A 497771-nucleotide genomic window follows, 5' to 3' on the forward strand; every position below is an offset into this window, starting at 1 on the left:
TTTTTATCACCATGAGATAAAAAGAAAAGCTTCCCTCATCTCTTTTTAAAATGAAATACATTTATTTTTCAAGGTCCTGAAATGAGACTTACAATGAATATATAATAGGCTTGTGTTGAACACTCATATTGTCAACAATTGTTATCTACAGATATTGCTTTATTGCATTTCATTTCATTTGTAATGATGTTGCTTCTCTGATTGAAGAAACTTTTCACAATTTGATGGTATCCTTCTCTTCAAGGGAAGTTATTAGGGACCATAGTGAGTGGCACAAGAGAAAGCTTTGGAGAGAAATAGCCTCCTCTTTTGAACCTGAGAATATGTTAAAGATGTTCCCCCTACTCTCTGCTATCTCATATTCAGCTGGGAGATCTGAAGAAGTATAATTGAATAAAGGGAAGCTTCCCTATACATTGTTAAACCTTGTAGAATTTTATTCTCATACTGAAACAGATAAGAGTGGAATTCTTTTTTAAAAAAAATATCTGGGGTTGATTTTATGTGGGGAGAGAGAACAGATGAGACTCTGTCAGAGCAATATCTGCTAGACACTTTCTAGTCCTCAGGCATTCAGATAAATTCCTTTTTCTAACGCTTTTTTAAATGAACATTTTAAGAAAGGAGAAATACACACACAGATATACATATACATAGATGCATACACATACTAAAAGAAAAAAAAGTAAATTGGGCAACTAACAAAGAACTTACAAATGTGATAAAGTTATGAATTTTCTACCTTTGTAATGAATTAAAAGTGTATGAATACCTTCAATCCCAAAAATCACTATTAAAATCTATGCAGGATATGAAGGATATCAAGAGATGCATGTAATACAATATGGAGAATACAGTAAAATTGTGAAATAATTTACAAATTGTGATAAATTATTTTAAAGGAAAAATTTTTCCTTTAAAATATCAATATTTGAAAAAAGGAGGAATGAGAGGAAAAAAGAAGGAAAGAGAGGGGAAAAATAATATAAAAATATAACAAAGTTTTAAAAAATCTAAACAGTATTAAACTTGCTTGCCAATTAAACAACTTGCTTGCCAATTATATTCTTCCCTCCCATCTGTTAATTACATCTAATATATTATAAAATGTTTCTAATGTCTTTTTGATTATTTTAGGCTATTTTGCCTAGATGAAAAGATTCAGAAAGAAGCATTCTTTCTCTCTGCTATCTATTCTCCTTGTATCCTTCTCGGTATTCTCCCTTTGCCTTCTTCCCAGTCCTGGAGTGATGTACTCATAGAACATCATAGAACAGCCTTCATAGTTAAACAACAGGTATTATAATAATAATAACAATCCTTTATTTGCAGTTACAGACCAAAACACAAGTACAACAAAAGAAGAACATGGGAAAATTAATCATGAACAATTGGTCACCAAAAACTTGACTAAGGGGAATTACAGTGTTCTCCTCTTAAAATTTTTTTGGAAACCTGAGAAGTGATGTATGAGGAGCCATCCCCTAGACAATATAAGAACAAATTATTAACACTGGGTCTAGAAGGATCTGTTTCAAGGAGAGACAGTAACTTAGATCTGCCTGCGTTATACATAGGGCAATATAAAAGGACATGCTCCACAGTTTCAACCTCAGCTCTGTCACAGGGGCATAGCTGCTTGTTAATCGGGAGCCTCTTAAGTCGCCCACCCAGTAGTGCTGAGGGCAAGACATTAAAGCGAACTAGGGAGAAAGCTCTTCTATACTTGGGAATGGTTAGAGTGTAAAAATAGGAAGCCATCCTCAGTCCGTAATTATTAAATTGGCTGAAGATCAGAGGGGAGCAAGTTTTGTTAGCTCTGGCTCATAGATATTGCAAGTCAATATCCACAAGCCATTGGATTACCCTAAATTGGGCATCCTTAAGGCCATAATCTCCCAGGGCATCCCCCGTAAAACCTAGCAGCTGTAATTTCTTCATCAGCTCCCTCTCCCAATGAGAAATATGAGAGTCAGCAAATGCCAGAGAGAGATAGCTACCAGGAACTGCCAGAAAGAGCACCCAAAACCACTCTTTAAAGGTGTTAATCCACGCCATACATTCGACTGATCGAGTGCCCAGTTCCAGGTACATCAGAGCAAAACCAACACAAGGAGAAAGACCCAGAAGTTTTCTAAGAAAGACAGACTGGGTTCTTTCAATACAATCCTTGAAGCCTCGTATCCATATGGGAATTCCGTAAAGAGTTTGAGCCAAATTTTGGCTTTGTAAATACGCAGAGCAGAAGGAATAAACTGGGCTCCTTGGGTATTAAAAAAATCTTAAAATCTGCTGGTGACTACAGGAGGCCGAATTCAGCACCTGGGACAACAGGTATTTGTAGAATAAACTCTGAATTCTGGAGGGCAAAAGATCTTGCCTAGAGTGGGGGGGACCCCTCAGAGGCTTAACAGTCACAGGAAGATTGAGTGGGTAAAAGTGATGGCGGTAAATTTGTAACTTCAGATTTGAAGGAATTTGCTAGTGTTGCTTTACAATAAAGTAGAAACATTTAATTATGTTTCCTGTCTGATTTACCTAGGAGGTCTGCCAAGGTATCTATGCAATAGGTTTAATGTCATGCTATTTTTAATGGTTCAAACTGCTTTTTCTAAAGGGTTCCAGAGACTGGGAGTTTGGGCTGAAAATGTTCTTAGTGGTGTTTATTCTCACCTTCTCCATTATACCTTCCAAGATTTACAGAATTATTGAATCAGTATCTTTCTTAATTGTTTCTGCATTTATTTAAATACTTCTCATTAAGCAGGTTGCCCTCACCTTTCTTCAACACAGAATTGTATGGCTGGAAGGGATTTTGGAAGTCTTCTTGCCCAAGGGAGGAGTACTTTTACCATCACAGACAAATGGTTGTCCATTTTTTTTTCAAAACCTCCAGTGATGGAACACCCGCAATTCCAAAAGTCAAACTATGCTATTGGTTAATTGTTCTCACTATCAGGAAATTCCTCCTTAATTCCATGTTGGATTTCTCCTTAATGGGACTCCACTCAACTCTTCTGCCCTCTGGGCTGTGGAGAATAAATTGACTTCCTGCACACCTTAGCCAACTGATTAGCAAAAAGTTCATCTATTTCCTCTGGTAGGTTGTTCTATGGTACACACCTAAAGCAATGTCATTTCCCCCCTCTAATATTCAGCCAAATACTTTCAAAAAGGCTTTTATACTTAGTAGTGTGTATTTCTGTAGAGGTGTAATAATTATTTATATTCAGTGTAACTCCTCCTCCTCTTTGATGGGTGTTTCTTTTGTCTAATTTGTTGTCTAAGAATTTTCCTAAACATTGGTCTCCTTTCCCCTACAATTTCAGTTTAAAGCTCTTCAGATGTGCCAAGCCAAATGTTTACCAACACATTTTCCCAATTCTTCTTAGATACAGCCAGTTTCTTGCAAGAAATCCTTCCTGTAGTCAGGGGTCTTCAAACTTGACATCTTTAAGACTTATGTACTTTAACTCCCAGAATTCCTCCTCCAGTCAAGTTAGCTCAGGAATTCTGGGAGTTGAAGTCCACAAGTCTTAAACTTGCCCAGTTTGGTGTAGGTAATGTAAACCATGGTCCACAAATCCAAAGTTTTCTGATGGTTTACTTCTAAAATCCTTTATTTCCTCATTGAGTGTTGACCTTCTGTTGGAAGTACAGATGGAAATATTACCTGTGCTCCTAATCTTTGCCTTTCTACCTAATTGCTCATAATCTCTTGATATATTTTCAGACTCTGCGTTGTACTGTTTATCCCAACATAAAAGAAGAGAAAGAATAATCAATGGGCTTAACAGCTGCAAAGAATTCTACAAAACAGCCAGATTTTGACTTAATATTAATATAAATACCCTAAGAATAGGGAATAGATATGCTTTTGATTTCTATTAATTCAATATAATCTCTTCAAATATCCCTGCACACACATCTATAAATTTGGAGGTCTTTGTTTAGAAAGATTCAGCTACTTCAAATGTTCAGAAGTATCCTGTCCTAGAAATCATTCTACATTCTGCACTACCTCTCTAGGAGAGGTAATTGTATGTTTATTTCATTAGGAAATTGTTTTTCAGTGAAATAGTATGAGAAGACATCAGAAGGAAACTCTTCCAATTGTTCTTTTTCAGAAAGCAGGGAAGTTTTAGGATGATAGAAATGTGTATAATAAAAACCAACATCATCAGGAGGTTTCTCTGCCAACTCCAACAATAGAGCAAGCTCAAAAACAACACTGAGAGAAATATGGAAGAAATTCTGAAGCTTCTTCAAAATGGGGTGGGGAAAAATGGTGTTTCTCTTTCATATAGAAATAAAATATTCAAGAAACCAGAATGCAGATTTATGCAGTAAATATCCTAAATGGAATAAGATTAATATCAGATGAAGATAAATAACACCGAGACTGAAGAGATGCTTTCTAGGAGAGCCAATTTAAGGAGGTTGCAGCAGGTACAGCTGTATTAGGCCTCAGAAATGTAGGAGACCCAAGCAGGACAGCAAATAGAAACAGGCTATGGGTGAATAATCTGAGTGTACAAAAAGAAATAGGCTACAATTGCCTTTCCCTGATTTTCTTCCCCCTAAGAGGCCACCTCATGCTAATCTCAGGTCAATGCGTTTAGGATCAGCTTTGCACTAACCAACAGGCAGAATGGTTGGCATGATCTTTATCCTAAGTCCAAAGATGCTACTATGTTCCCAATAATTTGTCAGTACACAAGCTGTTTCTTTAAAAAAAATTCCCTTGTTCCTCCTCATTTTTGCAGAAATCCATCTGCAATATTGCAATCTTTGATCTCCAAAGAAACCAGTATTGTTTCCCAAAGAAAAGCTCTCTATTTTTAACAGATTCTCCATGGAATTTCTGTTGTTTCATCTCATCTAAACAATGTGCACTTCCTTTAAATCTTGGAGTTAAAAAGAATCAACAGAATCCATATCTATCTTAATGAGTCACTAAAGAAAGTTCTACAGGTGCACATTTTAAACATATTGCAATCCTAGATAGCTAAAATGGGTCTGACGTTCTCTTTGATGTATGACCAAGTTGCATCTAAAAGGGCACTTCCTCAGAAACAAAGTAGCTGATAAAAGCCAATGTTATTAGTAATATCACAGCTTGTTTGGTCAGTTTGTGTGGCATTTGATGCCTTTCAGAGAATTTTACTGAGGAATTTCATGACAGGGCAATACATTACATGGAAAGAGCACCATAATTAGTTTGTATAACAGAAAGCATTCCATTTCATAACATTAGCTTCTTTTTAAAGTATTTTAAAGTGTCAGATATGCCTTTAATTAAAGAAATAAAGGCTGTGATGACAATTAATGTGATGACTGTTATGGGGAGTATCTGAAGAATGAGAATGTGGAAGTTTATTTTCAAGTTATTTTTCAGTATATACCAAATATAGCAATTGTTAGAAAGGGAGAGGGGGGAAAAAACTACATTCTTGTGTTTCCTAAAGTCAGCTAGAAAGAAATACTAACTGTAGTGGAAATAAAGTTAAAAGAAAATACTTTAAATTGAGTGAACTGATTGTTGCAATTAATCAGAGCTTCCATACCATGCCATTATAAGAATCAGAAAAGTATAGAGCTTGACTGAGACAGGGAACTGGAAAGCTACCAACAAACTAAGCTGCTTGCTTCAACTTACACTTGATATAGTAGGCAGATAAATAGAAAACTTAATTTTTGTAACTGTAATTAATGTCTATTTGAAGGTTTTTCACATCTCCTGCCAGATTTCATGTTGGATTATTTACAATAGATAACTTAATGGAAGTTTGTTCTTCTGAATTTGAGTCTTCTTTCAACTTGCTGAGTAAGAAGCTATAAGAGTAGACTTCCAAAGATGCAAAAACACTGATAAGATTTATTTTAGAAAAGTTGATAAAGTCATGCCAAAAGAATTCTGTTGACTGTAGTGTACTAAATGTAAAGCCTGTTCATAGCAAATGCAAGATTCAAATTCTTGCACTTCTTTGTTCTGCCCACACAATATAACTAACTAGAAGCCACTCTTCTTTGGTTGGTTTTTAACTTGTCTTTTGTTTTAATGGTTTGGTGACCACTTCAGAACCGGTTCTCACAGAAATGCTTTCTGGCTTCATTTTAAACAAAATGCAGTAAAGTTATTTTGTGAGTATGAAAAATGTGCTGATATGCTGCTTAGACCAGACATAGCAGAAAGCTCTTTGGAATTTGTGTTGTTCATTGGAAGCCTCACCTGGTTCACTGCCTTTGAGACATCAATCCATAAATCTGTTCTGACCCAGGCTTCATCAAACTTAATGAAACACAAACCTATTTTAAAAGCAAAACCTCTTTTAATGCAATGCTGGGAATTACTTGCATTCTCAGCCAGAACTAATTATAAACAGTTCCCCCCAGATAAGAGCATGCCTTTCAGTGCCGTAGAATGCTGCCCAAAACAGAAGTCCAATTAATTTTAACATAAACCAACCAAAGTCCCAGAAAAAAATGACCAAAATACACAGGGCTTCAAGAAGGACTCGGAATCTATTGAACTGCTTTGCTTCCTGCAAAGCTTTCATCATTGAGATCTGACTTTTATCCCTTATGGGAGGGCAATCATCTCTCAGCCATCTCCCATCATATGGATCTACTCTCTCACCGGCTTCCTTAATCTAAAGAGGGAGAACGTGTCCTTCTCTAGTGTCTTGGGTTCAGATTTTATGAACTTCCTTAACTCTATTATCTGTATCTATTTGCGGACTCTTTGTCACATGCAGATATATAGGACAATAACCACTGAAATATTGGTAAGACATTATTCTATTCTATGCCAGGATTCATTTCTGAAAACTATCTATAATCCATGCAAAATTCACACTTTGCTCTGGCAATAGAGAATAAATCTTTTTCAGATGATTTTGATCTATGAATAGATAGAACTGATAGAACGTTTAGCATTTTTTTCCAGAAAAATCAACAATTTAAGAACTACATAGGAATAGTCATATTGAGTAATATTAATGTTCTTTCTCAACAAATGACAGGTTTCTGAATACACTGGCATGGTATGCTGATTGTATCAAATCTTACAAGATGAACACAATAAATACCAGTGTTTCAATAGTATCTGTCACACAGAAAATGATTTTGCAAAATAAATAAACCTTATGTTTTTATTGGGTAAAATTTACCCGGCAGAAGCTCTCTCCCTCTCTCCCTCTCCCTCCCTCCCCCCCCCCCTCTCTTTTTGCAGGCTTCTAGGTTCCATGTTTAACCAGAGTATTAAAAGTTAATTATTCAGGAATTTTCATCAAATTCTGAAAATTTCTATCCAATTCTGATTTTAAAAAAGTTTGGAGTAAAAAAATTATTTATATTAAATATTATTTAATACCCATTTTTCTACTTCGAAAATAAAAAACAGAACAGAATTATGTATGGAATATGTTAAAGTAACATGGAATAGAAATCAAATAAATCCTTTGAAAATATTAAATGTTATTAAACAATATCTGTCCCATAAAGCAAGGGTCAGGTGGCTAGTAGAAAATGATGAAGCACCAATTTTTCTACAAATACTAGCGCTTGGATGTAAAAGCATAAATAGCCGGAGAAAACCCTCTGCCAAATCAGATGATGCAGCTACTTTGATGCTTCAAGAGGAAATGTTTCACTCTTCTTATAATGGTTTGGAAAGCATCTTATAGAAATGCTTTTCATATATCTAGTAAATAAATCTGGCCAGAAATATGGGCTGCCCAATACAAAGGACCAGATATACTGGCAATTTAATATTATGTTAAGTCTCACAATAGGACAGACTTCATGCTTTAGGGAAACAGCATAGTCTAGATAGCACAGGGCAAGCCATGTAGCAATAGCAATAGACTTATATACCGCTTTACAGTGCTCTACAGCTCTCTCTAAGCGGTTTACAGAGTCAGCATATTTCCCCCAACAATTTGTGTCCTCATTTTATCCACCTTGGAATGATGGAAGGCTGAGTCAACCTTGAGCCTGGTGGGGTTTGAACTGCCAAATTGCAAGCAGGCAGCAGGCAGCAGAAGTAACCTGCAGTACTGCACTCTGACCACTGCACCACCAAGACTCATAGTTCAATGAGAGTCATAAGAGTTGGCTTCCAGAATGATAGAAAATTGAAATAGCATTACATAAACAACTAGCTGCAAACTTCTTCATATCAAGCCTTTTTACCAGTTTTTTGGAAGACTGTGAGGAAAATAATTGGAAAAACTATACCCAAATATACAGGGATATATGTTTTCAAAATTGAGAGTAGTTCAATGATTGGAAGCCCATCTCATTCATATCAATAAATCTTGCTAAAGAGAACTCTGTGAAAATCAGGCTTGGGAAAAAAAAACACTTTCAGTTTAAGGCAGCTACCCAAGAGCCTGACAATGGCTGACATCCATCACCTGATTGCCAATCTCTATTTCTCAGCCACTGTAGTCTACAATGGCTGTTTAATAGCATTTAATAGCCAGCCAGTCCTCAGAACAATGGCTGTTTAATAGCATTTAATAGCCAGCCAGTCCTCAGAACAATGGATATTTACTAGATAATCCATATATACTGACACTGATACAGGAAATGCAGATAAAACCATTTCGCATTTGTCCTTCTTCAGAGGTGATTTCAGAGCAAGTTTCCAGATGCTGCATACACAAATCCTCTCCAATCCAGATTTTGAGCAAGTGTGATACATCTGGCAGGTGGCACTATATTAGGATAATTCCTTTCTTGTTAAGAGCAGAAACTCTGTTCAGAATATAAATTTTCAGAGTAGTAACAACTTCAATGCAACAGAGCTTTAAAGTGTGTTTCACACTTAAAAATCAAAGGATTCACCTGCTTGATAGAATTGTTAGTAGTGACAAATCCGCCATACCACAGTCCATAAAGGCTCACAACTACTTCAGAAACTAATGCAGTATCCTATTTGTTTTTGGAGGTGCACAGCCAGAGACAGCAGGAGAACCAACAATATTGTTTTCCAGTGGCAAGTAACTTCTCATTTTATCATTGAAACTGTTTTTGTATGATAGGTCATTAGTGGGAATGACAAAAAAGTATTATAATTAGTAATAATTCATGCACATATCATTATTTCTTCATTAATAATGATCTTTCATATGTATTAAATTAAATCACATGTGTGTGTGTGTGTGTGTGTGTGTGTGTGTGTGTGGATATAGATATATGTAGAGATAGATAGATAGATAGATAGATAGATAGATAGATAGATAGATAGATAGATAATCTTTGTTTAATCTTTGTTTAAGCACATAAATGTAGTGGTGTGGTGGCCTAGAAGTGGAGCTCTCATCTCACAATCAGGGGGCTGTGAGTTTGATCCGAGGTAGAGGCAGATATTTCTCTCTCTGGGCACACTGAGGATATATCTCCTGAACAAAAATTCTGCATTGGTGACAGGAAGGGCATCCGGCCATTAAAACTCTCTGAGAGGTCGGTTCAGTTGCCCAGACTCCACCCCACAAGGGATTATGTTAAATGAAGATGATTTAAGCACATAAATATAGCTCATATTGTTAACAAAGATATATTCAACAGTCCGGAAAGAGTATATTCAGAAACACCAGATTAGGTTCCATCAAATCTATCAGAAATAAATTCATAGCTGGTATAATGAACACAAAATGTGCAGTTGTAAATTGTGGATGAATGTCATTAAGGGGGTTATAATTCTGCTTTGAATACCTGCTTTTTTTATCAGTTTGATTTGATGAAAGATAATTTGCTTTTGAAAATTCTTTCAAAGGAGAAATGAATTTCACTGAAATTTGTATGGGTAGATAGTAGCATTCTTGTCCTTATTTAGTGATGAGGTGCTTGCATGTCCCATCTTTCATTATGCAGGCATCTCTCCAGCAATTTGTAGCTTACATCAGTGGTCCCCAACCTTTTTTGTACCATGGACAGGTACAATCCACGGACCGATCCATGGACCAGTACCGGCATCAGCACGCATGACCAAGGCAAGGTGAGCCGAGTGACCGGCCAGCCAGCTGTCCCCCACTTCTCCCCACCACCTTCAACTCCTCCTTTGTACCTTCTCGCGGTGGATGGGCTTTTCGGGCTCTTTCTTAATCTCCTCCTGAGTAACGCGAGACTCCACCGCCATCGGGGTGGCTCTTCGTTCGAAGCCGCCCCCCCCCCTTCGACAAAACTAAGGCACGAGGATTCCTTCAGCACCCAAACGCTGCTTTCCAACTGACGACCAACAAGCTCATCCGGAAGCACTTTCTCAAGCGCCGTCGAAACAAGATGGCAGCGCCCAAGCAAAATAGGCGGCCCGGTACAAAATGATCCACGGACCGGTACCGGTCCGGGGCCCAGTGGTTGGGGACCACTGGCTTACATGGCTCTACATCTCTCCATTATATTTGATGGGAGGACATCACAACATGATGGAACAACTCCTCCAATGGAGTTTTGTCCAATTGAATAATGGAAAAGCAATTTAACCTATCTCCAGAAACATAATGAGCTGAAAAAAGATGCGAAGAAAGTCTAAAAACTCCTGAGAATAAGGCAAAATAAAGATTGCATTGAGATATTGTAAGGCGGATATTAGCAACACGTTGTACACAATAATGTTTTGGCTGATGGATAAATGCACAGCCAAGGGCCACATTCCAAAAAGTAGTAGGTGGGGCCAAAACAGCTTTAAATTTGATTTGATGAACTTTGTACTGAGTCATTACTCTGTGACATTAAAATCCAACTTTTGTAACACTTAAACCATTAAGCTTTTGGGGTATTAATATTACAGTGCCAGAGCATTGTACCTCTGCTTTTATGGGAAGGAAAAAGCATTTGAGACACTTGAAGCTAGAAGAAAGCTGTTGATGAAACATGAATGTTTGTCATAAAGCAGTTGAAGTTGGAATTTTATAGTTATGAAACAAGGAAAGACAATATTTCAAGTGCCAGAAGCTTCAACAGTCATTTTATGGGTAAGCAGGGCTACTGTGGCAACACATGCAAAACAGGCAGTAGTATGGTATTTGTAGAGAGAGCTATGATTTTTTTTTATTTTCTTGATTAAGTATATTCTGCTGCATTAAGTATATTCTCTGTGCATTTCCTGCTTTCATTGCCTGTTTTTATTTAACCATGAGACCAATATTCAGTCAAAATGTGGAAAGAAGTCCAGAGTCATCAAAAAGAACTTTAAAGGCCATATGCAGCTCTGTGATCAGAGGATAACAACTTCTATCCTAATTTTTCCTCTATAAATTTCATATCTGCATTTGGATTTGGCAGGCAGCATGGTGCCTAAAGAGAGCAGTGGCTTCTTATTACCCAAAAATGATATTGCACGTTGCTTGGAGACAGAATATTAGACTTCTTCTGGTTTTTAATTTAGTAGATCTTTCCTCATCCATCTAGTGCTCTTGTATTCTGAATATCTGTAGCTCTGCAAGCACAACATGTACTATATTCAATTCTTCAATGCTTATATATTGACATAGCAAGCCTCCAAATTAGGTCATTATTATGATTTTATAAGTTTTTTTTACAATTGCAGTAAAAAGAGGCTTCTTAAAATATTTGTGAAGTAACTGTTCAATAGTGTGCTATTAAGCATCATTATTTCTTGCCATGATCTGTTGAGAATGGGTTGAACCTACTCAATATTAACTAAAGAACCGAATAATAAAAGATAATTACAGAAGTTGTGACTATATACAGTAACACTGGCCTGTGGCATGAAGGGATGCTCTTTGGTAGAGAAAAGCTTCTACAATTCATTTAATGGATCTTAGTTAAATTACACTTACTCAGTAAATTGTGCTTATATATAAAAAGTGAGTGTACAGAAAAATAATGAGGGCTCACATTCTCCTTTCAATTAAAAGTGACACATGCATTATCCCAAGTGGGAGGAAAACACAGGGAAAAAACGAAAAGGTTATTGCATAGCTACATGCAATATGAAAGAACAATGGATGTATAGAACATGCATGTCATGTGATCAAATGGAAAATTATTTGATGGTGCATTTAATGTGATAGTTAAATCAATTCATAAAGAAGCCAGCCTGGAACTAATTTATGGTGAGCCATAATAAATCCTTTAACAGGGTAATTTGCATTCTCACCAAGAATATCTGAAGTACTGATTGGATTGATGTTTTGCAGGCAAGAAGAAAAGCTAAGCCTTTCTGAGAACAGTTCAATCTATACTAAATTACTGAGCTGCTCAGACTAGGAACCAGTCTAGTATTAATAGCTTAATAGGATCACCTGCAGCCCAAATGGCCCTTAAGCTATTTGAGTTTAGCTGAGTTAGTAGCTTCAGTACCATCTAGGTCTATTAAGAGTGATAGTACTGTGGGATAATAGACAGCAAGAAAACAATCTGGTAACTTATCAGACAGCACTGTCATTCCCTTAAGAAAGTGGTGATTTAAAGTAATTTTCATGATTGATGTCTATCATGTTGACAGTGCTGAAATCCCTGTGACTGATTAAAGGGAGTCTACCAAATTAAGCATATCCCACCTTAAGATCCTCCATTCCTTGAAAGAGGTATACAATAAATAATAATCATTCATATTGTTGTCATTACCTTGCTTTCTCATGCATATCCATACATACTATTCAGCTGAGCTGAAAGACAGAAAACCAACATACCTTTGCTAAACATCCAGCAGGGCCAACATGGTGAAAGAGAGTTGCATTAATTGCATTAATTAATGGTAGCTAAGAATCAGAAGGAACCCAGTAGCCCCTTTTCAGTGTAAACAGATACATTGATGAACTGCACTGTAGTTCATGAAAGCGTTTGTCTATTAATAATCTTTGTGCAGCTGAAAAGATACCATTAAACTCCTGACTTTTCAGTTGGGGTGGGTTTCCCCAACTATCAGCCTGCACCTGCTTGAATTATGCAATCTCAGCTGGAAAAGAGATGCAATTGGAAGAACTGATGTTTGAGGTCTTTTACTTTTCATGCTCCCTTTCTCTTTTGGTATGCATCATGTCTTTTAAACTGGCAGATAGTCCTTGGTTTCAGGCTAAAAGAGAATTTCTCAACCCTGGCACCTTTTAAGATGTGTGAACTTTAATTCTTAGAATCTGCCAGCCAGCCAGCCAGGTTAAGAAACACTAAACTAAGATAAAAGAACTTTGTAAGATAAATAGTGGAGTTTAAAATGGGTTGAGTCCAATGATACATGAAATGGGTTGAATCCAAAGTTTATTCATTTTCATTTCATATAAATTTTATTGAATTTACAATTAAAAAAATAACATAACAACATTACATAAGAAACAGAGAGAGAAAAAAGAAGAAAGAAAGAAGAGAAAGAGAGAGGAAAAAAAAAAAAACCGCCGGGTCTTGCGACCGAAAAAGGAGAAGAAGAAGTATAAAAGAGAGAGAAAAAAAAAAAAAAACAAAGAGACGAAAGAAAAAGAAAATACGTTAAAACCAGACAAATATTCTTTTTGACAGTCTACAAGATCCAATTCTCCTACCTTACTTTAAATATACACATCTTATCGCTATTTATGGATATTTATGCTTATTTATGCTCATTAAACAGTTTATCTCTGATAAAACCAATTATACCATGCATTCCAATTATTATCAAATGCTGAAGACTCTTTATTTTTAAGAGCTATGGTTAAATTGTCCATTTCTGCGCAGTCACATATTTTCTGAATGACCAATTGATCTGTAGGTAAACAGGATGATTTCCAGCATTGGGCAAATGCTAATCTGGCCGCAGTTAGAATATGAATTATTATGTATTTCTGTCTTTTTAGGAAAATGTTTATCAGAGATCCCTAGTAGGAAGAACTCTGGTTTGTATTCAATTTGATCTTTGGTTATCTCCTCCAGCCATTTTCTAATTTTTTGCCAGTATTTCTGGGCTTCTTTACAGGTCCACCACATATGAAAGTAGGTTCCTCTATGTTTTTACATTTCCAACATTTTGGACTAGAGTTTGGGTTCATTTTCGCTTAACCTCGAAGGGGTAAGTGCCATCTATATAACATTTTATACATATTTTCTTTGTACGCCGCAGATTTCGTAATCTTAATGATTCTATTCCAGATCTTTTCCCATTCTGTTAATGTAATGCTTCTTCCAATATTCCTACTCCACTTTATCATGTTCCCTTTCACTATCTCTTGCTCTAATTCTACCTCCAATAAATATTTATAAAATTTAGAAATATTCTTTTTATTTGATCCTAATAAGATTTTATCTAAGTGTTGTAATTTGCTATAAATTCCAAACTCTTTAATATCTTGTTTGTATCTACTATGGATTTGTATATATAACCACTGATCAATTTTAAATCCCTGTTCCTGTAAGTCCTGTCGAGTTCTTAGCTTCCCTAAAGGATCTAATAAATCTTTATATTTAGTCATTTTTGTTATATCCAAATTGTTGGGATGAACCATTGCCTCCATTGTTGAAAGCCAAATCGAATTTTTAAATAATGTTTTTATATATTTTTTTCCAATTAGTTAATAGTGAATCTCTAATAAGATGTCTATGAAAGTACGCCTGTTTAGTTTTCCCCACATCCCATAGAAATGCGTGCCATCCTCTCTGAAGGTCGTGCCCTTCCAAGGCTAGAGTTCTTTTATTCCGTAAATTGACCCAGTCTTTTAACCATAGTAAATTGGCTGCCCAATAATATAATTCCCAGTTTGGAAGCGCTAGCCCACCTCTACTTTTTGCATCTTGTAAGGCCTTAATACTGATTCTAGCTTTTTTCCCTTGCCAAATAAAGTTTATTCATTTTCAGAACTGGGAAAACAAGGGTATTAGAAGAGAAGGAGGGAAGAATAATGGGAGAGGAATTATCTTTCCTTTTTAAATTTCTTGGATACCAAAAAATCAGTTGGACAGTAAGAGATCATTGTCTCTGTATCCTTATGCCATACTAGGAATAGAAACAACCCCCTTCATTTGGGGAAAATCTCTGTTTTTATAGAATATTATCTTCTCTCATTAGATTTTCAAAGTTTCTTCTTTGAACTTTTTGGTCACTGCTGCTCCCCTTTATTTTTTTCCAGGGGCTTTCAAGGAGGTATTTTAAAAAAAGTCAAGATAGCTGTCAGGAGAGTTCAGTCCCTTCTTTATACATCCAGCCCCTGGATTATGCAACATAGATTTTAAGCTGCTATAGACTGTTTCCTGCGGCTACAGTAATTTGGGTGTTGGAGGACTTGGTCCAAATGCACTATTTTATGTGTTATAATACTTTGATTAATTTATCCACAAATCCATTATTTTGATTATGTGCCATTGAGTCATTGTTTCCTAATATGATTTGATTGCTTATTGTACCCTATGACTATTATTAGGTATCTTATGATTATTAAGTATCTTATGTATCTTATGATTCTTGACAAATGTATCTTTTCTTTTATGTACACTGAGACCACATGCACCAAGACAAATTTCTTGTGTGTCCAATCACACTTGGCCAATAAAGAATTCTTTTATTTTATTTATTTTATTTCGTTTGTCAATTGCTTCCAAGATAATAGGTATAAGTAAAAACATAGCTATGAATATATGGATACATATAAGAAAAATAAAAGAAACAATAGGGATGGTAGGCACATCGATGCGCTTATGCCCCTACAGACCTCTTAGGAAAGGGGTGAGGTCAATAGTAGAAAGTCCAAGGTTAAAGTTTTTGAGGTTTGGGGAAAAAACCACAGTCAGGTAGAGTATTCTAGACATTGACCACTCTGTTGCTGAAGTCATATTTCCTGCAATCAACTTTGGTGCAATTAACCTTGAGTTTGTATCTATTGTTTGCTCTTGTATTGTTATGGTTGAAGCTGAAGTATTCATTGACAGGTAGGACATTGCAATGTATGGTTTTATATACTATACTTAGATTGGACCGAAGGCGGCGCAGTTCTAGGTTTTCTAGGTCTACAATTTCAAGTCTGGTGGCACAAGGTATTCTGCAATGAGTAGAGAAGTGGAGAACTCCTTAGTAGTGTAATATTACCAGAGAAAAAGCTACATAAGATTAGGTTAACAACTCTTAATGCCTTTTTGGCTATGTAGTTACAGTGGGCTCTAGCACTTAGGTCATTAGAGATGAGTACTCCAGACTTCCAGTTTGAGCTTCTTCGGTAACAGACCGCAACCTCATCTCTGCGAGGCTTCGATCCATGTTCACCGCTAGAGTGCCCTTAGCCAGCTGGTTTCGGGGCTACACCACCCTGTAGAGGTGGTGAAGAGGGGGGAGACTGCCTGCAGGGTTGAGGAGAGCCACATCTCTCCTCCCCAGCTGGCCATTACTCCCTTTCCTGAATGTGGTTGTAGCGGTGGTCAGAAATGGCCACCACAAAGAAGAACTCAACTGGAAAAGAATGTGCAGGAGGAAGAAAAGAAGAGAAAGTTTTGGTTGACCGGGTCAAACAGTAAAAGCAACAAATAAGGTATCCTGGAATTGAAACTATTAAAAAAAAACAATAACATTGTTCCCTAAGAAGATTTTTAAGCTGCAAAGGAGAGAGAAAAGGGAAAAGATTTGGTTTTTTTTCCTCCTTTTCCTATACTGACAGCTAAGAGACTTAAGCAAGAAATTGGGGAAAAAATCCACTTTGACATTAATAGGCATTTAATGCTGAAAATAAAAAGTCTAAGGGATAATAAAGATTTCTGAATAATCAAAAGTTTTTGAAAACAGGAAAGGAGAGAAAAAGAATAAAAGGGCAGGATCTGGAAGGGAGGAGACTGCCTGGAATTAAAAAGAACTTACAGCAAAATCTCAACAAGACTTCCAAAAGATCCATTCTAACTGAAATATCACAACAAAAACTCCAGGAAGAGAAAGTCGAAAAAGAAATAAGAAGATATAACTCGGGACTATTTGGATTACTTGATGATTTCTGGATTTTTGGTTATTGTATTTGAATGACTAAAATCAATCAGGTGGTTTTTTTAAAACTGTTTAAAATGGCTTCACTTTTAGAAGAACTGAAAATGGAACTTAAAAAGTACAAAGAAGATGCACAAGAAGGGTGAGATTCTTTTGGCTTCGTATTTCAGTTTTTAGAAATGGAGATTTGGAATTATAAGAAACAACAAGAAATGCCTGCAGAACAAGAAGATTGCAACAAAGAAGAAGCCATCTTTAATGAACAAGTAATCTTAGGTGGGGCGGGGACGGAAAGGGGGGAAAGAGAATGGAAAGTTTAAGATTGGGAAAAACAATTCCCCCCCCAAAAAAATAGAGTGAAAAATAAATATAAAATCAGAAAGCAACAGAAGAGGGTAATGCAGAAGAGAGAAGTAGTAGAGAGACAAGGGGGTAAAAAGGGGAGGGAGAAGAAGAGAGAGGGAAGAAAGAAAGGAAAAGAAGTTATAAAGGACAGAAACAAAATATAGAGAAACAGGGCCTATTTAGAGATAATGGGTGAAAACTTAATGGAAAAAGGGTTTCTGCAAAGGTACATAAGATAGTATTGTTATATTAGAAACAGAAATAATTTTAGAAAATATGAAACAATGTATGATTAAAATGTTTAATAAAATAGCTATCGTAATTCAGTGAAATGCTTGTCAATAAATAAATGTAACAAAAGGTATATTTAATGATTTACAAAACATATGTGAAGAGAAATAAGGGAAAAATTAATTATGGAAATTATATGTGTTTTTAAAGAAGTATGATATTTAATTGAAAAGTGTTAAAGATGTTAAGATTTTAATGATTATTAATGATAGAACTTAATTGGAATGGAATGAGGGTTTACAATTACATATATTTATAATCCTTTTTTTTTTAAGAATATAGTGTGTATTATAAGAATGTACCAAGCATAATTCGATTGGAAGTTATGTATTATGTACTATATTGAAGGTCATAACCTTAAGGTATATATTGAAGTTTAAGTAACAGTTGAATGGATGTAATTAAAAGATATAAAGGTGTAATACTCCAATTAGTAACTACAGGAGAAAATCTGTTTAATGAGAAAAGATAATATGAAATTGAAACAGAACAGACAAAAGTATAAATATAATGATTTGAATTGAGATGAGATAATCAAAATAAAATTGAGAAAATTAAAAGAAGAGAAAAACTATATAGAAAATGTAGAACAGTATAAGATATGGAATAGAACACAAAAAGGAGCATGAAATTGAGTTTTGTGTCTGTATAAAGAAGTTCACCCCGGGACCATGCTATTTTCAAAAAAGATGTTTTACTTGTATTTTGTATGTGTGAAAACCCAAATAAAACTTTATTTAAAAAAATAGATGAGTACTCCAAGGTCCTTGACAGAGTTTGGATCATCAACAAGGTCTTGACTATTCAGCCTGTATTTTATTTTCTGATTTTTTTTGCCAATATGTAAGACAGAGCATTTATTTGTTGAGATTTGAAGTTGCCATTTGTTTGATCATTCTGATACATAGTCGAGGTCTTTTTGAAGGGTAGCAGTATTGTCTGTGCCGTTGAATAGCTTGAATAGCTTTCTATTGTTGCATAGAATTCTATTCTATTTTATTGTCAACTCTTAGCAACCACGTAGATAGATTTTCTCCATGATGATCTATCCCTAATCTGATTTTTCAGGTTTTCCAACGGTGCACCCATTTTCACAGTAACTAACTCCATACACCCTCCTGGTGGTCATCCTCTTCTTTGCTTTCCTTCCACCATTCCCAGCATCTCCCAAAAGCTGGGTTTTTGCATAATGTGTCTGAAATAGGATAGCCTGAGCCTAGTCAGTTGTCCTTTATTGAGAATTCTGGGTTGATTGATTTGATGATCCATTGGTTTGTTTTCTTGGCTGCCCATGTTATTCTCAGGAGTCTTTCTCCAACATCAAAGTTCACAAGCATTAATTCTGTTCCTGTTATGTTTCCTCAAAGTCCAACTTTCACTTCCATAGAGTATCCTGGGAAATACCTTGGCTTGCATGATTCTGATCTTTGTAGGTAGAAACATGTCACAGCATTTGAATATCTTTTCCATTCCCACCCCCCTCAGTTATCATGAAAGCATGCATAACTTGCAAGGAATCCTTTGGATGTCAAAATTCATCTAGGAGCTAGTCCCAACTTTCCCAATGTCCTCTTGCCAAACATTCTTAAAATAAATAAAGAACCTTCATTCGCCAATTACAGTTTCCATAGCAACAATAAATCCCCACATTGAATTTATGCTAAATGATATATACTTAAAGGTAAAAATTAACACATTTTAAATTAACCTAAGCTGTAAGTAAAGATAAATAACTTGTTTTGATATGAATGTCCCAACACTTGCGCATTAAATAAGATGGAAAGAATTTGAAAAAAATAAAGAAAGAAATGTGGACCAGAAGGGGTGAGTATTGGAATAATAATGTTGAAAAGGGCCAATTCCTTCTCCATCTAAATTAAAATACCCCTGTCAAATGGATACCACACCCTTTCTGAATAATTAATTTCACTGTTGAACTATTAGGAAATGTTTTTTAACATTCAGCTGGAATCTGCCATCCGGTAACTTAAATCCATTATTCCATGTTTTGCCAGTTGAGATAATAGGGAACAGATTTTGAACTTTTTCTGTGAAACATCCTTTTGGTTATTTAAAAGTTGTTGTTATATCCTCCCTTAGTGTAGTCTTCTCAGGCTTATACAACTGCCCAATTCCTTAAAATGCTTTCCCTAGGATTGGAGAGAGTACTTGTAATAGATTTTAACAAATGCAGAATAAGTAGGTGGATTATTTTCTGTGTTTTAGAAACCACTTCTGTTTATGTACAATAAAATTGCATTTACCTATTTAGTGATCATATCAAATCCACAGCTGACTCATAACTGGTTTTGTAATCAACTGCTACTGGTTTCACAAATATTGTTGCCAATCCAGATATACCCCTATTTTACTTTTATGCATCTGATTTTGATGCCTATGTATAATTGCATTTAATTCTGTGATTTTCAACCTCTTATTCTATTCTATCAGGAACATTTTTGTTCCGGACTAGCAGGCTCGAAAGCCTGCAACTCTGACTGGCCCGCGAATAGCAGATCGTGATTGGTCACCGCAGACTGATGCGATTGGCTAGTAAACGGGCTGCCATGATTGGCCCTGCCAAGAGCGGCAAACTCAAATCGCTTTCATTGGCTGCCTAGCCGCAGCCAGCCCTATATAAGGGGCTGCTGCGGCCGGGATAGCTCACTCAGATCTGAAGTCACTAATAAAGAGCTGTTGTTGTTATTTGAGTCTTGCCTCCGTTTCTGAACCATCCTCCCAGATCTAACAATTTTGGTTTTTAGTTCTTTTTTCTAGAGTATTGTTATCCATGCAATATTAACTTTTTTTTTTCAAATCATTAATAAAAGTTTTAAATATTGCAAGATCAGAACAGAACTTTTGATATGCTACTATGTGCCTTCCTCCACTTGACTGGGAACTGTTGATTAACACATTTTGTATAGTTTTTAAGCCAGCTGCATACTAAGTACTTAACCATTATTGTTTTTTTATTAAAGAAATTTCATGGGATACATATAAAATTATTTCAAATCAACATATATTATTTATCATGTGGCTTGCAGAGAACTACTATTGTACTGACCCTCTATATTTACCATATCTGTGTATTCACTATTTTTAAAATTTACTTCAGCTTGTCAATGATCTCCATATATGTAGGGGCCAGAAGTATATGCAGTAAGAGTTATTGAGGCAAATATTTCCCCAATTTCTGTTACTTCATTTTTCCTTCCCAGATACAGAATGTTATATTCTAATTAAAGAATTAAATTCATTTTGGATCATTTTCCAAATCTATCTAGATCTTTTTGAATGTTTAGTTTCTCTTCTAAGAATAGGCCACTCCTCCTTGTTTGTGTTAGTTACAAATTTGATAATCATTCTTCAATTGCTTCATCCAAGTTGCAAACAAAAGTAACAGGACAGAATTTTGTATTCAGTATTACTCTCCAGTCTGATGTGAGGTGTGGGAAGATTTTCCACCACAGGGGTTATCTATGGATATTTTCTGGCTGCAGTCATTCAACCAATTATGCATCCATCTGTTGTTTCCTATATTTTATCATTTCATTAATTGGGGTATCATGTGAGATTTTGTCAGATGCTTTGCTGGGGTCAAAATACACTAGTTTAAAGGCTTTCCCAAGCTGGAAACTCTGTGAGAAGGGAGAAAAACTTAATCTGATATTATTGTCTGTGATAAACCCATGTCGGCTCTTGTTAATTACTGCATTTCAATGCAAGTACACACAAAATGCTATTTAATAATCTATTTGAGAACCTTGCGCAATATAAATGTCAAGCTTACAGGTCTGAAATTTCCTTGGTCTGCCTTTTTCCTTTTTTGAAGATGTAACTTTTGCTCTCCTTCAGTTCTCTGAGACCTTAGCCATTCTCTAAGGGTTTTCTAACATTAGTTAGCAGTTCTTGTAATCACCTCTATTAATTCTTTCAGTACCCTACAATGTAGTTCATTTCACCCCGAATTAATTTAAATTTGCTAAGTGTTTGTTTGCCTTCTCTTTGCTTATATTATGCTATAGTTCCCTCCTCCCACAACTGGTAGAATATTTAAGACTTTGTTTGCCTTCTGGGAGAAGACAGATTCTGGAAAGCATAATCCATACCCTCCCTTGATTGGACAGGAGATAATAGCAATAAGTGATTGCATTTCCTATATTAAGTCTTCAGGGTATTTTTACACAGATATTTTCTATGGTACTATCAAGTTAATTCACTTAGAGTTCTGTGTGTCCATCTGTACCATGCAATGCAGATTTTCCTTCCCTTTCTACTGCTTTGTCCCATTCAAGCAAACTGTATCCTTCATTTTCCAGCAGTTCTCATTTATTTCAATTAAGTCATATTTTCCTTTCTGTGCTGACAGTTCAAATTAATCTTGTTTATTTCCCATACTGTATTAGTATGAACATTAGTACATAGAAAATGAAGGCCATGAACACTGAGCCAAGTTCCTTTCTTGGTGTTCATTGGATGATTTATTACAGCTGCATTGCAATAATATTCTCACTTCTCAAAAGCCTGAGAATATATCTTGGTATGTTCCATTAAAAATGGAAATACAGGTAACTTTTTCCCAACTTTTTTCCTTTTTTACATTATACACAGTTTTATTTAACTTACCCAGATTCACAGATTTGTACAGATTATGTACAATAATAGAAAGAATTTCAGATTTTAAAAATTCCAGTGTTAACAGAATCTGGCATTTTTGCTTTCTCTAGCTCTAACATAACTTTCCTCAAGGAAACCGTTTTGAAGCACGAGTTCAAGGTTGCACATTAGGGTCATCTATGTGTGGTGTGGGTATGTCAAAAAAATCAAGATAGCAACTGCGATTATGCAGTTACATATGCCATCTTGACTTTTTTTTAAAAAAAATCTCACCCTACAGATGCCCCTGTTACTCACACTGAGACTAAACAGCTCATATGTAACCTCACGTTTTGGATGCAACCTCATCAAGTTCCTCCAAAAATTGCCATCACATTTGTAATTTTAATGAGATAGACAGTAGAAGAATATCAACTACACGGGGAATAACATTGTGCTTAGTTTGTGTAATTTTGTTTTCTTTAAAATCTACATCAAATTAGCTAATCTGATTTGAGTCTGAACTTCAGGTCCTTATGCTTATGTAACATGTCCATATATTTTTCTTGGCAGCCATGCCAAGGTGACCTTTGATCGTCTTCTTCTGTGATGTTATTTAGATTTCTAATTCAGCCTACAATGTTAAACTTTCTTTGTGTCTCCCATTCAAGCACTAATCATGTTCAGCGCTATTTAGCTTTTGGGGGATCAACCAAATGTCCCTAGATGCTATTGCATTCCATGGGACACAGTTCTTAGTCTTAGCCACATTCTTTTCCTAGCTCACCTTCTTTTCACACACAAAAATGTGATCTTCAGCTAAAAAAATATGCATTCCTGTATCATATCATCAAAGAAACTTCAGAAAACATTCAGATTCGTTTTTTAAAAATATTTGCAGGATTCAGGAACTGTTTGAAGGTTTATTGTGAAAAAGTATTTGCATTTGTTGGAAATGGTGAGGGGAAAAAATCCAAGGAACATTTAGGCTTTAACCTTAAATTATATGATTTCTAGGGTTGTAAATTCTTCACACAGAAGAACTATAAAGCTGGTTGGCAGGGGAGAAAAAACCTTCAGGAAACAGATAGAATGGTATATAAATGAAATACAGCTTCCAAAGGGAACCAGCTGAATTACATGGAGTGCAAGCAGCATATCCCTGACATGCTATGGAGGTTGACTCAAATTGGACATATTAAATTGGACAAATAAGATGTTCCTTTCTAGTTGTCTTGTACTTACAGTAGATACTAAATTAACCACAATCAGTTCATAACTTTATTATAGCAGTACATTGGGATAAATCTGAACAAGGAAAAGCATGAATAGGGATCATTGAATTATGAATGTATATAGAGGTGGAAGACTTGAATGTGGGGAAAATCAAAGAGGACAGATTCTGTGGATGCAGTCAGCATATTCCTAATAACGAATATCTGACCATTTCACATGCCTGTAATTAAGTTTAAATGATGCTAGTGGAAAATATATACTAGAGTTTTGTGATACTGACTTCCAAACACACCACTTTATTTTTAAATATTTTTAATTAAAAAGTTTTACAGTACTAACATACATATAAACTGATATTAACCAAAGAGAAGAAAATAATAGAAAAAGAGTACAACATGGAAAAAAGAAAAAAAGAGTCAGAAAAAATATTTAAATATTTCTGAGATTCTGATTTTTCTGATATTCATTACAAAAATATGGGGAAATTAATAATTCCACACACCCATGAAAATACATATATGATTCACTTCTTCCTACAACACATAATTTATTCACAAATTGAACATTTTTTGCCATTGCTGTCCAAATGTTGGCAAATAATCCATAAAGGTTTCCAGAATTTATAAAAGTATTTCTTATTTTAACTCTGATCAAACAAGTCAACTTTATATACTTCTGGGGTATATGAAGTTCATCACATAGTGACAAACAGGGATTTTTATCTATCTATCAAATCCTTCCCCAGGACCTGGGATAGACAGATGGTTGTTTGATAGGGTAAATATCTTTCCTTCCAGTAGTTTACCCAACCTAAGCCCTGCAGCCCAGTTTTCACCAGATGTCTAGAAACTCTAACATCTAGCACTGTCCATGTTTCTCTAATTTACGTGTTGCCATATTTTTTTATGGAAAAGACACTCTTTGTTGGCTCCTCTGTTGATACCTGTCCAGTATGATTGAACCCCTGGCATAGCTCTCATCTTCTTCAGAGCACATGAAGTAGTGCCCCACAACCACAAAAAATAGTGCCTCATTGCAGAATACTTATTATAATTATTGTTATTATTGCTTTTAAGAACTTAATCATTAATTCATCAAGTTGCTTTTAGATTCATACAATTGAATCTTCCATCTCAAAGATTTCTTCAACCTTAGAAACACTCAAAAATATTGCCCAGATCCTTCCACATCTCTGGATTTGTCATTTTTATTTCTATTCTGGAAACAATCTCACTGATAATGTTACTGAAATATATCCACTGCATTTGCTGAGTTTTAACATTTTGTTTCACTGGATTTATTCAGCCTTTAAGTTCCTAAAATGGCTTAACATTCTGCCTTTCCCTCGTATTCTCACTGAGGAATTACTATTCCTACAAAAATTTAGCTGTGCTATTTAAGATAAGTGGTTTTTTTTTTACAGATTCCAGAACGTGACACTGAATTTAATGGGAATAGGAAAAAAAAGTCATTTAGAGTTATCAATATGACCCGTGAACTGTGGCTTGAGGCCAATATATGACTTGAAAGAAAAAGATAACATATTTGAGACCTCAGACTCCAATCAAGATCATAAAATTGTCACCAATCATTTGGCACTACTTACTGAAAATATCTGCTTTTGTAGCAAAAATATCAGCCCCTGTTCTTTGCATAAAATACCTGTATTAACTACACCATACTGACTGTTCTTATAGGTTCAGGTAAGTTATGCATTCATACTAAAATAGATTTAGGGGAATAACGCACCTACTTTGTCTGCAGTGGGCCCCCAATTTAGTATTTGCCATTTCTTACTTTGGTTCAGAATAATGTCTATGTAGAATTCTAAAGAACTGCATTTAGTCTGTACAATAAAATCTATGTTATATAGACCTCTAACCTGAGAGATGTTAAAAACTATGATGTATGGTCTGCAGATGCTCACTTTGCTGTATTTCTTGGTTTTAATTACTAGATAATTTTATTGACCAATAAAAGCAATGAAACATTGAGGGAAGACATATTTGAAATCCTCTTCAGATCATGCCTGAGATCCTCATACTTGGGATGTTCTTTATCTCCAGATCTGGATGGGCCAAATAGTCACAGCCATACCATCTTGATTAGATTGATTCAGAGGTGGTTCCTCCCCTTCCAATTTATTTCAGAGAATGTGAGACATTGCTGTTGCAGTAATCTGAAAGTGAAGCAGCTAAAGCATGCAACTGTAAAGTTATAATCTCTCCTGCCAGATCATATGAATTATGAAAATTAGCACTCCACTGAAGCCAATATCCAAGGTATCTCCAAGAGACTCTAGTTTCATTGCAGAATTATGTGAGTTAAAACAATCTTTACTAGCTTTGAGAAGAATGACTAAGTGGACCAAATTAAGGTAAGTATTTAATGGGATAGGAAAGGAAAAGAAGGAAGGCCCCAAAGATCTTATATTGTTTATAATTTGAAATGGCAAAATACATAAATAAACAGACATAATTTGTATGTACAAACTTGAAATTACAGTTGCACATTGAGAAATATGGATTTAAATATCAGTTCACTACTTGGGGGAAGATTATGAAGAGATAATCTACATGACCATTGAATCTGTTGCTACCATATTAATTGCTTCTGGACAACATCAAGACTTTTTCTGTTCTCCTTTTATTGTTCAAGTGTGCCTGGAATGGACAGTCTTTCAACTAGAGGACATATTCAAATAGAGAAATGTCCTTTAAAATTAGGATACATGCCCACTTCTAGTGGTATAGCAGGAGATGGTAAGAAGACTGGCAGACTAGAAAAAATCTTTGCCATTTCGGTTTCAGAGGGGCTGCAATAAAGAGAATTTGATACAAAGAGTATTATTTCAGAATAATTACCCATTTCTGGCACTCTGCAGATTGTAAATTCAGCCATGCATTAGGAAATGTTTGACTCATTGCAAAACTTAATGACAAACTGGGAGAAATAAAGACTTTCTCTGTTTTTCAAATGCAAATTGAGAAGATAAGATTTCAACATTCATAGAGAGGCATGTTTCCTATTCCATTCAAGGCACAATGTTGTAGCAAATAGATAATTTTATTCCCTTTGGGGTCTATTTGGTTTTATATCGATAAAAATAAGAGAATGTGCCACCACGGCTGCTACTTTTCAGACTGATCAGCAACATTTGTCCCCAGTGATTCTAAACAGTAATCAATTATAAAGAAAAGGTAATTCAAGTATGAATTATCAATGTGCCTTGTGTATTCACAGTACACCGTGGTATCATTTTGAAGTAGCTCAGGCTGTACTGAAGAGTCAGAGAAATAATACTGGAATTCAGCTGGTTAATGGTTTGGCTAGCCGAACCAAAGAAAACCCATGTTTTGAATAGAATATAATCTCTTTTCTGCCTTGTCTAGCAAATGACCTTTTCTAGGGATCATGATCTCAAGTAACTGTATAATGAATTAATTAGTTTAATTAATTGTATAAGGAATAATCAGTCTAATGAAGTAAATAGAGTAAACAGAGTAGAGTCCATCTGAATGCACAGTTCCATAGAAATGCAACAGCATGCAGGATGAATTAAAGCAATGAGGATTAGGAAAATTCAGAGAATGATTTTATTCAGAGAATGAATAAAAGCACCAAGATTGAGGACATGAGCATGAATTCAGGAGCTATTAGACAACTGTTGGTAATTTTCTGATAACTATCTCTCTGCCTACATTAATTAAGAAAATTGTTGATTAACAATGTGGATCTCTAATTAGCTGTGTTGGAATTGAGAAATTTATTAAAAAGGACACTATTCAAGCTTTGATTCCATACAATTGTTGTACTGTATACTGTCGACTTCTATAATGAATGTGCTCACCAGGGACAAAGATCTTGAGTGATGTTGAAGCAAGTTTTCTATACATTCCTGCTCCCGAGAATATAGAATGTGTGAATAAGAAAATTATATAAAATTCATAGTTTGTTGGCATGCTAAGTAGGCCATCTCTTTTTCTGAACATAATTAATTGATGGATTTCACTTCATCAAGTTGTTGTTGACTCTTAGCAATCATATAAATATGGTAAATTTTTCTCCACCATGATCTGTTCATAACTTGGTGGTCCAACCATCAGTTCTTCCAATGGTGCACTAATCACCACCATCACTGATTCTATCCACCTTGTGGCTGGTTCTCCTTTTCTTTTCTTTTTTCAATTTTAGCCATTCTCTTTTCTCAAAGAAACCAGATTTTAGAATTTCTACATTTTTTTCTTCCTGTGTGTGTAAGAGAGTTTGAACTGATCCTCAGCATGGCCGGAAGAATTGTTTCCTTGCCTTGCTGCTAAAAAAAGAAAAGGTGAGAATTGTAACAGATCTCTAGTGCAAAAGGAACTACAACAAAGAATCTCATCCCAGGCTTGATTTGAGCCATGATTTTGCTTGTGTCACTTGCCAGAGTTTCAGAGCATAAGCTTGCTCATTTATTTTGCATAATGCTATACTCAAATCAGGTAAATTACCCAAATGATTGTGCTTAATTACTTATTTGCACATTCAGTTAACCAATTTGAACACCAAGGTGTAGTAATTCTATGTAATTCAATGAAGTGGGCATTTATGATAGCAATCAGTATACAATTCTTTGTATCTAGCTAAATGATGATAAAGATATAAGATGAGTAAAAGGAATAACATGCTTTTTATCAACAGTGATCCCAGTGTAGAACTAAGTATTTCAGAAGAAGGACATCATGACATTACAGATTAAGCCATGGTATTCACTTGTCTTCTGTTCTCCTTGTCTAAGTGTTCTGCTTGTTTAAACTAGGTTAGGGGAAAGAGGTGCAGTTTATAGCATCCATGGAAATTCATCTGTTGTAGCAAGCAACAGGCATCTCATGTGAACAAAGAAGGGTCTTGTTTAAAGGTTGAAGTAACAGTTGACCAGTTCAGACTCTAGCATCTCCTGCTGTTGAATGTCAAGAAGTAGGACTAAGAGATGGCTTCATCTGAGATACTGTAGAGTTATTGTCAGTTTGAGGTAATATACTAGAGATTATGGTTTGTCTTCCTAGCTATGCTTGCACAATGTGCTTAGTTCAATTCATCTGTTTTCTGGACACATACCATACATTGAATCATAAACCAACTAAAAGTGCATTTTAGACTTGGAAAAGATAAAACTTTATATTTACAATGTGGTAGGGAAAGGGTGTCAAACTCAAGGCCTGTGGGCTGGATCTTGCTGGCAGATCCAGCCTGCGGGGCCACCCTGGAAGCAGCGCAGGACCAGCCTGCAGTGCCTCTGCCAGCAAAAACAGAACTAGGGAGGGTTGTATGTGGCCCTCCTGAGCTCCATTTTTGCTGGCAAAGGATTGCAGGAGGCCGTCGCAGCCAAAATGGAGCTTGGGAGCCTGTTTTTGTTGGCAGAGAGCTTGGGCCGCCACAGGCACCTCAACATGAGTGACATTGAGCTGGCCACACCCACCTTGACCATGCCCACCCCAGTCCCCCAGGGTCAAACACAACCCTGATGCAGTCCTCAATGAAACTGAGTTTGACACCCCTGTGGTAGGGGATTCACCTAAGCTAGAGATTTATACTTTAAACTATGATATAGTTTTCCCAGACAGAAGTCCACTTAAGTTTCTTCAAGCAATGTGCACACTCAGTAGTATTTCTTCCCTTCTTTATCTAGATTGTCCTTTTTGGAAGAAACTTACAGTTCATATATGCTTTTGGAACATCACAGATTACTAATAGTACCATATGAAAACTGGTCAGAATGGAGTTGGGTTGTTAATCATCCCTGTTCTTTTATTGGAGCATATCTAATATTTGTTACTTCAGTAGTTCCTTGACCGGTTTACAAATATAAATGATAGAAATAGACAATAGAGAAATTCTAGATTGGTTTGTCCCAAATTGGTGTCCTTTCCATGGGCTGTAACTCCCATTAGTTTCAGCAAGTAACAGGAGAATATTAGATCTTGAAACCTATTCTTGTTTGTTTTAATAGGATTTTTAAAGCAGAGGTTGATTAAGTACAGTTGGCTCTTCTTGTTTTATCATTTGTGTGATTTGTTTTATCTGCCTTTCATCTGTTATCTTTAGTTTAACTTGATTTATTGTTTTTTTTTTATTTGATTTGTCAACCGCTTACAAGATAATAGGTATAAGTATAAACATGAGTAAGAATACAGGAAATAGGTACGACTAAATGGGGACAATAGGACAGGGACAATAGGCACAATTGTGCACTTATGCACGCTCCTTACAGACCTCTTAAGAATGCGGTGAGGTCAATAGTGGATAGTTTAAGGTTAAAGGAGAGGGGGTTAGAGGATGTAACAAAAGTCAGGTAGTGCATTCCAGGCATTGACCACTCTTGGTACAATTCAGTATCATATTTTGATCTTTACTGTAGGTAAAACAGGAGCCTCTTCTCTCTTCCCATTCCTCCTCATATTGGAAACTTATTACGTATGCCACTGCAAGAACTCTCAGACTTTCAGAAGTATATTTTTTGAGACTTGTCAGGAGATAAAGGAATGGAAGGCCTTGGGCATGCCCTTTTGTACCTACAATTAGAGAATTACCATTGGTAGAAACACATTGGCTAAATAATTTGTTGCTATGCCAAGGTGAATTTCAGTAGCACTATTACTACATCCATTTATCCTGCCACCATGCATAGATAGATAATTTTCTTTGTTCAGTTCAATTCATTCCAGTTCAGTTTATGCTGTAGTTTAGTGCTGCGATCAAAATCTGACATTTAAACTTGCTTAAATAATGGTTCATCTTGTGTACCAATTATACCAGCTTCTGGACCAGAAGACTTTATTCAAGCCTTAGTAACATCCAGTTGGACTGTTGTAATGCTATTTACATGGGGCTGCCCTTGAAAAGGCACCAGAGATCAGGAAAAGAAGTAATGGGTGGATACTTATCAGAGAAAGATCCAAACTAGAAATAAGAAGAAATTTTCTGTGAGCAAGGGCAATTGATCAATAGAATAGCTTGGGTTGTGGGTGTTTCATCACTGGAGGTTTTTAAGAATAGACTGGATAATTACTTGATTGGGATGGTATAAGAGAAAGCTTCCTTGAGCAAGTGTTTGGACTAGAAAATCTCTGAGGTCCCTTCCAATCCCATGATGCTATAATTCATTCAGAATCTGCAACAGGTCCAGGTTGCAGTTTGGGATGCTTCATGATATTCCTTGATGCTCTGTGAGCTCCACTGGCTCCCATTAGACTTCTTCCAGTGGACTTCTGAGTGCAATTTAAGGTGCCAGTTTTCACCTACAGAACTTTACATGGCACACGATCAGTTTGTTTGCATGACAGTCTCTCTAATTGTTTCCATTCACCCTAACATATCCTGCAAGAATCATGCCTTTCTTTGCCTCAATGGATACCCAATGCAACAATGTCCCTTCCCCACACCACCCCAAGAGCTAGACAAGACATAAATGATAATGCAGTTTCCTGTGCCACAGAAATAAACACAACAAATGCAAACAAAGCTTGTATAGATATCATATCAACTACCTTTCAACTACCTTTCTCATGTGGAATCTGAAGTGAGAAATATGATTTTGGTTAATAGTAACATAGCTAAGAGATTAAAATAACACCATTTCAATCTCTTATAAATGTTTTAGCTTCTACCATGCAAAACATGGTGCCAATTGTTAATTGTACCAGTCCAGTTACCAACAGAAGATCAATATTAAGATATATGCATTTTATCAGGCACCAGTGATGAGATACAGCATGCAGGTGTTAAGAAAGGACTTGGTGCAAGTGACTTAAGCTTGAATTAAGAGAGAGACTTCTATTGCCAAATACCAGAAGGAATATTCACTCTTGAATTGCCAATAAAATATGCTCACAAGTTGGGAAAACTCCATCAAGCTTGAAATTTAAACCATTAAATATTTTTTTCTGCAATCTCAAAGTGATGACAATCTCTGCAGCTTAAACATGGAAATGAAGGGGGTGGTGGATGCCTTCCTCCTATAATGGGGTGGTGGATGCCTTCCTCCTATAATGGGCCATAACAGGAATAAGGAGCTGAGGACTGGAACTTTTTCTGGTAAACAATGAATTTTTCAGCTTAATGATCGTTGCCTATGCTTTGAATCAACTCTCTTACCTGGCCATCAATTGTGGGGGAAATGCTTTGTACCTCCGTTGCTGTTATTTAATTGATAGAAAAGCCTTAGCATAATGCAGATGAATGAATCCACTCCAAAAATTCATCTTGCAAACCAGCACGTTCTCTCTCCAGGGCCAGCCAGCAGCCTTGATGTTTAGCAATTAGAGCCCAATTCATGTCAGCAACTCCAAACCTTTTAAAAGAAAAAGACAATAAATATATTTACAGTATAAATATTGCATGCAAATAAAGCCTAGGATGAATCTTTCTTTATAACCAAAGCCATTCTTGCAGTAGAAATCTTGAGCTGCCACTCGTCCTCATTATTCTTCTGTTGTTTTCCATTGTTTTGAAGCAGCAGGAGAAGCAAAATAAAACCCTTCAAATGTCAAACTAGCAGGTCGTAAATAAACAGCTCCCCGCTCCTTCCCCTTACTCAGAGCCAAACACATTTATTCCATCCTTTGTTTGTTTTAAGTTAAAAAAAAAACATTACTCAGCATAACATGAAGCCTAATTAAAAATTTCCACAGTATGTCTTTTAATTAGATATGGCTGGAGTGGTGAAAGCTATCAATAAGTACCAGGATAATAGTAGAAAATGGCTTTTCAAAAATGAACAGCAGGCATGAATCTACATGGCCACAGGGTGCTGGTTGAAAGTCATAGTCTTGACAGGGGTTAAGGGCTGAAAAAAAACCCACATGATCCTTCAGGGACAGCCAAGAGTTAGAGAAATTTTTAAGCTATTTGCTGATCCTAATATTATCTAGATTTTTGCATTGGTTCTTTCTTTGTAAGCTTAAATTTATTTATCTATTTATTTATCTATTTATTTATTTATCTATTTATTTATTTATCTATTTATTTATTTATTTATCTATTTATTTATTTATCTATTTATTTATTTGATTGGTCAATGGCTTACAAGATAATAGGTATAAGTATAAACATGAGTAAGAATACAGGAAATAGGTACGAATATGGGGACAATAAGACAGGGATGGTAGGCATGATTGTGCACTAATGCATGCCCCTTACAGACCTCTTTGGAATGGGGTGAGGTCAATAGTGGATAGGTTAAAGGAGTGGGGGTTAGAGGATGTAACAACAGAGCCAGGTAGAGCATTCCAGGCATTGACCACTCTGTTGCTGAAGTCGTACTTTCTGCAATCAAGTTTGGAGCAGTTTACATTGAGTTTGTATCTGTTGTGTGCTCTTGTACTGTTGCGGTTGAAGCTGAAATAGTCATTGACTGGTAGGGCAGTGTAGCAGATAATTTTGTGTATTATGCTTAAGTCCAACCATAGGTGGCACAGTTCAAGGTTATCCAATTTCAAGCCTGGTGATATAGGGTATTCTGTCACAAGCAGAGGAATGTAGTACTCTTCTCATGAAATACTTCTGGACTCACTCAATTGTATTAATGTCCGATATACAGTGAGGATTCCAGACAGATGAACTGTAGACAAGTATTGGTCTAGCAAAGGTTTTGTATGCCCTAGATAGCAATTCAATATTTCCAGAGGAGAATAAATGGGGTAGGAGCATGCCCAGGATCTGGGCATTATAATTCACAGCACAACACATCATATTTTATGCACTGTCAGTTCACCTGTGACAAAGTTTTAGCTCTGGTTTGACTCTGGCCATCACTTTCAAACAACAGTAAACAATAACAACAAAACGTGATACTTGAACAATGAGAAAATATGTGATGAAAGGTTTAAAATTCAAGTATGATTTAAAAGAAAAATTTTATTAGATGATGTATCACTGGTATTTAACATTGGATGTTATCTAGAATGTTGAAAGGAATTTCAAATGAATGTTGGAAATGTAAAAGTAAAGAAGGGACCTTTTATCATTTATGGTGGGCATGTAATAAAGCAAAGAAATTTTGGAGTAAGATTCATTTTTTTAATACAGAAAATTCTTAAAATGAAGGTAAAGATGAAACCAGGAACTTTTCATTTGGGTTTAATGGGAAAAGACTTGGGGAGAAAATTGGAACTTTGATCTTATATATGTTGATATAAATATGTTGATCTTATATATGCAAGACATAAAAATGGAAGGACATTTCAATTCCCACTATGGACGAATGGCTACAGAAGTTGTTGGAGTTGGCAGAGATGGCTAATTTGACCGTTTTGATCAAAGAAAAGAATATAAGTATTTTTGTTGCTACACAGAGACCACTTCTGGACTTTGTGCTTGAGGTGAAAAAAAACAAAACTTTGATTTTGGGTTTTACAGATTAGATTGATTTGTTGTTACAAAAATGGCGAGTTTATATTATTATTATGGAAAAGTGAACAGTTGAGGTTGATGCTTTATTCTACTGCAACAGAGGGAGTTGGAAGTCAACACATTTTTTTCCTTTTCTCCCTCCCCTCCTCACTTTTCTTTCCCCTTCTCCTCCCCACTGTGTCCTATTATTTGCTTTTGTATTTTTGTATTTTATTCTATAATCTAATAAAATGTTTTTAAAATCTGGGGGGGGGGAGAAATAAACAAAAACAAACAATAACAGAGTCAGTTTGGTGTAGCGGTTGAGGTGCTAGCCTAGAAACCAGGAGACTGTGAGTTCTAGTTCCACCTTAGGCATGAAACCCAGCTGGGTGGTTTGGAGACAGTCAGTCTCTCTCAGTCTAACTCACCTCATGGGATTGTTTTGAGGAAAATAAGAGGAAGCAGGAGTATTAGGTATACAAACTGCCTTGAGTTACTTATAAAGTAATAAAGGAATAAAAATCAAACAGGCTTTTAAATTTTATCTGTAACTTTTACATTTTCAATAGATTGTCAAATACATTTAAGAATATCATGCAGTTGCACATACACACAAACATACAAACTTGAACTCTGTTTATATACATAATTTAGTTACATTATGCTATGCACAATGGCATAATAATAATCACTAAATGAATTAGTGCTTTTAAATTCCCTACATATAGGAGTCAAAACTGACCTTGCTTGCTTCTTTCTTTATTGAGAGAGAGTAAAAGAATAAGTTAGAACATTTAAAAAAAAATCCTATGTATATATTTATTTTGTTGATGAATGCAGTAAGCATTAAACAAAAGATTTAGGTATGATTAGACTGTCACAGGTACTGCACAACAGGAAGAACCTTTATGTCATTTCAAATCACTGCAAGCATCATTCTCATCAGTGGCATCGGTTGACACATTTTGATACCACTAGTTGTCAAAGCCTGGTTCACACATGTACACTGGCCATTTGACAACTAGATTACCACATCATGACATATCTATATAAAAATGTGACAGCAGAGTGTGACTAAAATATTCGTCATGACCTTAAGCACAGAATACTTTCAATGAATCCTCTTCACACATTAAATTGCTTCTCATTAGATACATATATCAACTGCTCTCTGTGTTTTGTATGTATAAACCACCCTCGAAGTACAATGAATCAACTGTAGAGAACATAACCAATGCATAGATCCTTTGAACTATTCTTCAGCTGTAAAAGACTATCTGGTCATTAAATTAATAGTGTTTGCATATGCCAGATTTGGTCCATAAATTACACATGGTGTGCAAACATGATATATGTGATGTACATGATCTTTAGAAGGCTTTTAAGAAAAGGACCGAGTTTGCTTTTCATAGTTCTCAATGAACTATGCAGGTTGCCCAATGTTATTCTGACTAAACTGCTTCTTACTTTTTTAACCAGTGTGATTAGGTAATTTCTTATGTATGCTCAAATGGCAGAAAATGCATTATCCCTCCCCACATATTTATTGTGATCTAAGCATTCAGGGCAGACCAGAACCTTGTATCAACAAAGAAAATGAATTGACTGTGTATCTGAGTGTTCTTTCTTTCTGGAGATATTAATTAGCTTCTCCAAATACATCTGTTCATTTTATTCCTTTTAAAAATATTGTCTTTTCCTCCTCAAGGAAATGTTTCAAATGACCCTTTGTTCACAGGAAAGGACCAGAATAGCCAACAAACAAATTTTTGTACTAAAAATTGGGAGTTTAAGAAATGCCATTGGTGAAGAAAGGAGGACACTGGGGAGGTTAGCAGATCTGAAGTGAGTTAATCTTTTGAACAGGTCCTTGTGCACCCTCCCCCACTAACCTGGAAGAAGCCACTTACCTGCCTGCCAGCCTGGGACTTGCAACTTCCTGCTGGCTTCTCCACTGTTTATTTGGGAAGCCAGCAGAAAGTTGCCCTGCCTAACAACTACAGGATTCAGATAACAATAATAACTGGGGTTGCAAGGATTGCCAGAAAGCAATGGGATTGCATTTTATGACTATATACACCATGATGGAAATTCCAGTCTCACTTGCCATTATAAGTTGAGGACCACCTGTACATTCAGAACTCATCCATGTATTTATTCATTCACTGATATACTCAGAATTGATTCACTGGAATCTACCCCAATGCAAGTTGTAGAATGATAACAAAAGCTTTAAAGTGGACTAATATACTAAGTAAATCCATTTAAATAATTATGTTTTCAGTTGAGATTATAGTATGTGAATACTATTATTTTTTATATCCCCCACCATTTATTTATTTTATTAAATGTATGTCTCACCCAACTTTCAATATTGCTCAGTGGTTCTCAAGTAAAATAAAATTATTTTATTTATTTATTTGATTTATTTGATTTATATTGCCGCCTATTCACCCATGGTGACTCATTAAAAGACAAGAAAGAAATTAAATAAAAATAATAGAACAAAGGAATAAGAACAGGAAAGATGATGAAAAGCAGACAGAAACAAAAAAGACAGACTCACACATCCCAACAGGTGCTTCAGTCAGCCTTGTCAAGGCCTGGATGAAAAGGTACATCTTCAAGGTTTTTTGAAACACTAGCAGGGTGGAGTCCACCCTGATCTCAGGGACAGCTTCATACCAGAAGGCAAGTACTACAAAAGCAAAGGTGCATTTCCATAGCCCCACATTATTTAATAGAAGGAAACCAGAGAGTGCCAAGCTATTGGATTGATTTGTGAAGAAGATCCTATGGGAGATAGATGGTCCCTCAAGTAACCAGGTCCTATGCTGTGTAAGGTTTTATGGATGACAACCAGCACCTTGAACAACACTTAGAAGCAAACTGACAACCAGTGCAGCTCACAAAGCAAAGATGCACCATGGGCTTAATGAGCCATGCTCTCATTGACCATGCCATTGAACTCTGGACCAGCTGAAAGTTCTGATGATCTTCAAGAACAACCCCATGAGGAACACATTGAAGTAGCCATGTCATGAAGAGATTGGAGTTTGAGCGATTGTCTGACAGTCTCCCCAATCTAGGAAAAGACACAAATTTTCTTTAGAAGCTCCCCGCATCTTACATGGCAATTTCCCTGTATTTTATGCCCAGAATAATTCATGGCTGAGAATGCATTTTAATTTTGGTTTCCTCAGTTGTAGTCCAATATTTTATTATGCATTGTACCACATTAACTCTTGTTATAGAATGAGATTAATGACTAGATACAATTTGGAATGGAAAAATTCTTTTGGAGAATTATTTATTCAGTTAAATGTTCAGAGAATTTTGACAATTCACTTGAGGAAAGCAATTCAGGGTTCATCAAACAGGAGCAGGAAACCACAAGGAGCCAATGAATGACAACTAACCCATTCTGTTCTGAACCTTAAATCTGCTCTACTGGCAGGACAACAAGAACAACCTCATGGCATAACTCAGACTGTGACAAGGTATATCTTTACAAATGGCATGTAGACTTGTGTGTGTGCTTGCAGGGTTTACAAGGTCATCCAATCAGCCAACTCTAAGCAGTATATAACAGCTCAGTATAAGTGGTATATAACACCTCAAATACATACTTTGGGATTAAAAAACAAATCACCAACAAATTTAAAAACAGAATGTACATTGTCATCACATCTAAAAAGCACAACTCACATTCAATATGTGAAAAAATAAATAAATAATCAGATTGGTCATCTGGAGAAAGAGTTATAAAGAATTCGGTCACCATGGCTTGTTGAAGTAACCGGATTCTCTATAAAGTTCTAAAAATCAAAAGGGAAGGGTTTGTATTATCTGGGGAAAGTGGTTTGAGGGGAGGGATCACCAAGGAATGAAAAGGCACCTTTCCATGGCCCCTGAAAATAGCGTTCACTTTTTGAGGGACAATGTGATTCTTATAGGACAGGTAGGAAGTCATAGGGTGTTTCCGAGTAGGTCTCACATCCAGGCATTAAAACTAGAATAGAATTAGAATTATTAGAATAGAAATAGAATAGAATAGAAGGGAAGGGAAGAGGAGAAGAGAAGAGAAGAGAAGAGAAGAGAAGAGAAGAGAAGAGAAGAGAAGAGAAGAGAAGAGACCTCTGCTCAGGCAGGAAACCCTATACCGTTTCAGACAAGTGGTTGTCCAATCTCTTCCTACAAACTTCCAGTGTTGAAGCATTTACAACTTCTGAAGGAATTAAGTGATTAATTGTTCTGTCAGGAAATTTCTTCTTAGTTTTAGGTTGCTTCCCTCCTTGATTAGTTTTCATCCATTGCTTCTTGTCCTGCTTTGGAGAATAGCTTGATTCTCTCCTCTTTGTGGCAACCCCTGAAATACTGGAGCTTTCTTGACTTCCACAAAGTGTCTGAGTTACCTGCCTTTATCCCGTGTCCTAAGTCTCAAGCTACCAATAAGGAACCCCTTCAAGGCAGCAAATGTGGTGAGTGACAGCTTTTCAGTTCTAGCATTTTTCCCCTCACTTTTTAAAATCAATTTGATGCTGCTGGCAATTTGCTTGGTAATGAGTTAACCTGAAAATGTCTAAACCAGTGCTTCTTGATAACTTTAAGATATGTAGACTTCTGGGAGTTAAAGTTTGATTTTAGCCATTTAATCTTCCTTCACCCAACAATATGCTTATAGCACTTGATCTGTGCACATGTTCTATGGGACCAACTTACAACGGAGTTTGCTACAGATGCTTTCAGTGATTTATTCAGATCTTATTGTTCTCATTAGAATTTATCTGAGTGATAGATTGAAATTTGTTCACTGCTGCTGTCTGTTTGCATCAGCTTATTACAGATTCCAAATGACACATCTACAACTCTAACAAAGGTTCTGGTTTCTTACAAAAAAACCTGTCGAAGTAGAAAGAAAATCTTTATGGGATGAGTCATACTAATAATAATGATCAAGCTATGTAGTCGCATCATTGATCAGGTATTAATCTTACTGTTAGTAAAATTAAGTAGTAGAAAGAACAAACAACTTTTTCCAGATAGCATTTTACCCTTAAAGTAAACAGATGTATTGTTATATTGAGTGAGCCTATAAAAGTTATTGAAGAAATTCAATATATATTGTTTCTGTAAAGAAATTATAAAACATAGTGGGAGTGGAAATATTTAAAACAGAAAAATTGCCATAAAACCCAAATTTGCCCAAACCATTTCAGAGTTATTAGTTTTCCAAATTTGCTACTTAGATTCACAGTAGTATAAGTAGTATAGGGAAGTCTTCAGGGCTGTCTCAGGTTGGTTGGTTGCCTGCATATTCCACAAAGGGAACTAGTTGTTCCAACTAGGGAACAACATCAGTGCTAATAAGTGTGGGGTTTGATTGTTGTTTGTCTACAGTAGCCTGTCTGCCATGTTAGAGGATATGTTAAGCTTTGATTAGATTCAGGGAGACGGGACTGGATATGGAACATTAAAAGATGGGGAGAAACTTCTGTGAAAGTATTCTTAAACTAGGGTACTGGGGGCGGATTTGTAACAGATACCATTCTAAAAACATATACAGTTATATGTTTGGCATTATTACTTCTTGCACAATTGGCAGAACATTAAGGCACTATATCTGAATTATTAAATTATCAACCATCTGAACTGCAATATTTCCTGCCATGGCCCAAAATACTGACTCTTTTATTAAAATTCTTCAGAAAGAATAGATATTTCATGAATATTCATAGCATACTTTAGGTCACTGGGTTTGAGAACACAAAGTAGGAAAGGAAAGATGAATCTGTGTATGCAGTCTTTTTTTCCTTCTTTTATGCATAAAATCCAGAAATGGCTGAGCAAGTAGGCGGTGGGCGGTGAAAAGATGACTCTGGGCTAGACATGAAAGAATAAATAAGAAATATCAGAAAGCTAAATGCATTCAAAGGAAATGCATCTGGAGTATGTATAAGGGGATTTGAGAAGATTGTGATAAAGACAGCATTATAAACCATAGAAAACCTGGGGAGGGGGTTAACTAGAGAAAAATAAGAATCTGATAATGAATAAACCCGGTGGCTATATTATTGTCCTTATCATAGTTCCTTGTTGTTGTTTGTTAAAAGAGGATCCTTAAGCTTCTTTTAAAAGATCTGTTAGGGAAAGGGTGCCCTTGAAACAAGGATATCACTGGAAACTTTCAGGCTACCAGTTTCTTGCTATTTTACAAAGACAGATTGGTAAAGCAATATTCAACTCCTGCAGTAATGGTAATGGTAATATGGTACACATTAGTCAACACTTAGATATCCAGAGGGATAAAATTTAACTGAATATAGAGATTAAAACAAAGGGTTCTTTCTGAATACAATTTAATCAGGTATCATTATGCACTCTCTAAAATAGGGCTATCAAACTCCTGGCCCACAGGCCGGATGCGTCACATGCTGGCCATGCCCAGTGTAGCGAAGGTTGGGGAAAGTCCTGACACGTCACATGGGCGTGGCCAGCATGTGACACATTGGCAAGGAGTTTGGCAGCTATGATGACGTGAATTTGACACCCCTGAATCATATAGTTGGGGGAGGAGTTATCAGTGTTAAATGGCAATAGCATTATAAAACTTTTAAAAGAATCCCTACAAAATGTATTCTATTTTCATTACCATCATACGCATCTAGTATATAAGGTAAATACACATACAGTATGTAATAATTTAAGACTGCAAATCATATGTTCAACTATTTCTATGGATTCTGTAAAAAGTATACCAGAAACCTACTGAAAGTAACACTGATGTAGTGATTAAGGCACCAGGCTAGAAACCAGGAGACTGAATTCTAGGCTTACTTTAGACATCAAAGCAACTGGTGTCCTTAGGCCAGTCACTCTTTCTTAGCCCTAGGAAGAAGGCAAAGCAAACCACTTCTGAAATTTTACCAAGAAAATTGCAGGGACTTCACAAAACTGACTCAAAGGGACACATACCCAAATAATACTTTTTATTATATTTCCTTTTTCTTATCTCATACTTTTGTTTTCATTACTATTTCTTATTCCTTGCCTGAATTTTTTATATTGTTTATGCCAAAAGGAAATTTTTGGGATGGGCATGTATATGTGCCTTGAATACATTGTGCCCACCCAAATGCAGGAAATATTACATAAGCCTTAAAACTGATTAGTGTCTGAAGATAACATTGTCTGGTACTCTGAGCATTCTCAATTAATTATCTGCTATAATGTTACAGCACTTCTATTTTTTTCTTTTAAAAAATATCCAGATGAAGTTTAACAAGATAATTAGCCATGAGTACTGAAGGCTGAAGAACAGAACACATTTTGGCTTCCCATTATTAATAAAATTTTAGGCTGACATTCTCTTGCCAAGAGATGCATGTAACTTAAAAACAATACTTCTGCAGTAATTATTCTCTTTATTTCAATTTATATGGCTGCCATCTTAAAAACACGTGGCTGCTGCTGCAAATTAGACAATGTGGCACATCAATAATATGTATGAATCTTCAAAAGGGTGCTTAATTTCAATGAAGGATTGAAAAAGCATCTTTTTCAAATACTTGAAGAGCTGTGATACTCCATTCATCACTAAGAAAGCAAAATTCATTTCCACTGAAATACCTTAGTGGATTGAGGCAACTAAATTCCACCTTAATGCCTTGTAGATTGAAGCAACTCACCTCTTTGAATTGTTTCATAGTATCAAAGCAAACTGAGACCTGCCTCATATAGCATAAAATATAGGATTAAAAGGTATCTTGGGATTAAAAGAGAATCATAGGATTAAAAGGGATCTTGGGATTAAAAGGGATCTTGGGATTAAAAGGGAATCATAGGATTAAAAGGGATCTTGAAGGTCTTCTAGTCCAACCCCTGCTCAAGGCAGGAAAACTTATACCATCCCAGTCAAATGATTGTCCAGTCTATTTTTGCAAATCTCCAATGATATAGTACCCACAACTCCAGAAGGCAAGCTATTCCACTGATTAATTTTTCTGTCAGAAAAAAATCCTAAATTCCAAGGTTGAATCTCTCTTTAACAAGCTTGTACCTATTACTTCTTATTCTGCCCTTCTATGCTAGTACCCGACTCTCTTGGTCTGTAAATAATATCCAGGGTGTGTTTGAACTATGGATAGTTATTGGTTTTTCCACATTTAGACAGCATGGAACTAAAGAGTTGCCAGGATCACAACATGATTACGGAAAAACTCTTGAAGGAATCAATCCCGTTACACCTGAGGAGAGTAATGTGTGGCCTGATTAATAGTCAGCTCTCAAAGCCATATGGTGATAGAACTTTCCAAACATCTGGAAAGCTCCAGATTGGAGGGGATGTGGTTTTAAATTGCATTCACACAACTTGCCTAATTTTGATATTGAATTAACCATTCTCTGGGTTAACACACTGTAGAAATAGTTGCTTGATATGTAAATGAGTTGGTGGGGTGTGTTGTATGAACAGAGCCTTAAGTATTTCTGTACTCATGAAAACAAACAAACGGACTAGTCTGAGACCAACTAAACTTTCAATGTCATCCATTGGAAACTCAGCAACTCAGAGCCCTTCAAGGCCAATGACAAGAGACAGGAAGCCAGGGAGATGGGACCATTCTTTCATCAATGACTTACCCTTTTGCCAATTTTCTTCAACAAGTGCAGGCTTGTTTTTGAAATCTACGTGCCAGGAGAGACATTCAGTGTGCCTGCTATATAAAGTAGCAGGTGTTGATCCAATTGCTGCTTCCTTGTCCATACGGTGACTCAGCTGACAGAAAGTGAGATCTGCAGATGCTTATTGAATTGTGACTTACTCAACTCTGTCGGTATTCTGCTTAAATTAATTTAGCAATGTTCTCCCACCTTCTGCTCACCTCTTTCCTGGATATTCAAAGTACTGCCTTGGAGCGTTTTGTTTTTCCTGTTTATTTTAGGCTCACTGAAATCTCTGTTGCAGGAACAAATCTTGTACACAAATTATCTTTGTTTCACTTTATGAGCAATTAGCTGCTGAGACCTACATTCCAGTAGCTTTCATTGTTTACTTCACGTTGCACTTTCTGACTCTCTGCCTTTCATCCTTAGGTACTAAATGGTGAAGGTTATAAGCAATCCAGTTAGGCAGCCACCCAATCTTTTTAGACACACTAATGAATTTTGACAATATGTGAAAGCCAATGCATATTATGTGCAATTTGCAGGGCCTTGGAAAGCTTTTTCATTAAAGTTCCACATAATCCAGTATCTGTTTTACAAGGTTCTTAATTATTATTCGAGCCTTCAACACTCAAGAAAAAATTTGCCTGCACACTTCGAATGCAATTTTCAAGCATTCCATTGTTTATATTTCTCAATTCTAAGGTTAGAATTATTTCAACAAAATTAGCAGAGATAAGTGCAGAATTCTTCTCAAAGTAGAAAAATATTTATTAAAATATCAAGACATCGGTGCTAACATACCTATATTAATCTAGGGTTTATGTAGGCTGCAAAAATCTAGATGACCGCTAGATGGCAGGAAAAGAGATAGAGCAAACCATTTTCTACATGTAATTATCATCTAGATTTTTGCAGCCCAGCAAGATTTGGTAGTCCTATTAAGATTTATTAGATTTCTATCCTCCAGTCCTGGGGTTACCAGATGTCGAGAGAAAGCAGAACATGTATTCCTTTTTGTCCTCATGCCCTCCATCTGGCAGGCACTTAACATCATCTGTATGTTTTTTAAAGTTTTTTTAAAACACAATATTTCTCCTTGAGCTGCTTTTCTCCACTGTGCAGCATTTAACTAATTTAACAACTGCAATGATTCACTTAACCTGTAGCAAGGAAGGTCATAAAATGGGGCTAAATTCACTTAACAAATGTCTCACATAGCAACCAAAATTTTGGGCTCAATTGTGGCTGTAAGTCTTCCTATACATTCCTGTTTGGCTCCCAAACGCCTCACCGGCAAACAGAAGGCTGGATTCAAAAGCAAACAGAGTCTTGTTCTAATCTAGTTTTCCTCATGTTAGCCTCCTATATTGCTAATTTTAACTATCACTAGGATAGTTATATTGCTAGCATTATTGCACAGATGGGCTATGACAATAAACTCTAAACTCAAAGTTATTCTGAGTCCTGCTATCCTCTTTCTCATCAGGATAAATTGAATAAAAACTTCACATCGTTATACAGAGTCCAAGATATTCTGACTTTTATTTCCTCTTAATGGAGCTTGTATATTTTATTAGCCAGTATTTTCTTCCATCACAAAGTAACAAACTGACTGCTAGTTAAATTACAGCACCCTGTCCTCTTTTACAGCTTGCTTTTTTAAAATAATATGCTGATTGCAACAGCTTTGCTCTTGCCAAAATAAGTAAACTAAATGCCTGGTAAAGGTAAACAGAGACATAAAAAACGGGTCGGTTTTTTTTCCAAGTTTCCATTTAGAATTCATTTGTATGCACATTTAGGCATCTGTGAGGCACTGTAGGCCACCAGACTTTACAAATCATTACACTGAATAGCCTGATGGCAAATTCATCAGAAAATACCCTAACACATATGCACTTATAAAATAGGACCCAAATGCTATGATTCCAAGCACCCTCAGAATTAATCTAGATTGAGTTCAATGGAACAAGCAACAAGCTGGTTGGTTTCTCTGGCAGGTTCCAGAAAGAACACATTTTTAAATTCTACCCTATATTATGGAAGAAGTCTATTCAATTCTCATCTGAACCAACCTACATATCAACACGTCTGGCAACTCAAAAACAGGCACAGGCACCAAAACCCTGACAACCTCTTTTAAATATGTAGCTCTCAGAATTTTGTAACGCAACTCATCAACAATAGATAAGCATATTAGATGAACATCTGTATAGAAGTCCCAAAGGTGCTTTTCCAAGAGGCAACTGGACATTCTGGTTTTCCAGCTCTGACTGGATGGTGGGGAACGGATTTATATTCCTTGCAGACAGCTGGTCATTTGCATTCTAGTAGAGTCGTTGAGGGTTCTTGGAGGTTTAACTGTGTCCTCAGGGTCACCTGAAAAGTGCAAATGAGTGTGGAGCCTTCTTGGAATTGCTGAAAGGACTGTGTTGTAGACTGGAGATGGATGCTGTTGTATTCCTGCCCCTCTCTGTTGAGAGATGGCTGTTCAAATTTGATATATATGGCCTCTTTAACTTCTCTTTCAAACCAGCAGTCCTCTCTGTCTAAAATGTGGTCTTTGCTGTCTTCAAAAGAGTAGCCTTTGTCTTTTAAATGCAGATGTGCTGCTGAATCTAGTCCTGATGAGTTTGTTCTCTTATGTTGTGCCATGCAGTTATGAAATGTTTGGGGAAATGTTTCCCCAATGTTACAGGGCCCCCACAAAGAATTGAAGAAACATTATGATTTAAATCTTGAGTTAAGTCTTGGTAGTCCATAGCCATGGTCCATGGCCACAAAAGGTATTTAAATGGTGAAGAAGGTTGAGAACCACTGCAACAGAATGTAACCTTAATAATACCTCTGGTATTAATATTACAAGGTTTTCTAGTGGGGATATTTCCTTTTTTTGGTAAAATAAATCTGATTACTGGATATCATTTGGACTGCATTTGAGATTTTAGGCATGCAAAGCCGGTGCTCCAAAACTGAGCTAATGGTCATCACAGAATAGCTAGTATTATCAGGAGACCTTCAATAGCTATTAGAATTCCCAGTATAACATCAGAAATGTCTGCCATTACCCTGAAGACAAAGACAGAATGGTTGTGAAGTCTGACAGAGGTCAGGCCTTCTGTGTGTTAACTTGAAAAAAAAATCCCATTTGCCTTATGTTGTTTTATGCATTGACCCACATGCTATGGGTAATCTCAGGAAATAACATTGCAAAAGTTTGGTGTAACAAAGTTATTTACATGTTGTGTTTCTTTTTTTCTTTGTGCATATGTGTCTGCATGTAGGTTTTTGTGTATGTTTTCTAGGAAAGGAAATTCTATACCAGGGGTTGATTTTAAGCAATTTGATAGTTTTGGATTATAAAGGAAATTAGTAAATGTGGTAAGTCCAAACTTTAAATGGGTTGAGGATTCAATAAATCATTTTAGAACTGAACTGGAATAGCCAACTGACATGTAGTTCCACAATAATTTATACAGCCTCAGACTCAAGGAGTCTAGAATGCAGCTATTGATCCCATCTAGAAAAAAATATTTTCCCCAAGCCCACCTATAAATTCTTTTGTTGGAGTTTCAGATTCTTAAATGTGTTCTCCTAAACATTTCTACTGCTTGTTCTAAGGACATTAGTGCTAAGGCATATTGCTCCTATTGAGAACAAATATCCCCATATGTATTATCTAAAAATGTGCTGGGATTACAACTGGATTGCTTTAAATGCTTATCCTTCCTATGTGCTAATATTTAACTTCCAGAATGTTCACCTAAGTAGGGCCCATTTTCTACCTGTTCTATTCCAAAATAGATGAAACACTGAAAACTCAGTCTAGAGATGAAAAAAGTGTTTCACTGAAATGTAATTCCACAAGTTATAAAATTGAAAACGCTTCTCCCATTGTCCCAAATTAGCTGTTGTTGATCTCTAACTACAATTTCACATGTGCAAAATAGGAATACAAAACATTTCTTCTCGGTTAAGATTTTATTTATATTGATTCCTGTAATATTTGAAAGATAAAATGGCAGTAATTGTATCAAAGTTGCTGTAAGCTCTTAAAGTTGTCTGCATCAGAACCAACAGTAATTTCTAACTGTGAGATGAAAATGTAGGGGTTTTCTTGTATATGCTGTTTTGAAGAGCTTTTCCAAAAGAAAACAGAAATCATATAGTAACAGACAAACATTAATAGGTATGTTGAATGTCAGTATTTATAGTTCCCAATCAAATAGGTCAGAATTATGAGAGTTGAAATCTACTAAATATAAATGACATTACACTGAGGAAATGCTGACTTGAAACTACAAAATTTTCCAGCTATTGGACACATCATGTCTATCCAGCAAATTGTTTCTTTCATAATGCAGAATAGAGGAGGGATTATCTGGTGTCCTACTTTTCATCTCTATTCAGCTGCTGCTTTGGACATTAAAAAAAAAAAAAAACCTGGAATATATCTTAATGTTGCCCAAGTTGAGAAATATTGATGTAATAATAATATAAAATATTAATATTATTTAAAATCCTCTGCAGGTTTATCTCTTCCCTGTTGTTCATGGCTGTCTTTCATTGCTTTTACCTGCCTTTTTTCCATTTTGCCAGTAAACAATGGTTTGTTCGCTGATGCTTAAATACCAAGTTTTTTTATTTTTATTTTATTTTATTTTTGCTAGTTGCTCTGGGTCTAAATTTAAAGACTGACCAGGAATGTGTGGGTATCTATGGAATTGTCTAATAACAAATAGGAGAGAACCCTGAAATTTTCAGTTCTCTCTCTCTAAAGATAAGTCAATGAACATCCTCATCTTGTGACTTGTGACATTTTACTACTGTCCTACTTCTAACATCACAACAATTTGGTTTTGAAATGTACACAATTGACACATAAACTGTTACTTCCTTTGGAACTTACACTCCACATGGAGGTTCACAGTTCGCCAAATTCATTCTATTTTTTTTTTAACGTCTTCACTTTATCTCTCTGTAAGATACAAATTGAAGCAGCATGTAAAATAAATTAAAGGCCTCAGCAACAGGAAGAAGTTAGAAGAAAACAGGACAACTGCAAGCTCACTTCGCCTGTTTTTGCACTGAAACTCCAATGTTACTACAACAGAAAACATAGCTCTTTTAAATATTGAATGAAATTTTATAATTGTGCCAATATGGTGTCAATGATATAAATATCTATAGAACATGTGCTCTTAGAAGAGATTCTTGATTGAAGAATATGTAATGCACTTTTCTTTTCTCTCTCTCTCTCTCTCTCCCTCCCTCCCTCCTTCTGGAATAGAGTCAATTTGTTCAAATAACAATTGGAGTCTTGGTATCCCATGTATATCAAAGCTCAGGGGTGGGATTCAATTTTTTTTACAACCGGTTCTATGGGCGTGGCTTAGGTGGTGGGCGGGACTTGTGGTCATGTGACTGGGTGGACATGGCTTGGTGGTCATATTATTGGCTGGGTGTGGCCAACTCAATATCACTCATATTGAGGCACGCATCTCCTCGCCTGGCCTCTCATGACTGTGGGGATGCTGCAACAGTCATAAGTGTGAAAAATGGTCATAAATCACTTTTTCAGCGCCATTGTAACTTCGAATGGTCACTCCACACAAGCAAAGTACTAGCAAAGGATGGGAAAAAAACTCTAGAGAAGTTCCAGAGACAGGCAATCTAGTCCTACCAAGAATGTAATAAGGGTTAACCATAAGCAACACCAGAATGTTTCCTTCCTGCTTTCCTTACAGGATTAGTTCAGTAATTTCTTCTAACAACCAGTTCTCCGAACTGCTTAGAATGTTAACAACAGGTTCTAGCAAATAGGTGCGAACTGGTAGAATCCCACCCCTGTCAAAGCTGCTATGATGCATTGCAAAGAAGGTTTCTATAATGTCTTCACAGATGGAATAATACCCAATTCTCCCTTTCTGTCACTTGTATCATTACTAATTTGTAAAGAAAATATTTCCGTGTTTGGGGATCTCTAGGAGATGACCAGGCTGAGTGTTGTAGTGGCCTAGTGGTGAAGATGCTTGCCTCCCATTCAGAAGGTTGAGAGTTCAATCCTAGGTAGTAGCAGATATTATCTCTTAGGGCACAAAGAAAAAAATATCTGCTGAAAACTCCACATGGTGTCAGCAAGGGCATTCAGCTCCATCCAGTTTCCCCAACTCTACCCCGAAGTAAAGGATTGGAGGGTTGTAAAAAGGAAGTTTAAGCAGACCCTGCCATAGCACAGCAATAATGCTAGAAAGAAGAAGGGGTCCTAGGAGATGACCAAGCTTGAACCCAAGGAACGGTCAGATGCATTATTAGTCTCAAGTCCTTCATGCCCACAAGACATCTAAGTTCATTCCACTTTGAATTCTGTTGACTCTTATCTACCACCTATTCACTTTGACAGTTAGTAGTTCAGATTCTTGTAGAGAACTTTAGCATAAAATAAACCTATATTCTTTTGGTTTCTGACATATCTTTTCTAGTGTTTGACATATCTTGATTCCTGGTTACCTGTGCTTGACATATCCTCTAATAGTGTTTGTCTATTCTTAAACTATCTTTGATCAACCTTTTATGTAAGGTCTATGTCATCTTGGGGGACTTTTTCCTGAAACATCTGGGTGCAATAGCCCAGTGGCTCAATGTTACTAGCTTTGTTATCTCCTATAAAGTTTTTCTCTACTATAATAATGAAATTTCAGCTTCATGTGGAAATAGAATGACTGTTGGGCAATTGTCAGAAGTTTTAGAATACAAGTCCCATCATTCTTATACTTCAGTTACACTCAGTATGACTGGAAGCTACTAGATTGTCTGTCTCTTATTTATAGGCATGTTTTGTGTATCTAGCTTTGCATCCATTAGCAAATTATTGCCCTTGAATTACATAAGTAGGATCACACATGGATAGATATTGCACTACATGTCATGGTTTAGGAGCCATAATAACTGATATTATGGACCAGCCTACATGTGCTCCCAGCACATACATGAGTAAAGTTAGCATTTTTGCTTGCTATCCAAGGATGGATTTCAATGAATCTATCTTTCACACAAGCAAAGTCGTAATTAAACAAACTAAATCTGGAGGGGTTTCTTTCTAATGACCTAACTGTTCAAAACTAGAGATCATCTACTGCAGTACATCTATCATATATGTTTAAACTCTATTTTTAACGTTTTCTACTATTATAGCCTTGGGTATTCTCTCACTATGCGTAGGCTGCCAATGTATAGTAGTATGATGTCTTTAAATCTTGGTTGACAGCATAGCCTTGGTAGATTTAAAAAAAGCAAGATATTATTCCCTTTTAAAGGGTGATTGGTTTGAGCAATGCTAATAGATGTTTTTGGTCTCTGGCTTAACATAGTCAGCTCATAACCTACTGTGTCAGTTTGCTGCCAGTGCTATGCTATTGATGAACTGTCAGTCTACCAAGTGGCGTTTTTATAACCTAAAATCCTTTCTCAGATGAAAACATTTAAGGGACATTTTGAATAGAACAACAGCATATGTCCAAAATTGGCCTAAGTAAAAATAACAATGCACTCTTATCTAAAAATAAGTATCTCTCCCAAAGCTATCCCTGTTTATTCCTCCTGCCCCCATCTTTTCTTTCTGGGATTTATTTTGGGGACTCTTCATACTTTCTTATTAAAAGTTGTTGCTGTGTTTCTTGAGGCAATATTTTGTGTGTTGTTCTGAAGTTTTGCTCAGTGTTTAAATAAGCTATTGATTTTATTTTCAATGTAATTTAGTGGTAATATAGTTCTTATTTGATAACTACCCTCTAATGGGCTCCGTGTAAACAAAAGCTATACCTCCAATTTGTTATTTTTGTCATCAAAATCGACCAAGGAGCTACTAGCATTGATGGGCGTGGATTCAAGAACTAAATGTTGTACAAAGCAATAAGGAACATTAATAATGCAGGAAAGTGCTGGAGAAGGCTAAGTAATTGTCTGAGATAGTGCATAGTATGCTATTGTGATAGACCTTCATAGTAACCTCTATTACACAGGTAGTCCTCAACTTACGACCACGCTTGAGCCCAACATTTCTGTTATTAAGTGAGACATTTGATAAGTGAGTTTTGCCCAATTTTACGACCTTTCTGGTCACAGCTATTAAGTGAATCATTGCAGTTGATAAATCAGTAACCCAGTTGTTAAGTGAATCTGGCTGCCCCATTAACTTTGCTTGTCAGAAGATCACCAAAAGTGACCACATGATCTTGGGACATTGCACCCATCATAAATATGAGCCACTTGCCAAGCGCCTGAATTTTGATCACATGATCATGGGATGCTACAAAGGTCACAGCTGTGAAAACCGGTCATAAATCACCATTTTTCAGTGCCGTTGTAACATTGAATGGTCACGATAGAGGACTACCTCTATCCTATTCTCAGAAGAGGAATGATATTTCTGTTCTGTTCCTTTCCTCCATTGCAGATAAAACTATATCTGTTCCTTTCCTCCATTGCAGATAAAATTATATTTATATCTTATGTTTTAAAATTATAAAATATCCAATAAAGCTGCATACCCTAAAGATACATATATCTGCATGTGCTTTGTTTCTGTGTTCAGTGACCAGAATTTGGGTAATTCACATTTTAAAAAAAATTCCCGGTGATTTTCAGATTTAACATATGAGCTCACATAAATGTTCTTTCTATTTATGGATAGAATGGAAGCAGTAGTAGGAAATATAAGAATGGCATCAGATTAAAACTGGATCTTCACCCCCATCAGGCCTTCATGTACATGTCATCAGCTTCCTTGCAAAATGACCCACTTGCTCTCCTGAATTTGAGTTTCTCTAATAGTAATAGTTGGGTCCAATGTGGGAAGCCAACTTTTATTTTATCTTTCCCAAAATGTTCTGGAGTAGTGTTATGTCAGACACAATCTGTTGGACTCCACATGTTGTAGACTTCAACTCCTAATAGACCCAGATAAGATAGCCAATAATCACAGGATTGTGGAAATTATTGTTCAAAACATGCAACAGAATCCAGATTGACTATTCCTGCACTGTAACATCCAGCTGAGGTAGGAAAGCCATGGAATAGCACCAAAGAGACTTTTTAGAAGGTTCCGTAACAGAGCAGCTGCTACTGCCAGCCCTGTTCAAAACACAGCAAATGCAGTATATTCTACAGTTCAAAATCCTTGCAGTCAACTTCCAATCAAGCCCAAATGCAATTTCTTTACTATAAATGAGTTTTTTCTTGTTATTTTTTATCATAGAAACATATCCATAATAGATATGCAGCTCCTTTACTTCTTTAATGAAATTTCTATATTGTAATGTGTGACCTTTCTGTTAGCATCACTTCTACATTAAACTTTATTTCATGATAACAGTCTCAGTAATAAAAAAAAATGATGTCTAGGGTATATTTTCATTGCAAAGGCTGGACAATTCCAGGAAATCCTTTCTACTTTTACAAAGCAAAGCTATCACGCTCTGTGATTAGATTCAATACGTTACTCAGGCATGCATTCTCTCAGAACATACACTTTAACAAAATACAATTCTTTCCCGGCTATAAAGGAAGCTCAGGTATGCACTGTCTGTTGACTTTTGCATGAAAATTGTAACAAGACAAATGAATGGAGCTGAAAGACCTAAAATATGAGGTTTGTAGATATCAGTAAGTTTTCTTTCTTTTGTTGGCAGATTATTAAAGTAATCCATCCTGGAAGGAACTTTTTCAGCAAACCTAAACACAGTTTATTCTTAGGAGTTGTACCACATGAGGCTCAGAGAAAGGATATAACACTCCTGGTTCAATCTGCTTATGATTAATCAATTCACTAAGTGCCCATCCCCAGAATATCCTGTCAGAAAAGTGATTTAAAAACATACTCTACACCTGGTCTTCTCCAAAAAAGTCAGGAAGCAGTGGGAAACCATTGTCCATCTTTGGTTTTTAAAAATTCAGCAGCATAATTTTGGAGCATGAAAAATCATGAAAATGAGTCATGGAGATTATAAATGGCCTGTGGACCTGGGCTGCCCAAATCCCACCTTGAAATGAGAAAAAAAATGGCCTCAGTACCAGAATACCCATTTTCAGTGATACCCTTCATTCTCATGTCCTATTACCATTGCCCATACACTTGGTCAGTAACCACGTAGGGACAAAAGGCAAAACAAATATCAATTACTTCTGTTTTTCCTTTCCTCCAGCATAGGTAGAGACAGTGAGAATGAGGAACTAGAACAGGTAGATAAGGGAAGTTAGTAATGACCTCCTTTGCTGAAGTGAGTGTCTCTGCAAGTGCTCAATAATAAGATTTTCTGATGGTGACACTGAAATTGAGCAATTTCCACCAACTGGCCATCTTGAAGAAAGAGATTTTAATCAGTGTCCTCATCTTTATGCAAATACTATCCTACTTGGAATTAATTCTCTTCTTGATGGATTTTCTGTCATGGTAGAAACAGTCTCATCCTTAGAAATGTTATGCTTCCCAATAATTTAGTATTGATTTATATGGTACATTTCTTACATCAACAGGATGGTCTTGAACAGGATGGCCCCAGCATTAGCCATTGGAATATCTGAGTTTTTGTTTTGTTTTTTAAGAAAAAAGTTTTGTCCTAACTTGTCCACATTTGAATTGTACTGCGTACACAGTATTGCTCTGTTTGGTCTGGGTGTTTTGATCTTGGGGTGGACTAGCAATTGAGCGGGTTCAAAGGTATGTCTCGAAAAGACTACTCCACTCCTCTACTCACAATAGTATCCTGTATGCCTCCAGGCTTGAAATTGCAGTCTGATCTAAGTATTGTTCACAAAATTATCTGCTATAACATCTTTCCTATCAACAACTTCTTCAGCTTCAATCACAATAATACATGGGCAGACAACCGATTTAAACTTAAGGTAAACTGCTCCAAACTTGATTGCAGAAAATACAACTTCAGCAACAGAGTGGTCAACGCCTGGAACACCCTACCCAACTCTGTTGTTACAACCTCAACCCCTCACAGCTTCAATCTCAAACTGTCTACCGTGGACCTCTCCCCATTCCTAAGAGATCCATAGTAGGCCTCTAAAGGGGGCATGCATGAGTGCACCAGTGTACCTGTCCTCCCTGTCTTCCTGTTTATTTGTATTTACTTCCTTTGTTCATGTTTATGTTCATAACTATACTTGTTATCTTGTACATGTTTGACAAATAAATAAATAATAAAATCAGGACAGAATTCAGCAGTCCATCTGCTAAGAGTGTTAATGACTGGCTCCAAAGAATATAAATCCTTTCCATTCCCCACTAATTAGTTAGAACTGAAGTACTGGTAGCTTCCTAGATGAGGAATGAAATATCTTCAAGAAAAATCAAGAAATCCCAGTTGCCTTTTTAAAAGCACCTTTGGGACAACCATGACCTGAATGACTGAGAACCTTCATAGACGGTCTTTCTGCACAGCAACTGAAGTAGTTAATCATTTGTACATGCTTCAACCTCCACCTGTCTCTACCTCTTGTCATTTCTTAGGAATTTCTTCACAATTTAAAATTAAACTTGCAATAAAAAGACCATTATCTGAGTTTCAAGGCTACTCTTCATCACTTTTGGAGTTCAGTCCTAAGAATATCTAAATAATTGAAATTATGCTGGATAGCAATCAGCTGAATTTGAATTTCTGCATTGAACAGAATGTTGAACTCAGTGGTCTATAGGGCCTCTTCCAGCTTTATGTTTATTTGTAGAGATATATACTATAAATACCCAAAAAGAGGAGCCAAATGACAAAAGCAGCATCATGATCTTATGGTGCAGACACCATTCCATTTGTACGTGCATTGTGACACAATTTGCATGTACAAAAGGGTGGAATTTGCAGCAAAACAATGCAATATTTTTTTCTTCATTTTGATAAAGGGTAGGGAACCTTTATGACTTCAACTCCCAGAATTCCTGAGCCAGCATGTCCACAGGTCATAAAGGAGTCAAATGTCTCACCCCTGATTTAGATGAAAGAGTTGGATTCTGTGGACCCCTCTAAATAGACATATACCCATCTATGGGGAATAGATTTCAATTCTTTCCCACTTCTATCTAAGGGATAAATGAGTACTTTACAATGACAGATGGGGTTTTTGGAATAAGCAGGTACAAGGACAACAGCAATAAAATACTACTTTCTTTGGAACTAGCAGTTACAGAACACTCCGCTTGAAATATTTCATAAAACACATCCAAAAGCTGACATAAAATTATTTGCTTATGTGTATATTTATCCTTTTATCCTCATATCCACACCTGACACTTGCCAAGGACAATACAGGAATTTATGTGCTTGAAGACTAGGTAAATCTGTAATGCTTGAATGTTATTATTTTTCCCAGGAAATAGATTTCATTCTGCTCATCTTTTTTTTACTTTAGGAAGAACGGTGGTGATAAGTTATTTTTTTACTGATGTTGAAACAACTGAAATGCAATAATTGTTTCATTTCATTTTTAAGAATCAATCCTTTTAATTGAGAATGTATTTAAAATGATATAAGTGTGTCTATAGATGATAGCAAGAGGCCCATTGTCTGGTGTTAAGGGAAAGAAAACAAGCAGCAAAATTAATCCTTGGTAAGCATTTCTGAAAGTGCATAAATAAATTGAAATTATCCCAAAGGTGCTTTTTTAACAGGCAATTGGACTTTCTGTTTTTTTCTTTGAAGACGTTTCACTTCTCATCCAATAAGCTTCTTCAGCTGTGACTGAATGATGGGGAATGGAAGGATTTACACAGTCAGGGTTGAAGAAGCTTCTTGGATGAGAAGCGAAACATCCTCAAAGAAAAAACAGAAAGTTCAGTTGACTCTTGAAAAAGCACCTTTGGGACAACCATGACCTGGATGACTGAGAATCTCCATAGACAAATTGAAATTATATAATCATGACCATAATTCAAATTTGTATCCTACACTTCCCACCATTTAGTAATAGATATAGGCAACCCAAAATATTTTCTTCATTGGTCCCAGACATATGTCATGAAGAAAGATATTACAAAGATATTTAGTCGCAAGGATATATAAAAATATACGATTCTGTTCAAAAGGCAGACTTAAAGGAATTATCAACCATTTCCCAAATCCCAAGAAGTTGAAATTTAATTATCAGAAGAGACACAAGCTATAAGTTATTATTGGGAAGTTGACTGATTGCTTGATTATGTGTCACCAGTTTGCTTATGATTCCTAGCAACCACATAGTTTGTTTCCTTCATAATCTGTCCCTAACTTGGTCTTTCCTATTGCCCAATAGTACACCACAATGGGTTGTTGTTGTGGAGAAAATAGGAGGAAAAGGAGGAGGAGGAGGAAGTATAATTGTATACTTGTCACCCTGTATGTCACCCTCATAAAGTAAAAAGGTGGAATAAAAAAATCTTAAAAATAAAATAAAATTTATATTTATTAAATAAACAAATAAATTAATAAAGTATCCAAAGGTAGCTTGATATGTGACAGAAAACCTATGGGAATGATTACATTATAGGCAGGCAATACAAGTAATCTTGATATATTTTTTATTTATTAAACAAATATATAAATCTGGTGATAAAAATACTGTATATAGGATTCTATTTACACCACAAATGTAATGCAATAGATACTATAGATGCATAAAAAAACCTATTAAGTTGAATACATATTAATATCCCATTTAAAATATTAGTGGATGGACATGTATTTATGCATGTATGACTCAGGTTGATATATTAAGAGAGCCAGAACAAATTCTGTGATTCCATCCTGCTGGATTGCAACATGGAATTACACTGTTCTTCCCAGAATGGTGACTTCCAGGGAATGCAGTTATATGCTAATAATGCTCTGCAGTTCTTGTTTCAAAATTGTTGCAGAACAAAGAAAGCTCTGCAATTTAGTCTTGAATGACTGCATAGAAAATTATTAACTCAAAATTGAAAGCAAAGTCCCAACAATGACTTTTTCAAAAATTCATGAGGCAGCTCCTCAAATATTGGAAGACCGTTATCATGTCTCCCCTGGTCCTTCTCTTTACTAGACTAGCCAAGCCCAGTTCCTGTAACCATTCTTCGTATGTTTTGGCCTCCAGTCCCCTAATCATCCTGGTTGCTCTTCTCTGTACTTTTTCTAGAGTCTCAACCTTCTTTTTTATAATGTGGTGAACAAAACTGGATGCTGTACTCTAGGTGTGGTCTTACTAAGGCTTTATAGAGTGGTATTAGTACTTCCCTTGATCTTGACTGTATCCTTCTGTTAATACAATTTAGGATTGCATTAGCTTTTTTGGCTGATGCTGCACACTGCTGGCTCATATTTAGCTGGTTGTCCACTAAGACTCCAAGATCCATTTCACAGTTACTGCTATTGAGCCTGGTTTCACCCAGTCTATATGTGTACTTTTGTTTTTTCTTGCCTAAGTGTGGGACTTTACTTTTGCTAGATATGGCCAGTGTTCTAGTCTGTCAAGATCCACCTGGATTTTGAGCCTATCTTCTTGGGTGTTAGCTATTCCTGCCAGCTTAGTATCATCTGCAAATTTGGTAAGTTCCCCTTCTATTCCCTCATCAAAGTTGTTAATGAAGATATTCAACAGTACTGTGCCTAAGATGGAACCTTGTGGCACCTCACTGCTTACTTCCCTCCATGTGGACTTAGACTCCTTAAGGACTACTCGTTGAGTATGGTTTGCCAGCCAGTTGCGAGTCCATCTAGTCATGGTGCTATCTATTCCACTTTTTTCTAGCTTGCTAAGAAGTAGGTTGTGGTCTACTTTGTCGAATGCCTTGCTGACATCTAAATATATTATGTCCACAGTATTTTGCTGGTCTACTAATTTAGTCACTGTGTTGAAGAATGAAATAAGATTGGTTTGGCATGATCTGTTTTTAACAAACCCGTGCTGACTGTTTGTTATTACTTTACTTGTTTCTAGGTGTTGGCAGATCTGTTTTTTTATATTTTCCTGTATCTTCCCGGGTATTGAGGTTAGGCTGATTGGTCTATAGTTTCCTGGGTCTGGTTTTGTTTTTCCTTTTTTGAAGATGGGAACCACATCAACTCTTTTCCAGTCCTCTGGTAGTTACCCGGTGCTCCAGGATTTTTGAAAGATATGATGAAGTGGTTCTGAGGTGACTTCTTCCAGCTCCTTTAAAACTCTGGGATGTCAGGCCCTGGTGATTTGTGTTCATCAAGATCAGACAGGTGTTCTCTTACTATTTTTTTGCTTATTTTAACTTTTATTTCTGGTCTGTCTTTTACAGTTATGTTTTTGGTGGGTTGAGCTGTAGTTTCTTTTTGTGTGAAGACAGCGGCAAAGAATGAGTTAAGCAGTTCTGCTTTCTCTCTGTTGCCTGTTACTTCCTTGCCATCTTCGCTCTTTAGTGGACTGACTGTTTCCTTGATTTTTTTCTTGTTATTTATATGTTGGAAGAAACTTTTAAAATTATCTTTGACTTTGTTGCAAGTCTCTGTTCATTCTGAAGCTTTGCTATCCTGACTTTGTCTTTGCAGATTCTGGCTATCTGCTGATATTCTGCCTTAGTTGTATGTCCTTCTTTCCATTTTTTGTACTTGTCCTTTTTTTCTTTCAATTTGCCAAAGAGATTTTTGTGCAGCCATGCTTGGTTTCTTCTTGGATTTCTTGTTTTTCTTTCTCAGTGGTATTGTGCTGGTTTGGGCTTCTATAATCATACTTTTTAGAGTTTCCCAAGATTCTTGAGTTGTTTTCTCCTTTAGGATTTTCATCCATGGAATCTTTCCCAAGTTCTCTCTGAGTTTATTGAAATCAGCTCTTTTAAAACCCAAGATTCTGGTGTCATTATGTTCTGTTGCTTGTGTTTGTGTTATGTTGAATTCTAGTATGACATGGTCACTCTCACCCAAGGTTCCTGCAGTTTCAACTCCCTCTATTACTTCTTCTCTGTTTGTAAGAATTAAGTCCAGTATGTCCCTCTAGTTTCACACTCTACCTTTTGGACAACAAAGTTGTCAGCTAGGTTGGTTAGGAACTTATTTGATTTCTCACTTGGTGAAGAATTAGTTTTCCAATTGATATCAGGATAATTGAAGTCTCCCATTATTATTGTTGTGCGTTTCCTGCATATGTTTGTTAGTTGGCTGGCAAAAAGAACATCTATTTTTTCTTGATTGGGTGGCCTATACCTGCTCAACTCCACTATTATTTACTTTCATTCTTCCTCAAACCATAAAATAGAAAATACATTCTAATTTCCTGTGCAAATGCAAGACAGGTTGAGTTTTAAAACACTTTCTACATTAAACAAGCTGTTTAAAGCATTCAGATTAATTGCTTGCAAGCCTATAATTTTTTTGTTTCTGTGTAGTGCATTAAACTAACTCCAGAGCTAATTTGTAAACATCTTGAAAAAACAGAGCCAACAACCAGCTGCTCTTTTCTTGTATAATTCCCTTTAGAGTGTTCCCAAATCCATTTTCAATTTTGGTAGAAAATCAGACAGCATTTTCCAAAGATAAGGCTGTGTTTTTTTTTTTACTATAGGCAATATTTTCATCCCAATAGTCATTGGTCCAAGGAATTGACAAAAGAGGAGGAACACGTGTTTATTAATATCATTAAAGTTGATGAAATACTGCTTGCTAAAGGCCAAGCCAGCAGGTCTAAACATTGTTTTAATATATAACTGTGGACACATTAATTAGCCAGTTTTAAATCAAGCTGTCATGATTTTGGGTTGTTTATCATCTTCTTGTCTAGGCACTAATCAAAAGTCATTCATTTGGGAACAGACATTTGCTCCTATGGATGGGTGACAATATTGAGTATACAGTCCTCTTGATTCTTAATTTATCTGCCTGTATCACACATTATTTAAGTACCTTTGGTGACTTCTGATGCATGCAAATGCATTAAGCATTTATTTCTCACAGGCAAATTTAGGTTATAAATAACCAGATCAAATTCACAAGGGGCAAATGGGACTAATTGCTTGAAGACCTGGTGAAACATCTCTTCCAAACATAACCCTGCTAATAGATTCTTGAAGCATATTAGTTTGTATTGCATGAATCAGTGCACACTGCTTCCAAAATCTGGCTCCTCTACTTGGAGAACAGATCTCACAAAGACAAAACCAGAAAGCCTGAAATTAGACTAGAGTATTTCCAAAACAAGAGGCAGGTGGAAACCATCTCTCCTGACCAAAAGAAGATCTTCAATTTTCATTACACCATAGGGATAGGGAGAAAGGATTCAAGAATTAAGATTTTAGTTTCTCTATAAACAGGACTTGCATTTCATATACAGCAACCGTTGGAAATATTTCATAATAGCTTCATTGTATTTTATATAATACATATTTATGAGAGCTCTGTGTCTTCGCATGCCTATTCCCCATCTACCTTGTTGCTTTATAGAGTTGCTACTAAGGCTATCAGATTTGGACTGCAAAAATCCAGAGGATCGTTAGATGGCAGCAAAGAGATAGGTTTTTTTGCATATTTTTGCGGCCATCTAATTGAGATGCAAAGATTTTAAGGCAACCCACCTCAAGCGGGCAAATCAATTCATGTACCAACCATTCTGTGCACAAAACAGCTAGTTTTCAGGGTCTCTTACCTGAAGTGTAACAAGCACATTGGATACACATAGATATAGATTAAAGCAGCAGTCGCCAACTGGTGAGCCATGGCCCACTGTTGGGCCACAAGAAAATTTTGGTGGGCCACAGAGAAATCTCACCCCCAGAGCACCCTCCCAAAGCAATTAATCCAGGATGCACAGAAACACAAGGCTGCGCCATCCACATGGCCCACGGGAACCCTCCCCGCCCACTCACTCCTTACCTGGCAAACTTGCCTGATAAATTGCTATTTTTCCGACCATCAGCTGTTTTGTTGTGTCGGGAGATTTAGATTAGCTAGGAAGCAGGAAATGGTTGGATTTCTTGCTTTCTAGCTAGTCTTTAAATCTTCGGCTCTGCTTTTAAGCATAGCCAAACCTCCCTTAGGACTGAAGGTTCTATTATTCAGTGCAGACTCATGGCAAACAAATTTTATGTGACAGACTGAGCTAGCCGAAGACAGATAGATCACTGAATGATTCTGTGAACAACTCAATCTGCCTGCCTGTTTTGCCTGATTTTGGGTAAAAGTTGCTCTTTTTTGATAAAAAAAATCAATATTTATATAAATATTTATAATATTTACATAAAAGCCATGCCCAGCCAGTCACATGACCATCTAGCCACACCCACAAATTAGGCCACACCCACAGAACTGGTTAGTGGTCCCTGGGATTTAAAATTATGAGTTTGGTGGTTCCTGAGGTCCAAAAGGTTGGCGACCCATAAAGTGTGGTTGTTCTAAGAGAAGTCTAAGGAATATCATGTATTTTTCAGTGACCTTCTGATCTATACAATGTTTACCTAGAATAAACCCTCAAGGCACTTTCCAAATATAGCTGCTTTCCATTTCTTGTACCTTTCCAATCAGAATTGTGCCAAATATCTCCCTAGGCATGCCAAACAAACTAACTCCCATGTAGATGTGTCATTCCTGCTATCTTTCCTTTGCATAATGGAACAATAAAAGGTGTTCTTCCAAAGATTAGTCACAGATGGAATCCTCACATCTGTTAAACTAATTGCATATACATTCCATAAACAGGCATCTTTATATTTTAAGATAGTGCATCTCTGGTTATCTTATCTATAGTTGCAACATTTTTCAACATTTTCATAAGATGTACATTTTATGCACTCCTTTTATGGCATTCAAAATGAACACATCCATTTGTTGGCTTAAAGAGCATCGTTCAGCAAGGAGCAGGATAGTTGCTCTTTAGGTAGATATTTAATGGAAATGTATTGTACTAGCTAGGATCACTTTTTCCTTTCTGGATAATTGAATTGAGTTTACATTCATAAATAAGATATCCTCACCCCAATGAATTAGTCAACTTTATATGGAGATTAAAATGCCATTTAAAACTATTGGTATTTTATCCACAAAGTCATCTTCACACAATAGTTTTGATTATAAAATGAACATGACACTAAATGAAATAAAAGTTGCAGCTCCTTAAAGAGCATATGTGCTTTTCTGCTTCTTTCTGAATGGAAGAATTTGATGATTGTCTATCAATAATTTGAAGATCAAATATCTATCAATAATTTGATCTGAAAAAGAAATCTGCCCTACTATAATTCTATAAGCAATTTTCTTGCATTTGGTGGTCACAGTGGGAATGGTGGGAAGAAAATGGAAATCATTTGGCCAATAATATAATAATTAAAGGTAGACAGGACCAACATTTTCAGTGTCCTTGGGATGGTTGATAGTCAAGAACAAATTTGTTTTATGCTAGCCAATGAAAATAGAAAGCCAGGAAAATATGAATTTGAAGATTTTATAGACAGGTCATAAACTTCCTGAGAGTATTTGAGGATGGGGTGGCAGGAGGGTAGCCAAAGAGTAATTAAGTTTTGCCCTTGAGTTCAACCATCAGCAATCTGTTAACAGGAGAAAGGCCAAGGAAGAAATATAAGCATTATCAATAATAGCCCAGGATTCTAGACTCAAGGTTTTAGAGCTAGACCCAGCCTATATATTTGGAGCTGAATGCAGGGCAAGGAGCAAGAACAACAGAAATACAAATGCTGAGACAAACCGTAGCATCCAAGAGCGGGTCAAGGGCTTGGAATTTGCTTTCCTGTAGCTCCAGGTACTAGCATGGAGCATTTTGCAGCCATTCGTCCATTGTGTCCTGCTATTTTTGTTCATAAAGTAATCTTGCCAACATATATAACATCAAAGTTCCAATTTTTTTCCAAGTCTTTTTCCATTAAACTGAAAAGAAGTTTCTGGTTTTATCTTTATATTCACTTGAAGAATCTTCTGTATTAGAATATCCATCCTACTCCAATATTTCTTTGCTTTATCTCATGTCCACCATAAATGTTAGAAAGTTTGTATTTGCATTTCCAAAATTCATTTGAAATACCTTTCAACATTCTTGATAACTTATCTGTTAAATACCAACAATACATCATCATTATAAAAAGTTTCTTTTAAATTGTAATTTAATGTAAATTTTAAATCTTTCACCCAATATTATCCCATTCTTCAAGCTTTACCTTATAGCCAAAGTTCCTTACCCAATAAATCATACAATGCTTTACACATTCACTTTCCAAATTCAAATTCAATGTTTTATAGACCTTAGCAATAATATGTTCAATACTACCCCACAGTAGGATTTCCAATTCATTTTTCACACAGTCAAACCCATAATTCTTTTTGTCTAATTTAAATATTTATTTCAATTTTAAATATGTAAATGAATGCCAGACATGTCATTCTGACAGACAGTGGCTTCCATGGTCGGCTTGGAAGTTGCTTTCCTGTAGCTCCAGCTACTAGCATGGCTCAACTCAGGGTATTGTACCTTCTCCCCCTACTGTTTACTGGTTTTGCTTTGCATTTCATACTTCCAGTGTGTTCTTGGACTAGGTGCCCTGATAGCGTTTCTCCTGTCTTTGTCTGAATCAGCCCCCACCTGCTCAGACTCAGTGTATCTTGAAGCTTTCTCAGATATTTTATTGCTAGCCAGCTCCCCAGGCTGATTGTCCAGCTTGTCTGCTTCTTCAGCCTCTGATTCAGGAGATTCAAAGGAGACCATAGCAACAGCAGCAACAACAATGAAAACTGAACCTGTTTCTTCAATTATTGGCAGGGGGATTGGTCTATCATAACCATTAGTCTTTTAAAGCCCCTCAACATCTTCCAAAAATAGAAAAAGACTAAAATTTATGACTCCGTTCTCTTGAGGAAGGATTTGGGGGCACAAAAAAGTGCTGTAGCCCATGTGCTACAGACAAGTTGTGTATAGCTGAACCAAATCTGCTCAGAATTTACTGTTTTGCAATTACTCATTTAATAACAGAAAAAAATTCAAACCTACACAAAGCTGCACTTAACAAGGTGTTTGCATTATGAGAAACAAATTTCACTTTGTTCAATTAATGGTTAAAGAAGAGCTTGTGTAGCCTTGTGGTAGCTGTTTAATGTGATTTGGAGAATGGCTAAATGCTCTAACATGTGCAGCTGGCATATTTTGAACAGTCTGTTTGGTCCCTGAGGATCGTAATTTATGAAAAACAGTTCATCTCAGGAGTTATTTCCTGAATATTGAAGTTTTGCATAAAACTTTAGCTAATCCAATTTAGTTCCCCTAGTGACACTCAAGATGGAATGGTAATCTAAGGCCTGGAGAATAACACCTTAGGAAAAAAAAGAAAGTAAGTATATCTAAAATATGGATTTCCACTGCAGGCATACTCAGTATTAAATTAGAATTGTATATAATGACACATTGTTTATAGGCTACATTTAACATTTGGCCATTCTGAATCTCCCCAAAATGGCATAGGATTAATGAGTTGATATCAAGAACTCTTAGGAGACACAAAGGACTCATTCTCATGTGATTGTCTCTATGACATGAGGATGCCCTGCTAACCATTTTTAAAGGATACATCCACAGGATATTTAGTCTTTGTCTCATTTCCAGCCGACAGTGAATGCAACTTAGTTGTTTTTCATCTTCTCCTGGTACAAGTCTTGCCTATATATGAATTAGGATACTTCAGCAATTATGAGTTTCATGATGAGGTCAAAAGTTAGGATCTGTCTAGTTTATATTTTGGACATACCACCTGATTTCTACAGAGATATTTACCCCATGTAATTCCACTTTCCAAAAATACTGATTAGATCTTATACAAGCTTTTTTTTAAATGCAATATATATGGATTTAGCATTCCTGCCACACAGGTTGGTTTGAAATGGAAAAGAAAGTCAGATTCAGTTAATTGTGGGTTGGGAATTCTGTCACCAACTAGTACATTCATTTTTGCCTTCTGTCAACAACATGGCCACACTCTTTAGTGATGTTATTGCTGTAGTGGTGCCATTTTGTTCACTCATCTTTCAAGATCCTGAAGCACCAGGGAACTAATAGATGACTGGAAAAAAGCAGACATAGTTCCCATCTTCAGAAAATGAAAAAAAATGGATCCAGGAAACTAAAGATCTATCAATCTGACATCAATATTTAGAAAGATTCTGGAAAAGATAATCAAACAATGAATCTGTGAACATTTAGAAGAAAATAAAGTCATAACCAGAAGCCAACATGAGTCTGTCCAAAACAGACCCATGTTGGGCCTGTAACAAATCTTATTGCATTACTTGACGAAGTGACAAGATTAATGGACCAGCAAAATGCTGTAGATATAATTTACTTGGATTTCATTAAGGCATTTGATAAAGTAGACCATAACCTAGTATTTGATAAGATAGAAAAATCTGGGTTAGATAGCATTACCACTAGATGGATTTGTCACTGGCTGACCAATCACACTCAACATGTAGTCCTTAATCTACATCTACATGGAGGGAAGTATGCAGTAGGTTATCCCAAGGCTCTGTTTTAGGCTCAGGTCTCTTCAATGTCTTCGTCAATGATTTAGATGAGGGGATAAAAGAGGAATTCATAAAATTTGTAGACAACACCAAGCTGGCAGGAATAGCCAAAACTCCTGAAGATAGGCTCAAGGTACAGAAAGATCATTACAGATGAACACTGGGATCTACCTAACAAAATGAAATTCAATAGTGAGAAAAGTAAGGTTCTGCACTTATGCAAGAAAATCAAATGCACAGAAGACCAGGAGGGAAGTATATTTGATGTGACACAGAAACAGAAGAACCTCTTACTGCCCCTTTTCCATTCCTGTGACCTGTTAGGCTAGTTTTGGACTTAAAACTCCTTCAAAATAGCACTGTGCCATGCTCAGAAATTGTCTAACAGGTTATGGGTCCATGTTCACAACTTTAGTCTCTTAGCAATTTGACAGGTGGCTAAACCTACTATTAGAAGCACCCTCTTACATTTGCCTCTTTGTATCCCACTACACATTAGGACAGCAATTAGTGATGGTTTTCCATCTGGTAGTGATACTTTGTGGGAAGTTGTAAGAATTAACCATCAGGGCAGGACAGTTTTGGGCACTCCTCATTTCTACCAACTCAAAAATTGGAGGCTAGCATATTAATATGGTCATGAAAAAAGTCTAAACTCTCAAACTGAGAAGCACTTCATATCAAAATACTACTGCTAGCAACAAAAGCTGTTTTAAACTGCTATTGCCTTACATTGCAATATTTATATTGCAATCCAACATGGCCATATATAGGCTGGGATTATGCAAGATATTTAACTGGGTCATTTAAAGGTTGAGCGTGTGGTACAAGTGCACCAGGATTACTTCACAAGTAAGTAGGTTAACCTTATGGGTTACCAACATCCAGAAAAGCACTGGATGGCAGCTAAGATACACAGAAACCCAGCTCTTTGTTGCCATTTCATGAACATATGAATATTTGCAGTTGAAATGTAGTATGTCTAGAAGTAATCTAAAAAAAATCCTGGATTTGTTTTTAATTATTGAATTGTAGTTACCCTTTTAGTTCCATTCTGAGTGGTTGCTAGAATTCTTGTGTTTTTTGTTTTATCTCACCATCCTGAAAAATTTCTGCAAACTTAACAATTTAATTCCTCACCAATAACACCAAGTCATTAACCAAATTATTTAAAAACATTGATTACAACCTTATTTCTGAGGAACACTGAATTCCTCTCTATTGTAGAAGAAGTCTATTTGTTGCTTAATTTACTGCTCCATGTTCTCAGTCCATGAAAAGATCTGTTTCTTACTGTAAGTTTTTCTCAAGAACTTTGATGAACAACCAGAATACTTTTAAAGTTCATTTATACAAAAATTGTTCGATTATTTCTACAAAAGTTCAGAAGGTGGGGAGACAAGAAGGATATTGATTATTTTTCAGCAAGACTTATTTGTCTATGACCTTGATAATTTTTTGTTAAATACTAGTTTCTACTCATGTATCTGAAAAGGAAAAAAATCAGTAATATAGCTTTACTAACATGGACAACAAAATGAACAAGCATATTAGTGATTAGTGATTGTATAATAACTAGCCCTTTGGAATCTTTGTATTTTAAATCGCATCCAGATCAGTGATTATGTTTTCATTCTTAAATTACAAACAATAAACAAAACCTCAGGAAAGATGCTTAGCTATTGTAAATTGTTTTTATGCTATTGAGCGGAACCATTTTTCCCCACACTGGTGTACTTAAACTTTGAATCTGGTCTATTACTGCTAAATTTCCCTCAACAAATCATTCATGACTGAAAACAGCAGCCTCTCTGTTTTGCAACCTTAAAAAACCTTGATCTTGCCACAAATATTTTGAATTATACCCTGCCAGAGTCCATATGGATTTGAATGGCTTATAAATATTGCTAAATAAATACATAGATAAATCCACTCAATTCCAGATGGATACAAACCTGGTATAAGTCTTCTCTATGTTTTGTGAAGGTTAAAAGTATGGGGAACATAAGAACATAGATATAAGTACCACTCCCACCATACTTTGAAGCCTCACATATATGCCTAGTTCTATTAAAAGTCTGCAAAAGCCTTATCTGGAAAATGTGCAGGAAGTTAATCTGTTTAACTGAGTGATTCTATACCTTAGATAAGTTTGTAGAAGAATGATAAAGGTGTTCCTTGTGATGAGCCTCAAAGATATGTTCTCTGAAATTTTTTGAGAACCAGCCATCTCTTGCCAACTTTTTTAAAAAATAAAGTGCTTCATCATAGTCTTCCCTAGAAATCTTATATGTCTTGTTATCCCAGAGGAAAATGAAACAAAGATTGTGTATCACCTGACAGCCCATATATCAAGCTTCGTACAGTAACTGATAGCAGATGATGCTTACTACACAATAGGAAGAGATGGGCTTTCATCAAAACTACATGATAGGAAGAGAAGGGTTTTCCATATGCATTGCCCAGTAATGTCCAAATGTAAATGAATTTCATGATAAAAATGTAGAAAAATCACAGTACATTTATTCACACAATATAAGAGAACTTATACTTTAGCCTTTCTCATTGAGTTATCCTTTGCCAAGCCCAGTCATTACTGGAACAAGAGAAAGACCCACCAGAATAATGAGAACTGTCCTCACTATCTTATATATTTTATTGCTGCTGGATATTTTGAAGTAGGGAAAACAGAGGGCTAAGCCTGTATAAATCATTTTCTAGGAATAAAGCAAAGTCAACATCATAGGGCAGGGTAAAATGGGGGTTGCAAGACCATTCTGATGGATGTTGTAAATAATTTACAATGAAAGACTCTTTGTTAGCTAATTTCTAAAGAAGTGTGGAAATGGGCTTATGTTCATAAATCTGTAATTAATATGTGTAGTTATGAGGCATAGTTACTCATGGTTAATTAAAGGCATGTTTATTCATATTGTGACGTCAGTGCCTGCAGCATTTTATTTATGGTCATTATATGGAATGCCCCTTTCCTTTCTCAATTTTGAAACTTAGCATTTCCTTTCCTTTTTGAAAAGTGTATTTCTCACTCTTAATATCACGTTCATACATTTTTAAAATGCTGCCCTTTTAGGAATGAAAGTGAACAGCCCAGAAGCAGGAATAATAAAGTAGGCTTCCCCAACCTAGCACCCTCCAGCCTTACTGATGCTGCAGGGATTTCTGTTAAGTCAAATACTTCTAGAGAGTAGAAGGCTGGAGAAGAAACAGAAAAAAAATATAGGCAAATGATTTTCCCTCATCCTTCCTTTTCCATAAGTATGGTCCCTGCTCCTTCATCATATCTGCATAATTTTTAAGTTACTACAGTAGTGCTGGATTGGAATAATTGGCATAATAATTTGGGGAGATGTAAGTACATTATTTTTAGGAGGGAATAAGGTTGTATACTTGGAATCTACACAGCCAGACAAAGAGAGAAAATATTATTTTCTTAAACATTATGAATGGAAGAATATTAAGAGATAACAGATAATCAGAGTTGGAAGGCACCTTATAGGTCATGTAGTCCAACCCCCTCTCCCGCCCAAGCAGGAGACCCTACACCATTTCTGACAAATGGCAGTCCAATCTTTTCTTGAAAGTCTCATGTGATGGCACTCCCACAACTTCTGAGGGCAAGCTGTTCCATTGGTTGATTGTTCTCACTGTCAGAAAGTTTCTCCTTATTTGCAGGTTAAGTTTCCATCCATTATTCCTTGTCTGGCCTACAGGCGCTTTAGAAAATAGCTTGACCCCTTCCACTCTGTGGTAGTCCCTCAAATATTGGAAGACTGCTATCATGTCTCCCCTGTTCCTTCTCTTTACCAGACTAGCCAAGCCCAGTTCCTGCAACCATTCGTTGTATGTTTTAGCCTCCAGTCCCCTAATCATCCTGGTTGTTCTTCTCTGTACTTTTTCTAGAGTCTCAACATCTTTTTTATAATGTGATGACCAAAACTGGATGTAGTACTCTAGGTGTGGTCTTACTAAGATGAAAACTCTTCAAAGGCACAGGGGAAACTGCATAATTTATGATGGATGCAATATCCCAGGGGTCATGTCAGTGGTGCATTTCAACAAATTTTTACCACCGGATCGGTAGGCGTGGCTTGGTGGGCACGCTTTGCACAGGCACAGAGGCTTTCTGACTCAACTTCTGCAATCCTGCACTCTCCCTGTTGCTTCAGCAGCTGATGCACAGCAATCTGATGTGCCGCGCAAAGCAGTTGTGCTTCAAAAGCAGGACATAAAGGTTAGTATGGGAGCCCGGGTGGGTGGGTGGGCCCAACAGCAGAGTGTCAGAGAGAACTGGTTTGGTCTCTGCTACTCATCAATGCTACTGGCTCGGCAGAACCAGGCCGAAATGGTAGATTACCACCACTGGTTCATGTGATCACCATTTGTGACCTTCCCTGCCAATTTCTGGCAAGCAAAGTCAGTGGGGCAAGCTGGACTGGCTTCCATCTGCATGATTCACTTAATAACTTAATAACACACTTAGCAACTATGGCATAAAAGGCTGTAAAATCAGGCTTGACTCACTTAATAACTGCCCTGCTTAGCAATCGAAATTCTGGTCCCAATGGGGTTATAAGTCAAGCAAGTATTTATTTATATTATACTATTATGCCAGTAATCAGTTTTCTGCTACAGACATTAAGTAAATGACATGGTTGGTAAATGAATCTGTCTTCCCCATTGGCTTTGCTTTTCAGAAACTAACTGTGATTATATGAACCTGGGATGATACAACTGTTGTAAATTCAGAAATACACAAATTTTGATCATGTGACCATGGGGACTCTCTGATGGTCATAAGTGTGAGGACCATTTGTAAGTCACTTTTTTCAGCACTGTTGTAACTTTGAACAATTACTGAATGGATGGTCATAGTCAAGGACTACTTTGGTAGCCTTCTTTAAAATGTCAAACAAACTTTGTATTTGTGGCTAAGGGGACAATGTGCTGACTTGGCTTTATCCAGTTTACTGTAAGAATGGAATGGAGTAGAGTATAACACGATATAAATCATCAACATCATCATCATCATTATATCATCATCATCATCATCATAATCCCTGGATGGTCAAATGCAAATTCACATGGCATTGACAGCAGCAAATCAGTGGCTTTTAAACTCTTAGGAATGTTCCATTTCAAGTAGTACAAAATTAACCATAAAAAATGGGATCACAAAGTGGTATGAAAGTTGTGAGTTTAAAATGGGAAAGTACAAAACCAAGATTTTGCTGAAAATGAGGGAATCTACAGGAAACCAGCACTGTCACACATCAGTTTATTTGGGGGCAAGAAAAAAAGGTTGCATTCCCGACTCATTTTGTTAATTATTTTGAATCTTTCTTAAAAGATTCTTCTAATAAAGCAAGGCATTGAAAAGAGGCCAGTAGTTATGGGATTTTCCTGTCACTTTTCCAAACAAAAATAAAATGTCCATTATAAGCAAAGCCTCTCTGACTACACAGTCAGATTGGTAACCCACTTTTGTTTTACTTCCACATCTGACTCAGATCAAATTAAATTCAAGCAGAGTTGACTGACTGTCATGTTCATACTTCTTCTGTGGCAAAAGTAATAATTCTCAGACAACTGAAGGTATCAAATATCCCCTTGCAACATATATTTATAATATTAATTTCACTCTGTACATTGCAGCTGAAATCTAGGAGTTAGTTTTTGACCTGTGTATCTCAAGCTTTTCACCTCTGGCTTTAATTGGGAGGATTTTCCAGATGACCGGGCTTGGGTGGGGTTTGTGATAAGCCTCCTTTCTGGCTCAGCCGCCAGAGGGGCCACACCTTTGTTGCTCAAGAACAGCCCATTATGAATTACCAGGGTTTTTGGCAACACATGCGCCACATGTTTGAAGACCCCATACGAGTGCAGATGGCAGCCAGGCGTCTTAAGGACCTTCACCAAGGGAAGCGCCACCTGCAAGAGTTTATTTCTGAATTTCGGCTCTTGTGCCTGGACTCCAACTGGAATGATGCAGCGTTAATGGACGCCTTCCAGGATGGCCTGTCAGATGAGCTGTAGGATGAGTTAGTTTGAGTGGAAGTGCCCCCAACCCTCGACACTCTGGTGCTGCAATGCTTGCGCATCGACGCACGTCTCCAATGGCAAAAGAACTGTCGCACCGTCCAGAAGCAGCCATCTGCATTTGTACCGCAGCGCCCTGTGCTAACAGCGCCCCAGGTCACCCAATGTGTCGTGGCAATGGCCGAGGAACCAATGGAGTTAGGAGTGGTCAGACCTCACCTGACGGCCCAGGAGCGAATGTGGAGACGCCAAGGGGTTTTGTGCTTGTATTGTGGGCGGGCAGGACATTTCGCTATTTCTTGTCCTCTAAAGCGAAATGGGGCACTCAAGCCTGTGCCTGAATCTCAGCGTGATCAGTCGGGAAATGGGGCAGGCCTGACCTGAGGGGAAACCCTAGGCCAGGCACGTATCAAACTCTTGCCTGAATTAGCGGAGGTTGACTCTGGGCCCCCTCGGCATCTGATTTTGGACACTCGGGTTTTCTTGGCTAACCAGTTGGAAGGGATTCCAGCCAATACACTGGTGGACGCAGGGGCCACAACTAACTTTATGGACCTGGCCTTTGTGGCCCATTTTGATGTCCCCTTGGTTCTGGTGGAACCTCCGATGAGGGTCGAGACTATTGATGGGCGGGAACTTATTGCAGGACCCATTAAATTCACCACCCAGCCTTTGCGCCTAGTTATTGGAGAACATGAGGAGGCGATCCACATTTATGTCACCACGGACCTCCATTTCCCATTAGTCCTCGGCATGGCTTGGCTTAGGATTCATGATCCTCAGGTGGCATGGTCGCAGAACGCCATTTCTTTTCCGAGTCTGCAGTGCGTGGACCACTTCCGTCACACCTGTGCTGGCCAGGACATCACCACCTCTGCCATCTCCATACCTCCTGAACTGACAGACTTCATGGATGTGTTCAGTGAGAAGGAGGTGGACAGGTTTCCCCCGCATCGGCCCTATGATTGCCCAGTGGACCTTCTGCCCCATGTACCACTGCCAAAGGGACGTTTGTACTCCATGTCCAAGCCCGAGCTGGCCACACTACGGGACTTTTTGGATAAAAACTTGGCCCGAGGGTTCATCCAGCCTTCATCCACCTCTCAGCCCCAGTCCTCTTTGTCAAGAAGAAGATGGGAGACTTATGTTTGTGCTGTGATTACCGTCAACTAAACGCCATCACGATGCGGAATAGCTACCCTTTGCCGCTCATTCCGGAGTTGTTGGAGAGGTTGAGGGAGGCCACTATCTTCACTAAGCTCGATCTTCGAGGGACCTACAACCTGGTGGGGATGCGAGAGGGGGATGAATGGAAGACAGCATTTGGCACCCAATATGGCCACAGTACACTGTGATGCCATTTGGGTTGACCAATGCCCCCTCAGTCTTCCAGCACCTGATGAATGACGTGTTTCGGGATATGTTAGATCGGTTCGTGGTGGTGTACCTGAACAATATTCTGATCTATTCTGGGTCCAGGGGCAGCCACCTTCAACACGTTTATCTGGTCTTGCAACTCCTTCGGGAGCACCAACTTTATGTGGAGCTGGAGAAATGTCTCTTCTTTCAGACTTCCATAGAGTTCCTTGGGCACATCATCTCTCCTGAAGGCATCACCATGGACCCGCATAAGGTGGAAACCTTATGTAGTTGGGAACCCCCTCGTGGCGTGAAGGACGTTCAACGGCTATTGGGGTTCGCTAATTATTACTGGACCTTCATCCCGGGTTTTGCCAAGCTGACAGGTCCAATAACCCAGCTCCTTCGAAAGAAGGTTCCGTTCCAGTGGGGCTCCCTGCAGCAACAGGCTTTTGAGGCCCTCAAGAATGCCTTCATCGCAGAACCCGTCCTGAGGCACCCTGATCTGCATCGTCCTTTTGTGGTGGAGACGGATGCATCCAATGTGGCTATTGGGGAGGTGCTGTTGCAAGCTCCAGTGGATAGCGCCACTCTTTTTCCCTGCACTTATTATTCCCAGAAACTCACTCCTTCCGAACGCAACTACACCATCTACCACTGGTAGTTACCATATTAAATACCATACATACATACATACATAATTCATGCTGAATATTGTGCATTTTTTCAGATTGTTATAAAATAAGAATTTCACTTTTCTTTATAAAACAATTTCTCAAGGGATTTTGTTTTGTTTTGCAGTTTAATTTTCCTTGAGAAGGGGAATTATCTTTTTGAAGCAAAGGTCTGAAAGAAAGAAGGTGAAGTATCCATTTTCAATTGTTCCAGTGGTTTTACTTTCATGACTTTTTATATAGATAGTGAAGATAGATATCAAACAATGGGAGAACTTGTCTGACCTTGTCTGGGATTCAGAAGCAAAGCAGGGTTGGCTCTGGTTAGGAATTGGGTGGAATTGCATTAAGTAACTCCAAGATGGCAACTTAAACTGAAAAGTCAAAAACCATTCCAGAAGAAGCAAATAAAACCATGCTGGCATGACCAAGAAAGCTGCACAGTTTTATCCATATAGTAAGAACATTTTCCCCCTTGCTTGAAGGCTCTTTACTTTAATGGACATACAAGAAGTACAGTGGTTTTACTTACATCCATGTTATTCACATGAAAAGAATGCCCAAATAAAATTATTTCACCCAAACAAATGTGTAATTCTCATAGGAACTGGTTCTTTATGGAAGTGGTGACCTTCCCTTCACTGTAACTAAGGCTCAGCCAAATTTTTCACCAGATTATCAGGAAAAAAAATCACAAACTCCCTTTAGAAGCCCTCAAGGTCTATAAGTCACTTGGGATGGACCAATCTAATAAACTATATCTCCCCATGGGGATGAGTGACTCCAGCAAGCTAAAAAGCAATCAGAGAATGCTGCATAGCCGATGACAGAAGTTCTGCCTAGAAATGTCAAGTTGCCTTTATAAAGTACCTGACAGTTGTGAAGTCTATTTTTGGGGGGATAGAGATATTTTATTGTTATAGTAAAACGAAAGGCAAAGGGCAAGAGCAGTTAATGAAAATTTATCCCAGAAAAAAAAGAGAGGGACAAGATGACATAGCAACAAGTCAAGAAGAGTTGCAGTGATTTTGCTGACAAGGTAGGGAGGGCTGGGGGGGCAGAGAGAGAGAGAATAATAATTTAGAGAACTAGGACAGATAGAATAGGTCCTCCTCAAACAGCTGAGGCTTCTAGTCACATTAAAAAAAAAGGTTTTAACACACTTAACACTATGAACGTAACTATAATCTTATTTACTGGAGGGTAAGCCATACAACATTGTTATTTCCGAAAAAACATGCATATTGCAGAGAATATTTATGACTCTACAAACAGCTAACTTTGACCACCTAATCTGCTCCAGGCATGCTAGACTACCAAAAACATCTGGTATGTTCTTGTTAGGCTCAAATAGTTTTCTTCTACCTAGATCATTCAAAGCATTCCAATCATGTTTGATGCCACCTACTCACTTTGTCTTCTTTCTCTTCTTTTACTTCCTTCCATTTTGCCAAGCATTAGCTCACATCAAATGTCCAAAGAATCTAAGGTTCTACTTGCTGATCAATGTTTCAAGTGAATAGTCAGTTTCATTTGGTCCAGGGTTAACTGATTCTTATTTGGAGACCATCTCCAAATAATTTGATGCCTTACTTACACTTTCTCAAAGTTCTGCTGTAACAGTGACTCATTACCACTGGCACAGTCCTTGTTTTGTTATGATACAAACAGCTTCACCTTCTGCTTCATGATGTTAGAGAACAATGAAACCTGGAAGTGTGATATAGGCACAAAGCAAGATGATACAAGTTGGCTCCCTTATGACAGGTGGAAATGGTGAACACATTCAGTTACAGGAGTCAACCTGACTAGATAGCACCTAATGCAGTAATCTAGACACTAAAATAGCTTTCACTATTTCAAATCAAGATGGGTTTAAATATAAGAGTTAAATTATCATCTAATTGCATTTGTTGATTTATAAACAGTTCCACACTGCCCTTCTTGTATTGTTTTGAGGCTTTAAAAATGGTCAGGTAATCCATTTGTGAATTAGCTACTTCACAACTTCAGTCCTTTGAATGTCATTTCCTCTACATTTTCTTGTTTTAAGTTGTTACAAAGCACTGATCAGAACTGGTAAGGGCTCTGGCAAAAACACTGTTTTACCACCAAATGTTGAAATAGTTTCCCCCAAGAAATTATTCCAAAGCAAGTTATTATCTTAAGAAAAAAAAATCCTATGTAATTTTTTCTACTTGCCTTAGAGAAAATCTCTTCTTGCATAGAGAGGTGCAGAACATTAAAATATTTACAAGAAGGAATTAGCATATGGACATGAAATGTTGGAGTGTCAGTTTCCAAAATTCATGCTTTGAAAAAAAAGATGAAAAGTTAAGAATAAAAACTTTCTCGCCACAGAATTTGATCTGTAGCTGAAAATGTAGTTTATTATGTTTGATACAGGCATGCTGTTCTTAGTGCTTGTTGAGAAGATATGATTCATACTTCAAATGGACAAAAGAGGTTTGTGAGACTAAAGGAATTGAATTAAGCTGAAGCCTAGCTTTTAGAAAGCAAACATCTCTATATTTATTCCACTGAATTCAGTGAGACTTGCTTTGGAAGAAACATGACTAGGATGTCAAAAGAGCCAAGTCAAAAGAACTGGGCAGGGCACAGTTCTAAATACAATACATTTACTCTGGAATAAGTTCTATTAACTGCAATTAATCTCCCTCTTGTAAACTTCTCTGGATTTCAGCTATAATTTTCTCGTGCATAAAACTCAACGTCCTTTTATTAGCCATAATGGCACTTAACTTTATACAGTATGTGACTATATTATTCCAGTTGGGGAATGTAGATTTATTCTAATTTCAGACAAACTCTCCTCACCTTATGGCTACTCTCACTGAGGCAGGACAGACCATATCATCTCAGTAAAGTTGACCCTCAAACTAGCATAGTGTATTAGCACAGTGATCAAGAGCACTTGCACAGTTAACATCAGAAGTTTGACGAAATGTCAAAGTACCTTTACAAAGTACCTGACAGTCGTGAGGTCTGTTTGTTTTTTTAGAAAATAAATATTTTATTGTTATAGTAAAATAAAAAGCAAATGGCAAGGCCAATTAGTAAAAATCTGTCCCAGAAAAGGGGTCAGGAGATATTGTAGCAACAAGACAGGTGAAGCTCTACAATAATTTGGGGGAATGTGTGCAAACTCATGATAAATATAGAAAAGGAGCATGTTCTGCACTGGGATGCTGCAATGCTACTATCATCATTCTGATCTCCTCTCTCCTTTATCTACTGCTTGAACTGATGCTAGATTCGACTTCTTCCATCAGATTGTTCTCTTTCAGCCAGTGAGGATAAAATGGTTCAGTGAATAATGTGTAAAGTGTCTCCCAAGCAATCAGCTTGCCAGAGAATTGGGCAGAAAACATGGTATAAAGAGAATCCAAGAGTCAACCAAAGTTCCTTCCAAAAATTCTTTCTTTCCTAGATCTTTCCAGAGAAATGTATTGTTGAATTTGGGACCTTGTGCATGCAAGAATATGTGGCATGGTCTTTTCTTACTAAATTCTTATACAGTAGCAAAAACATAGATCTACATCATGGGTGTCAAACTCGTGGCGTCACATTGCCATCATGTGATGTTTTGTGATTTTTTTCCCCCCCTTTTCTGGAGCTGGGGTGGGCATGGCCTGTGCATGATGCATCTGGCCTGCGGGCTGCCAGTTTGACACCTTTGATCTACATGGAGATCTTAGTCATGTTGGGGGGGGGTGTCTGGGACTTTAAATCTAGCATATTTGCAGGGTACAAGGCTGAAGAAGATGCTATATAAAGGGAAAGAGTTAACTGCAAAGATGTTAAGCATTCCAAGCAAAGCAGTGAAACACTAAATTGTTGGGTTTTTACATAAGATCAGAACTTTGTAATATCTGCACATCTAGGGCTACTTTAAAAATAAAATCTCCTCCATCTCTTCTTCTATCAGTTTCTTTCATTTTCTTTCTTCCTCAATATTTATACTGTCATTTTAAAACAAAACCAAAAATGCTGCTTGGAAGACAGTGAAAGATCAGATTACTTGTCTTTCCTGATTCTTAAAAAGAGTCATATCTGTGATAGCAATTCATTTGAACATAACCATTTTCTTGTTCTTTGTATCTAATATCTTTTCAGTTACATTATTTTTCTCTAGGGTACCACTCAAGTATCATTTTATAATTCAGACTCAATGTCAGTAGGTATTGATAGGGTGCCCAGTATAATGTAATAGAAGTGGATCTTTTAATATAAATTCTAAGAGAGTTTACTGCTGCATGACATTGCATATGATTTTTTTTATCCAGACATTTAAGTGCCCAACCAATATAATTTATATCCAAAACTGTCTTTTACATTGCAAAATATGCTTAATGCTTATCGTTGCACTGGTATGAGCTATCTATTTTGCATTTTGCAATTATTTTCAGACCCCTGAAGTTTGAACTGCTGAGTCACTGGAAAAGAAATAGCAGTTCCATTAAGATTTTAGTATTGAGCCTTGAAATTGGTATTTTAAAAAATATATTTCTTAAAGCTATTTCAAAAAAACTCACCCATTTAAGAAACATGAATTCCACTTTTGCAACAAATCCAATGTGTATATCTCTCTCTATTTTTTTATATGTTATTAACTGAGTTATATCCTTTGGTATATAGATATATCAAAAATATTTAGAGTGGTTTCTTCAAATATTGATAGATGGGGGTCACTATACCTTATCCTTCACAAAAAGATGAATACTCTCAATATTATTCCCAGATTAATTTACAGTAATAAAGGAAGAAATTCCAGTTTATAAGTCTGGAAAATATTTTCATTAAAATAAAATTCTTGTTTGAAATATTTCCATGGGGTTTCAGCAGTATCATTACAGAAAATGCTATTACCAATTATGAAGGAAGATTCAGTTTTCCAAATCTGGAAATATATCATGAGACTTACCTATTCTCAAGTATTAAATACAGGAAGCCAACAATTAGTGTAATTTTTTTTTTAATTTGGGCAACCTTGGAATATACACATATGGCAACTTTGATAGGGTGGGTTATTTAGGATCTAATATAACGGAGCTCAGGAGGCCATTTTCACTGGCAGAGGCACTGCGGGCCAGTCCTTTGCTGTTTCTAAGGCAGCCCCATGAGTCAGATCTAAGCAGCTCTGTTTTATAGAATCATCAACTGATTTTGAACTTATTTGATGTAGTGATTAAAGGCACCAGGCAGTTTCTAGTCCTTTCTTAGGCATAAAGCTGACTGAGTGGTATTAGACAGGTCTTTCTCTGTTTGTCCCAAGAAGAATTAGAATAGAATAGAATAGAATAGAATAGAATAGAATAGAATAGAATAGAATAGAATAGAATAGAATAGAATAGAAGGGACCTTGGAGGTCTTTTAGACCAGTCCCCTGCTGAAGCAGGAGATCCTATACCATAGTTACCCCACTTATTTTTTCAACAAGTGGCAGCTATGGCTAGTCTAGAAAGCTAATCAGGATCAGTCTAGTTAGGATATAAAGTTTAAGTCTATAGATTAATCCGGAAAAGGGCAGTGGTAAACTATTCCTGTATTATACTGAATTTATCTTACTACCATAAATTTAGCAAGAGCAATGCAGAAGTCAATTCTTGTCCATAGAAATACAATCCAGTAATCACAGATAGAAGGTAACTCAGATAGAGGTGAAAGGCAATTTCTACAACCCCCATTTTCCCCATTTCTATAGGAATTATGGGAATATAGACTAATGATTATTCTTTTTGATCATCACCTATCTATTCCTAACATAAAAGCATACTGCCATTTTTATTCAAATATGTCATAGTTGTGATTTTTGTGGATCCCTTATCAAAAGTAGCTCAAAATATCAGATAAATTAGAAATGATCTGTGGAGTTAATTTGCACAGTCTGACTGCATATTACCTTGGCATCATATAAAGAAGTGAATATTAGAATGCAAATGATGTCTAAACATTCATATATTCCTTCTGCCTGTGCAGATTATGCTATTATTTATATGATGGTCCAACTTTGCTTTTTATTTTGAAGATTATTTCAGTTGGAAAATAAATTTGCATTTACAGATATGTGTGTCCTGCAATATGGGTACAAAGATATCACCATACCAGGCACACATTAACTCTCTTGTTTATGCATTGCTATGGTTTATACAGCATTCATGAATTTTAATTTTTCTTGTTCTTCAATAACATAACCACAACAGTTAAATTGTTAAACAGTAATAAAATATGAAGTAAATACACTATAATACTACATTCAACCTATTTTAATAGATTTTTGTTAGTATCACTTTCAGTAAATTAAATATGAACATTAATAATTAAAATTCCATATGAAGAAACAATGCCTAGTGTATCTTTCCATCCTATTTTATGCTTCAATCCTCTGTACCTGGAAGGTATTCTTTTTATTGCTTTTCAAATGTGCAGATGACATGAAAATAGGAAGGATAATCAATAGCAGAAAATAATAATTCAGCATTCAAAACATTTTGATGCAGATTCAGGAGAGATAAATTTAAAATCTTAAAGTACAAATACACATACACATATATTTACATGAATCTATATCAAAAATAAATATAAAATGAGGCAATTGGAAAAAGTATGTGGAAAAATATGTGGAAAAAGAACACAGCATCTTTATATTCCAGCAAACAGAATATATAGTAAAAGAATGGAGTGCAATTTTTTAAAAATGAGGAACATAGTGTCCAAGTCAGAGGTAGTATTCAGCAGGTTCTGACCAGTTCTGCAGAACCAGTAGCGGAAATTTTGAGTAGTTCAGAGAACCGGCAAAGACTACCTCTGTCTGGCCCTGACCCATCTATTCTCTGCCTCCTGAGTCCCAGCTGATTGGCTGGGTCTTTTGTTGCCCTGCACAGGAGAACAGAAATGGAAAGCAGATTAGTGGGGTGGAGAGCGAGTGAGGATTTTACAGTATGCTTCCCCTAGAGTGGGGTGGGAATGGAGATTTTACAGTATCCTTCCCCTGCCACGCCCACCAAGCCACGCCCACCAAGTCACACCACGCCCACAGAACTGGTAATGAGAAATTTTGAATCCCACCACTGGTCCAATTTACACCAAGTAATAGTACAATTACCATACAGAATTATTAAATTGGAAGAAAAAAGGGTTCCTGAACATGGCTGCAAAACTGTACACAATTGGATACCCACTGTCTGTTGAATTATATAGCTGGAAAGGACCATAGAAGTCAATTAATCCAACCTCTTGTTTAGCCTATTAGTGCATCTCTAACAGATGACCATCAACCCTCTCTTCAAAGACTTTCAACCAAATTCATGTCACAATCTGTACCATTGGCTGGCAGCCCGCACAGTCAAAAAATTCCTCCAATGTTTGGTGAGAACCTCCTTCCGTTTAACCCATTGCTTCTACTTGTGCCCTCTGGGGAAATAGATAATAAATCCACCCAATCTTCTGTGACACAATCCTTCAGATCTCTTAAGACTGCTTTTATATGTCTGAGTCATCTTTTTTGTAAGTCAAACATACCCAGATCCTTAACTGCTTTTCATAGGGCTTTCCAGTCTTTTTCATCATCTTGGTAGCTTTTCTTCTGATCTTGTTCCAGTTTCTCACTATACTTTTTAAATTGTGATGCCTAGAAATGGGGTCTAACCAAGACAGAGGGGAATGGATTCTGTTCATTCCGCTATATTCTACCCAACTGAACAGCTGGTTGATGCTTTAACATTGCAAATCTAGCACTGAGTTGAATGTGAGTCTAGTTGATCTCTACAGTACCTTCAAATTCTATGTACAGTATATATATATATGTGTTTAATATAAACATACAGTATATAGAAATAAATTTAGAATTTTAATATTTTTCTTTTTCCATTTGTCAGTAAGCAGTTCTGCAAAAGCAATATAAAATTCTTCCAGCTGGGTAATTGTAAAGAATAATACTCTATATATACAGACCTGACAATGACAAAATGTGCCATACAGTTTTCCCTCTAGGATTACTTGACTTTGAAGTAGTTTAATCAAAAAGATGGTTATTTGGTTTAAATTAGAGTAATAAAATATTTAATAGATTGGGACACTTTAGCAAGTGCCTCATATCTACAGATACGTTTTTAACTTAGACGACAGTTCAAAGGAGGGTGGGGGAGTGAAATACTGCAAAGAAAGAAATAATTGCAAATTGAGGAAGATATCATCTAGTTCTGCTAATGCTTTATTTCATGACTCCTGCAGTTCTTGATTGTTTTATTAAAATCCTATTTTCTATACAACTGAAAATAATGTACTAATACATTTCTTACAAATGTGATTCCAGGCAAGGACTATACAAGATAATGAAGAAAACACACAATTTAGAGGCAGCACTTAAATTCTTCTGCCATAACCTGTATCCTTCCACTCTATCCTTCCACCTCTTCCTTTACGTTGAAGCTGTATTCTGAATGCTAATAAGGCAAGAAGGGGGGGTGTCTCTCTCTCCCCCCCCCCGCCCCCATGGTTCAACTACTTGCAATTTTTTAAAAGGTCCTAGACAATAAGTATTCCCTAGCATGGTCTAAAGTGGGACAATAAGAACATTGATACTTAGAAAGAGCTTTGCTGTATCAAAACAAAATCCTGCTAATTAGATATTTTATCTCCAGAGTGCACAACCATATACCAAGGGAAAGCTCAGCAATAAAGCATATTTTCTAGGAGCTGATACCTATAAAACCTCTTTCAGATTGAGTTCTTATATTGCACTCAGTCAATATTGCACTCAGTCATATAGTAGCTTTTATAGATGTTTTTCATGACCTAGATGAAGAAGCGTACACTCCTAGTTCTGCGGACTCTGCAGCCTTGAGTGTCAATAACTAAGGCATTCTTCTGTATCACCTGCCCATGAGGTGAAGTCTCTTTTACATTAAACATTTTGGTATCTTGCATTTTGGTGTCCTACAAATTTCATCTTGAGGGGATTTCAATGTGCCATGGCATATACAGGTGCCATTCTTGGTTTATAGAATGGTCCCCAAAATATGTGGCCAAATTACTTGTGAATCAGAAAACCTAAGGAAACAAAAGGAAGGCAAGAGGTGAAGTAATGACAGAAAGATTGTTCCTAAGTAAGAGATGTGAAGGCACAAAGGTTTTTTTTCCTGTAGGCATATATCATGCTTGCCTGCCGGGTTACAAGGAAGATGCATTGGCTGCCAGGCAAAAATTCTGGTGAGAGGGAGGGTTGCACCCAAGAGAACAAGATGTACCCAGTGCATGACAGCTATTTAAAGCAGCAAGGTAAATGTGTAAGGGGGAATTAAATGAAACCACTGTCAGTGACAGTGAAAACTTTTCCAAGGTTTCCAAGATTTTGCAAGGCAATTCTGAGCAAACAGAAAGCAGGAGAATTCAACTTTGTGCTTGTTTTTCCTTTCAAAACCTTTTTCTGCTTTCTTAGGACCTGGCTGGGGAGTGGGAGGAAGAAGGAGGATGAGGTCGGTCTGATTGAGTTCAATAGAACTGGCACTATTGTTTAAAGTTAATGTTGTACGTATTACCTTTAGATCTGGTATTGCTTATATGCAAATGATAAAACAGCTGTTCTTAACCTTGTTTCTGAATGAAGTAGCAAAGCAAAGCTGTTTGTTCATAATTATAAGAGTATCTTGGGTCTCTTATACTGGATTTGTAAAAGGAGAAACTCCTTAAAACCCTTTCATGGTTGGGTGCTTGGTAGCATTTGATATAACTATACAACAAGGGTCATACTTTGGAAGATTTCCATGGGGACAATTTCTGAAATGTAGGAATACCTATTATGTGAAAAAAAAATTCCCAAAGAGCTATAATACTGAAAAGTTACAAAAAAGTTACAAAAAAGATATGCAATGCAATACACCAGGGGTCTTCAAACTTGACAGCTTTAAGACTTGTGGACTTCAACTCCCAGAATTCCTCCTCCAGTCATGTTAGCTCAGGAATTCTCAGAGTTGAAGTCCACAAATCTTAAACTTGCCAAGTTTGAAGACCCTTGCAATACACATAGCACAACATAACACTTTGAAATTATTTGCCTATACTGAACTTGAAGCTTCTGGTAAAATAAGACATAACTTCTACACAAATCTAAAGATTTGATAATTAGATTTAAATCTTTATATCAGATTTAAAAAGCTTAAGATTGGTTGTATGAAGAAATATAATACTGCAATTCAGTGATTCTCTTTTGAATTCATAATATTTGCACCACCTGCTTTGGATGAGGTTTTCCTCTGTGCTGCTGTAACTTTATCTCTAAAATTAAATTCAGAATTTTACAGTTGGAAGAAATCATGAAGGTCAACTAATCTAACCTTTATTCAACACAAGAATCACATAATTACATTATCGTGACTGTACTGTATACCCAGCATCTGTTTAAATATAAACTTTTGATCTCTGATGATCTGTTTCTCACGGAGTATGAAAATTATGTCATTGCCAGCCTCTTGCATTCTGTATGGGGTGTGATCATTTCACTGATTTGGACAAAGCATTTCATGACTCCTGTGACTTTAAATGCAACACTTCTTTGCTGATTTACATGTTATTGCTTCTGATTGTGGGTTTAAAATGAATAGACTATTAATTTCTCAACTCTCAAATACCCTCTTTGATAGGTTCCAGAGCCAGTTTCTGTTCTGTGGAAGGAAGCCTAGTGAACAGTACAACACTTAAACTATTTATCTTATTTTCTTTTCTATAATTTAAACTGAAGAAGGCCTTAGTAATTAAATTCTGCTTCTCTCTTCTCAGTAGGAAAAAAACAGTCAACAATAAGGCAATGAAATGCTGGAACAAGAAAGTATTAAAAATGTATATTTAAAGATTACTAGAAATCTGGGTGACAAATCAGACTGTACCTGCAAACTATACAATCTTAATTGCAGTTGCAGACATTTTATGCTAAATAAGACCTTTCCACACAGTCTATATAAACATTAGGTAAGAATCTTAGTCATGGAAAAGGGCACTATATAGGACCTCCATTATAATCCTCCTTGAGGCTTGTTGAAGAAAAATCAATCTCTCAACCACATTAAAAGGCTTTGTGCAGGAACAACTCAAGTTTCATACTTTGGTTGCAGATTTCATTCAGAAAAGAAAGTGAGTGAATTTCTATAAAATAGTTGAGTTTCAAACTATGTGCTTTTCTAGAACATACCAAGATTTTCTCAAAGCAAAGAAAAGCTTGCATATGTAAACTGCAGAAAGTTGCAGGGTGGGCATTTATAGGGCACAGATAGCACTTAGACTTATATACCACTTTATAGTGCTTTACACTATAAATAGCCCTCTCTAAGCAATTTATAGCCCTCTCTAAGCAGTTTACAGAGTCAGCATATTGCCCCCAACAATCTGGGTCCTCATTTTACCCACCTCAGAAGGATGGAAGGCTGAGTCAACCTTGAGCCTGGTGAGATTTGAACAGCAGAAGTGGCCTGCAGTACTGCACTCTAATCACTGAGCCATTGGAGCTCTTTTAGATGCTAATGTATGAATGTTTGACATAATGGAACATAGCTGGCTGATATTTGTTAATGGATAATACAACAGTCCATGCACCTGTGAAAGCATGACAAAGTGCTTAATATAATTGGGGCAAATGATGGTGTGTTGTTATATGCCAATACTGGTCACATTGTTGAGTGTATAACAACATACCATCATTTGCCCCAATACCACCATAGTTGATAGAATGAAATAAATTGATTAATATACTCACATGGAATTGGCAGATACCTGTATTAGTGGTCTAACAGCAGTCAGTGCATGTACTTGGAATAAAGGAGGGAACATTTTCCCATGTTTGCTTTCCCATATTTTGCACAAAAGGCAAAAAAAGTTTTCTCAATGAACAGAAATGCAAATTGAAATTTCCATGAATATGTCTCCTTCAGAGGTGGTATTCAGCAGGTTCTGACCAGTTCTGGAGAACCGGTAGTGGAAATTTTGAGTAATTCCGAGAACTGGCAAATACCACCTCTGACTGTAGATTTTACAGTATCCTTTCCCTGCCATGCCCACCAAGCCCTCTCTACTGGAAGTAAAAAAAATTGAATCTCACCACTGGTCTCCTTTCTTTTTTTTATCCAGACCTTCTCCTCATTCTTCCCACAACTGGTCTCCTTTCTTTTTTTTATCCAGGCCCTCTCTTTCATTCTTCCCTTACCAGAAGTCTACAAAGCAAAGAATGGGCCACTTCTTTTAAGGATGTTTTAGCTTGAAGTTTCCTGCATGAGCAGATCTTGGTCTACATTGGCAGTGGGCAACCTATAGCTCCAGACTCTCTTCTATCAATATGACTTCTGAAAATGGAAAAGCATTGTTTTATTCCCATTATAAGGTGAAAAAGACATCATCTCACAATCAGGAGGCTGTGTGCATTCAACTCTAGGTAGGGGCAGATATTTCTCTCTCTGAACACACTGAGAATATATCTGCTGAACAAAACTCTGCATTGGAGACAGGAAGGGCATCCGACTATTGAAACACTCTGCTAGCTCCATTCAGTTGCCCAGACTCCACCCCACAAGGGATTATGGGTGCGTTAAATGAAGATGATGATGATAAGGTGAAAAAGATATGAAAATAAATGTATGTGTCTATTTTAGAGCTGAGTCTGCATTTTTAAAAATGCAAAGAATCCAGCCCTCTACGTGTACGAAATGTGATCTCATTTATCTTCAGCTATTCAAGATTTCTTAAAGCTTTATAATTCTATGACATTCATCACAAGTTAGCTGTTGTCTTCTTGCAACTTAAGCATTTCTGAGAACACTGCTAGGTGGGGATGTACACTTTGTTGAAGTATTCATTCATTCATTAGGGCAGTACTAGGCTACTTTACCCCCCCCCCCCCCAAATGCACTTTGGAACATGAATGTAGTATCAGCATGCAATTTTTTAAAGCAATATAGAGTATCTTTTCCTAGGATCATGTAGGAATGGCAAGCAGCAGCCCTGAAATTTTGAGTAAAGATAAAAAGCTGCAAACAGGAGCTGTATTTGTTTGTCTGTAAACTGCAAAGCACCTTTTGGATTTCCTAATTTTATTTGCTTGTTTGTTAATATCTTGCCTTTATTTTTTTTCAAACAACTCCAGGGGACTAATACTTATTATTTAAGCAGACAGCAGCACAGCACCTATCAAATCTTAACTGATCTTCAAAAAAAGGTAAACAGGATTACACTTGTTACTATCATGATGGTGCAGGGGTTAGAATGCAGTATTGCAGGCTAATTTTGCTGACTGTCAGCAGTTCAATTCTGACCAGGTCAAGGTCGACTCAGCCTTCTATCCTTCTGAGGTTGGTAAACTGAAGACCCAGATTGCTGGCAATATGCTGACTCTGTAAATTGCTTAGACAAGGCTATAAAGCACTGTAAAGCGGTATCTAAGTCTAAGAACTATTGCTACTTGGGCAGGGTCTCTAGAGGATCCCAGGGCTGTAGGCAAAGTTAGGAAACCAAAGCAACATCCCTAAAAATAAACAGAACTTTGAACAAGAAAACTACATCATTATGTCATCAGGAGTTAGAACTAACACAAAGGATATACATACTCATTTTGTATCATGAGCAAGGGCTTCAAAAATTTTAGCAAAAGGGTTCTCTGCCCAGTTGCTAGGTGGGCATGACCAGGGTGGGCGTGGCCTAGTCGGCCTCCTGTACCACAGCACGGGGAGGGGCATTTTTGCCCTCCCCGAGTTCTGGAGGCTTTCCGGAAGCCGGAAACACGCCCATTTCCGGCTTTCCCGAATTTCCGGTCCTTTTTTCACCCTCCCCGAGCCTCCATGTGCGCCCTGCATTTACCTGCATCCAAAACAGGATGTGTGGGGACTCCTGAGAGGGGAGGGGTGTGGTGGGATGGGCAGGGCCAGCCAGGAGTGGGATTTGGGGGTTCTCTGAACTGCACAGAATCTTAGCTAGGGCCTCTCCCGAACTCCTGCGAACCCCCAGCAGCCCACACCGATCATGAATGAAGCAAGGTAGAACTGTGCTGAGATTCTTAATAATTATAATTAGAGCCCAATCATTATGCCTCATTCTCTTCTTCCTCCCACAGTGACAACTGGGACAATAAACAACTTTTGAGTGGCTAATACAGCCTCTACTTCTACAAATTCTACCCACAGAGAAAACTCTATTAACTTGTCATTATCCAGAATAAGAAAAATAGATTTCTGTCGTATCGGCCGATACGATCACACAAGACGCGAGGCAGTAACTGGTTTTAGCTCTTTTTATTTAGGTTTTTAAAATCTGTCGCCGGCTGGGTATGCGGTGGCTTATATAGAACTGGTGCCGGGCGCCGCGGCCAATGACAGCCGTTCGAATCGCCTGCGATCGGCTCGGCCAATCACGGTCGCTTCGGAACGGCCAATCAGTGCTGTGCGCTTGTCCAATCAGGGGTGCAGGATTCCAAGAATGCTAATGTCCATACAGAACAATTTCAGTGAAATTATTCCTTGTTTTAAGAAAATATTGCTCATAACAAGAACTACTCACTCAGCATTATATATCTGTTCTCAAAACTGGGACTGAAGTCTGTTCATGTCAGTGTCAATTTACAAAATCAGAGACCCAATATTATTGAACTATAGAATTTGAGTTTTATTTCCCCTTTTAAAAGAACTTTAAAAATAAATAACCCACCTTGGACACTAATCTAATGGAAAATTGGGGTACAAATCTTGAGCACTGATTTATTTACTTATTTAAACCTCTTGCAAATTATAGGGTATTAGGCTACATGGCACTGAGAATGCAATCTTAAGCATCTTATTTTCCAGACTAAATCCCACTGTGCTCAATGGGGCTTATTCCATCCTTGCAAAGTGTTTTTAAGATTATACTGCTTTAATAGACTTTATTACGGAGCTTGTATTACATTTTGGTAACTTGTAATGCATTTTTTCTCCCTCATCTTTAATTAAAACAATGCATTGAAACTGAGCAAGCTGTTGACTGATTAGTCAATTAACTATTCTGTTTATTAGCTGATTGATTAATCAGTTAATTAGCTAAATCAAAGACTGGCTGCTACTTTGCTTGCCATGCAGGAAAGTTAGGAAAGATGTTTCCTAACCTATTTACTGTCCCCTTTTCTGTATTCTACTGCTCTTCTGTATAACTGAGGCTATTTCTTCAAAATATATGTAAAGTATCCAAGGTGCAAGAAAAGAAAAAAAAAGAGGAGAAAAATGCAAAACAACTTATGATTAAAAAGGTAAACCTTACCACAAACTGACTGGGTTGGATTTGATGAAATACAAAGGCCAAGGTCATTTTATGTTCTTATGTTTACTTTATAGGTAGACGCTGACTTACAAGTTGTCATTTAGCAACCGTTCAAAGTTACAATGGACTTATCTAGGAGTACTTATGACCTAGTTCTAAAGTTCGGAGCTACTCTAGTCACAAGACTGCATTTTAAGCTCTTGGCAACCAGGCTGCATTTATGGTCATTGCAATGTCCTGCAGTCATTTAATACATTTTATGGTCAAAAATTTTATTTTGCTGAAAAACAGCATTTCCTTTCAGTTTTAGTAAAACCAGCCCATAATGAACCATTGCTTTGCTTAATGACTGTGATGTTCTCTTAGCGACCACTGCAAAAAAGGTCATAAAATTGGTTCAGTCACACAGCTGACCCGATTTACAACCATCACAACTTACAGCTATGCTGGGCGGGTTCTATTGCAGTTGTAAGTCAAGGATTACCTGAATTTCCCGCTTTTCATGCCAAAGAAAGAACAATTAGCGTATTTTTCGCTCCATAAGATGCACCTGACAATAAGACGCACCTAGCTTTAGTGGAGAAAAACAAGAAAAAAAAATCTGGCGGAGTCTGAGAGGACCACAGATAGGTGTCCTCTCATGTGCCTGCTCTGCCTATTGACTCTTGCACTGCAGAAAAGAGACAGAAGAGGTGGGCAATGACAAAGACAAAGAGATGGGGTTCAGCACTCTAAAAGGACCCAGCTGCGGTGGCCCATATTTTTCGCTCCATAAGATGTACAGACATTTCCACCCACTTTTGGGAGGGTGGGGAGAAAGGTGTCTTACAGAGCAAAAAATATGGTAGATAGACTGGTTTCTGCCTAAGTATGGTAGGACAATAACTTCACCCGTCCATGAATTGTGTTGCATTCCCTACTAACAAAATTAACATTGATAACTTAAAGATTTATTTAATCATGATTTACTGAACAAAACATAGTTGAGTTCAATTTATGCATTAAGCCAGAAATCATGATTTATGAATCACAAGGGCTGGGTTCAGGTAACACACTATGCTAAAAGCAGGTTGTGTAACTACTTTTTATCCAATTTCAAATGCCAGCAGTAAACAAATAATGCAGTAAATAATCACCCAAATTGGAAATGTGATGTGTCACACATATGCATGTACTGCGGCATTATTCTCTGGCAGGAAGAGTAAAACAGCAAAGGATCCCACCTTCCTTGTGCTATTTCCGTAACATATCTGTGACAAGTTGCAAGTATATCTGCTGTCTGGCAGCATCTGTCATCTAGAAGCAACAATAGATTCATCATTTCAGAAGTAGCTCAGTTTCAAGGCAAATTTTATACTTCTGCTGAGATTATGAATGTTCGGGTTCCGATATCTGTGTCCTATAATACAACCATTCCCAGGAGTGACATCCATTGGCCGTAGGATTGTGCTGCAAATCTATTCCAGTTCTTATGTTTACCATTTAATTTTATGCAACATACACACACACACATACACACACACACACATACACAGAGAGCGGGGGGGGAGGGAGAAAGAGAGAGAGATACACAGAGATCTTTTATTTTGTTTTATGCCTCTTGTAAGCTTTAAAAACTTGGGGATTTGAGGCCAGCAAATGTGGCACAATGTGAGTTTTTTTTTTTAAAGAGAAACTTTAAAGCGAAGCCTATTTTGGTACCTATTATGGGGACATCAACTTACAATCACAATTGGGACTACAGTTTTTACAACTTTTCTTGTTACCATTCTTAAGCTGTTGATACAGTTCTACAGAGGAATTATTGAGTCTGCCATCTACGCCTCTGTAACTGTCTGGGTTGGTTCTGCAACCCAACAAGACAGACACAGACTTCAGAGAGTAGTTAGGACTGCAGAAGAAACAATTACTACCAACTGCTTTCCATTGAGGACCTGCACCAGACTGCACCAGTCAAAAAGAGGCCTGTGAAAATATTTACAGACTCCTCACATCCCGGACATAAACTATTTCAACTCCTTCCCTCAAAAAACGACACTATAGACTAAGCACTGCACACCAGAACAACTAGACGCAAGAACAGTTTTTTCATGAACGCCATCACTCTGCTAAACAAATAATTCCCTCAACACTGTCCAGCTATTTACTAAGTCTGCACTACTATTACTATTAATCCTCCCATCCTTCCTTTCACCCATTTCTTCCCACTTGTGACTGTATGACTGTAACTTTGCCATTTGTATCCTTACCAGTGGTGCTATTCGACCGGTTCTGCCTGGTTCTGGAGAGCCGGTAGCGACGATGAGCAGTGGAGACTGAACCAGTTCTCTTTGCTGCTCTGTGGTTGGCCCACCCACCCGCGCAGGCTCCCATACTCACTTTTAGGGCCAGAATTCAAAGCACAGCTGCTTTGTGTGGCGCAGAATAGCGCCGCACGGCAGCTGCTGCAGCAAACACCATCGTGCAGGCTTGCAGGAGGCAACTTAGAACACCTCTGTGCCTGCGCAAAGTGCGTGTTTGGCACATGCATGCATGCAAAGTGTGTGCATGTGCACAAAGCACGGCCACCAAGCCATGCCCACCAAACTGGTGGCAGCTTTATTTGAATACCACCACTGATCCTTATGATTTGTATTGACTGTTTCCTAGTATGATTTGATTGCTTATTATACCCTATGACTATTATTAAGTGTTGTACCTTATGATTCTTGACTCTTTAACAGATAATCAGAGTTGGAAGGGACCTTGTAGGTCATCTAGTCCAACTCCCCACCCAAGCGGGAGACCCTACACCATTTTTGACAAATGGCAGTCCAATCTCTTCTTGAAAGTCTCAAGTGATTTTGCACCTTAAAGTCCCCCATAATTGGATAATGAAGCCATTTTGGAGTGAATTTGAAAGCTTAAGGACTGCTAAGTTGGCCACATGTTACCTGTAGCTAAACTAAGGGATCAATAGACTGACATAGCTATCCTTTTGATAAAGCCCATTTCAAAAATAATCTGCCAACATAATTACTGAAAAAGTAGACAGATAACAGATTACAGATAATCAGAGTTGGAAGGGACCTTGTAGGTCATCTAGTCCAACCCCCTGCCCAAGCAGGAGACCCTACACCACAAATGGCAGTCCAATCTCTTTCTTGAAAGTCTCAAGTGATGGTGCTCCCACAACTTCCGAGGGCAAGCTGTTCCATTGGTTGATTGTTCTCACTGTCAGAAAGTTTCTCCTTATTTCCAGGTTAAATCTCTCCTTGTTCAGTTTCCATCCATTATTCCTTGTCTGGCCTACAGGTGCTTTAGAAAATAGCTTGACCCCTTCCACTCTGTGGCAGCCCCTCAAATATTGGAAGACTGCTATCATGTCTCCCCTGGTCCTTCTCTTTACTAGACTAGCCAAGCCCAGTTCCTGCAACCGTTCATTGTATGTTTTAGCCTCCAGTCCCCTAATTATCCTGGTTGCTCTTCTCTGTACTTTTTCTAGAGTCTCAACATCTTTTTTATAATGTAGTGAACAAAACTGGATGCAGTACTCTAGGTGTGGTCTTACTAAGGCTTTATAGAGTGGTATTAGTACTTCCCTTGATCTTGATTGTATCCCTCTGTTAATACAATTTAGAATTGCATTAGCTTTTTTGGCTGATGCTGCACACTGCTGGCTCATATTTAGCTGGTTGTCTACTAAGACTCCAAGATCCCTCTCACAGTTACTGCTATTGAGCCTGGTTTCACCCAGTCTATATGTGTACTTGTGGTTTTTCTTGCCTAAGTGTAGGACTTTACTTTTGCTAGATATGGCCCAGTGTTCTAGTCTGTCAAGATCCACCTGGATTTTGAGCCTATCTTCTTGGGTGTTAGCTATTCCTGCCAGCTCAGTATCATCTGCAAATTTGGTAAGTTCCCCTTCTATTCCCTCATCAAAGTTGTTAATGAAGATATTCAAGAGTACTGGGCCTAAGATGGAACCTTGTGGCACCCCACTGTTTACTTCCCTCCATGTAGACTTAGACCCATTAAGGACTACTCGTTGAGTATAGTTTGCCAGCCAGGTGCGAGTCCATCTAGTCGTGGTGCTATCTATTCCACTTTTTTCTAGCTTACTAAGAAGTAGGTTGTGGTCTACTTTGTCAAATGCCTTGCTGACATCTAAATATATTATGTCCACAGTATTTTGCTGGTCTACTAATTTAGTCACTGTGTTGAAGAATGAAATAAGATTGGTTTGGCATGATCTGTTTTTAACAAACCCGTGCTGACTGCTAGTTATTACTTTACTTGTTTCTAGGTGTTGGCAGATCTGTTTTTTTAATTATCTTTTCCAGTATCTTCCTGGGTATTGATGTTAGGCTGATTGGTCTATAGTTTCCTGGGTCTGGTTTTTTTCCCCCTTTTTTGAAGATGGGAACCACATCAACTCTTTCCAGTCCTCTGGTAGTTCCCCGATGCTCCAGGATTTTTGAAAGATATGGTGCAGTGATTCTGAGATGACTTCTGCCAGCTCCTTTAAAACTTTGGAATGTAATCCATCAGGACCAGGTGATTTGTTTTCAAAAAGATCAGAGAGGTGTTCTCTTACTATTTTTTTACTTATTTTAACTTTTATTTCTGGTCTGTCTTTTACAGTTATGTTTTTGGTGGGTTGAACTATAGTTTCTTTTTGCACGAAGACTGATGCAAAGAATGAGTTAAGCAGTTATGCTTTCTTTCTTGACGAATGTATCTTTTCTTTTATGTATACTGAGAGTATTACATCAAGACAAATTCCTTGTGTGTCCAATCACACTTGGCCAATAAAGTATTCTATTCTATTCTATTCTATTCTAAACCATCCCTATCGTTAAATGAATTGCACAAGCATTAAGTGAATCTAGCTTTCCCCCATTGACTTTGCTCATCAGAAGCCGGCTGAGAAGGTTGCAATCACATGACCCAGGGGCCCTGCAACCATTGTAAATACTTGCTGGTTGCCAAGTTACCCGTATTCTGATTCCAATTCATTATCATTAACATGATCCTTTAAAGATTACAAAGTGCAGATGAGCAGGGAGCCTGGCAGCATGTAAGGATGATATTTGCGAAGCATTTTAAGGGCTTCTATATATTTTTTTAAATCAAGTGATGTAATTTATTGCCATAACTTTGAAGACTATGATTAGATCTGAATATCCACATTCAGTTCTCATGACTACCATTATAATTTTAGACCAAATGACATGTTTCTGATTGATTCTGATTCTGATGCATTGGAAGCAAATTAGTGGAAGCTTTCCTGTAATTCCTATAATTGATATATTGTGTTCACTATTAAAATGAGCACATGTAATATGATACATAGCAATCAAATTAGATACAGTAGAGATCTGTAATATACAACAAACACATATGCTGGAGAATTTAGCCAACAGAAGCCCATCTAACCTTATAGTCTATGCATGGCTAAACTTTTATAACTGCTTACTAACACCTAGCATAGACTGTGATCCTTCTGAATACAGCATTGCACTGTATTAAAATCTGCTTTTGCAATTTTTAGTTAGGCTGAATTTTGCTTTAATAAAATGCAAATAGAAAAAAATAGTATTTGAGCTAAACATTCTATCTAATTCAGTCTTTTTCTTTCTTTCCTTTTTCTTTCTTCTCTCCCTCCCTCCCTCCCTTCCTTGAATTTTAGCTTTCAAAAACCATTTTGGGAAAAATATGAAATTGTCTATTCTATATATGTGCAACAGTGCAGAGATTTGATATTCCACTTGAGATGTTTGCAACGTATTTTGTTATTTTCAATCAGATTTGTTTTATTCTCTCTACTAACCCTGCATGTGAGAGTCTCATGAATTTTTCGTGGTGATGTTCATTTCAATGATAATTAGGAAGTCTGCCATTTTTATGTAATACTTATATAAAATGAATACTTAAAAAAGAAATGATTCATTTCTGCTGCTACAAATCCTTCATGATTCTGGTAAAATTGCAAGGCATTAGTTGAGATAACAGAGATGAAGGAACGCTGGTAGGTTTTAAGTTTTTTTAGGGTCATTTGTGCTGTAATTGTCTTTCTATTGGAAAGATTGCAGGAATTCAATGGACATTGAATTGAGTATTGAGGCCTGCCTTTTCTCTTATTGACTGAAATGCCAGGTGGGGAGTTTCGCTTCTTCTTTTTGGCTGGCAGCCAATATTTTCCCACTAAATAACACTAATCCTATACTGTACTACAGATGAAGGCTGTATACCAAAATAAGCAAAGGAAGCTGCAAAAGATTTGGAACATACTGAAACTTTGGCTTACAATATTCTTCCCCACAGAAGTTATGATGAACAGCATGAAAATACAAAGTCCATCACAAAAAAATGTACTAACAACATTTATTAGAAAAACCAGAAGCCGAATGCCAACAATATGCACACTTTTGTTATCACTGCTATGATACTGTGCAATATTTGTACAATACAGAATAGAGAAAATCAGAGTTGGAAGGGACCATGGAGTTCTAGTCTAACCCTCTGCCAATGAATTCTTCCCATTTTCTTTACTAGCATCTTTAGTAGTAAAAGGCATTTTTATTTTCTTCTGCTAACAAACTAATGTGGTATGTGCATATTTAGGCTTTCTTTTTATATTCTGTAAGTGTGTATGTGTACACCAGGAAGCAGTCCAGGCTGCCTAAATTCTACTCTGAGTCATATGACCAGAAGGGAGGCAAGAGAGAGACTTAAAATGGAGCAGGCCAAGGCATTCTGAATACCATCCAACTGCTTACAGAAGGTTTCTAGAGGGGAAAAAAACATTTTTGCAGATCTGGTTCACTTTTCAACTGTGTGTTTTTTAAATTGTTTTGGGGATTTTTTCCAGCTCATCATTCTAAATTTAGATGCTTTCTGAAAATTATCTTCCTGACAGGCAGATGGACAGAATGACACCCAAGACTTTTTATATAATTTACAACATTTCATTGAGTTGGAAAGAAAAAATATGAAATGAACTAACATATCTAAATATCAGTTGGTGAACAGGGGTGGGATGCAAATATTTTTACTACCGGTTCTGTGGGTGTGGCTAGGTGGGCGTGGTCATGTGACTGGGTGGGTGTGGCTTTTTCTTTTTTTGCAGCAACCCCCCTGCGCTCCTTTTTTTTGCCTCCTGAGTCTCAGGGAAGCCTCTTGGAAGACCATTTTTACTCCCAGGAGGCTTCCCTGAGGCCCAGGAGGCAAAAAACAGAGCACGGGGGGGAGCACGCAGCACACACACACCCCGCACACCCCTTTGTGCCTCCTGGGCCTCAGGGAAGCCTCATGGGCAAAACATTAAGACAGTGAGGGGGATCCCAGCACAGCTGATCATCAGAACAGCTGATCATTGGAAGAAAAAAAAAGAAACCGATTTGGCCGAACGGCAGTATTTTTTACTACCGGTTCGCTTGAACCAGGCCGAATCAATAGAATACCACCACTGGTGAACCAAAACCAAATCGAGATTTTCCCCCATTTTTTTAATTATGACTTTAGTGAGAGGCAACATTTTTATACTATTTTTTTAAACAAATGGAAAGAATAGAATGGAAGAGAATAGAATGAATGGAAGAGATTAAAATGGAAGCAGATTTCATTGCCTTCTATTGATATATTTTATGTTTCCTAATCTAGCCTAGTCCTGAGTTTTCCTATTGTCTCTCATCAGTTACTCAACAAGCCTAACCTACTTTCCTTTTCAATATTATCCAGCTAATCTAATTAATCATCTAATGGTGTCATCTAGCTGGTGTTAAACACCTGCTTCTCTTTCTTCCTCACTAAAAATTACAGGAAATCTAACAGTTAGTAAACTTCTGATATTATAAAGGCTATTGAAGGCCACATATAGCTAAAGTGTGAGCAATGTATTAAGATTAAAAATTCACATTACCTGAAAGGTAATATTGGAAATGAACATGATTTTGAATAATAAAATGAAGGAGTCTTATTAATGGCTTGTCACATTATAATCATTTTTTGTATATTTTATCAGTGAATTGTTGTGAATGGAAATACAGGTCTGAATTTGAGAATATTTTATGCATGAAACCACTTCTATTTATATCCTCCTCTTCAGTTTCCACATATCCAAAAAAATGGAAGTATGTTTAAAAGAAAGTTATAGCGCTAGCAAGAGAGCTAATTTTTCTTTTTTGGGGGGTGGGGGAGGGAACTCAGCATTTATTTAGCTTTTATTTTTTTAAAAAAAGTTTCTAATAGAAGATCTAATAAAAATTTGCAAAAAAATACACAATATCTGGAAATTAAATTGAATTACCCTGCTCCATCTCGCTTGCCAATAGAATTATAATTACCCAGTTAAATTGATTGGCAGTTCTTTAGAGACAAAGGACCTACCTATTCACATTGTGGGTTTTTAATTTAAAGGCTAACTGGTTGAGAAATTTGGATAAATTTAAAGTACTGCCAAATACATTCAAGGGAATCAATCTTTCAATGACTATTATCTGTGACAGCTCAATCAAAAATCTAGGAGAAGAAGTAGCATGTTCTGTACAAGTGGAGAAGACAATAACCAATAAAGTGAAGTGTACCCACTGCATGAATACATTCTGATGGCGCAAATGAGAAAAAGTATACAAGGACTTTCTGTCTTCCCTGATATCCAGATATTTTAAACAATTCCAAACAATCTCATGTGGCATGGCTACTATTATGGAGTTTTAGTTCAAAATAACAGGGCATACCCATGCTGGGAAAATCAGGTAGATACATCTTTATTCTATCTGGCAGAGCTCATCTTGTCGCAAAGTCTAATTCTTGTTTGCACATGATCTGTATGTTTGGATTGATATCCCAGATGCATAGTGCTTTCAGAGTACTTTGTAGTAAAGAAATATAATTTCTGGTGATCATTATGTTGTAGGCAGTAATCTTATACTCACTCATGCAAGTATATCCTATTGAACACAATGGATTTATTTCAATGCAATTTATAGAACAGTTTGGTTTGTCGATACCTTTGAGGTAAAACCATATATTTGCAAAAGGATGTTGCAGTCACAGAGATAATTACTAATATTTATTACACTTGTCTATGTAAATTTATCTTTAGCAAGCAAATATACCAGGGCCTAAAAAGATATTTAATTTCAAGAGCAATCTGCATGAAATAATTAATCCCAGCTCTGAACATATCAAATTCCTTCTTCTATGCCAGTAGGCTCTGCACATAGCAAATTGTGTGATATAACTGTTTCTTCCATAACCATGAATTTAGTGTTGTGGCAGTTGGAATGGAGTCAGTGTTGTATCCCTTATTTTATAAATCAGCATGCTGAAAAATTCAAAGTTGCCTGTAGATTTAGAATTCAGGACCCTCAAAGCTAATGACTAATTTCATTTAATCTTATAGATGCCTGGGGAAAAGGAAAGTAGAAACCATAGTACAATGAGATCAATTGATTTAAGGAAAATGGGACATTCTGTGATGACATGACCTTTACAAAACCCTGAATTATCATGCCTGATGGATATAATTAACTTTTTAAATATCTTCAAAAAAAAAGTCATGAGCAGGCTATTTTAAAAAATGATTTATTTTGAATCCTTACCAGAATTTTTGGAACATCTCTCCCAACATTTGATTTTGCTTCATTAAAGCTCAAATTATGGTTACACAGAGTAGCTTATCCACTTGTATTGCAGTGAGGATGCCTACATTGCCTTATGTGGATATAGGATAGAAATTGAAGTTAATTGAATAATATTCAATATTCCTCTGGGACATTGTAACTGGAAGGTTTTTAAACTGCCCAGAGTTATGCTGCAGTAAGATGGGAAGCCAATAAATTTGATAAACAAGCAAGCAAGCAAGCAAACATCTTGCCCTTCCAAGGTCAGATCCATTATCATCACCCTTTTGCCTTTGGAAAGGCCTGGGGCCCCAAAGGCTGATGGAATAAAGGACACCCCACTTCCTCTCTCTGTGTACCTTGCTCCTTCCCTCTCTACCCTGCTTAGTTTTATTTTAATTGAATTTTTAAATTTAAGATCTTTATTGTTTTGATGTTTTATTCAATGCCTGTAAGCTGCCTAGAGTTGCCTTTGGCAAGAAGGGTGGCATGCAAGTTTGATAAATAAATAAATTCTATTAAAGAATGACTTGTTTATTTTCCATTAAATGTTTATAAAATGCTGGATACTGAATACTTTTTCCTGTATCACGTTCTTTCACTTACATATTTCTATATTAAACATAAATTTAGACTGTGACAATATTTTGTTGTGTGGATTTTGCTTGCTGCTCTTTCAAGTCAAGATTGAGTCATGGAAATTTTCTATATCTTACTTTCTTGGCAACAATATGGAAGGGATTTGCTATTGCTGTTTTAACAGAATGTAAACCAATCATTTGATTAATAATACAGATTTCCACTTTATCTTTCTATCCTAAATGTTTCCATTTAGATATGCCTTTCAGTTATTCTATTTTTTTTAGACACACAACATATTTAAAGAAAATGTTGAGATCTTGACATTTGCCGAGCTTGATATAATCATATGCATGTTTATCCAGAAATATGTCACAGTATACTTTATGGTGTTTTCTCCCATGTAGCATGCATACGACTGCAGCATTAAGTACTTCTAAATAAATGGTGTGCCAAGAATCTACTGCTTAGCATGAACCGAGAAATAAAATTACTACCTTTAGCTATAAGTGCCAGAGAAGAGGGGCTTTAGTACATATATATCTTTAAACAAATTATTTCTAGTCCTGTCACCTGTCATTTAAGCATAACTTGTCTCATTTTAATTCTTAAATTTAAAGGAGTCAAAATAAATGAGATCCTGAGTAAGTATTTACTTTACATAATGTATGCTTTCTGAGTCCGTGTGTTGTGCTTGTATCAGCAGAATAACCAAGGTGATGTTTTCATTCTGTTATTAAATTTGTAGTCAACTCCCTCCAGAAGACTCACAGCAGATTATCAGGTATTGTTGAGGGTGGGGGCTCAAGTAAAAATGGAAGCAATATCAAAAAATATGTATTATTTGGAATAGCTGTTCCATTGAAACATGAGATTGGATGAATTGTTCTTATTAAGGTATGAATTTCACTGTTCATGCTGTGGTGATAGCTATAGATGACCTTTAAAAAATGATTAGGTAATATCTTAAAAGTTCTATGGCCCAATTGCCATATTTAAAGTTCTAGTGTTTTTAATTAATCCAAAACTTGCTTGTCTGTTTTCCAAGGGTTTTATATTCTTTAAGTACTCATCAATTTTAATGATGGCAAAATTTTGTTGGTCTAAACATAATTCCAGACATGGGAGGGAATGAATAAATCTGTCTGTTTTGCTCTCTATTTTATTTAATATTTTAAACATTTCAAATTCTTTAGATACAGAAACATTTCTATGTGTCAGAAACAATAAATTATGTGAGACATGTTATCTCTGGACATAAGACATGTTCAGTAGTGGCATTCTGGTTACTAGAGAGATTAATGGACCCTGGACAAAAGTAGGCCTTCTTTATTTAAGGGATGAATTTCCAGTCAGGTCTCTTTTTCCCTACAATAAGGTTTTTCAAACTTACAGTAATAACTTTAAGATGTGTGAACTCCAAGAATTGGTTCACACATCTGAAAGTTGTTAAAAGATCGAAAAACACTGCCCTACATGCTTATTTTAAAAATTTACTAAAAAAATTGTAGTTAAATACCTTCACTCCAATTGACTTTTGTTAGGAACATCTAACTCTAGTCACTGCCATTCCAAGATCTTTTCAAGTTCATTAAGATACAGTGAACTTGAAATAAAGTAATAAGGAACAGGGATCTGTCTTTTTTTTATGTGAAATTTATGTGACAGTTGTTTTGTCATTTTCCCTTTATAGCAAAAATGGTAAAACAGGTGCTTCCTTTCATACATGACATACTTCTGTTAATGAAAAATGCCATACTACCAGGAATGAGTGGGACATTTTCAGAAGTTGGAAGAAGGTGGCCACTTTCTACATTAAAATAAACCATCCAATCTTTTAGTCTGTACAGATTCTTAGTCATCCAGGTCATGGTTGTCCCAAAGGTGCTTTTTCAGGAGGCAACTGGCCTTTCTTGTTTTTTCTTTTGAAGATGTTTTAATTCTCATCCAAAAAGCTTCTTCAGCTCTGACAGGATAGTTCCATTCTCTGTTATCCTGTCAGAGCTGAAGAAGCTTCTTGGATGAGAAGCGAAACATCTTCAAAAGAAAAAAACAAGGAAGTCCTGTTGCCTACTGAAAAAGCACCTTTGGGACATCCAATCTTTTCTTTCTATCAAATATTATTTTGGGGGGAAAATACTTTGTCTCCTGGCAGTGCCCTAGTCATGCACATGGAATGGACTAAATTTCCTCACAGCAGAAAATATAGTAGAATTAATGAAGCATGGACCATAAGCGGTGGTGACAATATGGAATTAAATCTACAGTCTGAAGAAAAATCCACTGCAACCCTTCATATTATGAGAATACACATACAGCAGGAAGGGAGAAGAGATGCTAGAATACCTTTTAAAATTTGTTTTATATATCATTTTTCATAATTGTTCTATCTTTTTGTTATTAGAGACCATTTGTTATTAAAAGCTATTATTATTGTTATTGTGATATGAGGTATGTGCTTGAAAAATGACAAGATTGTTGTTTCAGCCACAAGTTATAGAGACAGATGCAATTATTTTACTTACGCCTATGCAGAATCTTTTTCCAATGGTTTATCTTGCAACATACAGGTAGTCCTCAAATTATGACCACAACTGAGCCCAAAATTTCTGTTAAGTGAAACATTTGCCCATTTTACGATATTTCTTGCCACAGTTGTTAAGTAAATAACTGCAATTCTTAGGGTAGTAACATGGCTATCAAAGAGAATCTGGCTTTCCCATTGATTTTACTTGTCAGAAGGTCTCAAAAGGGAATCACATACGCCAGGACACTGCAACTGTCATAAATATGAAGTAAATTCTGATCACATGACCATGGGGATACTGCAAAGGTTGTAACTGTGAAAAATGGCTATAAGTTACTTTTTTCAGTGCTGTTGTAACTTTGAATGGTCATTAAATGAGTTGTTGTAAGTCAAGGCCTACCTGTATAGTATTTGTCTTCCATTACGAAATCTCTCTTTCGTTGAACTAAGGGAGCATTTCTCAAAACCTGGGTAGTTTTCTCTTTTGGGAGCTGAAGTCCACATTTCTTGAAGTTGATAAACAGTGAGCTAATGGAAAAAGTTGATTCCTAACAACTTCATGATGCTGCCCATGTAGTTTACTTGGCAAAGTCTGGAAGCAGTTTGCCATTACTTTCCTCCAATATGACTTTTTCCCCTTAAATTCCTAGTGTAGCCTACCTGCTCTGGGATTTCCTAACCTACAATCCAAGAAGTATTTCAGGATCCTGTTTGGCTTTCAGCCAAAGTTAGTAACTTGTACCAATCTTAAAAAAATAAAAAATCAGCAATGGCTACCTTTGAAAGTGCAACTAATGTAAACTACTTAACAGGAGCTAAATAGGTCAGTAAACTGAGGATCCAGATTGTTGGGGCCAATATGCTGACTCTGTAAACCACTTAGAGAGGGCTGTAAAGCGGTATATAAATTTAAGTTCTATTGCTATATTGGATCAGGAATCGCAGCTTCAGTGAGAGAGCCATTTCTTTACATGCAAAAGTTCCAACCTTTGATTCCAGTGTTTGCAAGCACAGAGTGCCACTTAAATCCCCCTAGTCTAATGTTGTGCAGGCTAATAGTCTGATTTGGCTGGATTCTAATGTCATGCTAAGCTTAAACTTTCAACTATCTAGATTCACCAACCACTCCATAAACAAAGATACAGTGGCAGAGGGCAAACAACAGGTTGAGCCAAAGTAGTTGCTGCTGCTGCTGCTGCTGCTGCTGCTGCTGCTGCTGCTGCTGCATGGATAGAGAAAGTGCCGGCCTTTTCCAATCTCTTCAAACAATCAAGGTATTTCACTTTGGTGAGCCACCAGGAATTAACAGGTGGACGCGAAAAGTTAGGAAGAGGGCGAGGGGCGTCAGAGGCAAGAGGATGGAGAGAGCAACTTGATTGTGCCTCCAGCTGGCCTTCCTGGCAGATAACTTTCCTGTCCTGCATCTCCCCTTCCCCAACCACACACACACACAACAGATGCACAAACGGGGCTGAGGAAGCGAAAAACGCGCTGCCTCTTCCACAACCCCCAAGCCAAAGTGGCGGTTTGCAACAGATGGTTCAAGGCATCTGTCCCCCCACACCCCAAACACACACAAATACACCTCTTCCTCCTCCTCTCGGCTAGGTCCTGCCTTTGCTCGCCGGCTGTTCCGTCGGGAGCCCTTCGCGCGGCGCACCGAGGGAGGGCGGGACCCAGGCCAAGCAGCGGCTGTGTGGTCTTGCGGGGCGCGCGCGCGCCGCTCTTCCATTCCATTGCACGGGCTTAGCTGGCGGACCTGCCGCGGCTAGAGCCGCCGCCGCTTTCGGGGGGTCGCAGCTCGCTCCCTGTTGCCAGGCCGAGCGCCCCGCTCCGTCTCCTCCTGCGGGGGGAGGGGGGCGCGTTGAATTCGGCGAGCCCAGAGCGGTGCCGCCTCGGCCCTGAGCGCGCGCGCACTGGAAAGAAGCGCGCTTGCCTACAGCCGAAAGGCTGCCTGGGGTAAGTTCCTTGGCCGGGGCGCGAGAGGGGAAAGCATCCTCCCCCACCACCCCGGCTTTCTCTCCCACCCACCTCCCTTTTCCCCGTCGCAGCTTTGGAATCTTGACCTTGTTTTCTTGCATCTGAGGCACCCGCGGCAGGCAGGACGGATTCGCTGGGGGTGCCGCCTTTAGAACTACGGGGATGGGAAAAGGGGGACCTCGCTGCTGCCGCTGCTTAGCCAAGCCCGGCGGCGCTGTGTTTGTTTTCTATCGGGGGAGGGGGAGAGAGAAAGAGAGAAACCTGCCCTTTTAACTTTGCGCGCGGTCTTGTGGGTGTCTTTTCTCCAGAAGTCCCGTAAGATCCTCTTGCTTTTCAGGGGGAGAAGGGATGGGAGAGTAGGCTGAGTCTGTCTTCAGGGACTTTCAACTGACGCTTGGAACAGTTTTCAGGGGTATTTTGAAGGCTGGGAAGACCAGGTGAAGCAGAGGGGGAGGGGGCGGTCGTCTTGAGTGAGTGCAGAATAATTGGTGCTTCTTTAACGTTGGGCCTTCCATCCTGCGCCACCCTTGTTTAAAACTTGAAGCAGCTGCATGAAACGTGCGTTGTTTAAATGTAGATCCGCTGAAACATTTTGACTAAGAGGAGAGGATGCTTTCCGTACCGGTTTGCAAAAGCCAACTGAACTGAACAGTTGATGGGCTGCTGCTGAGCTCCACCATATCAGGCGACAAGGTAGTACAACGCAGACCACCTGACACAACAGCACTGCCTCTTAACACCACGCTTCTTCAGGCTCCTTATTTTTTAAACAGTGGTAGGAGCTGACCCGTTCACACTTCCTTTGTTTTGATAGGATTGGAATGTCATTCTTTGGTGTGAGCTTGCATGTGGACTGCATGCTTCTGGGTAGTAACAGGTGTGGATAATCAATCACATCCCAGTTGACATTAGTTACTGAGTGTTTGGCTGGAGTAAATTTGAGTGAGAGGAGTGACATTCAGCCAGAAGAAACTGATTAATTTTGATCCAAGAATTTGATTTCATAATCCCCCAAGGTTTCCTTAATGTCCATATAATGTGATCTTTTCAACCTGCAGTGATTAAGGATTCTTTTCATAGATCTACTTGAAAGCAACCACTGCTAATAATAAACTTAGAGTTGCAGCTGGAATGAAGCTAAAACTGTCCTGTTATTTCATTATGTCATGTACTTGGGCTAAATGCAGAGTTCCCCAACTTGGTGCCTTCTAGATGCATTGTCGTCAAATCTCCTAATTTTTAGTCAGTGTGGCCAAGGGAGATAAACTTAAAAATGCATGATTGCAACTTAACTTGGAACAGATAAAGGTTCTTGCTATCTTGCTTTTTGTGATTTATTCAGCCAGTTCTAACATTCATGTTGGTTTATGCATAATATTATTGGTTGGTTGCTTGCTTGCTTTATTAAGATTAATGAAGCAGGAAGAAGCCATACCAATAAAATGCTGAAGAAGGAAGCTTTCCTCATCACTCCTTAAATGAAATTTCTCTTGAATTGATTCATTTCAGTTAACAATTACTACTTATAAGCAAAAACACATAATGGTTATAATGTTTTATTATACTGTATAGTGTATTGTATAATGAAGGATTAATAGCAACTGTTATGATATTGGTAAGTAAAAGAATGAAAGAAAATCATAAGAACCAAAAACTATACAAAGATCTTGGTTTTACCTTGATATTATAAATCCTGCAGAAGTAAAAATCTATTATTTTGATTTTTTGAAAATCTTTTTAAAGTATATTTATGAACATGCAGTCATCCTAAGGTCATTGTTTGCAATGCAATCAGTTTGAGAAAGGGTGAATTAAGGTTTAATTCAAGATTCATGCCATACAGTTAATATTTTTAAAAATGTAGCACTCAATCATTACAAAAAATTGTACAATTCTTCAATTTTGCTAGGATGTACTCTTCAGGCAATTCTTGATTAAATACCAAAGGCAAAGAAGTATGAATTATACTGGCATAGGGTCAAATTTTTCTGCAATTTTTGCAGCTATTAGAACAGTTATGTAAGTGATATGCCACTATAGGATCCAAGTATAGTCCATGATAAGAATTCGAACCTTCATTTTAATACTTCCAATATTTGTAAGAAAAACAAACTTGGAATTTGAAACAAAAATACAGTAGGCTAGATCTCAGTCACAACTAGAATGGTACTGCATTTCAAGGTAATTACAATTGATATCATAGATGATCAAGGGTTTTTAACAAAGTTAGCCCAAGAATGTGTATACATGTACTGTATCCTTCACACTGTGATGACTTTTAGATACTTTGATCTATAAATCTCAACTTTGTTTGCATTTTAGCAATGCTGGAGTTACTTATGGGAAAGGTAGTTTAAAACATTCTAATGGAGCTATGGTAAGCAACTTCATAAAAGCAGTGTATAAATAAGCCCATGAAATAGATACACACAATTCAAATATTGGGATATTGAAAGCATTGTAAATATTTGATTTAAAAAAGCCCAATACAAATGATCAAAAGTATAAAATTAATTTCAATTGCTTTTAAAAGTGTAATGGAGTAGATATATACTTACATATATTTTTAAATAGTAAAAGAATGGAAGCAATTCAGAAGCCTGAAAATCTGCTTTAAGACTTAAATATGCAAATTGTAGTGGAATACTTATAAACCAGTAAGCAATTAGCAATCAATGCAGAGTTTCATTACAGCATAATGTAATTCTATACCTAATACCTGTTAATAGTGTAGCTATAGTTTATACCAATTACAAGTTCAAGATAAAAATAACCTCTATAGGGCATGTTGCAATAGTATAATAGATGTTCATGGCAATGATTGTACTATTTCTGTCTGGCGCTGGTCTATTTCTACCTGGCACCAGCTCAAAGAAATGGAGACAACCTAGGACTAGGACTGCAGAGTCAAATCCATAGTCCTTGTAAAAACACTGTGTTGCTAAGAGTTTTATGCCATCTCTTTACATGTACAATGAAGTACAAGCAAATTGGCAAGCAAGTTGAATTGCCAATCCTAATCCTCAGTCTGTCTAATCAGGTGATTTCCACATTCTCAATTCACTAATACTTGCAGGTAATGCCATGCTCCAGAACAGGGGTCACCAACCTTTCACATCTCAGGTACCACTAAATTCATAATTTTAAATCCCATGGAACACTAATATGATCTGCCTAATGACTGGCTGGGTGGGCATGGCTAGGTGGTCATGTGACTGGGTGGGCATGGCCAACTCGATGTCACTCACGTCAGGTGCCTCACCAGCCTCTACTCACTCCTCCCAGCCACTCCTCGCCTGCCTGCCCGGACTCCTTAGGGCCCCAAAAGGAAGCAGTTGTTGGAGCTAAGCAGCCACCACGAGAAAGAGTTGGCAAAACAGCTGGCTCAGTTCAAATTGGATCTGAGTGAGAAGGAGGCTCAACAGAAGCACCTCACTGAGGACTATGAGCATAGGTTTTCCAAGCAGAGGGAAGACTGGTGGGAGTGCAAGGCCAGGTACCAGTGCCTGGAGGCCATGATGCAATCTCACTGGAACAAGGCCCTTCGGCTCTTTGCCACCAGTGGCGCTTCCTTCCAGCCTTCACCCAAAGCCCCACACCAGAAGGCTGAAGCAGATCCCAAGTCAGAATTTCTGCCCCCCCCCCCGACCCACACAAAAAGCCCCCAAAGGGTGAGACTCTCTACAGCAACACAAACATTCATTGCTGTATAAAAATGAAAATAATTTTTCTGTGGACCACCGAAATTTTCTAACGGACCATCAGTGGCCCACGGACCACCTACTGGTGACCGCTGCTCCAAAATACAGTAGCTCTTTGTACAATTGTTGGGATTAAATCCCGGTAAATGGGGATATGTGAAAATTAAATTGCAGGAGGTAGCAGGTGGGTGAATAAAGATTAATGTCTACTGAAATTCTGTTCTTAACTCAAGAAGAAGTACTACATTTTCTTCCATGTTGTTTTGAATCTTCCAGCATCTAGGAATTGTCTATTTTTAAAAAGAATCTTTAAAAGCCATCTGATTGGCTTTTCTTGTTGTAGTCCCTGGGATTCTGTTTACTTTCCTTTCTGTATTTAATAGAATGAAAGGAGCAAACAGATGAAGTTGGCCAGTGGCTAAAACTTTAGGTATCTACATTACCCCTAAAACACTGAATTTTTCTTTTGTGAGTGGGATTGTTGTTTAGTCTCTACAGAACAGGAAATCCCACAAACAGAGAATAAAATAATCCAGACATTTCAGCCCTGCCTATTCTGCTGATTGATCATAGATAACTCTCGCTCCAAAATGTAATCTAGATCTTTTGTTGATAGTATATTGATAGTCATCCCTCCTGTAGATGTGGCACAGGATGTAACATTGTCTTCATTAGTAGCTTTGTACAATAGATATATTGTACATTGTAACATTAGACATTGTCTTCTGGTTTTCAATTGAGGTAGAACAAAATAAGCATATCCTAAGACATTTCATATTTAATTTCTGATTTAGTACAGGTAGGACTTGACTTACAAGCCCGAAATGTCTGTTGCTAAGGGAAAGAAATGTCACATGAGTTTTGTCCCATTTTATAACCGTTCTTGCCATATTTGTTAAGTGAACTTGGTAACACAGTTGGAAAGTGAATCTGGCTTTCCCATTGACTTTGCTTGTCAGAAGGTCACCAAAGGTGATTACATGACCCCAAGGACACTGCAGCCATCAGAAATATGATGAGTCAGGTTATCAAGCATTTGAATTTTGATAAGGTGACCATGGGGATGCTGCAATGATCTTAAGTGTGAAAAAAGGTCATGAGTCACTTTTTTCAGTGCTGTTGTAACTTTGAAGAGTCACTAAATGAACTGTTGTAAGTCAAGGACTATCTATATAAACCAATCTTCCATGTTTTTGAGTGTCTGAGATGAAAATTGGTGGTCACTATTCCTTCAGAATTAAAGTAATGTTGGCTTACAAAGTAGGAGATTATGTGTATTATAGTTTTTATGATGTAATATGTTTCCTTTCTAACTCTAGTAATCCAGCCTCCTAACTCCTTCAAAGTTTGAAATACTTATGCCTGGTCTTCTTTATGTTGTCACCACCCCTGCAGACTGATTTTCATTCTGCAGTACGGTTCCCAGTACCAATTGGTTCAATCCCCCAATTTTTGTACTGCATTGGCCATTGTTTTTTCTAACATTTCACTTTCAATACAATAATTTTTATTGTGGTTTCATTATTTTTATTGTAAGCCTCTCCAGGATTACTTTTCATGAGAAGCAGTACAGAGATTTGTTTCTAAAATAATTGCTCCCTGTTGAAACACAAATTAAAGAGTAGAACAAATCAGTGAGCCAGATTTGCAGCAAAGACCTTGAGTTGAGTCTATAATAAGAGGTTCTTTATTGGTAGCCCTTTCAGGAACAAATGAGATATTGACCAAAATGTTTTTCAGGAGGCAAAGGGTAATGCATGCAGGTACATGGTTGTTTCTAATCATTGTTCTGTTCTGGTACAGCATGGAATTGATGGTGCCTTGGATGCATGCCTAAAAAACCTTGCTGGGAATAAGCAACGAGGTTCGTGATTGGTTTCAAGAGGGCACTTGTACAGTTAGAATTGAAGCAGGAACTCAAGTTCCAGGAGCAGCTTAAAGACAATTGATAGGATTCTTTTGACATAAAAAGCAGCAGCTTTACAGAAATCCCCTTTTTGTGTGCACAAAAGCCTTGCTGTAATATTTTAAAATGTGCGACCGTGTCCTTTGCCATTCAGTTAACATCTCTCAGTTTGGTGCTGATAATGTACATCCACTATGATTGGTTCTACCTGTGTAATTGTAGTCTTTTAAATCCTGTAACAATGCCCTGGTATTAGTAAATGGTAATTTACAATGGTAAAGCTGCTCTCATTCTATTGCTGTCTTATCTACAAATCACTCAGAGTGTGAGCTAAATTGAAGCGTACCTGGTGTAGAGCTTACTTACTAACTAAGCCTCTTTATTCCATGAAGAACAAAATTTTAAAGAAACAACTTTTTGGCTTGGAGCATTGTATGACAAAGCTACTGTAGCTTGTGCTCCTGGTTGAGGCCTTTCTCATGTCACCAGGTCAGGTGATCCTTGACTTGCAACCATTCATTTAGTGACTATTTGAAGTTACAATGGCATTGAAAAAAAAAGTGATTTTTAGCTGTTTTTCACACCTACAACTATTGCAACATCCCTATGGTCATGTGATCAAAACTCAGATGTTTGCCACCTGACTCATATTTATGACAGTCGCAGTGACCTCTGGTCATGTGACCACCTCTTGCGATTTTCTGACAAGCAGAGTCAATAGGAAAGCCAGATTTACTTCACAACTGTTTTATGAATTTAACAACTCCATTGATTCACCTAACAACTGTGGCAAAGAAAGATTGTAAAATAGGGCACTCACTTATCTCCCTTAGCAATGAAAATTTTGGGCTCAATTGTGGTCATAATTTGATGACTACTTGTATGAGTCCTGAAGAGTCCTTCATTATGATGCTTCATTAGATTCAGATTAGCAGAGTTGGAAGGGACCTTCAAGCAGAAGACCTTACACCATTTCTGAAAGATGGCTGTCCAGCCTCTTCTTGAAAGCTTCCAGTGATGAAGCTCCCACATCTTCTGAAGGCAAGCTGTTCCATTGGTTGGTTGATCTCACTGTCAGAAAATTTCTCCTCATAAGGGTGGTTAGAGTCTGTCCTCAGTTGTTGAGAGTTATTAGTCCTTCAGTTTAAGTCTGCCACTAAATTTGTTGAACGTTTATCTGGATTTTAGCAGTTTATACTTTCATGATACTTTCTGAGCTTGCACCTTCATTGTTCCCAACTCAAAATTCAGTGTGGCAGTAGCTGAAAAGGTAGTATCATGCCTGTTCCAGGAATCACTAGAAATATATGGTACTGATTTGGTCCCCGTGGTGGCTCATGTAAGATGCTGGGCTTGCGCACTGCTGAGATTGGTAGCTTGGCAGTTCAATTCCTGTGAATGAATAAACCACGCAGGGACAAGAAAGGAGGGCACCCCATAAAGATAACACCACCCGAAAAAAATTCCTTTTACAGAAGCAGCCAGCCACCTCGTGATCCCTGACTAACATGTGCCATACGCTAAATAAATAAATAAATCAACATCCTTTATATCATCCTTTATATCAATCCTAAGAACTGTAGGATATCTTTAAGATTTCCTTGAATTTAATATTTAATATAATGTTTTAAAAATACATGGCAAAGAATGTTCATAGATGACTTAAAGACTTTAAGCATCACATGGGAAGATGCTGAAGCGCTCACCCAAAAACCAAAAATAGTGGAGATCCCTTGCTGCCCGATTTGCTACATAACATGGGAGGATCTAATGTTAATGCTACTTAATAATGTTTAAGCACTTTAATCGTTTTACAGGAAATGATTGATCCCCCATCTTACATAATACTAGACATCAATGCTATACTAAAAGAGCACACACATGACTGTGTCCAATGGGTTTGCTGCTGTCTTGTATAGAAATTTTTTTAAAAAGGAAACTGATCAGGACTTGCAATGAATAGTTAGGAGGTGGAGAAAAGAGTCAAATTTCAGCATAGCAAGACAAATTAATCCAAGGTGGTATGGTGAAGGTTTGTCCAAAGTAGAAAAAGTACAAGTGCATTGGAAAATATGCCAAACAGGAGATCCACAAGCACAGATTGTTCTTTGCTGCTTTTTTTTTTTTTTGCAGAAATTCCTTCTGCTTGCAATTGTTAGGTTCTTCCTTGTAAATACTCTACTGTCCTTCTTGAAGTTAGGAGCAAAGAATGACAATTTTTAAGGTTATACCTTTAAAACTTGGACTATAGATTAAATAATTATAGCTCATACAACATTTTAAACTTTTGATAATCATTTCAAAGCCTGACATGCATTTAAAAACAAATGCTGATATTACAATTACATAGATGTATATCATGCATTACAGCACTATGATACTTCAGCCTTTTGACCCAAGTAAACTTGTATGAGCAAAATACTTAAGTTTCACAATGCTGGATTCAGGAGTGTAAAACTCAAGGCCCGCGGGCCCAATCCAACTCAAGAGGTGCTTAGATCTGGCCTGCAGGGCCACCCTGGAAACAGCAAAGGACGCCCATGGTGCCTCTGCCAGTGAAAATGGAGCTCAGGTAGGCTGTGTGTAGCCCTCCCAAGCTCTGTTTTCACTGGCAGAGCACTCAGGCCAGTACAGGTGCCCCCAACGTGAGTGACATGTCATGCCACCTGACCATACCCCCCGCCCCCCAAAGTCAAACACAACCATAATGTATCCCTAAATGAAATTGAGTTTGACACCCCAGCTGTAGTTTAAGATTTGCAATGAATCTTCAAGAATGGATACCCAAAATAATTGTATGCTTTGAATGGCACCTCATAATGTTTAGTAATTAGCATTGCTCATGGAATAATTTAAAACCTGAGTAAGTAGATGGAGGAAAATTAGGTTCACATCCCTGCGTGTTTTTATATGAATAGCTTCTGAAAATGGCCATTTGTAGACGTTATGGTGAACGCCCTTTCTATCTATGCTGTGAGAGAGCCCAGGATGGGTTGACTCCTTCCTATGACATCATTTAGCTGAGTCTGTACTAAGATATAAAAGCCAGCCCCTGGGAGAGACCCCAGCTTTGGCGAAGATACTTGACAGACTGAAAGGTGTCTCTGAAAGCCCAAAATAAATACAGAAATATGTCTTACCCTCTCCGGACAAATCAAGGGAGGGGCTGGGCTCTCTCACAGCATAGAAAGGGCATTCATGATAACTTTTACCAATGCCCATTCTCCTCCATGCTGCATCGAGAGCCCAGGATGGGACATACCAAAGCTTGCATGCCCACGGGCGGGTCCTTGTCTGGCTCATCACACCGACTGTGGAACCACTCATTGAAGCACCCATCTGCTGAAGGCTGCAGTCGCCGAGGCAAAAGCATCCAGATGGTAGTGTCCGATGAAAGGAGGTGGGGATGTCCACGTGGCCACATGACAAATCTCCTCCAAGGATGCTTGGGTCGCCCAGGCAGCCGAAGTGGCCGCGCTTCTGGTAGAGTGCGCCGTCAGACCTCGGGGAACCAGAAGGGCCGCAGCTTTGTAGGCTTGCTCAATGCAAGACCTGACCCACTTGCTAATAGTAGGAGAAGAGGCCTTGTGCCCCAAGTGAGAAGGGAAAAAGGAAACAAACATGGCTTCTGACTTCCTGAAGGAGGAAGTGCACTTAATGTATATTCTGAGAGCCCTTCTTACGTCTAGTGTGTGCCACTGCCGCTCTAAGTCATGTTGCGGGAGAGGACAGAAATCAGGCAAAACAATGTCCTGGGACCTGTGAAACCAGGTGTTAACCTTCGGAATAAATGAGGGGTCCAGACAAAGAACAACCCTATCATCATGAAAGGAACAAAGGTCCTGTCTGATGGAAAGAGCAGCAAGCTTGGATACCTGCCTGGCAGAAGTGATGGCAACAAGGAACACTACCTTCAAAGTCAGGAAATGGAGAGACACTGTTCAAAGGGGGGCTTTGTAAGGACATTAAGGACCATATGAAGGTCCCAGGAAGGATACCTGTGAACCACTGGAGGGTTCAGGTTGGAAGCCCCTTTCAAAAACCTCCTGACTGAAGTGATGGGATAAGGAAGGAAGCGAACCCCATGAAAGGACCAAGGAGAGGGCCTCAACCTGCCTGCTTAAGGTGTTGGGGGCCAAACCTTTCTCCAGCCCATGCTGAAGGATGCTAAGAACTTCTGCCAACTAGGCTGAAGCAGGAGAAAAACCCTCCCTGAGGCACCATCAAGAAAAAGCCTTCCAGGTGGCATCATAGATGCGCCTTGTAGAAGGTTTCGAGACACCAGGATAGTGAGGATGACCCTTTCTGGAAGATCAGCCTCCTCTAGCCACAGCCGCTCAAGTGCCACACGGTCAGCTTGAACCACTGGGGCTCTGGGTGGAGCAGGGCCCCCTGGTGAAGGGAGATTAGATGGGCTGGGATCCTCCAAGGAGAAGCCACCGATAGGTTGACCAGGTCCACAAACCAGGGCCTCTTTGGCCAATAGGGTGCCAGGAGAAGGAGCTCCGCACGTTCCTCCAACATCTTCTGAATTACTGCCGGAATGATGGGAAGCGGGAGAAAGGCGTAGAGGAGACCCTTGGGCCATCTGCACCGAAGAGCATTGGTCCCCTCTGCTCCCTGGCAAGGAAACCTGGTGAAGAATCTGGTGACTTGGGCGTTTTGAGGAGTGGAGGAACGATCCACCTCCGGTGTTCCAAATCTGAGGGAAAGATCCCTGAATAGAGACAGAGGAATGGACCATTCTGCCTGGTCGACTAGGCTCCTGCTGAGCCAGTCGGCCTGGGAGTTGTCGACCCCGGAGATGTGGTCTGCCGAGATCGACAACAGGTGTTTCTCTGCCCATAACCCCAACCGTAGAGCCTCTCTCATGAGGGCTTTGGACCTCATCCCCCCTTGGTGGTTGACATGAGCCTTTGCGGCCATGTTGTCCATAAGGACTAGAACATGAGAGCCGGTCACTGATTGCCTGAAATGCTTGAGAGCCAGAAAAATGGCTCTGAGCTCTAGCCAATTTATGGGAAGAGTCTGCTCTGATCTGGACTAAACTCCCTGAGCTGTCTGGCCCTGCATATGGGAACCCCAACCCAGGAGGCTGGCATCGGTGGTTATCACTAGCCTGTCTGGGTCCGTGACCAGGAGTTCCCTCCAGATTGACAGGGAATGCCACCAATTGAGAGAGCTCTGGATTTGTGGTAGGAGTGGGACCTTGATGGATGAGTGGCTGGTTCCTGCTCATTCAAGCAGGAACCATTGGAGGGGTCAGGAGTGGATAGCCGAGCCCATGGGACGATGCCAATACAGGAGACCATCTTCCCCAGAAGTTTGGACAGCAGTGACAGCTGGCTCCGTGGGAGTGCCAGAAGATGAGAACGAGGCCAGAATCTGAAGGTCAACAGAAGGCACTTCCAGGACATTGTCCAGAGCTGCGCTGACATTGTAGAAATGCTTATCCAGAGAAGATGGGTGAGGACCTGCCGAAGGAGAAGCACACTGTTCCTTGACCACATCCAGGAACAAAATGGGAGAAGGCAAAATCTCTGCATGCACTACATGCTTGGAGAAGAGCGACTCCCCTTGGCTAGAAGGATTTCCTTGTGGCTCGGGAGCCACTTCCTCTGGCGACAGCTTGGCAGTAACCAAGGCCTTGCTGAGTAATGGCCTGAAGAAAGTAGGTTTGAAGACCAATGCAGAGGATGTCTGCTCTGGGCTAGAATCCTGAAAGATTTTGGTCAAAAATCTCACCCTCTTCACACTCTGAATGAGAAGAGTAATTGTGTTCAGATGGTGAAGGCCTTCCTTCCTCATCAACCTCCTCCCATTCTGGTAGAGAAGAATGGACCCTGAGGTCCTGGGGCCTGTGTAAATCAGGATGATGAGGCAAGGAACTTATAGATTGAGAAGGGAGAAGGGCCTAAACCCTTTCCAGAGGTTGAAGAATTTGCTTGAAGCCTTCAGCCAATCCCTGCCTAATGGCCAATGAGACAACATCTATGCTCAAAGGTAGAGGCAAAAGGCTGAAGGCCCATTGCTGTGCGAGTGAAGGTGGCTTCAGGCCTAGATTGAGGAGAGGTTCAAGGCCTTGGAGGGAGGGGGAGGAGCATAGAGCCCAGAAGCCTGTGGGAAATAAGGCCCAGATCTGCTTAGATCCTGAGGATCTGATTGTACTGCAAGAGCCTCAGGAGACCAGGATGGAGGATGGAAAGGCTCATAGATAACTTCTCCTCCCCTGGGAGGCCTTGGTTGGGGCCCACGGGTATCACCTGAAACCTGCTGTAGTTGCACTCCCTTCTGTTGAATAGTTCTGTTGAACTGCCTCTCTAGAATTGTATGTCTGCGCTTTGCCCTCAATTCAGCCTGAGTTGCCTTCTTAGGGGCTAGAGCCTTAGCTCTGATTTTAGCAGCCACCTCCCTCTGGACTGATTGGGTGCATTGCCTACATCTTTTTCTCTTATTGGGCTTAAGAGACTGTTCCACTGGGGGCGGGGGAAGCTCTGCCTGAGCCTTATCTTGCTCCATTTGTAGAATAAAGGCTCTTGCGTTGGAAAGAAGCTGTTTAGAAGTTTTTCTGTTAAGCCCCTTAGGGTATAAATGGCCCCCGGGCTTACAAAATGGCTGCTCACCTCGTGGTGGAAGGCTTGAATCCAAGATGGCCACTGACTACAGGAAAACAGGCTCCAAGATTGAAGAATCGCTCCTTAGGCTATACAGAGCCCCGAGCGAAGTCAGCAGGGGAAAAATGCAGCAACCAGCCACACGATCAGCTAACTTATGCTCTTATCAGTTTGCCGATCGTTTTTACGATCGCTCCAAACCGCAGGCATGGGGGAGGTCTACAGATGCTGTCCAGCTTGCTTGCACAGAGCTCTGTAATGCTTTCCCAACGTTGCAGGAGAGAGAGCCCTGCTCGCCTGGAAGAGCAGCTGCCCAGATCCCTGGGAGCTGCTTGAAGCGAGGAAAAAAAGTACTGAAGATCACTGGTGAGTGCTATCTAACAGAATGCTTTTGGAGACACAGCTACTGACTGAAAGGAGCTGAGTCAAAAGCTGGGGTCTTTCCCGGGGACAGGCTTTTATATCTTAGTACAGACTCAGCTAAATGACATCATAGAAAGGAGTCAACTCATCCTGGGCTCTCGATGCAGCATGGAGGAGAATGTATCATTACATTGATACAGTTAGAAAATGTAATGACAATTGAGCCCAACATTTATGATGCTAAGTCAGACATTTGTTAAGTGAGTTTTGCCCCATTTTATGACCTTCTTGTCACAGTCGTTAAGTGAATCACTGCAATTGTCAAGTTGTCAAGAACACAGTTGTTAAGTGAATTTAACTTTCCCATTGACTTTGCTGATCAGCAGGTCCCAAAAGGGGAGGTCACATGACCCTAGGACATTGCAACTGAACCCATTGCCAAATATGAACCCATTGCCAAATATTTGAATGTTGCTCATGAGACCGTGGGGATATTGCAATAGTTGCAAGTGTGAAAAACGGCCATAAATCACATTTTTCAGTGAGGTAACTTTGAAGGATCACTAAATGAACTCAGGGACTACATGTAATAGGTCTGACTCGGCACAGCTAGCTCCTAATTCCAGTTCAGTAGTAAGGGGTCAGAGGCAGACTTTGGGAAGAATGCCAAATCCTAAATCACATAACCAGTTAAAGGGGCTCCTCGGAGAAATGAGCATTAACTCTAATTAAGTGCAGTCAGGAACTGTGGCTATTTAAAAGTATGCTCCACACTTTCTTCTCTTGTTGGACCCATTCTTATTTCCAGACCTGTCTTCCTTCAATGCTCCTCTCTAGATACTTTCTGTTTCTTGCCTTGCAATCACATCTTTCAACTTCCATATCAGCTTTCATACAACTTTCTGGTGCTTCAGCCTATGGGTTGCCTTGAACAATTATCTCAGTATTCTTGCCTCTGAACTCTCCTAGCTTGCTACAATAGATGTAATTACAAGGCAAGCAACTTCTCCTGTTTCATTCTCACTGACTAAATAGCCAGCCTTTCTCCCTGCCTCAAGATTTACAACTTGTCCAGTAAAAGCTCTCCAACTTGAAATTGCTGTGCTTGCTGTTTATATCAGCATAAGGCTTGCATTGAACATTGCTTATTTTAGTTGCTGTTTCGATTACAGCAGTGATGGCGAACGTGTCAAAAATTTGCTGGAGTGTCACACGCATTCTCCCCCTGAACAAAAGAGAAACAAATCTTTATCTACAGATAGTCCTTGACTTACAATAGTTCATTTAGTGACCTTTTGAAGTTACAATGGCACTGAAAAAAGTGACATGCCTGTTTTTCACATGGCTTTTGCAGCATCCCCATGGACCACATGATCAAAATTCAGATGCTTTGCAACTGACTTACATTTATGACAGTTACAATATCATGGAGTCATGTGATCACCTTTTGTGAAGCTAAAGTCAATAGGTAGCTATTGGATTTACTTAACAACCATGTTACAACCAAGTCACTTAATTGCTTAGCAATCAAAATTTTGGGCTCAATTGTGGTTGTATATTGAAGACTACCTATATTCATTTGGTTTTTTTTAAAAAAATACAGACAAATTGAGACAGCTGAGGCCTTTGTCACTTTGAAGCATTTTCAGAGAATACTTTTCCAGCCTCTGCCCCCTCCAAAACCATGTGAAAGTCCACCCCATTCTTGCATGATTTGCAGAAGCTCTGTAAGATGCCTGAGAGACTGACCTCTCACATGACTTCAGAAACTGCATAAGAACATATCCCATCCTTTATGCGTGGCCTCCATAGACTCTGAAAATCTCATGGCATGCTTTTGGGAATAGTTGTGTCAGAAGCTGGTGAATGCTGATGTGTCATCTAAAATGTCATATCATAGGCTTGCCATCACTAGTTTAGAATGCTTCTTTCTGGAATTTTAAGACATTCAAAATGAAGATAATTTCTACATTACTTATAAGCAGTTTATGGCATCTCTATGTCACACTGTGCCAGGTATGCAGCTTTGACTTTGACATTCATCTTCTTTAATTGATTCAAGAACCTTATTACAATGAAGAAAAGTAAAATACTTTTTTCTGCAAGCTAAGAAGGTATCCAGTGGAGTTGTTGTGGCTAGACTGTCAGTGTTTGTTGTTTCAAAAAACCTATTCAGTATGATTTTCTGAAAACTTGTTAATAGGTTAGATTTTAGATCTGTCCAAGAAATCTCCTTTCTGGGCCTATATGCAGTAGCAAAGTACAATCCAGCTGCCAAAAATCATACCTCCAATATTTGAGGTTGAATGTAACTTTGTATATAGCTCAAGCTCAACATATACTTCCATATAACTTGTTTTGGGGAAGTAAAAATATGACAAGAATAAATAGGGAATTTGTTCAGCAGAAATCTGGAGTAATTGTCTTCTTCATATTATAAGAGTAACAAAGTATGTTTGTTTGGGTCCATCTTTGAGTGAACTGGGTGGGAGGTGACTGTATGCCTCCTTCTCAAGCCATTGCTAGATTGGTGCTGTACAACTTTAATCCAGTCTTGAAACTTTCACTTTTATGGAAGGTTCTTGAGAAGACAGTTGGATTGCAGCTTCAGAGGACCTTTCTCCATCAGATTTCAGGCATAACACAGAGACACCATTGATTAAGTTGGTTTATGACCAGAATATCCAGAATCTGGATAGTGTTGTTTCTCCTGTGGATTCTTGATGCCCTTCAAAACTATTGATAATGGTATATGTGTAATGTGTGTATTGGTATGTAGGAATGTTCTTGGGAGGCAGATGGAAGAGCTGCAAACTAAAAAAACCATCATGCAGGTGTTATCTCAGTCCACAAATAGAGGGTACATGGAAAGCATTTCAAAAAGGACCTTCCCTAATTTTCTGGAGAAAAATTGAATTGCCCCAACACTGTACTTTAAAGTGAATTTGAAAACTTGGCTTTTCCTCCAGCCATTGCATTAGGAAGTGTGAGCAGCTTTGGGAATTTTATTAATAGGTTTTGTGTGCTAATCTCAGCATTATTTATTTATTAGATTTTCATCCCACCTTTACTACTTTATAGGAAAATGCAAAGGGATGAACATACATAATACTTCTTTCTCCTATTTTCTGCACAACCCCTTTCTTTTATTTGTATTATGTTATGTTGTTTTTATTTTATATGCTGCCCAGAATTTCTTTGACTAGGGTGGCTTACATATTTGATTTATGAATCAATAAGTTTATTTGTGCTCACTCTCATCACTGAATAATTTCAACCATTTTGTCAGTCTGTATAAAATAAGTGTAGTCGTTTGTCAAAATTCTAAAGAATGTGATCAGCTTCAGTTTGTACCTCATCTTTATTATGTCCCTGGTCCTGAATATGTCTCCAAAAGCATGTGTTAATTTATATTGCCTTTCTGGTCAGAATTCATTCATGCATCATTTCTTTCTCTTTGTTTTGCCATCTGTCAAGTATAAGATATTGACTGCTTCTGTGCATCTCTAACCACTGTTTATGCTTCCAAAAATGTTTTGGAATGGAAGCCACTTAAATGGCTGTTGAAGTCATTTGCACATCCCAAGACATCTTGCAAATGCTTTCTGTGGTTCATTTAACTTGTTTAAATGGAACTGGCAGAGGATTGTGTACTAGTACACTTGTTCATTCATGGGAAGCCAGAATTTTCAATGATGTGCAAGTATTCTTAATGGGTTTTGTTTCTGGGGAGGATTGAAAAAAGCTAGCCCACTTGGGAGCAGCCATCATTTCAAGGTGCCTGGTGCCTTTCTTGAAAAAACAATTTCCCCTTCCCTGTTGCAAATATAAAATTGGTTTGAGTTTATATCATCAATCAGAGGTGAGTGGATTAACCCTGATTGCTTAGCCTTGGTCCACCATTGCTGGTAGAGAACGTCTCTAGAAGCTATCATGCCATAAAATTATTGTCTCTCCTAATATGTATGTGTGTTAAAAATCAGTTTTGGCTCCCAGCAGCTGCCTGGACAAATCATGCAATTTTCTTGGCAGTATTTTTGGAAATGTCTTGCCATCATCTTAATCCTAGGGCTGAGGGGCAGAGGCTGGCCCACAATCACTCTGCTGTTTTCTGGGACTAAGGTAGGACTAGAACTTTCCCAGTTCCTTACAAGATGCCTTTAATCACTGCACCAAATTGCTTCTCTCGATATATAGCACTATTCTATTGTATTCACTAAAGCTTTCAGTTGCTTGCAATTTAGCAGTTCTTTTCTGAAAAGGACCAGGAAGAAAAATGTGATTCTCAAACATCACCCCTTCTGTTCAGAAGCAAAATAGTACAAGACTCTGGGGATTTTAGGGAGACAGATACAACAAGAACAATAGAAAAGGCATACATCTGGTGAGTTTGATACAAGCTTAATTCATGCATTGCAAAACCATTTTTCATTTTTGGATGAGTGTTGAAGATGACAAGAATGTTGCTGAAGGTGACTCTGTAAAGTGTTCTTGTTACCATTTAGCTTTCTCTCAGATTTGAACAAAGCTGTTAAAATATTCTGTGAAGAATAAACGCATGCTCTCAAACTACATCCAGTCAGTTTCCTTTAAGGTAAAGAGTGGCAAAACCTCTTTGTCTTCTCTAGTCTTAGTGAGAATTCCAAATCATTTGATCTCAAGAGATTTGGTAGTAAAAATGTAAAGCAGTGGCAGGAAAAGGAAGGACACATACTTACTGTGGCCACCTCTTCCTCAGTTAAAATGACTTGTAATATACAGGGTATCTGAGACTTACACAAACGAAAACAACAATGCATTTTTGACTGTTGGCTGCTGTTGTAACTTTGCGCCACTTGTACAAAATGCAGGTTAACAAATGATATCTAGATGTAATTCAAATGATTGGATAGTTAGCAAAAGGATTGCTCAACAAATATTGAGAGAGTTCAATAACAAAGAATTTGACTAACTACATTTGAATCGAAAGTACAATGGAATAGAATCCTCTAGTAGTATTGTTAAGGACAAATCCAGGCTGAGCAAACTTTTTGCATTAGCCTTGATCTACAAATTGGGTCCTTTGACTTAGAGAGTCAGTAAATCAAACCAAAATCAATATAACAAAGTTTATTCTCTCTGGCACAAAAGAAAATGTTGTTTTGTAAAAAAGGAAGATTGAAAAATAAGAGCAATATACAATGCAGTAACCAAAAGTAAAGAAAGTTTAAGACGTTATCTTTATTTGCTTATTTGTATCCTCTCCTTTATTATTTTTGCAAATAACTCAAGGCAGCAAATACCTTCCTCCTGTTTTCCCCCAAGCAACAACCCTGTGAGGTATGTTCGGCTGAGAGAGAGTAACTGGCCTAAAATCACCCAATCTGGCTTTCATGGCTAAGGTGGGACTTGAATTCACAAGTCTCCCACTTTCAACCCTGGAGCCTTAACTACTAGACCAAACTGGCTAGCTAATGCTAAATAATGTGCTATATTTGGTCAAAAGGTTATGTATGGTAACGTAATATATTTTTATCATGTTCTTAGCCACATTTAACTATAAACTTACTGACCAAAAGTAATGTTTTTTCCATAGGGAAAGTGTTCCTCTTGAACAGTAATGTTTTGGAGGTATTTACTATAATTGTGCATTATATTCTAGATGTTCTCAGATTTGAAGTTTAATAAAAACATGATATAGTTTCCTAATAATCCGCAGCATACATTCAAAATTCTAAATGTGTGGGCGTGCGCGCGCGCATATATTTGTGTGTGAGTGTGTGTGTGTGTGTGTGTATGTGTGTGTGTGTATATGACATAATAAATAATTTCTGCAGTTGCTAATGTTTAATCTTTTGGCAACTGTACAAAGAGTTTTTCATCACAGACTCGAGATCCTTATTCTGATCAGTTATTACCACCTTGTATCCCAAATTGTATGTGAATTTAGAACTTTTTGCAGTAAAATATATTGTAATACTTGCTTATATTTAAGTGGATTGCTCATATTAAATCCTATTCCTAACTTTGGACAACCCTTTTCTTTTTACATGTTAAAAATGGGGCAGGAGCAGACTTGGCCATTCCTACTTTCAGATCTTTCTTCAGCAAGTTATAAAGCACTCTTTAAGTTACTATTACAAAACCACCTCATTTCAGAAACACAGTGTGATATTAATGGATTTAATGTAGCAGCAGCATGAATATTAACTAATTTCTTCATTTACATTTAAGACATTTGTTTGGTAAAAGGATCATTAAGCATGTGCCAGCACTGCATACACTACATGTTCTTGAGATCCTAACAAATGATGAATGGAAAAAAATAGATGTTGCAGCAAAATATATTCTGTAGTCTTTGTGAACTTGTATTCTGAAAAGAATAAAATATTCTTGCTTTAGGCAATAGAAAGCAACAAAACATTCATTATAGTTTTTTCACATCAGTAAGAAATGCCTGAAACTATTTTACCTACTTGATTTGTCCTCCTTACTTTTTCTCCTGAGCATTCTTGATGACTTGGGATTTGTCTTGGTTTTGTTATCCACCTGTTCTGTGGAGAAACAAAAACCACAATTCCAATTAATTACTATACTCTGGAACTGCCTCCTGCATGTATTTATGCATGTGTATATGTGTATGTGTGGTTGGTTGATGGAGTTGATGTTGGTATAATGGGCTGTGTGATAGCCTTGTGAGTTTTGTTGTGGAGATTTCCACAACAATCAAGAGGCAGCAGCGCAGCCAACCAGCCCAGCACACCAGCCCCCACCACCAGTATTTATAGGGAGACGGCAGTTCTGATCACACACTGCTTGCACTGGCACGAAGCCGAAAGCACCAGCCTGAGGATGGCGAGTGGGACCTCACCGAAACATCGCCAAGATACTCTTAATCTTACATGGGAAAAGACCTGAACACACCTAGACCTACATACCTGTACCTATGAAAATCTACGAATATATGTATGTATGTATGTATGTATGTATATGTATGTATGGCATTCAGCTTTGTTCAGGTATTTTCCCACGTCATTGTAGTTGTGCCTTTAAAGTTGTATCAACGTTTCAGCAGAATCTCATCTGCCATCATCAGGCTTCTCTATAGTGTTCCTCTGTGAGTCAGGCTTTTATAGTGGTTTCAGATTTAAATTTGGGGCAGCCTATTGCTGTGCCAGAATGGTTTTTTCTTCACCCTGATTGGTTGGGAGTCTTGGTCTGTGTTTATTGGTCTTGGAGTTTGCTGTGTTCTGCTTGATTGGTGTTTCTAATATCTCCTGTCTGTTTTTTGTCTCTTTTTGTCTCTTGATTGGCTGGCAACATTGTGTTACTTTATTGAAGGCCTTTAGTGCAGCTTGGCTCCGGGTAAATGGAAGGCTATCATTAGTTAGGAAGCTAGGTTTCATCTGGGTGCCTGGTTGGGGTGTGTTTGAGCTGGAGGTATCAGGGGGGATCTTTCTGTGCCCAGGTGTTTGCCTGGCTTGTGGTGTGGAGATTTTTTTGTTTGTGAGTGCAGGCTTCCAAATGATTGACAGTCTGGTGGAATCATCCCTTCTATTCATGTTTTCTGGTCTTTTTTCAATCTCTATGGCTTCTCTGATGATTCTGTGGCTGGGGTTTTCTATAATGGCTAGGGTTTTGGTGCTATTGAAGTTGATGCTATGACCTGTGGCTTCCATGTGTTGGACTAGGGAGGAAGTGTGTTCCAGCTTTTTGACTGCATTTTTGTGTTCATCCAGGCGGGTAGTTATTCTATTGGTCTGTCCAATGTATGTGGCAGGGCATGATGCACAGGGGACTTCATATATGCCTTGGTTTTCCAGGTCAATTTTATCTTTGGGGTTTCTAAGGATAGCTGCTATGTTTCTGTCTGTTTTGAAGGCAGTCTTGATGTGATGTCTGTGCAGTATCTTACTAATTTTGTCTGTAGTACCTCTTATGTAGGGCAGGACAGCTGTTCCATAGGTCTGTTCATCTTCTGGGTCTCTATTATGTCTCAGTGTGTTTTTGTGGATCAAGCCAGTGATTTTGCTTTTGTGGAAGCCGTTGGCTGTCAGTACCTTAGTCAGGGTGCATAGTTCAGTCTTAATGTGTGTCTTGTCTGCCAGGTGTTTGGTTCTGGTAATAAGTGTTTTAGCCACAGAGTTTATCTGTGCTGGGTGGTGGTGGGATTGGGCGTTGAGGTAGCGGTTAGTGTGTGTTTTCTTCTGGTATACGTTGTGTCCTAGTGTGCCATCTGTTTTTTTGTAGATTAGTACATCTAGGAATGGTAGTTGTTTGTTTGTTTCTGTTTCCATGGTGAACTTGATTTTGGGATGTGTGCTATTTAGGTGTGTTAGGAAATTGTTTAGGTTTTCTTTTCCATGGGGCCAAATCACAAATGTGTCATCGATGCATCTTAACCATAGTTTGGGTTTGTGGATGGCGTTGGCCAGGGCTCTGGATTCGAATTCTTCCATGAACAGGTTTGCAATGACGGGTGACAGTGGTGATCCCATAGGGGCTCCTTCAATTTGTTTGTATCTTTGTCCTTTGTATATGAAATATGTGTTGGTTAAGCAGTATATATATATTTTCTGAGGTTCTCACGGGTATTTGTATGTGGATCTTTGGTTATTCGGGTTTTCTCCCACGTAAAATTGGAAGTAACTAGGCAACTTTTCGATGAAGTCTCATTCATCATCTTCAGGCTTGTGTCTTCGGCTGTGTGCTTCTCAGAGTAATGTGAGCTTGCAGCTGCTTCCTTTTAACTGCTAGTGGGGGTGTGACTTGATTGGGTGGGGGCTTGGCTGTGTTCTGATTGGGTGGGGGTGTGTTCTCATTGGTTGGAGGCCTGGCTGTGCTCTGATTGGCTGGGGGTGTGTTCTGTTCAGGTGGGGGCTTGGTTGTGCTCAGGTTAGTCTTAGTTGCTGGGGGATTTGAGCTGGTGAGATGTGATCCTGCTGTTTGGTTTTATGTTCATGGTCAGTACCCGCTTCAAACCCCTCCGACCCATACATGAAGCGAACTGACGCCCACCATGAAGATGTGGCATGACCACGAACGTGAAGCCAAACAGCAGGATCACAGCTCACCATCTCAAATCCCCCAGCAACTAAGACTAACCTGAGCACAACCAAGCACCCACCTGAACAGAACACACCCCCACCCAATCAGAACACAGCCAACCCCCACCCAATCAAGTCACACCCCCACTAGCAGTTAAAAGGAAGACGCAGCTGCAAGCTCACGTTACTCTGAGAAGCACAGAGCCGAAGACACAAGCCTGAAGATGATGAATGAGACTTCATCGAAACATTGCCTAGATACTTCCAATTTTACGCGGGAGAAAACCCGAATAACCAAAGATAGATAGATAGATATAGATATAGATATATAGATATATATATCCAGGTTAAAAGGATTAGCTGATAACATCACTGTTGCCCAGGAACGCCTGTGGGGGCTTCTTTCATGTCCCCATTAAGGAGCTGGAGCGAATGACAGGAGGTCACTCTGCTACATAGCAGCACTTGGGTCTTGAACATGGGCTTCCTCGAACTCAATGTCCTAACCACATGAGTTACTATGCCCTTATCTAGTTAAGTCTTAGATCCAAAAGAAAACAGTAGAACTTTTTAAAAATTGTGCTGGCTAGAGATAATAAGAACTGTCAGTCAGTCATGTTATGTTGCCTGATTAAACTATGTGGCCTAATTTACCACCAGTCAATTAGGCTATGTTCTCATGTTCCAGAGCCAATCAACTAATTTATACTGCTTGCAGGGGTTTTCAGGGAAGGGGGGGGGGGCTCTTCAAATTTTAGATGTAAGTAAATAATGCTGATAAAGCAGCAAACATATTTGTATATTATGTGTATAATAAAAAAAATCCCATGGGTAGATATGAGGAAATGTCAGCCCCATAGCAACACTTGTAATAGATTTTAAACATTTTTACAAAAGTCATCTCCATGGTTTTCTAAAAGAAACCATTTTTTGGTCTTGTGTTATAGTTGTGCAATTACAAGGAATAATTTCTAAAAAAAATCTATCCATTCATCGAATGGGAATTATTGATCAAATTGATTTTTGGTCCCCTATGCAGCTTCCTGGGCTCTCCAGGATGCTTCAATAGCTGTTTGGAAGAAAGAGAAGGCTTCAGAAGAGAGGAAGAAGTTTTTCTGTGTGCAATTGTATGTAGGTTTGTGGATAGTTTGTCTGCAAAAGCTGAACATTAAATATTCTGATTCAAGATTTACTTCAGTTTTTTCTCTAGTCACATAGGCTGTTAAATCTGATTGCTATTATTCCTAGTTCTGCTGCTGAGGAGTTGACAACTATTGGCTCGTTAGTTTGGAAATCTTTATTCTGTCCCTTATGAGCAATCCTTTTCCACTTAATGAACTGAACTCATCAGCTCAGTAATATATTGCAGGTACATAAGAATGACTAATTTATTGCATATAAGTTCCTTTTTATTAGCTAGTCTCAGATATGTAAGTGAATTCAAGTAACAAATGAAAGTCTAATTACTAAAAACTTACATAGAATCATTGGAGCCTGCAAGAAATATATGAGATTTGCTCCACTAATGGAATAAGCTAAATTACCAAACTGTTGAACAATATCAATACATTTTGGCATAGAACACATATAATTATATATATATATATATATATATATATATATATATATATATATATGTGTGTGTGTGTGTGTGTGTGTGTGTGTGTGTGTGTGTGTGTGTGTGTATATGTATATGTATATATGTATGTGTGTGTGTCTGTGTGTGTATATATATAAGTAGTGGTGCAATGGTTGGAATGCAGTATTGCAAACTAATTCTGCCAGATGTTTGATCCTTACTGGCTCAAGGTTGACTCAGCCTTTCATTTTTCTGAGGTTGGTAAAATGAGGACCTAAATTGTTGGGCAATAATCTGATTCTGTAAACTGCTTAGAGTGGACTGTGAAGTTCTATGAAACAATATAAAAGTCTTAAGTGCTATTGCTAAATAATAATAATTTGTATTCAGCTCCAGGGTTATATATACTGTATATTGCAAGTTATCAGAATTTTAAGTTTGAGTACTATAATTGTTGTCAGTAAATATTTTCAGTTCTGTCATGATTTCATCTATAGTAGCAAGTCTCTAAATTATTAAATGTTTGAATTGGATGGCCCACTCCGTTTTTTTATCTGCATAAATGTAGTCCTCCTAGAAAACCATATATAGTGGGAATAAGCTTTTAAAGCAGTGAAAAGCTTAATTTGGTTTTCTTTTCCCTTTTGCATCGCAGGAAAATTAAATTGAAGCTGTTAGGTGGTCTGCTGCCAGCTCTACAGACTGTTATCTGTAGGGCTGGAGGGGTTGGGGGAGATCCTGTTTTCTTGATCCTGTTTTCTTAATTCCAGACCTATAATAAATAAAATGCATAACCCCACTAGCTAGTACTTTAGACAGGAGAGGTTTTCAGTTTATCCATTAAGCAATAAAGAAATCAAAGGATAAAGGAGTAATATTTCTCAGCTGTTATGGAAACTTTTTCTTCACAAGAGTGAGACAAATATTCTAATAATAAAGCAATAATTTGCTTTATGATTATGATTATTAATAATAATTTGCTTCCTAAGCCTATTCCTATGCTTCATTTACTGTCTCAAATATCATTCTGAATGTAATGGAAAAGTAATGAACAAATATAAAATGCTAATTAGCTAGAGCAGTACCTTTGGATTGTTTTAATAATGGTCTTAGTATACGATGCTGATTACCTTTGAGTCCCAAAGGTACTTTTTCAAAAGGCAACTGGACTTCTTGCCTTTGTTGAAGATGTTTTGCTTCTCATCCAAGAAGCTTTTTCAGGTCTTAATGAATGGTGGAGAATGGAAGGATTTATATTCCTCACAGTCATCTGGTGGCTAGCACTCTTCAAGGCTACTTTGATTCATCATCCTCAAATCTAACTAATTTTAAACTATTTTACAATTATAAGGAGAAACTGGATACAGTCTTCTATTTATATTGTATTTTAGAAAACATTTTGGATTGTGCTTTGACTAAACTTGTAAGGACTTGGAAGCTAAGCAAGGTTGATCTTGGTTAATACTTGGTGGGAAATTGCAAGGTGTATAGGCTAGACTTAAAAAGGTGTATAGCAACTTAAAAACAATTTTGGAATAAGATAATGACAAATGACTTTTATATCATTGCCAAGAAAACTACGCAGATATATCTTCAAAGAGACCAGCAATCCAATTTGAGTTAAATTACTTATCTTCGCTTTGACAAAACTATCATAAAGCAACTTGCCCCAATCCCTTTGTCTGCTTCACTTAGTTATTCCAATAGTTAAGAGGATTCTGCACATGTGCAGTCTTCCCCCCCCCCCAAAAAAGGTATTTTCCTATTCAGATAGCCTGTTGCAGACATCTTAAGGGAGGATTGCGAGTTCCTAGTACAGTTACCAGAGTGAATGATGATAACAAAATATAAGCGCCAGATGGGTCAAATTGCTGTCTTCTAGTCCTTAGAGTTCTATCTTGTATTTGGTTTCATCTTTTTCTCCCCCCAAAAAAAAAATGGATTGGAACTGCAATAACCCAATGCCCTTATATTTTAAAGAATGCCTGTGGAGGCTTTTTGTGATCCATAGACGTTCTTGGAAGTAAATATGATACCATATTAGAGGTTGGAGTTTTTCTTTATAAAACACCACCTGCTCATTATTTGTGAATCTAAAATGTCCGAAGTAAATTGAGGCAGAGAACTGAAATTTTCTATTTTCTGTAGTTCCATTTCACTTATGCAATATCTGAAAATATGCTAAGGCTGTATCTCTTAAATATGTTATGTAAAAATTGGGTTTATAGCAGCTAAGCATTACTGATGAATTCTTATTTTATGGCATATCTGAATATTTATTTTAAAGAGTATATCTCTTAAACCAATATCAGCAAAAGAAGAGAAAAGTGTAAAGTCAAGTTCCCTTTGAGATGAGCCTGACTTCTGGTAATACATACAAATTAATTACTTGATAACAAAATGGAAATAGTTTGCAACAGAATTATTCTAGAATGTTTTTCAGATTTTCCAATCTACCTGACTATCCTATAATTTAATGACGATCTTTCATCCTAATATTAACTAAAACCAACCCTGCTTTGCTTTCTAAAATCGGATAAACCTAGTTCACTGCTACCACAGGAAACAAGTCTCAAAAAGTGGAAAAAAATTAACACCGAAATTAAATAATAATAAAAATTGTGTTAAAGTGATAATAAAATTATTACCAGTATCATTAAAAGATAAACAGAGATATGTTAAATATTTTTTTCTTTTTATTTTAAGGTGCGTATGTATCATATAATAATTCTGGAAATAACAAAGGAATGATGTGGCTTTTTCCTTAAAGTAAGTCATTCTTTCTTTTAGCAACCAATTTAATAAAAGTAAGTTGTTTTAAATTCTATGGTTGAAGTAATAACACATTTACTTTCATTATAGGCTTTGCTTTCATTAACTGTAGATTTATATTGTATATTACATATTCTTTTAAAAATAAATTAAGACTAGTTGTGGTATAATGGAATAAGACAGCATCTTGAATAGTTTAAATTAGAATAAATTAAATTAAGAAAAAAAATCTTATATTGGTCTATCCTGGCATGTGTCAGAATACTGTATGTACCTTAGAATAGCATGAACATACTATGCTGAAAGACAAATAGAAATTAAAAATATTTCTGGCAGCTTTTAAACCTTCTATAGCCACTCTAATTCTACTCACAATATACTAATACATAGCCACTCTAATCATAGCCCTTAGTCACTTTGAAAGTGGACGGCAAATAAATCTAATAAATAAATAGATATAAATAAATATGATTCTGATGCTTTATCCTGTTAATTAGTTGACAGTGACTAAATTTGGAAAATGATTTATGTTTGATAAAAGGCACGTGGACCAAATATAACCAAAAGATTAGACAGAAATGTGCTTGTATGTTTATTGAGTGAATAGGCTTCAACTATGGAATGTGTGCTTGAATATGGTCATATATCATCTTCATGAGAGTAATGGGAGAGCAAATGATGGAATGCAGATGACGACATGAGTATGGAAATGCCTTGAATATTTGTGTCAGACATCAGGATGCATGTACACAACGGCAGTATATGTGTGATAATGAACATAAATAAATAATAATACTTTATTATCATTGTACGAATATACACAGTATATACATACAACGAAATTCACATAATTCTTATGATAAAGAGTGTTGGAAGGGGAATCTTACTATACATATCATTTTGTACAGCATTAACACAATACCATTTTGTTGCTTGAGAACTCAAATAATTTATAATGAAGATTAGATAGATTGTATAATATGAATCTAAAAATTCATCAGTTAAAGACCAAGATATTTGAGTTTGTTATAAATGACCTGAAATACCATTTGTGATTATGGGCAGGTAGACAACAATTTACACCAATGAAAGAGCAATCACTCTAAGACAGTGAGAAACAGGAAAACATCTAGGTGAGTGAGTATCTAGAAATAACACCACATTCCATCAGAAAAAGGAGTATGCATTTACAGACAAACTGCTTAACAGTAAATTTTGCTGGAGAAGAGAAAATTTACTTAGGGGCCATGTTCATGAATCTATGAATGCTATAAAAGAAGGATGGAGTCCTGACAGTCAGACTTCTGACTCAGATTGCTGATTTGTTGCCAAAAGCCTAACCAGTGTCTGATTAGCCTGGTAATGGAATGGTACCTAAGAATGAATGAATGGGAATTGTTCGTTGAAACTGTTTAAAACATCTTTAATTATTTAAATTTTGACCCTTATGAATGAATTAGGGACAAAATTTAAGTGAACAGTGAACACATCATGAAAGCCATCAATACCTTGACCATACCTGTGATATAGTATACTGCTGGAATTATTGATTGGACACAAACTGAACTGAATAGTAATATTGATAGATTATACCTGTCCTGCAGAAATGTACGTAGTTGTTTACTTCAAGTCAAACAAATAGTTGAAGAAGTGTGCTGATTATGTAAAAGACAGAACTTGGAAAATTTGTGCATTGACAATATTTCCTTCTGTCAACTGCAAAAGACCACAGTTTGGATTTGCGTATAGACTGTGTGGATACATTACAATATCATGGATTCTTGGGAAGAACTCAGTGTGCATGAAGGCCAACACAGTCTAAAGAACTGACAGCTCTAATTTCACATTGTTCTGAATAGGTAATAATAATAACAACAACAACAAACAACAACAACTTACTATATTATTGCATTTTGATGTTCAAGCAGAAAACAAAGTTAACTACTTTAAATTCATTACTAGCCAACTGTGGCATCTGTTCAAATTTTCTTTGGATTCTTGCCTAGCAGCATGTCTATAACATATGATATATTGCTCTCCCATGATATAAAATCCAAACAGACCACAGAAGAAGTGAATTATTCCTCTTTTCCTAATTTGGAGACTTCAATAAAACTCCGTATGTATAAGCATGGGTAAATCTATGTACTTCTGAATTTTTAAAAATTTCTTAGCTAGGGACACATCTGGCCTGAAAATATATTTGTATAAAAGTTGCTTAGATACATATGGCCTGTATACATAGTCCATTGCAGTTGGAGTCAGTGTATTACATATTTTTTCTTTAAATTTCACTTGACTGGCTTTTTCAGGGCCAATTCTGAAAGAGACTTCCCTGATTTACAAATGAAGGACTCTAGATTTGTGTAGTTTCCATAGATGCTAGACATTCATTTTCATCTCAAGCTCATTTTTAGTTGATGCATTTGTTGTCTGGGATTGTGAGTAAAAAGGGAAGTAAAGCCACCACCATTAGAGATGAATTTATTTACTGGAATGCTACATAAGTATTTGATCAGATTCTCTCAAAAAGGGTCTCTTCAAATTGTTTCAAACCAGCGTCACTCACATAATGGATTTCCTGTATCATCTGGTCAGAAGAAGAAGAACATAGGAATGTTTATTGCAATGTCTCCTGTGTCAGCTAGTTTGTCATTTGTGGTTGCAAGGAGTGTTATTAGTAGCTCATCAAAGGACACAGAGATACCTTCTTAATATAGCTGTCTGTTCCATCTATATAAGATTGTTTATTAATTGCTAAGCTATGTGGCTAAAGTCTTTTGAGGGTGGAACAGTATTGAAAACAGCAGTAGAAATGGCATATCAACATTTCCAATATCTGCATAGGGTGGACAGTAATTTTGAATGTCCAACTAATCTGAAAACCCATGATGTACCCCAAGTATTTGTAAGCCTCTCCAGGTTTGAGGGTTGTCAGATCTCTTTGAATGAAGAAGAGTGCTGATAGGATTTGACTTTTCAACTTTCATTTATGTGAGAAGGTGCTCACAATTTAAATTTAGACTGAACCAGTTGATGGCAGCTGAACATTGTTTAGTGTGTAATGCAGAGCCTTGATTTCTCAGCAACAAAGTCATTTGCATTCACAAGGATTTTAACTCTTATTTCATGAAAATGGAAATTCTTATTCCATTAGTGGTATACTGTAGAAGGGATTCAATTGCCAGGTTAGAGGTGCAACCTTGCCATATACTCCATGAAGCAGCTTCATAAATTTAATGATAAAAGTCTGTGCAGTCTGTAGAAACTCTGTAACTTATACCAACTGCAAAACTAAAGATAAAAATTTAGCTCTATATAGAAATTCTTCACTGTTTTCAGAGAGATGATCATTGTTAGAAACTCAAACACTTCTTTAAAGGGAAAATATTTTTCTATGTAGATGGAATCTCTGTAAGTTAGTACTTTCGTCTCTAATAGAAGTCATTCAGAACCATTTTGGTTCTGCCAGACCAGATAGATTTAACCCTATGTATATTTCACTGAATTGGAATTTGTTCTTATATGTCTCTTGAAAACAATCCTTAAAAGATCCAGTTTGTCCTTTTTGCACTAAAATGGTTTTATTTGCAATGCCAGGGTTCTGAGTAAACATCCTATCTATTTATATCTTTCTGAAGATTATTAACATATCCAGATGGATGAAATGCCTTGTTCGTTGTGTGTTTCTAGAATTACATCTAATATTTTGAGCAACATACATAGTTTTTTCTGATTCAGAATCAGATCAGTGAAAACAGTGATCAATTAAAAGTCTTTGTTTCATGCTAACCAGTTGCAATGTTAGCTGCTCTTTAGAAGATATTGTCCATTTAGATTTTGCAGTGTTACTCAAAACTGAGTATTTATCAGCATCAGAGGTGGTATTCAGCAGGTTCTGACCGGTTCTGGAGAACCGGTAGCGGAAATTTTGAGAAGATTGGAGAATTGGCAAATACCACTTCTGACTGGAGATTTTATAGTATCCTTCCTCTGCAACGTTCCACCAAGCCACACCCACAATACTGGTAGTAAAAAAAATTGAATCCCACCACTGATCAGCATGTTTTTAATCAGTATTGCCACTAAACATTCTTTGAAAATATTTGAATCCTCTCTTTTCTATTCCCTGGTTTGATTATATTGGAAATAGATTACCTTACATCTTAGAATAAGAGGAGGAAAGCAGACTTCCAGTTTGCAAGGCTTCGGTGGCGGCAGGAATCCGCCATCATGTGCAGTTCCTGCTGTGCTCGCTGCTGGAGTGCCCCCGATCCAGTTGGATTTGGAGGCTATAGTTACCCCATAGAGGTAACTGAAGACAGGGGAGATCCGGGCACGGGTCCGGGGGAATCGCAACCCCCCTCCTCAGCCGGCTTAACTCCCTTTTCCAAAGGCGGTGGAGCAGCAGTCAGCAATGACCGCCACAAAGAAGCTTTCAGCTGGACAAGAATGTGCAGGAGGAAGCTGAGAAAGTGAAAGTTTTTGGCTGAACCGGGACAATAAGTAACATCTAAATACCCTGGAAATTCAACTTTCTTAAAGATACATTGTTCCCTAAGAGATCGTAAAAAGTGGCGGATGAAAGTGAAAAGGGAAAGGTTTTTTTTTTTTCACTCTCCTTCCCTACGGAGATAGCAGATGGAAATCAGAAAAACCCGTTTTGGCAACAGAAGGTAATTAAATTTGAAAATTAAAGCCAAGAGGACATTAAAGATTTCTGAACATTGGAATTAAAAAATTAAAATCTTTTTGCTATAAGTGGGAAGGGAGAGGTAAAGAATTTATATTAAGACTTTGCTGGAGGAGACTGCTTGGAGCTTATAAGATCAGAGATAAACTGTAATAAGACTTCTAAAAAATACATTTTGGAACTTTGCAATTGAATTCTACCCCAGGAAGAGAAAGTATAAAAAGGAGAAAGTGCTAAATGAAACAGCTTGTGTTGATTTGGATTGCTTGGTGACTTTAGGACTTTTGGAAACTATTTTTTGAAAGACTAAAAACATTTGGATTGTTTAAAAAAAATCTCACAATGGCATTTATCTGTTGAAGAATTGAAAATGGAATTCAAAAAGTTAGAAGAGGAACAAGAAGGGAAGGGCTCTTCTGGATCTGTTTTTCACTTCTTAGAAATGGCGATTTCTACCTACCAGGAATTACAACAAGAAGGCTGGGATGAAGAAGAAGAAGCCATCTTTAATGAACAAACAACTTTAGTTGAGGAAGAAAAGGGAAAGAGAATGGAGAATTTAAGATTTAAAAAAACAACCAAAAAAGGGAAAAATAAGGTGAAAAACCGATACAATGTCAGAAAGCAACAGAAAAGAGGAATACAACAGAAAGGGGAGACTAAGAGGGTGGAGATTAAGAGATGGGGGGGTAAAAAGGCTAGATTCGATAAGAAAGAAGGGAAAAAGGGAAGAGAAGTTATAAAGGCTTGAACAAGATATTAAAAAACAGTTTTCTTTTCAGAGACAAAGGGTAAAATACAATTAAAAAAGAGACTCTGCAAAAGTACATAAGACTGTATTGTAGTATTTGTATTTGAAATAGTTAGAAAATTGGAATATTATATGATTTAATAAAATATTAAAGGGAATGTGTAAAATGTCTAAGATTTAATGATAGAGTTTAATTTGCTATGGATCATTGTTTTAACTATATTATAAACTTATTATTTTCTTATTTTAAATTGTAGTACGTAGAATGTACTAAGCAGAATCAGAATGGAAATTATATATTATTTTAAGTGTTAAACTTAGGGGAAAGATAGAAAGGCATCACACTTCAATCAGTGACTACAGGAGAAATTTTGTGTTAAAGAGAAAAGATAAATAGACAATTGAAAAAGAACGGACAAAAGATACAAGTATAATGATTTAAATTGAGATGAAATAAATCAAATAGAATTAAGAGAGTAAAAAGAGGGGAGAAGCCATATAGAAAATATAGAATGGTAAATAAGATATGAAATCGTATATAAGGTGAGCATGAATTTGATTTATGTCTGTACAAAAAGATTTAACCCGGGATTAAGCTGCTTTCCAAAAAGAAGTTTTATGTTTCCACGTTTTGTGTTTTGTTTATCTGTTTTTTTATTGAAAATTAATAAAAAATTTATAAAAAAAAATAAGAGGAGGAAAGCACTCTATTGATCTAATCTACAAATTGCAATTGCTTATACAAGGTAGTCTTCACTACCTTGAAGTTACCACAAGTGGAACCCACAACACTGTTGCTAAATGCTGCAGTTGCTAAATGGAAAATAACATGGCTGCGATGGGCTTATGATATTACTTCCCCTTCAGTACAGACATCATAGCTGAGATTTTAGCCGTCAAAAATTGATTGTGAATAAGCAGCTGATACTATATTCCTTCCTTACATGTAGTTGCATAGTTACAAGGGATAGAAAATTGATGGATTTTATCTGCAAAATTACTTATTAAAGATAATAGAGTGATAGATACACACATACACATACATACCTTTATTTTACCATTGTAGAAATAAGGGAATAGTTTGTAGGGGGAGTTGTATTTAGGTCATATCACAAACATAATTAACATTACGTAGATTGCTTTAATTTGCACCAGACATTCAGCAGAATATGCAGCTTGTGAACATATCAAACAGATGGAGTTTGACACTAAGGGTGCAAATAACAACCTCTACACTTTATCATGTCAGCTTTTAATAAACCCTAAAGACCCATTTATTTAGGGTTCCAGCTGGAAGGTAGAGATTAGTGTTTGAGAAAGGTCTTTTGGAGTGGGTGGTTTTATTAATGTCCTGTTGGATGTTGGGGAGATTTTTGCCCTTAAATAATATTTATAACAGTTGAAATGCCTACAGATAATGATTTTGAAAAAATGTTTTTATATGGTAAAAAGTAAGCAAGCTGATACAGGATCAGGCCAATATTGTGTATGTTTGCTGCCTTGAGTCATTTTTCAAAATAAAGGCAGGATATAAATAAATAAAATAAAATAGTTAAAATAAATATCTAAACAAAGAACAAATCAAAACTACATCTTCTGCACAAAAGAGAATTTCTTTTATCCCTTCTTGTAAATTGGGTAGAAGAAAGAAGCTCAAAAAACTGAATAGTGATTGTACTGTAAAGCTTGCTTATTTATTTATTTGTTTGTTTATTTTGCTTATCTTATTTTTATAAGATAAATACTCCATTCTCATCATACCTAATACTCAATTCTCATCATATTTTCACACAATAAAAACTTTGAATGAGTTGGGCTGACAGAGTTGGACTGGTCCAAAATCATCCATCTGGCTTTCAGGCCTAAAGCAGAACTAGAACTTACACCTTCCTGGTTACCACATGCATGGGTCTAGGTGGCGTGTGAAACCACCACCACATCCCAGTCCATGGAAGACAGATTTCCTCCTGAAGCCAGTCCCTGGTGCTAGAAAGATTGGGGACCACTGTTCCATAGAGTAGGATTTAGATCTAAGCTCTTGACTGGAGCTGGGAAGACCACCATATGGGCTCTCTAATGTTAACTTTATGACCAGGCTGAAAACTACTTTTAATAATCCATCTAATCAGACAACAGAAGATTCCAAACAACTGAGGCATGCTATGGAAAGACACAATTACTTTTTCTCATTTCTTCTCTGTCTACTCTGCAGAAACTTCAGAAAAAGCTAGACGCCAACAATATCCCATAAAAAGGTAACAATATCCCTGCCTGGTTATGTCTGATTCTAGGAAACAATACGTTTCTGTTAATAACCCTTAATGGATCTAGCCAAAATTAACTTTAAAAAATGTTTATGGTCAGAGTAATTCTTTTATTGTAGAAATGTAAACTTACATTATATCTATGGTCTCCCTTAGGTACATCATTCTTCCAGGGGGGAGATGAGAGAGAGAGCGCACAAAACCAAAAAATAAGTACTTTTTATACCTGGTGGGAGGGGAATGTGCAATGATGCATCATGGAACTTGTATGCTTAACATGAGGGACGGCAATATCAATGTTTTCTTATGTAATAAAGCAGTTTGACATTTTACCTTAACAGTTTCCTAGCTGAGGGAGCCAGTATTGTCCGAAGACGCTTCCATGGTCATGTGGCTATAGGCCAAGGTGCACCGAATGTTGTTTCCTTCCCACTGAAATGGTACCTATTTGACTATTGGTATTCGCATTCCTTTGAACTGCTAGATTGCCAAGAGCTGGGGCAAAAATGGGAGTTCAGTCCATAACATAGTACTTGGGTCTTGAACTTCCAATTTTCTGCTTGACAAGCCCAGCTTCTTAACCCCTAGGCCACTTTGCCCCTTCTACAATATTCTATAGATAACTACAAAAAAAATGCCATTGCTCAAAAGGTCTTCATTTGTACTATACTGCAAGACTTTAGGCCATTTTGTATGAGGGTGTCCTGCAAAATGTCCTTGCTCTGAATCAACAGTGATATGCTGTATATATAGATTGGGAAGGCATTTGCAAACCTGACTTGTAGGAAAATATTCAATCCTTCCCTAGAGTCTGAAAGGGAGACATCTAGAAGTTAAGATTTACTGTATAATATACTTTAAGAGCTGATGGATTCTGGAGCTACAGACAATGTTATTGTCAAGCCCTACACCATTGAGGAAATTGAAGGAAGCACAAGCTATGCAAATTTTATTAAACTGATGTTAATCTAGCCTGAGATAAGTACAACTCTTTCAAAACTAAAAAAAAAATTTCCCACCCCAATTTGCAATAAGTTAATTAACTTTTTGAAAGATTTGAAATGCTTCTCAGATTTCTTGCCACCTGGACTTCTTCTTCTTCTTTTTCTTCAGCGTTTGTCTCGCTCAGGCGAGGTCCGCTAATGTCCTTGAGTACTACTTCCACACCTCTCTGTCTGCCACGTGTGTCGGGTCTGCCTTCGCGATCTCTAGATCGGCCTTGATCGTGTCCATCCAGCGTTGTTTAGGTCTACCACGCGGTCTCGCTCCTCCGACAGTCACCTTCATTACAGATTTGATGATGGATTCTTCCTTGGCGCGCTCACGTGGGCGAACCATCGTAGCCGGGACTGCCTCATGACCGTGGGGATGGGCACGACGTTGAACCGTCTACGCACTTCTTCGTTCCTGACGCGATCGAGTAGGGTGAGGCCTACCGACCATCGAGCATTCGCATCTCCATTATCTGGAGTCTGCTTTCGACTTCTTTGGTCGCCGCCAGCACTCTGCGCCGTATATGGCTGCGGGCGCACCACAGAGTTATAGATTTTTCGCCTTCAGGCGCATCGGCATCTTCTTGTCACAGAGGACGCCCGTGACGGACTTCCATTTGCCCCACGCTGCATTGATCCTGGCTGCCACCTCAGTTTGTAGTAGGCCTTCTTCCCCAAGAGTAGTTCCCAGGTACTTGAAGGTGGAGGCGCGCGGTAGCTCCTGCCCGTTCACGTGGATGGAGCCTGTCATTTCATTGTCAGTGGTCAGGTATTCGGACTTCTTTAGGTTCAGCCGGAGCCCGAACTGCTCGAGGCGGTCGTGCCACTGTTGAACTCGGTGCTCTAGTTCAGCCTTGCACAGGTTGGCCAGGAACACATCATCGGCGTAGAGCAGCGTCCATGGGGCGGGCGTGTACAGGTCGTGTGTAATTGTGTCCATCACCAGAATGAACAGCAGTGGTGAGAGGCAGAGCCCTGGTGTACGCCGACGGTAATATTAAACTCCTCTGATATCCCAGCTGCCGCTTTTACACGGCTTTTGTGACATCTGTATAGGAGTTGGACCCATTGTACGAGCAGCTCAGGCACGCCGTGGTCGCAGTGCGTACCAGATGAGATCGTGCGGGACTCGGTCAAGGCCTTTTCCAAGTCTAGGAAGGCGGTGTGGAGCGGATTTTCTTCTCTCTGTGAGCCTCCATCAGCATCCGCACACCGAAGATGGCGTCGGTGGTGCCGCAGTTCTTGATGAATCCAGCCTGGTTGACGCTGATGTCGACGGTGTCCCGAATGCGCTTATCAAGGACGCGTTCAAAGATCTTCATAGTGTGTGACAGTAACCTGACCGGTCTGTAGTTGGAGCAGTCCGCTGGGCTGCCCTTTCCCTTCCAGATCAGAACAGTGGTGCTGCGGTACCAGTCGTGTGGCACTTTTCCCGTGGAGACGATGTTGTTGAACAGCTCGCACAGCCACAATGCCGAGCCCGGTAGTGCCTTTTTCCAGAAGTCGGCAGGGATGTCGTCTGGTCCTGTTGCCTTACCGCTTTTTCATGGCCTTGATGGCGTCGGCGACTCGCTGGCATAAATGCCTGAGACTGGGCCTTCAACTGGGTCACCTCGCGGGTTCGTGGGTGTGGGAACTCCTCGGTGGAGATCTTCTCAAGTATTGCCGCCACCTCTCCGCAGCGTCTCTGGGGTTGACGATCAAATTTCCCCTTTCGTCGTTGATCCCATGAAACTGGTCAATGTCCAGGGTCTTCCTGTGTCTGCTTTTGGCTAGGCGGTAGATCTCATTCTCGCCTTCTCGCGTGTTCAGCTTCTCGTAGATGTCATCGTGAGTGGGAGCTTCTGGCTGTCGCTACTGCTTTCTTGGCTGCCTTTTTGGCCGCCTTGCCATCGCAGAGCTTCTCGCTGGTCTTGTCCTGAAGAAAGGCCTTGTAGAGCCGCTTTCTTCAGGTGTACGGCATCTTGTACTTCCGGTGTCCAGAGCCATGTATCTCGTTCGATGCGTCTCCGTCCTGGCTTGGTGCAACCAAGCTGTTGGCAGCCGGCAGTGTGAACAGTGCTCTTCAGCATGGACCACGCTTCCTGTGGCCCGTCGACCATCTGCGGGAACTGCTCCGGTTTGATGAGGGGTCCCGCCATCTTCTTCTGGTTCCACCACTTGATTCGTGGCTGGTCTGCATTTCTTTTGTCAATCCTGGTCTTGGGCTTGCTGATCCTGATCTTCGCCATCAGCGGCCTGTGCTGACTGCTCGATTCGCACGGGTACGCCTTGGCGTTGAGCACGTTTTTTAGCGGCTCTTCGTCGTGCGATGATGTAGTCGATCTGTGTGTGGTGGCTCCCGTTTCTGCTATGGTAGGTGAGGAGTTGAGATTCTCGCCTAATGAAGCAGGTATTCGTGATGGTCATATCATGGGAGTCGGCAAAGTCCAGGATCCTCTGGCCATTCTCATTCAGATCGCCTGTGCCGTGCCCACCGTGGCACTGGTGTCCGTTTTGTCCCGCCCTACATGACCATTCAGGTCGCCCGAGATGATGATGTCGTCTTCGTGTGGGATCTGCCTGAGTTGGATGTCGAGCAGTTCCCAGAAGGTATCCTTCTCCTCCTCGTGACATCCGGTCTGAGGGGCGAGGCGGACAAGATGTGTAGCAGGCGCTGCCTCTCGGTCGCTACGACGATTATCATCAGTCGTTCTGTGAGGTGCTTAACTTCTGCGACGGAACTTTGCCAGCTTGGACTGACAACCACAGCTACACCGCGCGGTTTTCCTTACAGCTGGTGTATATGATCTTGTAGCCGTCTATAGTCGTAGCCTTGTTGCCCTTCCAGCGAGTTTCCTGGAGGCAGCAGATGTCCAGCTTCCTGTCCCGCATGGCCCTGACGATCTCGGTCGAGCATCCAGTCAGCGAATCCACGCCCAGGTGGCCACCTTGAGCGCCTGGCAGTCCTCTGTTCCCCGCTTGCGTTTTTCACACGGCCGTGCTTTCGCGTGGACCATTTCGTTGATTTTTGGCGCAGGCCAATGGTCTCCTGCGCCCGTCGGTTCCCCGAACGCGGTAGCATTGGACGTGTGTTTTGTAGTGGACGTTTCCATCATGTTGATGCGGCATTTGAGTACTCCAGCCGGCCTGTCGCGTGGGCCTGTCGTCGGAGGGTCTGCTCTCAGTTACGGTCAGCGTTTGACGGCTTCGCGCATCCAGGGGACACCACTTGGAGGTGGCAGACCGCTCGTCCCCCTCTTGCCACCTGGACTAAGTTGCCATTTATCATATAAGCTGCCAGTTTATTTAATCTCTATATCTTGGTTGTTTATGTCTATTTTCTCATTTTTTTGCCAGCTTCCTCACAGTGTCTTACTTTTATAGACTGTTTTCCATTACATAGAAATAAGCCTTACCTAATTCAGAAATAGATTCACTAATGATGAATCTATTGAGGATGATTTCTTGCACTTTGGGCAATTTTTTAAATGTACAGCCCTTCTTTATTTCACCTTGTTTCAGAATCAAGAAAAGTGGTATCTTAACTTTTCCTTTATGAATCATCATAGTACAGTAGATAAATTGGCTTCAGATCAAAATTCATATATTCTTTGGAGTGGACCAAGGAAACATCTCATTTCCTCTGAAAATGTCAGTTACTGATTAAAGGGCCTAGTGCCTTATTTTCCCCTAGTCAATAGAACATTGCCATTCTTAAAGCTATTGCCCTCCTTTGGTTGGAATGGGGATGCCCACAATTAAGATTGGACCACTGGGATTAATGCTAAATTATTGGTTAAACCTCCATTAGTGGGCCCCCCTCTAGTTATAATGGCTGATACTCACCACTAAACTGAAATAATCTCATTGAATAAAAACTGAAGACATTAGATCCTTGGGTTATGAGAGTGCCAAAGATATACTCCTGTAGAGACTAAATTATATTGACATTCAGGTGGAGATAAATATCTAGCCATAGAAAAGTAGGACGTGGTTGACAAAAGGTACCCAAGAAGTGTCTAATTAGCTCTCTCTACTGACATTTCCAAACTAAGGAGAGCTTTATTCTGTGTTAAATATATTATACTCCCTTAAACGTTATTGTACTACAGGGAAGATATTCTTAAGAACCCAATGGAGAAATGTGTCTTTCCTTGAACAGGAGATACTGAGACAGCCCAATAGATGCTGTGGCTTTTGCAGAAGTATCTGAAAGATGTATATAGTACTCTACTTCTCCTTCAGCAGTACCCTGGGCAAACAGATAATTTCTATATGGCTATTATTTTAGGGGTGTTAAACCTTCCTTAATTCAGATAGTAGAAAAGTAACCTATAGCGGCAGTGAAAATGAGGCATCAATTACTGCCACAATTATAATTTAGTTTATATATTAACCACTGTAATGTTTTTATGTAATTTCATATGATCTTGTTATTTGCAGTTTTGGGTTACATGTTATACTTCTGGCCTTTTGCTTATAAGAATAAACATGTATTTTGTATTCTGGAACACATTTTATTTTGGTAATGTATGCTTTTCCATTGGACTTTTTGTTACATAGTAAATGGTTTATTGCTACAAATAAAACAAACTACAAAATAATTTTCCTCAGCTGAGCCCATAATTAATCAATGTATCTCTGAAATTATAATTAAAGACAATGGAAAAACCCCATAATTGCTCAAAGAATGTTCATTGAGGGTCATTTATTTATTTATTTCTCCATTTATTGTATATAGCTGCCTATTTTATTTTTACGTGACGCTAGGCAACTTACAATAAAACAAATAAAAATGCTAAGTACATAACATAAAACAAAAATAAGTAGCCAGGCTTGATTTAACCATGCAACCAGAAGATGGGCTCTAACTCACTGCCAAAGCCCCAGGCTCAAGCACAAAGCAAGGTTTTCAACACCTTATGAAAAGCCAACAAGGATGGAGCCAATCTATTTTAGGGGGAATTATATTCTAAAGTGTGGGTACCACAGCAGAAAAGGCTCTCCTTCTGGGTCTATCAGGTGAACTCCCTAGCTGGGGGTACCTGAAGCATGCCCTTCCTGCCAGATCAGATAAGACAGATAGAAATAACTGGGTAGAGATGGTCCTGTGTCACAAAGGGCTTTAAAGGTGACAACCAGCATCTTGAATTGCACCCAGAGCACACTGGAAGCCAGTACATCTTGGGCAGCTGTAGTATAACAATGTGCCAAATAACTGGCAATAGTAGCTGCTTGTGCCATCATATTTTGTGCCTGTTGAATTTTCAACTATTCTTCAGGGACAGCCCCACCTAAGCCACGGTGGTGCAGTGTTACAGTGCAGTACTGCAGGCTACTTCTGCTGCCTGCCGGCTGCCTGGAATTTGGCAGTTCGAATCATACCAGGCTCAAGGTTGACTCAGCCTTTCATCCTTCTGAGGTGGGTAAAATGAGGACCCAAAATTGTTGGGGGCAATATGCTGACTCTGTAAACTGCTTAGAGAGGGCTGTAAATCACTGTAAAGTGGTATATAAGTCTAAGTGCTATTGCTGAAGCATATTGCAGTCGATCAATCTCACAGTCACAACACATGGAGTGAGCACCCTGGTTAAGGAACAGGTGCACCTGACTCACTGCCCTAAGCTGAGCAAAGACTGTCCTAACTATGGCTGTTCAAGCTATGGGAAGGACCCCCAGATTGTGCATTGGATCTATCTGGAGCAGTGCCAGAACCAAAGATAGGAGATCCCCGGAACTAGGAAACTCCTTGGTCTTGCTTAGTTGGAACCTAAACCTGTTGACCCTGATCCAGGGCCCTCCAGCCTCCAGTCACTGAGAAAGAATCCCTAAGGCTGCATGGAGTATATTGCGGATATTTTACTTCAAACTATCAGATAGCCTCAACCAGTGGCTTTATGTATATATTAAATAGGAGATGTTCTCAATAATTATTATATGGCAAATATTAGCTGCCCTCAATAAAGTTCTTTTTGAAAATTATCAGTGGTTTACAGGGGTAGGCTTCATTTTTAGCAACAGGTTCTCTGCCCAGTTGCTGGATGGGGGTGGCCATGGTAGGTGTGGCCTAGTCGGCTTCCTGCACCATGGTTGGGGGGGAGACTTTTTGCCCTCCCCAGGCTTCGGAGGCTTTCCTCAAGCCTTTGGGAAGACAAAAATGGCCTCCCCAGGCTCCAGAGGCTTTCTGGAAGCCAGAAACGGGCCCATTTCCGGCCTTCCAGAGCTTCTGGGAGGCCCATTTTGTATGCTGCTTGCACTTACCTGCATCCAAAACAGGCCGCGTGGGGACTCCTGGGAGGGGAGGGGTGACCAGGGCCAGCCAGGACTGGGATTTGGGGGATTCTCTGAACTGCACAGAATCTTAACTAGGGGCTCTCTCGAACCCCTGCGAACCCCTAGCAGCCCACCCCTGATGGTTTAGAAATTTAATGATCTCATGTCCATAATAATTTCTAATTATATTAAGCCAATCTGAAACAGCATAAACATTTTGTTTTTTAAGAATATTGACCTGAGATTTGCCAATGAGATGTACAAATGATCCACCAATCGAATAGGTATTGGTCAAATGCACATAGAGTACTGAATTTAGAAGAAACAAATTCTGTATGTTTCTAGCAAAGGTTCATTATACATGGGATTGATTGGTTGATCTCTACAGTATCTTCCATGCCCAAAGGAGCAATTCAACTTTTAAAAGGCAAGATTTAAAAACACAGTTTGCATCACCACAGTATGCAAGAGAATAGGCAGGGAAGAAGTGCTGGGGAGAAAAAAAGAATGAAAAAGAAAGAAAATGCTGGGAGAGAGGAAGGAAAGAATGTAAGCTTGGTGCAGGTAAGACCACACATGAAATAGAGATGGAGGTTGGAAGAGAGAGCAGAGGTAAAGAATTAATGGGAGTGAGTGGGGGAAAAGAGTGAGTTTCTGTGACAGGGATGCTTTGAGAAAGAATGTTATATAGCAAAGATTAAAAGTGCTGGAGAAGCAGTGGAGAAAACCATAGGAAGTATGGGTGAGCCTATTTTTTTGGTCATGATTATATTAAATGAATATTCTTAGCTGCTGTGTTATTTTATATTATATTAGATGGTTTTAATGTTCGTTGTTTAGTATGTTTTTATTCTGATTTTAACTGTTAGCTGCCCAGAGCCATGCATACGAGGTCGACAGCCACACATTAAATAAATATAGCAAGAGGGGAAAAGGAGGAAATTGAGTTTTTATTGATATAATTCCCAGAGCGTACAGTTTTCAGTGCAACAAACTCTGGAAACTCCACTACCAGGATTATGAAAAGCAAAAAGTTGCTTAGATCGCAAGACTGCCCTTCTCCTGTCCTTTGCTTTGCCTGTTATCAGATGTACCTCCCTTTCCTGAAGGAGACTCTAGCAACACGTATTGCCTCACTGGAAGCAATTTCCTATTCCCTCTGGAGGTTTACATTTCTTTTGGTTAGCCAGACCTTCATTCTACCAAGGGCAACATTATTATTTTACAATTAGATTTCCATTTGTTTTCATAACAGCTATGTTGGGAAGAAAAAGCAACATTATGTCTGCATCTTGCCTGCCAACATCTATGTATCTTTGGTATTAATTTGTATTACAAAACAAGGAAAGTAGAAGAAAAGCTGCAAAAAGAAATGCCCTCCACTAAACAAATGGTTTCCTTCCTCCCCAGGAGATAGATCAATAGCCAAGAAAAAAGGACAATTTGAAAAAAAAATTAAAAGGAAGAAGCTTAAGTCATGTAAATTAGGATGGAGGAGAACAGACAGAAAGCCTCTCATTGGCATTCAACAACTTCTTCAGAGCCCCCATGGTTCATTAGCTAATTTCTATTAAAACATAGAGCTTCAGAATAAATAAATAAAAGGCAGTGGTTCTTTTCTAAAGGTTTGTCACCACTGAAATAAACATCTCCCTGTTCCCAGGACACCAGAAGACAAAAAATTAACCAGAGGTTAACTGGGTCATTAGCTAAAGCACAATATAGGTCACCACAGTTTTAATTTAGTTTGCCTTCACCCAAAGAATTAAATGCAGCAACCAGTTCTCACAGCAGGGCAGCAAGTAACTTATCAGCATGTTAATGTTTCTTAGATACCATGCATCAGATCTGTCAGGATGATACATGCCTCCTATTTTACAATTGTTTAATGCCATATCTGGTAGGCACAGTAAGAAAGAAAAAAGTCCTGCATGACAGTTGCACAATATTGTGTTTTTCATATATGATGCATTTTATAAATGGTAAGCCTCTTTAGGCAATTTCAGAAAATATGTTTGTCCTTTTCCTAAAATGTAGGAAATAAAGCTTTTTAAAAATATTTAGATCTACAGGCATGAGAAAACTAGTTCAGCCTAGAAATCTGTTTCATCATATCTGGGAAGCAATGGTTATTGGACTGCAACTACCAAAGATTCAAAATCATGGAAAGAGCTCTTGACTTCTTCTGAATTTGATAACTTAATTTCATTTGAATGAAACTGAAAGCCATAGCCGGATTGCTTGTGCTACAAAGGGCAAAATAAAGACTCTTTGGGCATGGTTTCTCCTCCCCCAACTCAAAGCAGGGATTCTTTTGGACCTTGAAATGGGATTAGATATGAGACTCCTTGCTGTACGTTGCTTGTAGATTCTAACATTCTTGGATGAAATATATCAAAATTAGCTAGGAACATTTCTTCTTATTGATATACAACTCCGCTCATCTGAAGGTCCCTAGGTGTAGAAGGATGATTTAGGAAGTAGCTATATATAAATTCTGTCTCTGTGTAATGTTTATAAATCAAAAATTACAGTGCACTGCAATCTACACATGGTTTATTAATTGCATACTTATCGTGCATCTATGAGATTAAAATCTTCGAGCTAAAAATAATGTTGTAATGTTTAACACTCTTTTAATTTCCCCGGTTATCATTGTTAGAGATATTAAACACCCAAATCCAAGCAAATTTTACATTTAAAAAAACATCATGAGTTGCAGCAGATTTTAAAATGGGAGTTTCTGGCAGTTTGTGGTCTGCAAAATCCCATTGCCTGCAGTGCTGCTAATTCTTCCCCCAGCCCCTACCCCTGTTCCAGTTTATGAGCTTATTCTGTCAGGGTCTGTTAGTTTTGGTATTGTTAGAGGTTTAACAGGATTTCATACTTGGTAGTGGCCCTCTTGGGTCTCCTTTCCTCTTTTCATCTCCAAATGTGTATGGAGAGGTAGGGAGTCTAACTAAGAAGACTGCAGTTACAGATTGTAATTCCTTTGTACATGTTTCTGGTGCTGGTTTTAGTGATGGACAACTTGCAAATGTTCAGTCCTTCTTTAGGTTCATACAGAACAGCTACCCTTTAGCTTTTAAAGTAACAACCCTGAATAAAGGATTATTTAAAAGTATATTACAACAATATGGTTGAATTGAAGGAAGCCCCTTCTTCCCACCACACCTAATTTTAATGCAAAATTTGTAAAATGTTGCCAATTTTGTTTTCTTTAGTATAGAATAAGTGGTAGAATGTTACAGTCTAAAGCGAGGGGTGGCATGTTGAGCCATTATTTATTTAACCATTGTCATCATAAAGATGTTTAGGAGAAATAGTAGGTTTCTGTGAGGGGACATTGCATTTAAAACTGCATTATTCCCTGTTTCATGGCCAGTTGATGACAGGAATATCATTAATAGTATGCCTGTGGAGGCCTTCTGTTTGTATAAATAGGAATCAAAATGGGATGCCTTGAAGAGGGATTTGCACATCACACTAATCCTGTGGAAAGGTCTGGTTGAGATGGAGAATATAGCCTTGTTCTGTTGCATAATAGAGTAAGGGTGTTTCTTTTAACCAAGCTGTGTTGCAGACCTAATAACTTAGGTCAACTTTCAACTTAGACAACGCCCATGAAACATCAAAATTGCAATACTGTGCTTTTGTATATAAATGTTGGGCTGTATACATTCCCAGTTCTAGTGGGATCAAGACCAGAATGCCAGTAAAATTAGGCAGGAGAAGAAGTAGTTCTTATGAATTAAATGTTGCCTTCTTGATACACTATGTAGGTTTCCAGATAAGTAATCATGTTAAATATTTGCCTAAAAAGATACATTTTTGTGGTATATATAAGTCTTCAAAGTAGCATAAAACTATTTTGTCTATTTGTATAAACGTATGTTGCCTGCAAAATTAGTGACTAGCATGACTACAAATCTCTTAAAATACTTCATGTGCCAAAATATAGTCACATCAACATTATCTGGGTTAAACATTCCATAGAGTCAGTTCATTAGAAGTTGGATTTGTGCTTAATCAGATGGCTGTCCCAACAAATGCAAAGTTTCTATTTTGGAAAAATACACAGTTGGCAATTTTACGAATGAAGCAGCGAAAGTGAGTCATAACTAACATTGCAATGTGCATACCTAGTAATCCCCCCTTTTGTATTGGAGGACTTGTCATATTATTTGAAGTGATATTATTCTTATGCAGAATGCAGATATAATTATATACCTGACTTCTAAGAAAAATACCTCATCCTTAAAGAAATCCTGTTTAATTATGTGAAAGTTGAAGACAACATACCTCTGTTTTGTTGTAATTTTTATGCTTTCTTTCTTCTTAGGCATAGTAAGAGGAAAGCCATAAAGGTTCTCAATGTATGCCATAAAACTATTTTTTTCTATTTGTTAGATTTTGTAGTCATTCCAGATTTCATACCCCCTATATTTGCCTATAAAGTCTATTCACTAAATTAGCAGTATGTTAATAATTTGATACTTCCATAAATATATCATTTACATTCCAGTATCTTTCTTACATGCTGATGCCAAGGTTGACATATACAAACATTATCTTGGGATACAGAACAGCATAATGAATAAATATCGTGCAGTTATGGCAGAGTTGCTTCCTGTGTTTGTGCATAATTTGTACAACAAAAGTATTTTTCTTTTCTTGAAGCAGAGATTTGGGTTTTTTTTTTTGAAACTGCAATGATACCAGAAGATAAACAGCAAATATTTTTCATGAGTACTTACTTCAGATATGATCTGGCCTTACCTAATATATTAGACTGGAGAACGAATGAATATATATATTCATTCAATATATATATTATCTGTTTTCTTGTATGAATAACTCCAAGACTGAAAGATAAAAAAAATATTTGGCACAGGGATGAAAACTGCAAATCCTTTTGCAACAACCGGGCAGTCAGATTAAGTTCCTGTGAAATCTTTTCTCAGTTGCTAATTTCACACTTGATGGATGGAACTGTGAGCTGTTTACAGCACATAAATTTCATTTTGATAACTACTTCCTTGGGCTCTGAACAGCTTTTGTATTTTCTGCCCTTGCTTCCTTGTTTTAAAGAAAATTTCCAAAGAAGTTTTTAATTCTTAAAATGGACAAGTACCTGCACTTCAATGCTCTTTTATGATTCTGGGTGCATACCTGAGGAACAATGAAAGGACAGGACATAATATTTAATTCAGACATCTGTTTTTAGTATAGGTTGAGTGGGATTGTGGTGGGAAGGGGCAACAATTAATTTGTCTATTTCCTCAGGGAAGTTCCTTCAAGCTTTAGATAAGAAGCATTTGAGTGTCTGTTCCTAGCGGATTTTATTACAAAATATTTTGCTGCTAAAATATGTTTTGTAAATATCTTATTTTTTGTACATAAATATATATATCTTTGTAACCTATCTTTTAAGTGCTGTTTGTTTTATCCCTACTATTTCACTCCTTTAATTCCTGAGCCCTTATGCCTCATATTCCTTCCATATACCTTCTATCTTATTCTTTTCTATTATTTGCATATCTTGTAGAAACATTCTGGTTTCTATAGTTTTATTTTAAGTTAACCTATTGTATCTTACTCTCTTACCTCTTTATTCATATTTCTTACATTTATAAACTATATTACTATATTGTATCATAGATCTATATTTTCTTTTCATATTCTTATTTTACTCTTCTATATTGTGCACACAGTTGTTTACTCAAAGATGCCTGTTGTAAGTTTTGTGCCTCACACTATATTGTCAGAACTGTGCTGCTGTTCTTTATAGCTTCCTTTTTATTGCCTGCTGCTGTCCTGGTCTGATGCCATGCTTTGGCCTGCTGTTGGCTGGAAAGAGTGGTGATTGGAAGATTTAGCAGTCCCTCCTGCCAGCTAGTCTGCTGTACTAGCCCGGCATTGAGTGCTTAGCTCACTTTCTTTCTCTGTCTCAGTATCCTGGGCCATCCTATTGTCAATGTCTGGGCTTCCCTACTCTTGGCTGTCTTGGAGAGAGGGTCTAGCTTCCCCAGATCTTTTTTAGGCTTTTAACCTCACTGGCCTACTAATGCTGCTACCTTTGGCTCCCTGTTGCATTATGTGTTGTTGCCAAATTCTCCAGAGTTTGCCAGTTTTTCTCAAGGGTTTGTCATTGTTCCTTTGCATCAAAACTACTACCTCAACTACAATCACAACTACAACCAAAAATAACCACCAAACCACAGCCACAAATAATCACTATCCCATCAAATAATACCACACATGATATCCCCTTACTCATCAAAGACATCGTGGAACGTGATCAGAAATGTCCAAATGTCATTTTATTTGGTCTTGAAGACACCAATGAATCTGATGATATCACCAAAGTTCGCAACATCATAAGCAACACCAATACAACAAACATCTCTCCTGAAGATATTGAAATAAGTTTTGAAGGCAAGCTGTTCCACTGGTTAATTGTCCGTGCTCAGGAAATTTATCTTTCATTCTAGGTTGGGTCTCTTCTATGTCAATGGAACTATGACAGTGCCTTTCTATTCATCCATTCATTCATTGTCTATCCATTGCAGGATGAAGGCCTTTTCTGCATGTTTCCAACCAATAGTCTTGAGCTTTCTTTTGCCGATTGGGCCTGCAATACTTGCTGATGTTATCCTTCCATCTTGTTTTAGGTTTCTTTTGTGAACACTTTTTAACAAGTGGAATCTATTCTATAACTGCCTTAGTCTACCTGCCATCAGTTCTTCTTGCTACAGTATATGACCAGCCCATTTCCATTGCAGTTATTTTAGTCTTTTGATGATATCACACATTAGTCACAATAATTATGAACATAAATCATATGTGTTTCCAAATGTATATCCTGAGTCTTTATTTTGCTGTCTTTACTTACATAGATATACATCTTGATGGGGATGGAGACATACATTAGAAATTGCATTCAGGTATATTGCCAAAGTGTTGTGGGTAGCCTGATCTATTTATATGTGAATTTTGCTGGATATTTGGCACTTAGGATTCTTTGAACAGAAGAAGTTAACTGAAGGTAAAGGTAAAGGAGTCCCAGCGTATTTTACTCTGCTAGTCGAAAACCCCTACTATAGGGGGAGGTGCTCATCACTCTTTTAAAGAAGAGTAATATATACCGTGTTGATCAATTGTTGAATACTTTTTATTTGTGAAGCTGCATTCCCTATTGCAGCTTAAAGATGTGACGTTCAACCCTCTACAGAACACCTGCATTTTGTTCACGAATTGACATTTAAATTATGTTCAGATGAGACCAATTAAAGAGTCCATCTCTTCACATGTGAAATAGTAAAATAAAGCTCAGTGAATGTACACCTTAAATTAATCCCTCTCTGACTCAGTTCTTCTCACTCGCTGCTTTTAAAAATGGAAGCTGCCCTGCCTAATGTCTATTTCCAAGAAGAAAGAGATTACATTTATTGTTTCTTATTACCAGGTTTCAGTGGAAACCTTGCATGTGTGATAGATTCTAGATCCCTTTCCATATCTTCATAGGGAAGGTCTTTTTCCCCCAAAAAATAAGAATTTTTTGTATATACAAAGTATTCTTCCTTTCAGGAGAAAGTCACAATCTACTCTTTCTCATTTTGGTGAGCAGGAAAGCCATCGTAGGCTATGTCCTCCAAATAATGATTGTGAGAGAGTACCAGACATTTTATGAGAGAGTAGTATAATCAATGCAACGGACACAGTGGCTCATTGGCTAAGACACTGAGCTTGTCAATCAGAAAGGTTGGCAGTTCGGCGGTTTGAATCTCTAGCACCACGTAATGGAGGGAGCTCCCATTACTTGTCTCAGCTTCTGCCAACCTAGTAGTTCGAAACCATGTAAAAATGCAAGTAGAAAAATAGGGACCACTTTGGTGGGAAGGTAACAGCATTCTGTGTCCCATCGGCATTAAGTCATGCCGGCCACATGATCACGGAGATGTCTTCAGAGAGTGCTGGCTCTTTGGCTTTGTAACAGAGATGAGCACCGCCCCCTAGAGCCGGAAACAACTAGCACATATATGCGAGGGGAACTTTTACCTTTAGTATAGGCAAAGAATCTTGGTTTACTAATTGCTCAATGTGCTCAAAGCAGAACAACAATCACTGAATGTTTATAAGTTCACACATGGATAGATGGGGGTTGTTGAATGTTTAAAAGGCACAAGAAAAGCATTCAATTTATTTGTAAAAGACGTACTGGCTTTATTCTGAGAATAATCAGGTGATGTCTTTCCCTTTATTTTTCTTGCAGCCTTCAGCATTTCAGTCCATTGCATTCGAGACAGTAACTGAGGAGATATTTTTTCCCCAGCCGTGGTATGAGGGAAAGAGATGCTTCTTTCCAATTCCAGTTCTCAATGTCAAAACTATTTCCCTTTGTTAACCTGTTTCTTTAATTCCTTCTTAGTCCTTACTCAATCAGTTCTACAAGTAAAACTCAAGTTGTTACCAAAATAAATTATTTAAGAATTAATGTTAGCTAATTTTTTATAACAAAAGACTCTTAGGTTTTTTTTTTACAAAAGCTTTCTTAAAAATAAAATATAAAATGAACTCTTGGGAGGGAAAGGCACGGATACAGATAGTAATTGCATCCAAGCGTGAAATAGAAATCCAAAAAGAAAAAAAATAAATCTTTAATTGGTGGCAGAACCAAAGTTGTTCTATGGTTGGTGGAATTATGTTAGAATTATGTCCTAAGTAGGACTTAGTTTCAGCCATTCAGAACTTCTTATTTTTATAATAAAAGGCGCTTACAAGCAGATCAGTTTTAGCTTATTTCAGGCAATAATATCAGGAAATATAAGAGAATATAAGAAGCTGTGAACAGACAATAGTTCTTATATTTTTTTCTTCTCCCTTTAGTCATAACTAGAAGCTGTTTTTCTTAGTAAGAGAAGCACGTAATGCCTATGCATTGTTATTGTAATGGACAAGACTGATTTCAGGCCTTTTGCTTCTGATTTCCTGTCTAGCCCTTACAGAAAGTGACCTACAAATTAGACTGCAAAGCAGAATTCATAAAACCTTGACTCTCTGTTTGACACCTATTAACGTAAGCTCTCTTCTTATGAATAAAGTTCCTGGTCCAACTTTTGATATATTTAGTTTCCTGGAAAAGTAGACCAACAAGGTCTTTTTCACTAACTGGATATCCCAAGAATTACACTAGGATACTTCTGCAGGAACAACATGTAATCTCCAATTGAGTGATGGTCCCTCTTTATGAGAGAATTCTCAATATGTCATTGAGTTGGCTGGCATCCCTCTGCAGTAGATAAATACATATGCAACATACAGTATATCTGCAATAAAACGCAAATGTTCTCAACCATCTTGCATTATTTGCTTATATAACAGTAATTTGTGAAGGATGTTAATGCTGAGATAGTTCCTGGCATTGTTACTCCATGAACTATTTTTCCTGTATCATGTAACAGATATCTACAGTATATTAATTGCAGTATTCATTGTTAGGCAGAGTGTTTTATGGAAAGAAAAAAACAATAATTAAAATTAATCAGATGGCATTCTCTTGATATCAGAAAAGCATTAAGCATTTAAAGCAGCCATTTAAAAAATGTCCCAAGATTTCTTTATGAGCCTACCTGCAGAGAACTTAATTTTGTTTGTGCAAGTAAATACATATCCTGCCAAACATTTTTCTTAGAGGTAATACAAATATATATGGTTCAGGGATCACAGAATCACAGAGGCAGAAAATACCATTTAGACCAAGATCAATTCTCTGCTAATGTGCAAGAATCCACATTAAAATATTTCTGTGAGATGGTTGCCAAGCTTTGACTTGAACACCTCCAGTGAAGGAGAGGTTATCACCTTCCTATCAAGTGGATTCCACTGTCAAACTCCTTTTACTTTTTTCTGACTTCTCTTTGGAATCTGACTTAATTTTTTTAAGTTAATTTTTTTCAATAATTTTATTAAGATTTATATTAAACAGATAAAACAATGGCAGGATTAAAAATTAGAATGGAGATAGAAATAAGAGAGAGGGGAATTATTAGTATACACATTTTTATATAATGAGATAAAAGCAATAATTAGAAGGAAGATTAGAAGTTGAATAATGGAATTATTATGTATTTTTAAACAATGTTATGATTGGCATTAAAATAATATATTGAAACATTGAATAATTAAATAATGAAAGACTATAGCTTAATACAAATATATGTATTAACATTATTAGAATTACATAAGTTTGATGAATGTAACAAATATGATTAATATTATTATTCTAATTTGCACCAAAATGTATGATACCCAGGTGCCACATTGTTCATGCATTGATATGTATATGTAAAATAAAATAAAAAACTTGAATTAAAAAAACCAGTTATAAAAACCAAATTAAAAAAAGAAAAAAAGTCTGGAAGAAGGAAAAAAAAAACCCAAAGGACAGAATAAGAAAAATAAACTTTATCCTTCATCTCCAGCAAAAAGCTATTTGGTGTTCTCAGCTTTGGTCCCTTGTTGCTTTGTAACATTCTGGGTAGGTCAGCTCTGAAGTATATTTTATTGAGTTCATGCTTACTACTTACCTAGTACTTTATTCTAATATGCAAGAAAGATGATCACTGGAAAAATCATATTAGAAAAATCAGATATTAGAAACACCAGTCAAGCAGAACACAGCAAACTCCAAGACCAATAAACACAGACCAAGACTCCCAACCAATCAGGATGAAGAAAAAACCATTCTGGCACAGCAGTAGGCTAGCACCAAATTTAAAACTGAAACAACTGTAAAAGTCTGACTCACAGACGAACACAATACAGAAGCCTGATGATGGCAGATGAGATTTTGCCGAAACGTTGCTACAACTTTAAAAGCACAACTATAATGACATGGGAAGATACCCGAACAAAGCTGAATTTTCCCATGTAAGATTGAGAGCATCTTGGCGATGTTTCAACGAGGTCCCACTCGCCATCTTTGTGCTTGAGCACGAAGCTGAAAGCACCATCCTGAAGATGGCGAGTGGGACCTCATTGAAACGTTGCCAAGATACTCTCAATCTTACATGGGAAAAGACCCGAACGCACCAAAACTTGCATATTTTACACACACACACGCACACACACACAGCCATTATCCTATCTAATTGGCCAACTATTAGCAAGTGATGCTGTAGTGTTGTGAACTGAAATAACTTAGGAAATTTTGCTGAAATGTATTTGGGTACAGGTAGTATATGATTTTGGTAGTAGATTTTGCTCCAATTTACAACTCTAATAAAAATATTTATTTCAAAGATAAAACTTACAAAACAAGCCTCTTGTTTTCCTGAAATATTTCCCTAGCTAAATACAACAGTTAATGACTACCAATTAGTTCCACTGTAGCTTATTTCTGGTTAGGGACCCTGTTGCTAGAACGTAACTACTAAAAAGGCTGTTTGTTTGAAGTCAGCTCCATAATGGTGAAGTTATGTTGTTAAAACATGCTATTGCAGTTCCTCAGTTTATAGGAAACTCACTACTACTGTTTCAGGGAAGAAAAACGACCCAGTAGCACAAATTTCAGAACAATGAGTTCTCTTTGTGCAGTCCATTAATTTTTGACATAGAGGTCACTTACAATTTAACAAAGATCAATGGAGATTCTCAGTCATCCAGGTCATGGTTGTCCCAAAGGTGCTTTTTCCAGAGGCAACTGGACTTTCTGTTTTTTTCTTTGAAGACTTTTCACTTCTCATGCAAAAAGCTGCTTCAGTTCAATTTAACAAAGGCATTTTTCTTATGAAATGTAAGTGTGAGTTGTTTATTACTCTTAAAAAGTTAACAGTATCTTACTTTCTTTTGGCATAACTACTCAAGAGCTACCTGTAGTCCAAGGGTGTCAAACTCATGTTGTCATGGTAGCATCACATAATGTATCATGACTTTTTCCCCCTTCACTAAACTGGACGTGGGCATGGCCAGTGTGTGACGCATCCAGGCCAAGAGTTTGACAGCCCTGCTGCAGACTGATAGCAGTATTGTCTGTTAACAAGTTCAATTACAATGCAGTGACTGTATCATTGGCAAAAAATGTAAAATGTATATGATAAGAACTTGAGTGCTGTATATGTTTCTCTTGGCATAGAAAGCCCTGTCCTGTTGCAGACCCATTTGGAGATTATGCCATCCATTTTTTAAACTAGGAATGATTGTATAAAATGCATATCATACCAGTAAGTTATAAAATAGTATATAACTTTTTGTTTTTTCATTGGCAAGATGATAAAATACCCAGAAAAATTTGAGGAGGGAAGACTGTTTACAGAATGCAATTTTAAATGGAAGGAGTCTACGGATGAATGCACCTTGAATTCTGGCAAATGCTCATTTTTAAGAGCCATGCTTTTAAATCTTTCCTCATTACTAGGGTGGGAGTGAAAGTTCTGGATGGGATGACTTTCTCCTGGAGGGGACTTTTTGCAAAGAATAAAAGTTCCTTCTTATTGCACTTTACAAGGAATAGGAACTGCTAGCAAGCTTCTCCACAGACAAATCCTTTGCAGGCGGATTCTGTTTGGAATAGACAGCAAGATAACCAGACCACAAACTGTGGAGCTTCAAATGTTATCACTAGCACCTTGAATTGCATCCTGAAACAAGCCAGTAACCAATATAGCTTCCACAATATTGGTGCCATATTGGGTTTTGCAGTTATGTACAAGTCACAGTTTTTTGTACTAGTTGCAGTTTCTGAGTGGTCTTCAAGGGCATGTAGAATGCATTATAGTAGTCCACTCATGAGGTGAGAAGTGTATGAGTGACAATGTCTAATGTTGTCTGTTCCAAGATTAGATTTGTTTGACACATCAAACAGAGCTTGGCAAAGTCCTCCTGCCTCCAGCTTCCACTTGCTGTTCCTGCAAGTGCTCATAGTTCAGGAGCAACTGTTTCTGGGGAACCCAACCCCATCTAGAGCTAGTATAGTCCCAGAGTTAGATGGCATGGTGGAATATAGTCTAGATTCCCAGGAGGAAGGGACTGTATTGCAGAGGACCAAGAGACAGAGAATTGTGGGGAGAAAGAGAGTTAAGACAGCTCTTCCCTAGAAATTCTCTGAGTATATCTTAAGGCAAGTGGTTGCTTTAGTTTTGGCAAGATTTCTGTCTATAGGTGAGGAACAAAGAAGGAAATTGCTTAGAAATAACTCTACATGTTCTCCTGATATTTGGGACCTGACAGGTGGCTTCTGAAACTGTAGCCATTTTGTCTTGTTAAGGTTAAATCTCAACGGAACTAAGACAGCCTGAGCTGGGTCTAGGACAACTCATCCTGGCTGAATCACCACAGCCATCTCGCCCCAGTTGACTCGCCCTGGCCAACTTGCTGCAGCCAACTTGCCATGGGACAACTCATGGGATAACTCAAAAGAGGAACAAGTGAATTGCAATAGCCCTTATCTTTTTTAAAATTTGAACCTTCCTAAAGTTAGAAGTCCTCAAGGCAAGCTGCAATTCTACTTGTCCCTCTTGAGTTATCCCATGGTGAATTATCACATACTGAGTTGGCCATTTCAAGTTGGCCACGACAAGTTCATCCCATTCCAACCTGAACTAGAGATATATAAGTAGGCATCATCTGCATATTGCTGATACAAAACTCCAACCAAAATAATATTTTTTGTCTGTGTCTTAGACCTCTTTCTTTAAGAATCTAATAGCAAGGTATGCAGATTCCTTGGCATCAATGCATATGTCTAAAATTTCTGATAACATTTCTGATTAGATTTTATTTATCTTGAATGTACTGCATGTACAAAATGGGTGCTTTGTCTTGAGATAATAGAATAATATTAAGTAATCTTTTCAAACTTGAAAATACAATTCTAAAACAAGATTTGGTCTTGTGCTACACATGTTATATAATATTTTAATGTAAAAATAAATATTCAGAACATCTTTATCAGTCAAGTGTGCTTCCTAACCTATATTAAATTTAATTAAGCCTCTGCCTGTGTTTATTTCTACTGCAAGAAAACTAATGGCAATGCTTCAGCTCTTCAAGGAAATTAATGATTTCTGTTGATCCTGTATTCTTATAATCTCTGCATTACCTTCCCTCCTAAATCCTGTTATGGATGGAATGCTAGTAGTTCCATAAGTAGAATGTTTAGGGCAGGGTGTCTGCATTTTGAACATGAACCAGCTGTTTGGCTTAAGCATCTCATTTTTTTTGAACATTTTATTCAAATGATGACTCTCTGAATTGCCAAAATTTTGCAATCGCTAACCAAGTGAAACAGTGATTTATCAGCTTGAGACAGAGAGGAGCCATTTGTTAGATACAGGAAAGGGTAACTGGTTCATTTGCAGGGCTTGACATTTTGGATCTACAGCATCATTAAAAGTGCTTGGCCTCATAACCCCAGTAGGAGACAAAAAAGGAAGTGCAAATATTTGATCTTTTAGAGCAGTGCTTGCAGGATATTACTGATCAGATTAGTCATTCTTAGTAAATGCTACATTTCATTGGCAAAGTATTAATACACACACACACACATCCCAGTTTGTACAAATAGACACTTTTGTTCATATCTGTAATTCAAATCAGTTTAGTTTATCCATTGTTATTTGAAGCATCATCTGAACGGATCTACTATGCTTGCTGAAGAATTAACCAACAAAATTAACATGACAATTTATCTACTACTGTATTCAAGGAAAGCATAAAAGCACTTAATATTAATGCCATTACTTGAACAAATCCAAATATCTCTCTATTTGGGGATTTCCAAATGCCTTGCAATTCAAAACTGTAAGAGAAGTTAGTAAGATGCAAAATGAACCGGACTTTTTAAAAACTAGGTTGTTTTATAATCACTGATAACAATGTGACTAATTTATAACAAATCTCATGCTTCACAGCATAAGGTGTTCATTTGCAAGGCTTGCAAGAACTGAGTAAAGAAAGAGCGTCCTGATATAATTACTTTTTCAGTTGACTACATTGTCAGAGCAGGAGTAACTTGGCCTCTGGGAAAAACAAGATAGAGTGATGGTCAGGAACACTAATGCTGTGGCAGCTATTTAAAGACAAACATTGATATGCATTGCATTGCAAAATTCAGCCATATTACTGTGGTTGAATTGGCTATATTTCTAGGTACATTTCAAAGTGCTGCTTATAACCTACAAATCCTAAATATTCTCTAGAGGGAATCTATCCATTCTGTTCAATCAGCGAGGGGATATTCTCGATTCCTTCTCTTCAAGAGTCTAAGCAAATGGTGAACTTAATTTTGTTTTAATTTTTTAATATAACAGATATAGAAAATACCGAAATGGTAATGCAATCAAATTTTAAAGAACTTAAAAATTAAAGAATAAAGAAAACAGCTTATTGAATGTACTCTTTAACATTAGTAGCGTACATTTCTTCCCATCCATGCAAAACCCCAGACTTGCTAAATCCATAAAATGTCAAATTCCAAAAGAGTGAAGTATATATCAACTTCCCATTTTTGTTTTCACTATTTGTTTCCTCAGGATTATACTGGTATTAACATACTGTATGTAATGTATAAAAGGAGCCTCGGTGGTGCAGTGGTTAGAGTGCAGTACTGCAGGCTACTTCTGCTGCCTGTGGGCTGCCTGCAGTTTGGCAGTTCAAGTCTCACCAGGCTCAAGGTTGACTCAGCCTTCCATCATTCCAAGGTGGGTAAAATGAGGACCCAAAATTGTTGGGGGCAATAAGCTGATTCTAAACCACTTAGAGAGGGCTGTATAGCACTATGAAGTGCTATATAAGTCTAAGTGCTATTGCTAATGATCACGAGATCAGTGGTTGAGATTAACTCCAGCTCCTCCTCCTGTTTTACAAGTTTATTTTCACAGCCCATCACAAAGCCACCATGGATCTGACCCAAATCGTCTGCTATTACCGCATCCATAGAATAGCCATCTAGCAGCACTTTTTAAATGACCTGTTCCTTGTTGGGAGAGGCAAGCCCAAGGAATCTTGGAGAATAGTCAAGGTATCTGGTGGATAAAGTTGCTCAGATTGCTTGGAATTGAACTCTTACTGGTCTGGTGTGATTGAACTGATATAGGCATGACCTAGCATGGTCATGGAATGTTCTTCCTCTCTTAGAGTGAGTGAATGGTTCCACAAGCCTTGAAGGATATCTAACCATTTCCAACTTTACTTTTTGGCATAGGTTGCTGAGAAGGTTATCAGGTTGCAATTACAGAGGGCCTTGGAAGAAGCAGGTTATCCAGACATTTTCCAGTTGGGATTCAGATTTGGTCACTTTATTAAGAAAGCATTGATTGCACTTGTTGATCTGTGCTGGAGCCTGGACTTGATCTTTCAGCAGCTTCTAATCCCATCAATCACACTATACTTCTGGATCAGTTGCAGCAGGTTTGAGTGGTATTATAGTGGTTCTATTTGCACAGTGTACCCTTAAAGTATATATGTATTTCATAATATGAATTTTAAACAGTAGGATTCTCTCATTTCTGCGACACAGAAGGCATTGCATCAGAATTGGCCATAGAGACAAAAAAAGTCCTAGATTTTGTCTTTAAATCTTTTTTTTGCCACATAATGATATGTAAACATTAACCATATCCTATATTGGGAAGACTTTGTCCAAATAAGGCTTATAATGTCTTCTCGTTTATGTCCTGGATCAGATTATGATTGACTTTAGGGCAAGATATTTTCAGAGGATTGTTTTTCTCATTGCTAGATCACAGCTGTCCATTTGCTCATAGTGGAAAGGGATAAGAGGATTTTATTTTCTTCTATTGCTGTTTGGTTTCATAAGGCTTGTGAAGAATAGACAACAAAAATTAGTAACAGAAAAGGTGGGGTTCTGGACTCCTACTGAAGCATTCTGATGTCATGCCAAACTCTGATACCTTATATTGCAGGAAAAACTCTAAAAACTTTGAAAAAAGTATATATTTTCCTCCCCCAAATGAAATATGGGTTGCACATGATAGCTATTAATAGTGGATTTGATTATTTTTCTCCTTTGGCCTATAGTTGTAACATCTTTTTTTATAAGCAATAATCAGAGTGGTTGTGAAGAACAAACCACCAATTCATGTTTAAAACTACATTTTGAGGAGAGAAAAGGGGGCAGAAATATTACACATTAATTGAAAACTGTCAAGAAGGAAACTTTTTGTTCCTGGTGTAGTTCAAAATTATTGAGCAATCTTTCCATGCCTCGCAGGGGAAATCAGTCATCATCTTTTACTGTGCTGTTCCTAATGGTAAACCACTATCAATAATAGCCTGAGGATAAGAAAGTGGGCATTGTTTTAAGAATAAAACTTTCAGCACATGCTTTATTACATGGTATAAATGCTGAGTCATTGAAAGGACTATATGTAAATAGCTGCTCCTTAGAGGTGAAACAAATGAGTGTACATAAGGTGCCTCAGGTTCCGAAATGATTTTTAGGTTAAATTATTACAGTGCATAGGTGAGAATCAAATAGAAAGGCTCCTCCCTGAACTAAAAAAGGACACTCTTATTAATACAAAAGGACTGGTTTTCCAAGGTATTCTTGATTAAGCTAATTAAGGGCCTAACATCTGCATGCATTATAATGTGTAAATCCAAAGAATACATGACTTTGGTAACCAAATTAGTCACATGAAACCAGATAAACACTGGAGTGAAGATTAGGGTAACATCTTTTCCTGTCAGTCAAATTAATGTATCATAATTTGCATAAAATCATATTTTTTTATGATTCATGTTGATTCTAGCTCACATTTGAATATTTTTCCATTTAACTTTTATTTTGCTTGGTGCATCTCAGTAATTACCCACAATTTGGTGGATCATGTTTTGTCAGGGTTTTTTTTAAAAGAGAAACAAATGTAAAAGTTCCACAAACAAAAAAGCCCTTTAGGACCTTAATTAATGGTTTTTCTTTTCTTTTCATCTTGTAACAGAAAGATATATTGGCTAATATTACATTCCTTGCAGACGTATGCTAATTAAAAGGCACGGTATATACAATTGGTCTCCATCAAAATGATTGAAAACATGCAACGATGCTTTATTTTGCCTATGGGGAGCACATGGAAGACACTATCAGTCACCGTGACGTGTCTTGGGAATACTTGCTCCTTTTTTTAGATGCATACTATTTTAATGTAGAAAAATACTTGGAAAGTGTTTCATCTTCTAATTTTATATGCCACTTTCCTAACTTATTGCCCTCCAGATGTTTGGAATTCAACTCAATTTCCAATCAACATGAGACTTTTACAATAGTTTTATGGGGTAACATGACTTTAGATTCAGTTGATATAATAATTATATTCCCACGTGTAGCCTGAAATGTACCAAACAGGGCAGATGTTTAATTTCCTATGCTTAAATTCAACATATCTGATTCTGTTGAGTTCAGGGGTGGGCTTCAAAAAATTTAGTAACTGGTTCTCTGACCAGTTGCTGGGTGGGCATGGCCATAGTGGGTGTGGCCTAGTCAGCCTCCTACACCACAGGGAGGAGTGTTTTTACCTTCCCCGGGCTCTGGAGGCTTTCCTTGAGCCTCCGGGAAGATGAAAAACAGTTTCCCCGAGCTCTGGAGGCTTTCCGGAGGCCGGAAATGGGCCCATTGTTGATCTTCTGGAGCCTCTGGGAGGCCCATTTTCCCACTCCCCAGGCTTCAGAGGTTTTCCTCAAACTTTCAGGAGGCTTGTTGCCCCCTCCCTGGGCTCCGGAGGCTCTCTGGAGGCTGGAAACAGGCCCTTTTCTGGCCTTCTGGAGCTTCCGCAGGCCCATTTTTTGCCCTCCCCAAGCCTCCATGTGGTCCCTGCACTGGGATCCAAAATGGTCCACATGGAGACTCCTGGGAAGGGCAGGGTGGGCAGCTTCTGGTCCGGTGAACCAGATGTAAAATTAAAATCTGGTTTGCCCAAACCGAAGCAAACAGGTAGCAACCCGCCCCTGATTAAGTTCCTGGATGTATTATTGGTTTGAAGCACTATATTTGTCCCTCAAATATTCTATACATAGAAAAGTGACATATAGCATTAATAACAAAATAAGTCTAAATGGCTTTTGCATTTTCTTTTATATGAATTTATTTTGAAGAATGGCATAAAATATTTATCATCAGTAATATATACACAAATGTATTTATGATAAATACATAAAATCATATTATGGCTCAAAACAATTATTTAAAATTCTATTTTATAAAACATAATGCAAGACTTACAATTTATGTAAAATATTTTATCCCAATTTTAATTAATTTCAAGACAGTTCACTAAGCTATAATTACGTTAACATGTCAACAGTGTATTAAGTAAAGTCAGTACATTCAACAGAATAAATTCAATTCAGCAAACCAAAGACTGCCAAAAATCTTAGAGTTCCATGATTTTTTTTCAGTTCCAACTGAAATTCTTTATTGACTTATTAAAACAAAAAAGTATCTGCTTGGTGCAAGTTTGTATTTCTTTTGGGAAAGACTGATTAAATTGAACATGACTATTGTGCTATGAAACTCCAGGTTGTTTTTTCAATTTTACATGAACTAACTTGAGAATTTAATGGATTGGTTAATTAATAGTTAAACTCTTATGTGTTTGAAAAATGAGGTTTTGCCTCTTAGGACATTTAATTTAACACATCTGGCATTTAAGTGTTACGGCATGCTTTGTCAGCTAATTGCTATACATAATGTTTTACTATACACACTAATTTTAAAGATAAACATGTTACTAAATTATAGGTTATTTTTATGTGCCTCTAGTTTGCATGTATTCAGCTGAGACAAAATGAATAAGTTATTTTTTTCTTTTGGTTATCTGTTGTAAAATGTCAGAGAAGTAGTGGCTGCATCATGGGAGATTTTTAGTTTAAATTTTACAGATTATTTTTTTGGAAAGCTTTGGTGTGAATTTGTTTATATACTGCACTCATCTACCTATATATGTATATAGTGCTTTCATTTACATATTTGTTCCTGGATGATCTAGTATATGCTTTTTATTGTTATGTATGGTTAAAACAATTTAAATTTTGAAAAGTGTCATATTCATTTAGTAATGTCTGCTATCAGGTTTATACTACAGAGCAGAGTGCACCGAACAAAAAAATTAATGCAGAACATGTTTCTAGTAATGTTACAGTAATTCATGTGACACTTGCTCTTCACCTATCTCACATGGTTGGAGGATCCACTTATTTTTTTGCCCTGTACTCATCTAGTTATTGTAGGGAAGCGTTCAGTGGATGATTACATGGATTTTTTTTAGTCAGTTTGTCTCAGGACTTGACTGTGTCTCCGAGATCTGAGAAAAAGTGACCAGCTCAAGATCTCCCAGCTAGTTTTCATGCCTAAAAGAGGACTTGATCACTATACCAAGCTGGCTTTCCTAAATCATATCCCCTGTAATATTTGAAACATATTAAAATATAGATAAGTTTATATACAGAGTTACATTTAATAAATGAGGAAGGGTTGTAAATATTTGGACAGAACTAAGTTAGGAAAGGCTTTGCTAAGGTATTGTGGTAGTATCTTGGGGCAGCAATGAAGAAATGATTTGTTTTCATATTTAATACAAACTAATGCAATTCTTACTTCCAAATGCTGTGTTTTGCTATTCTCCCAGTTTGGGAATATGGTTCTCTCCAATCTCAGCAAGATAACCAGAACTGGGTAATACTTGAATGGGAAACCACCAGGAAATACTAGGTCTGTGGATTATGCCAAGAAGTGTAGAGGGAGCTTGGATAATAAAGAAAAAAATATGAAGAAAACAAAACATGCAAAGAGTAGCAGGCAATAACTAGATGACCTGGGAGAAATAACCTGAAATGAACTCTAGCTGACCTGATGAATTAGTGCAATCACTATAATCTCAAACAGACAAAAGCTAGTTGTTATCTGTATGCCTACTGCATATATGTACTGTATAGGCAGTAGGCAGGTGTAAGAAAACCTGAAAACAAAGGTACTCATGTTTATGATGCAATCCTGCTCAGCTATTCTTTATTAATTCCACATGACCATGGAAAAAGTCTTCAGACAATACTGGCTTCCTTGGCTAAGAAACAGAGATGAGCACCACCCCTTAAGAATCAGAGATAAGTGAAGCAGAAAATCTTTACCTTTATATATTCCACAAGAACGGCTCCATAATAGAGAATTGTTGATAGCAGGTTTCAATAAAACACAAAGTTGATGTTAAAGCTAAAAGTATCAAACTCTTGTTTGAAAATAAGTGTTTTAAGAAGCTTTTTTTAAATTAACAAAGGTCAGTTCGATTTAGAGCAAAGTTTGTTCCAAAATCTCATTGATTACAGAAAATCTTTCTTCCATATGGCAGCTGGAAGCAAACCTTCTCAGATTACTTCGGTAAGGAGGATTAGGGAGAAAAAAATGCTCTTTCAGATAATATGGAGCAAGTTGTATATGTTACATAGTATCTTTGACTTTTTCAGAAATCAACAGCTGTTGAATTCTATTCTAATTTAATACAGTATTAGGATTAGACACAAAGACATAGTGCATTAGTGTAAAATTCAGTTTAAAATAAAATTACCAAGTCTTGTAGCCCTAGTTTAATATTATTTCATCATTTTGTATAGTCACAAACCAACTGAAAGTAATCATAAGGTGCATAAAATCATACATCTATAGGCCAAACCAAGGTTTAAAAGAAATAAGAAGATTATGGATAAAAAACACTATGACTAGTTAATCAAAATAAAGTAAGAATAAATTTAAAATTAAAACTTTAAAAAATGGCATAGGTGCCCCTGAATGAAACAGTAAAACCATCTATAAAGAATTTAAATCTCTGTCAAACTCAGGATTATAATACAATACATTCCACATAAAATTTTATGGTGAAAAAAATCAATCTTTGACTTAATACTGAGAATAAATCATATCTGGCCAACCATGCTCGATCAGATTTAGGTGCTATTAGTTACTATACATCTTATTTTATATGCAACCACAGAGAACCTAATTACATTCCATTTTAGATTATTTACCATCTAAAGCAGGGCTGTGAAACTCCTGGGCCACGGGCCGGATGTGTCACGTGCTGGCCACACCATGCCCGGTTTAGCGAAGGGGAAAAAAGTCTCGATACATCACGTGCCGCTGCCATGACGACGCGAGTTTGATACCCCTGATCTAGAGATAGGTGAAAACAAAAAACCTAAACCCTGAAATAATATAATCCAAACTTTAAATCATGGAGCCTGTTAATCATCCATTTGTTAGTGTTTGGGTTAGTTGAAATAGGCTTTCAGTTTTGCTATAAAGATATCCATCTTGAAATATAATCAAAACTCCTTTGTAATTTTTTACAAAATGTATTGAGCTGATAACAGTTTTTAAAAGTTATTGCCTTAGATACTTAAGAATCCATGGTACGTAACCTAAGAAAAAGATTTATGATCTCAAGATTGAAATTGAACCAGTTCTTAACAGAACATCAGCAACACTTTGCTGACATTGACTCAAATTGCTGTAAATCATATTTAGAAAAACATGATAATATAAATTTGGATAAAAAGTTAATTCCATTTAGTGTTCATTTATTCAGATCAGTAAAGTTTAAGTTACATGAAAGACCTGTAAGTCTTGTTAATACTTGTGAATCTATTACATACAGATTCAATTCAGTTTGTCTGGTTGGCCCTAGCACTTGCATACTTATTCTTGTAATAATATCTTTTCGTTTCCCCATTTTTAAAATTGTATATTTAATTTTAAATATATATATTTCATTCACTGAATGTGCTCTATTTTATATATTTTATTATCAACACTGGAGTGAAGGATAATAGGAAGATTAGGTTACAGATAGAGGAGGTGATTATAAAATCTAAAGAGCCAAAGAATCTGAGGCCCACTCTTCCTCATAATTTGTTAGTTTTACTGGCAGATATTTGTCTAGGATTTAAAGAACAACTGTACCTAACTTCTTTTTCAAATAAAGACTCATACAATAATTTGCTTGTGAGGGAATGGGCTAATTGTACTACGTGATTACCTAGCTGACATCTAGTGTACAATTATTAGTCAAAGTTACAGAAGTTACATAAATAGTGAGAAAAATGTTACTATGCCTATTAAATAGGCGGAGTTGGAAACTAGTGGTTCTTTCTGAATAATTCTTCTGAGAGGTTTCTGCAATGCTGAAACCTGTGGAAAGTCATCATTGCCCCTAGCAACCATTGTCTGTCTTGACTAAATTACTGATATTGTTCCAAAGCAGTAAAGATTAGGGCAACCTATTATTTTCTTTGAAAACTTTATCCTGTAGCATTATATAGTACCCTTGGTTTTGAAGGGACCCTTTTAAAAAGAGGGTATATTCTTATTTTAATCTTTGTATGCTATTATAATCCTTTTGTTCCATTTGCAATAATTAAATCTTTCAATTTGCTATACATTTAGATTAATTTATAAAATTATAAAAGTTCTTAAACAGCATAGAAAAGCTAGATTCACAAAGGTCATATCAAATTTTAACCTTGTTTGTTCATTTTGAAAAATTTCAAAATAAACAATTGTCTCTTGTCTTTTATATTTTAAACCAAGAATTCAATTCATTTTAAAATATAAGATACACTCTCACTTCCTTGTAAGCCAGGCTTCCCAGCTTGGTATCCTTCACTTATGTTATGACTACTCCTGTAAGAATTCTTAGTCATAGGGTGTAAACCCAATGTATCAGAAAGGTAGCAGTTTAGGAATGCCACCTTGGTCCACAAAATGAATAGGATCCATAGAATGTTGCCATGATAGTAATCTCAATTATTTAATTTATACTGTTGGAAGGATTCTCACATTTAGATACTATCTCCTCCACCCCCCGGCAGCTTCAAAACTGACAACACCAGCATATGCGGTGTTAAGAATAAAATGTCTGATAGTAGTGGTTTTTGTAAAAAGAAATCTGGTAGGTGTAATTTCTTTACAAAATAAGCTCATATGGAAATCCTCAAGAGTTGCCTGGCTAGACAGAGGTGAAGATTCTATTTTAAGAACTCTGACAATTTCAGAAATGTTTTTGTAATTTCATTTGGACAAAGAGTGTGCTATGTACTCATTTGAGACTTTCTTGGTTTAAATAATCTCTAAGAAGTTATTTCATCTCACATTCAATGCATGGATACTTCCCTGATAGTGACCCAAATGCAGAAAAATTAAATTCTAGTTCTAGTAGCCTAGAAAACACATTTCTGCAAACATGGATACTTCAGAGTAATTTCTCTGGATATAAACATTCACTTGAGACTTTTTTGGGAGATTATCCAAGTGGCATTTTAATGGGGATGGGTCCTAAAAGAGGGAAATAAGTGATCAGATTCCTCTTGGGATGGGGAAGGGATGTAGAGAAGGAAATGTGGGCATTGTTTTGAGAAAAAGGAGAATGGTTCTCAATTTGTTGCTCATTCTCTTAACTCAGGAGTCTGGGATATGATATGAGGAGACCTTTGGGGAGACCTTCCATCTGTAATAAAACCTTATTTGTTTATAAGTTGATGCTAAATGAAAGGATCTGTCTTGCTTTTGAGTTCTACCTGGTTTCGATACCAAAGGAAAGGAGATCAGGTGGTGATGATCTTTAGAGATAACTTGCTGTGACCAAAAGTTCTGCTCCTAAACTGATGGGATGAGAATGCTGGTTATAAAATAAATTTATTTATTTATTGAATTTATATGCTACCCATCTCATAGTTCGAGGCAACTCTGGGCAGTAAAGCCCCAGAGACATGTTGAGACATATGCACTCACAATCATGCTGATTAGTAACATTTCTTTTTGGATTTTTGAACTTGTCACTGAAATAGTATTGGAATTCACACATACACACATATCTTGTAAATATATGCTAGAAAAATGGAAATTAATACAGGTAGTCCTTGACTTACAACAATTTGTTTAGTGACTGTTCAAAGTTACAGTAGCATTTAAAAAGTGACTTATGACTGTTTTTCACATTGTAACCACTGCAGCATTCCTATGGTCACTTGATCAAAATTCAGATGCTTGGCAACTGGCTTGTATTTATGATCGTTGCAGTGCCCCCAGCTCATGTGATGACTTTTTGGGATCTTTGAAAAATAAAGTCAATAAGGAAGCTATATCACTTAACTGTGTTACTTATTTAGCAACTGTAATGATATGCTTAACAAATGTGCCAAGAACGGTTGTAAAATGGAGCAAAACTCACTTCTTAGAATGGAAATTTTGGACTCAATTGTCATTGTAAGTTGAGGACTATCTCAAACCTACTAAACTTAGTTTTAGTAGACTATAATATTTCTAGGGCTAGCAGATTTTGGACTGCCAAAATCTAGAAGGTATCTTTTTTCTAGTGGTTCTCTTGATTTTTGCAGTTCAAGTCTACTAAGCATAAATATTTGGACTATATTTTTATGATTAATGTTTATGATCAAACTATACTCTAGTTTGCTGAAATAGATTTAAAAGCATCTTCAGTACATATTACCAATTTACAGATACACTGCAGGTATTGATTGATTATATAGCATCAAGTTGGTATTTACTCTTGGTGAATGCATAGATAGGATCTTGTCCAGAATGATCTATCATCCACATGGCCCTTCAGATCTCCCAACAGTATACCCATTACCATAGTAATTGTGTTCATTCATCTTGCTGCTGGTTGTCTTCTTCTCTTTCTTTTCACCCTTACCAGCTTTGTGGACCTCTCAAAGGAGTCGAGTATTCACCTGAATCTTAAATAGTATCAAAGTTTAAAAGCATCAATATTATTTCTCTTTTGTTTCTTTAAAGTTTAGCTTTCCATAGAGTGGTCACAGCTATTACAATTGCGTGCATGATTGTAATATTTGTAAGTATAGACATCTGAAGATAGATAGATAGATAGATAGATAGATAGATAGATAGATAGATAGATGACAGGCAGGTGATTTTTATTTTCTAAAGTAAATAGTTAAATACAAAATTAATACCAAAAGAAAAAAGAGGAAAAGAGGATAATAGGAAAAGTTAAATCTATTTTTTCCAACGCCTGCAGTATATTTCTTATTTCTTCAAAAATTGCCTTCATTTTGCTCTCATTGTCAGTTTTAAAGCTGGATGTTCTCAGTTTGATTTTCTTTATATTTAATTTCAGTTCCTTTTTTTAAACTCTGATCGTTGTCTTTTATTACCAAGACTTGTAGAATCTTGGCACTTTAGGCTGCTTGCATAGTGTCATCTACATAATACAAGTAATTGATGTTTCTTCCTCCAATTTTAAAATTATGTTCCTCTTCTTCCAATCCAGCTACCCTTAATTCAGTTTACAGATTGAATAAATAAGAGACTATATAGCCTTGTCTCACTTCCTTGTCAACCTGGAGCCAGTCTGTTTCTTCATGTTCTGTCCATACTGTGGCTTCCTGACCTATATATAGTTTTCACATGAGGATAATGAGATGTTCTGCGATTCAATCAAGCACTCAATCTGAAATCCTAAAGCTGTACTGTCCATCAGAAAATACAGGACTGGAATTAATGAATCACTGATTTGAATTACTTGAAAGATATTCCATATGTTTTGGATGTTGCATATTTGGAGAATAAAATAATGCTATTAGTTTAAATTGATAAAAGATTGTAAGCCACCCAGAGTTGCTGTATTATGAGATGGGTTGCATAGAAATGTAATGATTTTTTTTAAATTTTCTGGTAATTACATCAAACACCAGACGTTTGTTTGCTACAGGAGACAAATCGAAGAGATGGCATAAATATCTTGCCCCAATGTCTGGAAGCTTAAGTTCTGCATGAGACAAAACAGGGTGACATTGATTTTCAGCAAGGCAAAGCTCCTGTTTGTTGATCAAAGACTTCATCTTTATTTTGAGTACAGTATCTGAGTTATATAGGTGTCTGTTGCAGGCAGAAATACTGATCTTCCTGCTATTAAGTTTGATGTTTTATTGATGACATTCATTTTTTAAAAAGTTAAAACTGTCTAAATTACTCAACACTCTTTTTTTAGTGACCTAATATAATGACTCTCATAATTTGGAGTTGGAAGGAATAGTTAAAACTGCTGCTAAAGAATTTTAGACTTGTGTAGTTAATTAAAAACTGGACGTAATTTATTAGTGAACAGGACTATCTTCCATTGGACAATGGTTTTTCTGTTTTTAAATAAAATATCTAAAGGGAAATGTGACAAACATTTATAAAAAAGATAGGCTATCTTGAGAAAAATGTACTAAAATTTACTTGAAGTACTGAAGTTCATATTTTTCATAGATTTTTATTAAAAGGTGAACTGAGCTAAAGAATGAACCATGCTATTCAAAAGATATTACCTTTTTGTAGCCTTTAACATAGATGAACATTAAAAAAAAAGATTTAACCATGGTGATTAGATCATTTCATGTCACTGTTTTGCTACAGAAGAATATTGCCTTTAAGCATAGGATCTAATTATGGAGCCACTCCTTAAAATATTTCATTGGATCTGAACAATTTGGAGAAAGGATGAGAAATTAGATGGGCCTGTAGCATTCCAGCACTGCTGTATATTTGTATGATCTATCTTATGCAACTTTTTTAACATTTTGCACTTTCTATCTAGCTTGCAATTTTGTTCAGACATCTTAGAAAAATCAATTTGCTTTTAATGCTTTTCTATCCAGTATGGATCAATTTTTCCCTCAGGAATAAATTGAAGATATAGTAGAAGTTTAAATGACTTACTTGTGCTTAGTGCGGAATGGCAAGGATTGTGAATGAGGAAACGCTTGTATAAATAACCTTTTGCCTTCCTTTTTACCAGCTAAATATGCTTCTTTTTTTTCAAAAAGAGGGGCAAAAGAACAAAAACCAAGCAGTGGCAACAAATTTAAAATTAAAGATTTTATCTGCTAAAATATTCTGTTTTCTATTTAATTGTTGTTAAATGTTCTAAGACATAATGCTGAATTTTAAGTTTGTTTTTCAATCTATCACGCATGAAGTTATTGCAAGCTTAAAAAGCTAACTTTGATCACCCTGAGGAAATGAGCTGTTAAACAAGCCTAATTTGACTCCAGATGCATGAGCTATATGACCTAATTTGCTCTGTGACTCAGCATTGATCCAACTGTTTCATATGTTTCCCTCTGACTATTGGCTTTAAATCAAGAATGGGTGACTCTGTCAATTTCCACTCAGATTTCATTTCCCTAAGTTTGTTCTGACCTGGTTTTGCATCAGTTAGGAAAATTTATTCTTTTTTTTTAAAGATGCAAATAATTTAATGTTCTGTAATATAATTTTAACACACCATGTCATATATTATAATGCAACATAGAATTCATAAAAGTGTTCTGTTTGGGGAGTTACAAATTAAATGAATGAATAAAAAAATTTTTTAGATCAACCGGTTTCTCCCATCAGCTCAATTAGTAACATATCTTCAGTGGCAGGCAGAGCTGAACCATTGTCTCTAATAAAAGCCATAATTGACTTTATTTCAGCTCATAAAGACAGCTATTCCTTGCAGATTTACAAATAAATCAGATTATGCCTGATGCTAACATTTACACAAAGTAGTTTATTCTAAGTCTCTCCAATATTTAGAAATTTAATACCATATTTTATATAATCTTGCAATATGGACACCTTAGGGGATGTAATCAGTTACAGAATATTTAGTTATCCATTTTTCTAGGTCCTCCTAATATTATTTATCATTGTCCTTTCACAGGGCATACAAACACAGATCCAGAGCACTAGGAATCATTTCTTAACAACAAAAGTCAACATACAAGTGCCATTATGGAGCCCAAAAGAATTTATTAGAAATAAAAATAATGCTGAAATGTGATACAATATGCCAACTTCCCATTTTTCAGAATTAACCTAAATACAGTTGAACACCCCAATGTAACATTTCAAATCTTTTATTTTCCCAGGGAATATTTTTGTTGACTATAGATGGTACTAGAGATACATAAACAGTATTCAAATGGCATTTCACATTCATTCTCAGTGTAGCTTGAAGTTCTTCTTACCTAAATTATTCTTTATTGTTGAATAAGCCTGACAGTTTGAATAGGGCAGTGTTCTCCACTTAACTTGAAGGGTAGCTTAGAAGGTTTTCAGGTAATGTACACAATTATACCCTCCGTTACCTTACTAAAATTTCATGTTGTATAAATGCATGGACAACTTTGTGGGAAAGTGGAAGAGGGGAAATGAGGGAAATATTAATAAGTGTATTCCACACAACCAAGATTAAATGATTATTGGCTTAAAATGATTGTCCTGCTAAATTAAAAGAGTTGTGGATTAAATAATATTCAAAATAGAAGTAGTTACACTGGTATATCTCTTCATGACCTTCCAGTTGACTAACATATGGGCATTTTTCATTAGAACTGGAAATAGTAAAGCAATTGCAGGACAGTTAAACTGTCCAGAAAGGTGATGGCATTGGTGAAACCTATTTAAAGAATCAGTCTGGTGGTGTTCCTAAAAGCATTTTGATGAACTAGCCTTGATGTTATATATAGTTGCAGCTTTCAGTTCTTGTGGCTTCTACTCACCAGGAACAAAGACAAGGAAAGAATTAAAAGTACAAAAGATGTAAGGATTAATTTAATTTAAATTAATTAATTGAAATAAATTTATATCCAGTTTAAAAGAATAGTAAGCTTCCATCTGGAAAGAACTTTTTATTCTGGTTGGATTAAATAGGGCTAGCTTGTTGGATCAATGTTCTTTCAGCAACTTTCACCTGTTGTTCAAGAGGCTAAATCTGTACACTATTTTTGGTTGGAATGAGATATATAAATGTCTGAATCAATCACAGAAGAAACTTCATAGAACAAATGAAAAAGAAGGAAGTTGATAAAACTGCCTATTAATAAGCCTGTTGATAAAAGAGAAGAAACTTTGGTCTTGATTACGCCGTCAAGAAGACAGTTTTGTAACCCAGTTCTGTTTATGGATTGTTATTACTCTTCACATAAGATCTGGAAACATGTTTGAGGAGAGTCTGAGAAAGGTGCTCTACAGCCTGAGTGCTTTATTTTTGGCCTCCCTGTGAGATTATCAGGATAATAAGATGGGCAATAGTTAGTAATGAAGGATGAAAGGTAGTGCAGAACACAATATTCTAAAGAAAATACTAGTTAAAGTAACAGAAGCAGCTATCTTCTAGTGTCTCCTGCACAGTTTAGGAATCTGTATACATTTGAATTCAGAAGTATTTTGGGGGAAAGTTAAATTCTAACTACAATAGTAGTAGTTCTACTATAGTCTGGAATGTACAATACTATATTGAGTAGCGACTCCCTTCTGACCTTTTAGTAATAGCAATAGTGCTTAGACTTATATATTGTCCCATAGTGCTTTACAGCACTCTCTGGGCAGTTTACAATGTCAGCAGATTGCCCCCAACAGTCTGGGCCCTCATTTTACCGACCTCAGAATGATAAAAAACTAAGTCAACTTTGAGTCCCATAAGGATCAGACTCCAGGCTTTGGGCAGTTTGCGTACAATACTGCATTCTAACCACTACACCACCAGGGGTCTTTTCAATTTCAGAGAAATTGACATAAATCCAGTGAAAAGTGAAAAATGATCAGGAGGATTAGTGATGAAGTCATATGAGGAAAAAGAATGTAGACACATTAAGCCTTGAGTAGAGAAAACTTGGTAAGGATGCGGTAGCATTCTTCAAATATCTCATGACTTCACCTTTTATCATTCTAGGGAACAAAACAAAGAATACTATATTTAATAGTTACACAAAGACACTTTCCAAATAATATCAGAAAAAAACTTTCCTAATAATAGGACTAGTTTAATAGTGGAACTAGCTGAGGGGGGGAAAAGGTTATTCCTGGTTCACAGATACAATTTCTAAAATGTTTATAGGGGATGACTGAGTATTTATTTGGAGCTTTCATGTAGATCTTGCTTCACATGTATTTAGCTGTTTATTTATAAATGTCAAGTTAATTATAAATGTCCAGTACATTATTACCACAAAATAGTTGACCTTGTGAAAGACTGCCTATCTGAAATTTCCTACTGCTTTCAGTAAGTGGTGAGTGCAAAACAAAAGTGATTGACTCAGCATTGCCTCTGAAGTTTTATTAATAGAGTTGTACAGATAATCTTTACCTGAACTGATAAAAGAATGGAAACCAAAGTAATCTTCAAACAGCATAGCAGTGGATTTATAATGAATAAATGTCTCACAAGGCAAGAGCTATTGGAATGAGTGTCAAATCACATAAAGTGTTTGCACAGCAGCATGTAGGCAGAAAAATAACCATTCTACACAACAGAATATGACTTTGGTTTTAGAAATTAGAGATTTCAGAAATCATTGTTTGAAAACAAAGATTGAAACCAAAGAGAAGCAGTGCAAAGATGAAAATGGTAATTTATTCAGGCAACCATCCTTCACTGAACATTGCGGAATATTATAGGAAAAGAATGGTTATTCAGAAGATTTAATTTAATTTTCCAGAAGGTGTTTAACATGTATCTTTCTGTGTCATCTCTTAAAGACTGTTACAATAGTAGCTGCTAGATTTTATCAAAAGAGAACAATATAAATATATTGGCCTTAAAATTCTTTTAGATTTGATTGCTGATTTGAATTGACTTGACACTTTAAATGAGTGTAATGATTCAAATTAGAGCAGAACAGCTCTACATAAATTGACCCTCTTTCAGGAGAGATCAACATTTTAATCTAGTAATTACCATTTTCATCTCCTTTACCCTGCATTTTAGGATACTGGTTAACTCTAAAATGATTTACAGATGGCAGAGATGGAATGTCATTGTGCTTGTCAGGACTGTTTCATTGCCCTCTAATAAGATGTTGTTTTTCTCCCATGAGCTGCTCAGAGCATCCAGTAGTGGGAGGTGCTTCAGTCTCTGCTTATCTAGGCTGGGCTTAACTTGCGGAACGCTCCTCCTCCTCCACAGGACTCCTCCCCAGCATTCCACAGTTTTTGCTCAGCCTTGTGAGAGATAGGCAGTGCTTCTCGTTAATCCTTGGCCGAAACAGGAGAATTCTCTTTAAGGTTTGCAGATAGTCAATTGTTCTTTTCTTACTGACGCTGTCCTTGCCATCTGGCCATTGGGGATCGCATTATCAGAAAGCGCTCCTTGCGCTCCTAAGAGCAGGGAGGCTTCAATTTCATTTCGCCCCCCCAACCATTAGCCCTACCCTTGCCATTACGGTCACTGAGCCGCTTTATCATTTAAACGGCGAGGCTTTTTTCTCTCTCTCTCGCTCTCCCTGAGTCATATCACAGTTTCTCTTTTCCCCCAAGAATGCCATTTAGGGGTGGAGGTAATCACCTCATTATTTCACCCCTCCCCGCCAGTTTAGCCCTAAGGGAAGGCTGTTGGAGCCTATCTCTTTTTCTCGGAGGGAGATTGCTGCTGGCGCGCGCACCACAAATAACGTCTGGTCACTTATGAAGGTCTCCTATCTCTTTCCCATCATCCACGCATACAGTGTTTCCTTCACGGAGCCACAAACTTACACCTGCCAACGGTTTACTGTTATCCCACTTGAGACCTTAACAAGGTCCTTCTTGCACTCACTAAGTGCCCTTTCGAGCAATTATCAAGTCTCTAATTTCTGATGTATAAAGTAGTTTTTCTTGTAGAGATCACTTCCGCTCATCGTATTTCAGAACTGGCAACCTTGTCGATCAGACAAGATCTTTGCATCTTCCATTCCGACAGGTTCATTCTTCGTCCTGATCCTACATTCATACCCAAAGTTAATTCAGCCTTTCACAGGGCACAAGAACTGATACTTCCTAATTTTTGTCCCAGGCCATCCCAAGGGCTGGAACGACAATGGCATCGGCTGGACGTGAGGTGAGTGTTACGTATATATGTTCACCGCACAGCCTCTTTTAGAAAAATGGAGGCTTTATTCATGTCTTTTCAGCCCAGCAATCAGGGATGCAAGGTCTCATCCTCCACAATAGGCCGTTAGCTACAGGCCACAATAGCAAAACATATCAGACTCAAGCACTTCAGGTGCCCAGGGGCATAACAGCTCATTCAACAAGGAGCGCCGCAACATTGGCAGCATGGGCCACACAGACACCAATCATTGACATCTGTCATGCTGCAACCTCTCCATCGCCATTCATTAGGCATTATAAAATAGATGTGTTTGCATCAGCCGAGGCCTCCTTTGGCAGAAGGGTTCTGCAACAGGTCCACAGGGACCAGGAGGGGATCCCAAGACAGACAGAGTCCCTCTTGTAGGACAGGCTAAGCTTTGGTATGTCCCACTACTGCTCCAAGCAGCTTGTGGGAGAAAGGGCATTGGTGCTTACCTGACACGGCCGTTCTCCTTGAGCTGTGAAGAGCATCCAGCCCCACCTCTTCCATCTGGTGGGATCCTGTGTCAGCCAACAAATTTTTACAGTATTAAGGGCAAGGGTGTTTGTTTCTCTCATCTTCACCAAAACGGGAACGCTGGGGAGGAGTCCCATGGAGGAGGAGGAGTGTTCCGCAAATTAAGCCCAGCCTAGATAAGCAGAGACTGAAGCACCTCCCACGACTGGATGCTCTGAGCAGCTCAAGGAGAACGGGCGTGTCGGGTAAGCACCAACGCCCTTTCTTCCACGAGCTGCTCGGAGCATCCAGTAGTGGGACATGCCAAAGCTTGGCCTGTCCCTGTTGGAAGTAAAACCTGTGGCATATCTGTGGAAAACTATTTTACTTTTATTGATTTCCAATATATTAATCCTGTTCTTGAATTCAGCTAGCTTAGGGAAATTCTACTCTGCTACTCAGTGTCTTACTTATTAATAGTATTAACAACAACAACAAAACTGAAACAGTTTCCCCTCTGAATAAAACATTATTCTGCGATGAGAGTCCAGGATGACTATGACTCCTCTCTCTGATGTCATAGAGCTGAGTCTGCCATTATATAAAAAGTCAGCCATAGGTTGCTCCCCAGCTTTGACTTGGCTTCTTGTCTATGAGCTAGTGTCTCTGGAAGTTTAAAGAGTTTAAAGTGTTTAGAGTATTTTACAGCATCTTCAGAAGCACAAAAACAACTTCTACACAGCTCCCAGGGCTCTGGTTGAATTGTGCTATGAGGAGAGCAGAGATCCGCTCTCCTGCAATGTCGAGGCTTTGGCACTGCCCATCGGAGAAGCTGCAGCTACAGGGACCATTCGGCTGAATCTCCCACGCATTTTTTCAGGCGCGATGAGCTGCAGCTCCACAGCCTATTTTCGGCCTGCTCCACAGCTGATTTTCAGAGCTTTGTTTCACCGCTTCACAGCTGTTTCTGAATATGACTGTTGGATTGCTCAGGGCCTGCTAAGAGCCTAAGGAGTGAGTGAGGACCAGGCCATCCCAGAGCTAACATACATGGCAAGTGGCCATTTTGAGGGGCAGTCGGCCATTTTGTTTTGAGGAATGGCCATTATCAGGGCCTCACAGCTATCGCAGCTCATCTGGCCCACGCAACAGGCAGCACTCTTACAGGGAAAGCTCCCAGCACCCCTTGTGTCTGTCCTGTTTCAAGGATGGAAAGCAGAATGGTCCAGTCGGACCCCTCTGGTCTGGAAGAAGCTCAAGGTTCTCAAACCCCAGTGAGGAAGAGAAGAAGACAAAGAGTCCATTCAGGAAAAAGAGAGGCTGCAGCAAAGATCAGGGCCAAAGCCCTGGTCTCCCAAAAGACATCCAAATCGAGCTCAGGGCTGAGAAGAGAAGGCATGCTGCTTTGGAAAAACAGCTTGCTAAGACACTGGAGCAGATGAGAAACTAGATCCAGCAGACTTCTCTGTCAGGAGAAGTGCAGTTTTGCCCAGAAGTTACAGCCAGGGCAGGGGAGGCTGAATCTAGCTCTGCCAGCCATCTTCTAGTTTGGTCTCTAGAGAGGGTGGAGGAGTTTTTACCCCAGGATTTTACCCCGGACAACAGTTCAGTTACCCATCTACCCAATCAGACTGGGGTGAGGATGAGGAGTGGGACTACACAAACCTCTCTGAACACCATCATTCCTCCATATCAGAGGAGGAGGAAGGGGAGAGCAGGGATCCTAATTTATCTGAAGAAGAGGTGCTTAGATCCCCTCAATCCCCCGCAGCAGTGGTTTTTAACCCTTCTCTGTTCAAACTGCTCCTGCACCGCCCAATTAAGTCCTGAGGAGGTGGCTCCAGAACCCTAGGTGGCTTCCTCTAACCCCAGTGACTTTCTTTTCTCAAAGCCAGTAGTCCATACAGAAGTACTTCCATCCCCTCTGTTATTTCTGGATTTGGTTAAAGAGCAGTGTGCCTCCCCTGGGGCAGGGCCTCGGCCTTCATCACACAACAGGCATTTTTACAACGTGGGCCCTTCCTTGGCCAACACTCTCCTGGTTCCAGTTGTGGATGCTGCGGTGGTTGCCTCATTTTCAACATCAGCCCCCCGAGCCAGAGGATGTGCTCTAGGCAGAGGACAAGAGGTCGGAGCAATACCCACCAGGCAGTGGCTTGGGTGGTCCAGGCCTTCACAGCAGCCTTGGTTTTTTTTACTAGGGCATCTCTGCACTGGTTGCACCAACTGCAAGATCAGCTTCCTACCACTGATTTTAGGTCACATCAAGATCTAAATAAAATCATTGCAGCAGAATTCACAGTGGACACAGTTGGCCAAATTCTGTGAATTCACAGAATTCACAGTTGGCCAAATTTGCATCAGGGCCTTATCGGTGGCAGCTAGCAGGCTCCTCTGGCTGCGAAATTGGCAGCCTGATTCCCGCCAAAAATGGAAGCTGGCCTCTGCTCCATGTGCCGGAGAAAAGCTGTTCGGCCACACTCTGGAGCCATACTTGGGTCAAAACCAGGGACAAAAGAAAGATTCTCTCCTTGGTGGGGAGAAGTCAGAGTATCGTCCTGCACCATACTATCGACCTTTTTCCTTCCATCCCAAGTCCTCTGCTCATTTCTCTCAGGACCAGAGAATATTCCCTCCTCCTCAGGAGCAACGACCTGAGGCTGCAGGCACGCAGCAGCAGACTACGGGTAAACGGCCCTTTCGTGGAGGAGGAAGTCATTCTTCTAAAGCTCTAAGTGAATGCCCTTTCTCCCCACCCATTGGAGGTCGTTTGGCCTTCTTCACCTCCAGATGGGAAGAGTCAGCATCAGAATGGTGAGGTCAGGTCTCCGACTGGAGTTCCTCTCCTCACTCCCCCAAGTTTTTTTGTTTGCTGCCTGATATTTAGAGACAGTTTTAAATGGGCCCTGATGGAATTGGCCATTCAACACCTCATGGACATCAGAGCCATTCAGCTGGTTCCAGTGAATCAGCAAGGGCTAGGTTTCTACTCTTGCCTCTAGGCCTCGGGGCATGGGGGTGGCGAGCCATTCTCAACCTCAAGTTTCTGAACAGACTTGGAGCACAAGTGGCATATTTTGGATGTAAGGCGAGCCCTCTGTATCTACATCAAACATACTGCAGCCTTTAGGAAATCCAAAGCCATGTTTGTCTCTTTCCAACCTACGTCCTTGGGGAGCAAGGCTTCCTCGTCTACCATTGGTAGATGGATTAGATCATGTATCTCTAAGGCCTACCAGACTTTGTCCCTGCCAGTGCCCAAGAACATTAGGTCCACTAGAAGTGCTGCTACTTCCGCCACCTGGAATACCCAGGGGTCACTTGAGGAAATCTGCAGGGTGGCTACTTGGGCGTCTCCTTCGCCGTTTATGTGGCACTATCACCTGGATCCCTTTCCTTCTGCTGAAGCAGCATTTGGACAAAGGGTACTACAGAAGGTTGTCCCACAGTTGGAGTGAGTGGACTAGACAATGGCCCTCCTGTGGACATGCAGGCTATGGTATGTCACATCCTGGACTCTTGTCGCAGCATGGATGAGAATGGGCATTGGCATAATTACCTGAGAACGCCCTTTCGATCTACACTGCAAGAGAGGCCAACCCCACCCTTAGGCCTCTGGTCCGAGTGGGGGTGTGTGTGAATTAATTTTCATGGTTTATCTTCCAGAGGCACGTTACATCTTCAGCTAAAAGCTGGGGAGCCATGTAGGGGCTGGCTTTTTATATAGTGGCAGGCTCCGATCTATAACATCAGAGGGAGGAGTCATACCCATCCTGGACTCTCTTGCAGCATAGATAGAAAGGGCGTTCTCAAGTAATAATACCAACACCCATTTTTAATATTCTTTTAAAAAGAGTGTATGCCTAGTGGCACATAGGTCAGCTCACTGCTTATCTCACAGGATCTTGTAACAAATGAAGAAAGATGAAACAAGAATTATTTACACCAATTACATTAATGATTCGTTCTTAGGGTTGCTACTAAACTATCTTTCAGACTGTACTTCATCTCCTTTGATAAGTAATACTCTACTCTTACTAACAAATTGTTCATTTTAGAAGCTGAAAAGCATTTTTAATGAAATATATTAAAGTAGGAAATATAGGTGTTATGCTATTTTTCTCTTGTTTATCCATACTATGGATGTTATGGATTTGTGGTGTTTGTTTCTACTGGTAAAGCATTCATTCTTTTTTTCCCCTCTTTGGCAGAATGATTTAGCTGACACAGAGGAGACAGTGTTAAATGCATGTTTATTTCTATTTATTTAAACTTTGTTCTTTCATGCAGCAAACTATTAATCTTCTAAGACAATGGTCCTTTTTTCTTGTCCTAAAGTAACTGCAGTTTTTATAGATAAACCAACAATGTACAAAAATCATTCCCCCATATTTGCTTATTTGTGGTTCTACATTCATAAACATAAGAACATGCAGTGCTTTTTGACAAAATTATAAATTATTGACAAAATTATAAATTACAAATTTAAGTTTTCTTCTTTCATCATTTTTTGTTTTTTATATACTGTATATGCAGGTGTTCCTTCTTTTCAGTAATACCCAAATCTTGTCTGAAATTTGTTAATATGCCTTTATTAAAGTTTAAGTGGACTGATGTTGCAGTATTTGTTATAACAAAAAATTGCATAACATTCTATCATTGTAATACATAGAATTCTAATATTCATAGAATCAGGGTAATTTTCCCCAACTCTATGAAATATTTGCCATATAAGCAGGCACATTTATGGAGTAAATAATTAAGGCAACATTGCTTCAACTGTCTATTTTCCGTTCAGTGATTTCATATAACACTTCTTTTACCATTCACATTTTTCTTAAAAGTTAACAAAATATTAAGAAAATCCTAGTGATTTTACTCTTAAGAAAATCCATTCTATATTTAAAAATTGAAAAATTCATTAAAAGGGTTTATGTAACAATTGTTACATTATATTTAATATTCCTGAACAAAGCATTTCTGTCTGAAAAAAATAAGGGGACCTATAGTAACAGAGGAGAGTATGTTGGAGAATATGAACAGGGTGTGTGTGTGTGAGAGAGAGAATGTGAATAAGGCAGAAGCTTGTGTAAAAGGTTTGTGTCTTCATAACTCAGTAAAATTCTTGTAAAATCAAGACCGCAAGTAACCTTGTTGGGGTGCTAATAATTAAGACTCAGTTTGGTTTATAGTCAGCACCTTTCATAAATAGTACATGTCTTCCTGCTCAAGATTTAAAAAGACAAGGTTCCAACTGTCTTTGATTTAAGAGAAGAATTAAGGGACTTGAATATTCTCTTAAGAGAAGATTTAAAGTGCATATGCAATCATTCATATGCCAGAAAGCGTTAAAATTATAGGTTGGGTTGCTGACTTTCAGAGCCTCATAAACAATAAATATATTTACTATTTAGTAAAACTGGCATTTTAAATTGAGGAAATTTTATTATAGAAATAAATTATTAATCTAGCATTTGGGAGATCCTAGTCTAACTTCAGTTATGGAAACTCACTGCATGTGTTTGGACTAATTGCTTTCTTCCTTTAAGCCCAATCAATCTCATCGGCTGGTTATTGTGAGGAAAACAGGGATAGTGCCATTTAAATTGCTTATCAGATCAGATATACACTATATCTAGTAAATAAATGGATAAATAAATGCACTTGTGTAGAGCTCCACTTTTACAAAAAGTTAGTTATAACTTTTAAATATTATCTGCTAACTTGATGTTGAAAAAAATGTCACATAATATTGGGAGTCCTGGCTTAACAATGGTGACTGGGATTGGCAACTCAATTACTAAGCAATGAAGTCATCAAGTGGCATGTCACATGACTGTAATTTCAGCAGTTCAGGTTGCTATGTTTAAGTGAAACCTGCAGGCTCATTACTTAAAGATATCACATGGTTGTCCTATGGGATCTCCAGCTGGCTTCCCCGTTGACTTTGCTTGTCAGAAGCTGACACTCAAGATTGCAAATGGTGATCACATGATCATAGGACACTGCAACCATTGCAATTGTTAACCAGTTGCAATTGTTAGCCAGTTCCTGAATCACAATCATGTTGCCCATAAGACCCTGGGATAAGTCTCTGTTCAGTGCTGGCATTGCTTCAACGGTTGCTGAACAAGGAGTTAAGCAAGGACTACCTCTAGTGTATTGTCATTTATATCTTCTTATACATTGTGCATAGTTTTGAGTTTCTTTCTCAAAAAGAAATTTAAAAATAATCTCTTCCCTCCCTGATATTTTTAATAATTAAAAATCATTCAGTAAAATTGACTGGATACAGCTCCAGTTATTCACACAGTCTAATTACATTATGGATCTCACTGCATCAAGATGTAAGTGGCCAATTGAAACTCTTAAAAGAGGAAGAGATTGGTATCAGTGGCTATTAATTACTACAGATATAAATTATGTTAGGTATAGGATATCAGTTCTTGCCAAGAAAAATGCAATTGTTTTCCTATCTTGATTGTATACTTCCCAAGAGGCACTTGATTAGCTATGTGACTTTGTCTGTGCATGTAGAGAATGGGAATTCATTAGTGTCTTATATTTTATATCACTGAACCAAGGATGTTATATTCTGCAACACTTGAATCAAGGGAATTCATCTATTGACACTCATTACTTTTAAACTCACATTGAAAATGCTAGATTAGTTAGTCTATAGGTGGTCTAGATAGATAGATAGATAGATAGATAGATAGATAGATAGATAGATAGATAGATAGATAGATAGATAGATATAGATATAGATATAGATATAGATATAGATATAGATATAGATATAATAAGAGAGCTGTGACAAGTAATACAATGATGTATTTCTTCAAGTTTGGTCATAATCTTGAAGAGGTGCTTATACTCAAATATATTCTCTATTTTTTCCCACTAGAGTAATAACTTTCACAAAAGTGATTTTTTTTGTTTATTTTTGTTGTTATTTCTTATCCGTTTTGATAAATATTTCAATATAGCTTATAGTGAAACCAGACAAGCTATATTTCATTCCATGTACATTTAGATTTCTTTATAGAATAAAATAACAGTTGATGTCCCTCCTGTATTTTCAGATATCATGCCAATATTATACTGACATTCACTACAGCACAATCCAGGGCATCTGCTTTTCAAGATCTATAAAAATAATCCAACTAAAGTGGCCATTCTGTTCTAATATAGCCAATTTAGTAAGAAACTAAATGTTTCTTAATAAATTGCAACTTATTTCCTGTATTAGATTAGTAATCCTTACTGGAAAGAGAAAATATGTTTAACATTCATTTCTTGTAACCATTACCTTTAAAAAGATTATGTTAATTCTTCAAAACAAGAAATGTATAAGGCTGTAAGTTGTCTTGCTCTGGGAAACTCTGAACATATGAATATTAAAAAATCCAGAAAAGATAACCATTGCTGGACCTGGTATCCACCTATTTTAAAATGACATATTTGCATTATAAGAGCCTTGGTGGTGCAGTAGTTAGAGTGCAGTACTGCAAACTACTTCCGCTGCAACCAGCTGCCTGCAGTTTGACAGATCAAATCTCACCATGCTCAAGGTTGATTCAGCCTTCCATCCTTCCGAGGTGGGTAAAATGTGGACCCAAGTAATATGCTGACTCTGTAGACTGTTTAGAGAGGGTGTTAAAGCACCATAAAGCGGTATATAAGTCTAAGTGCTATTGCTATATTCCCATTAGCTAATTTAATTACATATTCCTACCATAATTATTACTTCAAAATACTTGTCATGTTTTTTTTTATGCACTCATAATAGATTATACATTTAGACATTAATTTCATTGTTGTCTAGTACTACATTTACTAGAAGTTATGCAAGCTGTACTTTACAGGAAAAAATGAACTAAGCAGCCAAACTTTCTGTTGTTTTGGCACAGTGCAATTTATTCTGGCCTTCCTCAGCTTATTGGCCTCTCAAATGTTGATTAGGAGATGAGTAACTCAATACATTTGGTGGATACCAAGTTGAAATAATCTCTGCTATTGGCATTCCTGTGTTGTGTCATATTGTGTCTTGTGCCCCAGTGTTTTAATACAGCATTTCTAATTCCCATTTAGCTGGCATTATTTGTTATTAGTAAATTAAAGGATCTGGAGTATACATTTTACATAGTTTTATAAGTATAACATTGAATAAATAAAGACTGCCAGATCTACACGTCATGCTTCCCATCATATTTTTAGGTAATGCTGCTACCAATCTTTCTTAGTTTTGAAATAAAGTAGTTCCCAAACGTATACATTAATTAATTAACAGATAACAAATAATCAGAGTTGGAACGGACCTTGTAGGTCATCTAGTCCAACCCCCCGCCCAAGCGGGAGACCCTACACCATTACTGACAAATGGCAGTCCAATCTTTTCTTGAAAGTCTCAAGTGATGGAGCTCCCACAACTTCTGAGGGCAAGCAGTTCCATTGGTTGATTGTTCTCACTGTCAGAAAGTTTCTCCTTATTTCCAGGTTAAATCTCTCCTTGTTCAATTTCCATCCATTATTCCTTGTCTGGCCTACAGGCACTTTAGAAAATAGTTTGACCCCTTCCTCCCTGTGGCAGCCCCTCAAATATTGGAAGACCGCTATCATGTCTCCCTGGTCCTTCTCTTCACTAGACTAGCCAAGCCCAGTTCCTGCAACCGTTCATTGTATGTTTTAGCCTCCAGTCCCCTAATCATCCTGGTTGCTCTTCTCTGTACTTTTTCTAGAGTCTCAACATTTTTTTTATAATGTGGTGACCAAAACTGGGTGCAGTACTCTAGGTGTGGTTTTACCAAGGCTTTATAGAGTGGTATTAGTACTTCCCTTGATCTTGATTGTATCCCTCTGTTAATACAATTTAGGATTGCATTAGCAATCCCTACAATTAATTAGGGAATGCTACGTGTTAGTGAAATCTTCTAATTTTAATTGGAGAGATTCTTAATTGTTGTTACTTCATTTTAGTTTTGACCAAAACTGTCATACATTTCATTGAACATTATGTATCAGTAAAATTGAATAACCAGACCTGAAGTTGGCTTATTACTGGCCTAAAATGTTATCTAGAGAAGAACAGAAATGAAAGCCTATGTTCAAAACTCTAAATAGTAATGTATCTCTTGCGTATCTCAAAAATTGAGATCCAAAATCCACCAAGCCTGGAAAATATAGATATTCAAGCAGAACTAGAGATGTAGCTTTTGATGATAGAGTAATAAGGACTAAATCAGAAGATAAACTTTCTCCAAATGATTGACAAGCTGGAACTTGGGTAAATTTCCAGAGCTCTGGTTTTATAAGCCTTAGTTACCAGCAGCCAGTGATTGAATAACTTGGACCTGCCTTTCTAATCTTACTTGCTTTCTTTGAAATATTGAGATCATCCTTTTACCCTTGGACTAATTTCCAGTTTTTGACTCTTTGCATAAATGTTGATTTAGCTTCAGATTCTGATTTCCTTGTCTTTAGCTCTTGATTTTAATAGAAGATAATTCTGTCTTGGTATAGTGAGACTTATACCATACATACATACATACATACATGACACATGAGGAAAATACTTGGCAATATCAATGTTCAAATCAATTAGCCTTTTTCATATTTAAAATAAGAATAAATAGTAAAAATCAGATAGCAACTCAAAATTAACAATTATTTGAACCTTTTGTTTGTCTTGCCTTTCCCATAGTACACATGAGTACTGCAAACACTTTGATCAGTTTCCGCAAGAGTATTATTTTTTTAAAGATTGGGTTTTTTTTCATTCAACAAGACTACTGGAGAATGAAATTCCAAGACTCCATATACTTGCTCTCTGTATTTATATAAGTGTACTAGAAATAATCTAAGATCTATATTAAGAACACTTTTTATTAGGCCAACAGTTTATAAACTTTGTAACTCTTGTGCAGAGCTACACCTGAATGCTAGCTTCATCCTCTTCTCCTTTTTCCTTTGTATTTGTAGCCATTTTACCAAACAAAGTATTTTTGGAAACTTGAAAATATCAATAATCCCAAAATTGTTGAGAAACTTACAGTGCACAGATCATCCTTGATTCACCCGAAATGACATAACCCCAATTTAGGCAAGACTAATTCTATACATAATGAGCACGAGAGGAAAGAGATAAAGAACAATTGTTCCAGTTCTGCACAGCTTTTGCCCTCCATGTATTGCCATCTGCAGCAGGGGGCTTTCATGTCAGCATAGATTCTCAGCATGATTTAGCACAAATCAGAGAAGGAAAGAGAAACTTTCAGGCAAAATGACTGGGGTTTATATTCTGGGGCAGCCTGGCTTTTATTCAAATAGGGAGAGGACTATAAGAATAAATATTCTTCATTGTTTTTTGTAGGCAGGGTCTGAAAAAAATGGATAAATTCCCCTTTAAATTGCTTTGAACATTTGCTGTACTTTAGTTAAAAATCATTAAGGATACTTTCTTTTCAAGCTCATGTATGTAAGTGCTGTCAAGGAATTTAAACATTTAGACTCAAAATTTAATCTGGAATCATAAATGCTGTGAGCATTTGAATAATTTTAAAAGATAGGAGTTTTTTTTAAAAAAAGAATTAATTGCCTTGACTTTTAAAATATTTTTATATTACCTTTATATCCTAAAATTTTAAGGTAATTTACAAAAAGCAAAGATAAAAAAAAAACAGACTTTTTTATCTGTCTCAATTTTCATGAGTGTGTTAGAGAGGAAGTTATTACCATATAGTTGTCATATACATTGCTATAAGTATATTATGCCCTTTTAAAATATATTCTAAATATATGAGTCCTGCTGGAAGTTAGAAGGGACCCAGATCTACCTCGGTCATTGTCTCCAGTCAAGTTTGACTGGCGTTCTAGCTTCACAGCAATTTGTATTTTGGATGAAAAATGATAAGTGATGGTTACTGGATCCCTATGGAATGAGAAAACACAGGGAGTGTCAAGTGCAGGAAATCAGGAGTCCAGGCAGTTCAAATGAATGTAAGTTTATTGTATGCTAATGCTCTCTACAAGAATTTGAACTACTAATGAACAAAGCAAATTGGTAGACAAGAGTCAATGGAATTCAAGGTGGCTGGACTTGTGGGTACAAAGGGACTTGAGACTGATGGTGCGTTTGATCCCTCCCTCAGGCTCAGCCTGGCCATTTCCTACAGGGGTGTTATTACATGAGTCCAGGGAGAGTGGACATTGGCTAGTATGGAAGCACTTACTGATTTACTGGATTCATAGATTGGTAGTGATCAAGGGTAAGGGTATGAAATAGGTTGATAATAAGATTTCACTCTTTCAGAATCTAGGCCGTAGATGAGCAAGCAGAGACAACAACAACATGATCGTATCTGAGATTTGCCTTATGGAGTGTCTTCAGTTTATTTTTCAATCTGTTGCTCAATCATTTTCATTACTGTGCTTCCTAATCTTGTTGCTAGACTGTTTGTATTCTGTCAACTGAAGGATTTCTGTCACCATATCCTGAGGGAGGAGTGCAATTTGGTAATGCTGAACAAATTCAGGGCTTCACTGGCAAGTATGAGCTTTCCTCAGAAATTCTATCCCAGTTCACAGAGGCAGCTATATATTACATCTAATTTTTACTTGGGACATTTTTATAAAGGATGTTAGTAATAGATGGATTTCTAAATGGCTGGATCTCCTCCTGGTCCAGATGAACCTCATCACTAACTATGGTTTTTGCAGACCCTAAGGTATCTTATTGATCTGGATGGGTGTTCGGGGATTTTCCCCACAATCTGGCAAGCAATTCTGCTGAGATCCAAGTCAAAGTTAGAAATTCATGGGTGGCGAGAGCACTGGAGCTTATTGCTGCTTAGTGGCCTCTCAGTTTGACAGTCCTAGGGAACTTCTTACTTCAGTGAGGAATTCTGCAGATGGAAGTTAAGAGATGCCTGGAGAACAATTGTAGTGAACATGACCAAACATAGGTAGGAGCTTCTGTTTGAGCCCACTTGCCAATTAGAGTATCAAGAAATCAGTACATATCTTTCTTTATTAAATTGGGTTGGCCATTGCTCAGTGGCACTGTTTATGTTGACCTGTTTCCTATTGAGGAAGAGTATTTGTGAAGAGTTCTTCATGCAACCCTTTATTACTAAAATTGTAATACTCTATGTGTTCTGAATCTTTAGATAAATAAGGACAACAGTGGCACTGGAGAATTTCTGTATGATCCTCTGTTGTGAACCATCTGGCAGGCAACAGAACATGGCAGATGGGATTCATTTAACTTTATAGGTTACCAAATATGTAGGTCTTGCTTAGTACAAAATAAATTCTCATGTGGATTCACTCCAGTGCTGAATTGTTGGCAAAAAGTCAACTAAAAATCAAGCATACTCTGTAGGCTTATAATTTATTCAGTTCACATACTGACACTGCTTCACCTGATCATGCTATTCTTTGCTAGAATATGCCCATAGTGCTTTTAATAATCCCCATTAGGGAGCTCATTCTCCTATATTGTTTGTCACATCCTTCCTTAGAAAGTAAAATGAATTAAAGTGAAAATAGGATGTTGAAACTTTTTTCTAGGCTTTTGGATGTGGTTCACTTTATTATTGGAACTTTTGGAATGGGAGGTTTCAAATATATTTGTCTGTTGCTGGATATGTAGAAAAGAAACCTTGTGTAAGCATTTACAGTTATGTTTATTTATATAAGAGACAACATGATAAAGCTATAAGGAAACTAATTAACCTATCATCTGCCTTAACTTGTTCTTATCCAGAAATACAGTAAAAGAAAACAAGGGAAGATCTAATCTAGTCCTACTACTTCCTGCTTTATTGTGTCAGTACAACTTATGAACAATACCTGTCTTGATGAACACAGATTGCAAGTTATAGCTTCATTCTAGGTATAAAATTATGTTTAATTATGTTATAATTGTTGTTCAGATTTACAAGTTTAGTATAAAGAGTTAAGCATAATGCACAGAAGCTAATAGAAAACATTAATTTATCAGTTAGTTAAAGTTTACCATCATTTCCTGATACAATTTTAACAATTTTTTAAAAGCAACAAAGCTGCTATTGAACGTTGAAAAGTTAAACTGATACGGAGAGAAGCACAAGCTAAAGGAAAGTATAAACAGTTTTACCTCAAAACATAATGCCATAATGTCTAAAACAATTTTAATTTTTTATGATATGCAACCAAACAATAATGTGTTTTGTCAGTTACTTTCTAAATAATTTTTGCAAATTCAACTGCACAATTATATATTAGAACATATAAAAAACAATGGTGGGGAAATGTGCTAAGCTCATCTATTTTGGAAATACAATCCACAAACTGACTGAAGCGTGACATTTAAACCCAAGTAATAAAAGTAGGAATTTGGGCATATATATTTTCTCCTTACAACCCTGTCATTAACACTCACTGACACAAATGAACTAGGTGAATTATTACAGCAGCACCAAAAGCTTAACTCATATCTAGATCAACAAACTGAAGATGTTGTATCCTCATAGGCACACATTTCTGAACTAATTATCCTAGAGACAGCAATCTATGAGTCAGGTCCTCCTTTACACTGAATGTCTGCTAGTCATGAAATGAGAGATATGGTCATTGTGAATTAACCTAATGCTAATTTCAAGAGCAGAGAACTATTTTAAAGCATTTTTTTCTATGGGCTAAGTTGAGTTGGGTAAGTAGAGTAAGTAGAAAAAGTAGGCAGGTCTCAATTGAGCTTCAGAGTTCTTTAGAGTTACATTATGTGTTCAAGCTGTCTAGTCCTTCAATTCCAGCTAGGCTCAATTAATGTGATGTCAAGAATCCACTCAAACCTTGACATTTCAAATCAGGGTGCTAATATTATAAATCTTTGATGCTATAAATACCTTGTAAATTGGTTGCCTTAAGGCTCATTTCTTTCATGAAATATTTCTAATAAGTTTGACCATAATTTGGAGAGAGAGAAGGAGGAAGGGGGGAAGGAAGAGAGGTCTCTTCATTAAAGGTTCCAGTGTGGTTGGTAGACAGAAATGTTTTTGTGAGTTGACATAAGAAAACATTTCCTTCTTATGTCAATTAAAAATACACCTTTTAATTAAAAAATAGTTTTCCCCACGTTAAAACTGAGTAAGAATTTATGCATTTATTTCTGAAATATTTTAAGTTGCATTATAAATGTATCACTCCATATATAAATGTCATGTTATAGTCAGGATAACAAAATACGATTTACTCAGGAAGCATGTTAGTGTCTCTGTGCATTTTCTGTATGTACGTGTATGCATGGGCATGATACTTCTGTTGACTTTAGTCCCTTGTGAATTAAACTATTTAAAAGATGAAATGGAAGAAACCTTCCTAATCTTTCTTTTGAATGAGCCATGAAATAGGATCTATGAACTGCTTGAAGTGTGAAGAGGATAGCATGGCTGATTTCCAAGTTCTTTCTGTGAGATTTTAGATTTATTCTCAGCTGAAAAGCTAAGGAGGAAATGGTCATTATTTTTTATTCAATCATATTGTGCCTACAAAGATATTGCACATGTTTGGAAACTGAAAGTTATTTTGAAATTTTATGCAAAACATTAAGTTTGCAAATGCACTATGTATATAGTTTATATATTTAATTATAAATTACCTTTATCAGACAGAAACAAATAGCAGCTTAGTTCAGTGAGTATAGTTCTAGAAATTGGTTGCCTATTTTTTTTTTGCAACAAATGGTATCAAAGTCCTAATGTGCAGATTTACAGATTCTTTATTTAGTTTTGTTAAAACAAGGAAGTTTACAGTTTATGTGTTTTTCCCTGACTGAAAAATTTAACCTGGTCTGCCAGTGATGATCAACAAGTCAACATATATTCATAAAGAAACAAAGTTCCTTCAGTTGACTTTATGCTAAATTTTGTAAGCCTTTTTAGGTAAGAACCAATTGCATGGAAACAAAATAGAAGATTGTCACTACTTGAAAACTTACTATACTTGCCATCTTAAAGACACAAGAGATAGAAAGAGGAAAACAAAGGCTACAATTCATAAGTTTTATAATATTTTAATGCCCCATTAAACAAGTGTCTTTCCTAAATAAGAAACTCCTCAAACACTAGTCCAGATTGCAAAAATTACCTAGTGGATTGTGTAAAGGCTTTTTGAAATTGTACATAATAATACCTATGGATATCATATATAGTCTGCAAAGGTTAAAATTTCTGACTAACTTTTTGTTGCTAACTAGTGATCATCTAGATATCTGCAGCCTAGGTCTGCTAATTCTGATTTGGTGATTATTGCCTCAAAGATGTAAACATTTTTCATAATAATAGTAATAAATTTATTGTTAATGAGCAACAACCAATAGAAAATGATGGGACTATTGATGTTAATGAACAACAGCAAGGAGAACAAGCTAAAGTTGTTAAAGCATTATCAGTTAATCAAGAACTAGTAGGGAAAGTCAAGGACTGAATGAGAGCTGAAATAACACGTTTGCCAACACTGAATCAAATTAACAAGAAAACTGGCTAAAACAGCGAACAATATTAATGAAGCTGTTAAACTGATTCTTGGCCAAATAAACCCGTTGATATATGCTGCTGCTTGTGTAACCACGGCATAATTGGGGCTTAAAATACAAGGGAGATTATTAAGAAAGTAAAATCTTAATGGAAAATGCAATTAGAATTGAAGTTAAGGAAAATATGCATAGATTTGAGCAATTTGAAGAAAAATAAGAAAATCAAGACTAATCTCTATGGGAAGTACAATCTAGAGAATAAAAGAATTGCAGAGGCAGTAGAATAATTGAAACAAACCGTCATGGCTGTTGCAAGAGAAGATCAAGCAATATGATAATCAAATAATTCAATTCCAGCAAAATTTGTACAAAAGACTCTTGAAAATAGGATTACAAATAATGAAAATGCTATCAAAAAAAAGGACACCCTAAAAGTTTGTGGGGAAACAATAGGAGACAAAATATGAATGCAGCATGGATTTTCAAGCAAGTTGAAAATGCAGTGACAGTACTCAAATGAGCTATGATGGCACACTGGTTAGAATGCAGTATTGCAGACTAACTCGGCCTACAATCCTGACCAGCTCAAGGTAGACTTCCATCTTTTGAGGTCAGTAAAATAAAGACCCAGATTGTCGGGGACAATATGCTGACATTTGTAAACTACTCAGAGAATTCTGTAAAGCACTATGGAGCGGTGTATAAGTCTACATGCTATTGCTGTTGCTGTATGGAAGATCTTAGGATAATTAAAGAAATAGTGTGAAAGCAATCAGATTAGATCAAAAACTGGACTGCTCCTGAACCAGACAAGCTCCATAGGTTCAGGTTGAAGTCACTGACAAATTTATACTTGAGGTTGGCAAACCAGATGAATAGAGTTTTGGAAGCACCAGTAAACGAAAAATGGCTAACAATTGGAAGAACATTCCTAATTCAAAGGATAAGAAGAGAAATGACTCTGGAAACTGAAACGTGTTTACGAACAACATACAATTACTTATGGGCATAATTATAAATAAAATCTACAGCTCTTTGAAAATAAATGATTTACTCCCTGTAGAACAAAAAGAGTGTTGCAAAAATTTGAAAGGAAAGAAAGACTAGTTATTGACTGACCAATTGGTTTTAAAAAAAGGAAGAACAATTTTTTATGGCTAGAATCAATCTTAAGGCATTTGATTGTATTTCACATAGCTGGATTGAGAAATGTTTTGAATATTCAGAATCAGCAGAAATATTTGGCAATTTATGATCAATGAAGTTTTGGTGAAAAAAGTTGATGGCTATTAGGAAACAGATAGGAGAAGTCAAAATCAAATGTGGAATGTTCCTAAGCAGCTCATTATCACTTTTATTCTGGCCACTGATAATAGTTTTGAACCAGTTAAACTGTGGATATGAATTAGCCAAAAAGAAGTAAAATTTTGTATTTACTCTACATGAATGGTTTTAAAATTATTTGGAAAAACAAAGTGTCAGGATTCCGGCAGAAGTCTGAACTAGATTCCTTATTAAGAAGCACAAAAAAATTCAATAAAGGCATTGGAATACTTTTACTAAATGTATCAAGCAATTTCAGAACATTTTGAAATGAAAACTAAATGTTGGGAAGATCATTAAAGCAATTAACACCTGGGGAGTACCTGATACTGCTTGTGGGAAGCTGAATGGGAAGGCCACAAATAGCAATTGCATGACCCCAGGACATTGTAGCTATCATAAACACATGCTAGTTGCTAAGCACCTGAGTTTTGATCATGTGGTTGTGGAGATGCTGCCATGGTCATAAGTTCAAAGATTGGTTCTAAGTCACTTTTTCCAGTGCCATTGTAACTTTGAATGGTCGCTACACAAACGATTGTAATTCAAGGACTACCAGTGCAAAGGAATGCTGTCACATTTTTGCCAATATACAAGGTTAATTGCAATTTTGTTTTACTCCAGCCAGCCTAACTAATTAGAAATCTGTTCATTTTAATTTAAAATCAAGGTTCAGTAGCAGTAGCATTTTCAGGCTGCAAAGCTAAGTACATTTATTTGGAAGGTAGTATTGCTGAATATAGTGGGACTTACGTCTGTGTATAAAGTCAGTAATACACTGTCCAAAAAAATGTACAACTAATGAAATAAGATAAATTATAACGCCATCCTTTTACTGTATCTTATGTATTACGATAGGACATTGGAGAAAATTAAATATCAGGTTACATTCCAACTTGGTGCATGACTGATGACAGGGCCAAAATGAAAAATGTTTATAAATCAAATTTTGCTTAAAATCTTAAACCTCATTTCAAGGGTATCATGATTTCAGCAACTACTTACTACAGTATCTCATATATTATTTATTTTGCTTTGGTGTTTTATGTCTTTTTTTGAAAAATTACAAAATATTATTTGAGACTGACATATTATTTTACAATGTGCAAAAATCAATTAATGCAACTGACTGTAACTGGTGTTTCATGTGATGAATAGGAAATATAGATAGAGTTTAGATTTATACTGCTATCCTAATGACTTTTAAATATTTTAGGATGAATTAGTTAACAGAACCAATTCTTCATTACTTCACCAGAATTTCTGTGTCTAAGTTGAAATCCATCATAAGTAAATGTTTTAACCAGTTTAATTCAGAATGTTACAAAAAAGTTTTGAATTTTAGAACTATATAAGATTATTTCTAGCATATTAAAATATTATTTTTGCATATGATGACATTGTGTGCTTCCTTGTTTGAATCTATGAAAAATGTCATTTGCTGTTTAACAAACATTGATTTTGATGGATATGTCTTTCCTACTACCGGCATTAGTACATTAAAAGCTGCATAATAATTTAATACATCCATTCTTCACTATAAAAATGACTCCTATTTAAAAATGACAATTTTAACGTGATACAATTAGAGAAGAATTGGTTGTGTAGCAGTTTATATTCTGTACTATCGATGTAGGCATTGTAATAAATAATGGTTTCCTGCCATTACCTAGCCTAGTAAGATAAGTTCCAAATATATTTAAATGATTATTTCTGAATATAATGAAACAGAAATAAAATCTTACCTTCCACCATAATGTTGTATGCAAGAGATTTAAGAATTCTAGTACAACAGATGTTAGGCTTTATAGGATATAAGGAATAAGATTTCCATAGACAGAATAGCAAAATAATAAAAATAATTTCCAAAAGTCTTGTTTTATCCATTCAGAAACATAACAATGGGCACAGGTAACATATCTAAGATAGCATTCATTACCAATCATATTTTCCAATCACATTTTTTCAAATCACATTAAAAAAAAATCTATAGCTCCATAATGAATCCCTATGTTTTGACTATAGAAATTACTGGGTTCAGTTCCTGGCATTTCTACATAGAGTTGAAAAACATCTTCCTGAAATCCTGAAAAGTTGCTACTATTCAATGTGGACAGTCCTGAGCTAGCTGGATTTAAGTAGTTTTCTATTATCCCTCTGACTGTAGTTTCTATTAATCAACGTTATTATCAGATATACTAATAAGAGATGTTTCAGTTACTTTAAAATAATTCCAAATTATATTCCTGCTTAGCTTCAATAATTGGAACAACTATTTACTCTTGGCTGTTACCTAGTGCAATCCCAATATGATAACCTAATATGTGAGCCATTTATTGCTCCATCAGCAGATGTTTGGGTTACTCATATGGTTGATATATAATTTGTATTCTGTGAAAATTCCAACTTTATTTCTGATATATTTGAATGCAGGTATATTTTCCAGTGTTTTCTCCTCCCCTTTGGTAGGTTCCAAAAGACTTAAAAAGCAATAAAAACATAAAACAATTTCCCAATATCAGTGTCACTCATTAGATGAATTTAAACTAAGAGTCTATATAATTTATCAATAGAAGTGGTGTGGTTGCCTAGCATTTTTCTAATATATATTTTAAAGGTGGCTGGTGTAATAGAAAGCCATAATAGCTATCCTAGTTTGATAGGCCTGTAGGGTATTATAAATAGTAGGTTTAACAACTGTTATAACAGATGTAAAGCTTGCCACTAATTTCAAGAGTTAACTAAAAATATTTCCTTTCACATGATTAAATATGTATGCCTTATACCTCATGGAAAGCAAAGTATCTCCAGGGTATTTCTATTGAAATAACTTTTTTACTTCAGCTACAGGTAAGTCCTCGTCTTACAACAGTTCATTTAGTGACCATTCTAAGTTACAATAGCACTGAAAAAAGTGACTGTTTTTACATACTTATGACCCTTGCAGCATCCCCATGGTCACGTGATCAAAATTCGGATGCTAGGCAACTGGTTCATATTTGTGACAGTTGCAGTGTCCAGAAGTCATGTGATCACCTTTAAGCAATCTTTTGACAATGAAGTCAATTGGGGAAGCCGGGTTCACTGATTACTAACTTAACAACTGCAACGATTCACTTAACAAATGCAGCAAGAAAAGTCATAAAATGTGGCAAAACTCGCTTAACAAATGTCTCACTTAGCAACAGAAATTTTGGGTTCAATTGTGGTCATAAGTCAAGGACTATCTGTATTTTCTTTTCCCATGATCAAATGAACACCAGAGTATCTTCTCCTTTTATCTTCAAATCCTTCCCTTTTTCTTTGGCTATTTCTTAGATCTTTTATCAAGCACATATGCTTTGTATTTTCAATTAATCTATATAGAAATGCAGTTAATACTTAGTACTTAACAGTGTTAGGTAGGAGAGAAAACCAGATGGACTTTCTTCCTTAAAAGCACCAAAAGTTTTCCTGAAAAAGTAAATGTGTGGGGCAGCTACCCCACATTTAGAAGTATCTTTGCAAAAGAACAAAAAGTCAAAAGAGAAATAGTTGAGAGCAAAGATGCCAAATACCTTCTGTCAGTGCTTCATATCTTTCATAGCAACCCCATTAGGAACAGCAAGCCTTGGTCATTTTATGAGAGCACCCATCATGTATTTCAGGTTTCAAGGGTGCTCACTATTCCAAATTGGATGGGATTTCTGTATTTAATGTGATAGGCAAGAGCTATCTAGAATGAAACATAGCTCTTTCTGAGTGCCAGTTGACGAAATTGGGACTAAAGCTTGCAAATTGCTGTGCCCATTTCTAACTCTTTACTTTCCCCAAATTTTAGGTGATTGGTATTTGGTTGTATTGATTTATTAAGGCATACGCAGTCATAAACCAAAAGAATTATATTGAGTTATTTGCTCAGCAGAAAACACTTTATGTTGTATTTTTTTATGCTTTCCGATTAGAACTGAAACATGGGCATTTTTGCATGTCTTGCAGTAGGAGAGCATATCAGCCAGAGACAGTGAGCCTATCTGAACATTCACAGTGAAGATGTATGGTAGTCCATTCAATGTGACAGAGGTAAGCCACCTTTGTAACTCATCTAGGTCATGTGTGATTAATGCTAAAGAAAATAAGGTCACCCTCCATGGAAGGTGTAAAATTTGTATTGTTGCCTACTAAAGATTGAATTTCACATTGAAAAGTAATGTTGGGCAATCTGAGGGTACCATGAAGCCCACAAGATTTTTTTTTTATGGATCTGCAAACCTTGTACAGACAGCAACCAAAAAATTGGCAGCAATTCCTGCCAATTTAATAAAAATGGTCAAAGCCCTAAAATAGGATTAAGAGAGCTTAAAAGGTATAGCAGAATAGGTCCATATTCAAGACATAAATTAAATATATGGCCTCCACTTATACATCTGTGAAATGGATCTTGTGCGCTTAGTATAATTTGCCCCAATCCACGGTGCCTCACCCTTCCTAAAACTCATAAATGTATTCCCCAGCCACTGAAAGTGAAGCTTCAGATAGTTCTAACCTACTCTCTATATAGCTTTTAAGACTTCTCAGAAATTCAGAATAGCTCAGTTTTCCCAATAAAGATTTTTGGGTGTGTGTGAGACCACTATAACAAAAATTCTCTTTATATCTTCTTTCCCACAACCACAGTTAATCTACAAGCCCTTAATGCACATTTATAAAAGAAAATGATAAAGGAGTCTGTTGCTTCTGCCACTTCACAGTCCTAGCATAATCAGACCCTGACAGCAACAAGGAAGTTTTCCCAAACAAGGATAAGTTTGTCTTCCAATTTGACCAACCAGGTGGCTCACATGGTAAGACACTGGCCTTGCGCACCGCTAAGCTTGGCGGTTCAATTCCTGTGAGCAAATAAACTGTGCAGGGACAAGAAAGGAGCCTCCCCTGAATGCCTACTGGCATTCAGGTGTCCTGCGGGTAAAGATAACACCGCCTGAAAAAAATCATTTCACAGAGGCAGGCAGCCACCTCGGTGATCCCTGGCTAACACATACCATACGCCAAATAAATAAATAATCCTAGGAGAAGCCAAGCTTTCCAGCCAACTGTGCCAAATCTCCCACTGCCCTGAAGACAAAATGATCAGAGAATCCACCAGAAGGGCAAGTGAGTTTCACATTATGGCTGTAGACAATGTTATTAAAAATTATGAGTGCCTCAAATTTTCAGCTCCAAACTGAATCAGGGAAGAGTTGCACAGACCTAATGACTAACAAGTTAGCCACAGCGAAGACATAAATAGTATGTTTACACACTGATTCAGTATCTTGATCATTTTAAACTTCAGTGAGTTGTCCTTGATTTTTGTCCACCATATGAACCCACCCTTTCTGGCTTATAAAATATGATTTAGGGATTAGCATATTGGGCTAACCCAAATTTGTGTTTACTTTATAAACCCTTAAGAAATATGTCATGGCTTACCCAGGCTGTGTGAAAACAGTTTGCTCACTATTACTGTTTTTATTCGGATTGTCATCCTGCATATGCTTCTAATGTCCTCCCAAATCAGAAAAGAAGATACTTGTTAGGAAATATATAACCACTGTTTTAATCTCACTATAATAAAGTGCAATATTGGGCTTGTTAAATACATATTTTTGGTTATAACAGTTCAAACATTTTAGAAAGAAATTTGAATGATATATCCAATAATACAGTTTTCAAATAGAAGAATTTTGCATCTATTTAACAGATTTAACAGATAATCAGAGTTGGAAGGGACCTTGCAGGTCATCTAGTCCAACCCCCCACCCAAGCGGGAGACCCTACACCATTTCTGACAAATGGCAGTCCAATCTCTTCTTGAAAGTCTCAAGTGATGGCGCTCCCACAACTTCTGAGGGCAAGCAGTTCCATTGGTTGATTGTTCTCACTGTCAGAAAGTTTCTCCTTATTTCCAGGTTAAATCTCTCCTTGTTCAGTTTCCATCCATTATTCCTTGTCTGGCCTACAGGCACTTTAGAAAATAGCTTGACCCCTTCCTCTTTGTGGCAGCCCCTCAAATATTGGCAGACTGCTATCATGTATCCCCTGGTCCTTATCTTTACTAGACTAGCCAAGCCCAGTTCCTGTAACCGTTCTTCATATGTTTTACTCTCCAGTCCCCTAATCATCCTGGTTGCTCTGCTCTGTACTTTTTCTAGAGTCTCAACATTTTTTTTATAATGTGGTAAACAAAACTGGATGCAGTACTCCAGTTTATTTTGTTTCTTAAATAACTGATTCTAGGGATACAAATAGAAATTGTAACGAAGCATTTTGAATAGAAAGAAGTTAAAAGCTGTTTTCACATTACTGCAAAACGTTGCCCTCCCAGTTGTTCCTGCATAGTTGTTAGGAAAGCAGTTCAAGAAGAGCCAGTAACCATTCCACTGAGCTTATTCAGAATCAATCACCTGGCAAATTGCAATTCACCACAAAGCTTGGTGACTAAAATGAAATTATTTACAGCACCAGCTGCTGCATGTCAAAACATTGTGAATTCCTTTTTTTTAGTTCAGAGTGGCTGGACTGTGGGATAGGTAGGATTTAGATCTCCTAAAGTTAGCTTTCATGCAGTGCCCAGACTAAATATTCTGTTTGTTTATTTGTTTTTTTTTAAAAATAAAGCCATTGTTTTCTAAACAGCATGCTAATGGGTAGTTTATTTTTAGTTTGTTTTGAAACATAGTTTTACACTTTTGATATATACTACTGGTGTCCTGGTCCTTTGTGGAGCCTTCCCCACCCTTCTGCAGCACACATACACACACACACACACACACACACACACACACACACACACCGCTCCTTATCTGGGACTTCCTTTGATTAACAACCCACAATTTTAATCCTAGTCTTCTGGTTGCCATATTCTCCCCTAATATGGCAACCAGAAGCCTAAGGTTATAATCTCTAAATAATACAATCACGTAACATCTTGCTTTACAACTATTTGGTTTAGCAATGGAAATTCTGTTCCAGTTGTGGCCATAAGTTGAAGACTGCCTAAACTCAGTTGTTTATTTTGCATAACTCTGCTTTCCCCCTTCCTTAAATTACTGGATTTTTCATTGTTAGGAAGGTGTGGTCTCTGTAAATCCTTTTTTTTTTTTTACAGTTAACTGTCAGAGCTCCAATAAATGCAGTTGCTCTGTTTTCATTTCTAGCAATGGGTTACCTTCAATATCATGACTTCTTTGCCAAGGACAATAATTGATATCAATTACAGATGATGTCTATAAACTTAGAATTGGTTTGTTTACTTTCTGGGGCCTTGAGTGTATGATCCTCTGGGTCTGAGTGGCATGGGTTACATGTGTAGTCTGAGTATTTTTAAGGGACATAAATTGCAGCAATTCAAATGAGCGCGGGGGGCGGGGGGGGGGGAGAAAAATGCATTATTAATTCACCTAGTCATTGATGGCTACAAACAGCCTACAAGAGATATAATGTCAATATCCAAGCACCCAAAGTGATGTAGTGTGTGGGATAACCTCTGATGGCATTCACAGTCTCAAATCACTAAAGATATAGGCATTGACACACAACACCGTGATTCTGCAGGTGATGTTAAACTTGCTCCAACATAGTAACAATGTGGTTAATTGGAATTTATTTTAAATGACTAATTCCAGGGAATGGAGCAGCATAATTGATGACCTCTTCAGGATGTTCAGGATGAAATATAGAGAAGCATAGGTACTGTAATGGACTGTGAGAATAACTTTGGGACACAGGAGGAGATTCTGCAATTTAGACAATAGTCAGTCAAGAGATACTTCTTCCCAGAGAAGGCATGGGAGTGGAGAAAGCATCTCACAAAGGACCCTCCCTATTTTTCTGGAAAATAAAAGTAAGGGAGGAGAGAAGTGCTTTCAAACTTGTAAGAGTCTGTTACTGTAACATTACATTACAAGTAGTGTTAGTACTCATGCTTTTGGTTCTTTGGACTACCTTGAAGGGCTGACAGATGCTTGTGAAAATAACCAACTACATGCTCTACCAAATGCAAACAGGAAAGGAATATTTGTCTCCACCATCTCTATAGTGGCTTAAAACACTACAGAGTTTTAATATTCCCCACAGATTGCAGAACCAATGTCATTTTTCCTATATGGAGAAAATCTCAGTACACCAGCTGTCCAGTTTAAGTGCTTGTGCCAAAATAAATCGTATTTAAGTGATGTGACCATTTTTTTCTACATCGGGGTGTCAAACTCAAGACCCGTGGGCCGGATCTGGGGCCCACCTGGAAACAGTAAAGAACCTGCTTGCGGTGCCACTACCAGCAAAAATGGAGACCATTTTCAGCCATCATGGCCTCCTGTAGCCCTCCTGAGCTCTGTTTTCTCTGGCAGAGGGCTGCAGGAGGCCATTACAGCTGAAAACAGGGTGCGGGGTACAGCCCCCCAGTTCCATTTTTGCTGACAGAGGGCTATCAAAACAAACTAAAAAGAAAAGAAAAGGAAAAATGTTTCCCCTTTTGCAGGCAAGAGAGCATGCAAGAAGGGACAGGAAAGGAGAAAGGGAAAGAGGAAAGAGGAAAGATAAAGAAAAAGAAGGAATGATGAGAAGACAGCAAGGAATGAAAAATAGGGAAAGAGAGAAAGGAAGAAGAAAGGAGAATGAAGAGGGAAGGAAAAAGAAGGGATGAGGGAAGGAAAATATAATGAGATTGAGAGAGGTTCTCAGGGAAGTCCTGCCTTAGCACTTGGCCACCACAGGTCCCCCCAACATGAGTCCTGTGTCACACCCACCATGGCCATGCCCACCATAGCCAACTCCTGGCCCTCTGAGGTAAAACACAACCTTGATGTGGCTCTCAATGAAATCAAGTTTTATACCTCTGTTCTACATAAATTTCAGACTGATAGAAATCAATACAGTATACTATGTGTCTTGCAAACATGGGTGCAGAAGACTTTTGGGACTTGAAACTTTACGGATATTGTTGAGAAGGTAGTGTGGTAGTCAAATTGCCATAAAAGTTTTCTGAGTCTTGCTTTTGATTTCAAAATACATTTTATCACAAAGTCCTAACTTTTCTTTTGGAACTTAACAGGAAACAAGAAGCATGACTAAGTTCCATTTGCACAGCAATCCTTCCTTCATATGAAAAAATGGCCAAAGATCTTATCCCAGAACTATAAAGTAGAAATTCAGTTGTTTTCTGACCTAAATCTCTGTGCATATCAAACTTCAAGAGTTCTTTTGTAGACTATCCTCCCTTTTTCCTCCCTTCCATAAATAACCTTCTTCAATGTATTTTGGAGATCAGAACAGCTCTGTTAATTCAGAAATCCAACAGTATTTCTGTGTAGCTATTCCATAGCTGAAATCAGGCATACTCTCTGTGTCCAGAATTCTTGTTACCATTGCATATTTTAATAGTGTTCCAACTAATTAATTGTATCCTATTACTCAATTGCAATGCAGAACAAGGAACAGCTGGTCATATTCACACACGTTCACTTTCTGAAGTATCCCATGAAAAAAGAATTTATTTAAGACTGAAGTTAAGGAACAGTTTATTTATGTCTATATTTCACTAGTGATAGTTAACCCTCTGGACTGAATTATTAAACCTTCTGGACTGAACAATTATTAAATTATTATGAAACATACTCCATGATTGCTATTTAAATGGTCTCTAATTTCTGTAGCTCTTCTAAAGTTAAATGAGGTAGTTGCAATTCACAATTTCATATAAAGAATCCTTCGGTGTTTCTGTAACTCATGGTAGCAAAACATGCTTAGAATTGTATTAGGGAAAAATAAACCATGATAATTGGAAACTGAACAAAAAAAACTTCCTTTCTGTTAGTTGCTTCTCAAGGTCTTCTATGATATCTATTGCATCAATATATTTATTGTTAAGGAATTCTCCTTCTAGCTTCCTGGTATTTCAGCCTAGCAGTGGGAAGTAAAACCAAGAAAGGGGTTGTTACCTGTCAGTTATATTTTTATAAAAATCCGTTTGAGAATATAATGTATAAAGAATGAATTCTGACAGTTGGAATTATGAAGATTTTCTGCAGTCTTCTGGCATTTGATATTCCACCAGGCTTGATCCACAGAAAGAATAAATAAAATGCAGAAGAATAACACAAAAAGACCAATGTACCCAGCACTTGTAATTCAATTCTATTTGAATAGAGATCCCTATAACCTATGTGAAATGTTTTATCTTCTAGGAGGAACAGTTTAGATTATTGCCAGACTTCATTGCAGCAAAGCAATAAATCTCAACTCTAGACATTTTATTCTGTTATCGGGAATTTGTATACAGCACAAGCTCAGAGATACAACATGGCCACGTAAACTGTTCATACAAAATGTATACTATAAACAGAGTTTAGTTTTCCTTTCATTAGGAAAAATGCTATGAAAGAACAGAAAATATGGGCATCCAGAAGAAACTATGATTATGTGATTTGCCACAGTGTTGCACAAATTATGTATGTACTTGCAACAGTTGTGCCATGATACCAATGACAAAGATTATTTGTATTATTTGTCCAATGATATAATTTGCCTTATTGTCCCTTTGCTCCCTTGAGGACATGCAGAATAGAAAATGTTAAGAAAATGCAATGGAAATGGAAAATTGATAATCAAGAATAGATACAGATGTTAAGAGTGTGCAAACCATGTCCAGTTTAAAACCATAAATTGATTCAAAACATTGTCCAATTCAGTCCATATGACCAAACTTTGAATCTGTCATTATTTGATTAGATTTTAAGTATTAAAGTGCACATATGCAGAAAGCACTTGAAACTGAATATTTCAACATGCCTAATATTTGATGACCTATAAAGCTTGAGTCATAGCTGTAACTTAAAAATGAGAAATTCTTCCTGTTGATTACAAAATACATAGTTAATTCTGTTTCTGACAAGTCTTATTTCCAGTATCTCTTCTGCCTCCAGATTTTCCAGAGTTCCTGGTATTTGTTGTTTAGAGATGTTAAGAATTCAGTTCTAGTAGCAAAGATTCTTCCCAGTTTGCCCTCTATTCCATCCTATTTTCCCCTTAAATATAGCTATGTGGATGTGGGAAAAATTCATTTCATTAATCCTAGCTCATTAATTATTTATTATTATGTGTAACTTAGTTATTGTAATACCAACTAGTCAAACAAGCCAATTTTATAAACTGTAGCTTTATATTTATTTGTTTTCTCTAAATTTTGTTAAGATTAAGCACAATTTATATAAGATGAATTAACAAAGAAATGTATGGATATACATTCTGATCTCTTGAACAGTAGCAAAGAAATTCCAAAGTTCTTTACAGGTAGGTAGGTAGGTAGTACATAGTTCCTTATGCATATTTTTCAATGATATATTGGAATTCTTTTTTATTTAAAAAAAATATTGCTTTAAAAACTTTTTATTTTATTTTTTAAAAACAGAAGAGATAGCCAAGTAGAACAATAGAAAATAATATGAAAAGCAAATATAAGATTGAGCAGAAAGTAAATGTGCTAGTTAGTGATCCTATGCTGCGTTAGGTCTCTTTATATATCTGCGGGGTTGTTAATTCCAGAATAGTCCAAAGTCAATGAAGGGGAGCAGTTTACCTCCTGAAATAACAGATGGGGCCATCTTTAATGGAAATTTACCCAACGCAAATGGTGATCAATGGGTCAGAGTGGTGGAAGATGAAAGGCTTTAACAGCCAGAGCAGCTGATAGCCTGACTGACAGAGAGAAAAAAGAAATGCCTCCATCTGCATAAGGCCCTCCTTTATTCTAAAATGAGGTAGAAGTATAATGAGGGGTATGTGTGTGTGTGTGTGTGTGTGTGTGTGTGTGTGTGTGTGTGTGTGTGATGTATATTTGCCTTTTGGTTTAAGTATAAATAAAGTTTAAGCTTGGAAGAAATAATTTGCAGTGCAATTCAGTAAAATTTGTAGTTCTCATTTAATAAGCTTTAATGTACTTCTAACTAGAACAATTTTTTAAAATCCAAAAGAGCTCTTTTTCAACTGAGACTCTCATCAAATCCCATGGACCCATACCATAGGACACCTCTGTTCCCAATAGTATTCACTTATTTGACCTTGATTTCTTTTTCGAGCACCTTATTTACAATCCTATGAATATTAAACCAAAATGGTATCACCATGGAATAAGTCCAAAACATATAATACAAAATGACTTTTAGTGTATTATACCTCAATACACAGAGGTTGAAAATCTACTTCTTCTACACTGGTATCTGGTGTACTTGAAAAACAGTTTTATTTTAAGATAACAAAATACTAATTTAACATTTTTTTAGGTTCTAATCTATTGATTTATTAAAACAAGACATTATGGCTCATTATTCTAAATTACCTGCAAATTACCCATTATCTATCTTAATACAACTTTTCAACTGCAAATAAAAATTAACTGTACATTTAAGCTTCAAAGACTTTTAAAAATATGAATAATTTCACAGGCAGCTAATGAATCAGCTCAATTGTACATTCAGGAAATGCAATTGATTAAGAATGAGATGATTTAAAGTATAATTGTCTTTTTGCCCATTAACTAAAAAAATGTTTGCCATTATATTGATCCTTAAATGTTGCAGCTGAAAGTAATGGATCTGTTGTGTCAAAGAGTACATTTTTGTGTTTTGAATCTGCTACCAAATTATTTTGTTTTCTTGATAAAAGATTTGGGTAAAAAATGTTCTTTTTTCCCATTTTTATTACAACTTAGTATTTTTATCCTAATCAATTTTGGTTGAATTAATTTGGGTTGCACCTTTTAGCCCACTATTAAATCATCATTTAAAATTTTCATATTAACAAAATCGAAGTGTGTCTCTGAGAGATAGTATAGTATGCTACCACTCACTAGGTTGGTTCACTCATGCATACTCATGTGTCATGTACTAAATAGTTTTTAAATGTCCAGATTTAAATTTATGACATATGGCTCTAGGTAAGGGCAGTTTTTCCACTGACCATATTGAAATTGGTAAATTTGATATTCCTAATAGGCTGGTGGCTGTTAGGTTCCAACTACATTGTAAAGTATGACATTCCTAGCAGAGTAATATATGTATGTACTGTTATCTAAATATATATGATGTACTCATATAATACATTTATAGCAGAGTTGAGTCTCAGGGATTCAAGGCTTATTGCATTACAATATCACATATACTTACAATTCAAAATTATAAAAACTTAAGACAATTATAATAAAACATCAAAGTGTGATAAAATCAAAATCATAAAAACACCGTAACAAGGATTATTATGATTATGCTTAATAAAATTAGTAAGTATCCAAAACTTGCAAGTTAGTGTTATAGTCCAGTTAGAAATAAGAGTGGTGAAAGTGGTAAACTAGGAGTAGAGAGCTCCAGGTTCTCGTCTCCTGTCCTCCTCCATTAGATTCGGAAGCTAGCTTATTGATTTTTGATTTCTCTCAGCCTAACTTGCTTCAGGCTCTGCAACACACTGGGTGAAAAACAAAACCATTTGTTGCTTTGTGCTTTGACAGTTTTGCAGTGAAAATGAGGAAAATTCCTTGGGGGAAAAAATGGATCATCTAATGAAGCAGGAGAAATGCTAAGAACAACTGCACAAAGATATAAGTGCATACAAAATAATGCTGCTATACTATAGTGTATAGTATATTACATGCTACTACCTTATAGCTGTATATAGTATACTACTATACTTTTTAAGACAACACTTTTTGTTCAAATAGAGGGCATACTTAAAATTAATTAGTATCAGATCTTTATTAGTATTATCATTTGATCGAGAGATGGTCTTGAAAGCCATTACCAGAGGGGAGGATTTCTTGAGCCCTGGAAAACGAGATGAGGGAAGACTGCCTGGATCCCCTGTGACTCCCTGGGTTTAAGGGAGGAGGGGAAAAAAACAGACTCAAATTTGTAAGATTCTGTTATTATCTCAAAATTTTGTTCTAGTCTTCTTGTTGAGTCCATTTTCTGATTTGTATATCCTTGAAATCTTGAAAATCATGTAATAGGGAAAAATGAAGGAGTTTTTGTAATCTGAGATTACAAAATAAGAGTAAGAGATAATTTTGTAAACATACTTAACATTTGTTGCAAAGGAAATCTAAAGCTTCTTTTTATCTTTTCTTTCAGCACTTTTTTGTCTTTTTCCTTTCCTTTTTCCTTTGTTTTCTTTGTTCTTTATTAGTTTGTATTTTAATGTTCTCTTTAATAATTTTAATAAAATGTATTTTAAAATTGACATTTCTAAACTTGCAAAGTTGAAATATAATTTCACAAAACGTTCAGAGTGGTAGTATCTTCAGTTAATTATTTTTAACTGTAGCCCTAAATCCAAAATTATTATTATGAATCAATTGGATACCTATGCATCTATTTAGGAAATATTGGTGAATTAGCTTAGAATCATTGAATCTAAAAGGTAAAGGGCCTTTTGGCACAGTGCAGTAATCCAATTCAAAATATTCCAAACAGATAGTATCAAGTATTTAATAGTGTCCAAAAGTGATTATTTTCCAAACTCTAATAGAGTTCTCTTTATCAAGATTAAGCTGAAATGAATAACTGTACAAAAATTCTAGCAAGCAAACTATTTTCAATTTAGATCTAATATATATTGGTACACAAGGCAGAGTCTTGCTTGTTGAGGTAATTCCCCATTAGGAGAATGAGCGCACACAAGGAGATGTAGTGAGAGTAGTGAAGAATAACACATACATAGCACACAGCCACACTGTATAGTAAAATGTAGGTTTTTACTTCCAGTAAAATGGTTAAGCAAAGTTCAACAAACAGTCTAAGTCATTGATGGTTAAAGCAGTCAATTTTCAATCCAGGGATAATCCAATAACAAAGTCCAGTATCAAAAACAGTTCAGTAACAGACTTACATCAAATCTAAGACTAATGATGATCAGTAACAGTCAATAGGGAAATGCAGGAAAGGCAACACTCTCAGCAACAAGAGAACAGAACAGACCAGGTTTCTGGCTCCATTTTATGGCTGTTTGAGGAACCACACCCAATTACAATTTTAGCATTCCCTTAAAGAGACAGTATTAAAATGTCTATCCTGGTTTATATATTTTCCAACCCAACTGTTAGGTGACTTACATTCCTAACATTGCTGACCCTTTTCTTATAGCTTTTTTCATTGTAAACCGCTCAGAGTAACTTAGGTGAGACGGGCAGTGTAGAAATGTGATGGATGGATGAATGAAGGACTGAAGGAATGAAGGAATGAATGATACACTGGAGAAGAAGAGTCTGAGTTTGTTACATAATGATAATCTGAAAAACAACTTTCTCTTCAGTCTCAGACCCTATATTTTTTCTTTACTACTCTTGGGAAAGCCTTGTTGAACATAAATCCCCCATTCCCATAGAACAGCCTTTTAAATTGTATCCAAAATCTATTGATGACTAATGTGGAATCTGCAACAGAGATGATAATCTGTTGAAGTTTCTCTCATTTATCAGTAGGAAGGCTGCCAGTTTTAGACACTAATTTGGAGGCAGCTGCATCTATAGCACATGGCAGTATTTCAAATGTGAATTGATAAAGGCATGTATGAGTGACTTCAGCCAAGGAATCCTACCTTATCTGGCAAACCCAGTGCAGCTGAACAAAGGCTGTCCTCGTCATGACCTCCACCTGCTGCCAGACGGAAGTTGAAAATACAGAACAAACCTCAGATCATGCAATGCTCCTTCAGAGGACATGCAACCTTGCCTGAGCTACTTAGAGTTTAACATGGAGCCTGCTGGTTTCTGGCTAAACAGCCACTTCAACTTGCTAGGTTTCAGCTTGAGCACACTTCCCTCTTCATTCTCCTTTCTTCTTCCTTCCCTTTTCTTCTTTTTCCTTCCTTGCTCTCTTCCCGTCTTTTCTTCTTATTCTTTGTCTTTCCTATTTCCCTTTCTCTTTTCCTGTCCCTTCTTGGATGCTCAAATGCAAAAGGGGAAATGTTTCTCCTTTTGTTTTTAGTTTGTTTTGCTAGCCCTCTGCCAGTGAAAATGGTGCCCCTGAGCTCCGTTTTCACAGGCAGAGAGGGCTGCAAGAGGCCATCATGGCTGAAAACAGAGCCTGGGAAGGCCGTGCACAACTTTCCCAAACTCCATTTTTGCTGGCAGAGGCACTGCAGACCAGTCCATCGCTGTTTCCAGGGTGGCCCCATGAGCCAGATCTAAGCACCCCTCAGGCTGAATCCGACTTGCGGGTCTTGAGTTTGACACCCCTCCCCTATACCATTTCAGACAAATGATTGTCCAATCTCTTAAAAACCTCTAGTGTTGGAGCACCCACATCTCTGAAGCAAGTCATTTCACTGATTAATTGTTTTAACTGTCAGGAAATTTCTCCTTGATTCTAGGTTGGTTCTCTCCTTGATTTTTAAAATTTTGTCCTTGTTTCTTTTATAATTCTGTCACTTTCTTGATTTATTTTATCAAGTTCATTTTTAATGTCATATCTGTATTGTAGGTAATCAGTTATCGCACCAAATTTCGTGTCATCTGGAATTTGATCCACATTCTTTCTACTGCTACAAGTTATTATTAAAAAATAGTGACGAGTAGAAGACTCAGAATTGAACTGTGTGGAGCTTGATCCAGTACCATCTCCATATGTTGGAGGTACGTTCAAAATGCAACTTTGGTTACTGTCATATGATAATGTTCTATTGTCCCGTTTTAAAAAAAAATGTACATATTTTAATTAATTAATTAATCTATAATGAATATGAAAAGCACATTAATATGTAACATTAATTTAGTCTTTGAAGAATAGTCTCTTTTGCATTTAAAAATAAATTTAAATAGATTTTAAATCAACATATGCCTTGACCACTCATGTGAAGAAACTATAGGTTTTATTAACTAGCCTTGCCCTTAGTACTTATATATGTAATGTCAGGTTTCCAAGTGATGAAATCCATTTTAAAAGAAAAGAACAAAGTCCATCTTCAAAAAGATTTCTTTTATTTAGGAAAGCATCAAATTGGCAAAGTCCATGGTACTTCCAGATCTAACCCGGAATTACCCCACAATATTAGAAGTTAGAAACAACCCCCAAAAGTCACATTCTCCAATAGAAGTAATTCAGTGTTGTTTGATGTCATAAATCTCCACCTCCAGGAGCCCAAGCACAGACAGCTCATTTCTCCCAGGAAGGAAGATCACCTAGCCAAAACACTCTCTTTATCTCCACTCCTCCCCCCTTAGGAATGTGTCAAGCCCGAAACCCTTCCCCCCATGACTGCCACAGAGAAAGTAAGAAAAAGAATATATACTAAGACGAGCTAAAACTAAATTATGTCAATTTTGGGCTTGACATATTAGCTATGTGAGGAAATGTATCCGCATTCTTACTGTGCAAGAAAAATATTAGCCCATTAGTCCTAAATGAATTGGCACAGAAGAATTCTATTCTTCTAACTGGTATTCTTTGCTACTGAATGGAATTTGGAAGCATAGCATTATGGTGCCTTTCTTGTGAAATAAACCCTCAGAGAAGGGCTTTTGTTCCTATTGGTAGATATTAACACATCTCCCCAATTCTATTAACTATTGTTATGGTGCTTAATATGAAGAATCATGACTTTTCTCTTTTCTATCTGTTACTTCTAAGACTGATGTGGAAATTTTGAACATGTGTCCAAAGTCAATGTTAGAATAGGGATGGGCAACCACTGGATAAGAGCTCCTCGTTATTTGTTGGATACCTGAACCTATGAAAATTCAGGCATAGTTTTTAGTACATTTTCAGTTCTGATATTTAACGTTCCAAATCAGGCATGTCCAACCTTAACAACTTTAATATTTGTGGACTTCAATTCCCGAAATTCCCCAGCCAGCATGGGAATTAAAGTTCACAAGTCTTAAAGTTGCTGAGGTTGGATACCCTTATACTAAACTGTTTGAAATCAGATTATGTGAACTAATACATGCAAATAAGGTTAGTCTTACTATAGACCTCAGGCCACCGCTTGCTGTCCAGAAACAAGAATAATGGGCACAAAACAAAATGTTTTTTAATAATAACTCTCCTTCTGGTTTCTTCTGGAAAGTAAGACATGGTCAAGAGCTGTCTTTAAATAGAGCCACAGTAGCACAGTGGTTAGAGTGCAATACTGCAGACTATTTCTGCTGCCTGCCAGCTGCCTACAATTTGGCAGTTCAAATCTCACCAGGCTCAAGGTTGACTCAGGCTTCCATCTTCCGACTGGGTAAAATGAGGGCCCAGATTGTTGGGGACAATATACAGCTTAGAGGGGGCTGTAAAGCACTATAAAGTGATATATAAGTCTAAGTGCTATTGCTATTAAAGCTTTTGTATTTTGGTTTTTGCTTTGTTGGGGTTTTACTTGCTAGCTTTAAACTGTTGTTGTTTTCAGCTGAGTTTGGAGTTTTAATTCTGTTTGTGTTTTATCTGTAATGTTTCTATTTATGAATTTCATTTTTCTAAACTGTTGTGAGAAGACTGCCTTGAAAAGTGGCATAGGAAGTCTCTGAAATTTGTAAGATTAAGAAAATTTTTTTAAAAAGGTGCCTTCCAACTTCAGCCTGAAGTGGCGTTGCCCATCTGCCTGGGGATTTTGCCATTTCCATCAGCTGGCTGTATCATATCAAAGTCATATTATAGTTGCAGATTTGTAATATATTAGCAAAAAGGCTTATTGTATAAATATGAATTGACATGTTGTGTGTTTATTATCTTGTTGCTCAGTAACCTAAAAATCTTCTGTACAGCATTATTTGCTAAGCACTTTTATCTTTTTATTACAGATTTTCACTCCCACAGAGGCTGACATACCTCTTTCTACTTGCTTTGCTTTTAATATGGGAATTGTGTCAAAAATATTTTCTTCTGCTGTATAATTTTCAGGCAGATTCTGCCAAAATGTCTGGCTTTAATCTCTAGGAGGAGACATCAGGGTAGGCCAGGGGAAATAACATGAATTTCCTCCTTTAGAGTAGTTCTGGCATAGACAACTATTTGACAGGTGATTACTTTGGGCTATGAACACCTGATTGTTAACAGCATCAGTGGAGGCTTATTACCTCAATCCTTACTTCATTTTGCTCAATCTAGTGTAATTTTTCTACTATGGCTTTTTTTGGTGTTTTTTATAGTGTACTTTAAACTTAAACCTGTAAAAGATCAGGTGAAGTTTCTATCTGTAAAATTAAAATTTCCCTCCTGAAAATAGAGTTCACATTCAGGATAGCCAGATTTTCAGGAAAAAAAATCACAACCAAAAATCTTATATGAAAGATAACTTTCTATAACATCTTCTACTGTCAGTTGTTGAACATTTAAAGCAGGGGTGTCAAACTAGCGGCCACGGGCCGGATGCATTATACAGCTCTGGGAATGGGCAAAACATCACATGATAGCAATGTGACATGGCGAGTTTGACACCCGTGATTTAGAGAGTGTAGAATTATTAAACAAATATTGACTCAAAAACAATATTGGACTTTATTGTCCAGCCTATTATCTTTCACCTGTGTTAGACTTCAACTCCCAGTATTTCATATGGCCATGTTATATAAATAAACTGCTCCTATGCAATCTAATTATATTAATAATATATTACTGGAACATCACACTGCTGTAACACCACTCATTTTATTCCCAGGAAATAAATATAAATATATAAATATATTTCCAATGACTACGTTGAAAATGACATTTAAACGTGAACAGGTACAAATGCTTACTGTCTTTTGGTTGTCTAGAAAAATAATCTTTGAAGATGGCTAAGAATAGTCCTATCAATCATCCCCTTATAATCCAGCATTGTACTTCTCACAAAGTAGGATGCCTCTGATGTGCTCAGAAATATGTATGTATGTATGTGTGTGTGTGTGTATTCCTCGACTTACAACGGTTCATTTAATGACCATTCAAAGTTACAACGGCATTGAAAAAAGTGACTTCCAACCATTTTTCATAGTTACATTTATAGCATCCCCATGATCACGTGATTAAAATTTTGACTCTTATTTATGACCATTGCTGTGTCCCAAGGTCACGTGGTCACCTTTTGCAATTTTTTGACAAGCAAAGTCAATGGGGAAGCCATATTCACTTAAACAACCCGGTTGTCAACTTACTTAACAACTGCAATGATTCACTTAACAACTGTGCCAAGAAAGGTCATAAAATGGGGCAACAGAACTTCACAGAAATTCTGGGCTCAATTGTGGTCATAAGTTGAGGACTGTGTGTGTGTGTGTATGCATGCACGTACCTGTGTATATACACGCACATAGCATTGTTTCTCTGTAACTGGTATTTTGAATCGTGCTTATTCCACAAATCTTTGAATTATTACGACTTGCTCTCAAAAATGGATTCAATATCTTTTAAAACCATGCAAGTTAGTGATCAATACCACAAGTTTGTAGTATCAAATATTATAGGATTCCTTGTACATGTTCTGGATTTCTTTCCAGTAGGTTTTATTGAGTTTTGTTCCTTGAGTTTTGTGAAGGTGCATTTATTCAGTTGAACTTAATTATTGGATGTTTCCAATGTTGACTTGTGTGTTTTTCTTTTAGCTAAAAATATAAATGTACAGTATAGTTTTCCTTATTCCCAGAAATATTATTTCAAATAATGGGCAAGTCTCATGGGCAGTATCTATTTTAATTTGCAATTTTCTATAACCATCTCTGTAGGCTCTTAATTCCATTCCATCAAATCGTTCTTTAGCTTTCATTTCTTCAAGGTTTGCAACATTCTTTTCTCATCCCCTTATTTCACCTATAGCATGTCACTTTTGATTAAGCAGTCATAAAGCCGGTTTCCCCAGCTTTTAAAAGGTAAAAGTCAAAAATCAATAATCTGCTGGTCCTCCCTGAGCACAGTAGCAGTCAGAGGTAAATGAATGATTAAACATGATGAATAACGGTGTGATGGAAGACACAAAGTAGGAGAAAGTGCTCACTTTAGCCTAAACTCTGAGATTTATTGCTGACTCCTACAAATAATGGAATCATCAATCTTCCAAGGACTAAAAAAGGTATCCACTGTAGTAACTTTTAAAAGAATTGAAAGAAATCTTACCACCTTATCCTTGATAGTTGTCATTATCTATTGAAAAGGTATTAACTTGCTGTGAAAAGAGGACGTTCACATACGAACAATATTTTTTATAAATAACAGGTAGCTTTAGTTAAATTCACCACTGTTGTGATTGATTGTGTCTTACGAAACATAAGACAAAAGTTTGATTTCTGAAAAGTGGGATAGAAAAAGTAATCCAATGAACTGACATACATACATACATACATACATGCATGCATGCATACATACATACATATAAAATCTTTAATATATATTAACTCATATAAAATCAGTTCTCAATAAATTTAGTTTGGAATGAGAAAATGATATATAGATAATTAATGATATGCAAAAAATAATCTTTGGAAGAAAAGAATAATCACCAATTGAATTGTTTGACACTGATCAAAGAAAATTATCCATGCTTAACCATTTAAGCTACTCCAGTCTTATAGCTTGACTCGAAGCCAGGTTAAGGTCCTGGTTGTTCTGAAACATTTCAGTACAGGTAGTCCTCACACCATAACTGAGCCCAAAATTTCTGTTGCTAAATGAGACAGTTGTTAATTGAATTTTACTCATTTTATGACCATTCTTGTCACAGTTGTTATGTGAATCACTGCAGTTGTTAAGTTAGCAATATGGTGGTTAAGTGAATCTGGCTTTCCCATTGACTTTGCTTGTCAGAAGGTAACAAAAGGTGATCACATGACCTCTGGACACTGCAACCATCATAAATATAAACCAGTTACCAAGTGTCCTAATTATGATCATGTGACCATGAGGGATGCTACAATGGCTGTAAGTGTGAAAAGCAGCCATAAGTCATTTTTTTCAGTGCTTTCACTTCAAAAGGTCACTAAATGAACTGTTTTATGTTGAGGGCTACCTATAACAGCTTTTTTTTTCAATTGTACATTGCTTTCCAGGCTGTAAAAAAGATGCTATTAATGTCCTTTTTCATTCCTGTAAATTATAAATTTCTAGATCACGGATGTCAAACTTGATTGTGTCATGTGACAAATTGCGACTTTTTTGCTTTTGTGGAGCCGGCGTGGCCTGCATGCGATGCATCCGGCCCGCGGGCTACCAGTTTGACACCCCTGGTCTAGATGGAGGTGACTTGGCTGTTTAGTAAGAAGTAACTGCTGCTTGTCCATCAGGACTCTCTCTGTTACGACCTGAATTGTTTCTTGACAGGCAAGCGCTACCTTGCCTGCAAAAATGACAATTTGTGGTTTTCCTTGATTACTCTTTGAGCTAGATCAACTGGTATAAACCATGGCTTGGAAGGGGGAAAAGCAGGGGGACCTGGATGAACTACTGATTTACACCCTCATCACTATCTGGCTAAACTACTGCTATGTCCTTTACATGGAGCTGCCCTTAAAAGATTGCTTGAATACTGCAATTGGTACAGAACCCAATAGCTTGCGTGTGCTTACTGGCTCCCATCAGTGCACACATATAACATAAATTCTACAGGTCTTGCACTGGTTACTGTTTGGTTTCCATGTATTATTTAAGATGTTGGTATTGACCCATAAAACCTTTTATGGCTTGACATCTGGGTAATTACAAGGCCATCTGCTCCAAGTAGTATTGGTCAGAAGTATTAGAAAGAAAGAAATTACTTATCCTACTTTTTCAAGAGTTTCAGGTACTAAGGCTATAAGGTACTCCTCCTATGCCAATGCTCTATGAAATTCCTCTTGAATTCCATAAATTTCTGTATTCCTCTTGTAACAGATACCATAAACTGTTTGACTGTCCTGTTTATGCTCTTAACAGGGTAGGGTGCTGTGATTTTAGAGTATAACATAGAAAAATGTATCTGTTTTTAAATCAGATTTAATCATCTTTTTTGTTTTATTTTTTAAATAAACAAAATACATCATGAATACAAGGTATAGAAGGCTGGTCGAAGGGAGAGGTTCATTTAAATTAGCAGTTTTTTCACACCTAAAGCAGTACCACATGGCTCTTCATATCTCTCATCTCTACAGAATAATTATGTCCAGTATCTAAAATTAATTGCAACACTGAGTAAATTTATATAAAGAGGAATAAGCAATACATATTACACTTGTTGGAAGACAATACTATATAATTTTTTTGTTCTACTGAAGATGCATAAAGCACAGACTATAATTAAATATTAGCCTACCATCAGATAAATGAAAAATCCACTTAATGATATAAATTCTGCTTCTTGGTACTACATATTTAATTCTTTAGCTGATCTCTTATGAAGGAATCTAAAAACTGAGAGTTAATTAAAAGGGGGAGGTTGCCATTTAAAGGACAATGTCAAGTAAAGAAGACATGAAACTATGTTGTAATTTTGTGTGTGTGTGTGTGTGTGTGTGAGTGAACATATATGTAGAGACAGAAAGTGCAGCAAAGGGTCTCCATTTCTTCTGATCTTAAGTAATAAAAATAGTTCGTTCATTCATTCACTCACTCACTCATTGTATGCCTGTCATGATCAAGGAGGCTCTTGGTGGCTTATAATACAGTATATCTATAAACAGTATAATAAAATTCCCACAGTGTACTAAATAAAAATCATAGATAAAAATCAAACCAGTGGTATAAAATACATAGATAAAATTAATATAATATAACTAATCAGTCATTAATATATAAACAATTACAGAAAAATAGTAAAATTAATGTCAATACTTCATATCAAAAGCACTCTGAAATAATGCCATTTATAAATGCCAACAATATGGAAATCGGAAAATTTCTATGAGGGAGGCAGGGAAGGAAGGAAGGAAGAAAGGAAGGAAGGAAGGAAGACTAATGATAAGAATTCTCTAAAAATGGTTATCATTTTTTTTTTTTTGACATTCTGGATCCTATAATGGCTGCAGTGCTGAGGTCAGGGAAGGGAAGTGGCAATGATCTTGAGAGTCACCTTAGCTGCATTGGCTGTGCTCTATAGAGCTAATGAGCTGTTAATGCCAGTGGGTGAAATTGACCCTATGGACATGTGAACCTGCGAACCGATACTTAGAATCCTTTTCTATGTTCTTAGGCTTTTTTTGCTGGTGATAGGAATGTCTCTTTTCCTCTGCTGTTTGTGCTAGGGCTGTGATGGTGACCCTATGACACACGTGCTGGAAGTGGCACACAGAACCATTTCTGCTGGCACGTGAGCTTTTGCCCCAGATCAGGTCCAATGCGCATGCGTGCACGCTTCCCACCAGCCAGCTTATTGTTGGGCATCTGCCATGCATGCATGGGGTTGGGCACGCATGGGAGGCATGCACGCATGTTCAAAGGCAAGGGGCATGCATGGGGGATCACACACATGTGCAGGGGGTGGGCGGTCGCATGTGCATTGCATATGCAGGCACGCATGCGAGCACACGCACACACATGCACTTTTAGCACACGACGACAAAAATGTTAGCCATTACTGTGCTAGGGAATTTCAGTCTTCATGTCCTGGATTTGTGGTCTGGGACTGCTTAGGAATTCCTGTCTGTGATAACTGTGGACCAGTCACAAGTAATCATAGGCTGAACCTACACAGATGGATCTATGCTAGGTCTTGTGTTTGTCTCTGAGCAGTTGTCATGTAATCTGATAATTAAAGACATTGTTCTGGGTCCTTTGCCATGAACAGGTCATTTTCTGATCCATATGATTTTTTTCACCACCCAAGACCTCTTTGTTGGATGGGTGGACTAATTAACATAATTGTCCTAGGAGAGCAGCTGTGTTGAACAATTTGACAACCCAGGAGGTGATCAGAGCACTTGACAAGTTTGCTCCTGTGTAACCATCTCTCTTGGCCAATCTTGACATCTTCCTTAGGTTACTGAGATGAAGCAAGAAAACTAAGACCTGGAATACTGGTGGATGAAGGTGAAGAGTAAACTTGACTAATTATTAGGTAAGAGAAGGAATATATTTGAGCCTGTCAATAAGGACAGCAAACTTTCAGTATTTGTCCATTTAGGATGGAGTTATCTTCCAGCATTCTTGTTTAAGATAACCCACTAATTTGTGGGAGAAATGAGCAGAAAGATGTCAGCAGAATGCTATGATATGTATTGCTGATAAAGTCAAATTGATTGGAGTCCTACCTCTTCACAGGTCAGATTTGAATGGTTACTGTCTTGTACTGTGGAATGGATTTATTTCAGCTTGTGAACTCTCATAAAGTGGATAAGGTGCTATCTAATGTAACATCCATTATTAATGACTTAGATCCACGCCCTTCCTGGCTGACTTGGGCAGCTGAGGGACTAAATTGCTGGATCTAGAAAAGTGGGCAATGATTTTTTGAAGGGGGGAGTTATACCAGAAGTCTTTGATGAATTGGTAGTATATCTTATTAAGAAGCCTTTTTGAATCTACCTATAACGGAATTTTACTATTTTATCTTATAACTTCCTTTTTTGGGAAGGTTTTTAAGAAGGTCATGGAATTTCAGTTCCAGATAAGCCATAGTGGCTTATCTGGACCCCTTTCAGTTAGAGTTAGGCCTGGGTCTCAGATTAAACATTTATTTAGTTTTATTTATTTATTTTATCAAGCGATTGTAAGATAACAGGTATAAGTATAAACATAGTTATGAATACATGAAATACATATAAGAAATATATGTAAGATACATATAGGATACATCTAAGAAAAATAAAAAGAAACAATAAGACAGGGACGATAGTGTCATACCCCTGGTGGAGTCTGACTCTGAGTAAGAGGAGGAACAGCCAACAGGAAGTGGGAGTGTGGCTCCAGAGGTGGTGGAGGAGGCTGCGGAAGGGCAGAGGCTGTCTGAGCAGTCAGAGGAGGATCTAGGCCCATCCCCTATCCATCCTAGGTCACGCAGGAAGGAGAGGATCAGGGAAAAGCGAGGTCTACTCAAGAGGAGATTACCATGATCCTCCTTGTGGCTTGCAGGTGGGAGCTATGGATACAAGTTTTCAACTACGTAGTTAGAATTGCTGGAGTCAATTAGAGTTAGGTTGCTGGAGTCAACCTTGAAAAAGGCTTATCTTTCCCATGGACTTTTCTTGGTTATTTTCCTGGAGTTTATAATTAGTTATCTTGGCTTGCTTCGGAACTCTCATCAATGCGGTTTGTTTTGGATTTCTGTTTGCCTCATTATTTACTTTTGTGATTTTAAACTGTGCCTAATAAAACAGTGAAGTTAAGTTGAAGGCTTTACTGGACTTTAATATATGTTTTGGGTTTTGGGTTATTTTGTGAGATTACGGGTCTTCACAGGTAGGCACGTTGGGTGCTTTGAAGGATGACCTTTGTTGAGACTTCTCAATGGAAGTTCTTTGACTTTTCCGTAGTATTGACCATGAGGAGCATTTACTATGGTGTTGCTCTTTCTTAGGAGGGTGACAAGGGATTAAAATTGTGAGATGAGGTACTCAATAACCACCAGCAAGTGGACATTCATTGGTTGATAATTGTCTATAACGAAAGGGCAAAACCTGATTGGCTGATGGTTCTCTGAGACTTCTATAGCCTTAGAAATATGTAAGCGTTCCTATGTTCATAATATCCTGATGCCCAATTGATCTGAAAATAGGCACTGGAACAACTAATCATATTATCATATGAAATCCCTGTAATGTAGTTGCTTCATTGACAAGTAGTACTGCTGAAAAAAAATGAACACATTAGTTTCTTACAATAATGTTCCTATAAATGCATTGTGACACAATACTAAAGAATAATAATATTGATGCTGTCACAGACTGTGCTATGGAAATGCATGCCTTTTAGCTAAAATCTTCTGGCTCAATTTTGTCTATGAACCATCTGTTGTTACTAGCTAGTTTCCATGCTGTTCTGACATTTTCGTTCTTTTTTTAATGCATTAAGATCACATATATTTAATTTTTTACATACCTCATAGCTAAAAATGGAAAATTTCACATGCATATTTTATAGCAAAATGCTTTGTCACAAAAATTTACTCTTGTTTTTTTTTTAATCTTACCATTCTTTATTTTCCTAACAGCTGAAACTACTTAGGCTCTCTTGTTCATTTCTAAGAAGGTAAGAGTGGATGCTTCTTCCAGAATCTAGAAAAAAGTCCATTATTTATTTGCATGTATTTATTTAAGTTATGCACATTTGAATAGCCCCACTGAGAAGCATTAACGATTGAACTAAAGAAAACTGGTTAGTCAGGTGGTAATATAGCCTAACTACAGCGTGTATTTTTAAAAAGCATTCAGAAGTAAGTGCTTTCCTTCTCCCTGGAGCCAGAATGTACAAGAATTTTGAGAACATGCCAAACTGTGTTTTCATATTTTTGTTGTGCATCGTTTACTGAACCACTTGTGAAGCTGCTTTCTCAAATAATCCCAACTACCAGGAATTGTCTTTTACAGTTGATATTCTTTTTCCTTTCTTCCCTTTTCTTAAAAATATCTGCTGTGTGAGAAATTAGCCCAATTAGCCTCTCACATTAACTTCTTCTCTCTCATTTTTATTATTGTACTAGAGGAAGCATTGGGATCGTGAAGCAACACATGAAGAAAGACTTCCATATTATATAAACTTACAAAAGACATGCAAGCTCTTTATTACAAAATATTGTGGCAATTCTTAAGAATCCCTCATTAGGCACTGTAATAAACCTATGAATTTTGAATTTTAACTTTGGCACAGCAGTGTGTGTGTGTGTGTGTGTGTGTTTGTGTGTAAAGTCCTTGTGTAAACAACATGATGGAGGCTTGGGTTCAACCTGGCGCCACCTCTGTATGTAATAGGATCAATTTGCATGTCTGTAGTCTGCTCCTTGATTCTAACTATGATCATAACCCATATACAGCTTGAACACTGGTTATGTTTTCTCTCTTCTCTTTTTATTTATTTTTTTTAAAATCATGCCTTCCCATGGTCACATGACTGCACTTCAGGTACTTGACAACATGGCTGCATTTATGGATGCTTGCAGTGTCCCATGCAGTGTCACATGACCACATTTTACGATAGTTTTGCTGAAAATCACCATTTTCAAGTTTTTTGGGTAAAACTGCACCATAGTAAGCAATAGATTTGCTTAACTGCCATGGCATTCGCACTTAAGATCAAGGTTCACTTAAAGGCCATCACAAAAATATCCTAAAATTTAAATGGTTTTATAACCATTAGGACTTTGATTTGTAATATGTAGAGTCCGCTATTGTTGTAATCCGAGGACTAACTGTAAAGATATTGATATAATATGGATTATTTTTTCCGATAGCAGCACTTTTTGTTTATTTTATTTTTTTATGACAAATATGATTTCTGAAGTGGCTTCCATTTAATACTGCATGCTTGGCTACGTTATTTTTATGTTATAAACAAACAGTGAGACTTCAAGAGTGTGAAGATATTGAGCCATCTATACAAACATATATTTCCTCCTTCTAGTCCAATCCCCCGCCCAAGTGGGAGACCCTACACCATTTCTGACGAATGGCAGTCCAATCTCTTCTTGAAAGTCTCAAGTGATGGCGCTCCCACAACTTCCGAGGGCAAGCTGTTCCATTGGTTGACTGTTCTCACTATCAGAAAGCTTCTCCTTATTTCCAGGTTAAATCTCCTTGTTCAGTTTACATTCATTATTCCTTGTCTGGCCTATAGGAGCTTTAGAAAATAGCTTGACCCCCTCCTCCCTGTAGCAGCCCCTCAAATATTGGCAGACTGCTATCTTGTCTCCCCTGTTCCTTCTCTTTACTAGACTAGCCAAGCCCAGTTCCTGTAACCGTTCTTTATTTGTTTTAATCTCCAGTCCCCTAATCCTGGTTGCTCTATTCTGTACTTTTTCTAGAGTCTCAACATCTTTTTTATAATGTGGTGACCAAAACTGGATGCAGTACTCTAGGTGTGGTCTTTCTAAGGCTTTGTAGAGTGATATTAGTACTTCAGTTGATCTCGATTGTATCCCTCTGTTAATGCAATTTAGGATTGCATTAGCTTTTTTGGCTGCTGCTGCACACTGTTGGCTCATATTTAGCTGGTTGTCCTTGATTAGTTTCCATTGTTGCTTGACTTTCTTTCTGGTGCTTTGGAAAATAAGTTGAGCCCCTCTTCTTTGTGGCAAATACTTCACCCCTAGTCCTTCTTTTTGGTATTGCTGGTCACTTAATAACGACTGTTTATACATGAGTCCACCTAAATTAAATTTCTACAAAACATCCAGGCACAAGATTGGAAAAAGATAACATATTTCATGATAATATTGGTCACCTATATCCTAGGGAATTGATCACTAAAATTAAAAGCATAATTGATTAAACAAAAGAATTAAATAAACACCAAGTTTTGGAAAGACAATGTTTTATAAGAAGGGATGAAATCATAAATAGAGTATACTTATCCAGTAAATAAAGTGAGTTTATATGAAACATGCTTTGAAATATATTCAGAGATTTAGTATTTTATACAGAAAGAAAATATAGATTCTTAGGTAGTGGTAAGTATTGATAAATGCAATGTTATCTTGGCTCCTTTTCACATTTTTCTTAAAGGTGTTATGATAATAATAATGATTAGCTTGAATTCTGATCCAGTGAGTATTTCACCCTTTTAATTCATCCTCTATATCACTTTAAAAAAACTTCTAAAGGCTTAAATAATTGAAGAAAAAATCATTTTAAAGCATGGCATTTGACTGTCCTGCTAAACTACCAGATGTCATGAAATAAATAAATCATTAAAGCTCTCTGATACTTCATAGCAAAGCACATGTTTTGATAGACAGGCCATGCATGAGTCAGTTCAATTAGGGTAGCTGCAAGCTATCTTTGGCTTGACAGTGTTGTATAAAAATTCAACCTTAAAACAGAATGAAATTTGCAGAAATGAACAATTGTTTTTTTTTTCCCCCAAAGGCTGTTTGATGTAAGCTGTTCCCTTGCTCACACAACAGGTACATGTGCTGAGAGGATATTGAGAGTGAGATCTGCATATGACTAAGTATTTTAATCCCATTGATTATTATTTATATTGAAAAGTAATATAAGCGGAAGGGCACTGCTTTCAACACCTGAGACGCAACTGAATATAAACGTATTAATCTACTTCAGTGTATGCACATGTATGGATGTATGTTATATAAAGTATACTGTTAAAGTCATACCCTGCTTTTCAGTTAGGAGCTCAAAGTGCGTCCTCTTCCTATTTTTCTGTACAGCAACAGTGAGGTAATGAGAGAGAGAGAGAGAGAGAGAGAGACTGATCTAACCTAACTGTGAGCTTCTGTGTCTGGGGGAAGTCTAGCAGCTGGGTTTCCTCTGTGCAAATACACATAAATCAATGATTCAACATATAAATCAATGATAATTAGAATCAGTGCAGCATATTATGGTGTAACATATTTGTGTTTTGTTATATATTTCCTGGCAGCATCTGACACTTCATTCTTGTATCTCAGCACAGCAAATATGCTAATTCGAAATTATTTCTCTGATTGACAAATCCAAATACACAAAATTACAGACTATGTTGCCTCTACAAACAGCTTTGTACAAAATCTCAGCAATTCAGTTCTGCTCAGTCCTGGATGAATTCTGATTCCTACCAAAAAAGAGAAAAAGAATAGAAAATAACACCAACTAGCAAGCTTTTATAGAAGCCTGATTTTGTTTATTAAGAAGCTGGTGAGACAAGCTCAGCTTCAGTACTCCTTCAAATTTAATACAGGTAGTCCTCAAGTTAAATCACTCATTTCATAACTATTTGAAGTTATAACTCTGAAAAAAAGTGACTTATGATCATTTTTCACAGACTGTGGCATCCTCCCCATGATCACCTGATCAAATTCGGATGCTTGGCAACCGTGAAAGGGTTGTAAAATGGGGTAAAATTCACTTTAAAATTGTCTCACTTAGTAACAGAAAGTTTAGGCTGAATTGTGGTTCTAAGTTGGGGACTTCCTGCATTGGAAAAGTAATTATAATTGGCTTCTGAAAAAAATAAGTAATGCGACTGAAGCTTTCTAACTTTGTAAAGAAAGTGTTGTGGAAATTCATAACTATTTGTGTTAGGAGTGAAATTGAGCTTGGGCAAAAGATGATTTTGTGCATGGATTTGACCACCACAGCACGTAAACAAAAGGCTCTCAATTTATATGTAGGCCTTTTGCTCCTCCCTTGCTCGCCTCCATCACTGAATGTGGGAAATGTTGAGATTTAGAGAATATGTTATAGGATAGGAAGCTACTGGAGATAGAAATGGAAGATGGACGTCTGCATCAGAACTTTCAACTGTCTAGGCCCAAAGAATTTGAGAAACTTCATTCCAAGTAAATAATGCCCCTTTCGCAGTTATATGGAAGCTTTATGACTTGAGTGGCAGAATAGGCAAGATCATTAGGGTGGTCTCCAATAAGATAATATGCTTCCTATGATCAGCACTAGGGGGAAATTGATAAAAATACAGACAATTCTCATTTAGGAACTGCCTCAAACAGCAACCATAATGGTGATGAAAAAGGTAACTTGGTGGCCAGGTTTCATATTTAAACCTTTGAAGGTCTATAAAGCAAAGGAGAACGGAGTAAGATTATCACCACAGTCACAGTTTCACTTAGTGACCACTTCAGTTGCTGGTTATAATTATGTTCACTAAACAAGGACTGCCTGTAAATAATTTGATTCACCAGACAGTTAATTGGAATAAGTATTTTAAGCCAGGGGTCTCCAACCTTGATGATTTTAAGCCTGGTGGACTTCAACTCCCAGAATTCCCCAGCCAGCTTTGCTGGCTGAGGAATTCTGGGAGTTGAAGTCCACCAGGCTTAAAGTCACCAAGGTTGGAGACCCCTGCTTTAAGCCACCTATTCAGTCATACAGTGCCTAAAAATTCCAAATTACTTTAAATCTCTAGATTTCTGTGACCCACCTGGTTACTGTGTGTCTTGATATTTGTCCTTCAAACCCGGCAGTGTAGAATATAACTCTTGGAAGTTATTCCCTTGCTTAACTCAGTTCTAAATTCAGTCACCAAAAGATGGAACAAGTATTGAACTGTATCGTATAAAACCTCCCCCATTTCTAATCAAGATTTGTATTTTGCAAGCTTTAGGGAAGTATTTTCCTTTCACAAACCAATACACTACACTTGAAATACAGCATACTTGAAAGCATGTGCACGTGATTAATCTCCATATGAGGTTTTCCAAGGTTGCTTTAAAAAAAAAAAACCCTGTAAAGCCATTCTATCTCTTATATATCAATGAGGTAAATATACCACATCTCTCTAAAATCAGTGGCAAGCATGTATATGGATAAGCTAGAATGAGTATGAAGCTTTGAAAATATTTCAGAGTGAAAACTCATTTGGTGCTATTCATAATTCAAATGGTTCTTTTCATTACAGTGGTTAAATAAGTAATAGAGTTTAGCAGCTATTATGAGTAACTGGTTTCCACAAATTCCTTTATGGTTATACTTTTTATGTTAATATTTGTAATTTGCATTCCTGGATGATTCCATTGTGTCTACTGTATCTGACTTGGTTTGCTTTTGGGCAGCATAAGTTTTATACAGCATCGGACCACTCACACACGTTCACAAACTTTTTAACATATTTATTAAGCTTGCTACAACATATTTCTTTTGAAATTCAAAATGGGCCTGTAGATGCTATATTTCATTCTGACAATGCAGAATGGGGTGACATTTGTTTACAAAAAACTGTGGCTCAGTGCAAATGTCAGATAAGTTTCTAAAGCCTACCCCTCTCCTCCCTCCAATGAGCCCTGATATTTGCCATATGTGTTGTAATGCAAATTTGCTTCAAAATAAATGAGTTACTTAATATTCCAGGTAGGTCGCTTTGTTAGTCTTTTGCAGCAGTCACACCAAGGAATCTTGTAATCCATTAAATACTAAAAGGTTGATTATGTTATTAAGTGCCTACAGAGTGGTGTCCATTTCATCATCTGACACTTTTAATTTTATAGACATCATAAAATCTAATCTAGACATCATTAAAATCATAAAATATATCATAACTTGTGAAAAGAATAACTGATCCTTTGAAAAAATAAGAGAGTAATTGGACTGAGACTTGAGTAGAAGGTACAGCAGTAGTATCCTACTGGTACGTATTGGAGTAAATGGAACTTGGTCATGTCAGTTGAACCATTCTGAGCCCAGAAAGTAGTCCTCAACTTATAACCACAATTGAGCCCAATATTTCTATTGTTAAGTGAGTCAGTTGTTAAGTGAGTTTTGCTCCAGTTTACAACCTTCCTGGCCCCAGTTATTAAGTGAACCACTGCAGTTATTAAGTTACTGACACAGTTGTTAAGTGAATATGGCTTTCCTATTGACTCTGCATGTGACTTTGCATGCCACATGATCCTGGGACACTGCAGCCATCGTAAATATGAGTCAGTTGCCTAGCATCTGAATTTTGATTACCTGACCATGAGGATGCTGCAATGGTTTTAAGCATGAAAAATGTTCATAAGTCATTTTTTTTCAGTGCCGTTGTAACTTTGAACGGTCACTAAATGAAGTTGAGAACTACTTGTAGAGGCTATTGGTTAACAGCACAGGTAGCAGTACTTAATTGATCTTGGTTAACCCCAAAGGAATCAGAATTGGACCTTGTAAAGGTTTAGATACAAGCAATTCCAGAAAAATACAAAAGATAGCCTGAAAAAAGTCAGTAGCAGGCCACTTCTATATTGTTAAGAAAAGTACGTGATTGTCCACCAGCAGTCAAGAGTATCTTTATTTTTTTACAAGTAATCTTTGACTTTTGACTGTAATTGAGCCTGCAATATTGATCGTAAGTTGTGACAGTTGTAAAGTAGATCACTGTGCAACCACACTCAATGTTAGGACCTTTTCTGTGGCAGTCATTAAGTATCATAAAGTAGTGACCTACGTATGCTATGTAAAAGCAAAAACCATAAATTGCGGTCATATGATTGTGGGACACTGCAAATGGCCATAAATATGGGCCAATTGCCAAGTGTTAAAAATGCAGTCACCTGACCATGGGTGGTGCAAACATTGGAACTTTGTAAATAGCTTTTGGGGAGTCCATTATAACTATCATGCTGGAACATCAATGATCAACCACCACCAGTGTATATTGCACTTGGATATTAGTAGCAGAGATTGAGAAAAAGAAGATTGGAGAATAGAGGGATTGGTATTAAGTTACTACACTGACATAAAGAGATTGGTGTTGGATTCTTGTTTTGAAGTCTTGGTATGTTTTATACCCAACATGTGAATGCAGAAAAATGATTTGCTTTATGTTGCTTATAACTTATCATTTTTAAATGTAGATTCCAACCTCCATCTATTACACAGATAAGGATGCTGATTTTAGTTACCAGAATGTTAGGTGGAGTCTACTCAAGTCTATTACACTAAGATTAGAACTATTAGTAGTGATTACATTAGAGTTGCAACATGAATAATAGTAATCACAGTAGCAATCATTATACTGATGATGGTTTCTTTCCCAAGCTTTATGGCTTTTCAGTGGTTGCATGAAATAGCCTAGTTCAGATAAACAGATTGATAACTTATAATGATATTTTAGTACTTAAAATAAAATACTAATCATAGCCATAGAACACACAATCTGCTTTGTGCTAAAATGTTTTGTCTTGCTTTATGTTCCTCCTAAAGATAGGCATTTCATGTACATATACACACTTTTTTTCTACTTGAGGAAACAATAGGAAAAGATTCAGGGAAATAATGATTATGAATTAGGCAAAGTGGTTAATGTTTAAATAATTGACAAAAATTGTTTTGTGTTGTAGAAAGTGCTCTTTCATAAAACAAAGGAATAGTTGCAACCAGTAATATTAAATTCTGAAAATGCACATTTCCATGGCAACCTAATATCTATATAAGCAAAACAATTAAAAAGTTAGCTTTTCTAAACTTAAACTGTTATTTTATATTTTACTAATTCAACCCTAGCCACAAATTAGTAGAATATAAAATAATAGTTTAAGTTTAGAAAAGCTAACTTTTTAATTGTTTTGCTTATACAGATACTATATTGTACTATATGATGAGGCACTTCAATTTAAGCAAGTTGTCTAACCAATTATTTTTTTAGTGGTGCTATCTACTTTGTTTGTTTCTATTGCTTACTTAGATTTCCTGATTGGGTTGGCCGCTCTCCATTCAGTTAGTGCAGCAGCAATTTGGGTTAGTTGGAAGCAGACACAAAAAAACAGAAGACTCAAGTTGTAGTCGTGAAATTAATCTTATTAGTTAATGGATGGAAGAGCAGGAAGTAGATGAAACTTTTCTCTACTATTAAGGTAACTACAGCATGGTAAGGAAGTGTTAGGGTTTGCAGGTGAACTGCATTCTTAGAGAAAGGATGCTTGTTGTACCCTGTCTCAGCAGGGGAGTCCAATTCGGGAGCATGGCAGACACGGCTGTGAATTTGAATGTGTAACATCATAGAACATCCTAAAGGGGTGGGGCTTGCATTGCAACTCTCTGTCTGCCAATGTTGACATGTATAGGGATGCCATTGGTGGTGGTAGTGGTTCTGTTGTTGCTGTTTTCTGCATTTATATTCTTCTTGTCCCTTGAAAGCTTAAGGCAAGCTTAAGTAAAATTTGAACATCAATCTTCCCAGTCTACTAAGTTCAAAGCCGCTACATTGCACTGCTTTTGTTATCTAATTTTTTGTCACATAATTTTATGAAGAGGCGAAACATCAGTAATCCTATCTAAGAATCCCATTTTGTTGCAGCTATTTCATTTTTCTTTCCATAATGAATCAGTTAAGAAGGAAAAACTTAAATAGCTGCACATGACCTTGTGGTTGTACCCAGATTCTCTGTTCACAGTAGCAGAACATAAGAGATTTTGTGTGTGAGAGAGAGAGACAGGGAGGGAGGGAGGGAGGGAGAGGGAGAAAGAGAAAGATTTAGATATATGGGGAGGGGAAATATGCCTGTTGGATAAAAGCATTTCATGGGGGATAATTTGTTGGCAGAAAATATTGTGTGGAAGCAGAAAAACTGTGTGTATAGAAGTAGTTCTGCCTTTTAGGGTTTCTCTCATATTTTTGGAATTCTTACAAAATTGGAAGCTTTTGAAGCTATGGAATATTTCTGCAAATCTGAACTTTGTTTTGATATCTGAAATACATATACATTTCAACTAATTGAATGCATTTTACAGGTAGTCATCAATTAACAAATTATTTGTTCAGTGGTCATTCAAAGTTACAATGGCACTGAACAACTGATGGTTGTGATTGGTCCTTGAAGTACCAGCCATTCCAACTCACACTTGCAATAGTTGCAGCATCCCATGTTTGCTATTTGTGGCCTTCCTGCCAAATTTCAGCAAGTAAAGTTGAGAGAAAGTCAGAAGGGAAAGCACAAATTGTTCAGTAAGTCTTGCCCATCCATGCACCCAGCTCCTCTGGGCTTACATCGTGCCTCACCAGCCAACTGTACACTAGCACTGAACCTTGCTGTGCTTAGATTGTACATCCTTAGTCACTTGCACATCCTCCTCAGCTACTCACACAATTTTCCCCCACCTGATAGCGGCTATCCCAAACCAATAATAATGGGTGTAAGTTGCAGCTACCCAGATTTTATTTAAATATGTAGAAAAATGCCCTACTGGTAAAATTATACAAGTAGAACAGTCTACCCTTGGATGTTTTTAATGGATGTTTTAAATGTTTTTTTGGCACATTGCAGAGGATTAGATTAGATCCTTTCCAACTCTGCAATTATATGATTCTAAGTTGAAGCGGTGATAGACTTTATCTTCATAAATTTGGAAATTTACAGAAGTGATGAAATAAGCAACATCTGCTGACTAGGAGATAGGCTGTGAAGGATTTAAACAAAATATTTATATTCAAAGAGAAATTGCATTGACAACAAAAGTATATATTGTCAAGAACATAGTTTTCCCATCTGTGAAAACTAAAACATTAGAAAAGCTAAAGGAAGAAGAAATGTAGTGTTGAAAAACTTTCATGAGAATACATTGGCCTACTGCAGAAAACAAGGAAGATAATTTGGACAGAGATAGACCAAATCAGTTACCAAAGAGGAAAACTTGGGGTTTAACTTCAAAAGAAGAAGAAGACATATGCAAACAATTCAGGCACTTCCCTAATTCCCATGGATACAACCGTTGGGGTTGGATGGGGGAGGAGTACAGGCAGGCTTGCAAAATTCTTGTTTGTATGTTATACTAAATATAAAACTAATTTTGCCTTCTGTGGAGTTCATCTCTTCCTTTGGGCCTGTGAGGCTGAAAATCTCTCGATAACAGCCTTGTGAGGTAGTCCAGACAAGTACACCTAGATGTAGTAGTTCTAACTTTATTGTAAAATATTACATGAACAATATCTTGCAAGTCTGAAAGTACATTTCTCGCCTCTCTTCTTTATAGTGTAAGACTCTATGGAGTTTTCCAAGGACATTATCACAAACCATCACAGATTCTTTCATTGTAATCAGACTACAAACTTGAAACTGAAGTTGCTTATCATCTGGGTTTTTACATTTGCTTCATTCAAACACCGTCTTCCAGTGTTGTGAGATTTATGGCATCAAAGTTGAGAAGTATATTCTAGAAGTATCAAGGCAAATAGGATTTCTTGAACAGAAAGCAAAATAGCTAATATAATTTTTCCACATCTGCCTCCACGGGTGGTACCGAAGCAGTCACTTTTTAGTAAAGTCATCAGGCATCTAAAAAAGGGGATTAAATTCACATCTATTTTTCCCTCGACCACCACTGGGTCAGGTAGGGGTGACCTGAGAGATAGCAGCTACCCTAAAGTTATTCAGTGGGTGGTAAGAATTTGGGATTTCCCACTCCTGGACCAACAATTTAATGCTACACCACATTGCTTCTCCATAAATAAAAATTATATTAACATTTTCCTTCTATAGACCTGATACAGAATATCACTGTGTCAAATAAATAAAGGTTTAGAAGTATACTTGTATCTTGGACTCATCCATAATTGGTTCCAGGAGTCATGATGAGTACCAGAAACGAGTACTAAACAATTTTTCCCCATAAAGAATAATGTAGTGAGTCAACAAGGCAGCCGATACCAACAAGTTCTAGCTTGTGCATTGAGTACCAAACAAATGATGAGTACTGGGACAAAATTTTCGTGTCAAAAATGTATTGAGTACCGAATTTGATGAGTTTCGAAGCAGTTAAGTACCCAGGTACCACTGTAAGGGGTAAAGACCTGGTAAACTACTACATCTTGATTGAAATAGTTAATACAAAGCATTATTTCTATTATCAAAGATTCTGGGGGTAAAATATGTATTTATTATAATGTAATAAGCTATTTTATTGATATACTTCATAATATAATTTGTTAAATCAGCTGTAAATTAGGAAGAAATTATTTTTATATGATAAAACTCTTCCCATGGTTATTGAAATTGTCATTGTAACCACATCTTTGTCTCTTCAAAAAATAATTAGACACTATTAAAATTATGAAAGCAGAAGAAGCTCCTGATCCTGATTGCTATCCAAATTAAGGTATAAAATAGATTGACTACTGGAGGTTTATCTTAGTGAAATTTGTAGCGACCCTTGTTGAGGCTTACATTAGATTTTGAAAACTAATAAAGATTCTGCTGACTGCAAGCTAGTATCTGATTTCCTTGTTCAATATTCACACTAAAAAAATTGACAACTCTGTCATTGAGATTACAAATTATACTGCCCATGATTATCCATCCCACATAATCTGATTTTATAAAAGGTCAACAAACATTTTTATTAGATTATTAAGTGATTTGTTTTGCTACCCATTCAGAAATGATAAATTCTTTGGGTACAGAAAAGGCCCTCAAACAGACATAGACTTGTCTGTTTTTAAAAATAGATTTGATTCAAATGTGGTACTCAAATCCTTTTGCTAGCTCTGTTACAAATGGAATTACTTATTTATTAAGGTGTCTTGTGAAACTCCTCACAAGATGTCCTACCTTATCAGATATTTAGAAGCTATTTTGGATTATTATTACCTGTGTTTGAATATAAATTATGATTTCAGGCAAGTGATATAATATTTCTTAGTGGTAACCATGAATGCATATTATTGATATTGTGATTATCTAAAATAATCACTGGTAAAAATCAATGTACAGTTAATTTACACTCAAGAAATAAGCACTGGCATTCAATATTTGGACTCTTGAACATTAGCATTAACAATTTCAATTGAAGGATCAGGAAAATTAATTCTTTGAAGGACTGAAACTATTGGCTGAATCTTTGCTGGGGCATATGCTGTACTGAGCTTAATGGGAATTATTTCTATACACACACATACACACACACACACGCACACATATTTACAAGATTCATCTTTAACAGTCTTGCCTTTCTTTAGAAAAAAATACTTAGGTTTCTATCTGGAGATTTATTATTGCTGTTATCCATTGAACAAAACCATTCACCAGCAACAGAGTCATTCCATTTATACATTAGCTGAGGATAGAGGTTGCTCATTATCATTACCTCTACCTTCATCTTGCACGCATCCTCTGCACCTATGACTGATCATCACACAGGAGGGTAAATGTTTACAAATAGTTTGTCTAAGGGGGCATAGGTGCTGAAGAGAGGTTGTGCTTCCAGCTTTCTCATTTCACCCCATGCTTGTCTCAGTGTCTGAGGCCTGTTAGGCAGCTTGACAGGTGACTCATTCAATATGGCCCCACTCCATATTAGAAAACCATTTTCTTTAGTTTAACTTGCAACAGGTGATCTATTGCTTACTGATTACTGCAGTCTTTTGCTGGGGAATAGGAATCAGTGATGGGGATGCATATTTTTTCTACCAATTCAAGAACTGATAAATAGTACAGATAGTCCTCAACGTATGACCCCCAATTGGGACCAGAATTTTATAACCTTTTTTGTCATAGTAAGTGAATCACTATAATTGTTAAATTAATCTGGCTTTCCCTATTGACTTTGTTTTATGGACACCATCTGAAAAGGTTGAAAATGACATCCCAAGATTCTGTAGTCATTGTAAATACATGACGATTTCCAAGCCACCGAATTGTGATCACGTGACCATGGGGACATTACGCTGGTAGTAAATGCAAGGAACAATCATAAGTCATCTGTTTCAGCATCATCATAACTTCAAATGGTTGTTAAATGTGTGGTCTTAATTCAAGCACTACCTGTACTTTAACATGGAAGAGTTCTAAGTCAAGTCAGTTTGTGTGTATGAGTATTTTTACAGATGTATGAATTAATGCTTAAAGTAATAAAAATCGCACATCCCATTTTATTAGCCTTCAGATTATTTGATGAAGATAAGCATTCACAGATTCAAGCAGTATCATCCAACGCTTAGCAAATATACTTTCTTTTTCCTCTTTGGTTCTTCTAGTTCTCATTTACAGTAAATATAGTTTAAACTCATTACTGGGGATGCTGCTTGTAATCCCATAAAATTCTGAGAAATTGCTTTAAATGCATTGATTAAACAAATCCTTGGAAATGTTTCAACCCAAAATAACATCTTCGAACAAACCTCATCCAGCTTTTCCTGAATAGATGTTAACTACATACTTGACCTTTAATCTCTTGATAGGAACATTCCCATGTGTACAATTAAGCTGAAGGCGATAAAATGAAACATTAATAAGGCTGCAGATATCAAAGGTGTTGGGCAAGCTTTTAAGGATGCTTTAGAATAGATTGATTAAGTCGTTAAGGAGGCAGCACTTTGCACTACATGCTCAGAGCAGTCCTTGTTGGATGTGCAGGTAGTAGGACAATAATGGATGTTCATCCGTATGATACATACATTTTGCTTTTGGACCATGCCATTTGAGAACAGAAGCTGAGAAAGCATTAGGCGGGGGTGTCAAACTCGCATCATCATGGCAGCATGTGACATATTGTGATTTTTTTCCCTTGGCTAAACTGGTCATGGCCAGTGCATTACGCATCTAGCCACATCTGGCATAAGGTAACACAAAAGAGAGCAAAGATAAGCATTCCTGAGGCATTACTAGTTTTATTCTGAATGGATCTGTTAGCAGCCAGTTTGGTCTAGTGGTTAAGTTACCAGCCTAGAAAGCAGGAGGCCATGAGATAAAGTCCCACCTGAGCCATTGAAAGTCAGCTGGGTGACTTTGGGCCAGTCACTGTCTCTCAGCCCAACTCGCCTCACATAGTGGTTGTTCTGGGAAAATTGGAGGAAGGAGATGTATTGAATATGTTTGCCACCTTGAATTATTTGTAAAAATAATAAAGGCAGGATACAAATAGATAAATGAATAAGTAAAATGATGTACTATCAATTGCATTCTGCGAGTGAGCTTTTTTGTTTCCTGACACTATTTTACAACAATATTTGTAACTTGAGTGATTATTTGGTGCATCTCTGTTTGCCCATATCAGCCTTTTAGCTGCACTGGCTATGTTGATTAAAGCCCTTCAGGACTTAACTATTTGTAGGACTCATTACTCCAAATAGGAATTATGCGCAGGGATCCATTACTTTTTTTCTATGGATTAGCATCTACTCAAATCTGAATGGTTCCTACCATAGGGTTTTCTGAAAAGTCATCAAGACCCAGGTATTTCCAGATTTTGGGGGTTATATTATAATAGTCTTATCCTGCTGGATTTTGTCTTTTAGTATATTAAGTGATGCTCTCTATCTTTATTTATGTTTGTTAAGTTGATGTGAGTTTTGGGTTTTATTTGTTACATTTATGTGTTTAATATGACTTGTACATTTGCACAGTTACAGATTTACACATTGCATAGAATTAGTGATTGGAGTGGTCTATAAACCCAGTAAATAAATAAACTGACTAGAATATGTAGCAGTAGTGTTCTACATGAAACTTTAAAACACTTCTGAAAACTGAGGTGTGGCTCTGAAATATCTTTGAAGATTTTACTAAATCTTAATTATAAACAGAGGTAAAACCATTAATTTAGAGAGTACTAGCTAAATTTAATTTTAATTAAATATAAATGCAAGTGAAATTAAATCAGAATTAGCTTTCATCCTGGCCTTATTCATTACTTCTTTCAAATGCAACCTCTGGCTCAGAAGACATGGAGTACAGCAACATTCTTATTTAAATTAACAGGTCCCATCAGGATCACTTCTTTGCAGAAGTTTCAGTTCATCTTTGGCATCCAGTGGATCATGAACAATGATGATCTTTTTACTATTTTATTTGTGAACCTTTCTCCGTCTCCAAACTTTTAGATAGTTATGTAAGCCATTTACTATTTATTTTTACAGCAGAAACCCAGCAAAATGATTGCTGATATCTCCACTATTACAGCAAAACAGCATAATGCTTCATTGTATCTATTCACCATCAGTTTCCTATGTAGCTAATGCTATCCTAAGAAATAGCTGCCCAAGTCATAATCTGTACACTTTATGATAATGTCTGGGGGTAAGTGACAAATATTTCAGTTGTTAAATTGCAGAAGTAACCAATGCCTTGTAAGCACAGATGTAGTGGAGTGACCCATGAGATCATTTTAAAGCAGCAATACATTTCAGGTTGTAAAAACTACTGAGCCTAGTTATTATTATCTTAACTTTTATTACATCTCTAAACATAATCTAGGTTTCATGAGCACAACTGCAGTGGTACGTAGATGGAATTTATACAGCATTCTGCGTGATAGTATAACTTTGTTCAGCGGGAGGAACAGGAAAGTTGCTGTGTGTGAGAAGTGTTAAATAAAGGTCTGCTGCAAAAGTCAGTGTTCATGTTATTCAGGAAAGGAAAATTGGGGATATTTCATATGCATGAATAGAAAACATTTGTAGGGAAAATGCAGTTTTTATGTAGTGTAATTAAGTCTGCCACAGCCGCCTTGCTAAAACCTTATAGGTGGTGTTTCTCCACTGTAACTTCAGTTTAAGAAACCCTAGGAAACTCACTCTCTTAATTCACCTTAATTTATCTCAACTGCGATCTTCCTCTTGGGAATTAAATAGATCATAAGTTTATACTGGAAGATACCATAGGGTTTAATTAGCCACTTCAGCGAGTTTGTGGAATTAATTCAGAGCACAACACCCTGTCCAGAAGACTGAGCTCCAACTGCGTGTGTTTCTGTTTTAAATAATCTTAGCAGAAGGAGAGATGAAGTAGAGAATGGAAATCTTTCTGCTAGCATTATCCCTGTTAGCAGAATGACTACTTCACTACAGGAGAGAATGGAATAAAGCTCTGTTTAGATACTTTAACTTTCTATTTCTTGTCTTAGTTGACTTGAATCCTTTCTGATTATAAAGGTAGGACATTAGTGAATGCAATTAATAAATGAATTTTGAGCTGCTAAAAATTACAAATGAACGTCTTGGTTTAAAAAAAAAACCCGCTATATTTCCTGCAGTATTCCACATTACTACATTTCTATTTGATTTCAGATTGTTGGATTATTATATTAACAAATTTAAATATTCAGAATGGATTCAGTGCAGAGCAAGAATTAAGAATATTGCCCCTTAAAGTATTACTTAAAAATAAATTTAAAAAAAGATGTATTTCTATCAAGCTACTGTATATTTGATAAGGTTTTCTCAGTGAGCTGAGCTGATCCTATAATTTACAGTGTTTGATTTTGGTTTGTGTCAGTTCTATTACCAGCTCCCTGTTGCAAATATATAGGTAGTAGTAAAAAAGGAAGTTGTTATTTACATGTTCCCTACCCTCCAAACCTCAAGGTGACATTTCTTCCACAGCAACATGTACTTTTTGTCCCCAAGCTATTCCCTGAGATCAGTTAATCTAATATAATAGAAGCGCTGCAGTGCTATAATAAACTGTGGTTTATTGTGATTCATATCAAAACACAGCAAGCCTCAAATAGACATACTAGTTTCTGCCACATCTTCTAGCACTGTGATGGCGAACCTATGGCACACATGTCAGAGGTGGCACTCAGACCCCTCTCTGTGGGCACGCTAGCCATTGCCCCAGCTCAGCTCAGTTGCGCACTCACGGGCATGCGCCTCCCACCAGCCAGCTGGTCTTCAGGTCTCTGCTGTACATCCGGGAGGTGTGGCACATACGTGGGGGACATGCCTATGCATGGGGGATGCATGCCCGGGGATGTGAGCACGCCTGCCTTGGGCACTCAGTGCTGTAAAGGTTAGCTATCACTGTTCTAGCATGTCTCAGAAAGGAAGTTAAATGCTTTTACCCATTTTTAACTAAACTCAGTTTACCATTTTTTATCTAAACCTAGGTTCCTCTTAATCTTCACTAGGTTTATTGTAAAAACAAAATTCACAAATCATGGTTTGTAATTGGCTCTATTTTTTATAAATGAAATTTATGTGCTGCCTTTGTTTCTACTTCGGAGGGGACAGTGGGGAAGAATGTTATTGGGATTATTGAGAACTGTAGTCCCAACATCCTTGGTTGATGCAGTTTGCCCAATAAGAATCCAAGTCCAGGTAAGAGTTTGAACCATAACAAACCAATTTGCCATGTTATTATCTTGGATTCTGATTAATAGTGTATGGAAAAATCTCCCATCTTTTTTCTATCCTTTTAATTCAATTTCATGGAAGAGATTTTGGTCTTCAAATGTTTTTAAAAGAAGAATTTTAGTGAAAAGATTATAGGTGGAATAATGTATTCTACTATCATCAGTAAGAAGTACCCAAAGTTTGTGTGTATGTAATTATTATGTCTTTGTGCAATCTCTTGTCCAGCAATTTGCAGCCTCCCACTCTTTTATAAAATCTTAGTGGAAGACATAAAAAAAGAAACTTCCTATTGGGAAGTGTGGATGACCAAGGGAATTATAGAAGGCTTGTCAGCTACAATAATAAAGTGAGCTCAAAATATCGCCCATGAGAAATTGAAAGGAACTTAAGGATAAGATAGAATCCTCTACTCCAGCCTTATTTCAGATATTTATGTCTTCCTTCCTTCCTTCCTTCCTTCCTCCCTCCCTCCCTCCCTTCTTCCTTCCTTTCTTTCTTTCTTTCTTTCTTTCTTTCTTCAGTTTATATCCTCTCTTTGCTTCAAAGGCTCATATGGTTTTTCACTGTTTATGTGTTTGAAGATATGTATGTGTTGTTCTCTTTAATGTAAATCTTCCCTGTGTATCAAATATATAAATTCGCTTTCAAAAGTATTTTTTCCATTTCATCCTGCATTAAAAACTTTCACACTTCATAGCAGTGCTGAAGTGGTTTTAATATTTATGTCTGAAAATATTCTCATAAGCATACAGATTCACTACAGAGGAGAATTAAATCATAAATACAAGGAATATGAAAGAAATATTTCACAAGAAGAGTTCTCCACTTCTCTACTCGTTGCAGAATACTTTATTCCACCAAACTTGAAATTCTAGACCTAGAAAACTTAGAACTATGCCGCCTTTGGTCCGATCTAAATATAGTATATAAAATCATACATTGCAATGTCCTACCTGTCAGTGAATACTTCAGCTTCAATCATGACAACACAAGAGCAAACAATAGATGCAAACTCAAGGTTAATCGCACCAAACTTGATTGCAGGAAATACGACTTCAGCAACAGAGTGGTCAATGTCTGGAATACTCTACCTTACTCTGTGGTTTCTTCCCCAAACCCCAAAAACTTTAACCTTAGACTTTCTACTATTGACCTCACCCCTTTCCTAAGAGGTCTGTAGGGGGCGTGCATAAGCGCACCAATGTGCCTACCATCCCTGTCCTATTGTTACTTTTATTTTTCTTATATGTATCCATGTATTCATAACTATGTTTCACTTATACCTATTATCTTATAAGCAATTGACAAACCAAATAAAATAAATAAATAAAAAATAAAAAGAGGAAATGTAACTGGGCAAATACGCCCAAAATTGCAGAATCAGTGACATAGAAATTTTGCTTGCATATTCCCTTTACATGAGATGTATTAGCAACATTAGGAAAGCTGCCTAAAGTTTTGGATATGAGGGAATCTCTCTTTAAGGTATCATATTGTGATAGAGAAACCCCAATATTTGTCTACAGAGAGATGGTTTAATTATAAAAATAAAATTAATTTTTGATTACACTGACAATTTGAAAGATTTTAGGAGTCACAGTAAATTAGTGAAGTGTAGATTTTTATTTCATATTTTAGCATATTTCTATCTTGATAGCAGAATTTTACTGCCATCCGGTTTCATCTGTGGACCTAGTATTAACTAAAATAAGCCTTTTGTTCGGTTTTTTTAAATACAGCCTGCCAAAGGATATAGATATCTACTACAGAAGTAGAATTTATGACAGAATCCTAGTATCTGTTACAGATTATGGCATAGGGAGTGTAATTCTTCATAGCATTCCAAAGTTACCAATTTATCTTTTTATCTAGTTTTCCTTCTTTTGATCTTTGCCTTTGAAGTGGTTCCTGGAAAATTCAAAACACTTGAATAACATCATTCATTTAAATGTAGAAGTTAATTTGTAGTTTCTACCTATCCATCCCAGAATCCATAGAGAGGTTTTGTGATTCCACATTGAGATCTGAAGAATTTTGTTGAATCATGCGTTATTTGAATCCTAGCAATCCTAGACATTTAGTTCCAGACTGTCTGGAGGATTAACAATTTGTTATAAATGTAATAAGTGCTGAAGTTCCAAATATCATTGCTACATCACTTTAATCTGGTGGGTTGATGCCAAACAGGGCTAATGCTAAACTGACATCACTATCTTAGGTGAGTTAACAGTCCTCCAATAAGAGCCTTGCATAAAATTACTCTCAAAGGTATTTTGCTTTAATCTACCTGGCATTAGTCATAAAAGTAATCAAGCAGGTACATGTATGTATAGTTGTGTCAACTCTTGTAAAATTCTCTCTTTGCATAATCTGCATGTTTAGTGATACAATACACACATTCATACATGCACAGGGATGTAAAATATGCTGCTTTGTAATAACATGCTTATCAATAATCATAAATTGCTATTCCTTAATGTAGGGTTCCCCAAAATAGCACCTGCGCTATAGAAATCACCATAGGCCTTTATAGGCTCCCCACCCAGCTGACTTTTAATTATTATGGTTTAAATTAATAAATAAATGGAAAGCTGGCATGCTATAAAGCAAAGTGGCAAACCTCCAGCATCATATTTATTTCCAAGAATGCTTCTAGGCTCCAAATGAGTTCTATGAGTGTTTGCAACCTATTACAATGTGGCCACTTGCCCAGAAGTAAGGAAGGGGTAAGCAGTAGTTGGAAGAGTTCAGAGTTAGATATGCAGAGGATTATAAATAATGTCTGCAAAATCAATATTTGGTGATTGGTTTTCCCCTCAATGGTATAGTTTGAAAGAGCAAACCTTCTTTTCATCCATTTTACATGAGTGCCTATAATACTTGGTCAAAATTCCAAACATACCTACTAAGCCAAGAAGATTCGGGTCACTTGGCATAATATATATGATAAAGTCTAACACAACCTTTTCTTCATCATGGATCCCCTTTAAATACCTTTTGTGGCCATGGACCATGGCCACGGAGCCACAAGACTTATAACATTTCTTCAAGCCTTCATGGGACCCCCGTGATGACTTCGCTGACCAGCAGGGGTCTACAGGCCACAGGTTGGGAACCCCTAGTCAGTTGAGGCAGAGAATGTATGTCAGTGTATCCTAGTGAACTATTTTTTGATACAGAGCCACTGTACATACATGGTATGCATACTTGGTTAACAGTTTATTAACAAATCTACAGTATAGTACGGTACAATATTTCATCATCATACGGATAATAAAATTATCAATATAAATCAAATTAACAGGAGATTAAGCTATACATTCTAAGCATGGGTCTACAATTGTCCATAGTATCTGGTTCCAGAAAACAAGACGAAAGAACAAACCTGGAGATTACTTGGTTCTTTAGGTATGATTGGTAAATTCCTTGGCTGCTTCCCCGGCAGAGAGAGAGAGAGAGAGAAAGAAAGGCAGGGAGGGAGAATATATGTATATATATATATAGAGAGAGAGAGAATATATAAATAAAATAAAAATAAAATAGCAAACTGGCTTGCTGTAAAACAAAGGTAGATGAACAGTATTTTTGTTTCTAAAGAATATCTCAATGTCCCAAGTGGGACTGCAAGAAGAAAGTTAATAGTAATAGATATTTGTATTTCACTGTTCTGTTTAGCAACATGAGCATCTCCTCAGGGAAACATAATAGGCAATATCAAGCTAAAACATCAAATATCATCATAGAACTGGAAGAACCATTTAGTCCATCAAGTCTAATGAATACATACAGTGAAAGAAAGCATTACCCGCTTTGGGGGTATTTGGTTCCACTGTTGAATTATTCTAATATTTGGGGATTTTCTTCTAATTTTCAATTGCAACCTGCCTTCTTCTAACATAAAGCCATCAATCTGTGTTCCACTTCCTGGCTAGAGAACAGATCATGAGATTATACAATGAGATGGGCTAGAAGAGAAGGCAGATAATAGTTACTAAATTTGTGTTTTACAGCTGATTTTGTCCTCTACGATTGCCATTCCATGATTGGCCTAATCCTTCACTATCAGCCATTTTGTAAGAATACCACAACATGTGCTCCAAATTCCAACAGTATCCAGCAGCCGCAAAAAATTGGGGATCCTTATCTGTTAATTCTACACTAGAAGATTAAAGGAGATGGAAGCAAGATCCAGAGATACAGGTTTAGCTTATTACAGTTTCTTGTATTTATTTTTATATCTTTGGCTCCCACGTACAGTTTGTGGCAAGAAGGGGAAGAGGAAGAGGGGAAGGGAAGGGAATCATTTGCTGGATCAGTAGGTAAAGCACTTCAGAGATTGTCATCATGGTTGTTTTTTTTATTCTGAAATCCTTTAATTGGATTTTCATTGGATTATGGTAGGTATACTGTTACACCCATCAATTCATGTCTCAGTCAGTATAAACTGCAGAGGTATGAGATTACCTAAGATTGTGTTTTCCTTGGAATAAGGCCTCTTAGGGCTTTGGCATTTTTGGCTCATTTTGAAAGTGCAAATTGATCAGAGATAAGAATTCGGAGCTTTAACACTCCCATAAATACTGCTCTTTTCTTTGATTTCTGCAATATCCTTTGAACCATAATGCTTCTAGATAGTATCCTCTCTAACCTTTTGTCTTGTGTTCATTGAACTAGGATGAATATATGAATGGAAAACTTAAATGTGCAATATCATTAAAAGTTCCAATCAGTCTTAATCTGTTTTTATGTAATATAGTTTTTCAGTCTCATTAATTCTTTTTAAAATGGTAAATAAAAAGGCCTAGAGAAGCCTAAAAAAGTGTTACTCTATCTTGTCAAATGAGGAGAGAAATTAAAACATCTAATAATTCTATGGCTATGTTGAATAATGAAAAGGACTCAGCTGGGAGTCTATAGTGCAGTTCATATTAATAAATTCAAGTAAAGTCAAAATTAGCCAAATTGGTGATATTGTAAGCATTTGAAACTAAAATAATTCATTATTTTGAAACACACACACCAACACTAGTGAAGTCAGATTACAATGTAATTTTTTTCAACTACTGTCAAACATGAAAGAGTTGTAAAGAAAAGAAACATAAATGCCAGGGAGTACATAAAGTGGTTGAAAGCTAATTCGGTTTTGAATCTGTTTGAACTGTAAATACTTGTTCATAACATAGTAAAGGAAAAAAACATGTTGGGAGGGAGCATGACTCTGAATTCTACTTGTGAGCCTAGAGCCATAGAAACTACAACCTGTGTGCTCCTTTTCTGTCTATTCTACAGATCTCACCCCTTTCTTATCCAAATCTCCATGGCATGGTACTGTTTTGTTTACATTACATACTAGATAACAAATATAATCTTACTTTGCTAATGTACAGTTTTAATTATATTTAATTTCTGAAAAAGTTTGTGAACAAACTGAGAATGGAAATATTAAAAGTTGTTTTATTGAGGAATGTAAAACTATTCATGAAACTCCAGTTTGGCTTGTGTTTCAATCTGAAGGACGATTTAACTAGGATATTAAGAATGGGAGTTAGAAAATCCTGAGTTCAGATCCTAACTTCGTCCTGAATTTACTAGGTGATTTTGAAAAAGATGTTGCAGATCCTTATGATACTAATTCTCTACCATATAAAGAGGCAGTTAATGTGAGGATTTCTTTCTTTAATCAGACATTTATAGGGATCCTGTATTCAGCCCTCATGTATAAAATTCCCTTTTAAAGAAGAAGTCATGATACATTCATTGCAAAGGACTAAAACAAATATCTAAATATGTTTAGTTGTGCAGATTTAAATCCCTTACACTTGGTAGCATACAGTTTCTTCTTCGGGGTAAACATTAACCTGAATCCACTGCACAGTTAATACATACAAAAGCTATGATGGTATGGACCTCCCAGTGCTGAAAAAGCACAGACTACCCACCTCTGCTATAACAACTTTATTTCCTGCTAAATAAATAATTGAGGATCAGGAGAAGATTCTAACTGGTTCTTAGTGGATTTTTGCAATGGCTACTTCAGGGAATCAGACATAGATTTATCATTACAGTTGTTAATCATTAACCAATTATGCTAATTCATATCTTTTTATTGTATGTTATTTGTAGTTTATGGATTTGTTAAGGAGAGCATTGGAGGATATGGAAATTAATTTATAGGAATATATAAATATGTATTTTTGTTCTTGAAGTAACTTTTAAGCCTATTAAGAGCATTAGCTTCCCCTTCCAGTAATTTATGATGAGAAGTGTATGAAGAAATGCATAGGAAAGAGGTGGAAAAAGTGTGTATAGCGCTCCTCAGAGGTGGTATTCAGCAGGTTCTGACCAGTTCTGGAGAACCGGTAGCAGAATTTTTGAGTAGTTCGGAGAACCGGCAAATACCACCTCTGACTGGAGATTTTACAGTATCCTTCCCCTGCCACGCCCACCAAGCCATGCCCAAAGAACTGGTAGTAAAAAAATTAGAATCCCACCACTGCTGTTCCTGAAGTAAAAGAACCTTCTAGGTGTTGGAAAGTAACCATCCCAGTTGGGAGGAGGGGGTCAAGTGTGGAATCAGCATGGAGTAGACTGGTAAAAAAAATAAATGCTTAATACTAGTGTCGTCTAGTTGGGAAAGGTTTGCATCCACATTTAGTTTCACATCTTCACTGAACCATGAAAACGCGCTGTTGATTTTGGGTCTGTCACTGTATGTATGAGATCAAGCCTATTTCTCTTCAGACCTACCTTGTAAGAGCAAACCTACCTCAACAAGTTGCTGTTGAGGAGATAAAATGAAAGAAGATTACCATGTAAGCAGCTTTGAACTCTTGGATACAAATAAATAAATAGAAATATTGCCAATGTAGAATATATGTTGTAATAATATAAGTACTTTTCATTAAAAACAAAAAGAATGAAAAACTTCAAGAATGTACCAATCTATAAAGCTGGTTGAACCCTTGCATTCCATCCCAGAATGAATGAAAAATAATCTCAGGACTAATGGAAACAGAACTGGTCTTACTAGAACAGCTTTGGAGCAACATAGCTATTATTGTAAAGGATACTTAATAAAAATTAATGAGAAAGAAATGAATTGGTTATATAAAATAATAAAAACAGCCTGATTTTAAGTAGCTTTTTGAGTACTTTTCAAGTGGAGAGTAAAACAAATGTAAAAAAGATTAAAAAGTACAATATTTGAGATTAAAAGCAAAAAAGAGTCTCTAAATATTAATAAACATTTTGCAGAATTGATTTTCCAGTTGGGTACAATATAATAAAGCATCTTAAGCCCAAATAGTTGAAGTAAATATTTGTCCTTGCCTTGTTTGCTTCATATTCATTTTTTTCTCCTTTTCACTATTATCTCCATTGTCAGATTTAATACTGTAATTATCTTTTCCAGCTTGCTGCCCTCCAGAAGTTTTAGGATTGCAAATCTAAGGAATCAGCTAGAAATAAGTTAATCACACTAAGATTTCAACACCCATTTCTTTTTAGAAGTATGTTACCAGCTGAAAACTCTATCATTGACTCTATCAAGACAACAGTGCCCACTGTCTTTGACGGAAAAATATAGAACATGCTTTCATCAGGATGTGAAAATAAGAGTTAGATGGAATAGAACACAACAGAACAAGTATACTTTATTTGGTCAAGTGTGATTAGACACAAGGAATTTGAGACTTGTGCATAAGCTCTCAATGTACACAAAAAACAACAGAGTACATAATACATAATAATGATACCAATAAGAGAAGGTAGTAGAAAAGATGAGAAGGTTAATAGTAATATAGCTATATTACATGTGCAAATATACTTAGACATAAAACAGTGCTGTGGGAATTAAGATAGAGAAAGTATACAATATTGATGGAATTATATTGGGGAACACATTGAAGAATGTCAAAGAACTCCAATTTGATCATTTATTTTATTTAAAACATTTATATAGATGCCCATCTTGTACTAATATCTGGGTAACTCACAACCAAGAGTTACTTTAGTTATTTACAGTAGATTAAAGCTATATTTAATTATGTGCACCGTTGCCACAAAAATCCTGGGAAAGGGCTTTTGATTGCTCTGAGTATACATGATGTATACAACAGATTGTCAAAATTGCTAAGGCAAATGGTGGAGCTAGAATTAATTATCTAATTATCATGATTGTGGATACAGTTTGAGTAAAAATACCTAGTAACATAATATTTGTTTAGCATTAGTCTATTCATGCATATGATTTTAAATGCTGTTTAAAAAACCCTTAGGATGATTAACAAGATAAGGATTAAAATGAACATGAAGGAGTTTGTTTTATAATCATACAATCAAAAACTGAGTAGGGCCCATGCAAGAAGCCATGGCAGAAGTCATCTATCCTCTCTTTCAGGACCCACCATCTACTTGGAAATCTAGTTGTAAAAAGTTAGGGTGAGTTAAGGTTAATATTTCTTCACTGTGTTTTCAAAGGACTTAATTTCCTGTCTCCTCAACACCTCTTGATCTACACCAGGAATTGAATTCAAGGTGAAGTCCAATTAGTGCAGCATAGAGACCTATTAGTCCCCAATATTTAGAAACAGTACAGACAGCCAATTTGGTTTAGTTGTTAAGGCTAGAAACCGGGAGACCATGAGTTCTAGTCCTGCATTAGAAATGAAGCCAGTTGGATGACTTTGGACTAGTCACTCCCTCTCGGCTCTAGGAAGGAGGCAGTGGCAAACCATTTTGAAATCTTGCCCGAGAAACTTCAGGGACTTGCCCAGACAGCCACTGTAAGCCAAACTGGGTGAAAGCCACCTCTGCACCCAGAAACTATACCTTGGATATGTATCAATCTGCCACGTTCACCTCCAAGCTGGTAGTATTCAGACAGCAGAATATTAGCTGGCAAGGTAATCTCCTCACAAGGTAATTTCCTGGCTACCTCTCCATTCACAGAACTCATAAAATAAAAGAGCATATTTAGGGATAAAACTGAGTTTGGGCTGTATTTGTGATAATGTCCTTATCCTTAACAGAGAATGCTGCATGTGGTAGAGGCATTAGTAAAGTCAGTAGCCTACTCTACACCAGCTCTAGTTTACTTAAAGGTGTGGTTAAAATGTTGGACTAAAAATGTCCATCAGATTCAGACCACCCTTATCCACTTTTAGGGTCTCCTGCTTGGGCCGGGGGGTGGTGGACTACATGACCTACAAGGTCCCTTCCAACTCTGTTAATCTGTAATCTATAACCTAATCCACTAAATTCAGTGGATAACCTTTGACTAGTCAAACTCTGTCATCCCAAACTATGTCATAGGATTGCTGTTGTAGGGGAAAATAGGGCTCAAATAGATATACTGCAGTCTACTAATATACTGCAAAAGTATAGGAAAAAAATGACAGGGCCATTTTGAGAGCCAAAAAGAAACGAGAACAGTGACAGATGAGGAAAGGTCTGTTTCAAATAAGGGGTTTAAGTACATTTACTGATATATATGAATGGGAAAGGAATTATAAAAAGTATGATTAATATAGCTGTTTATAATGGAAGATTAAGAGCAGTAGTGAAGGTTACAAAAGCAATGAGATATTTTGAATATGGAATAGACTATTATTTGGTAGTGTTAATATGACACTTGGATGAAAAATGGTAGTGGAAAATAGAAATCAAAGAGAATAAAAGTAGAATGACTGAAGGAAAAAAAAGAACTTGTCCTAAATGAAAACACAGGAGAAGATAGATTACTCCTTCAACAGAATAACTGTAAATCGGTAAAGGAAAGAAGATATGGAAGCTGCTTGGAACAGAGTGAAAATAATTATATTCCAGAGTACCACAGAAGTGTAGATAATGTGAAAAGAGGATACTTGGTGGAATGAAGAAATAAAACAGGTGGTGGATGAAAAAAGATATAATGTGCAGAGTGAGAAAAGGATAGTTGCAGAGAATATTGTCAAACAGAGCAAGAAACAATTAAAACAGGGACATAAATTACAAAGCAGTATTGATGGAAATAAAAAAAATTGTTTTGGAAACAGATGAAAAGTGTTAAACAAGGTTTCTCCCAAGAGTAAATGGAGTTAAAAATAAAAAGGATGAAATAGTTTGGGATGAAATTTTAATGAGGGAGTGGTAGAAGGAGTATTTTATGATGATAGTGGGGATATTAAGCCAAAGGATGGTAGGGAAGCAAATGTTACAAATGACTGAGAAAGTCTGAGAAAGAAAGTGATGACAAGTAAACCATAAATTCTGTAAGAATGTTCAAAATGGTATGACTAGTGGTGTAACTGAAGAAATGTTAAAGTAGGATTATAGTTTCCTCATGGAGTCTCTGTGCAACTTCTTTAATGTATACGTGAAGAAAGCTTCTCTGTGGCTGATTGTAAGAGTTCTCCAATACACAGGAAAACACTGAGGGCCTGATGAGGACCTACAGAATCAAACCCTTGAATTCACTGATAAATAGTATCAGCTATGCTTGTGTAGCGGCTGAGAGAATCTCGGGGAATTTAAGAGCCTGATAAATTATATTTTGTTTTGCTATCCTGACATTTTGTTATCCAGAATCTGTGACTCCCATTTGCCTTTGTGTTTTTGTTACCTGGTTAGAACAATTTGAGAATGAATTTGAATTGAATTATTTTATATTTAAAAAAACAGATTTGCTTTCCAGCATGGCTGATTTATCACATGTCAGGTTTTGCAGGTCAGGAACAGGTATCAATGATCACTTCTAAAAATCACCTTGTTGTTTTTTATGTACTTAAGAGATCAACTGATAGTGGTAGACTGATTGACCTGTAGGTTCTGTAGGACCTTGCTTTTCTCTCAATTTGAAGATGAGGATAACTTTTGCCTTCCATCAGTCCTTTTGTACTTTATCATGATTTCTTACACAAAGCATAAAGATTAGGCCAGATTGTCATCAAGTCTTTTCATTGCCTTCAAGTGAAATTTATTTGACCCTGAGGATTTAAATTCATTTAAAATAGTAAATGTTCCCTCTGACCACGTTTTTTAAAAATTTCAAGCTTGTCCCTCATCCTATTCTTCACAGTTTCCTGGTTTTTGGAGAAAACTGAATCAGTCTTTGGGGAAATCATGAAGCAAAGGTATAAAACAAGTGTACCAAGGCATGGCCATAATTGCCTATGCTGCTACATTCTGGACCAGTTACAGCTTCCACATTCTTTACAACGTATAAAGATTTTGCCATCCTCATTGGACATTTGAATTTTTTCTTTTCCTTATATGCTGTGTGTATCTGAAGAAGATTCTGTTATTGTTGTTTTTGTCCTTAGCATTTTTAATAAACCTCAGTCCATTCTGATTTATGTCAGACCACAGGTAGTTCTTGATTTATGACCATCCATTCAATGTTATTATGGCACCGAATGAAGGAACTTGCAACAAATCCTAAAGTTACCATCCTTGCAGCATCCTCATGTCCATGTATATAAAATTTAGGTAATTGGCAGCCTGTCCATACATAAGACCACAGAAGCGCTTCAATTCTCACCTATCTTCTTCTTCTTATCTCTGCCCTTTGGGATGTCCTGCACTCCACCACATACCTCTGCTGCCTTCTGCTACTGTCTCCAGTTCACTTATGCCATCTTCCTCTTATCGGCAACCAGAAACGAGAAAGAATACATCCCTGAGATGTATGTGAAAAGCATGGCAGAGCAGCAGAGCCTCATCTGCCAAAGGGAACTGGGTAGGAAAGTGTGGGATGGATGAGACATGTCATTCTACATTGCCAGGCAAGGTGGGACAGCCAGCAGCAGTGCCTCAGGCAAAGGTGAAGGGTGTGTTGGAAGAGCTGTTTGGGGATGGCAACAGAAGAGAAAGTGGAAGGATGCAGGCTCCCTGGAGGTGCAGTGAGCACTCTGCAGCTCTGTTGAAAGTGTTCCTGAAAAATCTGTGGACTTTAGCAACAGATGGAGACAAGCCCAGCATTTACAGAACCTACCCACATGCCCTCTGCTTGCTCTTAACCCATTCTTCCTACTGGAAAATGTCCAGCAGCTCCCAATGTGAGCAGAAAAGCACACACTGGGAGTAAGTGCTCCTAGAGAACCACTCTGCAGGCTTCAGCACATTAGAAGCTGCTCATCATTTATTGCCAATCTGTCTTGGCTGCAGCAGCATCTCGGCTCCTTCAGATATGTCCATTTTGAATGCATTTTATTGTTCAGAATAAAGCAGAAAACAATAATCAAGGAACCACCAAGGAGGAAATTCATCCCTGCCAAAACTGACAGGGCAAGCTACCACCTATAAATAAGCAGCAAACCCCACTCTAACTTTCACTGTTGATGTTACCAAGTTGGGTACTAAAATGTCTGCAATCAAATCAGCCAAGCTCAGAAAGTACCAGGAACTCCATAGTTCAATCTTGGGCTACATAACATTCTCTTCTATTGGATTTATCTTTCACAAGCTTACAGTATACAAACAAATGAAGAGCAATCAATTTTCTAATTTTTATTCAGTGGCTTAGTCATTCTCATTAAGGTAGCACTTCAGTCCCACAATGCACAAATTTTTATATATGATCCATACTTCAGATTTTTTTTAATCTTGAATCTCTCACAGGCTTCAGGTGAAGACCCATCTAATCAAATTCAGTGGAACAAAATCTTTGAACTGCATTTAACCAGTGTTTCACTATCCCGAGAACTCAGAACACGGTCCAAGAAACCAAATCTCTGTTACTGTCAACATTTCTGAAGCTTGTTTCTTTCATTCTATTCCCATGAACTGGAAGGCTAAATGAAGCACCACAGATAGAGCTACCTATAGTCAATGTGTGTTTGAGCAAAAAGGGATAATCATCAGTGAAGTTGATATACTTGGGGAGTTGTTCTGAAACATCCTTAATCTGTACTCCTGACAGATGGCGTACTTCCTGCGCCATTGGGTTCATCTAAAGTGCATTTGTTTTGCTTCCTCATTGTAGACACAACTATCTTATTTTTGTTGCCTTGCAGAGTCTAGCTGCAATTTCTCTGCTCAGATGTTTCTGAATCCCAGCATTGTAGAATATATTCTACATTTCTTGTTTCTAGTTGCCACTGTTGTGCATTGTGCTGGTTTCTTTGTTTGATTCTGTTCCTCATGGAAAGCTAATTTCTCACTTGGTTGCAGGGCTTGTTTTGTTTGCTCTGATAAATCATCCTCCCCCCCCCCTTTTTTTTTTAAGAAGCTGAAGGGTAGCCACTTACTGCTGTAATCCTTTGACTTTTTCTTCAAGGACTACTACAAGCTTACACATGCTGCATATATTTGCCAAATTGTTTTTTATGTTTGAGCATGCCATAAACATTACAAAGGAGAATTGTCAGGTCTCTTCTTTAAGGCACTATCCCTGGTGGGACTTTTTATTTATTGTACTTCCTTTCCTTAAGGGCTGTCAGATTATCTGAATGCCCATAACAGCCTAGAGGGAAAATTAGGAAGGGACTTCCATACAGAGTCCTGGTCTTTCTTTTGTAAGCAACAAGCACTAAACCTGCTTGTTTTGACAAAATTTAGGTTTCATAAGAGTAGCCATTATAACATCTTGAAGGCTAACATATTTGTGTTATATAAAACTGTATATCAGTCTTCCTTAACTCAACCCAGAGTTCCCTAAACTAGAAATTCTGGGAGTTATAGACCAATATGTCTAGACAACACCAGACTTTGGGCCGCGGGTGGGGAGGAGGTGATGATTCACTGGAGAAAACTGAAAAGGAGATTAATATGTGGACTGGAAAAACACAACTCTGGGAAATATATGAAAGATGGGGTAAATGTAAATATTGTGGAAAACCTATGCTGGAAAATAAGAGGTTGTCAGAAAATAATAAATGCATCTTAGGTGCTACTTGTGTGACATGCTTTAATTTTCTCAGTGGAATTGTAGCAAACAAAATAAAAAATAATTTAATCTGAGCAAAAGCTTACCACATTTGTTTTCTGAAACACAATTGAATTGTCAGAGAGCCATGCTGGAAGATATGCACTTACAAGGACAGTGTAAAGAGTGCTTTTTTCTAAGCATTGAGTAAGCCAAATCAAGGTGCAGAGATTTTTTTAATTATACCTCTTTTCAGTCTAAACTTATGCAAGATCTATTGTGGTGGTCTAATCCCATTCCATGGGGATTATTTCTTTAGAAATTTGGTATCAGAGAGGAACTGGATATGATGCTTATATGGCAACTATAGGCTAACAACAAAACCGAATATGAAAGGAGGAGATAATTGCTGCATTTTAAATAACTATTTGACTATGTGCAATTCACAAAACAACTTCCTCTGGCAATTTTCCTGATTCTTTCAAAAATGTCTGAATATAATAACATGCTATTTGGCTGTTAAAATATGGTTTTGAATTTTTTTCCCTAGATGTATCTCTGAAAACTACAGCAAAACAAAGTGCTGTTGTACAAGATATTAAGATGAATGATAATGTAATCAAATAATTTTAAAAATCATAAACATTCTATATTTTATACACATAGACACACATATTCACACAAGAATATATGTATGTGTGTGTGCATGCATACATATATAATATGGTTATATATATGTACATACATATATACATGCATATAAGGATATATATTCAATATTATATATACTAAAAGTAACCCATTTCCATGGTTCTTATCTGATTCTTTTGGTCCTACAGAAAATGTTGTCTTGTGCCATCTAGTGACTAAAGAAAACATTGCAAATGGATTATTTTACTGCTTTTATTTGCATTAAGATCTTAATCTACAGCAGCAATCTTCCTTCCATATTCCTTCCAGCTTCTCTTAGTTTTAATATTTACCTGCTCTATTTTGTATTCTATCCTGTTCAAAATAAGTCCTGTCAAAAATACCTCTACACAAAATAAATACATCACAAACCAAGAGAGATGACAAGATAAGGTCCTCAGTAGTTTCTAGCTGATCTGGTTTAAAAAAAGGTTTAAAAGCTGATCTGGTTTAAAAAATAGCCTGATGAATGCTTCCCAGAAAACATATATTTCAGCCAATTTCACTCATCTGAGAGGAGTCAGTAGAACAAATTGGTCAGGTTACAGTTCCTCATTTGAATGTTTGAAATTCCTCAATGCAAGACTTTATTCAACAAATTATTCTTAAGACTCGTGGCCTGCAATTTTCAAGTAACAAGCCTTGGCTGAGGACAATGTCCTTTCTTAATGTCTGCCCAGACAAAACAATAAATTCTGAGAAACAAACATTTCTTCAGCAAACGTGGCAGTTTATTAAGAGCAAATTATTCCTGATCGGATTAAGAGATGAAGCTTATATTGGTGCTTCCTAATAGGACTTGTTCAGCAGAAATCTTCAAGAGAAACTTGTGCCTGCATGAAATTCAACATTGCTTGCTAAATACTGCCAATACAGTCTTTGGGAATATTGGTTCATCAGATGTTTTTATAGATTATTATAAAAAAGCCAGATGATCTGTAGTGTAATTTCCATATCATTTTATCTATATTTTTGACATGCTGAAGACAAATAAAATGTAAGACAAAGCTTGGAATCTGTTTTAGAAGCTTTAAAATTAGTTGTACAGAAACAATACAATTAGTGTTAAGACTCTTTCTATACAGCAGCCATTCCTGCTCTCCAAACTTTTCTAATAATCTTCAAACAGATGGTGTCCATCTTCTCTCTCAGCTCTTCAAAACGCCATAAATTGCCACTAGAAATCTCTCCAATGGACTAAAGGAGGGAACCCAAAAACTAGCATTCAACCTATTCAGATGTAGGATAAGATAGGAGTTGCTGCCAGTGGGATGTGGCCTTCCTGTGGCATCAGCATTTCTGCTGCAAAGCTGCACTTTTATGACTAACACAGGCAACATTAGGAAAATTAATTTCCTAATGTTCGTGTTCATTTTCACTCAGGGCTGTTTGTGAAATGCTGTTTGAAAAGTAAGAAATAAAGTTTTGGTCCTTTGCAGACAACATGATCATCTCATTCAAAAAGCAAATATATACCCAGTGTATTTATATGAAAAATGAAAAGGTTAATTTATGTGTACAGATGCCACTTAGAAAGAATTACTCTATTGAGAGACAATGTAATATATCATGGAGTGTTACGATGAGATAACCTTTATGCATGCTCAGTCTGCTGTCCAAGAACCAACTGATTAATGGACGGATAGATGATTTAAAGTCCTTCCTGCCCTCCCATCCCACAAACTGCATAGAGTCTCCACCCACCCACCCACCCCAAAAAAGGATTATCTCTTTCTCATCATATTGGCAAATTATTTGGCAAAAAACCATCCCATTTTAATTCAATGATATTTCCAAGTAAAGATGCACTGTGTTCACTTTTAATCTGCTTTGTTGTTGGAATTATAATTTCTCTGTTTAAGGTACAGTATGTGTAAAGGTATCTTCTGATAAATATAAAGTAAAGGAATAAGAACTACCTTAGAAATTCCTTCTTTGGATACATTCTTTGTCCATTTTTGCATTTTCTATATTGATTTTCATTTGTTCCTGGTAAGTCCTTGTGAATTATTTTCCTATTTACTTGTGTTTCTTAATTCAATTTGTGTACTTTCATTTCATTGCAGTAATGATGTATTTATATGTTGATATTGGCAGGAGGAGCTGACTGGACAGATTTAATACACAATTTTGCCATAATCCAGATTCATCATCTTCAGCAGAGGTGGTATTCAGCACATTCTGACCAGTTCTAGAGAACTGGTAGCTGAAATTTGGAGTAGTTCAGAGAATCGGCAAATACCACCTCTGGCTGGAGATTTTACAGTATCCTTTCCCTGCCATGCCCACCAAGCCACACCCACAGAGCCAGTAGTAAAAAAAATTGAATCCCACCACTGATCTTCAGTATTTAATTATTGCAAGTCCATCATGTGTGCTTAAGGAAAATACACACATAACACTAAATTATTATTGTCCAATGTATAAAATCAGACTTCTCCTACTTGTGGAACCTAATGCATAGAAGCATAGAATCATAGTCTGAAAGGACCCCAGCAATGTTCTAGTCCAACCCACTGCTCAAAGTAGGAGTCTTATACCATCTTGGTCAAATGGTTATCCAGTCTATTTTTGAAAACTTCCAAAGATGTATCTTACACAACTCCAGGAGGCAAACCCTTTTTCCAAAATTCCGTTGATTAACTGCTCTTTCTGCCAGAAAATTTCTCCTTAATTGTCATGGAGTTTGATCTCTCTTCAACATAAGCTTCACAGTCCATTACTTTACTTGTTCTGCTCTCTAGTGCCCTAGAGAATAAGTCAATCCCATCTTCTTTGTGACAGCCCCTCAAGTAGGGGAAGGTAGCTATCGTGTCCCCTCAATTCTTCTCTTTGATAAGCTAGACATACCTAGGCTCCTCAAACGTTTGTCATACAATTTAGCATCCAGACCCTTTATTATCATTGTTGTTCTCCTTTGCACACTTTTCAGGCCTCAACATCTTTTTTGTATTGTGGTGTCCAGAAGTAAATGCAGTGTGGTCTCACCAGCACAGTATAAAACGGTACTATCATTCCTGTTGTCTTGCTATCCTTCTGTTGATGTATCCTAGGACTACATTGGCCTTTTTAGCAGCTGCAGCACATTCCTATCTCATACTTAAGGGACAGTCTACTAGAACACCGAGATCCCTCTTACAGTTACTACTGTTGAACCAGATACCACCTATTCTATATCTATACATTTGGTTTTTCCTACCTAAGTGTAGGTCCTTACATTTCTTGCTGCTGAACTGCATCTTGTTAGATTGGGCCCAGTGCTTGAATTTGTCAAGCGTTTTATGGAACTCTGTAAAGAAATATTGAAACTGGTATATTCTATAGATAAGTACAAATGAATAGGATTGCAACTATGGTGTTAGCAGATGGTTAAATGCTACAACTTCATGTATATGCAGTTAAGCAAATATTTTGTTCTACATTTTATTATATTGTCTCATCTTTCCATTTATGACAAATATATTAATGTATGCACATGGCATGTTCATACATATTGCTTATTATTTTGTTTTTAATGGTGAAATGTAAGTATAAATCTAATAGATTAACAAATGCCAATTTATACCTTTTATTTTATATTGTGTTATATATTATATAGTATATTAATCTGGAATGTCCTTGAATATTAGTAGCTTGAGTTGGTAGTTATGTTGTTGGTTTGCGCTCCAAGCTTGATGATTTGGTTGCAAACATTTTGTCCCCATTCAAAGAGACATCTTTAGTGCACTTTGGATCGTTCTTGTCAGGGGGAACACTGGTCTTTAAATCTATATTGCGATTTTGCTCATTTTCTAGTCTTCAGTCTAAATATTTAGTCTATTTGAACTCCTTCACCTTCTGCAGTGTAAAATGAGAACTTCAGCAGCAGCACAACATGTAGGGCTAATCTTGACTTATTAAAATGATAATGTGGATTTAATGGAGATATTCTGTCTTTCTTTTACCAAGGCTATCTCCCAAACTACAGAATCAACAGTAGGGCTTTTTTATTTAGAATATAACTATATTACATTTTATAATATTTGACCAAAACATTCATAATTCAGTCTGTATATGCCATCACACATGCCTACCCATTTTACAGTTTGGAAGTAATAACTACTTTTGTTTTGTTAAAACCTGTAATTGGATATGAAGTGCTCAGCTGAAATAAAGCAAGGTGGGCCTCAAAAGACAAATAGTTTACACGCTTGAAAGAGAAATAGGCTGCAGGTGGTTTTCAATTTACAACCGTTTGTTTAACGACCATTTGAAGTTACAGCAGCGCTGAAAAAAGTGACTTACAACCAGTCTTCATACTTATAGCCATTCCAGTATCTCCACGGTCACATGATCAAAATTTGAGCATGTATTTATGATGATGCAGAATTCCAGGATCATATGATTGCTATTTGTGACCTTCCCAATTGGCTCCAACAAACAAAGGCAATGGAGAAAACCATATTCACTTAACATCTGGATGGTTCACTTAACAACTGCGATGAATTGTTTAGGAACCATGGCAAAAAAAAGATCATAAAATTGAGTGTGACTCACTTAACAAGCATCTTGCTTAGCAATGGAAATTATGGTCCCCATTGTAGTCATAGATCAAAGACTTCTTGTATTGGCAAAATTAGTAGAAACAGTACAAAAAAGTTACAAGAAAGGGTAAGTACAGTAGGGTGGTCACGCAATTTTCAGAAGACATTTCTTTCATAGGCGGCATATTCTGTTGAAGGATTGCCCAATTAAATCTGGTTTAAAGAGAAAAATAACTTGAATTCTAAAAAAGGAGGAGAGGTCCTGACAAATATTATAAGTTATGACCATATTGGCTGGAAGAAAATAGGAGTTGTAGTTTAATACCTGACTAATAGCTAAAGCTGGGCTCTTTTATGACTGGAATGTAAATTGTTAACAGTTTATAGCAATCACTAGGAGTGCATGCTTTGCATATGAATTTTGATACTCAGAAGCAACATGACATATTAGCTTAGGTTTTCTTTCTATATGTGTCATAAGACATTTGTTTTCTCTAAACCTATTTCCAATTACTAGAGAAGCAAACTAACTTCATTGCTTTTTTGACACAATGCCAACCAACCTATTTACTTTGCAAGCTTGTTACCAACCAGGGGATATGTTATTCTTTCTATGCACTTTTATAATTTCCACCAACCTTGACTGGAATTTTTAGGTATGTGCTCATACAATGTAAACATTGTATAAAATGGAAGTTCCCTTGTGACAAATTTTTAATAACATTGTTGGTTGGTTGGTTGATTATGTTCCATCAGGCTGTTGTTGATTCTTAACAGCTTCATAGATTTGCCTCATGACAGGTTCGTCTTTCAGGTCTACCAACAGTTCACCTCTTTCCACTATAATTGCAGCCATCCACCTTGTTGCTCATAGTTCTTGTCTTCTTTTTGTTCTATCTTTTCGACCATTAGAACCTTCTCCAGAAAGCTGGATCTTTGTATAATGTGATAAGTTGAGCTTGGTCATTTGTGTCTCAAGTGAGAACTTTGGGTTGAAGTATAATTGGGAGGGGTAAATAATTTAAAAAAATGGAATCCTACTGAAAAGGCATGAGCACTTCTACACACCTTTCAACGCATATTTTCTTCCTCTTAGAAATATATTTTGAAGGTACTTGTATATTTATTTAGTGACTGTTCATAGCTATGACAGTGATGAAAAGCAACTTTCTTTACATTTATGATCTTCACAGATCTGTAAAGCAAAGGAAAGCCGATGCAAGATCATAAGCCCAGTCTTGGTTTCACTTAGTGACCACTTAGAACTTAGAATAACAGAGTGGGAAGAGATCTGGAGGCCTTCTAGGTGAATCTTCTGCTGGAACAGGAGATCCTATGCCATTCTGGACAGAGATGGATGTCACATTTCTTCTTAAAAATCTCCTGTGTTATAACACCCACAACATCTGGAGTTTCACTTAAACAAATTGCCAGTCCCAATTGTAGTCACTAAACAAGGATTATCTCTAGATAAAGTGCAACATAGATTTTTCTCTCTTCCTATTATCAGTTTTCCATAATTTAAAACCGATTTGTTGGAGTATTCTTTTAAACATTAAAAAAAACTATTTCTCTATCCCTTTGTGGGCCATTTTCAAAAAAAGCCTCTTGTACAAGTAACTTGATTATAAAATCCTACATCATCAAGAATGTATCCAATTTAAAACTTTATTGCTCCATTTTGTCCTGCTCCAATAGCATATGGAACACTCACTTCAATTCACTGACTTCATTTCTTCTTTCAATATATTCACAACTGAAATGAAAACTTTATGAGGTATTAATTAAAAAGGTTTCCATTGATTCATGAATTATTCAATAAGGGTTATGGGGAAGGGGGGAATAGGATAATAAGAATATAATTGCTTTATTCAAAAGTATTTATGAAATAATATATACATACATACACATACATATATATAATTGTAAATTATATGTGTGTGTGCATATATATTACACACACACATATACACTGTATATGTTTGTGGAGAGAGAGAGAGAGAGAGAGAGAGAGAGAGAGATTGGGGGAGAAAAGCAATGAAGTGTACAGAATATCTGAATCTGTATGGAATGATACCAGTACTTTTGGTTATGCCTGTATACATTTGTTCCTGAAATAATATCTTACCTTTAAAATATTTTTAGAACAATTATATCAGTAGTATCTAACCATTGCAAGTAACACCTATGATCCAACATGGACATTTCAATTAAATATAGGTAATTCTTGGCTTAAGACTGCTGTCTTAAGTGACTGGGACTGGAATTGCCATTGCTAAATGAAGTGATTGTAAAGCTCAATTTTAAATGACCACCTTACTTAGTGTTGGCAATCCTGGCTAGTCTCAGTTGATGTAACCTCAAGACATGTAGTGCGGTGTGGGTGATTATACATGAAGGCAGGAGTCTGAGGTACGGAGCACATGCGTGCTCATAGGAAAGGGCTGGCACAAGTTATGCAGGACTTAAGGGAGGGCCATGAGCGCTCAGGCTGTGTGCAAACCATGGGAGGCCAGGGAGAGGCCAGTACAAGCATGAGTCACTTACCAAAGTAACTTGTGAGCTTCCCTGCCAGCTTCCCCACTGACTTTGTTTATGGGAAGGTGGCTGGGAAAGTTACAAATGGTTATCACATGACCACAGCTCCCTGTGATACTGTAATAGTGAGCTGGGCACTTGAACACCCAGACTGTAGTCACGTGTTTTTCAATATTACCAGAATAGCGTTAATATAACCTAATAATAATAACTTAATAACATAGAACGACTGTGGCAAAAAAAGTAAAGATGGTATCAGTAGCAATAGGCACCTTAGGTGCAGCCCCAAAGCAACTGGAGCACCACTTGAACATCATAGGTATCACCAAAATCACCATCAGTCAATTGCAAAAGTCAGCTTTATTCGGAACAGCTTACATCTTGCAACGATATCTTTAACATCAACAAACAACATCTCCTATCCCAGGTCCTTGGGAAGGACGTGATAAAGGTGGATAAAAATACCAAATCCAATCTGAACATCTGGTTGACAGTTAGCCAAATGTTCAGACTGCATAATAAATAATGTAGCCATTTTTACAGTCTGTGATGGAAAAGATTTGATTTGACCATGTACCTTTCTTAGTGTAATAAAAAAAGAGTTGGCTGGATCCTGTCCCTGGCATATTTGCTGACTATTTGAAAAAGATGCCATATGCCATTTAGATTTTCAACTTCATGTTCCATGTTTTATCTTCTGGACCCAACCCAACTTTGCTATATATTAATCCAGAAGTTCCTGTCAAAATCAGGTACAATCTTGCATTGTGTATTGTTATTACATATTATTTAGTTTCCTAAAGAAACTGATTTTTTTTCTCAGCAACTCTCCTTAAATATAGATTTTATTTTGTAACCACTGCAGTCACCAATCTAAAATACCCAATTTTTTTTTTCAAAGTTACCTTTGTCTATGAAGGGTGTTTTCCACAGGGAAACCTCGAAGAAGATCAAACAGAGAGAGGTAGTAGGTCCCTCATCCCTTGCCTTGGGTTCAGATGCTCTTTCTCTTTTGATATATTCTATTTATTTTATTATTTGATTTGTCAATAGCTTACAAGATAATAGGTATAAGTATAAACATGAGTAAGAATACAGGAAATAGGTATGAATAAATGGGGACAATAGGGTAGGGATGGTAGGCATGATTGTGCACTTTTGCACGCCCCTTCTCATGAGAGATTTACTCCTTAGTTAACCATAATGGACTAAATTAACTTCCTCCGCTTGTAAAACACACTACATCATAAAGTAAGCACAGCGCCTCCGTTTACACAATCCACTTGGCTCCGTGAGGCTGGTTAGTTTTGGGGCTCATAGAGATGCCATGGAAAGAAAAACTTGCGTTTTCTGGCAATTGGAGAAATTGGTGTGTTGTGGGGAGGGGGAGGAGGCAGAGACGGGGTAGAAAGAAATGCCTTCATAGGCTAAAGTTTGAGGGCCGGAGTGTTTTTGCATGCCGGGTGAAGTTTACTCGCCCAAGCCACGCCTGAGGTAAGATGGAAAGGGGCTGATCGCGACAGATTTCCTCGGCCTTTTGACAAGCGCCGCCGGCGTTGGAACAGGTTTCCACCCCCTTCTGAGCCGCCTGGGGATTGCGTCAAGATTGGAAAGGAGCATCCTCCTAGAAATGAATTAACTAAAAAAAAAACTCTCCCCGCTCCTCCCTCCCGCTCTGTTTTGAAATGGGATCTGGCCGCTGGCTTTGATCGGGACATAATCGCCTTCTCTCCTGCTTGGATCCGCACCGGCGGGAGCAAGTAGGAGAAGCACTTCGCTCCTCGCCCGGGCACGGATGAGCCTGGCTGGCATTTGGGGTTTAAACCGCGGTACGCGAGTCAACTGGCAGAACCCCAGGAGGGTTTAGGGGGTTGGGGTGGGGGACAAAAGCCGAGAGAAGGAAGAACGGACCGGGGCTAAAGGACTCGAGCAAGCCCAGAGTGGGGGGCCAAGCAAGAACGGCCAGGCGAAAGTAGCAGGAGAGGAGAAGGGGAGATGCGATTCCGGGGCGTCCTCCCGGGCTCGGCTGCAGCCACGGCAGCGGCGCAAAAGGCGAACTGCTGCTGAAGGACAGGGCGGAGGGCCATGGAACCGTTCCCAGGTGAGTGGGAGGACTGTGGGGTGGGGAACAGCTGGACCCGGGCGGGAGAAACGCCCAACTCCGCCTGGGAGCCTCGCGTGGAGCTCCGCGAAGGTTTGCCTGCCTCTTCTCCCCGCAGCGGCTGAACCCGAAGGCTTGGCGGGCCCGGCCTCCCTTGAGCCCCGCGCGTGGGGCGATGTGACCCACCCGGGAGAGAGGCGGCTCGCCGGAGAATTTCGATGCCCAACTTCGCCCGTGGGGGTGTGGGGAGGCAAGACACCGAAGCTGGGTGGGTGAAGCCGGCGGAGAACCAAACGACAGCCGATGCCAGGCTCAGCGAGTCGCCATGGGCGCCCCCCCTCCCCAAACAATCCGCTGCTTCATTTGCCTTTCTGCTTTTTCTACTTCTGGCAGCACTTTATCCGATGGACACACACACGTATATTTTACTTGAGGACTGGCTGCTTGGTGAGAGGTAATGAAATGTGGATTGAATATACTTCGATATAATACGTCTGATTGGCGTCTCGGTGCTAGTAGTAAGGCTCATTCACAGATATAGGTTCTCCGACAGCTGCTCAAGAAATATCCCTGCCCCCCCAAGCCCCGAAGACAAGTCTTGAGTCTCCATCTAGGGCTTCGCTACTCTCAAAGCAAGTGGTTTCAGGTATTTTCTTTTGCGAATAATATTTCTTTGACGTAGAGCCGTTCTTAGGGAATGAATGGTCCTAGAAAATGGAACAATTAACGTGCAATTGCGTTCACTATCTCTAAAGACCGTTAATTCACTGGCACCATAGGAACAGTTTGTTCTCCTCCCCCCACCCCCATCTCCGATCTTACAACTTCAGCTTTGCTGAGTAACCCCCACTTCGTAAGACAAGTGAAAGAAACTGAATAGACAGCTCTTTATATATAAGAATACTGTGTAGCCTTTTGTTAGACTAGCTTGAACACAAGAGTGGAAGATTGTGTTTTGTATGCTGAACAAAAATACTTAGGATGTACCTTTAAGATGCAGTAAAAAATGATCCAGATGTCTTTTTAAAAGTTTGGTATTTATGTTTGAAATAGCATCCTGTCTTAAGGGACTAGATAGTCCTGTCCACCTAGTCCCTTAATATACAGTGATCTTATGGGCACAGCTTTTAGGCATCCTGGATGTTTGTATCTTGGAAGCTTTAAATCTGTTAATTGTTTGTGTGCTTATTCTTAACAGGAAAATTACTTGGTGTAACATCTGAAAGCTTTATTTAAACAAATTCTTATTTGTTACTTCTGAAGTCTTTCGACTAAGAATCAGAATAAGGGTGAAGCTGTCTAGAAGGACTAGCTTTTCCTGCTCTATAATAATGCAGTTTACCTGTAGAGTCAATTGTAGTCATTCCATACTTGGAAGCATCTTCCATTTGTTCTAGTGAAAAGTTTGTTATTTATTTATCAAATTTCTGTAGTCACCCAACTCACCAAAAGCAGTTACCTCAAGATACAGATGTATAAAATTTCAGTTTTCCTTATCTGTAATGTAAGTAGAGAACATGTTTAAGGAAATGCTAAATGACAGTGTGTAGAAGAATATTTATAAGGAAAATGTATGTTTTTCTGCATAAGAGAAATTGTAGGAAGTCGGATTGTAGTTGCCATTGTTTGTAGGCTTCAGAGGGAGAAATCACTTGAGACCACTTGTTACATATTTTTTTGTTTTAAAACGTGCCTGGAACAGTTCCTTATTTTTGGATGAAAAGTTAGACATGTGAATAAAAGGTATAATTTTCTAAATAGCTCAACTATGTAAATTAGTTCTATTAGAGGAACTTCTAGCTGTCATAGTCATGATTTCAGCTTCAATTCTCTTTCATACTTTAGTATTAGACTTTTCTAGAAGGGCAAAAGAAACCCTTCTCTACTCTTTCCCCCATTTCTCTCTCCCTCCCTCCCTGTGTGTGTGTGTGTGTGTGTGTGTGTGTGTGTGTGTGAACATAGAAAAGACAGGATTGATATAATTATCATCATGCCTGTTTTATTGGGTAATTCCTAAGAAGTGAAATCATGAGGATTTTTTTAATAATAGGAAATATAAGATGCATTATGCAATTTCATCCACTTAAAAACTCATTGGCATAATTTATCAATTATATTGTATCACTGGCAGGTGCAAGCTACTGCTAGTACCATGTATTTCCAAATTTACTATTGCCGTCACTCTTATTTGCCATTTTATTTCTGTATTTCAGCTACTGATTTAATTACATTTCTCTTCCTTTCCAATTATAAATACATTTACTTGAAATCAGGCCTCTAGAATTACACAACACTTGCTTTCATAGAATTGCAGATCCTGGTGTTTGCTATTTTTTAGCTTTGTTTATTAATATAATTTTTGCAATTGATTTTTTAAATAAAAGGGGAGTTCAAGACAGAACTTAAGTTTTACATTCTTTTCTAATGAAAAAAAAATCCACTAAGCATCCACATGGTATTTGATAGATATTATATTTCTTAGTGTTTGAATTTGTATCTCTATAATTACTCTGATTAAGGGATGAGCAGTCCATAATGTTCTATTTTATTCCTTTTTTACTTTGTGGCTCTGAAAAAAATCTATTTCAGTAGATCCTTCAGCCCAGTCTTCATTTGGCTATAATTCACTTTTTGACAGTAGCCCAAATAATGATTTATTTTACTCATACATTCAACTTACCTGTCTAGGCTTTATTCCTGCTATCCAGTTCAATTTGCCAAATGATCAGTATCAGTCTTAAATTACAAGATTATTTCACATCTTCTACTGTCTCACCCTCCTAAAATAAAGGCTCTTAGGAAACGTCTACATGTTGCAGCAATTCAGAAACTATTCTAAATATGTATGTACTTACAAAATCAGTTGGTTTAGAGAGTAGGTTGACTTATGTCAGTTTGGAAGAAATCTGGATCTTCCCTTTATAGTACTGAACTTCATCTTGCTTGTAAAATGGTTATTTCCCAATTTACTGAGCTGTTGCCTCACTAAAGATACTGGTTACTAGGCTCAAAACAATAATTGCTTTCATTTTTCCCTTTCCAATTTCTAATGTCTGTCTGTCAATGTTGTATTTTCCCATCTCAGCATTGTGCAACCATTATTAGAGCTAATAGAAAAAAAGCATGGCTACAAAAATGCAAGCATGTTATAATTTCACAATTATAGTTTACCAGAGACTTTTAAATGCAAGAAGAATGTTATCTCTCCAGCCATGAAGCTGCTCCCCATAACAAGTACCTTGATACATATTGCGAAGGATCAGAAAAATATACACAATATTGGGTGCTGAGAATTTGTGATCTTAAAAATTCTGGACTTGAAAGGGGCTATTGAAATCCTAACACCCAATTACTGCTTTTTGTAAGAATCCAAATTAAAACATGGACCATTTATGGTTGTCTATCTTTTGCTTAAAAATGTTCTATAAAGAGGAGCCTATCATCATCTTGGGAGGATGATTCCACTATCAAACTGCTCTTACTGTTAACAAGATTTTTTTATTCTGTAACTTAAATCCATTATTCTATGTCTGCCCTATCATCCCCTATACAACATCCTTACAGGTAGTTGAAAAACAGGTAGTTATGGTTTCTCTTGTGTTTCTTCCTTTTTAAAGTTGTGCATTTCCTGTTTTTTTTCCCCATTAACGTAGTTCCACTTAGTTTCTAATTCCACAACCATCCTTCTTGCCTTTCTCTAAACTATTATCTTTGTCTGAAACCATTTTTAAACCATGGTGCACAAAGCCAGTCTCAAGATAGGGTCTGACCAATAGTTCAGTTGAACAGTTATTCTCCCTGATTTGAAAATGATATTTCTATTCCTGCCTCAAATTGCATCTGCTGCTGATTCAGTTTGCAATTAATTACTATTAATTAATCATGAGTAGTATTCTCCAGGCAGATATTCCCCATTTTATATTGGTTCATTGGATTCTATTTTACAGAGAAAGTTATTTCTAGCCATCCCTCTAGTCTCTTAAGAGTGTTTTTATTTTTGCTTTATAAGCTAATAGTTATATTACTCAATTTTATCTCATCTGCAAATTTAATAAACATTGCTTCCATTCATTGAATTTATATTTTATATTTTATAAGACGAAAGCGGAAGCAGTATGCTCAATCCCATATTTGGGTAGACTGGATTGCCCTGATAGATTGGTTTCAGTGGAAAAAAAGTTTCTTCCATTCATCTAAGTTATTTATAAACTTCTTGAGGAGTACAGAGCCCAGGAGTGAACATCGTTCAATGAGGCAATGTAATTTCAAGCCAGATATCTATTACCTTTTTGTTAATTTGTTAACAACTAACCTCCTAAACATACTATGATGGAGAGTGTAGGTTTTCTTGACACAATCATTTAAGTTCTCAAGGTTACATATAGTTTCTAATCTTGGATGTGATCATCGGAACCATCTAAAAGTTGCTACCACATTGTAGCACTTAACCATGACAGTTTAGAGAATAAAGAAGATGGGGTTGATGGGGATAATCATAAACTGTTATTTAGGCAAAATGTCCTGTCTCCACAAACACACAGAGAGGTGATTGCAAACTTCACTGAGAAATTTATGGAGCAAATAAACAAGCAGCAGAGAGAAATGTAAATGCAAACATATGGATGCGCCCATTTGTTTTGGGGAAACTAAATCCCCAAAAGTCCAATAAGCTTGGCTTGAGACAGTTTCAAATCCAAAACAGCAGGCATAGCAGCGGTCAGGCAAAGTCCAAGGATCCAAATATTGTAGAAGGATTGTCAGCCAATTCTGGCCCTGGTCAAAGTCACAAGGTTTCAAGTCCAGAGCCAAGGCATAACGAGTCTGAGTAAATGGTTGTTGTTGCCAATGCTTGAGCTAACTACTCTTCTTAAATAGAAGCAATCTTCTGGATAGATGAGGCAAAGTTAGAGTTATTTGGCCACAGCACCAGAACCAAATACATCCTTTCATCAGAAGAACCTGATACCGACTGTAAAACACAGTAGTGGAAATGTTATAGTGTGGGACTGCATTGCTGCATCAGGGCCTGAGCAACTCATCATCATAGAATCCACTATTCTATGAATTTTTCATTATACCAGAGGAAGCTGAAGATAACCTGAGACCATGTCAGAAAAATGAAGGTCAACCAAAAATGGAAAAAAATGAAGGTCAACCAAAAATTACATAAGTATTCCAGTAAATCCACCAAGGAATGGATGAAGAAGAAAAAAGAAATGGAAAGTTCTGGAATGTCAAAATCAAAGTCCAGATTTAAAGAAACACGGGAAAATTCCTTCCAGCCTAATTTGAGGTTGTTTCTTACAAAGGTGGCAGACAATATCAGATGGCACAGCTAAGGGTGTCCTTACTTTTTCCACAGAAGGAAATGGCATATTTTGTTGAATAAAATTATTGCAAAGTCAACTTTTCATGTTTTTATGTGTAACACCTTTACCTTTATTCTTTATATATTGCTTGGATGAAGATAAAATATATAGTAGGTCCCAGTGTTTTGAAAAAAGAAAACTGTGTCTTCTTTTGGCATGTCATGCAGAATTTTATACAAATCAATCATATTCATTGTGGATGCTGTTGAAAGCCTCTAAGAAACCTAGGAGCACCAAAATGGATTTATCATTCCATCACTGCTGTGTCATCGGTAAGAACAACTAGTGCTATCTCCATCCTGAACACCAACTGAAATGGGATAAGATAATCTACTTCCCCCAGAGTCACAAAGAGCAGGGTTCCCCAACTCCCGATCCATAGACCAGCACCGGTCTGTAGTACGCCAGCAACTGATCCACGCAAACAATCAAAGCCCCATCCTGGGGATGCAGATAGTACGCAAAATGATACCCCCTCCAGTCTGCGGAAAAACCTTTCTCCACGGAACTTGTCCTTGATACCCAAAAGGTTGGGGGCCTCTGATGTAGACTTTCAACACAGGTCATCTTAAAGGTGCAGCTTTAATCATCCAGGAGAAATCTGGAACTAACAATCATGTTGCCAAACTTTTGACATAACTCAGGGATATTTTAGACAATTTACATCATTTTTGTGGAGGTACTTAAGTGTATATTTCCATATTCAGTAGGAAAGATGTAAATTTAATAAAATAAATTCATACATCAGACAGATGTGATGAAATTTCCTATTAACAAGCCATATTATTGCAGAAAACGTATGTTAATTATCCCTTTTCCTTGAAGGTTTACTAGCTGAATGATTATTTTAGTTAAGAATACAGATATGTTTCTCAGTTTAATATTAGCTGGTTGAACAGCATTTGTTACCGGCTAAAGTTTTAAGTTCTTAATCTTCATTATTTGCCAATGTTTCTATTTCCCCTTGAATGGGCAGTTGGTTTATACTCATGTTTTCAAAACAAAAAATGAAATTCTATTCCATTATATCATCTCACTTTTGAGATCATTTTCCTTTGAAGAACTTTTAATTCATCTTCCATTTCTGTTGCATTTTAAATTATATTATAATCTTATTGAAACAGATACTTTTGATAAACTAGAATTTCTTGTTCAAGTCCTGTTAAATATGAAAATGACTCAAATGGTTTTGCTTACAGAAATAAATATATATATATGTGTGTGTGTGTGTGTGTGTGTGTGTGTGTATGTATGTATGTATGTATGTATGTATACATACACACACACACACAAACACACACACATATATATACATACACTGCTCAAAAAAATAAAGGGAACACTTAAACAACACAATGTAACTCCAAGTCAATCACAGTTCTGTGAAATCAAACTGTCTACTTAGGTAGCAACACTGATTGACAATCAATTTCACATGCTGTTGTGCAAATGGAATAGACAACAGGTGGAAAGCATAGGCAGTTAGCAAGACATCCCCAATAAAGGAGTGGTTCTGCAGGTGGTGACCACAGACCACTTCTCCATTCCTGTGCTTTCTGGCTGATGGTTTGGTCACTTTATGAGACGGAGTCTACAACCCACACAAGTGGCTCGGGTAGTGCAGCTCATCCAGGATGGCACATCAATGCGAGCTGTGGCAAGAAGGTTTGCTGTGTCTGTCAGCGTAGTGTCCAGAGCATGGAGGCGCTACCAAGAGACAGGCCAGAATATCAGGAGACGTGAAAGAGGCCATAGGAGGGCAACAACCCAGCATCAGGACTGCTACCTCCGCCTTTGTGCAAGGAGGGACAGGAGGAGCACTGCCAGAGCCCTGCAAAATGACCTCCAGTGGGCCACAAATGTGCATGTGGCTGCTCAAACGGTCAGAAACAGACTCCATGAAGGTGATATGATGGCCCGACGTCCACAGGTGGGGGTTGTGCTTACAGCCCAACACCGTGCAGGACGTTTGGCATTTGCCAGAGAACACCAAGATTGGCAAATTCGCCACTGGTGCCCTGTGCTCTTCACAGAAGAAAGCAGGTTCCCACTGAGCACATGTGACAGACGTGGCAGGATCTGGAGATGCCATGGAGAATGTTCTGCTGACTGCAACATCCTCCAGCATGACCAGTTTGGCAATGGGTCAGTAATTGTGTGGGGTGGCATTTCTTTAGGGGGCCGCACAGCCCTCCATGTACTCGCCAGAGGTAGCCTGACTGCCATTAGGTACCGAGATGAAATCCTCAGACCCCTTGTGAGACCATATGCTGGTGTGATTGGCCCTGGGTTCCTCCTAATGCAAGACATTGCTAGACCTCAGTGGCTGGAGTGTGTCAGCAGTTCCTGCAAGATGAAGGCATTGATGCTATGGACTGGCCTGCCCGTTCCCCAGACCCGAATCCAATTGAGCACATCTGGGACATCATGTCTCGCTCTATCCACCAACGCCACCACAGACTGTCCAGGAGTTGGGGGATGCTTTAGTCCGGGTGTGGGAGGAGATCCCTCAGGAGACCATCTGCCACCTCATCAGGAGCATGCCCAGGCATTGTAGGGAGGTCATGCCCAGGCGTTGTAGGGAGGTCATACAGGCACGTGGAGGCCACACACACTACTGAGCCTCATTTTGACTTGTTTTAAGGACATTACATCTAAGTTGGATCAGCCTGTAGTGTTTTTTTCCACTTTAATTTTGAGTGTAACTCCAAATCCAGACCTCCATGGATTGCTAAATTGGATTTCCATTGATCATTTTTGTGTGATTTTGTTGTCAGCACATTCAACTATGTAATAAACTGAGTATTTAATAAGAATATGTAATTCATTCAGATCTAGGATGTCTTATTTTTGTGTTCCCTTTATTTTTTTGAGCAGTGTACACCCATACACACACGTACGCGTGTGTGTGTGTGTGTGTATAGCTATAAAATTATGGTTATTTTTGTGAACATAAAGCAGTATGCTTGCTTTCAAACATTCTTTGCCAAAATAATTACTTTACAGCTTACCTTCCTACATAGATGTTTAAACTATTTTCACACATTACATCTATCTCATTATCAAAATAGCTACTCTTCATAAGTGCTCTTTATAGCTGTCTGAAAGCCTGCAATCAGAAGGTATTTGTCACATCATAACTTGGTAAAAAAAATGAAGATTTTTTTAAAAACTTACTATGTGTTCTGGAAATGTGTATAAGTATCAGAGACAGATTCTCTATAGGCTTTCACATTTGCTGAAAAAGTTATGTAACACCTTTCCAATAATTCATAAAAATGGCATTGGACGATAGCCTCAGATTCAATATGAATAGGATGATATCATAGAATTCAGAAGTCCGGGTTCTTTTTTCCAGTTGTTACCAAAGTTAGCAACTGCTGCACCATGTCAGATCAAAATACCAAGTGCTTAGCCATGAAACTAAATGCCAATGGTTCATATGATAGTTTCCCCTTGTGTTCAATTTGTTGTTCAATTCCCATTTATGCTAGCTTTGCTCAGCCTACTTTTTAAAACATTATTTTCATTGGCATCATAGGAATGGTAATTACTGCTACCGTCTGTGTCAAGCTGGACTGCTAGGATTGCAGAATGCAAGAGTGTAATGTAAATAAATAATTTTAGGAAAAATGTAAAAACACTTTTAAAAACTTAATTCATTTTATACATTTCATAGCCCTGGAATCAATAGCAAGCAGAGGTGGGATTCAGCCAGTTCTGACACATTCTGGAGAACCTGTAGCGGAAATTTTGAGTAGTTCGGAAAACCGGCAAATACCACTTCTGACTGGCCCCACCCCCTTCTATTCTCTGCCTCCCGAGTCCCAGCTGATTGTCTGGGTCTTCTTTTGTTGCCCTGCACACAGGAGAATGGAACTGGAAAGTAGGTTAGTGGGATGGGGAGGAAATGGGGATTTTACAGTATCCTTCCCCTACCATGCCCACCAAGCCACACCCACCAAGCCACACCATGCCAACAGAACTGATAGTAAAAAAATTTGAATACCACCACTGATAGCAAGTAATATATGGAGCTGATAAATACTACTTGATATTCAATTCTAAAAGAAAAATAATGCAGAAGACAGCTATCAGTATAACAGTAGGTAATAGACTGGGAGCAAATATTTAAATGGCTACCCAAGAAGAACTTATTTTATATCCTCAGAAAAGGACAAGAAGCAATGTTTTAAATCTGAGGAAAAGAGACTGAGATTTTTGTATTCAACCTATATAAAAACAAAGAAAGCAATTCAGTCTGAACATTTATTTAATTCTTCATAGGATGCCTGAAGTTTATACTACTGCTTTATAATTGCTGCCTTTGGAAGGGACAATTGGTCTTCCAATCAGATAACAGATAACAGATAATCAGAGTTGGAAGGGACCTTGTAGGTCATCTAGGCCAACCCTCTGCCCAAGCAGGAGACCCTATACCATTTCTGACAAATGGCAGTCCAATCTCTTTTTGAAAGTCTCAAATGATGATGCTCCTACAACTTCCGAGGGCAAGCTGTTCCATTGGTTGATTGTTCTCACTGTCAGAAAGTTTCTCCTTATTTCCAAGTTAAATCTCTGCTTGTTCAGCTTCCATCCATTATTCTTTGTCTGCCCTACAGGTGTTTTAGAAAATAGCTTGACCCCCTCCTCTCTGTGGCAGCCCCTCAAATATTGGAACACTGCTATCATGTCTCCCTTGGTCCTTCTCTAGACTAGCCATGCCCAGTTCTTGTAACCATTCTTCATATGTTTTAGTTTCCAGTCCCCTAATCATCCTGGTCAGATTAGAACTTCCTATAAAATGCCCATCAAGCTGATTTACTTACTAAGGAGCTTCTGTATAATATAGATTAGCATAACATGTTAAACAAATCAAAAGTTAGAGAGTTTGTGATTCAGAAAGTTATGGAAACCTAACTATTATCTTAGTATACTAAATGGATCAGCCAATATTATTTATTTTATGGATATAATGTGTGTATGTCCAGTTGTATTTTATACTGTTTTTATTAATCTGGTTTAGTACGGTATATGAACCCTGCCAGTGTGAGATGTAAACTAGCTTATTGCCTTTTCAAACACAGAGAATAACAATTTTCTCCTTTAAAAGAAAAGCACAAGATCAGAAAACCTTGATTTGAGACTATCCAATATGGAACACAGTTGATAAAGTAGACATAACAGAAACATTGGGGGAAAATGCCAATATGGTGGTATGCTTAGAGCCTAAGAGTGATTCATATGCTAGCCACCTGTAGATTCTTCTCTTACTAGCTAACGGAACAGCTTCCTCACCAGTTCACACAGATGCCATTAATGGGGGGGAAATCCCACATTTACTAGCTGAGAGAGAAATTGACGTAAAAGCATTCCATTTTCTGTAACTTTATCTTATTCATTTCCCGTAATTCATGTCAAAAGAAACTCAAGGAAAAATTTGCTTTCTATTGAAGTGGGCTGCCAAAAACTTTAGTCTTCCACAACAACAAGGACTCAGCAGTAAATCTCGGCCCTTAGCTTTACACTGTTAAACTGATCTCCTTGGTTAGGACTTGAGAAATGTCTTATGGGGATAGCTCAGTAAATGAATCCAAATAAATAGATGATTGACCACTACCAAATTAAAAGTGTATTTTCTGTGGCTCTTATGCTAGTTCAAACCAGTAACTTTTTTTCTTTCCTGTCCTTTCTACAAATTAACATACTCTTTATAAGGGACATGATAGCTTTGAAGGTATGTGCTTGTATAACTATCAACTCTGGATCAAGAACTGTTGATTATCAGCATATCTTTTTTCAATTATGTTTATTTAAAGTTTTGAATAAAACAATGAAAGATAATACAGATTAGAAGAAAAACTATGAAAAAAGATAACGGTATTAAGAAAAGAAATCCTCAAACAACTCGCCTCAGGTATAAGTGATTCTCTAATCTCAACACCTCCTCTTAGGTGACAGATACAAAATTCTTCATCCCATTTCTTCATAATATGCAAGTCAATTAAATGACCTCTTCAATCCAGTTACCAGCAAAAGATTCAAAGAAAGCTATCAGCTTGTCTTGCAAAGCAAGGAACTGTAAGAGTTACAGATAGTCCTTGACTTACGATCACAATTGACTGCCAAACTTCTGTAACTAAGCGAGACAGTTGTTAATAGAGTTTTGCTCCATGTTTTGACTTTTCTTGCCACAGTTGTTAGATGGATCACTGCCGTTTTAAATTAGGAAAATGTTTTTAAGTGAATCTGGTTTTCCCCATTGACTTTGCTTGTCAGGTCATAGAAAGTGATCACATAACCCTGGGACATTGCAACCGTCATAAATATGAACCAATTGCCAAGCATTCAAATTTGGATCACATGACTGTAGGGATGCTACAATAAGTGATAAGCATGAAAAACAGTCTTAGGTCACTTTTGTAACCTCGGTCACTAAACAAATGGTTGTAAGTTGAGGATTACCTGTAGTTCTCACATTTGTTAGAGATACGAAAGAGTTACATCTACAACCAGAAGCAAATATTCTTGATATCAATTAAGAGATTTGCCTGCACTGATTTACAGGAAAGGTGTTCAAAATAAAACCCAAAAGCCTCTTCTATGATATACAAAGAATTCCATCTGTTGCAATAATTTTTACTAAAGAGAACTCTGTGAGGCTGATGTTTAGAAAACAATTACTTTCATAATCCTGGATTATGTAAAGTTCAGGAAAACTAAAGATAAATATAATGGAACATATATTTTTGAGTGTTAAGTGTTCTTTTTTAAATAAATAAAACCAGAGAAATGATTCCATGACAGAAGTAACTAAAAATAGAGCTAAAGCTATGTGGTAATTCCTGAAAAAGATACCAAAAGCAGAATGGCAAGGAGGAAAAAGAAAGAAACGATACAAAAACTGTAGCTGTGCAAAAACTTATGAAAAACATAAGAATCAGGGAAGCAAACAAACAAAACCTCTGTAGGAGGTAGAGAGATATCAGCAAGAAAAAGACTCTTCTTAATTACAAAAAGGAGATTTGAGCAGCTAAAGGTCAGAATGAACAGAGGCTGATGAAACATTTTAAGATTAAAAAAATAGGGCTTCTTCAGATATATTCAAAGAAAAAAGAATCAGTACAGCAAGTGTATAATTAAAATTGCAAATATTAACACTTAACAATAGCAAGAGAAGATAGAACTCCTCAAATCCTATTTTGCTTTGTCTTTTCCGACAGGGGGATATAAATTTAATTAGGCCATTGTGAAGAGCAGGATTAAATTTAAGATTCATGGCCAGGGAATATCTGTCTGAATGAGTTGAATTTTGAATGAATTTCATCCCAGAGTACTGAAGGATTTTGATGATATACTGTTTTGACTTTGTGAAATCCTAGAGAACAAAAGAATCAGATGTGAAGAACAAATTATTATTGTCATTCTAAAGTCCAGGAAAGAAAATCCAGCAAACTTCCTTACTTATGATTTCAGTAAGCATAAATTACTGCAATTTCTGCAAAGCATTTGCCAAATTATGTAATGACATTCTAATTAGCAACCTAGTTAAATTTGAGGTGGATTACCTGACAACTAGGACCTGAACAGATTGAAAAATAATGCTTTAACAAAAGTTGACCAATACAGTGTTTACATACATCAACAGAAGTATAGTTCCTGATTATTTTTGTTAGCGGTCAGATGGCATCTTGAGGATTTTGTCAGTTTCAGGCCTTACACGTTTATAAGGGTCCGGTCAAAATCAGATTCAGAAAAGATCTGTGACTTCCAATTTAAGTATTGGTGAAAGAAAAGAGAGATTCTTGGAAGGTTGCCTTGATATATCTGAAAACAAAATTGAACAAAAGGCTATATCATTTTTTTATCATCCTAGGATATATAATAATAAATATTAAGTTACAGGAATAAGAGTTGGCAAAATGCTAGCAGTGATTTCATAAGATAAAAACAGTTTAACAATGGAACTAATTACTGAAAAATGTAGTGGGTTTGGAAGATATTCTCAAGGAGAGGTGGACAGCTGTCTATCAAAGTTTAACTTGGATTCTTGCTAGCGTCAATGGTGTCATCCAGTTTGATGACTCTAGTAAATGCATTTGAGGATTATTTTTCTTATACCAATGCTCAGCTAATATAGGTGCAGGTTCTCTTGGTTTTTTTCTGTCTTTATTAGTAGCCAAAACTTGATCCTTTTTTTCAGGCTAGTAGTTTGCCACAGCTTAAGAACTTTTTAAGTTAAGGTTTATCTGAGCAAAATAAATTTTGGCACAATATGTATAGATATATTTATTGTGAAATAAACTACTGGGAAAAATCCACACTTTTATGAGAAAAGTGTGGTGAGGGAGGGAGGGAGTGCTTTTAAGTTGCAACACCAAATTGTAATAGCCTTCTTTGGATATTAGATTATAACTGACTGTGACAGCCTTCCAGATAATATTAAAAGCTGAATTATTCCAGAAGTCCTTCAAAGCTTTAATACTGTTGCTCTCTTGTATTCATGATCTGTGGGATATGGAATAACAATCATGGGGTTATAATAGGATTATTGTTTTGAGACAGTAAAGTGCTAGAATGGGTGTTTTGGTGTATTGTTTTAAAAGGGTATGTAGTTAAGAATGAACATTCTAAAGTTTTATATTTATTGTAAATGTTTAATTGTTTGTAGTGTTATATGTACTGTGGATACTTTAATAATTATAAGATGCCATGGGTCAAATGAAATTGGTAATACAGAAGTTTGATCAACATGGTTGTTATAAAGTTGCATAATATGACATGAATTCTGGGTTTATAAAAATTACTATAAATTTATAATCCAGTGCTTTACTAGTGAAGATTATTTTTAATAAAATATTAAAAGGTGCTTAGAGAACTTTGAGCTGTGCACTTCTGCAAATTATATTTCTTGGGTATACTGAATTCAGTGAATAACCAAATAAGATTATGACAGTTTCCTAAATTCTGGACAAGAAAAGATGTTGACTGTTGATTTATGTCAAGTAAATAAAATTATGTCAAGTAAATAAAGTATGACAGCTTATGATTTGTTTAAAGAACGGGTGTCTGTTTTTCCTTTTTAAAACAAGTTCAGCAACTTGCTTGTTTTTCTCTTTTTAAAAAAAAAAAAATCACTGACTTAAAATAATGACCCAATGTTGTTGACATAACACTGAATATCTACCCACACAGCCAAAAAGTTTAGAAAGTTCAGAATTAATTATAGCACTCTTCTAAATTAATCCTGCATTTGTCAAACACATGGAAAGAAATTCAATTATAGTATCAGTAAGCATGCATTTTTTTTCATTGTTTTAGAGAATTACTACAATTACATTTTTGAGGAAAATTAGCAATTCCATTACCTTTGTAGAATTAATTTAAGCTTATTGCTACCTTACACTAAAATGTTAATTCAGTTAGTTTCTGCATATTGTCTTAGTATAATAAAAAGTGTTAAGGGGGAAAAACAGAAAGATTGACTTAACACTTCTTTACTTTTACCTATAAACCCCACTCAACAAGTAGTTTCTCTATTTGATAACTAAATAAATGGAGTGTCCTATTCTGATCTTAATACCAATGCTAATTCTATTTATGGGTTTTCATTTTGTTTTGTTTTATAGTTAAGGTAAATTATGAAAAGAAAGACAGTTTGGTGTAGGAACTAAACCAGAAACAAGAGACCTTGAGTCCTAGTCTTGCCTTAAGCACAGTCACTTTATTGACCTTGGGCCAGTCCTTTCTTAGCCCTAGGAAGAAAATGGCAGAGCAAACCACTTCTGAAAATCTTGCGAAGAAGATGGCAAGGACTTCTCCAGGCAGCTAATAGAGTTAACGATGACTCAAAGTCAATTTGCTTGCTTGCTTGCCTACTTGCCTGCCTGCCTGCCTGCTCCAACTGTTGTAAATAATAAGTTGAATCTGAAGGGATTTATTGGAAATATATTATAAATGAAAGTTGTTGATGGCTAATTTGTATATGTTCATTCAGATTTTATAGGCATGCATGTCTTCTGCTACTTGCTATGATTGCCATATAATGTGCTTTCACAATCCTTGTGGAATACTCAGCTTCAGAAAGATGCCACAAAGTATGCAGTGCTGCAGATGTAGCAACTGTTTTGCACCCATTTAAAGTAGCCACATCTTTTCTCGGGATCATAGGGTAATTAAGGAGAACAGCTGCACAAAAATGCAGCTTTTTATAGAGCTGCAGATAAGTGCTATTTGAATATCTTGCTGTACTTAAAATAATGTTTTAGAATTGAATTGGAAAGACTGCATAGTCAAGATTTCTCATTTAAAGGAGAATATTTTAAAAAAAATGTATTTAAAATTAATGGTTTGTAAAATATGTCTATAGTTTTCTTGCATAATTTTTACATTAATTTTTTTTTTGTTCCTTCTTAGATCAGTGTTTGAGGAAGAACCAGAAAATACCCCCTCAACTTTGGTCAAAGAGCATGCAAAATCAGAACAATATGGCACACCGTAATATTGCCATTGGATTATTCATAATGACTCTCTTATCCTTGCTGGATGACAGTTCAGCCTTCCTGTTAAATCAGCGTCTAAAGGGAAGATTTCAAAGGGACCGGCGGAATATCCGCCCAAATATCATTCTTGTTCTTACTGATGACCAGGATGTAGAACTTGGTAAGAATTAAAGGGATTGTATGGTTCTAATTGATAAAAATGGCATACTTTTCACTGGTCCTGAAATTTACTTTAACTAGTTTCTGGTGGTACATAGATTTGTCTAGATCAGAGATGGGCAAGCAGTGGTCTGTATCAGTATTTGTCAACCTTGGCAAATGTTAAAATGTATAGAATTCAGAATTCCCCAGCCAACAAATTGCTAAGATTCTGTAAGAGTCCCAGAGTGCTCCATTTGGAGCCACCTAGCATTGCCAACCACCCAGCATTGCCACCAATTTGGAGGTGCCAAATCTTGGCCCCAAAATTGCATGTAGCTTCTGAAAGTCTCTACAGAACCCAGAAACCACCCCCCAAATAATTCTAATATTAATATACCTCCAATTTCCAAGTGAACGTCCTTTTAAATTCATTGCATTCATGTTTAATTCTATAAAGAGTAAAACGGATGCTGTATAAGTTACTCAAAATGTTTATACTATACAACATTTTAAAACTGACAGTTCTGGACTTTGAAATGCGAATAGCTTAAAAATGGTTATTTCTCTCATGTGTTTAATAGCCTCATTTTTTTAAAAAAAAACATAGTATTATTCATTGTGAGCTGTCCTAAGGAGCATTACAATAAAACTATTTCTTTTTGTGCAATAGAAATTCAAAATATTTACATTAATACTACAAGTAGAGTCATAGTTATTCATGGAGAGCTTCTTAATTTTGCTGATGTTCCTTTTTTAACATGATTTAAAATCATAAATATTATTTGCATTTCCTTTTAATTTCTTAAATCATAGAACACAACTACTGCATCAAGGAAGGAAATTTTTAGTTTAATGAAGCATTTTTGGGTAAGAATCTTATGTGTCTCAGAGCTAGACAGACCTGTTTTAATAATGCATATTCCAAAAAGCTTTGCACATTATCTCATAGTCTCTGGTGACTAAAATTCAGTGGGTGGTCCTTAAAAATTTATCATGATCTGTTTTATGCCTGCCTGCTTGTCTCTGATGCAATTGGCAAAGTTCTCTGAGCAGTATAGTTCCTTTCTCTAATAATCTGTTGTACTTCTTCTGATTTCAAGCACAATGGCTCATGTGCCCAAACAAATTAAGATCTGCTGGATGAAATGCATTTGACAAAGCCATCTGTGAGATCATATAGTGCTTCAGAATAAGAATTGTACTTAAATTGGCTTTAAGCTATTGTGTCTAATTTCATTTGTCTGAATGGATATATACGTTTTGATGGATGCAAGTTCCTACTGCAGTTTGGATCTCTTTCCAATGGAAGTAAACTAATAGTTCTGAAAGTGTTCATTTTGGGATTTTGCTGCAGGGGTGGAATTGAGAAGAATATTGATCAGAGAACTATTACATGGAAAGGCAGAATAAGTAATCTGTTGTTTTAGTTGAAACCCCAGGCTTTTAAACAATATGTTGGGTAATGCTAAGAAATTATTGAACTTAGTGGAACTTACTTCTGAGGATACATTCTTCAAGGTTGCAGATATAACATTGTAATTCATTGATTTCTATAAAGTTAAAATATCAATAAAATGTATCAGTAGATCAGTTCACTACAGGTAGTATCTTGCAGTTAAATACTTAACAAATAAAGTTAAAAAGCAAATAATGGTACAAAGAATACCTACTTTTCAACAATAACAGTGCACACTTGTATTTAATGTTTTTAACTACAGTTAGTCCTCTTACAACCACAATTGAACCCAACATTTCTGTTGTAAAGTGAGACATTTTTTAAGTGAGTTTTGCCCCATTTTACGACTTTTCTTGCCACAATTTTTAAGTGAATCAGTACATTTGATGTTAGTAATCTATTTGTTAAGTGAATCTGGCATCCACATAGACTTTGCTTGTCAGAAGTTTGCAAAAGGAGATCACATGACCTTGGGACACAGCAATGGTCATAAATAGGAAACAGTTGACAAGCATCTGAACTTTGATCACATGATCCTGGGGATGCTGCAAAGGTCATAACTGAAAAACAGCCATAAGTCAAATTTTTCAGTGCCATTATAACTTTGAACGATCACTAAATGAACTGTTATTAGTTGAGGATTACATGTTCTGTTTAATTCCCCAGCTCTTCTGAACTCAGTGATACATTTTTTTTTAATTATATCTGAAAAAAGATGAAAAAAGTGATGAAAAATGAAAGATGAAAATTTTTTGTATTGCTCTACAAAAGAGGTTTGAAGAGGTTGAAGAGTAAGGAGAAAAAATTGGGATAGGAGGTGATATCTTGACTTTTACTCTAAAGGCAAACAGTCTCCATGTAAATAACCAAATACATTTTTTCCAAGATATGTTCACCCAAGATATGTAGGTGGAAAATATGTAGCAATCATGTAGTTTTATGTACAATCACAGTTTAACTACCAGTAAATCTTATCATGGCATTCAGCAAAGCAAATTAACCAACTTTAGGTAGCATGAGAGAAAAGAGGTAAAACAAAGCACAGGCAGTTTTGGATATTTACTCGCCTCTCCAATATAATATTTTCAAAGTCAGTGTCATTTCTGGTTGAGCATTCTTCTGGGCACCAGAGACTGGCACTGTATTACTAATAGGAAAATACGTATAAATGAGTAAGGAAGTACACTGCAGACTGGATTAGTAACTCCAAATCATAAACCCAAATCTCAGTAATATATATATATATCAGACGAACACAATGCAGAAGCCTGATGATAGCAGATGAGATTCTGCCGAAACATTGCTACAACTTTAAAAGCACAACTATAATGACGTGGGAAAATACCCGAACAAAGCTGAATACCATACATGTAAGTACCCGCGAAAACTTAAGAAAACAAATATCAGACCTCTACGGGGAGGAAATAAACAGCTAGACCAAAACCTACGAGAAGCTGGAAGTTAAAAGAGCAGGAATACTATGTGACCTCAAATTCTTACACAGCTGCAGAGACAACAATGCAACACCAACCTACTTCAAATTAACATTGCATCACAGCACAGCAGCTAGTAAACATATCCTGAAAAGAACTGAAATGGCTCTACTCAGGAACGAGCTCCACAGAAAGAGATTCCAACTCGATCAGTTAAACAAGATCTCCTAACCCTACACCTGGAATTGACCAACAAAATCCACCCTCTACTTTGGGACAAGATAAAACAACTTACAACTTGGAGAGCTGAAACTGAAACCACTTACAAAAATGACAAACTCCTGAACAAACTAAAGAAATTAGAACATGACAAGAAAGCCCCCAACAACTCACAACAACACCTGAAACAATTAGTATACAATGTTTCCAACAGAGAACTCACCAAAACAGAAACAGATGTCCTAACCAAAGGATTCAATTATGCTATAGCACCCAAAAAAATCCCCACAGAATCCGTCATATGTGGAGTGGAATCCAGCCTAACTAAATTAAATACAGATGAAGCTGATAGAATAAGACACCAAGTCACTAACATCCTACGCACAAGCAAATCACCCAAAAGCAACTTTCACAAAGAGGAACTAAAAGCCCTGCAAGCTCTAAGGAACGACAGCAGCATAATCATACTTCCAGCAGATAAAGGTAATGCCATAGTAGTAATGGATAGAAAAGACTATGAAACAAAATTGACAGACCTACTCCAAGACTCCACATACAAACCCATAAACATGGACCCAACCACATATCTGGAAAAAATAACCAAGAAGAAAATCATAACCAGCAACATGAGCAAAGAGATCCAACAGACGATCATCCCAAGAAAAAAATCTTCCAGATGCCCCAAACTATACGGCCACCCCAAAATATACAAAGAAGGCATACCCCTCAGACCCATAGTCAGTTCCAGAGGAGCAAAACTTAGCCTACAAACCTAGCCAAATACCTAGCAAAGCAGCTACAGCCCCATGCTGAAGCAGCAGCTTCACATGTACAAAACTCATACCCCCTTTTGGAAATGATCAAAGATCTACACATGGAACAAAAAGATCTGCTTGTAAGTTTCGATGTGGTTTCACTATTCACTCAAGTCCCAATAAAAGAAACTCGCGAAATCATCAAAAATGAATACCACCCACCCAAACACTTCATCGAACTAGCAGAACACTGCTTAACCAACACATATTTCATATACAAAGGACAAAGATAGAAGCAAACTGAAGGAGCCCCTATGGGATCACCACTGTCACCCGTCATTGCAAACCTGTTCATGGAAGAATTAGAATCCAGAGCTCTAGCCAATGTCACCCACAAACCCAAACTATGGTTAAGATACATCGATGACACATTTGTTATTTGGCCCCATGGAAAAGAAAACCTAAACAATTTCCTAACACACCTAAACAGCACACACCCCAAAATCAAATTCACCATGGAAACAGAAACAAACAAACAACTACCATTCCTAGATGTACTAATCTACCAAAAAAAAAAAGATGGCACACTAGGACACACCACATACCAGAAGAAAACACACACCAAACGCTACCTCAGCATCCAATCCCACCACCACCCAGCACAGATAAACTCCGTGGCCAAAACACTAATTGCCAGAACCAAATGCCTGGCAGGCAAGACACACATAAAGACTGAACTATGCACCCTGACTAAAGTACTGACAGCTAACAGCTTCTACAAAAGCAAAATCACTGCCCTGATCCACAAAAACACATTGAGACATAATGGAGACCTTGAAGATGAACAGACCTATGGAACAGCTGTCCTGCCCTACATAAGAGGTATTACAGACAAAATCATTAAGATACTACACAGGCATCACATCAAGACTGCCTTCAAAACAGACAGAAAAATAGCAGCCATCCTTAGAAACCCCAAAGATAAAATTGACCTGGAAAACCAAGGCATATATGAAGTCCCCTGTGCATCATGCCCTGCCACATACATTGGACAGACCAATAGAATAAGTACCCGCCTGGATGAACACAAAAATGTAGTCAAAAAGCTGGAACACAGTTCCTCGCTAGTCCAACACATGAAAGCCACAGGTCATAGCATCGACTTCAATGGCACCAAAACCCTAGCCACTATAGAAAACCCCAGCTACAGAATTATCAGAGAAGTCATAGAGATTGAAAAAAGACCCAACAGCATGAATAGAAGAGATGATTCCACAAGACTGTCAATCATTTGGAAGCCTGCACTCACAAACAAAAAAATCTCCACAAGCCAGGCAAACACCTGGGCAGAAACAGATTCCCCCTGATACCTCCAGCTCAAACACACCCCAACCAGGCACCCAGATGAAACCTAGCTTCCTAATAAATGATAGCCGTCCGTTTACTCGAAGCCAAGCCGCACTAAAAGCCTCCAATACAGGAAACACAATGTTGCCAGCCAATCAAGACAAAAAAAGCTACAAAACAGACAGAAGATATTAGAAACACCAATCAAGCAGAACATAGCAAACTTCAAGATCAATAAATACAGAGCAAGACTCCCAACCAATCAGGATGAAGAAAAAACCATTCTGGTACAGCAGTAGGCTAGCACCAAATTTAAAACAGGAACAACTGTGAAAGCCTGACTCATAGACGAACACAATACAGAAGCCTGATGATGGCAGATGAGATTCTGCCGAAACGTTGCTACAACTTTAAAAGCACAACTATAATGACATGGGAAAATACCCAAACAAAGCTGAATACCATACATATAAATACCCGTGCAAACTTAAGAAAACAAATATATATATATACACACATACATACACACACACACACACACACACACACATTACAAAGCACTGAATATAATAAAACTTTAAAGTCATCTGTTAGTTTCTGTTCTCCAGAATTAATTCATTCAATTCAGAGTCTTCAAGAGGTAGTGTTAATGATGTGGTTTCTGCTAATAAAATGCAACCTGGTGAAAAATGCAGCTCTATGGATGTCAGTAATTAATATTATAGGTTGTAATGTGTCACATATCCATTAAATCTGTACTTGCACAAAGGTTTTCTTTTTTTTTCTTTTTGTAATGTATGAAATGCTTTCCATAAGCTAGAAATCATACCAATTAAATATGCTCATATTACACTGTGAAAAGTGGGACTGAGAAAATCTGATAATTTTATATCCTGGAGGCTATGTGAGCCTCTTAGTGATCTCATGCTAATTTTCTGTGTCTCAAACCAAATCCAGACATTTTCAGACTATGCTGGTTCAGAAATTTGATAAGGTCCTATTATGTTTGTCTAGAGAAATAGAGTGTTTCTACAATTAATTGCCAAATTGCAAAATATATCTTTCATAGTGAAAGTTTTCCTTTTATGTAATTTGTGATTACTACAAACTATAACAGCTGGAACTGGATTACAATTAAACCAATCCAAGTTTAACATTAACTTTATTTCTGTTAGAGTGTTCAGGCTAAAAGTGGTGAAAAACAAAATGGGCAGAAGGGTGACCACTTTACAGGCTGCTCTATATCTCTTTTGCTTTCCTTCTAAGCCAAGTTTCTTGCTATTAAGACTGCAAGAATATATGGCAAATGCCTCCTAAGATCCTAAAGTAGTCAGATGGGGCTCTATAGGAGTTTGCAGAATTTGCAGTAGATAGAGATTTCACTGTATAGCTCTTATCTTTATTTGAGATCTGCAATGTAATAATAAATTATGCAGATTTGTATAACAGACATATGTACCATGTTTTCTCTTTATGCAGAATTTGCATTGTAGGATTGGGTGAGAATATGTGTATATGTATACATAAACAAGTTTCAAATATATGTGTGTATGTTTGAAAATAACATTGATGGAGAAACTTTTCATGTACGTAAAGCATTAACCTCTTTATAGAACATTATTTCTTCTTCCAATTTACAGAACAAAAAGCTAGATCTCCATATTACCTAGTATAATAGGAAACCAAGAGAGCCAGGCATGAGTCTTTGCATATTGGCACTGCTTCCATTCCAATGCATTAAAAACATTTTGAGGACAACCTTGAAATTTCCATTTGGACCAACTTCAAAATAATGAAAAAAAGAAAATTGAACTCCTTCTCTACCCCAAGTTTCCAACACTTTTGTGAAATAAGAAAAAAAAACAACTCTTGCCTAGCTCTCTACTCTGCAAAAGGAAAATAAAATTAATTGGATGCATCTGCATACTCATCCATATGTTGTATGCATTTTTTGTAGTCATACACAAAGAAATTCACAGATTCCTATGATGGGAAGCTGAAAGGGATCAAGCAAACTTTCTTCTTGAAAGACCAGGAAGTTGGGGGCACAAGAAATGATGAGGTTATTTAAGGTTAAGAAACCAAATACATTACAATTGAGTAAAAATTTGCTCAGATCTCAAACACAACTGATTTGATGTGATTACAGAGGCCTGAAGCAGTTTTTAATCGTGTACAGAGTCCCATGCCTGAATAAATATTTGAGAAGATCCTAGCATATTTAGAATGTCTGAGTCAATTAAATGCCATTAATCTTATGCGATGCCCTTTTTGCATGACATACAAACATAAATGTGTTTAAATACAACATTGCTACTAAATATTGCAACATAACCGTTAGACTGTCTGGAATACTTTTTCTCTTTCAGAGACAAATAGTTTGCTTAGTTTAGTACCCAATTAACAGATAAGTAATGACGTTCTACAAAAGGAATGAATCAACTGTTTGGGAGATTTTATTTCCTCTTGGATCATTTGTCTTGGGAGACAGGATAAAGGAAGGAAGTTTTTGTTGGATGAGTTGCCATTGTTTAAAAATATTTAAGGCCATATTGTAACAAAAGGGAATGTTTACCTTTCACTAATCTGCCCCTCTGGATTAGCTCTTAAACTAGAAAGAGATTATAGATTTCAGTGCTAAAGACTGTTGATCTATAGGACCTTGTCATTACAGTGATTTTATTAAATGAAGTTAGTGTTCCCAAGGGGAGCCATAATACGTGCTATTATTTCAATAAAATGCCTTTGTCATTTAAAAAGTTATTAAAATTATCTTTTAATAACAAAATGACAAAATATTGATAAAACCTGGGTTATTTAAATAGGAAGGAGGCAAAGCAGATAAGATTATGAGATCTACCTTTTAATAGTTTAATTAATTATAAAGTTTCACCTAAAATATCAAAAGAGGATGGTATAACAGTAAATATGTGTATAAGTACATGAACACTTTTACTATGTTTTTATGCTATAAAACACTGGGAATAATTTGTATTGAATCTGGCAGTATCTAAACACAACAAATCAATAAAAGAATAACATGGACTTAATATATTTTCATTTCAGAAATTACTTTCTATTGTATGATTAATTTGATTGTAAGTACTATTTTCCCAAGAAAGCATAGTAAATAAGTTAATAACATAGTATCTAATAAGAAGAACAGGAAAATCTGTTCAGATCTTTCTTCCATTGCAAATTGTTCACATGAACTTTTCTGGGTCCTACCGTTATAACTAATGACCACCCTTCCAATTTCCAGTTTGGCAATAATTGTGTAGAGCAGGTGGGACGCATCTTATACCCAGGATATATTGGTTTACAACTGTTGTCTGTTTTCAATGTCTGAGTCTGCTGAGAGATCCCAAGCTTATAACTTTCATCTTTTAGTCTATTTTGAGTTTGGGGGGAAAAAAGAGCTTAGGCAAATGAAATTCAAAATGTGCATGTGAATGAATTCCTTTTCGGTCTGGATATTTTATGCAAAATATCTGAAGAGGAACAACCAGTTGAGAAATAATCCTTCACTGTGATTGCAAATGTATCTTTTGGAAATGAAGTCTTCCTTTTACTAGTAATTTGTACACCATACTGAAGATAGAAACTCTAATAATTGACCATATGCATTTGTGAAGATCTTTAGAAGGACAAAATAAAATTTGAAGCAGAACAAACACTCGTGACCTAGAAACCATAGCAAGAAGTATCTGTAAATAGTCAATGGTGAACATTTTATAGACAATTATTTTTAGTTTATAATTTAAGAGTTTGATATATGGTCATTCCCATGAACTCGATGGTACCTAATTAAGGTAGAAGCATGGGTTTGAATTGTATCATTTTTTTGGCTATAGTATGTATTTTGTACACTATAGTAAGAGCTGGAAATGCGGATAGACATGAAATTTCCTCTTGCCCAACAGTTGACCTTTGTTGAATGGAAAAATCTGAGGGGCATTTTCCTTGCATGTGCTTGAATGAGCAAACATTTCTACTTGCTTTATCAGGAAGTGAATATTTGAAGGACCAGATTAGAGACAGATCATCTTAGAGAAGATTTATTTATATAGTCACTAGCAGATGACAGTGACTTGATAATGAATCTTATCTATCAAGTCACATTTCAGGAAACAGAATAGCCCTTTCTGTTGAGATTGTCCTGCTCAATTGTTTTACTTTGTTTCTTTAGTTTTCTTCTTTGTGTCTGATATGCTTCTTTAGATTTAAAGCTTAAAGCTTAACTTGCTGACAATTTGGAACAATCTGATATGGCTGTTGTGCTATTTCTGTAGCATAGTGTTAGCTTGAATATTAATATTGGATTGTTTGGGTTTGTTTGTTAAACCTTCAAAGAGTTTAAAACATCAAAGCTTTTACTAAATGTATACTTTTGCAGGGATGAATAACAGATGTGTCACCAATTTTCCCTTGCTTAAATGACTTTATCATGATTGGCTCCTTCGACTTGATACTTAGGATGAAACTTCTGCAACTGATAAAACTTGTCTTTTTCTACATGATATTGTTTTTCTTTCCTTAGGTTCAATGCAAGTGATGAATAAAACCAGGAGGATTATGGAACAAGGAGGTGCTCACTTCATCAATGCATTTGTGACGACACCCATGTGCTGTCCATCCCGCTCTTCTATTCTTACAGGGAAATATGTCCACAATCACAACACTTACACCAACAATGAAAACTGTTCATCTCCATCCTGGCAAGCCCAGCATGAAATTCGCACATTTGCAGTATACCTCAACAACACAGGTTATAGGACAGGTAAGATCAGTGCAAAAAGCCGGCTTCTTTATTCAGACCCATGCTTTAGTACTGAGGTTGAAAATGTATGTATTATACTTGCCATATAATGCACATATAATTTCACATATGCTAAAAAAAGATACCACTCCCAAACTGTTGCCCTACCAATGTTTTATATTTCAGCTTCTGCATCTTGCATCAAGCCTGACATTTTGGTAAGTAAGAGGGATCCAGATTCATGTCTACTGTTAATCACCAAACTTAAGATGACGGTGAACTGTTCACTCTTTCTCAACACAATTCACCTCAAAGGTTTCCATTGTGGGAGAAATTTGGAAGAGGAAGTAAATCACGATATGGATAAGAAAAGATAATGGAAGATGTCCTTAGTGTGAAATAAAAGGAAGCGGGTGTTGGGCACAATTAAAGGATTTGACTGGAAGACAGATCTGCTCAAACCACCAGGAAGTTTCTCTGTTGAAATGATTGAAAATTATGCAAGGATCTAGTAATGCAGTTGCACAACTTCCATTAATGTTATACTTGTGACTGGGAAGGGCAAATTCCCAGGGTATTACATTTCATTTTTGTCCGTAAGTGTAGAAAAGGGAGGCATTTGAATTCTGCCATGAAAACCAAACTGCTTTGAGACAACCCTTGTAGAATAAGAGCATTCAATGAAAAAAAAAAAAAGAGGCCTAAGTCACAGCTACCCAAGAGCTTCATCCAATCTATTTCACTAAAATTTGATTTTGACAGTAAAGGTTTAGATTTTGAACAGTCGTATGTTTCATGCTTCTTTTAGCTCTTTGCCCTTGTTCTTTCAGCAGCAGGCCTGCAATCATCAGCGTTGAGCTTTTTGTTCCTCCGACTCCAGGTTCCCAATCTTCTAAGCCTATTTCCTACAGCAACTTGATTATTCTCCAAATAAAGCTTGATTTTTTAAAAAGAGCCAAGATAGCTATCCATATCCACCCTGCCAGGCTTTTGTTCCTTCTTTGTGATGGTCTATTTATTGGCTGTAGTGTACCACTTACTCCACTTTTATCTTTGACAAATTTTATATTAGTTATGTACTTTGACCTTGTATTGCTGACCTATTGCTCCTACTCCTGCTGCATACATCATCAGAGATTTGATAATTCAGCCTTTTTGCTGGAGGGTGGTGAGGAGAGGGGAGAGAGTTGATCCAGAAAAGGAGGTTAAAAGGACAAGCAGGCTTCTCTTCCTTTGCTGCCTACAGCACTCTGATTGGATATTTATTCCTGATTCGCATAGATGCCCAGCTGTATCTTGCATGGCTCTTAATGTTAAATCACTTTAACATTAATTGTACAACATGTCATTGACCTTTTTGTCTTCTTTTGTTTAGCTTTTCCTTAAAGATAGATGCTCAGGACCCCAATCCAGTTTGTGATCATTATAGGTAGCCAGAATAATATTAATTTTACTTCTCCTCAGCCACTTCTTTTGAAATAAACATCACAACTATCCATGCATTGATTTTAAAGGGTTTTTAAAGATCTATTTAAACCTTAAGAGACAAGGACATAAAGAAAGTGGTGGAAGAGAAAGTTTGAGCATCTAGGCTACAAATGGGCATCTTTATCTTTAAGAAGTAATATGAAGATAGCCACATATTATATAGTTAAAGTAGCATGCAGGCCTATAGTAAGCTGCCAAGAAAAGTGCCAGCATTGCTAGTCTTCCATCCTTTCAAAGTGGTAAAATGAGGACCCAGATTGTTGGGGGCAATATGCTGACTCTGTAAACTGCTTAGAGAGGGCTGTAAAGCACTATAAAGTGGTATATAAGTCTAAGTGCTATTGCTATTACTATACTTATTAAAAGCAGGCATAAGAATTTAGTTCTCTTGAATGCTGTTAGGCAGAGGAAAGGCTAGGTGAGATATAGTAAAATAGGTGGCCCTTTTCCTAACATTGTAAATACTAGGATCAACATATCCAGGATGTAAAAAACCTGAATATCTATTAGGTAGCACCACCAGAAATTGAGATTTTGTTTGGGTGTGTGTGTGTGTGTCACTTTGCTGTCAACTAGTTTTTGCCTGGATTTTTGTAGATCAGGTACAGTGGCCCTGTATTAAGAAATCCAAATTTAGTTTAATATTTTCTGGGAATTTAAGGGACTGCAAATGCAGCACCGTTTCTGATGGTTCGTGGTTTTTTACTATTCAGACTATAGGGATTTATCTTCAAATAAAATATTAAACCAATGAATTCAGAATAAAAGGAAAGACAAGTAAATTAAACATTGCAAATATTTGGAGAATAATAGGAGTTTAACAATGGAACAGATGTCCCAAAGGTGCTTTTGCAGAAGGCAATTGGACTTTCTTGTTTTTTCTTTTGAAAACGTTTCACTTCTCATCCAAGAAGCTTCTTCAATTCTGACAGAATAGTGGAGAATGGAAGGATTTATATTCCTTGCAGACAGCTGGTAATTTTCATCCTTTTAGAGGGTCCTTGAAGCACTTGGAGATTTATCTGTGTCCTCAGGGTCACCTGAGTGGTGCTTCTGGTTACTGTACTCTGCAATTTTTTTCCCCTCTGGAAATCCATTCCTACTCCCACACTATTCAAAGGGTGTTCATCCAAAATTGTATAGCTAAAAGTCTGTAGAGATTCTCAGTCATACAGGTCATGGTTGTGCCATGCTTTTTCAGGAAGCAACTGGACTTCCTTGTTGCTTTTTGAAGACGTTTCGCTTCTCATCTCATCTGAATATCATGGATGAGAAGCAAAAGGTGTTCAAACAAGAAAAACAAAAAACAAGAAAGTCCAGTTGCTTCCTGAAAAGCACCTTTGGAACAATCATGATTGAGAATCTTTACAGAATAGAACAGATGGTCTTAGAAAGTTGTGGATCCCCTTCATCTGAGGGTAGTAACGGACCCGAGGGGTGCTGTATCAAGGCTGCTGCAGTTATTCGCTTCTAGTGTCCAGAAGGACCCAGATCAAGATGTGATTACTTTTGTTACTCTGTTCTTTTGGTGCATATAACTATGTTCAGTGCAAGATGTTGATGATAAAAAGCTAAGTTGTTAGCAAGGGAATTATTGAAGCATTCTTTCAAACAACAGTGATATACTACTTGTTTCTTTTTCTTCACCACATGATCACTTTTCATATTTTGCTCTTAAAGAACTGTGATCCTTCATCTGTCCTACTGTGATGTTCTGTACATCAAAGACACATAATGTATATACTCTTTCCACTTTTGTCTCCATTGAGTAGGTTTTACAGGCTTATTTCAAATACCTGCAAAACTCTCTTGATCAATGAAACATGAGCAATGTTTAGATCCCCATAGCAAGCAAATTGCAAATCTATCACTGGAAATTGTTTGAAGGACAATTATCTTTTATTTAAACCAATAATTAAATAATTATTAATTATAATTAGTAGAATTATATATTATTATATTATAATTATGTTAACAATATTAATATTAATGCATTAACTATGATTAATTATAATTAAGAAATAATTAACTAATAATTAAAATAACTTCCAAATTTTGTTTTTTTCAAAAATTATCATCCGTGTATTTCTTATTACAATTCAATTCTACACTTTTTTCAAGGAACTAAACAGTTCCTGTGTGTAAAGCCATTTTATTCTAATAAGTGCCTGGTTATAAAGATTGTACTTTGTGTTGGACATTATTGATATTTATTTTATGCTACTTTTAATCTGTAATTTTATTTATTTATTTATTCCTGTTCAGAATTTTGTTGCCTTCAGTGATCACCGAAACAGAAAGGCAGGGTATAAATCATGAAAATAAAATTATTTATTTAGTTCTTTCAAGTCAATCTTAACTCATGGTTACTTCAGGGACAGGTCTGTGCAGTTTCCTTGGCAACATTTTTGGAAGTAGTTGGCCTTTGCTTAATAACAGGATGTTTTTCGACTTCCCAATCTAAGGCCAAGAAAGCAAGCCTGGGCCAAAATCATCCAGCAGCTTTCTTGCCTAGTTGAGGACAAGAACGTCAGTTTTCCACCTCTCGGGAAGATGGGAGGCATATAATACATACATAAAATAAATAATTAGTACACCACATTGTCTATTGCTAATTAGCAGCTGAAGGCTGGAAAGTGAATCATAGGCCTCATTGGTTCAATCTAGTCTTTTTTTCTGTTTTGATAGACCTTTGAATTTAGTATTTTAAAATAGACATTTGGATCAACTCTTGCATAAACTGTTGCTTTAAGCAGTATTTATTTTTATTTTTCTGCATCTGATTTTGTGACTTCATCCTACTAATAAGGAAGGGTTTGTCTTGTCTTGTATCATCTCACAGATTTCTCAACTCTGCTTTCCATCGTTGTTCCACTGTCTCACTCTAATAGATGTTTGCAATTTTTCTCTACTTTAAAATACCACCTTAAAGTGTTACACTATTTGCACTATAAGATTATTTTCTTAGCAGGCATGAGACTAAAAGGAATATAAAAATATCCAAATGGCTGCAACTCCAGATGAATTTGTTACAAATGTGTAAAGTAAAATGCATGGATTTGAAAAGTAAAAGGTGATTTAGAATGTATGTCTTCATGTAGCACATAGAGAAAACTTCTTAAAGAATATGATGGTTCCTGAGTCCATGTGATCTAGCCACTATGAGATATTTCCAGCAGATGCTGCATGCTCATCCATATGCATGCTAAATCATCTCTTTCCAGTTGTATCTAAATTACTGTAGAATCCTAGATTTTATATTGCTAATGACCCACCAACATTAGAAACTTGGTATTCTGTAAGTAAGCAGTCATATTCTGTGCAGAAGAAATGAATAGGTCATATTATCAACATTTCATAATCCAATATTTTCTATATATCTGTATGTTTATGAGACCACCTCTGCATTATGTGTGTGAAGATCCAGATTTGAAATATAAAATATGAGCCTTCACATATATGGGTACATGGACAGTGCCTGTCAGGAACACCTTGAACTTTTCCCAAGGTGTATGTCAGTTGGCAAGTGCAACTGCACAAGCCCCAGGAGAAGATGCAGGTGATTTAAGGTGTTTCTAGCAAGTAGTATAATATGCACACTTTGAGTCATAGCTCCTGTGTTTATCTTTGTATTCCATTATTATATACAAAGACAAAATGTCTACCTCTTTGTTGTTTGCATATAAAACAAAATTTGCCACTCACTCTATACTGGCTATGACTGGTCAGGACCAGTCTTGAAAGTGTTCTGTTGGGCAAATATCAGCTAATAGTTTTCCATAGAATAGATGGTCTAAACATTTTTCCATTACCAAATGTAGGTATCCATATACATTTTCCTCAGAGCTTATTTTTTTCATGGTGAATATGACTATTGTGTGGAAATGTCAGTGTTGAGGTAACAAGATATTAAGTCTGCATTGTTGTATATACATGTATTGTGTATATGTGTGTGTGTGTGTGTATTCTACATATTGGCAAAAAAAAATCAAAAAATAAAATACAGGCTGAATAGTCAAGACCTTGTTGATGATCCAAACTCTGTCAAGGATCTTAGAGTACTCATCTCTAATGACCTAAGTGCTAGAGCCCACTCTAACTACATAGCCAAAAAAGGTGTTAAGAGTTGTTAACCTAATCTTACATAGCTTTTTCTCTGGTAATATTACACTAATAACTAGAGCATACAAAACATTTGCTAGACCAATACTCGAATAGAGCTCATCAGTCTGGAACCCACATTATATATCTGATATTAACACAGTTGAGAAAGTTTAGAAATATTTCACAAGAAGAGTTCTCCACTCCTCTATTCGTTGCAGAATACCTTATGCCACCAGACTCAAAATTCTAGACCTAGAAAATCTACAACTACACCGCCTTCGGTCCGATCTAAGTATAGTATATAAAATCATAAATTTCAATGTCCTACCTGTCAATAAATACTTCAGCTTCAACCATAACAACACAAGAGCAAACAATAGATATAAACTCAAGGTTAACTGCACCAAATTTGATTGCAGGAAATACGACTTCAGCGACAGAGTGGTCAATGTCTAGAATACTCTACCTGACTCTGTGGTTTCTTCCCCAAACCCCAAAAAACTTTAACCTTAGACTGTCTACTATTCACCTCACCCCATTCCTAAGAGGTCTGTAGGGGGGCGTGCATAAGCGCACCAACGTGCCTACTGTCCCTGTCCTATTGTTTCCTTTATTTTTTTTATTTTTCTTATATGTAACCATGTATTCATAACTATGTTTTTACTTATACCTATTATCTTGGAAGCAATTGACAGAAATAAATAAATAAAATAAAATAAAAATAAAGAGACAGAGATCTTCCTGTAGGCCTAACACCTCTATTCTTAATGGGAGTTTTCTATCTTTGTTTTTATTACACTCAGCGGGAAGTTAGGCAGGAAGACATTATATGTAAACATGTCATGTTAGTTGAAGGATTAATCTGAGGAAGTTCTCCCACTCAGTGGCTGAATCATCTCCACAAAAAAGAATGGCCAGTCCTACTCTTGAATCAAAAGCATTATAAAAATAATAATTGAGGAACAAATAAAGGATTCTTACAGTGGTGGGAGATTCTTGTATAAACAATTACAAAACAAATGTTCCCTCTTACTTTTTCATTATTGGGTGCAACTTCCTTCCAAGAGGGAGCATTTAAAATGATGAATGTGGTTGTAGAAGACAAACACGAGGGAGTGGTGCTTGATTTCTCAAATCCTTCTGAGAAATGCTGTTTTTTATATTCATTTTGATTGAGAGGGAAATGAACCTCAGCCCTCCTTTTTAAGTTTGCAGCTCCATTTGCAGGCTTATGGGTACACTACTTATGGTCACTTTCTTGTAAAGATCTTTTTTTTTAAGGACTGGTGTCTTCCTTCCCCGCTTTGCTGACCTACATGCATGTTTAATAATCTATACTTCTTCATTCTCAAACTAGAAGCAAAGGAAAACGTTACTTTTGGACATTTTCTTTTACCAATTCACTTCAAGCCAAATCAGAGTAAAGGTAGAATTTCAGAGGAAATGTTTACTGGAGGGGGTGGTGGAGGTAAAATGTGGAAGAGGCAGAAAAACATTTCAAAAGAAAATAAATAAGAATGAACCAAGAGTGGGCAAAAGAGGGACTAAGCCAGTGGCGGCAGCAACAACAAAAAGACAATCTTGGATAGAGGAATTTAATTCATAATTTTGAATCTTTCAAATTTTAAGCTGAAAAGCTATTGTGAGAACATTCTTTGCAGATTTAATTTGGATTAATCATCATCATAGAATTTTTTAAATTTTATTTTATCGTTTGTGAATATAATTGGCAAAGAAGAAACTGTATTTTATATAGCACAGTTTGAAAGAACTAAGCACATATTTGAATTTAGTATATATTGAACAGGAAATAATATTGACAGTATAGATTTACTGTTTTGAAAAGTTTTTTTTGTAGCTTTAAAAAAGTATCCTTTCATTTTATTGGAAAATATTTTCCTTATTTTACATGGCCAGATATTTCAGCCAAACCGAACTGACTACAGAGATAGAAAAAGTCAGATAAATGGCATTCATTATATAATACCTGGTAATTGGGACTGGCATGTGTTGGAACCTGGGGGCATTGTCTTTACTATCACTCAGCTTTACAACTTAACAAAACAATGCAAAATTGTGATATTTATTACATCTCATCAGTTGCATAATTCTGTTGACCAGGATTTTACAGATCTCCATGAAGCTAATGAACTAATGAGCAAGAAAAAAAAAATCTAGACAGTGCTGTAATAGATGAGGACAAAAGGCCAAACAATCAGTTATTGCAAAGCTGTACTCAAAACCATATTCTACATATGGTGGTAAATGATTTGCTTGCTCTAACTTGTATCAGCAAAGAGTCAACATTGTCACGACTTTTCTATGGATTCCAGACACTGAAAATCAAAACAGACAATTCATAACTAGAAAATTGCTTACATCAGGTGTGCGTATGTGGCAAATTACTATACAAAGTGACTAATATATTTGCCTACATTAAAACAACTCTCCAGAGTACCAATATTTTGAAGTGCACGTGTTAATTGTGTCTGACAAAAATAGGCAATAATGGTAAAATTGTATTGCAATCTTTTATGATTGCATAGGGAGGAATATTGCTCAAAGCCAAACAGATGAAAAGTACAGACAGCAGAACTGTGTTATCCAAAGATGCAGAATAAGTAACAGCCAAGCATAGGGACGTTGTTCTCTGAATCACAGTTCTGTCTGCTGACTCCTAACCAGTAAAACCAGATTGCTTCCCATTGAGACTTCTCAGTTTATATTGAATATATTATTGCAAAGAAAAGGTCAGTGTTCTATGCTAAATTAAGAAAAGGATGAGTTACTTTGTACAAGATACTCCTAGGATGACATTGAATAATACCCTAGTGGTTTTATAAAGGTGCAGTTTCTGAAACATCAGAGATATGTTTAAAGATGCATAAGAAATCTAATTGAGAGGTAATCATTGGCCCAAGGTCATTCAGTGAATTTTATGACTAAGTAGAGATTTGCATTTATATTTTCAGGACTTTATTTCTGTTCTCTATTAACAACCTTGTTATATTATTGAAACAATTATATTTTGTCTCATGTTCCCCATGCTGTGCATAGAACTCCCAGGTGGAATATAATCTAGGTAGCTATGGATAAGATTCAAGCTTTTTTGAATGAAGGCAAATACACATGTCCCAGGATAATGCTGCAGGATCCGATCTGAGTTGGTGACCGGGAGGTCAGAGGTTTTGTCTTCCAAGCTTTTGGACTCGTGCTGGAGCCCATCTTCAGGGAACTTCTCCTTAGCAGACTGTGTGCTGTTCTGTGTTTGGTATTGATATGGTGCCTGCTGTATGTGGCTTTTTAGATGCTGGTTGGAGTGTGTTGATAGCTGAGCTCATTTGTAAGCTCATTTGCTTGTGCTGCCCGGCCCTTGCCTTCTAAGTACTTGATAAGCTGGTGGTAGATCAGCACTCCTGTTGACTGATGAAGGGACTGTTTCCTGGGCTTCAATCGCTTCCCTGGCTGTTTTTGTGCCTGCTCATCCAACAATCTTAGTAGTTGAAGCATCTAATGTGATTTATTTGTTCTCTTCTTTCATGATGGAAAGGTGTGCTAACACTCTAATAAATAAACAAAATGGCATATTGGTACCGGTAGTAAATTTGATGATATACAGAACATATATAGTTGCAAAGTAGAAGGTGTGTCCTTGTTCACTGCAGTGTGAGACTGCCTTAATTTTTTTACCTTAGTTTCAGCAATATATGATGTTTTACAAACATTCCCTGACATTATTCAAGATATATGTGTTTTTTTACATGCACATTCTTGTTTCATCCTCTCCTCCCCATATGGACTTAGAAAAAAGGAGATTATTGAAGAACTTCAAAGAAGTAATTCTACTCTCGCTCTGCCTAATATCAGGTATATGGATATTCTATAGAAATACCATGGAAATAGTCACACTGAGACTATTGGACAGGTTTCTTTCTTCCCAGCCAAAATGCATCCAGAGCTATAAAATGTAGTTGAAGAATCAATGCAAACATTTAATGCTCCCCTGTGTTTTCCTAAAACCATTATATGTCTGTTTCCCTCTCTTTATTTTTAACAAAATATACCTCTGTTTGGTGTATTTTTAAATTGTGTATTGTCTAGAAGGCTCTTCCTTTTTTCTTCCTTGCTAATGTACTGTTCTGAGGGGATGCCAACACCTGCATTTAAAAAATAATGTTCTCTCTTATTGATTTGTCATTTCAGCCAAGAAATAATACCTAGTTTGAGATTTGCTTTGAAAAAAAATCAACTTGAAGTCTTCAAAACAAGAACTTAGGTGGACAATTTATCAAAGGCTTTCTACAGTCCATGATAAATTTCAATCCTATAAATACTACATCAGTATAAAAAAGCTGATCAGATTATTGAACTTGAGCCAATAAAAAAGAATAATATATATACCCTAAAAAGAATATGAGCATCTAAAAATGTGCTTAGAAATTCCCCATCTGCTATAAGTCAGACATTCCCAATTCTGCTCTTATTTGAATATTAGGAGCCAAACTGTACATGACAGATAAGTTTAAGTCCTTGATTTGTCTTTTTGGGAACATTTATAAATGCAGCCATTGGGAGGGGGGAATAAGAGTTTTCCCCTTCCTTTTCACATTTTTCTTAGAGAAGTCGTACCTTCAAATTGATCCTTTGAAAACAAGGACTGAGACTTGCTTTCCCCTACCAACCTTTAGGTGATAGAAGCAGTTTAAGAAAGATTCAACAGAAAAAATACCACAAAGAAAAATAGCATATTTCCTTAAACGAATTTTCATCTTAAATTATCATCACTGCAAGGGAAATCGTATCTCTCAGAATAAAAGGTCACAATCAATATATAGATTGTATAATTGTGACACCAGATGTTGTGGGACGTCTTCTCACAGCTCATTCAGCTCTTAAGTGGAGTTTTCATAAAGCAAACTCATTTAAGTAGTTAGGATTGTTGATTCCAATGTGTTGGAAAATAAAAGACAGCAAAATAAAAATGGGATTCCAGAGAACTCCTTACATGAGTAAGAGTTAGACTACCAATCAAAGTTCAATATGAACAACGGCAAGACAAGCTACGTTGGTACAAATGTCCAATTGTCACATATACATTAATAGGATGTCTGCTAATGGAGATTGATCAAGGATCTTGGGGTCATGGTAGATGAAAGGGCACAGGTCACAGCTGCTATAAAATAAAACCATGTTAGGGAAAGCGTGCAGATCAGGGCTTATGGAATTCTTGACAAACTGGTTACCAGGATTGGCTGCAGGAGACATCTGTAGTTTCTGCCCTATGTTTGGGTGTGTATTTCTACTTGCATGAGCAGGTACTGATGAGCACCTCCATGTACATTGGAAAGCACACGGCAGACTGGAAGCAGAGCATATTCAGTATTTTTTCTAGAAAATATTTTTCCATGATCGAATTTGACCATTTTTTACTGCAACTTTATTTGGCTGATTTCTCCCATTACACTGAAGTTATTCCTGGTCTATTCTGTATTTGGAGATTTCCTGTTGATGGACAGACAGCATTCTAGGCTTTCCCAACACTTCTTTGATTTTGAAAGAATAACCAATCAAATACACACACACACACACACACACACACAATCTATGTATATATCCGTGTTGGTGAACCTATGGCACGCGTGCCAGAAGTGGCATGTAGAGCTCGCCCGGAAGAGCCCCACTGCGAATGCGCCGCTGCCCAACAACTGATTGTCAGGTATCTGGCACACATGCGTGGGGGTATGCGGGAGATGTGCAGGGGATCGCATGAGCAGATGCATGGCACATAGGGGGAATATTGCACACATGCACAGAGATGTGCAGCGTGCATGGGGCGGATTGTGCATGCATGCCCATATGCATGGTGCATGATAGGAATCACGCATGCATGCGCAGATGCGTGACACACAGGGGGAATCACATGCGCAGGAGCATGGGAGGGGCCAGCAATGCATTGCCTTCTGCGTGCTGGCATGCAAGCATGTGCGCTTGAACGCACGCACAATAATCAGCATGTGAGCCGAAAAAGGTTAGCCACCACTGGTATATACTATATATGGCCACTATATCTAGAAAGTAGATATTTTAAAACTGGAAAAGGTGTATAAAAGGGAAACGAAAATGATTTAGGAAAGCTACAACAATTCCCCTTATGAGGGATGTCTGAATTTTTTACCCTGAAGCTAAGGCACGTAATTGGAGATATTGCAGAGGTACTGTATATAAGATTAGACACTGTATAAAAATATGGAGAGGGCAGCCTCTTCCTATTTTTCAAAATGGTAGAACTTATTGAAGCTAATTGTGAGGGGACTTTGGGACCAAAGACAAGAAATACTTTTTATATATTAAACATAAACAAACTTTGGGATTCACTGTTTCTGACTGTTCCAAAAGGGGAACAGTCAGAATGGAGGATGAAGTATTGATGAAGTACTGCAGCTAGAAAGGTGGGAAGGAGTGAAAAGACTGGAGTCTTTGCAGGGAAGGAAACAACAAAGACCAGACCCCCTCCTCCATGGAGAATTCTGAAGCCTTTATCTGGCTTTTCCCAAGAAAATGTAGTCAGTCTGGTGAAATTCTTGTAAATAGGTAGGCAACAATTAAAAAGAAAAAAGCAACTCTAATCAGCTCACAATGCCATTCTGATTTCTTGTGCCTGACATCCCAGTATCAGTGCCTACTAATATTGATTGTAATTTACTACCTCTGGAATTGCAAGCAACATTCCTAAATGCCAACTAATAGGAGCAAAGTAAAAGTCAATTTTTCTCCCACCATGTTTATAATTTCTTGAAGGAACCTGGTTGGTCACTTTATAATTCACTCACATTATTTTTTACAGATCTTAAAAGTTGTATTTCTCAATCAGAAATATCAACCAAGATTTTTAACAGAACAGATTTTCTTTCTTTCAAAACTTTCTCAAGAAAGACGCTACTTTAAAATGTCACAGTTGAATTGGAAAACAACTTCTGAGAGAATAGCATGTTTGTGGTTAGAAAAGTCAGCCTTTTAATGGATGGGAGGTTTTTCTTAATTAGATTATAAGAGTCTAGTCATTTAACAAGTTATCACATGACTGATATGATTTTACAATATTTTTTGAAGCACGCATTAAGCAAATGCCACAGTTGTTAAGTGATGCCATTTTCTGCAATGGGTGGTTTTTTTGCTGGAAACCAGAAATAAAAAATCATAAATCACATGGTACATGACCATGGGATGCTGAAAATGGCCATTAGTGCAGATTGGATGCCAATCATCCAAAATATGATCACATGAGAACAAAGAGTGGTTAGACCACTAGAAATACAAATCCAGATCATAAGTACCTTTTTTATGTCCAACTTTCAATAGTTGCTAAACAACTTGTCATGTCAAAAATTACCTATGTTAGTTAAGTATACTTTTACATCAAAGAACAGAGTCTAGTAACTAGATGCAAGACTAAGACTATCAGTTCTGTGAACACATAAGCAGATTAGGAAGACTATTATATGTGAGGAAGTAGAGAAACATGATTTGGACTTGTTCTATATTTACCTAATTTTGTTCTAATACAAGCTGTAATGTTAATAAGATTTTGGGAAGAGTAATAATATGTGAATATGTTAATGTGATACTGAATTATATAACAAAAGCTTGGGTTTATTTTTTGATGTATGACTATAGTTCTGTGTGGATATAAGCATCTGCAATTAGCAACAATGATGCCAACATAACAAAACTAATAGGATATCATGACTCAAAATTGGCCTTTTGCAATTAATTGCGATATCACAATTTCACAAGAGATGTGTTTGGATTGCAAAGCTGTAAAGCATATTTTGTAGTTTACCTCCTGATAGATACCCATGAATATTTAAAAACTGAGTAACTTTCACATACTTTGTTTTCCTTTTTTTGCTATAGATTATATCAGTATAAATGAATGGGATGGGTGGGATAGGATAAGATGGAATAGCATAGGATAGGATCCTGTTTTGTAAAAATCCAAAATAACATTTCTTTGGCACATATTCTGGCACATACAATGGTTGTCTCTTAGATCTCATGGCAATAAGAAAACAAGTAAATTCACAAAACATATCCAGTGGACAGTATCCAGTGGACAGTATCCAGTGGACAACATAATGGTGACATTTTTCTAATGAAAAACATTGCATACTGCACATTGCTTGCATTTGGCAATCAAAAAGCTCAAGAATATAACAACAATATGTATAATGTTATGCACAATGCATATTTTGCACTTGGCAAACTGCCTGAAAAAGAAAGCACAACAGACACAAAACTCTTAGGAACAATTGCATTTTAAAAGGAGAATTGAAAACGGACTCAAATTACACATTCTAAGATCTTAAACCTAGTTTGCACACATACCTTGTGTGACTACCAACTATTGGTTCCAGCAACTCAGAAGACAGTGAGAAAGAACCGTGTCATGACATATAAAGCTAGACTTTGAACTCATCAAGTATGTATCAAGTCATGAAATATTCTTAAGACAAACAGTTATTCTGGATAAGTAACAAAAGAAAATAGTTAAGGAAAGAAGAAACATCCTGTCCGTGGAAATGAGATTAATCATCAGAGTGGAGATTCTTATCTTGTACTAATTAGTAGACCTTGTGAACTAGAGATTTTATGTAAGTCGGAGTCAAAAGAAAATAAAAGAAAACAAAGTCTCTAGAGTAAAATAAATGTCTTCAAACAAACTTGCAGGATTCTGTTAATGTAATCTTACAGTAAAGCAGAATTAGCTCATCTGGTCATGTTTCCTGTCTGGGGTACTGGGACGCTTGAAATCAGTCTTGGAAATCTGATAGTACAAATCTCCCACCATCTGTCTCAAAGACACTTTTTCAAAAGGCAACTGGACTGTTTTTTCCTTGAGGAGGAAGAAGACATTTTGCTTCCCGTCCATGAAGCTTCATCAGTTCTGGTACTGTGGTGAGGGCAATGGACGGATTAGTTCTGACAGAATTGGTGGGGGGTGGTTGGAAGCTCTTGAGGCTACTGTGGGGGAGGGTGTTGTCTTCTCAAGAGCTCTTAGGGAAAGAGCTTAGACCAGATGACTGGAATGAAATATGATGCTTCCAACCCATCCACCCCTATTCTGTCAGGACTAATCCCTCCATAGCCCCCATTATACTGCCAGAACCAATGAAGCTTCTTGGATGAGAAGCCAAAAAAACAAACAAACCCCAGTCCAGTTCCCTTTTTAAAAAGTACCTTTGAGATAACTATGACCTGGATTGACTGAGAATCTCCACAGACATCTCCCACTGTCTCTTTTATATCCTGAGAAGTTAGGGAGGTTCCTGTCTTAAGTTTCTTTCCTTGGCCATTATGCAGTTTTGGACTATGCCCTATCTTATCTGATTGTTCTTTGGCAGCATCTCTTCCTCCCACCACCACTCCCAAGGTCATTCCCATATACCATTACACATAATGACAAGGCACAAAAACCTTTAGATGTTTGGGTGTCTGCTTCTCTGGATAAGAACCAGTATCTTAATCCATTATTCCCTAGATTTCAGGCCAGGAAAAGTACTTCATTGTTCATTTACCCACACATTGTACGTTGCATTTTGCTCTCTAAACATGAAAAGTGGCTCAGAAAGCAATCTATCTTGGGAGACCATCTCAGGTTCCACAGTCCTTTCTTAAATACAGTTATGTGTGCCTCTGCTTTAATCACAGTTTTTTAATTTTGTTGTTATTTTGTAAGGACTGTGGAGAGGACTAATTAAAGGAAGTCTGACATTAATGGTTGCATTGATGGAACTGGAATGTATTAGTGTATCTCTGTCTATGCATGAATTAGAAGTCAACTATGTAAAATCTTTAAACCAATCTATGCAATGACCCAAAATCACAACTGCCCTTTCATTAGACAAAGTGAGTGCATGTAAAAGCCACAATATGTGACTCCACCTTCTCACAGTCACACCACACCACCCTCTTGTAAATCCCAAGAACCAGTGAGATCCTTCTTATTGGGATCAGGAACAGAACACTTTCAATGATTGTATCTAAAATCTGGAAGTCATTTACAAAAGAGACCAGCTTTCTGAAATCAATAAAAACATTCTGTTCTTTCTTTCTTTTCTTTTCTTTTTATCGAAAGGCCTCTGTCAAAAAGTTTTTAAAATATTTTTATATTTTCTGTAGTATTTTTTCTGTTATTTATTTTTATATTTTATAAATGATAACCAACTAAAATGCTGTCAAAAATTGGCAGGTTTAAAGCATTTAAAGTTATTAATAACATATTAGTGACTTTGTAAATAATAATTTGAATTGAAGTTTTTTATAGACATAGCAAAAACAAATACAAACTAAATAATAAAGGGAAAGTGAGAAAAAAGTTTAAAAAGTACAAAAGAAAAAGAGAGAGAGAGAGTAAAAGAAAAAGGGAAAAGAAACAAAGACTTTCAGCCTTTATCATACTGAGTGTAACCTAATATAACTTCCCTCTCAACAATAGATCAGTGACTGTCTCAAACATTATTATATACAGTATTATGGTGGCCAGATCAATGTATATTTCATATTCTGTTTTACCCCTATAGAAAGTACATATTAACACACCATTTCATATTTTTGGGTTGTATGAAATCTGTTGCAAAAAAACCTTGCAGGTGATATCTGAGACATGTTTATATATTGCCGTCTCTTTACCTACCTTGTCATCCTCTGCTTCCAGCTTTCTTTGGGAAGTACCTAAATGAATATAATGGTTCCTATGTGCCTCCTGGCTGGAAAGAATGGGTTGGATTACTTAAGAACTCTCGTTTTTACAACTACACGCTCTGTAGAAATGGAGTGAAGGAAAAGCACGGATCTGACTACGCTAGGGTAGGTCCTGTTGATTTATTTTAATTTGTCCCCCTTGACCCTAACTGTGAGATTAGCCCAGATATGTTATGGATTTAGTCTAATTAAAGTATTCGTTTTATAGCTGAGAGCCACTGCGGGTAATATAAACTGTAATCCATAAACCCGCTCTTTAGGCTGTGCATTATCATTTTACTTCTGAAGGGATATATGATTTAAAATTTATTTAGTGACAGCAGGCAATTCCTGAGATGGTAAACATTCCAATATGCTTACCAGCTGAGAAATAGATTTGATTGTAGCTTGACTCATACTGTTTTGGCTGGTATTCTCTATTTAATTAACATACAGGGTTATATTCTGTACTGCTGTATGCCTGTAATTTTTTTATTGCAAAATCATTGCTTCCACGGTTCTGAGATGCTGCTGTTGGTCAATTCTAAATCTGTCACTAATCCCTAAATTCAATATTTAGTTACAGGGCTATGAAAATGAGATCAAGAGTACATTTGTGATATAATCTCTTAATTACAGTTATCTATTAAAAGTAAAGCTATTTAGAATGTAACATTCATATGACATTGCGTTCTTTTATTATTCATTAAGAGTAGCAAAATAGGAATGGGTATGTTCTTGTAGGCATATTCAGATATAATAGAGTGAACAAATCTAAGTTTTAGCCAAGAATGCTAAATTAATAAAGGAGTGCTTTAAAAACAGCTGTTTCTCTATCATGTAAAGAGACCTTTTTTCTTTTAATGGCAACTCTCTTGGGTGCATCACAAGCTATTTTTAAAACTATCTCTACTTTCAAAAGAAAATAAGAATCTGTCTATCTATTTAAAAATCCATCTCCTAATGCAACTCTCTTGTTTCCCAGTCTATTACTGAGCTCAATTTAAAATGCCAATTTTAATATTTAAAAACCTAAATGGTTTGAGATGACGTTACCTTTTCTTCTATGTTTGTTTTTATTCTTTAAAATCTTCAGAATCTCTGCTTCATTATTTAGAGCCAACCAAATGAACCAAGGTAGGTTATTACCAGATAGAAGAACATTTTTGGATATGAAACAGTCTCCTTTGAGTGATTTACTTGGCAGTATTCTTGAGGTCTTTTCAGTTCCAAGGCCCCTTTATGCATTGCATATAACCTCAGATTCATTTTTTTTTTAAGTATGGCTGTAAATTTAGGATTTTTGTTTTAAGAGCCTTATTGTTATACATCACATTTAGATTGTATTATTTGGCACTTAAATAGGGTTATAATGCTTTCCAGACAGTTTTATATTATGGATCAGTAAATAAATGTGATTAATAAATCTTCTCTGCCTGATGCCATCTAGGATGCATTGGATTAGAGAGAGAATTATTAGAATTGTGGTCCACCATATCTAGACAGTACTGTTAAAAGGTGTTAGAAAATGATCAGTGTTGCCTGGCGACAGCCGGTCCAAAATTTCAGGAAGGTGTCTTTTCCAAACATCCATGAGGTACCACAATATGATTTGCAGTTTCTTAAATTTAAAAATGGATTTCAACATTGAACCGTGATCCTTCTCAATTTTTATATTTTTACAGTGCAAAGTTAAGCTCACCTATAATTTTATATCACAGTTTTATATCCAGCACTCATATTTAATATTTTTACTAAAGAAGTGAGTTTCCCAAGCATAGGCCCTTCTGTTTTGGTGGGTCTTATGAGGGTAACATAACTCTATAATGTTAAGGTGACAAGACAGTCGCCTGTTTCCTTGCTGTCATAACAGCTGTATCAAAGCTGAAAATACCATGACTATACGTTCTTTTATAGCTTTCTCTATCTGTTCTGTTTTCCACTGTCCCTCCCAAATATGGCATAATATTCTTAATTTGACCCCTTGTACGCAAGTGAGGAAGAACAGAAATGGCCAAGAACTTTGTGGAAGAACAGATGGTTTTCAAGCAACATAATGGATCTACTCAGGACAATGTACTTAAGAAAATATATTTGAAATAGAGCAATAGTGTATATGTACTGTACAAGCACTGAAAATAACTCTTGATAGTTTCTTCAGTCTTAAATGATATTTTTACAGTTTGATTTTGTTTCTCTTATGTAGCACTTATATACATCCATAGTACTTTACAGCACTCTCTAAGTGGTTTATAGACTCCGCATATTATCCCCAACAATCTGAGTCTTTATTTTACTGACCTCAGAAGGATGGAAAATTTAGTCAACCTCAAGCCTTGTCAGGATCAAACTCCAGACTGTGGTCAGAATTAGACTGCAATACTACATTCTAACCACTGTTGTGCTTCTTATCTCCATTTCATCCTTTCAGGACTATCTGACTGATTTGATCACCAATGACAGTATTAGTTTTTTCCGAATTTCAAAGAAGATGTATCCCCATCGACCAGTTCTGATGGTTCTTAGTCATGCAGCTCCACATGGTCCAGAAGATTCCGCCCCTCACTATTCTCATCTCTTCCCCAATGCTTCCCAACACATGTAAGTATACATAAATAATACACATCAATTTTATGCAATTCCAGAATAAAGTAGTTATAATCTATATTTATTATAAATTAAATACATTCCTGGGAAATAATTAGCAGATTTGTTTCTTGTCGTTACTTTATCCTAACTGCAAAAACAGAATAGCTCGGTATATTTTCCAACTTTTAAAACTCTGCAACTATTTGTTGAGTATAATGTGTAGTTATATAGAGTTTCCTTTTGGTATGGCAGAAATACTGTCAAGGACTGAAAAATAATTGGGAAAAATAGATATATAGGTTAACAGTAAAAGATAGGATAGGGCAGAGATTTAAACTGTAATCTTAAATATGGTTATCTAGAAGTATGGCCTATTGACCACAAACAGACTTGGTTTGAAAATACATTAACCTACAAACCATCAAATCAAAGTTACCCAAATGAAGCTTAAAATGTGCAAATCTACCTTTAACTGGTTAGGTGTGTTGGGTGAACACAGTGACAGAAATTTCCCCTTGCTAATTGCATATATTGTTTTTTATTTTGTAGTTGAGGTGTTGGGGTATAGTATGTAAGCGTGTGTCTTATTTGGAGGATATCATATTTTAATAAATAGCTAGAGATTCAAAATTCCAATAAAGAATTCACTGAAAAATTAGATGGGAGGAAATGTGTGAGTACATATTGAGAAGATTTCTTAAAGCATATTGAAAGATAACTATTTTGCTGAAAGTAACAAGTGTCTGCATTGGAATATGTAGTCATAATTTTAATATAAAAATAAATCCTCATTTCAATTTTTGCATGAAGTTTTATTTAATTTCTTGGCTTCTCTAAAAATATTTTCCCACCATAGTTGAATAGTTTTTATAAGATTCTTAGAGCTGCAGATGGAAACTGTGTAGTTTGGCTGCTTCTCCAAGATCAAATATAGAGAATTTGTACAGGATTTGCAGAGCAAAGGATTTCTTCCCAATCTTACCACTTCAAATTTCTGAATGGATTTGAAGTGGTTATTTTTGTTCAAATTCCAAAGTTGTTATATGTTGTGTATTTGGAAATAACATGGACAAATCTTTTAAGCATAAGAGGATTGCATTTGTAGTAATCAAAGAAGATTGTAGACTTTGGATGGATTAAGCAGCAGGAGGCTTCAGATGAGCCAGGAAATCACAAAGCATATAGGAAAAGGAATTTACCAAGTATTTTAGATTCATTCAGGGCATTACATAGCAACAGTTTCCATAACCAACAGCATTTTCAAAGCAGCTCTGTCCTTATTCTGCCACAATAACATTATGAAATCAGAGGGAACATTAGCCATGTAAGAGAATAATAAGCAACCTTTTCTCCCTGGAAAAAAAGAAATCTCCCTTCCTTTTCTCTGAACACTGTTTGAATCAGAAAACCTATATCAAAGCATTCCATTTGCTAAAACACCATTAAACAATTTGCTAAGTCCATTCAGGATGCTGGAAAACCAGAGTTCTAAACATTTTGCCTACCACCTCTATTCAAACAATAAATGCATAGGATATTTGCTTGTAATCCTGATATATCAGTAAAGCTCAAGCTCTCAAGATACACAAAAATAGCACCTGGAATCATAGTCATTACAAGTCTTGACTGCTTCTTTCCAGAAATCTGGGCTTAGAAAAATTGGAAGGCTGGCATTTATTCCTCTAGGTCTTTTTCAGGCATGCCTGCACAAAGTCCTAGGGAGTTCACCAGGACTACTTAAAATATTTCTACTTTAGTCTTGAAGTCCTTGATGCTTGGCCAGGATAGTCTCTAATATTCCACTGTGCCAGGCATCCAAGCTTGTTCTTCCAGATGCACCTGTCTTCTTCTTTCTTGCCTCTGTCATTGAGTAGGATGCAAATTTTGCTAGGCATTTAGGACAAATCATTACATGGCACTTGTGCAAGCTGGAGGTATTGGAAATTATATAGTTTAAAGGATTAAAACATGGTTTAATCCTTTAACATGGACAGACTCATTCAGGTCTGTCTCATTTTGAAATAAGAATAAGAATTTAATATAGCTTGTTTTCCTGGTAACTACTTATGCAGTCATATTCTGCTAAATATTAAACTACCAAATATTGTAAAAAGGGTTTCTAAATTGGACCCAGAAACAGCTCACACAGCAGAGGTGTCACATACACTGTTTTGTGGGTGCCCAGAATTGTTCTGTGTGGCCTCATTCCTACCACTACCAAGCTTCCAGATACTTTTTCAAGGGTAGCCATGTGTAGAGCATGTTGCAGTAGTCCAAACATTGGTTGGATCCTACTTTTTCTTCCTCAAGGAGAGCAGAATTATATTTTTAAAAACAGGCTTTCTGATTGACCCCTGTGTAACATAGGTAGTCATCCTGCAGGTGCTTGTGGGCCTGGGTGTTGGACTCATTTCAAAACCTTTCAAAATGTGAGAAATCAGTTCAGACCATTGGTTGAAAAGAAAAGAAAAGATACCTGTCCATAGCTATAGAAGCAAACCTTCCAGAATAGTTTCTCCCTGACTTCCTAGAGTATCAGAAGGGACAATACAGGCAGAGTGACAATATGTTACTATAGCCTAAACTCAAGGCCTACAGGCTGGATGGACCCAGTGCACTGGGCTGTCCTGGTGCGAAGAGGAAAGATTGGTCCAGCATGGCTTCGGCCCAGTCTACCCAATGCAAAGAGCAAACATGCCAGCAGTTTGGGGAGTGGTGTCAAGTTGGCCACGCCTGCCCAGTCAGCCACACCCGCCCTGCCTCCCTGAGGTCAACCACAGCCCTGATGCGGCCCTCAATGAAATTGAGCTTGACACCCTTGCTATAGCCTATTTCAACATAGAGTTCTAGTGTTCTTTCCTAGGGAAAGTCTTCTGATCTGGTCTTCTTCCTAAGGCTGACAATAACTGTTGCTCCTGAGAGAAAAGTAACAGAAAAGGGAACTAATGACAGCAGCACTGTATTGCTACTATTCAAATTCTGTGTGTGTGTGTGTGTGTGTGCGCACACACGCGCGCGTCAACTGCAATACTACATACACACTGCAAAGGAACAGAGCTTGACTGGCAACATTGCTTTCATTACTTTAGCTAAACAGTTTGTCATAATAATAAGGAATCACCTGGGAGGTGGGCAGCCATATAAATTTGTACAATAAATAAATAAAATGGTACATTCTTATAGACACCACTGACAGACAAAGGAGATGAGATGTTAAAAGAAAAAAAGGGAAGAATGTTTTCCCTGCTTGCCCTCACAAATTACCCCTGAGGGTAATAGAAAATTCAAAAGAAAGATTGTTTCCCATCTCTGCCCAATAGCCCAAGGGTATTTTTATTTATTTTATCTTATTTATATATCATGTTTAATTACCTCCCATCTCCCACACAGAATGACTCTAGATGTAAATGAATAGTAATGAGGGGCTTCTTTAGGAATGAACAAACTAAAAGACTCAAGGTCCATCCCACCCCTGAAAGGACCTAATGATAAAGACTGCAATGATGACACCATTAAAGCCAACCTCTTTAACACATTCTTTGGCTCAGTATTTGTAAACAGCAATGGATCATGCCCAGACAACTACAATGATTTAATAGATATTGATTTTACAGAAGACAATGTTGAAAAGCACTACGCAATCTAAAACCATCTCTAGCTATTGGACCAGAGGGAATATGTGCCTACTTCTTAAAAAAGCTATCTGCTGCCATAGCCAAATCTCTAAGCATAATCTTTGAAAAATCCTTCAGGATCAGCTCCTTGCCAAACCTATGGTCATCTAGGTCACTATGGTCATTCCCATCTTCAAAAAGGGAGACCCCGGCCTAGTTGAAAATTATAGACAAATCTCTTTATGCTAAGTCATGGAATCAATTATTAACCAATCCATTATCCTCCACTTAGAAACAAGCAACCTATTCTCTAATAAACAATTTGGTTTCAGAAAAAAACTATCATGTAATCTGCAACTCTTACACTGCAAAAACATATGGACTACACAACTCAATTAGGGCAAAGCAATAGACGCAATCTACATAGACTTCTGTAAAGCCTCTGAATCAGTGGTACATGACAAACTACTCCTAAAACTAAACTCTTATGGTATCTCTGGACAACTGCACAACTGGATAGAAGCATTCCTGTTAAACAGACAACAAATGGTCAAAATTGGGAGAGTCCTATCAAATTCTGTACCTGTCAACAGTAGTGTCCCCCAAGGCAGTGTTCTAGGACCAACTCTCTTCATACTCTACATAAATGACCTTTGTGATCATATTAAGAGCAACTGTGTTCTTTTCGCTGATGATGTAAAGCTATTCAACACCACCGACAATACTGCTACCCTTCAAAAAGACCTCGACCATGTATCAGAATGGTCAAACAAATGGCAACTTCAAATCTCAACAAATAAGTGTTCTCTCTTACATATTGGCAAAAATAATCAGAAATAAAATACAAGCTGAATAGTCAAGACCTTGATGATGATCCAAACTCTGTCAAGGACCTTGGAGTTCTCCTCTCTAATGATCTAAGTGCTAGAGCCCGCTGTAACTACATAGCCAAAAAGGCATTAAGAGTTGTTAACCTAATCCTGCGTAGCTTTTTCTCCGGTAATATCACACTACTAACTAGAGCATACAAAACATTTGCTAGACCAATACTTGAATAAAAGCTCATCAGTCTGGAACCCGCATTACATATCTGATATTAACACAGTTGAAAAAGTCCAGAAATATTTCACAAGAAGAGTTCTCCACTCCTCTACTCATTGCAGAATACCTTATGCCACCAGACTTGAAATTTTAGACCTAGACAACCTAGAATTATGCCGCCTTTGGTCAGATCTAAGTATAGCACATAAAATTATATATTGCAATGTCCTACCTGTCAATGAATACTTCAGTTTCAACCATAACAATACAAGAGCACACAATAGCTGCAAACTCAAGGTAAACTGCACCAAACTTGATTGCAGGAAATACAACTTCAGCAACAGAGTGGTCAATGTCTGGAATACTCTACCTGACTCTGTGGTTTCTTCCCCAAACCCCAAAAACTTTAACCTTAGATTGTCTACTGTTGACCTCACCCCTTTCCTAAGAGGTCTGTAGAGGGCATGCATAAGCGCACCAACGTGCCCACCGTCCCTGTCCTATTGTGTTTTTTTTCTTATAAGTATCCATTTCATGTGTTCATAACTATGTTTATACTTATACCTGTTATCTTAGAATTGCTTGACAAAATAAAATAAAATGAAAAAATATCTATGAGAATTTAAAACTGGAGTTTAAAATTTTCAACTGATGCTGACTTTAATCTCCATTCTACATTGAATATTGACATGGTGCTTTTGCAAGTCTTTTTCAAGTCACAATGCGTTCTCCAAAATATTTGCATATTAGGGTCAGCGGCATATTATGTTTATTTTACTGGCTGTTAATTATTTCTGTCTCTCTAGCACACCCAGTTATAATTACGCTCCAAACCCAGACAAACACTGGATAATGAGATATACAGGTCCCATGAAGCCTATTCACATGGAATTCACCAATATGTTACAGCAGAAGCGACTTCAGACACTCATGTCTGTGGATGATTCTATGGAGGCGGTAAGATTTACAAGCGAATTCCTCAAGTCTTAGATGTAGGTCCTATCTTTCTGGACCATTCAAGAAGCAAGCCAAGCTTTGAGAACTAAACCAAGGTTTTCACAACTGCAGAAATTCAAGTTTCTTCTTTTGGTTTATAACATTGCATTGCTCTAGGAAGATCAAAGGTACTAAATTATAAAATAGTTACAATAGCAAATATTTCCTAGTACCTCTTATAATTGTAGTCAGAGATACACGTAAAAATGGAATAAGAAAAGTAGTCTGCATTAGTGTTCTGAACTTTAATAGCTCTTGATGAGTATTTCAGTCCTTTGAGGTGAAATGCCAGGAAATAAAAGGTGTTTTGATATTGACATGCATTGAGTAGCAGTTACTCAGCAAACATCTGGAAATACCCCTAAATAATTAAAGCTGGAACCTAGACTGTTTCCCACAATTATATTCCTAGTCACACAGACACAAGGAAGAGATCCAGTAGTTCCAGAAGGAGCTATTGAGGCGGGGGAAAGGGGGGGGAATTTCTTAACTTCCTTACTCTAAAAGAAAGAAAATTGATCTTGCACCTCAAAGCTTTTAAATACTTTGTTTTCTGAACAATGTGTTAACAATATGTAGGAGTTTTTTTTCTGAAGGTGTCTATAGGAAGACCACAAATATCTCAAGCAGTGTATGAATGTGGATACACATTCACTTGTGGGAGGTCTCAGGTCCGGTTCTTGCCAGAGGGGAATTATAAAGAATTGATCTACTTGCTACTCACTCTCTATTCTGACTTGGTTGCCAGCTCCAGTTTTAGCAGAGCCATCTTCAGTTTGCCATTTCTTTCCTGGAAGCCTTAGTTGGTATCTTATGTGAAAATCAATGGTCTTGTTCTCAAGTTTATAAAGCTGCCAGAGAAATAAGGAGGAAAAATAATTTACTGCTGCCTATTTGACCTTCTTGTAATTTGTTTAAGATTAAGTATAACACAGTTATTCCATGACAGTAAGATTAGGATTACATTGAGGCTAATTGTGATTTCATTATCACTGATTTGTGGTCTGTTCTAGGATGTTATAATCTTTTTGTCAATGCTACTGTATACATTTGAGGATATAGTAGTTTTGCAATTTATCATAGTGGCCATTTGGCCTTAAAATAATCCCTAGCAAATTTGTTGACATAAAGTACATTCTTATAAATAAGGCTGATACATATCACAGATGGACTCCAAAAATAGTTATGCTTTGACCTGCTTTTCTGTATTAAAAAATGAAGATATCTGGGTCATCATAAAAAGGCTATAGTTAGCATTCCTCGTTAGCTAAAGGAACAGCCTTTTATAAAAACCAGAAACACAGTTTGTTGAAAAATGTTTCACCTAAGAATGCATAATTCCATAATATGTAGTTATTGATACAATAAATCATAACAAATGGATATGTGTATATAGTCCATCTCAGTTGAGGATAGCTGACCTTTTAAATAACCAAAACATTATGAACTGAGAAAACCAGTAATCCATTTTGGATCTCAGCCCTATTATAGGAGTTAAGGACTAAAAGCTCAGAAGGATATAAGACAAGGCAGAAAAAACTGCTTTGTACAGTGATGGTTGTGGGAATCATACAGTTTGCTCCTAATTTACTTATCTCTGGCTACAATTAAGCATAGTAGAAAAGAGATTTCATATTCAGTACCAAGAATGTGAAACCCTTCTATTTTTTTTTCAATTTCGAGTAATAGGACACAGAAAAGTCTGTAGAGATTCTCAGTCATCCAGGTCATGGTTATCCCAAAAGTGCTTTTTCAGGAGGCAACTGGACTTTCTTGCTTTTTTTTTTCTTTTGAAGATGTCTCGCTTGTCATCCAAGAAGCTTCTTCAGCTCTGACAGGATAGTGGGAAATGGAAGGATTTATATTCCTTGCAGACAGATGTCATTTGCATCCTTTAAGAGGCTCCTTGAAGCACTTGGAGGTTTATCTGTGTCCTCAGGGTTTCTCAGGGTCTTCAAAAGAAAAAAACAAGAAAGTCCAGTTGCCTGAAAAAGCACTTTTGGGAGGACACAGAACAGTTAAACTTGCCTCCTTAAGTGTTTTTAAAGGATTTAAGAACATACTTTGGTCAAACAGAAGAGTAATCCTTGGCCTGTGGATTTCATTAAGAAATTGGCTTATGTTGGTGCCTATAATTACAATTTTATGCTGTTTCAGATTTAGTGCATGTTCATTTTAATTCATTGCTCCTGCTTGAAGTATTTAAAATAAATGTGCATTTTGAGGTGGGGGGAATGTAAATTGTTACATGGTTTGTTAAGTGACAGAGTATCCTGCAGCATGATAGCCTTCCATGATATGGCATGTTCCAGAAGAGCTAGACAATAACCTACTCCCAGTAGTAAGCCAAAGGTTGTCCAACAATTCCACAGATCCAGTGTTCTAGATAGAGGCTGATCAGAGCTTAGTCTTGAAAAGATACCCTCTGTTCTTATTTATTTACCAAATTTATTTGCCATCTACCTCGCTGCGGGGCTACTCTTTAGAAGACTTAGAGTAGGGTGGGATTCAAATTTCTTAACAACCGGTTCTGTGAGTGTGGCCTAATTTGTAGGTGTGGCTTGGTGGTCATGTGACTGGGTGGGCGTGGCTTGTATGTAAATATTATAAATATTCATGTAAATATTGGTTTTTTTATTTAAAAAGGAGCAACTTTTACCCAAAAGCAGGCAAAGGCAAAGCAGCTAGGCAGACTGAATTGCTCACAGAATCACAGATTAATTTAGAGATCTATCTATCTGCAATTGGTTATCTGAGTCTGCACTGAAAAGCTTCAGTCCTAAGGAAGGTTCAGTTTAGATTAGATTAGCTAGAAAGCAAGAAATCCAAGGATTTGCTGCTTTCTAGCTAATCTAAATCTCCTGGCAGAGCAGAACAGCTAATGGTCGAGGGAAAAAAAGAAAAAATAGCAACTTACCAAACCAGCAAGTTGGATGGCTCGCATGCCAGGTAAGAAGTGAGTGGGCAGGGAGGGGAGGGCCAGCCAGTGGAGCAATTTTCTGGTTCTCCGAACTGGGGACAATAATGTGTGCAGCATTTGCAAGAAATCATCAGCTGTGCTGCCTGGACAGCTGACAAGCGCTATGCTCCAGTGGGTAGTGTTTGAAAATCCTCTTGTTTCCTGCTTTTTCAACCTCATCTGAGCCGCGCAAAGCAGCTGAGGAGGGAAAAGCAGGGAATAAAGGATAGCCTAGAGCCCAGGCAGGTGGGTGGGCCAAACACCAAACCGGTTTGGTGTCAGCTGCTCTTCGCAGCTACAGGTTCTATAGAACCGGGCCGAACCAGTAGTATCCCACCCCTGGCTTAGAGTAATAAAAAGGAAGAAAAATGAAAAGTGTTAACAGAAGTAAAATAATAGAACAATAAAGTAAACAATGAGAAAGGAACAGTCATTTCCTCTATCTTCATTCCTAGTTTATAGTTTAATTTGGTTGAAAGCTAATTGTGCAGATAACAATGCAAGGATTTGTTGCCTTGATTGTCTAACATTTTTTCTTTAAAGAGAACCTGCCAGGAAAAAAAAAGGGGGGGGCGGTTAGTAAAGAATTTTTAAGAATCAAATACTTTTAATACCAATGGAATAATTTTACATATTCAGTGTTATTTACATATAACATAATAACAATGGGATTATTGGGTTTTTTTCAGTCTAAGACATAGTTTCTCTATTAATGTATTTATTTTATTCATTAATGTATTTATTTCATTTTTCAGATTTATAATACATTAGTTGAAACAGGTGAACTGGAAAATACCTACGTAATATACACAGCAGACCATGGCTATCATATTGGGCAATTTGGACTGGTGAAAGGAAAATCCATGCCATATGAATTTGACATCAGAGTTCCTTTCTACATACGTGGTCCAAATGTGGAGGCTGGATCCTTGTAAGTTAATGGGCTTGATGGCTCCATGGGAGTGAACTGAATCTCCTGGTTAATTCTGCATTGAGCAATGTACTTCTGCTTGAATGCGTGGAATCAGGATAGGCACCTACAAAGATTTTTGTTTTCGGTTGAATGTGATTAGGGCTTCAGCAGTCAGGAAACTCAGTAAAGAAGCCAGGGATCCTGGTAAAGATCTTCATATTGAATATCCAAAGATATATAAGGCAGTCAGGCATCAAAATGTTATAAGGAAAAATCTTTATGTGTGTCAACATTACTTCCTACTTTACTTCTTCTTGGACGTAGGATAGGTCTGCATAAAATGAATATTTGCTGGCATTCAAGCAATATTCAAAACATCTGTCTTTAATAAGATGAAAGATAATATATTTCCTTATTCAATTCTCCTACCATAGATGACCTCTTTGTTATGTATCCCCTCTGAATTTTATCCAGCTGTGACCATTACTTCTGTCACTATACAGTCTTGAAGCTGCCATTCCTCTTCCCCTGGGCTACCTTTTCCTCAAAAAAAGGTTATTTTTCCAAGAGTGGTAACCAGGAAAAGGAGTTGCAGCACTGCACTGAATATTCTTCAGCTGAATATTGAATATTCTGACTTTCTAGTGCCAGTTTCTCTAAATTCTGTTATAGGTCTGTTCTTAATAAGTCAGTAGTATGTGGAAGGAATAACAGAATTGTGGACAATAAATTTCCCCCCTGATTTTAAAACCTTTACACTGCAACTTTAGCCTCTATTAAGGAATATCTGAATGTGCAAAGCATAGCAGCCTTCCAGACTAATTTTCTTCTCCATCCACATAGGGATAAATGACTCTGTTTTTCATCCATTCACTTTGCACATGTTCAGTGTCAGATCTATTCATCAGATTTCATTTTTTCCAAGCACATATTTAAACGATACATTTCCCCCACCCTCATATTTCCACTTAAAATATGTAATTAGGCCAAGATGTTCAGTGAAGGTTAGCGTTTAAGTGAAACCTGTTTTAATTGAGCTTGTACTTTTCCACAAAAAGCAGATCTATAATTTGGGAGTTCTCCTTGACCCCAGTTTCCACTGGATTTGCAGATTATGGCTATGACGAGGAATGTTTTGCAAATTTACTTTGCAGTAGCTATCTATGTCTTGGTTACAATCCATCTTGATTACTGGAAATTACAACTGGTAGTTTTACATTTTACATTTATAACCAATATAAAGTAGAGGAATCACATGATGCCTATACTGAAAGATAAGCCTGCTGACCAAGCCCAATTTAACCTTTCAAGTGGTGAGGTTCTGATTTTTTAAAGGCAGTATTTCTTAACCTAGGCAGTTTTCAGGTGGGTGGACTTCAACTCCTAGAATTCTTCAGTCAGCATCCATGCCGGCTGGGAAATTGTAGGAGTTGAAGGCCATCATCTGAAAGCTGCCATAGTTGAAAAACATTGGTCTAAGGAGCCATTTCAAACTATTAACTGGGCCTGATTACTTAAATCATGAGGAGAGGCCCTTTTTAAGATGCCTTTGCTTCCTAAAGCTCATTTGCCTGGTGCAAGGAAGAGGCCTTCTCCTGCGTAGAGTATTCTCCCCAAGAAGAAGCATTTGGTCCCCTAGGTAGCAAAATGGTAAAAAAAATATTTTGTTTAATTGTTTAAGAATTGTTTTAAGCCACCTTGACTTCTTATTAATAAATAATATGTATCCAAATGATACCCTAAGACAGTAAAATAAAGAATCGTACATTTCAAATCAAACCATACTGAATTTGAAACACAGCACTTTGAGAAAATGCTGTTTTGAGTGCATAATGGACTGTCTCAAACATCTTTTATTTATTTTATTTATTTATTTATTTTTATTTGTCAATCGCTTACAAGATAATAGATATAAGTATATACATAGTTATGAATACATTAAATGGGTACATATAAGAAAAATAAAAGAATCAATAGGACAGGGATGGTAGGCAACGTTGGTGCGCTTATGCACGCCCCCCCTACAGACCTCTTAGGAAAGGGGTGAGGTCAATAGTAGACAATCTAAGGTTAAAGTTTTTTGGGTTTGGGGAAGAAACCATAGAGTCAGGTAGAGTATTCTTGCAATAGTCTAGCATGCTTGAAATATCCAATCAAGCTTCAAATCAAAAGTTTTCGTGCTTCAAAAGAGATGTTTTAAATTTGAAATAAAGTTTAGAAATTCCAATCCAAAACCTTTTGTTGCTTGAGGTAGGACACTTACCAAGTTTTCTCTGTAAGAGTAAAAATACAATAATCATAAATTAACATGGCCTGAAACAGATGCTGCTACAAAGCTCATTCCTTGGCTTCAAGTATTCAAAATTTAGAATGCTTTTCAAGCCAAAGGATAGTTGTGTTCTGAAAACCTATTTTGTAAAGTATTTAATTAGTTTGATTACATATGTAGGTTAAATAAAGTTTTCCAAAATTCTTTCTTTATACATCAAAATGCTAGGTGAAAAATAAAAGCCTAAGATTCTGAAAACCGTGAAGAAATTTTGATATTTCTGGGATGAAATGAGTGTTAAATTTTTCATCCTTGGGGTAATAGACTGTGAAAAACAGATTTCTAAATAAAAATACTGCAAAAAGTTAACTCTTCTAGTAGACAGGAGCCATCAGAAAATGATTGTGTAAAGTAGCAGAATTATGCAATATTTCCTTTGTGTTCTGATTACAAGTGAGATAGAGAGACAGAGAGGAGAGAATTTCACATCAATTATAGGATGATCTGAATTTGCAAATTTTTTTAGTGCTTAATTTTTGCAATGTAGCAATTATTTTTACCATAAAATTGTGTGTACATATGTGTGTGTATGAATATATACCAGTATGCATGAATTAAAACAAGTAACACTTGTACTTTCTCTCTTTTTAATATAAAGAAAGAAAAATATAGCCAAACAGCAACAATTCTATCCATAATATATCTACACTGGCTGTTCATAATTTTTTTTCAATTGAAATGAATTTCATCAGGTAAAAAACCAGCTCAAAAACAACAAAATAATAGTATGCCTACAACACAATAGGATACTTTTTTCAAACTCTGATCCAATGACTCTTCTTATTGAATATCATGAAAGTTAAGTCCAATTTAAATTAAGTAGCAGCCGATGCTGAGCGATCTAAGCAAAAGATTGATCCTCAACACCTTCTGAACATACATATGTCCCAAGCCTGCCGACTCACACCTAGGAACAGCTTTATGGCAAGAAAAAACATTCTTGAGTGTACACAAGAACAAAATTGAATTAAAAGGTGGAGGAAGAAGACCACTGAGTAAGGAATAACATTAAAGGAAGTGAGGGCTGAAGGATCTAACCTCCCTTATGCTACCTGGAGAACTCTGAATAGGTTGAGAGTTGGAGTGCCTAAATGTAAAACCAATATGCTCAAGTGGAGGCTTTTAGTGCATAACAATGCACTATGCACAATCTGGGGAAACCCAGCCCATCTGCTTGTATGTCAGCTACTAACAGAAACATGTACCAATAACGACTTATTTTGGGCCAACGACAAAGCCAAGAAGATGGCTTCATTCTGGCAGTTTGATCTTGAGGTATGTTGGAAGAAGTTCAACATACCTCAAAGATCACTGATACTCTCCTCTTAGCCAATATCTTAGCCAGTATCTGTATTAGCCAATATATTATGTGTAGTAAGGAACCTTATCCAGGGATTGAAATAGTATCAGCCACATTGATAAGCAATAATTGTTCAATTGGGGTTGGGGGGTGGAGAGAGAAAGAGCACAAACATTTGATTGGAATAATTTGTTGAGCTTGACCCAGACAAGGACTTCTGACTGAGCATTTTGTGAGATTTGCCTTCTTCAGGCCAAGGACTCCAAATGTTTTTGGGCCACAATTCTCTGAATAATCAAATCTGATGAGAGTTATAGATCAAAAAGTCTAAACAACACCAGCTTAGGGAAGGCAGGTGTAAGCAAACACACCTCATTTTAAACAGTTGATTTAAATTTTTAGCTTCCCTAGAGCTCTTTCTTAATCAGTGTGAGCAATCTTGTATACTGAATTCCAAGCCCTCTTGACTAATTCAAAATTAACAAAAACCCTATGTCAAGATATTTCTGACTCATACAAGTATTTTAAAGTTCATAAGTTAATGCAAAGTTCTCAACTTTAGTGACACCAAGAAAACTTGTTCCCACCCATGAAGAACCCAGATAATTATGTTGCAAACAAAATCAATGGTTTTGGGTCTAGGATAGACAAGAAATAAGCTTACCTGTCACCCGTGGTAATCAAATTTCAGCCTAAATCCCCCAGGAAATTTGCAACCCCCATTGGGTTTGGTTAAATTTCCCAAACAACAGTTTGACAACCCCAGCATTAAGAGATTTAAAGGCCACAACACAGCCTTTGACTGGAGGAAGAGACAGGAATTTTGTTTCCACCAATTTCCCCTGCATCAGATTTCATGCTGCTGCCAACAATTCCTCAGTTCTTGAGATCAGTTTTTCAGAAGGCATAGGAGGAGAGAGGAATAGTAAAGATTGCCTCTTTTATGTTTTATAAAAGACATCATTTGTGCGTGATATTCTGGAACCAACGTAATGTTAACCTTGACAATAGTCTGATTCTTCAGAACATATTGAGAGTGTAGCATTTTAGATTGCCTGCAATCTGTGTTGCAGAGGAGCCTTCATTTAAGTGTCTTCTTAGAATCAAAATTCATTTTTTTGTAACACTCACATAGATCAGTCAAAATGACCCAGTAAATCAGAGTTCATCCCATTAGAGAAAATGGTAAAAAAGGGAACTTGTACACACTTGACAAGGTGATTTGTCAGATGCTCAATTGGTGTCCTTATTTCCATACAGAGAGAAACATCCACAGTGATATTTTTGCTAACACCGGATGCATCTACCTAAATTAATTGCTGACTGCCCCCCACTTATCATCCCTGATTTAACGGTCATTGCTGTAGTGAGGCCTCATTACCATACATTCATTACTTCTATCCTGAAATGTTACACTGCATTAACTAGTAATTAAAATTGAGCTGCACTTGTCAAGCAAATAAACAAATGTATTTTCTTTGATTCTTGTCCTTGTTTGTTTTCAAATCCAGTAATTTACAAATGGATTCATTCATTGTTGTAAATTAGCATATTGCTATCTTGCTGTGTTTCTAAGCTGGAAATTTGCAAAAGAGCAGAAAACTAACCATATGGCACTATCTTTGAATTGTAATTTCTTTCTGTAAATTATGGCAAGTATGTTCTTGTCCTCCAAGATCCCTGTAATTGTTTTTCCAAGGCTTAGTTTCTTGATTTGCACTTCTTGATTGTTTCAATAAGCATCTTAGCTGGAGCTATTGTAATATAATGATTAAAAATGATATATGAATCAATTCCTGTTGTTTTTATCTTGCCTCTTCCATGAAATCAACTAGGTGGCCTAGGAAAATGTGCTCTTTTTAATCTCATTTTTAACTGTCTTCCTTACCCCTCAATCTGTAATATTTTATATCTATATCTGAATTGCCATGTAAGGGCTAGATAATCACCTTAACTTCAATGCATTGAAAACTTGATACATAATGCATGGGTCTGAGGGACGGTATCAGTGTTGGTGGGAGAGATCTTGGTATATGATTAGGCTGTTGTTTACTATTAGCTTGTTTGTCTAGTTCCAACTACCAAGGTCTCAACCACCAACACTAATAGGGTAAGCACTAGTATGTTAAATGAGAACAAACCCCACTCCATTTTAGCATGATAATGTTACCTAGTTTGGTATTGAAACATCTGCAAAAAGACAACCAGGCTTAGAGAGCACCAAGTTCAACTCTGAGCTACAAAGATTATCTTCCAAATATATTTTTGACAAGCTTAAAACTAGCCAACTATATTGTCCTTACAAAAATGAAAGAAGCAAAACCTAGCATTTCTAGATTGTGTACAATTAATAATATAGCACAAGATTTCATATATATATCATCATTTTTATGGACAAACCTATCAATAAATAATGTTAACAAAATGGTTGTAAGGGTTACAAGCTATTGTAACTTAAGCATGACACTCTCAGATGTAATATAAATTCTAAATTACAGGTAAAGTAACAATGTCACTAAGAAAAGGGACTTATACCTTTGCAGCATTCCAATGATTGTGTGATCAAAACTCAGATGCTTAACAACTGGCTCATATTCTCATATTCTTGCTGTGTCCCAAGGTCATGTGATCACTTTTTGTGACCTTCTGATGAGCAAAGTCAATGGGGAAGCCAGGTTCACTTAACAACCGGGTTATTAACTTATCAACTGCAGTTATTCACTTATTAACAACGAGGCAAGAGAGTTGGTAAAATGAGGCAAAACTCACTTAGCAGAAATTTTGGGCTCAATTGTGGTCAAGGACTACCTGTATTACTAGTTTTTACCCCAAATTGATAAACACTTGGATCTTCAGAAGACTACATGATGTAATACTGTATCTGTTACAGATTAGGCTGGGATTATTGTTCCAGCTGTTTTGTAAAGATTGTGTATATATATTTCTTTTCAGGAATCCTCACATTGTATTGAACATCGATCTTGCTCCTACAATTCTAGATATTGCTGGCCTGGACATTCCACCTGACATGGATGGGAAATCCATACTAAAACTGCTGGATTCTGAAAGACTGGTCAATAGGTAAGGGTGGAAAACATATGCAGTAGACTTACATATCCTGCAGTTCACTGTTCTTTCAGCAAATTATGGGAACACTGGTTTTGATTATTAAATAGAGCATTATGGTACATTTGGTTCTGTTTTTTGTACATTGGGAAAATATTCTATGAATCTTTCAGGGAAAGTATTTCCATATATTACAGATTTCAAATTTCCCTTGTGTTTTTTTTTTAATCGGTGCTATTTGTGTTATATAGAAATTGTTAGGGGAAAGAAGACACACACATACAAGAAATGCTGCCTGTTAGTATCTCTGCTATTTTTAATCTTATCCTGATGCGGGGGGGGGAATTGAGAATTTTTATGTGGTCTGGGGGCATGGGTGGGAAGCAGTTTCTCTTTTTCTCAATTTGATACTACTCTAAGTGGAATAACCAAGATCAATTAAATGAGGTTTTCATCCTTTTTTATACCTATAATCAAAGCGATCCTATTCTGAAATTTTCTATTCCTATTAATATGCTTCACTATTCTATAGTGTCTGGATAATGGGTGTTCTACAGATCTAACAAGTAGTAGGAGAGATACAAGGAATCTGAAACTGAAACTAATGTCCACAGTAAATATTTGGGATGGATGGATGAATGGACAGATGGTCAGACAATAGGCAGGCAGGCAGAAACTATTTGTAATAAACAATGTTTGGAAGCGATTTGTCTTAATCATCAATAGGCTAATATTTGCCTAACCCGAATAGCTGTTGCTGTTATCCAAAGATTAATAATGAGGCACATATGGTTACCAAGATCCTGTTGATTTCAAAGTAGTATTCCCAACCTTCATAATTACACATATTTTTTTTCAACAATAGAAATCTCGCACATCAAGATTTTTTAAACAATAGAAATCTTGCACACCAAGATTTCAGTATATATGGGAATCTTAGAGAAAACAGTCAAAATTTTACAAAATAATTTATCAGATAGGATTTCATAGAATCATCCAATAAGTTCATCAAAATTTCATTGGCTTTAACAATCTGGCAAGATTTGGAGCATTTTTATCCAAATTCTGTTATAATACCAGATCAGGTATTATGCCATAATACTAGATTAGCTGCTTCGAACCAGGATCTGTAAAAGTTTGCTAAACCTGCTCTAGCCTGTCTGAATAAAACGCTGATAAACAATTATACATTTCTGAGTCTTTAGATAACTAAAATAGGTTTCAGTGAAACATTTGGGAGCTTAAACAGAGTTAAAACAACAAGTTTATGCTAATCATAGTTAAATATGATTCAAACCTATGCTTCAGTTTTTCCAGATTCCATTCGAAAAAGAAAATGAAGGTTTGGAGAGATTCATTTTTGGTGGAGCGAGGGTAAGTAGTTTTGAAATGTGCTTTGTTTTATTTTTTTAGAGACTTCATTGCTCGAAGCATAAGTTGCTACAATTATTGCAGTTGAAGCCAGTTGTTTATCTTAAATTATGTAATTTCTTCAGCAATATTATGGGGAAGTTGCTTTAATAACAAAAATGTATTTATTGGTAGATTAATTTTTACTGGAACTGTTATACAGTAAGAACACATACAGTTGAATATGATCAACATAATATCTCAGATAATTGTTTTTAATGTGATAGATAGTTCTCTGCCATAGTTACTGAATTCAGTCTATGCATTCTTCCTGTATTTTAGTTCTTCAGTAGTTGCTTCCTAGAATCACATTGTCTCTAAAACATCAGGCTAGATTAAACTGTTATAGTCAATAGCCACTGATATGGGTTCTTCATAAATTCATACTTAGCCATCCTGCTATTCCCTTGGGAGGCAGCTGCATTACGTAAAAGCACAGCAGAGGAATGAGTAGTACTAATAGTAAATCAAAGGAACTAAAAGCATGAGATAAGCGAAAGGAAAAGAAAATACATGTAGTCCTCGACTTACAACAGTTCATTTAGTGACTGTTCAAAGTTATAGAAGCACTGAAAAAAGTGACTTAGGCCCATTTTTCACACTTACAACCACTGCAGCATCCCCGTAGTTACAAGATCAAACTTCAGATGCTTGACAACAGGCTCATATTTATGATAATAGCAGAGTCCCAGGATCATGTGTTCAATTTCTGTAACCTTCTGACAAAATCAATGGGGAACAAATGGATTCATTTAACAGCCGTGTTACTAACTTAACAACTGCAGTGATTCATTTAACAACTGTGGCAAGAAAGGTTGTAAAATGGAGTAAAGCTCACTTAACAAACATCTCACTTAGCAACAGAAATTTTGGGCTCAACTATGGCCATAAGTTGAGGACTACCTGTATATATAGATAACCTTGGTTTTTAGATATTCTCTAGGAGACGGGTGTCAAAACCGCAATGACACGTTGTCAAGTGACGTATTGCAACTTTTTTACCCTTCACTTAAACAGATGTGGAGGTGGCCAACATGTAAGAGTTTGACACCCCTGCTCTAAGAAGACTACAGCTCAGAATCAGTCCCTCAATATTGGCAAGAAATTATACAGAGCTTTTTTTTATATAAGTTCAGAATAAATTTGAGTTTAATTGTGGTCGTAAGTACAGGACTGTCTTTATAGCTTGATCTAATTTACACCAAATCATAATTTTCTATGTTCGCAAATTATCCTTGCTTCTACCCTGTCCTTATATTACTTCACACAGGTTGTCCTCAGTTAATGACAATAATTGGAGCTGGAATTTCCCTCATTAAGCAGCCCAATCCTAAAGCATGGCATCAGACATGATCACACAGCTTAGTAATGGTGGTTCTGGCACTTCTGGTCGCCAACTTTAGGGACTGGTCATAAATCCTATTTGTTCAGCACCGTCATCAGTTGACCAATTGCTGAACAAGTGGTTGTTAACCAAGGACAATCTGTAATTGCCTTTTATTATTTCAATTGCACTTTTCTTTTTCGAGAATCTCAGCAGCTCCAGGCAACCAACACTTTTTAGTATACTTTTATTTTCAAGCCATTTAATATTCCTTCAGATATGTTTTATGTTCAGTTTTCATCCTTTCCCCTTATGTGTCCATACTACAGCAGTGTGCTTTTTCATGATAATAAATCATTTTTATGTTCAGTCCAAAATCATTTATCACCTATTCACTCTTAGTGTCATGCCTTCTGATTTTATCAGGTGCATTATCTAAATACCATATTTCTACTGCATTCAACTGATTATTAAATTTGTCCTAAAAGTATATCGATACCTGACAAAAGTATCTGTTCCCTATGCTATTCATTCATGAAAATGCATTATATATGCAATACTGATTAGTATGTACAAGAACAGTGATTCCATTAATAGAAAAGAGGCAAAAACTTTAATAATGAATACAGAATTCAATCCAATTCATGATTGTGATTGGTAGATTTCAGTGTACTTTTCTGACAAACCATTATAAATTGTATAGTTTTTTTAAGTTATATATTACAAAAAATAAGAGAACTATTTTCCATTCAAGTCACAGAATTCAGCTTTATTTTATATAGTGTGCTAAGAAGCGTGCAAGTGAAGCAGTGAGATCAAGAAATAAGAATATGAATAATCAAGTAGCTAATGTTATCTGATGGCTTTATCTAGCAGAAAATTTGCCTTATATAGTACAGTGTCTCTCAAACTTGCCTTCACCACGGACTCCCTTTAAATGCCTTTTGTGGCCATGAATTCCCAAAACTTGACTCAAGATTTAAATCATAACATTTCTTCAAGCCTTCGTGGAGCCCCTGTAATGACATTGTGGGCCCCCTAGAGGTCCACAGACCAGTGGTTGAGAACCACTGAAATAGTAGATATACATTAATCCAAATCTGTTAATTGGGTTGTGTCAATTTCATTATTTTTTAACCTTTTAAGGCACCTGTATTTCCATAAGCGAAAAAGCATCTTTTTTTTCCAGTAAGCTGTTGCACAAAAGAGACAATGAAAAAATGGATGCTCAAGAAGAAAATTTTTTGCCCAAATATCAACGAGTGAAAGATCTCTGCCAGCGAGCTGAATATCAAACTGCTTGTGAACAACTTGGACAGGTGAGAAACCATTTGTCAAAAGTATTCAGGTGTCCTGCATCTTGAGATTGAAGTATCATAACAAAGGCTTAAAAATCCCTTCTTTTGATTTTCCAGGTAGCAACTGGCAGAATTAGCAGAATAATTTTTCCTTCTCTTATGTTTTCAGTAGCAGGAAATGTATTCGAGAGAGCAGGGTGTGGAATTTGAGTGAATGCTAAAAAATATTCCCTCTCTCTTTAAAATTTTCCTTCAGATAAACAAACTTTCATATAATTTTTGATTTGGAAATTCCAGAGGTGGTGAAGAGTATGCATGTGAGACTATTGCTTTGTTTCTTTAAAAAAAAGAATAACAGAGTTGTATGGGACCTTAGAGATCTTCTAGTCCAACCCCCTGGTGAAGCAGGAGACCCTATACCATTTCAGTTAAATGATTATCCAATCTCTTCTTAAAAGTGTCCAGTAATGGAGCACCACCCACATCTTCTGAAAGCAAGCCATTCCACTGGTTAATTCTTCTAGCTGTCAGGAAATTTCTCTAAAAAACGTGCAAAAGTTGTACTGTTCATTCCTAAAATATTCCAGCTTTCTTGAGAAAGTTCTATTTTTCTGTAAGACAATAATGGTGTGATGACCCGGAGTGTAACACAAATGTAACAAAATCCAAAATGTAAATAAATGTCCTTAAATGCCTCCAACTTGGCCCCACTGTTCAATAATTCTCAGTTGGAGATAAAACTTATTCAAAAATAGTCTTCAAAAGAAAGCAATACAGTCCGAACTTAATGAGCAGACAGAGGTGAAATAAAAAACCCAAAACAAACTACAATGAAGGAAATTCCACAAGGGACCAGGATAAGTAATTACCAACTTCAAGGAGATAACAAGGCACAGTCTGTTGGAAGGACACCAACAAGATAACTTAAGCCCAAAATAAAACACGCTTTGCTTCTGGCAACGCTGTGTTTTAACTGTCTCTCTTATATACTATTCTCCCCAGCTGCAACCAATGAGGGGGATCATGGCCGCTTCCTCTCTCATAAGCCAAGTTGTTTCCGCCTCCATTCCTCCCTGCATGTCCTAGGAGGGGGTGGGCCTGGTTCTTCCTCTGACTGCCCAGCCAGCCTCTGCCCTTCCCCAGCCTCCTCCACAATCTCCGGAGGCACACCTCCACTCCCTGTCAGCTGTTCCTCCTCTCCCACAGAGTCCGACTCTTAACAAGGGCATGACAAATGGCTAACCTTTTCATGGTCGCATGCTGAAAGTGCATGCGCGCATGCGTGCCTGCTCCCATAATGCAATGCAAAGCTGGTTGTTGGGAGGCACCGCACGCATGCGCAGTACATCTCTTCCAGGTGACGGCTCGCGTGCTGGCAGAAATGGCTCTGTGTGCCACTTCCAGCATGCGTGCCATAGGTTCACCCTCATGGCTTTAAGACTACAGCAGTACCAATCCAACCATTCTGTGAAGGTTCATCCTTTCCTGGGGATCACCTCTGCTCCAGATTTACCCCTGGAAATTTTGCCAAGAAAACTACAGGGAGGTGTCTAGACAATCAGCAGGAGTCAACACTGACTTGAAGCCGCCCCCCTCCCTTCAAAAAAAAGTTGGATCATCTCTTTTTTTATAAATATTTCTTCAGAAATTAGGCAATGCAAAAGAAATAAAATGTTATTTCTTATAAAGAAATAAAAGCTGATTTAATTTTTCATTTTATGACACAACTAAATATTAAAAGGATGCAAGAGCACCATCACTAGCTCAAAATACCACTTTTAAAGTTCTTTATACTCTAAACTGGTGCCATTGTTTTTTCTACCATCTCTCTATGTTGGTACTTTTATGGACAAAGAAAAAAACCATCTCATTAGCTTTTCCCCTTTCCTGCAGTTTTCAGTTCTGCAGCAAGGTCTAGAAAAATATTTTAAAGACCATGACTAATCCTTCAGATGACTCTTTGTAAATGGTTATTTTAGCCCTGCTTTATCCTTTGGTTATTACAGGCTGCTTGAAGTAAGCAGCTTTCCAAACAACATTATACATACCTTTTGCCCTTTCTCTTTCTTGTTTTGAAAGAGGTAATAAAGTCTTGCTGCAGAGTCTACAGAAAATGAATAGCTACCCATAAATTCCATTGGCTGTACTGCTAGTAGAGAAGAAATGATGAAATTGCTGCCGCCTGTGTGTTTGTTGTCAAGGAACCAAAGAATGGTTTGAAGCATTTCAGCATGAATTGGTTTGGGCACCACAGCATAGGATAAAACGGAGCAACAAAGAACATAACAGAACTTGCAGGCATCGAGTTGATTAGTCAGAGCACATTTCCAAATAGTGACCATTCCCATCCTTCATTGAGTCACTGTCCTACACCTTTTGCTCTGTCTAGACAATAAATGTCTAGGCGGGGAAAACATGTGTCAGGAGACAAAAGCTGTTTTTACGGTATATTTATACAAAATGAGCCAAAGCTGTGAACGGTAGGTATTTTTTAATGAATGAGTGTTACTGTTCTTTCAATATATAGTGTTATCTCATTCGCTGTCTTAAAACTATGTGCCAAATGCAAGCTGTTGATATGCAAGACTGTTTTTATACTAAGCTAAACTCTGAATTCCATAATCTAATGTTGTGTCTTCTCAGACTGAATTCTAAATCCTATTCTAAATCCTTTGTATACAGAACACTTACTAATCAGGATGTTCTGTTCATTTATTCAGACATTTATAAATAACTCCTATATGTACATTGATCATGTAGTTTCTGATGATACATTTTTGTACCTAAAGCCAGTTTGGGAATGTTCATATCATTCTTTATTTTTACATGGAATAACCTTTCAGAGGCATTTCAGATGGATACAGGTAAATCGGGGTAAATCAGGGTAGAAGTAGTTGCATATGGCTCATGAGTTGCTCACCTGTGCTCTATAGGGATCATCTTCCATCCAGGTGCTACTTAAGTGTTCATATGTTATATTAATTACTCTGTATCTGTTTTGGTCTCTTGTTTCTGTGGATACAAAGATAAATATATGATCAGGTTTGAGATCATTACGGTCCTTGACTTACAATCACAGTTGGGACCAGAATTTCTGGTGCTAAACAAGGCAACTGATTTTACAACCTTTTTCTCCACAATTTTTTTTTTTTGAACAAATTTTATTGATTTTCCAAAACAATACACAGACAAACAAAACGTAAAATATAATGACATAGGAATTTTTTTTCTTAAAAAGCCAATACAACAACTTATTTAAAGACAGAATTATTCCAAGTTATCACATTTCCAAACAAGCACAATTTGATATATATATTTACCTTATCTGTTCATCTTCATATCTTATCCCAAACTTCTCTTTATTACTTCTTTTCCTTCTATTTATTCAAATTATATCTCTTTAACTTTAGATTGTATACATTTTTATATCCATCTGTCTTATACATTTTCATTATTCTCTTCCAATAAAAAAAACAAACAAACAAGACATAAAACATAAAAACATAAACATCTTTTCTGAAAGTTGCTTGATCCCGGTTAAAACTCATCATACAGACACCTCTTCAAAAATCACGTTCCTTTTATATATCATTCCATATCTTATTACCGTTTTCCATTTTCTATATAGCTTCTTCCTTTTTTTAACTCTCTTAATTTTATTCTACTCATCTCAGTTCAAGTCATAATACTTAACATTCTTTGTCTGTTCTCAACTATCCATTCATTTTTTCTCTTTAAACAAAACCTCTCCTGTACACTAATTAGAGTATGACGCCTTTAACTCTTTCCCCTAACCTGATAATACTTAATATCACACATAACTTGTATTGGGATTCTGTTTAGCACATCCTAAAGTCACACAATATATTATATAAAGAGAAAAAGAAAAGTTTTAATCGTACCTATTAATACTTATTTATATATTTATATCTTGAACATTTTATTCTATAAATGCCTATAATAACACAATCTTATGTACCTTACAGAATCCCTTTTTCAATTAAATTTACCCATTGTCTATAAATAAATTTTGTTTCTTCAAATCTTGCTTCCCATCATTGAGACTTCTCACCCCTCCTTTCTCCCTTGCTTCTTCTTTTCCTTACCCTGTTCACCCTTTGTCTTTCCACCTCCCTTTCCTTCTTGTGCTTTCCCCCTTCCTGTTGTTTCCTTATCTTATATCCACCCTTCAACTCATTTTTATCTTTTTTGGTTGTTTTTAAGTTTTAAAATCCCTTTTTCCTTTTCCTCTTCCTCCTTCTTCTCCCCAGTAGGGTCACATGTTCATCAAAAATGGTTCCTTCTTTGTCCCAGTTATCCTGCTGCGCAATCAATTCTCCATAGGAATGCACCGCCATTTCTAGAGATTGAAAAAGAATGTCCAAGGTATCTTTCCAGTTTTGTTCTTCCTTTTTATATTTTAGATATTCAGTTTTAAATTCATCCAAAAGTGGTGCCATTATGAAGAGGAAAACTTTTTCCCAAAACAACCACCCAGTGTTTTTAAACAAAGAAAAAAAGTTTCCCAAAAGATGCAAAGTCACCAAACAATCCAGATAAACTATTTCATTTAGCACTTTTTCCTTCTTCCATTTCTTTTTCTGGGGTTGCTATTAAATCACAAAATTCCAATTATAATATGTCTTTTGAAGTCTTATTAATGTTCAAATGGCTCTTTAAAATTCTAGGCAGTCTGCTCCTTATTCTCAAATTCAATTTTTTTCCTCTCCTTCCCACTCACAGCAGAAGAAAATTTTTCTTTAAATATTTAGAAATCCATATCCCTTTGGCATTAGCACAGTCTTTAGCATTTAGCATACCTTCAATGCGGGTTTCGATTTCTCTCAAAGCTGTTCCGTTTGGAAGGAGAGTGAAAAGAAAAAAGTTTTCCTTTGATATCCATTCGCTGCTTACTCAGTCTGGGAACAATGTGTCTTTAATAGGTGTTAAATACCAGGATACTTTCACTGTTCCTTTGTCCCGGTCAGCAAAATCAGTTTCATTTCTTCACAAACCCCTCCAGCACATTTCTTTCCCCGGCTGGGCTCTTCTAAATGGCGGCCATAAAGATCGCCGTTCAGTTGCCGTCGGAGAGGGAGATTTAGCCGGCTAGGGAAGAGAGATGCGATGTCTCTCGTCCCTGCCAGAACCCCCCAGTCTTCATCACCTTCTACAAAGGTGGCTTAGCCCCGAAGCCAAGTAGCTCGAGGCACTCAGGCAGTGAACATAGGCAGAACCCGTGCAGAGTCACGGAATCCTGCCTGCACCGAAGCACCACAAGCCGGAAGTCAACCTTTTTCTCCACAATTGTTAAGTGCATAACTAACGTTGTTAAGTCAATTGTGTGGTTATTAAACAAATTCAGTTTCATTTTGCTTGTCAGAAGCCCACTGGAAAGTTCACAAATGGTGATTGCATGACCCCAGGACGCTGCAAGTTTTGTAAATACATGCTAGTTGCCAACTGTCTGAATTTTAATCATGGGTCTATAGGGATGTTGGAAAAGTCATAAGTTGTAAATCACTCTTTTCAGTGTTGTTGTGACTTCGGTCATTAAACGAAAAGTCATAAGTTGAGCATTACCTGTATCTCAAAAGAGAAGTCATATTTCTGTCCCTGCTGCTTCTCATCTGAAACTTGTAGACTCTGAAGCAAAAGAAAATCTGCTTCTTGTGATTCTTTTTAAAACACACCGTGCCTTGGTTCTTTTAGATAAGTTCTACCTATTGTGGAAGTATAACGTTACCTCCCTTGTGTATTGTGCTGTTAGCTTGAATAGTAAAATTATCTGACAATACCATATTAGCAATACATTTTAAATATATTATCCCTTTACTTTCAAAATCATTATTTATAAATTTACTTACTAGCTCTATACCCATGTTTCACTGCAAAACTATGTGATTGGGCTGTTTTTCGGGAGGAAAATAAGGGCGGGGGGAATGTGCCTTTGCCTACCAGCATCCATCGGTATTCATCTGGCTAGCATCCTGTCAGTGTGTGAGAGTTGAGGGCTGTTTGGAAACTGAAACATGGAAACTGAAACAGTATTTGCTGTGTGAGCAAGAAGGAGACAGCAAGGAGCCTGGGCATGGCTTAGCTCAACTATTCTGTACTAAAGCTGTTTGCTGCTGTGAAACTAAAACTGAAACTCCTCTCCTCTGCTTGTGTTTTGCATTTGGAACAGAGTTCTTTTCAGGTGGGAAGGGGGAGTAGAACTCCTTAGCATCAGAGCATGTTAATCAGGGGTGGGATATGACAGGGTTAACTACCGCTTCAGAATTTACGAGCTTCCCTGCACGCGAGCCGTGAGCCTGTAAATCGTCATCAGCACACTGGGTGCAGAGAAACAGCCTTGGAAACAGCCCTCTTTTCCTGCTTTTTTAACTGCAGCTGTGCCTCGTTCGGCAGCTGAAGTTGAAAAATCAGGAAATAAAGATCAGTTAAGAGCCCGGGTGGTTAGGTGGGCGAAAACATCAGCAGACATAGAACCGGTTCTATGTCTGCTGCTCTTCAGAGCTACTGGTTCTACAGAGGTGGACAGAACCGGTAGAAACCCACCCCTGATGTTAATAATAACATACGAAATACTAATGCTCTGATGATCATTTTGAAAAATCCTTTCTTAGCAACCTAGAAGCCAAGAGAAACATATGTGCCAAATTTCCAGTGTGTAGGTTTTACGGTTCTGGAGATTTTGTGATGACGTGTGAGTGGTATTTTGCTTTTATATAGAGAGATATTTACTGGATTCAGGAGCCTAAGATCAGGGGTGGGATTCTACCTGGTCGCACCGGTTCTATAGAACCAGTTGTTACAATTTTGCGCAGTTTGGAGAACCAGCAAATCACGCCACTGGCTGGCCCCTCCCCACCCACTCACTCCTTACCTGGCATGCGTGCCATCAAACTTGCCTGCCTTTGGTAAGTTGCTATTTTTCTTTTTCTTCCCCCCACCCCAACCATCAGCTGTTGTGCTGTGCCAGAAGATTTAGATTAGCTAGAAAGCAGGAAATCATTGGATTTCTTGCTTTCTAGCTAATCTAAAAGCAGAGCTGAACCTTCCTTAGGACTGAAGCTTCTATTTTTCAGTGCAGACTCAGGTAGCAGATTGCACACAAAAAAGATCTGTGAGTGAATCTGTGATTCTATGAGCAACTCAGTCTGCCTACCTGCTGATTTTGGGTAAAAGTTGCTCTTTTTTAATAAAAAATGCAATATTTACATAAATATTTACAATATTTACATACAAGCCATGCCCAGCCAGTCACATGACCACCAAGCCACACTCACAAATTAGGCTACGCCCACAGAACTGGTTGTTAAGAAATTTGAATCCCACCCCTGCCTAAGATGAAAAATTTAATAACTAAAATAATTTACGTCATTTAAAATGGTGATAATTGAAATACATATTATTTCCTAATATCCAGAAGAATAACTTTTTAATTCATGTATGAATTATATGTCTAAAAATTATTTAATAGCAGTCTTTCACAAATATTTTTGTTTTCACTGCTGTGAAGCCTATCATACAAATATTGCAGCATAATGTGTATGAGATAACGATGTCCTTTTTAAAAAAAGAAACCAATTTCACTTACAGTGCTGCTGTGTGGCAGGTTCTTAGAAACATGGCTAGCTGAGCATCGTGTGAATTTTAATACCAATACATTTGGGAGCAGCAGACTGTGGGAGGCAACTCTAGTATTTCGTGAGATTTATATAGCATTGTAATGTTTATACAGATTTGTTTGTTCAGATACATCTGTTCAGTTGAAAACTTTTAGAAGAGAATTTTGTCTGGTAAGAGTAATTTTATTATTTATTTATCTAAATAATTTTTGTAGCTGCTTCACTCACCAATGTAATCCTAGGTAGCATACTAAAGTTAAAGCGAACATGTCATTCTTTAAAGCTTTATGAAAGGCCAGCAGAGCTAGGGCCATAAATCATGAAATAATGAAATAAGAAGAAACCACTCTCCAAAATTACATCTACTTATTCCTTCTTTCTATTTTGTTGTTGTTCAGTCACTAAGTCATGTCTGACTCTTTGTGATCCCCAGGGACCAGAGCACGCCAGCCGCCCACCCCCTCCCCCGTCCTCCACTGTCTCCCTGAGTCTACCCAAACTCATGCCCAGTGCATTGATGATACTTTCTTTTTATTGTCTTGTAGCATTTTCTGTGCCCCAAAATTGGGGCATGATCAGAGCCAGACAGTGTTAAACAAATACATCAAACTTTATGAAAGACAAAGTCATGCCATTGCGCAAACTTTCTTAACTGGGCTTGAATACTAAAACTACAAATACAAAGTACTCTTAGTGGAACAGAAGCAATTCTGAAATCAGGTGTAAATAACTCTGGGCTGCAAGCTTAATCCAGCCTATCCTGCCTTCATGACCCCCCAAATTCCTCCTTCCTTCTGCTTTTTATTCTTATAATTGTTGAAGAGTTTCATTTACAAGTTCTGCTGCAGTGACTGCTAATATTATTTTGTCTTTCTATCTTAAATCCAAATAAGAAACATATACATTCATGGAAATGAGACAATCTTACTATTGTCCTGTTATTATCTAATAGGAGGAATGAGCCACAGAATTCAACCTTCCTGTTTCAGTTCCCATCCTGTCCCATTACTCTTATAAGTTGTCTCATTGTACATAACCTCTCTTATTTTTCATAACAGTCATCAATGCAGTGAAACTTCCTTATACCCACTCACTAAATATCATCACCCAAAACTTCCAATGAAAATTCAAGTCAATTGACAAATCATTAAGAGTAGTATATTTTTCTAGGAAATACTTAAGCAATTTCTATGACTGCAACTTACAATAAAAAGGTACTCCAAGTTTAGTGATCATTCATAGTTATGATAGTGAGGAAAAAGTAAGTTTACAATCAATCCTCACATTTACAACCTTCACAGATCTGCAAAGAAAAGCTAAAGTAAGATGATAAGCACCATTGCAGTTTCACTTAGTAACTGCTTCACTTCACTGCCAGTTCCAATTGTGTTTGTTAAACAAGGACTATCTCTAGATCAGAGTTAGGATCTAAAGATGGGCCGGGTGCGTCATGCGCTGGCCACGCCCATGCCCCGTTTAGTGAAGGGGGGAAAGTTTTGATACATGACGCTGCTGTAATGACGTGAATTTGACACCTCTGCTCTAGATAAAATACTATTGAACATTTTTTTTCTCTTCCTATAATTAGTTTTCCATTATTTAAAACCAATTTCACTTCGCTTAATGAACAAGATGCCAATTCCAATTGTTGTGAACAAGGACTACTTGTACTAATGAGTGGCTGATTATAATCAATAGTTTTATTTAAAAAAACATGAAAGGTTTTCAGTAAATCAAATCAAGATTTTTTTCTGTATGAGATCAGAAGTTCCAGTAAATCCCATTGGTCGTAATAATTTCTGTAACTGTGATTCAAGGTAATAACTTATAGCTTTGATTTATCCTTTAGAAATCTCTGATACTCCTCTAAGCTTTTTTGTAATTTGTGGGCAGTTCTAGCTGGATTCATTCAACTATTGACATTCTTCCCATCAACAGTGTGTGTGTATGTGTGTAACAAGCCATTAATTATGTTCTGAGAAATCTAAAGAGAGGGCATGATTTTCCAGAATAGAAAATACGATGAATATTCCTCTTGAGAATGACTGTTTTACTCAAACTATGTCAAGCATTTTTAAGTATTTTTTCCTGTTTTCCTCCAATAAAATGTTCACTGCACTTTGGAGATTTGCCTCTTTGATTAGATTTTAATCCCCACCCCAAAATCAGTTTTGTGGAATGTTAAATGCCAGCGGATCTGTTTTGATAAAAGTATTTGTACAGAATTGTAAGACAGTTATAGCCTGTCATATCATAATATTTATTCTCAGCTAGCAAATGCATGCAAGAAGTAGCTTGTGTGCACATAAACAACACACAGAAATATACCCACATACAAACAGAAGAAGACAAATAATCATGAACCTTGAAGCTAAATAGCTGTGGTGTTGTGCCATTTTGAGACTATGTTCAAATTAAGGGACCCAGTTTCCCTTAATTTTGATATGGCAATTTAATACCTCATATTAGAATACGTGTGATTAATGTTTCCAGTTATTGTTATTACAGTGATCACTATGCTTGTATCCATTTGAGCATTGTATAAACATATAGAATTGCTATAGATCAGGCCTTTTCAGCCTAATGGATTTTGGCTTCTGTGGTTGCTATTTTTGTTCTGGGTGTGCATCTAGAAGTGAGATGTGTTCAGTTAGAATGATTTTCTTTTCAGAAAGTATTCATAGAATTGGTTAGCAATCTTTTATTATATCATATACAACATATGTTATTTTGGTGCCATTAGATCAGGCTCAATTAGGCGACCGCTAGAAGAAACATTCACTATCCAGACCTATCTCCGTTAATAAATCGTAACAGTATAACAAATTGGAAGGAACTTCAGAGGTATTCTGATTCAATCCCCACCTGCTCAAGCAGGTGATTTTATGCCATTATGGGCAAAAGTTGTCCATTCTCTTATTACAACCTCCAGTGATTGACATCTACAACTTCTGAAATTGTGCTCATTGTCAAGAAATTTCTCCTTAGTTCTAGGTTGGATCTCTGATAAGCTTCCAACCATTACTTCTTGTCCTGCTTTGGAGAATAGATTGACCCCGTCGTCTCTGTGACTTCATCTTCTCCCTGAAATAATTGGAAGATTACTATCATGTTGCCCTTCTTTCTCTTTGCTAGAGTAGATATACCCAGTTCCAACAGCCATTCACTGCATGTTTTATTATCCAGTCCCCTAATTATCTTTGTTGCTCTTCTCTGTACTCTTTCTAGAGCCTCAACGCCTTTTTGTATCCAGGTGACCAAAATCAAACAAAGTAATCTTTGATTAAAGTAGTATTAACACTTCACATGATCTAGATGCTATCCCTTGGTTGGTGTGCTGACTTTTTTGTAGCTCTTCCAAAAATTGAGAGCCAGTTCGGTCTAGTTGTTAAGGCCCCAGGCTAGAAACCAGGAGACCAGAAGTTCTCATTCCACCTTAGGCATGACAAGCAAGTTTGATGATCTTGAACCAGTCGCTATCAGATTTGTAAAAGGGAAAATAGGAGGAAGAAAACTATTAGATATATTTGCCATCTTGAGTTGTTTTTAAAAAGAATAAAGGCAGGACATCAATCAATCAATAAATTCCACTGATGGTCAATTGAATCCTGTGAATCTAACATGTTTATTTCTTCTCTACTGCTTCCCTCAGCCCTGTCAAATATAAAATATTTCTAATCTACTCACTGCTTGTATCACACTCTAAATTTCTCCTTACTCGACTCCATTTTTTTTTCTCTTTTGCATTTACTATGATAAATCTAATTTGGACTACTTTTTGTTCAGTAGACAGTAGATCTATAGCTTTAAACATTATTATACAATATGATGTTAAGTCAGAATAGATTTTTTCCTTTGGAATTCAATTGTATTCTGGTTGAATTAGTCATAAAACTAATGCAGGGTTTGTTTCAATCTATTTACATGCATTATTTCCCAATTAAATTCCTCCGAATTGATTTTTAATTAGTATAACAATTGGAAGTAAATGCTTAATGATAAGCATGGGATTTCCAATTTGATATTTCTCTCCTATATACAAAACAGAGAAAAGCATTTAAACTGTGAGCAAATTAGAGTATTTTTTTATTAAATCTTTCATTATAATCCTGAGGTAATTTTTTTCTTGACCTAGAAACTTGAATTTGGAATCAGTAGGAAAAAGTGATCATGGGAAATCATAGGAAAATATATTACAAGAATGAAAGCTTAATAAATGCCTTTTCCCAAATTAGTATAGATTAAGATTATTGGATTATCTCCAACTGGAGAAAAAAATGTGGCTCTTCTGTAAACAAGAACTGCTATAATTTTCTGAAGATAATGAAAAGCAGGTTATTGGAATAGATGTACATGTACAAACTAGAACAAATTTGAAATTTGGATTATAAGTAATTAAATCACACCAATTCTTTTTATCTCTTCTATAAGTGTAATAAAGTACTGTAATTAAATTCTATGTTTTGCTTACAGGATCTTACTAAATAATGTTATCTTGTTGGCCTCAATCTACTTGGAAGAAAGACTTTGTGTAGCCTCATACCAAAGAGATGAATTTTCCACCCCAGTCTAAATTCAGGTTGCACTGTTTTTCAGATAAATTCTGTTGTCAGAAGAAAATGAGTAATCTAATGTTCCACATATTAAAAACACAGAAACTTGTATAAGTCTCCATGCAGGTTTTTCACTGATATTTTTCTAAGGATATATCTGAGCATCAAGTGAGTAAGAGAAGTGAGCTACATCCAATAATAGAAAGGTCACAGTTATTTTATTTTTGATTAGATCAAAAATAAACTTTCAGTCAACTTATAATTGGCATAGATATAGAAAAATTTCAGTAAAAGTTAGCAATATCAAATGTGTCTAGGGTAGAAATGGTCCAACATGAATATTATCATGAAACTGTCTAAAGAAATAAGGTAGCATAAGTGTGTGTCAGCATAATGGAAGGCACTATGTCCAATGGAGGTGTCGTTCTGACCCAGGCTTCATCAAACTTAATAAAACACAAACTAATTTTAAAAATAAAATCCATTTTAATGCAACACTGGGAATTACTTGCATTCCCAGCCAAAACTAATTATACACAGTTCATCCAGATAAAAGCACTCTTTTCAGTGCTGTAGAATGCTTGCCAACAAACAGATGTCTAATTAAGACTTAATATAAACCAACCCAAAAACCCAGAAAAAAATGACCACTGAGCTTCAAGACGGACTCAGAAATTACTGAACTGCTTTGCTTCCTGCAAAGCTTTTTGTCACTGAGGACTGACTTTTATCCCTTATGGGAGGGGCAATCACCTCCCAGCCTTACTCCTGATTGCCCCTTCTGCTTCAGCTGTTCTAACCTTGTAGCAGCTCTGCGCACACGCACACTGGGAACAGGCTCCCCTGGGTCCTCTGCTTTGCTGTTGCAAGGCTCCAAAGGCAGCACCCCACTCTCAGATGGTCCTAGCCCCATCCCTGCATCAGATACAGGACCCTTGTCCAAGTCCTCTCCAGAATCCCTGACTGGTTCCCTTTCATCCTCGCTGTCCAATACCTCTGCTAAATAAGCCTATCTGTAAGCAAATTTTGATTTTATTAATCTGCTTAATAATGCTGTTGTATTATTTCTAATGATGACATGAAATTGAACAATGTGTCATTAAAGCCTAATATGATTGAGGTACAAAGCTTAGTCGAACATATTTGCAGAATAACATTTCTCCCCATTTTTGTACAACTGTACTTAGCTACAATAAGTACATTGCATATTAAAAACTATTATCTTTTTGGAATTTTGACTGTATGATTTTCAAATACTTAAAGTAAAAGTCAAAGTGACATCATTAAGATTTCCCCAGAAATAGTTAAGTTTGTGGCAATTCCTCCTATGTTTTCATATGACTCACTTCATTTTTTCATACATCTGGAGAAATATTTAAATAACTTTGTTACTAAAGTATAGGGGAAAATTAAAACTTACATGTGTTTACAAAAAAGCAAGGCTTCTTATAAATAGAGTAAAATATTAAAGTATTAATACAAAAATAAAGTTGAAAAAAGAAATGATTTTTTTCTTGAATTATTTGCAACATGAGCATGCTAACTAATACAAACCAAATTATTCCTTGCCCTTTGGGGTAGTAATCTAAATTCTCTTTTGGTGCATTTATTTGTATTTTACACTCTACTAAAAATATTGTTTAACAGAGCTGAAAGTAGAGTTCAATTTAATCAGTGAAACAAACCAATTGACATAATCTCTATTTATGAGCTGCACCATCTGGCCTTTCTCCCTGCCCTTGTCAAGATCCAATTGACTATTTCCTTAAATTATAACCTTCTGGTTGCTGCGCCTATTTAGCAGCACTAAACAACTATTAAGTTAATATGCTGGGTTCTGTCATTCATACTATTTATGACAGGAATTCATTGGGGCTCTAGCACAAGAGGCAGTTCTTTCAGGTTTATTTGCCTTAAATATTGCATATTAATAAATGGAATGTAAGCTACATCCGAGAGACAGCTGCCACATTTGTTCTATACTTTGATATTACTTTTCATAATTAAATGTCAATCAAACAATCTTTTTCCTGGTTGTATTTTTAAATTTTATTGGTAGTCTGGATAGTAACAGCTTACGCTCTTAATTGAAAAGAAACCGAGAGGCCAAAAGCTATATATGTACACACACAAACACACACACATATATATGCAAATATATATTTACCTTGGAGCAGTAAGCACTATTATCTGAAGATGAAAGAGTGTCATCAGCCCTCTGTGCATGACTGGTGCATAAGTTGGTCATCATTTTGCTTATCCTCTGCAGAGGTGAGAGCCAAATAAGATTGTCCACACCTGGTGTCTAATGGATCCAGATGATTTCCTGAGGGCACTTGGGCACATTCACATTAATAGTGCCATTGCATATCTGGTTGCACTCTGGAGTTCAGAGGTGACTAGGGCATTAGATGAAATTGCCCCTAAGCAGCTTGTCCTGAGTCTCGAATGATGAGGTTATCTTAATTTTCTGAAGGACTTCAGGAAATGAAACTGATGGTGGTGAAAAGCAAAGAATGAATGTAACTGAACACAGTGGGTGCATCCATGTTCAGGAGAATGCTGTGGCAATAAAACTGATAAAATATTCTCCACCCTGACTGGGAGAACAGACTGGTTAAGATTATCTGGAGTCCTTTGCATACAGAGGAGACCAATGTATCATTTTTACAAGATGCTAAGAACAGAATCAGACGATCTGTTTTCCCTTGCAAACCCTATTCATCAGGTGTGATTTCAAGCATGTTAAATTGAGTCCTCTCAGATGGTAATAGAAAAATATAAAGAGCTGGGTTGGATAAGACCAAATATTATCTAGTCCACTATTGTATTTCCACATTATGCGAAGCCAAAAGATATTCCCCAACAGCCTCTAGAAAGCTTATGTAGCTATTACAATGATTAGTTGCACTGTACAGCTATTGCGATTATTACTTGATGATGATAACAAAAACTTCATCCTCCATAAATTTATTTAATCCTTTATAAAGCTTTCCAAGCTGATGACTATCGTTACAACATAAAGTTGCATATTCTATCAGTTCTATTCTGCAACCTGTGTACTGGGAGTGGGATGGCTGAAAGGGATTTACCATTTCTGAATTATCACTCTCTTTTGTTATTGGATCATCGAAGTTCTGGTATCTTTCAATAGGAGGTGCAGAATAACTATCACCACCATTTAATGCAGATCCAATCTAGAAGATTTATAAAATCTCTGAAAGTTTTCGTTTTTATTGTGAACTTAAATTTTCTACCATTCTAAAATTATACTGTGCTTATAGCAGCAGTAAATGGAGTTTTAAAAAAAACACCAAGCTTTTCTCTTGTTATTTTTGTTTGATATAATATCCATTTTGAAGAAGCATCCCAGAGTTTTATTATCGCAGTATTATTTTGATTTTTAAAATAAAAATTAAGCAATTGTAAGTATTTTATAACCCTCCTCCCCTAACTATCTTTGCTTTCGTAATCTTTTTTCATTACAAACCATGAATTGTCTCCAGAAAATTTTACGAGCTCATACTTGTTGAATAAAATAACTAGATGGCATCATTGTTCTTGCTTCACAGTAGAACAACTGCAATTGCTGATGAGTTCTATCTTAGTGGTGCTTTGTTCATTTTCTTCTATAATCATTGGCATCTTTCCTCATTAGTTGCTCCAGGCAGAGGTTGTTCAATGGGATTTTTTTCCCTTTTGTTCATACTTCCAGACTTCAGTTTTTGAACCAAACAGCAAGAAAAGTCTTGTCTGTTTTGAAAAACAAGGTTTGGTTGTGGTTCTTTACTGTCATTTAGACTCCTTTTTTAGTTTCTGACTGTTTGAGTTTTCCTTCAACATGTGTTGATGTATGAGTGTGTGCATGTGTATGCATTCGTGCATGTAAACATTTATAGCACTTGTGTACATTTTGGCTCTATAAATCTTGCACTGGTTTCCATGATCTCTGGGATCAATGTTCCTGTTTTATGAGACCCACCAACTGTTCCTCATGTCAGACCTGCCCCAGTCAGGTCTCTTAGGAAAGAAAGACTCTCAACTCTATTTTGATAAAATGTTAGGTTCTTTTACTAAAGGCTGCTGGCTGCAGTAAAGTCGGGCTAGAATTAAATTTTCTGTGCAAAATTGTGGAAAGGAAAAGGAAGCCTTGCCCTTTAAGAAAAAAGGCAAAGTTCTTTCCTTTGTGAATTCAAATTTCCCGGCTGGGAGATTTTACTGCAAAATCATTTGGTCAGCTGCATTGGAAGCCAGAATCAGTCTATTAATAGGAAGGCAAATAAGAATAAATCCTACAATGTTCCTGAGATTAATCTAGTAAGAAGACCCCTTTCTTATACTCTTCAGATCGTTTGATTTTGTAAGTGTGAATCCTTGAAGTCTTTGATTTCTGCTTGTATGATGAGTTCCTGTCTCTTTAGATTGGGATCTCTTCCTGGGATCTTGGTAGGAGTAATTGATTTATAGTAGCTGCTTGTTCACTTTGTAGCTGCTTGTTGCAGTACGTTGCAATATCCTGGGTTTCCTGTTATGCCTTTTGGTTTGCTTTTCACAAGTTTTTTATAGCTTGCCATCTATTTGATTTCTATGGGAAAGGATCTTAGCTAATGTGTGTCCCATGCAAATGGGGGCTAATGGAGCTGACCCTGCTTGTGTTTTCACCTCTCCTTTCTTTTAGGGGAATTTTCTTTCCCCTTCTAATTTCTTTTCTTTTCCTAGAAGAGAGGGGGATCGTAACTTCCAACAAAATTTTACATTTTTTTCCCCCTCATCTCAGCCCTTGCCCCATGACTAATTCATCTTCAGTCGCATTCAGCTGCATAGATGTTTGGAGATTGCTGAGTTGTTTGGGATAGTCCATATTCCAATCTCAGAAGCATATCCTTGTGTGCTGGCACAAACTGATTCTCTGCTTTCCTGGTCTTTTTCAGGGTCTTTGTCCCACCTTCCTATTTTCCATCACATCCCCATACATGTTCATTGACCATTTGTCCTCCTTCTCCCTTGCTCCTTCCCTCCTAGACTTTGATGACAGGAGGCCAGCGGGGCACCAAGCCGAAGATGGCAGACCTGACATCTCTCTGCTTATAATTAGTAGATTAAAAAAGAGGAAACCAAATAGGAAAGCACAACTCTCTATATCTCAGGCTATTTAATTGAACAAGAAGCACTATATTCTAGGAGAGTGCTTATTTTGCTCTGATGTCACTTCTAGAAAGTTGCTCCTTGAGAAAGGAACATATCTGTTGTATTACTATTTTTGATTGACTGCAAAAAACTTCACAAGATGGACCATAGGTACACAAATAATAAGGAAGTCCACTTTCAAGCATGATCTTCCCCACTATCCTATGTTTCCAGCTTGTTGATAATACCAACTAATTTCAAATATGAAAGTATACGGAAGGAATATGTTCTTTACTATTTTATTATTTCTTTTTTTTATTGCTTTTCCAGAAATGGCAGTGTGTGGAAGATGCCAATGGGAAGTTGAAGTTGCATAAATGCAAAGGCCTAGCTAGCCTTATGGCTCCAGACAGTAGTAAAGGAATCTCCAATCTCCTGCCCAAGTATTACAGCAAGAATAATGAGGACTGCAGCTGTGATGAGAATGAATACAAGCTCAGTCCCATTGGACGGCGAAAGAAATTATTCTCTAAGAAGAGTAAGTGAAATTCTTGGGGGGGTCTGTGATGGTGGAAAAAAATCCGAATAACTAACCTGTTTAAATCTATATATTTAAGAAATTAAGCAAAGCTTGTACTGAAAAAAATCTCAAAGCAGCTTAAAAATGTTTCAACAATACAAAATAACTAAAACTTGGGAGAATAATAAATAAAGTAAATTACAATTCATTTTTCAAGAGCTTACAAATAACCCACCCACCAATCAAAAAGAAGTTTGCATGGTTATGAAAGGCTGTTAGCAGTGCATTGACCATAGTAAATGTCTTTTCCAAAGTCCCCACCAGACACACCTTGATAGAGGAGAAAATCTCTCATAGATTTCAATGAATGAGCAGTCTCATATAGATATAGAAATCAATAGGTGTGAAACAAGGATCCAATGTTGCACATATGAATGTTGACTTTTGCAGTGGATCTTCCCTGCCCTTTCTTTCTCCTCTTGCTCTCTAGAGCAACGGTCTCCAACCTTTTCGGCTTTGCAGACCAGCGGGAGGAGGGAGACGGGATGGTTCCTTGCAAGTGGCAGGCACACACAGCTTCATTTGCGCTAGCAGCAGGCGCACGCACCCTGCCCTCGTACAAATGGAGCTGCATGCACATGCCTATTCTGTGTGCAAGTGGAGCTGTGTGCACTCTTGCCCGTCACTTCCGCAGCCCGGTTCTGAACAGGCCACGGCCCGGGAGTTGGTGACCCCTGCTCTAGAGAACCTTCAAAATTCAACAGAAGATTTCATAGGGTGCTAAAAGAAGAATCTATACTGATTTAATTTGGGAAGATAGTCACAATTAGATTCAAGCCAAGGTGTCTGTTGTAGATCTAGATAAAAGTAACATCTCATTAAAGCTGAATTTGCCTGTTAATGGCTACATAAACAATGTGAAAATGGTCTGCCATTGCTCTCTTCCCGGAGGTGCTTTTGGCTTCCAGTCTGTCATCCTACACCATGATTTCCTGATTGTCTCTAGTCTGGGTGTTAATCAGGTCTGACACTGTTTAGATTTTTTTTTTAAAGATCAGATAAAGTCTGCTCATGCTGCCATATGATTGAGACTGTTATTTAATGTGTACATGCTTGAAATATTTTAACCACAAGAATCTTTAAAAAACAACAGTTCTGCATTATAAGCAAGATGCAGTTTTTATGTAAAAATGTAAAAACAAATATGAACATACATGGGATGTTTCCAACACATTTAATGGAGGAATCCAGAACTAATTAGAAGTAGATAAATGAGGACACAGTTGAGTATCAGCTTTGCTTGCTTGCTTAGGAATAGGGAGAAGTTTACTTTATATTTAAACATAGACCTATAATTTGACAAATTCAAATTAACTGAATAATAATTAATGCTAAAATTAATTCTCAGTAAAATACCATATTCCATTTATAAATTAATAGATCCCCTGTCGGTATAAACCAAATATTCTCTCTTTCACAGTAGGCATAAATATGCTTACTCCTCTCCAGCACAACCACAGAAAATGGGGGGGTGGGAATCAAATGGAGAGGAAACATCTATTGCAATAAAAACGGAAAGGAAAGGGAAAAGAGAAAGAAAAAAATAAATGTTTATGGATTATAAAACAATTAAATTCATTAAGCAAGTTGCCTTACCCAGTCAACATTTACCTTCAAGCTAAATGGGGGCAGTGCTCAGCCTTCTGATTGACAAGGCCAACATCTTAACCCCTCAGCCACCATAGTTAAGAGTTATGTACAGTAGTCAATCTTCAATTACGGATTTGTCGCGTTGAGCGACCGGTCTGTTGTTTCGCCTTTCTGGTTGATTGCTGAATTCCTCTCAGAAAATAACCCTCTCCAGGGTGAGATTTAAAGTAGCCCTCGCAAGGGCGAGACAGTGGGACCCTCGCAAGGGTGAGGCTAGGCAAGACTCACAAAAGAGTGATTGCCAAGCAAGCACAAGAAATAAAACACACAAAACACAAGAAATCTTCAAAATGAGGCAGCACTTTGAGCCTGGGGAGATGGGATTCCTCGCTGCCCTGGAACAGATGGAAAAATGTCCGGGCTCTCTGCTTCTTCTCCTGCTCCTCTCTTCTGCTTCTCCTCCCCAGGCTTTTTGCTGTCCTCTTTTATTGTGCTAATTCAAGGGAGGGGGTCAGAGAGGAAATTTACAGAAAGGTAAAGAGATGAAATGTTAATCTTTTTAGACCAGTTTACGTGACATGAGTCATATACTCTATAGCTGTTATTTTGTAACTGTTATAGACAGGCACATCTCCTGGAATACGGATTGTTGGATCTTAAATTGCCAACATCTCATCTAGTGCTCCCACTCTCAGCTCTTGTAATCTAATAGAAATTTATAGGTCAGGGTTGAACTGTGGAGTCCTTGGAGCTTTCTGAACTTGGTGTCAGGGTTCCAGTTAACACACCCAACACAATCAAAACTTCAAGGCAGGCATGTTCCTCAAAGTATAGACTTATTAGGCATGTCATATTGGCACATCTGGGAAAAAACCAACTCTGAAGGACCCGAGGTTTTTCCCACCCAAATCAAATCCCAGAGTTCTTCCCCTCAGGTCACACATCCGTCACATGGTCCAACCAGACCCCAGCTATCTATCCTGGCTAGCTTTGATCCATGTCTCTCCAACACCTGGTAGAGCATCCTTGGCTCCCACAGGAAAGAATGTTGTTTTGGCTACACTTCCCCAGCTATCTCTATCTCCCCCCCTTAGGTTCTCACAGTTCCAACTGGCCTTGCTGCAGCAGCCCTGAAGATGCTCCCCAAATGGCTCCCGCTTAAAAATGGCTTTAGGGCTGACACTTGGTTGTTTGCTTGCAGACACTTCATTACCAAGCTAGATAACATTATCAGTATAGTGAGTGTGGTGTTTGCTCCCTGTTTATATACAGTAACTTGTCTGGCCAAGTTAGTCCAGCATTTATCAGAGTGTTTAAATAAATACCAACTGAGTGGGTGATTATTTAAGCACCTGCATTTGACTAGTTCTCAGGGTATTCACAAGATAAATGCTGGATTAATAACTATTTATTATGTACCTGTACATCTCAAAAGTAGTCAGTGGAAATATCCATTATTCCTTTTTAGAAACTACAATAGCCCTGAGTTCTGCATTTGACTAGTTCTCAGGGTATTAGAGCATTATTTATTCATAATAAGAGCACAGGTAGATGTTGTTCCCAAAACTGTTGCTTCCATATATAACGTTTTCTTTTCACATTAAAGTGGAGCTGGCTCCAAAAACTGCTGATTTTCTTTGGCAAGGCTCAGGAGCTTTGTGGTATAACCTTTTCTACAGGCCCTTCTTTAACTTGAGTCAGCTGAAATCCACACATAAACGCACAGACATGCATTTGAAGTGTGCATAGTTTAATTATAGATTAAAAGAGCTCAACAGCAGCTCAGAATTATTATTCGTCTGTAAAGTTGCTTTCGTCTCGCTTCACAAGTACAGAGCTTTAATTATTTAGCAGATTAGACTTTCTCAGTAATGACCTGGCACAAGCTTCAAACAAGGAGTTTAAATCGATTTTCTTCCTTTATATTTGCCTTGCAAGCTTATTAGTAACTACTAAGCTAATTTTTAGGTGAATAAAATTCCTGGTTCTCAGGTACAATCGCCAGCTATTGTAACTGCCAAGAATGCATGACCAAACAGATCCATCTTTAAGTAATGCTTAAGCTTGTGGTTCAGTTAAACTGTTTACAAATTATAACCCCAAATATAACTTTTAGCATAACGTGATACAGAAACAATGAAATTGCTGCATTATGGTGAAGATATCTGAACTCCACTTACAAAAATTTAAACCAGATAAAAAACTCCACAAAAAAATTATTAGCAACTTTTCAAATCCCTGTGGCATCCTAATTAGGTTGTGTAATTATGTCTCTTAGTCTTCAGTATCAGAAACCTGAGGGCCTTTCCAAATAATCATCTGTTCACATAATAAATGCACAGTAGTTAGTTCATTTGCTGTACACGATCCAGATGTTTTTCTTCAAGGTAGTTAATGTTTTGTCTGGGACAAAACATTTTCCAATACATAAATGTCATGCTTTGGTGCTGAAGGGGAGTTTTTCTCCCTTGTCATTTTTGTCATTTCTCTCACAAGCAAATACAACTAAGAGGAGGAAGAGTGGATATTATCCACTCTGCTCTGCATGTAGAAACTGGAGAGTTTCTCAGAGAATGTGTCATGGTTTGAGACCAAACTGCATCTTTGACTTTAGATGCAACAAGCTGCTTTATGCACAACAGTAAGTGGCTTGGCTTACCAGAAATGGCTTGTGTAACTGCAGATCATTCAACCATAGGATTAGGCATAAGGATTACAGCCTATTTTGTATTGTATGGGCACCAAGATGAGGTTAAACATTCAGAATTTTGAAGATGACAAAGGTAAATGGAGTAAATTTATTTGGAGCATAGGAAGCTGTTTATACTCATGAGTCATCTGTAGAAAGTGTAGGTTTGAGTTAGACAGTATTCTCATCCTACCTAGATATATCTAGGACTGAACTTGAGATCTTCTGAGCACAAAGACTTTAGTTTGCCTTTAATGATCTTCCTCTTCCACTGTTCCTAAGACAACATCAAATTTTCACAAGTTAGATTTCCTGTTTTTCACTTAGAAGTTGGAGGTAGAAATTCCTTGCTTTCTGAAGATCACCTAAAGAGTAACAGAGCATATTAAATGTGCTATTATTTTCTGTCCTCTTACCTTCTAGTCTACATGGTGTAATTCTGTTTGTAATGCAAACTATATTTTATACTCACAGAATTTGGATATAATTAAGCCTAAAAGCTTTAAGATTTCCCAGGGCCCCAAAATTTAAATTATATGGAAATAACAAATATATTGCTGATATTCACGTATGCTTATTCTGCTATTGCATTTCTGGAGTTTCATTTCAACATAAGGTTCCATAAGCTCTTTGGAAAAGAGACAAAATTACAAATGGTGCATGGATGTACGAGTGTTTCCTCTGTATATTGCAAAAACAAACAAACAAAAACCCTTGTGGTGAATCTGTAATGTTAATTTGCATTTTTATTATTCCAATCTGAGTGAAATCACAGCTTAAACATGTATATCGTCTGATGCTCAATAATGTAGACTTCAATGGCGAAATAATTACAAATGAATTTACATTGACATCAGATTATATTTATTTCTATGAATACCCTTTTCATCATTCTTCTTTTTTAAAAATATCCCAGCAGGAGTTTTAAGGAAAGGAGAACAGGGATTGGATCCAGACATAAAATTGGCCATAACAGAAATGTTGAGGATGCATATCCTTTTAAGACATACATTAAAATACATTATGCACCATAAATTGAGTTATTTTATAAAGAAAGGAAAAAAATGCACGTGTGAATTATAGCTATTTTGAGTAATAATGCCTGCAAATAATAAATGAAAGTAATCTCCGTATACCATGGAAGGAGAATCAAATAAAATTCAGTACATTTTATCAACCACAATCACATTTTACCCATCATAGAAATATCCTTACAGGAATGTCTTACCAGGGTTTAATAATAGTTCTGGAAACTCAGACTTACCCCAATCATGTAGCTGAACAGAATATTGGAATATATACATATAAAAATGATCCAGATTTATGTGTGGCCTTTAAAAATGGCTGCATTAATGTCATCATCACTTTTCTAATTTATCTGAAGGCATTAGATAATATTTCACTACAATACACAGCCCAGGAAATGTAGATTTCTAGATGTCTTTACCTTATAGCTTTTTTTTCATAGACTTCATCTACTTTTAGACAAAAGTTGAGGACTTTGTTGCTCTATATCCCACATAATGTTTAAGCAATGTTTACTATTTTCACATTTATTATACGCCTTGTATAAAATTTCAGAATCCAAAATGACAAAATAAATCAATTTTAAATGTATTTTAAGATACCATACAGTCTTCCCCCTCTGTTTGAAATGTACAGGACTCCTAAGCTCACAGCAATTGTGTCCTGTATGTACCTAAAACTGATGTAGAGCGGAGGAATAACCTGAGGCAAAACGCGGGGTGAACTTCAGTTGTTACTTTATTTAGACAATAAAGGGTTGCTGCAGCTTCCACGCTAACAAGGCAGTCAGCTGGCGGACAACAGCTGATGCTGTTTGACAGCTCCTTTTATAGCCGGCTGTCAAACGGAATCAGCCAATAGGAACGGTCTGTGTTCCCGCTGGAAACACGGACCAGAGTGAAGACTTCAGCTTAGTCCATTACGAAAGCTACAAAAACCATTTTTAAATTGTTAATATAGAAATAGCTCTGTTTTTCCTACTGCAGCTGGGGCACTCGTCTAAACCCTGTGGTTTAACTAACATTATTGAAAGATGGGTTCTTCACCTACAACTGTGTAGTCTTCATTAAAATGTCAGCTCTATTCCCTGAAAATCTATTATATAAGTAGCAAAGTACAAAAAGAGAGGAGCAGGTATATTTAGATCCTGATAGCTAAAAGGAGAATAGCAATATGGGTCATCCACAAGAAATTGCTGAGGTGTAAAAGAATTTAGAGCTGACGTTGGAGAAAGAAAGGTAGGTTAAAGTAGGAAAGAAGGTGCAAGCCATTAATAGGAGGCATGGAGAAGAGATTACACAGTCCAGAGATTGAAGGCAGCTTGGTAAAAAAAACAAACTCTGAAGACTTCATTTTTGTTTAGTATAAGGTGGGACAGAGAGAAAATTGGATGAGTTTTCAAGTTGCTAATAATATACCCTACATAAAATAAAATAGTATTTCATGAATCCTCAAGGTATTTGCTTCTCTCCCACCCTGAAATAGGATACTGAATTGGCCTGCCAGCAGTTCTCTGGGATTTGGCATGCCATTGGCAATTATGGGTGCCTTCTGATTTCCTTTCTTACCCTTACAGAAAAGCCCTATTACAATATATCTGTTTAAAAGGTGCTTTTTCAAAAGGCAAGCGGACTTTCTTTGTTGTTCCTCGAAGATGTTTCACTTCTCATCCAAGCAACTTCTTCAGTTCACCTCAGAACTGAAGAAGCTTCTTGAATGAGAAGCGAAACTTTTTTGAGTAAAAACAAAGTCCACTTGCCTTTTGAAAAAGCACCTTTGGCACAACCATGATCCGAGAATCTATTCAGAGTTTTGCAGTGTTAATTCAGCGCCAGAAAAAAAAAAAAACACAGATGGCTGATGTTTCACAAACATAATAAGTAAATTTTACAAACCAGTTGTAGATTTCTCCAACCTGGAGTAAACTCTAAAGAAAAACATGTTGCAAGTAACTTCAGCAGCACAGAAACAGTTTCACTTTAGTTCAGCAGGCAAGCATTATGCACAGCAGAGGAGAGAAGCAGTTTCATTTTCAATAGACAGACTCAGAGCTCAACATAGCTGCAGAGCTTAATATAGAGCCACACCTCGGCTACTTTTAGTTTCACTTTCCAGCCTAGGCTAATTCTAGTTTCAGTTTCCAAAACAGTCCTCATTGGCTGACTTAGTTGCTATACCTATTCATTGGCTGACCTTGTTACCATGCTCTATTCCAGTTCATGAATATACTCTGACAGAATCTCCATAGACTTTTATGATACATCTGCTTTCAGTGAAGAGGGTAGCCTCCATCCGTGAAGCAATCCCAGGATAGGATTGGTTTGCCCAACATGCAGTGAGACTTTTTCATATTCTAGGATATTATGTCAGTACGTTAAGAATTTAGCTTTCACTTCTTGATGAAAACTAGTGAAAAAAGATTACCTCCACCTTTTGTTCATTAGAGGCAGCCCATTTTTCCTCTTTTACACAAGAAGAAAAAAGGTTCTGGCAGCAACCTGGGATGAAATATCTCTGCATGGGCTTCATTTCTCATTGTTCATGTATGATATTTCATGAGAAAAATATTATTTGTCAGTGCACTCAGATATAAACACTAATTGAGCAGGTAGAAACCAGTATTCAGTTGTGAATGGTGAGAGTTTAAAAACAGATAATAACAAGCTGAATGCTAGTGCACTTATGTAAGTAAAAGTTTATGGTTTTCTAAGAAAACATTACTTCATTTCTCTGCAATTACTACAGAAATCCCAGGTGCTGCAGTGCAACACAGTACAGAAGCATCCCATCCTTTCCCTATTCTGCTGCCAAACAACCGATCTGTATGAGAGTTAATGAGCCCTTTTTTAGTTTATAGAAATACACACATCAATTTAGGGTCTAAAGTCATGGAAAGTTCCCAAAGGTGATTTATTTTTCATTTATCTTTATTTAGGTCTCTATCTCTGACCAGCTAGCTATATATAAGCTGTTTTGACCCATGTGTATAATTGGTTCTCTTTGTCTGGTTTTAGGAATTGTGTGGTAAACAGATCATATTTTAAATCATACTTATGCAGAAACATTGAAAATTCAGAAGAGTTCACAAATCTTTGAGCACCCACAGCATCAGTCAAAATTTTAAAAAATAAGGGCATTTGCTTCATTGAATTTCATTGAAAAACACCACTTCCTGTGTTGTTTGTATTAAAAATATTATTTAAAAGGCAAACAGTACAACAGATTTGTTTTTGATAATTGGTTGGTTGTTGTTTGAACATTGTTTAGCATTTATAAATGTTACATTCTGTTCAGATTTTACAATGGGGTGTGTTTTTTGATGCCAGCAAATGGAAACACATGCCTCATAACAAAGGAAACCAATTCTTGCTGAGAATATCTCTTTTTAGTTTCTTCTTTTTGGGTGTAACTTCTTAGAATTTCCTCTTAGTATTAAAAGAGAAGGGTGTTTCCTCATTTTAGTCAAATGTTCCTAAATTAGAACCTACTTTTCCCCTAAAGCTATGATTCACCTGGCTAAGCCTCAGGTGGAGATTTAGAATTCCAAGTTAGTGAATAATTCTATTGTACTCTGTAAATACTATGAATATGCAACAGGCCCATCACTTCTAAATGCTGTGCAAACAGTTCAGATTGTGGTTCTTTCTTATGGATTATTAGAAATGGAACTCAAATAAGAAATAGTGGACATATATATTTCTATATGAATCAATACTCTTATCCTACTCAATACTGCTGAGCCTAAGAAGCCAAGGTAAAATCTCCCGTGAGGTTTCCAATAAGCCATCTTTAAGTGAGCTTAAAACTGCTGGCAATTTATGGGAATTGAAAGGGAGAATTTCGAATTGGAGAAGTTCCTGGGGTTTCATGACCAGAGGGAAGAGGAATTGCCATCTAGAGTTTCACTCAAATGGGTAAGTTGTGAAAGGGAAAGCAAGAGAAATAGAATACAACAAAGCTTGAAACTGCGGTTTAAAGAGCAGGGATTTTGTTTAATAGGAAAAAAAAGCTGAAATAGAGAACAACTAGAGATGAGAAATATGGAGTAATAGTCTTCAATTGCTGTTTTTCAGAATTCTCTAGATGGGAAAGTAGTTTCAAAGAAAAGCAAAACCCACCATGAAACATTAATAAAAGTTCTTCTGTGGCTCTTTAGATTACATGAAACATTCACGTTGAACATCATTTATTTTCACTTCTTTTCTAGGTTTCTGAACTTTTGCTGCCACCACATGGCAAAAATATAGAAATAAACTATTTCAGTAAAAATAAATTCTATAAGAACATACACTAAAAACTACTTGACTACTTCCTTAAATTTAAGCCATATAAAATCTTCATTCAAGATCTTCTGTAGGCCAACTCATAATCCTACAGCAATGAATATTGCAAGGTATCAGCTCTGTAACTCTACAGTCTCATACTTAGCTGGAAGGTAATTTATGCCAAGAAAAGCTAATCCAAAGTTAATTTAGTTTTTCTAAAACCTACTAAGGCTAATAAAATAAATTATCCTCAGCTGTCATATAAAACAAGATACATTTTTGCAGTTTCATTTCCTTTGGCTTTTATATCTATTCATCCATCCATTAATTCAGTTTTAGCTGGTCTTTCTTAGTAAGTTACAATAAAAATTTTCAATAAATTTTCAATAAAATGTCAACAGTATATTCAAAAGTATATTGTCAAAAATTAAAACCATAACATGTGAAAAAATATAACTAAGCAAATGATGTGCCCCCATTATAATAAAAGGTATTTTTTCCCGTAAGGTTTATCCTAGTAGTATTAACTTTATAATAAAATGTATGTATATAGGAATTGATTATTTTTTATAGAATTAGATCACTGTCTGAAAAAAGTAATTATTTTTGAAAATAAAGAATTCTTCCAATCCTTTCTAACCCAGCCAATTTTCTCAGCAATAAACTTTTTGTCAATCCATATCTGACCTGCTAAATAGACATAAATTGTGTTGTTTATTTCTCATGTAGAATACAAAACAAGCTACATTCGAAGTCGTTCGATTCGCTCAGTGTCTGTTGAGCTTGATGGCAAAGTGTATAATTTGGATTTGGAGGATGGCTATCAACCTGTTTTACTATGGAATGTCACAAAAAAGCCCCAAAATAGTCAAGAATCAGAAGGAGGAAGAGAAGTTGATGATGCTAAGGATATGGAGGAATACAGTGGCACTGGCAGTATTTTAGAGAACACAGCACCAAACTTAATAAAAGTGACACACCGGTAAGTCTTTGAAGAAATTAATTAGTAGGTTGTGGTTTTTATTATGTATATACTTGAATATATATATGCAACATTATATGTATATAAAAAACATATATAGCTCTATGTATCAGGATCATTTTATCTATTGGGAACATTAGTACCTTGCATCATAGACAAGAAAATTGCAAGTTACAGATATAGTGGTAAAGAATATAGGTAGCTCAGGATTGAACTGTTGAGTTGTTGGTGTTCTATTATTGTAATGACTAGTCTAGTGAAGAAAAGGACCAGGGAGACATAACAGCAGTGTTCCAATTTTTGAGGGGCTGCCACAGAGAGGAGGGGGTCAAGCTATTTTCCAAAGCACCCAAAGGCCAGACAAAGAAAACTGATCAAGAGATTCAACCTAGAAATAAGGAGAAATTTTCTGACAGTGAGAACAATCAGTCAATGGAATAGTTTGTCTTCAGAAGTTGTGGGAGATTCATCACTGGAAGCTTTCAAGAAGAGACTGGACTGCCATTTGTCAGAAATGGTGTAGGGTCTCCTGCTTGGATGGGAGGGGGTGGTCAGACTAGAATGCCTACAAGGTCCCTTCCAATTCTGTTGATCTGTTAAGTAAGAAAGATACCCTAATCAAGGAAGAAACCATACCTCAATCAAGGCTACATATAAACAACCAGGACATTCTGTTGTTTGATGCATATTACCTAGCCTGGTAATAAAATGAAAAAAACATGTTTGAAGGAAGAGAGGAAGAGTCCATGCTTCTTTTCTGCCTTAATATATGGGAATAAACAAGTAAACCTCCTTCAATGATCGGGGCCTTGATTAGGGGCTTATGTGGGTAAATGAAATCATGGGCTATGTCGTCGGACATGTATATGTCCAGAAGAGTATCCCAAGGCAGAAGAAGTTTTCATCCTGCAGTGGATAGACAATGACTAAGATGATGATGATGATACAAGCAAAACATTGGGCTTAACCCAATGAGCTAGATATATATTTCCTTAACTGTACTGTGATAGCAATAGCATTTAGACTTACATACAGCCCTCTCAAAGCGGTTTACAGAGTCAGCCTATTGCCCCCAACAATTTGGGTCCTCATTTACCAACCTTGGAAGGATGGAAGGCTGAGTCAACCATGAGCCTGGTGAGATTTGAACTGCCAAATTGCAGGCAGCTGGCAGGCAGCAAAAGTATCCTGCAGTACTGCATTCTACCCACTGTGCCGCCATGGCTAAGTAATGATAAGTGATGCAATTATTAAGTGAGTCATCAGGTGACCAATTTTATGACCTTTTTCATTAAGCAAATTTGGCTTCTCCCATTGACTTGGCTTATTGGAAGTTGGCTGGGAAGATCACATGGCATTTGCATTATGCTGGGATGCTGCCACTGCTGTAAATGCAGGCTGGTTGCCAAGCACCAGATTGTGCAGGAATGCCATGACAATTATAAGTGAGAGGTTATGAGAGGCGTTTTTTTTTTCCAGTGCTGTTGTAGCTTCAAACTGCTACTAAACAAATGGGCATAAGTAGAGGACCACCTGCAGGATGGCTATACCTAAGAACAAGGGTTGCCTAATATATTTTGTTAAATGTTTGTCTACATTCTAGAAAGCTGACTGGTCATATCAGACAATCCATACTCAAGATCACACACATGTCTAAGTGCTGGCGTTTGTGTTTATACTTAGGCTTCTCAACCATTAGTAAGCTTTTACTTTTTTTTTTCCAAAAAATATTTATAGTAATTTTATCCTCCAAGACAGCACACTTGGTTTTTCTCTACTGACATTTCAGCCCAACAACAAACTTCAGTTTCCATTGCGCAGATTGCTTACTCTTGGTTGCAGTAGGGGAGTTGCCCCTGTTTCTTTCCTGGAGTCACATCAGCTAAGCTAGTTCAAAAAATGATCTTCATGAATGTAATGCTGTCTGTTTCCAATAGCTAGTCACTGCCTCCAGGATAATGACCTTTTTTTTTTTTGAACAGATGCTACATTTTAGAAAATGACACTGTTCAATGTGACACAGACTTATATAAATCATTGCAAGCCTGGAAGGACCATAAGCTTCATATAGACCACGAGGTTAGTGTTTTCTGACCATGTGAATCACCATTTGAATCACATTTCCAAATTCCAGGAAACCGTGAGTGGACTTTTTTGTCAGGTTTTATTCTCGACAGGCACAATATCAGTGTTTAATGAAGGCCGAATGTTAAATAGTCTGATACCAGCTTTGGCTGATGTCTGGATCGACTTTGAAATGAGAATGTCTTAGAACAGAGTTGCTTTTTGAGGATCGGTTTAGCAGCCGGTGGTTCAGGCAATTATGTTGACCAAACTAGGCTGCATATAAAAGTTCCCTTTTATTCCCTTTTATTCAAAGGTGAACATCTTCTTAACCCAGTTTTCCTTCATGAAGGCATAATCATCCGTTCTTCCTTTTGCCACATTCTGCATTGCCCGAAGGAATCTTAATCCTCTGAATATGATTTTAGGGGTTAAGGAAGCCAGAGGATGTGAAAAATATTTCTGTTTGTGGAGGCCTCTGCTCAATCCCAAATCCTTCTGAAAATAAAAGGACATTGTTGAAGCTAATTTAATATCCTTAATTACATAGTGCACTAAAAGGGCAGCACAGGGAACATGTGGATAAGAAGTTTCAGACTAACTGGACATAACATTATGCAATAACAGTAACAACAATAACAGTATGTTAAAGACTCATAACTGGCCTGTTTTTCCTATTTCCCTCTTGCCCTCAAAGTGCACATATAAACATACAGTACCTACAAGTCTTTGACAATTAAGAGATTGACAGAAATGCACATCATTTCCCCCAGGCTTTTTAAATTAAATTTCCCATAGAACATTGAACTTTCGTGATACATGATGCATGGGAATTACTTGGCCATCAATTAAAATAACCCCTAACTAAAAAAAAAAAAGAGTCATCTTCTAGTCTGGAAAAAACTACATTCATTCCCAAAAAAATTCAGTTTACTTGTACATGCTAGTATAAATTGCCTTGCCTTGGCTCTATCACATTGCCTGCTAAGGTTTTCTTGTAAATAAAGGAAAGCAGTGGATAATTTTTTTTCTTTCACCTCTGCTATAATTACAGCTGTTAGGTATTCTTCCTCCAAAAGTCAAGTTATATTCCTTGCTAAAAAATGTCCTTACTGCTTATTCCAAATTCCCACCAGTGAACTGTCTAGATAATGCAATGCATGGTAATTGTAGCAATCATCTGTGTTTCTGGCTAAAGTTTGGCATTTTAGCATAAACTCTTCTTTTAAAAAAAATGTTAACGCAGAATAATTGGGATACAGAGATGTTTTGAAGAAAGGAATTTAATGGCTAGTATCTAGACAAGTTGAATGATAGAAATCAAATCAGTCAATTTTGCATCCATCCATTTGTTCTTATTTTTTATTATTAGATTGAAACTCTACAAAACAAAATTAAAAACCTGCGAGAGGTAAGAGGTCATCTAAAGAAGAAGCGACCGGAGGAATGTGATTGTAACAAGATAAGGTACTTTCTTTTAGAGTCAGAAACTGCAATAAGCAGGAAGTGGTTATTGATTTAGGCAGAGGGATTTAAGACACAAGACTATTTAGCAAACACAGCCATCCTCTTATTAAAGTCAGATACTCCAATGCCTTGATAATGCTGGTGCCTTATTGTGTCCAGTTCAGCAAGGCAGAAAAGAAAACCAAGAAACATTCGTGTCTCATCACACTCTTCTATTAAAAACAAAAATAACATTTCAGGCCAGTTCCTCTTATCTTGACATAGCTAACAGCCTACTCTCTTTGGGGAGTTCTTTCCAAGTTTGAAATTTTCTAACCTTGGAAAGTACAAATTAAAGATCTTCAACCTCTCTGGAATACACAGGGCCTCTAGGATTTATACCCAGTGCTTTTAAATTATCTTGAAACTGAAATTCATTATTGGAAGAGGTGGAAATACCTACTGATATGCTGTTTTCTGTTACACTTCTTTCAGTTACTTTGAAGCCTCCCTGGTTGCTTAGATTTCCCACTGGGAAAAAGCCTCTGAATGGGGATTCTTATGATCACATCTTTTGGTAACTCAGTGAAGTAATGGAAACCAGGGAACTAACTGGTTGCCTGCTGTAGGGACTATAGTTAGTACTATGAAATACAAGATATTCAAACACTTACCCTGTGCTTAAGTCAATAAATACAAAAACACTGCCCATGAAAATGTATTCAAAATTCTCCACTCCTTTGAAAGAAATTGTAAAAGCAAATTCTCTGCTGTCAAGCTGAATTCAAGCTGGCATTACGCAGCCCTTGTCTGTTTCTAATTAGGGTAAGTAGAGAGCAAATATTTAGCACAAAGTGGCCAAAATCCCCTTCAGTCAAGATGCTGTTGTGGCCAGTTTCCCATTCATTGTCTAAACTCAGGAACAGAGATCTGCAGTATTCACCTCTGAGGTGGGGAAGTTATTTCAAATCTCAGATGGGTAGGTGGGATGTATTTCTCAGTGGTACCTTGAAGAAGCTTGTGGGACCTGTTGTCCCCTTCTTAAGATCTTCTGTACTCAGATTTGTATTTTTCTGCCACTGTGAAACTACTAAATAAACAGGAAAAGTTGCAGCTTCTTTAAGAGTGAATAAGATTCACATCGGATCTAAAAATAATTTCCAAGCTCAGAATTGACTATTTGCACATCCCTACCTAGTGCCATGGCCAAAGAAGCTCCAAAACTTCCTGTTCCATGCATGGAAAAAAACCGTACAAAGTATAAAAGATATATACCGCTGCCAGACACCGTAGAAAAATAGATTACAGTTTTCAAGAGGAAAGCATGAGACATTGCTTCTGCTCTCAGAATATTTCTCTTGTCAGGGACATTTCCTTGGTGACTTATGTAATTATGTCTCCTCTTTTGCTCAGCATCCTGGGCTGCTTTTCCAATTCATGGTAGGAGCTGCTCCTGCCAGTGCAAAAAAGCATATCAGTCTCTGTTTTAGGCCCAACTAGTTCTACTATTTATCTGATGTCATCTAGCAAGCAGGACATCAGACCTACCTCCTGGTTTACAATATAATAAATGTTTGGTCCATTTGTTTGCAACTATTGTATCCTCACACTCAGTGTCTGCCTTCTTTCCAAATCCACATACTACATTTCAGTTCTTGTAAGTTTTAGTGCAATCCTAAGATTTGTAATAGTTTACCTCTAATAAAGGTCAGAATGGGAAATATTGCATGATCTGGACAGTGGAGCTCTTCCATTTGATCATGTTGAGATTCAGCCTGCCAGCCAGAGTAGGAAAGTAATTTACAATCCAGCTTCTCTTTCATGTCAATGTCTATGTCATTTTTTTTACTTTAAAACCAATAAATCCCTATATAAAAAGTAGCCCTGCAAAGTAGAAAAGTAGAATCTAGTTAGCTTGCTTGCCTGCCTCCTCCTCTTCCTCCTCCTTTCAATTAGACAGTTACAAGAGACTCTTAAACTGTAGCTTAAAGTGATGCACTATAAAGATTCTCTTTGTTTTAGAATCTGTTGTTTATTTTCTCTTTATTACATGGAAACAAAGCCAAGTAACTTCTAGCAAACTAAAACAAAGGTCTGTGTTTTATATCAGTGTCCTCATTTTCTCAGTTTTATAAACTGCCCCTAGCTTCAGAGTGGAAGAGCACAAGTATAAAAATATAGAACAAAAGAAAATAAAGAATTGTGTTTTAGATAATTGTAGAACTGGGATATTTGTTTTTCAGCTTGCAATCAAAACACAAAGGCAAACTGAAACACAAAGGATCTGATCTCCATCCTTTCAAGTAAGTACATCTTAAACGACATCATTTTTAAAGTAGTTTTGTCTTGCTAATCAAGAAGTCTGAGAAAATTATGAATGCAATCTGCTATGTGGCCATGGTTTACTATTATTTGAGATTCTTATAAAGAACCGTGCTCCTTTGGCCATACATATACTGAGACCTTCAGACTAACTGGTTGATTTCTTTCATCTACAATATCAGATTTGAAGAAGACAATATTGTGCAGAATGAGATAATGTAATTTTGAACTGAACCAATTCAGCATTCAGAAAAAGTGTCTTATCTTTATAGAGCCTGAAATACAGAAATAAAAAAACTGTATGATTATATTAGCTAGATAGCATAGATAGGAACATGGAGGCTAAGCTTTAATAATGTCTGTGGAGATTCTCTGTCATCCAGGTCATGGTTGTCCCAAAGGTACTATTTCTCAAGGCAACTGGACTTTGTCTTTTCTTGAACATGTTTCACTTCTCATCCAAGAAGCTTCTTCAGTTCCGACTCTTTAATACTTAATGTATCAAATAAAAGTGGTGGATTCCTCTTATGGAACATCTTCAAGGCAAGCAGGGAATAAACAGCCACTTGTCATATAGGCTTTCGTGGAGAGTCCCGCAGGGACTTGGACTTAATATGACTCTATAACTCTATTACACATAGACTTTAAAAAAAAACATTTGAGAAGTATTTTTTAAAAAGGAAATATATCCAGAGTAAAGTAGCAGTGCATAATCTGTCTCAGACTTGGGGTAAATGTTGTTATGCATGGTGTTTGTTTGAAAATTTTCTGTCATGGCCACACATTTATCACCTCAGTAGAGTTCTACCTCAAGAATTGTAGATTATTGGCTGGGAGGCTATTTTACACACATAAGCAAAATAATGGCCAGGTGACAAACAGGGCAAACAAACTTAGTCCTGACAAACAGGAGTAAGTAAAGTTAAGAGCCCAGTTTGGTATAGAATTAAGGCATCTGACTAGAAATCAGGAGTTTACGAGTTCTAGTCCCACCTTAAACACAAAGCCAGCAGTTGGCCTTGGACCAGCCTCTCTCTCTCAGCCCTAAGAAGCAGGCAATGGCAAATCACTTCCAAAAATTATCTTGCTAAGAAAACTGCAGACACTTACCAGAATTCAAAACTCACTCAACACCCAAAAATAAGAAGATAAAGTTAGCGTCCTAAAATTAACTTCACTGTTGTTATGTAAAAACTGAATGAGATGAGAGGTGAATCCCTTCTCAGATTGTCCATGATAACCTTGTGCCTTACTGCCAGACTTCTGGGTTATAAAGCAGTTGGTTTTATCTATGAGACAATTTTTTACTTATTATGAATTCTTGATCTTTGTGTTCAGGAAAACCTTTCAGGAGAAGGATAAGCTATGGCTCCTCCGAGAACAGAGGCGAAAGAAGAAACTCAGGAAGCTGCTCAAAAGAATAAAAAATAATGACACCTGTAGCATGCCAGGCCTGACATGCTTCACACATGACAATCAGCACTGGCAGACTGCCCCCTTGTGGACATGTAAGATATATCTCCGTGCATGTAAAGCATTTAAAATTATTTAGAAAGTATTTTACAACTGTTGTCAAATATTAACATTTATTTGTAGTGGGTCCTTTCTGTGCCTGTACCAGTGCAAACAACAACACATACTGGTGTATGAGGACGATCAATGAGACACACAACTTTCTGTTCTGTGAATTTGCAACTGGCTTCCTTGAGTACTTTGACCTGAACACCGACCCTTACCAGGTAATTAAAAAAAAACCCAAAGGTTCAAAGCTTGCCTATGATCAACTTTCCATGACCCATACACACACAAAAAAACCAGAGTCTGCCCTGGATTTACCATTTTTCATGACAATAACATCAGTTGGCACACTACATTTTGCGGTTGGTCAACTATAACTCCACCAGGATTGGCTGCAGGAAACCTTTTCATATATACCAACCTTCTTGCATCTCATGCTTTTTAGATGTCTTCAGATTGCAGGTCCTACAATTTATTCTCCATGCTCAACTTGTAGTTAATTTGTATTGATGTTTGTGAGATGACAGGCTGCCTATAAAATGGCCAACACCTCTTATCCCCTTAAGGCCTCTCCCTAGACAGCCCAGCAACGGTTGGCTATAAAAACTGGGCTGAGAAGTTTTCCAGCAGTAGGAATAGATTCACAAAGAGTAATAGTTGGAAGAGCAATATGAAGTGCAGTAGAAAGTAAGAAAGAGTGGAGTAGAAGGTAGTATCAGCCTTTGAGTGCTTGTGTAAGTTGACGAGGGACCAGATTAGTTGTCTTTTGTTTTGGAGCCACTGACTTGGATACACGTAAAAAGGGCCTGTGACAATGTTATAACTTAAAGCTTATAATATTAGCATCCTCATGAGGTGAGGATGAAGTTCAGTTCTACAGCTGCCTTCATCACTACTTCTTTTTCCTCCACCAAAACCTCATCTCTGCAGAACAAGGAAAGGGCAGTAGAAGTCTAAGCTTGGAATCTACAACTGAGCATTAGAAATCCAAGTGCCTGTATCCAATTTCTGGGGTATACCTGCTATAACTTAAAAACTGTATCTATGTGCAGCTAATTAATGCAGTAAACACACTGCATAGAGATGTTCTCAACCAACTGCATGTGCAGCTCATGGAACTGAGAAGTTGCAAAGGCCATAAACAGTGCAACCCAAGGACCCGAAATATGGAACTTGGTAAGTTCAGTTTTTATTTCACTTTGGTAAGCGGAGTGTGCTTAAATAATTTGAATGGCACTATTTGAAGTCACTTGTATATACCTTTAAGTAGTTTAAACAGGAAATCTAAATCAGGAATAGGTTTTAATCACATACTTAAACTTCGTATAGATGTTATGGAAAATGTTTTCGTTAATTCCACCAGTTCTAATTAAGAAAGGTGTAGTATGAATCTATAAATAAATTGTAGAATTTATCTTAGGTATTACACGGGTAAGGTTAATAGGAATACAGAAATTGGGAACTTAGTTTCAAGTGATAAAATGCTAGTTATTAACCATATGTAGCTTTGTGGAATAGCAGTTTAAAAAATGCAGAGAATGGCTTAACTTCAATATTCCATCAATTTGCCTCTGTAGCAAGCTGCAATAGGAGCATAATAAATGTGAACCAGCTTTGGATTTATTATGGGAATATAAATTGAATATATATATTCTTAATTTAGCATTGAGCTGCCTCATTCTAAATGTAGCTGCTATGATTTTGTTCTCTCAAACTTCTGTGTTTGGAAAGTGCCACTGTCTTTAAAACAAACTTTTGATAGTCTATTTTACTTTTACAATATGCTCCCCCCACTTCCATAAACTCTTGTTAATTAGTATTATTTTCTTCATTTAGGTCTTAAAGATGGAAGCTATGAACAATACAGGTAATACTACTAACGATAAGTTTCCCCATCCTCAGAAGTAAATACACTAAATACTGAAATAATCCATAGGCAGATAGAATTAGGTTATAAGGAGAGCAAAATATTGGATTTCTTTTGGTACTTTAATGTGAGAAATGTTCAATATTTTATAGCCTACCCAAGGATTCTTTTCCTTCCTTCCTTCCTTCCTTCCTTCCTTCCTTCCTTCCTTCCTTCCTTCCTTCCTTCCTTCCTTCCTTCCATAAGATATGTGACTAATTTTTCTGTCCTATTGTGTCTCAAAAATTAGGCAGTTTCAACGTCGAAAATGGCCAGAAATGAAAAAATCTTCATCTTCCAAGTCCCTGTAAGTTGGAATTTATTTGTGTAAATCATTAGGTTTTGTTTCTTGTTCTTTTTTATTTATTTCTTGCACACAGTACATATTTACAACTTCATATATCCTGTTTTTAGTCCACCTTCACAGAGAGAAGGTTGACAGAATGATGGACCTCATCTAATATTTGGAGCCTCTAGCAAAAGGTTTACTGAGTTCAATACTAATATGATGGAACCGTCAAAACTGAATTACTGTATCATGGAGCTCCAATATTTAGAAGAGGATTTTTTTTTCTGAATTCGCTCCCTGTTAATCAGAGTGGAATGCTGCCTTATGCAACCTATATGGAAGTAATCTTGACTTATAATCATTCATTTAGTGACCTTCCAAGTTATAGTTGCACAGAAAAAATGACTTATAGCTATTTTTCGCACAACTGTTGCAGCATCCCTACATTCTCAAGATCAAAATTCAGATGCTTAGCAACTGGCATGTATTTATGACAGTTGCATGTCCCAGGATCATGTGATCACCATTTGTAACATTCCCAGCCGACTTCCAACAAGCAAAGTCAATGGGGGAAGTTAGATTTGCTCAATGATGGCAAAAAAGTCATAAAATTGGGCAAAATTCAGCTTCCTTGCTTAGAAACAGAAATTTGGGGCTCATGGTCATAAGTCAAGGACTACCTAAGTAGAGTGCATTGGGCAAATGTGTCAACTGCCATCCAGCTGTGCTAATCTAAAGCAAAAGCTGGAGCTCAAACTTAAGCCCAAAATTAAATATCAGATTACAGGTACAGCTAGTCCCTAGTTAACAATGGCAATTGGGTTTGGAATTTCCATTACATTACGATGCATTTGTAAAACAGAATATTATTGAACACACGTTTTAGCAACAGCAATTCTAGCAGGCCCTAGTTACTGTAAAGTAAATCGTTGAAGATCATTAAATGAGACCCTCATGCAACTGATTTTTCCTTTCCTTTCCTTCCTTCGTTCCTTTTCCTACCTTTCTACCTCCCTCAAAAATTGTTTCCCTATGATATACTGTCAGAATAGAATAGAATAGAATAGAATAGAATAGAATAGAATAGAATAGAATAGAATTCTCTATTGGCCAAGTGTGATTGGACACACAAGGAATTTGTCTTTGGTACATATGCTCTCAGTGTAGATAAAAGAAAAGATACATTCATCAAGAGTCAAGAATCATCAGGTACCACACTTAATAATAGTCATAGGTTACAATAAGCAATCAAATCATACTAGGAAACAGTATAAATCATAAGGATACAAGCGACAAAGTTGCAGTCATGCAGTCACAAGTGGGAGGGGATGGGCGATAAGGAGTGATGAGAAGATTAATAGTAATAGTAATGAAGACTTTGTAAATAGTTGGACATATTGAGGGAATTATTTGTTTAGCAAAGTGATGGCGTTCAGGAAAAAACTGTCCTTGTGTCTAGTTGTTCTGCTGTGCAGTGCTCTACAGCATCGTTTTGAGGGTAGGAGTTGAAACGATACATACAATGTCAGCACCTTGCCCCCAACAATCTAGGTCTTCATTTTACTGACCTCTGAAGGATGGAAGGCTTGAATCAACTTTGAACCATTCAATATTGAACTCCTGGTTGTAGGCAAAATTAGCCTGCAATACTGAATTTTAACCACTGCTCTACTACAGCTCTTAATATAGATGTCAAATTCCTTCTAAAAATTCAGTTGCCAAGTAAAGGAGATAACGATCTCTACTTTTATAGAAGGTTCCACATGTAGCACCTGTGGTTCCTTGTGTGACCTGGATAAAATTAAATTTCTGTTTCATAGCCCAATTGATTACAATGACAATGAACTAATGATATATCTTTTATTTCTATTTCACAGAGGGCAACTTTGGGAAGGTTGGGAGGGGTAATTTCCTACAACTGCTAGACCTCAGTGAGGACATAAACTGGCCGGAACTTGAATTCTTGTACAGACTTAATAAAGTATGTATGATTTCAGACTGGATCATAATCTTAGCCTGGAAGACTGGATGAACTTTGATGCTAAGGTGAATAGAATATTTGCATTTTTATGCAGTCCAAAATGATGCAGTTATCTTCTGGAGACTACTGTTGTCAAGAACCTGTATCCCACTAGTTTACTCGCATTTGCTTTGGATTATACCTCACTTGCTTCACAAGCTATTTTATTTCAGTCAATCACCTGAGATACTATTCCAAAAGAGAACCGCAGAGAAACATTGCAACCTGTCAAATCCTGAAAGGCAAAAGCACAGAAGATCAGATTTCAACAGAAGACAATTTTATATTTTCTTTAAATTAAGGCATTGGAATGACAAATTAAGAATAACACTTTTTTTTTCAGGCTTGGACAAATTAAACTTTGAAGCACTGATTTTAAAAAGTATGTTAAGGGATTCTAGGATCCACAAAGGATATTACTGAAAAGAAGCACCAATTCAGCACTGTAATATTATCACTTGTTTGTATACTACAAAATGCAACAGTTTTCACATCTTCCTTGAGGTTGAGAAGAAACAGAAAATAAACCCTCACTCAGAGAAACCACCTTTCCAGCATTGTATTGTAAATACTCAGTGTTCCATTTCAAAAGAAATCCAATCCAGAAGATTTGTTACTGAAATATTGGCATGCCCCAATATCATTTCTAAAAATGTCACTTCACTGCATAATTAAACTTTAGAATTGATCTTTTTTAAAAAAAAACACTGCAAAATTAAAAGCAGTTAATGTATGTCTTGAATTTTAACAAAGTTGGATTTGTATTAAGTCTTTGTGGTTATATTGTATGTTAAAAAAAACCAAAATTATTACTATAAAAAGCACTTGTTTACTTTTATACTTGGAGCTTTTTTAAAAAGATAATTCTGTGATCAATATACAAGCAACTTTTCTAATTCATTCCAAAATATGAATTTGTATAACCTGTATATTAGAAGAAAATACATTTCTGAAAATTTACAAACACAACTTGTTGGATGGGAGAGAATGGGAAAGAACATTTCCCAGTAAGACCTGACTTTTTAAAAATTGAACTGTTTTCAAATTCAGTCTCATACAAATTTCTCTCATTCCATTACTTGAACAAATCAAAAGCAGAACTTCAATTTCCTTCATTGTTTTGCTACTATATATTTCACCTTCCACCATTGAGAAATTGTTTTATATTTTATTTATATAATCACAGTGCTTGCCTACCAAGTGCTTGCATTCATTGAAGTTACAGTGGTACTGAAAGAAATTGTGGCCTATTTATGACCAGTACAACCTTCTGAGGCAGCACCGCTCGGTTACATGGTCACCATTACAGTCAGTATATATTTTTTGGTGGCTGACCTAAGAGGGTTTTGCTTTTCTGCCCCCCTTTCCTTAGAGAGGTTGATTGGTAAGAAAGGGATTGCAAAAGAGCTGCACATTGAAAGCACTGCAATCATGCAGGAAGACCCAGACTAGGAGCCTCGGATGTGCTATGCATCACATGAATTCTCACTTAGCAACCGTTTTGCTTAGTAAAGTTCCTAGCTCCACTTAGAGAGGGTAAGCAAGGACTATCTCTTTGTTTTTATAATGCATACATACACAAAACCCTCAACACAATCCTAGGTGGTTTACAACTATGAAAAAATACATAAAGCCACAGTAATAAAAGCGTAATGAAGTAACCCTAACCCTTGTTTTCTCCAGAGCTTTTAGGAAGCACTTCTTCATGAGGTGCCATCCAGTAGCCAGCTGCTCCAGAGAAAGGAGGTCCTTCTACTAGCCCCAATTTCCTAGTAAGGAGGAGAACTCTTAGCATGCTTTCTTAGCCTGAACATAATGGCGTATACATTTGGAGTCATGGCTCTCATCCATAAAGCTTTATAGGTAACTAGTAAATAACACCTAGACGTCAGACAGCACTGGTAATAGTTATATAATTCTTCTGTATCATCTTTTACCAGTGAGCAAAGCAAGCGAAGGCATTCTGCTCCAGCTCCCAAATTGTCTTGCGGAGTAGATTCATGTTGTGAACTGTAACAATGCAAGTGGAAGACAACAAGGGCACAAGGAATTATAGTTAGTGTCAGAGTTAGTTAGTCCAGAGATTATCCATTCCAGTCAGTAACTCCAAGACAACCATAATCTCAAAGTACTTTTATTAGAATAGAGCTGCCAGTTAGCACATCCTTATCCAGAGAAGAGTACAACTGCCAAATTAATGGAAGACAAAGAAGGTTCTCCTCCCATAACCTGCACCTATTGCTTTGATGATGTGAGGTGACACTGAGATTCCAGGAGGAACCCAAACCCCATCCCCCCAAATTGTACACATTCTTCTTCAGGGGACAGCCGGTGTCCTGATACCAGAAGGCCTTTGCAGAAACAGGACTTCTCCTAGCAGGATTCATTCTGAGCTTTTTCTGTGGTGGTCAGCTTCTCAAAAGTCAAAATTTCTACAACTCCTATAAAGTCATGAGTGGAGATACAGAGTTGGGCCTCATTAGCATAGTACCAGTGCCTCACCAAAGCCTTACAGATTATCTTTCCCAGGTAATTCGTAATATCAGAGCTTTCACACATGGCACATTGAGGAAACTAAAAGACTGGGCTCTTTAAAACCCAAAACAGAAATAGTGAAGGGCTTGACCCTTTCTCTCCCACCAGCAATTGGAATTACCCATTGAAGGGAAAAAAATTCTGTTACACGTTGCCCCCAATCCTGAACCCATGTAAGCAGCTCAAATGGATATCATAATTTAATATCATACACAGCTATGAGATCCAGTAAGAAAAAGTGAGAGACCTCCAAATCTCAGAAATGCAACTTTCATCTCATTCTCAAAACTGAACCCAGAATAAAAGGGATCCAAATAATCGTTATCAAGAAACCCTTTTAGTTGCCACCCTACCACTTTCTTTACTTTCTTAAAGAGAATTTGGTGACAGGAGTATTGTGATCTACGATGGTTAGATCAAGTGATGGCTTCCTAAAGAGTACACAACATCACCTATTTCAAGACAGATGACATTGCAAACTTTACTAAGTTGAAAGCTTCAGTACAAAATTTAACCTACTTCCTACCTTATGCTAGATAAAACCTGTATAGGAAATCGTTTGTTCAATTTACATCCATTATTTACATAGAAGTATATGGGAGATAGCTAAAATATCACAATTTACACTGAAGTTTGTCATGTGGCTTACAATCTAAGTTTAAATCATTTTGACTGGTTTTTCAAACAACTGCATAGAGAAAAGGAGTTTCAGTTTAAATATAAGTAAAGGATACATATAACCAATGTTAGCTTTAAGTGGCAACCACAGAACTTGATCTGTGCTGGCGGTTTTATATTTACAGATCACATTATGGAATATAAGTGTGGTGTAGGTATGGAAGCGTTCTATGGAACCATTATGTTGAAACTTTCATCTAGTATCAAATGTGTAGCAGGAGATTATGCCACTAAATACTATCAACTATGGTAATTATATTCAGTTTTTTTCTGAATGAAAAATGTTTCCTTTATGCATTATACCAAACTCTGTATGTCACCTGATTTTGGGAAGTTTAACTTACATTAGTCAGTTTGCCAGGACAGAATCTAATTCAGGAGTAAAAATGTAAGTGAAAGTATATAGTGTTTACAATTTGAGATTTAATCATGCCACCAAAGTTCAGTTTCAAATAGAAACATTTATTTGCATTATTATCCACATTCAAACAAAACAAATTAAAACAATATAAACAAGACCACATCCCAAATTAAACCCTTTGTTTAAAATGCCAGCGCTCACAGGAGGCTTTGTGTGATGTAAAGATCAATTGTACAAGTGTAAACTAATTCCAGAATTAATTTTAAATACTGTATACTTTTCTCCTTGAGATAACAAATATTGCTCTCATTTGAAGGCTGCCACATGGCAATCGACTACTAAATTGTCTATGCTAGTTTGTGCAACTGAATGTTTTTATCTGAAAAAGATTTTACTAAAGTAGAAAGCATAAAGAAAAAAGTATAGGTAGAAAGTAGCTAAATTGGTTAACCAAACACAAATAAAGAGAAAGATGCACTCTGGTAAACAAATTGGATGGGATGAGAAGGGGCTTATTACAGACACAATTTTAAAAGACACCAGTACCTTCTAATCTTTTTGCGATAATAAACCATCCAAATGCTGTACAATCAGCAGTACAGCTACTAAACATCCAGCAGCAGGATGCTTTTTAAAGGAGAATTTTTTAGCTCAGGGTTGAAATAAGGGGTCCTTATGAGCTTGTTCATTTTTTTGCAGATGTTTCATTACCCAAACAAGGCAATATCATCAGTGCTAGTGATGATGACTACATTTCAGGTACTTAGCAACTAGCTCACATTTATGACTGCAATACCCCATTTTCATGTGACCACAGTATGCATTTTTTTTGCCAATTTCCAGCAGTCTGCTGGTTTCTGACCTGTTATTATTGTGTGATTTACTTTAAAACTGCATGATTCAGATTTATAACCCTGTGATTTGCTTAACTATTGTTATAAAACCAGGTCCAGTCACGGGTGTGTCTTGTGACTTCTGACCAAAATTCCAGCCCCAATTGTGGCTGAAAATTGATATTTTGAATTAACAATACTTAAGACTATTCTTCTTAGTAGTAATTCAAAATGAAGTTTTTGAAATGTATGATTGTTTTTCAACTTAATAAAATTAAATTTGAAATTGTTGGAATCAAAGAAGTAGCAAGAGGAAAAAGAATCAATGGACAACAAATACTATCAGATTTTAGAAATAGTCAGGAATACTCATATTCAGGAAAAATTAATTTAAAAATATAATAATAATGAAACCAGAATTAAAAAAGGAGAAAACAGAAACTTTGTCAGATGAGAGACCAAACTTTACAAAGCAACTAAACTCACAGCTGTTACCAAAATCCTCAAGGCTTATAAAAATTGAATGTTTACCAACTGTTCCAACTTCATAGGAAGAGTTCTCACATTACTCAGAATGCTTCCCAGGATATCAGAACACCCCCTTTCATAAAGTTTTGCACACATCTGCTTTTTAGCTTTTTACCATGAAGTTGCACTTTGCAGTTAAAATGGCTTCTAAAAAGCTTTTTATTTTACTGTAATAAGATCCACAACACAACAAGCCTCAATTTAGAGGCACCTTGAATGCCCAGATATGTGTGCAACGTATTTTCTCAATTTATTTACCATTAAGGTTTTAATATGTGATGAGATGTGGAGTTTCATCTAAATTACGCTTTAAATAATTACTCAAAGCTATTACAATTTAAACATTAATATAATTCATTAACTTACAGATTAACTGACAATTTCAGAAAAAGTCAAAGAGTCAGGAAGCCTCTGGTCATTTGAAGGGAAATATGCACATCAGAACACACATAACTCTGGATCAAAACTCAAATATTTAAAAGACAACTTTAAGAAAATGAAATACAATCACTGGGTGAACTATATAAAAAGGCAGTAAGTTCAGTGTGTGCTCAAAATACAGCAGCCTTGGAGTTGAGGGAGCAAAGTAATTGTATCAGAATAAAATTGCAAAGCTTCTGCAAAAATTAAAATAAATTTCCAATACAAATCAAATACTGTAATGAAAACCACCAGTTTACATATTCAGGAAGAACTAATTGGAAAATGTAATAGGAATAATGAAACTACACACTACACTGCTTCAGACACTTTAATCTACCTTTTGAAATAGTTAATTCTGAATCACTAGTTATTTTCCTGGAAAAAAAGGCAATACACAGACTTTCATTTATTTGTCATAAATTGAAAGAAAAACTATGGCATTTCTAGCCTTAAATTGTAGATAATGATATGAAGGGTAATGCATAAAAATAAATTTATTTATTGCCCATATTGCAATAAGGTGTAATATAATTAATTGCCATTCATAAAAGATTCTGGTAAGTTACAGAAGAGATTTGGCCTCCAGATGACAGAAGACATTTAATACACACAAAAACATGTTCTGAGTAACACTGAATTTCTTTAAAAGTTAGCCAAGTGGCCTGGAGCAGAGGCTCTTTTGTTGAAAAAGTAGATTATATTAAAAATTCAACAAACTGTTAACAGCTAAAATGAGCCTTTTTGTCATCAAATTGCTCTCTATTTAAAAAAAAGTTACAAAGTGCACACTTAAGGTATAGAGAAAAATTTAAGACCACTAAAATATGCCCAAAATATCTTAAAAAGCCAGTACATAATTTTCTAAATAAATTGTCAGAAACCAAGAGACAACAAGGGCTATAGTTACCCAGCTCCAAAACCATTTAAATAATAATTTTAAAAAATCCTATTTGGACGACTCTAACTAAGTTGAGTTTACAGAAATTATCTTTTGTTAAATAGCTTCACAAACTCTGCAAAAATGAGTTAGTGACCTACAAAAGTCATATATTTATCGTACAACATCTCAGGATATTTACAAAACATATTCACAATCAGGTTTTTTTTCAAACTCCAATGTCTTTTTTGAGTTTTATGTGAAGTTCAGGAACTGTGATTATTGCTTCTATTACCATGATTAGAAACACAGTATGTAACAGCAATTTAGAATGACCTTATAAGGGGGAGGGCTCCATCCAATCATTCTTAACCATATTGCATTTCCATATACCATTTTGTAAAGTGCACAATCCTGCACATCAGGGTGGAGATCTCTGTCATAATTATACATATCTCCCTGAAACCTTTTGGAGATCTCTGTCATAATTATACATATCTCCCTGAAACCTTTTGGCATGATTTGGATTCGGTGACGGGTATGAGCTGAAATATGCACATCCAAATTCCAACATATGGAAGCAACCTTAACAGCAGCATGACAGTTGAGTGCTTTGTCATCAAGCCCAAGAACTACATTCTGTTAGAGGCTCTTACTATGTAATTCAAGATTATTACTAAGATTTCTCCAGGCACTTTGGTCTGCCTGTGGTTGTGGGCTTTGAATAGCTACCATAAACAGAATTAATCTACAAACTATCTGCCCATTACACCTACTCAAAAGTTGTTGCCATGTTCCAATTGTAGAATGCCAAAGTAATATTTGGCCATTTTATAACATTATACAGTGACGTTTTGATTCTATCAATCACATCCAAACTTCATAACTTATAAAGTCACTTAGGAGATCTCCATGGAAAGGGAGTGGGTTTTTTTCCCCATAAGGCTACATGTTTGACATGACACTCGTGCACTTTTCTGTAATACAGTTTACCAACATCTATGGCATCAGCCTGTTAAGGGATCCTGGCAGGATATGTCAGCAGTATTTCTGCAAAAAAGAACAATAGAAAAATATAAGAAACACTAGAATATAGTGAAAGTAATATTGTAATTCTAGGGATTAAGTATATTTGAACACTACAGAATGAATTTTGATAGAAAGATGTCAGTTACATTTGAACTCCTTTATTCCCAAGAACAGGATCCCAGAGTTACAATCCTGGAATGACAAAGAATTACAAATTCTTCATCTTGCAGAAAGCTAATGACAATCTATTAGCATAATATAGAATTGAAAATATGTGAGAAAAAAAGGAAATATACAAGAAAAAGACCAAGCAGACCAAGTATATCTAATTTATGAATTAGACCTGAAAATATTGAGAATATCAACCTTAAAAATAGTCCCAAAGGTACTTTTTCCAAAAGGCAATGGGACTTTCTTGGCTTTTTTCCTTTGAAAATGTTTTGCTTCTTAGGAGAACTCCGAATATTATGCAATATGACATAAATGGTATTAATGGTTAGAGAATGGGTACAAAATGTAAGAAGAATAATGTAACCAATATAAGAGGCCTTAAGAGAATAATATGGTAGACACATATAAGGTATGTAAGATAAAAGAGTATAAGGTATGTAAGATAGAAGCAACTACAGATAGATACAATAGATATGTGTTGATGTATATAAAGAAAAGATATATAATAAGATTTATAAGATATATATTTATAGATGCCAATGTGTTGTTAAAAATGTGAATGAGATTTGTATTTGTGGAAAATATAATAAAAATCTATTAAAAAAAGAAAAAAAGAAAATGTTTTGCTTCTTATCCAAGATGAGATGTCTTCTTGGATGAGAAAGGGTGTTGGTACTTACCTGATACGCCCATTCTCTATGAGCTGTGAAGAGCATCCAGAAGTGGGGGAGGTGCTTCAGTCTCTTCTAGAAAGGCTGGACTTAAAACTCCGGGACACTGCTCCTCCTCCACGGGACACCTCCTCAGCGTCCTCCAGTTTTGCGAAGACTGAGTGCCAAAGTCCAGAACTCATCACCTAATCTAGATCCCTGACCGGAACGGAACCCCACCAGATGGAAAGAAATGGGTGGGGCTGGAAGTTCTTCACAGCTCACAGAGAACGGGCGTATCAGGTAAGTACCAACGCCCTTTCTCCCATGAGCTGTTCAGAGCATCCAGAAGTGGGACATACCAAAGCTTGGCCTGTCCTTAGGGAGGGACTCTGTCTGGATCGAAATCCACTCCTAAACTCTGTGGACCCTCAGCAGGACTCTTCTGCCAAATGGAGCGTCCACTGAGGCATAGACATCAATTTTATAATTTCTGACAAAGGGCGATGGTGAAGCCCAAATTGCCGCTCTGCAAATTTCGTCTATGGAAGCCCGTGTGGCCCATGCTGCTGATGTTGCCGCACTCCTTGTTGAGTGGGCTGTAATGCCCTTAGGAACTGAGATGGACTGGCATTTGTAACTTTTAGCTATGGTGGCTCTCAACCATCTACCAATGGTCATCGATGACACCTTGTGTCCTAAAGTGGATGGGTTGAAGGATAGGAATAGAGCCTCAGATTTTCGAAATGCCACCGTGCGGTCTAGATAGATGCTTAACACCCTTCGAACGTCAAGTTGATGCCATTGATGCTTCAGTCTATGAGATGGTTTCGGACAAAAATTTGGAAGCACCAACTCCTGCGCTCTGTGGAAGACTGAATTTACTTTAGGGGTGAACGATGGATCCAATTTGAGAACCACTCTGTCCGTATGAAACACGCACAGGTCCTTTCTCATCGACAATGCTGCCAATTCGGAAATCTTCCTTGCTGATGTGATCGCAATTAAGAAGACCACCTTATATGTCAGGAATTTGAGACTAGCAGTTCTTAAAGGCTCAAACGGGCCAGTTGTAAGTGCGGTTAACACCTTGTTGAGCTCCCAAGTGGGATAGCGGTGAATTACAGGAGGTCGTAAGTTTGCAGCACCCTTAAGAGAGCTGCAGACATGTGGATGGTGCGCTATGGAACGAAGGCCACCCCAGGATATCACCGAGGCTAAGGCCGCCACCTGTCTGCGTAAAGTATTTGGAGATAGGCCCTTAGTCAACCCCTCCTCTAAAAAGTCCAATAATTGTCCTATTGATGGGGCAGTTGGGTTGATCTTAGACCCCCGGCACCAGCAGACCACGTGGCCTCATATATACGATTTGTAGAGGACCGTCTGGATGCTTGTATGGTGGCAATGGCATCCTCTGAAATCTGTTGGGTCCTTAAACGGCTCCGCTCAACCTCCATACGGCTTGGCTGAGCCATTGTGGGTCCGGGTGAAGCACCGGCCTTGCGAGAGGGAAACCCTCAGCGGTGGAATTTTCCAAGGTTGTTCTCTCAACAGGTCCTGTAAGTCCGCAAACCAAGTTCACCTGGGCCAATAAGGGGCGACCAATATCAATTCCGCTCGTTCCTCCAATGACTTCTGGACCAACCTGGGTATTACAGGAAGTGGAGGAAATGCATACAGAAGTCCAGGAGGCAACTGACATCACAGGTCGTTGACAGCCTCCGCCCCCTGAGTCCGGTATCTTGAAATATACCAGGGCAATTGGGCGTTGAGGGGAGAGGCAAATAGATCGATCACTGGTTGCCCAAACCTCCGCACTGCTTCCTGGAAGAAAGACGGGTGTAGGCGCCACTCTGTCTGATCTATTGTGGCCCTGCTGAGCCAGTCCGCTTGTGTGTTTAAGGCCCCTGCTATGTGCTCTACCTTGAGTGACAACAGATTGGCCTTGGCCCACTTGAACGACCTGGCCGTCTCCAGCATCAGAAGTTTGGAATGGGTACCCCCCTGTCTGTTTACGTGGGCCTTGGTTGTGATATTTTCTGTCAAGACCAGAACGTGGCATGATTGGAAAAGGGGTAGAAAACTGCGTAAGGCCAGGTGAACTGCTCGCAACTTCAACAGGTTGGTGCTTTGTGATTGTTCAGAAATAGTCCAACTTCCCTGTGCAGTGTGGGATTGGAAGTGAGCTCCCCATCCTACCAGGCTGGCATCAGTTGTGATCGTTGCCCTGCAAGGTTCCTTGAAAGGACACCCCTTGTTTATCGTGTTTTCCGACCACCAGCGGAGCGATCGGAGAACATTGTGTACCTTTATCTGATCATTGGAAGTGGCTCTTCCGGATCACTGTAAAGGTAGCAGGAACAATTGCAGCTCTCTAGAATGGAATAAAGCACAAGGCACAATGGAAATACAAGAAATCAGTTTCCCTAACAGTCGAGACAGAACTGCCAGGGAAACCCTCTTTGAGGCTCTGATCTCTCTGGCCAAAGACTGCATACTATTCAACCTGTCCTGAGAGAAAAACCTTGCCCTCCACAGTATCTATCACTGCCTCTAAATGAACTAATCTAGTTGAAGGGATCAAATGGCTTTTATCCCAATTTATGGAAAAGCCGTGACCTTGAAGGGTCTCCAGAGTAATCTTGGTATCCAAATTTGCTTGGTGTCTGGAAGATGACAAAATTAAAATATCATCCAGATAACATTGTAAGCGAATAGATTTGATCCTGAGAGAGGCAGCCAAAGCCGCGAGGACCTTGGTAAAAGTCATGGGGGTTGAAGCCAGACCAAATGGCAGGGCGATATAGTCGTAGTACCAATCACAATAGCAAAATCTAAGGTATCTGTAATGAGCAGGTCTAATTGGTATATGTAGATAAACCTCTGTGAGATCTATAAAGGTCATGACATCGTTCTCTAATGCTGAGCAGAATGGACTGGAGAGTAGTCATCTTGAATTTTCAATAAATCGATGATCTGTTCAGACGTTTGAGGTCCAGAATTGCCCTCCAGCCCCCTGAACTCTTTGGGACCACAAACAATAGAGAGTAACAGCCTTGACCCCGTTGTTCAGATGGGACCTCTCTAATGGCCTGAATATGCAGAAGATGATTGATAACCTCTTGCATCAACGTTCTCTTAATGTGGTCCGTGGACCTAGGGCTCCTAATGAAAAAGTTCGGGGGGGGAGGATTGAAACTCTAGCGCTAAACCAAACCCAATAGAGTCCCTGACCCACGCATCAGAGGTGGAGCTGTCCCATTGATCAGCAAACAATTTTAGCCGCCCTCCAATGGGAGCTGCTGTCAAGGACTCACTTGGGGCGACGAAAAAATCGGCCTCCAGTACCTCTGGGGTTTCTTCTATTTTGGCCTCCCCGCTGACCTCTATCGGAAGATTCTGACCTATCCTGTCTAAAACTAGGCCTGTAGCCTGATGTTCTCTGTGATCTGGGAACGTATGGGCCTTGATAGTAGGGCCGAAAGGAACCCCTTCGAAACGACTGGGGCGTTCTGTTTTCAGACCTCTAAAAAAGAGGTGGAAGCACTTTTTTCTTGTTTCTATTCTCAATAAGCAGGGGCTCCAAGACACTGCCAAATAATTTATCCCCCAATATTGGGGCTGATGCCAGCTTGCATTTATGCTTGGTATCCGCCTGCCAGTACGTGAGATGCTATTGCTCTAGACGAGAATTTGACTGCATTAAATGTGGCGTCGGCAGAGAATTCCACCGCTGCAATAGCCTGTCTGGGCTGGGTGGATAAGTCCAAGGGACCCAACAATGTACTTGGGCCCTGATCCGATTGTTGTGTCATAGCCATCTTGTCCGTCTCCCTGGCCCGTTTCTGCAACTGCCTTTCCAAGGCTGAGTGCCGTATATGGGCATCCTTATCCGCCGCCTTAGAGGCCTTTTTGGGGCCCACTGACTTATCTCGGGACTTATTTGTCTTGGAGTGGAAGACGTCACCTTTCATTGTGGAGGACTGATTCTCGTGCCACTAACTTTATTTTTTTAAAAAATAATAATAATAATAATTATTATTATTATTATTAGTAGTAGTAGTAGTAGTAGTACTTAGGGGTGATGCCTACCCCGGTGGTTGAAAGTAGAGTGTAAGTCTATATATATATCTATATACACACACATACACACACACACACACACACACACACACACACACACACACATATATGCACATATACATATATGTGCCCATATCTACATGTAAAACTGTGTATATGGGAAACAGTATCTAAGGGTCCCCGACAAGAGAAACCCCCAAGCGCTCCAAGCAAGAAATATTCTGGATCCCTGGTCTCCAACAAGGGAAACCAGCTATACAGGGCCTGGATGGATCCTTTCCTGTCAAAAACGTCCCGCTGTTTGAAATGGCACTTGCGGCTTCACTCCAATGTAATGATCCAAAACACAATTGCAAAAGGAAAAAATTCCTGTTTAAGGACTAGCCTGCTTATCCAACACCAGCAAGATAAAAGAGAAATAATCCCAGGGAAGTGGAGTGGGAAGGTACTTGCCCTGGTCCCCAAGAAGGGAAACCAGCGGGGAATGGCGCCTGTGATATTTAGGCGCGAACTTGAAGCCAGACGTTGAAAATGGCGGGAAGGCAGAATCTCCAATGTTAATTGCCTGAGCAGTTTAACGAGCCGCTGCTGCTGACTCTCTAAATTGTCAGATAAATGAGCCTGTCAGTCGAAACGGCAAGGAGAAGTGAGCCGTGGCTCCGAGCACTCCGCCAAGATAGCAGAGATAAGACGATCGGGGGATTAGATAAGCTAATTGCCTGAAGTGGCCATCTCAGTCTGCCTGCGGAGTGGCAGGCTCTGCCAGCCACAAAGAACTGCTCTCAAACTGATCGGGGGGATGACCTAATAGAGCCACAAGCCTTGAAATCACCAAATTAATTGGGGAAAAATTTACACTCTGAATTAACCCAAGAGCAAACCTGAATTTTGACTAGCTGAATCAGAAAACCGTTCCAGTCAGGGAGTGTACAACCTCTTACCACGAAGGCTGAGCTAAAACTGGGGGATGCTGGGGAGGTGTCCTGTGGAGGAGGAGGAGCGTCCCGGAGTTTTAAGCCCAGCCTTTCCAGAAGAGACTGAAGCACCTCCCCCACTTCTGGATGCTCTGAACAGCTCATGGGAGGAGCCAAATATTTTCAAAGGAGAAAAACCAAGTTAGTCCAGTTGCCTTTTGGAAAAAGCACCTTTGGGATAACCATGAGACTCTCCACAGGTTTCTACCTTAAAAATACTTCCAGGAGCTGATCATAGCTGGTGATCTGTAGAAATTGAATGTCACTTACCTGATCAGGACCCATGGCCATTCCTGACAGAGGCATAGTATTGATATTCATTTGGGCCATGTGGCCTCCACTACTGTTCATATGCATCATATTGTAACTTGCAGGATTCCCTGGGTGACTGAAATGCTGCTGTGGAAAAGAACTATGGGACATAAGAATACAAAAAAAAAAGATAAATTGTTGAATACAGTAATTACAATTTTATAAGACATAATAGGAGATGGTAGCAATATCATCAATATCGAAGTGGCTTTCAAAATGGCAGACATCATTCAAGATAAACAAGTATAACATGCATAGCAATGGTCTCTAATTTTAATTTCTATTTTTCTTATACTTCTAAGGTCTGCAATATCTAAGTTCTACATCTTTAAAATCAAATACTCTAATGTTTATCTGAATACAACACTTTACTTATTAAATATAAATGGGAATAACCTAATTTATATCTAACAGAGTAACATGTTCAGGTTAAGATTGAGATAAAAAGTTTATTTGGTCATATATTGGCATTAAAAATATCAAAAGTATCAAAGCCAACAGTGCCTCCTGCAAGCAGTGTGTACAGTAATTAATCACTGATGAAATCAAGAGAATGAAACAAATGACTATTTCAAGAGCAAAGATCACAGAAGTTCTTAATTTGACCTATAATCTGAAATTCTCTCTTACAAGAAATTCTGTCCTTTGTAGCACCTGTTACATTAAATAGGCCACATGGTCTATAGCCTCTCTACCATGCAGAGAGCAGTATATCCAAGGAAATGAGTGGAACCTCACTGGAAGGATTGAGCAATTGGAGCACTTTTTTCAGAAAATTCCCATTTTTTAGCTGTATTTTTTAGGATCTACTGACAGTTGATACATCAAGTAGCAGTTAAACTAAAATCTGAAGCAAAAGTAGAAAAGGAGGCAACAGAAAGGTTTCTTCCTATTATTTTCCCTTGTTATTGAAAACCTACATTGGTGTTGTCATTGTCATTTGAAAATGCCAAAAAATTTCTCTCACCTGCTCCTGGCAATGTTTCCTGAAGGCCATCCCTTCATCTCTGGTGTTGGGTACATTGGTGAAGCCTGGGGATGTGGCAATATTGAGTTTTGTGAGGGTCCAACTCTTTGAGCCATCATGGCATTAGGAGGACTTGATACCCTGCTGAAGGCAGGATCAGGTTGCTGGCTCATTCCTTGAAAAGGACAGTTTGGTCATTATTTTTAATTCAACAAACTTTTGTTTAAGAAAGGAATGCTTTATGATGTCTTTAACAACACCAATCTTGGTATTAATTAGTTCAGCATGTAGTTTACAAGATGGACCCTAGAAAGGATTCCTTATGTTTGTCTTGAATTTCACTCATTTTTAATAAATCTTTGATCGTATAAAACTAGCTACTGAACTGCAGACATTGTTCCCCTACTGGTATGTATGTATGTATGCATGCATGCATGTTTGTATGTTCATTGTGCTATTGCTAAGTCACAATCTAATTATATCTAATCCACAATGTATTATTCCTTTAGTAGGTAAAATATTTGCAGCAACATGCAATTTGAAAATTGCACCCTTTGCTTCTATTAGAACTTACAGAAAATGTTTTTCAAAATTTCTCTTCATCTGATTTAGTTAAATCCTCACTAAATAAAGTACCTAATGGTATAATAGAAGAAAGCATTATTTTGAAGAGCCCCAATACTCAAGATAACTGCATTTTTAGTTTTATGTCAGTGTTAAAAGGTCAAGACTCCCTCTTCTCTTATGGATTTTGATATTAACCAAACTGATATACTTTCTTCAATTTCGCATGTTGCAAATAGATATGAACATAGAATGTATATTCACCTAGCATATCTATGTGGTTGCTAGAAGTCAAAAATGACTTGATGGTACATAATCAATCAATGTGATCAGACAAACTAATCTGAACTCATTCTGAAAAATTTAAATTGTTGGAATGCAGGAGAAATAATTTGAATGTAGGAAACCAAAGCAACACATTTAAGATACGTGTATTGCTCTGGAACCATTTCACTGGCAGAAGAAAAACATTTTGAGCAATTAAGAAATAAATGAGCAGTAACTAAAATCAAAGCCCTGCAATCAACATAATTGCAAAGTAAAGATAAATGCCATCTAATCTTAAGCCTCTCTCTGACAATTCTATTTTAGATCATTTGAAAATTACCAATCTCCTTCCTGCTTATATTTATTTATATTAAGCTTTCGTCCTTAAGATCACAGGTACTTCATTTATGCCAACATTTAGGTCCAGAAGAAAGAAGAAGAAAGCTGAACCAGTGAAATGAGTACCATAATTTGAAGAGTACGGAAATTGTTGGGGTGGGACAGGAGCCATCAGAGAGCCTGTAACAGCACCATCAATGTTTCCTGAGGCGGTCACATTCGGGGGAGGACTGAAGGCTGGAGGTTGTTGCTGTTGCTGCTGCATCATCATGGCCATTCTTTGCTGTCTGAGATGATGACTTATTAACTCCCTGTTGCGTTGTGCCACCATCTGAGCATTAAGGAAGCCTTGCTGTTAACACCAAAACAAGAGGACAGGGAATAAGCCATTCACCATAAAAATACTTAAGTGTGTTGTAATACTTATTAATAAATTAAAACTCTGATGGAAGATGTACATCAATTCTACAGTGAAAACACATATCATGATCTAGTACAGGGGTCTCCAACCTTAACAACTTTAAGATTTGTGGCTGAGAAATTCTGGGAGTTGAAGTCCACAAGTCTTAAAGTTGCTAAGGTTGGAGACCCCTGATCTAGTATACAATATTTCAACTCATTGTCTGTCCGCTCTATTTGTGCAGCCAAAATCACACAATCCATGCAGAAGAGAGCAGTATTAGGTTAGCCCAAACTCTGGACAGAATAATCTGAAATAATAGATCAGGGGTTGTCAAACTGGATTTCTTCAAGGGCCGGATCAGCATTGGAGTTCTCCACAGGCTGGCAGAGGAGCGGAAGACAGGAAGGACTCCCCCTGCTGGCCAAAATGGGCCACACAGAGGCCTCACAGGGTATTGCAGGAGGCTGTGGAGACCAAAAACGGGCTACGGGAGAGGCACCACGGGTCAGTCCTTTGCTATTTCCAGGCCACAGAAGTCCTGCGGGCCAGATTTAAGCAACCCATGGGCCAGATCTGGCCTGCGGACCTTGAGTTTGACACTCCAGTAATAGATGATCATCTGGAAAATCCAGGGCTGGAGCCTTGACTGACAAGTCCATCCATCATAGAGTAGTGTCCCACTTCCGTGTTGTTATATACTAAAAACTAAATATACCTATGTAAGCTCTAGGATGTCCAAATACAGAATATGGGAATGTGATTACATGGAGAGGAACAAAAATGTAAGTAAAGCAGGACATGGGAGGCCCTTGTACAGTTTTATTTCTAACACATAATGGCCTTAATGACTCACTTGTGATCCCATCTGGGGAGGTAGAACAGGTCTCATCACCGATGCACCACCAGGATTGGTATTTTCCATTTTCATATCAAGCGTTTGACAAGCCTGATTCAAAAACTTAAGAAAAAAGAAGCAATATATTGTAAAAGATCTATATTAAAATGTATCACACATGTAGTTGAATTATGATCGTTTTTGTTCAGCAACCAAAATGATGTTGGTGCTGAATGAAACAACTTATCACCGCTGCTCAAAATTGCCATTGCAGTGCCTTCATGGACTAATGATTGTGATCTTGGCACTTGGCAATCTCATTTTTACTTATGACCGGTTGCCAAACCCTCTGCTAGTGAATGGGGGTTTGCTCTCTGCTTATATACAGTAGCTTGCCCTGCCAGTATTTGGAAGGGGTGAGGTTTTCTCCTTAGTAGTTCCTTAATTAGGATATTGCCTACTGCTAGATTGTCTGTCTAGTGTTAATTCCTGCTTATCTGGGAGTTGGTTGCTAGAAAGCTGCTGGAAGGCCTTTTTGTTTCTTTCTTAGCTTTTTTACTGTTGATTTTTGACAATCTTTTCCAGCAATCAACATCCTCTTCAGCAGTCAAGATATGCAAGGAATACACCAGACAAACAAGCAAGCAGATTAGCACAGCGATGAAGGTTGAATTATTACTATTAAACTTTGCAATAGGAAGAAAAAAAATCCAAACGTTACACTTTGGCACAATCCTGCTTTTTCAGAACATATTACCTGTTGTCCTTGAAGCCTCTGCTGGAGTTGCATACGGAGCTGCTTTGGTGCATTGGTTCGCGGTCTCATAACATTTGCTCTGGGATGCATGGCTTGCATTGGAAAATTGTTCTGCTGGTTCATCTGATTCATCATCGAGTTAAAGGCTGCCTGTTGGCCCTGAATGCTGCCACTAAAACCACCGGGCATTCCTGCTCCTGGCCCATGGTAGGGTTGTCCATATATTGGAGGCTTCTGATCAATCATGACTGCAGAATCTTGGCCATGAAATGCTTCATGTTTGGATTCCAAAGCTTGTCCCTTCAAAAGAATAGGGAACTATGTATCACGTATGTAATTGTACTGTATATAGTGCCAGAAGGGTACTACGTGTTAATGCATTGCTTCCAGTTGGAATAATGCATTTATATCAATGCCTTGGTTTAAATGGTTCCTCTGATTCCTACTATTTCACAATAACGATGAGTAGTGAGGGAAGAGGATTTGCCTAAGATATTGATGGTTACAGCCAGTATTAGAAAATTAAGATGCAAAAGACTGATAGAGCCAGCATGTTATTTCAGTGTTCAAACCTGAGTTAAAAAAAAAAATGTAGTGAGCCCTAGACCACTTAAAATAAGTGAGATACGTTCAAACTGTATGTATTTTTATAACATATATTTGAAGTGAGGCTTTGCTTAAAAGGTGCACTTTTAAAAATAAAAGTGATGTTATATACATTAAAATAAAGAATAGGGAACTTAGTTCACTCTCTGCAACAATATATTGCATATATTAATAGACACATGGTGAACAATTTTGTTCTGTGTGTGAGAGAGGGAGGGAGAGAAAAAGAGAATATACCTGGAGATAATGACTATTGGAGGAAGGGCATAACTTGCCACTTCTTCTGGCACTTCTATGAAAAGGTAATCTTCGAACATAATCTAAAAATCTCATTCCTTAGCTCCACTGCCTCCTTCCATTCAAATTATATTAACAGTACCTGTCATTCAACTAGCAATCTGCATCATTCATTTAGCAGTAATTAATGCAATGGTGTTACAGCACATTTGCTAATATAGAAAAAGTATGTATATACTAATTACAATTATGTACAATAGATAATGGAGCATTGAAGGAAGTACTAGGAACAAAATAATTTTAGATGAAAGAATTTCTTTAATTATTAAATGGAGCATTTGTCACACTATGATTTTCCAGGTTTTAATTGTGGCACTACAGTATCTTGTGCAGTATTTTGTATCATTTGTTATTAATAGTTTAATTAACCTTATACTTATAATGTATACTTAAAACTGAAAAAAATTCTCACTGAGCAACGATAAACTGAGCTTGAACTGTGCTCAGTTTGGGGAGAAGGTGAGGTATAACAGGTGTATACAATCTAAAATCAATTCTCATAGAAGAATCTGTAATCTATAATAGTGCAGGAAAAAAACTGTAGCAGGACTAATTCAGTATCATCCTTATAGTTTACACTATATTCAGCTAGCCAGAAAATAAAGCATTTAAGAGGATCATTTACTTACTTGGTTTACAAGATCAGGAATTCCTAAGGCTCTATCAATTTCTTCAAGGCTAGTAACATCAGTATTGCTTAACAATGCATGCAGCTGATCTAGTAGAGCTCTTTCATCACTTTGCCCATCTACATTTGGAGTATTATATAACAGGTCATCCAAGGAATTTCTAACTAACTGCCTAGAAAGACAAATGTTGAAAATGAGCAGGATCTTATATATTGAAAGCAAGAACTTCTCTGCTAAAATTAATTCTGAAGAGCCCTTGAGAAAAATCTAAGATGAAGAGAGTAAAGACACTAGTACCAAAATACAAGAATTCTGTCATCCTGAATCTGAAAAAAAGGTCTCTTTAAACCAGGGCTGTCAAACTCGATTTCATTGAGGGCCACATGAGGGTTGTGTTTGACCTTGGGGGAGCAGGGTGGGCATGGCAAGCAACGGCCTCCTGACCTCAGTTTTCAGCTGCGATGGCCTCCTGCAATCCTCTGCCAGCGAAAACGGAGGTCAGGAGAGCCTGCGTGGCCCTAGCAAGCTCCATTTTTGCTGGCAGAGGCACCACAGGCCGGTCCTTCACTATTTCCAGGGCAGGCCCGAGGGCCTGATCTAAGCACCCCAAGAGACGGATCCAGCCCAAGGGTCGGATCCAGTTTGACACCCCTGTTCTAAACCAACCCATTGATTCAAACGTAAGTATTATACTGTAAATGTAGGCAAAATTGGCATATCCAGTTGTCCCACTGAATCACATTTCAGATTCTTTTTTGTGCTTATGATTTAATGTTAACTTTTCTGAGACCAACCATACTGAACATATTTCCTTAAAAAAACTTCTGTGTTTCTCAGGATAACAAATGAACTTTTAAAAGCTGAAGTTTATTGAACTATAATGTAGCTTTGCTCATTCCATTTTATTTTATTGTAGGTGTGTTATACTTCAAAACAAAATCTGCCCTATACTTTCAAATGTTTTCCTTCCTATCCGATGCTTTTAATTCTTGTTAGCTAGCCAGCTGCCCTAAGCTCTGCTATGTTTCATGGGGGCAGGGGGACTTCTGGAAGGTATGGAAGATGAAAGCGAAAGCAAGGATACACCATTTTTGTATTTTGTTTATTTATTAAAAACATTTATTTCGGTTCCTATCACATATACGGGAGGCTTACATCATTAAAATTCTGCAATATAAAAATCTTCTAACCCTCTCCATTCCCATCCCTGAAGTAGCAGCAAGCACGATCAATCTAGGCACTTGATCAGCTCCGGGGCAATCTAGGGACCTTAGGCCCACCAAAAGAACCATGTCTTCAGAGGATGGGTTGTTAATTTATCTCAGAGAGAATGATACTTCAGAATGAGGGAACCGCCACAGAGAAGACTCTTCTTCTGGTTCCTATTAAATCTACTACCCTGATAGGCCACATAATATACCAGGCCTTCTGGCTTTGGTGGGTTGGGTAGATGTAACTGGGGAAAAGCAGTCCTTCAAATAATTTGGCCTCAACTCATTTTACCAAGAAAACTAGATAGATGTATAAGATAAAATGATTGACCACATAGGACAAGATGGTGGATCCCTCAGGTCAGAGGGCACCATAGAGGAAAAGCTGAGAATCTTTTAGAGTACTAATTGTGTGTATGATGAGGCTAGATAAAAGCTTTCTAGATATTTAGTTGCTGATGTTAACATACAGGAAAGAAAATCCGAAATGGCAAAGACAGAATTACAGTTGGAACATGAAAAGTTAAAAATGCATGAATATGAGAAAGCTCAACCAGGTGAAGGATGAAATTAACTACCCACTTAGGCATCAGTCAATTAAACACTGGCATCTTAGGTATTAGCAAATTGAAATGAACTGGAATGGGATACTTTCCACCAGAAAATCATACTGTTTTCTACGCAGAACACAAAACACAATGAATGAATGGCACTACTTTCAAACTCAGTAAAGATATAGTAAAGAGAATACAATTCAGTCAATGAACAAATAATATTAATTAGATTTCACAGACAGCCTTTCATAGGATGGTTCAAACTCCAAACACTGATGCAGAAGAGGTGGTTATAGTCATAGTCAATCTGATATCAATAGAACATATTTTATTAGCAATATTTGATGTTTTTTGGTTTGACCAAAATATTTTTCTTATTTGACTGTGACCAAACAATAAAATAATCAGCCAACTAGTAATTATTACCTGTCTTGCAAACCTTGAGCTGCTTGTTCCATGGAGACTATACTGTCGGGCCATACATTTGTTTGATTAGATGGTCCTGGATGTGCATAAGGATTCCCTCCCATTCCTACATTAATCTCATTTGACCCTATTAAAAAAGGAAACAAAATACACATATTTTTTTCATTTGCAGAAACTACAAATATTGAACATTGATTTTTCAATGTTAAAAATAGCACTATGGTGATTAATAAATAATAGAAGCTATATTCCTTTGAACATGGACATTACAAGATTGATTATTATGGCAGCATGCTTCCTGCACAAAATGATTTAGATCTGAATCATAACAAGTCTCAAAAGTCTTATCCAAAAAGAAATGAGTATTAATTTCCCAGTAAAGTATAAAAACATGCAAATGCTGATTAATAGCTGGGAGAAATATGAAAGGGAAAGAAAAAGAAGGAGGCTTAAGGCTGTGCCTAAGATCTGAAATACTAAGGTTTCAGTAAATAACAATTGTCATAACTCACTCATATGGATCATTTCCTGCTGGAGCATTGATCTGGTGCCAGGAATACTATTTGACCTCATGGGCAAACCAGGCATGGATCCTCCCATGGAAGACCGGGCAAGAGAAGAACTGCAGTCTGACCCAGCCCTTGCCATTGAACCAGAAGCTGTAGACTCCATTCTGTTCAGTTTTGAATTTTGTAGACTCCAATCGCTTGCTGAATGCTGATTCACTGAAACATTTCTGTTACATATCCCTGGAAGAATTAACATATTTAAAGCATTTTACTTTCATTACTGAAAAATACGGAATACATTCCACTTAATTATAGATGGTATTTCTGCTCCTCCTCACATTCAGATTATAATTCTAGGTCAAAACTGAAAGTATTGCACATATTAAGGTATTTCCCCCACCCACCCTACCTGGTATATGATGAAACTACAATTTAATGAAAACTCAGATTTGAGAAAGACTACACAGTGGCTTTTCTGCCTCTGGATTACTACCAGCAACAACATATTAAAGTCAGGAAACTCTTGTGTAGAAACATTTTGTGAGCTAGGCAGAGATTTCCTCAGAAAAGCCAAACTTTTTAAAAGAGGGGGTGGCATTTCAAATATCCTAAACTGTGATTCATAGTTGTAATTGTTTAAAATGCAACATGCCAGCTCCAAACCTATAGAATCCATCTTTTCACTCTGCACCTATACATCAAATGTTCTAGGCACTAAAGTACAGAACAGTCATGTCAATCATTTGTGATTTCAAACTTCAAATTTGCAAACCATACCAACCTACATTTGAAATACTTGTTTGTTGGAGGATTGCAAATCATCTTTTCATCATACAGATACTGTTTATTAAAATGTTGGGATTCTAATTAACGTAAAGAAGGGAATTACAAACAAACCCATATTGGCTCCAAAATTTTCTTGATTTTCAATCATTCTTGGTCTCTCCGTCATCATATTTTGCTTCTGTAACAATGAATATGAACTAGCACTTCTCACTGATGAGACAGAATCCACCGATATAGGACTATCTAAAGATATGGCTCTGTTGAAAGGAGGGCGGATGAATTGCCTAGACTGGGGACTTCTGACACCTATTGAAAAATTAAAAGAGAATTGTAAATGCAACATCTGTAAAAAATATCTGTGTGTTCAATTATTATTATTAAAGAAATTATTACATATAGTGAAATGTTCCAGAAAAAAACTTATATTCCAATGTGAAATTAAATTAATATAGTATTTCTCTTTCTCTGTACACTTTGTGTTAACTAGCTACATGTTCAATTCTATAAAGGTCAAGAAAATACAATCTAATACACAAAAAAGGGAAAAAACCTAACAATAAAAATGAACTACTGTACTGATTTTACTGATTTATAAATATAAACTATTTTGTGAAATAAAATCAGAGCACAAATAATTCCTTACCCATTGGTGTATTTCCTTGGCACAGAGGTAGCTTATTACCCATACTAACTCCATTTGTAGGTACAGGATTATGGCAAAAATCTGAACTATTTAGATCACCCAAAATTGCATCTAAATTATCCACCAACTCGCCACTTATCTGCAAAATATTTTAAATAATGAATTTAGTTTTTAAAATTTCTAGAATGGATTTCATAAGCTAATATGGACTCAAAACATATGCCTCTGAGACTTAGCATTAACTTTTAAATCAACAAAAACAAATAGACAAAATAAACAGAATACGTTTTTGTATAGGAAGAATAAAAATAACTATTCTGTAAGCACACACACATAATCCATTTAAAGGATAACTCAGAAAAAAGGAAAGTGATTGCTCAGTTGTTCATTTTTTTCATTTACTTAATCTAATAGAATCATTTTAAAATATTTATTAAAATATTCAATCTTTTAAAATATTAACTATTTCTTCTTTAAATCTTAAAGGTGGAATCTACTTAAGAGAGATATTTCAGCTTTTCTCCTACCGAAAGGAATGCCTCTTCAGAATCGGTCTCACTTGGAACTAGCCTTGTAAAAATCTTTTAAAAAGACAATTTCTATTATATAATTGAATTAAGAACAAAGTAAGACAGAGATGTCAAACTCAATTTCATTGAGGGCCACATCAGGCTGTTATTGACCTTGGGGGGCTGAGTGGGCGTGGCCAGTTGGGTGGGCATGGCCAACTTGACACCACTCTCCAACCTGCTGGCATGTTTCCTCTTTGCATTGGGTAGACCGGGCTGAAGCCATGCTGGGCAGACGTTTCCTCTTCGCATTGGGTAGACCAGGCCAAATTGACATAGGCCAGCACCTTACATTTTTCACGATGGCCCTGAGGGCTGGATCTGACCATATTGCAGGCCACATCCAGCCCACGGGCCTTGAGTTTGACACCCTGATGTAACACAACTCCCTCTGGAGTTTTACTTGTCCGTAGACCGTTGGGATTTTTAACAAAACCCTGCTTAACAAATAAGTTTGTGGAATGAAACTAAGAGTAAAGACTTTTTTAATGGAAATTCTGCTTAACACTTGAATAATCATACTCTACCTCTTCTCTGGGTTCTGTCTTTATTTTCATCTCCTTTTCATTACTTGATGTAGGTATGGCCGAACTACAACACTGTCCCATCTTGGTATCCAGAGTTTCAATTTTAGGTTTAACATCTTTTAAAAGTGGCTCTTTTCCATCATCCTTATCAAGCAAATATCTAAGCAGGGCATGATTCTCTTTCTTTTTAGGACTCATTTGTTCCTGTTTCACTACTTCTCCACAGGAAACTGTGTTGGAATCATGAAATGGATCTTTACCAGTCGCTTCAGCTGTGATTTTTGCTACCTCTGCTGGAGAATTACCATTTCGTAGCAACTTATGTAAAATCTTATGCTTCTCTTGCATATTTGATGAAGAAACTCCTCCAGATGTAGAAGATGAAACACCAGATGAAGGACTTGTAGCACTGTTAGAAGATTCTTTGCAGCTGGAATCCAAGGGTGAATTGGAAAGTGTTGGATGTCCTCTCTCCTCTGAGGAACAAGTTAGCAATTGAAGAAGTTTTTTGTGTCCTTTGCTTTCAGCTGGTCCCCTCTGATCAGCACCTTCAAGGCTCTCCTCTTTGCTCTCTTTATGACTATTTGAGTCCCTGCTGTTTGACTGGCACATAGAGCTCTCCACTTGATTCTGTTCACAAAACATGCCAGGGGGGCTTTTTGAATCCTGGCTCCCCATTTTGCTTTGTGGAGGAGCATTCATATTTGGAGAACTGTCCAGTTTAGGACCTGGTGAAGAAAGGGTGGATAGGAGTGTTGTTCCAACTCCCTCACTAATGGCCTGAAGAGCACTAAGTGAACTGCTTGAAAAATTGTTGCTGCTTGAATTGCTGACCGGTCCCATTGGAGAGTGTACACCTATAAAAATAGTTCATACTTGAATAAAAAAAATAGTTCATACTTGAATAAAAAAAATAGTTCATAAATATTCAAAATATCTCAGGAAAAAGAAAACAAAGCAGAACTATTTTCCATGCAATATTTCTCACAGGAGAATAATGATATAATTAATTTGACTAAACTGAGTCAAGGTTTATGTTTAAATACATTACAGGGAATATGTTTAAAGGAAATTTTATAAACACAAATAAAAAAGGAATCTTCTGTAAATAAATGGGTATTTTATATTGAAATGAAATATTACTTAGAAAACCATCTTTACCTGGTATGGGAGAAAAGTGGTGTGAATTCACTTTTGGACTCCCACGATTCCTAGGTGATATCATTATATTCGGCTGACTGGCATTCAAGTTTGGACTGCCATGTGGTGGACTACTGATATTTAATCCATAATTATTTTGATAAGGAAAAGACTGCATTCCTTGCCCAGAGTTCATTGATCCCATATTTCCTGGACACCCATACCTAGCACCACTCATCTGCCCCATTATGTTAGGATCTCCCATGCCATAGTTTCTGTTTTGAAGAGGTACATTTTGCCCAGGCATCATATTCAGAACACCACTGCATGAATTGGTGCTCATAGTTGTAGAAGCTCTTATGTTCTGTGCCATTGTATTAGGATTTGGTCGATATCCATTTTGTTCTCTGAAAAATTGAACAAAGGAATACAATAAAATCAGACTCCAAATCCACTTTTTAATTGTGTTACATTAAACACAGAGAAAAAAAATATACCTACAAACAATATAAATCAAAATCTCAAGATTAATAAAAGAAAAAAGGTTTGAAAAATCATGGCATAACTCCCCAAAATTGACCAGGTTCTTTCCTATCCTTTTTAAAACTAAAATTTGATTAAATGTTGATAATAATTGCATTGCTTGGGAGGGTGGGCGGTGTCTGATGTGATTAGAATGATCCCGCCGGCAGGAGGAAAGTTGTTAAAGTTAGTAGTTATTACTTGGTGCAAAAGATAATAGATTGTTTTTCAGCATGATTTATTGTTTAATTGAAACAATTGTTAAGACAGTATAACAGAAAAGGACAAACACGCTGGTATTAATTCAGTAAAAAACTAATTACAACTAAGAAATCATTAATGTGATTAATTTTTTAAAATGGAAAAAGATCCATTGCCCATTTTCTCTAGCACCCGCGTGCCTCTCTGGCTTTCACTGTCTATGCTGTGCCCTCCTGTTAGTCCTACTTTCCAGTCTGCTTGCCTGGGTTCCCACCTCTTCCCAGGTCATAGCCATGTCACGTTTCCCCTGATGAGCCATGTAGTCCACAGCCAGGACTAAGCAATGTGGGCATATGATCTCATGATGCTGTATGACTGCATCACTTAATGATGGAAATTCCAATCGCAACTGCCAATGTTACACAAGAACTACCTGTAACTTATTTAATTGCTTTGGTGGTATATGCCAGGCTTCAAAAACTAAGAAAGACATGATTAGACAGTCTTCTAAGAAGTTTCCTCCTATTGTACCTCACCTATAGAGAAATATTGCCAAACCAAAGCAACTACTTGCATCGTAAAACATAAACTCTGGGAATTATTAAGGAAGAGTCTCCGTCACCCTTTCCCCCCCGCCACAAATCCTAAACTACGCTGTGTCACTTCAATTACTTCCTCTAAAACCAAACTCTGATTATACTCTATGCCACAAATGACAAATTATCTAAGCCAGGAATTTCAGGGAGTTGTTTCCAAAAAATGGTTAAGGAAGAAAAGTAAACATCTTTTCTTCTTCATTCCTATCCTCTTGAGATTAGCTCAACTGAGCCTCAGATACTGCAGAAGCCCCAACATTTATTCTCATTTAAATAATATATAGGATTACCATTTATTATCTTTAAGCAAAACTGTAACAAAAAAATAATTCGTTTGGAAGGTAATAAGTAGCATTACTTATTTTGCCATGAAGCGAAACTATTTCCCATAAATTCAGCTGCTAATTTTTAAAATCATAAGATATGAACAAACTCAGTTGGTTACCTATCCATATTGCTGAACTAACAACTAGGTTACAGCCAAATATATAACTCAAGGGTAGACATTTTCAATAAAAAACACCTGCATAAGAGTAATCATGAGCTGTACTCTGAAATAAGATACCATCTCATTTTTTGCCATTCAGGCAATATATTAAAAAGAAATAGTGAATTCTCTAGCACAATGTATTTAGTTATGTTGTTTTCTGTCCTGGCTTACAAAAGAGAAAACCAGTCTTACTCCATGAAAACCATTATCTAAATCTGAAATAGTTACCAGGCTATATAAACATGTCACATATCAATGTTAATATCTCAAATTTTGCTCAAATAAGAATTTAATAAAAGCATACATTTTGGAAATCCTAAAATATAATTGCAATTTTACCTTTGAAGAAAGTGGGTAGAGATAAACCCATGACGGTCATTGGTAACTGGATTTCGGAATAATTTACTTTTTGTTTGTGCTGTCACTATTGTTCCATCAGCTAAAGAGAACCGGTAGAGTGGAGTTTCAGCAATGCCTTGCATATAAGCTATTTAGGAAAAACAGGTTTTTATTAGAAGAGCACCTTCCTGTTCATATTCCATGTTACACAAATAGTGGTTTGCAAAAGAAGATAGACATTTTAAAAGATCAAGTTTGGTATCTATTAACTTTTGTCTAAAATACATACACATGAAAGACAACAACAACAAATCTATATAGCTACTGTGTATGAATCTGTACACTGGAGGGGGGGAAATGGCAACATATAAAGTCAAAAGGTAACAGAGCTAATCAGGGGTAGGATTCTACCAGTTCTATTCAGTAGAACCGGTTGTTAACATTCTAAGAAGTTTGGAGAACCAGTTGTTAGAAGAAATTACTGGCCTAATCCTGTAAGGAAAGCAGGAAGGAAACATTCTGCTGTTGCTTACAGAAACTGCCTCTCCGTTAATCCTTATTCCATTCTTGGCAGGACTAGACTTCCTGTCTCTGGAACTTCTCTGGAATTTTTTTCTCCTCCTTTGCTGGTACTTTGCTTGTGTGGAGTGACCATTCATAGTTACAATGGCACTGAAAAAAGTGACTTATGACCATTTTTCACACTTATGACTGTTGCAGCATCCCCAGTCACGAGGCCAGGCGAGGAGATACATGCCTCGATGTGAGTGATGTTGAGTTGGCCACGCCCAACCAGTAACATGACCACCAAGCCATGCCCACCAACTAAGCCACGCCCACAGAACTGGTTGTTAAAAAATTTGAATCCCACCCCTGGAGCTAATCCTATTTTTCCCGGGTTTCATTAATCATTAACTGCAGAAATAGAGACTCTGGAGGAGTCATGATTTTATTAAACCTGACATCATTGGACATCAGTTAATACCTTATTTTTATATGAAAATACATACCCCAATTAGAACTTCCAAGAAAATGATTCACTGTATGTGTTTCAATTCAGCCGTAAAAATAAATATCCCCCCTTTATTTTTAAAATTAAGTCCTCAATGGCTTTCAAATTCCAGGTTTTACCTTCCTGATAGTGACGCTTGTTTGACCAGGGCTGGCCTTCATTTTGGCATAAAAATCTCTGAATGCAACGGCGGATTGTATCTTCAAATCCAGGTTTCATAGACCTTAAAGAATTTGTATCTATGTTAACAAGTTTACCTGCCAAATAGAAAAAGAAACTATTGGGAATTACCTTGATATATTTATACTTAATTAACTGAATGCTGTGTTAGTAGAATCTATAGAAATATAGAATTTATAGAAACATTACGTTGTTATTAAAAAAAAACAAAAGCATAGAATCTTAATAGAATAAAATACTGGAAATAAGTAGAGAATATATACCAAATAAAAATTATTCATACTTTTTATTAATCTAAAAGAATGGAGGTCAGTTGCAGTTCTGGAGAAAATATATTCCATAATTTAGTATATATATATTCTAATATAGAACAAAGTCATATCCCTGTGGGCTTAAGGTGAACTAGTTCATATAACCAGACAGACAGTTCCATAGTTCCTTCAATGAGTCCTAAATCATTTAAGATTTGAAACAATTTCAGTTCAACCAGAAAGCAACTGGCAAATACTGCAAGCCGGAAGCACAACAGGAAAAATATTCTGAAATAATAATTTCCTTGTAAGCTCCAGCCTTGTGCAGAATGCAGCAGTGAGGGCAATTAATGGTGACAATTAGTTGGCACATATGACATAATTGCTCTGTGATGTGCATTGGTTACCAGTTTGTTTCTGGGCACAATTCAAGGCACTGGTAGCCACTTTTATAGCCTTATATATGACTTGGGCCAGGTTACTTATATGACGATCTCATCATGGTTGTCTCAATCTAATCCACCAGAAGGCACACACTGAGTATTGTTGGCTAAGAGGTGGGTGCTTAGCAGGGCGTGAAAAAGTGCCTTTTCTGCCATTGCACCTGCCCTCTGAAATATCACCTTTTGTAAAATTAGGTTGGCCCCCACCCTCACTGTTGCTTTATATTTTTTGGCAAGATTTCAGAGGTGGTTTACCATTGCCTCTTTCCTAGGCTTAAGGAACAGTGACTGGTCCAATGCCACCCAATTAGCTTTGTGCCTAAGACAGGAATAAAATGCAGACTCTATTTTCTAACCTGATGGCTCAACTACTACACCAAAGTAGCTCTCATTTTATTTTTTATTTTAGTTTAACAATTGCACTTTTTATTTATTTTAAAGTTGTGGGCCACCCAGACTCATGTATGTCAGATGGACAGCTATATAAATTGAATGAATTCATAAATAAATAATATGCTTTAGAGCAATTAGTAACACAAACTGTGTTATTCCTGTAGTTTGCATTAAACACTATATTTGATCAGTTTTTCATGTAGAATTCTCACCTGACAGATCATGCCTAGTAACAAAGCTCTCTGTGTTTGGGGAAAATACCCTCTCTACTGTAGAGATACGACGCGCAACACATATCATACAGGACTGCAAATCTGCAATACAAAATATTTTATGACATATTTAAAATGATGTAAAATTCTAGCTGTTCAATATGTGAGATATGCTGCAGTTTAAATGAATGGAATACGTTTAAATAAGTGGATGATTTGTCATTACCTTCTCCTTCTTCTAGCATAGCTCTTGGTTGTGATAAAGCAAAACACTGCATGGTTTCAAATCTTTGATGCAATTCTTGGCTGTTTCCTATATCTTCTAGAAGCTCATTTAATGGTTTCACCATCATGCGACAATTAAATGTGTGACTTTTCTGTCTTGGTGCTTCATTGGTCCAAGAAACTCCATTCACTAAAAAAAAAGTAATAGAACTTCTCATTAAGTTGTTAGAAAAAGAATGATGACCTTAATTCTATATTTATCCAGCTACACTGGCTATTTAGAACTGAGGAGGGTTAGGGTTAGGACATGCTATTGTATGTAACATTTATATATTGCTAATAATTATCCACAAAAGAAAAAAACTAATTTAATGCATGGGATATTATGTATCAGGCAGGCAAAAACCAAAATGACTAGTCCAAGGTCATCCAGCTGGCTTTCATGGCGAAGGTGGAACTAGAACTCACACTCTCCTACCTTCTAGCCTGATGCCTTAACTATTAGACCAGGGGTGTCAAACTCATGGCTCACGGGCCAGATGCGTCACACACTGGCCCACCATTTTAGTGAAGGGAGAAAGTCACAATATGTCATGTGACAATGCTAGTTTGACACCCCTGCACTAGACCAAACTAGTTTTCTTGCACTTGAACAGTGAAAGCTGGAAAAACAATTGAGCAGTAGTCTCAGTCCAACTATTCCCATTTCTATTCTGGATTGGCTAAATGTTATCAGTACTGTCAATCATATACAACAATGCTAATTTGCAAGCATATTAAAATATCCACTGCCACTATTTTGCTGGGATCATTATGGTGCAGGAGATTTAAGTCAAGGTGTCTTTGCCATCAAGTGAACCATGTCTGGGAATTAGAGTAATACACTGTATGAAAACTTAACTCTAATAGAACTAATAATATTAGCCACAACTGATTTTGCTTCTTTTCATACTTAATATTTTATTATGATTAACATTGAGATTTAACAAAATTTACTTAAAACATGAAGATGGGCTTCTATAACAGGCTTTTATTATGAAATTTTTTTTGATTGATATTCTGTTCAGCAAAATTTGGTAAAAATGAAAGTCAGTATTTTAACAGAATACATACAATAGTATATTTTTTAAAAAATGAACGGTAGTACTTCAAATTCCATTAACAGAGAATAGCGTTTGTTTACTTACTGCATATATACTTTGTTTTTTCTATAACAGCTCAAGGTATTTTACATGAAGGAATCCACTAATTTTAATCTCACAACAACCCTGTGAGGTGGGCTGAGAAAATGTGTATATATGGGATAATAATTTAAATTACATAAACCATCTTTTTCAAGAAGTTACAAAGACTCAAGAATAATTTGGAAATAAATACTAAATACAGAATTTTGTTGAAAAATGTTCATATTAAGGTACAATGTGAATGAAAATTTAAAGAAGTACTTTAAAGTTAATATTGTAGTTTAAAGTTAAACATAAAAGTTTGTTTGTTTTTTTAGAAACAGTCACATTTGACATACCAAGTGATTATGAAAATTTTCCTTACCTGCAGATTTGGGTAAATTTTTAAGAAAATCTTTCCGATCTTCTTCATGTAAGATACTGTAAACACTTGTATTAACCAGGTCCTCTTGTTTATATTGCAAATACTGAGTAACATTTTCAGATACAAATACAATGTTTCCATCCCTATTTACTACAAATAAGAAGCCATCTAATGCCTAGAAATAAAGTTATAGAAAGGTAGTATTGAAGCATTTAAACACACATATATATTAACAGTTATTATCTACTGAAATAAACATCAATGTTGTTGATGATGTTACCTAATTTGGTAATGAAACATCTGCAAGAAAACAACCAAGCTCAGAGAGTACAAAGAACCCCACAGTTCAACCAAGTTCAACCAAGTTCAACTATAAATATTGCTATCAGTATTTTATAATCCTATACTTAGCAACACAACGTCTATTGTAATCACTTATAATCTTAAACCTGCATTGTGTCTATACACAGCATATGCCATCTAGTTAACAGGATGTGAGCAAAATTATATTGGCTAAGTTACAACATAGTCTCTTGATACTAACTTGGATAGATTAGAAAAAGCATCCTTGGAGTAAAACTGGACTTTCATTATCCTTGTACGATGCTGGCCAAAATGTGCCAAAATAGACCAGTATTGTCCTTATTTTTATCAGGAATGCTGCACTCTGGCATGAAAATGATTACATCTGAAAATCTAGTCTATACCGTCTTTCTCTTATTTGAAAAATTACATGAAACCTTGATTAATCAAAGGGATAATAGGCAGTAGAGGTCAGTATCTCTGGGCCAATCTGGTGACATCCATGCCATACAAAAGGCTGTATTATGCAATGTAAAAGAAATAAGCCTAAAAGAGCAAGGAATTAATACATTAAAGAAATAATGTTTTATATCTGTGAAATGAAGAAAAAGAGGAAAGAATGCAACTGAGTTGAATGGCTTGATCTTGTGTGAGAATATCTGTAGGGAAGTGAATGTGTAGATTTAATTATGAATGAAAGAATGAAAAGATATGTTATGAAATATCAATAATTTATCATGGATGCATATGAAAGCCAGAATCCACAGATGATAAAGACACTCCAGTAAATGGTGACAATGGAAAACTGGAGATTAAAGGAAAAATTGTGTAGCATTCTGAATTAATGTGATACAGGAGATTGGATCATACATAGAGAATGAATAAGGATCAAATTGTAAAATATCCATAAAGGTTTTGAGAGGTATGGGATGATGTAGAAAGTAATGGACAGATGGAATTGATGAGGTCTTCATAAAGAGGAAGATGAAAAGTTTAATGAACAAAGAGCAATATACAAAGCAGTATGTGGATGTGATGACAGGAACAATATGTATAAAAACAAAAAAGGAATGAAGATGTACAGGTAGTCCGCAACTTACTCATGTAATTGAGCCCAGAATTGTGGCCCTAAATTGTGCTGTTGTTACCTGATTTTATGACCTTTTTTGCACAGTGAATCACTGCAATTAAGTGAACGTGTTGGTCATTAAACAAATCCATTGTCAGCTACGGGTGGGCTTTTTTTGCCAGAAATTGAAGTAAACACCGGTTTTCAGCAAAAAAAAACCCCAAAGTCATGTGGTCATGTGAAACCACAGGGGCTGTCAGAATTTTGAATCCAGATCATAAGTAGCTTTGGGGAGGTCTGTTGTAATTTGAACAGTTATTAAGTGACCATTTGTTAAGTTCAGAACCATCTTATACAATAAATTGTTTTGTGATAAATTGATTCTATTCTTTTCCTGAACCTATCTTTTCACTTAGATGAAATAAAGAGAGGTGGGTAGCTCAAAATGCAAAACTAAATAAATAAAAAATAAAATATTTCTTTGGCTTAATATGTCTTACAGGATCCAACCTGGGTCAGTCATCCTCAGGAACTTCTCTCCCACCAGAGTATGTGCTTTGGACTATATTACGCATAGTTTTTATGTGGTGCCTGGTTGTGTGTGGCTTTTTGGTTGTTGATTGTTGGTGGCCAGTTTTTAAGTCATTGGCTAGCTGTTGTTTGCTTGTGCTGCCAAGTCCTCGAATCCTAAGTACCTGATAAGCTGGTGATAACTCAGGGGCCCATTTCCCTGGCTATTTTTTACCTGCTCAGCCAACAATTTTAGTAGCTGCTAAATTGAATCTATGTTCATTGTCATTACTATTTCCTACCTTTTTCCTGGGTTCTTTGGAACAATGCTCACTCTGAACAGAAATAACATAATGGATATGTATGCGTATATACATGTAAATAATCCTATACTTATTTATTTAGAAGCACTCCACTAAAATCAATTGAATTATTTCCAAATAGGGGTACTAAGAATTAAAAACTAAGTGGGAACAGTATAGTATTGATTTTGCTCTTGAAAAATTATTAGTAGAAGCAATGCCCAATTCAATCTCTCATTTCCAAACCTGATGTCCTCCAATACATTCCAAAAAGGAGGACCAAGTGTCATCCTAACTCAGAAGTACATGTATCCAACATATGTCATGTAGACATCTCACTAGGAAAAGGGCACATTTTCATTTTCTTCAGTAAGAATGGAGAAGGAATCTCAATTTTTACAGTTTTTGAAGTGTAAAAATATTGAAAGTTGAAATAATCTTCTGAACATGGCTATTTTTCAACTACAAACATAGTAACAAACATAGAGATTTCTGCTGTGCTAATGATTCCACATAATTAAGCTATACAAAAAGTATGTCCCAAAGGTGCTTTTTCAAGAGGCAATTGAACTTTCTGGTTTTTCTTTGAAGACATTTCACTTCTCACCCAAGAAGCTTCTTCAGCTCTGATTGGATGGTGGAGTTTCCTCTTGAAAAAGCACCTTTGGGACAACCATGACCTGGATGACTGAGAATCTCCATAGACAGTATTAACACTAATTAGCCTATATACTTGCCTGTAAGAGGAGTGGTCCCAGTGAATCCTTATCAATAACACCCTGTCCAGTTGAAGATACATCTGCCTTCTGAACATCATCATCAGTAGATGCTGTTTTTCCTGAAATTGAAAAGCAAGGCTTGAAAACGGTAATACTATATATGTAAGCAAGTCACTGGATACATACAGATTTAATAGTTATTGTTTATTATTAAAATTCTTTAAAATATTTAATGAGAATTTTAACAGCTGAAAAAAACAGTACTGAAACATACATCTTTATTCCATACTAAAGAAGGAAAGCTTCCTCAGTGACACAGAAAATATAAACGCAGCTTAATCCTGACATTTTTTGATAAACAAGTAAAAGAGAAAGGACTCCCTGTGGATTTTATTCTGCTAGTTGTTGTCAACTATAATGAACGGCACTCATCTCCATTTCAAGGCCAGTGCTGTCTGAAGACATTTCTATGGTCATGTGGCCAGCATGATGTCATGGACTGTTATCTTCCCATCAAAGTGATACCTATCAATTTGATGGATATTAGAAACATCATCAAGCAGGACACAGCAAACTCTAAGACCAATAAACACAGACCAAGACTCCCAACCAATCAGGATGAAGAAAAAACCATTCTGGCACAACAGTAGGCTAGCCCCAAATTTAAAACTGAAACAACTGTAAAAGTCTGACTCACAGACGAACACAATACAGAAGTCTGATGATGGCAGATGAGATTCTGCCGAAACATTGCTACAACTTTAAAAGCACAACTATAATGACGTGGGAAAATACCCGAACAAAGCTGAATGCCATACATGTAAGTACCTACGAAAACTTAACACACACACACACACACACACACATATTTGTTTTCTGAGGTTCTCACGGGTATTAGTATGTGGATCTTTGGTTATTTGGGTTTTCTCCCGCGTAAGATTGGAAGTATCTAGGCAACGTTTTGATGAAGTCTCATTCATCATCTTCAGGCTTGTGTCTTCGGCTCTGTGCTTCTCAGAGTGATGTGAGATTGCAGCTGCTTCTTCCTTTTAACTGCTAGTGGGGGTGTGACTTGATTGGGTGGGGGCTTGGCTGTGTTCTGATTGGGTGGGGGTGTGTTCTCATTGGTAGGGGGTTTGGCTGTGTTCTGATTGGTTGGGAGGTTGGCTGTGTTCTGATTGGCTGGAGGCATGTTCTGTTCAGGTGGGGGCTTGGTTGTGCTCAGGTTAGTCTTAGTTGCTGGGGGATTTGTGCTGGTGAGCTGTGATCCTGCTGTTTGGCTTCGAGTTCATGGTCGTGCTGCATCTTCATGGGGGGTGTCAGTTTGCTTCATGTATAGCTCGGAGGGGTTTGAAGTGGGTAGTGATGCAGCTCGCAGTGCGGCTTCTGGTCCGTGGATGAGTCGTGTCTCATCTTCTGTGTGGGTGTGAGTCTGTTTTCTGCGTGGAAGTGTGGTGGTGGCATCTTGTGTGGCCCTCATGGGTGTGGGTCTGGTGTCATTCTTCATATTAGGTACTCGTCTGTTCATGAGGGCGGGTTTCCAAATGGCTGGTAGGCGGGAGGTGTCATCTCGTTTATTCATGCTGTGTGGGCGTTTTTCTATCTCTATGGCTTCTCTGATTATTCTGCTGTTGAAGTGTTCGGTTTTGGCAATAGTTCTGGTATTTTTAAGGTCAATGATTGAAGCCGCACTGCAGCTGCATCACTACCCACTTCAAACCCCTCCGAGCCATACATGAAGCAAACTGACACCCCCCATGAAGATGCCGCACGACCACGAACTCGAAGCCAAACAGCAGGATCACAGCTCACCAGCTCAAATCCCCCAGCAACTAAGACTAACCTGAGCACAACCAAACCCCCACCTGAACAGAACATGCCTCCAGCCAATCAGAACACAGCCAACCCCCCAACCAATCAGAACACAGCCAAACCCCCTACCAATGAGAACACACCCCCACCCAATCAGAACACAGCCAAGCCCCCACCCAATCAAGTCACACCCCCACTAGCAGTTAAAAGGAAGAAGCAGCTGCAAGCTCACATCACTCTGAGAAGCACAGAGCCGAAGACACAAGCCTGAAGATGATGAATGAGACTTCATCGAAACGTTGCCTAGATACTTCCAATCTTACGTGGGAGAAAACCCAAATAACCAAAGATAGATAGATATATAGATATATATATATTACATTTTCCTTTAATAAACATAAAAACTCAATATCTACATGAATAGCATGTTGTCTGAGTACAATTAGTTTTGGGAAAAAACAAAATAGTAGTAATAGTAATAATATACACATCAATAATAATTACATAGTAATGGTAATATTAGCTTATCCTTACTAGTAAACCTTCATTGTATAGTTAATCATTCTCTTAAACATTTAAGTTTCTAACCTCTGTTTCTGTTAGTTAACCATTGGTAATGGAATAGAATAGAATTCTTTATTGGCCAAGTGTGATTGGACACACAAGGAATTTGTCTTTGGGGCATATGCTCTCAGTGTACATAAAAGAAAAGATACATTCGTCAAGAGACAAGAATCATCAGGTACCACACTTAATAGTTATAGGATACAATAAACAATCAAATCATACTAGGAAACAGTCAATATAAACCGTAAGGATACAAGCAACAAAGTTACAGTCATACTGTCACAAGTGGGAGGGGTTATAAGGAGTGATGAGAAGATTAATAGTAATAGTAGTGCTAACTTTGTAAATAGTTGGACAGTGCTGATGGAATTATTTGTTTAGCAGAATGATGGCATTCAGGGAAAAACTGTCCTTGTGTCTGTCTAGTTGTTCTGGTGTGCAGTGCTCTATAGCATTGTTATGAGGGTAGGAGTTGAAACAGTTTATCTCCAGGATGTGAGGGGTCTGTAAAATAAGTCCATGTTATGATAGCTTGAGGAGAGAGCCATATACATATTTCTTCCATGACCTATTTTATGTTCTTTACCCTTCATAACAATAAAATGATTGTGGAAATTATTTAAATGGTTCCTCCAAGCCTTTGATTCTATGGCAGTATGACTTTGCTCTTCTATCACATGCTAGTCCATGTATGATATGTCATATGCTAAGCAAGTAAATAAAATGACTTGGATCTAACCAATCTGTTATTTTATTGACTCTAACACAATATAATAAATGTAAATTTATGATTCTTTTAGTAAAATATTAGTCAATCCTTCAGTTATTTTATTTGTGGTATCCATGTTGTTAATATTAGCCTAAGCATTTTATTTTACAGAAAACAAAATGTATTTCTTGTTTTAAAAGCTAAAATCAGACTCATGTCTACTAGAACATGATTTTTAAATAAAAAGAAATTTTTATATAAAGAATCAGTCTTGCCTTGTTCCTTTATTTGACGTATCTGTCGAACTGTTTCCTTTAAAATTGCACATTTATCTGGTTTGACATTGAAATGATCAATATCGCTCAAATTAGCAGATATCAGCTCAGCCAATTCTTCAATATATTTACTTTCCTGCTCACGTCTCCGCTTCTCTCCGCTGCATACAAGTCTTAAAGAGAGAAAAAAATACAGAGGATTTATCAAGTTAAGGCTTCTGGTCATATGATTTCCTTTTATAAAATGTATTAATCGAACTGCTAAATTAAAAGTGGTTCTGATTTTATTACCCTAGCCAAAGTATACCCAAAGTATAAATGTATTAAATAACTTCACCTCAGTAAGTCATATTTAATCCTTTGATTTTATTACCCTAGCCAAAGTATACCCAAAGTATAAATGTATTAAATAACTTCACCTCAGTAAGTCATATTTAACCCTTTGTAAATGACTACCACCCTCACCCATAGCCACACTGATATTTCCCAACTGGATGTCAAGAGGCTGAATGTTACACTGTTTTTGAGGAAAATTTATTTCAGCGGAGGAATTTACAACAATGTTTTTCAAAGTTGAATAAAAAAAACATTACAAGAATGCAAATGAAGGGAGGAGGGGAGGGGATGGGGAACGGAGGAGAGGCCAGGTGGATTATTGGTTTTTTTCAACTCTCAGTTTGCTTCAACTCTCTAGTATATACCGTATTTCCCCATGTATAAGCCACCCCTTTTTTCCAAAATTTTCAAGCCCAAAAAGTAGGGGGGGTGGCATATACAAAGCAGGTACACTTTTTATACGTGAAAAATGCATAAAATAATAAAGTAGGAATAAACTGGTTTTCCAGCAGTATGCTATACTTTTTTGTAAAAATTGTACGTGATGATACGATTACGAGTGCGAGTACGCGATAGAAATGCATACGCTAGGCATCGGCCTGAATGCTTCATTCCTACTCTCGTTCCGATGCGTAGATTGCTAGCGTCGCCTGCACCGCTTTCGGCGTCATGAACGAAGTTGTAGATCTAGACATCGAATTTTGTTTCTTTGTAAATTTTCTTTCTTCATAACTTGTTTCTCTAATAAAATATTTTTTTCAAAACTTCACAGTCCAAAAATTGGGGGGGTGGCTTATACAAAGGGGGTGCTTATACATGGGGAAATACGGTAATCCCAACAGATTATCCTTGAAGAATCAAGTCCTTGAGAGAAAAATGACTGCCTGGTCCTACTCTATTGAATTAAACATGTTCCTGATTTATATATATACTTAATAATCTCTTCCTCCTCCTATTTTTTTTTTCTTGCAATAGTATGAGTTTACCTCATTTGAACATTTTAAGTATGCTATCAATTGAACTTTAATCTAAATATTAACTCAATTTTAAATTCTGAAATTACCATACATTATTTGTAAATGTTCTATAGTAACACTATTTTAAAAACTTGGAAATACTTTACCCTGGTCCTGCAATATCACATGGTTTGCGTTTTCTTGAATCACTGTTCATACTGTCCAAGATGTTCTCTCCTAATCCACTCATTCTGATCATGCATCAGCAGCTGAAACCATCAAGGAATACAGTAATCAAGTTTAAAATTTTACTTAAGAAGAAAAGGTGAACCATTCAGGAAAAAAAAACAATCCAGAATGACATAATTGTGAAGGACTAATGATCATGTACTTTCAGGTTATTTATCCACTGATGTTTTAAAACTCATCTTTCAATCTTTTTTCTTTTCTTCAACTTTCTGTTTTCCTGAATAATCAGTTTACTTGATGTCCCCAAGACTAGGGACATCTTGAGGACTATGAAAAATGTAAAGAAATTTAACACAGGTATCAACGGATATAGGGTCATGGTGGTTTACAATGGCAATCAATAATAAAGCATCCACAATGTATCAAACATGTAAACTATCCATGGTAAAAATAAAAACAGCTGTGGAGAAAACTAAGTGGCTGCTTCCTCCTCTTCCTCCTCCTCATATAGCAGAAATTCAAGATATCAATCTCCTCTGTTGCCTAACAGATATGCTCTCTGTCTCAATAAGGGCATCACATTCTGCCACAGATTCAAAACACAGGTAGTGTACTTTGGGCAGTGGCACACACACACACAGACAGGCCCCTAGTAACTGAGCATTTTGTATGTACTGCAGCCTTCAAGGGATGCACTTGCAAAGTGATGAAAGTGTGAGTTACCAAACAAGATCTTCATTATCCAGGTACCCATCCAACTGTTACCCTTTCTATTTTCGCTACTGAATATTGCCAGAGCTTCAAGTAAGTTCAACTGCTACATAATCCACATTTTAGTGGATAAAGGCACTAACATTTGATCCTTCTTTCATAGAGTTCATGAATCTATGAATCATCTAGCATATGAAAAACCTCTGTAAGGCCACATCACATTAGGAATTAGCCTGAGCCCATCAGTTCAGAAACTGAAGTGAGTTTGTGTATGTGTATGTATGAAATCTACCAAACTTTAAAGATAGGTTGATATGGTACTTTGATACTTATATTATGGGTTAGATATTAATACTATGGTCAAACAGTGGTATTATATAACTCTAACCCATTATATAAGTATTAAAGAATATCAATCTCTCTTTAAAATTGTTTGAAGGAAATTAAAGATAACATGTTAACTTTTTGTTAAAATATATCCCAAAAGATTAAATCTTTTAATCTATGAAGAACTTTGAACATATTGTGCCTCAACTGTGCCAAAAAAAGGTAATTGCTTATTCATGGAAGAATACTTCTATCCCACAATATAAATGGTGGCTTAATGAAATCTGCCAACATTAGTCTTCGTATGAGCTTCTTATTGACAGGAACAATACAATTCCAGTCCTACGGTCTAGGTGAAAATTTTAAATTTACTGTTTAAGAAAATTGAATTGCAATGCAAAGAAAATTACATAATATTAGCAATCTGATATCTATATTTAGAAGTGGAGAGGAAAGAGAGAGAAAGAGATTCTGAGACATTAATGTACATGCTAAGCAGGCCTGCAGTCTCAGACTATTATCTATTAGCCCCAAAACCCCTGGTTTAGAGTCTTACCACATAATTTAAAAAAAGAATTCTCATTCATTGAAAAAAGATTGATGAGAATCATAGAGAATGATTGTCATTTTTAATGCAGAATCAACTTCCTCATGCATAAAACCATTAAAAGAAGTCAGTGACTTTTTCAAACTTCAGTTTTATCAATGTGCTATGATACACATTTCTATGACCGTTGAACTTTTAAATATGTGTGTAGGTTCAGTTTTCAGATAAACAATATAGACAATCTGAAACATAATTGGTAAAATGAAGGACAGAAATTCTTTGGGAAACTGACCAAAATCCCCAGCAACAGGCAACTATTTCTGAAGAGAATCCTAGATTTCTGCTACTTGGAAGAGAACACCTGATTTATTTCACTCATATTTCAAATATTTTAATTGGAAACATAGATAGAATACAGAATAACAAGTTGGAAAGTATCTTAGAGATCTTCTAATCCAAACCTCTGCTCAAGCAGGAGACCTCATATTATTCCAGACAAATGTTGTCCAATCTCTTCTTAAAAACCTCCAGCCCACAGATTAATTGTGGATAATTATGGGTGGCATTTCTTGCTGATATTTTTCTTTGCAATGTTATATAAAGTTGTTCTAATAAAATTAGATTTAAAAATAATTAATACACACAACATCAGGAATTTTTTTAAGAAAAACAAATTGTGACTCCCATGCATACCACTAGATGGCAGATCAACATTAAAGAACTAGACAACTGCTATTTAAGGACAGAAAATCACTAAAGGGCAGGCTTTTCAATAGAAAAACCAAAATTAAGTATCTTGGTTGTGCAAAAAGCACATGGCAGCCGTGTATCAGAGCATCAGCTTATGCTTTCTATGTGGCATGTAATGTCTCATATGCATGACTTTTTATAACAAAATTCAAATCTTGAAGCAGAAATTCAGCTGGCAATATTTGTTTCTCATACAACTCCATTTCGAAAGAAGCACATATTTTTATAGGACTAAAAATTGCCAGGGAGAGACAGGAAGTACAAAAAAAAAAAAAAAACAAGATAAAGGGAATGAGAAAAGCTCAGGAAATATGAGGACAAAGAAATATATCAAAAACCCACAAGCATTTTACTTTGCTGAATAAACTGTACCAATAACTTTTTTTTTAAGTCAAATTTTGTGTAGCATTTGTATAGCATAAACATGAAACAATATTCGCATTATACTAAACTCTTAAATAAAAAGATACCATATGTCACCTTGGACAAGAATAACTTTCCCAGAAGAAAAATGTACAATGAATATTGCCTTTGTAAATTACATGGTTCAATTGTTAAAAACAGAAAATTAGTCCATCTCCTCTGTATTATACTAAGCTCCTTTGTCTTTCTTTCAAATATAGTTAAAGGACGAGAACATTTAAATAAGGGTTAGTAACTCTAATTCTACCTGTTTATTATAGTAATTGTTAAAGGCTGAAATAAAAAAAACATCTTACAGGAAACTAGATCACTATGCAATAGATACCTTGAAATATTTTTTTGAAAAAGCTGACAGTCTTACCCTAACAACAGTGCTGTCCTATCTTACATTGTTTGCTATTATTATTATTTTCTTTTGCAATGTAGTTATGCCATCAATTTGCCTAGGAAGATCCTATGCTGAAAATATTTAATGACATTAACTCCTTTGTGCTACAAGATACTGTTACTGCAATGCCAATTAGCCAAAGCATTATTAATGCAAAAACCTATTCATTGAAAAATACACCAATGAAGTTGGCTCACAGAAATAAGGATATGGTTCCTTTTTTTTCCTGTTATCTATATTACTAAAACTCTTGCTGTCATGATCTTTAACTGGGCAAAATAATGCATCATATGCCAAGTATTTTTAATGCAAGTATCTCAAATTGGCTAACATGCAGAACATGCCCAAACTCCATGTGCCATGATTCCCAAGGGAATGAAATTTGGATATGTTTTGATTATTTCAATGTTCCTGGCTGCTGCTGGACTGGTCTTCATTTCAACATTCCATGACAGTTTCCCAGCCACTCTTGCAATTCCTCATTTCTCACCCCACCCCACCCCACCCCAAACAGCAACCATTTATCTAAGGGAAGGGAAGGGAAGGGAAGGGAAGATTTCTGGTGATCCCTGCTAACTTTCCACAAGGAATGGGAAAGCTTTTTTTGCTTTCACATTTCCATGAAATACTAAAACAAACTGTGTAAACTTTATTTTTAAAAATCTGGATAACCTGTGCTTCACTGGGTTATTGTTTAAGATTTTTTTACCTAAACAGAGAAACGATTAATCAAACTTCACTTAACAACCATATTACTAATTTAACAACTGCAGTGATTCACTTAACAATGATAGCAAGAAAGGATTAAAATGGGGCAAAATTCACTTAACAACTGTCTTGCTTAGCAACAAAAACTTAGACCTTAGTTGTGGTTTTCAGTCAAGAACAACTTATATATATCAAACTCTGCTAGGAGTACAAAAAGTTTGATTAAGCATTCTTTAAAGTTTGTAATAGAACAAGAAAGTACTTTTAATACATACATGATATGCATTGACTTCTTAATACAAGTAATCCTTAACTACCTGCAATGGATGCTACAATGGTCCTAAGCGTGAAAAATGATCATACGTCACTTTTTTCAGTTCCATTGTATCTTTGAAAAGTCACTAATCAAACTGTTATAAGTTGTGGACTACCTCTATAAGAGAAAATCTTCTTCTTCTTCCTCTTCTTCTTCTTCTCCTCCTCCTTCTCCTTCTTCTTTCAATAAAAGGTACTTTGAAAAATGCATTTTTCTAGCAGCAGTCTTTAATGATTATATTCCAAATCAGCTTGGTATCACTCCTTGTGATTTAAGGGTTGGCTCTTAGCTCATTTCTGGAATGGCTTCCAGAAGAGGCACAAGACTGGGACAATATTTCTAGTTCTTCTTACTCCTTGTAATACTATGGACTTATTTGTAGTATATCACTGTCTCACTCAAATGGTACACAGTGACTGCACCCTGTTGACAGACTTCTAGTTCTCAATTTAAGCTTTAAAATAATCTTTAGAACAATGCTGAAGATACAACTTCATTTACATATAATCTTAATATCTAATCCCCAATCAAAGGCAGCATAGAATAAAAACAGACCAGAATACAGAATAAAAAGAGGCAAGGGCAAAAAGGTACTTCTTAATTTCTATGATTATTTAAAGGTGATACATTTGGAATAATTTGCTGAAATTTTCAGACAGTACTGAGATCAAATTTTGCTAGATGGAAAATCCTAAAAATAGTTGAATTGACCTTGCTATAAAAGAAAGTTCCTTAATTCTCAAAGGTAAAGTTTAACAACTGGTGAACTTTTTTTCCTAAATGGAAAGCTCAACAGTTCAAAATATAATAACACCTCACATCTTATCGCATTTCAAATATGGACTAGTTTATTTTTAAAAATGTGCTTTATTAGATGCATTAGGCTAATGAGATAATCAGAAAACACGGGCTTCCAGTACAAAATAAATAAATAAATAAAACTCAGTGGAATGGAACTATAGGAAACCTGTCACCACAGCAGGTGTGCAATGCATTATTTTAAAACAGAAAACCCAAGAAGACTGTCTCTTTGAAGAAAAAAAATCCTAATTCAAATTTCAGTTCAGCTATGAACTTTCCAAACTGTGTTAACACAATTCACTGCCTGTCAGGTCCAAGTCTACTTCAAAATCTAGAACTAATACTGAAATCTAGAAGTAATTCTAATATTGAAGGGTTGGAATTGGGATTCAAAATACTTCAACCCATAAAGATTACACTGAGTTACTCCAGTGCACTCCTTCCTCCTCAGATCAGCTGGGCTAAAAACAGACCCAGCAAGTTTGCCTAGAAAAGGTTGGCAGGAAGGTAGAGCCCACGTTGATCAAAAAATGAGGCTGCAACCATTCACATAGCAACAGTGCTGCTTGAACAGAGCAAGGAAGTATTTCTACACAAAGAAGTATCAGGGCGTAACTTCCTGGATTTTATTTTGTTACAGTAATTTCTTTGCCACTTTCAAAGGTCCATTTTAAGGAGGCAACTGGACTTTGTTTTTTTCTTTTGAAGATGTTTTGCTTCTCATCCAAGAAGCTTCCTCAGCTCTTACAGGACAGTGGAGAATGGAAGAATTTATATTCCTTGCAGATACCTGATAATCTGCACCCTTTTATTTAGAGGGTCATTGAAGCACTTGGAGGTTTATCTGTGTCCTCAGGGTTACTTGAGTGGTGCTCCTGATTCCTGTAGTTTGCATTTTTTTCCTCTGGAAATCCATTCCTACTTCCACACCATTCAAAGGGTGCTCATCCCAAATTGTATAGCTAAATTCTCACAGTACTACTCAGGTGACCCTGAGATAAACCTCCAAGTGCTTCAACGATACACTAAAAGGACGCAAATGACCAGCTATCTGCAAGGAATATAAATCCTTCCATTCCCACTCTCCTGTCAGAGATGAAAAGGCTTCTTGGATGAGAAGTGAAACGTCTTCAGAAGAAAAAACAAGAAATTCCAGTTGCGTCCTGAAAAAGCACCTTTGGGATGACTGAGAATCTCTATAGACTTCTTTACCATTCATTGAAACACCTACTAAGAGATGATTATGATGACAAACAACGATGTCTTAAGAACAGGTTAAAAATAAAGAATAGATATTCCCCCACCTCAAGGCATTAATAGGGATGGTATAAATAGGGATCATAGGGAACATAACGGAGCCAAGAGAAGCTACTCTTTCTGCCCTAGTATACATGAGGAATATTTATGATTTCTAGAGGGATTAATCTTTACTTTGTTTTTGTCCATCACCATTGTATTGTCATTGTCATAATATTTTACTGGTATTCCCTTATTAAATTTCCATATTTTCCAATATGGCTCTGATGAAAATATTTTACAATTTTTTTCACTGTAAACTTTTGCCCATACTAGCTGGCCTGCACATGCTGTGGCACTGCTCCCATATTTATATCCATGATGGGAAGCTGATTTTAACAAACTTAGGTAGACAAGAAATGGAAGAAGAAATAGCACAGGATGTGTGTGCCTGGGTTTTCCCATTGACTTTCCTTTTGCTGGAGGCTTCATCTTAAATTTACTAGGGCTGTGCCAGCTTATCATTTCCAATAGTCATCTAATATTTTGGTAAATTTTATTCCTAGGAGAGGTATCGGCCAAATTATTTTAGCAGATCACAGCAGCTAAATGAACACATGGAATCCAGGAGTAATATGAAAAATTCTGAATACTCATACATTACAAAATAAGAACATTGGAAAACCAGGTCTGTATATAGGGATTGGTAGGATGCTTTAAAATATTCCATTGATTTGTCTTACTATAAATTAATATTTGCTAGAGTCTTACTCAAATTATATTCTGCTTGACCATTTGCAATGTAACATTTACAGTTGCTACCCAGCAGGATCCAGAATTGTAGGGTCTATATCAGAGCTTCTGATAAAACAGATTGGGCTCTTTTTCTCCTCTAAGGAGCTATAATTTTCACGTTCGTAGCTTTCCTTTTAAAATCTAATACCAATCATATAGCTGGCTGGAGACCTTTGGGCCATTCACTTTCTCTTGACCCAACTCACCTCAAAGAGTTGTTGTTTGGGGGAAATTAGGAGGAAGGAGGAGTATCAGATATGTTCATCCTCTTGAATTATAAAAAATAATAATGGCAAGATTGATTGATGAAATAAATAAATGATATAGTGACTTAAAAATTAGTGTTGCTTTTCGGCATCCTTAGCTAATGAATGAACTGTAAAGAATGACATATATACTGTAGTTACTGCTTTCCTCAATATCAGATTATTTATATTGCTGAGCTGGGGCAAAGGAACAAAAGCAGGAATTCATAGTATTTCTAATGTAGATATTTTAGAAATAATTAAAATATTTTTCCTCAAGAGTTTTTTCAGTTTCTAAACATTAAAAAGCAGGCCAGTGTCTGAAACATGATAGTGATAGTTAGGACAGCCATACAAGGTAAATGTTATTATTGTGCCTATTTGTGGTATATGTGTGTTTGTTACTCAGCCTCTTGATATGCTAGACTGGAACAGGAGATTCAAGATGCAGTCCAAAATTATACTACAAATACAATTTACAAAGGACAAGTGCTGCTTCTGGTGAATACACAGATGTTTTCTTTTCTCTTACCTCCTGTTCTGTGGTGGTCTTCTTCATGTTAAGGTGATTTGATATATAGCTGCCCAAGAATTAGTTTTTCTTGTGTAAAGAACACTATTGTCAAGATGTGAAGGTGTTAGAAGTTACTAAAGAGCATCACTTGGGGTGAGGACTGGAATCCAAATTTGATCAAGTAGCAATTCTTAATTGAAGAAGGAAAGAGGAAATATTTATTCAACTTATATTGTTTGTCTCCCAAAAGTACATTCCAAACTATTACAAGGCAGACATGAGACTGAGGCTAAAGCTGAAATTGAAGTTTGAAGTAGTGATAAGCTCAGCCATGGATATGGGGGAGAAGGTTCCAGTCAACAAACTCTGGACCCATTAATCATTGTCCTTCTTAATATACATGAATATATCTGCATTAAAGGAACAGCTTTGAAACAGAGTCTCTGCTTTGTATGTAGACTTTTTCAGGTTTAAATTCTAACTCTCCAGAAAAAAAAATAGGAAAGACTTGCTTGAGCAACGGGTTGGACTAGATGACCTTCAAGGTCCCTTCCAATTCTGTTATTCTATTCTTTTCTAACTGCCAAGTGAAACTCTAGTGGGTGCTTCCATAGAAGATACTGAGCTAAATAAAGAGTGGCCTGATCAGTACGAGGCAGCTATAATTTTTTTTTTTACATATTATCAGTTGTTGTTAAATATATGAAAAAGATATATTAAACAAAATCAATAGTGCATATACAAAATTAGACAGATATGCAATAGCCATTGGTGTTAAGCACACACATCATATCCAATCATGAAGCTCCCCACCAAAATCCTCCAAATTTTCATGAAAATGCCTCATGATACAGGGAGAAACATGCCAAGCTTGTAGGTTTTCAATTGAGACCAACTGAGGCAGAAAGTAAAATAAGAAATACCTACGGAGGAACAGCATGGCTTTTCATATGTTTGAGAGGATTCCATTAGATCCTACTTGATTTTTTTAATCCATCTTACTATTTTCTAACATAAATTTGGGTTTTATTAATGAAATTAATTTAATTTCATTAATAAATTAAGTTAATTTAATAATTAATTAAGTTATTAATTATTAATAACTCTTAATGGGATATTTCAAAAATAAGAAAACAAAAAATAGTTTTTATAATCCATTGCTCAGCATAAGGTAGCTTTTGTATCAGCTGCTTTATAACAACACTGAATAAGTCTATTGTTAAAACAAGATAGGCAAAGATACTGACAAGTTCTTTTTCTATATCCCTTATAAGGTTTCACATGCAGTTTAATTTGTTTTATGTCACAACTTCTATAAGGTACATTATTAAATCCTATAGTGAAGGTGGACTATTAATGTGTTACAGAAAGTTACAGTTGCAGTTTCTATTAATATCTTATTTATTCTGAACTACTGAATCACAGAAACATAGAATCATAAATAACCTAAGAGGTTATTTCAAGTTCAACCTCTTCTGAAAACCTCTAGTGAAGGGAAAGAATCACTCCATCTGGTTTCCCCTGATTGATAACTCTCACTGTCAAGATCTTGCTAATGTTTCGTCTGTATCTACATCCTTGAACTTTAATCCCATTACCTCTGGAGCAAACGAGAATACGTCTGAACCTTCTAGATTCAACTTGAGCACAGCTATCATATCATATCCCCTTTCCAGCTTCTCGTAACATAACGTAACTAGGTCTTTTAGCCATTCCTCATAGGATTTAGTCACCAGTCATTTACCATCTTGGTAGCCACTAGAAGCACTGTATAAAACAGACTGTTCTAAAAAAATTAATACATAACTTTTTGGAAATATTTAAAAATATACAAATATATAAAAGGGTACACTATTATTTTATTCAAAATTCAGATGTTCAAAACTGATGTTTCTGTTAAGGCAACTTAAAGGTAATTATCAGAAGCCCAGCAAAAAGCTGTATACAAGTTTAAATTACTGTTAACATCAATGACATTTTTATATTCAGATGAACTTTACTCCCAAGAAGAGTGATTGGAAATAGATGGATGAGGTGAAGATCTGCCAAATCTTGGAAGATCAAATCAGTATTAGTTGCTCTCTCAAGCAAGGCAGAAACTAAATTGAAAAAAGGTATTTCCTCCAACTGAAAGCAATGTCAAAACCTTTTTCAGCCTTGTTTATGGAGCGAGATTCCCCTTGCAGTATGGCAGGGGTGTCAAACTCAAGACCCGCAGGCTGGATCCGACCCTCAGGGAAACAGCAAAGGACCAGCCTCCGGTGCCACGGAGCTCCGTTTTCTCTGGCAGAGGGTTGCAGGAAGCCATTGTGGCCGAAAACAGAGCTCAAGAACCTGTTTTCATTGGCAAAGCACTTGTGCCACCATAGGTGCCCCCTGACATGAGTGACATCGAGCTGGCCATGCCTACCCTGGCCATGCCGCCCCCAGCCCCCCCCCCCAAGGTCAAACAGAACCCTGATGCGGCCCTCAATGAAATGGAGTTTGACACCACTGCTCTATGGTATTGAACTCTGTCCAATAGATCAGCAAAAAAGAAATGGTAAAACTATTAGGATTGGCAACAAAGACAGGTATTTTTTTTTTCTTTTTCAAATTTTATTATAATAGACATAGCAACATTTGAAGTTATTAATGCTTACAACATAGTTTCATATATTACCCTAACCCTTTTAGTCTATCAGCTAAGAAAACAATTTTCCTTGAAAGAAATGAGGTAATGTTACCAAAGTACACAACTCTTGTATTCAGAGCAGTTTGCCAGTGTTTTCTGCAATAACTATCCCTTTAATGTTGAAGACAGGACACATCATTCTAACACTTTCAGTAACTAAGAGCAGTTGTGTTCCTGTTCAAAATAGAACATATCAGCCAAGCATACACAATCTGGGTCATAAAACAAAATCAAGCTCTTATCTTGTCAAAATATGTGGTTTTGTTCTGCATTTCTACTATCTCTGTTGAATAAAAATATATCTTAGTTAATTTTTTGAGGATGATGATATATCTCGCATTATTAAAGCACTATTTTCATGATCTCCTTTGTCATCTTACAGTTTTTATAAGTGAGTCTGATTTTCAGAGTGCATTCTGACTCCTCTCTAAACATTAAGACAGGTCTTGATACTAACCTGATATTACAATTTGGCTGAAGATTTATTTAAGAAATTTTTCATGCTCAAGAAATTTAAGGACCTCGGATTGAATGGACCAAGAATAAGTTATAATCATATTCAACTACAGTCAATTAAGCAATTTCCATACTCTGAATCTAGGAATTCTTTGTGTGTTGCTTATTTACAAAACTTTATGGAGAGTAAGAAATAATTCATCTACTTATAGTAATAAAATAATAAACATTACTGCAGAATTTCTGAGGAGCTACGGAAGGAAGGGGGTTTATGGAGGATTTTGGAGGTTTAAATGATACAACTGCATTCATTTGTAAGAACCTTCAGTATTGCATCTCTGGATCAAAATAAGGCATGGCATTTGATCCAGCATTCTGTTTCTGAATGCACTCTGCTAGCTCAAGGTATTTTGACATTTTAGACAAGGTAAATATATGCTGTCCCTCATTTATCACTGACTGAACCATACAATAAAAGCAATGCATATCAGATAGATTTTAAATCATACCTTTCATGTCTTCTGCTTTCCTTTGGTTATCCTCCACATGTACTTTTTAATTTTTTATGATTAATCAATCAAATTAATCATTTACATTAGTTACATAGCTATAACTTCATCACACTAACATTTCTTGGTTCTGTATTCAAAAATCAACCATTTATTGTTCTGTTTCATACTACTGTTATAAAACATATAAAATGGGGACATAAATGTATCCCCATTTCACTGCATAGGAATCATATATTATAAAATTAGCACCTAGCTTAACATCAGGCAGTTCCTCTTCCCTAAAGATTTTTAAGTACACTAGGGGATCTAAACATCTATTGATTGTCATGCTATCTAGCCCACTTTTAATTAGCATACCATTGAATACTTTGTCAAATGCTTTGCTGAAAAAAAATCAAAGTATATTGTATTTAGGGATATGCAGCTCTTAGAACTCAAATTGGAAAGGTACTTTGGATCCAGCTACCCAAGCCTCCTATCTTTTTTTTTGGATCACACAGTAGCCACACAGTTCTAGGAAAATGCATCTTTCTTTCTTTCTTTCTTTTTTCTTTCTTTCAATTTCTGAGGCCACCCATCTTAGTGAATAACTGGGTGGCTTACAATTCAGAAAATATATTTCAATGATTTTTTTTAATTAAAACAATAAAAAACAGTAAAACCAATGAAAACATTAAAAAGAGCATTGTCTTACCTGAATGCTTCTTCTCATCACGACGATGGAGAATCCATGGATGGGCTGACACATGCCTTTCTGCCCGGAGACTGAGTCCAACTGTTTCTGCCACACCCTTCATCAACTGTCATTCTCCCAGTTCACGATGAAGGCGTGGCACTCTGTAGGACTCTTCTGTTGCATTGGCTCCTCCAGTTGTCCTAGGCTAGACGAAGTACCTGACTACTTCCCAGGGAGGGAATGGATTCTCCATCATCGTGATGAGAAGAAGCGTTCAGGTAAGACATTGCTCTTTCTCCAGCACGATTGGAGAATCCATGGATGGGACATACCAAAGCCTGGTGTCCCTATGGGCGGGGATTATGATCCTGAGTCCCCCTAGCTACATGCACTCTCTGAAGCACCTTCCTCCCAAAGGCAGCATCAGCTGAGGCAAAGGTGTCCAACTTATAGTGGCACACAAAGGGAGATGGTGTGGACCATGTCGCCGTCCTGCAGATCTCAATTAAAGCCTGCATCACCCATGCAGCTGTGGTCGTGGTGCTTTGCACAGAGTGGGCGGCTAATTGTCTGGGGACCGGAATCAACTGTGTCTCATAGGCCTTTGCAATACACACCCTTATCCAGCAGCCTGTGGTCGATGAAGTGACCTTTGAACCCAGAGAGGAAGGTTGAAATGAGACAAAGTGATTCAGATTTTCGTTGAGGCAAAGTCTGTTTTATGTACCTGTGTATGGCTCTCATGTCCAGAGAATGCCATCTCTGTTCCAGCGGATAGGAAGGACTTGGACAGAAATTTGGCAACACTATCTCCTGGGCCCAGTGGAACCAGGAGTTGATTTTGGGGATGAAGGAGGGATCCAGATGGAGAACCACCCTGTCTGCATGGAAAGTACAGAGTTCCTCTCTCACAGAGAGAGCAGCCAATTCCGAGATTCATCTGGCCGATGTGATGGCTACTAAAAAGGTGACCTTAAAAGACAAAAACCGCAGACTAGTAAACTTGAGAGGTTCGAAGGGTAGTAAGGTAAGGACGTATAAAACCTTAGCTAAGTCCCAGATTGGATACCTGTGAAGAACAGGTGGCTTTAAATTGACCACCCCCTCAAAAAGGAGCGCACCACCAGATGGTGCGCTATGGAGTCTAGGTCCCCATAAGTCAATACTGAAGACAAGGCTGCTACTTGTCTTTGGATAGTATTAGGGGCTAACCCTTTATCCAGACCCCCTTGCAAAAAGTCCAGGATCTGAGGGATGGAAACTGCTGTGGGATCCAGATCTGACCTGACACACCAACTACAGAATGCCTTCCAAGTAGAATTTTAAATTCTGTTGGTGGAAGGCCTCCTGGAAGCCTGAATCATCTGTATCACCCTCCTTGAAAAGTTGTCCCTCGTCAGAAGCCACCAGGCGGTCAACTGGAGCCACTGAGGCTCTGGATGGACCAAGAACCTCTGGCTGAGAGAGATCCTGTCTTGAGGGATTCTCCAAGGCTGAAACACAGAGACTGACGAGGTCTGAAAACCATGGCCGTCTGGGCCAATGAGGCACGATCAACAAGAGCTCAGCCTGCTCCACAAGAAGTTTCCTGATTACTCTGAGTATAATGGGGACAGGAGGAAATGCATACAACAGGCCTCTGGGCCATGCACAGTGGAGGGCGTTGACTCCTTCTGCTCCAGGGCTTGGAAACCTCGTGAGGTATCTGGGCAGTTGAGAGTTCGTCGGGGTGGCGAATAAATCCAGGACTGGATGGCCGAAACTCCTGTACAGTTCCTGGAAGATGTCCGAGTGCAGTCGCCACTGGGAGTGGTCCACCGTGCTCCGGCTGAAAAAGTCTGCCTGCAGGTTTGCCAACCCCGAGATGTGTTCCGCCTTGATGGAACTCAGGTGAGTTTCTGCCCAGAGAAATAGGTAGTCCGCCTGACACATGAGAGACCTCAAGTGGGTGTCTCCCTGGTGATTGATATGCGCTTTTGCAGCCACATTGTCTGTCAAGATGAATAGGTGTTGTCCCTCTACTGTGGCTTCGAAGTGATGAAGGGCAAGGTGGATGGCTCGGAGCTCCAGCCAGTTGATGTTGTTCATCAGGTCTTCCTGAGACCACTGTCCTTGAGCCAGCTGCTGCTGGAGATGGACTCCCCATCCGAAGACCCTGGCATCTGAGGTCAAGGTAAGACTGCTGGGCTCCCTGAACAGTGTCCCCCGGCTATTGCTGGGGACATCCATCACCTGAGGGATCTGAGCATCTCTAATGGAACCCTGACCTTGGTGTTGGAATTGCTGCTCCTTTTCCTCTGGAATGGTAGAAGGAACCATTGCAAAGTTCTGAGGTGCGATCAAGCCCAAGGAACAATGGCTATGCATGAGACCATCTTTCCCAGGAGTTGAGACAGAACTGCCAATGGAACCAAATGTTCCGTCCTGATTTGAGTGATCAAAGACTTGATACTGTCCTGTCACTCCTGGGATAGATAGACCTCGCACAGCCTGGTGTCTATCACTGCTCCTAGATGGAGCAGTCGAGAGGTAGGTGTCAGATGACTTTTCTGAAAATTTATGGAGAATCCGTGTTCCTGTAGAACATGGATTGTAGTCTCCAGATCCTGCTGAGCAAGCTGGGGCGAGGATGATTGAATATCGTCCAGGTAGCACTGAAGATGCACCGGGATGGATCTGAGATGTGCCGCCAGTGCTGCAAGGATCTTTGTGAATGACCTGGGAGCTGAGGATAAACCGAACGGTAGAGCTCTGTACTGTAAGTGCAGATCCGAGTAACAGAAACTGAGGTACCATCGGTGCCGGGGATGGATGGGAATGTGAAGATAAGCCTCCGTCAAATCGATCAATGACAGGAGGTTGCCCACTCTGATGACATCCAAGATTGACTGCAGAGAGTGCATTTTGAACCTCTTGTACGTCAAATGGATGTTTAACCTTTTGAGGTCCAAAAGGTCTCCATTCCCCGAGGCCTTTGGAACGAGGAAGACAATCAAATAGAATCCGTGCCCCCGTTGATCTTCTGGGACTGGCTCGATGGCCTGGATTTCCAGGAGGTGTTGGATCACCTTGTCCATGAGATCTCTCTTGGTGGTGTTCCTGGAGGTGGGGCAATGGACAAAATGCCTTGGAGGAATGGAGAAAAATTCCAGAGTTAGGCCGAATCTTAGAGTGTTCGGAACCCACAAGTCTGAAGTAATCTTCTCCCACTGGTGGGCAAACAAGGTTAGACTCCCACCAATAGGGGGAGAGCTCTGGCAGTCACTTGAAGTGATGAAAGGGGCATCATAGGTGGCCCTATGAACCTGCTCAGCTTCCCTGGGATACATGTAGTAATGTGACATCTGAGCAGGGAGCTCAAATGTAACAGAAATAGCACGGCTTCCAAGGTGAAGAGTATTGGCTACACCTTGGGAGACAGCCTTGGGAGATAGCCTGAGAAATGAGGAATCCTCAGATAGACCTTGCTCCTGCCTCTCTACAGGCGGAGCCCAGAAGTGGTGGGTGTAAAGGTCGCCTCAGGGGTAAAAACCCTCCCCCTAACCTGAGGCTCAACCCCTGTTGCTAGGCTGTTAAAAGGAAACTGCTCTGTAGGTTGCAAACTTTCAGTTGGAAAACCAGAAAAAAATTCCCTATCGCCCTCTGGGGACCAGTTCAAAGGAACTGCAACAGTAGGTTGGGAGGCTGGCTGGGGGTGGAGGAGCCACAGGTTCAGTTAAGACAGAAGCTGGGATACTTTTCTGTTGAGTCTTCTTTTGAGTTCTGGACATTTGTTTTTCCAGAGCCTTCATTCTCCTGTCTGCATCTTTTTCCTCAGCTCTAGTCGGCTTCCTAGAGTAGATTGCCTTGGCTCTAATCTTGTCAGCTGCATCTTGACTGGCTGATCTGCCTTTCCTGGATCTGGTCTTTCTGGGAGCAGCTGAAGAATCTCCCTGCCCAGCCATGCTGTTAGCCGTCAGAATCTGATCAGCCATCTTGACAGCTCCCTTAGCCCAGAAAGGAGTAGCTGTTCTGCCTGCAGCCAGTTAAAAGGGCTTAGCCTGATGTAATGTACTACATCCAGCCATTCTGGTTAGAAGATATAAAAAGATATCGTACCCTTTATACGTGTCCCTTGTGTCTCAGGACAAGTAGAAATTATTGAACGTGTTCTTTTGTACTGTCAGTTTTACACTGCATCCTGAAATACTCCAATTCCCTCATTCCTAGCTAGTAAACAGGATATAATGGCTAGCAATATAAGTAATTCTTTCTGATATTACTCCTGAAATAACATATCAGATTGCCAGGTTCTGTATGGTGGCATACAAAATTTGATGAAGAGCAATTGAACTTGTTTGAGTAGGGAAAGGCTTCGCCTCAGCGTTACCCATCAGTCATTTAAAAAAAAAGTCAGCTACTGTCCTATACCTTCCTCAGATTTATCAAGGGCTCTATAATTCTAAATTTTAAGTTAGTTTTAAATAATAAGAAGGAAGCTTTTTAGCATATTTTTTCTATGTAACATTCCTCCTTATTTGTTTTGGGGTGTTCTGGATAATTGAAAACTGTTTTCTCCTCTGTTTTGTTTCTGCTGGTTAATGACCTGCAATAAAATAATTTGAATTTGAATTTGCTTGACCTAGTTGGATGAGTAGACTCCTGAAAAAAGGCAATCCCCCAGACACCCTGGTCTCAAAGCATGTAGGGTTTCATAGGTAATTTACCAGCACCTTGAATTGCACCCAGAAACACACTGGTAACTAGCAGCAGCTTATGCAGGACTGGTATTATGTGTGCCGTTTATCTGGCACCATTTACTCCCCTCACAGCTGCAATCTGCATGAGTTGGGAGTTTCTGAATGGTCTTCAAGGACAGTTCCATATAGTGTTACAGCAGTCTAACCTGAAGATTACAAGGGCATGAGTTACTATGACAGGACCTCCTGATCCAGGTATGGGTGCAATTGATGCATCATCCATAGGTATGCAAAAGCTCTCCTTGCCACAGCTGTCACCTGTTCTTCAAGCAGGAGTTACAAATCTACGACGGCTCACAGATTGCACACCAGGTCTGTTTGGGGCAGTGCAACCCCATAAGAACTAAACATGGAAGAACCTTGTCTGTGGAGAGTCCAAATATCCACAGCCACTCCATCTTGCTAGGGTTGAGTCAAAGACCATTTTGTCCCATCTAGTCCAACAGCCTTCAGACACTGGGACAGATGTCCATGGCATAATTCAAGGAGCTTGGGGTAAAGATATAAAGCAGGGTGTCATCTGCATACTAATGACATCGTATCCCAGACCGATAGATCACCTCAACCAGCGGCTTCGTGTAAATGTTAAATAGAAGGGGAAAGAGAACAGAGCTTGAGAGACCCTACAAAGTAGGGGCTACAGGATAGATCTCTCTCCCTCTATCAACAGTGACTTGGAACCGGTCCCAGAGGAAGAAGGAGAACCAGTACAATTCAATGCTGCACATCCACAGTTCCCAGAGTCAGCCCAGAAGGATACATGATCTCTGGCATCAATGCCATTGAAAGGTCAAGAAGAGCCAGGACAGATGCACTACCTCCATCCTTCTCCTACCAGAGGTCATCCATGAGCAAGATCAATGCCATCTCAGTCCCAAACCCTGTTCTGAATCTCTACCAAGAGGGGCCTAGATAATCTGCTTTACCTAGAGTTCTCTGAAGCTGCCATGCAACCACTCACTCCACTACCTTCCTTAGAAAGGGGTGATTGGAGACAGGATGAAAACTTTTCAGGCTAGCTTGGTCAACCAATGGTTCTTTTGAGGAGGGGGCACATCACCACCTCTTTAAGAGCTGGCAGAGTGCAGACCCACTAACACATCTCCTCCTATGAGGCCTTAATTAGTCAGGAAGGGCACAGATCTAATAAACAAGTGGCTAAGCTAGCAGTTGAGACATCACTTCCTCAGGTTCAACAGGCTCAAACTCTTCTTAGATCACCTTGCTTTAAGGAAACAGGAACAGGCGGCTATAATTCCTCCCAGGTAATAATTATGCACATAATTTAAAAAAATAAAACAATGATTAAGTTTTTAAAATGAAAATCATAAAACAATTTATAACATTGAAGTTATAATCAAGATTTGTACAAATAGGGAAATCAGTTACCCCAATTGTCATAGCTGATTTCTATTTGATGAGGGGAGCTTATTTTTTTTAGTTTCTTTTTCACAATTATATGCATTCCTATTTGCAGCAGGAAATAACTGATTTAATCTGAATTATACAGGCTCAATAGTACAATACCCAATCGTCTGTACATTCTAAAAAAGAGAAGGTTAGTCAAAACAGACAATGAATGAAGCCATCCAAGAATGCTTATGCAAAGTAGCCTATTATGTTTTGTACATTTTTAACACCCATCGAATGATTTAATTTCAAAAGTACAAACTATTGCAGGCTTTACAGCAGTCAAAATGTCACCTTCATGTTGAACATATTACTATTTGTTCTTATGTTCTTCTTAACATACGATCCTTAGAGGTCAACTAAACAGATTTTTTTTGTTTGTGAGTGCAGGCTTCCAGATAATTGACAGTCTGGTGGAGTCATCTATTCATGCTTTCAGGTCATTTTTCAATCTCTATGGCTTCTCTGATAATTCTGTGGCTGGGGTTTTCTATAGTGGCTAGGATTTTGGTGCCATTGAAGTTGATGCTATAACCTGTGGCTTTCATGTGTTGGACTAGTGAGGAAGTGTGTTCCAGCTTTTTTACTGCATTTTTGTGTTCATCAAGGCGGGTACTTATTCTTCTATTGGTCTGTCCAATGTATGTGGCCGGACATGATGCACAGGGGACTTCATATATGCCTTGGTTTTCCAGATCAATTTTATCTTTGGGGTTTCTTAGGATAGCTGCTATTTTTCTGTCTGTTTTGAAGGCAGTCTTGATATGATGCCTGTGTAGTATCATACCGATTTTGTCTGTTGTACCTCTTATTTGTATATGCAAATATATAAATCTGATACGTTTAGAAGACAATAAATTACAGCCCACCTCAGATAGTACTATAAAATAGAATCCCCTATTTTATATGTGAGTTATTACCAATTAAACTATCAGAATCTGCCACCAATTCCCTTCTTACACCAGATTATATTTTTTCCTTGTAAAAATGTCCACTTGCAAAACCTAAATAAAGAATTCATTATATAAGGTTAAAGCATGACTCTACTTTCTGGTTGTGCCTGATCTACATATCCAAGCAACAAGGTCAATTCATAATTTTGTTAGCAAGTCAAAACTAATTGGAGACCAAGACAAGTTCAATAGGCAGTTTCATCATATTCTGATTTAATATCACCACTTATAAGCAACAATTAAGCAAATAGTTTAGATAACACCTGAGACTACAGTTTAACAAGTCAGAACAGATATACTGAAAGCATGTATGCAAGGGGAAGAACAAACAAAAAAGGGCTCCTTCTCAGACTGAGACAATCATATATATATATATCGGATGAAGTATCTAAACTGAAACTAAATATAATGAGAGCACAAAGAAAAAAACTGAGGTGAAACGCAGTAAATGGTCTGAAACCATAAGCTGAATTATGATACTGAATTTTATACTATTTTGACATCCCCAAATTCTACAAAATCCACTCTGATGCTATTGCTATATTTACGCCAAGCTCAAACATTTCGACCCAAAATAGCATGCTTTCAGTCCAAGCATGAATCCAAGAATGAGTCATTAATCTATTTGTTCATCCTTTCCTCCTCCTATGCCTAGCTTCAATTATGTAACTCTGATTTCCTAAGCTGTCACATTTCAGAATTGTAGACCAATCTATAGCACAGCTGAAAAGAAATCAAAAGTATTTGTTCCCATTTTTAATTAGCCACATTAAAGCTTTTTGATCCCCTTGTTCTATCCTTGCAAGCAATAGGACAACTCCTGCCTAAGAAACTGGAAAATAGATTATAGCAATGATAGGGAGGGCAACAGTTGAGGAGTCAGCCATAGATCACCTCTGACCTTCCAAAAGAGGCACTGATGCTGTCAAAGGAAGGGGAAAGAACCTTGGGGACATGAAAAAGAGCACCAAATACAAAATAATCTATTTAGGTAATACCATCTAGGTCAGGGGTGTCAAACTTTTGTCATCACATTGTCGTCACATGAAGTATCACAACTTTTTTCCTCTTCGCTAAAGTGGGGGTTGGCTTAGCAGCACTTGATGTATCCGGTCCGTGGGCCATAAATTTGGCACTCCTGATTTTAGGTGAAAAATGTAAAAACAAAAAAACATTTTGCAGTATTCAAGCAAAGTAATGAAATTTGGGGAGCTGGGAAGATCTACTACCATAATGGAGCCTGAATTGCCAACCATTATAAGTCAAGGCATTTAGGTGATCGGACTCAATTTTATGACTTATGTTGCAAGTGATTTTTAAGTGAACACCACAGTCATTAAGCAAACACGGTGGTCATTAAGCATCATGGTCATTAAGCAAATCCACTAATCCCAATTGTAAAAGTGAGGCAGTTGCCAAGCTCCTGAAATGTGGTCATGTGACAACAGGGGCTATGCAGCAGCTGCAACTCCATACTGGGCCATAACAGGTTTGGGTGGGGGGGTTCCTCTTGATTTCAAACTTCCCTTAAGTGACTGGTTATTAAACAAGGACTGCCTGTACTTGAGCACTTTAAATGGATCTAGACTCTTCTTTAAAAGCTTGCATAAAGAGATCTCATCTCTATCTGCATTAGTTTGTTCTACTATACTACAATTAATGCCACCAGGAATTGTGAAACTATCCAGAAATTGATTGCCTTGATTTCTCAATTATGTGACATATCTCTACAAAAATATTAAAATTGTTTATTTATCCCTTATGTTAAGGGATTTAAAAGATCTGATAGATTACACTGAATTGTGATGTGAGTGATTTGCATTGATCAAAGAAATATCAGTTACAGAAATATAAAAAAAAGAGGCAAAGATAACAAACCCACTTCCCAATGACAGACCATTTTAATTAACAGCATAAGCATTTAAGAGTTAGAAACAAATAACTGAAGCCTGCAAGCAGCTTTGGAAAATATTCCAACTTAGCCTAGTTTCAAGACACAACATACTGAAAATAAATACCAGACTTCCTCATTCAGGTACTCGAAATAAATCTTGCAATTTAAATGTTTCTCAACTGAAGGAAAAGAAAATAACATGATCATTAATGTATGCCTAGTAGTTTAGATTATGTTGTATATTCAGAGAGTTAATAAACACTTGAAGAATCAAAGGTGTTCAAGTCCCATCACCAAAAGAGCTTTTTATTCAGTTCTTTATGGTTTTATATCTGGAACTGTTTTATTTGCCAAGAAACTACAGTGCCTATCCAATATTTTAGTTAAAATACTTCCAGCAAAAATGTATCAGTAAAAGGAAACAATATATAAAGTTTTCATATTCTGTTTTTGTTCAGAAATTACATGTCATTATAGAAACATATGACAGGGAAGATATGCATTACTAGGAAGACGAATACATGTTAAGAAATCTGTAATCTTACATCCAAATAAAGTATGTGCGTGTGATCAGAGTTTCTTCCATGATCTCACAGTGGTAAACAGAACAAAGATCTGGGAAATTCAAATATATCCAAACACAACATCAGGAACCTCAAAGCAGTTGACAATCACTATTCTCTCTTTTTTGATGACCTATATCTTAATATGAATTCAAATATCCGTTTTATTTTCTAGAACTTTGCTATATTTTCTTTTAAAAATAATTGCAGAATGAACTTTGTAAAGCTTTTTCAAAAGAAAAATAAATTTTCTTCTCTCTGCCCAACCTGTTTAAACAATAAATGAATAAATGAATAAATAAGAAAATAAATAAGATTTTTTAATGCCGTAAACTAAAGCAAAGCACCAGCATCTATCATCATTTTTTGTAAGAATAAGTCAGACTCATACAGACTTCAGGAGTTTTTAGAAAGTAAAAATAGTGAACGGTTGCAGTTCAGTGCTTTGTTTAAGCTGTATTAAGCTTCTTAGGAAAAATAAAAAAGAGGAGTGAGGGTTGGAGAAGAGAAAGAATCCTGCAGAGTTCAAATGCTAATCATAAAATCAGACGGTGTCTGGAAGCTTCTTTTCCATATAATAAATGTATTAAAACACCCGAGTTTTCATGAGCTGCAGCTCTTTTCATCAGATTCATGAAGTGACTAGATTAGGATTTAAATTGGGGTGAGGCGGGGCAGAAAGAGAAGAGAGAGGTTGGAAATGCAGACATTGGTTATATTTGAGACAGAAGTTACCAATTAATCGTTCCATCATGTTAGAAACCCATTCTGAAATTGCTTGCAACCTTTTGATATTCAGTCTAATATTTCCAATAATTTTCAATACTACAGGTAGTCCTTGACTTAGGATCACAATTGAGCCCAAAATTTATGTTGCTAAGTGAGTTTTGCCCCGTTTTATGACTTTTCTTGACACATTAGTTAAGTGAATGTTCTGATCCACACCCTTTTCCAACAAATCAAACACAATCCAAAAGGAACAGAAACCTTGTAATGCTTTTGCAAAATAATTAGCTGTGATAAGCACAAGCCTTGCCAAAACAGTGTTGAGATGCTACCGGTTCTGTCGACTTCTATAGAACCGGTTGCTCTGAAAAGCAGCAAACAGAGAGCATACACAGAACTGACTCTATGTCTGCTACTGTTCTGGCCCACTCACCCGCCCAGGGTCTTACCTGACCTTTATTTCCTGCATTTTTTTGCACAACACAGCTGTGGTTGAAAAAGCAGGAAAAAAGTGCTTTTTCAACCACTGCTCACCTGCGCGCAGCGCCACTCAGCTGTCCAGGCAGCTAAATGGCGACAATAAACACGCACATGCAAAATGTAAAATCACCGAACCAGTAGTTACACCAGTCGGATCCCACACCTGTACCAAACTGTGTGAGACTTGTCAAAAAGATAACAGACAAGAAATAATTTGCAATACAAGAATGTTCAAATACAGGATACTGGAATGTCCACATTCCAGGATACTGGAATGTCCACATTCCAGGATACTGGAATGTCCACGAGGCTGGAGTTTCAAAATGTCTTTGCCTTCTGCAAAGTACGTTTGTTTCACAGTTGGCTTTTATCTTCTTGATGGAGGGGCCATTACCTTGCAGCCTTACTCCTGAGTTGCCCGTGCTGTTGTAGCTGCTTTTTCCTACAAGCAATCCTGCATGCACACGCACTTGGCACAGGCTCCTCGGGAAACTCCTCATCACTGCTGCCAGCCCCCACAATCTCTGAAGGCAGCAGTTTACTCCCTAATGATCCTGGCCTGTCATCTGAGTCCTCGCTCTCCTCAGCCGTCCGCACCTGCTGCCGGCTAACCATAACAGTGAATCTCTGTAGTTGTTAAATTAAATAACACAGTTGTTAAGTGAATCTGGCTTCCCCATTAACTTTGCTTGTCAGAATGTGGCAAAAGGGGATCATATGATCCCCGGATTGTGCAACCATCATAAATATGAACTAGTTATCAAGCATCCAAATGTAAATCACTTTACTATGGTGATGCTGCCAGGGTCATAAGTGTTAAAAATGGTCGTCAGTCACTTTTTCAGTGACATTGTAACTTCGAACAGTCATTAAATGAACTGTTCTAGGTCAAGGACTACCTGTACTTGTCAATTGGAAAAAGTGCTAGCAGATTTCTTCTGATTTTTTGCCACTATGAATATTAACTTACAGTCTTTTTTGTCTATTCGGTTGCAACAGTGCTGAAAACAGTGACTTAAAACTGGTCTGCACGCTTATGGCTGTTGCAGCATCCCTGAGGTCACATGATCAAAATTTGGACACATGGTAGCCGGCATGTGTTTACAACATTTGCAAGAGTCACATGATCACCATTTGTGATTTTCACAGGGGACTTCTGTCAAGCAAAGTCAAAGGGAGAGCTGAACTCACTTAATGGTTAAGTGATTTGCTTAATAACGTGGTGATTCACTAAACAGCCAGGGCAAAAAAAAAAGTTCATAAAATCAGATGTGACTCATTTACCAACCAGACTGCTCAGCGATGGAAATTTTGGTCCCAATTGTGGACATAAGTCAATGTCTACCTATACTAAAATTCTTATTTGTAACCTTCAATTGGCAAAACTAGAAAGTACAGGGCAACAATTATGGAACCAGGGAACTCAAATCAGCTAACTTACAGAATGCCAGAGCAAATTTCATTATGGGAATGAAATTTAGAAAAGTTGTGGCTGCTTCAGCATCAATGCACCTTTGGACTACATTTCTCAGGAACCCTGAGGTTGCATGATTCAAAGAAAGATAGGAGGGCTGTTGTAGGAGATGACAGGGCTAAGTCCAAGGGAGGGATCAAACGCGTCATTGGTCATCATGCAAACAGGAGATCTAAGCCCAGTCCGCCTTGAATTCCACTGATTCTTATCTACCACCAATTTGCTTTGGCTGTTAGTAGTTCAGATTCCTGTAGAGGATTAGCATACAATAAACCTATATTCATCTGAACTGCCTGGACTTCTGATTTTCATGCACTAGACAGCTGTATCCCCACCCACTCTCCTGCCTCCCTCTGCACCCAATTGGCAGGTGGCAAGCCCCAGTATGTTATTGCCAATTGGCTCCTTTGGAATCAAGACTAAAGTGTGAGATCTCCTAACAATAGTGGGCAAATATCTGCTGACTAGTGGGTGTCAGTAGTCAGTGAGTAAGTTTCCTTGCTCCCTGGAGGAAGCAGGCCCTTGGAGACGGACAGAACCTCCCCCAAGGGACAATCCTGGAGATGAACTGCAAGATTGTCCCAAAATGTAAGAAATGGCCGCCGCCACCGAAAAGGGACAGAAGCGCTTAGCGGCAGTTGTGGCTCATCCCAGGCAAGAGAAAGTGGATCCAGAGAAGGCGAGTTGAATAAGACGCCAACTCCTGCCCCCAGCCTGGGCCACATGGGCTCTCAGGGTCACCTCCACCCAAATTTTTAACCAAAAAACAGAAAAAAACCAGTCCACCAGCAAGGAAAGTTAAAAAATAAAATAATAAGCAAAAAAATGCGAACCAGAAAAAAGGCGCAAAAAAATGAAAGTGCTAAACTGGCAAGCCAGCTAGCTGTCAAACCTGATCTAAGCTTCTCTGAGAAAAAAAGTTTAATCCAGGGGGTGAATATTCTTCTCCAATCCTAACTATTCAGAACCCCTTAAAGAGTGGTCTGAGCATGCTGAGACCGAGTGAAGAACTAGGGACCATTACCAGGGGGTGTGTCCTCAGTTTTTCAACTCGATCTGCAGAGCTAGGAGACTAGAGACTACCCATCCTGGACTTTTCCTTCAGCTCAGTGGAGAAATGGGGGTGCAGTTTTCCCTGAAGTCTACATCTTCCTTTGTCCTCCCTCTCTCCAGTAAAAGTGGTTCAGCAGATCAGCTAAGGAGAAGGAATTATTTCTGACACTCTCTGCAAGCTTCCTAAAAGCAAAGTTAATAGAGAAGCCAGGAGACGGTCATGAGTTGCTTCTGCTCCCATTGCTGTGCCAAATTGGTTTGTAGCAAGGCTTGGTGGGCAAGCATTGATTGGTTGTTTTGGAGCAGAGGTTCAAATCTGCAATGCCTCAATAGCAGTGGACAGTGAACAGACGTGAAAGCAGCTCAGATGCCTGAGGTAGGGTTGGCTAGGGAGTACCAGCAGGCTGGCAGAATGGGACCCTCAGGGTCATACCAGAATGGGAAAAAAAGAACATAATTCTCCTCCATGCAGCATCGAGAGCCCAGGATGGGTTGACTCCTTCCTATGACATAATTTAGCTAAGTCTGCACTAAGATATAAAAGCCAGCCCTCGGAAGAGACCCCAGCTTTTGACTCAGCTCCTTTCAGTCAGTAGCTGTGCCTCTGAAAGCTTCTGTTAGATAACACTCAACAGCAATTTTCAGTACCGTTTTTCATTTCAAGCAGCTCCCAGGATCTGGGCAGCTGCTGTTCCAGGAGAGCAGGCTCTCTCACCTGCTGTTCAGGCAAGTTGGGCAGTGTCTGTAGACCTCCCCCCCACCTGCGGTTTAAGCGGTCATAAAAAGCGAATGACAAACCGATACCAGCATCAGCCAGCTGATCGTGTGGCCAGCGGCTGCCCTTTCCTTTGCTGACTTCACTCGGGACTCTTTATAGCCTAAAGAGAGATTCTTCGATCTCAGAGCCTGTTTCCCATAGCCAGCGGCCATCTTGGATTGAAGCCTTCCACCACGAGATGAGCGGCCATTTTGTAAGCCCGGGGGCCAATTTATACCCCAAGGGGCTTAATGCAAAAAATTTTCCATCGTAAGAGCCTTTATTCTTCAAATGGAGCAAGATAAGGGTCAGACAGAGTTTCCCTCCCCCAGTGGAACAGTCTCTTAAAGCCAATAAGAGAAAAAGTCATAGGCAACGCACCCAATCAGTCCAGAGGGAGGTGGCTGCTAAAATCAGAGCTAAGGCTCTAGCCCCTAAGAAGGCAACTCAGGCTGAGTTGAGGGCAGAAAAGCACAGACATGCAGCTCTAGAGAGGCAGTTCAACAGAACTATTCAACAGAAGGGAGTGCAACTACAGCAGGTTTCAGGTGATACCCAAGGGCCCCAGCCAAGCCTTTCCAGGGGAGGAGAAGTTATCTATGAACCTTTCCATCCTCCATCCTGGTCTCCTGAGGCCTTTGCAGTACAATATGATCCTCAGGATCTGAGCAGTTCTGGGCCTTATTTCCAACAGGCTTCTGGGCCCTATGCTCCTCCCCCTCCCTCCAGGCCTCTAACCTCTTCTCAATCTAGGCCTGAAGCCACCTTCGCTCCCACAGCAGCGGCCTTCTGCCTTCTGCCTCTACCTTTGAACAAAGACCAGGGGATATCCAAGATGTTGTCTCTTTGGCCATTAGGCAGGGATTGGCTGAAGGCTTCAAGCAAATCCTTCAACCTCTGGAAAGGGTTCAGGTCCTTCTCCCTTCTCAATCTATAAGTTCCTTGCCTCATCACCCTGATTTATACTGGCCCCAGGACCTCAGGGTTCATTCTTCTCTACCAGAATGGGAGGAGGTTGATGAGGAGGGAAGGGCTTCACCATATGAACACAGTTACTCCTCTCGTTCAGAGCATGAAGAGGGCGAGACCTTTGACCAAAATCTTTCAGAGGGAGAGGACTCTCACCCAGAGCAGACATCCTCTGCATTGGTCTTCAATCCTCCTCTCTTCAGGGCATTACTCAGCTAGGCTTTGGTCACTGCCAAGCTGTCGTCAGAGGAAGTGGCTCCCAAGCCACAAGGAATTCCCTCTAGCCAGGGAGACTCACTCTTCTCCAAGCCTGTAGTGATGCAGGGGTTTTGCCTTCTCCCACTTTGTTCCTGGACATGGTCAAGGAACAGTGCGCTTCCCCTTCGGCAGGTCCTCGCCCATCTTCTCTGGATAAGCGTTTCTACGTCAGCGCAACCCTGGACAATACCCTGGCAGTGCCTTCTGTTGACAGTCCAGTTCTGGCCTCGCTCTCATCTACTGGCACTCTCACGTGGGCATCCATACAGTGGCTGCACCAACGCCAGATAAGATTGCCTACATCTGACCTTTGGTCTCACCAAGGTCTTAATAAGGTTATCGCAGCGGCGGAATTCACTGCAGATGCCACTCTCAATTCCACCAAATTTGTATTTAGGGCCATGGCATCTTCAGTAGCAGCAAGAAGACTGTTATGGCTCAGAAATTGGCTGGCGGAGTCACACCGTAAATGGAAGCTGGCTTCAGTTCCATTCGCGGGCAATAAGCTTTTTGGCGATGCTCTGGAACCTTATCTCATCAAAACCAGAGATAAACATAAAATTCTCTCTTCCTCTGGGAAGAGAGCCGACTATGGCCCAGCTCCTTATACTGGTAAACAGCCCTTTCAGGAAGGTGGGGGCCATTCCTTCCATTGCTCTAAGTAATCCCTCATTCTCCCCACCCATCCGAGGTCGCCTAGGCTTCTTTGCCTCCAAATGGGAGGAGTCAGGGTGGATGCCTGCATGCTCAGCACTATTAGGTCAGGATTACAATTGGACTTCTTAATGCCATCCCCCCCGCCCCCAATTTTTTGATCTCTCCTGTCTCTCGGGACATTTCAAGGCAAGACCTCATGAATCAAGCCATTCAACTACTTCTTGAAACCCGAGCTATTCAAACCTGTTCCCCCCTCTCAACGGGGACATGGGCTTACTCTCGCCTTTTCATCATTCCCAAAGCCTCAGGGGAGGTAGCGAACCAACCTGAATCTAAAATTTCTCAACCAATTTGTAAAATACAGGCAATTTAAAATGCAGACTCTGCATTCTATTTTAGAGAGCGTTCGGGAGGGCGATCTCCTCTCTTCCATTGATCTCATAGAGGCTTCCTCCACATCCCCATTTGGCCTCATCATCGCCAGTTTCTCCGTTTCTGTTATCAGAACCCATTACCAATATCAAGCACTTCCCTTCGGCCTCTCTTCGGCTTCAAGGGTCTTCACGAAGGTTCTGGCAGCATTGATGGCATCTCTGCTTTCTGTTCCAGTGAAGATCCAATGCTACTTGGACAACATTTTGATTCTGTCCTCCTCCATCCATGCAGCCCAGAGCCACGGATTTCTCCACTCCCGTCCACACCAATGGTTCCTGTTTCCCTACCAACGGGCAGGAACCAGCCACTCATCCAGCAAGGTCCCGCTCCCACCACAAATACGGAGATCTCTCAATTGGTGGCGTTCCCCGTTAATCTACAAGGGACTCCTTTCAGGGTCCCAGACAGGCTAGTGATAACCACCAATGCCAGCCTCCTGGGTTGAATTTCCCATATGCAGGGCCAGATAGCTCAGGACCTTGGTCCAGGTCGGAGCAGGCCCTTCCCAAAAATTGGCTAGAGCTCAGAGCCATTTTTCTAGCTCTCAAGCATTTCAGGCAGTGACAGGCTCTCATGTTCTAGTCATTATGGACAACATGGCCACCGTGGCTCATGTCAACCGGCAAGGGGGGATAAGGTCCAGAGCCCTCATGGGAGAGGCTCTACAGTTGGGGTTATGGGCAGAGAAACACCTGTTGTCGATCTCGGTGGACCACTTCTCCGGGATCAACAACTCCCAGGCCGACTGGCTCAGCAGGAGCCTAGTCAACCAGGCAGAATGGTCCATTCCTCCGTCTCTATTCAGGTCCTTTCCCTCAGATTTGGAACGCTGGAGGTGGATCTCTTCTCCACTCCTCAGGGCTCTTAGTATATCCATTAAGTGCACTTCCTCTTTCAGGAAGTCAGAAGCCATTTTGTTTCCTTTTCCCTTCTCACTTGGGGTACAAGGCCTCTTCTCCTACTATTAGCAGGTGGGTCAGATCTTGCATTGAGCAGGCCTACAAAGCTGCGGCCCTTCCAGTTCCTTGAGGTCTGACGGCGCACTCTACCAGAAACGGGGCCACTTCGGCTGCCTGGGCAACCCAAGCACCCTTGGAGGAGATCTGTCGTGCGGTCACATGGACATCTCCATCTCCTTTCATCAGATACTACTGTCTGGATGTCTTTGCCTCGGCAACTGAAACTTCGGAAGATGGGTGCTTCAACAAGTGGTTCAACAGTCAGTGTGATGAGCCAGACGAGGACCCACCCATGGACATGCAAGCTTTGGTATGTCCCATCCTGGGCTCTTGATGCAGCATGGAGGAGAAGGGGCATTGGTAGAAGTTACCCTGAACGCTCTTTCTATCTATGCTGCGAGAGAGCCCAGCCCCTCCCTTAATTCATGCGGAGAGGGTAAGTCATATTTCTGTATTCATTTGTGCTTTCAGAGACACCTTTCAGTCTGTCAAGTATCTTCGCCAAAGCTGGGGTCTCTGGCTGGCTTTTATACCTTAGTGCAGACTCAGCTAAATGACATCATAGGAAGGAGTCAACCCATCCTGGGCTATCTCACAGCAGAGATAGAAAGGGCGTCCAGGGTAACTTCTACCAACACCCATTTTCCTTGCAATCTGCAGCTCTCTTTGTTCCCTTTCCACTCAGCAAAGTGGCAGACTGTTCTGTGGATCAGCCTTTACATCAGGGGTGTCCAACCTTTCACCTTCCCTGGGCCACATTAGAAGATGAAAATTTGGTTTGGGCCGCACATAAAATAAAATAACAGTAATGATACCTGATCATCCAAAAAAACCATAGAAAACATAGTTAACATATTAAATTTATTTGGAAATGAAGTTAGTAAGATGTTTTTATTATTTATTATTAATTATTTATTAAAAATTATTTATTTTTTATCACGGTTTTTTTATCATGGTTTATCATGGGTTTTTTTCCAGTCAAATTTTGTGGGGGTGGGGAGAAAGCTTGCCCGCCTCGCGCCTACCTCTCCTCTTGCAAATGGCCTGGCTGAATGAGGCAGAACTGGAAGGCAGAAGCGGCAGCGGGGGCAGCAGCGGCGGGGGCAGGAGCAGCAGCGGCGGCAGGGGCAGAAGTGGCAGCGACAGCGGGAGCAGAAGTGGCGGCAGTGCGGGCAGAAGCAGCAGCGGCGGCGGTGGCAACAGCAGGAGGTGGCGCTCTGACGGCGCCCGCCTTTTCTGTTGCTGCTTGGCGTAGCGCTCGCCTCGCCCCGCCTCGCTCCTGCCTCTCCTCCTCCTCGCTGGCTCTGGCACGAAGGTTGGGGTGGGCACTGGGCCGCATTACGAGGCGACCTGGGCCGTATGCGGCCTGTGGGCCGCGGCTTGGACAAGCCTGCTTTACATCTTTATCAGGACCAGGAGTTCTAATAGCAACTTCTCATAAAAGTATGCAAACTAAACTTTGGTTTCTTTGACTCATATTCTATAATATACACTAGATAATAAAAGATCCATTTTCTGTTTTACTTTGTGAAGACAAAAATTGCTCTTTTTTACTCGAAGACAGCAAATATTTAATACTTCTGATCACCATCATTCTTTCAACATCCAAATAACAAACTGAAGCTAACAAGTCAGCTTAAATACTGTTACATGCCAAGACATTTTTAAAGTCTGAATCTTAGACCATTCTTTATGGGATTTGATCTTTTAAGCAAGCCTGCTTTGGAATAAATGGAACACAGTCTTGCTGCAGAATTAAGATATCACAAACATTATCTTTCCATATAACATTTCCCCATTCATTGAGGAAATTTTTATACATAAAACAAACCAAAATGTTGGGATCCATAAAAAAAAAACCACTGGCAAACATATGGCTCCTGTTTATAAGATTTACTTTTTATAGACCAAGGCAAGTAGCTTTCTTTAGTTTTAAAAAATGAGTTATGATTATGATGAAAATAAACTTGGCCCATGAACCACTATTTATTTCTGTTTAATGCACTCTAAAGAACAGTGTGTCCTTTGAAAGGATAGCACAACTTTTGGGGCATAGTAGTAAAATAAGGTCAAGTCTAACACATTACCTCAATACTTTGTACACAGTGAAATCACTTTACTATTGAAGAGATGGTAATGGCTTATTCTTAGAAAAGTAGTTTTTACCATATTGAAATAAAACCTCTAAACTTTTGACTGAAAGTTGACATTGCCACGTATAATGCATTGCATATGGCCTTTTCTACATTTCTGGTATATAAAAAGCAATGGGGAGTCGCTAAACTACAGGACAGCTGATACTGATCAAGAGTAGCTGGACTTTTAATTTTCATATTTTAAAACACATTTTGAAAACTTAGGATATTTACCACATGTGTTGAACATGTGTGCTCTGGGTCCAAGCTTAGAAGTGCACTGGTCTTTTTAATACAAGAGGCCAAACTATAAAACTTTAATGATGCTCATATATCAAACTTGTGTGTAACATTATTCTTATGTAATAAACCACATAAAATTAAGTATCCTTAGAAAAATTTAAAAGATTAGAAGCTTTTAAATATGTATACGGCACTGAGAAAGATTGTTCAAAGAGTCCGTATTGAAAACTTTCAGAGATCTTAGTAATTTTGAAAGGAGAAAAAGAAGCAAAAGAAGCTTAAATATTAATCATAAATATTAATCTTAAATACTAATCTGCTTTCCAGCTCTGTCCTCCTGTGCAGGGCAACAAAAGAAGACCCAGCTGGGACTCAGAAGGCAGAGAATAGATGGGGGCAGGGGCAGTCAGAAAAGGTATTTGCCAGTTCTACGAACTATTCAAAATTTCTGCTACCAGTTCTCCAGAACACAATCCTTGCATTTTATCCATTTTTTAAATAAAATGTATTCTTGTCAATAAACCCTAAAATGTTTCTGTGGAACTATCAGCTATCGATTTTATCTTGGAATAAAAGACAAAATGGGAGAAAGAGGACCCAACAAAATAACTGTTCAAAGCACAAAAATCTGAGTGTAAAGATTAGAAATAACAGGAAGACATAGCAGATATCAAAAAACTAGGAATCCTGAAATTCCATACTTAATATTAAATTGCTATTTTGACTGGAGTAAGATGACAAATATTTTCAAATAAAAAGTTTTTCATTTCAGGACTATAGTAAACATTAATCAAAGTTGGCAAAGGCTGTTCTGAAAATATTTATCTAAAACGTATTTCTGTATATTTTAGCTTCTTTGTGCTAAACCCAAAACTGTGGCTTTGTGGATGAATGAAGTATAGAAATTTAGCTGTTGTCTCCTAGTACTTCTTTTGTAAAATCATCATATCAATAAGTGCAGCTCAGATATTAGCAACTATTATGACACAAGTAAAATTCACTATTCTTGAGCATATAGTCTCACAAACACAAGACAGTCACTTTATTAAAATACTGGAATACATTTGTACTGTTTTTTCTGTCTCTCAATAATGCATAAAATTATTGAACTATTCTTAATTTAAAAAAAAATTGTTGAAAATCCTAAAACTCATAAAAGAATGGGTCGAAGTGGAAAATTGAAAGATGCTCCCATAGCTATTGCTCAATTTCTTCAATGAAATACCCCAACAGATAAAAGTACATAACAAATAACATGTTGAACAAGTGTGAGCACAACCACAAGCAAATGGAGCCATATTTAGGAATGTTTTAAAATATGCAGTGCTGCAATTCTTAAATCATCTTACATTTATTTAAACTGATGCATACCACTCATGCCAGAAGCCAATTTAATCTGAATTTCAAAAAACAAAAATATTTCCCCACAATGACTATCATATCACATATTCATTTGACAGTGACTTATTTCTATTTTAACCTTTTACACCGTAAATCAGTTTAAAATCTGGTACGCTATACTACAATAAATACAGAATAAATCCAAAGATATCTTGTATGAGAAAGAAAAACAGACAATGTGCCTATTGTAAACCAATCCTAGGAAAAATAAGGAAAAAGAATAAAAACATACATTAGCTGATTTGAACAAACAGAAGGTTAAAGTATCATTTGAATCCATTTTGCTTTTATTGCCTCAAAGGGAACTGCAGAAACAGGGAAAGATGGAAATTTGTTATTAGTAGTAACTTCATTGTTCTTTCAATAGTGATTGGTAGGCTCTAAAGGGAATCTACCTCTTCAATTATACAATCAAATTTTAGATAAACATTACAGTAATAGTTTGAACTTACAACCCTTATCATTTTACAGTTTTTAAATATATGTAGCTATTGCAAAATATTGTTTTTTAGAATATTTAATAACTATTGCAAAGTTATTTAGTACCGAACTATATTTTATACAAGCTCTTTCTAAATTTTGGAATTAACACATTTGGCTTTTACATTTCTATTTCATATTTTCTTTGAATTAAAGTAAAAATAAGAAACTGGACGACAAAACTTCAATTTAATTGAAATTTTTGGCATATTGATTACGTGGTTAGAATACTAAGCTAAGGATCTCCATTCATAGTTAGGGGAATTGTTAATTGATGCAGGAGAATATCAAGTGACGTTATGTACAGTATTCTCAATATTAAGGGTAAAATAATCCTGTAGATTTATCTTTTTTTAAAAAAAAAACATGCCTAAATAAAATTTATTTGAATCTAGCTTCAGAGATTTTGTTACAAAAATGTTAACAAATTTTATAAGTAATGAGCCAAAATAATAAGCATGAGTTAGATAAAAACACATTTAGGATGCAACAAACTGACTTTGCTCTCGAGTGAGTGTGTGTGTGTGCATGCATGTGTTCTAGATAAAATCTAAAACATATATATTGCAGTCTACGGATATCAGATTTGATCTACAAAAATACTTCATCAATTCTGTAAAACAATCTTAAAACTCAGTCTTGGCTTGGATGTTAAATGTGAGTAAACCTTGAAGACCTACAGACAATATCAGAGATAGCTCTATTAAGAAATAAATTATTGCCAAGAAATCTCCTGGATATTCTTTAAGAAGTTGATCTGTCCCTCTATTGCTTCAATATTAACTTCATAGCCCATGACATAGGAGATACAATCTAGTCAGTTTAGATTTTCCAGAGTCCACAAAATTAAATTTTAAACTAACCAAGAAAATAATTTTGAGATGTTATCTTGAGACTAAATGAAATGTACCTCATCTTCCGTAGAAGGAAATATACAAAAGTATTTTCTTTATTAGCTACATACATATCAGTCCAGCTTTCAAACCAGACTTTAAAAAGGCCTTAAAAATCTCTAAAAAGATTAGCGTTACTAAAATGTAAGGTGAAAGTGTCCACCTGTGAGTTGTAAATTATCAGATTTCTAACTACCACATCCATTTATAATTTCTACACACAGATTTAAGTCATCAAACAAAGAAAAGGAGAAGAATCCTTATAAGCTGGTTGCCCCTTTGTTTAACAATTTCATTCTTGGGCTGACATTCATTTTTAAATTGCTGGTTTGGCTAAGCAGACAGGAAATGCCAACTTTGCTGTTCCTGGAATATGCAGACTATTTGCTTGTGTTTCTCCTTCCTCGCCCAATTCCAAAAGCTTGCACATAGTGCTGCATCATCAAACAGAATAATACAGGAAGAGAAGCAAAAAGCCACTCTTTCTCTGGGCAGAGAAGGCCTTCCATAAGCCTTCTAGGGGTTCAAAAGTTCACAGTGGTTTCAATTTCACCTTTTAGTAACCAATGAGAAAACAGCAACTGCAGACAGATTCTCTGGCCACAAAGGAAAAATTAACTCACTGAGTACCTGAGTTGTTGAAGTGAAATTCCTTAAAAAAAAAAAAACCTATCAATTACAAATGTTGTTTCATTTTTCCAAACTGCAACAATACTTTTAGTACATTTTTGCTTAAAACTAAAAGCTTTTTCCCTGAAAAGAGGAATAGGCTACTGATGAAAGAGAACATCTTCTCACTCTTTCCACCCCAATCCATTTTTTCTCTCTTCCAGAGATTTCAAAAGTAAACTCCCTATCTTGTCATTTTGTTACCTCAGAATTCTTCAAACCTGGCAACTTTAAGATGTGTGGACTTCAACTTTCCAAATTCGGCAAACAGCATGCTGTCAGCGCACAATTTCCCAGGAGATATTTTGAAATTGTTAAGTTTGTGAAACACTGAGTTACCTCGATGAAATTATTTGTCAATGCATTCTTCTCAACCCAAAAATTCCTCTGCATTTCCCTTCGGATTAATCTTATACCACTGGAAGAATAGAATTCCTTTGCAAATATTAAATGACCAGCTTTATTTTTCTTCTCTGACTGTCAAAAAGGGTTTTCTCATATCTTTCAAAACAGCGAAATCTTAACAAATGACCTAGGCCATCAAAATTTTGCATCCCAAGCTGCTTTCATTTCCAAATACTACAGATGCATTCTTCATTTTAGCTTGAGTTTTAGACAATTTCTCTTAAATTTTATAAAATTAATCCCTTAATCATCCAGCACTTACAGAAACCTCTTTCCATCACATCATGTATACAGCTCCAAATTGAATACTTGAGCCCCCTTGCAGTGATGGGATTCAAATTTTTTAAACTACAGGTTCTGTGGACATGGCTTGGTGGGCATGGCAAGGGAAGGATACTGTAAAATCTCCAGTCAGAGGTGGTATTTGCCGGTTCTCCAAATTACTCAAAATTTCCACTACCAGTTCTCCAGAACTGGTCAGAACCTGCTGAATACCACCCTCTGCCCCCTTGCAACCCTTACTTTAGTCCCATTCACATATTATGTAAATGTTCCAGATACTTCTAGTCTTGTATTTCCAATATTGCTGTATAAAAATAGCATCTGCAGATATTCATAAATTCAATGCACGTCTGCAGAAGAAAACCTTTGGCATACACAGTCATATGTGCAAAGGCTTTTCTTCATGCAAAATCTCACACTAAACATGGAACTGCCTACAAGATGGCAGTATCATTAGAGTAATATCAACATAGGGAAAGATTATCCAGAGGGCTCATTGGATACACAACCAAAATAATATAACATATGAATAAGTTTTTATAAAATCTCAATCCCTCCTGATGTCAAAGCTCAATTCCAGTTGACTTTATGGACATAGCCCATATAATTTTTCAGGCAACAATATGAAAGTGATCTACGACGGTCTTTTTCTGAGACATTGTTTTACCCTTCTGTCTTACCTATAATATTGGGACTTCCTAGTGGTCTCTTATCCAAATATTAACCCAGTCTGCATCTATTTAAAGCATTTTGAAATCAGTCATTATCAGTTAAGTACTGCCTACCACTATAGGCCCATTTTAGGAGGTATACAACAAACAATAAATCTGCTATCCAGATGTTGGATAAAACATTTCCTTTTAACATGATACTGGTGTTCAATACTTTGTTGCTTATTATTTGATAAAATTGTTCAATATGATCTATTTTGATATAAACTCAGACACAGCAAATAACTATACAGTTTAACTGCTACTCACACAATGTCCTCTAGAATAATCCATAATATCCCTCCCCAAAATTCAATCCTTTCTTCCTAAAAGATCATGAATCCAATCTTTAATAAAGTTTTGGGACAAAATGAAAACTGGAAAAACATATAAAATTTAAAATGCCAACTGCCAATGTGATTTTCCTAGGACTTAGACATACACTGTTTTTGTATGCAAAGTAGATTGTGGGTACAAGTGGTTCCTGGCTTATTTCAACGGACTTTTCAATAAGGCCATATTTTAAAATGCTTGATGTGACCCATCAATACGCATATAATTCAGAAGGAAGAGCAAGAATGAAAAGATAAATTATAAAGTGTTTATTCTGTGACTGAATAATTAGCTACTAATTAATAGAAAATGGCAAAAAGGTTCAGTTAAAGCAGTGTCGTCCTCCAAATACACACATTATCCAACTCAGCAAATTTAGTTGGTCATAATTTTGAATCCTAACAGCATGTCCCATATATATATATGCAGGACTTTTATATTTACATTTGTCAGAAGAAGTGTGACAATAATCAAACTGTTGAGTTCAGTTCCTAACACCCACTCTGGTCATCAAGGATATTGTGATACACACACACACACACACACACACACACACACACACACACACACACACACACACTTTAAACAAGAAAAAGCTCAGATGTGAAGGAACAAATAGCTCAACTATTGATGGGTCACATCAAGCATTTTAAAATATGGCCTTTTTGAAAAGTCTGCTGAAATAAGCCAGGAACCACTTGTACCCACAATCTACTTAGACAGTGTATGTCTAAGTCTTAGGAAAGTCACATTGGCAGTTGGCATTTTAAAGCTGGGGTCTTCAAACTTGACAGCTTTAAGACTTGTGGACTTCAACTCCCAGAATTCCTCCTCTAGTCATGTTAGCTCAAGAATTCTGGGAGTTGAAGTCCACAAGTCTTAAAGTTGCCAAGTTTTTGAAGACCCTTGTGCCTTGCTTTTTAAAGTTGAATGATTAAATAAATTATCAATTTTAAAGTTCCAGGGGGAAAAAGGAAAAATATGTCCATAGTAATATATTCTTCACTTAGAAATTATCAAAAATAGATTTTCTATGCCAATGCTTCGTAAAGTTTCAACATTCAAACAATAAGATTTTCTTCACTGGAATGGATAAAGTTTTATTATACATAGCCAAAGTTTAAAAATATCCAAAAGAGATTTTTCAGTCATTTGCTATAAAAACAACAGTACAGCAGAACACCAAGAAAAATTAATAGGATGTCATGATACCCTGCACAAGTAGTAAAAAAAGATTTAACAATGTCTTAAAAGGGGATCTTGGCAAAATTTACAAAGATGAATGGAAAAACATTTTTGCCAGACTTGAAAACAACATACGTTTGTATATTATCAAATAATTATCTCATTTTTCTGCATCCAGTCCTTGTGTAAAAAAAAAGTCATCCTATTCAAAAGTATAAATATACTACTTATTTTTACAGATGTGAAAAAATATATAGAGAGAAAAATATAAAGAGATTCCAAAACAAACCAACGAAGAATAAGCAAACTCAACAATTGAATGAAGTTTGACAGGAAAAAAAATCTAGAAATATATTGAAGTATAATATATTCCACAAGTCAACAAGAATCAAATATGATTGAACAAAAGAAAAAAGAGAGACAGGTCTGCATTCTCTACCTATTAAACCTTATTTTAAACATATTTAAACAATATCTTCACTAAATAAAAATTGTTTTGCTGCCAACACATTGGAGTGGAGTGGGGTGTAGCCTACTGGAGATATTGCTCCAAAATTCCTTTCTTTGGTTATTTTTTAGGTTGCAATGTGATCCAAACAAGGGATTAAGAATTCTGAAATTATCCAGAAAGTATTTGATAATAGAGCAAGGATTCTCTTTTTGACTTGATTGAAAAAAAGCCGCCACCACATTCAAGTTAAATATGCTACAATGGGTATATGATTCCTTCCACTTGTTTTTTTTTAATTGTAATTTTTACTGAGTATCATGCAAATTAATTCCAATTAAACATGCTTAAAACTGCACTAAAAGTCATACCTAATTATTTATTAAGAAAATTTACATGACCATCCAACTTGCTCACAGTGACTCTGGGTGGCTATAACTATATCTTATCACTAGAATATACCAGATTTTTATTTACCTAAAAATCTATCCAAGACTGTACAAAATTTATGTATTTAAATAACTGACAACTAAAATAGTTTGAAAATATTAGCCAATATTATTTTTGGAAGATTTAAGTCTAACATTTTGTAAGGCAACAGACTTCTACATAGACAAACAAATTAGCACAACAATTTAACAAGCGTGATCACGTATCATTTTAGCATTAGTATTAAAAAGGGTGTTGGTACTTACCTGATATGCCCGTTCTCTGTGAGCTGTGAAGAGAATCCAGAAGTGGGAGGTGCTTCAGTCTCTTCTGGAAAGGCTGGGCTTAAAAATCCGGGACGCTCCTCCTCCTCCACGGGACACCTCCTCAGTGTCCCCCAGTTTTGCGAAGACTGAGTGCCAAAGTCCGGGACTCATCACCTAATCTAGATCCCTGACCGGAACGGAACCCCACCAGATGGAAAGAAATGGGTGGGGCTGGATGCTTTTCACAGCTCACAGAGAACGAGCGTATCAGGTAAGTAGCAACGCCCTTTCTCCCATGAGCTGTTCAGAGCATCCAGAAGTGGGACATACCAAAGCCTGGCCTGTCCTTAGGGAGGGACTCCATCTGGATCGAAATCCACTCCTAAACTCTGTGGACCCTCTGCAGGACTCTTCTGCAAAATGGAGCGTCCGCTGAGGTATAGACATCAATTTTATAATTTCTGACAAAGGGAGATGGTGAAGCCCAAGTTGCCACTCTGCAAATTTCATCTATGGAAGCTCGTGTGGCCCATGCAGCTGATGTTGCCGCACTCCTTGTTGAGTGGGCTGCAGTGCCCTTAGGAATTGAGATGGACTGGCATTCGTAACTTTTAGCTATGGTGGCTCTCAACCATCTACCGATGGTCATTGCTAACACCTTTTGCCTTAAAGTGGATGGGTTGAAGGATAGGAATAGAGCCTCAGATTTTCGAAATGCCACCGTGCGGTCTAGATAGATGCTTAAGGCCCTTCGAACGTCAACTCAATGCCATTGATGCTCCAGTCTATGAGATGGTTTCGGACAAAAATTTTGAAGGCACCAACTCTTGCGCTCTGTGGAAGACTGAATTTACTTTAGGAGTGGACGATGGATCCAATCTGAGAACCACTCTGTCTGCATGAAACACCCACAGGTCCTTTCTCATCGACAATGCCGCCAATTCGAAAATCCTCCTTGCTGAAGTGATTGCATTTAGGAAGGCCACCTTATATGTCAGGAATTTAAGACTATCGGTTCTTAAAAACTCGAACGGGCCAGTTGTAAGTGCAGTTAACACCTTGTTGAGGTCCCAGGTGGGATAGCAGTGAATTACAGGAGATCGTAAGTTTGCAGCACCCTAAAGAGAGGTGCGGACATGTGGATGGTGCGCTATAGAACGAAGGCCACCCCAGGATATCACCGGGGCTAAAGCCGCCACCTGTCTACGTAAAGTATTTGGAGATAGGCCCTTGGTCAACCCCTCCTGTAAAAAGGCCAATAATTGTCATATTGATGGGGCAGTTGGGTCGATCTTAGACCCCTGGCACCAGGGACAGAAGGTGGACCACGTGGCCTCGTATATACGATTTGTTGAGGACCGTCTGGATGCTTGAATGGTGGCAATAGCATCCTCTGTAATCTGTTGGGCCCTTAAACGGCTCTGCTCAACCTCCATATGGCTAGACTGAGCCATTGTGGGTCCGGATGAAGTACCGGCCCTTGGGAGAGGGAAACCTTCGATGGTGGAATTTTCCAAGGTTGTTCCCTCAACAGATCCTGTATATCTGCGAATCACGTTCACCTGGGCCAGTAAGGGGCGACCAATATCAATTCCGCTCGTTCCTCCAATAACTTCTGGATCAACCTGGGTATTACCGGGAGTGGAGGAAATGCATATAGAAGTCCGGGAGGCCACTGTCATTGTAGGGCATTGCCCCCTGAGTCAGGTACCTTGAAATATACCGGGGTAATTGGGCACTGAGAAGAGAAGCAAATAGATCGATCACCAGTTGCCCAAACTTCCACACTGCTTCGTGGAAGACAGACGGGTGTAGGCACCACTCTGTCTGATCTATCAGGGCCCTGCTGAGCCAATCCACTTGTGTGTTTAAGGCCCCTGCTATGTGTTCTGCCTTGAGCGAAAACAGACTGCCCCATGTGAACCTGGCCATCTCCAGCATCAGAAGTTTGGAATGGGTACCCCCCGTCTGTTTACGTGGGCCTTGGTTGTGATATTGTCTGTCAAGACCAGAACGTGGTGTGATTGGAAAAGGGGTAGAAAACTGTGTAAGGCCAGGTGAACTGCTCGCAACTCCAGCAGGTTGATGCTTTGTGATTGTTTGGAAATAGTCCAAATTCCCTGCTCAGTGTGGGATTGGAAGTGAGCTCCCCATCCTACCAGGCTGGCATCGGTTGTGATCGTTGCCCTGCAAGGTTCCTTGAAAGGACACCCCTTGTTTATCGTGTTTTCCGACCACCAGAGGAGAGATCGGAGAACATTGTGCGGTACCTTTATCCGGACGTTGGAAGTGGCTTTTCCGGATCGCTGGAAAGGTAGCAGGAACCATTGCAGATCTCTAGAATGGAATCAAGCCCAGGGCACAATGGAAATACAAGAAATCAGTTTCCCTAACAGTCGAGACAGAACTGCCAGGGAAACCCTCTTTAAGGCTCTGATCTCTCTGGCCAAAGATTGCATACTGTTTAACCTGTCCTGGGAGAGAAAGATCTTGCCCTCCACGGAATCTATCACTGCCCCTAAATGAAATGATCCAAAGGCAATTGCAAAGAAATACCTGTTAATGAGTAGGCTGCCTTTCCAACGTTAGCCAGACAAGGGAGAACAAAGTGAAAAGGTACTGCCTTGGTCCCCAGCAAGGGAAACCAGAGAGGAATGGTGCCTGTGATAATTAGGCGCAAAGTTGCGACAGCCGTTGAAAAGGGCGGGAAGCAGAATCACTGTTGCTAATGTCTGATCCGTCTAATGAGCCACTGCTGCTGAGGCTCTAACTTGGGAGTTAAATGCTGCTGTCAGATGAAACGGCAAGGCGAAGTGAGCCGCGGCTGCGAGCGCTCTGCTCCAATCGCATAGAAAGCGATCGGAATGTTAGATAATTGCCTGAGGCAGTAGCCTCAAGCTGCCTGCGGAGTGGCAGACTCCGCTATTTACAAAGAAACTTTTTTTTCTGAACTAATCGAGGTAACCTAATAGAGGGACAAGCCTGAAAAAGCCAAATTAAATGGTCAAGTATTTTAAAAGCCGAAATAACCAAGAGCAAACCTGGATCAGAAAACCGTTCCAGTCAGGGAATGCACAACCTCTTACCACGAAGGCTGAGCTAAAACTGGGGGACACTGAGGAGGTGTCCTGTGGAGGAGGAGGAGCGTCCCGGAGTTTTAAGCCCAGCCTTTCCAGAAGAGACTGAAGCACCTCCCACTTCTGGAGGCTCTGAACAGCTCATGGGAGAAATAAACACATTATCATAAAATTACAACATCTTCACAATCATGCTATCTCACTTCATATTCATAACAGTGAAAAAGTAACAAAAGCAGAATAATTTATAAGTATATATCAGAGTACTGAGGTGGGAATCAACAAACCCCACCCAAAGACAATTGAGTTGTTATGTAAATATACAACACCAGCTCAGCTTCAAGGCCACCAAGTGAGTATTACATCAAATATGCATTATTCTGTAAAGAATTCTGGGAAGAAGAAGAAGCCAAAGTTTAAACCCCAAAGCTATGGTCTCTGATAACAATGAGCAATGGGTAGTTGTATTCTTCATTCTTGCATTCTTCATTCTTGTCTACAATAAAGATCCTGATATAGCTAAGTTATATTTATGAGTCTTTCATCAAGTCCAGCAGATAAGTTGAGAGAGCCATGAAATGTCAGATTTGTGATTTACTGCTGAGTCCTGATCAGGGGAATTTGTCAACATGATATAAAAATTGTCAGATCTATTAAAGCCACTGATATACATTAATAATTCTCACTTAGAACAAACAATCTAGGAAGCTTCTATGAGGCTGATCATTTTGTGACATGAGTTCCTTGTACATTACATACAAATCAGCTAATTAGATTGCTACATTGTTTCTTCTATTTTTATATTTTAAGAAATAAGTTAATTTAACTGAGATTTTAAATTTAACCCTGGTTCTCATTTAAGGTCCTTATAGCTCCTTTAAAAGTACCTCAACTTTTTTTTCCTACTTGATACTCCATTTTGAATGAAAATATAATGTTGTTTTATATCAAATTGGCATGTTACCAAACAGCTTTTCTGTGTGTTCTGAATTTGATTAATACAAGTCAAGGTCACTTCCTGAAAGATATGCAACACTGTGGCTGCAAACAAGCCAGGCTTCTCTGTACAGTACTTTAAGTCTGGGGGATGGGCGTGCATGATGGCAGTTCTTAACACCTATTCAAAAACATTAAATAAAACACCTTCTGGTAGTAGGATAATGGAAGGAATAAAATATTCAGTAGATCTCTGAATGTACACACAACATAACATTGGAGAGGGCTCATTTGTTTGTTTGTTTGTTTGTTGAGGGAAGTTGTTCTTTTTGGGAACCTTTTTGGGATCCAGATCAGAGAAATACCAACAATGACAATGAATTTTTTAAGACAAGAGTCTAAGGTTGTAATCATATACCCAGTGGCCCGGGAAAATATTCCACTGAATTTTAACCACTTCTATTTCTTCTCATATTTACTCTGAGTATGTATGCATGGGATTATATTATAAACTATAAAATTACTGGTCTGAATTTCCTTTACATTCAACATAAAAAGAAATAGCATAATAAAAAGCTTTGTGCACATTTCAAAGGCATTTTCGAGAAACTATTTGGCCTATTTCCATATTACAAGTATTGTTCTGGATCCAAGAAACAATATTAAAGGTGAGGGTTTTTTTTTCAGATCACAGCAAGCACATTTTGGCACCCTTGCCAACTTGGGGTATAAATCTGGGAAATTATTCTAACGTTGCAAGATGTATACTTCAGACATTTAAGAGCACAGAAGATGGCGGGAGGACTTGTAACTCCTGTGCACTGTCACAAAGTCACAAAGCATAATAATGCTTGAAACAAAAATACATTATTCTTTAAACTAATGTTCCATGGAACTGTAACAGGAAACCAAGACTTCTCTTACTGTAAAAAAGATTAAACATGTGAAGTAAGAAAAAAGGAAACATAAATAGAACTTCTATTTTTTTTTTTTTTTGCAAAAGTGACTGTTTTCTATACTTTCATTGACTATTTTGTAAAAATGCCCTCCCAATCTCAGATCCAGTGACTAAAAAAGAATGGAAAAAAATAAGACCAACATTCCAGTGCACATACAAATGTTTCCATAGACATAGATCTAGTGGTGATGCTTTCTATGACAATAGGCCCTAAAATAAAATGGCTCAAGGGAAGTTTGAATCAGAACATTTTAGATCTTTTTGTTTCTAGACTTCTTAGCTAATATAAGTGTTTTCTGTTAATGCTAACTTTCTGGTAGAACAGAATAGTAATGGCTTGACTTTCCTGACTGGAATTAGCTAATACAACCATGAATACTAGACAATCTATAATTAGTTTCTACAATACTAACTGGGATTTATTTATCAAATTTATTTGCCACCCTTCTTGTGGTTTAGGTGACTCTGAGTGAGGTTCAAGCAACTCTGAACAGAATGCTCTGTCCATAATCAAATATGTTCTAACTTTATTAAACACTTACTTGGAAATGTATTCTTGTCAGTAACATTCACACACCATCTTTACCTAGAAGAAAATTACAAAACACTAGTTAGCTATTAAAACTAAAATAGTTTATCAGGTATACAGAAAAGCATACGAATATATATTTGCTTTTTATGATATAAAGCAAAAGCCGCTTTTTTAGGATATTGATCCTACAAAGACTGCAGTGTTTCGGGACACAATTCAAATTGTTTGCAACAACCTTTAAAAACCTAAAGGTGAGGTGCCACACAGGTTTGAAAGGGTGTGTGGGTATCTGCCAGAGATATATTTAATTTTTTTATTATTTTGCAATTATTTTTAATTGTTGATTATTCACTCTCCAAAGCCACCTGTGTAAGATGGGTAGCTATAGAAATTTCTAAATAAATGGATGTCATTTATGTCTAAATAAATAAATAAATAACTTAGAAAAATGCCTTCGGCATATTGGTCTACTAGAAAGTAATTATCTGCTCAGAAACAGATTATTATTCCTAATTAGCACAGTTTCTGCAATCAGCTCCAGTCAGTAAAGGAGGCATGCTGGTAGAGGCAAATATCTTCTATAATAGTAGCTTTTGTCTAAAAACAGACACAAGCCAAACAACTTCTGAACCAGTGTGTTTTGTCAACATGTGGCTTGATTTCTCAGAAACTGATTTTTGTCTAGACTCTGTAAGATTTAGTTTCTCGGCCTGCTAAACCTTGGCTGCAATACTGAATTGTTTGCCTCAACTTCTAAAACAAATCCTGTCAACATCATTGCCATTCATTTATATCAGCTTCTGTATCAATGCAGGCTCCAAGACATATAATTATGCAACAAATAGAAATTCTAAGAATGCGGTAGACTATCAGAAACTCCACAGGTGCTTTGTCCAGAAGGCCATGAGAGGATCTTGAAGTTGCTACACATTTGAGTAATTACAGATGTTTCACATTTCATGAGAGATTCAGAGGGAAGCTGCAATTATGAGCAAAACGCTTCATCAAATCATTTATACCAGTTTACTCCCTTGTGTAGAGATTAAAGAAGATGACCTTGATGGAAATATGCAAGAACTGTTGTAACCAAGACAAAGGAGACTGCAACATTGATTAAGAAAAACAAAATGTTTTTCAGAAGAGACCTAGCCAATTGTCTCAATAATTAATTGGAATATAATGGGAAAGGGCATTCAGTATAACCAGATTGGCAAAATTCTTTTTATATATATTATTTTTTATTGTACATTTTCCTTTATTATACATCACATGTCCATTTCTGCAATTACAGTCTACTGTCTGTATCGAGCCTTTTTAAAGTATACATAATGTTATACACCCTGATTATAACCATTGTTCTCATAGTTATACGATATAGTCTTCATCTCTAGGCACTCTATACACTTTAATCTATAGTCAAGCACAGTCCAATGGTAATATTACTTATAGCAGGGGTCCCCAACCACTGGGCCCCAGACTGGTACCGGTCCGTAGATCATTTTCTACCGGGCCGCTGGTTTGCTGGGTGCCACCATCTTGTTTCGACAGACATGATATTCTTTGGAATTCTGATTTTTGGGGGGAATCAGCCCCGCCCCACCCTTTCCTCCCCTTTCTTCTCCTCCTTCCCCTCCCCTCGGAGGCCCCCTGAGTCAGGAGTTGCTACTGCCCGGCGCAGCTCCACGTGGCTCCAGTCCTGCGTTGCCTCGGGAAGGGAAAGGCAAAAAGGAAGAGCCGCGGCGGCACTTTGCAACGGCAGCAGCGGCACCGGAGGCTCAGGCACAGTAGCTCCCAGTTTTGCCTTTCCCTTCCCGAGGCAACGCAGGACTGGAGCCGCGCCGGCAGTAGCAACTCCTGACAGCCGCAGCCGGACACCTGAGCGGAGCCCGGGCAGTAAGAGCGGAGGCCACTGAGCGGCAGAAAAAGGGAGCTGGGCAGCCACAGACCAGCCGTCTCTCCGTCTGATGGCCTCGGTCAACTCTCTGCCTCCCAGCGCGCTTGGTCCTCCGCCCGCAGGCTTCCCCGGCTCCTTGCCAAGCGAGTTTTCCGCCCCAGCCTGGCAGGACCCTCGCTGCCTTCCCCTCGCCTGGCTGGCCGGGCTCCTTGGGCAACCCAGCTGCCTCGTGCCGAGAAGCGTGCTGCCAGGCGGGGACCACGCTGCGCACGGCAACATGCCACCGCCCGGCCCTGGTGAGGGAAAGCAGTGGGCACTCCCCGGGCGGTGGCCTTGGCCCCACCACCAGGGAAGCAGCTGCCCAACTCCGGAGCTGATCCACACCTGACCGGCTGGAAAGGAAGGGTGTGTAGCGTTGGTGTTGTGTGTGTGATTTCTTGGTGCGCAGCGCAGGGTCTCTTTTGGCCGGCCCCGATTTTTTTTTCAGAGGGGAATATGCCTGCCCCCAGCTGCCAGGTGCCTGCGCAATCAGCCCAGAGGAGCCCTGCCACCTTTAGCCTGCAGCTTGGAGGATCTCATGCAGGGGGGCGAGGAAGAGCCCGAAAGCACCAGTTGAGGCTTCTGTGCAGGGAGGGGTCGCTGGGGAAGACCTGGAGGGGAGGTGGGGGGGAGAGGAAAGAGAGAAAGCGGGGGTGTTAGTTGAGGTCAGGGCGGGGAGCTGATTGGATGCTTAGCAAGTGCTTAGGCAACCCCTGCACCCCTGGCTACTTTTCAGATTTTTTTTTTCAGAGGAGAATATCATGCCTGTTTCGACGAGAAAGTGCTTCTGGGTGAGCTTTACCGGTTGGAAAGCGGGTCCTGAAGAAATCCTCGCACCTTAGTTTCATCGAAGGGGGGGCAGCTTCGAACAAAGAGCCATCCCAATGGCAGCGAAGATTAACAAAGCACAAAAAAGGTACAAAGGAGGAGTTGAACGTGGCGGGGAGAAGTGGGAGACGGCTGGCTGGCCAGTCGCTCGGCTCACCTTGCCTTGCCATGCGTGCTGAAGCCAGTACCGGGCCGCGGATCATTTTGTGATGCCAGTACCGGGCCATGGCACAAAAAGGGTTGGGGGCCACTGACTTATAGTATATAAGCTTATATATATATATAAGTGTGTGTGTGTGTGTGTGTGTGTGTGTGTGTGTGTGTGTGTGTTCTGTCCCACCTGTATCCACAGGTGAGAATCTCAAGTTACAGAGTTCAAATACTTTACGCAAACAAAACCAGAGACAGAAGATTCAATTGCTCTGTTATCACAGTCCTTTGACAATCCTCCTAGAATCTGTCTGGCAATTCTGTATAGTTCGTAAATCACAATGCTGTAATCAGACACACTTCTTTCCAACACAAAATCCACTTTGTTTCCAGCAAAAATTACAAACTCATATGCTCCTTTATAAACTCTGAGAGAAGGCGTGTCAGTCTCATTAATTAATCCTTTGCTGGACGTCTCTTTTCTAATTGAGATTGACGTCTCAATCTTCAACTAGTTCTGGCATTCAGCCAGCATCCAGCAGTTTCATCACCGCTTGAAGCCTCTGACACACTTTCCTGATTAACAGTTAACACCTGAGGTGCAATCAGGGAGGGAGTTCCAGAAGAGGAAGACGTCTCTGAAACTTCTAATAAATTAGGCTCATCTCTCAGATTCAACTCCTCCTCTTCTCCCAGACTCCTCTCAACGTCGCTCAGCAATGCAGGCTCGAATCTCAATGCCAGATCTTCCTCCTTACTCGAGCCTACATCTACTGACTGACCTGGTTCAAACCTCGGGGGCACAACATATATATATATATATATATATATATATATATATATTATATGTGGAGACAGAAGCCTATATATATATATATATATATATATATATATATATATATATATATATATATATATATATATATATATATATATATATATGGATCTTCGGTTGTTCGGGTATTTACATGTATGGTATTCAGCTTTGTTTGGGTATTTTCCCACGTCATTATAATTGTGCTTTTAAAGTTGTAGCAACGTTTCGGCAGAATCTCATCTGCCATCATCAGGCTTCTGTATTGTGTTCGTCTGTGAGTCAGACTTTTACAGTTGTTTCAGTTTTAAATTTGGGGCTAGCCTACTGCTGTGCCAGAATGGTTTTTTCTTCATCCTGATTGGTTGGGAGTCTTGGTCTGTGTTTATTGGTCTTGGAGTTTGCTGTGTTCTGCTTGATTGTTTTGTGGTTTTTTTGTCTTGATTGGCTGGCAACATTGTGTCCCTGTATTGAATTCAATTATTCTATAGCACCCAAAAAAATCCCCACAGAATCCATCATATGTGCAGTAGAATCTAGCCTAACTAAATTAAATACAGATGAAGCTGATAGAACAAGACACCAAGTTACTAACATCCTATGCACAAGCAAACCACCCAAAAGCAACCTGCAGAAAGAGGAACTAAAAGCCCTGCAAGCCCTAAAAAAAAACGACAGCAGCATAATCATACTTCCAGCAGACAAAGGTAATGCCACAGTAGTAATGCATAGAAAAGACTACGAAACAAAATTGACAGACCTACTCCAAGACTCCACATACAAACCCCTAAACACGGACCCAACCACATATCTGGAAAAATTAACCAAGAAGAAAATTATAACCAGCCACATGAGCAAAGAGATCCAACAGACGATCATCCCAAGAGAAAAATCTTCCAGATGCCCCAAACTATACGGCCTCCCAAAAATACACATAGAAGGCCTATCTCTCAGACCCATAGTCAGACAGACCTATGGAACAGCTGTCCTGCCCTACTAGATAAGAGGTACTACAGACAATCAGTAAGATACTACACAATAAGATACTACACAGACTGCCTTCAAAACAGACAGAAAAATAGCAGCAGCATCCTTAGAAACCCCAAAGATAAAATTGACCTGGAAAACCAAGTCCCCTGTGCATCATGCCCGGCCACATACATTGGACAGACCAATAGAAGAATAAGTACCTGCCTGGATGAACATAAAAATGCAGTAAAAAAGCTAGAACATGCTTCCTCACTAGTCCAACACTTTAAAGCCACAGGTCATAGAATCGACTTCAATGGCACCAAAACCCTAGCCACTATAGAAAACCCCAGCCACAGAATTATCAGAGAAGCCATAGAGATTGAAAAAAGACCTGAAAGCATGAATAGAAGAGATGATCCCACCAGACTGTCAATTAATTGAAAGCCTGCACTCACAAACAAAAAAATCTCCACACCACAAGCCAGGCAAACACCTGGGCACAAACAGATCCCCCCTGATACCTCCAGCTCAAATACACCCCAACCAGGCACCCAGATGAAACCTAGCTTCCTAATAAATGATAGCCTTCCATTTACTCGGAGCCAAGCTGCACTTAAAAGCCTCCAATACAGGAACACAATGTTGCCAGCCAACCAAAACAAAAAAAGCCACAAAACAGACAGAAGATATTAGAAACACCAATCAAGCAGAACACAGCAAACTCCAAGACCAATAAACACAGACCAAGACTCCCAACCAATCAGGATGAAGAAAAAACCATTCTGGCACAGCAATAGGCTAGCCCCAAATTTAAAACTTAAAAAAACTGTAAAAGTCTGACTCACAGACAAACACAATACAGAAGCCTGATGATGGCAGATGAAATTCTGCCGAAACGTTGCTACAACTTTAAAAGCACAACTATAATGACATGGGAAAATACCCAAACAAAGCTGAATACCATACATACATACATACATACATACATACATACATACATACATATGTTTTCTTAAGTTTTCGCGGGTACTTACATGTATGGTACCTGAACAAAGCTGAATACCATACACACACACACACACACACGTGTGTGTGTTGTGTGTGTGTGTATAGTTAATCTTCTTTTGTTATTAAGTTACTAACCTCCGCACCTGTTATCTAACAATTTGTACAATAAGTCCCATGTTGAATAATACTCTATTTCCTCTTTATCCTTCTGTTGTTATAGACAACAATTTCAATAAAAGTATTTCTAGTGCTATGGTGGCACAGTGGTTAGAATTCATTACTTACTGCCAGGAATTCAATTCTGACTGGCTCAAAGTTAACTCGAGCTTGGTAAAATGAGGACACCGATTGTTGGAGGCAATATGGAAGTAAAAAATAAAACTTTTCAGAGAGAGCTGTAAAGGACTGTGGAATGGTATATAAGTTTAAGAGCTATTGCTAGTGTTCCTAAAGAATTTTCTGGTCTGGTCTACCAAGTCAGGCTGACAATAAGCAGCAATGGTTGAAATATTTTAACTACTATTTTTTATATTTGATTACACTTAAAACAATATATTACAAAATTAATTTTAAGATATATCTGCCTATGTTTTAAGTAATATTACAATATAATCCATGCCTTATAAAAACAAATAAAGAGTTCAGGGATAACACATACTTGAATTCCCTTTTTGTTCTTTTGTAATATAAGTAATATTCAGAAACTACTGGTACAGTTGTGGAATTACTTTCCCCATCTACTGTGTCTATGATACATAATATTCAAAATGTTATTAAATCTTACTAATGTAAATAATTGTGTTTATTCACATACCTCACAGTACAACATTTTATATGAAAAGGAATAAAAAGCTAACATCCGTACATATTATGCATTTGTAGTTTGCTTAAAATCCAAGCACACTGGGCTATGGTTGATGAGTGACCTTGAGGCAGCTCTCAGATGGTAGTTGCCATAGCAACATTATCACAAAAGTGGCTCATCCTTTGCAACATACACCAACCTGGTGCATCATATGTTGCTAGATATAATACAACTATTCTGTAGCATTGCTGAAACTGAAATATGCATTGCACATAGAAGTAGCAGAGTTACATTGCGTTGTATAGTTTACTATCCCTGCATTTTATTTTTTCTACAAAATGTAATTAACACTCCCAACTTCCAAAAGTACATTGCACAACATTCTTTGGATAATATAGCCCATATTTATGATTTTAATGTCAATTAACTTATGCACAATAACAAAAATATCTCATTTTGGGAATTTTCTTACTATGTTATGTGGGAATAGGTGACAAATGCCATTACTAAATTAGGCCCTTTTCTGTCAAACAGCACAAGGATTTCTGGAATTATGAATATATTTCTAGATTCTATTATTTTGGACCTTTCAGAATTGATGAGATGGGAGGAAACACATAATCAAATAAAGAAAAAGTCAGGATTCTAGGTTCACTAAAGTATATTTATAGAAAAGATATTAATTCAAGTTGGTTTGATAACATGGTTTCAAATTAGGATCTCTTATCAGAAATAAATCACAGTTGTTTGATTCAGGTAATAAAACAAGACATAAATTTGAAAAACAAAATATGGCCTTATGCTATAAATTGTAAATATAAATATATATAAAAGCAATTTTAATTATATGAAACCTCCATATTAATATTCTCTGTATTTTTTCTTTCATGAACATTTGTTTTCATTTTCATTTTTCAATGTTGCACAGCAGTGTTACATTTTTATTATTTAGTATTTTTTCTGAAATCTAATGGGTATAGTATATAAACCAACAGCTCATTCAAAATCATGTCAACTGCTTAACTAAGAAGGATCAGATTCAAAATATTAATATTGTAATTAAATGTTTTTCATATTTATTAATTGCAACCATAATAATTTTCACTGAATTCTCTTTGGTATACTCTCAGATCCAACAAGCATTTATTTCATTCAGAACTGAACAATAAAATAAGCAGTGCTTAACTTGTCATTTAATAATTGTTCCATATGTGGGAACTGAGATTACTGAACAATTACTGTAGAGAAAAGAAAGAAGGGGTAGAAGAAAAAGCTTTTATTAGCTAAAAGAAAAGACTGTAAGGAAATAAGCAGCAAGATGAACAAGATAAAGCACATTTTTTTCTGATGCTGTCACATAACTAAATCTGAGAGGTGATTACATCAGGTTTACTAGAAAAGGGGCATTTTTTAAATAAAACATGCACAGAAAAATATTATATATAATAACAAATCAGCATCAAGAAGGTAAAATTCTAAGAAAGAATTTCAGATTCCCAAGGTTAAATGTGTTCAACTATGTCTGCTGAAGAATATTTTGCTGCTCTATATCTATTACTAAATTTCCCTTTAGGAACACTATAACTGATGTAACTTTATTGTTAGAAGTTAGATCTCAAGTGTTAAGAAATGAGAGAAGTTTTAATTACCATTGATATTAGTTACCATAATCTCTTCATTTGTAAAAGTACCTGAGTTCTATTTCAATATTAGAAAACACTTCAGCTTAGAAAGTAACCATACATAATCTGGTTTTTTAATGTGTCAGATTAATTCCAAAAAATGTTTCACATCATATAAGTGCACAATTATAGTATCCATCTGCAACTTCCTAAAGCAGTCAGTCAGGTCTCTTCCTGAGATTGTGAAGCAAAAGAACCAAGAGCTTTAAAAAGTTGTAAACCGGTACAGTTGTACACAGCACATTTTGAGGATGGAATCTGAAGTGCTTTAGAGCCCTAATATGTAATGTGTCTTATCATTAATACCATTCATATTAATCAATAACTGTAAAAGAAAGCCCATTCAAAAAGAAACATTTAACTCCAGACCATAGAAAGAGATAATCAAACAAAAGACTTTACTATAGATTATTAATACATTGTTTAATTTTGATAAAGTTATCTGAAAAGCTCTCTTTTTCTATTAGATCTTACTGCTAATCTAATTATTCTGCAATAAACACATTTTCAAAACTATCACAATAATTTGCCTACTTTAAAATTCTTGTTTCGTGGCAACCTCACAGAAGCTATGGTCCCAATCCTTTCATAAAAATTTAAATGTGCGAGCACATCTGACAAAATACTGTACATCAAAAACTTTTCCTCAAATTATACACATCCTGTTTTGTAGTATTAAACTTGAAGGCAGAGGTAGACTTTTAGTAATTCAGATCCCATTTCAGAGCATAAGTTTTTGTTGCATAAATGCAGCAGCAACTTGCAGATTTTCAGCACTATTACAGATAATCCTCAATTTATGAACATTTGTTTAATGATGGTCCAGAATTATAATGCTTCAGAAAGAATGCTTTACAATCTGTAAAGGCTTTCTAGTAACACAAAACATTGCTCTGATCTGTGACATGATTGAGATCAGGATATTTAGCAATTTGGGTGCACTTACAAACATTGCCAGGTGCCCCATGGTCATATGATTACTATTCGTAATCTTCTCTGCTGGCTTATTCTGAAAGTTATGAAAGGAGCTGAACTCTTTGGTGGGTCCTGCCAAAGGAGTTCCCTTCTATACTGAATGCTTCAGGGAGCTGAACACTTCAGTGGGGTTCAGGAATGGAGCTAAAATTCTGAAAATTCCAGCTTCATTCCTGTACCCCGCTGAAAGAGTTCCTTTCTGTGCACAAGAAGTTCTTTCAGCCATTCCCCAAGGACCACTGGGAGCTGAAATGGAAGCAGAGTGGGGAGGTAGTGTTTAGTAAGGAGCACAGAGTGCCTCAGGCAAGTGGGGAAGGCACCCTGAGGTCCAGCATACACAGCTCTTTGCTCAGGGGCTGTAAATACTGCTTGGATTTCAGCAGGGAGGATTCAAACTATATACTAATATATACAATTGTAGCACTATTTTATCTATAACAAAAGATTATCCACAACAAAAAAGCAGGTCTGAATTATGTTTATGCATAATTCTGTGCATACTTCATTATCATTCAAATACACCAAAGAAGCTATATACAGTATAATACGGCTGTCTTAGAGTAATATTAATTTCCTTGAATAGTTGTATTTCACTGCAAGTTAAGCTAATGTATAGCACAGTGTATACATAATTTGGAAACATTTGGCTAATAATGTATTCAATTACTTTATTCAAGACTTAAATGCCAACCTACTATAATTTTAATAACTGTGAGATGATGCCTAATAAAAAGATCACTATTTTAGGCTATTGGTTAAGTATAAATTACTTTGTGTATTGAAGAAAACTGTAAATCTGAGATGAACATTGCTGGTCTTTGTGTTACATCCAAAGGATTATAATATTTTGAGAAGAAAATGATGAAAAACACGAAGAAGCATTTCATATAGTTTTTTTTAATATTGGAAGTAGTTCATAAACATGTTTTTACTAATTCTTATATCATCCCTATTAAGTTTATCAGATATTAATATTTCTACAGTTGGAACACAGACAACTTGTTTTCTGTAGTTACTACACAAAACCAACATTTCATAGATATATTCACAACTACCCAGAGTCACTTGTTAACATATGCAGTTCAGTGGTGGGATTCAAATTTTTTTACTACTGGTTCTGTGGGCGTGGCTTGGTGGGCGTGGCTTGGTGGGCATGGAATGATCATATTAGTAGTTTTGTACTTGTTGTAAAGTGCTACAACAAGTATCATAATCAGACATAACAAAGCACGTTTTTATATTTATAAAGAAACCTTTAATGGGTTTTGGATTTTTGGATTTTCTCCATCCTCCTTTTACTTCTTGATTTGATCACAATTTATATTTGGTAATTTCATCTGAACTTAAAAAAAGTTTTATACTAAAAAAACCTTCAATTTGATGGAGAATTATTATTTGTAAGAGTGATATTCTTTAACCTCATGTTAAAGCATTGAGACCATTAAGCCTTTAACATGTTAAAAGATAGCTCTGGTTTTTTTTTAAATCAAATTATAGTTTTTGTGATAACAAGACAATGTTAAGAGGATATGTAGCCTTGCAGCAGATTGAGACCCAAAATAAAATGCAATTATACCAGTAAGAAATATATTTGAATGACTAATCTCTGTATTCTTTTATGGATGTCAACAGCACAGACAGGTTATAAATCACCAGAGTTTGATAAAGTGATCAAATAATTAAATGTAAGAAAAACTGAATGAATTACTAAAGCCTGACTATAGGAGCCATTTAAAAAGTGCTTGAGAAAGAAAAATAATTGTCCCTACCGCAAATGAGGAAATTTTTTTTAGCAAAATCTAAAATCTAAGAAATACTTAATACTTCTTTTTTTCATTCTCTACATAAAACTAAAATATTATTGTACCCAAAATTCCTAATTTTAATAAAAATATGGTTAAAATGGAACTTAACAAAGAAACTTAGTTATATCTAAAATTCCAGAGTACCTTTCAACATAGAAACATAGAATCAAATGGAAAGTACATTGGAGATAAACTAGTTTAACTCTTTCCCCAAGACAGATTCCTTGTACCATCCCAGACAAAAAGGGTGTTGGTACTTACCTGATAAGCCCGTTCTCTGTGAGCTGTGAAGAGCATCCAGAAGTGGGAGGTGCTTCAGTCTCTTCTGGAAAGGCTGGGCGCTCTGGGACGTGCCTCCTCCTCCACGGGACACCTCCTCAGCGTCCCCCAGTTTTGTGAAGACTGAGTGCCAAAGTCCGGAACTCATCACCTAATCTAGATCCCTGACTGGAAAAGAACCCCATCAGATGGAAAGAAATGGGTGGGGCTGGATGCTCTTCACAGCTCACAGAGAACGGGCGTATCAGGTAAGTACCAATGCCTTTTCTCCCATGAGCTGTTCAGAGCATCCAGAAGTGGGACATACCAAAGCTTGGCCTGTCCTTAGGGAGGGACACCGTCTGGATCGAAATCCACTCCTAAACTCTGTGGACCCTCTGCAGGACTCTTCTGCAAAATGGAGCGTCCTCTGAGGTATAGACATCAATTTTATAATTTCTGACAAAGGGAGATGGTGAAGCCCAAGTTGCCGCTCTGCAAATTTCATCTATGGAAGCTCGTGTGGCCCATGCAGCTGATGTTGCCGCACTCCTTGTTGAGTGGGCTGCAGTGCCCTTAGGAACTGAGATGGACTGGCATTCGTAACTTTTAGCTATGGTGGCTCTCAACCATCTACCGATGGTCGTTGCTAACACCTTTTGCCCTAAAGTGGATGGGTTGAAGGATAGGAATAGAGCCTCAGATTTTCGAAATGCCGCCGTGCGGTCTAGATAGATGCTTAAGGCCCTTCGAACGTCAAGTAGATGCCATTGATGCTCCAGTCTATGAGATGGTTTCGGACAAAAATTTTGGAGGCACCAACTCTTGCGCTCTGTGGAAGACTGAATTTACTTTAGGAGTGGACGATGGATCCAATCGGAGAATCACTCTGTCCGCATGACACGTGCACAGGTCCTTTCTCATTGACAATGCCGCCAATTCGAAAATCCTCCTCGCTGATGTGATTGCATTTAGGAAGGCCACCTTATATGTCAGGAATTTAAGACTAGTGGTTCTTAAAGGCTCGAACGGGCCAGTTGTAAGTGCAGTTAACACCTTGTTGAGATCCCAGGTGGGATAGCAGTGAATTACAGGAGGTCGTAAGTTTGCAGCACCCTTAAGAAAACTGCGGACATGTGGATGGTGTGCTATGGAACGGAGGTCACCCCAGCTTATCACCGAGGCTAAAGCCGCCACCTGTCTACGTAAAGTATTTGGAGATAGGCCCTTAGTCAACCCCTCCTCTAAAAAGTCCAATAATTGTCCTATTGATGGAGCAGTTGGGTCGATCTTAGATCCCTGGCACCAGTGACAAAAGCCTGACCACATGGCCTCGTATATACAATTTGTTGAGGACCGTCTGGATGCTTGAATGGTGGCAATAGCATCCTCTGAAATCTGTTGGGCCCTTAAACGGCTCCACTCAACCTCCATACGGCTAGACTGAGGCACTGTGGGTTCGAGTGAAGTATCGGCCCTTGGGTGAGGGAAACCTTCGATGGTGGAATTTTCCAAGGTTCTTCTGTCAATAGGTTCTGTAAATCTGCGAATCACATTCGCCTGGGCCAGTAAGGAGCGACCAATATCAATTCCGTTCGTTCCTCCAATAACTTCTGGATCAACCTGGGTATTACCGGGAGTGGAGGAAATGCATATAGAAGTCCGGGAGGCCACTGACATTGCAGGGCATTGACGGCCTCCACCCCCAAGTCGGGTACCTTGAAATATACCGGGGCAATTGGGTGTTGAGAGGAGAGGCAAATAGATCGATCACAGACACTTCACTGCATTAATGTACATACTTAATAATGGATCAGTATGAATTTGTTTCATATTTACAATATAGTATTCTGAAGCTTACATCAGTTGATCTGAACTTCTAAAATAATAAAAATGTAGAAATATTAAATTCCTTTGCTAAAGTTTGTTTTCAGTACTAAAATTCTGCTACTTGCCTGCATAGGACAAATTGAATAGCTTAACATTCCATTCAGAGTGAAAACTGCTGACCAGACTATTAGCAATGTAAACATGATGGAAGTATTTCCAGTGTAATGGAAAAGGTTGAAAAACTCATTAGGTAACATCCTAAAACTGTGTAGTTCATTCTGATATTTTATTCTACAATGCATCAATTAAGTTTTGATCTCAAATTTGCTTCAGAAATTTTGAAAGATTTTATATTTGGAAAACTATATTCTTGCTACAAGTTATAATCTCCACTCAGTAGCTGAGACTAATTCAATAATTTTAGGACAGAATATATACAATACTCTTTTCTAAGCACTATAGTGATAAAGTGCATTGCAATATACAAAAGGTTATGTGCATTCAACAGACATAAATTATCCTCTATAAGCACTTCAACAATGCCACAAATATAAACAAGTCTTGTTGTAACAAGATTATTGTTTATATCTGATGAGTTGTTTCATGAAGTACTTTCAATGGATCATTTAAACCTACATTATTAAATATAGAGGATATTATCCAGATTATATCTACATTGAATAATGTCAGAGAAGTATGTAATCCTTCATCACAAGTGCAATTGTTTCATTTCTAGCAAGCTTGTAATTAGACAGTACCTGTTCATTTGTAATATATGAGAATTTCTTCCAAGCAACCAACAAAGGAAGTGTAAGAATTGATACTTTTCTTCCTGCAGGCATCAGTGTAACACAATAGATACACAGCATATAGTAATAACACACAGATCTGCACTGAGAAATAGGCTAATATTTTTACAAAGGTGCAATACAGAAGCCCTTCTATATCCACATTTGGTAGAAATCTTTAGCATATCATTGGCAAAAATACAATTCCTTTATTATTCTAATAAAAGTAAGCATTTTTAAAAAATTACTGACATGATCCTACATGCTATTAGATTGCAATTATAAACACTGAAAAGAGTGATGCAAATCACAATGTGAATTCAATCAGTCCCTACAAACAGTTAGAACAAAAATCCATGCCCTTAAAGAGAATATCACAAAATGTGTTAAGAGTACAGTATTATACTTTCTGATAATTCATGATTTATGAATCAGGCTTTGTTCATAACCTTCACTTTTGCTTTCTTTCTTTCTTTTGGGGACTGCCATCACCTTTATCTCTTCATTTTTGTACACGTTATTTTTTCTTACTATCATTATCATCATCAAGATGCCTACAATACAACTAATAAGCATTTGGTGGTACAACACAGACTTTAATGTGAAATCCTTGATGCTCTCTGAGCTTGATTGTTTTTTTGCTAACATTTCATTACCCGACTAGGTAACATCTTCAGTGTTATAAAAGAGAGTAGTTTGCTTTCTGTTTCTCTACTGTATCGTGCCCAATCAGAGTTGGTGGAGGTGTTTTTATGTCTGTGATAGTTTTTTGATTGCTTGCTTCATCTTAGTTGGTAGTTTTATTTTTTTATTTATCAAGTTTTTATGAACCACCCAACCCTCTCACAGAATTGGGGGTATGTCCTTGATCAGGATATTGTTTACTGCTTGTTTGTCTAGTGTTAATCCTGGTGTTAATCCTAATTTATCTGAGTACTGATTGTTGGCAAAGAGATATTCTGGTCTTTGTTTCCCTTTAAACAAACGAACTGTTTGATATTCTTTTTTAGGATTTTCCTAGGTATTCAATACATTATTCAATAAACACTTACATGATCACCTTTGCAAATGGGCGTTGGTTCTTACCTGACACGCCATTTCTCTTCGAGCTGCGAGGATCATCCAGAGAGTGGGTGGTGCTTCTGTCTCTGCTGTTGTAGGCTGAGCTTAATTCTTGGGGAACGCTCCTCCTTCCATCACGTGACTCCATTACAGCGTTCCCCAGTTTATGCGAAGACGAGAGGAAACGGAATTCGTGCTCTCATCTTACTAGAGTTAAAGGTTCCTTGGCCGAAACAAGACCCCACCAGACGGTGAAAGAAAAGGGAGGGGCTGGATGATCCTCGCAGCTCGAAGATAAATGGCGTGTCAGGTAAGAACCAACGCCCATTCTCCTTAGAGCTGCTCGGATCATCCAGAGAGTGGGACATACCAAAGCTGGGCCTGTCCTATGGGAGGGGCGCCGTCTGGTCTGTAGTCCCCTTGGGTTCACTGCAACCGTTAAGTTAGTAATACGATTGGTAAGTGAATCTGGCTAACCCATTGACTTTGCTTGTCAGAAGGTTGCAAAAGGTGATCACATGGCTCCAGGACATTGCAACCATCATAAATATGAGCCAGTGCTAAGCATTTGAATTTTGATCACATGATCATGGGGATGCTTCAACAGCCCTAAACATGAAAGTTGGTTATAAATCACTTTTTACAGTGTCATTGTAACATTGAACAATCACTTAACAAATAGTTGTAAGTCAAGGACTATCCATATTTTATTTATTTATTTTGTCAAGCGATTATAAGATAACAGGTATAACATAGTTATGATTACATGAAATGGGTACATATAAGAAAAATAAAAAAACAATAGGACAGGGATGGTAGGCACGTTGGTACGCTTATGCATGCCCCCTACAGACCTCTTAGGAAAGGGGTGAGGACAATCTAAGGTTAAGGTTTTGGGGGTTTGGGGAAGAAACCACAGTCAGGTAGAGTATTCCAGACATTGACCACTCTGTTGCTGAAGTCATATTTCCTGCAATCAAGTTTGGTGCTGTTTACCCTTGGGTTTGTATCTATTGTCTGCTCTTGTATTGTTATGGTTGAAACTGAAGTATTCATTGACAGGTAGGACATTGCAATATATAATTTTATATACTATACTTAAATCAGACCGAAGGCAGCATAGTTCTAGGTTTTCTAGGTCTAGAATTTCATTTCACATGGTCACACGGATAATAAATTCTTAATTTGTTATTCATGTGACCTAGTCTCAGTGACCCCGGAATATTCTTGAATCCATCCTCTAGGATGGCTGAAGGCAAGAGTAACAGATAACAGATAATCAGAGTTGGAAGGGACCTTGCAGTTCATCTAGTCCAACTCCCTGCCCAAGCAGGAAACCTTACACCATTTCTGACAAATGTCAGTCCAATCTCTTCTTGAAAGTCTGAAGTGATGACCACTCCCACAACTTCTGAGGACAAGCTGTTCCATTGGTTGATTGTTCTCACTGTCAGAAAGTTTCTCCTTATTTCCAGGTTAAATCTCTCCTTGTTCAGTTTCCATCCATCGTTCCTTGTCTGGCCTACAGGTGCTTTAGAAAATAGCTTGAACCCCTCCTCTCTGTGGCAGACCCTCAAATATTGGAAGACTGCTATCATGTCTCCCCTGGTCCTTCTTTTCACTAGACTAGCCATGCCCAGTTCCTGTAACCATTCTTCATATGTTTTAGTCTCCAGTCCCCTAACCATCCTGGTTGCTCTTCTCTGTACTTTTTCTAGAGTCTCAACATCTTTTTTTATACTGTGATGACCAAAACTGGATGCAGTACTCTAGGTGTGGTCTTACTAAGGCTTTATAGAGTGATATTAGTAGTATCACTTGGTCTTAGTTGTATCCCTCTGTTAATGCAGTATTAAATCACACCCTAGATGTGCTATCTAAAATTGTAAGACTGTCTTTTCTTGAAGGCTCCAAATAGAGGTCTTAAATGGATTCTGAAATAATATAACAGGAATCATTTTTGGCTATCTGCTGGATTAAATTATTCAAAAGTGCTCATGACACACAGAAGGAGTTTGCTTTAAAACTTTCTGATAGATGACTTACTGTAGTTCTTTAGTTAATGATTTATAGGTTATGTTCAGGAGTTGCTAGATGTGCAACTCCTTTCTATAGCAATTCTCATGCTGAGGGCAATTTTAAACTTCATGATCTTGATTTAGGACACACAGTATGATTGATGGTGAAGATAAAGACTTCATTTTTCACTTGTAGGTATTAAATACAGACATTATTTAATATCTGTTCACATCTTGGATCCTCATCCAAGGAATTTTCCACAGGAGCTGAAACATCCTCAGTGGGCTTGATGGCATCAGTTCCTGGTCAATATGCTATATGCTAAAAAGAAGTCTGCTACTTGAAGATCCCTATGCCAGGAATTTAGAAATCATAATTTGCAATAGTATATAGGAAAGACCTTGAGAGACTGGGCAAAGAGAGACTGCCAAGGGATCTATCAGATAAGAGTGAGAATGGCCCACAACTGAGTATTTGGCAGGGCAAAAGGCCCAGAAGACCCCTCCCTAGATTCTGTTAATGTAGCCTTACAATAAAACAGAATTAGCTCATCTGGTTGCAATTCTGTCAGTCTTCCCAAGAATGCCCAACAGGAAACACAACTAGATGAGCTAATTCTATTCTATTGTAAGGCTACACTAACAGAAACTTTCAATTATGAAAGTACCCAACCCCCACCCCCAATCTCCTTTACAACCTGCAAAATTTGGAGTGGGATCCCTTCTGTCTCTCTTTTTCTGTCCATTAGGCAACTGCAGGCTATGCCTTCTCTTATCTGACCGTTACTTCAGCAGTATCTCTTTCCCCAACTCCTTCCCCATGATGAGCCAACTGCTATGTGAATTATTAGGTTAGTTTTCCTATCACAAGATACACTATTTTTGGCTATTTGCCTGGACTACTCTGTTGATCCACACTTTATCTTCTCAATGGTATTTTGTGGGGTCCCCCTATATGCAATACCTTCCTTAACCCAGCTACTGTACAGAGAAAAGAGGAGTCATTTTGAAAAATTCTGCTGGGAAAGATTTTTAATGTGGTCAAATAATTACAAATATATGAGTCTTCTTGGAATCTGAGTCTTGGCAAACGTAATTACAAATCTTGTATTTGGCAATCAAAATAATGAATATTTAAATGGGAGGATGTACAATACAGTTAGTCCTCGACTCACAACCACAATTGAGCCCAAAACTTCTGTGACTAAGTGAGACAGTTAAGTGAATTTTGTCCCATTTTATGATCTTTCTTGCCACAGTTGTTAAGTGAATCACTGCAGTTGTTGTTAATAACACGGTTGTACTGTGAATCTTGCTTCCCCATTGACTTTGCTTGTCAGAAGATCACAAATAATGATTACATGACACCAGCACACTTCAACTGTCATAAATATGAGTCATTGCCAAGCATCTAAATTTTGTTCATATGACCATGGCAATGCTGCAGTGTGAAAAAGTTCATATGTCACTTTTTTCAGTGCCATTGTAACTTCAAACGGTCAGTAAAAGAACTGCTATAAGTTGAGGACAACCTATATACAGAGTAGCAGAATTAAGAATGAATTACTACTCTCTTATTACACCCTGATTTTTATTCGGAATAATACATGCAATGGGAACCGTCTTACATGTTATCTTCTGTAGCTACCAATCAGCCAATTTTAATTTCCTGCCCAATTTTAATTTCATATTGTCCATCTTTTTGTCCACTTAAGATATTTTCTCAAATAGTTTTGAAGATGTCACCATTAGAAGAAATGTTTACTCTGTAAGAATTCAAGACTCCTGTTTTACCATTGCTATAAACATTTCAAATAGTCTTTTGCAGCTCATTCTACCTCAAACAAGAAGTTGTAGTCCTCTTCTCTTTCATTTCCCATCTCAGACTCAGAAGTTGTTGGCCTAAAAGCAGTCTTTGTTGCTAGTAAGAAATGTAACAATAATGCTCTCATAACTCTGTTCATAGAAATTATCTACTTGAAGATTATTGTATTCTGGCAAAGTTCACTACTATTTCTTAAAACCCATTCTTGCTTTTCAAGACACAAATAATAAAACAAAACAAAACAAAATAATAAAATAATATAAAACAAAATAGTTCCATGGCTACTCTGATGCCATTTTCCTTCAAACTCCTCAGTCTATATATACGTAGACAAGATAAATGAAAGCTGACTAGAAAAATATTTGGTCTGATTTGAACTATATGACTCTTTTTAGAATGAAATGCAATACAAAGATCTTATGTTGGAGGCAAGGGCAATCATTCCCAATCTAACTGGAGGTAGTGTTCATTTCCCATTATCTTTAATCAATACAACCACTGATTGTATTCTAAAATATTTGAAAGCTATCGTGTTGACAAACAACCTACCTAGGATAAATTTCCATAAAATGTTGCATATAATTTACAGATATTGTCTCAGATCTTAGTGAACAGAAACTATAATAATACAAAAAATGCAAAGGTTTTTTAAACTCATGTTATATTACATTTAGTTAATATAATAGCCAAGATCTTAGTTCATTTTTCCACACAATCACATTACCTAACATAGTAAATCTATTTTAAATTGGTATTAGAATGGCCCTTTCCAGCCTACTACATGGAAAAAGGAATGAGTTGACAACTAAATTAAAATGATTCATCCAATATTTGTTATCATTAAATAGTTCCTTTCACACAAGCAAGGAAGCTATTGGCTACCCAAAGATAACTTGTGCTAAAATCCAATGAATAATCTTTTAGAAGACCAACTGAATATAGTAAAACTAATGTCCAAGTGAACTGCATTAGCCACAGAATAAAATTGTTTTATATAAAAGATTCAGATATGTTTTCCAATTAACCAACTGCAAAAATTCAAACTGTTGATATGTAGTTGCTTACATATATTTAGGGGCCATGGAGGTGAAAAAAAATAACATAATTCATTAATAGCTAGCTGTAAAAAAATTCCCACCGTGTTATGGGTTTAGGAGGTATGATAAGGTCAGTTTATTCTACTTATTTCTCTCTTTATAATGAAGTCATTTCCTAATCTTTTGCTGGCTAAATTACATGGTCCCAGTTACCAATATTCATAAACTAGTGGAAACATGATGCAATATTCTTATTGGCACATTGCAAGTAAAAAGGGCAGTAGATGCCATTTAAACCACATGCTATTAATTATTCTTAGTTCATAACTCCAAAACTAGACTTTTCTAGGCTGGTGTCTTTCATATATGTTGGAATTCTCCAGCCAGTTGCCAAAATCAACAAAATGTATTTCCAAAAAAACCTCTTTCTAGCTAAAATTCTAGTCAGCATATTTTAAAACACTGCAGTTTTCATACTGCATTAACAACACATTAAAATAGTTTAGATTATCTTCAGGCAAGGGAAATCCCAGCTGTACTATCTGCCTGTTAGTAAAAACCACTCTTTAGCTCAGTTAGTCCTTTTACACAAAACTTTAAGTGCTACCAGTGAAATTTTAGGCTAAGGAGATTGGGCGCACTTATCATAAACATTCTTTTGATCAATAGACTGCAACCTCATAAGAAAAGATTAATTTCTTTGAGGAGGAAGGAGTAACCGTCAGTGGCAAAACCTAACTATAGCTGTTTAAAACAAACAAAAAACTAATTGGGATTATGGGAGATAATTGCATAATCAGGTAACAAGCAGAAATGAACATAAAAAGTGAGAACATGATATAAAATCCTACAAAATCTCTGATAAATTAGTGAAGACAAAATGGTTGCTATAGCCCATTTCCAACAATAGTAAACAATGAAATTATGCCACCCAAAATTACTAACAGAGCCAGTCTGTGGTGATCAGATGCCTTTACAGTGAATCCAACTCTCCATTCTCAACCAGTGAAGGAACTGAGCCAGTAGGAAAGGGATGTCTGTAAGCAATATTCTTCATGAAAGGTGATTCATCGCAGCAGAACCGTTAATGACAATCTTTGACATACAACTGGTCATTTAACCATTGTTTGGGTTCAGAAAGAGTGCTTTACATCCCATGAAACACTTCTGCCATAATAAAATTCACACATTTCCACCAACACCTCATGGTTATGGTCCCAATTTCACCTTTAGATCCTTGATATTCATCAGGGACTTTAATTCTATATTACGTTATATATTTCATTCTATATTATGTTGGCTTGTCAAGCACCAAGGTTGCCAAGCGCCCCATAATTATGTGATTTTTTTTGCCAGCTTCCTCAAAAAGTCAATGACAAAGATGGCAGAGATAAGCAGAGGGAACAAACTGGACTCCCCACCTAACTATCTAGCCATGCATGGGAATCCTCAGTCAGCTTCAGGACTTACCATCATGCAACTTACCTTTCTGATTTTCTGCAGCTTCTTGCAGACATGTCAGCCAATGCTTTCTACAAATGACACCTCATGTCATTTTGCAAATGGGCACTACTGTCACAATATTTAAAGCCTACTTTTAAAAAGCCTCCTAAAAATTGTAAAAATAGTGTCTGTTTGCAGAATGGCACAAAGCAACTTCTATAAGGTGACTCCACCTTGTATCAGCTGGGCATGTCTGTCAGAAGATGCAGAAAAATGAAAAGGTAAATTGGAGTTGGCTGAAGACTTCCATGTGTTGCTGTGTGATGAGAAGGCCTAAGGTGTCAGTGCCCTGACAGTTTTGCATGTGTCGGTAACCCCTGGAACCACTCAAAGGTTCTTGCACATCGTTGGACAGCTAGCGAGGGAAACAGCCAAAGGCCTCCAGTGCTGCAGCAGCTTCAGTATGCAAGTAGGTCCAGAAAGCCAATGCTTTCTGACCCATAGCAAATTTCCACATGCTGGTAAGTCTCCCCCAACCCAAGCCATTCCCACATTCCTCTTAATACTCTTGCATTTGTTTAATGAATGCAACTAGATAAGTCAGGATTGCCATCATTGAGTGAAGTAGTCACATGTTCAGTCACGTGTTTCATTTAATGATCACTTTGCTCCAGTCCTAATTGCTGTCATTAGTTCAGGAGTTATTTCTCCTTTCTCCATAAGTAATAACATTCTCAGAGGTAATACTTATTCTGTGTAGGTAATAAGGAAGTTACCAGAGACCTAACACCCGAGTCAAGTAATGTAGGATTCATCTTCAAATTGTATTATCAGCTTTTTTTGAAAAGGATTGAAGGTCCTATTCCTCCAATTCTTCTAGAAAAATGAAGGTTACTAGGAATATGTCATTTGAGTATCCCAACAAGAATGAAACAGGGTCAAAATAGTGTCAACAAAGCAGGAGGGCACTATTTCTGCAACCAAGAGCAATACCTATTTTTTTTTTAAAAAAATACATAATTCTGGCTCTTGAAGACTATAACAATGTTACTGAAGGCAGTATTTTGAAATTTGGGAGTGATTGCTGCTGCTATTGCAAGATAGATTCATGAAGCAAAGTAGGTTCAATAAGCTTCCAAAAGACTCAAAACATATATTTTGTTGCTTTTCTCCTTGAACCAAAGTGTCACATTGTCACTACATTGAGACATCTGTGAAAATAGGCTGAAGGTCATATACAGTATGCATTCTCTACTATCCACAAAAACATGGGGAAACTAAAATAAGATGTCAGATAGAAACTTATATATACCTATAAGTGATGAAAAATAAATAAATACCTTACGAAGAAAGTTAATAAGAGAGGGCGGAGCTGGCATCGCGACGATACGGCATGCAATCTTGGAGGTCTGAGATCGCTGCCGATATCTTTGCTCCTGGATGGTCCAAATGGATCTAAACCATCCCAAAGAGACAGTGAATGTAAAGAGCACATCCTGTTGATCCCAGGGATACCGCAAAGTCCCTGGTAGATCCAGGAGAAGCTCTTTTTGCCAGCAGCAAAGAGGCAGCCATTAAAGCTGCTGAAGTTGGGACAGCTCCGAAATGAAAGAGAATGGAAAGAGAGAGTGTGCCGGTTTGGTGAGAACTTTTTCTTTAGTTTAAGATTTGAAAGGACACCCTAAGGAAAAAAAAGAATCTGTAAAAGTTTTGACAGAATTGATTAAGCAGCGATTTTAAACAGGAATGTCAAAGTAATATTTTTATTTTTTTTCCTTGCTGGATTTTCTACATATGATCTTATATTTTGAAACTGGACTGGTTTTTTTTCTCTTCTTTTTATCTATTCTTTTCTCCTTTTTGACTTTATAATATTTTAAGCCAAAGACTCCCATTTAGTTATTTGTTAAAAAAATCTTTTTCTTTTTTTAATTAATTCGGAGGGGGAAAGTGAAACCTAAAGAAACTTTGTAACACTGCCAACTAGAGGCTTGGAAGTACTCTACTTTTCCTTTGACCAGACGAAGCTGAGAAAGAACTGAGACTTTTTTTCAAGGACATTGCCTGTTTGATAAGATAGAGGGAAGAGCATGGGAGAGTATTATTGCAGGTGCTCTTCTGGGTTTCTATCAACAGCTGAAGTCTGGTGTTGAAGCTTATAGGAAAAGAAAAGGTGATAAGTCTTTGGAGAAGAGAGTTATAACAAGAGCCTTGGATAATTAAACAAAGTGCAGTGTGCTCTTTTTAATTTTTCTAAGCTGTGCTACCCCTCCTCATCAGTTTACTTTTTTTTGTAATAGCTATTTGGATTTTCGGCTCTTTGGAACTTGTCTTTGTTTTTGTTCTTGTCTTTGGAAGTTAAATTTCTACGCTTGCTTTTTATTTTAAAAGAAAAGTTTTAGTATTAATGCTTCCCTTCTTTTTCTTTTTAAGGAAGTAGCTTTTTTTCTCTCTCGCCCTTTCTGGTATTTTTGTCTTTCCATCTACCTTCCATATTGATTTTTTCTTTTTTTCTTTTTGGTTTATTTTTATGCATCCTTTTATATTTGAGACCTCTTAATTGGATTAAGGTGTTGAAGAACCGTAAGAATTTTTCCTTTCTTTTTTTAGCCTTTTATTCTTCACTTTTTCACCTTTTTTTAAGATTTTGCAACTTTTTCTTTTTTGTGTGTGTTTATGGTATTTTCTTTCAAAAATTCATTTTTGAATTTTTATTGTTAAACCAACCGATTGGATTAAGGTATACAAGAACCTGAAGAATTTTTTTTTCTTTTTTTATTATTATTACTATTTGGCTTCTTTTTTCCTACTATTTTTATTTGGAACTGCAATTGGTTATTTCACAATTGGATTAAGCTCTAGAAGAACCTGAAGATTTTGAATTGCTCAAAATGAGTAGGGAATTAACAGCTCCTGGTCCCTCAACTTCTACTTCTTCCTCTCCCCACCATCTGGAGGACAACATTCAATACAGACAATGTTAAGGCAAGAAAAAGAACAAGAAAAAGTGACCCTACAGATGATTATGCAAGGAATTCAAAATATTCAAACAAGATCAGAGAATATTGAAAAGAGAATAGAGAACATTGAACAAAGAACAGAGAATATTGGACAAAGAACAGGGAAAACTGATGTAAAAGTGGAGAACATCCAACAAATGATGATGAAGTATGATGAGAGACTCCAAAAAATTGAAGAAGATAAACAAAGACACAAGATTGGAGACACTGATAACAGATTAACTGTGGTTGAACAAGATAAAAGTGGTATGCTGAGATGGGAGATGGACAGATCAGACTTTTATCTTAGATTCCAAAACATAGAGGAGGAAAAAGGACAAAATCTAGTGGAGATAATGATAGAAATATTGGCTGAAGCTTTGGAAATAACTGAAGAGAAGATGATGGATGGAATAGATGAGGTTTATCGAGTCTTCACAAGATATGCGATGAGAAATAGCTTACCAAGAGAAGTTCACATCAGATTTACAAAGAAAGCCGTTAAAACACAAATATTGCAAATGGCAAGAGAGAAAACATTGAAATACAAAGATAGGGAGATTGTGGTCTTCAAACAAGTACCCAGAAAAGTGAGAGAGATGAGAAGAGAATACCGATTCTTGACCGAATTGTTACTTAAAAAAGAGGTGAATTATAGATGGCTGATTTCAGAAGGTTTAATGTTTATATGGCAAGAACAGAGATATAGAATTGATTCAATTGAGAAAGCTGAATCATTTTACACAGAATTTTTCAGAGGGGAGGAAGAGGCAGAAAAAGAAATTTCACTAATTCAATTCCAAAAGGACTCCCAAATGATGCTGAAAAAGAAGAAGGTACAGTAGGTGGAAAGGAGGAAGCCAAAGAACAACGTGAACCAAGATCCACGAGAGCTGTCAAACCTAATTACAAAATATAACCATGGAAGAGAAAAAATTGATTACAATTAATATAAATGGACTTAACTCAGCCGTTAAAAGAAGGAAAATCTTTCATTAAAATTTGATATAATCTGCATACAAGAAGTATATATTAAAAAATAATATGAACAATTGTTGATACAGCCAAAATTAGGGAAAATATTCACTTCCTTGACACAATGTAAGAAAAGGAGTGGTTTTATATATTAAAGAGACCATCTCAGCGAAATTGACTTATACTGATGACGACGGAAGAATATTAATGGTGGAAATAATGGACAATAATACGAAAACACTCCTGATTGCTATCTATGGCCCGAATGACAATTAAGAAGAATTCTATAAAAAGTTACATATGAAAATAGTTGAACTGGACTATGTTAATATAGTTAGGGTGGGAGATGTTAATGGAATTGTAGACAATAAACTGGACTACACAACACAGAAAACAATAAAGCACAATAGACTCTCCCTAAATCTTTTTTTAAAATGGTAGATGAAATAAATTTAAAAGATACATGGAGAGAAAGAAATGCTAAAACTAAACAATACACCTTCCACTCAAATAGACACTTATCATGGTCCAGAATAGATATGATATGGATGTCAACAGAATTGTTAACTAATATTCAAGAAATAAATATTGAAACAAGTACTTGGGCAGATCACAATCCAATGACAATTAAATGGAAAGGACAAAGAAGAAGATCTAGGTGGACGTTAAATAATACTATTTTAAAGGGAAAAGACTTCATACAGTGGATGGAGAAAGAATTGGCCTTTTTCTTTGGAGAAAACAAAAAAGAAGATACATCAATCAAGAATGTATGGGATACAATGAAGGTATATGCCAGAGGCTTGATAATAGACTATACAAGGAAAAGAAATACCATGAAAAGATTAGCCTCTAAGGCATTAGAAGATGAGTATAAAGGACTTGAAAAAGAGCTACAGAAAATGCCACAGAGAAAGGACATTAAGCTAAAAATGGATATAACCAAACATAAAATGGGTCTAACAGAAAAAGAAGAATTAGCACAAAAAATTAGAGGTGACAAACAGAACTATTTTGAAGATGCAAATAAACCAGGTAGATGGTTAGCATATAAATTGAGAAAGGAGAAAGAATCAAGGAAAATATTGCAATTAATAGATGACCAAGGCCAAGTTTGCTATGGTAGTAAAGAGAAGAAGGAAATTATTCGAGATTACTATGGGAAACTATACACACAAGAGAATATTGATGAGGAAAGAGTTAAACAATATTTATAGAATGCTAATTTACCCCAGATACTAAAGAGATTGAAACAATGTTAGAAAGCAATAGAACGATGATGGAGTTAACTGAAGCACTTAAGAAACAAAATAATGGAAAGGTACCAGGCCCAGATGGACTTCCAGCAGAATTTTACAAAACATTACAAGAATCATTGAATTTTCCATTGCTAGAAGTTATGAATGAAGTTATGTTAAAGAAGATACCTAAATCATGGTCAGAAGCCTATATTACACTTATTCCAAAAGAGGAGGCCGATCTATTACAAATTAAGAACTATAGACCTATTTCCCTACTAAATGCAGATTATAAAATATTTTCTTCAATATTGGCATAAAGACTTAAAAAATATTTAAATAATTTTATCCATCCTGACCAAAATGGATTTCTGCCAAAGAGACAAATTAAAGACAATATGAGAGTAATCTTGGACACTTTGGAATACTACGAGGCACATCCCGAAAAACAAATGGCTTTGATATTTCTAGATGCACAGAAGGCATTTGATAATGTGAATTGGAGATTAATGTTATTACTGCTGGAACAGATGGGCTTTGCTAGAAAATTTATTCAAGCAATAGAAGCTATAAGGGGGCCCACTATCACCTCTGCTGTTTGTGTTAACTTTGGAAGTGCTAAATAGAAATATTAGAGATGAAAAGAATATAAAAGGGATGAAAATTAAAAAGGAAGAATTTAAGTTGCAAGCATTTGCAGATGATCTTGTTTTTATCTTAGAAGACGTACTAGAAACAGCATCAAAATTGATAGAAAGGATGGAGACATATGGAAAGGTGGCTGGTTTGAAAATAAATGAAGATAAGACAAAGATCTTGACAAAAAATATGCTATCAAGACAAAAGGAAGAATTGGCAGACCGATTGAAAATTCAGGTCACAAATAAGATCAAGTACTTGGGGGTATACTTGACAGCAAGATGCAGTACACTAAAAGAGAATAATTATATTAAACTTAAACAGCAGATAGCGCTAGATTTGGCGAAATGGGAAAATTTACAACTGTCATTAATAGGGAGAATATCAACAATCAAGATGAATATATTACCCAGAATTTTATATTTGTTTCAAACAATTCTAATTAGGCTTGGAAAAGACTACTTTGAAGATTTAAATAAAATTGTGTTGAAATATATATGGCAAGGTAAGAAAGCGAGAATAAAGTTAAAACTTTTGCAAGATACTAGAATAAGAGGAGGATTTGGTTTGCCTAATTGGGAGTTGTATTACCAAGCTACAAATTTGATGTGGGTTAACGAACGGATAACATTAAGAAATACTAGATTATTGACATTAGAAGGACATGACCTGTTGTTGGGGTGGCATGCTTTTTTATGGTATAAAGAAACTAAAACACAGGGGTACTTTAGAAGACATTATATATGGGAGTCTCTGTGGTTAAATTGGGAGAAGATTAAAAGACAACATTATTTGAAAATTCCAGTCTGGCTATCGACTATTGAAGCATTTTCTTATCCGATAATATACAAAAAGGAACAAACTGTTAGATATGGTGAAATATTGAATGAAAAGGGTGAATTTAAATCTATACAAAAACTAGAGGAACAAGGTATAAAGATGAATTGTTTTCATATGCTCAAAAACATTCAAGATATGATAAAAGATTCTAAAACAGGGTTTCTATGATAAACTGACTGGCTTAGATAAGATTTTGACAGGTACTGATGAAAAGGTGATTAAAAAATTGTAGGGATATTAGAAATTAAACTAGAAGAAGAACAAGTTAAAGAAACTATGATTGCTTGGGGGAAGAATTTTGGATATGGGATTGATCTTGAGAAATGGCAAAAAATGTGGTCTCAAAATTATAAAATGACAATGTCAACAGCATATAAAGAAAATTTGTATAAGATGTTTTACAGGTGGCACTTTCCCCCGACAAGAATAGCAAGAATGTTCAAGAATAAATCTGAAAAACGTTGGAAATGTCATCAGATACCTGGCTCATATTACCATATGTGGTGGACTTGTGCGGATGCTAAAAAAATACTGGACTAAAATCCACACACGGTTGGAAAAAAATGACAAAAAACATATAGATTTGAAACCAGAAATATTTTTATTGGGAATTTTACCTGAAATATATAGTAAAGACTTGAAATACTTTATTGTAAATGTATTAACAGCGGCTAGGATTGTATTTGTGAAAAACTGGAAAAATGAGAAAATACCATCACAGGAGGAAATCATTAAGAAAATATTGGAATGTGCTGAAATGAGTAGATTGACATTTGAAATTATAGAACAAGATGATAAACAATTTTATAAAATTTGGGATCTATTCTATCAATGGTTAGACAATAAAATATAGTAATGAAATATGTAGACTTTTAGAAAATAATAAATATATAAAGATGTATTCTTTTCTAATTATATCTACAAAATGATTCTAGGATAGATCTGAGATGATGATACAAATTGTTATAAAACAAATTAAGTAAAATATGATTTTAGAAAACATGAATGAATGAAAGTATAGTCAAATGATTAATAATGATATTAATGTATTTAATATATTGATTGAAAATATGAAATTATATACAATGTAATTATAATTGAAGACTATGAAATGGAAGCACAAAACAATTTGTAAACCAACCAGCACACTGTATGTACATATATGGAAGATGATTTGATGTTTTTATGTTTTGTTTGTTTGTTTTAAAAACCAATAAAAATTTATAAAAAAAAGAGAAAGGAATACAAATGCTGCCTAAGTATACTATCCAGTATGAACATTATTTTTTAACGAAAAGGCTCAATTTAAGACTTGACTGAATGAAAACTAAGAACATGTAATAAATGAATTGAATTCTTTTCATGTATCAGCATTTCTATCATTTCTTAAAACAGGAGTCATCAATCTACAACCATGAACTGTCCATCCAAAATCATTCAACCCATGTTTCTCAAAAAAACTATATTCATCCAGACCCACAAAGAGAAAAGATCACCTGCCACTTCCTCAGATGGCCATTTTGGCAATGGCCTCACACTTTTGACATGTGAGGAGCATCTAGTGCCCCCAAAATGGTAATGGCTGCATAGCTTCTGGCCCCTACACAAAGGAAGATTACCTGTTGTTAATTCAGAGTCCTGAATTCGTTACTCTCAAATTCAATGGCTTTCCTACTTTAAGAGGAATGTGTGATTGTCTACATGAAACCAAATATTTTACCAATACTGGTGGGAGTAGGATTGAATAGAGCTTTGATTTTTACATAGAACTGATTTTCATCCTATACTCAGATCAGAAACTCAACTGGAAAGGACTCAGGTAATCCATCTCATCCAAAGCACCCTGTAGTTGAAGCCCAATCACACACTGGAGTCTGGTCTATAATTCTCTTAATCATGGAGTTCCTGCAGATGGCATTCCCTTATATCTGGGATTTCAGCAAATTCCCTCAATGAGATCTCCTCAAGCAGAAATAAAAGGCATTCTTGGAGTTAACTAGGTCCTTAGCCACGTAGGGTTTTAGAGGTGATAACCATTACCTTGATTTGAATCCAGAAGCTGATTGGAAGCCACTGTAGCTCCTAAATCAGTGGTGCTATATTGATGAAACTAATATGCTAACTATTAAAATGTCTTAATGGTCTTCAGAGGCAGTATAATTAAATAAAGCTACAAATATTGATGGAAGAGAATATTTGTAGCTCAGATTTGAACTGTGTTGAACACACAGCTACAACTATGAATGACCAACTTACACCAATAATTATACTCCTGAGAACTGGAGTAGGAATTATCAACCTCTACAAGGCATTCAACAATCAATAAATCATTCAATTTATTTTTCAGAACAACTATATTAATACTTTTTACATCTAAAAAGGAAGCCAATTGCTTGATAGATTTATGGCAGTTTACTTATCTTGAATTTCTTGTGAAGAGGAAAATTCCCTTTAAAAATGGATTTGAAGCATAGTAGGTTTCCCTGCTGAGCATTGACTTAAAAGGGGTGGTGACATTATTAGCCAACAGAAGGTTTCTTGAATGAGAGGATTTTGCTCAGCTCCTGGTCAAGAAATGACCTTATCTAATCCACTTGCTCCTACCATGATACATTCCATTCCCATGCTATTTCAATGTAGTTTCTTATGAAAATATGCATAAGAATTTCATCTTGATTGTATGTAAAAGAAAAATTAAGAAAAGACAATTAGCATTTTTTTCTAAAAAAAATAATTCTAAGTTTGTAGACTTATCTGTAGGTTTATATTAGATTGTATGTGTTTTTTCTAAATAAATTATTTTATTTATCCCATATTTATGGAATAGTTAAATTTGCAGATTCCACATTGGTTTGTTACAATGTTTAAAATATACTGTATGCACAACCCATTTTTACCTTTACTAAAATTATTCTAAGCATAACACCATGGCTTGAAATATTCAGATAATTTCCAATTTTAAACAAATACTAAAAATTAGAACATATTCTATCTTAAAATTGTAATTGCTGCACACACGAATAATTTAGATACAAAAGGTAGTGTTCTCTTCTTGTATTCAGAATAACAGCATGACTTAAGCAACGCTGTAAGACAATGCAAAAATAAGATCTTCGATTACTGCTCATATTGCTCATTTATATGCAAGACCTGAAGCAACCTCTAATGTCAGACTAGTATCCAGTATCATTTGAGACACAGTAAAGGGGTTCATCTTACGTCTTAGAATTTCTCCAATATACAGTGTGTAAGAAGTCAGGGTTTTTGTTTGCTGAATATTTTAATATATACAATCTACATTGTTAAGCTTTGTACAGTAAAAGAATACTACTCCTTTTGATTCTATTGTGATCAGACCTTTCTTCTTTAGCTATCTGGTGTATAACTGATAACCAAATTAATATACAATGACAACTTCCAAGTTAAAAACATACAATACAGCCATGCTCAATTTATCAATATTTAAATTAAATAAAATATTGTGCAGATTGTATCAGGCTAGAAATAGCAAATATGAAAAGCTACTTCCAGTGATGGTTGAAATTTTCTTCTAGTAATTCTGTAGAATAGCTGTCAACATTCTTGTTGGCTTAATAATAGATTATATATTATAAAAATAAATTTGTGTATAAATATTATAATCAGTGTAATATGATACAATTAGGGATTATATAAATCCCTATATAAAATGATACAATGATTATATATAATGTTACAATGTATAATGTTCTTGTGGCAACAGATAAGACAAATGAATTACTATGAATTACACACCTCATGTCCTATTATCAAATATTTGTGGAATATATGCTTTTCAATATCTATATTCATTACAAACACCTTTTTCATTTCACTAACCAAGCCACTGAGACTATCTGTATCATGGAAAGTGAACCTGACATAGTATCTCATATACCGAAGACCAGACATATCTATTATTATTGTTGTTGACAATATCAGTTTAAGACTGTTAAACAGCCAAGAGAACATTAATTTTTGCTATATACCTATGTCATGTATATATTTTAAAATACATTTTTTTTCATTTATTTTCAGATATTATAGCCATAGGCTATCTTTTTTTAAAAAAATCCTTTTTAATAAAAATAAAAACCTGACTAGCCACACTACAAACCAGACTGGAAACATGTTTTTTCTTGAAAAACTTGGCAAAGCAAAAAGACACACCTGAAAGGCAGCCAACCAGCACCTTGCACAGAAGCAATGGAAAACTTCAAACTTTTAATAATAAGTAACCAGGCATAGTCAAAAATAAATGCATCTGGGTATAAATGCTCCCGCACCCCGAGGCTCTACCCTTCTGCCCTCGTCCTCTTTGACTTCGCAGTGGTTGTTACCCCCGTTTACAAGCAGGAAAGCTGAAGCCGCCGATTCAAACAACCCCACTCTCCAAGCCCAGCACTTGGCTCGCTATGGCTGAGAGAAGACAAGCCATCGGACCGAGACTCCGGGCATCCTCATGCCCGGAGTCCTCGGCGACTTCTTGGGAGACGCTCCAAACTCAACAAGCCGACGAGGCAGCGGGGCTGGAAAGCGGCTCTCGAGTTTCCTTCGAGTCATCTCGCCCTGCAACTTCCCCGATGGAGGGAACCCGCTCCCCGCCCTACATCTCCCGCGTTCGCCTCATCGCTCCAGAAACGGCCACCAAAAGGGGTTCGCGGGCTCCTTTCTCACCGCTCCCGAGGTCGGTGAAACCCCCACCCCGAGGACTCCCGATCAGCGACGGGAGAGCGCCAAATTCTCTACCCCAGCCCTTTCTGGCTGCAAGAAAGCCCTTCCTTTCTTCGCCCCTCTGCGGGCATCTTACACACCCCACGGAGCCGTCCGGGAAGGTGCAAAGCCTTTCCCTGGCACAATCTCCCGAGGACAAGGCAGCTCCCCTCACACACAATCTCCTCAACCCCAAGCCCCACTTTAAACCCCGACCCCTCAAGCCCGAGGACGCCCCCCTGTGGAAGAGGCGACACGTCCAGGGTTGGAAGAACTAGGGCTGCCCCTCTAAACTCTTTCCCTGAGAAGAAGCAGGCATTCCTCACTGGAGACCCGCTCCTTCCTCTCCGCCCCTTGCATGTGGGAATGCACTCACCGCCCCCGGGAAAAGCCGCCGAGCGCGCCTTCTGCTCCGCGTCTCTCTTGCCTTTCCCCACCTCACACTCAGCTCGCGGCCGCCATTTTGATCTCTGTCTGGATTTAAAGTAGGAACCAGCCTCCTCAAAGAGCTGGAGCCAGTCCGGCAAGCGCGTAGTCATCTGGGACTTGTAGTTCACCAGTTTCCCCACCAAAGGGACACCCCGCTCGAAAAGCCTCTGCGACTGGCCTCGCCTCGCCTGAGATCTCTCACGCCGCAATGCCCTTTGGGGTTTGTAGTCACTAACCAATAATGTTCGTCCTGGCTTCTCCAAATCTTTGTAAAGAACGATTTGGGAAAAGCGTACGAACTAATCCTCTGCATCCCTGGACATGCGCCAAAATTAATTTGTTGGTTTTACATTTTGAAAATGTCAGCTGCCTGAGGCTTTTAAAAGAGGTGTGCGTCGGTGTGAAAGTGTAAAAATTGAGCATAATTAAAACACCTTTATATTCCTGCCCCATAGTTTAATGGAACTAAATATTAGCAACTTTAAACCTAGATATGTCTAAATTCAAATTATCATATAAAGATTCACGAATCTTCATTATTTTCACATAGATATCTCAGAGTCACTGTCTGGTGGTTAAGGTGATGGATTAGACTACCTCATAGGACTGTTCAGAGTTTTGTTACAGAAAAATGTGCATCAAATACATCTCCTTAGGCTTTTGAAGGAAAGGTGTAATATAAATCTAACAAATATTCCCCAAATTTTACCATTAATTCACAGATTGCATCTAGATCAGGACAATCAGAATTCATCCTAAATGCCATAATCTAGGTGCAATTATGGCACTTGGGATGAATTCTGATAGTCCTGATAGTTCTTACCTTGATCTAAGTAAAATTAGAATGTGATCAAATCTCATTAAGATCTCAGGCTGCACTACAATTCATGGCACTGGTGTACTCTGAAAACATGACTGCAAGTCATAGATTCCTGTAATACCCAACCTTACTCACTTAACATGCACATAGATTACAATTTCAAATATTCCCAACCAGAAGGCATCAAGTTAGAAAAGTATGAAAGCCCATCAACAGATTTCATCATTGGCCATGGATTTCACATTTTTTAGAAACCTTCTGAACTGTTACTCTTCAAATCCAGGAGTTCAACCAAGAATTACCAGCCATCACATCCAAAAGTCTATGAATTATGGATGGGCAAAAACTTGAGAAGGCTGTTTGAAAAGATGGCTTAATGTAGGTTAGGGTTAGCTGACCACATGGAGTTGAAGTTGAGCTTCCTGTTCCTGTGCAAGAACATGTATTCTATTGGCTGTTGTCAGACTCCCATAGGGTTATATAGAGGTCATGTTTGTCTGAACTAACTTTGGTTGAAGTTTGGAAGGTGATGCAATGTCCTTAGGAGATTGTGCAATGTAGTGACAATCACAATGTAGTGATTGTGCAATGTAGTGTCTTAGTGGGTTAATCCTATTATATCCTGAAGGGTAATGTTTTCATCCCTTGACCCTGGACCTTTTGTTTTGTAGATAGGCTGGCCCAGTCTTTCTTAATGGGCACAAAATATCTGCTGGGGACAGAGAGCCCGGGCTCTGAATGTCTGTCTCCCTTAAGAGTTTTTATTTCTCTTTTAGAGGAAATATATTATTCTGCCTTTTAAATATTTCCTAAAATATTTCATTCTTCTAGGAGAGGGATGGGTGATAACTTTCTACAGATCCTTCAAATTCTTATATTGATACATCCAAGATTCACCATCCTAAATATACTTATTAACCAATGATGAACATCAATACAAATTTATAAGAAACAAATGTATGTTAAAACCCATTCCCCATTTGTATTTCAGCATACGAGCTTTAAAAAAATAATAAGACTTTACCTGGGGTGCAATTAATTAGGGTTCCTTAATGTTACTATCTTAATACACATTGTTAATGTTAAGTGAGTCACACCTGATTTTATGATCTTTTTACCACTGTTGTTAAGCAAATCACTGCACCTATTAAGTGAATGTGGCTTCCCCCCTTAACTTCGTTTGTCAGAAGCCAGTTGGGAAAGTTACAAATGGTGTTCACTTAATCCTGGGATGCTGTAGCTATTGTAGATATATGTCCATTGCCTGAATTTTGATCACATGACGGTGGTGATGCTGTGATAGTCATAAGTACAGGGATTGGTTGTAAGTAACATTTTTCAGTGCCATTGCAATTTTGATTTGTTGCTAAACAAATGGCTGTTAAGTCAAGGACTATCTGTATAAAAAAAAAAACAATTGTGGAGGGAGAATTCAGCTGAAATATCCTGGAGAGAGTGCTGGTTAACATAAAAATAAAAAGATAATTTAAGGGAACATGACTGAAGTATATAAATATGTAAATCGAGAGAATTCCATTCTTATCAAATATGATATTGCAACCTGAGATAACAGATAAGATTGTACCCATCCAGGTTCACTTACATAAGCAAAATAGACTAACAGATTTATTTTACTTTCAATGCTGAAGATAGGACAGTATTCTTCACTGCACCTAAAAATAGGAGGTTAGTTTAGGGCAGGGGTCGCCAACCTTTTGGACCTTAGGGACCACCAAACTCATAATTTTAGATCCCAGGGACCACTAACTGGTTCTGTGGGTGTGGCCTAATTTGTGGATGTGACTGGCTGGGCATGGCTTATATGTAAATATTATAAATATTTATATAAATATTGATTTTTTTATAAAAAAGAGCAGCTTTTACCCAAAAGCAGACAAAGCAGGCAGGCAGATTGAGTTGCTCACAGAATCACAGATTCATTCAGAAATCTATCTATCGGCCATTGGCTAGCTCAGTCTGTCACGTAAAATTTGCTTGCAAGCAAACTCACAAAATTAACTCACAGCACACCATGCATGTAAATATTGAATTTTTTATTTTAAGAAAGAGCAACTTTTACCCAAAATCAGGCAAAGCAGGCAGATTGAGTTGCTCACAGAATCATTCAGTGATCTATCTATCTGCCATCGGCTAGCTCAGTCTCTCAAATTTGCTTGCCGTGAGTCTGCACTGAATTTGCTTGCAAGCAAACCTTCAGTCCTAAGGGAGGTTCGGCTATACTTAAAAGCAGAGCCAAAGATCTAAAGACTAGCTAGAAAGCAAGAAATCCAACCATTTTCTGCTTCCTAGTTAATTAAATCTCCCGGCACAGCAGAACAGCTGATGGCCGGAAAAAGGAAAAATAGCAATTCAGCAGGCAAGTTAACCGGGTAAGGAATGAGTGGGCGGCGCAGCCTTGTGTTTCTGCGCAGCCTGGTTTAATGGCTTTGCGGGGGTGCTCTGGGGGTGAGATTTCTCTGTGACCCACCAAAATTTTCTCACAGCCCACCAGTGGGCCGTGGCCCACCGGTTGGCAACCGCTGGTTTAGGGGATGCGAGACAAACCATGTGGCATATTTTACAGACTGGAAAGCAGTCTCAGGGTAAACCTCTCCAGGGACTGGTTTTGCTAACAGTACCTATTGACTGAGGCAGTTACTTCTCTCCACTTAATGGCTGATGTCCAGGAAGCATCTCCTGCTCTTTAAAAAACAAAAAAATATAGATTCAGATTTGGTAATGCTAAAAATAAACACACTGTAACTAGGAGGAATTAATTAGTCATGACTCATTTGATTTCAACTAGCTCACCCAGGATATGCCTGCATTTGGATCAAACCTTGTTGGCCTTAACAAAAGGAACAAGGAAGGAAATGTTGCAAAGAGAAAAGTTCCTGGGTTTTATAAGTCATGTTTTATAAGTCATGTTAAGCCGTCATACATTTAACAAACCACAACTGGAAAGATTTGCACAATGTATTAAGCTAAACTAGAAAAACCAATTTTGTCCTTAGAATACATATGAATCTAGTCTATGTACAAGAGATAAATCAGGAGGGGTTGGGGATATGGCTTTGCTGCCACAAGCCCCAAAAGATATGTCATTTGCTCATTCAGAGCTGTTCTGTATCAATACATCAATCAAGTAAGGAAAAAGTTGTAAGAGCATCCAGTTTTGCATTACCACAATATTAAAAGATGATGAAACTCTATAAAGAGTGCAAAGAAGAGCAACAAAGATTATTAGCGGGGTGAAAGCGAAAACTTCTGAAGAATGGTTGCAGGAAATGATATGTCTAGTTTAATGAAAAGAACAACGTAGAGGTGACATGATAGCAGTGTTCCAGTGTTTCCACAAAGAAGACAGGGTTCAACCTAGCACCTGAAGGCAGGCTATGAAGCAATGGATGGAAACTAATGAAGGAAAGACCAACCTGGAACTAAAGACACATTTCCTGACAGTTAGAACAATTAGAACAATTGATGAGTTCCCTTCAGAATTTGTGGGGGCTACAACACTGAAGGTTTTTAAAGAAGAGATTGGATAACCATTTGTCTGGAATGGTATAGGGTCTCCTGCTCGAGCAGGGGGTTGGACTAGAAGACCTCCAAGGTCTCTTCCAACTCTGTTATTCTGTTAATATAGTCCTCCAGTTTACCTTCTAGCAAGTGTTGGAGTACTGCAAAGGATAAGGAGCTATTATCCACTGGTGGGGTCCTGTTCAAGAGATTTGGAGATATGAAAAACTTTATCAGGAAATATTTTTAGTACACATCAGTGTCCCCATTACATATTCTGAAGAAGATATATTACATTTAAAGCCCTTGACACAGAATCATAGAGTTGGAGGTTGTGCGAGTGAACCCCTGAGGGTCCAGAGTCCAAATCCCTGGTCAGTGCAGAAAACCAAATCAAAATATTCCACACCAATAGTATCCACATTTTGCTTCAAACTTCCAGGAAAGGGAAGTCCACTGCCACCCTGGGTAATTAGTTCAACTTTGGTTGGTTTTCTTTCCCCTAACTTCTAATCAGAAGTTTCCTACAATTTACATTTTTCATTCAACAAACAAAAATTACACATTTGAATAAATAAAATAAGAAAATCAAAATGTGACAGGGATGATAGGCATACCAGTGCACTTACACATGCCCCTGTATGGAACTCTTAAATATGGAGTGAGCTCCACAGAAGTTAAGTTAGAATTATAACTGTGAAAGTTAACAGCTGAGACAATTGTTCATTATTCCATGTGCTACATTGTGGCATGAACAGTGGTGGTATTCAGCAGGTTCTGACCAGTTCTGGAGAACCAGTAGAGGAAATTTTGAGTAGTTTGGAGAACCGGCCAATACCATCTCTGGCAATTTTACAGTATCGTTCCCCTGCCACACCCACCAAGCCATGCCCACAGAACTGGTAATAAAAAAAATTGAATCACACCAATGGGCATGAGAGACAATATTTCCTGACCTTCATCTGTGTAACATCCAATTAGGTATTAAAAAATAAGTATCATCTCCAGTTCAGTTGTCTTTTCTCAAAACTAAGCATACTTTAGTCTTTCTTCATAGGGATGTTTCCAATGCCCTGATTATTTTTGTTGCCTTCTGAACCTGTTCCAATTTCTCTGAATGCTTTATGTGTGAAACTAATAACTAAACACAATACTCGAGGTGATGTTTCACCAAAGCATAACAGAATGAAATGATTGCTTTTTATGATTTGGAAGTTATGATTCAGTTGAAACTATATTCGTCTTTTTGGCAATCACCTCACTGTATTATACGGTAATTTTCCGTTTATTTCCCTGAACTTATATCTGTGCATTTGATTTTTGTTTCCTAAATTAAGAACTTTGCACTCAACACTGTTAAATATTATTCCACTATTTGCAACCCTTTCGTTGAGCTTTTATTTCCGACTGTAACAGTACTAGCTAATTCCTCCTGCTCTTTATCCAAATAATGAATGAAAATACTGAAGAGCAGAGGACCAAGAAATACTGAAGAGCAGAAGACGTCTCTCCAATTTGGTGAGGAAAAATTATTGACCATTCCCTTAGTGTAAATTTTGAACTAGTGATGTTTCTACCTAATTGCCATGTTGTTTAGTCACTTAACGAGCTTGCTAATGAGACAATCAGTGAATACTGTGTCAATTGTTTGATTGAACTCAAGATATACTATAATTACCGCATCCCCTAATTCTGCTAAGAAATTTACCTAGGCAAAATATAATATTAATCTGGAATGATTTATTCTTTACCGACCCATGCTGATTTCACATTGATTTCAAATATTTATCAACGGATGTATTTATGACCATGTCTAGAATCTTCCCAGGTATTAATGCCAGATGGACAACTCCTTTTTCCTCTTTTGGAAGGTGCGGATAACATTTGCTTTCTTCAGCCATGTAAGACATAATCAGATCTACCCCACCTGTTAAGGTCCACTGGAGATGTCCTTCTGAAGATCTTCACTGTTCTTTTTTTTTTCATCCTGAATTTTATGAGTTCTAGATAAACCCCAGTAATTCCCTGCTCCCCTCTTATCTAATAAAGTGTCATTCCTGTATACCATGAAGGCTAATCTACAAACATTATAGTTTCACAATCCCATTCTCATGGATTACAGTACAGTATAGCATCTTCAGATTTTTAGGTTGGGCCTTAACCACTACACCACACTGGTTCTTTTATAACTCCTCATACACAAACACTTCACTCCAGCTTTCCAGGGCAGATTCTCTATTCTTATAGCCACTGTAGGAAGAGAGCAGTGTTCATTTATACTAGCAAAACATCAAAATGAATCAGATAGTACCTATTCCTCCCAACAAATTTTATTCAAAGGCATCCGTACTCTGTACCCCGCCACCCCACAAAGCCCATGAAATCTTTAGCCTTTGAATAAAATGTGTCACTAGGAAAAGGAGCTACCCATCCTGATTTTTCTTCTTCTATCCTTGTGCATCTGTTATTACAAATTGAATTTAGGAGTGAAAACTATTAGCCCAAGATTGTTGATGGCGCTCTCAATACCTATTTGTTATCTATCTGCAACTGTCCCAATAAGAGAAAAGGGGTGCGTGTGTGTGTGTGTGTGTGTGTGTGTGTGTGTTTATGTGTGTCCTTTCCCCATTTACAGCATTCAGGATGATTAGCAGGAAGAAGGGAGAATAATATAATACTCTATCTTAGTCCTAATACAAATGCTTTCTGACAGGAAACGAAAGGTGGCGCAGATTCTGTTTTATCTTTAAGCCTCGCTCCGTCTCTCACTCCTTGGTTACCATGGCAATCCCCCAAGGGGAAAGGGAGGTGGAGAGTGGCGATCATGGTTTTCCTTCTTCAAGGCTCCATCTTGGTCGTTTGGAACTCAGCTCCTTTCGGGAAGAGCGCGATCTCTGACTTCCCCAAGGTTGGGTCCGTAATGACCACCTGCAGCTGCAAAGGGAGCTGCTTGCGTTTGTGTGCGGGAAAGAATAAGTCAGTTAAATGCAGTGCCTGGGCCAGGGGAGACGCATGGTAGGAATAGAGGATTAATGGAATAAGCCATGGTTTGATTAAACATGTAGTGAGAACTTAGCCCTAGACATCTTCTGAACCTGTTCCAATTGGAGCATATGTCCTTCTTTAAGTTCATGGCCCTGAAATTCTAATTAGTCAGACTTGTGGGATAAATGGAATAAGGATTCCATTAAAGCAGAATGAAACCACACCTCATTTTCTTTTGTTTGCACTCACATTCATTGATTTTACATCTCATCTATGTGCCTTGGATCAAAAGGCAAACGCTGTAACATTTCTTCCTCTACAAAATCTCTGTAAGATCACTTAGGGATCTTGATAGTGACCATCACCAAGTCACTCAGCTTCCATGACTGGGTTATGTGATCAATTTTGGCAACCTTATGACAAGCAAAATCAATAGGGAAGCCAGATTCACTTAACAACCATGTTACTAACTTAATAACTGCAGTGATTCACTTAACCAATATGGCAAGAAAGGTCGTAAAATGAGGCAAAACTCACTTAACTGTCTCAGCAACATAAATTTTAGGCTCAATTGTCATAATTCGAGGACTACCCATATTGCAGCTTGTAGTAGATCATAGTTTGATTTAGTGTGTTGTATGAACATAACTTTAGTCAAACAGAGAACCTAGAGCTCATGGGAAATTGCTGTTTAAGACTTTTAGCTATATGTAGTAATTGAACTACCTTTCCATTCTATTTTAAAACTAAATTATAGGCCATGAGTTTCTTGTAATGGCTTCGTTTTTTTCTCTCATTACCAAAATTAGTTGTCTCTGAGTCAATGTCTTTGGCTATTTCCAGTTCTGAAACCAGTTCCAACCAGTTTGTGCAGTTTACTAATGTTTAAATCCTTTTTACAGTTCCTTCTCCTTCCTGGAGTAAACTTTTTCTATCTTTGATCAGCTTTGTTTTAGCACTTCACTATGACCTTAGTTTTCAGGCCAGTGTCATGGGTACTGTACAATATTTTTTATTTCTATTCTTTGGTGAGTCCCCTGCTTCTATGTTCAACTTTTACATCTTTAAAAGCTATGTTTATTCAAAATGCTTTGCAACCTTTTTAAGGCAGAAATAGGCAATATTTTTGGTTTCCAGGCTTATTTGGCAGTTTGAGAATAAGTTATGATGTCTTAAAATGGCTGCTGGGAATTCTTTTTTTCATAAACAATGAAAAGGGAAGTTACAAAACAACAGTTTACTACATGTTGTTTCCTGTTTTCTTTTTGTTTCTTGATATTTTTTTTTACATTTTCCACCCTCCCATTGGCAGTCAGGTTGGCACAATTTCAAACAAAGCAATAAACTGAAACTATTGATAGTTTTATTTCCTAAAAGTACTTGTGGGACTTCTTTAAGAGTCAGAGGCATTGTTGTAAATACTGTAAAGTTTGCTTTGCGGCATGCCAGCTTCTCATTTAGGAAATAATCATGTACAATAACCAGGGGCGGGATTCAATTTTTTTAACAACTGGTTCTGTGGGCATGGCTTAGGTGGTGGGCATGGCTTGGTGGTCATGTGACTGGGTGGACATGGCTTGGTGGTCATGTTATTCGCTGGACGTGGCCAACTAAATATCACTCACATCGAGGTACGCATCTCCTCGCCTGGTCTCTCATGACTGTGGGGATGCTGCAACAGTTGTAAGTGTGAAAAATGGTCATAAGTTACTCTTTTCAGTGCCATTGTAACTTTGAATGGTCACTCCAGACAAACAAAGTACCAGCAAAGGAGGGGAAAAAATTCCAGAGAATTTCCTGAGACAGGAAGTCTAGTCCTGTCAAGAATGTAATAAGGGTTAACGGAGAGGCAGCTTCTGTAAGCAACACCAGAATGTTTCCTTCCTGCCTTCCTTACAGGATTAGGCCAGTAATTTCTTCTAGCAACTGGTTCTCCGAACTGCTTAGAATGTTAACAACCGGTTCTTAGCGAATAGATGCAAACTGGTAGAATCCCACCCCTGACAATAACTAAAGTAATGAGCAGCAGCTTGATAGGATAATAGAAATGTCATAGGCATCACATTGATCCCTTACATAAAAGTAACAACCATTTTTCATTTGCAAGAGGAAGAAATGTATAATCTGTACTGTTTCCTAAATATGTAAAATAAATGTATCTTCTTTTTGAGCCTCAGTTTTTGCATGACAAAGTTGTCAGTTATTTATCACCCTAAATAATTATCTATTTTGCTGAATAACCATTTATTTTATACATACATACGATAGACCATGAGTTCAGATCCATCTTTAGCTATAAAAGCCAGCTGGCCAATCATATTCTTTCAGCTCAAGCCATCTGACAGGGTTGTTGTGGGCAAAATAAGAGGAGGAGTTATTAGGTTCACCACCTTGAGTTCACCACTTTGAGTTATTTGAACCCCCCCCCCCCCAATAAAGTTGGGATACAAATAAGTAACAAAGAAATAAGTAAATAAAATTAGCTAATCATCTCCCAAGTTAGTATTGTAGTAGCTATTCCTCAAATCAGTTGAACAATGCATAAATTGAGCTATATTTATGGAAATAATCCCTTGCTCCATTAGCTGTCATTACAGATATATACATTTATTTATGTAGGGAATATTCATTGTATCAGTATCAATTTCCCCCTAAGATTAAAATATAGCTTGAGAGGTGAAATTTGAATCCAAACAGAATTGTGCAGTATAAACTCTCCCTAGCATGAAAGCTCCAGACCAAATGTAGTCCTTTTTCATTTAAACAACCTGCATTGTTTGTTAAAAAACACTCACAAGGACTTTAGATATGCTTACAATTTCCATCTATAAACCAGTATCTTTGGGGGTCCATGTAAGTATATATGTTATTACTATATAAGTAGGATGACAATTTGAATCCTATGTGCTATATCTCTGCCTTTTTATATTTTTCATAGATTTTCTTTATCTACTTATCATAACTTTTACATTTTTAAAAGTCAGAATTTAGTTATCTAAAAAGTATACCATTAAGAGTTAACACTAATTTCTTGGAGTACCCACAGCAACAGACTTATCAGTTTGCTTGAATCTAAGGATTTAGACTCAAGGCTTTTAACAGTTTAATCCGTATGTGTTTCTCAAACATTTTAAAGGAGAAAACGAAAGCTGACTGATTACATAAAAATATTTTTCTTCATAAACAAGGGAAGTTTCCACACTATCAAAAATTAGTTTACATATTTTTTAGTAACCCAGATGCTCAGTAGTCTTCTCAGTTGTTGGTTGAGATAACGAGATCTGTCTTTTTATGAGTAATTATATGCCAGAATTCTGAGGCTAAATGAAATAATTATAGCTATTCACTGCTTTTGAGATAAGAGGTCAAAAACAAGGTCAGCAATAAAAAATGTTTGTTACTATCTATTGCATGCAATATTTATAACTTAATTTGGAAAAACAGTGAGCCAGGTGAACATTAATGACAGTTATTGAGTTAGTAAATTGCATGAATACTGTAGATCATTTCTATGAGCACTTGGACATAAATGGACTATATTGATCCAGGTTGAAAATAACTGTCTGAATTGTGCTACTCAACATCTGTTGGGTTTTGTTAAGAGTTAAAGCAAGGGATAGGGCCCTATAGGGGGCACACCAGTGATGGGATTCAAATTTACTACCAGTTCTGTGGCCATGGCATGGCTTAATGGGCGTAGCTTGGTGGGCATGGCAGCGGAAGGATATTGTAAAATCTCCATTCCCTAGCCACCCCACTAACCTGCTTTCCAGCTCCATTCTCCTGTGCAGGGCAACAAAAGAAGACCCAACCAATCAGCCGGGACTCAGGGGGCAGAGAATAGATGGGGGCGGGACCAGTTAAGAGATAGTATCTGCCAGTTTTCCAAACTACTCAAAATTTCCACTGCTGATTCTCCAGAACTGGTCAGAACCTGCTGAATACCACCTCTGGTCCTCAGACTGAAGAGGTAAATCATATATAATATACTGACTGAAGATTGCATCCAACTTCCATATAATATTAGAAATAGAGGATTTTGTTTGACAGTCTTTTATTTACCTTTCAAGTTCTGTAAAAATGTAGCAGTAATGCTAAAAAACCTAGATTAGAGATATATTTACTGTATATCTAAGAATCCCCATGTAGACAATTCAGCATCTGTCAGGGGGTTCAGTCTTGAGAGACAAGTTTTTTAGAATAACTTTTGGAAAAGCCCACCAATGTAATTTGAAATGCTATGCCTTCTACTTCTTAATTCTTGGTTTGTCATGAAAATGACAAGACACATCTCCAAGCCTGTTTAAACCCTCTTCACAAATGCAGTTCATAAACTCACCTAAAATGATAATTTACTTTTCTAAATGCAGTTTGTTTTGTGAATTTGTATGATTCAAAGCATAGGAATTTGTGATTTAAATGTTACCAAAATAAACCAAAGTGAACATAATATTCGAACAAACAATTATGGAACACAAAACATTTTGTTCCACAGGGAAAGGTCATCTTCTGGGCACATTACCAAGCAAATGACAGCTTTATCATTTCACACTAGTTGCAATGCTTTACAATTAAATAACTTCATTCCCTAAAAATGCATAAGAAAATATGCTAAAACAATATGGCTTCCCCCCGCCCTGGAAGTTTTTAAAAAATCAATATGCATTTAAGCAGAAACTGATGATATAAGTATAGGCAGCTCTACCCTATGAATTATAAGAGATTATAAAAAGTAACACACCATTAACATTTCTAACAATACTCTTAATTATTGTATGGTCAGTAATTACAATGGTTAAAGGAGGATAACTGTACTATTAACAAGAGAGCTTATTTATGTTGGGAATGAATCTTATTTCTCCATGGCTAAGAGAGGGTAGATATAAATTCAAGCAAGACATCAAAATCACAAATGCCTATGAGGTTGGATTGGAATGGCTAGTATATGTTGTTCGTAAGTCATATGTTTTTAAAATATACACTGCTCTGAAAGCTAGTTTGATTGAAGAAATGTTTAGTCTGGATGAATGTAAAATACTCAAGCAGTTTAAACGTTGACTGTGCATTTGCTGTTGGTTGTAGATCATAGAGCTTGATTTCTGAGTAATCATAGTAAGGATCACATTGGTAAATGTATCTACAAATATGAAATCGTAGAGGGAAAAAATGGCTGGATTTTAATATGAAACTCTTAAGACATTTATTGTAGAAATTGAGTTCTCAGTATGAGTTCATTATTCTAGCCATTATTTCATTTGGTGCACAGCAAGCTCCAGACTTCAACATAATATTTTTAGATTCAATTTAAAGAGGCTTCTATATAAATGCATACCAGTTTATAATCTTATTAATAGCAATAGTACTTATACACTGCTCCATAGTGCTTTACATCACTTTCTTGAGCGGTATAAACATATC

The 497771-nt window shown here is 37.2% G+C and overlaps 2 protein-coding genes and 1 long non-coding RNA gene across 13 annotated transcripts; 1 reads left to right on the plus strand and 2 right to left on the minus strand.

Moving 5' to 3' along the window:
* Nucleotides 1-102646: 102646 nt before the first annotated feature.
* SULF2 (sulfatase 2) lies at nt 102647-368350 on the plus strand. Of its 9 annotated transcripts, XM_087929027.1 has the most exons (24): nt 102663-102938; nt 128855-128917; nt 198060-198143; nt 210569-210720; nt 278138-278383; nt 288115-288354; nt 304640-304791; nt 307097-307266; nt 312716-312866; nt 316620-316795; nt 323359-323487; nt 324781-324846; nt 327396-327525; nt 345149-345356; nt 355698-355950; nt 357933-358029; nt 359387-359481; nt 361704-361763; nt 363121-363290; nt 363379-363521; nt 364353-364476; nt 365137-365167; nt 365457-365513; nt 367373-368350. In XM_087929027.1, exons 5-24 carry the CDS (start codon nt 278191-278193, stop codon nt 367401-367403), a joined length of 2676 nt encoding a protein of 891 aa, XP_087785153.1. In that variant the 5' UTR covers nt 102663-102938; nt 128855-128917; nt 198060-198143; nt 210569-210720; nt 278138-278190; the 3' UTR covers nt 367404-368350. The 9 variants fall into 9 exon arrangements, with proteins under 9 accessions (XP_087785152.1, XP_087785153.1, XP_087785149.1 ...); XM_087929026.1 differs by lacking the exon at nt 128855-128917 and having other exon boundaries at nt 102647-102938; XM_087929021.1 differs by lacking the exons at nt 102663-102938; nt 128855-128917 and adding an exon at nt 190124-190139.
* Nucleotides 327519-350094, minus strand: LOC148126032 (uncharacterized). The gene is made up of 3 exons (XR_015742703.1): nt 349871-350094; nt 330425-330516; nt 327519-328115 (listed from the first exon to the last, which is right to left on the minus strand). It is a non-coding gene; the product is annotated as an uncharacterized LOC148126032 (long non-coding RNA).
* Nucleotides 368351-371169: 2819 nt separating the features above from the next.
* NCOA3 (nuclear receptor coactivator 3) lies at nt 371170-485153 on the minus strand. Of its 3 annotated transcripts, XR_015742701.1 has the most exons (25): nt 484977-485153; nt 451956-451999; nt 414937-415108; nt 407136-407237; nt 405677-405849; nt 402332-402432; nt 399411-399585; nt 397864-398052; nt 397638-397739; nt 396278-396415; nt 395147-395294; nt 393020-393405; nt 391859-392715; nt 390763-390901; nt 390231-390425; nt 389337-389573; nt 388825-388951; nt 386634-386805; nt 385102-385401; nt 384363-384467; nt 383233-383458; nt 381937-382111; nt 380928-381069; nt 374260-374800; nt 371170-374216 (listed from the first exon to the last, which is right to left on the minus strand). XR_015742701.1 is itself a non-coding variant. In XM_087929018.1 (24 exons), exons 4-24 carry the CDS (start codon nt 407225-407227, stop codon nt 374789-374791), a joined length of 4191 nt encoding a protein of 1396 aa, XP_087785144.1. In that variant the 5' UTR covers nt 407228-407237; nt 414937-415108; nt 451956-451999; nt 484977-485153; the 3' UTR covers nt 374223-374788. The 3 variants fall into 3 exon arrangements, 1 of the variants encoding a protein (XP_087785144.1); XR_015742702.1 differs by lacking the exon at nt 414937-415108 and having other exon boundaries at nt 484977-485131; XM_087929018.1 differs by lacking the exon at nt 371170-374216 and having other exon boundaries at nt 374223-374800.
* Nucleotides 485154-497771: the final 12618 nt, after the last annotated feature.

This window comes from Pseudonaja textilis, chromosome 3 (genome assembly GCF_049901715.1).
Source record: "Pseudonaja textilis isolate UNSWEBS1 chromosome 3, rPseTex1.2, whole genome shotgun sequence".
In the NCBI taxonomy this organism is placed as follows: Eukaryota; Metazoa; Chordata; class Lepidosauria; order Squamata; family Elapidae; genus Pseudonaja; species Pseudonaja textilis.

Bases quoted from the DNA above. Each gene is read 5' to 3' on its own strand.
- SULF2 (XM_026697515.2), top strand. The intron at 288,355-304,639 runs GTAAGATCAGTG...CTCTGCTTCCAG, and splicing joins CAACACAGGTTATAGGACAG to CTTTCTTTGGGAAGTACCTA. The intron at 312,867-316,619 runs GTAAGATTTACA...TTCATTTTTCAG, and splicing joins TGGATGATTCTATGGAGGCG to ATTTATAATACATTAGTTGA.
- NCOA3 (XM_087929018.1), bottom strand. From the start codon at position 407,227: ATGATCAGAATGAGTGGATTAGGAGAGAACATCTTGGACAGTATGAAC. The intron at 395,295-396,277 runs GTAAAACCTGGA...TTTCCTAAATAG, and splicing joins CAAGCGTCACTATCAGGAAG to CTTATATGCAAGGCATTGCT. The intron at 389,574-390,230 runs GTTTGTTTGTAA...TAATTCTTCCAG, and splicing joins AAATTTTGGAGCCAATATGG to GGATATGTAACAGAAATGTT.